The sequence below is a fragment of the Macaca mulatta genome, chromosome 8 (genome assembly GCF_049350105.2).
Source record: "Macaca mulatta isolate MMU2019108-1 chromosome 8, T2T-MMU8v2.0, whole genome shotgun sequence".
NCBI lineage: Eukaryota > Metazoa > Chordata > Mammalia > Primates > Cercopithecidae > Macaca > Macaca mulatta.
Genome location: NC_133413.1, coordinates 11,264,231 through 11,820,090, shown reverse-complemented (window position 1 = coordinate 11,820,090; position 555,860 = coordinate 11,264,231). Strand labels below are relative to the sequence as shown.

The 555,860-nt window shown below is 40.6% G+C and overlaps 2 protein-coding genes, 4 long non-coding RNA genes and 4 other non-coding genes across 13 annotated transcripts in view; 3 read left to right on the top strand and 7 right to left on the bottom strand.

Annotated features, from left to right (window-relative positions):
• Positions 1-93,918: 93,918 nt before the first annotated feature.
• On the top strand, positions 93,919-321,502 carry TNKS (tankyrase). 2 transcript variants are annotated; one of them, NM_001261281.1, is given in 27 exon segments: positions 93,941-94,619; positions 119,129-119,353; positions 155,916-156,011; positions 215,509-215,545; positions 216,292-216,367; positions 240,227-240,321; positions 241,759-241,825; positions 242,379-242,565; positions 247,136-247,257; positions 248,715-248,806; positions 248,898-248,976; positions 259,250-259,421; positions 265,756-265,835; positions 270,013-270,158; positions 272,723-272,888; positions 274,318-274,537; positions 274,831-274,940; positions 283,917-284,105; positions 287,470-287,707; positions 288,400-288,482; positions 296,965-297,085; positions 298,563-298,660; positions 300,100-300,174; positions 301,078-301,183; positions 301,624-301,810; positions 305,199-305,355; positions 315,770-318,730. In NM_001261281.1, coding segments are annotated over 27 exon segments (3,984 nt in total). In that variant the 5' UTR covers positions 93,941-93,946; the 3' UTR covers positions 315,857-318,730.
• LOC144330700 (uncharacterized) lies at positions 261,599-265,468 on the top strand. The gene is made up of 2 exons (XR_013397079.1): positions 261,599-263,308; positions 263,446-265,468. It is a non-coding gene; the product is annotated as an uncharacterized LOC144330700 (long non-coding RNA).
• MIR597 (microRNA mir-597) lies at positions 277,140-277,236 on the top strand. Its single transcript, NR_032636.1, has one exon. It is a non-coding gene; the product is annotated as a microRNA mir-597 (primary transcript).
• Positions 321,503-414,030: 92,528 nt separating the features above from the next.
• On the bottom strand, positions 414,031-414,134 carry LOC114680519 (small nucleolar RNA U13). The gene has a single exon (XR_003732736.1). It is a non-coding gene; the product is annotated as a small nucleolar RNA U13 (small nucleolar RNA).
• Positions 414,135-441,257: 27,123 nt separating this feature from the next.
• Positions 441,258-443,041, bottom strand: LOC144330690 (uncharacterized). Its single transcript, XM_077943016.1, has 2 exons — positions 442,391-443,041; positions 441,258-442,119 (listed from the first exon to the last, which is right to left on the bottom strand). The coding sequence occupies exons 1-2, from the start codon at positions 442,743-442,745 to the stop codon at positions 441,962-441,964; spliced, it is 513 nt and encodes a 170-aa protein (XP_077799142.1). The 5' UTR covers positions 442,746-443,041; the 3' UTR covers positions 441,258-441,961.
• An 825-nt stretch (positions 443,042-443,866) lies between these two features.
• Positions 443,867-447,133, bottom strand: LOC144330708 (uncharacterized). The gene is made up of 3 exons (XR_013397087.1): positions 444,493-447,133; positions 444,359-444,416; positions 443,867-444,090 (listed from the first exon to the last, which is right to left on the bottom strand). It is a non-coding gene; the product is annotated as an uncharacterized LOC144330708 (long non-coding RNA).
• Positions 447,134-447,191: 58 nt separating this feature from the next.
• On the bottom strand, positions 447,192-447,276 carry MIR124A-2 (microRNA mir-124a-2). Its single transcript, NR_032396.1, has one exon. It is a non-coding gene; the product is annotated as a microRNA mir-124a-2 (primary transcript).
• Positions 447,264-462,926, bottom strand: LOC144330692 (uncharacterized). 3 transcript variants are annotated; one of them, XR_013397070.1, is made up of 6 exons: positions 462,854-462,926; positions 449,751-449,857; positions 448,989-449,190; positions 448,364-448,420; positions 447,883-448,000; positions 447,264-447,565 (listed from the first exon to the last, which is right to left on the bottom strand). It is a non-coding gene; the product is annotated as an uncharacterized LOC144330692 (long non-coding RNA). The 3 variants fall into 3 exon arrangements; XR_013397071.1 differs by lacking the exons at positions 449,751-449,857; positions 462,854-462,926 and having other exon boundaries at positions 448,989-449,558; XR_013397069.1 differs by lacking the exons at positions 448,364-448,420; positions 448,989-449,190; positions 449,751-449,857; positions 462,854-462,926 and adding an exon at positions 448,194-448,215 and having other exon boundaries at positions 447,506-447,565.
• Positions 462,927-475,523: 12,597 nt separating this feature from the next.
• On the bottom strand, positions 475,524-475,627 carry LOC114680517 (small nucleolar RNA U13). The gene has a single exon (XR_003732734.2). It is a non-coding gene; the product is annotated as a small nucleolar RNA U13 (small nucleolar RNA).
• A 30,994-nt stretch (positions 475,628-506,621) lies between these two features.
• The window catches only part of LOC144330691 (uncharacterized), a 95,143-nt gene continuing 45,904 nt past the window's right edge, over positions 506,622-555,860 (bottom strand). The window contains exons 2-3 of the long non-coding RNA XR_013397068.1: positions 513,390-513,559; positions 506,622-508,214 (exon numbers count right to left, since the gene is read on the bottom strand). This is a non-coding gene — a long non-coding RNA (uncharacterized LOC144330691). The remainder of the gene's footprint in view (positions 508,215-513,389; positions 513,560-555,860) is intronic.

Genomic DNA, 555,860 nt, shown 5'->3' with positions numbered 1-555,860 from the left:
CAGGTGTTCAAAGATTCCTCATCATTGTATGTCTGAAGGTGATAAATATGTTTTAGTGTGCGTGTTTCAGGGAATATGAAACTACATCTGGATCTGGGTCACTCTTGAACATCCTCTGGAATGTCCACACACAAAAGTACCCAGTGGTCTCTTTATTGCAAAAAGGTGATAACTGACTTAACCAGGAACTACTGAAAAGTATGTTTGGGCCGGGCGCAGTGGCTCAAGCCTGTAATCGCAGCACTTTGGGAGGCCTAGTCGGACAGATCACGAGGTCAGGAGATTGAGACCATCCTGGCTAACACGGCGAAACCCCGTCTCTACTAAAAATACAAAAATATTAGCCGGGCGTGATGCTGGACGCCTGTAGTCCCAGCTACTCAGGAGGCTGAGGCAGGAGAATGGTGTGAACCTGGGAGGCGGAGCTTGCAGTGAGCCAAGATCATGACACTGCATTCCAGCCTGGGTGACAGAGCGAGACTCCATCTCAAAACAATAACAACAACAAAAACAAAAAAACCAGTATGTTTAAATCATTAAAAATGAATCTGTGGACCCATGAGGCATTTAGAGACATTGAACAAGTATCCACATTTTAAGAGATAACAGAGGTGGGTGCAGAGAAACAGTAATCCTTTCACTTTTGGATCTGGGAAGAGAAAATATTGACGTAAGATGCTTTTGATACAGATTACAAGATGGCCTGTGATCACCATATCATGATCATATCACACTTAAGCAAGAGTCTGTGCAACTGTGATGGATGGTCCCAGAACTGCAGGGGTGGGAGAATATGCTGAAAAACCTTTGGATGTGTATGTGAATGCATGTGTACTTTCAACCTGCGAGGAATAATCAGCAGCTAAAGCAGTACTTCTATAAACATGCCAGAAAAAAATGGAAGTCCTCACAATGGCAAACTGCCACGTATCAAAGAAAGCAGCAACAAAAGATCTAGAGCTCAAACCATTAGAATGAAAAAGATACTGCAGAAATACAATTTTCATGAGCCATTTCAGTCTCTGACAGATCAAACAGATGCTCCTCAAGCTTGGTAATATATTTGAGCAATACAATCTTAAAAAATAATCTGTATTTATATGTATCTATTATAACCTTTCCAAGGCTAGGATCTTGGATGTGGCCCTTTAATAGCTGGTCCCTGGATCTTTGGGGAAAAAAGCAACATAGCATAAAGGATAAAGCACTGGAGTCACACAGACAGGTTCACTTCTTGGCTCTTCTGTTCACTTAATAAAAGTCTCTCTGAACCTCAGTTTCCTCATGAGTGAAATGGGATAATGGAACAGCTGCCTGTGATAATGCATAGAAAGCCCTGAACAGTGTCTGCTCCAGTGTGGATGCCCAGTGCACATCAGCTCTGATTGCCGCAGCAGCAGACTCCTGTCATCTGCACTCGCCTTCCTCTGCCAAGCACCAGTGCTCAGGCCTCTCCACTGACAGTGGAGAGGACTTGCCTGGCATACAATTCATGCCAGTGTTCTCCTATAATGTCACTGATTTCTGTAACTACCGTATCTGCCTGCTTTAGCAGGGAGCCACCCCTGAGCTTCTCTTCCTGCTTGGGAGAGACAAGGAAAGAAAGCAACAGCATCTCCTAGGCAATGGGGGCAATTTTATCACTTCTGCTACCTAGATCCCGGAGCTAAAGAGGGAAGTCCCAGGGCACATCAGTGTTCCTATGTGCTTGCACCTGGTAGCACAGCCTTGCTCTAAAGACCAGTTCCCCAGCCAATTTATTGCTTAACTGTCTAATTCCACCCAGGAATCCAAATGGACTCCCCAGCATCCTGGTTCACTCACTGTGCCTGTATATGCTTCAACCGCAGTTTGGACAGATTTTGAGTTGTTGCCCACGTGGCTTTTTTTTTTTTTTTTTTTCAGATGGAGTTTCGCTCTTGTTGCCCAGGCTGGAGTGCAGTGGCGCCATCTCGATCTCGGCTCACTGCAACCTCTGCCTCCGGGTTCAAGTGATTCTCCTGTCTCAGCCTCCCAAGTAGCTGGGATTACAGGTGCCTGCCACCATGCCAGGCTAATTTTTGTATTTTTAGTAGAGATGGGATTTCATCATACTGGTCAGGTTGGTCTCGAACTCCTGACCTCAGGTGATCCACCCGCCTTGGCCTCCCAAAGTGCCAGGATTACACGCGTGAGGCACTGCGCCCAGCTGCCCACATGGCTTCTTGCCACATCTGGCCCATAGCTGGTTTCCCAGGAGGTTGCCCAACTTGCGCTCTGGCATCACTGAACCTGAATATCGATCTAGCTGAGGCCCCTGATACTACTCTATTCTACAAAAAATAAATCCTCTCTGAGAGCTCCATAGAACATTTACCAGCTATGAATCATGTAGTCAGAAATAAAGAAAATCTCAGGCCGGGCGCGGTGGCTCAAGCCTGTAATCCCAGCACTTTGGGAGGCCGAGGTGGGCGGATCACGAGGTCAGGAGATCGAGACCATCCTGGCTAACACGGTGAAACCCCGTCTCTACTAAAAATACAAAAAACTAGCCGGGCGCGGTGGCGGGCGCCTGTAGTCCCAGCTACTCGGGAGGCTGAGGCAGGAGAATGGCGTAAACCCGGGAGGCGGAGCTTGCAGTGAGCTGAGATCCGGCCACTGCACTCCAGCCTGGGTGACAGAGCAAGACTCCGTCTCAAAAAAAAAAAAAAAAAAAAAAAAAAAAAAAAAAAAAAAGAAAATCTCAATAAATTCACAAACACAGAAGTTGGGTAGGCCACATTTCCTAATCACAATGCAAAACAACTAAAAGTAGTTTATTTAAATTATAACCCAAAATACCCCCAACTATTTGGATTTTTTTTTTAGAAGTATTCTAGGCCAGGTGTAGTGGCTGAAGCCTATAATCCCAGCACTTTGGGAGGCTGAGGTAGGTGGAACACCTGAGGTCATGAGTTCGAGACGAGCCTGGCCAACATGACGAAACCTCATCTCTACTAAAAATACAAAAATTAGCCGGGCGTGGTGGTGGGTGCCTGTAATCCCAGCTACTCCGGAGGCTGAGGCAGGAGAATCACTTGAACCCAGGAGGCAGAGGTTGCAGTGAGCCAACATCGCGCTGTTGCACTCCAGGCTGGTGGACAAGAGTGAGAAATCATCTAAAAAAAATAAAAAAAAAGAAAGGAGTATTGTAATGACTAGACAAAGGAGAAGATAAACAATAGAAAACAGTCAGCCTTCCCTATCCGTGGGTTCCACATCTGCAGATGCAACCAACTGTAAATTAAAAATATTCAGAAAAAAATCCAGAAAAGTTTATGTTGTTGCTGGTGTGTACTATGTAGTTAGGCCTGTAACTGACATGTATAGACTTTTTTTCTTATCATTATTCCCCAAACAATATAATAACCATTTACATTGTGCTAGATATTATATCTAGAAATGATTTAAAGTATATGGGGCTGGGTGCGGTGGCTCATGTCTGTAATCCCAGTACTTTGGGAGGCCAAGGCGGGCAGAACACCTGAGGTCAGGAGTTCGAGACCAGTCTGGCCAATGCGGTGAAACCCCGTCTCTACTAAAAATACAAAAAAACTAGCAGGACGTGGTGGCATGCACCTGTAATCCCAGCTACTCAGGAGGCTGAGGCAGGAGAATCGCTTGAACCTGGGAGGCGAAGGTTGCAGTGAGCTGGGATCGTGCCACTGTACTGCAGCCTCGTCGACAGAGCGAGACACTGTTTGTTTGTTTGTTTGTTTTAAAAAAACAGTATATGGGAGGACATATGTAGGTAGTATATAATACTACACCATTTTATATCAGGGACTTGAGCATCCACAAATTTTGGCATCTGCAGTGGGCTCCTGGAACCAATATCATTCAGATATTGAGAAATGGCTGTAATACGTCATTTAGAAAATAATGAGTACTTATCAAAGCATGAAAGGAGGCCAAGCAGGATTGAGAAACAAATTCATAAACTTTAACTGTTTAACTAAAAAAAGAAAAAGCATACTAAGCTATAAGGATAAAATTACAGGGGAGAAAAGGGTCCCAAGGAAGGAAATAATTAAGAGAAGAAATAGTAACAATAACTTCCTCGTAATGAGTACCTAATATGTTTATAATCCTTTTATATGCATTCTCTAATCCCTACAAGATTTCAAATATGGCATTAATATTATTCCATTTTGCAGATGAGAATACTAGTCTCAACAAGGTTGGGATGCTTGTCTAAGGCCTCATAACTCTTAAGTTGTGAAGGAAATTTGAGCTCAAGTCAGTCTGACTTCAAACATTTCTCTAATTCCACTATCCACTTAAATATGCTGTTTGTACTGTATTGCATTCATTCAAACCCACATTAGAAAATAAACCACATGGCCAGGCATGGTGGCTCACGCCTGTAATCCCAGCACTTTGGGAGGCTGAGGCAGGTGGATCACGATGTCAGGAGATGGAGACCATCCTGGCTAACACGGTGAAACCCCGTCTCTACTGAAAATACAAAAAATTAGTGGCACGTGGTGGCGGGCGCCTGTAGTCCCAGCTACTTGGGAGGTTGAGGCAGGAGAATGATGTGAACCCAGGAGGTGGAGCTTGCAGTGAGCCGAGATTGCGCCACTGCACTTCAGCCTGGGCGACAGAGCAAGACTCCTTCTCAAAAAAAAAAAAAAAAAAAGAAAGAAAAAGAAAATTAACCACATGCAGCCAGACACGGTGGCTTACACCTGTAATCCCAGCACTTTGAGAGGCCAAGGTGGGTGGATCATGAGGTCAGGAGATCAAGAACATCCTGGCTAACATGGTGAAACCCCAACTCTACTAAAAATGCAAAAAAAAAAAAAAAAAAAAAAAATTAGCCAGGTGTGGTAGCTGGCGCCTGTAGTCCCAGCTACTTGGGATGCTGAGGCAGGAGAATGGCAGAGCTTGCAGTGAGCCGAGATCATGCCACTGCACTCCACAGTGAGACTCCGTCTCAGAAAAAAAAAAAAAAAAAAAAAAAGAAAGAAAAGAAAAGAAAACAAACTGCATGCTGGGTCATTGAAAAAAATTGTATAACTAATAAACCTCAGACAAGATGTAATGAACAAAAAAGATAACAATATATATAGTACTATTCAGATGCCAAGATATTTAATACAAGCTGATAATTTAAAAGTACAAAATAATACTTGAGAAAATCTCACTAGAATAATTTTATAAACATATAAAATGACTAAAAGTGGCACAATAAATTCTCTATCCATTAGGATTCATTTTGGCTTCAAATGACAGAAAATCCAAAATAATAGTAAAGTTTAGTCCAGCTACTGTAGGACTCCTAAACTCTGTTATTTTATTGCTCTGCCATCCTCAGCAAGAGGTTTCCACTTTATGACACAAATGGCTGTGGAGTCTTCAGTCACCAAGTTTTTATTTTAGTAAGTAAGAAAAAAGGCACAAATTCTTCTTTTAAAGACAATATCCAGAAGTTACGCATATCACTTTTGCATCCACCCTATGGTAGACAGACTCAAAGATGGTTCTCACATATCCCAAAAAGCCTTCTGTAATCCTGTCCCCTGTACTGTGGGCAGGACCTGTGATTGGTTTCTAACAAAGGATCTGCTAAAGGTGATGAAATGTGACAGTGCTCTCGCTTGCTCGCTTAGAGGACCTCAGCTGACATGTATGAAGCAGCCCAGGTGACAAGAAACCAAGCATAGCTTCTAGTCAGCAGCTGGAAAGATCAGAGACCCTCAGTCTGACAGTTCACAAGGAACTGAATCCTGCCAACAAACACCTGAGCTTGAAAGTGGATCCTTCCCCGGTCCAACCTCAGATGAGACCCCAGACCTGACTGCCACCTTGATGGCAGCTTTAAGACATGTGCTGAAGCACAGAACAGTTATGTAGGTCCACACTCTTGACTCACAGAAGTGGAGATAATAAATAGGTTTTGTTTAAGCTGCTATTGTGATAATATTATTACTAGATACGAATACACTCTTCATTCACCAATACTGATTCACATGGCTACACATAGCTGCAAAGGAAGCTGGAAAGTGGAGTCTTTATTCATTGGCTATGTGTAAGCTAAACATCCAAAATTCTATTGCCAAGGAGAAGAGAAGAATGGATACTGGGCCCCAGCCAGGGATCTCTGCCCCAGCAGACTAAGCAAATAACCAAGAGAAAAATAAGAAATGTTATCAGAGGGCTAAGTGCAATAGAATATTTCGATGCCTTCAGTATTAAATTCTTGCAAACATTTAAGAAACAAAAAAATCCTTGTGTCATTAAAAAAACTATTCCAAATTAACTTTTGCTGGTGACATGGCAAACTGAAATAATACTTTTAGTAAAATGATTTATAATATGTGTTTAGAGCCATGAAAAGTATCTATCCTTGCCTCAGTAATTTCACTTCTATAATTATATCCCAGGGAAAAATACAATATAGAGAGGAATAAATCTATGCAACATACTTATCATTGCACAGAAATATTACTAACAGAAAAAAATTAAAATCACCAAAATATTCATTAGTATATCAGCCAACAAGTAAATTAGTGTCTACTTTCTCAATAAAATTATCATGTAGTCATTAAAAATAATTACAAAGACTATTTTGTAGCATAAAAATTAGAATGTAGGCTGGGTGTTGTGGCTCACACCTGTAATCCCAGCACTTTGGGAGCCTGAGGTGGGAGGATTGCTTGAGCCCAGGAGCCTGAGACTATCTCGGGCAACATAGTGAGACCCTGTCTCTACAAAAAAGAAAAAGGAAAAATTAGCCAGGCATGGTGGTGCACACCTGTAGTCCCAGCTACCTGGAAGGCTGAGGCAAAAGGATCATTAGGGCCCAGGAGGTCAGAGGTTACCGTGAGCTATGATCACGCCATCACACTCCAGCCTGAACGACAGAGCAAGACCCTGTCTCAATTTTTTTAAAGGCAATGTAAAGATGTCAAGTATTGAAAACAGAATTCAAAAAACATTGTTTTGAAAAGAATGAATAGCAATACAACAATGACAGAAGTGATTGTTTTGATTAATAGGATTATTGTTGATTGTTTTCCTCAAATTTTCTAAATTTTCTCTAATTATTTGTGTAACTGACAAATTTTTAAATAACAAACAAAAGATTAAATAACAAAAACAGCTGTATATATTAGACTTCATTGCCAATATAGCAAACACTTTGGACTACCCTTTGCCTATGTTTATGCATCTATTGCATCTATTTTAATCTGCACATTAACTCCATAAGTCACTACCAATATGGTCCCAATTTTGCAATAGAGGAACTGAAGCCACAAGAAATGTTAAGTTCTTCACCCAGGTACACAGGCAGGACCATGATGGAGAGAGTTTCAATCCATATATGTCTGACTATAGAACCCAACATTTAAACTACTGGGCTAACGAGCAAAGAACAAGTGAAAGAAATAGAAATAGCAAGTAACATTTCATGAGAGAAATCAGTGGGTAAGGCAATTGCCCAGGAAATCACATTGAGGGGAGAAATGAATACAGCTCATAAATTTAAAGCCAAGAGTCCATAGCCTTCTGGATGTCACAGGGCTTTTGGTATCTTATTTTAATGTTTAGACATTCAACATTTTAAGAGTTCACTCCTTTGTGGTCAAGCCCCTTGAGACAATGAGCTTTATGCATGGGTTGTTTTTGTGCCTAATGATCCATGGTGGAAGAACTTACTGGCTTGGTGACCTCTGTCTCCTGGCGACAGTGAGGCCCACATGGTCTTCCCAGCATCCCAGTGGTTATGTGGCAGTCTATCAAATGGCCACAAGCACAATAGTGAATCAGTATTGAATGACAATAATTTCAAAGGTAAGTTCAAAAATAAGCTCTTTCTAAAATTCCTCTCATGAGTCATACCACGAGAGTAAAAAACAGATTTTCTGAGCAAGGAGGTACTTCTCTCACACAAATGACAAGTTTTTATATATAATAATAACGTAGAGTTGCTAACCTCCACATTCAGGAACGAAACTATTCTGTACAAGGTCATCAGCAATTCAGCTCTCATCTTTCTATCCGTTTTGAAGAATCTCCCTTCATCTGAGGTCAGTGTTTGTAGGAGCAGAATAACATCCTGCATTTTTAATGAGCTTTTCAAATCACATATTTTGCAAAAGGTCATGCCTTCTATGTTATTTTTATTTCATTTTGGAAGGAAAGTTAAATGTTTATAGCTTAATGGACAATTTTAAGTTCTTCTACAAGCTGCTGTTCAAAGGAAATACATTAGAGTTTGTGTGTATTCTGTAAACTTGCATTTGAGAGAGAATATGATGTGCATATGTGTCCATATGATAATCATAATTCCTCTAATATGATACCCTTGGGTTTAATCATACCATGTTAATTCAATTGGACTTAGAGTTCTAATTAATTTAAAATTCTAATACAAATTTTAATGAATTCCTAAGTAAAAGACCTTCCTTGTTCCTGAATAGGACATTTCAACATCATAATGATGTGAGTTCTCCCTGAGTTTAGTTATAAATATAATACAATCACAGTTTTAAAAATATGCTTTTTTTTCTTCTGAAGGTAGGCAAGTGGTAACAACATTCTTATAGAAAAATAAATAAGCAAGAATAGCTAGGGAAGCTCTGAAAAGGAGGAACTGAAAGTGATCAGCCTTCTCAGGTTGTAAAACATACTACAAAACCTCCGTAATTAAAGCAGTGTGGTATTGGCATGTAAATAGACAAACAGACCAATGGGAGTGGAATAAAAATCCAGACCTTAACTGCATATGGAAATCTAGAGTATAATAAAAAGAACATTTCAAATTACTAGAGCAAAGGTGGATTTTCAAATAAATGGTATTGAGACAACTGGTAGCCATTTGGAGAAAGACAAAATTAGATCCATTCCTTAGACCAAACACATACACATTCACACACACATTCATACACACACACACACACACACACATACACACAGAGGCACACACACATGCACACATGGAAGATCAGAGCTCTAAATATAAGAAATGAAACCGTGCAAGTACTAGAAGAAAGCAGGGGCCAGGCGCAGTGGCTCATACCTGTAATCCCAACACTTTGGGAGGCTGAGGCGGGCAGATCATGAGGTCAGGAGTTTGAGACTAGACTGGCCAACATGGTGAAACCCCGTCTCTAATACAAATACAAAATTTAACCAGGTGTGGTGGCGGGCACCTGTAATCCCAGAAACAGAAGTGCAGAGGGGAACTGTACAGCCTGCAGAACCATATGCCAATTAAACCTCTTTTCTTTATAAATTACCCCATCTCAGGTATGTCTTTATAGCAATATGAGAACAGATTAATACATAGAGGGAACATTTGAACACTGTCCTTTAGTTATATACCCTCAGTCTAGGGGAAACTGCAAACAAATCTTGAGCTTCTTAGAGGGTTTTATGGGTTTTGTTTCATTTTTTTTGTTTTCATAGTGGTTTAAGAATATAAATTCTGAAGTCATTTTATATGTATTGTGGAATTGAGCAAAGCAGCGTATATGATGATATTGTTGGGCGTCAGGATACTCGCTGTGGAAGAAGGAAGATATAAAAATGCAGAGTTGAGAAAGGCAAGAAAGAACACTATGGAGGGACTGGGTTGAAATTGGAGGTATCAGTACAGACTCATATTTCAAATATATTAAAATATATGAATATTTTCTAGTACTTTCTGCTAAAAGGACCTAAAAGCAATTAAAACATCTAGTAGCCAGATATTCATTTCTAAATACCATGGCTACTTTGAAGGAGTTCTTATTGGCTAAACTTAAAAAAATTGGGGCATCAGAATGTTTATTTATGAATGAACATGTAAATAAATGACTCATGAACCATGAGTCCTTACTGATAATAAAGAACTTTAAAGGCCAGGCATGGTGGCTCATGTCTGTAATCCCAACACTTTGTGGGGCCAAGGCAGGAGGATTGCTTGCACCCTAGGAGTTGCAGATCAGCCTGGGCAACACAGCAAGACTCCCATCACTACAAAAAAATTTTAAAAATTTGGGTGCAGAGGCACATGCCTGTACTCCCAGTTACTTGGGAAGCTGAGGTAGGAGAATCGTTTGAGCCTGGGAAATCAAGGCTGTAGTGAGCTGTGATCACACCATTGCACTTCAGCCTGGGCAACAGAGCAAGACCCTGTCTCAAAAAAATGTAACTAAAAAATAATAATAGATAGATGGTAGATAGGAAGGTATGTAAGTAGATAGATTAGATAGCTAGATAGTAGATAGATAGGAGAATTTGAGCATGAAAGTAATAAGAACTGTACTGGATGATGATCCTTTACCAGAACAGGAACCCTGAGTCTATACTGATGATAGACAACCAGGCAGAGAGATAGATAAAAGAGAAAGGAGAGTGAGGAGGAAGAGTCCATTCATAAAGCTCATTCATTAAAAATAAAACTAGTGATTTTTAACTGTATCACTCCCTGCCAACTGATAAAGTGCAGGAAGTAATGGAGTTAAAAACCATCATTTTGCAACGATCACAATGAAGATTGTTTTGGGTAAGAATCAACAATAGATGCTAAATCTGAGGTAGAAGGGGAGTTTGATGAGGAGCAGTTTATTTATGTGGTCTTTCTGCACCTCCCTACAGAATATTTTGTGGTTGTAAGGGGAAATAGTGATAATGCAGTGGGATAAACTGGACAGCATCTAAACTAAGTGATCAAAATGAACACTGGTAATGAGAGGCAGATGGGTGTTGTGCACCTGCAGATACAATGCTCCAGGAGGATACAATATCAGATTTTTTTTTTTTTGTATTCTGGCCATCAGTGCAAAACTTGAATCTAATCATGAAGAAACATCAAACAAACCCAAACTGAAAAACATTCTGTAAAATAACTGGCCTGTTGCCTTCAAAAGTGCCGAAGTTGTGAAAAATAAAGACAGGACAATTCCAGATTAAAGGAAAATAAAGATATGTGACAATTTAACATCATACCTGACCCTGGACTGTATCCTGAAGTGGAGGGGGAAAAAAATGGTATAAAGCTCTTATCAGAACCATTAACAAAATTGGAATATGTCTTTGATAAAGTATTTATTATGTCTATGTTGAATTTCCAAATTGTAACTACTGTGGTTACATGTTCTAACCACAGTGATAGTCAACCTACTCTATATAATAATGTGTGTTTTGTGTGTATATGCCTGTGTGGAGAGAGAGAGAGAAAAAATGAGGTAACATCGAAACTGACCCAATAGTCCCATAGATGATTATTTTGGATAGACATAGAAATTGACCCTTCTGGTCTTAAAGTTTAAAACTTACATTTGTTTTATCTGAGTTCCTTCCTCAGGCCTCTCAAAAGGTATCAAAGAACTGAAACTCACCAGATCACCACATCCAGACATGAGATGCCAGACCCCTCATCCTTCATAATTGCTTTCTTACTTCTCCCTAATTCCTGTTTTTCTTTTCTTTTCTTTTCTTTTCTTTTCCTTTCTTTTCCTTTCTTTTCTTCTTTGAGACGGAGTCTCGCTGTTGCCTAGGCTGAAGTGCAGTGTCACGATCTCAGCTCACTGCAAGCTCCGCTTCCTGCCTTCCCACCATTCTCCCGCCTCAGACTCCTGAGTAGCTGGGACCACAGGCGCCCACCACCACACCCGGCTAATTTTTTGTATTTTTAGTAGAGACAGGGTTTCACTGTGTTAGCCAGGATGATCTTGATCTCCTGACCTCGTGATCCACCCACTTTGGCCTCCCAAAGTGCTGCGATTACAGGCGTGAGCCACGGCGCCTGGCCCTAATTCTTGTTTTTCTAAGTAACCACCTGCTTCCTGTTGAACAACTCCTTTTCCTTATCCCTTCCCTGGTTCCTGTTTTCCCACACATTGTTACATTTCCTCCCTGCTATATAAATCCCTAGTTTTAGTCAGTCATGGAGATGAATTTGAGATTGATCTCCCATCACCCGATTAAAACCTTCTTCCCTGGCAATACCCATTGTCTCAGTGATTGACTTTCTATGCACCAAGCAGCAGGACTTAGAGCGAACCCCTGGTGTTTTGGTAACAACCTGTTAAAAACAATTGGTGAATTTGAATAAAGGGTATATGGAAATTCTTTGAATATACTGATACGTACATAAATTTCTGAACAGGTCAAGGACTTCCTTTTTTGTTATTCTCATTCTCATTCAGCTTGGACAATTCCCTTATATGAAAGACAATATTTTATATTCCTGTCTTATCTTCATGTTTGACTAGAAAAACCTTTTCCTGGCTGAGTACAGTGGCTCACACCTGTAATCCAAGCACTTCCAGAGGCCGAGGCAGGTGGATCACCTGAGGTCAGGAGTTCGAGACCAGCCTGGCCAACATGATGAGAGACCCTCTCTACTAAAAATACAAAAATTAGCCAAGCGTGGTAGCAGGCGCCTGTAATCCCAGTTACTTGGGAGGCTGAGGCATAGAATTGCTTGAACCCAGGAGGCGGAGGTTGCAGTGAGCCAAGACTGTGCCACTGCACTCCAGCCTGGGCAACAGAGGAAGACTTCATCTCAAACAAAACAAAACAAAACAAACAAAAAACTTCCTTTACCGATACCTTCATATGTTGTTTTATCTTACAGTTTTATTTTGAGGTTGGTAAGAGAAGATTTTTCTCTTCCCAGTTGACAAATGAAAAACAAAACTGAAAGACTGGAGTCTGAAAAGAGAATGTTCTTGCCAGAAATTAGTCAAGGAGAAGGGGAGGCCTGATGCGGATTTTGCACTAGGACTCTGGCCTCTCGGAGACAGCAGAGCATACCGATGGTTTGGAGCAGGGTATGAGCCCAAGGAAAGTGGAGGTTCAGGGATTTTTCTGAGCAGCCCGCTGCTATAATGAGCTTACTACTTCGTGGGCACTTCCCAGGAGAACCAGAGATTCCATCAAAGAGGCAGAACCTGAGCTCAAGCTAGGTGGGCTGTTATTCTGACCTGGAGACTATCCTCCCTCTCTTCCCTAACAAGGCCACACCATGATAATTATAATGACTTTTTTCTATTCTTCCTAGACTCATTTCTATTTGGTTAAAAATGCACTTCCCTAATGATTCATTTATCAGCCTGTTCTTGTATTTAATCATGCTTTACCAACATCCCCCAAAAAACTATTTGAAATTAATTGTTATCCAACAAGGCCCAAGCTTCTCATATTCTCATCTTATTGCACAGTACAGCATTGCCTTAAGTTATAGCAGTAATTAAACTGTGCTTTAATTAAGTAAGCCCTACCCTGCTTTTGTAACAGTCCCATTCAGGCAATTTCCTTCAAATAATTTCCTTCATTTCAGTATTATTACTCACACCTACTGGGGCTAGAAGACTATATATGCAAGCACAGGGTGAGATTTTGTGTTGTCTTTGGGTGTTGACTAACTACCTTGGCAACACTGGTAATTTCTACAGCTCTATAAAATCTAGATCCTTGTTTTCTCCCTCCCAAATCTCTTCTGAAAAATTAGGAAAGCAAGCCTTTTTGCCATTCTTCAACTCAACTGTAATCAGTCTATACATCTCTAGACCCAGGGAAGAATTGATATTTATAGCTCCTGCTGTTATTCACATCAGAAAACTTGGCAGACTGGAGGATACAAACTTGGAGTGCCTACCTGAAGTACCATAGTGTGGGATTCCTCGGATCTCTATCGAGTAACAGAAAACATACAGAGTTTGGTACAACTCTGCTCCGACAGCTTTGCAAATAGAGTGCTATTATGTTTTCCAGGCCTGGGTGTCCTAAACCAACACAGTTAAGGTGTCTCTTGGTCTGAGACTCATGCCTCTGTAGGATTTTTTTTTTTTTTTTTTTTTTTTTGAGACAGAGTGTCGCTCTGTCGCACAGGCTGGAGTGCAGCGGCGTGATCTTGGCTCACTGCAAGCTCCGCCTCCCGGGTTGACACCATTCTCCTGCCTCAGCCTCCCAAGTAGCTGGGACTACAGGTGCCCATCACCACGCCCAGCTAATTTTTTTTTGTATTTTTAGTAGAGATGGGGTTTCACCGTGTTAGCCAGGATGGTCTCGATCTCCTGACCTCATGATCCACCTGCTTCGGCCTCCCAAAGTGCTGAGATTATAGGTGTGAGCCACCGCGCCCGGCCCGTGCCTCGGCAGGTTTTTTATGGCTAAGCCCAGGCCCCAGGTCAGTCACTCTTTCGCAACTGGGAATCAGGTTAGGCATTTCTGCTTGGTCTACCAGTGACCCAACCCAGTAACTACAGGGGACATGGTGACCAATCAACCTGGTTTACCTGGGATTGAGAGATTTCCAGGGACACGAGACTTTCAGTGCTAGAATCAAGACAGTCCTGGGAAAAATTAGACTGTTGGTCACTCTGAGGTTGGATCCCTAAGGGAAGGGCTCTGTCTTTTTTTTTTTTTTTTTTTTGAGACAGAGTCTTACCCTGTCACCCAGGCTGGAGTGCAGCCGTATGATCTCTGCTAACTTCAACCTCTGCCTCCTGAGTTCAAGAGATTCTTGTGCCTCAGCCTCCTGAGTAGCTGTGATTACAGGTAGGTACTGCCAAGACCAGCTAGCTTTTGTATTTTTAGCAGAGACGGGGTTTCTCCATGTTGCCCAGACTGGTCTCAAGCTCCTGACCTCAAGTGATCCTCCTGCCTTGGCCTCCCAAAGTGCTGGGATTACCGGCATGAGCCACCGTGCCCAGCAGGAAGGGGTCCTTTCCTAATGCCCTGTGCCCAGAGAAGCCTAGCGGTTTGGGCTAGGATGGAACAGTCACTGACGACAAATTATATGGAATGATCAGGGACTTCCTATGGTTGGGGCCAAAATACAGAAAATGTATTTTTCCCCGTTTGGGGAGCAGATACTCCTCAAGCCGACAGCAGCATTTCTGTTCTCAATGACCAGTCCATTCTGACTAAAGGACAGGAAGGAAGTGGGTAAGACACCCATTCCCCGCATGCACAGAGAAGGGTAGGAAAGATTTACCAGAGAGTCAAGAGGGTCTAAGTTTAAGGGAAACAGGTTGAGAGGACAACACAGAGCTCCAAACCCAGGAGGACTCAGGAGGGCTGAGCAAAAAGCAGATTTGTTTTGTTGTTGTTGTTGTTTTTGAGACAGGGTCTTGCTCTGTCACCCAGGCTGAAATACAGTGGCGCAATTATAGCTCACTGCAATCTTGAATTCCTGGCTTCAAGCAATCCACTCACCTCAGCTTCCCAAAGTGCTGAGATTCTAGGCATGAGCCACTGTGTCCGGCCAAAAGGTAGATTTATAATCCAAGATAAATGCACTGGACCTGTGGATCTCAAACTTGATTCTAAGAATTCTCTGAGGTGCCTGGCACCATTCTAGGTACTTTCAATTGGTTACTCATTTAATCCTTTCTATGGGGATGGTATTAAGGTGATTATCACCATCTAACCGATGAGCCAGAGGAAAGTTAAGTAATTTTCCCCAAGATTACACAAAGATGAAGGGAAGGAGCAGAGAATCTCTCCGGAGCTCGTGTTCTTAGTCTTGCATCATATCCCTTCTTATAGGCTATTGGTCTTCCTCGGTTAAAATACAGATTTCCAGGCCCACCCGTATTGAATAAGTTTGGGGTGAGATCCAGGAATCTGCATTTTTAACAATAGGCAAAGTGATTATGCAGGGGTAAGCAATATCTTGGGGGTCAAGGGAGATCTTTGACCCCGTGGGCATGCGTAGGAAATCCAGGATAGTGAGTGAGTTTACAGCAAGTTCTAATTCTGGATCTCTCAGTCTGGTCTGCCCACTCTGGCAGTGGATTTTTCTACCTCCATCAAGATTGATTTGTAAGTGGGGCAGGACTGAGGGTGAATGATCTTAACTGGGACTGGCAGAGGCAGGGAATAGCAACACCTCCTCCCTTCGGCCTACCAGTGAATTTGCTTGGAGAGAAGATGTTGCCAGAACTGAGCGCTAAAGGTGCATGGCCAAGCACAAACTAGTAACTGTCCTGAAGCGCCCCTGGGACTGTGACTTTTAACTTTTGGAGATGAGGTAGTTCTCTGAGCTGAAAAGTGGTAGTAGCCCATGGGAACTGTTTGAAACACAGAGACAAAGAAATGCTGATGGCTGAGCATTACATGGTGGCTCACACCTGTAATCCCAGCACTTTGGGAGGCCGAGGTGGGTGGATCACAAGGTCAGGAGTTTGAGACTAGCCTGACCAACATGGTGAAACCCCGTCTCTACTAAAAATACAAAACTTAGCTAGGCATGGTGGCATGTGCCTGTAATCCCAGCTACTCGGGAGGCTGAGGCAGGAGAATCACTTGAACCTGGGAGGTGGAGGTTGCAGTGAGCCGAGATAGCACCACTGCACTCTAGCCTGGGTGACAGAGCAAGACTCTGTCTCAAAAAAAAAGAAAAGAAAAAGAAAAAAGAAATGTTGGCCTGCCTGGCATGATTTTCAGTCAAACACAGAATCAGTGCAAAAGCCTTCTGGTTAGATATATGGTCTGAGCAGAAAAACATGGATGATTCTCTCTGTCTTCCTAATCTGAGGTTCAGAAAAACAGACTCCCTGCCTTTTTCTTTAAACAGGGAATCCTTATTCCCTGACTCTTCTCCAACATCAGCATTTGCATTTCGTGAGTGGCAGATCTGGACCACTGTGCTTTGAACAGTTGATCGAGGTCCTCTGGGTGTGTGTGTGTGTGTGTGTGAGAGAGAGAGAGAGAGAGAGAATGGAGCACAGTAGCTTGTGCAAAGACCTCCTTTGCTATAGAAGCCTGATTCCAAACCTGTCTTCTTTCCCATAAATAATTACAATACACATTGCTGCTTCTCTTCAGTGTACCTGTGTTCTGGAAGCCGTGTGTCTCTAGCTAAGGAGAGCAGAGCCTGTTATCTTTCCTCAATCCACTGGCAGGCTATATATGGCCTTGGAGAATTGATGGAAATCACATAAGTTACTGTTTCTTTCTCCTACTCTGTTCATGGCGATTTTTAGATAATTCCATCACAGCAGACAGACTGCTGCTCCTGATCAAAACTCCACAGATTCTCTCGGCAGAGTGTTCACCTGCCCGCCGGCCTTTTGTAGAGGTTAAGATAATAAAGAAAAATTAGCATTCTACCGAGCTCTTTCTTCTCATAACAGGCTCAGCAGCTGGCTCTTCCTGCTGAGCTTTTTCCTAACTTTATCTTTGTGATTTGTGAAAGTAAAAAAGAAAGGAAGAACAATTAGGAGCATCATTTTAAGGTGTGTGTGCCTGGTGGAACCCTTTTAAGTGACATTCAGAAGACTTGGATACCCACAATCCCTTGTGCCCCGGGCTGGTCTGGCCCAGATTTCTTGCTTCAATGACACTCATTCTTCAGCTTGGCCATTGTGCTCTGGTCTCTTCTCCAATGACAATACCCAGGGAATAAAACAGCTTCCTTCTTTTTTCTGTCTTTATTTTAAGGGCAATTCCCCTAGTCCTTTTATTCAATCACAGAAAAAAAAATGTTTGTTCTCATCAATGGTTCTGCTTGACTAAGACTAACCACAGGTAGATATACAGACAGATCTTAAAGCTGGTGGCCGGGAAACATTTTACCCTCTGTAGGTGAGCCGCTGTCTAAAAAATGCTCAATCTGCAGAAATCTGAAATTTCAAACATACTGACAGCAATTAAAGGTAGTCCTTCCAAAAAGGAATTCTTCCCAAGATTGATTTCTATAGGTAGTTGCATACAGATCATTTGCTATAATTGAGAGATTGATGGAAATTCGCTGGAGAATAAAAATTAATTGGAGAGAAATTTAAAATCAACCTGTCAGAACAACCAAAAAGTCAAAATCTCTCGGAGACGTAAATAATCCTTTGAACTATAATGAAAGCCTATGCTAAAATAACTTTTCATATATAAAAATCTAAACCATATTTTTGTTTTTATAGCTAAAGTCTATAAAACTTGATGAACTGAATTTGAGTAATTTCATTTTTAAAGCTAAAGTCTGATAACATTTGATTGATTTATAGACGCTCATCCGTAAGTATAAGAAACAAACTAATGTAACCATATCATTACTCATTTTCTCATTCCATCATGTCATCATTTCCAGTGAGGACAGAAATGCAAATTAGATTCATATCAAGTGGAAGGAAAAAATATTCTTTTCTGTTTGAAAAAAAAGCAGTCATAGAAAGAACCACCCAAAAGTTTTATAATTTTCTTCTGTTTCTCTTAAACATCTTGACAATTCAATAGCTATAAAATGGTATCTTATTCTTTGACCTTATTTCTCTATCTATAAAAAAAAATACTTTTACATATGTTTTTGGTCATTCAGGTTTTCTCCTTTGTGAATGGCCCTAAATTAGTATTATGGTTGTCTTTTTAAATTTGTTCATAGGAGTAAATCTATATTACAGATATCTGTATTATAGATTTACATTATCCAATACAGTAGCTACTGGCCACATGTGATTGTTGAACACATAAACTGGGGTTAATTCAAACTAAAGTGTGTTCTAAGTGTAAAATAGACACTGTGTTTTAAAAACATTACAAAATAAAGAATGTAAAATATCTTATTAATAATTTTATAATGATTATATGTTGAAATGGTAGTAGTTAGGATATATTCAGTTAAATGAAGATATTATTAAAATGAATTTCACTTGTTTCTTTTTTACATGATGCTGCTAGAGAAGTTTTTAACATCACTTTTCTTTTTTTTTTTTTTTGATGAAGTCTCTGTCGCCCAGGCTGGAGTGCAGTGGCGTGATATCAGCTCACTGCAAGCTCCACCTCCCGGGTTCACGCCATTCTCCTGCCTCAGCCTCCCGAGTAGCTGGGACTACAGGCACCCGCCACAACGCCTGTCCATTTTTTTTGTATTTTTAGTAGAGACGGGGTTTCACCGTGTTAAGCCAGAATGGTCTCAATCTCCTGACTTCGTGATCCGCCCGCCTCAGCCTCCCAAAGTGCTGGGATTACAGGTGTGAGCCACCGCGCCCGGCTTAACACTGCTTTTTAATGACATTACAAGAAAGTTTAAAACTATGTATCTAGCAAGCCAGATAGCAAAATAAGAAGCCTCAGACTCTCCTTCTCCTCATGGAGACACTGATTCCACAATACACAGAATAATTCCCTTCATGAGAAATCTTGAAAAAAGTTATGAGGTTCCTGCACTCCAGATGCACAAAATCAGCCACGTTAATTTGTGGCACTACTCACCATAGTCCCTTTCCCCGGCTCAATGCAGTGTAATTGGAAGAAACTCTTTAGCACCTGGCTTCTCCCTGGGGAGGGAAAGAGAAGATTGAAACATATATCCAACATGCAGACTTTCGGGGGGTTGCCCAAGAAACTGGTTTCTATCCTACCTGAATCTAAGCATTGACACGAGAGAGAGCCAGGAGGGCACTGAGAACCAGGCGTGGTGGCTCACACCTGTAATCCTAGCACTTTGGAAGGCCGAGGTGGGTGGATCACTTGAGGTCAGGAGTGTGACACCAGCCTGGCCAACATGGTGAAACCCTGTCTCTACTAAAAATACAAAAATTAGCTGGGCGTGGTGCCTCACACGTGTAATCCCAGCTACTCGTGAGTCTGAGGCAGGAGGATTGCTTGAACCTACATGGTGGAGGTAGCAACTGGCAACTACACTCTAGCCTGGGTGACAGAGCGAGACCCTGTCTCAAAAAACAAACAAACAAAAAACAAATGTAAAGTTTGGACTAGCACATACTCAACTGACGTCAGGATGGAATGAGCAAGAAGAAACCTCCCAACTCCTGGCTTCTCCCTAAGGAGGGAGAGTTGGAATGTATATCCAATGTTACTGCTTTTCCAGGGGTTTCCCAAGAGACTGGTTTCTGTCTCATCTGACTCAAAGCTCTGACAGGAACAGGCACACTCTAGAAGCCTGGAAGTTGTTGATGACAAAATGGAGTTGGGAGGCTTGTGTAAATTCCAGTTCCAGAGAAACTTCTGTATGGGAGGCTTACTCCAGAGGGAGTAAGAGATTATACGCTCCCAAAAAAACAAACCAGAAAATCCTTCTAATTGGGCATTTACATGCACAGAGACAGAGAAGACGTATCTACAGAGAAGGTGTGAGAGCTCCTAAAGTCTCTAGCCAGGCTGATTGGTGAAGGTCTTTCTCTGTATGAAGCCAGTTCATAAAGACTGAGAGAGGGAGCTGTTACAAGGCATATGACAAAACAGGAAAGCATGGCCCAATCAAAGAAACAAAACCAATCTCTAGAAATTGACACTAAAGCAATGTAGATGTGAATTACCTTACAATGAATTTAAAAGAAGCACCATAAAGTTGCTCAATTAGCTCCAGAAAATGGTGAATAAACAAAATGAGAACATTAACACAGAGGTAGAACATATTTAAAAGAATCAAACAAGTTTTTGAGCTGGAAAATAGAATAATTGAATCAATAACTTTCCTAGAGAGACTCAACAGCAGACCTGATCAAGCAGAAGAAAAAAATCAGGGAACTCAAAGATAAGTCTCTTGAAATGATCTAATCAAAGGAGCAAAAAGAAAAAACTGTAAAAAGGATAAATTTATCAGAATAAAATTCCCTAAGGAATTTATGGGACTCCATCAGAGGAACCAATATATGCATAATGGAAGTAACAGAAGAGGAAGAAAGAGAGAAAGAAGCAGAAAGCTCATCTAAGAAAAATAGATAACAATTTCAAATCTGGGAAAGGAAATTGACATCCAGATCTCAGAAGCCCAAAAGATTCCAACTAGGATGATCCCAAAGAAGTCAACATGAAGAAACATTACAGTCAAATTGTCAAAAAACAAAGACAAAATTTTGAAAGCAGCAAGAGAAAAGTGATTTATCACATATAAGGGCACATACTTAAGACTACTAGTAAATTTCTCAATAGAAACCTTGCAGGCCATAAGGCAGTGGGATGATATACTCAAAGTGCTGAAAGAAAAAAAACTGCAAACCAACAATACTATTTTTGTATTAGTAATTCTAAAGAGGATGACAAAACTATCCTTTGAAATTGAAGGAGAAATAAAGACTTTCCCACCTGAGAAAGTTCATTACCACTAGATCAGCCCTACAAGAAAGGCTAAAGGAAGTTGTTCAACTTGAGATGAAAGGAAGCCAGACAGCAACACGAAATCATATGAAAGTATAAAGGACACTGGTAAAAGTAAATGTATAAAATACAGAATACTTCCACATTGCAATGGTAGTATATAAATCACTTTTAATTCTGGTGTAGAAGTTGAAATACAAAGGCCGGGTGCAGTGGTTCACGCCTGTAATCCCAGCACTATGGGAGGCCGAGGTGGGCAGATCACGAGGTCAGGAGATCGAGACCATCCTGGTTAACATGGTGAAACCCCTTCTCTACTAAAAATACAAAAATTAGCTGGGCGTGGTGGCGGGTGCCTGTAACACCAGCTGCTCAGGAGGCTGAGGCAGGAGAATCACTTGAATCTGGGAGGCAGAGGTTGCAGTGAGCCAAGATCACACCACTGCACTCCAGCCTGGGCAACAGAGCAAGACTCCATCAAGAAGAAGGAGAAGGAGAAGGAGAAGGAGAAGGAGGAGAAGGAGGAGAAGGAGGAGAAGGAGAAGAAGGAGGAGGAGGAGGAGGAGGAGGAGGAGAAGGAGAAGGAGGAGGAGGAAGAGGAGGAGAAGGAGAAGGAGGAGAAGGAGGAGGAGGAGAAGGAGAAGGAGGAGGAGGAGGAGAAGGAGAAGGAGGAGAAGGAGAAGGAGGAGAAGGAGAAGGAGGAGAAGGAGGAGAAGGAGAAGGAGGAGAAGGAGAAGGAGGAGGAGGAGGAGGAGGAGAAGGAGAAGGAGGAGAAGGAGAAGGAGGAGAAGGAGAAGGAGGAGAAGGAGGAGAAGGAGAAGGAGGAGAAGGAGAAGGAGAAGGAGGAGAAGGAGAAGGAGGAGAAGGAGAAGGAGGAGAAGGAGAAGGAGGAGAAGGAGAAGGAGGAGAAGGAGAAGGAGAAGAAGAAGAAATACAAAAGTATATTACAGAAACTATAACTATACAAACTTGTTAAAGGACACACAATCCTAAAAGCTGTCATTTGTGATTTTAATAACAAAGTATAGAACTAGAGAGAAGTAAAAGAGTAGTTTTTATATACAATTAAAGTTAGATTGTTACCAGCTTGAAATTGATTGTTACAATTATAAGATGTTTTATGTAAGTTCCATGGTAACTCCAAATAAAATACCTATAGAAGATACACAAAGGAAAATGAAAAAGGAAACAAAGCATGTCACTACAAAAAAAATCAACATACAAAGGAATACAGTAAGAGAGGAAAAGATGAACAAAAAAGCTACAAGACAGAAAATAATTAATGAAATGACAATAGAAAGTCCCTACGTGTAAGTAAGAAATTTAAATGTAAATGGATTAAACTTCTCAATCAAAAGACATACATCATGGCTGAATAAATTTTTAATAAAACAAACAAGATCCAACTATATGCTATCTATTTCTGCCTTGGGACTGTCACAGACACCTGGTTCCCAGCAATGGCCAGGGTTGCAGAACTACATGATGCGAAACACAAAAACTCTTACACAAAAGCTCCAGAGGCCAAGAAGCATGACAGGCACCTGGAGCACTGGAACTGTTTATGAAGGATTCACTGTAGATTTAAGAACACACATGGGCCGAAGTGAAAGGCTGGAAAAGATGTTCTATGCAAATGGCAACCAAAGAGAGCACACTTACATCGGACAAAATAGACTTTAAATTAAAAATTACCACAGAAAAATTAGGATATTATTCAATGATAAAAGGATAAATTCACTAGGAAGATAATAACAATTATAAATAAATATGGACCCAGCATCAGGGCACCCAAATGTATGAGGCAAACATTGGCAGAGCTGAAGGGAGAAATAGAGAGCCTCACAATAATAATAGGAGATTTCAATGCTCCATTTTCAATCTTGGATAAAACTTTCAGACAGAAGAGGAATGAGGTAATAGAGGACATGAATGACACTTTAGACCAAATAGACTTAACAGACATACATGGAAGATTCTATCCAGAAGTAGCAGAATACACATTCTTCTCAAGCGCACATGGAACGTGCTCTAGGTTAGATCATGTGGTCAATCCAGATATCTGCCCTGTACAACCATCTCCCTAAGGGACATGTAGATACAACATACCAGACTCATCCCAATGACCCCACAACTTCATAGACTGTGTAGATATGCTACAGTGATCACTCCTAAGTGCAAAGTCACAGTATGGTCCCTAGAGACTCATGTCCACTTTCTCCAAACCCACCAATTAGAACTCCCCACAGGAAAACCATTTGAGTAAAGTCCTGGACCCCAGTAAAGACTTTGGCACACAGGTTTGTTCTCTCTCTCTCTCTCTCTCTCCCCCCCACCCTCTCTCACCACCTGCTGGTTGAGCATGATGATGCCTGGCCCCTCCCCCAAGCACCCCCACCCCCAGTCTCCTCCTGTCCCTCCCTCTGCAATCTTCTATTTGTCTTTCCTCAGCGTCCCTCCTCTCTCATGGATCTGTAAGTAACACACTGCTTCTGTTACTTCCTATGTTTTTTTGTGCTGCTTCCTCTGTCTCACCTGATCAACACACTGGAACCTGACTTCTTTCCCAGTCAGGGCTCTCCTAGAGAGTGGCTACCGGGGTAAGAATAAACTGGACACAAGTCAGAGGAGAACCACAAGGGCATCTGCCAATAGAAACAGGTTTCCTGTGAGAGGGACACCTGGTCACAGGTTGGACACTTAGGCATTAAACCATCCACCAGGATAAAGAAGTATCCCACGAAAGGCACACTGTAAACATCCATGACCAAACTCCTTGGATTCCAGTCAGGGGAGGGCTACAGTTTATGGTCACTTTCCAAAGACAGACCTTCAAGACTGAAATTAGAGGAAAAATCACAAGAATGTATATTTCATCTCTGCCCCTGGTTCCCAACATAAAGTTCCTAGAACCCTAGTAGACAGCACTGGAAGGCTCTTTGATCCCAGTTCCTGACACAGAGATCCCATGATCTTTGTGGTTTCCTGACTGGTAGGAGTATCTAACACAGCCTCAGGCTTAAAGTCACAGGAATCTAGTTCCCAGTTTGAGACAGCATCTATTTATTCTCCTGGCCCCTGGCAATTGCTTCATCCCAAGCTGTAACTCCAGTCTATTTTTCTGCCTCTATTCTCTAGCATGAAGCATGGTCTCACCTTTCAGTCTCACAAAGCATCCCTAGGCATGGCTTCCCTTAATGAATGGTGTGGATTTCTGGTTCCCATTGAACCACAAAGTTTCACCCTCTCCTCACTGCTACTTTAAAAAACAAAACAAAACAAAACAAAAAAAATGCTTTGGGATGCGTCCATTTCTGTCCATGATGATACCCTTTCCTATTTTGGAGCACAGCTCATTTTAATATCCTGTCATTGTATCTGTAATTTTTCTGTATGATAGGACAGAAGGGGAAGTTTGCTGCAAGCATCCAATACACAATTAAAAATGATAGAATTATATTCGTTAATATGGTAAGATATTCATGATACACTCATATGTAAGGAGGAAATATTACCAAACAGGACAAACGGCTGCTCCCATTTAAAATACTAACAATCAAAATAGGTGCATATATACATGTATCCATGTATCCATTTATACATATATACATGCATCCATGTATCCATTTATACACGTATACATAAAGGCGACTATATTCATATTTTGGAGGGGATGACTGGAACAGAGGGGGGTTTAGGTTACATCAGAGGACATACAAGAGGAAGAAAGAAAAGGAAACTTTGAATGAGGTGCATTCAGGCTTTATGCAGTGACCTCATCCTGTTCAGAACACAGCAGTGGCTCTATGCTCCCATCTGGCAAACCAGGAATAGATGGCCATGTGACAGTTTGCCTTGTCATCGCCTTAGAGCTTCCCGGCTTTATTCTATTACCTACAGGATGCAGTTCCTTTTGCTCTTTCCCTTACTTCGGCCACTGCCAAATGACTCCACATGCCTCTCGGCCTGTGCTTTCTAACGTGTGGTTTCTGCTTACTCCCCACTGCTACTGCCCCAGGGCCTTGGCTCCCTGCTTCCTCTCTGTATTTCTTCACCTCTGTAATTCTCTACTCTTCACATCTAGCTTTGTTTTTCTTCTGTCCTAGCTCCAAAAGAAGAAAGCAAAGCGCTCAGGATAGAGCACCCTTTCTGGTTAAATTTCCCACCCCAAATCATTTCAGAGACCTCTGGCTTCCTGGTGTCCAATCTATATATTTCTGCCTCTGGGACCGTCACAGACACCTGATTCCCAGCAATGGCCAGGGTTGCAGAACCACATGACCCAAAGCACAAAAACTCTTGCACAGAAGTCCAGAGGCTGGGAACTTACATTAAGGCATTGGGAATGTTTACTAAGGGTGGGTGGGATTGTAACTTTCTTCTTTCTCTCTCTCTCTTTTTTTTTTTTTTTGCTCGTCTTCTTTTTCCATACAGTAGGCCTCCCTTATCCAAGACTTCACTTTCCAAGGTTTCAGTGACCCAAGGACAAGAGCTGTCAGAAATATTAAATGGAAAATCTCCCAAAAAAATAATTCATCAGTTTTAAACTGAACAGTGTTCTTAGTATTGTGATGAAATCTCACCCTGCATGGTTTGTACCACTCAGAACACGAGTCTTCCCTTTGTCCAGTGGATCTGTGCTGTAGACACTGCTCATCCATTAGTCACCATCTCGGAGATCAGATTGACAGATCACAAGAATGATGAATACAGTACAATAAGATACTTTGAGAGAGGAGACGACCGTCACAAAATTTTATTACAGCATATTATTATAATTGTTCTATTATATCATGCATTATTATAGTTAATCTCCTTACTGTGTCCAATTATTTTTTTTTCCAGATGGAGTCTCGCTCTGTCGCCCAGGCTGGAGTGCAGTGGTGCGACCTCGGCTCACTGCAAGCACCACCTCCTGGATTCACACCATTCTCCTGCCTCAGCCTCCCAAGTAGCTGGGACTACTGGCTCCCGCCACCAGGCCCAGCTAATTTTTTTTTTTTTAGTAGAGACAGGGTTTCACCGTGTTAGCCAGGATGGTCTCAATCTCCTGATGCCGTGATCCACCCGCCTCGGCCTCCCAAAGTGCTGGGATTACAGACGTGAGCCACTGTGTCCGGCCCACTGTGCCAAATTTATAAATTAGACTTTAGCACAGGTGTGTATGCATAGGAAAAAACATAGTCTCTATAGGGTTCGGTACTATACAAGGTTTCAGGCATCCACAAGGGATCTTGGAACGTGTCACCTGTGGACAAGGGGAAACTACCATAAGAAGAGTAAAGAGGGGCCAGGTGTGGTGGCTCATGCCTGTAATTCCAGCACTTTTCAGGCCAAAGCTGGAGGATCACGTGAGGCCAGAAGTTCAAGACCAGCCTGGGCAACATAGCGAGACTCTGACTCCACCAAAAAAAAAAAAAAAAAAAAAAAAATTCAAATAAAGAAAATGTTTAAAAAGAACAGAGAGTATTTTCTCACATGAAAGTCATTGGCACAAATAGATATATCTTGTTGTTTATATTTTCTTAACCCTTTCTTAAATTGTACATGCTATTTAAGTGGTATTCTTTGCCATAACACCTTACTAGACTTGAAATTAGAGATACTAAGGCACTGTTTAGCTTTGATACAGTCGAGTGCAGAAATATACCAATGGTTGTCTCCATTAGCCACGTGCATGGAAAGTCAGGATATTTAAATCCCAAAGCATCAACATCTATCTTTTGGTAGATTACCTGCCCTGGAAGGTGCTTACCTAAGTGGAAATAAACCAAAGGTTGTCTTCAAAGTCAAATTGTTAAAATGGCAATAATGACCACATCTGTTTTGTAAAATTTGGAATGATATGGTTATGATGATGTTGATAGCATCTTACATTTGCATAGTAAATATACTTTCAAGTGGAATTTTATACATTTCATCTCCCTTGATTTCTGTAGCAATTCTGTAAAGTTGTCTGCTTTACAGTAAACATGAGTTATTATCCACATTTTGTAGTTGAGAAACTGACACTCAGAGAGACTAAGTAAAATTGTGAGTTAAAAATAGGATTCAGAAATGTTGACTCTCGGTCCATTGCTTTTTCCAGGATACTTTGAAACCCAAGAATAAAAATGTAAATTATTTCCACTGGGAAGCACCATTATAACCCTCTCTAGTCATTTGAATAATATGACTCAACTGAATATGAATACCACTCAACTCACAACTGGATCTCCATATGTTAATTAAATTAACTTAAATCCATCAAACATATATTTTCCTTCCTTCTCCCAGTTGCGCCATTTTCTTATGGAAGCGATAGCTTGGAGATGTCCAGTCCTGACATTTTCACATTCTCATCCTTTAACAGTTGGTTTTGCTTCTTGAAGCACATCTGGGAAGATGAAAAAGTCCCTACTTTACCCAAACATGCTTGATGCACCCAAGTCTCCATCAGCTGGAGAAAGACGGAATGTTTCACCTACAAGAGTTTTAAAATGTTAAAGTTAACCTCACTACATAATACTGCTGTCAGCAACATTCTCATCCCCAAATTTCCAAGATCCTCACCACTGTATCTTCAGCTGAGCACAAAACATAGTATTATCAATAAGGTTTATATTTGTGAATAAAAGAATATTTTACTATAATGATGCAAACAAATAGGGGTTGATTTTTTTCACATTCCAAGGAGTCCTGAGTTGGACAGGTAGTCAAGACAGGCGCTGAAACATGCCATCAGGGAATGAGGTTATTTATATTATTCTGCTCCACCTACTAGTCACAAAATGGCTGCTGCATCTCCAGGCATTGTGTTCACACTGAAGGGGAAAGGCAAAGCCTCATCTGTTCCCTCCTTTTGTTTGTTTGTGTTTCAGATAAAGAGAAGCTTTCTCAGAAATCCCTCCAGAAGAATTACCTTTAGATTTCAAGATCTCATTGGCCAGAGCTAGTTAACACGGCAAATTTTCTCTGCAAGAGAGGCTGGAAAATGAGGGAACAGCTTGTCGTAACTGATCATGACCAGTCACCATCCATCATCACCTGCAGCTGTACTCATGGCTGCTCAAAACAAAATCCAGCTTTGATTGTGGTAAGAGAGCCGCCACACACGGCTCAAGTCTAACACGGTTGAGGCTAATGGATATCTGAGTCCACAGAAAATAAGAAAATAAGGCCAGGGAGTCCTAAAAACTGGGGAAAACAAAACCCCCGAAATTCCACTCCTAGCCCCACTCCCAAACGTGAGAAGAGCAGGTTGGTTCAAATATGCTCCAACTGAGTGACATGGGAGAAAGATGTTGAAACATTGATTTGGTCAATAACAACATTTTTGCATATGTCAATGTTTTAAAAATAGATTGTATTGTCTGAGAACAGCTTTGGAACCCTATAATCCCACCAGGCACAGCGGGCTACGAATGGACCTGTTCCAGAGGGGATGCCTCGTGAACAGCAACAGAGCTGGCCCGGGATGGTACCGCCAGCCAGCATCATGCTATCACCAGGCTCATGATGTTGCAAATTACTGAAATGTCTGGGAGTCATTTTCATTACCCTTATTGACAATTAGCTTTAATGGCAAAATAAAATTATTAGGCAGCAGTAAGTCTGGAGCATATAGCTCTTCTGTAATAAAAGAAATTCAGTGGTATGAAGGCAAGCTTACCAAGTCTATGGCTCTTTCATGTGAACTAAAGCAGTATGAAGATAAGCTTCGAGTGACAAGCTGGGGAAAACAGTCACTGAATTCATTAGCAGAATTAATATTCCATGTGGCATTCAAGCTATTGCTTTACAAAGTATCTAAGATAATTAATAGAAAATGGGCTACAAAATGAATGATATTTTAGCAACTTCTTTGCCAGCACGCATTGCAAAGACTACCAGTATTTAATACTCCCATTTCTTTTGTTCTTGCTCCTTGGAAGGCATCTTGCCAGCGGCTTGCCTATATTTAACATCACTGCTTGTTGACTTTGTCAAAGTTAACAGAACTATAATTTGCCTCTCAGTCGCTGTTCTGAAATTAAGGAACACTGAAGCTGCAGATGATTTCAATCAGTGTTTCTCAGTGGAGACACAGTTACAATCTTGGTCAGAATATGTTCTTGTTGTGGGGAACTGGGCCCCATAATCCACGGCATTATCATCCCTGGTCCCGGGCACTAAATGCCAGTAGCAACCTGCAGTCCTTGTAATGGTCCCATACACTCCCACAGATCCCCAAATATCCCCTAACGCACAGTTAGGCCACAGGCCAAGATCCAGTGAATATCTGAACTTTACAGATGTTCAAAGTGAGATGCTCAGTAGCCCAGATCCTACAGTCATGGATGGCAGAGGCAGGACTCGAACTCAGTTAGGGGAACTTCATATGACAACAGGTTTTCTCTGCCATCTAAAGGAAAATTAATAATGTCCTCCCTTGTCCATAAAAGCTATTTAATCAATATTTGTGGCATAACCAAGAATCCAATCCAATTAAAGCCAATAGTATGCATTAGCGGATGGTCATCTATGACAAATGGCATCCTTAATAAATATAAAAGGAAAGGTATTTTGCATTTGGGCTGTGGCCTAAGACATTCATTGGAGAGGCCCTGCATTGCTTTCAAGGTCAAACAAAAGGCAAAGGCGTTTTGGGTAAGGACTTTAGAGTAAGGACAGGATGCAGTGATTCCATAAATAATGAGGCTGGGGGCCCAGAGAAGCACGCTGTACAATGTTATGCTTATGGACCCAGAGAAAAAGACTCAGAAAGATTCTCCGTAACATTTCTCCTACTTCCTTTGGCCAAATAAGCTTTTATTGGGTAGCATTTCACCCCTGTGGCCTGGATTTCTACCTCTATTGTTGGAACAATAGTCCTTCACTAAATAGAAAGGAAAGCAGAAACGGGAAAATCTCTTCAACACAAAACTCCACAGAATTTCCTGGACAACGTGATAAGCATTTCTTTGATATGAGACTTAGAATGTATCAAATACCCTTCCTTCTGCCACCCTGCCTTGTTAGTCACTGATGTACACATTCTTTTTTTTTTGAGACGGAGTCTTGCTCTGTCACCCAGGCTGGAGGGCAGTGGCCTGATCTTGGCTCAATGCAAGCTCCGCCTCCCGGGTTCATGCCATTCTCCTGCCTCAGCCTCCCGAGTAGCTGGGACTACAGGTGCCCTCCACCACGCCCGGCTAAATTTTTGTAATTTTTAGTAGAGATGGGGTTTCACCGTGTTAGCCAGGATGGTCTCGATCTCCTGACCTTGTGATCCGCCCGCCTTGGCCTCCCAAAGTGCTGGGATTACAGGCGTGAGCCACCGCACCCAGCTGATGCACACGTTCTATGTTTCACTTAGTCATTTCACAAAATTACTGAGTGCCCTCAACGTGACAGGCACTGTGCTCAATTTGGAATACAGCTGTGAAAAAAAAATGCAAAAATGCACACAGCTTGGAGAAAGATGCAGAAGAACAGATATGCAGCTTTGGAAAACCAGGTTCAAATCCCAGCTCAGTCACGTTGTAACTTTTTTGTTTTTGTTTTTGTTTTGAGACGGAGTCTCACTCGTCGCCCAGGCTGGAGTGCAGTGGCCGGATCTCAGCTCACTGCAAGCTCTGCCTCCCGGGTTCAGGCCATTCTCCTGCCTCAGTCTCCCGAGAAGCTGGGACTACAGGTGCCCGCCACCACACCCGGCTAATTTTTTTTTATTTTTAGTAGAGATGGAATTTCACTGTGTTAGCCAGGATGGCCTCCATCTCCTGATCTCGTGATCCACCTGCCTCAGCCTCCCAAAGTGCTGGGATTACAGGCGTGAGCCACCATGCCCAGCCATGTTATAACTCTTTAACTTGGTCTTATTCCATCTCTGAGCCTCACTTTTCTCATTTCATTTTTTTATTTTTTATTTTTTAATTATTTTGGTTTTTTTTAAGTTCTGGGGCACATGTACAGAATGTGCAGGTTCGTTGCATAGGTAAACGTGTGCCATGGTGGTTTGCTGCACCTATCCACCTATCACCTAGGTATTAAGCCCAGCATACATTAGCTCTTTTCCCTAATGCTCTCCCCACTCCCACCCTCCCCCAACAGGCCCCAGTGAGTGTTGTTCCCCTCCCTATGTCCATGTGTTCTCATTTTTCAGCTCCCACTTGTAAGTGAGAACATGCGGTGTTTGGTTTTCTGTTCCTGTGTTAGTTTGCTGAGGATAATGGCTTGCAACTCCATCCATGTCCCTCAGAAGGGCACAATCTTGTTCCTTTTTATGGCTGCATAGTATTCCATGGTGTATAGGTACCACGTTCTCATTATCCAGACTGTCACTGATGGGCATTTGGGTTGATTCCATGTCTTTGCTATTGGGAAATTGTGGAAGACAGCGTGGTGATTCCTCAAAGATTTAGAACTGGAAATACCATTTGACCCAGCAATCCCATTACTTGGTATATACCCAAAGGAATAGAAATAATTCTGTAATAAAGGAAAATACACGTGTATGTTAATTGCAGTTTTCTCATTTCTAAAAGAGGGGGAAACACCTACTTCCTAAGGTTATTATCAGAATTAAATATCTATCATAAAAATTCCATCTACAGTGCCTAGCACATAAATATAAGGGTTTTATTTCCTTTTGCTTCTGAAAGTCCTGTGCTCTGATGATATCTTTGCTGCTAAGATTTTGAGTAAGGTACTAACCTCATGATTTCTTCATCTATCAGGGAAAACGCTACCCACCTTGTGAAGAGGGAGCAGGGATGGTCACAGGGGTGTCATGAGATTCAAGTGACATGATAGAAAAAAGCAAAAAGAGATTCTCATGAATCTTAATCCAATTTTTCATAATTCATTGAAATTTTAAGTACACATACACACTAATATGTTTAATTTGATTTAGATTCACAACAGTAGGTTCAGAATTGGAATAACACACTCAATTATGAAAAATGGCATATGCTTTGAATTTTTTTTTTTTTTTTTTTTGAGATAGGGTTTCCCTTTGTTGCCCAGGCTGGAGTGCAATGACATGATCATAGCTCACTGCAGCTTCAAACTCCTGTGCTCAAGTGATCCTCCCTCCTCAGTCTCCCAAGTAGCTGGGACTACAGGCACATGCCACCACACCTGGCTTATTTTTAAATATTTTATGGAAACAGAGTCTTGCTTTGTTGCCCCAGCTGGTCTCAAACTCTTGAGTTCAAGCAATCTGCCCACCCCAGCCTCCCAAAGTGCTGGGATTACAGGTGTGAGCCACCATGCATCGTCCTGCTTTGCGTTTTTTTAAAGACTTAGTCCTTACATGCTTTTCGCTAGAATAATCATACTCTCATTAACGCCATTTATATCACTGCAAGCTTTGATCACACATAGCAAGGTTCCTTTCTTGTTCTTTTAAAATAAACATATATGAATTGCACCTCAATCCAATTTTAAGATATTATGATGTTAGTGTCATAAATACAATTGTCCTGCGGTGACTGCAGATATTACTGGGAACTATGTAAAAGCAGTTTGGTGCAACAGAAGGACCAAACATTTTAGTCTCTCTTGAATTCAAATCTCAACCTCTCCATGGACCAGCAGTAGAACATTAGAAATGTTGTTCAACATCGCCATATTTCTGTGTTTCTAAAATACCTGCCCCACAAGATTAGTGTGAAGATTAAATTAAATGCTGTCTGTGAAACTCATAACAGGATTAAGTGCTTGGGAAAGGTTTGTTTCCATTTCTAATAGCAGGTTTGACTCTTGGGATAAGATTATTTCCTCCTCCTTATGCTGGCTAACTCCTCCTCTTCTTCTGAGACATAGACCCTGGGATACCTTCTCTGGGCAGCTCTTGACCACCCCACCCTCCCGGTTGACTTCAGATGAGCTGGGCATTTCTTCTGGCACTCCTGTGACACTGTGTTGACCTATCTCAAATCACCAGCCACTCTGCATTCATTGCTGTGGTTTGCCTCCTTGCCTCTGCCACTGGACTAGAAGAGTTTGGAAACGTCCAGAGACCAACTGTCAACTTCACCCTGTAACCCTTCACAGGTAGGAGATGCCAAACATATACTAGATACCTGAAAGATGAGTCAAATAAAGATACCCCAAAGTTCTGTAAAGCCACACCCCCAAAAGTGTCATGATGGTTTTCCTTACCCACCTTCTCAGCAGTCATGGGGTCTGCAATTGTATCACCGAAACAGAGACCATCAAAGTTATTGGATAAGAGTATGAGTGATGTCAATCAAAAAAAAAAATCTTTAAGGCGTTGTTCTTTTGATTTTGAAAGCCAGTGACCGAACTCTGGGATGTTGTGGCAAGAAGAGATAGTCCCTTTAGGACAAGGAAGAGATCATTTCTAGTTATGTCTCCCTTTTTATAGGTTTCTAGGAGGCCATTTCTTCCCCCGAAATCAGTATGGAAGTTAAAAACAATGGTATGGTATATTTCAGATCATTATTCGTTTGGGATCCGCATGGAAGCAGCATGAGCTACGGTTAATTCTGCCCAAACCCTTCATTCCATTGGTTATTTATCTCCACAGCCTCTGCACGGTTTCCTCTCTGGTCAGGGCAACCGGACGGGCCTTGTAGGAGAGTTTGTGGTTTTTGTGGAATAGGCAATGAGGGAAAAGGGAACAGAAGGTGTCTGTTACTGATTTCTTCTGCCAGCCTTTTTGTATTTTGCATACATTATTTCATTTAATCCTCTCCAAAGCCCTGCGAGTGAGTTAAGCGGCTCATTATCTTAATTTCACAGATGTACACCCAAAGACTCAGAGATACTCGGTAACTTGCCCAAGGTCACACAGACTGTAAGCAGCTCTCAACACCGCGTGGGACTTCTGCACAAGGAAATTTCTCTTTGGGAGAAATCACCAAGTTGCATCCAGCACATGGACTGGTTCTTTTACTCATCCACAGGCTTCGAAGTCAAACAAAGGAATTGAGTCCCAGGTACCGAATATACTATATGATTGACTATAAGTTTGTGTGCAAATTAGTTACTTACGTTATTTTTTATTTTGTTTTTTTCTGAGACGGAGTTTTACTCTTGTTGCCTAGGCTGGAGTGCAATGGTGCAATCTCAGCTCACCGCAACCTCGGCCTCTCGGGTTCAAGTGATTCTCCTGCCTCAGCCTCCCGAGTAGCTGGGATTACAGGCATGCGCCACCATGCCCGGCTAATTTTGTATTTTTAGCAGAGATGGGGTTTCTCCATGTTGGTCAGGCTGGTCTTGAACTCCTGACCTCAGGTGATCCGCCCACCTCGGCCTCCCACTTAATCTTTTTAAGTCTCAATGTTCTCATTTGAAAATGAAGACTGTAAAAATGCCTGGCTCCAAGGACTGTTTGAAAGATAAAATGGGAGAATACATGGAAGATGCTCACCACAAAGCAACTATGCTGGAGACAAAAGGTTTAGCTACGTTTCTGCGACTGAAGCAGCCCCATTATAACAGTAAAGCTAGTGTCTTAGTCAACTCTCAAAGAAATGGCGAGCTCTGTTTTAATCATGATATAAACTGAGTACTCATGAGGAAGAGATGGATTCCGCCTGAGGGAGTAGAGAAGGCCCTCTTTGGATGAGCCTTACGGGATCCGTCATGTTTCCTGATGTGGATGGGGTTTGGGGTGTGGATGGGGGCATTCCTGCATTACAACCTTTTGCAATTCAGGGGTTGCAAGGGATTGTATAACAGGAATGGGGAACTCAGTAAACAAGGCTTGAGATGTGACAACGTGTGGCCAGGCTGTCAGGCAGAAATCAGTGGGAGGGTCCATGGAGAATAGTAGGAGATCCAGCTAGAACGCAGGTTAGTGTCAGAGTGGGAAGAATCTAGCCTGCCAGGTTCCAGGACCTGGGCTTCATTCTGCAACCAGTGGGGAGCCATGAGAACTTTCGAAGCACATTCTCATGTGCATGTTGGGATGAGAATCGGAAAGGCCTCTGGGCCATGCATCAGAAGCGTCTTCCTGCTGGACTCAGGAAGACCACAGTGAGACTGCAGAACATGAGCAGTCCACAAGAGTGTGGGAAGGGAATGCAGAGCACAGCTCCTGCCTGAGAGGGTGGATGGCAAGTGTCAGTGAGGCAGGCCTGTTACTCCTTTCTCTAGGGCAATGCTGCTTGCTGTTCCATCCTCTTTTTCAGAATCAAAAGTCATATAAGTTTAAGGAGGTATGTAAGCACTTGAGAAGTGGAGGAACTCTAAACATACGACACAAACAAAAAAATCAGGGGGCCGGGCACGGTGGCTCACACCTGTAATCCCAGCACTTTGGGAGGCTGACGTAGGCGGATCACCTGAGGTCAGGAGTTCAAGACCAGCCTGACTAACATGGTGAAACCCTGTCTCCACTAAAAATACAAAAATTAGCCAGGTATAGTGGTGGGCACCTGTAATCCCAGCTACTCAGGAGGCTGAGGCAGGAGAATTGCTTCAACCTGGGAGGCAGAGGTTGCGGTGAGCCAAGATTGCGCCATTGCACTCCAGCCTGGTTGACAGAGCAAGACTCCGTCTCAAAAAAAAAATAAAAAAATCAGGGTTATTCGTGGGCTTGGCAGCAGTGCAATGTTACTTCATCTGGATGGCTTCCTGGTTGAATCTAAAAATACCTACAATAGGATTTTGCAGTATAAACATCTATTGGAGTTGCTATTCAGTAAATGGACTAATGAATATCATATTCCCATTTTCCCATGGCTCTGCATTCCAACATTCTTCTGGAGAAGGTATATTGATCAAAATCAAGTCATTAGGAAAGAGAATACTGACTGAGAGGGTTTCCCTTCAGGGGCTATGTTACCATCTTTGCTCCCAAAGCACAAATGGCAGGATTACCACGAATGCCCCAGGACCAGATACAACCAAACCCTCCTAAATGCCTAAGGTTCAAGGATACATCTGGATTTTAAAGGTAAAAGACATTTGCCTTCAGATTTTTATTAAAGCAGAGAGACAGAAGGCCTAGAGCACAGAAAGTTTAAATAAGGCTATGAACTGAAAATCTTAGTACAAGACTGGTTAGTAATAAAGAGGGAAAGACGTGAATTCATGATAAATAAAAATTCAAAGGGCAACTTGGGGTATTTCAAAACATGGTGTTGGAGCATTAAGCTGGCCATGTAGAAAAAAAATAAAAGATTTAGATTCCTGCATACTCATTTATCCAAAATAGACTCCAGATGGAAAATCAAAATACTAAAACAAATCATCTAAAATTTTTTTTTAAAGTAATTATAATTTTGGATTAGGGAAGAAATTCCTAAGCATACAATATACTAAAAGCCATAAAGAAAAAAAGATTGATAAGTCTGACATTATAAAAAGTAAAAATGGTGGCCAGGCATGGTGGCTCATGCCTTTAATCCCAGCACTTTAGGAGACCAAGGTGGCCAGATCACTTGAGTCCAGGAGTTTGAGACCAGCCTGGGAAACATAGTGAAACCCTGTCCTATAAAAAATCCAAAATATTAGTCAGGCGTGGTGGTGCACGTCTGTATTCCCAGCTACTCAGGAAGCTAAGAGTTGGGAGGATCGCGAGAGCCCGGGAGTTTGAAGCTGCAGTGAGCCGTGTTCATGCCACTGCCACTGCACTCCAGTCTGGGTGACAAAGCAAGACCCTGTCTCAAAATTAAAAAAAAAAAAAAAGTAAAATCTTGTAAATATGTATTAATATATAATATAAATATGTTTTTGTTGTTTGGTGTTTTTTTTTTTTTTTTTTTTTTTTGAGACGAGTCTCGCTCTGTCATCCAGGCTGTAGTGCAGTGGCACAATCTCAGTTCACTGCAACCTCCGCCTCCCGAGTTCAAGCAATTCTCCTGCCTCAGCCTCCTGAGCAGCTGGGACTACAGGCGCCCATAACCACGCCCGGCTAATTTTTTGTATTTTTAGTAGAAATGAGGTTCCACCGTGTTAACCAGGATGGTCTTGATCTCCTGACCTTGTGATCCACCCATCTCGGCTTCCCAAAGTGCTGGGATTACAGGCGTGAGCCACCACGCCCGGCCTATAATATAAATATGTTTTAATAAAGTCAATCTGAGAAAAAAAGAATTTGCAACACATAGGACTGCCTCTCACCCGCCCTCTACACCTGTCGGCAGGAGTTTAAAAGCCACCCCAAAACTCTAATTGCTCATGTCAAAGCTCCCTCTTCTACTAACTTCAGTCTCCCAGCACCCTCCTCCCCACCCTCCCAGCTTCACCTCCAGTGTCTTCCTTGGAATCATCAGTGCTAATTTCAATCGTGACTTTTATCCCTGTTCGGATCAATCACCTCAAGAAACCCAGATTCCCCTGGTTACTTGAACTCTTATTCTCACATTTGGTCCTTATATGCCATTTCTGACCCGACACCTCATCCATCCCTAATTTTCTTTTTTTTTTTTCCAAGATGGAGTATCACTCTATTGCCCAGGCTGGAGTGCAGTGGCGCGATCTCATCTCGCTGCAACCTCTACCTCTTGGGTTCAAGCAATTCTCTGCCTCAGCCTCCTGAGTAGCTGGGAATACAGGCGCCTGCCACCACACCTGGCTACTTTTTTTGTATTTTTAGTAGAGACAGGGTTTCAACATCTTGACCGGGTTGGTATTGAATTCCTGACCTTGTGATCCACCCGCCTCGGCCTTCCAAAGTGCTGGGATTACAGACATGAGCCATTGCACCCGGCCCACCTGTCCCTAATTTCTAAAACCATTCCCCTGTGCCCTGAGTTCACAGCAGAACCCCACCACATCTAACTTTTTATCTGGACATTTCCATCCACTTTCTCCTCTTACTGCAACCTGGATGTTTCTAGGACACTACTTCCTCAAATCCCTGTCCAGGGGCCTCTATTTTCTCTCCTTCCCCCAATTAATCTGTAGACCTGGAAATCAGGCAGGTGTCCCCCCGCTTCTCATGACCATGACCAGGCCATCAGCACCCCAGCTCAGCTGCCAGTCGCCCACTGTCCCAGGCCACTTCCCTGCATTTCTTGAAGATTTTTGAGGTCCTGGTCCACTTCCATTCTTTTCAACACTACTACTCTCATAATTTTCATGGTTCCAATGACGATCCTTGTAACAACCCGACATCTGGATTCTTTGACCTCTTTCCTCCCAATGTTGTTGTCCCTGACCTTGTCTCAGCCACTGACTCTCCCATGGTCAAACATTGTTATTACCAATAACTGCCATCCCTCTACACGTCAATAGCAAGCATTTTGTTCTCCAATCACCCACTCTTGTGTTTCCAGCTAATTCTCTCTCGTGAACAATTATTTGACCCTTAACACAGAGATAAGAAGAAGCATTAAACCCACTGTCTCTCACTCGCCTTGAGTATTTCATTTGCTAACTTACCTTAAATCCCAGGCTCCATAATTTCAATCACTCCTTTGCACTGAGCTTCAACTTAGCTGCTCCCTCTTGCTTCTTCAAACTCATCTGGTGTCAAGGACTGACTCGAGTCTCCCTTGCTACCACCAATATTTATATGGTGAAGCTTTAACTCCCAGCATGACTTTTTTTGGAGATAGGGCCTCTAAGAAGGTTATTTGGGTTAGATGACGTAATAAGGATGGGACCCTAATCCAATATGATTGGTGTCCTTATGAGACCAGGAAAAGACACACAGAGAAAAGGCCATGTGAGGACACAGTGAGTAAACAACCATGTACAAGCCAAGGAGATGGAACTCAGGAAAAACCAACCCTAGTGGCACCTTGATCTTGGATTTCTGACCTTCAGAACTGTGAAAAAATACATTTCTGTTGTTTAAGCTGTCCAGTCTGTGTTATTTTCTTATGGCAGCCCTAACAAACAAGTACACCTGGAAAATCCCAAGCTCAGTTAAATCCTTCTGTTAACCCCTTGTGTGTAGCTGTGCAGTTGAATTTGGCTGCAAAAGACAAAACCAACCAACCAAAGTACCCTCAACCCTGGGGACTGGTCTCACATTAACTCGTGACTAACAACCTCAAGTGGGTCCTTCGTGTTTCAGGACAGTCACGCTGCATTTCCTTAGTTGATTTACTCTCCTACTCTCATACACAATCATATCATGCATTCTCTTCTCTCCTCAAACCTCCACCATCTTCTCCCTGACCTTCACTTTCAGCAAATGATGTTGCTTCCTCTCTTGCTGAGAGAATAGATGCAATCAGAAGGGACTTTTCTCAAGGTTTCACCATATCTCCCCACCTATGTTACATACTACCTATTTTGATTATTTATCTTATTTATTTTCTGTCTTTTCCTAATAAATGTAAGTTACATGAAAGCGAGGATTTTACCTGTTTTGTTCATTGCTGTATCTCCAGTACCTGCAACATAGTATCCAGTCAATAAATATATTTTAAATAATACACAAATGAATATAACAGAGGACCAATTTCCTCATTGTACACAAAAACTCTTACAAATCAATAAGAGAGAAAACAATTGATTAAAATGGACAAAGGCGATACAGAGAGTTCATAAATGAAAGAAATATAAATGACAGTACATACTAGCCAAAAAATATGTTCAACATTGTTCATAATTAAAGAAAGAGAACTCAAAACCATAGAGACACCAAATTTTACCCATCTCTCCTTCATTTTAATGGCTGCAAACTATTTCCATGTAATGGGCATATCAAATTTATTTAACAATTTCATATGGATTTAAATCTAATATTTACTACTATAATGAAAGTTGTGAGTGAACATCATGTTCAGGCCGAGAATGCATGACATGATTACGTATGAGAGTGGGAGTGTAAATCAACTAAGGGAATGTAGAATGACTGACCTGAAAAAATTTTAAATCTAGATAAAACCTAGTGTTGGTGAGGATGCAAGAAAATGGACACTTTTAGATACTATTGGTAGAAGTGTAGCTTGACATTCTCTACTGAGAATATCTACCAACATTTAAAACAAACATATCCTACACACGTGTGCCAAGATACATCTACGATGGGATGTTTACTCACAACTTTGATTATAATAGTAAATATTAGATTTAAATCAATAGGAAATTGTTAAATAAATTTGATACACCCATTATATGGAAATACTTTGGAGCCATTATAAGAGAGAGAACCACTTATGTTGATATGAAAAAAAATGTCTATTATAGACAACATTCTAGTAATGAGCAAAACAGTCTATGGAATGTGTGTGTGTCCATTAAACACTTCCAGAATGCTATATAAGAAGCTGTTAATAATGATTGTTTCTGAGGAGTATTTCCAGCAGGTTGGGGAGATTTTTTGTTGTTTTATTCATGAAAGTGTTTTCTTTCATAAACATGTATGACTTATTTTTGTAAAAGAGAAAAGCATCTTAAAAGACAATAGTCAAACTTGTTTCTCTTTTATAATTTGAAAATTGTGTGTATGAATATAGAAACACATACACACACACATATATATATCACATTTTATATAGTGCATAGGGTTAAAGCAATTTCATATCAGTTAATGGATCCATTTTTTGTTGTTGTTTAAAAGCTGTTTTCAGAAGGCAAAAACAACCTGTCAAGACAGTTGATTAAGTGCTTCCCACCCCCTACATACAAATACATAAATTCAATAATGGAAATAAATCACCCAGATCATTTTGTTTGGCATTTTGAAGGCAAAGCAACAAATCAATATACCACTTCAGGACTGTGTGTGTGTGTGTGTGTGTGTGTGTGTGTGTGTGTGTTTCTTCTCTTCCCTCTCCTCCTCTTCTTCCTCCTCCTCCTTCTTTAGACAAGTACTATGTTTTAAGATTTAGATATACAATTCTACTTAATCTGCCGTGTGCCTACTACTTGTCTAGCTCTCAATTAGCTCCTATAAGTAAACAAAGTCCTCTCGAGAAGCTCATACTCTGCAAAGGTGGGAAGAACAGTATAAACACACAGGAAATTGTAAGGAAAGACTTCACAGAAGAAGGGGGACCTGAGAGTCCACAGGCAGAAATCAAGCCACAAAATTAATGACCAGAGCTTTCCTTCTAAGAACTGGCCTTTGGAATTGAGGTTTTAATAGTCCATGTATTCCAGCAAACTATGACAAATCAGAAATGCTGCTATTAAATGAACCCCTTGGGCAAAACTTCTTACCAAACCAATTTCAATTCAAACAGACAGTAGACTATAGCACAGAGAAAGGAAAATAGCCAACACCATTTCCAACACCACTTTATACAGATAATTAGTTTTTACTTATGCACATATAAGAAGACACTGCATAGTGAAAAAAAGTAACTATTTTGGGATGTTGCTAAAGATGCAAGCATTTCTGGAAATTCCCTCCCCTCAATTCGCCTTCCTGAATTATTATGCCCATTACCAACCCCATGTCTAAATCAGAAAATTACTGAAATGCAAATTGAACAGAGCAATTTATCTGTGACTGAAAATATATCTGAGTTAATAGAGCTCCACTGATGAGATCTAAACAAGACCGGGGAATAGCGGCACCTAATTTACAATGGTATTATTTAGTGACATAAATTTAACCACAAGCAACGTATATCATGAAAGTCATAAACACCAGAGAAAAACAGAAGAACAATGGGAGCTACAGAGAATGTGCTTTGTTAAAAGAGAAGAAGGATCACAGGACCATCACATTAGTGCTTGTTACACAGAATTACAAACTAGTGAAAGTAATTAAGCCAAGGAATCAAAACCACATGTCATTTTGTTTCCTCCTCCAGATTTACAAATAAGTAAATCAATTTTCTTTGTGACTTCAGGTCTCTTGAAAGATTTCCACAGAAAATTATTTCTCCATCAACCTAACCGAAATGCTCACTTTGATTTTAAAAAAAATCAAAGGATTTGACTGAGCCCCGTGGCTTGCTCCTGTAATCCCAGCACTTTGGGAGCCCGAGGCAGGCAAATCACATGAGGGCTGGAGTTGGAGACCAGTCTGGCCAACATGGCAAAACCCCATCTCTACTAAAAAATACAAAAATTAGCCAGGTGTGGTGGTGGGCACCTGTAATCCCAGCTACTCTGGAGGCTGAGGCTCAAGAATCGCTTGAACGCAGAAGGTGGACGTTGCAGTGAGCCAAGATCACACCACTGCACTCCACCTTGGGCGACAGAGCGAGACCTTATCTCAAAAAAAAACAAAAAAAAAAACTGTAGAGATTCTGGTAAGATTTGGGAAACCCAAGAGGCGAGAGGCAAGGTCCATTTCTTCTGACTGAATCTTCCTTAGCAAACAAATCTCAAAAGAGGATTTTGACTAAAAGCCACCCAGCTTTAAAAGAGGAAACAGTCACCGTTATGGCAGAGCAGGACAATGGAGCTGACACTTAAGTCAGTCATTTCAGAAGGACCAGAAAGGCGGGGTTTTCTGTGGTTTTCCTCCACCTGTGGTTGCCGGCTTGCAGTGGCTCTTTCTTGGGTTACTGAGTGGACACACTGTGTACACAGTGGGGAAACCAGCAAAGCAGATACAGAAAAGAAAATGGGAGAATTTGAGAGTAGATATTCTTTTAAAAAAAAAAATCGAAGTAGTCTTCATTTACATTGAAATGCTGTTAGATGGTTTTGTGACTATTTTACAGCTTAGTAGTACTTTTATTTTATTTATTTATTTTATTTTATTTTTTTGAGACAGAATCTCGCTCTCTTGACCAGGCTGGAGTGCAGTGGCACAATATCGGCTCACTGCAACCTCCGCCTCCCAAGTTCAAGTAATTCTCCCGTCTCAGCCTCCCCAGTAGCTGGGATTACAGGCGTGCATCACCATGCCTGGCTAATTTTTGTATTTTTAGTAGAGACAGGGTTTCACCATGTTGGCCAGGCTGGTCTTGAACTCCTGACCTCAAGTGATCTGCCTGCCTCAGCCTCCCAAGGTGCTGAGATTACAGACATGAGCCACCGCACCGGGCCCAGTATTTTTATTTTAAATGCCTATGGCTGAGGGGCTCTATAGTCTTTTTAAAGCCTAGTGTCACTTAACGTTTTTAATCCAGAACCTCTGGTCAAGATGATGTCACAGGTGAGCAGCGTCTATCTGGGCCAGTGGCACAGGAGTAAAAGAATTAACTAAGGCCACATGTGGTGGCTCATGCCTGTAATCCCAGCACTTTGGGAAGCTGAGGCAGGTGGATCACGAGGTCAGGAGTTTGAGACCAGCCTGGCCAGCATGGTAAAACCCCGTCTCTACTTAAAATACAAAAAATTAGCTGGGCATGGTGGCGCACGCCTGTAATCCCAGCTACTTGGGAAGCTGAGGCAGGAGAATCATTTGAACCCAGGAGGCAGAGGTTGCAGTGAACCGAGATTGCGCCACTGCACTCCAGCCTAGGTGATGAGGGAGACTCTGTCTTAAAAAGTAAATAAATAAATAAATAAATAAATAAATAAAAACAGAATTAACCAAAACAGTTGTTGGTAAAGAAAGGCAGATTAGAGAAAGCTGGAAAATATGTTGCAAGGTTGCGTTGGGCAGAATCAGTGGAAGAGGAGCTGACCACCAGGAAACAAAGGCTTGTTGGAGATTTTATAGAATGGTTCTTGGGCTGACTGATAACGGCAAGGTAATAGGGAGCTAACTTTCAGGTGTCTGGTGGTAAGTTGCTTGCAGGAGGGCTACACATCCTGAACCATAAAGAAAGGCAGACTTATAGCTTATCTGCTTTCTCTTTTGGCTTTTCCCCAGTCCTGCCCGCCTGACTCCTTTTCCCTAATTAGGACTCCACAGATGACAGTGTCTTCATGTTTCACTGCATTCCCTATTCCCCACTGTCAACCCCTGTTCAAAACCAATAGCAATGACAGCCATATAGGCATAGAAATGTAAAAACAACAACAACAACAAAAGGGTAGGTGCCTCTGTGGACCAGAAACATAACAGGACCCAGAACACTGCAAGAGATAGAAGCCGCAGGCCGGCTGGGATCAGGGGCAGGCAGCCAGCAGTGGTGGCAGAGGAGTCAGCTCCTTCCTAATGGCAAGGATGAAGAGGGCTGCCCCTGGGCAGGCCGGGAGCCTGGTGCATGGAGAGCCCCGGGACTGGGGCGGGCTCCTCTGCTCTTGAGAGGATGCTAAATGCAGTCACTACCCACTCTCTGCCTGGAGCCGTGCCTTTCCGGAAACTCAGGGTCCTGGGAGAGGAGAGAAAAAACCAGTCCTCAGCTGGAGACTGAGTTAAGTTTTCCCCTCAGTTCCATAAACGGATCTACAATATCCCCCAAGGTCACCATGTGCCAGTATTCCCCCAATTCCATGATAATAAGATCTGATGTGCTAGGTGGAGAATAGTGAACACTTTCTGAGTCCAACCAACCTAGGACCCCCTGGGACAAACCTATAATCCAACAAAGTTAGGTTTATTGGCTCATTGCTATGAGAGAGATAGCACTCCCCGAGGAAGTGTGGGTCTCACCAACAAAGGGAACAAATAGAGTTAGCTTAGGATTAGGGAAAGAGTGGAGTTTAGGTGGAATTTAAATGAAGAGATATGGAGGGTTTTGTTTTTTTTCTTGCCATCTTAACCACTTACAAGTCTCAGTTCAGTGGTATTAAGTGAATTCTCATTGTTGTGCTCCCATCACCACCAACCATCCCGGAACTCTTTATCTTATGAAACGGAAACTGTGTACACATTAAACATTAACTCCGCATTCCCCAGCCCCAGCCCCATCCTCTGGCATCCACCATTCTATTTGCTGTCTCTGTGAATCGGACTACTCTAGGAACCTCATGAGTGGAATCCTAGAGTCTCTGTTCTGCGACTGCTTGGTTTCACTTAGCATATAATGTCCTCAGAGTTCATCCATGTCATAGCGTGTTCCAGAACGTCCTTCCTTCATAAGTCTCAGTAAATTTCTAGTATAAATGTATGCCACGGTTTCTTTAGCCATTCATCCCCGAGGGACATTGGGTTGTTACCACCTTTTTGACTGTCGGGAATAGTGATGCTACGGACACTGGTGTGCAAATACCTATTTGAGTTTCTGCTTTCAATTCTTAGGTATATACATCCTAGTTCCTGCTATAAATTCTTAGGATTTCTGGATTATGTGGTAATTCCATGTTTAATTATGTGAGGAACTGCAAACTGTTTTCCACAACAGCTACACCATTTTTCATTTCCACCAGCAATGTATAAGGGTTGCAATTTCTCCACATCCTTTTCAATATTTGTTATCATCTTTGTTTCTTTGTTTGAGACAGAGTCTCACTCTGTCCCCCAGGCTAGAGAGCAGTGGCATGATCTCAGCTCACTGCAACCTCTGCCTTCTGGGTTCAAGCAATTCTCATGTCTCAGTCTCCCAAGTAGCTGGGATTACAAGCATGCACCAACATGCCTGGCTAATTTTTGTATTTTTTGTAGAGATGGCATTTTGCCACGTTGGCCAGGCTGGTCTCAAACTCTTGGCCTCAAGTGATTTGCCCGCTTCCGCCTCCCAAATTGCTGGGATTACAGGCGTGAGCCACCGTGCCTAGCTATCTGTGGTTTTCATTATAACCATCCTAAGAGGTGTGACATGGTACCTCATTGTGGAAGGAGGCAATGTTTCGATAGCCTCAACACTAAGTAGGGCTGTGTATAAAAGAGATATCAGGTCAGGATTGTGAAGTGGACTTGGGGTCTTTATTTCTTTGGAAACTGTGAAGTTAAGTGAATGTGAAATTCTGTGTTCAGAAACCTTTACCTACAGCTCTCCATCTGGGTTGGTAATTGAAGCTGCTTCTCTGTTGCAAAGTGACTTAGATCTTCCAGGCAAAAATGAAATGCTTCATTCTTACTGATACAATTTCCAACTGCAAGATTTCAGACAATCTGTGATTTTAGAAAACAAGGTTTCTCAGTGAATAAGTAGAACAGAAAACCAAACACCGCATGTTCTCACTCATAGGTGGAAACTGAACAATGAGATCACTTGGACTCGGGAAGGGGAACATCACACACCGGGGCCTATCATGGGGAGGGGGAGCGGGGAGGGATTGCATTGGGAGTTATACCTGATGTAAATGACGAGTTGATGGGTGCTGACGAGTTGATGGGTGCAGCACAGCAACATGGCACAAGTATACATATGTAACAAACCTGCACGTTATACACATGTACCCTAGAACTTAAAGTATAATAATAATAAAAAAAAAAGAAAAATAAAAAAAAAAAAAAAAGAAAGACTCCTTCAAAAAAGGGGGTTATGAGACTACAGTGGCAGAGCGTCCTTGGGAAGAATATATGTTGCTGTTAACATGGCAGCAGGCCTTATCTGTTTCAGCTATCCCAGCGTGATGAGTAGCCAGGCAGGTATTTTACTTTTCTTGTCTGAACTAATTTTTACTTTCTCAGCATCAAAGATGCAACAGAGAGAAAGGAAAAGAGAAAATCATAAATAAAAATCTTCCTACTTAAAATGAGCCTGCAGGCCGGGCGCGGTGGCTCAAGCCTGTAATCCCAGCACTTTGGGAGGCCGAGACGGGTGGATCACGAGGTCAGGAGATCGAGACCATCCTGGCTAACACAGTGAAACCCCATCTCTACTAAAAAATACAAAAAAATAAGCCGGGCGAGGTGGCGGGCGCCTGTAGTCCCAGCTACTCGGGTGGCTGAGGCAGGAGAATGGCGTGAACCTGGGAGGCGGAGCTTGCAGTGAGCTGAGATCCGGCCACTGCACTCCAGCCTGGGCGACAGCGCGAGACTCTGTCTCAAAAAAAAAAAAAAAAAAAAAAAAATGAGCCTGCAAACCAAATTACAAATCATATTAATAGAATGCTAAGACACCTACCTGGCTATGGCAACATCAGCATGAGACTAATGGCAAAAGTGATATTGGGATCTATCTGCTTTACAATTAATTGGTAGGGAGGCTTGGCTGAATCATTAGCCTTTCTTGCATTTTTAATTTCATGTCGGGGTTAATAATGAAACTGACCCAATAGTACCATAGATAGGTTTTTGGTGGGTTTTTTTTTTTTTTTTTTTGATAAACATAAAAATTGACCCTTCTAATCTTAAAGCTTGAAACTTCTATTTATCTGAGTGCCTTACTCAGAAACAACTTTCAGGCCTCTCAAAAAGAACAAAAAAAAAGTATCAAAAGTATCAAAAAGAAATGAAACTCACCAGATCACCACATCCAGACAATGAGATGGCAGATGTCTCATTCATCATGATTGCTTACTTGCCCCTCCTGAGTTCTTGTTTCCTCAATCATCGTTAACATTTCTTCCCTGCTATATACACCCCTAGTTTTAGCTGGTCAGAAAGGGACAGCTCCCATCTCCTTGGCAGCACCCAATTAAAGCCTTCTTCCTTGGCAATACTTGTCATCTCAGTGATTGGCTTTCTGCGCAGCCAGCAGCAGGGCCTAGACCAAACCCCTGGTGTTTCGGTAACAATAACATGACCTATTCAATAACCTTGTTATTGGACAGTTTGAGGAGGTAGCATGTAAGAAAGGCATATAACTTCAACATCGCTTTCAAAGGTAAGGTATTACTATTACTGTCATTTAGTCGTCTCTGAACAAAACATTCAGAGACTAGGGACATTGCTACCCCTGCAAGCAAGAGTATCCATTTTTCTTTGCATGTTAAGTGAGACTCACAGAACATTTTCTTCATAACCCTCTGCTATTATATAAAACGAGGGCAGGGTCTGAGCAGGAACCACCACTGGTATCCTCTTCTCTGAAACATTTTCTGCTCTTCTGATGGGTTATGTCACCCATTTGGACTCTATTTTCATAGATAAAGATATGGTTGGAGTCTCTTAATATTTTTCTCAGCCTTTCTCCTTTAGGTTGAAGAAATGGATCGTGAATCTGTGAGTCTGAAAGCCTATGGTGCAATTTACATCCATCACTGTATAATTAGCTGAGCACAACAGAGATCCTGCTATGAATACCTCTCCACACAATCCAGACAGGAAGAGCGTGTTTATTTCTTCCTTGCAAAGTGCAAATTGCGAACCATCCAAGTATTTAGCAAGAATAAAGTACAACATTTAAATCAACTGTTTGGAAATGACAATGAGGAGCTTTATGCAATATGACCAGGGCTTCTTTGGAGACCTCATTTTCATTGAGACCTAGCTTTCCAAGCCCAGGTTATCTCCCTGAAGAAGCACGTAAGATATTTATTAATGCAGATGAAGTATTAATCTAGGTAATGACTTCAGACCCTAGGCTATAGTTAGCAGCTGATGAAGAGACGTTCAAGCTGAAAGATAATATCTTACCAGGGAACTGACTGGACTTTTTGCTTTGCTCCTTCAAATGTAGAAAACCCAGCAGCCCATCCCTTGCTGGTGTGAAAGGGAAAGTCGACCAGATGACCAACACGCATCCTTCAGCTTTGCAGTCAGAGTAATCATCGCTCTGCCCCCTAATTTTCCTGTCACGGTAGGAACTATAAATGGCATTCTGTGAGACCACAAATTGCTATGGAACACTTTGTGCATGAGGGAAATTCTCTCATTGTGTAAATGGATCAGTTGCCACCCTAAAATTACTAGCTTCTCCCTGACAAAGTGATGTAGAAGCCTTGCAGTTGCCAACTGGGTTGTGTAGAATCAGACTCGCTTACAGGAAAAAAAGCTTTTTCTATCTTACGGTCCCTCAAAATAGGGGTTGTCAATTTTGGATCAAACTAGTGAGCTGAAGGAGTGGTCATTTTTTTCTTTTAGAAATGTGGCCATTTCTAAATGGCAGTCTCCAGGACTGCCATAGTGCAAGAAAAGAGAGTAGGTTCCCCTTAATCAGCTGGCAGTATCTGTATTCTCCCCACCATGATTCTAGACCTAAACTCTCTAAAATTAGTCCCCCTCACTACCTCCCCAACTCAAGGATTCACTGTTGTTAGTTTGCCTAAAACAAAGTAGGAGGTAAACACATCCTTCTCTGCCTCCACACTGCCTTGTTCATGCTTGGAAAGTAGCTCAGCTCACTTTCCTCTAATTATTTGTCTCCCCACTAAATTGTAACACCCCAGAAGTCAGAAACTATATTCCATTCTAGTTCGTGTCCTGCAAACAGGCCACAATACCTGGAGCATGGTCGGTTCTTAATAAACATTTATAGTTGTGTGTATCTTCTAAATCATCATTTACTTGTTTTTTTATAAGAGACAATTTAAGTATAGTTTTAAGATACCGGTTAAATAAAAAAAAATGTCAATTTGTTTCATGAGACTGAAATCTACCTAATAGTTCTATAGATAGGTTTTTTTTTTTTTTTTTTTTTTTTTTTTTTTTTTTTGGATAAACACAGAAATTGACCCTTCTGGTCTTCCTTCTGGTCTTGAAACTTACCAAATCATCACATCCAGATCATGAGACTCCAAGCCTCCCAAAAAGTTTCAAAGAACTGCAACTCACCAGATCATTGCATTCAGAAAATAAGACACCAGGCCCCTCATTCATCATGATTGTTTCCTTACCCCTCCCACTTCCTGTTTTTCCACACATAGTTACATTTCTTCCCTGCCATATGAGCCCCTAATTTTAGTCAGTGGGGAGGATGGATTTGAGAGTACTATCCCATCTTCTTGCCTGCAACACCTAATTAAAGCTTTCTGTGTTGGCAATACTCGTTATCTCAGTGATTGGCTTTCTATGTAGTGAGCAGCAGGACCTAGACTGAGCCCCTAGTATATCAGTAACAATACTCTATTGTGTGTCCTCTGGGCTGGGCAGCTAGAATATCCTGAGGACTGAGGCACTGCCTATGGTCCAGGGAGCTCACACCCTATGGGGAAACACTCTTGAAGACAGATCATTAAGTGCTAGAGAAAGAAATCAAGTGCTGTGTGAGCACAAGAGAAGCAAACAATTCAGTTGGGGGTAGCCTGGAAAGGCTGGAGGGGATTTTTTTTTTTTTTTTTTTTTTTTTTTCCGAGATGGAGTTTCACTCTGTCACCCAGGCTGGAGTGCAGTGGCGTGATCTCGGCTCACTGCAACCTCCGCCTCCTGGGTTCAAGCAATTCTGCCTCAGCCTCCTGTATAGCTGGGATTACAGGCATGCACCACCACAGCAGGCTAATTTTTTTATTTCTAGTACAGACAGGGTTTCACCATGTTGGTCAGGCTGGTCTCAAACTCCTGACCTCATGATCCACTTCCCTCAGCCTCCCAAAGTGCTGGGATTACAGGTGTGAGCCACCATGCCCAGCCATGGAGGTGACTTTTAAAGTGGTCTTGGCATAAAGAGCGAAATAATAGACATTATAGACTTGGAAGGAGGGGAATGTGGGAGGGAGGTGATGGATGAGAAATTATCTAATGGGTGCAATGTACATTTGGGTCATGGTTACACAAAAAGCCCAGACTTCACCACTACACCATACACCCATGTAACAAAACTGTACTTGTACTCCGTATATCTACAAAACTAGAAAATAAAAACAAAATAAAAGTGGTCTTGAAATAAAGGTAATATTTGCCAGGTTTTGGAGGGCAAAAGACATTCTGAGAAAAAAGGAACAACTGCCAGGCATGGTGGCTCATGCCTGTAATCCCAGCACTTTGGGAGACCAAGACAGGTGGATCATTTAGCCCAGGAGTTCAAGACCAACCTGGGCAACATAGTGAGACCTTGTCTCTACAAAAAAAATAAACAAAATTAGCTGGGTGTGTGGTAGTTCCAGGTACTCAGGAAGCTGAGGCAGGAGGATCACTTGAGCCTGAGAGACAAAGACTGCAGTGAGTCATGGTTGTGCTGCTGCACTCCAGCCTGGATGATAGAGTGAGACTCTGTCTCTAAAAAAAAAAAAAAAAAAAAAAGGGGGGGAGAGAGAAAGAGAAAGAGTGGAACTTTATTTTCAGAAGTTGTTCCTAGCAGGACGGAGAAGAATGCACATTCAGGGCATGCTCCTCTTCTCCTCACTTGGCCTGCACACTCGTTCCTCAGTCTCAGCACATGGGATGGACTTTCAAATTAAATCTCCTCACAACTATTTCACAGTCTCATTTGTCTTTCCTGTCCTGCATCTGGGAATTGTGGTCCCAGTAAGCAGTGGTAGGAAATCTCTGGATGGTCAGTTGACTTAAGGCATCATTCGCAAAAGGAAAGAAAAAGCCTCCTTCTGTCATGAGGTCCTGAGTGACTCCAGTTTTTCCTTGCTTATTTGTAGAGTAAGAGATTCCTCCCACTAGAGAAGGCATCGGAGGCACGATCTGCCTCCACAGGACCTTGCTAATCCAGTCACTCCACACTCCTCCCCTCCCTTGTGTTAGCTGAAGCTTTGAGGTTCAAAGACTCCTGGAAAAAAGTTCTGTGGCATAGCCAGGGAACTCGCTAGAGAGAATCTCACATGAACCTGAGAGTACAGAGTAAGTTTCCACCAGTGGAAACAAAGGAGGTACCTTTTGTCCTATTTTTCTTCCTCACTGCCATTTTATCATCCACTCCTGTATCTGCAATGACCTCCTACAAAGCCCTGAGGATAAGACTAACTACCAGAATGAACGTGTAGTAGCACCACATATTTAATAATTCTGGTTAGGTTTTTCTTTTAAATCAAGGCCAGCATTAAATATGCTTCTAAATTGTTCCTTTGAACTGTAGTCATCCTGGTTTAAGTGGCCTGGAGGGAATATATTAAACTGACTTGCATTGTCAACGAAAATACAACACTTAGCTATATATCAACTTTAAGAGACTTTGACCTATGAAAGTACTGATTCATCTCATATATTTTGTGTCTCTCTTTGCCCTTGGGGTTCCCTCGTGTCAGTCTGGAGAGTTTTTCAGCACTTTCAACAGATCCCTTAATGCTCCAAGGCTTCTGTGGGTCACCTTGCCTAGGCCTCTTTCCTCTCTAGACCAGAGGTTTATCAAGCTGGATGTACAATAAAATCACCTGTTTTTGTTTTGTTTGTTTTGTTTTTATTTCAATGCCCAGGCTCCACTCCAGGCCAAATGAATCAGTATCTTTAGAACTGGGGGCAGAGTGTGGATATTTTTTAAAAGCTCCCAGAAAATTCTATTGTGTAGCCAGGATTGAGAATCACTGCTTTTGATAGTTTAAAAAAAAAATTGCAGAAGCTACACATTCTTCTAAATAAATTATAGTTAATCTTACAAACTAAATATATTAATGTTCTAGTCCCACCCAAGTTACATCTGTGCATTTAACTGGAGCTCTCTGATGACAGCCCATAACACCAAGAATTTGTTTTCTTGGATTGCTTTTAGGCAGGACCAATTCAGGGGAGTAATTATTTGGTGGGAAGGGGAGACCTACGAAATGGGCTGACCTGGAATGGTAGTAACTCAATCTACAGTGTCTTCTGAATTGGAATTTAAAGAGAGTAGAACAGAAAACCCTCCAACCATCTGGAAGTCCCCAGAAGAAGGGTGATGATGTTGGAAAGTGGCAGCTATAATCATCTTGACCCCTTTGTCAGGTAATCATGCTGTCATGCCGGGGTAAAAAATGTGTTGGCCAGGCACAGTGGCTCATGCCTGTAATCTCAGCACCTTGGGAGACCAAAGTGGGCAGATCACGTGAGGCCAGGAGTTCGAGACCAGCCTGGCCAACATGGCAAAAACCCATCTCTATAAAAAATACAAAAATTAGCCAGGTGTGGTGGCGCACACCTGTAATCCCTGCTACGTGGGAGGCTGAAAGGAGAACCGATTGAATCTGGGAGGTGGAGGTTGCAGTGAGCCGAGATGGCAATGAGCTGAGATGGTGCCAGTGCACTCCAGCCTGGGTGACAGAACAAGAAAAAAAAAAAGCCTTATCCTGTTAGCTTGTGAGAGCTCAGGCTTTGTGTTCAGACTTCTTCTAGCTGAAGATCACGTCTGGTTCAGCTAAGAATGAAAGCTGAGCAGTAGCGTTCCTGACTGGCTGCAAGTGCTTCCATTGTAGAGTCCATGTAAACAGGCTATTCAAAATTGGGGATTTGTTTTTGCCTCTCCGCAGTTTCAAAGGTGCATTTGCCTTTGTGCAGTCCAGCTCAGACTTGGGTTTCTCGCAGGCCACGTTCAGGATTGATTGCGTTCCTCTGCTGAAGGAATAGCTCTCTCTCCCCTGGACACATTGCTTCTCAGATGCCATAGCTCATTTATTGGAGAGCATTTTTAAAACCAGATTCTTTTTACTGCTTCCAGTTTCAAATCCACTTGACACTCAATTTTCTTTCTCACTCAAGAAATGCTTTGATTTTGTTTTTTGTTTTTTTTTTTACCTATGGCCCCCTGTAAGTCAGGAATGAAAATAAATATTGAATTTGTTAAAGATATGAATGCTGAAGTACTTAGGGAGAAATGTACTGATATTTGCAATTTACTTTTGAAATGCAACCAAAAAACTAAGATCAATTGATGGATGAATAGAAGGATGGCTGGATCTATGATAAAATAAGTACGGTAAAATGTTGATGATAGAATCTATGTGGTAGGTATATGGATGTTTGTTGTAAAATTCCTTCACCTTTGCTATATATTTGGTATATTCATTATAAAATGTTGAAAAAAATTAGAATATGAAGAAAAAAATAGTTTCTTCATCCAAATTATGTCAGTGCTTGATTCAAGACCTGTGAACACGGACCAGCAGGTAAGAACCACTCTGCTTGGAGTACTAATTATGAGTGACATTACTACCAAGAAGCCTATGTAGATTCTTCTTTTTTTTTTTGAGACAGAGTCTCGTTTTATCATGCAGGCTGGAGTGCAATGGCATGATCTCGGCTCAGTGCAACCTCTACCTCCCACGATCAAGCAATTTTCCTGTCTCAGCCTCCCAAGTAGCTGAGACTACAGGATTCAAATTTTTATCCTATCATCATGGCCATGAAATCCTGTTAAACATCTAGTATTAAATGAAGTGTTCTAAGCCAGCATAATTCTTTTTTTCTTTTTTCCCCCACTTTAGATCTCAAGTGCCCAGAACTAGGCTCATTGTAATAATCCTCAGATACCCTCTCATCAATGGCCCATGCATGGATCACTTCTTTTCATTTATTATTTGGTCATTTATATTAATCACCTGCAAACCCACACCTAAAACAAAAGCCACCACCTTGACAACCTACATCCAACCACGTGGTTTCCTTAGCATCTTCCTCCGTCATCCTGACATCCCTGGTCATTATTCCCACGCTTTTATATATAAGTGTGTGTAGGAATATAGATGTTCTTTCTATATGTATGTAGTCCTTTAAAAGTATATATTCTTTCTTGTTTTTAACTTTATAAAAATGCATATTTAGCCGGGTGCAGTGGCTCACGTCTGTAATACCAACACCTTGGGAGGCTGAGGTGGGTGCGTTGCTTGAGCTCAGGAGTTCTAGACCAGCCTGGGCAACATGGCAAAACCCTATCTCTACAAAAAAATACGAAGAGTAGGCAGGCGTAGTGGTGCACAGCTGTAGTCCCAGCTACTCAGGGGCTTAGGTGGGAGGGCTTTGCCCCACAGGTCAAGGCTGCAGTGAGCCGAGACTGTGCCACTGCACTCCAATCTGGGTAAAAGAGTAAGATCCTGTCTCAAAAATAAAAATAAATAAAAATAAAAGACATTTTATTTTGATGTGTGTTTTTTTCACTTAATATTATTCTGCAGAAATTTATCCATACCATGGCAAAATCGCTGTGGTTCATTTGTCTACTATATAATATTGCATTAGGTGAATTCACCATTTATTTACCATTCTCAGTGACAGGCATTTGTATCCAGGTTTTGGTATCATGAACGTTCTCATACCTATACCCTAAGTATATGGGCAAGAATTTATCTTAGGTCTATACCTAGGAGTGGAATTGCTAGGTATTAGGGTATATCAAGGTTCAATATTAGGAGAAAATGCCAAACTGTTTTCCAAAGTGGTTGCACCATTTCTACTTCCTCCAGTGATTGTCTCTATTGCTGGGCAGCATCCACTGCAGTGGAACATGAGATAAGCTAACGAAATGATTTAATATTACCGATACATGAATAGGTTGAATAATGAAATGGAAGGTTCAAGATATGCCTCTTAGGGATGAGAGGACAGTCTCCCCCTCGGCTGATATTCATTGGTGTTCTGTCTACATAGATGTTTCTATTTCTCTCCTATATGTGCTTCTCTTGGGTTCCTCTCCATCTTAGAGGCTGTGGGAATGTTTTACCCTTTTATTCATTGGCAAAACTAAAAGCCCCTCCCAAAACAATTATTTTCTTCTGGGAAAAAAAAAAAAGCCTCTTCCACACCTCTTCCAAAGAGTCGTTTGTCTTCCTCTCTCTCTGTCAATTTTCTTCCATCCAATGAGTAGCCTTGTGAGTGGAGGTCAGATGTGCCAAATTAATTTACTTTGTTATTTAGCATCCAGATATCTCACCTGGTCCTCTGGGTCTGTTAAAAAACACTCCCTTCAGGAAGCAAACTGGTGTGATTCATTTTCTAGTTCATCCAAGTACAGCCAGACTGTTGCTTTCCCATTCATGTCCTGTCTGTCTCATATCTGCATGGTCTGTTTTCGTATCTGAAAACAGATGGTCTCAAGCAGCACTACTGATAGGCCTGTGACCCTTCTTCACCCCCCAGGAACTTTGGCACATTTATTCTGCGTATCTGTTCACCTAGGCAGGGGAGAAACCTGCCACCTCTGCTGCAGGTGTGAGGGTCACCTTAGGTTCCCTGACAGCCCTGTATTCAGTATGCTGCTCCCGCCTGCCAGCCTGTCTCCTCACCCAGGCAGCCTCATCGGATAGCAAGTTTCATTATGTGCAGTCCATTGGGGACCCTCCTAAAAGCAATACATTCATTTCACTGTGCTAGTCTCTATTAAAGCATTTTAGTCCTCTTTCTCCTTTAACCTCCCACGAGCCAAATATTCACTCTGACAAAATGCTATTCATTACAAAGTTAAGATGACTTTGACTCTGTTTCCCTTGTATATAATGCAGTGAAGATGCTTTGTCCTGGATTCATCTACAGCCTGATAGTACTGTGGATAAAAACATGCCAAAGTGGGCGGTCTTTTTTCCCAAAATGGATTGAAATTACCTCTACCTAGCTATGCCTTGCTTAGATAGAGGGCAGCTGGGAAAATAAAATGGCTTTCTGCTTATTTTTAATATCCTAACCAATATATATTGCTTAAGGGAGAATGGTCAGGGGAAAAAAAAAGATAGAAAAATGAAACATCACTGGAATATTAAAAAAAATCAAGTCCTTTTTACTCTGCTTTTATCCACAGATATTTTTCCATACCGAGAGTTAGGAAATAGGGGAGCTTGGGGGAGTTATGGAACATCTCCAGGGCTGGGCACATGATGGATACTTAGAAAGATCTTGCTGATTGATTCATTTAAACAGAAATTATAGCTATATCTGATTTACTGTCTAAGTCAGTTGCCAGTCCAAACTCTGCCTCTGTCACATATCAGCACTGGGGAAATACATCAACTTCTTTGGGACTCATTCCTCGTCTATAAAATGGGAAAAATAGTACCTCCCTCATAAGTTTATGAGTACTAAGTGAAATAACTCAGGAAAATCCAGCCCAGCACTTAACCTACAGTAAGAAAAAATGAGTATGTATTTCCTTTTCCTGTTCTTCCTTCCTAGGTAGGGAGTTAAAGAGACAAGCAGGAGAGAAGAACAAGAAGCTAGATTGTCATGAGTCTCAGAAAGAAACCTTCTTCATACCTATTTGACTCTATAGAGATGTGATCTGTCTTCTGCATAAGCTGAAAGAATCATCTGGAATAACCACAGAAAATCGGATCACTGCCTTAGATGTAGGTAAGCTCTTGTAGATGGTCCAGATAAAAAAAAATGGAAGAAGCGGCGGGGGGCAGCAGCTCACACCTGTAATCCAAGCTCTTTGGGAGGCTGAGGCAGCTGGATCACGAGGTCAAGAAATCAAGATTAACATGGTGAAACCCCGTCTCTACTAAAAATATAAAAATTAACGGGGCGTGGTGGTGCATGCCTGTAGTCCCAGCTACTCGGGAGGCTGAGGCAGGAGAATCACTGGAACCCAGGAGGCGGAGGTTGCAGTGAGCCGAGATCACACCACTGCACTCCAGCCTGGCAACAGAGCAAGACTCCAGCTCAGAAAAAAAGGAAGAGGAATTTCTTTCTGGTCAGAATATGGGGGATAGCCACGTGTCCCACTTGTTCTGATCTTCAGTGTAAGTGATCACTCTGCTGTCTTTGGATGTCCTGGGTTTTGTAGCTGTGTTTTCATACCAACTTTACTTCTGGTTTTAACTTAACCCTTCCCTTCATTTCTCTTCTACTTCACCCATCATTCTTCGTCTTCTTACATATTTTCTACATTGCTTTATGCTATGTACCTCACAAGCCAACTTGAACCCTACTCTAATTACTTTTTTGATTAATTCAAACCTGCCTCTCCTGATTTTCTCCTCGTAGCTCTGCATGAGGCTTTCCCCTTGGAAGTTTAATGGGTACCCCTGAAGTTTGTCAATTCATGCAGCTAAAACCCTGCCTCGGGGAACAAAGGGACGATCTGTTGTTTCCCCAGCCATGGCCAGCCCCATCCCAGAACAGGGAGAAATCTGGGCTGAACATTCCAGAACAACACTAGGAAAAGCCCCATATATGGTAAGAAAATAAAAGCCAAGTCATTCATCCTCTTGCTTCTCTGTCCCATAAGAGACTTTATAAGTAATTGTTTTTCTAGAAATATTCCCACTCACTCTTTTTTAAGTCGAGTAATTTTAAAATATCTGATATTGTTAACCTAGGGAGTTCCTTGAAGACTGTGTGGAATCCATCAAGATACTATAACTATTTTTTTTTTTTTAAGACAGAATCTCGCTCTGTTGTGCCCAAGCTGGAGTGCAGTGGCACCATCTCGGCTCACTGCAACCTCCATGATTCTCCTGTCTCAGTCTCCCAGGTAGCAGCGATTACAGGTACCCGCCACCACGCCCAGCTAATTTTTTGTATATTTACCAGAGACAGGGTTTCACCATATTGGCCAGGCTGATCCCGAAGTCCCGACCTCAGGTGATCCATCCACCTCAGCACCCCGAAGTGCTGGGATTACAGGTGTGAGCCACTGCGCCCAACCTAACACCATCTCTTAATACCTTCCGAGGCTCTAGGATTACTTTTGAAGGACACCATTAGAGTACTATGACTCAACGCTAATGACGGGTGAATAAGGACAATAGAAAATTTTCCACTTTAAATCATGTGTTTGTGCCTCAATATGTTCAGATAACTCATCAATTATTAAACAACTAGGAAAACTTCCAAGTACTGCATCAAAACATTCAACACCAGAAGGCATTCACCCAAGCAGGTTCTATTTATTGAATGCTGTTTACTATCTCTTGGCAGCTTTGTCTTTTTAGATGATGTTTAGAAGCCTCCCTAATGTATACACTGTCAACTGAGGAGATCTCTGTTTGAATTTTTCAGATAAAAAGGCTGGCAGAAACCCAAAGGCAAGTACGCTAACTTCGGATTCTCAGAGAGATAAAAGTAGGCCGTTCATCAGCAAATCCACCTTGGGTGAGTCCCTTCAATTTGCTGAATTGGTTTAGGAATACAGTTTAGTGGTAATGATTAGACCTGTCATGCCGTAAAAGTCAGAGCCTAAAATGTGAGTGTGAACAGAAAAACGAATATTCCTAGAGAAGAAAACTCACAGTATTTCAGATGTGAGTTGGTGGTATTCATTCTTGGCAGCACTGGAAATTTTGTTTTATCTTAAAATCTTTTAACTGTTTTGTTATTCTAAAAGGTAAAAGGAGTTGAAATAGGGGAGATTTTCTTTTCTTTTTTTTTTTTTTTTTTTGAGACGGAGTCTCGCTCTGTCACCCAGGCTGGAGTGCAGTGGCGCGATCTTGGCTCACTGCAAGCTCCGCCTCCCGGGTTCACGCCATTCTTCTCCCTCAGGCTCCTGAGTAGCTGGGACTACAGGCGCCCACCACCATGCCCGGCTAATTTTTTTGTATTTTTAGTAAAGACAGGGTTTCACCGTGTTAGCCAGGTCTTGATCTCCTGACCTCATGATCCGCCTGCCTCAGCCTCCCAAAGTATTGGGATTACAGACATGAGTCACCATGCCGAAATAGGGGAGATTTTATTCGGTGTATCTAATTTTTTTTTTCACCATATGCAAATATAAAGCCCTGGCTTTCAAAAACGTACACAGTTGAGTAACATTTTGGGTGTAAAATTGTGAACTTATTAGGTCTGCTCATTGATTTCCGTTTGAGACGAGCATTTTCTTGGAGACTTACTTTCAAAGGAATAAAGAATGAGACATGAGAATGAAGAAAAGAGGCATTTGGTGGAAAAACAGATCCATCACAATCTCATGAATGACTGACTGTGGCTCTGAATTTGCAACCGTCTCAGAAATGGCCACAAATTTTGGTGTGTGGAAGATGTTAAAGTAAAGCAACCATCCCAATGAATCATGGGGGCCCCTGCATAGGACACAGGAATCAACGGGCATGTGCATTTACAAGGAGGCTGCTGCGGTGGCTGTTTCCACCAAAGTCACTGAGAAGGCCGGATCCTACTTCTGTCTCAGGCCAGAGGCAGGTAGAGAAGGCTGGGCGTCCTCTGTGTAGGTAGGGAAGGGAAGGATAGCAGATTCTCACGGGGGGTATCCACCAGCAGCTTTTGCACTCTCACCATCAACTTCGTTCCCAACCACAGTGGAGGCTCACGTGGCATTCCTGGGTCACTGGATGCCAAGTTGCATAGGTAACAGTGCTAGCCAAGCAATTAAATGGCTTTTCTATGTTTACCCCCATTTCCTAGAGAGACAAATGAAAGTGCAGAGAGGTTAAAGAACTTGCCTAAATCCACCTGAAGCAACACATTGGCTGGGAATTTACTAAAACCCATCTATTTCAAATTCCAGTTCCATGGGTAATCATTCAACAGGGCTGTTGCTAAGGGGAGCAGGACATGTGTGCCTTAGAGTGTATAATCCCATAATTCAGGAATCAATAAAGCCCACACAATTTTTATCCTAACATATAGAGGCATATAGGGAAAATATTTCTAGTTTGTTTTGTGTGTGTGTGATACAAGGTCTCACTCTGTTGCCCAGGCTGGAGTGCAGGAGTGCAGTCACGGTTCACTGCAGCCTCAACCTCCTCAGGCTTAGATGGTCCTCCCACCTCAGCTCCATGAGTAGTTGGGGCTACAGGCGTGTGCCACCATGCCTGGCTAAATATATATATATTTTTTGTACTTTTTGTAGAGACAAGGTCTCATTATGTTGCCCAGACTAGTCTCGAACTCTTAGGCTCAAGTGATCCTCCTGCCTCAGCCTCCCAAAGTGCTGGGATTACAGAAGTGAGCCACTGTGCCCAGTTTCCAGTTTTCTTTAACTTTTTTCTTTTTTTCTTTTTTTTTTTTTGGTGAGACAGAGTCTTACTCTTCACCCAGGCTGGAGTGCAGTGGCACGATCTCGGCTCACTGCAAATTCGTCTCCTGGGTTCAAGCAATTCTCCTGCCTCAGCCTCCCGAGTAGCTGAGACTACTGGCGCCTGCCACCATGCCTGGCTTATTTTTGTTTTTTCAGTAGAGACGGGGTTTCGCTGAGTTGGTCAGGCTGGTCTCGAACTCCTGACCTCAGGTGATCTGCCTGACTTGGCTTCCCAAAGTGCTGGGATTACAGATGTGAGCCACTGTGCCCAGCTTCCAGTTTTCTTGAGGGGGAAAAGAAAAATACATGAAAATCTCTTAAACTGTTTAAAAGAAAGATATTGGCCAAGTGCAGTAGTGCATGCCTGTAATCTCAGCACTTTGGGAGGCTGAGGTGGGCGAATCATGAGGTCAGGAGTTTGAGACAAGCCTGGCCAACATAGTGAAACCCTGTCTCTACTAAAAATACAAAAAATTAACTGGGAGTGGTGGCAAGCACCTGTAATCCCAGCTACACAGGAGGCTGAGGCAGGAGAATCACTTGAATGCAGGAGGTGGAGGTTGCAGTGAGCTGAGATCTCGAGACTGCACTCCAGCCCAGGCGACAGTGTGAGATTCCGTCTCAAAAAAATTTGAAAAAAGATATTTCACAAATTCAGAGTATTATTGTTATTTGATTACAATATTTTGTCACCTGCATTTCTAAGAAATATCATACTACTTAACCTCTAGGTACATAAAAGAAGCACAGAATATTGGCTCTGTTTAGAACAATTGAGGAATTAGGGCTGTATCTTCTTTTGGTGACAATTCATAAGGAACTCATCATATCTCTGCTATATCACCTGAAGATATATATTTTGAAACTAGCTATGGTAAAGTCCTTGATTAATAGCAATGCTATCTCTAATACAAATGGAAAAACAGATATAAATAATTTTGATAGTGTCATACCCCTTTCCTACCTTGTTTCTCATTCTATGAGAGCAATGCCATTTTTCCCTGAACAGTGGGCCTAAGAAAGAGTTTCATTTTTCTTTTACACTTCCCCAGAGGAGCAAATATCACAAGAAACAGAGTTGCATAAACCAAAAGCAATTTTTATACCTAAACTATTCAGAAATGCTCAGACTGCAGAACCATTATTAGCATTCAATTGTACATTTTGTTCCTAACAAGCACTCCTCGGTCCTACAAAAGATAATAATTGTTGTTCTTCTTCACCTACTTTAAATTAATCTGTCCTTGGGGAGGTCACAGGACTGCCAGGTTAGCAGCTCTGGAATCTAGCTTCATAATTGTACTGAAGTATGGCCTTACAAGCTTCCCTTTAGCAGTCACTTTTTAAAACATAAAAATAAAAAATAAAAACCCTGATTCTCTTCAAATCCTATTAGCAATTAGGCAGTGAGGCCAGGCATGGTGGCTCACATCTGTAATCCCAGCACTTTGGGAGGTCGAGGTGGGCAGATTACCAGGTCAAGAGATCGAGACCATCCTGGCCAACATGGTGAAACTCTGTTTCTACTAAAAATACAAAAATTAGCCCAGCATGGTGGTGGGGTGCCTGTAGTCCCAGCTACACGGTAGGCTTAGGCAGGATAATTGCTTGAACCCAGGAGGCAGAGGTTGCAGTGAGTCGAGATCATGCCACTGCACTCCAGCCTGGTGACTGAGCGAGACTCCGTCTCACAAAAAAAAAAAAAAAAGAAAAAAAAAAGAAAAAGAAAAAGAAATTGGGCACTAGACGTTGATTTCTGAATTACACGTGTAAGGAGACAGAGCCTTCTGTTCTTTGCTGGGGATTAACAGATATTCACAGAGCCTTATGATGTGCCATTATTCTGAGTATCTGGGACTACAGGCATGTGCCACCATGGCAGACTAATTTTTGTATTTTTAGTAGAGACGGGGGCTTCACCATGTTGGCCAGGGTTGTCTCAAACTCCTGACCTCAGGTGATCCACCCGCCTTGGCCTCCCAAAGTGCTGGGATTACAGGCATCAGCCACTGCACCCGGCCTGCTTACTATATTTTTTAATATTTACAACAGTCTACTGAAATGGATTATATCTCGCTCAATTAAGAGAGTAGAATTTGAAGTTCACCTGGTAACCAGTGGAGCCAGATTTCACAGTGATAGCTCAGTAGCTCAGAACACATCCTTTCGATGATTTCATGCAACTCTCAGGGGAGTGATCACTGTGTCCTCCCCTCTCTGCTAAAACCTTGCTCTGGTGGGAGCATGTGGATGGGTCTAGGCGGTCAAGCAGCTTTTGGGTCCAGGCAGTAAGAACTATATTTATGTATGCGTGCAGGGATCCACATATTCGATTAAGCTCTTCAAGCTTTGACCCAACAGGTCAAATCCAAGAAATTACAGAATAAAGTACTTCCCTCTGGGACCTTGTGCAAACTAAACCCTGGAAAAATATTCATGGTTACAACCAAAGCCTATTACAGAGTCCAGAAACAATTACAGGATGTGCTGAACAGAAAGAATAGCCATTCACTGAGTCAGGCTGTGCTCATAGCATAGAGACAAGAGCTGAGCGAAGCTGAGAGGAAGCAGAATTAGTCAAAATTCAGAACAGAGAGACCCAAGCTGGTTGGAGACAGCCGGCAGCTGCTGTGCTCAGTACCCAGGAAGCAGTCACTTTTTGAAGTGATAGCTTTAAATCCTGGCCTTATTCGACCTTATTTTAAATGCATTTCACCCTAGGAGGCTGAGAAGCTGCATGGATCCTTCCAAGGATCTGACCAGTATTTGGTGATTCTAGAGAAAGCTGTGAAGGGAAGTCTGACTGTTAGTTTAAACCTTTGTGTGGCCACAGTCAAGCACAGTGGTGAGATCAGAGGGGCTTGATAAATATTTGTTGAAGACAGGAAGGAAAGGAAGGAGAAAATGGGCCAGATTTAAACATCTGAAACATGTCTGGAATCCAGAATTATGTGTCAGGAAGAGACAGAAAAAGCCACAGCCGAGCGCCCAGCTGTGGAATGGAAGTTGTCAGAAAAGGGCTTCTGACTAGGGAACCATTCACCAGCAGCCTGGATTGACGGACTCTTCCATCGTGAAGAAAGGCTGAGATGCAAGATGAAAAATCCAGTTCTTGGAAGCACAGGAGGAACAAGGAATACATCCTGCCTCCGCGGAACTAGAGAAGTAATTAGAACCTTAATCACCCAGACATAGGAAGATGGAGAGACCGGCGTCCTGGGATGCAGAGGCATTGAGGTCAGCAGGATGAATAATCCAAAATTCTGACTAGGATGTTTCCCTAATTAGGGTCATTATTCATCATAAAATCGAGTGGCACCTGCAGGAGGGCTTCCATACTCTTCACAGAGAACGCCAAGGTCTGGCAGAACCAGAAACCCAACAGCGTATTGCACATCTTCCTAGTGGCTGGTTACCAGTTTATTAATCCTAACCCCTGGATAGCTGAGCAGATAGGGCAAGTTCTTTTTGGTCTGGTAAAAGACCTACCTCTCCCTTTCAGGTTTTTTGTTTTGTTTTGTTTTGTTTTTGAGACGGAGTTTCGCTCTTATTGCCCAGGCTGGAGTGCAATGGCACGATCTCAGCTCACCGCAACAACTGCCTCCCAGGTTCAAGCAATTCTCCTGCCTCAACCTTCCCAAGTGGCTGGGATTACAGGCATGTGCTACCACTCTCGGCTAATTTTGTATTTCTAGTAGAGATGGGGTTTCTCCATGTTGGTCAGGCTGGTCTCGAACTCCAGACCTCAGGTGATCCATCCACCTCGGTCTCCCAAAGTGCTGGGATTATAGGCGTGAGCCACTGCGCCTGGCCCCTTTCAGTTTTTTAAAGAGAGAAAGCAAAAAGCTCCTTAGGTGAGCCATCGCCTGGTGAAGTAAGATGGGGGATTAGTTGTTCTCTAAGCATAGTTCTTTAGGACAGTGTGACAGTGTGATGGACGGGAGCAGAATGCCCTTGAAGGGCGAGGCATGGTGTTTCACCTCAACTCCCAATCAACCCAGTCCCTGGCACACACTCCCGCTCCCACAGTGGGCTTATTTGTCCCTTCCTCGTTTCTTCTGCATTTCCCATCTCAGCATATTTAGTACATTATTTTTATAATCACCTGATTATTTTATCTTTATGTCTGATTAGTTTCTTTTATTTTTCTTTTTTTTTTGAGATGGAGTCTCACTCTATTGCCCAGGCAGGAGCGCAGTGGCACGATCTCAGCTCACGGCAACCTCCGCCTCCCAGGTTCAAGCCATTCTCCTGCCTCAGCCTCCCCAGTAGCTGGGATTACAGGCGCCCGCCACCACACCCGGCTAATTTTTGTATTTTTGGTAGAGACAGGGTTTTACCATGTTGGCCAGGCTGGTCTCGAACTCCCGACCTCTGGTGATCCGCCTGACTTAGCCTCCCAAAGTGCCAGGATTACAGGCAAGAGCCACCGTGCCCAACCCTGATTAGACTATTAACTCCAAGAGAATAGGTACCACGTCTACTTTGCTTTTTCATCTTTGTGTCACCAGAACCCAGGCCTGTGCCTGGCATGCTCAGTAAATAACAGTTGGATGAATGAATATCAGGAATTCACAGCCTGGGCAACACGGCAAAACCCCTACCTCTACAAAAAAATTTAAAAATAAAAAAAAATTAGCTGGGCGTGTTAGTGTGCGCCTGAGCGCCCAGCCACTTGGAAGGCTGAGGCGGGAGGATTGCTTGAGCTCAGGAGTTCGAGGCTGCAGTGAGCTATGATTGAGCCATTGCACTCCAGCCTGGGCAACAGAAGCAAGACCCTGTGTCAAAAATAAATAAATAAAAGAATTATCTCCAATCTCAACTATAGGGAAGAAAAGGAAAATTTGAGAGGCAAGAGTCACAGGGTAGTGTTGCTTTCCCATTTCTCTTGAGAAGGCTCTTGGGAGCTGCAGTGTAGCAGCATAGAATCTCTCTCCACAGAGCTTGGAGCTGGAAGTCCAAAATGGTAAGAAAATAATGGGTTACAAGATGTGTGCTATAACTTAACAGTAATTTCTAGGTCAATTGCAAATGATTACCGTTAATCATTACAAGCTTTTATTGAGGCTTTTCTATTTTCAGAGTGCTTTACAATCATTAATTTGTTATTCCTCACAACATCCCTATGAGGTAGACCATCATCGTTACTGCATTACAGATGCACTGGGGATGTCAGTTTGGATTTAATTGACCCAGGAATGTAGCTATACTTAGTAGTTCATTTGCCCCTCTGCTTTCTGGTCTTAAAAATCTATTGATGCTGCCTAGAGGGTGAGAATGCTAAAGTGCGATTTAGAAAGAAACATTGCAGACAACTGAGAGCATTACAGAGGCAGAGTAGGAACTAAATTTCTAAAACATAAGAGGTACCAGAGAGAAGCCTCAGTGTATTCTAGAAGCGCATGCATTAGCATCTGACCATTTTCTAAAACATGTCCCTCCCCTCCCCTCCTCTCCCATTCCCTTCCCTTCCTTTCCTTTTTTAGAAATGGGGTCTTGCTCTGTCACCCAGGCTGGAGTGCAGTGGCACAATCTCATCTCACTGCAACCTCCATCTCCCAGGTTCAAGCGATTCTCCTGCCTCAGCCTCCCGAGTATCTGGGATTACAGGCATGTGCCACCGCAGCCGGCTAATTTTTGTATTTTTAGTAGAGATGGGGTTTCACCATGTTGGCCAGGCTGGTCTCGAACTCCTGACCTCAAATGATCTTCCTACTTTGGCCTCCCAAAGTGCTGAAATTACAGGCATGAATCAACATGCCTGGCCCGGTGGAGCCTTCTTAACAGGCATTGAAATTGTCCTTGTTATAAGTTTAATTGTAGACCAGGCACAGTGGCTCACTCCTGTAATCCCAGCACTTTGGGAGGCCAAGGCCGGCTAATCACAAGGTCAGGAGATCCAGACCACCCTGGCTAACATGGTGAAACCCCGTCTCTACTAAAAATAAAAAAATAAAAAAAAAAAAAAAGATAGCCAGGCGTGGTGGTGGGCGCCTGTAGTTCCAGCTACTCAGGAGGCTGATGCAGGAGAATGGCGTGAACCCGGGAGGCGGAGGTTGCAGTGAACCGAGATCACACCACTGCACTCCAGCCTGGGCCACAGAGCAAGACTCGTCTCAGAATAAAAAAAAGAAGAAGTTGAATTGTATCTTCCCAAAAAGATGTGTTGGATCCGAACCCCCAGTACCTCAGAATGTTACCTAATTTGGAAATAGGGTATTTGCTGATTGAATCAAGTTAAAATGAGATCGTTAGGGTAGGCCCTAATCCAATATGCTGATGTCCTTATAAAAAGAGGAAATTTGGCCAGGTGCAGTGGGTCACGCCTGTCATTCCAGCACTTTGGGAGGCCAAGGCAAGTAAATCACTGGAGACCAGGAGTTCGAGACCAGCCTGGCCAACACAGTGAAACCCTGTCTCTACTAAAAATACAAAAAAAAAAAAAAAAAAAAAAAAAAAATTAGCTGGGTTTGGTGTCATGCACCTGTAATCCCAGCTACTCCAGAGGCTGAGGCAACAGAATCACTTGAACTCAGGAGGCAGAGGCTGCAGTGAGCCAGGATCACACCATTGTACTCCAGCCTGGACGACCAAGCAAGACTCCGTCTCAACAACAACAATAAAAAAAAAAAAAAAGAGGAAATTTGAACACAGAGACAGACATGCAAAGAAGAAAGATGGATGGATGAAGACAGAAGATTCAGGTGATGCATGTTCTAGCCAGGGGACTCCACATATTGACAGCCAACTATCAGAAGCTACAAAAAGAGAAGGAAGGAACAACCCTTATAGGATTCAGGGAGAGTATGGCTCTGCTGCTGCCTTCACTTCGAACTTGTAGCCTCCAGAACTGTGATGCAATACATTTCTGTTTTTCTTTTTTGGGGGGTGCGGGGCAGGGGGACAGAGTCTCACTCTGCGGCCAAGGCTGGAGTACAGTGATGCGATCTCAGCTCACTGAAACCTCCACCTCGTGGGTTCAAGCAATTCTCCTGCCTCAGCCTCCCAAGTAGCTGGAATTACAGTTGTGTGCCACCACACCCAGGTAATTTTTGTATGTTTAGTAGAGATGGCATTTTGCCATGTTGGCCAGGCTGGTCACAATCTCCTGACCTCAAGTGATCCTCCTCCTCGGCCTCCCAAAGTGCTGAGATTACAGGTGTGAGCCACTGCGCCCGGCCACATTTCTGTTTTTCTAAGCCACCTAGTTTATGGTACTTTGCTATAGCAGCCCTGGGAAACTAATACAGTACTCCTAATAGATTATTCTCGAAAGGAGATCAAAAGTGGCATTGTCCAAGGTCACTGCCACGGTGCTCAGTTATCCTTGGTACTAAGTCACTTCCTACCGTATAATAACTTGTGTGTGTAAAAATTGATCCTCAGCCATCAGACCCTTGGGCAATGTTTTGAATTGTTACATGCTTAATTACAATTATGGCCACAGCTCTACACTATAGGAGGTGCCCCCTAAAAAAATGAGATTTTCATATTAACAACCTATAGCCCTAGTTTATTAAGGGGCTCTCATTTGAAAATACTTGCTTTTGGTCACACAAAGGACAATGGGGAAAAAAGGTGAATGGAATGATGCAACCTGTCGCCACTCTAAAGAGAGTATTTTCAATGCAGGTCTTACTGGTATCCACGTTAAGCAGTTTTTAAAACCACGACAAATTAAATTCAAATAACAGAAGAAAAGAAAATATAAAGAGGAAAGATTAATAAAATAGAAAATATACGGCCGGGCGCGGTGGCTCAAGCCTGTAATCCCAGCACTTTGGGAGGCCGAGACGGGTGGATCACGAGGTCAGGAAATTGAGACCATCCTGGCTAACACGGTGAAACCCCGTGTCTACTAAAAAATACAAAAAACTAGCCGGCTGAGGTGGCGGGCGCCTGTAGTCCCAGCTACTCGGGAGGCTGAGGCAGGAGAATGGCGTAAACCCGGGAGGCGGAGCTTGCAGTGAGCTGAGATCCGGCCACTGCACTCCAGCCTGGGCGACAGAGCGAGACTCCATCTCAAAAAAAAAAAAAAAAAAAAAAAAAGAAAATATACAATAAAAAAATCAACAAAGTCAAAGGTTTTTTGAAAAGACATTCCAAAGTGATTTTAGCACAACTGGTAAGAAAAAGACAGAGAAGACCGAAATTGCAAATATTGGAAAACAGACATGACTATAGATTAGATAGATATTAAAAAGCTGTTAGGAAGCGATTATGAACAACTGTAAGTCAACAAATTTGACAACTTAGGCAAAATGTACACATTCACAGAAAAATACAACTCAGTCAGGCAGAGTGGCTCACGCCTGTAATCTCAGCACTCTGGGAGACCGAGCGGGGGTGGATCACCTGAGGTGAGGGGTTTAAGACCAGCCTGATCAACATGGTGAACCCCGTCTCTACTAAAAATACAAAAATTAGCTGGGCATGGTAGTGGGCACCTGTAATCCCAGCTACTCGGGACGCTGAGGCAGGAGAATCACTTGAACCCGGGAGATGGAGATTGCAGTGAGCCAAGATCATGCAACTGCACTCCTGCCTAGGCAGCAGAGCAAGACTCCATCTCAAAAAAAAAAAAAAAAGATGGAGTAGAGGCTGGGCACAGTGGCTCACGCCTGTAGTCCCAACACTTCGGGAGGCTGAGGCAGGAGGATCACTTGAGGCCATGAGTTTAAGACCAGCTTGGGCAATGCAGCAAGACCTCTCAACAAATAGTAAAAACAATTAGCCAGGCGTGGTGGCACACACCTGTAATCCCAGCTACTTGGGAGGCTGAGGTGGGAGGATCGCTGGAGTCCAAAAGTTTGAGGCTACAGTGAGTTATGATGGCGCTACTACCCCCCAGTCTGGGTGATAGAACCGGACGCTGTCTCAAAAAAAACCCCAAAACACAAAAAAGCAAAAGATAGACTGGAAATACTAGTGGTAACAAGAAAAACAGTATAGGGAATAGCTTTAGCTTGTTTGTGATTTTGTTACCAGGGCAGCCCTGATGAATTAACTGGAAAAGTTACTGCTTTTCTTTAGTCCCTTTATTTGTAGGCATAGTTACTTAAAGAAACTAGATGTCCCGGCATGGCACAGAACTTCTTGACCCCTGATCAGATACTAGAGGGAGATAAGACCCTGCAAACCAGAGCAACAGAACAGGTGCCCCAAGTTGCCTTCAATGCTAAAATTATTCCGCCAAAAGAAAATCTCCACTCATTTGTGTATATGTGTTGTATGAAGACATATGTTTGAATCCAGCCTGTGTGTCTGGAGTCCTGCCCAGCACATGCAAACATTCCTTTCTCACCCTGCACTTAGTCCTTAAAAAACCCAGGCCTTTTATAGTTCAGCGAAAAGGGACATTGAGAGCCAGAGCCTCCCTCCTTTGTTCCCTGGCCGGTGAATAAAACCTGATTGTCTTTTCTGCTAGGAGATTCTTCCTTTGTCACCAATACAAAGTGGGAACAGAACTCAGTTTATGGGCAACGGTTTTATATATAATAATAATGCTCCTCCAGCCCTCTGGACACAAGAAGTTCATTCTGGTTTATAAACAAGGCATATATACCCAAGAATCCAGCAAAGAGATAAGAAAATCTCCTCCTTCCTTTTCTTTCCCTCTTTCTATGGTTTATATAAAGTATATGAGATGGGATTGAGGACTATACTCTGATTTTTTTATCTTGCCCAAATTCCTATCTAAGAGGTCTGGGGAGTCACGCCCTACAAATCATAAATTCTCATCAGATGGGGTTTTCTTTAACCCTGTATATCATGACTTACTTTCCAACCTGATTCTGTTATGAGACAAGGAAGAAAATCAAAATATTTTACCCCAAAACATGCCTCATTGCCATATTTTGAAATGTCCCTGCAAAGCTGTTCTTTGCAAGGAGGTGGGGGGAGGGGGACAGAATTTGCATCTGTAAAGAATTTATTTATGTATTTATTTTTATTTTATTTTATTTTGAGGTGGAGTCTTGCTCTGTTGCCAGGCTGGAGTGCAGTGGTGCCATCTCGGCTTACTGCAAGTTCCACCTCCCGGGTTCACGCCATTCTCCTGCCTCAGCCTTCCAAGTAGCTGGGACTACAGGCACTCGCCACCACGCCCGGCTATTTTTTTTTTTTAGTTTTTTGTGGGGTTTTTTTTGTATCTTCAATAGAGACAGGGTTTCACCATGTTAGTCAGTTGGCTCGATCTCCTGACCTCATGATCTGCCCGCCTTGGCCTCCCAAAGTGCTGGGATTACAGGCATGAGCCACGGTACCCGGCTAAGAATTTATTAACTTAGCTAGATCTTTTACTTCCAGATCTTCCCAATCCTAAAGAGATAACTGAGATCTGAATAGGAAACATTTGTCATGTATTGTCTCTGAGGGCAGCCACTATAAGACTTAGAAGAACTTTGGTCTCCACAATCTTTATCTTAAGCTGAACATCCCCTTTCTATCAATCCCAAGTCTTTAGATAAACTCAACCAATTGTTAACCAGAAAATGTTTAAATTCACCTATAGCCTGAAAGCTCCACCACCCCCAATCCCTGCTTTGAGTTGTCCTGCCTTTCTGGAACAAACCACAAACCAATGTATTTCTTACATGTATTTGATGGATGCCTCATGCCTCTTTCAAATCTATAAAACCAAGCTGTGCCCCGACCACCTTGGGCATATGTTCTCAGGACCTCTTGAAGGCTGGGTCACTGGCCATTGTCACTCATATTTGGCTCAGAACAAATCTCTTAAATTATTTTCCAGAGTTTGGCTCTTCATCGATAGGAATATACAGAGAAAGGAGTTAATGCAGCAGGCCTATACTGTTGTCCTGGGAAAGACTTGCTTGCAAGGGTGGCCCTTGACGGGCATCTGAGAATTTAGATTTCAGGAGTGTTCCTGAAACCGCCATTGAAAAATTATAACGGTGAGAAAATTATGACTGTGAAAGAGATCCGATCTAACCCCCTATCTTGCCTTTAACCTCCAAACTGCCCTTAGTCATTTCTGGGCTTGGACCAAACTAACTTTGGGAGAAATTTAGTTTACTGTTCAAATGATTATAGCCCTTCCGCAAAACGAAACCACTTTTGTAAAGCTAATGAAAGACCACCAGGTTAGGAGGATGGGAGAAGCCTGAATTCTGCTAAGGTGCAGACATACAGCAATGGTCACCCATTATTCCAGGGGCTACAAGATTTGCAACTTCCCCAATTACTCCTGCAGATAATATCACAATGGTAGAACCTGGATTGGCCTTTTGAGATGGCCTTTCAGATTTGTGCATTTCTGACAACCGATGACTCTACCGTGACCACCAACCGGTCCTGTGGGCCCCGTCCAGCAGCACACTTAGTGTGCAAAGGACCCTTTTCCACACCCCTATGATTGTATCCCCAACCAGGCAGCTGCACCCATCCCCTTGCCTGCCAAACAATCCTTGAAAAATCCTATCCTCTGAATTTTCCAGGAGGCTGATTTGAGTAATAATAAAACTGCAATCTCTCATTCAGCTGGCTCTGCATGAATTAAACTCTTTCTTTATTGCAATTCCCCTGTCTTGATAAATTAGCTCTATCTGGGCAGTGGGCAAAATGAACCCATTGGGTAGTTACATTCCCACCATTAACTGGTTAGAGTGACTTACTGTGTCTAAACTGTTCGTACAAACAATATGGTGTATGTTTCAGGGTCCTCCAGAGAAGCAGAATCACTAGGGGTGTGTGTGTGTGTGTGTGTGTGTGTGTGTGTGTGTGTGTGTGTGTGTGTGTGTTAAGGAATTGGCTCATGTGATTATAGAGCTGGCAAGTCCAAAACCTACAGGTGGGCCAGCAGGCGGGAGACCCAGGCAGAGCCAATGCTGCAGTTCAAGTCCATAGGCTGTCTGCTGGCCGAATTCCTTCTTGCTCAGGGAAGTTCAGTCTTTTGTTCTAGTTGGATCATCAGCTGATCTTGGAATCTTGAAAGCTTGTACGTGGTTTCCCCTAGACTTTATCCCATGTGTCTTTTCTCTTTGCTGATTTGGTTTGTATCCCTTTGCTGTAATAAATCACAATTGTATGACTAGGTATGGAGTCCTGCAAGCCCCACTAGTGATTCATCAAACCTGGGGGTAGTACTGGGGACTCCAATAAACAATATTACAAGGGCCCATCTTATTCCCTTCATCCACTGAAACATATTGAAAGTGTAACATAAGTAAATCACATATTGTATCAAAAGCATATTATAATGAATAATGTAAGAGTAGCTCAGAGGAGCTACTGATTATATAGTACTTCGGCAACATGAAGGACCACATAAAGACTAAGTAATAATCATAAGGCAGATTATACTTTTCAATTAATTTCAAAGGACATTTCAGCAGATTTTCACAAAAATGAACTTAATTTTGTATGTCCAGCAAGAACTTTTGTAAACCTTTTAAATATACCTAGAATATTTTTAGTGATAAAGATAAGTGCAGAGATCCATTAACTGAAAGGAAAAATGTTTAGGAACTATTGAATAAAATTTCAAGCCTAAAAGGTTTTGAAATCAGAATTAGAATTATAAGGAAATATTTCATAGATAATGCTCTCTGGGTTTTGTTTAATAGTCATACTAATTAACTTCTCAATTTCAATAAAAATGTAGGAAATTCACCTCTGTTCAGTACTTGACAAATAAATCATGGTAATTACATATTCACATGGCCTATAATAACTCTTCTAACTCAGCCTAGTAAGCAAGCGTTTGTTGTTGTTGTTGTTGTTGTGTTTTTGTTTGTTTGTTTGTTTGTTTTGAAACGTAGTCTCACTCTTTCACCCAGGCTGGAGTGCAATGGTGCGATCTTGGCTCACTGCAACCTCCACCTCCCAGGTTCAAGTGATTCTCCTGCTTCAGCCTCCTGAGTAACTGGGATTACAGGCACATGCCACCACACCTGGCTAATTTTCGTGTTTTTAGTAGAGACGGGGTTTCACCATATTGGTCAGGCTGGTCTCAAACTCCTGACCTTGTGATCCACCCACCTCGGCCTCCCAAAGTGCTGGGATTACAGGTGTGAGCCACCACGCCCAGCACAAGTGTTCTTTAAGATAATTATTCTTTTCTAAAAGTCACCTGTATAAAATGACTACTGCAGGTCAGGAGTTTTGAAGCTCTATGATGACATGGAAACAGGAGTTTCCTAAACCTTCAGTTCAGTATTAGCATCCTTCCAGGTTCAGCTTTAGTGAGATGTGTGTTCCCAGGGCACTAACACATATTTGTCTGTTTCCCATTGTATTAGTCTGTTTTCATGCTGCTAATAAAGACATACCTGAGACTGGTTAATTTATCAAGGAAAGGGGTTTAAGTGACTGACAGTTCCACATAGCTGGGGAGGTGTCACAATCATGGTGGAAGGCAAATGAGGAGCAAAGTCACGTCTTACATGGTGGCAGGTAAGACAGCATGCGCAGGGGAATTCTCATTTATAAAACCATCAGATCTCATGAGACTTATTCACTACCATGAGAACAGTATGGGGGAAACAGCCCCCCATGATTCAGTTAGCTCCACCTGGCCCCAACCCTTGACATGTGGGGATTATTACAATTATTACAATGTGAGATTTGGGTAGGGACACAGCAAACCATATCATCCATGATACTTAATCATAAATAATCATAGTAGGAAAAGAGTCTCTGAAACTGATTCAGTAATATCTGAATATCCCTGGCAACCTAGAAGCCAAGTGTCTTCAGGAAAGTAAAATAGGAAATAAGTAGGAAGAACCCAGACTTTCAAGTTGGACAAACTAAAGACAGTGGGATCTAAAGGAGATTTCTGGGGAACTCATAAGCTATCTTTGTGTGGGGCACTTTGAGAAGCATTGTAGTATGTTCTTGATAAATTGATGCTATTAATGTCATTCTTTTTTTTTTTTTTTTTTTGAGATGGTGTCTCACTCTGTCACCCAGGCTGGAGTACAGTGATGTGATCTTAGTTCACTGCAAGCTCTACCTCCCAGGTTCACACCATTCTCCCACCTCAGCCTCCTGAGTAGCTGGGACTACAGGTGCCTGCCACCACGTCCGGCTAATTTTTTTTTTTTTGTATTTTTAGTAGAGACAGGGTTTCACCGTGTTAACCAGGATGGTCTCCATCTCCTGACCTCATGATCTGCCCACCTCGGCCTCCCAAAGTGCTGGGATTACAGGTATGAGCCACCACACCCAAATAATATCGTTCTTATTATATTATTGCAGTGTACCTCTGAAAGGTTTTCTTTTAGTAAACTCTTTCTGATTATTTATACTTGCTTTGAATTCACATGACCAATAAGCACCTGACTGTTCTCAAAATCTATCAAGAACCACTAAGCTCCTGTCTTAATCTGTCTCTCTGTCACACGAGAGCTCCCCCTTCCTCTAATAATGGTCCCCCTTGGTAGGTGTTTTCTTCAGGTCTCCTCTAACTCTTGAAGTCTGAATAGTGATGATTATAAGCTCTCCAATGTTAATCAAGGCTTACAATATTAAGCCAGCCAAATCTATAAAATCTTGGTGTAATTAAAGTTAAGCACCTCTTTTTGTGCTTGAAAAAAGCCGTAATGATGCTCTTGCTCTTTAGAAAGTGTTGGCTGAAGTCTATAGATTTTCAATGAGTTAAAATTTCCCAAGATTTGTTTCTCAGAGGGCCAAAAGAAAGACGATAAAAAGGACTTGAGAGTACTGCATTGGCAGGAATTGTAAAGATAATTACCCACATTAGTCACCTTTTATCCATTTTCTTTCCCTGTTTTATTCTAAAAAAAAAAAAAAAAGAAAACGAGAAAGAGAATCCAATATACCACTCTGTGATAATGGAACAGATCCCTGCATGAACTAAGTACACCTGAGATACAAATCCAAATGGCACTGCTGTAGCTGCCAGCTGATGTTCAAATATTCAGTTCAAGTTAGGAACTGACACGGCCCTGTGTATAGATACGTATCAGGAGTATTCATTAGACCTTCATCTTCAGTGCCCTTGGGTTGGCTTCGAGCTCTCTCAAGGGAGTTTATGGTATGATTTTGAGCACTCTGCTTACAGAACGCAACCAACTATGCTGCATTCTGTCTGCTTCCAGTAGCACAGGGGCTTGGGCAAGCAGAGAGCAACTCCACCAGTACTTGCAATGCCATTAATACCATTCAGCATTTAGAATGAGGTCTGGGTAATCAATGACAGTACTTCATGAATATACACTGCATCTTACTGGCTGATTAGTTTTTATGAGATGTCTCTAATGTTTTCGGTGTTGTACAAAATAACAGAACTACTGTTGCTGAAGATGTAATTCCATGAAGCCTTCGACATAGTAGACTTGGTGTATATTTGCAAACCTCAACATGTGAGGACCCATAGCAAGGGCTTACATTCAAAATATGTAATAACCTGTGTGACCTGGCCACATATCAGTCAAGAAGTCAACCAATAACTGACATGTAGCCCCTCTTCTACTTTTTGGCTGAACATCAAGCCCTGCTTGTGTTGGATTCAGTGTTATAGGACCTCTACCATAGACTACAAGCCCCAGCACCCAAATGAGGAGACTAAGTCATCTTGAGGTCTTACATACAGAGGTAGATACAGAATAGTACCTACAGGCGGAAGGAGTGTAAAAAATTATCTTTGGCCGGGTGCAGTGGCTCATGCCTGTAATCCCAGCACCTTGGGAGGCTGAGGTGGGCAGATCAGGAGGTCAGGAGTTTGAGACCAGCCTGGCTAACATAGGGAAACTCTGCCTCTACTAAAAATACAAAAATTAGCTGGGCGTGGTGGCAGGTGCCTGTAATCCTTGGGAGTCTGAGGCAGGAGAATTGCTTGAACCCAGGAGGCAGAGATTGCAGTGAGCTGAGATCGTGAAACTGCACTCCAGTCTGGGCAACAGAGCATGACTCCATCTCAAAAAAAAAAAAAAAATATATATATATATATATATATTTATTTATTTATGGACCCTTATTGAACTCTGAATTTTTGAAAGGATAGCATCCCTTGCCAGAGGAAAAAATTTCCATTGTAGCAACTCTCTACAATTGTGTTCACATGTACTTTAACTTAGCATATATTTTGGCAAAACATTTTGAAGAAAGGGATCAAATTCTGCCACTGGAGAGATAACTCATTTTGCATAATGCAGTAGTTTAGGCCAGTCTGATAAGTTCCGGTATACCAGAAGACAGAGCCATGCTGGTCTCACGAAATTTGGGTGCACATGTACGTATTTTCTTTTCTTTTTCTTTTTTTTTTTTGAGATGGAGTCTCGCTCTGTCTCCCAGGCTGGAGTGCAGTGGTGCGATCTCAGCTCACTGCAAACTCTGCCTCCCGGGTTCACGCCATTCTCCTGCCTCAGCCTCCCAAGTAGCTGGAACTACAGGTGCCCACCACCACGCCTGGCTAATTTTTTGTATTTTTAGTAGAGATGAGGTTTCACTGTGTTAGCCAGGATGGTCTCGGTCTCCTGACTTCGTGATCCGCCCGTCTTGGCCTCCCAAAGTGCTGGGATTACAGACGTAAGCCATCGCCCCAGCAGGGCTCCATTCTTTTGACCTAATTACCCTCTGCCAACGACCCCATCTTTAAAAATCATCCCATTGGGATTAGAAATTTTTTTTTTTTTTTTTTTTTTTTTTTTTAGATAGTGTCTCACTCTGAGTGTCTCACTGTCACCCAGGCTGGAGTGCAGTGGTGTGATCTTAGCCTACTCTAACCCCTGCCTCCTGGGTTCAAGCTATCTTCCCACATCAGCCTCCTGAGTAGCTGGGACCACAGGCACGCACCTCTGCACCCAGCTAATTTTTCTTTCTTTCTTTTCTTTTTTTTTTTTGAGATGGAGTGTGGCTCTGTCACTTAGGCTGGAGTGCAGTGACGCGATCTTGGCTCACTGCAAGCTCCGTCTCCTGGGTTCACGCCATTCTCCTGACTCAGCCTCCTGAGTAACTGGGACTACAGGTACCCGCAACCACGCCTGGCTAATTTTTTTGTAGTTTTAGTAGAGATGGGGTTTCACCGTGTTAGCCAGGATAGTCTCAATCTCCTCACCTTGTGATTTGCCCGTCTTGGGCTCCCAAAGTGCTGGGATTACAGGCGTGAGCCACCGTACCTGGCCCCAGCTAATTTTCTAGGGTTTCACTATGCTGCCTAGGCTGGTCTTGAACTCGTGGGCTTAAGCAATCTGCCTGCAGGCTTAGGATTTCCACATATAAATTTTGAGGAGCGACAAACATTCAGTCCATAACACCCACTGTTTTATATAATCTGCTAAAAAAATAAGACTTAAAAATTAAGCTTATCTTTCGAATTACAATTAAAAAATAAGGTTTTGAAGTTCATCAAGAAACACAAAATAAACTAAAATGCTTACACAGGTACACTCAGGTGACAAAGATATAAAGAAAAACAAGGAAATAATTATCATATAAAAGTCAGGATAGTGGTTACCATAGGAGAAGAAGAAAAGGAAGCCACAGCGGGGATTCTGGGGTGCTGAGAATGCTCTCTTTATTTAGATGAAGCTTAGGTGTTGAATAATAATCTGCTAAAATGTACACTGGTGTTTTGTGCAATTTCTCTGTGTATGCTGTATTTCATAATTTAAAATGTATTAATTGTTCAATTATTACCAAAAATTGCAATGGACTGGGCTGGAGGAGGGGATCACAGAGTGAAAGCACTGTCCGGGCATGGTGGCTCATGCCTGGAATCTCAGCACTTTGGGAGGCTGAGGCGTGGATCATGAGGTCAGGAGATCAAGACCATCCTGGCTAACACGGGGAAACCCTGTCTCTACTAAAAATACAAAGTATTAGCTGGGCGTAGTGGCGGGCACCTGTAGTCCCAGCTACTCGGGAGGCTGAGGCAGGAGAATGGCGTGGACCCAGGAGGCTGAGCTTGCAATGAGCCAAGATCATGCCACTGCACTCCAGCCTGGGCAACAGAGCGAGACTCCGTCTCAAAACAAAGAAATAAACAAACAAACGAAAACAGAGTGAAAGCACAGAGATGAGGCTGAAAATTATTACAGTAGTCCAAATACATGATGTTGGTGATTTGAATTAGATTGGTGGTGGAAGAAATGGTACAACAGGCCGATTCACGCTGTATTTACAGGATTGAGTTTCTAGGACTTTCTGGTGGCTTAGCTGTGGATGTGGAGGAATGGAAGATGTTAATGAATAAAACAGAGATATTAAGGGAGACACTTAGGGTCCTGGACTTACCAAATGGGTGAAGGAATGGCTCCATTTACTAAGATGGAGGAGACAAGGATGAAAACAGATTTTGAGAGAAAGAAAGAGTAATTTGGTTATAGGTATGTTAAATGTAAGATGCTTCCGGACACGGAAGTAGAGATGCTGAGTAGGTAGTTGGAGACATATTCCACGGATTAAGGAATAAGTCCAGGCTGAAATAATCTTTTGGACCAAAGAACATTTCTTTAATTTTCTAGAATATGACTTCAATGTATCTTTTACCTTTTGTTTATATTACCAATCCTATGGTTTACAGTTGGAATTCCTCTTACTGGCTTTTAGGGACATCATTTTCTCTTGCACTATTCTCATCTCTATAAATAATGTAAATGTGACTGGAAATCCCGTGTCAATTTACCCGTAGCACATGGATTGGTCTGCTTGAGCTACCATCACAAAATGCCAGACTGGGTGGCTTAAACAACAAATTTATTTTTTCACAATTCTGAAGGCTCGGAGTCTGAGGATGCCAGTATGGCTAGGTTCTGATGAGGGTGTTCTTCCTGGCTTCCGGAAGGATGCCTTTCTGCTGGGCGCTCACGTGGCAAAGAGAGAGAAGAACTCTCTGGCGTCTCATCTTATAAGGGCACTGCTATAGTGTAGATATTTGTCCCCTCCTAACCTCATGTTAAAATTTGAGCGTCAGTATTGGAGGTAGGGTCCAATGGGAGGAGTGTGGATCATGGGGGCGGATCTCTCACGAATGGTTCTGTGCTGTCCTAGGGATAATGAGTGAGTTGTCACTCTGTTAGTCCCCCCCTCAAAACTGGGTTTTTGTTTTTGTTTTGAGAATGAATTTCACTCTTGTTACCCAGGCTGGAGTGCAGTGGCAGGATCTCAGCTCACTGCAACCTCCGCCTCCCCGATTCAAGCGATTCTCCTGCCTCAGCCTCCCAAGTAGCTTGGATTACAGGCACCCGCCACCATGACCAGCTAATCTTTGTATTTTTAGTAGAGATGGGGTTTCACCATGTTGGCCAGGCTTGTCTCGAACTCCTAATCTCAGGGGATCCGCCCGCCTTGGCCTCCCAAAGTGCTGTGATTACAGGAGTGAGCCACCGCGCCCAGCCTAAAAGCTGGTTGTTAAAAAAAAAAAAGCCCGGCACCTTCTCCCTCTCTCTTGCTTCCAGTCTGGCCACATAGTCTCTGGACATACCAGCTCCCTTCACCTACCATAAGTGGAAGCAGCCTGAAGCCCTGACCAGAAACAAATGCTGGTGCCATGCTTCTTGTACAGGCTGCAGACTCATGAGCCAAATAAATCTCCTTTCTTTATAAATACCCCAGCTCCAGTCCTTTATGGCAATGCAAATGGACTAAGACAGGCCCTAATCCCATAATGAGGGCCTCACCCTTGTGACCTCATCTATACCTAATTACCTCCCAAAGGCTCCATCTCCAAATCCCATCACATTGAGGGGTAGGGCTTCAACACAGGAGTTTTAGGAGACACAATTCAGTCTATAGCAGCACAGCTCATTGTCTCTTCTGCTGTATCAATTCTCCCTATTAGGTTTTATTGAGGTTTGGGCTTTTAGATTTAATATGATTTTTCTGCGTGGCTGAATTTCCTTTTTACAATCATTGTATCTTCCTTTTTCTCTTTTTAAGACCAAGGGCATGAATACAGGGGATCAACCACACAGGCAATCAACTACAATCTTCTAGATAGTTGTACTAACAGTATAGTTGTCATTTTGTAATGTGTATTTTTTTTTTAAATTTTAATTTTAATTTTTTTTTGAGACAGAGTCTCACTCTGTCGCCCAGGCTGGAGTACAGTGGCGCAATCTCGGCTCACCGGAAGCTCTGCCTCCCAGGTGCACGACATTTTCCTGCCTCAGCCTCCAGAGTAGCTGGGACTACAGGCACCTGCCACCATGCCCAGCTAATTTTTTGTATTTTTAGTAAAGATGGGGTTTCACCATGTTAACCAAGATGGTCTTGATCTCCTGACCTCGTGATCCGCCCACCTCGGCCTCCCAAAGTGCTGAGATTACAGGTATGAGCCACCGCATCTGGCCGTAATGTATATTTTTTTAAATTAGTGGAGGCATAAAAAAGGGAGCTAACATTAATTGAAGGCTTATTATGTACCAATCTCTGTGCTTTGCATTTTATATACACTAATTTATTGATTCTTTTACACAAACCTAGCAATTATTATACACATTGGCAGTTGGGGAAACAGCCTCAGATAATTTGCCAAAGTTACACAGTACATGGTTGGAAGAAACAAGATGCAAACAAAAACATGGCACCAAAGCCTGTTCTTTCTACTATCCCTTATCACCACGTGGAGAAAGAGGAAGGACAATGTGTTAGATTTATATTCTTTTATTTTTATTTTTATTTGAGACAGAGTCTCACTCAGTCACCCAGACTGGAGTGCAATGGCATGATCTCGGCTCACTGCAAACTCCACCTCCTGGGTTCAAATAATTCTCCTGCCACAGCCTCCCAAGTAGCTGTGACTACAGGCCCGCGCCACCATGCCCAGCTAATTTTTGTATTTTTAGTAGAGACAGAGTTTTGCCCTGTTGGCCAGCCTGGTCTGGAACTTCTGACCTGAAGTGATCTGCCCATCTTGGCCTCCCAAAGTGCTGGGATTACAGGCATGAGCCACCATGCCCAGCCCACTTTTGTAAGTGTTTTTCCATGTGTTGACATAATCTCCATATTTGTTGTTTTAATAGAACTGCATGATTCTATCAAATTAATGTCTTAATTTGAATAATCAATCTCTAATGGCTTATGTTTGATTTCTTTTTATTTGTTTATTTACAGACAGGGTCTCACTCTGCTGCCCAGGCTGGAGTGCAGTGGCATGATCATAGCTCACTGCAGCCTCAAACTCCTGGGCTCAAGCAATCCTCCCACCCCAGCCTCCTGAGTAGCTGCAGCTACAGGTGTATATCACCATGTACAGCTAATTTTTAAATTTTGGTTTGTGCAGTGGGGTCTCACTATGTTGCCCAGGCTGGTCTTGAACTCCTGGATTCAAGCGATCCTCCCACCTCAGCCTTCCAAAGTGCTGGGACAGAGTGTGAGCCACCACACTCTGTCCGTATTTTATATTGCTTCCAGTTTTCACTCTTTTAAATAATTCTACTATAAAAATACCTGGTTTTTATTCTCACAAATTATTTCTTTAGGGTAAATTCCCTGTGGTTTTCTGCCATAGAGGAATATGATTTAATAATCTTTTTCCTTGTGAGAGCTTATGCTCTGAAAAACAAAGGGAGATAACTCCTACTTTTAAGGAGCCTCTAAGTTAATTTTTTCCTCACCCTTCTTTGTCAAACATTCTAAGGAACTTGCTAGATGTGTAAGCATTACAATAACTTAGTATATATGTATTATTTATTTACAAAACTACATGGTGCTCTTTTAATATGGACTAAATTGATACAAATAACCTTTACATTTTACCAAAAAAAATTAACAACCGTTTAAAAATGTCTTTGTTTTTTGTAATAGCTTTTTTGGGATATACCATAATGACTTAAAGTGTTCGATTCAATGATTTTGAGTATATTCACAGTGTTGTGTAGCCACCACCATCAATTTTAGAACATACGCTTATTTCAGAGAACTGGCTTATGTGATCATGGCGAATGGCAAGTCTGAAATCTATGAGTAGGCTGCAGCCAATAAGTGGAAAACTCTTGGGCAGGAGCTGATAATGTGGTTTTCGGTCAACATTTCTTCTTCTTGAGGGAAACCTCAGTTTTACTCTTCAGCCTCTTCTACTGACTGGATGAGGTCCACCACATTATTGGCGAAAATCTCATTTACTTAAAGTTAGCTGATGGTAGATGTTTAAAATAGCTGCAAAATACCTTCACAGCAACACTAAATTATTATTTGACTGAATAATTGAGTGCTATAGCCTAGCCAAGTCATACATAAAATCAAGCACCACGGTCCACCCCCTATCAGCGTGGCACCCACACACATCTCCTTAAACCATGTTTAATCTCCAAATAAAGACAATAAGAACGTTATACTTATGCCCAACAAGATGCAGTTATACTATGTACAACCACAAATGTGCAACCTTTTCTGCAGAAGAGAATGCAACATCTCTGGATGACTCAGTTCATTTTTCTCCTTGACATCCTGCAACTTAAATACTATGACATAAGGTTCATTATTATGAACATATCTTATGTTAGCTGATAAGGTGATAAGAGAGGGAAGAAAGCAAAGAAGAATATATATATATTTATGTATTCCTAACAAAGTAGGAAGAAGTACTCATAACATATACAGTCCTAATTTTGGCGACTGGTCAAGAGTTGGAGCTGGTATTTACAACTACTTCTTTTCATTCCCTGTTCCCTATTCCCTTTGGCCACAGCAGACACCTCAGCTGATCATACTTCTTTGCTTGGTGTGGTGACCAAATTTTCACTTCTGAAAGGCCTGAGCTGTTAGTAGCCCTGTCTGAATTGGGCTGTTGTAGTTTTTGTTTTGTTTTGTTTTGTTTTGTTTTAATTGACTTTAATCACAGGGCAGAATAATACTAAAAGAATCCCTAAGGAGTCTCCTGTATTCCAGATTTTCTCTTCCTTACCTCCATTTTGTAGTAGCAGCCCAAATTCCCCTTGGTTTTTAGGATCAATGATCCCTGCCAGTATACTAACTCCCTTCTTTACCTGTTAATTCAGATGCATGAGGAACCCGAAGTGGCTGGGTGGCAGTCTTAACTCCCAGCTCAGTGGAATAATTAATGTGTCTTCTGGTGGAAGCATTCCTTACTTTGGAACTACAACTTCTTAAGCTAGCAGAATCTAAGATCACAGGGACAGGAGGCAAAAATTTTGTTAGTGAATCAATAGGGTTAATAGTGAGTGGTGCCACTCCCACTTCCACTCTTTGATTCCTGAACCTGTGAATCCTGGCTATGGGAGAAACAACACCATATGCTAAATGCTGAATTAGAGCACATACATCCTCTTGGGGAATCTTGCCTCTGCCTTGCAAAGTATTACCACTGACTCAGTTAGAGACTCAGTGATCTGAGTCTCTTCAAAAGGCCATTCCACTGATCTATCAAAACTCCTGTTTCAGGATAACGGAGACATGGTAAGATCAGTGAATTCCATGGCAATTGGCCCATTTCCATACTTAATTTGCTGTGAAATGAGTTACTTAGTCAGAAGCAATGTTTCTTACAATGCTTATACCATGACAGTAGCTAAGGCAGTCTATAAGTCTACAGATGGCAGTTTTGGCAGAAGCACTATTTACAGAAAAGGCAAACACATATCCAGAATAAGTGTCTAGTGCATTAAGAATAAAACACCATTTATTACATGATGGAAATGGTTCAATATAATCAGCCTGCTTCCAGGTAACTGGCTGGTCACCCCAGAAAATGGTGCCATACTGGAGACTTAGTTTTGGTGTCTGATGCTGGCAGATTGGGCACTTAGCAGTGATTATAGCCAGGTCAGTTTGGTGAGGGGAAGTCCATACATAACCTTCATCCTTGCCACTATGGCCATTTTGTTCATGAGTCCATTAGGTAATAATAGGAGTAGCTGGGGGAAAGGCTGGCTGGGATTCACAGAATGGGTCATCCTGTCCACTTGGTTATTAAAATCCTCCTCTGCTGAGCCCATCTTTTGGTGAGCATTCACATGGTGCACAAATGTCTTCAGGTTTTCTCCTATCCAGAGAAGCCTACTGTATTAGTTTGTTTTCATACTGCTGTAAAGAACTGCTGGAGACTGGGTAATTGATATAGGAAAGAGCTTTAATTGACTCACAGTCCAGCATGGCTGGGCGACTTTAGGAAATTTACCATCATGGCGGAAGGTGAAGAGGAAGCAAGCCACCTTCTTCACAAGGTGGCAGGAAGGAGAAGTGCCGAGTGAAGAGCGGAAGAGCTCCTTATAAAAGCAGCAGCTCTCATGAGAACTCACTATAGTGAGAACAGCATGGGGAAACCATCCCCATGATTCAATTACCTCCATTTAGTCTCTCCCTTGACATGAGGGGATTGTGGGGACTGTAATTCAAGATGAGATTTGGGTAGCAACACAAAGCCTTACCATATCACTGTCTATATGCCAGAGTTCTGTCTGGGCATGGTGGCTCCCACCTGTAATCCCAGCACTTTGGGAGGCCAAGACAGGCAGATTGTTTGAGGTCAGGAGTTTGAGACCAGCCTGACCAACATGGTGAAACCACCTCTCTACTAAAAATACAAAATTTAGCCGGGCCTGGTGGTGCATGCCTGTAGTCCCAGCTACTCCATAGGCTGAGGTGGGAGAATCACTTGAACTTGGGAGGTGGAGGTGGCAGTGAGCCAAGATTGTGCAACTGCACTCCAACCTGGGCAACAGAGGGAGACTCCATCTAAAAAAAAATATATATATATACACACACACACACACACACACACACACACACATACACACACACACACATATATATATACATACCAGGTTTCATTGTCATTAATTTTTCAACTGGTTCCTTCTAAGGCTCTAACTATTCAGCCAAACCGTTGGCCACAGTTCATGAATTGGTATGTAACTACACATTTGCCCATTCCTCCTTCCAAGCAAAATGAACAGCCAGGTTTACTGTCTGAAGTTCAGCCCTCTGGAAGGATATCCCTTCACCACTGGCCTTCAGGGATGTCCCAGAGAGGGGCTGCAGTGCTGCAGCTGTCCGTTTTCATATAGTGCCTGCATATCCTGAAGAAACATCTATAAACCAGACTCAAATGTCCTCCTCTTCAGTCAACTGATTTTAGGGAGCACCCCATGATGCCAAAAATTTGGGCTGGGAAAGAGAAAATAACATAGGAAAAGTGAGAGTTATGGGCACGTGGGCCATTTCCTCATTTAACTTACTTGTGCCCTCAGGGCCTGTTGAGCCTGATCTCATAACTATCACTTCCATTTGATGATGGAGTGTTGCTGTGGATGCACAACTTCATGGCTTGGTGGGTGAGACAATACTCAGCTCATGATGGGCAGTGTAGGTCTGACGGTAACTTGGTGATCATGGGTAGGTGTTCAGTCTCTAGTACTGAAAGCCTAATAGCAAGCAAATTTCTCAAAAGGAGAGTAGTTATCCATAGGGGATGGCAGGGCTTTGCTCCAAAATTCCAAGCAGCTGCACTGTGATTCACCTAGAGGGGCCTGCCAAAGGTGCAGACAGCATCCCGCTCCGCCACTGATACCTCAAGCACCATTAAATCTGCTGAATCACGTAGCTCATGTGGCAGAGCATCTTGCATGACAGCCTGCATCTGTTGCAGAGCCTTCTCTTGCTCTGTACTCAAAACTAGGAGCTTTTGGGGGTTACTCAGTAAATAGGCTGGAGTCACACATTCTAATGAGGACTATGTTGCCTCCAAAATCCTTGGAGTTTCACTAAGAGGGTTCAACTCTTTTTGAGTTGAAGAAAGGGCCCATATGCAACTTTTCCTTCATGCTACAAGAGCTATTTTGACATGCTCCACACCCCTGGAACCCTAGAAACTTCACTGGGGTAGAAGTCTCCACATTTTTGTTGGAATCACTTTCTCACCCTTTATTATTATGTCAATGTTTTACCAATGACTCTAGCATAGTTGCTACCTCTTGCTCACTGGATCTAATCGGCATAATGTCATCATCAATGTAATGGACCAGTGTGATGTCTTGTGGAAGAAAAGGGTGACCAGAGTCCTAGCGGATTAAATTATCCACAAGGATATTACTGACTCTATTACAGCTCTCTGACTGAATATGGTGCTTTATCATCTGCTTTGTCTTTCCATGTCCCAAATTTGCACCCTAGGACAGGCATCTCTCTCCTCTTCATATAAGGCATGCCATGGCATCTCATTGTAGTAGTCTGAATAGTGGGCCCTTGAATATGTCCATATCCTCACTCCTGGGACCCACAAATGCTACCTTATATGGCAAAAGGGACTTTGTAGGTGTGATTAAGGATTTTGAGATGGGACATTATCCTGGATTATCTGGGTGGGTCCAATGTCACCATCAGTTTTGGAGACAGGGTCTCACCCTGTCGCCCAGGCTGGAGTGCCGTGGTGTGATCTTGGCTCACTGCAGCATCTACCTCTCCAGGCTCAGGTGATCCTTCCACCTCAGCCTTCCAAGTAGCTGGGACTGCAGGGGTGCACCACCATGCCTGGCTAATTTTTGTATTTTTCGTAGACACGGGATTTTGCCATGTTGCCCAGGCTGGTCTCAAACTCCTGGGCTCAAGTGATGCTCTCACCTTGGCCTCTCACAGTGCTGGGATTACAAGCGTGAGCCACCGGGCCTGACCACAATGGTCCTTTTAAGAGTGCAGTAGGAGTAGTCAGGGTCAAACAGAAGATGATAGGATGGAAGCAGAGTTGAGTGATGTGCTTTTAGGCTGTAGGAAAAGGTCACAAGCCAAAGAATATAGGCAGCCACTAGAAGCTGAAAAAGTCAAGGAAACAGATTCTCCACTCAAAGCTCCCAGAAGAAAATTCTCCTCAAAGTCTCCATAAGATAAGATGCCAACATTGTTGGTGCCTTGACTTTAGCTCAGTGAAACTGACTCCAAACTTCTGCCCCAGAACTGTAGGAGAATACATTTGTATTGTACTGTTTCAAGGCACTGTGGTCATTTGTTATAGCAGCTATAGGGAGCTAGTATACCCAACCTCTCAACTGAGTAAAGCCAGAAAGATGTACATGAACAAAAGGAATGATGCAGAATAATTGCCCCCTGGTAATACCAAGTGTCAGAAACTATGCCACTTTGGTCTATTGTCCTGTATAAAAATAGGCCGATGGCTTCATATCACCTGATTTTCCAAAGAAGCCATGTATTAGTTTTCTTTTGCTGCTGTAATAAATTATCACAAACATAGTAGCTTAGCACAAATATATTTTACAGTTCCGCAGTCATAAATCTGCTGTGGGTACCACTGGGCTAAAATCAAGGTGTTAGGATTGAGTTATTTTCTGGAGGCTTTAGGAAAGAATCTGTTTCCTTTTTTTTTGCAACTTCCAGAGACTGCTCACATTCCTTGGCTTGTGGCTTCTTCTATCATCTTCAAAGCCAGCACTGGCTGGTTGAGTCTTCGCATGGTATTACTAACAACCTCCTTTTCTGTCTCCCTTTTGTACCTATAAGGACGCTGATGATTACTTTAGGCTCACCCACATAATCCAGGAAAGTCTCCCTGTTCTAAAGTCAGTTGATTAACAACCTTAAATTCCATCTTTAATGTTATTTCCACTTTGCCACATAAAGTAACGTATCTGCAGCTTCCAGAGATTAGGACTTGGGTATCTTTGAGGTGCCATTATTCTGCCCACCTTAAATGTGGATATAAAAGTAAATTGTGGATTGCTGTATTATCTGTAGTCTTTGATTTTTTTAGGTTTTCTGTTTTTCTCTCATGTTGTTGGTCCTCTCGCATGTGTGGTGATTCAAGGTTGTAAATTCATCTTCTGTGGGATGTTCCTTCTGCAAACATCCTGGACCATGGGGACTTCAGGAATGATGGCTGTGTTGGTTTCTCTTGAGGTGGTCTTGGCAGCTGTGGTGCTTTCCCACACAACAGAGATGGTTTCTCAGCACTGTGGGGCAGGATTTGTTTGAGAGAAACCTGCCTACCTCAGGCTGAGGTGCCGTCCTTTGTAGAGTTTCTGCCTCTTCTAAATCCTGACCACAGCCAGAAGGGACTATTTGCATTTCCTTTAATATAAGAGGCTCTTTTCATTTCCAAGCTTATTAGACCTTCCTTTAAGACAGTGTAAAGCAAAAGCAGCAGCATGCATGGGAAGCCAAATAACAACAGTATTGAGTAAAAGGAGACGTGCTTGTGGTTAGGCAGACAAGACTAGTGTCTCTTAGGCAACCTTTATACAAAGCATATCCCATCCCTGTTCTTGATAACAATAAAAGCTGCCACTTACATTCCATTTATCACATGCCAGAAACTGTTTAATGCACTTGGCATATATTAACTTATTTATTTCTCAGAACAACTATTAAAGTCTCTACTTCATGTCTCTACTTTGCAGGTGAGTTTACAAAGAGGTTGTATTAGTTTGTTCTCACACTGCTATAAGGACATACCAGAGACTGGGTAATGTATAAAGGAAAGAGTTTAATTGACTTACAGTTCCACAGGGCTGGGGAGGCCTCAGGAAACTTACAATCATGGCAGAAGGGGAAGCAAACATGTCCTTCTTCACATGGTGGCAGCAAGGAGAAATGCAGAGCAAAATGGGGAAAAGCCCCTTATAAAACCATTGGATCTCATGAGAACACACTCATTATCATGAGAACAGCATGAGGGTTACCCAACCACCCCCATGACTAAATTACCTTCTACCAGGTCCCTCCCATGACATGCGGGGACTAGGGAACTATAATTCAAGATGAGATTTGAGTGTGGACACAGCCAAACCATACCAGAGGTTAAATGACTTATCCTGGATTGTACAATGTTTTATTCTGAGCAACTCAGCATCGAAACACCTAGGTTGAGGATATGGAGGAATAGGTAATACCAAGAGAAATTACACGCATACACCACTTAAACAGCTTTCACTCATTTCCTTCTTTCAACAAGCCAAGTAACAACAGCAAGCAAGTAAAAGGAGATAGTGGGTGGAAGGCACATAACCATGTGTTTGGGGATTGATTAATGCCTCTCACTGCTTGGCTGCCACTCATTCTCAGCTGGTAGTTCTGATAGTCTCTGCTGGCAGAGGTCTTTGCCCCAGTCTTGGCCACCAGTTGGAGTCACCTCACGGTCAGTATGTGGTAGTCACGACCCCTCAAGCAGTGGCAGGAATCCACTTTCATCATGGCTTGGTGGGTGTCCCCCTGTTCTGATTGGGGAGGGTGAACCCTCTGGGTGCCTTGCAGTCTCTTGGTTTGCAGTTGCATCTGCTCTATTCTGATTAGCTATATCCATCTACATAAGCCATTACATCATTATATATGCACTGTTGGCTAGTTATACCCTTCCATATCAATGCATTTCAGGACTTCCTGAGGCTTTTCTAAACATGGTTATGACTTTGGGGGAGGGCAGGTGTTTATCTCTTTTGAGTGATATAGTCATATGCAAATCCATAATGGGGTATGCATGTATTATTTTAATTACTTTTGGAAAAAAAAGCTTACAAGGAAAGGAATATTCTTGGTGGGAAAACTTGTTTATCTTCTTTTTTTAAAGCACAGCAAATAGATTTTTATTTATTCCTGTTAAAATGTATGATGTAACATCTTTTAATCATATGAAGCTAGTTAATGGCAAAGCTAGGATTTATATCCAAGCAGTCTGTATGTGGAATCCACACTCTTAACCACTTCTTTGCCCGGAACTAACTCTCTGCCTGGAACTAACATTTCACATTAAACCAACTACTCGTAAGTGTACAGATGTTAGCCAGAGAAAATCCAAGTTATCTCAGTACAGGCTACAGATGTCTTTGGAGCAGCAGCCAGATGACCCTGGTATGTGTGAGCTATCTTATAAAGCTACTAAAACTTCCATGGGGGAGTTGCTAGGAAACTGATATAGAGGATATCTTTAAATTACTGTAATTTTGCTGTCTTGTAATAAGTTGTTTTGCCTTTTTTTGGTAAACCTTTTTCTGATACAAGGTTGTTAGTACGATTGCAGCTGTTGGCATCATTGCCCATCTGTGGTTTTGTAAAAAAATACTCACCTGGGTTTCTGGATGGAACTTCAACACTAAGAGAACGCAATGCTTTTATAGAGAAATCTGGGCCCTTGGCACCATAGGCATTTCTGACATAAAAATAACTAATTATGTTTCGGTAGGACCAAAATGAGGAAATGACACTGCCTTAGCCAAACCACAGCTCTGGCTTGTGCTCATGGATTTGCAGAGGGGATCAAAGAATAACTAGACTTAGTAGAAATACTACCAGAATACCAAATACTGTGGAAGATCAATAGGAAGTATACAGATGGAATGACACACCGGTTCTAGTTGAAATATGGAACTTGTGCAAGTTCCTGATTGTGTGATTTTCAGAGTGTCCATGCGATCCCCATAGGGTAAGAAGGCAAACATCAGAACACAGCCGAAAAGATCGGTGTCCTTTGAGTTGGTGGCTTTTTTTTGTGTGTGTCAATGGTATAGCCTAAGAGAGTACTATGTGCTCCCATTTTTGTAGTACTTGGGTATACCGTGTGCGTGTGTGTGTGTGTGTGTGTGTGTGTGTGTGTAGACAGGGTCTCACTTTGTTGCCCAGGCTCATCTTTGATCTTGATTTTCTGGGATCAAGCAATCTCCTGCCTTAGCTTCCCAAAATGCTGGGATTATAAGTGTGAGCGAGCCACTGTACTCGGCCAGGATACTATTTTTGTGAAAACATTTATGAAAATAAGATAGGACATAACTGTGATCAACAATAGTTTAGAGATAGGGTTTATAAAGAATCCTGAATTATCAGATGAGGAAAGAATTAAACCTAATGTTTCTTTGCTTCAGATTCCCGTTATGTGCAGAATGATGGATATTTATTCCTAGCCCCTATCTTTGTCACAAAGGAAGTTGTGAGGGGAAAGCTATCAATAGTGGCTGTGAGTTCATGTTAACACTTTATGCATGCCACGTAGAAGAACGGATCTAACATTCAAAGAGTGCTTATAAAACATCTAGGCTTTTAATCCTCATGACAGTGCTACACTAAAGTCAAAATTTTAGGCTGGGAAGCATATCTATCAAGATTAGCCAACTAGTAATCAGAGATGCGACTTTCAAGCCCAGGTTTGTTTGACCCCAAGCTTTGCTCTTTCCACTGTGATATAGTGCATTCCTCATGGAATTGTGTTTAGCCACAGAAGAATAGGTAATGGCATGTGGCCTTTCATGTTTGGAGCTCAACATTAGTCGGTATAAATCTACACTTCATAAATACTTAATGTTAAGTACTTTTCCTACTTTCTGCTGGAGGGAAAAAAGCAATTTCCAGTTGATTGACTACATTTCCACACATGGTTTTCCAGTACAGTTTCAGGCAATTTAGTTTTTTTTTTTTTTTTTTTTTTTCGAGACAGAGTGTTGCTCTGTCACCTAGACTGGAGTGCAGTGGCACGATCTTGGCTCACTGCAACCTCTGCCTCCTGGGTTCAAGCCATTCTCCTGCCTCGGCCTCCCCAGTAACTGGGATTGCAGGCACGCACCACCACGCCCAGCTAATTTTTGTATTTTTAGTAGAGATGGGGTTTTATCACGTTGGCCAGGCTGGTCTCGAACTCCTGACCTCGTGGTCCGCCCACCTTGGCCTCCCAAAGTGTTGGGATTACAGGCATGAGCCACTGCGCCCGGCTGGCAATTTAGTTTTTAAAAATCCCTATCCAGCAGAGGCTTCCTTATTTTATTGTCATTTTTTTTTGTACTGACACAACAGATGCATTTTGAATAAGTCTGAACATCACTACTTTCTATGAGTAACTGGCCATTGGGAGACCAGATGAGATATTTCTTATGCCTCCCATTCCAGGAGGCCATTATTTAGGGGACACATGGCATGTTATGGACATCTAGCATATCATGTTGGTCCACCTCCACTTCTCAATGGTTCTCTGCTCTACATCAAGAAGTTAAGATTTAAAAACAGAAGCATGAAGAAGAATGTTGTGGACTGATGCACTGATGTGCACTGATGTGAGTTGCACTGATGTGAGTTTTCCTATCCAGCTACACTTTTTGTTAGGTGTCTACCGTGAACAATGGCACAATTTTATCAGACAGCTGGATAATGTTAAGAATTATAATCTGTAACCCCAGATTACATGAAAATAAATGCCATTCGTAATACTAATTATGTTCCTGACCTTATTGTATTTAGTTAGTAACCCCAAATAAACTCATCTATTTATTTGAATGGGAATATTAACATCACATAAATCATATTTAACAATGAACACATGAAACAATGTATCACCTGGTTTAATATTCTGCTTGACTCATCTAAATCTTGTTTCTCTTAGGTCATAGAATTTCCATCTGTGTTCACTCTATTGGAATAATGCTGTTTGTGTATAATTCTATAATGCCTGCTTTACTATTGAACAGTAGGTATGGAGTCTTCAATGGGATTATCTCATTCACGGATACATCTTTTGATGGCAGAAAAAAAAAGTATACATAGGTAGGGGAAAGACAGAAAAAGCAGTTGCTGAAAAATAGGACCTGATGGTGAGTAATGGACAGCAATCTGTAACCCAGGCTGGAGTGCAGTGGTGTGACCTCAGCTCACTGCAACCTCTGCCTCCCGGGCCCAAGTGACCCTCCCAACACAGACTCCTGAGGAGCTGGGACTACAGGCGTGTGCCACTTTGCCCAGCGAATTTGTGTATTTTTTGTAGAGATAGAGTTTCACCATGATGGCCAGGCTGGTTTCGAACTCCTGGGCTCAAGTGATCCGCGGGTCTCGGCCTCCCAAAGTGCTAGAATTACAGGCATGAGCTACCGTGACCAGCCTAGCAATCAGGTTTTTATCCGTTTGGGATGTGGGAGAGGCTAAGCTAAACTAGAATTCAAAAGAAAGGAATATATTCATAATTAGTTAAACGTAGGGTGAAAAATAAAATTTCAGAGATAAGCAGAATAGGAAAAAAATCATTATTTTAATAATTCACACCTATTGCACCATTATTTCAATTTTACAGAGAAAAACAGGCAGAGTGATGAAATGGCTCATATATACACAACAAATGGCAGAGCTGGAATGCCAATCCTAGCAATCTAAACCAGCATTTAAAAACGAGGAATTAAAGCACATAGGGTGAGAAAAATTATAGGGAAGGGACAAGAGCTCAAGGACACACCTGGAAAAGAAATACTATAATTTTAAAAATTACCAATGGGCTAATTATAGTTGTGTTTTACTGGCAGAGCGCTTTGTCTATGTTAGCTCTTTTAATCCCGCTAATAATTCTGTGAGGTTGGTACTATTAGTTCCATTTTTCAGACGAGGACGCTTAATAGATGATAATCGACACATTCTCTGCTTGCTCTGAGCTGCATCTCAACAGCTGGCTCTGGAGCAAGCAAAGGGAGACTGAGGGAAACAGAGCGGACCAGGGCAAGCCGCCTGAAAGTGAGAAATGCAAGAAATGTTTCTCATCTAGGCAGGAGCTGGTTCCAGCATTCAAATCTCTCCAGCCGGCCCGCCACCACGTCACAAACCCCGCCTTTCAGTGACAAAGCCCCGCCCCGTTCCTTTGGCTGTTCCCTAAGCTCCCAATACTTCCCTCTTTCTCTTTGGCCCCTCCTACCCCGCTAGCATCATTTCCTGTGCGCTGGATGCTGATTGGTCCGACGGTCGGAAGTGAGGGCGGGCGGTGGGGGCCGTTGCCGCAGTGACAGTGCTAGGGGAGTCCGAAGATGGCGGCGTCGCGTCGCTCTCAGCATCATCACCACCATCATCAACAACAGCTCCAGCCCGCCCCAGGGGCTTCAGCGCCGCCGCCGCCACCTCCTCCCCCACTCAGCCCTGGCCTGGCCCCGGGGACCACCCCAGCCTCTCCCACGGCCAGCGGCCTGGCCCCCTTCGCTTCCCCGCGGCACGGCCTAGCGCTGCCGGAGGGGGATGGCAGTCGGGATCCGCCCGACAGGCCCCGATCCCCGGACCCGGTTGACGGTACCAGCTGTTGCAATACCACCAGCACAATCTGTACCGTCGCCGCCGCTCCCGTGGTCCCAGCCGTTTCTACTTCATCTTCCGTTGGGGTCGCTCCCAACCCAGCCGGCAGTGGCAGTAACAATTCACCGTCGTCCTCTTCTTCCCCGACTTCTTCCTCATCTTCCTCTCCATCCTCCCCTGGATCGAGCTTGGCGGAGAGCCCCGAGGCGGCCGGAGTTAGCAGCACAGCACCACTGGGGCCTGGGGCAGCAGGACCTGGGACAGGGGTCCCAGCAGTGAGCGGGGCCCTACGGGAACTACTGGAGGCCTGTCGCAATGGGGACGTGTCCCGGGTAAAGAGGCTGGTGGACGCGGCAAACGTAAATGCAAAGGACATGGCCGGCCGGAAGTCTTCTCCCCTGCACTTCGCTGCAGGTCAGAGACTTTTGAATTGTTTATTAAGGGTTTTGGGTTTGGGTGCAGGGTCCAGTTAGGACAAGAAAGCAGGTTATTGTGATGGGACAAAGTGGGGGCGTGGTCATGGTTCTTCAACACCTCACCAGAAGACTAGAGGTGCCTTTCTTTTGATGGTGTCTGGGTGATGGGGGCGTGGTTGGGGTGGGGGGATAAATGAATCCAAGAAATTCTTCAGTGGTTGCACAGTTTAGTTTTCGGTGTGCAGGAATAAAGTTAGATTTGGACAGCTTTAGAGTAGTTTTGTCATTTGTGTGCTATTTTGTTTTTACAAAGGTATGTCCCTTGAGGAGAGTCCAGACCAAAAGAGGTTTAATACAACCCAGCAAATGTTTGAGCATCTATTGTAGCCTTAGTAACCCAATGAAAGACAGAAATGAAGTTTATGAAAGTTTCCCTTCTTTTAAAGAAGTTTACAGTCTAGATGGGGAGACCAAAATATGCCAGTGTGAAACAACTGGAGAACAATATTTGGATGCATTATATGATGATAGAAGAAATACAGGCTTTGATATTGTGGCCACTATTATTTGTTGTATAGCAGACCGTTTACCTTGTGTCAGTTGCCTCAGTTTTCTCATGGGCAAAAATCATAAAATGATGTTGTGCGAGCATTTGGTGAGACGTATCTGGCACAAAGTTCTCCCTCAAAAAGTGTGAATTTCTTAAGCTCTGGACCTCACACTTGTCTTTTTTTTTTTTTTTTTGCAAATAGTTGATGATTTTCTCTCAAAGACACCTAATAATATGTTTATAAAATAAAGAAAACTGTAAAAGAAAAACAAAGGACTATAATTTCACTGCCTCGATACTTACTGTTGATATTTTAAACATATAGGTAATAATGTTATATACATTAGAAACATTATATTAGAAATACATGTATTGTCCCAAATAGGACAGAAAAATACAAAATGAAAGGCATCACACGCTCACAAACATCAAAGATAACACACCAAAGATAACTTCTGTTAAGTTTCTCTTATATTTCTAATATATATATGTGTCACTTCTTCAGTTTGTTCTGTTAATAGTAAAACGTGTTGACCCACTGTAGTAGTATTTATTTTTACCACACTTGGGAGATATGATTAACCATTTTACAGATGACAAAAGTGAAGCATATATAGATCGTTTAAGTAAGTCCAGATTCACTCAGGAAATAGTAGAAATTGAGTTTGAATTCAGGTAGTTTGACTTTAGAGCTTGTGAGATCAAACTTAAACTGTCAGAACCCTGGATTAAGGTCACTTCATTTTTGTGAGTAATTGAAGTGTAGAGTTCCCGATTTTTGGGAGAAATAGTAATGGGGAGGGGCTTATATGCAAGACAGTAGCTTTCACATGTTTTTTATTGTAGCCCATACTTAGAAATACATTTTACATGGTCACATATGCAACTGAATCAAAAGCTTCTGGAAACAATACTTTCCCTTAATATATGTGTTGTCCTCTGATAGTTTATATCTTATTCGATTTCATTTTTAGTGAATGCTGCTTGTGATCCATTAATGGGTCATGACCTGTGGTATGAGAAACACTTAAAGGAAATTATTATTAGGTCACTGGATTCATTCTTGATATACAGACACTACTTACTAGGAATGCAGTGGATTGAATCATAAACAGACTTTTGTCTATTTGTTTGCTCAAGGGTCTTGCTTGTTTTAGATGAAATAGCATTTCTTTTTCTTTAGGCTAAATGAAAGGCCCAAGTCTGATTTTATAAATCAACAGAGATGTCTACTTTTGCATACTTTATTCCAAGTTTGACTATTTTAACAAATTGTTTCACCAATCAGGTTATTTCTCACCACCCCACTTTATGAGTAATCACCAACAAATGATAGTTATACTTATGTGTATTAATGTATTTAGGATAAGTCACACAAAATAGTGCTTGTTTCTCAAATCACATGTCTTCTATTTGCTACAATAGTTACTTGTTATTCTGTTTCGGAGTTTTACATACATCCAGATTAGCTAGAAGATAAACAATAAAACAGTACCGTAATTATGTTGTAGTTATGAGAACCTAACCTTGAATTGGCTTTTTAAGAAAAATTTTAGCTCAGTTGTGGAAAACACAATAATAAAATTCTCAATGATAGGAAAACATAATATCCTGTAGTCAGTTTGCAACACTTCCGTGATTGAATGCATAACATTAAAGTTTTATTAAACTTTAGTCTTCTTTATCATGTATAGGCTGAGAAATGAAAAGAATTATCAGTGACTGGTTATTATGATAGTAATTGAATTGTCATGGAATAGCTGTTTTAAAGATGAGAAATTGGTACAATCCCTTGAATGAAAAAATTTAAAAATTACAGTTTATTTGTTCCAGAAATATTTTAGTGTACTTAGATGATTGGATGTTAAATACTGACACAATTGTGTAATGGCAAACATTCTGTAAGCCTTAAGGAGCTTACAGTCTAGTAGGGAAGCATAAACAACAACAACAAAAACCTGCAAAGTATCTAGTGTCTAATCTGGCGTGACAGGAAACGTACATTATACTGTCTGTCCCAGTATGTAATAGGAGCTCTTATCCTTGCTTTAGAGCAGTTAAGGAAGTCCTTCTAGGTAGATTTTTTTTAAAGCAGGTGTTAAAAGGGTGAGCCCAAGCTAGCCAAGCAAAGGTTGGAAGGGATGATGTTAACTAATACTTTTATTTCTATTTAAAAATGAGTTTACAGTTCTATGGAATGAAATGAAACAATTTTGTTTTCTTTCCAACTTTTAGGCTCAGGGGTTATATGTGCAGGTTTGTTACATGGTTAAATTGCAAGTCTTGGGGGCTTTGGTGTACAGATTATTTCATCACCTAGGCAATGAGCATAGTACCAGATAGGCAGTGTTTTGATTTTCGGCCTCCCCCCACCCTCTACCTTCCACCCTCAAGTAAGCCCCAGTGTGTATTATTCCCTTGTCTGTGTCCATGTGTACTCAAGGTTTAGCTCCCCCTTATTTAAGTGAGAACATGTGGCATTTGGAAATCATTTTTAAAGATCTCAGATGTGGTATGAAACCATGTTTAAATCCTTATCACTTTATCTATATTACGTTAAGAATAACCATATTTTTTCCAGCAGGAAAATTAGGAATCCTTTCTATCTTATCTTGGATTGTGATAATTTGTTTAGAATATGGTTTAGAGACTGTGTTAGTAATGGAATCATCCTATCCGCAATTAAGACAAAATCTTGTTTCCATTGTTGATACAGGTTCTCAAAATACTAGTTTTGTTGTCTTCTTAAGATGGCTTTGTAAAGATGATCCATTCTTTTATTGTTGACTAGAATTTATATGGGACTTTTTCTTACACAGATATGGTCCTTGACCCTGATTTTCTATTATTTGAAGTATAGTAGTCAAAAGAGTTTTATAAATAGTACCAACTGAGAGTGATACCTCCTTAGTTTGGTATCTAGTAGTGACATTTTTGTTAAAGGACCCATATATTCTGATGAGTTCTCTTTTTATAGAAAAGTTCAAATGAGGTATTTTTTCTTTTTTTTTCTGAAGGCTTTAGTAAAACATTAAACTCTGAGATTTTATAGTATTTACATGAAATCGAAGAAATCTTGAAATGGGCTTCCTGTTAACATATACTACTTGGATTATGATAGGTAATGTGAGGTATTTTAAAATCAAAACCAGTTTTTTTTTTTGTTAATGGTATCCACTACCATACATATTTAACAATACAGAGATTTTTCAACTCATTCCTGACTCTTCTCTGGATTTTTCAGCATGGGCATGCTTGTCTTTTTTTTTTTTTTTCCTCGCCTTTGTACAAATGTTGTTCCTGTTAAAAGTCACCATATACTCTAAATTGTTGCCTATCAGTGGGTAATAAAATGAGTTAGAATGCTTCAGTCTTAGAGTGGGAATTATCTTACACTTTTCGTTGCCTGGCAAGATCCTTAATATTACTTGTAAGCAAATGCCCTGTCTCAAGATTTAAGAAGGGTCTAATTTGGTAATAGAAGAAATGGACCTAGTTTCATAAATATCTTCCCAGACTTAAAATTGTTGATTATAAACTGGATTATATTTTACTTAGTGTTTTCTTAAAACCTTACACTTTTCTTAAGGTACCTCTTTAAAAAAAAAAGTTTAGAGAGAACTTTTAGTTAGAAAGATGTGCAAAGTGTGTCTATCTCTTTCTTTTACCTCAATGTACTACTCTTTGGAAGCAAATGATTTAAAGAACAAATTAGCTATTTGTAAGATGATATGTAAATTTATTGCTAATAGCAAAAAAATTGGTAACAAGCCAACTGTTCAACAATAGAGAAATGCTTACATAAATTATAATACTGTATAATTTCTATTACGTGTGTATTCCTACATATATGTTCTTTTATCCATCAATCATCTTTTTATTAAAGCATATCAGTGTAAATGGTAGGCATCTGTGCAGCTTCTCCAAATATGCTAATATGCATATCATTATCTAAGTTCACTATTTGTGTAAAGATTTATCTTTTAGTGTGAAATCTGCAAATCTTAAGTGTACATTCACTGAGTTTTGACAAATGCAGATACCTGTGTAACTCAAATTATGACTTTCCTTATAGAAACTTCAGAAAGTTCCCTCATACCCCTTATCTCAATCCTGTCACTATCCCTTTTCCCTCAGGCAGCCACCGTTCTGACGTTTTTTCCACTCTAGAATAAGAGTTGCCTGTTTTAGAATTTCATATAAATGCAGTTCGTACGATATTTACTCTTCCTGTAAGACTTACTTTGCTCAGCCTAATGTTTTTGATTTTGTAACATGTATCAGTAGTTCCTTTTTAGTGCTGAGTAGATTTCATTATATGAATATTCTGCAGTTTGTGTATCCCTTCCTCAGTTGATAGACCCTTAAGCTGATTTCAGTTTTGGCTGTTATGAATAAAGCTGCAATGAACATTCTTATGAAATCCTTTTTGTGGACATGGATTTTCTTTCTCTTGGGCAAATGCCTAGTATTAGAATCTCTGGGTCTTAGGGTAGGTAAATGTCCGGTTTTATAAGAAACTGCCAACACCTTTTTTTCCCAAAGTATATGTACCATTTTACATTCCCATCAACAATTTTTGATGGTTGTTGTTTGATTTTGCTCTTGTTGCCCAGGCTTGTGTACAACGGTGTGATCTCGGCTCACTGCAACCTATGCCTCCCGGGTTCAAGCTATTCTCCTGCCTCAGCTTCCCGAGTAGCTTAGATTACAGGCACCCACTGCCACACCCAGCTAATTTTTGTATTTTTATTAGATACGGGGTTTCACCATGTTGACAAGGCTGGTCATGAACTCCTTACCTCAGGTGATCCATCCACCTCAGCCTCCCAAAGTGCTAGGATGACAGGTGTGAGCCACCTCGCCTGGCCTTATATATCTTTTATGAAGTTTTGTCCTTTTTTTTTTTTTTTTTTACTGGACACACTTCAGTTTTATTGGGTTATCTTTTATTATTGAGTTTAAGAGTACTTTATATGTTATGCATACTAGGGCTTTGTGGGATAAATATGCTAATATTTCCTCCCAGGCTATGGATTACTGATTATTTTTCTTAATGAGAGTCATTTGAACAGAAGTTTTAAATTAAATTTATTTATTTTATGGTTATTGCTTTCTCTGACTTATCACCTGCATAAGAACTTTTATCTGGCCCCAAGTTATAGAAATTTTCATGTGTATCCTATGAAAATCTTTATGATTGGCCGCGCGGTGGCTCACGCCTGTAATCCCAATACTCTGGGAGGCCGAGAGGGGCGGATTAGGAGGTCAGGAGATGGAGACCATCCTGGCTAACATGGTGAAACCCCGTCTCTGCTAAACATACAAAAATAATTTAGCTGGGCGTGGTGGCGGGTGCCTGTAGTCCCAGCTGCTCTGGAGGCTGAGGCAGGAGAATGGCATGAACCCGGGAGGTGGAGCTTGCAGTGAGTGGAGATCGCTCCAGTGTACTCCAGCCTGGGCAACAGAGCGAGACTCCGTCTCAAAAAAAAAAAAAAAAAAAAAAAAAAGAGAAAATCTTTATGATTTTAGCTACATTGTATCACATGTGACTATATCCACTTCAGTATTCTTATGCTGTGCGTGGTAGTTTTCTGTTCATTTACTTTCAGTCTGTCTTTGTATTTAAAGTGTTTCTATTATAGACAGTATATATCTGAGTGTTGCTTTTTTTTTTTTTTTTTTGAGACGCAGTCTCGCTGTGTCGCCCAGGCTGGAGTGCAGTGGCGCGATCTCGGCTCACTGCAAGCTCCGCCTCCCGGGTTCACGCCATTCTCCTGCCTCAGCCTCCGAGTAGCTGGGACTATAGGTGCCCGCCACCATGCCCGGCTAGTTTTTTGTATTTTTTTTTTTAGTAGAGACGGGGTTTCACCATGTTAGCCAGGATGGTCTCGATCTCCTGACCTCGTGATCCACCCGCCTCGGCCTCCCAAAGTGCTGGGATTACAGTCTTGAGCCACCGCGCCCGGCCGAGTGTTGCTTTTTAAGACATTCTGACAATCTGTTTTAATCTACCTCATTAATATTGATACTTCCAATTCAATCTAAGAACTATAGGGTTTTTACTTACCTTTTATATGTTGTATCTGGCCATCATTTCTTCCATACTTGAGAACTTTTGGTTCTCAAGGACCTGCTAAGAGCTGTTAATGTTGAAGGTCTGATGAGAATGGGAGTTTCCCTTAGCCTTTTTTTTTTCCTAGATAGGCAAAGAATTTTTTTTTTCTCTTCCATTAAAGACCAGATATTCTACTACGTATGTCTTGGTGTTCGTTTCTCTAGATATATTTTCTCAGGTATGTGGTATGCCTTTTCTTTACATAGTTTCAGATATTTTATTTCAGAAAAGTTCTCAAATTATACTTTTTGTTATTCTTTTCTTTTTATGTATATTGAAACTTTGCCTCTCTTCTAAATTTGTTACTTGCTCCATTTCTTTAATGTGGTAAGATATATGTAAAATTTACCATTTTAACCATTTTAAGTGTACAATTTAGTGGCATTAAGTTCATTCGCCATGTTATGCAGCCATCACCATTGTCCATTTCCAAAACATTTTTTGTCATCTTAAATAAGCTCTTGTACCCATTAAACTATAACTGTCTGTCTGTCCCCAACCCCTGATAACTGTCACTTTCTTTTGAATCCTATTAAAAACAAAATCTTTTTTTATTAACTTTTTTTCTCCTTTCATCTTCTATTTTCCTTAAGGCAGGAGTTGGTAACTTTCTGTAAATGGCCAGATAGTAAATATTTTAGGCTTTGTATCTATATGGTCCTTCTCACAGCTACTCAGTTTTGCTTTTATACTGTGAAAGTATCCAGAGACTATATGTAAATGAATGAGTGTGATTGTGTTCCAGTAAAATTTTATTTATGAGAATAGGTGATGGGCCAGATTTGGTGTATGGCTTGTAGTTTGCTGACCTCTGTTATAAGGTATCATCTGTGGCATTTTTTTCCATTTTGTATTCTTTCTTGTTTAGTCTTTTCTTCTTGAAATTATTTTTTCTTTTATTTTGAATTATTTTCTGAACTCTGTCCTTTTATTTCTAACTCAGGCGTATGCTATACTTTCATGTCTTGCGTATCATTCTCATATTCTCTTTTAGCTAGTGTTAAAATAATTGATTATAATTTTGTCTGTTTTGTGGGCATTTTTTTTCTATTAGGTATTAATTGTCTATGGGGAAGTTATTCTCCAAATTCTTCTTGTAAGAATTTTGTATGTATTTGACATCAGTTTCTTTCATTGCTCATTTTTACAGAAATTAATTACTAAATAATGTCAAAGATAAAAATAAAGGTCTGAGATAGTTAAGGTAATCCCCCTTGTCCCTTTTTCTTGTGTTGGACATGCTGCTCTGGCCTAGAATAGATCAAGTCTTTTAGTAAGGTCTGCAGGATCATCTTTTACAGTGGTAGCATTTAAATTATGAAACATCATAAATTTATACCTCCGTTTATATAACCTATGAGACATTTTCTCAGGAACCTTAACTGGAGACATTGTGCTAAGGGCATTTTATAGATAAAGTCTCTTCCTGATAATCTATTTAGTCTTTTTGGTAAGTGTAGTCCGGTCACCTGTAAAGCATTCCCTACCCCACCAATGAATTGAATAGGTTACAGGCCAGGTGTTCTTTCTTGACGTGAAGTGATTCTTTGACAGTTAAGAGGCCAGAGAAATACATCGGGAGGATAGGAGGCATATCATCAAAGGTCGAGTTGTGAGCATAAATATGTTAAAAAAAAAAAAAAAAAACCTCAAGCTTAGCATCCAGAAGAAAAGTAATCAAGGAATGTAAATAATTCTGAGAAAATAAATTTTATTTTAATGTTAGGTTTGGTTTTGGAAAGGAATAAACATGAGCTGTGTGATAACATGAGGGGGAAAGCACTATATAGTAGTTTAGTCTTTAATATATTTAACAGCCTCCTTTTGTGTCATAGACAAAGAATCTTTGGGTAGCTTACTATAAAATATTGCAGTAGATGGCTGGGCGTGGTGGCGCACACCTGTAATCCCAGCACTTTGGGAGGCCGGAGGCGGGTGGATCATGAGGTCAGGAGATCAAGACCATCCTGGCTAACACGGTGAAACCCCGTCTCTTCTAAAAATACAAAAAAAAAATTAGCCGGGCGTGGTGGCAGCGCCTGTAGTCCCAGCTACTTGTGGGAGTAGCTGAGGCAGGAGAGTGGCCTGAACCCAGGAGGCGGAGCTTGCAGTGAGCCGAGATCGCGCCACTGCATTCCAGTCTGGGCGACAGAGTGAGACTCCGTCTCAAAAAAAAAAAAAAAAAATTGCAGTAGATAAAAATTGAAGGGGCAGTGCTTCTTAAATTTTTATTTTTCCCCGTGTCATTGTCCTTGAAGCTACTTTGGCTTATGTTTATTCTTCTGATAGCTAAGTTTTGGTTTAACCCTGCTCTTAAGGCACCTAATACCATGCATCATTAATAGATATTTATAGTAAGAATTGAGTAGGATTAGTTAAGATAAGATGAGTTGGAGTCTGAGGGTTAGGTGAAACCTCCCTTTACGGGGCTTAGTAAAACAAATGAAACATACACGAGAAAGAAACATTCAGAAATGAACTTTTAGTTTATTGGTGAATAAAAAGCATTATATCTGTAAGAAAAATTGAGTAGGGTGGGTTTCCTAGGGATTTCTACTAAAGTCTGGGAGCTCAGGATAACTCTGAGGCTCATTAAAAAAAAAATCACTTTGATTTCAAGTAATTGAAGAAAGTTTTAGGTGTTTTGTTTTTGTCTGCCCATTGTTTTTCTTTCAAGGCTTCATCAGATGTTTAAGTTTGCTTTCCCCACAGCTAGTTACTGAGTTCTTTTCTCGAAACTTGTTTTGCCAGTTTGTTCAGGTATCTTTATAGAATTAAAGCAGTGTGAGCTTAAACTTTTTTTTTTTTTTTTTTTTTTTTTTTGAGACGGAGTCTCACGCTGTTGCCCAGGCTGGAGTGCAGTGGCGCGATCTCGGCTCACTGCAAGCTCCGCCTCCTGGGTTCACGCCATTCTCCTGCCTCAGCCTCCTGAGTAGCTGGGACTACAGGCGCCCGCCACCGCGCCCGGCTAATTTTTTGTATTTTTAGTAGAGACGGGGTTTCACTGTGGTCTCGATCTCCTGACCTTGTGATCCGCTCGCCTCGGCCTCCCAAAGTGCTGGGATTACAGGCTTGAGCCACCGCGCCCGGCCACTTTTTTTTTTTTTAAGCTGTTTTTTGGAGTGTGTCAGGTCCCCATTCAATTTAGACAAGTTATTTATTTATTTATGTATTTTGGTTTTGGAAAAGGGAAAATAACGTGATGTAAAATTTTTTCTCTATCTCTTTTGCGTTTTCAGTATAAACTAAACTGCTGGTAGGTGGCAGATGTTTGGGCTTGTATATTTTTTCTTCTGTGGTAGATTTTCTTTTAAAGTGAAGAAGTGTTTGGTAGTTAGCAGATGATTTCCATGAACTACAAGTCCAAACTGAACAAAATTTGTTTTGAATTTACTGATTGACTCAAGAAACCTTAAAGCTATAGCCTCTGTGTCATTAGTTCAAAAATAAACTAAACCAGCCGGGCGCGGTGGCTCACACCTGTAATCCCAGCACATTGGGAGGCCAAGGCGGGCGGCTCACAAGGTTGGGAGATCGAGACCATCCTGGCTAGGACGGTGAAACCCGGCCTCTACCAAAAATACATAAAAAAATCAGCCGGACGTGGTGGTGGGCGCCTGTAGTCCCAGCTGCTGGGGAGGCTGAGGCGGGAGAATGGAGTGAACTCGGGAGGCGGAGCTTACAGTGAGCCATGATCGTGCCACTGCACTCCAGCCTGGGCGACAGGGAGACTCCGTCTCAAAATAAATAAATAAAATAAAATAAAATAAAATAAAGTAAAAATAAACTAAACCTCCTGATGCCTTGTTAAAGTGTGTATATACACACTTTTTTGTGTCTACATATATATAACATTATATATGTCAAATTATATATAGTTGACATATATATTATATATATAATAAGACATTGAAAAGTTCTCATGCCCTCATTCTGATAATATTTATCAACCATAGAAACCATTTTGACATTCTCATCAGTCCTGTTAATAAGATGTACAGGTCTCCTTTTCCAAATGCTTGGGCTATTCTCATGTTGACTGGAAATTTGGTATTTTTGAAATAAATTACATACAATTACACTTAATGAATACATCTTAACTATTTTTTTCTAATGTCTTTAGGTGCCAGCTTATGTTTTTCTTCTTTGTTCTTTTTTTTTTTTTTTTTTTTTTGAGACGGAGTCTTGCTCTGTTGCCCAGGCTGGAGTACAGTGGCGTGATCTCGGCTCACTGCAAGCTCCTGCCTCAGCCTCCCAAGTAGCTGGGACTACAGGTGCCCGTCACCACGCCCGGCTAAATTTTTTTGTACTTTTAGTAGACACGGGGTTTCACCATGTTAGCCAGGATGGTCTCCATCTCCTGACCTCATGATCCGCCCGTCTAGGCCTCCCAAAGTGCTGGGATTACAGGCGTGAGCCCCCGCGCCAGGCCAGTAACTATTTTCTTTAAAATACTATCTAGAGTTGTTAGAAAATCTTGTAGATAAATTTTGCTGTGTGTTTTGGACTCATGGAAGAAGTTAAAAATTTTTTGAACAGTAAGTGAAACATATTGGAGTCACAACAGTTTCAAAGTATGTAATGCCACTGAACTCTACTTTTAAAAATGGTTACGGTGGCCGGGCACGGTGGCTCACGCCTGTAATCCCAGCACTTTGGGAGGCTGAGGCAGGTGGATCACGAGGTCAGGAGATCGAGACCATCCCGGCCACCACGGTGAAACCCCATCTCTACTAAAAATACAAAAAATTAGTCAGGTGTGATGGCGGGCGCCTGTAGTCCCAGATACTCGGGAGGCTGAGGCAGGAGAATGGCGTGAACCCAGGAGGCGGAGCTTGCAGTGAGCCGAGATCGCGCCACTGCACTCCAGCCTGGGTGACAGAGCCAGACTCCGTCTCAAAAAAAAAAAAAAAAAAAGGTTATGATGGCAAATTTTATATTATGTATATTTTACCACATTTAAGTGAAAAAAATGGGGGTATCATAGTGGACGTTTTAGTCTCTCTCTTGTCCTGGAGAGTTTCTTAATATTACCAACACGAAATATGGAAAATAGTACATTTAATAGACTGAATCTCAGCAATTATGTTGAGGACACTGTTTTCATCTTAGCTGTTGATTCACATTTTTTGAGAGTGACTGTAGACATTCTCTGGCAGTATGAAACTCAGCATTAATGAAGCGTTTATGGAAATTCAAGCAAGCTGCATGCAACTTGTTTAATTAACAGTCACTGGGGCAATTCCATGGTGTATTTTTCCCCCTTGGTTTGTTTCTCAGGGATCTGGCTTGAGCTCTAAGGTTTTAGAGTAGTTCAGTAACAGCTTGAGAAATACGAGCAAGATTATGAGAATGGAATATTTCCTGCCCTTAAGAAAGCTTATAGTAAAAATGCAGTGTTTCTCAAACTTTTTGGCCTCAGCGCTCTTTTACATTCTTAAAAATAATTGAAGTAACTTTTGTTTATGTGGGATGTGTCTATGGAGACTTACCATATTAAAAATTTAAAACCAATATAATACTAGAAATTTAAAAAATAAAATGGTAAACTCCATTATATGTAAATATATGTGTAAACATCATTCTTAGTGAAAAAAAAAAAAACTATTTTCTAAAGCAAATAATGAGAAGAGGCATTATTTTACACTTTGCAAGTCCCTTTAATGTCTGACTTAATAGGAGATAGCTAATTCTCATCTGCTTCTACCTGCCAATCGTGGTATATTGTTTGGGTTAGAGTATATGAAGAAAATCCTGCTTCAAACAGAAAATGCTGTTGGAAAAGGAAGAAATATTTTAATAACATTGTCAGATAATTTTGCATTTTTTCTTTTTGATTCTACACCCACACTTGATAAGTAGTAGTTTCCTAAGGGGTAGGTGCAATGTAGAATCTGAAGCCAAATCAGTGAATTTTTTTATACTTCTGCTATGTTAGAATTCATTGTTAGAATCCAGAAATAGGTATACCTGTGCTTGATCATTTAGAAAATACTGGTTCTTGAAGCTATGCGGATATTCCAAATGTGGACACATTTTTACTTTGTAATAAAAATAATAAGCATAATTGTTAATATTACCACCAATCTCATCAGAAAAGTATTTTAGAATTGGGAAACTGTTCAGCTTATAGTGACAGTTGCAAGTGTTACAGAATTCTAATATTTCCTTGAAAGCTCAGATTTTATCATTGGGAACAAATACCATTTGGTTTCCTAAAATATTCTAATAATTCCTGTCATCACACCCTGGACAACATCAGCTATTACCATAGTTTCTTAGTGGGGACATAGCTCCATAGCATGTACAAATCTTAAGTGCAGCCGGGCGCGGTGGCTCACGCCTGTAATCCCAGCACTTTGGGAGGCCGAGGCGGGCGGATCACAAGGTCAGGAGATCGAGACCACGGTGAAACCCCGTCTCTACTAAAAATACAAAAAAAAATTAGCCGGGCGCGGTGGCGGGCGCCTGTAGTCACAGCTACTCAGGAGGCTGAGGCAGGAGAATGGCGTAAACCCAGGAGGCGGAGCTTGCAGTGAGCCGAGATCGCGCCACTGCACTCCAGCCTGGGCGACAGAGCGAGACTCCCTCTCAAAAAAAAAAAAAAAAAAAAAAAAAAAAAAAAAAAAAAAAAAAAACCAAATCTTAAGTGCATAGGGAGTTGAGTTTTTACAAAGTGAATACACCTGGGTAACTAGCGCCCTGCTCAAGAATCAGAACATTATCTGCAATCCATAAGCTCCTGTCATATGTCTTTTGAGTCGTTACCCCTCTACCACTCAGATTTTTGTCTGTTTTGAACTTGTGATAAATGATACTATATAGTCAGTACTATTTTGTGGGAGATTCATCTATCTTATTTAGTTGTTGTTTGTTCATTTACATTGTTTATAGAATTCTATTGTGTGAATATACCACTACTTACCCATTCTACTGTTGAGTGTTTGGGTGGTTTTTATGTGTGTTCTATATGAATAGTGCTTCTATGAATATTTTTGTACATGCCTCTAATCGTCAACATTGAAAACATTTTAGTTGTTTGATAAAACCAATACTTAGTAAATTTGCATTTCTTAGATCACTGTTTTACTTTTAAAAGACAATTGGCATTTACTTTTTTGGCATTGTATCTCTTCCTATTCTTTTTTTCTTTTGCCTTTTGGTGTCTTTGTTATCTGTGCTTTTTTTTTTTTTTTTTTTTTTTTTTTTTTTTTGAGACGGAGTCTGGCTCTGTCACCCAGGCTGGAGTGCAGTGGCGCGATCTCGGCTCACTGCAAGCTCCGCCTCCCGGGTTTTACGCCATTCTCCTGCCTCAGCCTCCCGAGTAGCTGGGACTACAGGCGCCCGCCGCCTCGCCCGGCTAGTTTTTTGTATTTTTTAGTAGAGACGGGGTTTCACCGTGTTAGCCAGGATGGTCTCGATCTCCTGACCTTGTGATCCGCCCGTCTCGGCCTCCCAAAGTGCTGGGATTACAGGCTTGAGCCACCGCGCCCGGCCTATCTGTGCTTTGTTAAAGTCATTGCGAATATTTTCCTGGCTTGTTTTAAAATTTTATCTGTAAGCTTTTGAAATCTATTGCCTTAAAAAGCATTTTTTTAATCTATAAACTTTTCAAATCTGTTGCCTTAATTTTTTTTTGTTTGTTTTCTTCTATTGCTTCTTCTATCCTGAAATCATGCAACTGTCCACTTAATTTCGTTATGGTTTCATTTTGACATTTTACACCTTGATCTATTTTAAATTTATTTTGCGATGCATTTAGAGGTAAATATTTTAAAAATTGTTCTTTTCTAAGCAGGTGCCAGATTTTTTTTGAACCATTTATTGAATAATAAATACAGGCTGGGTGTGATGGCTCACTTGTAATCCAGCACTTTGGGAGTCCAAGGTGGGAGGTTCACTTGAGCCCAGGAGTTTGAGACCACCCTGGGCAATAAAGCGAGATCCCCATCTCTACAAAAAAAATTAAAAAGCTAGCCGGATGTTGTGCTGTACCCCTACTGACTGTAATGGGGATAGCACCAGGTTCAAGAGGCCAAAAAAGAGACCCTGAGCCAATGAATGAAACATAATGTGTCCTGGGGGCTTAAATACAGGGGAGAGATTCCAGTCGCAGCGGGCTGGGCAGAACCACCAGTCCATTGCTGGTGTGGTGGACAGAATTACCACATGGCCCACTGGCATTAGGATGGGTAGAATAACCAACTGCTTGCAAAAAGCATGCAGTTAATATAGTATTTTCACTTAACAGCCTCCCCCAGCAACCTCCACCTGGCAACCTTTAACCCAAAACAAAGGGCCTCAATCCTCGGTATGGCCCATGTTCCATTCCACAGGATGGACTTGGAGCTCAGATGTCCCTTGTAGATACGGAATGGATCTCCAGGTTGACCACTCTCGGATTCCCTAGCTTGGAACTGTGACCACACATTCAGGTGCCTCTGCCATACAGTGTCATTCTCAGGGTATGCTCAGGTCAGGTCATTGCTGTCAGATGCATCTACCGTATAGCCAGTGTGGTGGCATGTCTGTAGCCCCAGCTACTAGGGAGGCTGAGGTGGGAGGATCACTTGAGCACTGGAAGTCAAGGTTGCAGTGAGCTATGATCATGCCACTGCACTCCAGCCTGGGCAATAGAGCAAGACCCTGTCTCTTAAATAAATAAATACAAATCAACCATTAAAATAGAGGTAGATTTTCTTTTTAAAAAATTATATTCAGGGACATTTTGTTGCATTTTCATTTGATGTCTAGTTACTGTGATTCATTCATTGTCCTATGGTTAACCTTTGCCTCCCTACTGTGGCCTTCAGAGTAATCTCTACAACAAATTCTATGTTGAATTTAAGGAAGCTAGACCAAAAACTATCCGCAGAATTTCAAGAATCCTTGTAGCCTTTTTTTCCTTTTGGCTGCCAAGACTGATGTATATATAGGTATCCATCTATACTTAGCAGTTTTCTTAACCTGTATCTAAGTTCATATAGCAGAAATTTGAATTATGTCACTTTGGTAATGGTCTTAGTCTTCACGCTGACATACGTAAAATAAAGGACTTGTAGTTTGGATATACCGTGTTGGTTTTGAGGGATGATCTGCTTCTCTTCATGATTTCTGTGGCGGAAAGTTAGTTGATTCCAGTTTGGCCTTTTTTTTTTTGCGATGGAGTCTCGCTCTGTCGCCCAGGCTGGAGTGCAGTGGCGCAGTCTCGGCTCACTGTGAGCTCTGCCTCCTGGGTTCACGACATTCTCCTGCCTCAACCTCCCGAGTAGCTGGGACTACAGGCGCCCACCACCACACCCGGCTATTTTTTTATATTTTTAGCAGAGACAGGGTTTCACCGTGTTAGCCAGGATGGTCTCAATCTCCTGACCTTGTGATCCGCCCACCTTGGCCTCCCAAAGTGCTGGGATTACAGGCGTGAGCTATTGCGCCTGACGATTCCATGTTGTTGCCATTTTTAGTCTCTTATTTCTTTCTCTCTGTTTGAACCATTCTGAACTTTTTTAGGTATTTGAATATGAAGAGTTTCTCACCTCTTGATTTACTGTGCCTTACTCTCTTTGGAACATTTATCCCTATCCTTTTGTCTGGTAAATTGCTTATTCCTCAGATCTTAGCTCAAAATATCACTTTATTAGGGAAGCTCTCTATTCCAGACTTGGTTTTCTTTGTAACCCTATATTGTAATTATTTGTTAGGGTGATTATTAGTCAGTGTTAAGTCTTGAGAGAGGATAGATTTGTACTGAGTTAATTCATGATATATAGACATATGCTCACACACTTACTACTGAACTCGTTTTTGTCATGAATATTTTTAACCAGGATCTTTCTGTGTTCACTTTAGAGATTTTGCATATCTGAGATTATTTTAATTTCACTTTTACATGGAAATAAAGTTAGCTATATATGAAATTAAGTATCAAAATATCTTTTCTCATAGTTAAGGTTGACTTCAGTCAACTGATTCTTTGTTTTTTGTTTTTAGCTGATTCATTTTCTTTCGGAAAGACTATAGCCTTTGTTGTTGTTAGACTTTGCTACAAACTGTCCATGCTCTTTGGCACTCCATGACTATATTAATCTGAACTTTTACTTCTTCCTTTAATTATCGGAAGTCTTATAATTATTTCTATAATATTTCCTCTCTTCCCATCCGCTCTCTCTCTTATGTTTTCTCTCAGGGAGTTGTCTTCTGTTTCATGTCACAAGTCTTTCCCTAATTCCTAGTTTTGGGACTATCACTGTAGCAGATACATTTTCTCCGTGAAATACAGTAAAAGAGAAAATTTTAAGGAACTTTAGAAGATAGACCTGTACAAGAAAGTGAGTAGAATGAGGTCATGTTGAGATGGGGCTGTTGTGCTATATACCCCTCTATAATTTTGAGGCTGCCTTCTGCACATCAGCCAAAATACAGGTGTCATTCAGAGTTTTAATTTAGCAAAATTGTGAATTACCGTGTTTAGTGGGTCTTTAGAGATACTCATAAGTGTCTGAACTGCTAGTGTTCAACTAGTGAATGGCAAGTCTGTTGGCCAGGAAAAACCTTTTTTCAAAACTCATAGCTATTGCATAAATATGTCATAGCTGAATTTTGTTTCATTGAAAGCAATATTTTCATTGTTAAGAATTTTTGTTTTGCTTTTTATTTTGGATGAAAGTGGATTGGTAATACTTAAGATAGGGAAAGTAATATTTATATTATATATATATAGCAAGCCATTCTCATATTTTAGATTCTAGTTTTTCCTAATGTTTCTAAAGATAATGGTGAACAAGTCACATTTGTCACCAGGTGCCTTTTTATCTTTCCCAACTCAGCTTCTCTGATATCATTTATGTCAGATATTAAAAGAAAAACCTTAGTCAAATTAAATTTAACAGTTTAATTGAGCAAAGAATGATATGAATCAAGCAACCTCCAGAGCCAGAATAGGTTCAGAGTAATTCCAGGGCTGCCACATGGTCAGGTAACAATTACGGATAGAAAAGGTAAGTGATGTACAGAAGACAAAAGTAAGGTATAGAAGGAGCTTGATTGCTTACAGCTTATTGTTTGCCTTATTTGAACACAGTTTGAACATTTAGCTGCCTTTATCTGAATCTTCGTGATTGGTACAAGAGTAGGTTACATTCAGTTTACATATCCAGTTAGATGTATGTATGAAGAAACCTTTAGTCCTAACGTAAAATATGTAAGGAGGCAACCTGAGGCCAAATTAAATTTAATTTAGGAAAATAGATATATATGAGAGAATTCCATGAGTTATTTTTCTAGACAACCCCAAAGTTAGTTTACAGTTACTTTATCTTTTGGGTGTAATGGGATATTTTTACACTTAAAAAGCATGGGAGATGTAATATAAATGTTCTCATTTGGTATATAAGTGTAGGTTAAAAGATTAATAGTTCAAGTGATATACAGTGGTTGCAGTTTTGCTGACAGTCCAATTAGGGGGAAAATGACTTTAAGATGTGATTTTGCTGCCATAGATAAAAAACATCAGTTTAAAATACTCCAAACACCTTAGATTTTTCTCTTTTATTCAATTTCAGAAGTCATAGTTGTCAGTTATATGATTTAATATTGGCCATCGTTGTTCCGTGGAAGCTTTAATTTTAGGCAGGTTTAAAATGCTGAACATAAGGGAATAAGGAATAGATACCAGTGACCTTAAATTTGATATTGAAATATTTTTGAAAGGCCTTAATCACCTCTTTACTATTAGAATAAGGAAAATTGTTAAGTATATTGGGATTTGGCTGTGTGTTAGGAATTTGTGTTTCCTCACTGCCAGCACACCACATAGTATATTTTTAAATTGCTTTGAATATGTAATATAATGTCATTATTTCTCATGAACTGTTTGGGGGAAAGAATGTGCTGAAATTTACACATTATATTACTTGATATAGTCGTTGGGGAAAAGCAGTTCATCAGGGTACTTCTTGTTGCTACCTGCTTTGCCTGACCCTTCCTCAACTGGCGCCTCTAAAAATAGAGTTGCTTAAGCTAGAAACCTGAGAGCCAGTCATCTTTGCTTTAAAACCTATCCGTTTCTTTCTTCTTTGACCCAGCTATACTTTCACTCTTTTTTTCCAACCCACTATCAATTCTTGCCCAGACTACTGCAGAATTTTTCTTGACTAGTCCCTCTGATTTTGCTCTTCACTTCAGTCTGTATTTCACATAGCTGACAGATGATCCTTTTAAGATTTAAATAGAATCAAGTAATTTCCCTAATAAATGGTTTCCCATGTACTTATAATGAAATCCAATCTTCTTACCCTTGACTTACAAAGCTGTTACAAATACTGTTGGTTATGTACCCCAAATTTGTTTTCTTCTAATTCTTCACTAACAGATCTTAGATTTCGTTCAAGGCAGTAGTGTGTCCGGCTATAAAAGACTTGATTTTTTAGCCTTCTTTGTTTTCTTGGTAGCTGGACAGATGACAGATTTTTGGCCAGTGAACTATATATGAAAGTATCTGGAGATGCGATTTCTTCCTTAATAATAAAAACGTCAAGAGAGAAAGCTCTCACCCCCACCCCCCGCCCCCACCCCCAACCCTTTACTTACTCTCCCTTGTCTGAGAACCTAGATATGAGGCTTGGAGATACAGCACTCTTGTGACTGTGAGGTAACAAGCAAGTGGAGATGCTAAGAATGTCAGAGTGGAAAGATTCTAAGGAGCTCCTAATACCATTGATAAACTGCTATGTGTGCTGGGATTGCCTTTGTCTTGACAAATTGTGTGAGACAAGTGAATCTCTCCTTTTTTGTTTGTTTTTTTGAGACGGAGTCTTACTCTGTCCCCCAGGCTGGAGTGCAGTGGAGTGCTCAGCTCACTGCAAGCTCCGCCTCCCGGGTTCACGCCATTCTCCTGCCTCAGCCTCCCGAGTAGCTGGGACTACAGGGGTCCGCCACCACGCCTGGATAATTTTTTGTATTTTTAGTAGAGACGGGGTTTCAGCGTGTTAGCCAGGATGGTCTTGATCTCCTGACCTCGTGATCCGCCTGCCTCGGCCTCCCAAAGTGCTGGGATTACAGGCGTGAGCCACCGCGCCCAGCCGATAAGTTTTTAAGAGGAACGAGGTGGGTCAACTCTACCCTACTAGATATCTAGACTTATTTTAAAGTTAAACTAACAAATAGACAAACTGACTAACCAAAAAGAAAAGGAAAAATAAAAATTTTAACTCACACCATAGTTAGAAGTTAATTAAATATCTAAATGTGAAAGAATTATAATCTAGATGAAATGTAGGAACAGTATAGGAATCAGAAAGGTTTCCTTAAATTTTATATATAAAGCACAATCCACGTAGGAAAAGATTAATGTTTAGAATATGTAAAGAACGCCTGCAGAATCATAAGAAAAAGACAAATAGCGCAAAGGAAAATGGCCAAGACAATGAACTGACAAGAGGTGAAATGTGAATACTTAGTAAACATAGGAACAGATGCTTATATCAATTCGCATGGGTTTAACACTGAGTATTTTAAAACTTCAGCTGACTTAAAGCCTAAGGACATTTATTTTACTGCTTGATAAGAAGTGTAGAGGTAGGAAATTCAAGAGTTGGTTTCAGTTCTGTGAACATAGTAAGCGTTTTATGCCAGCTTAAAAAAAAAATAATTCTTTTGAATTTTCTAACTGTTGGGAGGAAGGGGGAGAGGAGGAGAAAGGGCACTCTTCCTCCCACACCTTCTGTAGGAGGTGTAGAAGAGGAAAAATATTTCCAGAAGCTTCTAGATTTTCCCATCTGTCCTCATGGCCAGTCACTGGCAGAGCAGAATGAAATTACCTGATTGACTTAATTAGGATTCCTTCCCTGGACTGGGGAAGGGCTGGCTTTCTCTTAGTATATTATTTCCTGCCCAATTCCCAAGCAAAATTGAGTCTGAGAAAAATTGAGTCTTTCTGTTGGCCAGTGTATTAGTTCATTCTCACACTGCTATAAAGAACTACCTGAGACTGGGTAATTTATGATATAAATTTTATGAATAAAAGAGTTTTAATTGACTCGTAGTTCTGTAGGCTGTACAGGAAACTTGGGTGGGAGGAGGCCTCAGGATATTTACAACAATGGCAGAAAGCAAAGGGGAAGCAATACCATGGTGGGGCAGGAGAGAGACAGCAGAAAGAGGGAGGTGCCACCCCCCTCCCTTTTTTTTTTTTGATATGGGAGTGTCGCTCTCTTGCCTAGGCTGGAGTACAGTGGGGTGATCTCGGCTCACTGCAAGCTCCACCTCCTGGTTGCCACCCACTTTTAAACCTCGGGATGTCATGAGAATTCACTCATGTGACAGCACTAGGGGGATGGTGCTAAACTATTAGAAACCACCCCCATGATCCAGTCACCTCCTGCTAGGCCCGTCCTGCAATACATGGGGATTCCAATTCAAAATGAGATTTGGATAGGGACACAGAGCCAAACCATATCAGCCAGAAGGATGGCTTATGGTTATCAACCTTCCACTAATATAGATTGAACCATATGATATTGACAATAATAATGTGAATATATGAAATATATTCTAATCACATAGAATATGAAATAATATATAAATAACATGAAATGTATCAAATATAAATATATAAACAAGTTTTTAAAAACACACATTGAAAAGTATATAATAAGCATGATAAAACAAACATTGAATTTATGTAATAGTATCTCTGGGGAAGCAAAGAAGGGACTAGGATTGAGGGAGAGAGTTCAACTGTATTCATATATTTAATTTTCAACAGTAAAAAAGCAAATATCTGAACTGAAAAAAGTAAATAACAATGCATTTTTTTTTTTTACCTCTTTGTAAAGCTTATAAATGTGCACAGAATGGCCACAGGATTTTGGTTGAAAATGAAAATTGATAGAGGGCAATTTGGCAACATGGGAAATTTTAAATTTATACCCTTCGATCTAGTACTACTACTTTGAGACATTTATCTTAAATGGATAGGACACATGTACAAGGAAATTTATTTCGACTTTTTTTTTTAAGTAATGGCAAAAATGTTTTTAAAATGTTTTTGTAATGGCTGTGTTAGTCCGTTCTTGCATTGCTATAAAGAACTGCCTGAGCCTGGGTCATTTATAAAGAAAAGAGGTTTAATTGACTCACAGTTCTGCAGGCTTGTGCAGGAAGCATGGCTGGGGAGGTCCCAGGAAATTTGGTGATAGGTGAAGGGGAAGCAGGCATGTCTTATATAGCCAGGGAAGGAGGAAGAGGAGAGCAGGAGGAGGTGCTCTACACTTTTAAACAACCAGATCTTGTGAGAACTCACTGTTACCAGAACAGCAAGAGGGAAATCTGTCTCCATGATCCAGTCACCTCCCACCAGGCCCCTCTTCTAATACTGGGGATCACAATTTGACATGAGATTTGGGTGGGGCCACAAATCCAAACCATATTTTTCACTCCCTGGCCCCTCTCAAATCTCATGTCCTTCTCACATTTCAAATTACAATATTGCCTTCCTAATAGTCCCCAGTAGCCTTAACTCATTCCAGCATTAACTCAAAAGTCTACAGTTCAAAGCAAAGCAAGTCCCTTCTGCCTGTAAAATCAAAGCCAGTTAGTTTCAGGATACAATGGGTGTACAGGCATTGGCTAAATACTCACATTCCAAAAGGGAGAAATCAACCAAAACAAAGGGCCTGCAGGCTCCGTGAAAGTCCGAAACCAAGCAGGGCGGTCATTACATCTTAAAGTTCCAAAATATGTCCCTTGACTCCATGTCTCACATCTAGGCCACACCAATGCAAGGGGTCAGCTCCCAAGGCCTTGGGCGGCTCCAGCCCTGTGGCTCTGCAGGACTCAGCTCCCATGGCTGCTCTCAAGGGCTTGTGCTGATTAGGGAAATGGAAGTTTGCACTTACGCTTTATTCAGATCCATAGAGAAGGAGAATAATTCAACCTTCCTGGGTCAGGACAGCACTTATGGCCCAGTGGGAGAGTAGCGCTGTGATGGTAGGGGGAAGGAAGTTGAAGTTAGAGAATTAAAACCTAACATCCGTAAAGTTCTGCAGGTATTTAAAAAACAAAACCAAGAACCCTGGTGAGATGCTGACAATTTACTGGAGCATGTACCCTATGCTTTTACTGATCTAATTACTAATACAAAATTGACCTTTTCACCTAAAATTATCAGCTTAATTTGAAGGATATTTTCCATGGAAACCTCATTCTGACTTTATGATACGTATCTGTGGAAATGTATGCTTTACTTTGGAGACTTTTTCTCAGAGCCTGCTTTTCTGGAATGAATGAATTTCTATAGATAGCATGGAAGACTTCTCTTGAGATAAATTTCTTTTTTTCCCCTTACTCTTTTCCACGTGGTTTTTATTTGATGTATGCACACAATGGAGGAAGATGTGACTCTTTTACTGTCTTTTATTTTTATTTAAGATGCCATTTTTCTAACAATATTACACAGTCATAGTAGAGGTAGTGATACCTAATACAATTTAAAGTGGGAAAGAATCAGTAATTAAGATTCTAGCTTGTGAAGATAAAAATGCTAATATATTTGCAGTTTCCTTTTATAACCCATTACAATTTAGTTTGTAATTTTACCACTGTACTAAAACTGTTTAAAATTACCAGTGGCCATTTTTTTCTTCTCCTTTGATCTCATTAAATCCTCATGATACTGGACTTTGCGTAATGTTGTTGTTCCTTGACTTCCATGATGTTGTACTTTCTTAATATTTCTTACCTTTCTAAGTGTTTACCTCATCCTTAGACTGCTTGAGACTCTGACTCCCCTAAACCCCCATTTTTGTCTGAAAACTGATACTTCTTATAAAATTCTGGTTTTATATTTCCAAGTGTTTGTATTCCCACTCATTTGCCGTATTGTTTCCTCAAACTCAATGAATCCAAGCTTGAATTGTTTCAGTTCACCACCCATTTCATCTTGTTTGACGACTAGCCCCAGGAATAGATATTTTGGCATCATCTTTAGTTCTTTTCAAAATTCCCCTTGACCAAGCATTCACCACGTATTTCTCATACCCATACATTCACCCCCAATTTCCCTAATATAGTGCTGTGTGTTGTGATTTGTCTTAGATTCGGTTATCGGCAGTATTTATTTATTTATTTATTTATATTTTATTTTATGGTATTTTATTTTATTTTATTGAGATGCAGTCTTGTACTATTGCCCTGGCTGGAGTGCAGTGGTGTGATCTCAGCTCACTGCCACCTCTGCCTCCCAGGTTCAAGTGATTCTTGTGCCTCAGCCTCCCAAGTAACTGGGATTGCAGGCGCCTGCCACCACACATCGCTAATTTTTGTATTTTTATTAGAGATGGGGTTTCACCATGTTGGCCAGGCTGGTCTTGAACTCCTGACCTCAGGTGATCTGCCCACCCCGGCCTCACATGGTGCTGTGAGGGTGTGAGCCACTGCACCTGGCGTATCAGCAGTATTTAAATAACCTTTGTTTCTATGAATGTAGAGATGAGTTTCTATATACAGTTTTGTCTTGTGAAGCATGAGGGGAAAGTGAGTTCCTGGACAAGTCTTGTCATATTTATTCTGTGTTTCTAGCACTGTTGCACAGCACATATTAAGTGTTTAGAAAACGTGTTTTTGAATGAACAGCCCAAAGACTAAAGGAAGAGCTTCCTTAGTTCTAAATTCTGTGAAATGAGTCAGTTTGAATGAAGCTAATGTTTCTTTTGTTTTACTGCATTTACTATAGAGTGCAATACTTCAGTTGTTCATTCTTGTTGATATTGTTACAGATACTCCAATGGTTCTTTTTACAAAATCAAATCTATATACAAGACATTTTTCCCTTTCTTTTTAGGTTTTGGAAGGAAGGATGTTGTAGAACACTTACTACAGATGGGTGCTAACGTCCATGCTCGTGATGATGGAGGTCTCATCCCGCTTCATAATGCCTGTTCTTTTGGCCATGCTGAGGTTGTGAGTCTGTTATTGTGCCAAGGAGCTGATCCAAATGCCAGGGATAACTGGAACTATACACCTCTGCATGAAGCTGCTATTAAAGGGAAAATCGATGTGTGCATTGGTAAGTATCATTTGATAATATCTAAATTTTAAATAAAGGTTCATTCGTATGTTTTCTTGTAGTATAAAAAGTGTTTCCTCAGAATAGGTAAGGAGGGGTTTATTGCTTCTTCTAGAAGCAGTTGTTTTCCATCAAAAGGTAAATAGAGAGATGGTAATCTAAAGTTACTTAGGGGAAGATTCACAACATTAACTTTCCAAATGCAGTCAAATGCCAGCTGAGTGAAACTCAATTTTGATGGATTACTGTTGTCAGATTTAGTTAATTTATAGTCTCTTTTAAAGACTGGACATTTTCTATCTTACCATCAATGACAGCCATTATAAAGTACAAATTCTACTGAGTTGGATGACATTTGAACACTTGAGGTTGATTAAAGGAAAGTCATCTAGTACAGTAGTCCGCCCTTATATGGGGTTTTGAGTGTTTTGAATACAGTAGTTCAGAACTTAATGTTTTCAACATGTGCCACAGTCATGAGAAAAAGCAATTTCAAACAAATTGGACTTTTCAATCATTTTAGGTATCTAGATGAAATGAAGCTGTATTCAATCAGCATTTTGTTCTCTCATATATATATTCCCATTTTACTTTGCTGTATATAATTTTTTATTTTGAAATCTAAAGCTTCTAGAGGGCAAGTATAATTTCTGTTGAGTGTGTCATCTATTTCTTGATACTTGAGATAGTGGATGTTTGTTTAGCTATGGCAGGTTGATTTACATAATTGTCTTCCCAGATGTCATCCACTTTAGCATAATCAGTTCTTTAATGATGCAACTAAAATAGATATGCCATTTTAAAAGATATAGTGGTGGTGCTTAATAATGATTAAGATTATTCCCTCCTCATAGCCATCTATTGCAGCTTCTAATATATTTTTCAATATTCCTCAAATTATTGCAATGCCTGACATAAAACTATTTTTAAAAAAATCACATTCTCTGTCATTATCCTTTGTTACTTCAGCATCACTAGCATGACCTTTGGATATCCTCTCCTTTCCGCTTTTTCACATCTTCCAGTTTCAATTGACTCTCCCATTTCTTCCTAAGTCTCTCACTAACATAGCCACATCCTGGACCAAGCCATTACATAAAACTACCTCGAGAAGCTTCAACTTATAACATCCTCTCCCTGACTACAAAGCCTCTTATGTTACTTGCTTTTGTAAATGATAAGTATTATTGAGCTTGGAATGTATTTCCTACGTAGTCTTCTAGACTTTCAACTTCTCTGCTGTCACTGCTTCTTGCTTCACCTTGTTGTCACAGCCACTGGATTTTTCTCAGTCATTAGTCAGAATTTTATACTGTTCTCACTTTGTTAAAATATTATCCTTTCCAGTCTTCAGTCTTCTGTTTTCCTGCCTCTACCTCCGAAGTTTTCATTTTATCAGTCCTTTGAATGTCTTATTGAAATTAGTATTTCTGTCCTCCTCCTCTTAATCCCCCTTTCAAAAGTCCATAATGCAAATGCTCTTTTTATCTAGGTTCTATTGAAATAAAGGACTAGATATCGGGCTTGAGTTTTTAATGAATGGATCCCTGCAGCACTCTACTTCCTCAATTCTCAGTAGGCTTTGGCACATATTATCTTCCTTCTGTTTAAGTTCTTGTACCTTATAAAAGTTGAGGAAAGGGGAAGGGCACCTTTGAAACTATACTCAAAATATAAATGAGGATATAGTTGCTATTAAAGTATGTATCATAGTTATTATGGGAGTCAAAATTGGTTGTAAACCCTGGTATACTTAATTAGCTTTCAGAAACCTCTTAGGAGGTTTATTCTCAGGTTCACTGAAACCTGTAATAGCTTATATATCTTACTTTCTGGATTTTGAGTATGGTTAAGGAATTCTGAGGTTTTTCTCTGTAAGGTAGAGTTCTACTTTGGGACAGCTGGATTAAAAAAAAATTGGAAGCCTTTTTTTTTTTTTTCCTTTTGCTGGAGTCTAATAGTTTTTGAGAGATTAGTATACAAAATAGATTTTTAAAAGGTTTTTGCCTCGATGATGAAATACTGACCTGATTTTTATAAAGATTAATCATATCTCTGTATGTGGGGTAGAATAGCAAACACATTTGATATTTTTAAAAAGCTAGAGCCCAGGCAAGCCACATTACCACCAGCTTATGGGAGACATCAGGGCAGATTGCTGTAAAGCACATGCTCTGGGTTTATGCCCTGACCCCACCAGTTTCCAGCTTTGTGAGGCCACGGACCACTTTCTTGACCTCTGTCTTGTATGTAAAATGGGAATACTATTCTTCACAGTGTTCCTGAGAGGATAAGCTAGTACATATAAAGTATTTAGAAGAGTACCAGGTAGAGTGCACATTCAGTGAATGTTAATTGCCATTATTAATTACTGTTCTCATTGTTGGTGCTAAAATCTCAGCCTGAATTATGCTACTGTGTAGTGTAGAATTCCCATTTCCTCTGTTTGTCCTCTATTGACATTTCTTAAAAATGTCCATTTAGGGCCGGGGGTGGTGGCTCATGTCTGTAATCCCAGCACTTTGGGAGGCTGAGATGGGTGGATCATGAGGTCAGGAGCTCAAGACCATCCTGGCTAACACAGTGAAACTCTGTCTCTACTAAAAATGTAAAAAAATTACCCGGGCGTGGTGGTGGGCGCCTGTAGTTGCAGCTACTTGGGAGGCTGAAGCAGGAGAATGGTGTGAACCCAGGAGGTGGAACTTGCAGTGAGCCGAGATGGTGCCATTGCACTCCAGCCTGCGCTACAGGGCGAGACTCCGTCTCAGAAAAAAAAAAAAATGTCCATTTAGAAATCTTGAACCCATGTGTTTGTTTCATAGATGCTATTTACCATCAAAAAGAAGAAAATTCAAACTGAGATTATTTTTAAAATCACCTTGAAATGCTTATATAATTAAACTATTTAAGACTGAGGTCTTAGGAATGGTGCAAGTTTTTATACTATAATGTTGAATTGAATTTACCTCAGAAATCAACACATTTTCTGCCTTTAGAACTTACACATTTATCTTTGCTTCTCTCTGCCCTTCGAATACAGTCTCCAAAAACACTAAAATAAACAGCTTTTCTGAATATATGCTATATGAATTTTTTTTCTTTTTTGAGACGGAGTCTTGCTGTGTCACCAGGCTGGAGTGCTGTGCCTTGATCTCGGCACACTGCAACCTCCGCCTTCTGGGTTCAGGTGATTCTCCTGCCTTAGCCTCCCAAGTAGCTGAGCGTGAGCCACTGTGCCCAGCCTGTATGGTTTTTTGAGACTGTTTTGAGACTGTTAGTGCTTGAGAATTTCATTTTAAAAGCAAATTATAAGCATACCTTTCATGGAGTCTGATACAAGATCTGGGAGTCGGCCGGGTGCGGTGGCTCATGCCTGTAATCCCAGCACTTTGGGGAGGCCGAGGTGGGTGGATCACGAGATCAGGAGATCGAGACCATGCTGGCTAACACAGTGAAACCCTGTCTCTACTAAAAATACAAAAAATTATCTGGGCGCGGTGGCGGGCGCCTGTAGTCCCAGCTACTCGGGAGGCTGAGGCGGGAGAATGGCTTGAACCCAGGAGCTGGAGCTTGCAGTGAGCTGAGATCACGCCACTGCACTCCAGCCTGGGCGACAGAGCAAGACTCCATCTCAAAAAAAAAAAAAAAAAAAGATGATCTGGGACATTTGTGATTTTTTTTTTTTTTCCATTTTTTGTTTTTGAGTAACTAGTGTCCAATTCTTTTTCTGATTTGGAGATTTTTAAACTGTGGGCACTCCTTACTGAGAGGAATGCAGAAACTGGTAGCGTCACGTCTTCCTTCCTTCTACTTCTCGGCAGTCAGGGGATAGCCTTGGTTTGTCTAATCATGCACTTCATTCTGTAAATGTAGAATTTTGAATACAAAAATCTTAGCTGTAGTAAGGAATCATTTATAGCAGCAGATTGTTGCTTCAGTGTGGGCGGTGGCCTGGTCATAATGTTTCCTACTAAAAGACAATTGTGCTTCCTCCTCCGAGCTCTACAGCTTCTTATGTGTTTCTAAGGTTGGTCCTCTACTCTCCTGTCATTTCAGTCTAAGATAGACAATGGTTTCTGTTACTTGCAGATGACTATAATTGATAACAGAGATCTTGAGAAGGTTGCTAAATTGAAGTTGCAGGATGGGGCTTCTAGATTGATAAATCTCTTGAATCTTTATTTAAGTCTCACTGCCCTCACACAGTTTACATGTATACCACATCCCCATCTCTCCTTATTCCCTACAGTTCTCAAGGGTGAAGGAGACAGAGTATGTTCCCTTTGGAGGCCTCTTCTAGGTGCCTCTCATTGGGGAAGAGACAGCTTACTGGTGTCCACAGAAAATCATTCTAAAGATAAAAGAGATGTGTGGTGTTCTAACACATGTGGGATTCTCACTGTGGAATACCCCAACATCTAGACATGAAGCCCAGCAAACCAAGTGAAAAATGACAGCCCATCTCAGCCAGAAGGGATAATTAAGACAACAATCAGAATACATATTCAGGACTGCTAAAGAAGCCAGATAAATACCTGAATTAAAAAAATAATATCTTCCAGGGAAATTAAAGTATAAAGTGGGGAAGATATTTCCTGGGGCCAAAACTTAAAACCAAAACAACAAAAAAAAATCCACCACCTAATTTTTTTTTCAGAGGAAAGAATTTAGTAGATGAATTAAAGACCATGTTAGTAGCCTGGAAGCTTACGTGTGAGATGTACAGAGAAAAATGTTAAAACATGGAAATCATGAAGAAAAAGGTAAATAAATCTAGGAATGTCAACGTCATTTTAAACCTTACACATGATATGAGTTTCAGAGGCAAAGAAAAAAGAAAAAAAGTCTGATGGAAGAGATCAGTAATAATTAAACAAATGATAAGCAAGAAAAACCTATCTTGAGATTGAAAAGGCTTAAGGAGCTCCACATGAGATTGATGAGAAAGGATAAACTGAGTAAGATATGTATTGCACTTTTCCAGAAAGAAGGAATAAGTTGCCTACAGAGGGAAAAAAATTAGGCAAAGGACTTTTCATTTACAATATTGACAGCTTGAAGACAATGGAATACCTTCTTCTAAAGACTACTGGAAGAAAAGGATTAAGTTGTAATTTCCTTCATAAAGAACAGTTCTGCAGCCTTTTGGAAGTAAGAAAGGCTGAATTGAACAAGTGACATTGTTTTAGAGAAACAAAGCTCCTGCAACTTTCTTTCTCTATACTTTCGAACAATTCTTGGTTTAATGTTTCTTATATGCAGAGACTGAGGGAATCCTCACTGAATATCTTTCTTGGGAGCCCAAAATTCAAACTGCTATTTAAAATCTAACAATTAGGACTTAAAAAAAAATAACTCTGTTTTCTAGCTGAATGGCATTATATAATAGTGTTTGGAGTCAAAGAGACCTGGTACTTGAGTGAGTTACTTACTTCTTTCGGTATTAAAATGGGAATGAGGGTAATAGCTGTATGTCATACAATTGTTAAGAGGATTAAGTGAGATAATATATGTGAAGCACCCTTGTACAATATCTCCATATTATATGTATAATAATTAGAAAGTATATGCTCAGTAGTTGGCAACTGCTTTGATTGTGAAATAACATGATTAGAAATAATTTGCTTCTTGTATTACATTATATTGTTCCACTTACTTTTATATTTACTGAAAGTGCAAGAAAAAATAGAGATCTGATGGTATGTTTCTAAAAAGTAAGCAAATTGGCTTCTTAGGGGAGATTAAGCTGACTTTATAAAGATAGTATCACTTAATACCATAATTAAAGTTGGTTATCTAAATGAACTAATAAAAGCAATTTACTGTAATTCCCATTTTTCCCATCCCAATTCAGAACTTCAGTTAATTATTTAATATGTAATAGGATTTCTGCTAGTTTTTTTTCCCCATTATTTATACTTTAGGGACTGCTTGTTATAAAATTATATTTTATGATTCTGCTCAGAGAGAGAGCAAAAACAAAATTAGGCTTTTTCTCTTCTTCCCCCTCCTTTGCCTTAGAAAAGTAAGGCACATACCTTAGCTTGTGATTATTCAACTAGATAAAACTCAGATTCATTCAATCAAATGTAATATATCAACCCAGATAAGATCCTGGTTCAGAAAAAATGTTAAAGCAGCCAGTATTATAGAATTTATATTTAAATTATAATGTAGTCTATATAATTTATATCTAAAACGTGTGTGTGTGTGAAGTTAGGTGGTAAATAATCCAATTGACATGTTAAGTTATGGGCTGTTAAGATATGGAGTTATCAGCAATAGGGACGACTGAAGACTTTGTTCCTCTTAGAGTAATTGAGGGCCACTGTGGTCTGCTGCAAAGAACAATGAAATAGGAGTTGGCGTACCTGGAGAGTACTGTTGGATCTCACATTAGAAAGAACCATATAAATATAATGTTATACTTTAAAAACTTTTTATAAGAAGTAACATGCTCTATGTGGTAAGCAAGTAATGGTTGAAAGATCGTCACATCTTAATTCCTGGAACCTGGGAATGTTACTTTACATTGCAAACAGAAAATAAGGTTACAGATGGAATTATGGTTGCTGATCAGTTAATTTGAGATGGGAAGATTATCATGGATTGTCTTGGTGGACCCAAAGTAATCACCAGATTCCTTAGAAGTAGAAGAGTGAGGCAGAGAGAAAGTCAGATTATATAATTTCAGATGGATTCAAGCCACCATTGCTGGCTTTGAAAAGAGAGAAAGGGTTCTGTGAGCTAAGGAATAGGAGTAGCCCCAGGAAGATGGAAAAGGCAAGGAAGCAGGTTTTCATCAAAGTCACTTGTAAGGAATTCAGCCCTGCTGACACCATGATTACTTTTTTTATTTTTATTTTTTTTTGAGATGGAAGCTCGCTCTGTCACCCAGGCTGGAGTGCAGTGGCGCGATCTCGGCTCACTGCAAGCTCCGCCTCCCGGGTTCACACCATTCTCCTGCCTCAGCCTCCCGAGTAGCTGGGACTACAGGCGCCCGCCACCACGCCTGGCTAATTTTGTTTTTGTATTCTTAGTAGAGACGGGGTTTGCCGACACCTTGATTTTAGCCCAATGAGACTTGTGTCAGATTTAGGATCTCCAGAACTGTAGGATAATAAATTTGTTGTTGTCACTGCTTTAAACCACTGGATTTGTGATAATTTGTTAGAGCAGCAATAGCAAACATATAAAAACATCTCACAACAGTTTTGCAAAATTTATCTAGATTGAGCATCTCCTGAAAAGAGCAGTAGATTGTTTTCAGTACAATTAAAACTGCTTTCTCGGAAATGCTTAAAGATTTGGTCACTTGGGATAAGTAGCAGTTTCTTTATGTTGGCAGATAGACAAGAATAATACTTGTAAGTATTCCTAAAATAATTATAAAAAAGCAGATAAGGTAGTGGACTCATATTTGTGCCTACATGATTGTTTTTGAAGTATTTTGAGATTTGTGGTAAATTATCTTACTAAGAAAATTTAAAAAAATTTGTGTCAAATTAGGTGTGCAGAGTCCTTGTCCTTATACATTTGTTTAAACTGAACACTTCCTTTGTAATCTTTGTCATCAGGTGCCACATAAAAAATGTTTGAAAAACATGTAACTTGACAACCAAATTGTTTCTTTTTCTTTTTTTTTTCCAAGCCAGATTCTTGCTTTGTTGCCAAGCTGGAGCGCAGTGGCACGATCTTGGCTCACTGCAAGCTCTGCCTCCTGGGTTCACACCATTCTCTTGCCTCAGCCTCCCGAGTAGCTGGGACTACAGGTGCCTGCCACCACACCTGGCTAATTTTTTTGTATTTTTAGTAGAGACGGGGTTTCACAGTGTTAGCTGGGATGGTCTGGATCTCTTGACCTCGTGATCCGCCCGCTTCGGCCTTCCAAAGTGCTGGGAGTACAGGCGTGAGCCACCACGCTTGGCCCCAAATTGTTTCTTGTATCTAAAAATGGGAATTTTATTGTCTGCAGTATGAAGTACGATTAAACATTTTAGTTTGACCTGAAGACTAACTAGGGCCCGAAAATTTCTTTCTTTTCTACCTTTTAATTCCTATGACTTTGGGCAGATTGTAAGATCTATGCTTATGGTGAATCTGTTTCTGAAACAAGTGGCCATTATAAAGGTTTACCGTAAGAAGTGCTTTGAGACTATTCAATCTCTAATAAGCTGTTTGGCCTGTAGTTTTTTAGTGACTAAGAAAACAACGGAAAAGTGATACTGAAACCCCATAGTCTTATTTCAACTTAGACTAGGAAGAAGAAGCTTATCCAACTTGAGAGGGATAGGTTAATCCGAGTGGGGAAAGATGACAACATTTAGCATATCATGGATTTTATTGTCATAGATAATTGAATATATGACAAACTCGATTGGTATGGGAATTTGTCCTATTGGTATTTGTGACTGAAAACAGAATTATTTCCCTGCTCCTACTGAACTTATTGACATGAGAAAAATTCTATAGCTAGAGATTTTGCTCAATGAGAAGCCTTGAAACCTGTATTAAGGAAACAACAATCTACTTTCAGTTGAATAAATTTAATCAGAAAGTAGGATACTGGAAGCAGGACATAAATTCTGGGCCAAGGGTGGCAGCAGGATCAGCTAGACTAGGAGGGTCTAGAACCTAGTAGTGGAGTTAGCTAATGAAAGGTATTGTTTATAAACTAGAGGTCCTTTGTAAAGGATCAGGTAAATATTTGAAGTTATAGTAAATACTGCATGTACAGTTGGAGGCAGAAACGCACCATTCAGGACCAAGAATTTTGAAGTGAAGAACCAAGCCAGCTCCAAGAACTTCAGCTGCAGAGGTATGTCAACCTTCTCATTAGAGTCCTCCCTTAAAGTTGCTCTGTCTTGACTTCAAGTCCACTCTTGTTGCTAACCCTGAGATAGAATCTGATGCCCCACTTTGAGTTAGATGTTGACCCTTAATCAGTCAGCTTTGGTCTCAGAGACGTTTCCTAGTATGGACTTGGCCCCTGGGGCCTCACCACTGTACATAGGTGCCACTCCCAGAGAGGAATCTACAACTGAGAGTAAATGGATATAGTGGGGCTCAGAGGCAGGTGGGTGAGGAAGAGAAGAGTAAAAATGGAGCTTGATTTTGATTTTGGATCCCTTCGAAAATTGATTACTGTTCATATTCTTTGAAACATCTCATTATGCCTTCAACGGAGACCTTAATACTCTTTCTGAAAGAAGTCTTCTGATAATATGTTTCTATAACTGTCCACAGACTCTCCTGAATTAATTCTGTATGCATATACTGCCACCCAGCATGTCTCCTCTGTTCATGTGCATGCTCCATTCATTGTCCCATTGAATGTTGCGTACAAAATACAAGTTGAGAGATAAGATTATTGACCGGGCGCGGTGGCTCAAGCCTGTAATCCCAGCACTTTGGGAGGCTGAGACGGGCGGATCACGAGGTCAGGAGATTGAGACCATCCTGGCTAACACGTGAAACCCCGTCTCTACTAAAAAAATACAAAAAACTAGCCTGGCGAGGTGGCGGGCGCCTGTAGTCCCAGCTACTCGGGAGGCTGAGGCAGGAGAATGGCGTAAACCCGGGAGGCGGAGCTTGCAGTGACCTGAGATCGTGCCACTGCACTCCAGCCTGGGCGACAGAGCGAGACTCCGTCTCAAAAAAAAAAAAAGGAGGTAAGATTATTAAGAATTTAAGATGGTGACAGCAGAGCATTGGAACCCTGTGCAACTGCCCAACTTGTGTGTTCGCCAAGCTGACCATGATTACATCACACTATGTACCTGTTTAAAAATGCTCCACAGAATTCCAAGTATACTTAAATAACACCCAGACTCATCATCAGGGCCCTTCTTGGTCTGACTCCCGCCTACATCATGGACTTCATCCTCGTGTCCCTGTCATTCTCTCCCTTTCTCTCCACCTTCCAGCTACAATGGCCTTTTTGTCTCTGTGATGTACCGACTTGTTCTGCCTGGGCTACTCTTTCCTCAGATTTTTCACTAATAATGTTAATTCATGTGAGTTGTGCCCTGACAAAGCTGTCATAATTTCTTGCCCTGCCCTGTTTGTTTGATTACTCTTTTATCATGTTCTATTTACACCATAGCACTTATTACCTGGAATTATATCCTTATTTAATCATACATTTACTTGTTTGCCATCTGTGTACTCTTCCCAACTCTGTGCCTGAATATAAACAAGGAACCTTCTCTGCCTTACTTTGCACCGTATCCCTGGCATAATAAACCTCTGTGCCTCCTCCGAGTAAAATGCCTACTCTGTGCCAGAACCTCAGTGTGGTTTTAATTGCATTTGCCTGATGAGTAATGATGTTGAGCATCTTTTCATGTGCATGTTTGCCATTCGTATGTATTCTTTGGGGAAATGTCTATTCATATCTTTGTCCATTATTAAATTGACTGTCTTTTCATTATTGAGTTACAATAAAGTTTCTTACTAGAAAAGTGATTTGCAAATCTTTTCTCCCATTCTATGTGTTGTCTTTTCATTTTCTTGATATTGTCCTTTGAAGCACAAAAGTTTTACATTTTGGTGATTTGATTAATGGTTAACATTAAAAAGTCTGTTTCTGCTTTCGTTGCCTATGCTTTGGTATCCTATCTGAGAATCCATTGCCAAACCCTAGATCATGATTTAACTCTGTTTTCATCTACGAGTTGTAACTCAAATGCATTTTGGTCTGATGCATTTGGAGTTGATATTTGGATATGGTGTGACATAAAGGGTCCAACTTCTTGCCTTTGCATGTGGCTATCCAGTTTTCTCATTTAGTTGTTCATAATATTCCTTTATAATCTTTTATTTCTGTAAGCTTAGTAGTAATTTACTCCATTTCATGTATGATTCTAGTTAATAGAGTTGTCTTTTTTCCCTCGTAGGTCCGTTTGACTAAACGTTTGTCAGTTTATATTGTGTGTGCATATCGGTAGTTCCTTTTTGTTGTTGTATGGTGTTTCATTGTATGGCTGTAGCACAGTTGGTGGTGGTTTCACTTGTTTGCAGTTTGTAACTGTTATAACGCTGGATGTATGTCTCTGTGTGGACATGTTTTTTCACTTCTCTCGGATGGATCCCTGAGAGTGGAATTGCTGGGTGGAATGCTAAGTGCATATTGGACTGTAAAAGAAGCCGCATTGCCCTGATGGCTGAGCATGTTGAGAATATTTTTATGTACAGTGGTCATTCATGTATATTTTTTGTGAAGTGTCCATATCTTTTGATCATCTTGGTTTCATTTTTATTTTTTGCTAGTACTGATTTGTGAGAATTCTTTTTGTGCTGTAACAGCAGATCTTTGTTGGGTGTGTGTATTGTGAATGCTATTTCCCAGTCTTTGCTTTGCCTTTCATTTTCGTAATGGCATCTTTATACAAGCGAGGTTTTTCAGTTTGGTGAAGTCTAATTTATCAGTTAAAATAGCAAAAGTATTTGGTGTTTCACCAGCATTGGAATAATAAGATTTCTGCTTGACAATTATTCTTAGGTTAAAAGCAGTATATAGAGAAATAACATTATCGTTGTAATTACATTGTGGAAATTCAGGAAAGCAGTTTTTGGTCTGAGGGCTGCTGCTTCAAGTGCTTTCTAACAACTAGCTTAGGATACATTTTTAAAGATTAAAATGAATCAGCTATTCCATGTGAAAAATTGAATATATTATATGACTCATTTTAAGATTTAACAGTAAAAGCCAGGTGGACTTTAACAATTAGAAAATAATTATCTAAGATATGCACAGTTATTTCTGAGATGACATTGTTTGCCCCTACTGTTGGCAAGTATAGTTCCAAAATTTAGGGAAATAGGCTATTTTTAATAGCTTGTTGCCTGAAATCTTTCCACAGAGGAAGACTTATTAATTCCCAATACTTAAATTTTTTTTTGGTTTGTGTTTTCCTTTAATGTGTTCTGTTAGCATTGTGAACATTATCTGCCCTTTGAGGATCAAAAGACTCATGCACGTTCTTTTAGTGATTTCTTCATCTTATTAGCTTTAGTAGAATTCTCATAGCTTTTCATATTCCCAGTACTAGGAGACAGGAAATATAGATTAAAGACTCAAAGACTGGTCTTTATAGTTCTTTTTTTTTTTTTTTTAAATACTTTAAGTTCTAGGGTACATGTGCACAATGTGCAGGTTTGTTACATATGTATACATGTGCCATGTTGGTGTGCTGCACCCATTAACTTGCCATTTACATTAGGTATATCTGCTAATGCTATCCCTCCCCTCCCCGCCTCCCCACAATAAGACCCGGTGTGTGGTGTTCCCCTTCCTGTGTCCAAGTGATCTCATGTTCAGTTCCCACCTATGAGTGAGAACATGCGGTATTTGGTTTTCTGTTCTTGCGGTAGTTTGCTGAGAATGATGGTTTCCAGCTGCATCCATGTCCCTACAGGGACACAAACTCATCCTTTTTTATGGCTGCATAGTATTCCATGGTGTATATGTGCCACATTTTCTTAATCCAGTCTGTCATTGATGGACATTTGGGTTGATTCCAAGTCTTTGCTATTGTGAATAGTGCCACAATAAACTTACATGTGCATGTGTCTTTATAGCAACATGACTTATAATCCTTTGGGTATATCCCCGGTAATGGGATGGCTGGGTCAAATGGTATTTCTAGTTCTAGATCCTTGAGGAATTGCCACACTGTTTTCCACAATGGTTGAACTAGTTTACAGTCCCACCAACAGTGTAAAAGTGTTCCTATTTCTCCACATCCTCTCCAGCACCTGTTGTTGCCTGATTTTTTAATGACTGCCATTCTAACTGGTGTGAAATGGTATCTCATTGTGGTTTTGATCTGCATTTCTCTGATGGCAAGTGATGATGAGCATTTTTTCATGTGTCCGTTGGCTGTATGAATGTCTTCTTTTGAGAAATGTTTGTTCATATCCTTTGCCCACTTTTTGATGGGGTTGTTTGTTTTTTTCTTGTAAATTTGTTTAAGTCTTTATAGGTTCTGGATATTAGCCCTTTGTCAGATGAGTAGATTGCAAAAATTTTCTCCCATTCTGTAGGTTGTCTGTTCACTCTGATGGTAGTTTCTTTTGCTGTGCAGAAGCTCTTTAGTTTAATTAGATCCCATTTGTCAATTTTGGCTTTTGTTGTCGTTGCTTTTGGTGTTTTAGACATGAAGTCCTTGCCCATGCCTATGTCCTGAATGGTATTACCTAGGTTTTCTTCTAGGGTTTTTATGGTTTTAGGTCTAACATTTAAGTCTCTAATCCATCTTGAAATAATTTTCATATAAGGAGTAAGGAAAGGATCCAGTTTCAGCTTTCTACTTATGGCTAGCCAGTTTTCCCAGCACCATTTATTAAATAGGGAATCCTTTCCCCATTTCTTGTTTTTGTCAGGTTTGTTAAAGATCTCTGCATTGATTATTCTAGTTATCCAGTCATCCATTCTTTTTTCAAGGTTTTTAGTTTCTTTGCGCTGGGTACGTAGTTCCTCCTTTAGCTCTGAGAAGTTTGATCGACTGAAGCCTTCTTCTCTCAATTCGTCAAAGTCATTCTCCATCCAGCTTTGTTCCGTTGCTGGTGCTGAGCTGCGTTCCTTTGGAGGGGGGATGCGCTCTGATTTTTTTTATTTCCAGCTTTTCTGCCCTGCTTTTTCCCCATCTTTGTGGTTTTATCTGCCTTTGGTCTTTGACGATGGTGAAGTACTGATGGGGTTTTGGTGTGGGTGTCCTTTCTGTTTGTTAGTTTTCCTTCTAACAGTCAGGATCCCCAGCTGCAGGTCTGTAGGAGTTTGCTTGAGGTCCACTCCAGACCCTGTTTCCCTGGGTATCAGCAGTGGAGGCTGCAGAAGATAGAATATTCCTGAACAGCGAGTGTTGCTGTCTGATTCTTGCTCTGCAAGCTTCGTCTCAGGGGTGTACCCTGCCATGTGAGGTGTGAGGTGTCGGTCTGCACCTAGTGGGGGATGTCTCCCAGTTAGGCTACTCAGGGGTCAGGGACCCACTTAAGCAGGCAGTCTGTCCGTTCTCAGATCTCAACCTCTGTGCTGGGAGATCCACTGCTCTCTTCAAAGCTGTCAGACAGGGGCATTTACCTCTGCTGAGGTTTCTGCTGCTTTTTGTTTAGCTATGCCCTGTCCCCAGAGGAGGAGTCTACAGAGGCAGGCCGGCCTCCTTGAGCTGTGGTGGGCTCCACCCAATTCGAGCTTCCTGGCGGCTTTGTTTACCTACTAAAGCCTCAGCAATAGCGGGCGCCTCTCTCCCAGCCTCGCTGCTGCCTTGCAGTTAGATCTCAGACTGCTCTGCTAGCAATGAAGGAGGCTCCGTGGGTGTATGACCCTCCGGGCCAGGTGTGGGATATAATCTCCTGGTGTGCCGTTTGCTAAGACGCTTGGCAAAGCACACTATTAGTGTGGGAGTTACCCGATTTTCCAGGTGTTGTGTGTTTCAATTTCCCTCGGCTAGGAAAAGGAATTCCCTTCCCCCTTGAGCTTCCCAGGTGAGGGGATGCCTGCCCTGCTTCAGCTCTAGCTGGTTGTGCTGCACCCGCGGACCAGCATCGACTGTCTGATTCGCCCCAGTAAGATGAACCAGGTACCTCAGTTGAAAATGCAGAAATCACCTGTCTTCTGTGTGGCTCACACCTATAGTTCTTATATCGTGTAAGCTTCTAGTTCTCTTGGCATCTAGAAGTAGAGTAGTTCTGTGTCCACTGAGTATGTTTATTTTCTAATACAATCATAGGATGAGGTGCCAGTTTCTTAGACTGAATCAGGTAAGATGTGAACTTAAGCATGTTCCACATTGGTAGATTGTTAGTTCTCTGTTGTAGGAACTAACAATAATGTTCACTTTCATACGTATTCTTATTGTCTATCACTGATGTCTAATTATATACTCAAGAAACGTGTGTGAAGTGACAAAGCAGTTCATGGGAAAAAGGCTTGATTCTGTCTGACTTTTTTTTTGTATTAGTCTGTGTTAATGGATAAGGAAGCTGAGTAATTTTCTACTTCTTGATTAGGTGATATCTTGGGATTCCTTTATGTTAAAGTAATGTGAACTTGCAGTATGTCAGACACTTCAGTATTCATATACAAATATAAAACACATTTTATAGCCATATGCAACTTATGTTTAGATTATCTGCCATTTGTCAAGTAACGCTTATTCTTCATTAGGACAGGCAATTGAATATTGATTCTGATCATGCATTAACTTTTGATTATAATAGGTTTTCTACAAAGGATAGTAAAACATTTTTTCTTGTTAACTTACAGATTAAACCCATGAGTTGCCCCTCTCGGGAGCTGAGGAGTTGAGGTAGGGAGGGAGAAGAAAAAACAAGGTTATGGTGGTAAATTTATCAAAAATTGCTGTGGATAGTTGATATGTAATATTGTAAAGGGTTTTGCCTGGAGGCCTCTCAAAGGACTTAGCCAAGCAGTGTCACTATTATTTGTGTCCTATGTGTGAGGCAGATGATTCAGATTACCTACCATTTTACCAGTGAAGAAGAAAGTTGTTACTTTGCCACAGTCTGTAGAGCTGATATAAAGTTGTTATAATGGAAGTGTTTTCTTGATTGAGAAATGAAGGTTCTCTTCACATAGTGGGCTTCATTTAAAAATACATCATACACATAAAAGGTTAATTTCATTCTGTAAGTCTGCCAAATTCTTTTTTTTTTTTTGAGACTGTTGCCCAGGCTGGAGCGCAGTAGTGCATCTCAGCTTACTGCAAGCTACGCCTCCTGGGTTCATGCCATTCTCCCGCCTCAGCCTCCTGAGTAGCTGGGACTACAGGCGCCTGCCACCACGCCCGGCTAATTTTTTATATTTTTAGTAGAGACGGGGTTTCACCGTGTTAGCCAGGATGGTCTCGATCTCCTGACCTCGTGATCCGCCTGCCTCGGCCTCCCAAAGTGTTGGGATTGCAGGCATGAGCCACCGCACCCGGCCAAATTAATTCTTTTAAATTATTTTTAGCTTAGCTTTTAAAACCATATCATATTTAGCAAGCTTAAGGTGGAAAATAATCTTTAGCAAACCCCCTTTCCCTCAAACCAAAAAACTAACCTGTCTACAAAAATGTAAACCAAGTTTAACTCACTCCTAAAGTAATATCTCTCTGCTAATATCCTTATAACTTCCTTTTGTATGTCTGCTATTTAGAAAGACATGTTTCCTTTCCTTTTACATACTCTGTTTAAAAAATTATCTAACCACTTCCATGGTTACTTGTCCTTTGATGAAGTTGACATCCTGGAACTTGGAATGGCACGGGATTGGGGATGGGGGAAAGAAATGTGGAATGAGTGTTGGATTGCCTTTGGTACATTCTTATCCCCTGATATTTATTTATTTATTATTTTTTTTTTGGAGATGGAGTCTCGCTCTGTCACCCAGGCTGGAGTGCAATGGCGCCATCTTGGCTCACTGGAACCTTTGCCTCCTGGGTTCAAGCGATTCTCCTGCCTCAGCCTCACGAATAGCTGGGACTACAGGTGCCCACCACCACGCCCGACTGTGTTTTGTATTTTTAGTAGAGATGGGGTTTTGCTGTGTTGGCCAGGCTGGTCTCTAACTCCTGACCTCAGGTGATCCACCCACCTCGACCTCCCAAAATGCTGGGATTACAGGCTTGAGCCACCTCGCCCGGCCATCCCGTTATTTTAAATTTAGTATTTTGAAAGTTAACAACTTTCTGGGTTTTTTCTTAACAGTATTATTAGAAGTGATAATTGCCCATTAAAGAAAAATGAGAAAATACACTGATGATAACTGTCACACCTTGTTTTCTGTCTGTTTAGACTTACATGGTCCAGTGAGATAATTTAATTTAATTAATTTAATTAAATTAAAATTAATTGCCATTTTCAAAATTAAAAATTTAGTTTCTCAGTTGCACTAGCCATGTTTTAAATGCTTAATGACTCTATCTGGCTATTGGTTATCATACTGGAGAGTGTAGACATAGACATTTTTGTTATCACAGAAAGTTCTGTTAGACAGTGCTGTTAGACCCAGTGAACCTGTGTACACAATCCATTTTACCTAAAATGAGATCATTCCATCATATTTATTTTTCTACTTTATGTAGTAACATATTTTATTGTCAGTGAATATTATTATATAATCCCATTTTAAAGGCTGCTAAGAATTCTCTATATAGAAATCATCATTTTTTAAAATCAGTCACGTGTTGTAGGTCATTTAGGCTATTTTTGTACCATTTTATAGGCAGTAGTATAAAGAATATCCTTTTCATTACATATATGTTTAAACCTTAATTGCTTTAGGATAAACTCCTGGAAAGCTACAGCTTCTTAATAAGGACCAAAGAAGTTTTAGCTACTGGGGAACTTCATTAGACCTCTTGATTTAGTTTGTCACATTATCTATTTATATATCATCTATAAAGGAGCTAGGTTAAGAAAAGTCATTTCTCACACCTTCCTTTCTGTTTGCAAAAATTAGCTGAAAATTCAGTGAAGCCTTGAAAATCTGATTCACTTGGTTTTGTTTCATTAATGTCTTTTCCTTTTCTTGCCAGAATACTTCCCTTCTGCATTTTTACCAGTAGTTTTCCATATAAAAACTGAACTGGAATTTTTTTTTTTTTTTGAGACGGGGTCTTGCTCTGTTGTCCAGGCTGGAGTGCAGTGGTGCGATCTCGGCTGACTGCAACCTCTGCCTCCCGGGTTCAAGCAATTCTCCTGGCTCACTCAGCCTCCTGAGTAGCTAGGATTACAGGGACCCTTGAATTGGGATCTTTTAAACACGTCTCAGTGTAGCATTTTCATAAAAAACGAAATGACAAAATTCCATACTTGTATCCTTAAAACAGAGAAGAGAGGCCAAGAATGAGAGTGATTGTGCCTTTGGAAATAATCTCCGCTGACCCTGAGTACTCTTACATTGATGACTTGCCTGCTTATGTTCAAACTGCCCTCAGGAAGGTTAGAGTATCTGTGCATTTAGCGATGTAGCATTTATTTATATACCATTTATACATATACATGTATATATATATGTTATGTACTTATTACTTGTGTTTTGTTAGAATTCTGGGAAAAGCACCAGTATGGAAGCTTTCACTCTTCCATGGCCTTAAGAAATACATTGAAGATGTTTAAATTAGGTGGAAAAAGCAAAAAAAACTAGAACAAAAAATTCTCCTATACTTTTTTACAATGATGCAAGGCTTTACTTAATGCCCAAGTCTTCTGTCTAATAAAAAAATTACACATTTGCATTTACTTTTAGACTCACTTCAATTGTTCAAAACAATCTATGGGTTAGGTGCAGTGACTCATACCTCCAATCTTAGCACTTTGGGAGGCCAAAGTGGGAGGATCGCCTGAGTTCAGAGTTTGAGACCAGCCTGGGCAATAAAGTGAGACCCTGTCTCTACAAAAAAGTTAAAAAATTAGCTGGGGGTGGTGGCACACACCTGTGGCTACTTGGAAGGCTGAGGCAGAAGGATCACTTAGGTGGGAAGGTATAGGTTGCAGTGAGCCATAATCGCTTCATGGCACTCCAGTCTAGGTGACAGAGGGGACTCTGTCTCTAAATAAATAAATAAGAAAGTAAGTAAGTAAATACATCCTGTAGTTTTCAGTGAGATACATGGCTTAATTGTGGGGTTATATGAAAATGGTATTTGAGACAAATGGGTTGTGTAACTAGGCAGATTTTGCTTTGTATGTTTATCGTGTTATCTGAAACTCATATATTATTAGAACTATGACTTCCCTTTGTACAGTTTTAATACTGAAATATGGAGGTAGGTCCATATTTGAGATAATGGTTTAGGGAGTCCTTCTTACTCCTCATTCTCAACTGACCAAGCTAGAAAACTGTTAAGTATAATAATTGTATTTATAGGCTTTACATTTGTACTTACTTTTAAAAAATGTACTCTCTTGAATTATTTAAATCTGCTAATTATCTTTTTAAAAATGGCGGTGGGTATTAGATTTTTCATATGTAAACAGAATCCAAGATTGAGAATGTTAACCTTACTGTGAGTTGTTTCGTATTCTACTCCCTGATATGACCATATAAATAAGACTTTTTAGGCAATCCCACTGTATATCCAAAGATACATTTATTTTGGATCAATAAATCTGAAATCTGACGAACTCTTTCAGACTTTTATGTCAAGCCTGAAAATTTCTAAATTTACCGTGGTACACATAATCATGATTAGAGATAGAGGGAACATCTTTTGTTTTGCCTATTTGTGACACAGTTTTGAGTGCTGGTCTTTTGAAAGAGTAACTTGAGCTCTGAGGATTGAGGGAACAAGGCCAGGAAATGTTCCAATGGGCCCCTAAAATGGAACTCTCACTGTCATAGGTATTTTTCAAGTGTTTCCACAGGGGAATTGTTTGATGGGATTATTAGAAAGAGGACATTGAATATAGGAGTGGTAGACAAGGTATTAAGGACAAATATGTAGATATGCCTTTTAGAATTTACTTCAGGGGAAGAAAGCTTGAGTATCGTTCTGGGGTAATCTTAGCTTGCGTTTATATGGAGTGGTGAGATAGCAAATAAGTGCTTGGCTTTACAATTACTTATGAATTGCAGTTTATCATACAGACTGATTTTACACACTTGCTTTGAGCTTCAGTTTCTTAATTATAAAATGGACATCGGCTCTGCTGCATAAAATTTTTATGGGAAGTTAAATGAAAGAATATAGAGAAAGCAAGTTGTTTTCTTTCCACTTGCTTTGTTCTTGTATGGCAACAGTAAGGTTGCCACACAACCACACAAGACCATTTTTGTATTCTGACACAAAGCGGACACTCACTCAAAGCTAAGTGAAGGGCTGACATTGCCATAAGCTGCTCTTTGTTACCATCAGTGTGAATTTGCGTTACATTCTTTGTTTAGTATCTTTTGCAATTTTGTAAACTTGAATTGTGATTTGATAAGACATGAAGCTCTTTTTTCCTCATTGTAATTTACATTATTTTAACCTAGTCAGTGGAGCTATTGCATATAGGATTATGGAGAATCATTAATGTAACTTAAACATTTTCCCCACAAATATTTCAGTAGCAGGGGTATCATAGTTTGCTGTTACCAAATATGAAGTGTATGAAATGACTGGTTAATATTTTTTCAAGCAGATTACTTATGGGTAAACAGCTCTCTTTCCAGCCAAGGGACATCACAGTTGCTGTTTCTGAAAACTGTAACCCACTAGGAATGAGACAAGGAAAAGGACAGATGAGGAATTATGATAAAAGGAAAGGGTGGTCTTTTCCTCAATGTGGGGGAAAAGTTGAGGTGGGAAGTGAAATACGTGATTCAATACTATCATTCAGAACAATTGAAAATAGGATAATGTGTCAAATCCCATGGAAACACAAAACTCAGTTTTTTAAAAAAATTATTTGCTTTTAACTAAATAACTTTCTTAAGGAATGAAAATTCTTTAAGTTACATTCTTTATGTCCTTTAGATTGAAAGTACAGCAGAATATTGGCGTTTCAGTCTGTTGAATCAGTTGTCAGAGGCATAGGAAAATAATAGTAATGATTTACTTTCTTGGGAGACTAAAGTTCAAAGCAGAATCAGATTATTACTATTATGGTACAGGTTTAATCCTGTTTTCCTTGGGAGGGAGGATGTTTTTGAATATGTAGCTTTAAACCTTGTAACTAGTGATAAAAATATTAATTGCCAGGCTGGGCAACATGGAGAAACTCCATCTTTACTAAAAATAGAAAAATTATCTGGACATGGTGGTGCATGTCTGTAGTCTTAGCTACTCTGGAGGCTGAGGTGGGAGGATCAACTGAGCCAGTGATGCAGAGGTTGCAGTGAGCTGAGATTGCACCATGTCACTGCACTCCAGCCTGGGCCACAGAGCAAGACGTTGTCTAAAATATATGTATGTGTATATATATATGAATTGGTCTTAATGTTTTACACACATAAGAAATTTATCTGGAATGCTAGTAAGTCCGTGAGGCCTTGAGAGAGAGGAGGTAGAGTTAGCAATTTAGGGAAGGATTCACAAAGACAGATGAAGTGTTTCTCGTGTTTGCCCCTTCTTCTCTCTCATAAACAGATTGGGAAGCACCTTTTACATTTGGTCATTGTCCCTTAAAGTTGTGCAAGCTTCATCATCCTATTAAAAATTTCCCTGGTCACATTGAAGAGATACTTGCTTTATTCCTTATGGACATTTCATTTAGTTGAATCTAGTCAAGTTTAGAAAAAGTAGTCTACCCCTAAATAAAAAGAAGCGTAATATAGCAGTTTGGTGTGGCACAAATGAATGCATTTTCCTAGGGCTGTTATCAGTTTATCTTTATTTCAATCCAACAGATCTTTTAGCACTGTGTATCTATTTTTGAAAGACAGATGAAAAGATTCTGATTGGGATATGAGAGAGTGTTTATTGAGTTCTTGTTACGTGCAAAGAGCCAAGCTGGGTTTGTATATATTGTCACATTTAATTTTAACAGCAATTCACTGTGTTAGGTAGTGTTTTATGAAAGAGGAAATTAAGATTGGTGGTGGTGAAGTAACTTGCCCAAGGTCAGAAGTTACTAAGGATTGGGCAGTATTCTAAAACTGAGGTTTATCTGATTCCTGGGACAGAACTTTTAGTCATTATTCTCTATTGAGTTTCCAGGTAGACAGAGAGATGCTTTGTTATAGTCAGTCTTATATTTATTCCAGTGTCTGCCTTATCTTGTAATAAATTGTTATGTGAGCAGATATTTCTGATTTTACAAATGTATTGTGTCCTGGATTAACTTTGTTCATTGCAAAAAGGATAAAATTGATCTGGGATATAAAAATCTGCTATGTATACATACAGAATAATCTATACTTAAGTTATTGCAGATGTGATGTGCCTTTTTTTAAAAAAAAAAGTCTTGATTTTTTGTATTTATAAGAAAACTTGACAATAGGAGCAAAATTGAATTGGAAGATTCTTTTATAAAATTTCATGCCAGAGTTTGTCCATAAAGATTGAAAGAGATGCATTTAACTCATTAAATCACATATGGAAGAACTCTACCATGTAAAACTCAGTAATTTTATTCACATGGATGAATTTTTGAGTGGGCAATTAAATATTTTTTAATATCTCTAAAAATTATGTGCACAGACTTGTTTTGTCCTAACAGTCCTATGAGATAGATACTCTAATATTGTCTCCTGATTTACAGACCAGGAAATGGAAGCTCAGAGAGGTAAAGGAGTTGCTAGGGTCCCAGAAGTCATGGCAGCAGAATGGTATTCTAACCTGTGCAGTTTGGCCCCAGAATCCAGCCTCTGAACTACAGCTGTGTTCTTAACTCTAACTATGGCATATTGCCATGGCAGACCTTGTAGAGAACTTTCTTTTTTTGAACTTTTAAAAATTTTTATTGAAAATTATGGAGTTTTTTGAGATGGGGTCTCACTTTGCCAGTCAGGCTGGAGTCCAGTGGTGTGATCATGGCTCCCTGCAGCCTTGACCTCCTTGACTCAGGTGATCCTCCCACTTCAGCCTCCCGAGTAGCTGGGAGTACAGGTGCACACCACCACCGTCAGCTAATTTTTGTATTTTTTTGTAGAGACAGGTCTCGTCATGTTGCCCAGGCTGGTCTTGAACTCCTGGGCTCAAGCGATCTGCTGGTTTGGCTTTCCAAAGTGATAGGATTTCAGGCATGAGCCACTGCGCCTGGCTGAACTTTTTTTAAAAAAAAGAAATGCAGTTTTTATTTTTTCCCACTGAGGTACGTGGAAAAAAAGTTAACATGTAATGAGGCACATAATTCACTGGGGTGAAATTAAGTCATTTGTTCCGGGTATGCTAGTCCCAGATGTTAACAGAATTCTGAATTTTGGGTCACTTTTATATGAAAGAGAAAGGCTTTCATATATGAAAGTATGACTAGAATCCTGGAATTTTATGAAATAGATAATCACTTCCCTATTTTGCGCAACTTGTTTCTACACTCAGCATTATTACAGAATCTAAATTAATAGATTTATTTCACATTTGTCTTATCCAGTGCTGTTACCATATTTTAATGTTAGTCATTTGATAGGAAGAATGATCCGATTTTTCTTTATTAGTTATGAAGTAATTTCTGTAAGCAAGAGCTTTTAAAAAGCATTGTTTTGCAAACATATTAAATGGCACGCATAAAGATCATTTTTGTCTGAGGATAAATATCTCATTATAAAAATAATTACACATATGTAATAAATATTAAAACAGTGTAGAAATGTGTAAAATAGAAAGTGGAAGTACCATTTATTTCACTCTCAGATACAACACTAAATTTTCCTGTTGTTAAGGTAGCTGAAGTAGTTTTTTAAATCTCTTTTATGAACCCATTTGTACATATAAATCTATTTACATATTTTTAAAACATGAACTTTAAATTTAACGTGTGTTAAAACTTTGAATTTAACATGTGTTATTTCTGTAGCTACTCATTGAGGTATCTGCACAAGTATCTTCGCTCAGAACCAATGCCTCTTTCCCCATCACCATTGTTGTATTGCCTCTTCTAGTTCCTTGGCCACACTTTTGAAGTCCGGAACCAGATGCTGAGCTAAGCTGGACCAAATTCTCTTTCATGATAATTTGGAGTTAAGATTGAGATAATACAGGCGTATGTGTTTGTATATGAGGGGGATGTCTGGGAGACAGAGACAGACAGCAACACCTAAATTTTGAGACACATTTTTGCCTTTGCATTCAACGGAATACCTCTATTCTTTAATAAATTTTCCTGTTATTAAGGTAGCTGAAGTAGTTTTTTATCCTTTGTAATAAAAAAACTCTATTTGATAAAGTCTGTACTCAAAAAGATATATTTATAGACCATAGCACCTTAAATTTAGAAGGATATTTAGAGATAATTTTTACTATTTACTACTACTATTATCTTTTCGACTTATTTACAGTTTTACTTTACTGCTTTACTTATTTCTTATGTTTAGAAACCACATAAATCTTTCTCCAAATGAAATTTAATGCAGTAACCCAATAATATAAAAGTGTTCAGAGGGCTGGGAGAAGCATGGACCTTCATGTATTCTGCCTTGCATGTGTATGAGGAGGTGGGGATGGGTCCATAGGAACCTAAAGAGTAGATGTTCTCAAGCAGGGACAGTTTTACCCCTTAGAGGGCATGTTTAGCTATATCTGGGGACATGTTTGGTTGTCACAATTAGGGAGTGTTACTGGCATCAAGTGGGTAGAGGTAAGGGGTACTATTAAACGTAACGCACAGGACCGCTCCCCCCCATTAAGTGCATTCAACAGACAAGCCACGGCAAAAGCCCAAGCCTGACTACTTAGGCTGGTAAAGATGCAACAAGCCACTTGTAGGTTTAGCTAGTTGATTACTTATGTAGACAGCAAAAAGAAGGAAAAGCTAAAAGTACCAGCTCCCCATGGTCTTCGTATCTCAGGTGACACTGAAAGGAAAAGGGCCAAATGACTGCATTGAGAGTTGTGGAATACCCTGTTTTGGAAGAGCCAGTAGAAGAGAGAGAGGTAGAAAGCCCCACGCCTCCTCACAAATGGGAAGTGATGAGACACTGCCTCATGACAGCTTCCCATCCTCTCTTGTTCCCAGAGTATCACAAGGCATTGAGCCAACACTCAGATTAACTGAGGTTCATGTCCTTATCATTGTAGCCTGTGAGGATACTTGCAGAGTCTCCAGAGCACTTGGTGGAGCCAGTAGCCTACACCTACACACACAGCAAAGAATTAGCTAGTCAAGAATGTCAGTAGTTAAAATGGAGAGACTATATTCTAGAGTAGCACTGTTCAACAGCAATGTAATGCCATACATATATGTAATTTAACATTTTCTATTAGCCACATTGAAAAGAAACGTGATATCAACTTAATGTTTCATGTAACTCAATGTATCTCAAGTATTATTTCAACATGTAATATGTCTAAAACATTATTAGTGACAATTTTAACATTATTTTCAACTAAGTCTCTGATATCTGATGTATATTTTATACTTAAAGCATGTCTCAATTCTAACGTTTTCATGATCAATACTTGATCTGCATTTGGGTTTCATAAAATTTGTAGTTGAAAAACTAGATTTACATACCTGAGGTGTCCTAAATATATTAAACATTTACCAATAATTGAATCAACTATCAATTTTTAAATTTAACTATGACTTTTTTTTTTTTTTGAGATGGCATCTCAAAGGGCCAAATGACTGCATTGAGAGTTGTTGTTCCTAATTTATATGTGAAAAACGTTTTCTACATGATTAATTAATTTATCCTGTTGGTGCTTCTTGAACGTGTAGATTGGGGTCTTCTATTAGTTCTAGGAAAATCTTTGGCATTAGCTCTGTAAATACATACGTATATATGTGTGTATGTATATATGTATATATATTTTTAGTTTCAGTTTTTTTCTTTTCTTCTAAGACTAATTGCAGCATGTTAGGCCTTTTAGTTTCCATCTTTTATCCATTCTACTCTCTTTTTCCTCTGTATACTTCAATATTTCAGTCTTGGAAATACTGGTTGTCATATTTTCCAGTTCAGTAATTTTCTCTTTAGCTGTTTCTAATTGCAGTCAGACCCTCTATAAAGCTTTTAAAATACTAGTTTTATATAACGTAAAAATCAACTTATTGAGTTCAAAGTAATGAAATAAAGTGAATCAATTTTGAGTATACATTTTAATGAGGTTTATACCCATATAATCACTACTCTAATCAAGATAATAGAACAGTTTTGTTTACTCCAAAAAGTTGTCTGGTGCCCATCTGCAGTCAATTTTTCTTTTTGTCAGCCATCCCCAGTCAACAATGATCTATTTTCTGACATTATAGATTAATACTCTGTTCTAGAAATATGTTCTTGTGTGCCTGGCTTCTTTTGCTCATCATGTTTTGAAGTTTTGGAGATTTCATCCCTGTTGTATGAAGCAAAAGCTTGTTTCTTTTTATTGCTGAGTAGTATTCTGTTGTATGACTGTGCTACAGTTTGCTTCAGATTTTTTTCAATGTTTGACTATTACAAATAAACATACACTCACTCACATGCAAGTCTTTTGTATGGACACATGGATTTTTGGTTTATTTGTTTCCTTTTGAGTAAATACTTAAGACTAAGTTTGTATGCTAGGACATACAGTAGTGTATATTTAGCTGTAGAAGGAACTGCTAAACCGATTTCCAGAATGGTTAAAACATTCGTTTGTAATGCCCACAAGTAGTGTATGAGAGTTCCAGTTTAGAATCTCCTCATTAACACTTGGTATTGCTGGTCTTTTTAGTTTGTATTTTTCTGTTGACTAATAATGTTGAGCATCTTTTCATGGGCTTATTAGTAATTTACATATCTTCTTTTGTGAAATGCCCTAGTCTCTTGCTCATTTTTCAAGTTGATTGATTTATAGAAGTTCTTTCTCTAATTTAGAAGAGTTCTTTATCTTACATATGTGTTGCAAATATTTTCTTCTAGATTGTGTTTTGCCTTTTCATGTTCTTAATGGTGACTTCTGAAGAACAGAAGCTCTTAATTTTGATAAAATACAGTTTATTGGTATTTTCTTTTAAGGCTTAAGTTTCTTTTTCTCCTAAGAAATCTTTATATCCCAAGGTCATGAAGATTTTTCTTTCATGTTTTCTTTAACACATTTTATTGTTTTAGCTTTTATGTTAAGTCTGTAGTCCACTTTGAGTTAATGTGTTTGTGCGGTGTGAGGTAAGAGTTATTTTGTGTGTGTGTGTGTGTGTGTTTTTTCTTTTCTATATAGAGAATCTGTTGTTTCAGCATGATTTATTGAATAGGCTATTTTTCCACCATTGAGTTACTGTGCTTCCTTTGTTGAAAAGTCGTTGACTCCCTATATGTTGGTTTATTTATGAACTGTCTTCTGTTCCATTGGTCTACATACCCAAGTCTAAATAACATAGTTTTTCAATTAGAAATTATGCTTCATAACACAAAGCAGCTAGTTTAACTTGCAACTCCAATAATTGCACAAGTCCTATTGTATCTGTATCTATTCTTATTCCAGTCCTGCACTGTCTTGATTACTAGAGCTTTATAATAAATCTTGAAATAAGGTAGTGTGAGTCCTTCAACTTTTTAGTTCTACAATTTCCCACTTGATTATATATACCACAGAGTATATCTGTGTTTCACTTCTTAAGACCATACTTTCCTTTAATTCTTTGCATTTATTTTCTTTAAGTCCTTGAACTTTTTTATAATTGGTGCTTTGAGGTCTTTGCTAACTAACCCTAACACATCTGGGCTATCCTGGGTGTGATTTTTAGTGATTTTTTTTTTTCTTGACCAGATCACATTTTTCTTTATATATAATGTTTAATTTACATTTTTTATTCAATAGTGGACATGGTAATCACTCTGTGATATTTACTAACTTCCTCTGAAGAATTTTATTTATTTGTTTATTTTTTTGAGACGGAGTCTAACTTTCTGCCCAGGCTGGAGTGCAGTGGCACGATCTCAGCTTACTGCAAGCTCTGCCTCCCGGGTTCATGCCATTCTCCTGCCTCAGCCTCCAGAGTAGCTGGGACTACAGGCATCCGCTACGACGCCCGGCTTATTTTTTTGTATTTTTTTTAGTAGAGACGGGGTTTCACCGTGTTAGCCAGGATGGTCTCAATCTCCTGACTTCGTGATCTGCCCGCCTGAGCCTCCCAAAGTGCTGGGATTACAGGCGTGAGCCACCATGCCCGGCCCCCTCTGAAGAATTTTTATTCTTGTTTTAGCAGATCACTTTATTGCTGGTTTAAAATCAACCTTAACTTATGGAGGTTTGGTTTTAAGCTTTGTTAGTGCGGATCTGTGGAAAGCCCAAGATGTTTCTTTAAGATTGTTTCTTCTGCAGACCTAGTTTTTTCTCAGTTTTGGGCTTTATAAAGTATTATGTATCTAGACTAGGGCTTATTCTAGGGCACGGGTTCTCAAATGTTTATTCTTTTTTTGCATTCTTAAAAATTATTGAGCATTTCACAGAGCTTGTATGTGGGTCATGCATATTGTATTAGATACTAAAACAAAGAAGTTTAAAAAATTATTTCATTTAGCAAATAACAAACTTACTGCGTGTTAGCATGCATAACATTTTTTGAAAAATTGTTTTCCAAAACAAAAAATAGGTCCCAAGAGTGGAATCATTTTACATTTATGCAAATGTTGTTAATATTTGACTTAATTGAAGATAGCAGGATTCTCCTATCTGCTTGTGTGTGCAGTCTTTTCTGATAGGCTTTTTGGGGTCGAAATATCTGAAGAAGATCTATATTTATAGTTAGAAAAGGGAAGAGTATATCAGTAACCTTTCCAATAATTGTGGATATTCTTCTCTGATTCCACATTCAAAGTGGTAGTTTTGAACTACCATTCAAAATGGTAGTTTCTTAGTGGCTAGCTGCAACGTGGAATCTGAAACCATGTCAGATAACCTATTGCGCTCTGTAACATCACAATCCATTGGTTGTCTTACACATGGAAAGCATCTTTGCCTCTGTACCTACGTATGATTTTGTAATGATTTCCATTTGTCGTATCAAAAATAGTCGTTTCCTAAGTGAGGCGTAACTTGTTAACGTGCTGTATTATACTATATAAAATAATTACATTTGTTATTTTATATCCATGTCAGCAGAAAAGTCTATGAATTTGTGAGCGCTTTATATGTACTTTCTAATTCTTCACAGAGGATATTAAAAAAAAATCTAATGATCAATATTTAAGAAAATATAGTACTTTTACTGCTTCGTCAGGGGCATTCTAATGTGAAATCCTCCTTTTTTTTTACTGCGTATATGTTTTATAGTGAAGAATGTAATAATCACTAATAGATGTTGATGGCACTGCCTTGATTTGTGTTATTTTAGTTTTGTAAGACAGGGTTTCACATTGTCATCCAAGTTGGAATGCAGTGGTGTGATCATGGCTCACTGTAGCCTTCACCTCCTGAGGCTCAAACCATCCTCTCACTTCAGCCCCACGAAGAGCTGGAGCCACAGGTGCGTGCCACCATGCCAGGCTCATTTGTTTACTTTTTGAAAAGACCAGGTCTCCCTATGTTGCCCAGGCTGGTCTTAAACTCCTAGCTCAAGCAATTCTTCCACCTCAGCCTCCCAAAGTACTGCAACTATAGGCATGAGCCACCATGCTCAGCTTGTGTTATCAGTAGTTTTATCCTCTGTTGCTTTTGTACCATCAGTGCAAATGTTAATAAAATGAAACAAGGGAATAATATCTTAATGTTATTATAAAAATAGTTTTGACCTTGTAGACCCTCTGCTCTCTGTTCTAGGTCATGGTGCTTATTCATAACTAACACTGGTGCTAAGGTGCACCAGGTGTGTTAACAAGGTGGTTTTAGGTTCTCTTTACTTTCTCAAGGCCAGAATTCCAATTTCTTTCAGCACTGCTCTTTCTCTAGCACCTTGCGCCCTCTGCTCACTCTGTTGTGCTCTCAGTCCTTAGCAGCTATTACCAGATAAGCCTCAGGGGTTTTGTCCTGCACAGGTACAGCCCACCTCAGCCATGTGATCCCTGGAGACTCCTTCACAGACATCTGGGGCCTGCTATCTGCACAGATCCCTCTTCTCTAGTTTCCCATCCTACAGATTCCAGCCAATTCTTCTGCCCTGAGTTTGGATTTCTCTCTTCTCAGTTCAGTGTAACCACCATGTTCTGCTTTGACTCCTGTTGTGTTTATGTGGTGGGCAAATTGTTTTAGGCAGAGAGTTGGGTGATTATGGTACCCATCTTGCGAGTTTCTCTTCTTTCAGGGATCACAGTTTACAACTGCAGCTGGTTACTGCCTGCAAAGAGTTGCTTCATCTATTTTGTCCAGTTTCATAATGTTTATGTCAGAGAGGGAAAGCTAGTCTGATAGCAGTTATTCCATTATGGCTGGAAACTAAAGTTTCGTTTAAAATTTTTATTGTTATATTTTTATTTCTAAAAATTCTGTTTAATTCTTTTATAAATTTGCCTTATTATTTTTTATAGTTTCGTCTTTTTTAGATCTTTCAGCTTGTCTTTTAGTAAACGCAATAAGCATGGTTCTTTTTGTAATACATGTCTTGTACCTCTGATACCTGAAGTTTTTATGGGTCTGTTCTTGAGTTGTCTATTTTTGCTAGTTGTAGCTTTTGCATTTTAGGTTATTTATGTGCCTCATTATCTTGGCTATACACTGGACATTTTACCAACTATTTATTTATAGGAGTTACTGCCAATCTGGGACCACCTTAAATCAAGCCTTAATTCAAGGCTTGAGATACCCTAGGCACACAAAGTTTCCAACCAGAGCTATAATTCTGTACTAGGACCAGTTCACATCCACTTTGTCCTCATCCTGAGGTATCACCCTTGTTTCGTGGGGAACAGTCTCATTATAGTCCTTACTTTTGGGGGGGCTCTGGGCTTTTATTGCTCTTCCCCTTATTCCATGAGACATTGAAATGACATATTTTATTTTTCTTGATCAATAATTGCCTTCAGAACAATGACAGCTTCCATACATGTTTGCCCTCTGGATGTCCTTTGCTTTTCAGCTTTCAGCTGGTAATTCTTGAACTGTCTTGTTAGCTCATAGATGATTTTAGAAGTTGTGTTTTTGTTTTGGTTTCAAATCTAGTTCTGTTCATTGTTTACAGCCTAAGGGATGATTTAAATAAGCTACTCTGCCATTACTGGAAACAGAAAATTGTGCCATTTAAATTCTAATTTAAATTCAGTGAGCCATTCTATATGGGATAGCACTGGTTACTTAATTTTCTTTTTTTTTTCCTTTTTTTTTTTTTTTTGAGACGGAGTCTCGCTCTGTTGCCCAGGCTGGAGTGCAGTGGCGCAATCTCGGCTCACTACAGGCTCCACCTCCCAGGGTCACACCATTCTCCTGCCTCAGCCTCCCGAGTAGCTGGGACTACAGGCACCCGCCGCCATGCCCGGTTAATTTTTTGTGTTTTTAGTAGAGATGGGGTTTCACCTTGTTAGCCAGGATGGTCTGGATCTCCTGACCTCGTGATCCTCCCACCTCAGCCTCCCAAAGTGCTGGGATTACAGGCGTGAGCCACCATGCCCGGCCTTGAGTTTTCATATTTACCGTTAGTGGTAAATCAATTTCAGATAGTTTGAAAAATAAAATACATTAGCTTGACTACTTTTATGCTATAATAAGTAACGTGTATTTTGGATGAAAAGATAAGTTTTCAAAAAATCTATAATGTATAAATATATACTGTATTATTACTGTATAATATATGCTGTAGCATACTATATATGCTATGTATACTGTATAATATAATGGCATATCTTATGTCATTATATAATATTATACCATTTTAATATACATGTTTGTGTAGAAGAAATTGAGTGTGCATAAACACAAGGATCTATCATATATTCCAGTTTATAAAAATAGTTTACCTCTTAAAGCTCATGTGTATTGGTAAAGAGTCTTATACATTGAAGGCTATACTATAGTTAAAATTTAGTCCTTTGATATTTTTCTATAAAATTAAAAATTTTCTTTGCTTAAAAAAATTCAAGGAACTTGGTCCTTTATGTAATTCCATTTTTGAAACTCAATTTAATAAATGTATATCTGTGTACTCTTAAAGAGTTAGATGCTGATAATTTTAGAGTAAAAACTTAGTAAAACATCTTTTGATAATTTACTCTAAAAAGCTTGCTACATTTTTAGCTTGGAAAATTCACATTGTCCCTATGTCTTCTGTCTTTTAAAATCGGTTAATAATGCCTGCAGTTGAACATAATTTATTATAATAGCACTTTATAATTTTCTAGGAATTTAACAGAATGAGTCTTTGTATGAATGTAGAAATATTTTGTTTTTATTTGCAATAATTAAAATTATGCAAATGCTTAACTTTAATAGTTTTAAAGGATGAAATTAAACAACATAGCTAAAATAATACATGCTGAATTTGGCTCCCCGTGGCTAAATGCCTGTACCAGAAATGGGAAAATCGTGTGTCCTCCTTGCCATAGCTCATTTGAAAATGGTGTTTGAATTTTGTGACCCTACCTTAGTTTTAACCGTCTTGCTATGCCAGCTGCTACATTTTCTCCGCCCCTCTTACCTGGAAAGGAGATAAATAGAGTGAGATGCATTTGTAAAGCAATTAGAAACCACCTGCTCTCTGGAATTTGAGGTTTGATAATGTCCCAGTGGTTAAAGATAGTATAGGGGCCTTGTGAATGGCCATAGCGCCCTTGAATTTATGTACTGAATGCTACTCAGATTTTAGTTTCCTTCTTTTTCTTTCAGACCTTACTTTGTACATTGTTGGTGTATTTTGGGAACTTTGCTTCAGGTATTTGTGCTACTTTTTAAAAATAATATGACACTATATCATCAAGTAATGTGCTACTTTTTAAGAAAAATCTGTTTTATATTAGTGTGCTATCAATGCATACTGATGAAGATGAATTTCTAATTTTGTTTTGTGTTAATGGTCACGTTTTTTTATTCTCTTTGATGGCTCAGAGTGTTGAAAACAAATTTTGAAGCATCCAGAATTGAGTCTTAGATGCCACCACTTTGAGTACAGTGTGGCATTCTTGAAAGCTGTTGTTACCTTTGCCTCATGTATGTGCCATTCTTCTGGTATTAGGAAATAGTCCCACATAAATCCCCATAGAGAACAGTGTGAAGGATCAGATTTGAAGGCACTTTAGAAAGAAATTCTATTTGAGAAATTGCTTGGGGAATATTATAGTTTGGGACATTTAAGAATGTATCTGACAACTTTCAGTGCTGCTGGTCTCAACTTTTAGTTTTGTTTGTTCTTTTTAAAGAGTTAAGATAAATGAAAACCTTTCTATTATTATTTTTTCCATTTTGATTCAGAGGGTGGGAGAATAAGAGATTCTATTTGAAGCAGCTCTTTTTTTATTTTTACTTTTTGAAGATTTTAGATCTTAATGCTTCAAGTCTTTGGCTATAACTTTAAAAGCATTATCAGAGATTTGACACTGCTCCTAAAATATGTAGAGATCACCTTATCAAGTTTAGCCCCTTTATTTTAAAAGTCGTGAGAACTGAGGCCCACAGAATTTCTTGTGTGCCCTGGCTCAGTGCTTCTCAAATTGTCCGTGGTAGATGGGTTTTCTTTTTTCCCCAATGCATGACAGACCAATAATTTTGTAAAATATAAATAAAAAGAAGTACCGGAGAAGGTAATTTTGAAACAACAGACATACTTCTAAATACCTTCAGTTTCTGTTCTTATCTCATTGTAGATGGATTATAAACAGTTCTGGGAATGGAATTTTGTATAATATGCTTTGTATAGCATAGACCTGGGAATGGAACTTTGTATAATATGCTTTGTATAGCATAGACCACATTTATAGTGCTGCCCAAGGTCAGGGTTCAGCAAATGTGGTCCATAGGCCAAACCCAGCCTATCTCTTGTATGGCTTGCAAGGTAAGAATTGTTTATATGTTTTTTAATTTTTTTAATCAAAAGAAGAATAATATTTTATAAATTATATAAGATTTAAGTTTCAAAGTCCTTAAGTAAGATTTTATTGGAAGGTAGCCATGCTTATTCATTTAAATTTTATTGGAATGCAGCCATGCTTATTGATTTAAATATTAATCTGTGGCTGCTTTCGCACTATAATGGTAAAGTCGAGGGAGGATGAGGACCCTTGAACAATGCAGGGGTTAGGACTATTGAACAACGTGCAGTTTAAAATTCGAATGTAACTTTCTCCCGCAAAACTAATAGCCTACTATTGACCAGAAGCCTTATTGATAACATAAACAGTCAATTAACACATATTTGCTATGTTATATGTATTATATGTTGTATTCTTACAGTAAAGCAAGCTAGAGAAAAGAAAACATTTTTAAGAAAATCACAAGGCAGAGAAAATGTGTTTGCTATTCATTAAGTGGAAGTGGATCTCCATAAAGATCTTCGTCATCATCTTCACACTGAGTAGGCTGAGAAGGAGGATGAGGAGTGGTTGTTCTTGCTATCTCAGGGGTGGCAGAGACAGGTACACTCAGTGTAACTTTTTCAGACTGAAAAAAGTCTGCATATATGTGGACTCATGCAGTTCAAACTTGTATTATTCAAGGGTCAGCTATAGTTGAGACAGAGACCAAATAGTCCATAAAGACTAAAATATTTACTATCAGGCCTACTACAGAAAAAGTTAGCTGACCCCTGCCCTAGAGCAAAGCATGGAATTAGTCGTCACTGGTAGAGTTAAGAGTACACATTTTAAAATGTGCTTTAAATATTATGGTGAGCTGATGGGGATTGTCAAACTCCCTGCCCAGCACCTTTGCATACCACTTTATGTTCTGATTCAGTCCTCTTGGCAATCTTGTAACCTCTTATGAAAGTTGGGTAAGTTTAGACCCCTGCTGATCTAATGAGGGGTTAGATACCTTACTTATCCTAAAAGTCTTAACTTTACTGAGTTTTAAATTTTTAATTCATATGTGATGAATTAAATATGGTTAACTATTTTCTGATGTGAATTTTATCATCAGCATCTAGTTTAGAAAATTCAGCTGCTTCTTTCCTGTTGCTGCATTACTTCGCTATAGATGTGTCTGTGTTCAGGTCTAATTAAAGAGATAGGCATGACTTAAACATATTTAGAAAACATCTATTTCAAGTAAATGTTTACTTATTTTAATGTCACCTAAAGTACAACAAAACTACAACTAAACTGTAATGACAGATTTCTGTTGCAAAATAGGCAAGATATGATAGTTAAAATACTGGTTATAAAAAGAAGGATTGAGGTTTTAGGAGACTTTGGAGAAACAGTGAGACTTCCACTATTTTACTTCTAGCACTCAATAAAACTGTAAAATGAAAGCTCCCATCATACAATTGTCAAACTCAGATAAAAATATTCCTTTACTTCTTGTTTAAAGCAGGTTCTGAAGTTCCTGAAGTATGCCGTTAAACTCTGCTTTTCATAGTAGCTATTATTTCTTCTGTTTTCTTCCCTTTTGCATGTGATCACTCAGCAACTAAATAAAGATATAGTTATCAGCTTGCATTTGATACTTGAGTCTGCTTTATTATAAAGACCCTTTATAAGCCAAATCTTCACATTAGAATTTCTTCCTGGAATTAAAAAAAAATGTTGTTAAATAGCTATATCCATTGTGATGAAAGAGTACACTTTGATATTGTGGCACTCGCTGTTTTATTCTACTGACTCTTGAATCAGTTTATAAACATCTAAACACAATTATGTTCATTGTTTGCATTTGCATAGAAAATAATACAGAAAGTCTTTGTAAGATCTCACTGCATCTTCTCAAGCCATAGCCGGTTTTTATTGTCCCCAGTCTGAAACTCCCCAAGATGTAATGTCTGAGATGCACAGGCTCACCTTCCTAGCAGTTGTGTCCTGGTTCTGGATAAGGCTGTTGTTTGTCCATTATAACAAAGCCATTGATTTTATGGCTAATGCCTTCAAGGAAAAGGAAGAGCTTTGTAAACAGAAGGACTTATTGCTTGGTAATGTATGAGTATTACCTTCCAAAGATTGCTAAAGAATGTGTGTGCTTTAGCATGGAACTGTCATGAATGAATGAAAATTTGGGACTCATCAACGGTAGTGGCTCATAACTTACAATTGAATTTTACTTACTGGAACAACTTTTTAATACATTCATTTATTTAATCATTGTTTGGGTAGAATTACAGCAACAGTCTCCTCCTCTCATGCCCTCTCCACCTTCCATACGTATACACACCACATACCAGATGTGGCTGATAAATGTTTTGGATTAATATATCTGGATTTTACTTAAACAGTGATTTTCTCTTTTGTAGGAACCTCCATATTTAACAATTCCCAGTAGCTACTTTTTACCCAATATGGCAGGCATTACATTCATGCCTTAGGATATATTATAGTGATTGAGTTTCTGTTTCTAAACATTTTTGATGGAAAGAGTTAGTATAGGAGGCAGTTCCTTTTTGCAGTTCCACTCCAGGGGACCAGGGTTACACGCATTACTATGTCTGTTAAACTTCTGGAAGCAAGTCAGTATGTTATGGTGAGTTTCATGTGCAAGTGGTGAGCCACTAAAAGGCTTGCACAGTATTATAACTATTCTGAGGAGAGGAAGCGTTTGGAAATTCAGCAGTAAGGCAGCGGCAGCAACAAGCAGCCACAGTGGTAGTAAAGAGAGGGCAGGTTCACAGTTAGCATATTTCACAGCGTGAGCCAGCGAGCACATAGCTTCCCATACTGCTGCTTGAAGGAGGCAAACCAAAACTCTACATTGCAAGATTTTTCTAGTTTCGTGTTTATGATGTTAAGTCATGTGATAATACTGTGCCATAAGTTGCCAACTTCATTTTACTCTGGAGAGGCTCTTTTGCTGCAGTGCTTTTTTTCTTTTTTTTTTTTTTCTTGAAAGAGAAAAAAATTGTGCAATGTATGTTTATGCCTACACCATGCCGAGACGACACTTACCAGTAAATAATCTCTGTATCCCAGAGGTAAGATATTGTTTCTGCTTTCCCTGCACAGTGCTGCTGCAGCACGGAGCTGATCCAAACATTCGGAACACTGATGGGAAATCAGCCCTGGACCTGGCAGATCCTTCAGCCAAAGCTGTCCTTACAGGTAAGAACACAGAGAGCTACCGAATGAGTATATCTGTGTAACTCCTTACTTGATTTTATAAAATCTTGTTATGCTCAATTTTTCTTTTCACTGATGAAACTAAGCAAATATATCTGCCGTTATCTACTACTTTAATATTGATTTGCTATCTGTCTCATTAATTGGTATGCTGTCATAGCATAAGCAGTAAGATTGTTGGTCTGCTTAGAATGATAGCATTAAATCATAACATCTTTTACTCATATTTTAGTCCTTTTTATGGTTTATATCGTAATTTTTCTGTACCTCATCCTCTCAGTTGTTTAAGACCTTTACTGTTGAGCAAGCAAGGGCATTTATATGACTATAAAAGGAGTTTTGATTGGAAAGGCAACCTGCTGCCTTATTCCTTGGATCGATAGTTAAAGAAAATATGCGCTGCCCCTCCCTCGCCACCCCGTTTATACTTGAATCATGTGTTTTCACTTTCACCATGATAGCTAAGTTGTTTTTAACTGAGGCATTTATTATCTTTTTGCTTCAGATAATGCAAATTTGTGGCTTAAGTATTAGTTTTATTAAAGCAAAGGCCAAGAACCAGCAAAGAGGAAATGCTAGAATGGAAAAGATCTCTCATAACAATATAGAAAATAGTGCTCTAAGTGTTTTCATTGATCTTCATTCTCAAAATGCTGCATTGGATCTATTTTAGTTTTTATTCTTAGCATCTGAGTCCTGCTGCCTTTGCCCTCTTTTACTTAACTGACCTTTGTAATGAGCCTCTGTCACTGCTGTGCTAACAGTATTGTTTTAGGCTCTGTGAAAGTAAATGACTTTTAACTACCTTTTAAATTTGCCCATGGTTGAAGAAAATACGTTTTTTGTTCTTGTTTAAGTTTAGAGTTCATGGTGTGAAAATTTATTAAAAATACTGAGGTGAAGGGAAAATGTTTATGTACAGAAAGCTTTGAAAATCTATGGAATTTTGCTTAATTGCTCTGCATAGAAAAACAACTTTGCACTGTGCTAAAATTAATATAATTATTGCTCAGAGTAATATGATTTTTCTCAATTAATCAAAGATTAGTGTATTTAGTTGCTGAATAACAGTAACATACACTACAGTAATAAACCTACTTAAATTAGTGTAGATAAGAAATTTAAGTATAAATATACAATTTTAAGTAATGAAATTAAAATACATAGCCTCGGGCCTGCTCAGATTCTACAGCTTTTCAGTCTCTTAACAAAGCCCTGGGCAACAATAACAGCTTTAGAGTGGTCTGTGACCAAAGGAGAAATACAGTGCATAGAAACAGGGGGAGATTATAAATGCTGAGCAAGACTCTCTCTATGTCTAAATGTCCTCCCTCTGACCTTTCCTTCTCTCCAACTCTCAACACCTGCTTTGTCCATTTGTTAGATACATTTAATATGACAATGCTTTTAGATCTACTTTCACTTTTTAAAAAGGCAACATTTAATATAAGTTATTAACAAGAAACTCTCTCCTAATTTGTAATGAATTTCAGGGGAAACTGTATTGCATGTTGTTAGTTTCGGAAAGCGCTTTGGGACAATCACTCATGGAGACACAAGATTCCTGGAGGACAGTATCACATCTACTAAAATTGATTTGAAAGCCATCTAACACTGTACTTTGCTTGGATAGGAAGATATGAAAGTCTTGGTCATAATACTGATTTTGTTAATTATTTGTTTCAAGAATATCTACTTTTTTGGAAATGATATACAGCTTTTCAGATGTGATTTAAAAGGAAAAGTCTAGTAATATGGTTAATTTTGTTGAAATATAAACCAGTTCTATTTCTACATTCATGTTATGTAATGCAGTGAAATAACACTTAGGTGAAATGTATCCCAAAATGTTTTTCATACCATACAGGTTCTCTAATAAGCAATTCTTTCCAGTGGAATTATGGTGAAAGAATTATTTCCAAAGCTAAATTTAAAAGATTAAACATTAATTTTTTTAAAGGATATCTTTTGAAAGGAATGCCTTAGAGTTATTAGAGATCATTCGGAGTAACATGTCATTCTTTATTTTTATGCCAGATGTAATTGTAGTACCCTTACTTACCTTGAGAGTGAAGTTTTCATTCTTAAAAATTTTTTCTTTAGGAATTTACTGCTGAAAATCTCTTTCCAATATCTCATCTTTTTATGTTACTACTTTTGTGCATTAGCCTAAACTGTGTATAAGTATTTATGTGTTTTCCTTAAAGGCAGTTAACAAAGTGACAATCTCTCTCTCTCTTTTTTTTTTTTTTTTTTGAGATGGAGTTTTGCTCTGTCGCCCAGGCTGGAATTCAGTGGCACAATCTCATCTCACTGCAACCTCCGCCTCCTGGTTTCAAGCAATTCTTCTGCCTCAGCCTCCCAGGTAGCTGGGATTACAGGCGTGTGCCACCATGCCTGGCTAATTTTTGTATTTTTAGTAGAGATGGGGTTTCACCATGTTGGCCAGGCTGGTCTCGAACTCCTGACCTCAGGTGATCCGTCTGCCTGACAGTCTCTTTTTATAGAACATTTAAAAATATGTGACTAATACCCTCTTATGCATAAGAATGCATTTTTTTTTTTTATAAAACTATACAAAGCAACAGTGTACCCTTCATTTTGCAATTAAGGGACCCTAGCATGTAGCCATTGGTTTTGGAGAGTACACTTGGGTATTTAAATAAGAAGACTTACTCAGAGTGTCTCATCATCCTCTTTGCTGAATTATTGAGTAAGGGAATGATAGGCTTAGAAGAAATCTTGACGGCTTTCTTTTGTTTTTCTGCTAATGACTGAAGTTCTGGTCAATAAACTGAAGGACTTGGAGGTATTTAGGTTTTTTGTTTGTTGATTTTTTTGTTTTAAACAAGGGTATGAAAAGTCAAAAACAACCTATGTAAATGTTATTGAAGAGCAGTTTTTGTGTGTTTTGATTATAAATTTTTTAAAGTAACATACTTTTGGCCCTTTTTTTTCTGATTGTAAAAGAAATACATTCATTTGGAAATTGAGAGAAGCAGGAAAAGGATGAAAAAGAAAAATCATTTGTAATTTTGCTACTTAGAGATAACATTTTGGTGTACTTTATTTATAAAATCTTCTCTTCTGTGAGTATCCCACACTCTTATTTCTCTTTAATCAAATCAGCCTAATGTGTTATAACTGCTTAATAATATATATTTTTCAAATTTAGTTACATGAATGTTCCCAAAGGCATTAAGTGTTTTTCTACAACCTCAGTTTATAACAACTTCATAGTACCCTTCTATGAGTATATTTTAGTTTTTTGAGTGAATTCCCTAGTGTTTCACATTTAGGTATGTTGTTTTCAGTCTTTATTCTTCCTTGTGAATTTAGAGTCATTTAATCATTCTATTGGAAGTGTGCTTCACCAGATTCAGTCTTAGCATCCATGGACATGGTAGATACCGCTATGCTTGACTTTGAAATAAGGAAGGTTTGGAAAATAAAGAGCTTTCCTTTTTAAAAAGGCTGCACTGCTTGTGGTATTATGGGAGAGCCACATTTAAGTTAAAGGTGGCTGACAAAGGGAGTGTCTGTTGAAGAGGACTAGAGAGTAGGGTCTTTGTTAATCATGTAAAGGAGAGTCTGGGCAGAGTGGAAAGGATAGAGGGAGCAGTGGAAAGTTGAATCAAAAAAAGAGGTAAGAACAGATTGAGACCGAGAGTTTGGAAAAGGATAGATGACCAAAGGAATGTTTATCGTTGACAGGACCAAGGATGATGGGGAAGTAAAGTGAGTGAGTTTAGATGGTCACAGGGTTGCTAAGATAGTTGATGATCCTAGTATTTTCCTAGTATATTTAGGGTTAAGGGAATGGGAAGGAGGATATATTTGCATTCAGGTGTCTCAAGAATAAATTAGCTTTAACCTGGATTCATTGCACTTCTGAGGAAATCCAAATCTATGATTGATCCGTAGCCTCCAGTTTCTCTAGAAGGAATCAGCTGTGGCTCAGGCCACCAGGCAATATTAAGGTATCTGGTGTGTTCTTGCTGAGACTGGCTTAGTGAGTCAGCAAAATCTGAAATCCTTTGCTTTTTTTTTTTTTCTACTGAGTGCCTCCTACTGCCCTTCAGATAAGACCAACATCTTTAGCATAACCAGTGAGGACTTAAGTGATCTGTGCCCTGACCACCTAGTTTTGACTACTAGATTTTGCCGAAAATTTGGAACTCCTTCCTTTTTTTTTTTTGAGACGGGGTCTCGCTTTGTCGCCAGGTTGGAGTGCAGTGGCGCTATCTTGGCTCACTGCAGCCTCTGCCTCCCGGGTTTAAGCGATTCTCCGGCCTCAGCTTCCCAGGTAGCTGGGACTATAGGCAGGCGCCACCATGCCCAGCTAATTTTTGTATTTTTAGTAGAGATGGAGTTTCACCATGTTGGCCAGGATGGTCTTGATCTCCTGACCTTGTGATCCACCCGCCTGGGCCTCCCAAAGTGCTGGGATTACAGGTGTGAGCCACCGTGCCGGGCTGGTACTCCTTTCTTTGCCTCACACTTTGTATCCAACCTATCAGTAATTCAGGTCTACCATACTTTCAAATCCCCAATCTGACCATTTCTCACCATCCTCACAACCCTGGGCCATACCTTCATCCTCTGTTTCATGACAGCGGTAACCTCATAATGGATCTCTCTGCCACTACTTAAACTCCACTCAGTTCTCCTCACTGCAGCTAGAATGGTCTTACTAAAGCATAAATCAGCTCTATTTTCTAATCAGAAAATTCTTTAGTATATTCCCATAGCTGCTGAATAAAATTCAGATTCTTTAACCGTGGCCTGTCGGGATTTGGCTCCTGCCTTGTATTTCTCTGATCTTGTCTTCTACTGTATTCTCTCTTGGTCTCTTTGCTTCAGCTACAGCTGGTTGCTTGCTGCCCCTCAAACAGATGACCCCTTATTCTGTGTCTGGACTAACGTAAGCTATTTACTGAAACTGGAACGCTTCCCCAGTTCATCAGTTAAATCTCTAGTTCAAATGTCTACTCCTCGGAGAAGGCTTCTTGTCCCTGGTGCCATTAGCCTACTTGGTTTCCTTCATGGAGTTATTGGTATCTGGCATTGCATTGTGGTGGTGATGTTTGTCCCAGTAGAATGACAGCATCACAAGGGTTCGGACTTTTGTCTCTCTTGATTACTTCTTTATGCCCAGGACTTAGAAGAACACATAAAATGATCAATGAAATAAATGTCTAAGGTCCGATTACTGGTAATTGGGGGCAGCATATTTTCCAGGTCATATAAATATTCATTAACCATTACTTATTTGACATTTTATGCCAATAGTTTTAATAAATTTTTAGCTTCCTAAAAGTAGTTTTGAATTGCATATAGTTATATACATTTCTAAAACATAAGTGCATTTTTAAAATGTTTTAATTGGTAAGACGGATGAGGTTTACTGAGTTTTTTTATCAACAGATTTCTCAGATGGCTCTTATGATTGAGAACTTGCAGCTGTCACATCAGACATCCAGATGTCAAACCGAGGCCTTATGTTTGCTTTTTTTTTTTTTTTTTTTTTTTTTTTTTGAGATGGAGTTTTGCTTTTGTGGCCCAGGCTGGAGTACAATGGTGTAATCTCGGCTCACCGCAACCTCCACCTCCTGGGTTCAAGCGATTCTCCTGCCTCTCAGTCTCCCAAGTAGCTTGGATTACAGGCATGCGCCACCATGCCCAGCTAATTTTGTATTTTTAGTAGAGACGGGGTTTCACCACGTTGGTCAGGCTGGTCTCGAACTCCTGACCTCAGGTGATCCACCCACCTCAGCCTCCCTAAGTGCTGGGATTACAGGCTTATTTTTGTTTTTTTCTTTTGGCCATTGTTGTGTTAGTATGCGGTTTTGCGCATTAGCTATACTATAGCCTGGCATATTGCATACCATATGTAGTACATGTTTTACTGTCAGACTATATGATTACTTTTCTCCTGCTGTTAATCTGAACTTAAAGAATTACTTATCAGGTATTAGAAAGTCTAATTATACAGACTGCATCCTAAAAAATAAACTGTAAGCAGAAATAAACCTTACCTTATTGAGAAAAGTTGTATATTTATCTATCTGAATTTTATTGGGGAAATTATTAAGATGAATTTCTGATTTTAAAACATTGCCTTTAGTATTATAGCAAAGGAAGTTAAAAGGTGTTACTGCTGAAACAAAACAATGTGAATACTCATTTTAAATATATGTTAAAATGTTAATTTCTTGACTAAGAAACTTAATAGTTTAATCTTGTATAATTTTGGGCATGAGTAGGAAAATTTAAAGTTTGTTATTAAAAGTGGTTGACTTTTTTGAAATTTTTAAAATATGAAGACAGTTTAGGAGAAGAATATAAAACTCATACCTTTTTAAAAAGATTATATCTGACATAAGAGATTAATTTCAATTTTCAAGTGTTGTTTGCACCATGAAGAAACAGCTAAGCCAGTTTTTTTCTTTTTTTTTATTAGCAGCAGGTATTTGTTTCATAGTTCATATTGAATTTTTAGATTCTTGCAGCAAGCCAAACTTTCTTTTAAGAAGTTAGTGTTACATAAAATACAGTGACAATAATAATAGCTGACACCTCCTGAATCCTCCTTTGATCCAGGTGCTGTTTCAAGGGCGTTGAATCCTTACAATGAAGCTATGAGGTAGATATTGTTTTTTTTTTTTTTTTTTTTTTTTTTTTTTTAGCAACTTTTATACATTCACTTTTTTTTTTTTAAATTTATTTATTATTATTATACTTTAAGTTGTAGGGTACATGTGCATAACGTGCAGGTTTGTTACATATGTATACTTGTGCCATGTTGGTGTGCTGCACCCATCAACTCATCATTTACATCAGGTATAACTCCCAATGCAATCCCTCCCCCCTACCCCCTCCCCATGATAGGCCCCTGTGTGTGATGTTCCCCTTCCTGAGTCCAAGTGATCTTATTGTTCAGTTCCCACCTATGAGTGAGAACATGCGGTGTTTGGTTTTCTGTTCTTGTGATAGTTTGCTAAGAATGATGGTTTCCAGCTGCATCCATGTCCCTACAAAGGACGCAAACTCATCCTTTTTGATGGCTGCATAGTATTCCATGGTGTATATGTGCCACATTTTCTTAATCCAATCTGTCACTGATGGACATTTGGGTTGATTCCAAGTCTTTGCTATTGTGAATAGTGCTGCAATAAACATACGTGTGCATGTGTCTTTATAGCAGCATAATTTATAATCCTTTGGGTATATACCCAGTAATGGGATGGCTGGGTCATATGGTACATCTAGTTCTAGATCTTTGAGGAATCGCCATACTGTTTTCCATAATGGTTGAACTAGTTTACAATCCCACCAACAGTGTAAAAGTGTTCCTATTTCTCCACATCCTCTCCAGCACCTGTTGTTTCCTGACTTTTTAATGATCGCCATTCTAACTGGTGTGAGATGGCATCTCATTGTGGTTTTGATTTGCATTTCTCTGATGGCCAGTGACGATGAGCATTTTTTCATGTGTCTGTTGGCTGTATGAATGTCTTCTTTTGAGAAATGTCTGTTCATATCCTTTGCCCACTTTTTGATGGGGTTGTTTGTTTTTTTCTTGTAAATTTGTTTGAGTTCTTTGTAGGTTCTGGATATTAGCCCTTTGTCAGATGAGTAGATTGCAAAAATTTTCTCCCATTCTGTAGGTTGCCTGTTCACTCTGATGGTAGTTTCTTTTGCTGTGCAGAAGCTCTTTAATTTAATGAGATCCCATTTGTCAATTTTGGCTTTTGCTGCCGTTGCTTTCGGTGTTTTAGACATGAAGTCTTTGCCCATGCCTATGTCCTGAATGGTACTACCTAGGTTTTCCTCTAGGATTTTTATGGTATTAGGTCTAACTTTTAAGTCTCTAATCCATCTTGAATTAATTTTCGTATAAGGAGTAAGGAAAGGATCCAGTTTCAGCTTTCTACTTATGGCTAGCCAATTTTCCCAGCACCATTTATTAAATAGGGAATCCTTTCCCCATTTCTTGTTTCTCTCAGGTTTGTCAAAGATCAGATGGCTGTAGATGTGTGGTATTATTTCTGAGGACTCTGTTCTGTTCCATTGGTCTATATCTCTGTTTTGGTACCAGTACCATGCTGTTTTGGTTACTGTAGCCTTGTAGTATAGTTTGAAGTCAGGTAGCGTGATGCCTCCAGCTTTGTTCTTTTGACTTAGGATTGTCTTGGAGATGCGGGCTCTTTATTGGTTCCATATGAACTTTAAAGCAGTTTTTTCCAATTCTGTGAAGAAACTCATTGGTAGCTTGATGGGGATGGCATTGAATCTATAAATTACCTTGGGCAGTATCTCATTTTTACAGATGGAGAGGTTAAGTTACTTCTAAGTTCACAGAACCATCAAGGGGAATTAATAGGAATTTGAATTCAAGCAGTTTGGCTCCAGGATCAATGAGTACTCCTATATGTGCAGAATCAGACTTTTTAGCTATTTGTTCATTTGGAAGGACATGGTATGGCCCAAAACAAAAATAAAATTAGAGTGGCCCATAAATATAAACTCCAGGGCTTGAATCTAGTCTGTTAATATAATGTTCCCTTTTTTTAGATTAAAGATTCCTCCTTTTGAAAGACAAAAAGTTACCTAATATTGCCAGTAAGATTTATCATCATATTATTATAACAAAATGGATTAATTTGGTAATAACTTGATCTTTTGAACTTTGCATAGTAACCTTCCCTTATCTGTGGGGATACATTCTAAGACCCCAGTGGATACCTGAAACCACAGATAGTACTGAACCCTATGCAGACTATGGTTTTTCCTATATGTACATACCTCTAATAAAGTTTAATTCCTAAATTAGGCACAGTAAGAGATTAACAACAATACCAATAATAAAACAGTTATAATGATAAACTATAATGAGAGATATGTCAATGTCGTCTCTCTCTCTGTCTCACAATATCTAATCGTACTGTATTCACCTATTTTCATACTGGTTGACTGAGGGTAACTGAAACCACGGAAAGGGAAACTGCAGATAATGGGGAATATCATAAATGATCTTCTTCAGTCTTTGCTCTCTAGTCACTAGGGTTGATGAACATTCATTTGAAACTTAAAACAACTAGACTCTGTAAGGAAAGATGTAGTATTTAAAATGTTTGAGCTATTCATAGGTAAGAGGCAGATCAAATAATGTAAATAGACCTTCAGTTAGTTATAGACAGTAACCTGTGTACAGGCATACCTCAGAAATAGTGCAGATTTGGTTTCAGACCACTATAAAGAAGCAAATATTGCCATAAAGGGAAACACACTTTTTTTTTTTTTTTTGGTTTCCTAGTGCATTTGAAAGTTGTGTTCATACTGTATAGTGTGCAATAGCATTATGTCTAAAAAAAGTTCTACCTTAATTACAAATACTTTATTGCGAAAAAATGCTAACGAAGTGAGTACATGCTGTTGGAAAAATGGTGCCAATAGACTTGCTGGATGCAAGGTTGCCACAAACCTTCAATTTGTAAAAAATGTGTATCTGCAAAGTGCAATAAAATGAGGTATGTTGTTTATGGAGTAGGAGGGAATAGAAATTAACTTTCTGGGCTGGGTGCTGTGACTCATGCCTGTAATCCCAGCACTTTGGGAGGCCAAGGCAGGCAGATCACTTGAGGCCAGGAGTTCAAGACCAGCCTGGCCAATATGGTGAAACCCCGTCTCTACTAAAAATACGAAATTTAGCTGGGCGTGGTGGCAGGTGCCTGTAATCCCAGCCACTCAGGAGGTTGAGGCTGGAGAACTGCTTGAACCCGGGAGGCAGAAGTTACAGTGAACCGAGATCGTGCCACTGCACTCCAGTCTGGGCGACAGAACAAGAGACATTGTCTCAAGAAAAAAGGAAAAACAACAACAACAACAACTAACTTTCTGTTTAGATAATCTCAACACTCTGGTACTTCAAGTCCTTCCAATGAATCTTTTTGTGTAATTAAAGCCATCATGCTTACATCATTAAAACCAGCATGATCTTTTAACTCATCAAAAGTGACATATTTGTGAAGCATGATAACTTGTTAGTGTATATGGAGAGCAGCTGTCATTTTCCTTAGTAAATTATAGCAACTCTGTAGCATTTGTATTGCAATTTGGATTAGAACTTCAACTACAACCAAATTGGTATTTTAAATGGTTCTTTATAATACATTACTGTTAATATTTGCTTTCTTAAAGTAGCACGTGTGACATTAGAATTCATTAATGCTTTGCTATTGTAATGGTTACCAGCTCTATTCTTTAGGAGTTTTATTAAACTTTTATTTTGACATAATTGTAAGTCCCCATGCAATTGTAAGAAATAATTTAAAAAAAAGTCCCTTGTACCCTTTCCCTAGTTTCATCTAGTGGTAACATCTTGTAGAACTGTAATATAACATCACAGCCAGGATATTGACATTGATGCAGTCTATGGGACATTTCTGTCATAGAAATACATAGATACTGTTCTGTATTTTACTTATAATATCTTTATCTAGTTTTTTTATTAGGGTAAACCTGGCCTTATAGAATGAGTTAGTTTTCCCCTTTTATTTTCTGAAAGAGACTGTAATGTGTTAGTAATACATTCAGCCCTAGGTGTCCTCAGGGGTACTGGTTCCAGGACCCGCTGAAGATGCAGATGTTCAAATCCCTTGTAAAAAGTTATATAGTGGCCGGGCACGGTGGCTCAAGCCTGTAATCCCAGCACTTTGGGAGGCCGAGACGGGCGGATCAGGAGGTCAGGAGATCGAGACCATCCTGGCTAACACGGTGAAACCCCGTTTCTACTAAAAAATAAAAACTAGCCGGGCGAGGTGGCGGGCGCCTGTAGTCCCAGCTACTCGGGAGGCTGAGGCAGGAGAATGGCGTAAACCCGGGAGGCGGAGCTTGCAGTGAGTGGAGATCTGGCCACTGTACTCCAGCCTGGGCAACAGAGCGAGACTCCGAGACTCCGTCTCAAAAAAAAAAAAAAAAAAAAAAGTTACAAAGTATAACCTATGGAGGCACATCCTCCCATATACTTTAAATCATCTTTAGATTAGTTATAATAATTAATACAAAGTCAGTGCTATATAAGTAGTTTTGTTATACTATATTTTTTATTTGTATTTTTATTATTTTTTAAATCTGTAGTTGGTTGAATCCATAAATGCAGAACCCACAGATACATAGGGCCAACTGTATTTCTCCTTAAATGTTTGATAGAATTCACTAGTGAAACCATTTGGGCCTAATAATTTTTTTATTATTATTATTATTTGATTCAATTTTAAATAGGTCTAAAACTAATTAGGTTATTTATTTCTTCTTGTGTGAGTCTTAGTTGTTTATGTCTTTCAAGGAATTGGTCAGTTTCATCTAAGTTGTCAAATTTGTGCATACAGTTGTTTTTAGTTTCTTTTTATCAGATGTTTGGTGCCTGCAGGGTCTGTAGTGAAATCCCGTTTCATTCCTGATATTGGTAACTTGTGTTTTCTCCTTTTCTTTGTCAATTTTATTGATCTTTTCAAATAACCAATTCTTTGTTTCATTGTTTTTTTAAAAAATTCTTTCTCTGTTTTCAATATTGTTGATTTTTGTTTTTTATTATTTCCTTTTTTTCTGCTTATTTTGGGCTCATTTTGCTCTTTTTTGGGTTTTTGAGGTAGGAGCTTAGAAAATTGACTTTTTCCCCCCTTTTTCCTAATGTGTGTATTTAATGTTATAAATTTCTTCCAAGTACTGCTTTTGCTGTGATTCACACGTTTTGATTTGTTCTATTTTCATGTTCATTCAGCTAAATTTTTTATGTTTTTAAATTTCTCTTGAGATTTCCTCTTTAACCCACAGGCTATTTATTTAAGAGTATGGTTGTTTAGATTCTGTTTGGAGATTTTTCTGCTACCTTTCTGATGTTACTTTCGAGTTTGATTCCATTGTGATTGCAATTTTTTTGATTTTTAAATCTTTATTTGGACAAAGGTAGGACAAAGTTCATGGCTCAGGACATGGACTATTTTTGTAAATGTTCTATGGGCATGTGAAGAGAATGTATTTTCTGATGTTTTTGGATGTAGTGTTCTATAAATGCCTGTTATTAATAGATTCTGTTGGTTGATGGTATCATTGAGTTCTATATCCTTGCTGATTTTCTGTCTGGTTGTTCTATCAGTTGTTGAGTAGTGAAGTTTCCAACTATAATTGTAGATGTAATTATTTCTCCTTTAATTTCTATCAGTTTTTGTTTCATATATTTTGTAGCATTGTTGTTTGGCACATACACATTTAGGATTGTTATGTGATTGACCGTTTCTTCATTTTATAAAAACTTTCATAATTGTCTTTGCTGTAAATTCCACTTTATATGATATTAACATAGCCATTCCTGCCTTTTTAAAATTGAGATTTGTGTGACACAGATTTTTTGATTCTTTTACTTTCAACCTGCCAATATCATTATGTGTGAACTGAATTCCATTTAGATGGCATATTAGTTGAGTCATGTGTTCTCATCCATGCTGACAATTTGTTTTTGAATTGGTATACTTAGGCCCTGTGAGATTTGTGACAAATTCCTCACCTCTAGAACTGTAAGATAATAAATGTGTGTTGTTTTAAGCTACTAAGTTTATGATAATTTATTGCAGTAGTAATAGGAAACTATTGCAGTATCTATTGGCTGTCTTTTTTATTCAGTTTGAGATCTTCATAGTTCTTTGTATGACAAGTGATTTTCTGTTGAAACCTGAGCATGTTGATTATTATTCTGTAAGACCCTGGATCTTACACAAACTTATTTTAGCTGGCTTAATTTGATGCACTCTGGCAGGAGAATTGTTGGGGTTGGGGAAGGACACTGCTACCTTACAGTCAGTTATGGGTAGAAGTCTAGGTTCCCTGTCTGGTCACTTTGGACACCCATGAGGGAGTTTTTAATTATTGCTGCCTCTCCTGTGAGTGTACTTGCTTGAGAATACTATAGTATTTATTAATCCCAATGGCTGTACTATAAAATGTGTGTTTGGTCTTCAACCAGTTTCCTGGCATACAATTCCTAAAAATATTTAGAATCTTCAGAGCCATGTCTTTTTGTATGCTGATGAGTTTACTGATGCCTGGCAGTCTCTACGTAGCTTCAGGATGGAGGCTGGTCATTGGATAGACCAGAGCGTAATTAGAGGGTTGGACTTTCAGCACAACCACTGGGGAAGGGAGAGAGGCTGACGGTTAAGTTGATCACCAATGGCCAGTAGTTTAATCAGTTGTGCCTATGTAATGAAGCCTCCATGAAGACTCACAGGGTTTGCAGAGCTTCCAGAGAGCTGCACATGTGGAGGTTCCTGGCAGCCGGCACTCTGGGGGTGGCATGGAAGCTCCTTTCCCCCTTCCCATGCCTTGCCATATGCATCTCTTTATCTGTATTCTTTATAAATGCTTTATAATAAACTAGTAAATGTAAGTAAGTGTTTTTCTGAGTTCTGTGAGCCACTCTAGCAAATAAATTAAACCCAAAGAGGAGGTCATGGGAACCCCAGTTTATAGCTGGTCAGTCAGAAGCACAGGAAAGCAACTTGGGGTGTGTCATTGGCATCAGAAACGGCGGGTAGTCTTTGTGGGACTGAGCCCTCAGCTTGCGGGATCTCGTGCTGTCTCCAGGTAGTGTCAGAACTGATTTGGAGGCCATCCTCCTGGTGCCTGTGGTAATATTGCTTGCTTGCTTGGTGTTTGGGGAAAACTCCCCACACATTCAGTCCCAGAAATCTTGTGTGTTGTTTGTGGTGGTGCCAGAGCAGAGGAAAGACTGTTTGTTTGTGTTTTTCCACTCACTGTTTGGCCTATTTTGTTGCCATAATCAAGAAATGAATGTAGCTGAAAAAAGAAAAATACATGTGTAATTGTCAGATTTCACTTTATAATCATAACCATAAATCTCAAGTGGGTTTTTATCCTTGCCTCAGCCATTTCTTTTTACAAATTTTTAGCACTCCTTCAATTTCTTCCTCTCAGCTTATTACTTTTTTCATATTTCATTGAAAAAATAGATGCCATCAAACAAGAACTTATTGCTATCACCAATTCCACCAACTTAGCTGCAGCTGCACTCGTGTGCTCTGCTTTCCTTATTTCTTCAATGGAGAAACATCCTGCTTCTTTCTAAGACCACCTCTCATCTACTTTTTGCTCTGGATTTCATTCCATCTCACCTCAGGAATTTGTTTCCTGCAGCTATGCTCGGCTTATTGATTTATATCCATCTGCTTATATGTATTGAATTCTGGTAGCTCACATCTTTTACAACAGTAAAATCAAAAGCCATTCTTTTGTGTCAATTCTTACACCACTCTTTAGTCACCTGTTTTTCTGCTTCCCTTTAGAGCATAAGGAACTGCCTAGGGCTGCTCATTACTTTCTTACTTTTTAGTCTGAACTAAACTCACCTGGTACTGTTTTCATCCCTAATGACTGTACTGAAATGTCTTTTTGCTGTTGTTACTGTTTTTTCTCCCTGAGTTTTTCGACAGACTCCGTCTTGCATATCCATTGGCCACTTTCTCGTGGACCTTCTCAGCAGCATTCAACAAAATTTATTACAACTTCCTTTTTTAAACGGTCTTCTGATGACTTGCAAGGTACAAATTCCTGCTTTTTTATTTTTTTCTTTCACTTCATCGATAGATCTGTCTCATGATGATTATTTTTCTTCTGCTCCACATTCAGCTAGTAGAAAGGCCCAGGTTAAGTCCTAGAATTTTTACTCCTCCCTTTTTTACTCCTGCCCATCTAACTTTGGTGTAATTTCATCGAGTTCATTTTAAATAGCATCTATGTGCTAAAGACCCCTTTCATTCAAACCTCCTACCTTCCAGTTGATAGCTCTCGTGTTGCTCTGCCCTCTTCAGAAGTACATATCCTGCTACCTACTGGACATTTCCAAATGAGTTGTCTGGTTGTCTCAACCTTAACATGGCCAACACAGAATTCTTTATCCCCCTATCCAACCCTATTGTCATGCCCACCAAACTTCAACCCCATTCTTTCCCTCTCGGGAAATATTACCACAAGCTACCCAGTTGCTCCAGCCAAAAACCTACAAGTCGGACTTGATTCTTCTCTTGTTCTCTTACCTTGTATTCAGTTCATCATTCAGTTTTGTTGCTTTTACCTCCAAAATCTATTCCAAATCCATTTTTCTTAGTTGTCGTGACTGCCAGCAAACATTCTGATTTATACTAGGTCTTACCAAAGTGTGGTCTGTAGACTGGTTTCAATGACCTGTTTGTTTCTGGCCTGCAATGAAATAAGGGGCTGGCACCAGAATATAAATCAATGATATCATTAAGCACACCTTTAGTTTACTTGACTTCTTTTTTTAATAGCAAGATTTCCTTGTTGAAAAAGCAGTACATTCTGATGCAGACTCCTAATCTTGCCGAGCAGTGACATTGCAGCCCAGCTACTTTGAATAGTGTTACTGTAGACTCATAGCTGATAGCCCCTGACTGCCGTACGCCAGGCTTCCTTAAGTCTGTTCTCTACATAGCAGACAGGAACTTTTAAAAAATGTTAACTGGTTTATTTCATTCATCCCTTAAAAATCTTTTCATTTAGAAAAACATTCAGACTTTGGTTTCCTTTTTTTTTTTTTTTTTTTTTTGAGACGGAGTCTCGCTCTGTCGCCCAGGCTGGAGTGCAGTGGTGCAATCTTGGCTCACTGCAAGCTCCACCTCCTGGGTTTATGCCATTCTCCTGCCTCAGTCTCCCGAGTAGCTGGGACTACAGGCGCCTGCCACCACGCCCAGCTAATTTTTTGTATTTTTTAGTAGAGATGGGGTTTCACTGTGTTAGCCAGGATGGTCTCGATCTCCTGACCTCGTGATCCGCCCGCCTGGGCCTCCCAAAGTGCTGGGATTACAGGCGTGAGCCACTGTGCAGGCCAACATTCACATTTTTAATCTGACCCCTATCTACCTGTCTGACTGCAATGATTAGTACTTTTCCTGTTGCTCCTGTATTCCAGCCATAGTTGCCTCCTTGCTGTTACTCAAGTTGGTTTCTCTCTTGGATTCTTTTTCTACCTTTCTTCTCTTCCCAGACTGCTAGTTGCTTTGTTTAAAATGTTCTTTTCCTTAAATTTTTGCTTAACTACTTTGTTTTTTTGTTTTGTTTTGTTTTGTTTTTTGTTTCTTTGTTCGTGTCTGTTTTTTGAGACGAAGTCTTGCTCTGTCGCCCAGGCTGGAGTGCAGTGATGTGATCTTGGCTCACTGCAACCTCCGCCTCCCGGGTTCACGCCATTCTCCTGCCTCAGCCTCCTGAGTAGCTGGGACTACAGGCGCCCGCCACCGCGCCCGGCTAATTTTTTGTGTTTTTAAGAGACGGGGTTTCACCGTTTTAGCCAGGATGGTCTCAATCTCCTGACCTTGTGATCCGCACGCCTCGGCCTCCCATGCTGGGAGGTCTCAGCCCAAAAATCACCACCGCTAATAAGCTCTTCCTGACCTTTCATATAGGATAGTATCTAGTCCAGCTACCAGTCACCCTTTATATCCCCTGTCTCTCACTGTCTGCAGTGATTTCATTTACTTACTGTTTTGTTTATTCATGGCCTGATTCTCACCCCTGACTTTCAGTACTGGCTTCATAAGAAGTCGATTTTTTTCTCCTTTGTTCATTGTTATGGTTCCAGCACTCAATAAATATTTGTAAATGAATAATCATTCCGCCAGTGGGTGCTTCATAGACTAGCACTGTTTTATTATAGCAACACAACATGGTAAAATCAAAACAGCATACCAGCAGTATAAAAGGTACAAGAAATATTAGGGAGGCAAGCTGGAATTGACAATAAGAAGATTTGAAAAGGGACCTTTGATAAGTTGTCTTATCTGGTGGTTGGTTTGTTAAATCTTTGTTGGTCTGTGGATCTCAGAATCTGCAAGTTCTACTTTCAGCTGCTCTTCAATAAACTAGCAGAGTTACTCTTCAAATAATTAGATACTTAGAGAAAATCGCCAGCAAATCCCCATCACATTAATGGGGGGAAAACACCTCTTATTTATAAATTCATGCTATATAAAAGTTCCTATAATAGAGTATGCAATGTCTGGCCCATACTAGTACTCCAATAATAGCCTTTGTTATTGAAGAAAAATTACAGAGAATCAGTTGTTTGCAGACTGCATTCAGAATTGTCATTAAGTTTCTGTAGTCTAGGCAGAGTCATCCTAAATGAATGAAATAACCTATCAAAAAGAGATTCTAAAACTTTTCTATTCAATTGACATTTATTGATTGCCTAATGCTCTAGAAACATTCTCAGAACCTTAAAAAAATAAATGATTTTATCCAGAAATTCTTTACTGTATCTAATGTAAAGCTTCCTTTTTACTATATTTTCTCCTTGATGAAGCAGTACATACATTATCATGAGCTTTTCTAAAATCTTCATTCATTTATACAAGACCTTTATTAATTTGCTTATTTTTAAACCAAACAAGTGTTAATTCTGTTGACTCTCCCAAGGCTGCTTTTTTAAACTAGATATTCTTGGCTAAGTATTAGAAGCCTCAAATGTACTGATTTCAAATATCTCATTTAACCGTTGACTAGTTCATAAAGTAGTTTTTATAACATTATTATTACAATACCCCAAATCTTTACATAGCTAGAATCCTCCTGTGCTTCTGAAGGAAATCAAAAGTGATGTGATCTTCTCACATCCCTAGCCAGGTCAATCATGAGCCATTTTAGGGTGTTTAGGCTAGACAACAGATTAAGAACTGTCTAAGTCTTAGAACAATCCTGCTCCATTGAGATATGATTTTTGTAAGTATACTTTCACATAATGCTTATAAGTTATGAAATGTACTGATGAAAAAGAAGCCATTGGTAATTACTCTGTAAAATAAGTTATCTAGTGTAGTAGAAGAAAATTTACTAAAAACTAAACTAATTTGACATTCTATCATTTTGATAAACACTCTTGTCTCTATTTGGTAGACTTAGTTATCACAATCAAATTTGTCTTCTGCTTTAGGATATAGGGAGATCATCTCATTCATTCTAGTCTACACAATTTTAAGTTTTATATTTGTGAGCCTATTTGTGTTTAATTTTTCCAACTCTTTTTTTGACTTTCCATCTTAGTTCTTCAGTCATAAGTCTTTTCCAAAATAGCGCTACAACAAAATCTGACATGGTTGGTTGATTTTTTTTTCAAGAAAGTGTCAAGTTTTTAAGAATTTCAACATGAATCCAGCAACAGAATGCAGATATAGCTAAGAAATGGCAGCCGAGATGGCAGTGATACATGCTTCAGTGGTTTACTCATTTGTAAACCATATGAGGAAAAGAGGAGATTAACATTGACTTGTATCTTCAGAAGTAATCATATTCTTCATTAAAATCAAATTCTTCATTAAAACCTTTGACAAAGCTTTCAGCAGAGTATTAATGGCAGTTTTATTTGTTATTGTTGTTTGTATTCCCTGAAAGCCTAATGATATTAAAAGCTGAAACTTATAATTAGACCTTCGATAAGTAGAAAGATGCCAGACTTCATGTATTAAAATACAAAGAAGTTTTTACTTCTGTTTAATTCATATTCAGCTGCTGTTTTTGCCTCAAAGTTGCACTTTAAACCACTAAGTCAGTTGAGCTATTTGAATTTTATGAGTCATATGTCATTGCTAATGTCAAGCTTCCCTACGACTGTTTCTCCAAATTTTTATTATTTTTATTTTGAAAAATTTCCAACTTATAGGAAAGTTTTAAAAAATACTAAGATGAATACCTATATACTCTTCGCATAGGTTCACCAATTATTAACATATTTCAGGGTGTTTCATATTCTTTTCCCTCTCTTTATATATTTTTTCTTCTCAGCAATTAAGCATTAATACAATACTACTATTTATTGGACAATTCGTCTTCTTACTGTTTCATGAAAAATTTCTTCGCTTTTGACCTTTCCCTTCAATACCAGGTAACTCTTTCTTTCAACTGCTTTTGAGCTGCTTGAATCCTATCAGAGACACTTAGAAATCGGTATAGCATTTAATCTCTACTTAGCTGTCACCTCTTTTCTACAGATGCATTTCAATATCTACTGAAACGTTTGCTTGTTTTCTTTTACTTCTTTTACTTTTGGTTTAATGATGTTACTACTCTCTCTATGTTGTTGTTGTTTTTTTTTTTTTTTTTTTTTTGAGACAGAGTCTCACTCTGTCGCCCAGGCTGGAATGCAGTGGCGTGATCTCACCTTACTGCAAGCTCCACTTCCCAGGTTCACACCATTCTCCTGCTTCAGCTTCCTGAGTGGTTGGGACTACAGGCACCTGCCACCACGCCTGGCTAATTTTTTGTATTTTTAGTAAAGACGGAGTTTCACCGTGTTAGCCAGGATGGTCTCGATCTCCTGACCTTGTGATCCGCCTGCCTCAGCCTCCCAAAGTGCTGGGATTACAGGCGTGAGCCACCACGCCCAGCCAAATTAAGATTTTGTAACCTTCCTTCCAAAAGTCTACTACTAACCTTCTCAAAGGAGTTTAATTCATAGGTGATCCAGAACTGGATTTTCTAAGTTTATGATCTTCTTCAACAATAAAAATATATAAGCAATAGGTTATTCATTATTTGTAATTGCAAAATATTGGAGCCTGCCTAAGTGCCCAAATACAGGAGACTGGTTGAATAATGTGTACAAATACACAATAGAGTATTTTACATCTGTAAAATAGTGAAGTTCTCTAGAACTACTGATGGATTACTTTCTAAGATACGTTGTTTAGTGAAACAGTACAAAAGAGTGTTTACAATATGCCATCCTTTTTGTCAGAAACAATATGTGATAACCAGTCTTTAAGACGGTTCCCAATCAACCTGTCTCCTAGTAGTCTCATGTTTGTATAGTCCCCTCCCACACTGTAGCAGAGTTTTTCTGTGTGAGCACTAGCATACGGCAGAGCTGATGATAAGCCATATCCAAGATGGTCATAAAAACTATGGCTTTTATGTTGGGCTGTTTTTCTCATTCACTTGGATCACTTGCTCTGGAAGCAGCCAACTGCCATAAGACAAGCCCATTTCGGGAGGTACTGAAGTCTCTGGCCAATAGCCAGTGAGAAACTGAGGCTTGTCAATAACCACATAAAGATTCTTGGAAGCAGATTTTCCACCCACATTGAAGACTTGAGATGAGACATGATAGTCCCCACATATAGCTTGGCCGCAACCTTGTTGGAAATGCTGAGTCAGAATCATCCAGCTAACCATTCCCAGATTCCTGACCCTCAGAAACTACGTGAAATAACATTCATTCTTTTAAGTTGTCAAGCCTAGATGTAATTTGCTAGGCAGAAATAGCCTATTTATACACTATAGGAATTAAGGAAAAAAACCTCATTTAACTGCATATATATATATATAATTTTTTTTCTTTTTGCCAAAAATAAGCACAAGAAGGATAAACCAGAAAACACTGAAATTGATTACCTGTAAGAAGGTGAGAATAGAGAGTAGATAAGACATTAACTAGACCATGCCATTTTGGTATAATTTTAATTTCTGGAAGCATGTTAATGTGCTACATATTAAAAAATAAAATTAAATTGAGGATGGGGGAAAAACACCTACAATTTGAATGTAAACAGAAACAAATGAACCACCTCTATGTCAAACAACCACACTGAAGAAAGTGAAGAACTAATCTAAGTAACTTTTGAACGTAATTCTTTGACTTCATATCCTCAGTGTAGGAGGAAAGAAAAGAGAATTTCAAACAAACTTTGACTTCTTATTAAGTTTGTTGTTCTGTGTTTTTTGCAGCGTGTGGTGGAGTAATTCTGCAACTATTTTACGTATGTTGTAGGATTAAGCAAATAAGTAAATGTGTTGGGAGCCAGGGCTCTTACTGTAGAAGAAGAATATACAAATGTGGAAGGGGGAAGACAAAGGAGAAACTTGTGGATTTGGATTGAAGTTGTAGGTATCAGAATCATTGGCGGAAACAAACCTCTACCTAGTTCTGCAGAAAAGACCTGGAAGCAGTGAGACCCCGATAGCAGTGGTGGGGCACACCTGCTTCCAAGAGCTTGGTTTCTACAAGCTGTTTATTAAAAGACACCAGGACTTTGAAAAAAAATGACTGATTTCAAAGCTAGGTCAGGGAAGGTATAAAGTGAGCCTGGAACATCTTGTGTGCTAGAAAGTAATGAACTGCTCAAATAAAGAATGGAGAAACATGCAAAGAACATCGGAACCATCCTGAAGGGGCTCCCAATGATAATATCTGGGATAGTTTGACTATCAAAGTATATCATTATAGTGATGGATTATATAGCCCATTGTATGAAATAGGAATTCGTCAGTGGTAATACATGAATGAATGGGGAGGGACACTTTCTTACTGTAGAATGCCTACTAATCAATGTGGAGGGACTGTTGGAATTGGAAAATCACCATTTGCAACCATGATGGTAAAGACTGGTTAGGACAAGAATCATTAGTGGATGCCAAATCTCAGGGGCAATGTTTGATGAGCAGCTGTATAATTACATGGTTCTCTGCATGATTGCTCATAGATTGATAATTACTTGGGAAAAACTATACATTGGCAAAATTTGACAATACTTTTCTGGCTATCAAAATTAACATCACTAATGAGAATGAAATAAGCCTGTGTACTGGCAGATGTAATACCTGAGAAGGTCACAACATTTCTTATGTTGTATTCTGGCTAGGGAGGCATGACTAAATCTCATGAGAAAACATTAAACAAATTCCAATTTAGGTTCATTCTACGAAATAATTAGCCTGTATTTTTAAAAAATGTCAGTGTCTTGAAAGACAAAAGCTGAGGAATTACTCCAAATTAAAGGAAACTAAAGAGACATGACAAGTAAATGCAAAATATATGATCCTGGACTACAGAAAAATGCTATGAAGGATATAATAGGAAAGACTGACAAAATTGGAGCACATACTGTATAGTAGATGAAAAGTATTGTACCAGTGTTACTTGAATTTAATTACTGTGCTGTGGTCACATAAAAAAAGTATTGTTTTAAAAAAATAGGCACTGAAGTACTACACGCAAGGAGAAATGATGTATGAATGTATTGCAACCTTCTCAAATGGTTAAAAAAATTGATTGTTACATATACCTATGTACATAAACATAGGAGAGAGAAGATATAAAGCACATGGGCAGATGATTAAAAGTAGGTGAGATGGAGGATATGCAGGAGCCCCCGTACTAATTTTGCAAATTTTCTGTTTGAAGTTGTTTCAAGTAAAATGTTATTCAGAGTGATTATGCTGGGTGTAAGAAAGAATAAGGAAAACAGTTTGATTGATATTAGTAAGTTATGTGGTCATGCCATCTATGCTAGCTAGCTTTTCTAGTTTTTCACCTTAGCCTTGTTTTTGAATTATTAGTGTTTATAAAGAGCTCAAAACTTTTTTTTCTTTTTCTTTACATTTTACTTCTAACTGCATTAATTGTCTTTTCTATTGATTGTTGTTTCAAAATTAAATGTCTTTTTTTTTCCTGTGAATAAAGTTAAAAGTTCCCAGGCCTCATTTTAAATCAGAGCATTTTGTGGGCATTGTCATAATTGTTAACTTTCCTTGCTTTCTATCTTGTTCTGAAGAAAACTCTTGGGCATTACATGTTCAACACACGACAATAGATTCAGTGTTCCTAATTGGTCAAGAGTGCATTTACTTCATCTTTGAGGATACATTACCTTAGTTGGACACCAGACGAGTACTAACTAGTTCCCAGAAAGCTTATTAGCCAAATTATCCTTCTTAGCTTTGTATATATGACTGCAATATGTAAGTAATTAGTACTTTCTCTTCTTAGGGAAAACGTCAGGCCTACTTAGAATGTCAGTAATTTAGTACCTTAATATTGTTTGTTTGATCATTAGCCTCTTGACAGTTTTAAAATTGCTAGACCTTTATTGATGTGGATGTTGGAAATCATCTGAATTGACAGCTTGAGTGGACATGCAGAAGAATACAGTGAAGAATATACTCAAATCTTTTTGAATGAAAGTGGAAACTGTATAATTATCTGAAATGACTATGAGTTGTTTTAGACATGGGCATTTCTCTTAAAAGAAGTAATATTTGGGAGATTAATTAGACAGGAAACCAGTCCTAGACAAGGAATGCTTTTCAAGTATAGACTGTCCATTGATTTGTGGATGATCAGAACTTTGGTATTTCCTGTAGTATCATGTTGTTTTTCTTTCTGAAGATACAAACTGGTTCTGTGTACCAGTTTTTATGTTCCTTCCTTCAGGTTTTTTCTTTGTGGGGAAACATTGCTCTTTATAATTCTAGTTATATATATTTGGCTCCAGTATTTGAAAATGGGCCCCAGGTGAATAAAAAATAATCTTTTTTCTCTATTGATGTTCTAATCTTTCCATATGTTTTTTTTTATTATTATTCTATTGCCCTTCAATGCACTGAGAGTGAATGATAAATTGCTTATGACGGGACATAAAAATGACTCTTGTTTTGAAGGAGTTATTAGAATGCCAGTGGCAATAACAGACAGACTTGGGACTGTATCATTTTCTCTAGGAGAGCAACAAATTTTGTGAACTTGTTTACAAAATAAGTCTTCTTATTTTAAAAACCTAATAAGGGAAAGTAAAATGCTCATTTGCTTATACTCTTTGTAAAAGAAAACCAAAAACATACGAAGTAGAAATATTAATGATGATTTATAGGAGAGAAGTCTAGCCAGGAATAAAGAAGGGAAAGAAACTCCATTAAGAATGCAAGCAATGTTTAAACCACTTTATACGTACTACCGTCACCAGAAGCTTGTGATTTTATTTATTCCTTTTTCTTAAGGTTATATTTTAATGTGTGCCCTTCTGAATATTTGAACTCTTTTTATTATTATTATTTACTTATACATTTTTTAGAGATGGGATCTTGCTTTGTTGCCCAGGCTGGAGTGTAATGGTATGATCATAGCTCACTGCAGCCTCAAACTCCTGGGCCCAAGGTATCCTCCCACCTCGGCCTCCCAAGCCCAAGTAGCTAAGACTACAGGCATGCGTCACTATAACTAGCTAAGTTTTTTATTCTTTGTAGAGCTAGGGTCTTGCTATGTTGCTTAAGCTAGTCTGAAACTCCTGGCTTTAAGAGGTCCTATCACTGCAGCCTCCTAAAGCATTGGGATTTCAGATATGAGGCGCTGCCTCCAGTCTGAATTCTTATATTTCCCTGTGTTTGCCTTAATCATGGCTTCCATGTCAATGTTACTTACTTTCTTGTTAGTTAAAGTATACCTTGGGCCAAATGTTATGGTCAGATATTGTGAATGCTACTTTGAATTATGGCCAGTTTTGGAACTAAAAATCTTCTGTTTGCTGGAGAAGAAAATAGCTATGCCCATGCAGCCATCCACGTATGCCTACACGTGTATACATATATTTTACATACTTTTTTTCCTAGATCCAAGGAGATAATGTTGAGTGACAGTTTATATATTTTATTTCTGAAAGAAAAGAGAATAGGAGAAATCATTCTAAAGTTTTTTTTTGCTTTAAATATTTATGTCATACTTTTCAGACAAAAATGATTAGGAAAAAGTTGAGATGATATTTTAAAACATAATTTAACCAAAGAGTGGAAGTAAAGATAGTTTCCCTTAAGAAATTTTTGAAAAATGTGAGGTTGAAAATTATTTTAAATGTGTGAAAAGCCGTAAGATCCAAAAGGAGACTGGTATCTTATTTATAATGGAAAAAATAGGATGTGGATGAATACAAAGCTCTTCAGGAGAACTGAATGTACATCCATTGTTCAAATTGGTGCCCAGATCACAGGGCAAAAGAACACAAAAGAGTGAATGATTCCAAGAACTTTCTATAAACTTAATTAAAAAGAGATGGGAGTGAGGATGGGGATGTCTTGAAAATTGTATTAACAGAGTTTTCCCTCAAAACAAACTTTTGTCTAAGCTACTTGTGTTATTAAATTAACTTTCTTCCTGTGAACCTTGACTTAAAAAGTATTGTTAGACTTGATCATCATGCTCTGCCAATAGGTTTGCTGTTGTCCAGTAGTGTGATATAATTGAATCTGAATATTCTCTATGTTATTCAGAGCAAATAACAGTGCTACCTTATAAATTCTTGAAGCTTAAGAATTAGGGAAAACTAGTTTAGTTTTTAAAGTAGGGCCTATCTTTAATTGGAATGAAAACCAATTAAGCTTTGAAGGAACCCACATTTACAAACTGTCAGTTGTGTAAACATAAGGAGAATAGCTTATGAACAGTTTATTGCCAGATGTAAGAGTAGCTTTCTTTTGATTTTGACCACTCATTTCTCTGTGGGCTGAAAAATGAAACATTTTTTATTGAAATGAAAAAATAAATATGGTCACTTTAAAATGTATTACATAGATAATTTTGTTTTCACTGTATAATCTTGTTTAAGCCTTTAATTTTTTTTTTTTTTTTTTTGGTCTTTCTGGTTTTTCCTGAGTATTTTCCAATCTTGTATCTTTTCTTTTTGTTTTTGTTTTTGTTTTTTTTTGAGACGGAGTCTCACACTGTGCCCAGGCTGGAGTGCAGTGGCACCATCTCGGCTCACTGCAAGCTCCCCCTCCCGGGTTCACGCCATTCTCCCGCCTCAGCCTCCGAGTAGCTGGGACTACAGGCGCCCGCCACCACACCCGGCTAATTTTTTTGTATTTTCAGTAGAGACGGGGTTTCACCGTGTTAGCCAGCATGGTCTCAATCTCCTGACCTCGTGATCCGCCTACCTCAGCCTCCCAAAGTTCTGGGATTACAGGCGTGAGCCACCACGCCCGGCTGTATCTTTTCATTATGTAAGAGACTATAACACATATTTACCATGTTTTAGGTGTTTATTGTTGTTCAGTAACTTTTGTATTTATCCCTGACTTAATTAAATAAACTTAATTTTAACTACTGAGGCTATTCCTCAGAAACTGTGATGAGTTCTTGTTATCTTAGGGGATTCTGGCTTGTGCTATAAGTGTATTAGGGTGAAGGGGTTAGTTGAAAAGTGTGGGGAAGCAAAAGCCCTTCTTTGAGTATTTGCAGCTCTATTAGACTCTTTCATTCACTTTCCTTTAACACATATATTTCTACATATATCTTCCAGTAAATTGTGTAAAGCTTATGTTCCAAAAGACAGTTCAAGAACAGTGGGAATTGTGCTTTTACTTACTCAACAAAGGATAATTGTAGAAAAGCATCGTGGGCTGCTATAAATCTTTTCCACTATGTGTAAACTCTTTAGCTAAAAAGTGCCTATACAGGAAATATATCAAGAGGTCTTTCTGGCAATTTTGATAGTCTCATATCTTGATCATACCAAAGTTAGGGTTTTCTTAAATAAGGTATCTAAATCAATTTTGTGTTGCTGTAACAGTATACCTTAGACTGGGTGATTTATAAAGAAAAAATTTTTATTTCTCACAAATTTGGAGGCTGGGAAGGCCAATATCAAGGAGCCAGCATCTGGCCAGGGCCTTCTTGCTGTGTCATTCCATGGCAGAGAGCAAGATAGAAAAACAGCATTAATCCATCCATGAGAGCAGAACCCTCATGATCTAATCACCTCTTAAAGGTCCTCCCTCTCAATACTGTTGCATTGGGGATTTTTAATGTATGAACTCTGGGGGATACGTTCAAACCATAGCATAAAGCTATACTATTTGAGTTACTTAATGGGTAATTGTTTACCCAGAGCATTTTTAGTCAGACTATAATGTGTCTACTGAATTCGGAAGTAAATCACTATCTGACTGGATCCATTATATTCAAGAACCTGTCTTAAGTTATATGGATGGTAATGATCATCACTGGCCATCAGAGAAATGCAAATCAAAACCACAATGAGATACCATCTCACACCAGTTAGAATGGCGATCATTAAAAAGTCAGGAAACAACAGGTGCTGGAGAGGATGTGGAGAAATAGGAACACTTTTACACTGTTGGTGGGATTGTAAACTAGTTCAACCATTATGGAAAACAGTATGGCGATTCCTCAAGGATCTAGAACTAGATGTACCATATGACCCAGCCATCCCATTACTGGGTATATACCCAAAGGATTATAAATTATGCTGCTATAAAGACACATGCACACGTATGTTTATTGCAGCACTATTCACAATAGCAAAGACTTGGAATCAACCCAAATGTCCATCAGTGACAGATTGGATTAAGAAAATGTGGCACATATACACCATGGAATACTATGCAGCCATCAAAAAGGATGAGTTTGTGTCCTTTGTAGGGACATGGATGCAGCTGGAAACCATCATTCTTAGCAAACTATCACAAGAACAGAAAACCAAACACCGCATGTTCTCACTCATAGGTGGGAACTGAACAATGAGATCACTTGGACTCAGGAAGGGGAACATCACACACAGGGGCCTATCATGGGGAGGGGGGAGGGGGGAGGGATTGCATTGGGAGTTATACCTGATGTAAATGACGAGTTGATGGGTGCAGCACACCAACATGGCACAAGTATACATATGTAACAAACCTGCACGTTATGCACATGTACCCTACAACTTAAAGTATAATAATAATAAATAAATTAAAAAATTTAAAAAAAAAGAATTAAATTTGACATAGCAAGAGTACTCTGAAGACAGGTTCATTTATTTTTATCAATTAAATTCCTTTTGAGAAAGAAAATAGCACCTTATATAGGAGCTGGCCTGACATAGCTAGGCCATGTTGTTCTCCTATTGGATCTGAACAGTTTCATGGAATATAAATAATCAGATCAGGTCGCCTGAGACCATGATTAAGTGATACGAAACAAGATCACTTCACAATTTTGTCTAAGCACAGACCTAAACAATGTCACTGTGTAACTCACAACATACCCAACATCCTTCTCACCTGGCTAATGTGAATGACAGCTACTTTTTTTACCCAGTCATACAATTGCCCCCCATTTTCTAATAGCATCCAATCCCTAACAAACATCTACCTCCTTAGACTGTCTCCCTAAATCTCCCAACCAACCCCCAAATTCTTTAATAGATTATTTCTAACACCCTCTTAATAAGATGCCCCACTGTTCTGCATGGTGTATGTTCTCCCTCACTGCATTAACTAATGCACCCAATTTGTTCAGTTAGAAGTGTGTTCCTGTTCAGTTACAAGTATGGCCTTTGGCTAGAGAACATTGACAGTTTCCTTAAAGATATTTCTGAAGGTGCAAATTTCATCCCCAACATTTAGAAGTTGAATGTGGTGTTAACTTTTTATATATACATATGTTCAATTCAGCATTTTTTTTTTTTTTAACCACTTGACTCTCAGGCACTTTGATCGTTGTTCAGTATATAAGGATAAAAAAGGCCCTCTAGGAAATTTCAAACTGGGTAATTGATATATTTCCGTGTGATAATAAAACTGAGTCTGATTTATTTATAAATATCTCTCCTTTATACACTAGACTCATTTTAACGTATTTTAATAAGAGTCATAAGAATACTTGAGAATTTCTTAATTTTGTATAGGATATAGAATTCTAGTTACCATTGCCTAATACATTGACAGAACTTGTGTTTTTGGAATTTATTCACAAAAAGTCTAGTGCTATTGAGTATTTCTAACATTATTTTTCAGAAGAACATTTTTCTGAGAGTGTGTTTTGTTTTATATGTGTGTGAGAGGAATAGAGACACACAGAGAGAGACATTTACTTTGCAACTCAATTATAATGATTTACACAGAACCATCCGATGGCCAGTTATGATGATATATTATGTGCCTTTTGTAAAAGAATTTCTGGAATTACTGTTAGTTTCATCATCTGCCCTAGGATATATCTATCTGCACAAGTCGTTTTCTGTAAGATATGAAACTGTAGATCTCACACAAAGCAGAGAATGAATTATTTCTCAGAGAATGAAGTATTTCTTAGTTTTGCTTTTCAGAAAGTAACCTCACAAAGTCTTGTATTCCAAGGCAAATCATTGGACTCCTGGGATTTCAATGTTTTGCACTTCTGAACTACAACAGTTACTTCTTTACAAGCTTGATGTAGAAGTGTTTGGCTTAAATCTTTTAAGTTATCAAGATGAGAAAACATTAGCCTGTAAAGAATCTGAAAATAGCCTGGTGAAATTTTGTACCAACTGCAAACCAATTAGGTAGTATTTGCTACCATTCCTAGGTAATGATTTGCAGAAACCATTATACAAATGGCTGATTCTATCAATTAAACCACATTTACTCAAAATGAATGTGTCATTTCTTTTGCTAGCACAGAATGAGAAATTATGTAAAGAGAGAATAGTTTTTAGTATTTGAACGGTGCTAGTTTTCCTTAATTATAGTATTCTCTCAAATATATGACTGTTTTTACATAGTCACAAATTAGAAATGTCAATTTATTTGAAACAGTTTTCTACTTTTGTCACACTAGGATTTCCACATATTTAAATTTTATTTCTGTCTAAACACTCTGTGGGCTGAGGGCAAATAATTTGAAATGCTACAGGATAAAGCAGAATGATGTCATCCTTCATAAACATGATCAGTCATGAACCATTTAGTTAAATCGTTTGTTAGACTTTTGTATGTTTTAAAATAAATCTTTCAGTTTTCTTGAAATAAGATTTTAGTTTAATATACTGCAGTTTAGAATACTGAACATCATTTTTTTAGCCCTAAATTCTCATCAGATCTTTGCTGTAGACATTTTAATTCTCTTAAAATGAGTAATTGTATGTTTAGTAAAAACATTACACCTCTTTTAATAAATGTACATACTTTAGAATCTCATAAAAGTTCATGTAAACTCAAAATGTAGAAAATTATTTTACTTCTATTGGAGAACTAACATCATAATAATAGCTTAACTAAAAGTATGTAAGTACTGTATTTCTTTATGTACTATTGTTATAAAGTAACTGATTATACTCTACCCCCATAATAGTAAAGAGAGATTAGTATTTTACCTAATTTTTAAATACTTTTTTAAGTCAGTGAAAGGAAAACCCTAATCTACTTTATTGAATGTAATTTAATATGAGAAATTACTTACATAGGGTTGCCCATGTTTTTCACACATTTATAAAAACTTGAGAAGTCCATTTTTATTAAAAATTTACTCATTAGACATAATCTTGGAAAGAAATACAAAAGAACTTTGGCAGTGCCACCTTGCACCCATTAGGATGGCTATTGCCTTGGTCCATTTTGTGCTGCTATTAATAGGATAACACAGACTGGGTGATTTATAAAGAAAAGAAGTTTATTTTTTTCAGCTCTAGAAGCTGAGAAGTCCAAGGATGAGGAACCCATGTCTGGTTAGGGCCTGTTTGCTGCGTCATCCCATGGTGGAAGGCAGAAGGGCAGGAGAGCAAGAGGGGACTGAATTTGCTTTTTATAAGAAGCTCACTATTGTGATAACTAAATGGCTTCTGCGATAATGCATTAATCCATTCATGAGGGTGGAGCCCTCAGGACCTAATCACCTCTTAGGTCCTGCCTTTCAAAACTATTGCATTGGGGATTAAGTTTCCAGCATACAAACTTCGAGGGACACATTCAGTCCATAGCAGCTATTATTAAAAGCAACAACAACAACAACAACAACCACAACCACAACAACAGAAAATAAGTATTGGCAAGGATGAGGTGAAATTGGACCCCTTGAGCACTGTTGGTGGGATTGTAAAATGGTGTAAGCACTATGGAAAACATTATGGAGACTCCTCAAAAAATTAAAAATAGAATTCTCATATGACCCAGCAATTCTGCCTCTGGGTATATGCTCAAAAGAACTGGAAGCAGGGACTTGAAGTGATGTTTGTACACTCATGTTGATAGCAGCATTATTTGCAGTAACCAGAGGGTAAAAGCAACCCAGGTGTCCATCAAGAGATAAACTGATAAATTGTGGTATGGAATACAATGGAGTATTAATCAGCCTGAAACAGAGACATGCTATAGCATGGATGAACTTTGAACATATTATGCTAAATGAAATAAGGCAGTTACAAAAGGACAGATAATGTGGATTCTACTCTCATGAGTTACTTAGAATAGCCTACTCAGAGACAGAAAGTAAAATAGTGGTTGCCAGGGCCAGAAGAGAGGGGAGAATGGGGAATTAGTGTTTAATAGGTACAGTTTCAGCCTTGTAAGTTGAAGAGTGCGTGAATGAATCTTGGTGGTGGTAGCACAACAATGTGAATATGCTTAATGCCATTGTATACTTAAAAGTGGTTAAGATGATAAATTTCATGTTATGCGTACTACAATTAAATATTTTTTAAAAATTTGGGTGAGGCTCTGGTAGTGGCTGAGGTGATGCCATATATAAATGAAATGAACATTTTTTCATCCTTCTGGTTAAATTTTTTATTCTATTGGGTAAAGTGGTAATTGGCTCTTTCCAAGATATCATTTGAAAAGACTCTATTATCAATATAGTTTAGTTATATTAATTTGATATTTGCATGCTACTGCTTGCTTGAACCTGTATTTTCAGTACTTGATTAGTCAAATATCTGAAAGAGAAATTTTCAGGTTTTCTACTAGAACTTTTTCTTATCAAGTGCTTCCATTTCTTGGACTTTTTACTGAAGGTTTGTCTCCTACGTTGTTTGGAACCTGTTTTAGTTTCTAATGGCTGGCATAATTTAAACAAATTGGGTGGCATGTCTTTTGGGATACTACCATTCAACCAACAACAGCACCTAAAGGAGCTAATTTGCTTTGTGCATTGTTCCTTTAGCAATTAAATATGAAATTATATACAGACAGTCCTCAACTTGTGTTGGTTTGACCTTGGGATTTTTTACTTTATAATGGTGCAAAAGTGAGACACATTCAGTAGAAACTATTCTTCAGGTGCCCATACAACCATTCTGTTTTTCATTTTCAGCACAGTATTAAATAAATTATATAAGATAGTCAACAGTTTATTATAAAATAGGCTTTGTGTGAGATGATTTTGCCCCACTGTAGGCTAATGTAAGCCTTCTGAGCATGTGAAGGTAGACTAGGCTAAGCTATGATGTATCATGGGTTTTGTATGTTTTTTCTTCACCATTTTATTACACAAAGTTAAACCCGATGGGACTGGTTCTGTGGTTACAGAATGTTGGATGTCACAAGACAGGCCTAAGTCACCTGCCCCAACTCAAGGTCAGAAGAAGTGGTGAATGCAAAGGGGAGGACTGGTAAACAGAAGGATCTCGTCTAAGGAGGACAAAGGTGGGGCATGGGTTGGGAGTGGGGTGGGGTCTGCAGAATCCCAAGATCAGGGAGAGGACATGGTCTTTCCAGGATAGAGGCTACCTGCGAAGAGAAGCCCAAGGCTTGAGGGACTGGAATGGTGTGAATTCACAACAGTGGTCAGAGTTTTTAAAGACTTCGCTGGACAGAGATGTTAGTAAACAGTTTTATGCAAGGAAAAGGCAGGAAAGGAGTTGTCTGCATAGTCTGAAGGGATACAGACCCATGGACAGGACCAACCTCAGAACAATTTTAACAGAAAGAGACACAACCCCCATACTCTCACGCTGACATCTAAATTTACCTGGGGTGGGGAGAGTGGGGTGAGGATTTTAAAAGGTTGGCAGGGACCTCAGATTCCAGGTATATTAGCACTGGGGGACTATCAAGCACATACTTAATCTAGGGAGAGGGGAAACTCAGGCATCGTGGTCTAAATATATTTTCGACTTAAATGATTTTCAGTTTACAATGAGATTATTAGGAAATAGCCCCATCATAAGTGGAGGAGCCTCTGTGTTTGGTCTTACTCCTGTCATCTTATTTTAACTTTTTCTTTAGTATGTTTTGAAACTTACTTTGATGATTTAAACAAGTTTCTTTCTTGTCTTTTCCCTTCCTGAAAGTTCTGTTTTTGAAAATACAGCTTTGACTCAGAGTTATGTTTTCTTTAATAGCCATATTTAAATTCACATTGAAATAACTGTGTTCCCAAGACATTTACTTGCTGTTTCTCCACTGCCCTACCCTCCACCCTTCTCAGTTCTTCAATTTCTCATAGTTTAGGATTTTAGTTCTAGACTAGTAGTATATTATGTCTCTTCATTTTAGAAATTCCTGCTTAACACATAATTTCCTTCTGCATTATCATTATCCATTTAGGCTTATTTGTATATTGCAAAAATATATTGCTTGCTTGCTTACTTACATTGCTTGCATTCTTGGTCTTCTCTTGCTCTTGAGATTTTATTTTTGTATAGTATTTTTTAAAGATTTTCTTGTTTTTTCAGGTAGAATATATGAATGTTATTTTTTTCCCTTAGTTCTTACATGTCTTTCTTTGGCCTCCAAATGAATAATGTCTTACCTGCAGTATATTAAATATAACTTTTTAATTCAACTTTTAAAATTTGACCTTCAGTGATCTGTAGTTACTATTCTTCATTTTCTAGCTTGTATTATTGCAAATAGAAATCTGTTTCATGTCTGATTTCATTCTCATTTTTTTGGTTTCTAAATTTTTGAGATTTTCTCATTTTTATACAGAAGTTCCTAATTTTTGTGAAGTCACATTGTGTGATTGGTGACTTCTCTAACCTCATAACATGTTCCCTTTTAAGTGGAATCAATATTAAATGACATGTATTAGGGCTTATTATCAGAAACTCATGAAATCTCAAGGTTAAATGGGACCTTGAAGGCCATTTAGTCCAAATAATCATCCAGTATGATATTTCCATACCATTATCAGATAATTCTCTCATTCATGCTTACATAAATTTTTTCTTTTCCAAGTCAGTTTAGTCCAACTTCTGGGTTTTGGTGCTTTGTTAGGTCTCTTTCCCCATTAGTCCTAATTTTATCCTTTGAGGTCTTATGAGTAAACCTAATCCTTCTGTGCTCTGGCAGTTCATCAAGTATTTGAAGAGCACTATTATGCAACCTTAAAACTCTTTTATAACTGTCTTTACAAAAGAGAAAAATTTGTGAAATTTTATATCCCTTAGTAGATGATGGCAGAGAGGTAGCAGGGCAAAGATGGCTCAACTAAAACGTGGATCAGATTTGCAAAACTCCATTTTCTAGCCAATATCTTAGGAAAATTAAAGAAAAGAGCACTTGCTATGTATTACTGTGTCCAGGAAAAGACTCCAGCTTTGTTAAAGCTATAACTTTAAAAAGCAACAACCCACAAACACACATGGAAACAGACACACACACACACACACACACATGCAAGCACACTTCTACCCTCAGTCTAGACAGTAATTTACTTTGTTCACTTTTTGCATAATGATTCTGGTCATTCAGTGCCTCTACTTGGTATCTGTTTGGTCAAATGATACTGTCGATGTTGAGTACAAGGGATAGAAGAGTTGGATTTTTTCCCCCTTTTTGCTTAGTTTGTTCATTGCATTTATTTTGCACCAAGCTGTTATACGACCCAGCAGTAACTAGAGAGTGAAACTGAATAAGATCATTTGGTTTTAGTCTAGGCCATATGCTTTTGCCACTGTTGAGCAAAAATATGGAAAAGTAAAATACTCTAAATGGAAAAATGCACAAATGTTAGAAAATACCAAGCCTTTTAAGAGGCTAGAGAACAACCCAGAGGCAGTAACTGCTGAGTTCATAGCTTTAGTAATTTCTGCAGAGAACCAATTGCTTTTTCCTGTGTGCTCCATAACACTTCAGACATTATATTAAGAAAATCATTTGTGGGTCTGTCTTCTTGTGTGACTTGTGCCCCTTGAAGTCAGGGGCCTTATCTTATATTCACTATATTTCCAGGAATGCTCTGCATTTTATTGAATAAAGCAGAATATAGTCATGCATCACTTAATGAAGGAGGTAAGTTCTATGAAATGCGTCATTAGGTATTTGTCATTGTGTGAACATCAGAGAATATACTTACACAAACCTAGATGGTATAGCCTACTACACACATAAGCTGTATGGTATGGCCTGTTGCTCCTAGAGTACAAACTTGTACAGCCTGTTACTGTACTGAATACTGTAGGCAGTTATAACACAGTGGTAAGCATTTGTTTATCTAAACATAGAAAAGGTACAGTAAAAATATAGTATAAAATATTAAAAAATGGTATGTCTTCTGTAGGGCACTAACCATAAATGGAGCTTGCAGGACTGGAAGTTGACTCACTGGTGAGTCCGTGAGTGAGTGGTGAGAGAATGCGAAGGCCTAGAGCATTACTGTACACTACTGTAGACTTCATAAACACTGTATGCTATACTACATTTATTTTTAAAATTTTTCTTTCTTCAACGACGAATTAACCTTAGCTTCCTGTAACTTTTTTCACTTTGTAAATGTTTCATTTTTTAACTTTTTGACTCTTATGATAACACTTAGCATAAAACACATTGTACAACTGTATGAAAATATTCTTTATATATGCTTATTCTATAAACATTTTTTCTGATTTTAAATTTTTTATTTATTTAAACGTTTTTTGTTAAACATTAAGACACAAAAACACATATTAGTCTAGGCCTGTGGAAGGTTAGGATCATCATCATCACTGGCTTTCACCTCCACATGTTGTCCCACTGAAAGGTCTTCATGGACAACAAACCACTAACGTATTTCATTTGTTATCATTTTCAAGTATTATGTATTTCATGTCATTGAATGTGCAATACTTTTATACAACTGGCTGTGCAGGTTTGTTTGCACCAGCATCACTACAAACGTGAGTAACGCTTCCACTGTGACATTACTAGGTGATAACAAATTTTCAGCTTCGTGTTATTAATGTTATGGGACTACTGTTGTATATGTGGTCTGTCGTTGACCAAAACGTCATTATGTGGCACATGACTGTACCAGTTCCCCTCACTTTCCCATTCTTAGAGTCACATACCTTAAAAAGAATGTCTTATCTAGGGGGAAAACACCATTGCAATGACAGAGGGGTCTGTTGTATCTAGGCTTAGAGCTAAGAATGAAAGTTATCACAGGATTGTATAGGAAACTCCTGGGGGAAAAAACAACAACAACAACAACAGTGGGGTAGGTTTAGGATATAGGCTTAGAAAGTAGTGTCATAGATAAACAGGATTAGTAAACACAGTTTTGGGATGGCTATTTGAAATTACTGGATGAAAATGTTATGCTACTAATTCAGTGAAGAAGTTATTATAATCATATACGTATAAATGTACTTTTCATTACAAAGTTTGGTTGCTATAACTTGTTAGATTTTAAAAACATATTTCTTATCCCTGAAAGTAAGGCAGATAGTTTTGAGCAGAGAGCTAATGAACTACCTTGGGAAGAAGAAAAAGTTTTGACAGCAGTCAATAAATCAATCAAATATGTAGCCGTTTGTGCTAAGCAAATAATTTATTTTCTTGTTTCTCCAGAGAATACTGGACAAATTATACATGGTGAATAAGATGAGACAAGGAGTTTTCATGTTTTTAAAGAACATATACAGGCTATTTAATACACTTCACTAGTAGAATATAAAATAAGTTATACTGAAGAAGAAATGAATAATAACTAATGGTCTTTAAGTTTTTAATTTTTATTTCAATTGTTTTTGGGGGACAGGTGGTGTTTGGTTACACGAAAAAGTTCTGTAGTGGTAATTTCTGAGATTTTGGTGCACCTGTTATCCAAGCAGTGTACAGTGTACCCAGTGTGTAGTCTTTTATCCTTCATCCCCCTCTCACCCTTCCCCGAAAGTCCTCAAAGGCCATTATGTCATTCTTATGCCTTTGCATCCTTATAGCTTAGCTCCCACTTGTGAGTGAGAATATACGATATTTGGTTTTCCATTCTTAAGTTCACTTATAATAATGGTCTCCAGTTCCATCCAAGTTGCTGCAAATGCCATTATTTCATTCCTTTTTACGGCTGAGTAGTAGTATGTCATGGTACATATATATCATGGTTCTTCTTTCTTTTTTCTTTCTTTCTTTTTGTTTTTGAGATGGAGCCTCACTCTGTTGTCCAGACTGGAGTGCAGTGGCATGATCACGGCTCAACACTGCAGCCTCTGCCTCCTGGGTTCAAGCAGTTCTCCTGCCTCAGCCTCTCAAGTAGCTGGAATTACAGGCATGTGCTACCACGCCTGGCTAATTTTGTATTTTTGGTAGAGACAGGGTTTCACCATGTTGCCCAGGCTAGTCTCAAATTCCTGACCTCAGGTGATCCACCCGCCTCGTCCTCCCAAAGTGCTGGGATTACAGGCGTAAGCCTCTGTACCCAGCCCATACCACAGTTTCTTTACTTGTTGATTGATGGGCATTTGGGCTGGTTCCATATTTTTGCAGTTGCAAATTGTGCTGCTGTAAACATGGGTGCAAGTATCTTTTTCGTATAATGGCTTCTTTTCCTCTGGGTAGATACCCAGTAATGGGATTGCTGGGTCAAATGGTACTTGTATTTTTTAGTTCTTTAAGGAATCTCCACACTGTTTTCCGTAGTGGTTTTACTAGTTTGCATTCCCACCAGCAGTATAAAATTGTTCCCTTTTCACCATATCCACACCAACATCTGTTATTTTTTGATTTCTTAATTATGGCCATACTTGTAGGAGTAAGGTGGTATCTCATTGTGGTTCTAATTTGCATTTCCCTGATAGTAATGTTGAGCATTTTTTCATATGTTTGTTGGCCATTTGTATATCTTCTTTTGAGAATTACCTATTCATGTCCTTTGCCCACTTTTTGATGGGGTTGTTTTTCTTTTCTTGCTTTGTTTGAGTTCCTTGTAGCTTCTAGATGTTAGTCATCTTTGTCAGATGCATAGTTTGCAAAGATCTCCTGCTCTGTGGTTTGTCTGTTTACTCTGCTGATTATTTCTTTTGCTGTGTAGAAGCTTTTTAGTTTAATTAGGTCTCATTTATTTATTTTTGTTCTAGTTGCATTTGCTTTTGGGTTGTTGGTTGTTAATTCTTTGCCTAAGCTAATGTCTAGAAGAGTTTTTCTGATGTTATTTTCTAGGATTTCTGTGGTTTTGGGTCTTCGATTGAAGTCTTTGATCCATCTTGAATTGAATTTTGTATAAAGTGAGAGATGAGGATCCAGTTTCATTCTTCTACATGTGGCTTGCCAATTATCCCAACACCATTTGTTAACCAGGGTGTCCTTTCTTCACTTCATGTTTTTGTTTGCTTTGTTGAAGATCACTTGACTGTGAGTACTTGGGTTTCTTTCTGGGTCCTCTATTCTGTTCCAACTAATAGTCTTTTATTTGGCGTAGTACAAAATTTCAAATAAAAATAAATGCAGCAGGGCTCGCTTCCATTGGTTTTTTTAAATCTTTAATTGTGTAATATATATAAAAATAGCAGCTAAAGTTTATGTTCATGTATTCAACCAGCATAAGAACTTTTACTTTAATATAAGGATAGAAAATATAGGAAAGTGATATCATATGCATATGTCTTTTGTTGAATGCCATCAGTCAAAGATCACCAGAAACATACCTGTAATTAACAAAGTTAAATTTATTTTGCTTGTTGCCTCAAGGGAGGACACATCCGGAAGAGTTTTGAGAGAATTTAGAGGAGGAGTTAGAAGGGGCTTCTTGTAGGGTCTAGGCTTGTACTAAATATTTCTAAAAGGGACTAGGGAAGCTGGGATCAGTTCTAGATTGGATACTCTCAAGAAACAGTGCAATTCAGTAGTTCAGAAATATCTGTTCAGGAGGCAGGAGGAATGAAGCCAGGCTGGTGATGCCATTAGTCAGAAAGCAAGTCACTAGGAGGAAAAGATCGTTGGCCACTTTTCTAGCTGTGGTATGGGCTTGCATAAGAACATTCTTTTTTTTTTTTTTTTTTTTGAGACGGAGTCTCGCTCAGTCGCCCAGGCTGGAGTGCAGTGGCCGGATCTCAGCTCACTGCAAGCTCCGCCTCCCAGGTTCACGCCATTCTCCTGCCTCAGCCTCCTGAGTATTTGGGACTACAGGCGCCCGCCACCTTGCCCGGCTAGTTTTTTGTATTTTTTTAGTAGAGATGGAGTTTCACCGTGTTAGCCAGGATGGTCTCGATCTCCTGACCTCGTGATCCGCCCATCTCGGCCTCCCAAAGTGCTGGGATTACAGGCTTGAGCCACTGCACCCGGCCAAGAACATTCTTTTATGTGGCGTTGTTCCATATCCTGTTGGAAACAGTCATTATCAGCCAGGCAAATTTGTACGTCCTTAATATTTAACATACTGCTGATCCTAGGTTAATTTTTTAATTTATCCCGAACTTCATACTTCAAAATACTAATACACATATTATCCTTCAGTCGAGTTTCATAAGGATTATTACACTGCAGGGTTGGTACACTTTTCTATGGCATAAAAATACGCCACAATCAATATGCATTTAATGCAGTCATAGTATGCATAATTTAAAGTAAATATGAAGTTTAAAATTAATGAAAAATGAGATGTATGAAATATAGAAACAAATCTGTACTTTAATTATAGCTTTTTATAATTACTGACATATGGATATACTTGCAGCTGTTAGAAATCAATAGGTCACCAGCTAGAATATTAAGAACTATCAGATATTTGTATAACAGGAACTTATTACTAATATTCTTTGTTTTGGAGTGAGGTTTTTCTCTGTAATGAGGAAATGGATGTTTCTTCCTGGTAAGATTTTATCAATCTCAATAAAGTTCTATCTTTTTTGGTATAGAGGAGAAAGGAAAGTTGATCTGCATGATTTTTCTAATTATCTTGCTGTGAATGTATTTCACTTTTTCTTGGAAATTATTTAAGGCCCTGTCTTTTTTTCCCCACTGTTTTATTAATGTGGTAAATCAGTTTCTATAGCTTCTCACATTGGGATTATAACTTTCTAGGGATGCAGGAAAATATTTAGGATAGTAAGATAAAAACATACCTCGCCTCCTTTTTGTTTAAATAAAATATATTTTCTTATAGAGAAAGTTAGTGGAGTATGGAGAAATCTGTTTTCTCAGCTTATTTAAATATTAGTTCTTTTCATCAAAATTTTTTTCACTGATATGAAAAAGAGGTCCTGTCTTCCTGGCGATTCACAGAGAGAAATAAGAAACAATTGTTAGTAAATCAAATACTTTAAAATTTGAATCACATTATTATCATCATCATCACTATCTTGTTAGAGTTTTTCTGTGAGTCAAGCACTGTTTTATTTCCATTATCCCTGACCTTCAGAGCGACCATAGATGATAAATATTATCTTCTCTTTTTAAAAATGAGAAACATGAAACTTAGAGGAAGGTTACATGGTTAGATAATGGCAGAGCCAGGATTCATTTAAAATATCTAGCCCTAGAGGTTATCCTCCTTGTTAACTCACCAGTGATTCCCTAGCCAGGCACAGGCCACACCTCCAAAGACGTGGGTAGAGGGTTTCATGCAGTTTCCATGGACATTCACCTGCCCAGGTTTAGGATGAAAGTCACAAAGTTAGGGGAAGGGAAAAAAGATTAAAGATTGCTATAATGAAGCAATGAGGGAGAAAGAAATTAAAAGGAAGGACACAGCACATTTTAAACATGCATGAATCAAATTACTATTGTTCATGCGGACAGTGTTTGTTGCTTAACGAACTAACCACATCAAGCAAAGATAGGTTTGACTTCAGGGTCTGCTAGATCTGGGTACTCAAATTGTATTGTGCATCTGACTGTCCCTCTTTCTGTAAAACATTGTCTTGTTCTGCCTTCTGTTGCTGTAAGTGAATAATCAAGACTGGGTAATTAATAAGGGGGAGAGGTTTTTTTTAGCCCACAGTTCTGGAGGCCAGGAGGTCCAAGATTGGGCAGCTGGCCGGGCGCGGTGGCTCACGCCTGTAATCCTAGCACTTTGGGAGGCCTAGGAGGGCGGATCATGAGCTCAAGCTCAGGAGATTGAGAACATCCTGGCTAACATGGTGAAATCCTGTCTCTACTAAAAATACAAAAAAATTAGCTGGGCGTGGTGGCGGGCGCCTGTAGTCCCAGCTACTCGGGAGGCTGAGGCAGGAGAATGGCGTGAACCTGGGAGGCGGAGCTTGCAGTGAGCGGAGATCACGCCACCGCACTCCAGCCTGGGCGACAGTTTTTTTGTCTCAAAAAAAAAAAAAATAAAAGATAGGGCAGCTGCATTTGATCAGGTTCTGGTAAGGGCCTCGTGCTGGGTCTTAACCCAGCAGAGAAGAAGGGGAAGTGGGCACAAGCAAAGATGCCAAGCATGAGAGACAACCACACTCTGTAACAACTCACTTTTGTGGTAGCAGATCCAGTCCCATGAGGGAGAACTCACTTCTACTCCAACGAGAAAGGCACTAATCACTCTCACAACATCATCACCTCTTAAAGGCCCCACTTCTCAACATCATTATATTGCCAACTAAATTTCAGCATAAATTTTGGTGGAGACAAACCACATCCAACCCATAACAACTACCCACCTTCTTTCTGCTTCACTGTCTGCCCTTTCTTTCTGCTGGCTCCCCTCACTCCTGTTCCTTTCCCTTTCTGCTTTTTCTCTCCTGTTCTTTCTCCTTCCCTTCTGTGCTTCCTCTGTTCCTTTCCCCGCTGCCAGATGACTTCAGCCTCTGTGTCTCCATTTCCTGTCTGCATCTGCATGGTTTTTGTTTCCTTAGGCTCTTCATGGTTTGAGGAATATGGCCATTGGGAGCTCTGGGACCACAGCCCTTTAGCTCCAGAGCTCTTTCCCAGTTGTGCAGTAAAAAATTTCAAGGAAGAACTCTGAGCTGTTTCAGCCGAATATCTATACCTGCATCAGTCACTGTTCTGCAGATAGAGTGTGATGATTAGCCAGAAGTGGAGCAAGATGCTGTGATTGGGAACTGCACTGGAATCACATGATCTGAATAGAGGAGAGCAATTCCCCAAATCATACTTGAGAGATTACTGGAAGATTATAACAGGCATTTGGCAGATAAAAATAACATGCCTACTGTGCTTTTCTATTTAGATTAATATTTTTCTATAGTTTATTCTTAACCTAGTACTACTAACTAAAAATCGAGTATTTCTTGTGTTTAAAAAACATGCTTTTACAAAAAAATTAAATTTTAATACCTTTGCAACTGAAAGGAGATATGAATGAGGATATTCAAAATTTCAGCATTAATGTTTGTACACAAACATGTTTTTATTGGTTAAAGAATGTTTTCACTTCATTGCAAACTTAACCAAAAAATAGAGTAGCTGTTTTGCTTTAGATGTTCATCATATATTTTTCAAACAGCTTATTTTTCAAAAGAAAGTCTATGTCAGGTAAAATTATTTTTGTTGCTTTGCAGGCTATACTTCTAGATGATAGATTTCATGTATTTTAGAATTAGATTTCTGTGTTCTTAGATTCCTGCGTTCCTAGCAACTTGTAGGGAATACCTTAAAAAGTATCTACTTTTCGTTTAATGAAAGAGCAGTATTTGAGAGGCATCATTCACTGTTGTTAAAAATCCCCAATCTGCCATTTACTAGTTGTGGTAGACACAATACTGGCCCCCATAGATGTAAACATACTAATCCCCAGAACCTGTAAGTATGTTACCTTGTGGGATAAAGAGACTGTGGATGTGATTAAGTTAAAGATCTTGAGATGGAGAGATTATCTTGGGTTATCTGGGTGCCCAATATAATCACAAGGATTCTTACATAAAGGTGGCTCAGAATCAGAGAAGATCTGATGACAGAATCAGAGGTCATAGTGATGCAAGGCCACAAGCCAAGGAATATGAGCAGCCTTTAGAAGCTGAAAAAGACAAGGAAATATGTTTTCCCCTAGAGTCTCCGAAGGAACACAGCCCTGCTTATCCATTTTAGACTTACTACCTCCAGAACTGTGTGGGAATAAATGTGTGTTTTAATTCACTTAGTTTCTGATATTGTGTTACAATAACAATAGGATACTAATACATGAACTGTGTGACCTTTCTGAGCATTATTTGAGGATTAGTGAGTTTATTTAAAGAAAGTGCCTGTCAAATACAAAGACGTGTGTATATGTATGTGCAAAGGAAGAGAAACTGCTTTTTCCTTTTACTGCTTCACTTCTGGTCACCAAAATTTGCAAGTTTTTCCTACCATGAGCACTCCTCCAACACCAGTTAGGTGTCCTATAATTCAGTTCAGTTCTAACACTGTCTGCTTGGAATTAAAGTCAGATCCAGTGAGTTGAGGGCTCAGTCCCAGAAGACTGCACCCCACTTTAGAGGCTACTCGCTAGTAGTAGATTGTCATCTATGCCTCTTACCTGCTGGCTATAAATTGGGGGTGCCCATGACCTCTTCATCAAGTTTAATTATTTGCTAGTGGTGCACCCAAAACTCAGGAAAATATGTTTACCAGTTTATTATAAAGGAATTATAAAGGCTGCAGATGAATGGCCAGATGAAGAGGTACATAGGGCAAGGTCAGCAGGGAGGGGCAAGGAGCTCCCATGCTCTCTCCCAGTGCTCCACCTTCCTGGCACCTCCACACGTTCAATAACGGAGAAACTCTTTAAACCCTGTCCCTTGGGGTTTTTCTAGAGGCTTCATTGTGGTCAATTGATTAAATCATTCCCTCCCTGGAGGTCAGGAATGGGGCTGAAAGTTCCACCCATCCAGTCACATGATTGTTTCCTCTGGTACTAGCCCCTATCTAGAGACTATCCAGGAGCCCCCAACCATCAGTCATCTCATTGTATCTTAGTCCATTTAATGTGTTGCTGTAAGGAATACCTTGAGGCTGGGTAATTTATAAAGAAAAGAAGTTTATTTGGCTCACAGTTTTGCAGGCTGTACAAGAAGCATGGTGCCAGCATCTATGTCTGGTGAAGGCCTCAGATTGCTTCCACTCCTGGCAGAAGGTGAGGGGGAGTCAGCATGTGCAAAGACCGCATGGCAAGGGAGGAAGCAAAGTGATGGAGAGGGAGGTGCCAGGCTCTTTTTCACAACCAACTCTTGAAGGAACTAATAGAGTGAGAACTCACTCACACTTCTCCTCCCCATGCACCTTCCAGCCCACATTAAATTATTCATGAGGGATCCACCTCCATGACCCAGACACCTCCTCTGAGGCCTCACCTCCAACATTGGGCATCAAATTTCAACATACATTTGGAGAGCACAAACATTCAAACTGTAACACATTAACATATACAAATGTACTTACCACTTATCTGAGACACTCATCTGAAATTCCAAGAGATTTAGGGGCTGTGTGCCAGGAAAGGAAGACCAAATACATATTTCTTATTATAAATCACTCATAGTACATATATATGTAATGTACATAAAATTATGAACTGCGTTTAGAGAACTGAAGATGGATCTAACGAAGATCAGATAATAAAGAATGCATGCATGTGTAATTTAAGTTCAGTTTTACATAATTAACAAGTATACAACTGTTAATAAAAGTCACACATAAATTCATGACTCTAGAAGAGACCTTAAATTTAGAGGCTAGCTAATCTAACCTTTTACCCCATAAGGATTCCATACTGTATTGCTAGATGACATTTCTATGCCATATCCCTGTGTGCTCTCTGCCATTAGTCCATTGTTGGGTAACTTAAATGGTTAGAAATACTTCTATGTATTAAGCCAAATATGGTAACTTCTTTTTGTAACTACACTGTATAAGGCTGTTCTTCCTTTTGAGAGCCCTCTCTGAAATACTGACAATACTAATCAAGACCTTTCCTATAATCACCACCTACTATCACCTCAACCTTTTGTACTCTAGACTAAGTTATCCTCCCTCCTTTTTAAAATTCTGTTGACGTAAGTTTCCATTTGCTGTTTTGAAATTTGTTATATTGGTTCCTTGAGCTTCCTGTCAAACTAGCTTCAAAATATTTTTATTGGGGCTAGTCTGGAGTCATTTTTTAGTCTTCCTTCACTTAACGTTATTTGAACAGTTGACTGTTTTTGAGGGGAGAAGGACTCTAATAGTAGGACATTGCCTTTATCCTGATTAAATGTTCTTGTCAATCACGTGGTGCTCTTCAGCAGTTGCCAGGGAGTCATCATTCTCAAAACCGGATTTACTTTTTCTGTTTTTTATTCGTATTTCCATTTCTTTTAAGTTAGCGGGAAGAAATGCTGAATTTACCAATGCCTGTGGTCCCTTGTCTAGGACTTCAGAGTCACTAGAAATGGTCTGTATTTCATATAGTAAAGTTGTGCATCTCTATAAGATTCCATAAAAGTGGTTAATAGTGTATTTGACCTGTTATCTTAAGCATACTCTCATTCATCTCTTGGCATATATATTTGAATGAGGTAGCTTTGTAACAAGCTTGTGCTGCCTTTTCAAGAGTCACCATTAACCACAACTGGTCTCTTTCTCTGGAGACTGGAGCATGGTGCAAGGATTCTTCAACTGTCAATACCTGTGAATTCCCATTATTATTGCATGCACCTTTACAGGCCCTAGAGTTAACTACTAAGAAAGGCCTCACTTTTGCCTTATGAGTCTCTAAACCTCCTCAGAGTCTACCCACCTCAAGAACATTTTTATTGGATCCTTCTCCCCTCCCTCACCTCATTCCTACCTCTCTTTTTACTACTCTTCTCTCTTCTTTTTCTCTTTTTTTCTCCCTGTCCTCCAAATGTGCAAAGTCATGCTCTGAAACTGAAATTCCTTATACCTAGGAGAGCCCTCATCTTAGTGCAGATTTGCTTCTACCGTAGTAACAGTTTTTGCTGCTGACTGATTACAACTATTTTACTGTTGTAAGCTTCCAGCTCATGATGGTTTTAGATGTGCACTGTCCAGCACAAAGCCACTCGTCACAGCTGGCTGCTGAACACATTGCTACACATTGAAATGGTAATATTGTGGATATAGTAGGGTAAATAAAATATACTATTAAAACTCACATCTTTTTTAAATATCGCTACTAGAAGTTTAAAATTACATATGAAGCTTATATTTCTACTGGACAGCACTTTTCAGACATTGTAAACTAAAAGGAAATATATAAAGAGCTTAATTTATGCAAAGGAAAAGAAAAAAATAAGTTACATATTAAAAAGTAAAATATGGCTGGGTGTGGTGGCTCACACCTGTAATCCCAGCACTTTGGGAGGCCAAGGCTAGCAGATCACTTGAGGTCAGGAGTTTGAGACCAGCCTGGCCAACATGGTGAAACCCCGTCTCTACTAAAAATACAAAAATTAGCCAGCCGTGGTGGCTAACGCCTATAGTCCCAGCTACTCAAGAGGGTGAGGCACAAGAATTGCTTGAAACCCAGGAGGTGGAGGTTGCAGTGAGCCAAGATGGTGGCACTGTGCTTCCAGGCTGGGCGACAGAGTGAGATTCTGTCTGAAAAAAAAAAAGTAAAATACATAGCAATCTTGAACCGTTTTGGATAAGTACAAATGTCCCTGCACATCTCAGTAGTCCAGAGAGCATTGCTATATTATTCCAAAGTCTGGTGGAGGTTCGTAATAATTGGCTCTGAATTGTCAAGAAGAGTTAAATTATGTTTGGAATGATCTATTTTTGAGTGTATAGAAGTATGTAATACATTTCATAAAGAAATTCTATCAAGAAAAGAGAAATTAAAATGCTAAATTAGCAGTCATGTTGAACACTTGGCTATCTGGAACGATTTAGTTCTTGAGTGTTCCAATTTGTATAGTAGCAGTATTCTAGTAAGGCGAAGTGATAATTTTTATATGAGGGTAGTTGATAAATTATGGGAGGAACATAAGTCAGTCAACAAATAGAAATGCCAAAATACTCAAAAACACTTTTTCTTCAGAGATTCTTCTTAATGTTTGTATTATTTTTATGTGAAGTATTTACATTGAAATAATTGTTTCAAAAAGAACTCATTTTTGTTGAAACTAGTATGCAAATATGATCTCTTCATTTAAGAAACTGTTGTATATGTAGTAGCTGCAATCTCAGAACTCTTAGGATATATGAACAAAGCATATTGTGATTTATAGGAACCAGGCCATTGTCTGTGAAAAGAAAATTACTTTCCGGCAGCCGTTGCTCTTATCAGGGTGCTTGGCCCCTGAATGCATAAGCCTACTGGGGGCTGAGGTTGTGGGAGACGCCTATTCGGGGATTGCCTGACCTTCTGCATCTTATAACCATATCATCCTGAGGAATTGCAGGCTGACATGGAGGCACATGTGACTACTTTTTGAATGATATCAAAACTGTCTTGTCTTTGTTGTGATTATTGTGTATAATTGCATTTTATTCTTCATAGTCTGTCACTGATTTACAAAACGTCTCAGAAAGATATAGTGAGTGCACTTTTGGTTTCCTCAAGAAGCACCAATTGTGATTTACTTCTTCAGCTGCACACACTTCAGTTATTTTTTTCTTATATTTTCCCAAAAGTATCACTAAATCTCTTATTAGGTTAGAGTTAATCGACTTTAGTGAAGTCTGATTAATGGTATTATCCTAGGCATATTCTTTCTCATTTAAGCCCTTCTGGGTTTTTTTTGTTTTTTTTTTGTTTGTTTTGTTTTGTTTTGTTTTGTTTTGTTTTGAGACAGAGTATCCCTCTGTCGCCCAGGCTGGAGTCCATTGGTGCCATCTCGGCTCACTGCAAGCTCCGCCTCCAGGTTCATGCCATTCTCCTGCCTCAGCCTTCCCTGGGACTACAGGCTCCCACCACCACGCCCGGCTAATTTTTTGTATTTTTTAGTAGAGACGGTGTTTCACCGTGTTAGCCAGGATGGTCTCAATCTCCTGACCTCGTGATCCACCCGCCTCGGCCTCCCAAAGTGCTGGGATTTCAGGCGTGAGCCACCGTGCCTGACCTTGGGTTTTTTTTTTTTTAAGTCTCATTCATTTACTAGTTCTCTTTGAATTACATCATTTTTTAAAAATTTAACAAATATACAGGCACTGTTTACAATATACCAAGCACAATACAGCACTGATAAAGATACCATAAGTCTTGAATCGTAGGCGAAAGTGATGGAATTTAGAGCTGACATGCTAGCAGTGGCACCAAACCCACAAGCATCTTGTTCATTTAGTAGACTGCAGTACCCAACTGTTGATGATGAAAGTATATCGCCCATGTGAACATTATCTGTCAGGTGTGTTGAGGAAAAATAGTTTAGAATCATTTTTAAGAAATAACAGCGCTAAGCACTATATTCTTAAAGCTTTAGGAGATTTATCATTGGTATGGAAGGGCTGTTTGTATCAGTTTGTGTCTGTGTAAATAAAAGATTTAGATCAGAGAAATGATGGTTCCTAACCTTTTTTGGGTCATGGACAACTTTAAGGAGTTAATAAGAGCACCTTTAGATCTACTCCTTAGGGAGAAAATACATTGCACATTTGAACGTACACTCAAATTTTGCCTATAGTTATGGAGTATTTACAGAATTATTGAATTCCATGAAATTACCAGAGGTTAAGAACTTCTGACGTACACATAATGGTTATAAATATAATCTTAGAACAGGCTTGACAAGATATACTAGTTTGATATCCTTATAATTAAGACTCAGAAAAAAAAAAATAACTTGCCTAAAATTTTTAAAACTGTAGTGTCAAAGCTAGGACTGGAATCTGTGCCCTTTGACAGTGTTTTTAATTGAACTGATGTGGAGCGATTTCAAGAAGGAAGTTATATGTAAGTTTGGCCATATGTTTTTGGCAAGATTTTAACAAGTGCAGATGATTGGAGCTTAGATCCTTGGCAACATGAGCAAAGACATTCAGGAAAATGCAACATGTATTCAGGTAAAAGTGAGTGATAGTGTGTGTTGAGAAGGTGAGGTGGAATTGGGAACATTGAATAATAAATTTAAAAAATAAATTTAGTCTATATATTTAAAGGATTTTGAATGTTCAGCTGTAGGGTTGAATACCATTTTGTAAGACAGGTATGGGGAGTCATACATTTATACTATTACTATTATTATTATTGAATAGGAGAATACACTAATTAAAGCAGAGATTAATGTAACTGAATTAAGGGCTAGAGACTAGGGATTAAGGACTAATTTAGGGATTAGCTACAGGAGGACTGTTGATAGGAGGTGGTAAAAGAAAAAGTACATACATAAATTGTAGCAAAACGAATAGAAAGAAAAAAGTAGGGACAAGGCATTATATGGATTACAGTGTAGCAGAACCTGTAATTTAATGTGTTAGGTTAGTGTGTAACTAGGGATATCATGTTACATATCTGTAATTGAGTGGTAAAATTTAAAATATTTATCTTTAGATTAATACTTTGTCCAATAATCTTTCTGAACATAATTATAGGAGAAGTCACAATTGATTCGGCTTGGACTTAATGGATGTATTACCATGGATTCAGACTTCACATATAGAGAAATGTCCATTAATTTGGAATAACCTAATTAAATAATATAGTTTGTTTAGTAATCTACTAGCTAAAATTTAATAGTCTTTGCTTCTTATATAGCCAGTTTCAAGACAGACCTTGAGGGTGTGCAATTTGGTTAGGAAGAGTTTCAGACATTTTAAAGAAAATATTCTCCAAGAAAAGCAATTTTGCTAAATATTATATCTAAAAGACTATAAAAAGGGCTATTGAGATATAATGTCTAGAAAACCAGTTTGCTTTCTTCCTAAGCATAATATTAGCTTCAAAAAAAGAGATTCAGTGCAGTTGAACGTTCACTTACTAAATATAATTAACCATCTCTTACTATAAAGTTAATACTGTGGGCTATTGTGATACCATGATTGCTTTTGGTTTTAACTTGCTTCATTTTACCTTGATCTCTTTTCCACATTTTGTTCAGTTGAAAAGGAGATGTATGAAAATGTTTATTATGATTTCAGAAAAATATGGAGGACACTTTATAAGTCGAGGAAATGAAGGCATGTTGGTAGTTTTCTCAAAAGTTAGTTTGTGGTATTTTCCATTAGGAAGTTGTTTCAAGTCTGTCTAAATGTAAGTCAGGAGAATATTTTTATTTGAAGTAGCAGGAGAAATGGAAGGTGGAGATGATCAATTTTAGATCATCTTAAAATTATTGGGAAACATTTGCCTTATATAGAGGGCATGAAGCCACATATCAACTGTTTATATTAATTTTCTTATCTGAATATGTTTAATCCCATCCCTAATGTCAGCTTTATTGTGTAGTTCCTTCTTATTTTAAATACCTAGTAAAATAGGGTATCAGCATTGCTTGCTAAAACAATGTTATATTAATGAAATTTGAGTCATTCCTCCTCTTTTGGGTGTGCTGGTATAAACGTGTCTGCCTAGTTACCACTTCTTAGAGGGTAGATTTTAGATATATATAATTTTCAGTTGGTGGTGTTAGCTTGCAGTAGGTGACAACTCAGAACTTTCTTGTTCCTCTTGCTTTTTAGAAAGCTGCTTAGATTAACCTGTGATAAACATCAGACTTCATGGATACATAGCCTTGCTATGATGTAAGACACTGATGGTGATAGTTTTTCCAGGGTTAGGTTTTAGTTTATGTGTTATCCAGAACTTTATTGTAGAATTTGCCCATAAGAAATATTTACCATCATTTCTAAATATATATGGATGCCTATTACCCTGAACCTAAGATAGAAAATACTGTTGTTTTTTTAAATGCAGATAATATAACAAATGAGAAGCAAAGAATTAAAAGATGCGCAAATTAGTTCAGGTCAGATGAATTGCCCCTATATGAGGTAACGTTGGTATCTGCAGTGGTGAAGTTGTGGCAGTGCCATCGTAGTTCTCAGTAGTTAACTTTTTCTTGTTTTCTTATTCTTTTCTACAGGTGACATGAGAATTTTTCAGATTACAAAAAAGACATGGTTTGGCTATTTCTTAACAAAGTTAAACATATACTTACGATATAACCCAGCAACCCCACTGCTGGATATTTACCCAAGAAAAAAGAAGTTATTTGTCCATACAGAATACTCTCTGTGAATGTTTCCAGTAGCTTTATTCATAATCACCCAAAGTCGTTTGGAAACAACCCAAATGTCTGGCAGCTGGTAATCGGATAGACAAATTGAGATACATCCATATCATGGAATATAACTTAGCAATAACAAGGATCAAAGTACTGACATGTCCAACAACATGGACGAACCTGAAAAGCATTTATACTAAGTAAAAGATGGTAGAATCAAAAGTTTACGTATTCTATGATTCCATATACATGACATTCCGTAAAATAAAACTGTACAGACAGAAATCATATCTGTGGTTACCATGGAGGGGGATTGGAGTAGGCGATTGATTTCAGAGGACCGTGACAAAACTTTTTGGTGTGATAGAAATGTTTCCTGTCTTGAAGTGTAGTGGTCACAACAGCTGTATAAGTTTTTCAAAACCCACAGAACCATCTCAAAAGGTGAATTTAACTATGTAAATTATACTTCAAAAAATAAATAAGAAAAGACACAATTTAGTAGTGGTCACCCCTTATCTGCAGTTTCACTTTTCAAGGTTTCAGTGACCTGTGGTCAACTGCCTCTCAAAATATTAAGTGGAAAATTCCAGAAATAAACAATTTATAAGTTTTAAATGGCGTGCTGCTCTGAGTATAGTGATGAAATCTCACAGAGACCTGCTCTATTCTCCCCAAGGCATGAACCCTGCCTTTGTCCATGGATCCATGCTGTCTACACTCCCTGCCCGTTAGGCATTTAGTAGCCACTCAGTGATCAGATCAACATCCTGCTATTGCAGCACTTGTTTGCAAGTAATCCTTATTTTACCTCATAATGACCCAGAAGCACAAGAGTAGTGATATTGGCATATTGTTACGATTGTCCTGTTTTTAATTAGAGATATTCTTAATCTCTTACTATGCCTAGTTTATAAATTAAACTTTATAATGGGTATGTATTATGGGAAAAAACATATAGGTTAGGTACTGTCCTCAGTTTTAGGCATCCACTTACATAACGAGGGACCTTGGAATGTGTCCCCTGTGAATAAGGGGGGGGCTACTGTATATCTTCCATATATTACAAAACATCCCCCGTGGAGACTGGGGCTGTACTCTGTAACAGTAATAGTTTTGCAGTGAAATATATGACAGCTGTGTTGTGTAGCTGTGTACCCTGAATGGGTCAAGTTTTGCTGCCATCTGAGTTTTTAGAGCTTTTTGGGTTTCAGATTTGCAAATAAGGGAGTATGAATTGATGGCTATAGAAAAAGGACCACTGATACTGAACAAAATGTAAAAACTACTGCCAAATTGTTTTGGATCAAATAGGGAATTTACTTTTCCAAATCACTTTTTATGGAGCAGACACTGTGTGATAGGGAAAAAAAAAAAACAAAACCCACACACAAAAAACAAACTAATATCCTACTTCCCGCAGCCCCTGGCTGCCATTAACACAGACAGTTGATGACTTAAGTAATAGTGGATGTCCTGAGCTCCTAGACCGAATACATAGCGTCATAACCTGCCTTGCTTAGAGAGAGTTCCCTCCCTCCTTCCATCTTCCTTTCCTCCCTTTTTGTCTTCTTTTTAATATATCAAAAACTTCTTTCATGTGTACTGTGGTCACAAAGGTTTTTTTCTTTTAAAGTACCAGCACACTTTGCAGAAAGTCTCACTGGTTAACAGCTTCTAGAGGAACACCTCTTTTGACTTTTAATGTTCAATTTAAAGAATGTATCTGATAATACCATCTTTTTGGGGGCCTATATGTATTTATTGACACACATATTGATGGCTACGATTGATACCACATCAGAAACAAGTACAAATGATTGGAAACCCTGCTAAGTATCAGGAAGTGGGATGTGTATCTTAGATGTTACTTGGACTAAGAGAGGTCATATTACTGCCTCCTGCATAAAGCTTTTACAAAACTTTTATTATATGAGTGTTATATTGTGTTTTTGAAATGTTTTAGGACATTGGTTGAGGTTTTTGTGTTGACATTTAATGTATTACAATTTTTATGACATAAAAATAATATAAATTTTATGACGTAATTTATGACATAGGATAATGGAGTTGTATTTGCGGACTTTTACCTTTTGGATTTTTTTTTTTTTTTTTTTTTTTTTGAGCAGGAGTCTCGCTCTGTTGCCCACGCTGGAGCGCTGTGGCGCGATCTCAGCTCACTGCAACCTCCGCCTCCCGGGTTTAAGAAATTCTGTGTCTCAGCCTTCCGAATAACTGGGATTACAGGGGCGTGTCACCACGCCCAGCTAATTTTTTTGTATTTTTAGTAGAGATGAGGTTTTACCAACCATCTTGGCCAGGCTGGTCTTGAACTCCTGACCTCGTGATCCACCCTTCTTGGCCTCCAAAGTGCTGGGATTATAGGCGTGAACCACTGCGCCCGGCCTGGAATTTTTTTTCACAGCCGCTATGCAGGGGTTGGGGGGTTCATTTCCATTTTCCTAAAGAATTGGAAGGCTTCTCAATTAATAACTTCTTAGTTTATCTCTAGTTCCATGCCTTGGTGAGCTTTTTTTCTTTTTAAAAATGTTGTAACAAGTCTATAAAGATTAGAATTATTGAAAAAGTAACTTTCTTTTGAAGGAGCTGGTTTTAAATTACCTTCTAGTTAAAGCATTACCAAAAGTTTAGAATTGTTAACCAAGTAGATAGTACAGGTTGGGTAGAATCATTTAACTGCTTGCTCTACAATTTTCAGGTGCTACTTTTTATAACAGTTTAGTAGAGTGTTTTTTCTCAGATAACTTTGTTTTGTTTTAAGTCTGTTTAAAGCAACATTAAAATCATCTTTGAAAAACTTCTTACCAATACTGAGAATCAAATACAGGATGGAAATTGAAGAGTTGAAACTTTAGAAATCATTTAACCTGTTCATTTTCCAGATGACAATAAAATGAAGGCTCCCTGAAGCATGAAGTGATTTACCCAAGGCCACACATATAAACCAGTGGCAGAGCTAGAACTCATTCTAGATCTGTTATTCAGTCCGGCATATTTTTTTTTTTCACGTTTCGTGGTAATGAAGTAGTTTTTTGGTGTTCAGTAAGAAGAAAAAAAAAAAAAAGCTTATGTTTTGGTAGTGATAATTTTAAGAGTAAAGAATATGGAAAATGGTTATTAGGGTAAAAGATAACTTCTTATAAGCTCATTAAAAACAGTGCAGAGTTTTATGGTCCAATAAAAGTTTCAGCTCTTCAGGCGAATGGTCTCTCTGCAGTGTTCAGTATGGAGGTACTAGCTGGTTACCTGTGCCTACCGAATACCCGAAATATGGCTAGTGTGACTGATGAACAGAATTTTTATTTTTATATAATTTTAATGGATTTAAATGTAAGTGACGAGGGGAGTGGCTAAAATATTGGACAATGTAGAGATTATGTTGGTACTAAGCAGAGTTGATGTTAGCTAGTTTAAAAGGTCAAGGTTCTAGGAGACAAGGAAAGGATCTCTGCCAGGAAAATACTCTGTTCAAACTTAGAATTTAAGGACCGCAAACAACTGTGTTTAGAATGGATTTTCAGTGTTTAGATTGGCCATGATTGTAGACTTAATTGGTGGTATGGACTTTGAAGCCCGTATCATAATGAGTAGAAAGATTTGATAGAATTAAAAAGTACGAAGAAGGCTGTGATAACTTTGTAATTTACCCCCAGTTGTTCTGAATATATTTTTGAAAGATCCTGGAGTAAAATAATACAGTTGTGTCTGGGGCCCATGTTTATATTAGCAGAATATCAGTCTGTCTGAATATTGCTTTGAGAGGGAGACCTAACTCTAATTCTTGATATTAGATTACTTCCTGGTGCTTTAGCTCAGTTCCTTCCACAGCCACATAGCTGGTTTTTAATTTTCAAATCTACTAGTGAAAACATGATGGAATATGTCACCTAAATTAATATTTTATTCTTCATATAGGTTGTCAGTTTAGCTACAGGAATCAATTCATCTGTTAATTTGCTGGTACCTTGATGAGAAAACATCTGTATCAGAGTTATCAATTCATGGTACTACTTAGCACTCTGTAACATAGGAGTCCCTACATTAATCTGATAATTGAGATTCTTGACTTTACATACTGCTTTACATACTGCTTCCCTTGAGATGCCTGATAAGTTCAGGAATTAAGGTATGCTATGGGAAATGCAAAATGGATTGATCGTTGGAATAGACCCCAGTGAATTTTCTTTATTCTTGAAATTCCCTTGGCCCAATAGCCTTTGCTTGCAAGCTCATCTGTAAATTCTTATTTATACAGATGAGCTTGTTATATTGGCTTGTTACATTGATGTGTTTAACCTATTTAAAGCTGATAATTGTCATTGTTTTTTAAGTTGTTTGATTGTTATTACTATTTGTTACTCTCTCCTTTTGCTTACATGGCTTTTTCCAGAGGTCAGATTTGTTAGTTTGTGCTCACATTTGAGCCTAGTGCAGGGCCTGACAGGTAATGGATAATACTTAGTGAAACCTAAGACAATCTGTTTAACTTCCTGGGCACCAGTTTCAGATGATCCCTTAGGAGAGTGGTTCTGAAATTGGGGGTGAGGTGACACGGAGAAAGGGTGACTTTCAAATGATATTCTTCTACTTTTATATAATGCAAAGTGTTACTGATAGATTTGAATACCATGCATAATGATTGAAAGAGAAAAGTCAGAATTTTTTCTTTTTTTTTTTTGGCGACGGAGTTTCGCTCTCGTTGCCCGGGCTGGAGTGCAATGGTGCGATCTCAGCTCACTGCAACCTCTGCATTTCGGGTTCAAGAGATTCTCCTGCCTCAGCCTCCCAAGTAGCTGGATTTACAGGCATCCACCACCATGCCCAGCTAATTTTTTGTAATTTTAGTAGAGATGGGGTTTCACCATGTTGACCAGGCTGGTCTCGAACTCCTGACCTCAGGTGATCCACCCACCTTGGCCTCCCAGTGTGTTGGGATTGCCACTGTGCCTGGCCCATAATTCTTTTTTAGCCTCTCGCTGCTTTAAGAATTTGTGGTTCCATGTTCATAATCTTTCCATGCTATTCCATCTCAACAAAACCAAATGACTTATTTTTATATAACTAAGTCTACCTTCATCCTGTCAGTTTCTGACGGGGCAAAAGCAGTTAAAATGTTAAAATTGAGATAAGTCAGTAATCATGACTTCTTCTTATTAAGTTTTCTTCATTTTTACTCAAAAAGTAATTTTGCCTTTACACTAAGTGAAAGAGAAGCTATTTCTAACTACTCCAGAGAAATAAAAAGAGGAGTTTATTTTTCGGCTTCATTTTAATAACATAGCTCTCTTAACACATCAGCCTCATATTTCTGTGTGTGTGTTTCTTTGCTTCTTTCATATCATTACTTATTTTACCAGTAAAAACAATTTAGACTTTGGAAAGTAAACTTTTTGGCTTACTTTTAAAAATTCCATTTACTTTTATTCTAATAAAAAATGTTTTAAACCATCTATTTTCTTCGTTCCTGGCTGCTATTATCTTGACTATAATTGCCTAGTTTCCTTTCTGGCTGATCTATTGCTAGTCTTTATCTGGATGTTATTAAAGAATATAAATGCTCCATAGAGCACCATAGTCTCAGCCAGAATATTTTCAGATTCTCAGCTAAAATGAAACAGAACTGGTGCTTTGGCTGTTAAGTAAGTAGCTCAGATTTGTTATCAGAGAGTGTGAGGGGCTCTAAATTCATTACGTTAGCTGTTCCTGCGAGCGAGCATTTGAAAAATCGCTTCAGCTGTTTATGGATTGTGGTCCTCGGGCACCAGATAGTGGATGCTAGAATGTATTGCAGAAAAGCTGATTAAAGTACTAGGATCTCCAGCAGGAAGAGTAGAAAGTCATTTGTAATACCCGTGTCTGACTCTGTTGCATGCACTTATATATTTCCTTTTGAAAGCTTTGGTTTATTATCAGCTCATCCAGGAAGGAATAACATTTTTGCAAAAATGTGCCTTTTGGTGAAAACATCAATAAACTATGCTTGATGAGAAGTTTATGTAGGGAGACTGATTTGAAATTTGAGGTTCCCAAATACTTTGCAGTTTTATTACCTCACTTATTGGAGTCATGTTTCACTATGACTTAAATTTCAATAGTAGCTACTTTTAAGTTCACAGTTTTAATGTGTTTTTACTGTATATCAGTTTTACTGTATATCAGTATATAAAGTATATATACTTTAAAATGTAGACTGTCCAAATTTACTTGTTTTTTTTTTCTTTTCTCTTCTTTACTTTCTTTTTTTTTTTTTTTCTTTTTTTGCCCACCTTCCTCTCTAACAAAAGTTTAGTGAAGCACATTATGGAAGTATTTTATGTAATCACAAAACTTGCAGAATTTTAAGTATACTTTGCACTCCCCTTGTTAAAATATTGCAGTATTTTCTCATTACTTTCAAAGTAAAGTTCAAACTTCTTAGCTCAGAGAGACATTCATGATGTTTCCATTTCTTCTCTGTCTCGTCCATACCCACTCGCCTGCGAGTGTCCTTTGCTTCAGGTACACAGAGCTGCTTACAACCATTCCCCTTCTCCTTTCTTTCACTGTGGTAGCTTCCTTCTCCCTGACCCTGCTTCACCTGAGGATTGCCTGTCCTTCCTTCAAAACTGCTCAAGTTTCCCCTCTTCCAGGAAGACTTCCTTGACCCCCAACTGCCCTTCCAATCATTAATCCCATTTAGACTGGCTAGTAAGCTCTCTAGCATTTCATCAGATTTCTTTATACTCTACTGTAATCTGTCTGTCTCCTTTAATAGAATAATATTCCCTGAGGTCAGAGACGACAGTGTCTTTCACTTTAAAACCCGGCATACAGGCCTGCTGAACAAATGCAACTCGACAAAATTAATACGTTTTATAGATACATTGTGTAATTTGATTTACTTTGATCCTGGTTCTGTAGACATTTGGGGGCATGGGTTATGCCATTTTCCTCACAAGGAGTTTTTTAAGTTGACTCTCTAACTTCCATATTGCTACCTAAAATGTTTAACAAAGGTAGGTCTTGGGCTTTGGGAAGGCAGGAACTTAATTGGATGGAGGATATAATGAAATGACCTTTACTTTGTCAGTTGGCCAAAAAATCTGAAATACAATTTATGGGAAATTAGAAAGACCAACTCTATGACCATGAAATCATATATTCTAGCTTATATTCTTAAACTTATAACTTTATTGATATACGAAGTTCCTTTAAGAGAAAATAGGTATTTAACAACTTTTTACTTTGAAAATACCTGGTTATAGTTTCAGATTTTAACCTAGTCTTAATCCAGGAGGCAAGACAAAGTTAAAGCTAAAGAATATTTGCTAATAATGGGTTGTAGCATTTAAGTATATACTTGGTAGCCTTAAGGTGTCTTTGTAATATTTGCATCAATATTCTGCATTCTTAAGCAAAACAAACAAAATGCGAAGTCCGTACTTACACATAAGATTTTTAAAAAGTTACTTAATCTTATTTTGTAATAGAATAACATTTTCATTTAGTCTGACGTTTTATTCTATGTGCACTTAGTATTTGCTTTCATATAATTATTTGCTAAGATACTTTTTATAATTATTTCTTTAGTGATGTAGCAAACTAAGTAAGTGTATTATAGCTGAATCATAGTCCTGGCTGTTCTTTTTATTTATTGAAGGAACAAACGCTGTATTATTAACATTCTTTGTCCTTCAATTGAGCTTGCAAAAAAAATTTGTTAGATCTTGAATACCCTAAGAAATTTATTATGGATGATTTTTAATTATATTTCTATTTTCATCATTTGATATATTTTAAAAATCCATTGTGATAAAACAGAATGGGGAAAAATTACCCATGTCGCAGTAGTTAGATATCTGCTCATTCTTGAAGACCCCAACCTCCTTTTAAAAAATATTTTTAAGATTTATTATGTGTTCAAATTGGTATTGAATTTATATGAAGTGTTAAGATTACAGCATGTTAGGATATTATTGTCGTTTCAAAATGTATTCACTGTTTTGGTTTTTGGAGCGCTGCCTCCAAGAGGTTCATGGCATTTGGTACGTAGTTCACGTATTTCTGGTCTACAGACCTTCCCTATCGAGTCAAAGGCTACATGGTTCTGATATTTGCATTTTCTACTGCTATAAAGCTCAACAATAGTAATTAATGGTTTTTTTTTTAACTTTCCGTGTCATTACCAATAAAACTTCAGTTTTGAGAAGACTAGTAATTTGTACCTTTAAAGAGCCACATTCTTTTGCTTTTGTCTCAAAATGTATTATGCTTCACAAGTATACTGTGACAGCCTGAATAGAAAAGGGGGGAGGGGACATTGTCTTCAGCTGGCATGCTGTTATCAGAGGGAATGTGTTTCTGGACACGAGATTTAGCATTCATTGGTTGTCTGAAGAAAGCTATTTCATCTGAGGATTGGACAAGAAGCTGCGTCAATTTGCTGCCCGTCTCCAAGGCACTGGTGATGCTGCCTTCACAAGCTGGCTAACGTCACGGCTCCATCACCCAGCGGGGTGTGGACTCTCTTTTTCTGTTCTTCTCTATTTAATTCTCTATTTGCTGCCTACTGCATTTCTTAATCTGTCTTCTGCCAAATGCTAACAGCATGATATTTTGCAATCATCTAGGTGAATACAAGAAAGACGAACTCCTAGAAGCTGCTAGGTAAGTGATTCCATTCATTTTAAGTGTGTATAATGCATTAAGGAAGAGAAGGAGGAGGGCAGGTGGAGGACTATAAAAAATATAACGTTATTGTCTTGCTTGGATTTTATGCAATTATGCAGATACTAAATCTTTATATACTTTATTTTGCATGATTAGTATATATAATAAAATCTTTTCATATGGTGATGATTATAAGATTAATTTTATTTGGAACATTTCTTAAGGTACCTGCAAACCTTAGTTGCCCAGCTTTTCCAATGATATTCTTGGAGTATTTAAATACCTATATCTTCATTTTCTTCTGAAGATTTTTCTAGTAAAGCTTGAATGAAGAGCAAAAAGTAAATGTTAAAATCCTCATCTATTTTTTTGTTGTTGTTCTTGGTCGTTTATAATTTAATTGATTAGCTCTTTACAGCATTTTGTATGTATTTTTTAACTCCAATGTTTTAGTCCATTTATCAGAATAAAGTTTGTTTGTAATTAAGAAGATGACTTAATGTAGATAAATAAAACAAAAATGTAGAAAACTACATTATTTAAGATATACCACTATAGAGTAATTAACAGATATTAATTAGAAATGTAGTAATTGAACTGAATATTGCAAAAGAGATTTCTTGTGATCCATGTAAAAGAAATCAAAGCAAACCCATATTTTACTCTCATGTGAAAAAATTATGCATAAATATTCATAAGAAGCTTTGTAATTTTATAGGAATTGACTTACTACCTTTTTATAGGAGTGGTAATGAAGAAAAACTAATGGCTTTACTGACTCCTCTAAATGTGAATTGCCATGCAAGTGATGGGCGAAAGGTAAGTTATTTTAAATACAATCCTCTTTAATTGCCTTGCAACAAAATTTTGTGAAAGTGGCATATATATATAAGCATGTATACCTACATGGCTTTATTTTAACTAGCATCTTTTCACTGTAAATGAAATGCTGCTATATCTGTTATTGGCAGTTGTGACACATTCATAGAACTGGTGAAGCATGCATCTTAAGTAAGCCTTTTCTCTTAAATGTCAGACACTGCAAGTTATTTGTTACATGAAACTGCAGCTTTGTCGGTGATTAAAATTACAGCATATGCTCTTTTCTGGGTATGATAATGGAAACTGGAAATATGTGTGTCCTGTTTACCCATCTTTGTTAAGACATTTGTGTTTTTGATTTCTTATTTGGCAGAAGAAGATTTGTTTGCTAGATACCAACACTTTTTCCATTAAAGCTGAGAAATTGCTGTTAATGATTTTTTTACATCTATACAGTTCTGCTCTTTTATTATTATTTGTATTGGCTAAGTTTTAATTGTGGAATATTGAAAGAAAATAGATTAAAACAGAGAGGAATATTCTATATTAATATACAGTTGCCATAAATGCAAGGTAATATATAAAATATACAGCTGGCAGCTTCATTACCTACTTTGTATTCTTGCTGAAGATAGACTGAAATGTAATCCGTTATGGCTTTAGTAATTGTAAAGTTTTGCAGTGATTAGACTTTGAAAACCAATGCACTCTATACCATAAAGTTGGTTTTTTTTAATGAGAGTTAATTTTTTAATGTTAACTAAAAACCTAAAATATTTTTAAAGATGCATTACATATATTGAGGAAAATTATATGTCTGATATTTAAAGAATGAATTCTTTTAAAATTATCTACAGTGAAAATATTATGGCAAATATCAGGATGGATGGTACGCCTTAGAAATAATGAACTATTTTGCTTTTAAAAAATTACTTTTCTGTGAGTGATAATTTTGCAGATCAAATTTTTGCATGCTTCCCCACTTTTTCTCTATTTTAATAAAATCCAAAAATAGTGGCAAGGAATCGAGTCCCTCAGAATATAATTTATGTTAATTTGTTTTTGTAGATAGCTCATATATTGTTATATGTCCCAGTGAGTATTTTGTTTCTCTGGGTAATTTGGGGAGAGACTTCTACTTTCATAGAAGGTTAAATTACACATATCAAGCTATAAACTAGCAAAGATTTACTCAGCACTGTTACTTACTCTTGGGAAGTGTTTTAAAATGGTAACTGTTCATTTTTCCTTCAGTTTTGAAGTTGCTTTAGGGAATTTAACACTCTTGTGTGCACTTTAAACTCCAGATTTTATTTGGATTCTCCAGGTAGATAAAGTGATTTCTATCACTGTGTAGAAAAGGGCCTTCTCATCTGTGGTTAAATGCAGCTGTTTTTGAGACAGAGCTTGTTTCGCCCGGCCTACGTCAGTTTTCTATAACCATTTTAATACTACAGAATTTATGTGAGAGTACTACAGCAGAAGCTGATTTCTGTCACGGCTTCGTTCTCCCTTCCTTACCGTTCTACTTTGACAGCCACATTCCTAGTGCAGTAAATCATAATAATTAAGGAACATGATCCCTGATACTTTAACAAATTATCTCTTCTCCCTGCTTTATCTCCTACACGAGTGTATAGAACTCATTTATTTTTCCTTTTCTTTAAAGGAGAATATACTTCCTTTAACTACAACCAATGTATTCCTCATCCAAATTCCTGTGGTTCCTTTTCTATATGATTCTATGGCATTCAGAGTTCCTTAAAGTTCATAAATATCTTTTTCTCTTACTCCTCTATTAGCTCTCCTTGTATTTTCTACCAGGACCAAGGCTGGCACTTTGCGTATAGCAGAAGCTTAGAATACAATTCTGTTGTTCCTTGATAAACATAATTTTATCCTCTGAGTGCGAAAAACATCTACCCTTTGCCATTTAGAAAATTAAATCAGAAGTATGTGAATGCGAGATTTTATGTTTTTTGTTATTATTAATATTATTCTATTAATTTCTTTTTGGGTACTGATAACATGAGGGAGAACTGTATATTTTATAATGTGTAGAATATTTTTAAGAACATACCTCAAGCATTATTATTGTACCAAAGGATTCCTAAAATATAAATAATGCAATAATGTTCCAAAATGTACTTATACTTTTTTAGATTTTCAGTTTTTTCAAATTAAATTAGATAGAAAAAGAAAATTAAGCATTTATTTTATGGTTTTAGTGCTGTGCGTATAACAAATAATTAACAATTGCTCATCTGTGTGATTTGAATTGAATAATTCCTGTTTAGATATTATTCTCATTTATGGCACAGAGTAATTCTTATTAAATGTACCAGTTGCAGTAAAGCCACAAGGTATTAAATGTTCTGGGTGCTAGTGGAGATTGGGACAAGATCCCTTAGTTATTCCAATTTGTTTTATTTTCTTCCTGTTGTTATCAAGAAAACAGGTAGTCAAATCTAGCTGCTAAAATTACAAGTATCTGTCTTAGTAGATATGTAATCCTTTTTTAGAACATTTACATGTGTTTATTTAGAATTAGAAAGTCAGATTGTATATTAATGAGAGGCTAAAGGTACCTTTTCACATATAGTAAGTCAGGCATATAAAGTTTATTTCCTGAATTTCATTTTAGAACACAGTGTAGAACCAAATCCTTTTTTAGAAGTTTCCTAAATTACTGTATTATTGCTTGACTGAGCCCTTTTCTGTCTTAGTTTTTACTACAGTTCCTGGTTTGTAAATTTAAAAAGCCCATGAAAATGTTAATTTTGAAGTGTTTTTGGAAAAGAAATGTCTCTTATACAGTGGTTAGTAGGTGGGGAATTTGCCTAGAGATATGTGGGGGTTTGAGACTTTAGGTTTTTTTTTTGATGTAATATGTGGGCTTATACAATGAGAGTGTAAATTTTAAGTACTCTTAATGCTATGCTGTGACTTGATGATTATCTAATTAGGTAATATGTGAGAAGTTAATATTTTATTTCCCAAAGACAATTGTTTTCCTAACCTTTAGAATTCCGAAAATTATAAAACATCAATAAGGTTTTATACAGTTTATATCGTTACTATGCTTTTATTTTACACATAAATCAAAATTGCTTCTTGGCTACACTAGAAATTTTATTGACTTTTTTTTTTTCCCCTAAAAAAAGGCAGAAATTTTTTTTGTTCTAAAATGCTACCTTTTGTTGTTGCTCTAAAATGATACTTGTATACAATTATATACATGTTATAATGATGGCCACTTTTAGAAACATACGGACATTGATATTATTTAGTCATCTTCTACCTTCCGCCCAGTATGATTAGTCATGACAGTCCACAATTCATTATTGCCATTAGGTGAACCAGAACCTTAAGATAGGTTGTTCCCTTTCTAGAATTCTTTATTCCTATATTTTCAAACTTGGATTTTTTTGACCTTTAATCTCCCTTTACAGTGTTTTATATCAGTATCAGATGTTTTAGTAGCTATTATCCCATGTTCTGGCCTTGTTTGCTATCTAAATTTAAGGTGGTAATATTCTCTTATTTTCCAGTGTTAATTTTCATAAATATACCTTTTGTAATAAATGAAAATAAATATTTGAATAAAATTAGTCCAGCAGTCAACTCTTTTGAGAGTTCTTTGTGGTTCCTTTCTGTGTTCCTTCTGTGTTCCTTTTCTAACTGTCTTTATTCCCTTCCAAAATAAATGTCCTAAATTTATTCATTCCTCATCTTATCAGGCAATAGGCAAGGGTTAGGGACCACTGCACATATTCCCAAATAGAAATAATATATCTTTGAATATATCTACTCTGCCTGCCATTGCTATTATTATATGTCACCAAATAATTGAAAGTAACTAATATTTGATAGGTGCTTTTAAAATAACATCTCCAATGTAATTTTGAGTATTTCAGGTTTCCCTCTGTCCACCAACACTTAATACCTACCATGTGTAGGTGACTGTGCTTAGTGCCATGGGAGATAACCCTATGGTTGATGGTACTGGTTAACAAGGAGCTTAGACATTGGTAGAATGATTAAGACATTATGGAAGACATTGAAGCTGATGCACTAAAATGATACAATATTCCTTTTGCTGTGATACAGTTATAAAGTGCTGATTTAAGGTGAGAATGTTTTTTCCTGGCCCTTTTATTTTTAAGGCTTTAGTATTTAGTATACCCTTCTGTAAGAAACCACAAATTTAGATGAACAGGTAATTGGAGGAACATGATTTTAATTCAGAAAACTTAAGGATTTCTTTAAATGTCAACTTTCTGTAAATATTTGCTTCCAAATAGTTAATAATGAAGAAGACTGGAAACAGAGAAAAGTAAAGTGTTTGAAAACTGCTTCCAAAAGGAAATCAATCAGAAATAAAGTAGAATTTAGTGAATTTAGTGCTGTACCTTGAAGACACCATAGAAAAATTGTGATAGGGCAAATAGACTGTAAGGTCAAAGGGATTGGTTTCTATTCTGCTTTCCAAGTGTGTGTCAATGACTCTATAGTTTTTAATTTACTCACGCACAAATGGAAATAACCATACCCATTCCACGAGGCATTTGAGAGGATTAAGTGAAATGATGTGGTCAGTGTACCTAGTACAGTGCACACAGTACCCTTCAGTAAATTAGATTCCTACTCCTTTGATAATTTTTTTGAAACTTTCAAATATATCTAGAATGGATACTTACATACTTTTAAGTACTCCAGTGTTCCCATTCTCTCCCCTTAAATGTCTTTATTATCTATCCAAGCTCTGTCCTAGCTGGATTTGGATAAAATAACATATAGGTTGCCTGGTAATCTATAAAGCATATAATTGAATTAATTCAGTTGGAGCTTGGCCTTCCCCTCTCTTCACCCAGTGTCACATTTAATAAATAATTTTGTTTAAATTAGCAGCTTATATATTCAGAAATACATTATGGAGATATATGCCCATTTTTAAACATATGTTGATTAAAAAATAATATCTGGCTGAAAATAATGCCATATATGGAATTCCATAAAGCCCATCCAGTGAAGAACTAGAAAGATGGAGGATTAGTGTAATTATTTGTATCTACATTTAAGTTTTAGATTTGTAGAGTTTCTCATTATTCTTGGGCAGTACCCCCATCAGTACCCCCGTCTCCCTTCTCATTATTCTTGGTCAGTACCCCCAAAGTACCCAACGGGGGTACACTTGGTCAGTACCTCCGTCTCATTATTCTTGGTCAGTACCCCCATCTCGGAAAAAAGTGGAAAAACACTTTTTTCCAAATACTGTGTTTGGCCAGGATTTTAACAATCTTTATGTGGTAGGTTGTACTTTGGAGATGCCTCAATAAACCATCCCTTTTATTATTCATGCCCTCATCTAGCCCCCTGCCACATTGACTCTGAGCTTAGCCTGGGACTGCTTTGAATAAAATAAGGCACAAGTGATACTCTGTCCTTTTCAGGACAAGCCCCTGAGTTGGCCTGGCAGCTGCTAGTCTCTTTTTTGGTAATTCTTCTTCTTGGAACCCAGCTGCCATACCATGAGGCAGCCCAAGCAGCCATGTGACGAGGTCCACGTGAAGAACTGAGGCTCCTAGCCAACAGACCCACCTGAGTTCATATGGAAGCTTCTTAATGATTCTAACTATCCACACGTCCCAGACAATTTAACCCCATCTGAGTTCCCGATCCATCCTTAGGGTGACATCAGCCATCCTAGCACCGTAGCTCATACCACATAGAGCGGAAGACCTGCCCAGGTAATTCCTCGCTGTTGGGGTGGTTTGTTATGTAGTGATACATGACTGAAATACCTGACTAAAAGAAAACATAACTCAGTGCTTATTATCTATTGGGCAAGAAAGATTCCATCTTTTTTTCAGCTTGATTACTGAAAATGATTCTTTCATAGTTACTTGGAAGAGTAAGTGAGGATTTTAAAATATCTTCCCAAATATATTTACATCTTTAGATATATTCAGTTCTTTTGAATTTATATCTTACAATTTAAGTATTTTCCCCCTAGGAACGCAAAAACATAATTTTATGTGCATCTTTTGGGGTCATGGTATTGTGGGAAAAAGCAGGAACTTGAAGCTAGAAGACCAGATTTTAAGTTTCAGCTGTTATTAGCCATGTGTTCATGGCAAGTTTTATCATATCTCTGAGTTCTCAATTTCTGTAGCCTAAAAAAATGAAGAATTTGGGCCATTGAGCTCTAAAGTACCTTTTGACTCTGACATTTCAAGATTATTATATATTTTGTTACTTATTTTTCAGCAGAGTTAGTAGCAATTACCCATAATGCAGAATTGAATTTCATAAGAGACTGTATCCTCACACTGGATAGAACACTCATGGTATCTGCAATAAAGTTTATGTCGAGCCCTCTTCCCCTTTAAGAAAGAAAGTGTTAGCATTACCTGAGCATACATATCTGGCTCTCTCTGGCCTATAGTGACCTTTATCATCCTCCATTCTTGCCAAATCTTGGTAGATAAAAGGTCATACCAGTTTTAAATTTCTAACTTTTATGGATCCTAGTTGAGATGCTACTTGGGATTACAAGAAGGTCAAAATGCAGTAAGTCTGCATTGGGGAACTCTTCAAATACTTTAGGTTTAATTATATATCTAATCAAATCACTTCTTCGGAGTACGTCTTGCTGAGCAATGCATATCTTACTGTAGTGCTGAAATCCCTTAGAGCAAGTTTGCTTGCATACTTATGTTGGGATATATTGTATAAAATCTTTATGCTTATGTATATTCATTTTGTACCAATAAGGACTTGAAAATGTCTTTTTTATTTTTCATTCGGGAATTGCTTCTACTAAAACAATCTCTATTTTGTCAAGCATGACATTTCTACTGGTAAGGGTAATTAGTACCAATGCCAACTGCACTGTTTTCTCTGTTGGAGAAATGAATTTTTAGTAGAAGGGGACCAACCACAGTGCTAAAAAGCAGCAAAATGATAAAACTTAGTTGTCTATTTACCTCTATTTAGCCACCGTCCTTGCTTTGAATTGTCCTGCCCTCATATCCCAAAGCACGAGTTTCCTGCTGTTTTCCACTTTAGACTGCTCAAGGGACCGGAGGGAGTTGGTACTAAATCCTTTGGCCATGAGTGTGAGTCATTATTAAAATTTTATTTAGAAGCCAAATTACAAATATGACACTTCAGCATCTGTTTTTAAAATTCTTAGAATCGAAGTTTAAAGTGTTCTTTCTGCCTTTACAAGTAAACCAAACTTCACATTAGTAGAGTGGATTACAACTACAGCAGTAGCTGGAAAAACACCCATGTCACAGAGTGGCAAAGGAAAAAGAGCAGGAAGAAACACACGGGATAGCTTCTGTGGTATTGCCGATGTCCCAGTTCTCCAACTGAATGGGTGCTGGATGGTGTTTTAATATTATGCTTTATAACTTACATGTTTTTATGGATTAAATATTACATGATAAAGATATTTTAAAATATCTCTGTAATGATTATGATTTTGAGTACCCTTTGGATTGAACAGAGTGTTCAGTTAATATCATCTGGCAGTAGAGTATTCTACAAAAAGTTATTTAAGTAAAAGACTATATTGTGTAAAAAAAAGCTTGTTTAGGTGCAAACAGAAGTCTGATTTCAGGAAATTCTTCCAGCCTGATGAAAAATGGCTGAAAGAAAGTGATAAGTTAATTATGGATTTAAGAATTCTGAAATTATCTGTAACTTTTTTTTTTTTTGAGACAGAGTCTCGCTATGTCGCCCAGGGTGGAGTGCAGTGGCCGGATCTCAGCTCACTGCAAGCTCCGCCTCCCGAGTTTTTACGCCATTCTCCTGCCTCAGCCTCCCGAGTAGCCGGGACTACAGGCGCCCACCACCTCGCCTGGCTAGTTTTTTGTATTTTTTAGTAGAGACGAGGTTTCACCGTGTTAGCCAGGATGGTCTCGAACTCCTGACCTCGTGATCCGCCCGTCTCGGCCTCCCAAAGTGCTGGGATTACAGGCTTGAGCCACCGCGCCCGGCCTAATTATCTGTAACTTTGAATTGTCGTTATTAAAACAGTTGTTTGGCCACAATATAAAACCAATGTAAACTATTTCTTAATTCATTGTAGACCATTTTTAGTGTCTTAGCTAGGATTGCTATACCATTGACATTGACACTGACAAGGTAGCTTAAACAACAGAAATTTATTTCTCACAGTTCTAGAGGCTGGGAAGTCCAAATCATGGTCAGATGGTCAGTTTCTGGTGAGTAGGTTTTTTCTTTTTTTCTTTTGAGACAGAGTCTTGCACTGTCACCCAGGCTGGAGTGCAGTGGTGCGATATCGGCTCACTGCAACCTCTGTCTCCTGGGTTCTAGCAATTCTCCTGCCTCAACTTCCTGAGTAGCTGAGATTACAGGTGCCTGCCCCCACACCTGGCTAATTTTTTGTATTTTTAGTAGAGACGGGGTTTCACTATGTTGGTCAGGCTGGTCTTGAAGTCCTGACCTCGTGATCCACCCGCCTTGGCCTCCCAAAGTACTGGGATTATAGCCGTGAACCACTGTGCCCGGCCCAGCAAGTTTTTTCGTGTCTGTACTTAGAAGGGCACTAATCTCATCATGAGGTTCCCACCCTTATGACCTCATCTAAATCATATTACCTCACAAAGACCCTGTCTCCAAATGCTATCATATTGGGGGTTGGGGCTTCAACATAAATTTTAGGGGAATACTAAGCATTCAGTCAATACCTGGTTGTTTTTTCTTTATCACTGCCTTTTTTTCCTTTTATTAAAGAGATTATCACTCGAGCTTGCTTCTCTGTCTCACACATATGCATATTAATCCATTCACTCATCTCATTCAGTTAAATTAGGATTATATTATGAAAACAAATTTCTAGAAGTATCAAAAATCTTCATATTCTGCCTTTTAGAAGAATGTTTTCAGTGACTAACTTAGTTTTTCTCTATTCTCTACTAAGAATGCCATCAATAGTAAAGCTTTAAAAAAGCACTGTAAATACTAAGCATAATCACTTGAAATGCATATTTGGATAACTAAACTAGTAAATTTGGAAATAGATCAATTCTAAATATAAAATGTTATATATTTTGATTTTATAAATAAAAATGCTTTAATTTGTTAATAGTAACATGATAATACCCTACTCTTCAATATTACAAAAATGCCCCATAAAATTATCTCCTACTTTCAGAGAGTGTTCAATACCCATTACAATTGGGAGAGAAGGCTGTGGGCAGGGAACTGAACTAGAGGTCTCTGCTCCTGGCTGTTTTTGGCTGCCGCATTCATTATACAAATGCAGAAACAACAAGGACTTTATCACTTAAGAAACTTTGAGGTGACGGCATATCTGCAGAATCCTAGAGCTCTTAGCCACATTAAAATCAGCTGAAGGAATTTGTCACTTTCCCGGTTTGCAGTTAAAATGACTAATGATCTAAGGTGGACTGATTCCCTCCTGTGTAATTTATTAAATGCCGATCAGTGCAAGTGGTTTCTTCTTTCAAGAAAAGCTCTATCTGTTGTCCATTACTTAGAATCTTTGATGCTTAGATATGAAAACATAAGACTGCAAATATTAGCTACAAAAAGGAATTTATGTGCAGTTTGGGTAGTGTGAAAACTTTTCTCCTTTCATGAAGTATAAAACAACACGTTACTATCAGACCGAGAAACCTTGGAATTTTTTCTTTTCATAAAATCTACCAGCTATTTCTCATTAGATGATGAAAACCTAATGTTACACTTGGAGAGTACTAAGCGTTTTTGTTCACACAAATCTTGTGAGAGCATGCTAGAAACTCATTTTCACCACACATTTTAATTCTGCTGATTCTGAGGCTGGAAAAGAGAAACACAAATTGCTGGCCGCTGAAAAATCCCCTTGAAGATTCCACAATGATAATGTTATGTTAAAATTGAATAAAGCTAGCATTCAAAGCTTTATTCTCACAAAGATTACCCTATGGATTTCCTGTTCAATCTTATCTGCTCTTCTCCCTTCCCTTCTCTTTCTCTTCCTAACACATTTAAAATAAAGATAGTCCTTTATATTCTCACTTTAAAAATAAATTTTTGGCTAAGCTTGGTGGCTCACGCCTGTAATCCCAGCACTTTGGGAGGCCGAGGTGGGTGGATCATTTGAGTTCACGAGTTCGAGACCAGCCTGGCCAACATGGTGAAACCCCGTCTCTACTAAAAATGTAAAAATTTGGCGTGGTGGCAAGCACCTGTAATCCTAGCTACACAGGAGGCTGAGGCAGGAGAATCATTTGAACCTGGGAATAAATATAAGTAAATAAATAAATAACTAAATAATAAATTTTTACTATTTATGGCAACTTGAATTACAGAAACCTTGTTTTATATTTCATAAATTCTGTAGCTTTTAAAATGCCTTCCTAAACATGAGTACATCTGTTACTTTGGAAGAATATCCTTTCTGAGGCTATGAAATGTCAATTGTTATTTTATCTCTGCTCATGTAATCTATCTAGGATTCATAGAATCTTATTTGGATGAGGACTTAATGTCAGCTAGTTCAACCTCCCAATGCAGTGTTAGAACCTTCGCTATGATAGCTCTGACAGGTTCTACTTAAGAGAGAGAGAGCTTGCTTGTTTAGATCAGACCATTTTTGGATTTAGTGCTCAATTTAGGGTGTCACATTTTAAGAAGGGATATTGACCAACCAGAGCGTGACCAAGAAGGTAGTCAGAAAATTCTTATCTAATAAGCAGTTGAAGTAACTGGGGCAGGGGAGTTAGTTCAAGAAGAGACCAAGTGACTGTCTGTTAGAGATATCTAGAAAAATCCTGCACTGGGAAGGAGGCAGAATCTATTATTCTCTCCAATTTTAATATTGTTATTCTTCCTTGTCCTGCTATATTTAACTATTTTTAGGCAGCTTCTGTTATGACGGAGTTCCACATTTCTGGGGCGCTCATCCAATGGAACAGTCACACTGTCATTATTGATAGGGTTTAATGTGCACTGACCTATGGATCAGAATGCTCAAGTTGTCAGAACCAAGGAGATCCGTGTCTGCCAAGAGTAACTCTTGCCCCTCAGCTATGTTAGTCCATTTCTGAACATCCTATCTAGAACTTGAGCCCTCACACAAAGGATAATTAGAAAGGCAGAGTGAGAGTTTCTAAGTCAGACTGCCTGGAATTGACTCCTGACTCTGCTTTTAATTTGCCATGTTAATCCCCCATTCCTTAGTTCCCTCATTTGTTGTATGGAAGTAATAGTAGTTTCTAGCTAAGGTAGTTGCTGTATAAACAAGCTAATACATATAATGCACTTAGAAAACTGCTTAGTATATAGAAAATGCCCAAATTTTACCTGTTATTTTTAATAAAATATTTGTATTTAAAATTTTTTGTATCTTCTGTGTCATTTTATTTAGTCATTGCTTATGTTTTCTATTTTCTACATCTTGCACTGGACACTGGCTTAGACTCACTATAGACTAAAGATCTTTTATCAAAGTCAAAATAGTTTAACTATTTGATATAGAGAGAGCCACCCTCCAACTAATGAATTATTGTTGTTCCTTTTACAGCATCTCAAATATAAAAGTTTGGTTGCATCCTACATGTCTTTTTTTTCTATCTTGTTCCTCCTGTCCCTTCCTCCGATTCTTTTTTCCCCCTACTTCTATTTTACATTCAGGAGTGGGTACATTTACAGGTTTGTTACTTGAGTAAACTGTGTGTTGCTGAGGCTTGGTTTACGAATGATCGCATCACCAAGGTAGTGAGCATAATACCCAATGGGTAGCCATCCGGCCAACTCCCCGCTCAAGCAGTCCCCAGTGCCTGTTTTCCCATCTTTGTGTCCATGTGTATTCACTGTTTAGCTCCCTCTTATAAGTGAGAACCTGTGGTGTTTGGTTTGCTTTTCCTGCATTAGTTCACTTGGGATAATGGCCTCCAGCTGCATCCATGTTGCTGTAAAGGTTCTATGTCATTTTAACCGGAAGACAACTTTGTGAGGAAGTCAGCACTGTTGTCACCCATCTCCCCCATTACAAAGACTGTGAATTAAAGACACATTAATATGTTAAACAGCCTTAGGTTTTAGGAGTAGTATCACGCCATGGTCCACTGTGATGACACTATATCTGTGGTTAGATGTGTTTAGCTCTAAGAACCATGCTTGAAAGAACCACTGACCAAGAGGTCCAGGACCGGAGAGAAAGACTCATGATGGGAGAGAAGACATACGACTATTAGAGAATCTAGTCATGTCATCTGCAGGAGAGACAAATCAGAGGCATCATACTTTTTGATAAAGAAGTAAATAAAATAGCTTTTTTTCTTTCATCTCACCTTGTTAATCAATATTTATTTTCCACAAGGTTTCTCTTTTAAATTATCATTCTAGTATTCCAAAAGTTAAGTAACCTCAATAAGACTGCCTGATCTTCATTATGGTACTACTTAAAAATCCCTTTAAAAGACAGTCATCAGCAATGAAATAGACTTATTTCCATGGACTCATGCCTATATCGATTCTCTAGCTGTTAATTTGTTTAGGGTTCTCATCTAAATATCACTGTCTCAAAGAGCTACTAAGCTCTTTGCTTCTTAGTTTCTTAGCAGATTAATCATGTCTCTTTTGCCTGATAGAAATTTAATAAAGCTAATTATGTGTTTATTGTGTTTTCCTAAGAATTTCATTTTAATGGCTAACATAATGTTTTATTTTTAGAAGGGAAACTGATTGATCTTAACCAAATGGTGGATTCAAATGAAATATGTTTTGATAAGACAGAGCAAAAGTAGAACATTACTAAATAATTATGATACAGCCACACAATGGAAATACTGTACAGCTATGGCAAAGAATAAGACAGATATGTACTAATATTAATAGAGAAAGAAGCTAATCATAGAAGAACATAGTAACAATCCTATTTGTGTGGGGAAAAAAACAGCAACAAAAAGAACTCAGAGGAGAAACAAATACATGTTCATATACATGGAAAAAATATCTGAAATGACCATTGTGCCACTGTAAATAGTGATTACATTTGGGAAGGGGGCTTGTTTGGCTGGAGGGAAAAATAGAAACGTTTATATTGTAGTATTTTCTCTACTTTTTGAATTTTTAGAGGGAATGTATTAATTTTATAATTTAAAAAGGAGCTATTGGGGGGAGAATGGTGAATAAATGTGAAGTAACTGGTATTAAGACTGGTTAAACTGAGAAAATACATATACAATACTTTATTTTTGAAGCCAGACCTGGACACAGGAAGATGCAGGAAGTTAAAAAAAATTATAAAGATGATATGTGGAACACATGAGTTCAGAGAGGTAGTACTTACAAAACTGCTTACAAAACTGACGGTACATTGAGCAATCTTACTACTAAAAGTAGAGTACAATATGTCACCTGATAGCGTATGCACATGCACACACAATTTTCTCATTCAGGACAGATCCAGAAACGAAGAAACTGATTTACATTGCCAGGCTAAGGTAGGGTGACCAACCGTCTTTGTTTGCTGTGATCAGTGGGTTTCCTAGGATCAGGAATGTACTGGGCAAACCAGGACAAGTTGGTCATGGTAATCTAGAAAGCCCCAAAGGAGTTGGTCTAGGCCAAACTGGATCTTCATCTTAAAGAAAAACAAAATATACTATATGTCGCAGTTTAGAGAGCTCTCTGAGGACTTATAGCTTCACAGTTGTGATTTTATTCTTTCTTAGGAAATGCGTCGAACATCACACATGCTTGTATTGAAGTGTCAGTGTAAATCTGTCACACAAATTTAAATTCACCATGTTGGATTATCCTTGTCCTCTCTTGACCTTTAGCAATATAAATCAAAAGCTGACAATAACTCTCATTCATTATTTTTTTTTAAATACCCTACTATATGTAAGGTACTTTGCTAAGCCTTTAAAATTCTCTTTTCTCAGTGAACTCACAGTGAATTAGGAAACAGATACATAAGTAAATAACTATTGTTTTGGCACATGTGTAAGAGTGAAAGATTGTGGCAAGTGGTTTTCAGGACCAGTCTTTTTTCTTTCAAAAAGTATTGTCAAGGCCCAGCGTGGTGGCTCTTGCCTATAATCCCAGCACTTTGGGAGGCCAAGGCAGGTGGATCACTTGAGGTCAGGTGTTCATGACTAGCCTGACCAACATGGTGAAACTCTGCCTCTACTAAAAATACAAAAATTAGCAGGGTGTGGTGGTGGGTGCCTGTAGTCCCAGCTACTTGGGAGGCTGAGGCAGGAGAATTGCTTGAACCTAGGAGGCGGAGGCTGCAGTGAGCCGAGATCACCCCATTGCCCTCCAGCCTGGGCAACAGAGCGAGACTCCATCTCAAAAACAAAAACAAAAACAAAAGTATTGTCCAAAGACAGAACGAGAAGAAAAGAGGTAATTATTTGGAATACTGGTATTTTGGAATCTCGTTTAAAAATCTTGTTTAACAATAATAATAGTCCTAAGAAATTAAAAATTAATATTTCTATTTTATGCTCTTAGATGAAAGGTGAGCTGGATGCTAGGCTATTCTGTCTAGATGGTAGTTATAACTTGAAGAGCTTCCCCAGCATGATCAGAGCAAGGAAACCTTTTCTCCTGTACCCAGCAGCCATTCGTGAGATAACAACATATATTTTATATTAAAATGTAAACGCTAAAATTACATTTGGAGTAAATATGTAATAATACATCTAGACATACTGATAATTGTCATGATTTTATTGCTCAGTGGGGAAAACAAAAGATGTAGTAATTAAATTTTTGTGTTCTCGGCACGTAACAGTATATAGGTCTTCCAAAGCAGATAGCTACATTATGAATCCATAAGAACTTTTAATTCTAATATTAATCCTTAGGAAGATTTTACTTTCCATCACTGTTTGGATTTATTAAGAAGTTATGTGTGAAATTAAATATTCATATTTTGTTACTAACTTAATTTTTCAGAAGTTACTTTAATTCTCAGTGGTTCTAGCTAACTGATAATTGTGGCATTTGAGTTGCATGAAGTGGAGTGGAGTGGAGTGAAGAAAGGGGAGAGGAAAAGGTGAAGTCAGAAAGCTGCGGGGTGGAATGAAGTCAGGGAGATTGTTTACGGCCTTCTGGAACATTATAAAGACTTCAGTTTCTTCTTAGAGTAAGAAGAAGACCCATTGGAAGATATTGAGCACAAGATTTGTATATCTAACTTAGGTTTTAACAGGATTTCTCTGCTGTCATGTTGTGTTAATCTAAGGGGATTATACTGGAAGCAAGGAGACCTAGTAGAAGGCTGTCGCCACCAGCCAGCTGAGAGGGATACTGTCATTAAGTTGGTGACAGCAGATGTAGTGAGAAGTGATTGGATTCTGGATATGTTTTGGAGGCATAGCCAAGAGAAATAGTCTGATGGGGTGAGCATACTGTGTGGGAAAAGAGGGGAATCAAGAAAGACTCCCAAAGTTTTTGGCCTGAGTAACTAAAAGGATGGAGTTGTCATTAACAGGAGATTCTGCAGCGTACGTTTCAAGGGAAGCACTAGGGGGAGCTCCATTTTAGACACGAGAAAAGCATGAGAAGTCTTACATAATTCATGTAGTGATGTCCATAGGCAGCTGGATTATAGCTCATAACTATATGTCATTTACTCCATATAGTAACCAGTAACCTCCAGAGTATGGAAGTTAGCAAAGAGAACTAGGCTGGAGGTATAATTGGGGAATTGTCAGTTCATGGGTGCTATTTAAAGCTACAAGACTGCATGAGCTCACCAAAGGAATGAGTTAGACAATGTAGAAAAGAGGTATAAGGACAGCCTCCTGGAGTACTCCAATGTCAAGAGAATGAAAAGCAACCAGCAAGGACTGAGAAGGGGTAACGATCTAGGGAGGAGGAAAACGAGGAGTGTGGTACACTAGATGCCAAGGAGGAAAACATTTTAAGGAGGAAGAAGTGATCAGTGATACCAAATAATGCAGATAAGGTCAGATAAGATATAATGACTGACAAATGACCACTAAGAAATAACACAAGAAAGTTCTAGCCAGAGCAATCAGGCAAGAAAAATAAATAAAAGGCATCTGGATAGGGAAAAAAAAACAAGTCAAACTACCTCTCTTCACTGACACTATGATTTTATTCTAAGTATAAAAAACCCTAAAGACTCCACCAAAAGGCTGCTAGAACTGATAAACGATTTTAGCAGGGTTTCAGTATACAAAGTCCATGTACAAAAATCAGTAACTTTTCTATACACCAATAGCATCCAGGCTGAGAGTCAAATCAAGAGCTCAATCCCATTTACAGTAGCCACAAATAAAATGAAATAGCTGGGGATATAGCTGTCCCAGAGAGATGAAAGATCTCTACAAGGAAAACTATAAAATACTACAGAAAGAAATCAGAGATGATACAAACAAATGGAAAAATATTCCATGCTCATGGATTAGAAGAATCAATATCATTAAAGTGGCCATACTGCCCAAAGCAGTTTACAGGTTCAATGCTATTCCTATCCAACAAGCAACATCATTCTTCAAAGAATTAGAAAAAACTATTCTAAAAATCATATGGAACCAAAGAAGAACCCGAAGAGTCAAAGCAATCCTAAGCAAAACACATAGCCAGAGGCATCACACTACCCAAGTTCAAACTATACTGTCAGGCTACAATAAAGAAAACAGCATGGCACTGGTACAAAAAAGAGACATAGACCAATGGAATCGAACAGAAAGCTCAGAAATAAAGCCACATACCTACAATCATCTGATCTTTGATAAGTCCAACAAAAACAATTAATGGGGAAAAGACTCGCTATGCAATAAATGGTGCTGGGATAGCTGGCTAGCCATATGCAGAAGAATGAAATGGGACCCTTACCTTTCACCGTATACAAAAGTTAACTTTATATGGATTAAGAATTTAATTATAAAACCTAAAACTATAAAAATTCTAGAGAAAAACCTAGGAAATACCATTCTCAGCATCAACCTGAGCAAAGAATTTTTGGCTAAGTCTCCAAAAGTAGTTGTAATAAGAATAAAAATTGACAAGTGGGATCTAATTAGAGAGCTTCTGCACAGCAAAAGAAACTACCAGCAGAGTAAATAGACAATCTACAGAACGGGAGAAAATATTCATAAACTATGCATCTGACAAAGGTCTAATATCCAGAATCTATAAGGAACTTAATTCAAAGCAAAAACCAACCCCATCAAAAAGCAGGCAAAGGACATTAACAGACATTTTTCAAAATAAGACATACAAGCAGCCAACAAACATATGAAAAAATGCTTATCATCACTAATCATCAGAAATGCAAATCAAAACCACAATGAGATACTGTCTCACACCAGTCAGAATGGCTGTTATTAAAAAGTCAGAAAACAGTAGATACTGGCAAAGTTGCAGAGGAAAAGCAATGCTTATACACTGTGGAATACAGTTTGGAAATTTCTCCACTTAAAACAGAGCTACCATTAGGCCCAGCTATCCCATTACTAGATATATACACAAAGGAAAATAGATAAAGATACATGCAGTTGTATGTTCATTGCCATGCCATTCACAATAGCAAAGACATGGAATCAACCTAGGTGCCCATCAGTAGTGGTGGACTGGATAAAGAAAATGTGGTATATATACACCATGGAATACCACACAGCCCTAAAAAAGAATGAAATCATGCCCTTTGCAGCAGTATGAATGGAGCCAGAGGCCATTAACCTAAACGAATTAATGTCGGAACAGAAAACTACATAGCACATGTTCTCACTTATAAGTGGGATCTAAACATTGAGCACATGTGGACATAAACATGGGAACAGTAGACATTGTGGACTACTAGAGGGGGGCGACACAGGTTCAAGAGCAAACTACCTTTTGGGTACCATGCTCACTACCTGACTGCAGTATACCCATGTAACAAACCTGCACATGGCCCCCTGTATCTGAAAGTTAAATTTTAAAATGAAAAAAAAAAAAAAACTTAAGTATATAAGCTACTTAATAAGATGATGATAAATAATAACATTTGTTGAGTTTTTCCAGTGTGATAAATACTGTATTGTGTGCTTTGTACAGTTTTCTTTAATCTATAAAACATTTCTGTGTGATAGGGATTACAATTCACAGATATCGGAAGCCAAGACCCAGAGACATTAATAAATTAAACGCAAATACCTAGTAAAATGTCCAAAGCCAGAATGCAAAACCAAGATTTAAAAGCCTTTATTCATTTTCTCATATCATGCTTCCTGGACTTGTGTTGAAGCCACAGCTTTGCAAAAGGCTTATCAGTTGTCACTATTTTAGCTCTGCCTTACATGCATGGTTGTATAGGAAAAGTTAAAACTACCTGAAATGCTTTATACTGTACCACAAATCTATATGATAAAAGGCAAAGATAGACAAATTCAAGTTTGTTTTTTCTTATAGCCTGAATCCAAGAAGAGATCTTTGATTTATGGGACTTCCTTAAATAAGACCTTTTTTTCTGTTAACATTTTGTGATATGAAAATATCAGTGATAACATTTATCTTACCGCAGAATAATATTTAGTTTTTGTATTTGTCTTTTAAAATGTTCCTAACAGGAACATCTGTTTTTAAAATAAATCAGAGGTGTACAAACTGGCAGTGATTGCTATGCTGTGTATGTGTATGTCCTAAATGTTTGATACTTGTGTTTACTAGTTTACAACCATCATCGAATTATCTAGTAACATGTGAGAGTATGTTAGAACTGGGGCTGCCTTATTTATCTAAAACAAATGATACTCTGTTAATTATCCTAGCAATTAGAAACTTACTTTTACCACTGCTTTGCCATTTGGCAGTTGAGATATAAATTTGGCATTGTGGTAACCATTCACTAGGTTTGGTCCTAGGGTATGTGGTTTTTTTGCTTTGGATCAGGAGACAGCATTTGGTAAATAGCAGTTGTAAATTTCTTTTTTCCCAAAGTTTGAAAAACCTCAGGGCTTTTAATGGCATGAGTTTGCGCAAATCATCCTTTTTTTTCCCTCAATTTGTCTGTGCTTTTTCTCTTTGCAGTCTGCCATTTTCTCAAATTTATTGCATGCATTTTATTTATTTTTATGTGCCTTCTAGTGATGCTATATACGTTGCAGGATTAGCATTCACATTGGAATGATGACTTGGAAAGTCTCACCCAGCTTGTTCTGCACTCACTCTTCCTGTGAATTCACCACTCTCGTAGCTCAGCTACTCCTACTTAGATGCTGCTGCCACTTTGCTGACGGTGTCATTATTTCTCTCTTGGATTAGTCCTGTGCCCTTCTGTTCAGGCCTTCCTGCCATAGAGTTTGCTCCCTCTCTTCAATTTTATTCTTCGCGTAGTAACTAAAGTGATCTTTCCAAGACTCTAATCTTAAGTAATTTTCTGCTTCAAGTCTTTCAGTGATTTCTCATTATTCTTAGGCTCTCCCCAGTCTCATACACTACACTTAGCCACTGAATTTTTCTTAAGTTTCTCAAATATACCTTGTCCACTGAATATTAACATGGATTCTTCACATAACCTGGAATAAAGTTTCTTATTCTTTTGCCTCAGTGATTTTGTTTATCCAAAGTCTCAGTTGGAAAGCATTTCTTCTGAGAATCTTCCCTGCCCCCGTTTACCTCTGCTTGCCTCTAGCGTGGTTTAGACCAGCATCCTCCAGCCTTCCCGGGTGTCCTGAACTCCCCTTCCGCAGGATTTGTCCACATCCACAGCATTTATATTGTATTGCCTGCTTTCTCTAGTGACTTGACTCCTCAAAATGTAGACTTCTGTTTCCTCATCCTTTGCCCTTCTGAATAAAGAATTCATTTATATGCATTTCCTTAAGAGAACCACACTTGGTGTGATTTTGAGGAAGAAGAAGATCCATAAGTGCAAAATACTGATTTCGCTTTCCTTGTTTTCAGTGCTATCCCTAGCACTTAACATGGTGTCAGATACGTGATAGAAATTCACATATTTTAGGTGAATGCTAGTGATGACCAGATTTTTGTTTTAGCCTTAACCTCCTCTGAATTCTAGTGCCATATGTGTAAGTCTCTCTCTGACATTACCACTGGGGTATCATCTAGGCACTTTAAATTCAGTAAACCCAGACCTCACATTATTTCCCTCTGGGCTCTCCTCCTTTCCCCTCCACTCCTTTCTTTTTCTTTTGTTCTTCTGTCATTGGCATTTCCAAACTGGAAACTACTCTCTCTCTCACTAGCTAGATCAGTCATTTGTCAGAGGCTATCAATTCTGCTTCCTAATAGTTTTTGAAAACTCACCCTTCAACTCCATTTTTTCACAGCTACTTTATTTCAGACTTCCTGTCACTTTCTACCTTAATTACAGAACCTGCTACTTTATTTGAGTTATACAAATTTCAGTAATTTAAAAACTAAATATATTACTGTTTTCAAAGCATTGTAAATCTTACAATTAAATGATTTTTTTAATCTGAAAACTAGTTAAATTTTTCCTATGTTTTGTCCTTTTAAATAAACTGTAGGTTTTCATATGTATTCATTCATTTGGGAACTTTTGTTCATTTTTAGGAATAAGAAATAAAAGTTATTGAATCAACTTTATACCAAGAAAGTTATGTAAAAGATAATATGAAAATGGAGCATCTTTTTGTTCATAAGCAAGAAAGATGTGACCCTTTTTATGTAATATTAAATATTAGCTATGTGCTATACCAGCTTGCTGACTTACTGACCAGTCCTCCAAAGCAGTCCTTGTCTATGGAGGAAGTTTTCAAAGTCCAATTCAGTCATGAAAGTGGTCCAAGATAGAGTAAGAGGGACTAGATTTACCTTGCTTCCTGAAACTCTGAGAATAGACAAAATGTATGAAACTGGTTGTCAGACATTGAGCATCAGGCAGTACATGGTACTTATCCCTGAGAGAAGGTAACAACTCCAGCTTACTGCCTCCAAAAAATTTCCAGGCCTTAACACAAGGAAGGGAAAACCAGGAGGAACCTGATGGTCTCCCTGAGTTGAGGAGATGAAATTGGGAGTTCGGGGAGACTAAGGTGGAAGGAGTTAGCAAGTCAGTGGGTCAGGAAAGGGAGATCCACACAGGGTCCCCTTATAGTGTTCAGATAAGTAATGATTAATACATGGGTGAGGAAACTGCTTGAGGCTAGTAAAAGAACCACATAGAAAGATTAGAGGTGACAAGCCTAGGAACACACACAGCGTCTGTAATAGTTTCTGTTGCCACCAGCCAGAGTAAAAAGCCCTCATAATTCACTGGATGTCATCAAAGGACAATGCGTCAGTAGTGGGGGAAAATCTGTCCTACACTAAAGGCTGCTCTGGCCCTGCCTACTAAAGCCTAGAAGCAAGCCTTGAAATTAACCTAATATTTGTGTAATTGAAGTCCTTAGTGGGAATAATTCCCTAGTGAGAGGGAGCAGGAAAATATGTGATGAAATCATAGCTAAAAATTTTCCAAGTTTGGTGAAAACTATATAGGTCTAAGAAGCACAGCAAGCTCTAGTTGTGGGTATGCATGCATGTGCATGCGAGCGCGCACACACACACACGAAGAAAACTATACCAAGGCACATCATAATCAAATTGCTTAAAGTCAGTGAAATATTAACGTAGAGAAAATATTAGCATATCTGGGGCGGGGGGGAACATGTACAAAGGAGCAAAGATAAGGATAATAGATTTCTAGTCTTGAAACAAAGCAAGACAGAGGACAGTGGTACAACATCCTTAAAATATTAAAGGAAGGAAAAAAGTTACCTTGATTATCCAGCAGAAGTATTTTTCTAAAATGAGGGTGAAATAAGAGTCCTGAAAGTAAGTTGATTCTCCCTGATGGTATCATTTGTAGTAACATTTGACATGGATCTCAAAGCAGAAACTTAACTGGATATGTTTGATGATACAAAAATTTTAATTGCCTATTTTTATATGGCATTTTACATTTTAAAAAAGCAGGTGGCTCACCCCTGTAATCCCAGCACTTTGGTAGGTGGAGGCAGGTGGATCACTTGAGGGTCAGGAGTTCCAGACCAGCCTGGCCAACATGATGAAACCCCATCTCAACTGAAAATACAAAAATAAGCTGGGTATGGTGGTACATGCCTGTAATCCCAAGTACTCTGGAGTCTGAGACAGGAGAATCACTTGAACCTGGGAGGCAGAGGTTGCAGTGAGCTGAGATTGAGCCACTGCACTCCATCCTGGGCAACAGAGTGAGGTTCCATCTAAAACAAGCAAGCAAACAAACAAAAATGTGTTTCTATATGGGAGAAAACTTTACAGTAGTTTTCCCTTATCCTTGGGGGATACGTTTTGAGAGCCCGGTAGATGCCTGAAGCCTTGGATAATACCAAACCCTATATATGGTTTTTTGATCTCATAACTGAGATGGCTACTAAGTGACTAATATGTAGCATCTTCATTGTGGATATGCTGGAGGAAGGGATGATTCCCATCCAAGGTGGGACAAAGTGGGCAGATTTCATCAGGCTACTTAGAATAGTGCTCAGCTTAAAACTTACAAATTGCTTCTGGAATTCCCCACTTAATATTTTCAGGCTAAAATTAACCACAGGTAAGTGAAATTGTACTGTATTTTCACAGGTTTTTCAGGTAGCGAGAATGAGTGATTTTATCTCCATTTTACACATGAAGAAGCTGAGACACACGAGTAGCATGACTTTCACTGGGTTGCATAAGATCCAGGAATGTGATCAGGTTTCCTGACTTCCTGTTCAGGACTGTTCTCATCTGAATGGTCTCCTCATTGATAGCTGTGCATCGTTCAAAATATTTTCTAAACTTAGAGACTGACAGAATATGTAAAATGTATGAAATATCTCTAAAGCTATAATAGATAGTACAATATTTAGTAATTCTTTTGTATCTTCACATTTGGAATAGGTGAAGAAAATAAATTAAAAATCTTATTAAATCCCAGGACCCCAAATAGAAGACAGGAAAAATGAAAGAGAATGCATTGAAGTATATTAAAGCCTGTATGAAAAACCCGTTATGGTATTTAAACTTTAAATTAGCAAAGGTGGAAAATTGCTATGGTTGCAGAGAAGTTTTTAATTAAAATGAAGTTATTTCTGATTCTTTAAAAAAAGGTGAGGAGAAGTTTGATTATTTTAATTACCATATTAAATTTTAGCAGAGAACCTTCTAATAACTTGACTCAAAATACAATGTGGCAGAAATTAGCTGGGAAGAAACTGTATTCCTCTCTTGTATTTATACTGTGTATGTGGTACATAAAATAGAAGAATTAAATGCTACCTTGGTATATTTCATTGCACCCAGTATAGCAAATTAGTTTTGGCCATTACTAGCAGCCATACAGAATGAATAAGGCCCATTGTCCTTTTTGTTTCCACTGAAGTTTGTTCAAATTGTTCTTTAGGGATGTTTTTCAGTCTTTCCTATTAAATAAATTTCGAGAGCTTGATCTTTAAAGTTTTATGGTAGAATTGGGATTTAAAAGTTAGAACTTGGAAGAAGGACAGGATTTAAGTAGGATAAGGAATAGTTAATAGGAAGCATGTGTCTTCTCAGAACAGTGAGAATGTTTCATGTTGGAAAGAAACAGGAAATCATGTAGAAGAGGTAGGGTAAGGTTTGATTACTGATGGCCTTAAAAAGCAAGTTAGGGAAATAGGTGGATGTCACTAACGTTACTATTGACTCCTGAGGACAGTGAATTATCTCTCATTAAGTTATGAAATGTGAATTGTTGACATTTCAGCGCAGTATTTTTGTGTCAGCTTTCATTGTGTTTAAATCTGAAATGGCAAAGCAAGGATTTTTTTTTTTTTTTTTTTTTACCTGAAAAGGGGATGTGTTTTTCTTTTCTAGTCAACTCCTTTACATCTAGCAGCGGGCTACAACAGAGTTCGAATAGTTCAGCTTCTTCTTCAGCATGGTGCTGATGTTCATGCAAAAGACAAAGGGTAGGTCTATCAGTTTACTTCTTTTCAATGCTTTGTTTTTGTCTGATACTCTGAACTTTTAAAACACTAGACAAAGTCATATGTCCCATTTGTTACGGCTTATATGACATTTTAAGAATGTTCACAACTCTGATTTCAGGCTTTATTTTCATGTACCTACTTAATTAAGGATATTTCTCATAATAATTTCCCAAATCAATTTAATTTTATCACAGTTCTGTTACTTGAAGTTGAAATTGTGTCTCAATTGCAGTTACTGTTTTTCAACTCTTTAATTGCATTTTAGAAAAATAAAACAAATTGAAAATTATGAAAATCCAGTAGCATAGCTATCAGATTCAACCGATAGTAAAGGATCATCCTTTATTGATAAACCAAAATCATAAGTATACAATATCAATTTTTTTTTCTGATGAAATCTTGGACATCTAAACTGAGAAAACCTAGAAGGTTGATGTGAGGGGATATAGGTGGTAACCAAGAAAGCAGTTATGTCACTTATTTTACCAATAGGTGAATTTTTGAAAACTGTATCAGTTTCCTGTAAAGTCTCCAGGGATATGTGAACATTGGGTTTGCTATCCTATGTGGTGGACTAACATTTCTCATTGCCCCACTTTAAGATCTAAAAGATAGTTGCCCCTACTGGCCAGGTCAGGTAGATGATGTTACAGTCTTGTGATTGACAGCATAAAGAAGAGATGCCCTAGAGGAGCGCTGCTTTCACTTTGCCCCTCCCCAAGTTCAGAAACATAAAAATGAACTCAGTACTTGAGACACTTATCAGAAGAATTCATCCATTTCATATCTGCTTTTTATAGATACCTGGTGCTGCTCTCTTGCCTGCACCAGGTTTTGTGCCATATGTGGATGGTGTCCCAGTAGTATAGGGGCATAAATGCCTGATGCTCTTGTACGTCTCTATTTCCTTGTGCATGTCTGAAAACAGATGGGTGTATAATAGGTGAGTCATCAAGAGACGTACACCACAAAAAAGGGATTTTTTGGCTTACTTAGAATAGTTTGATATGCAAGTTATAATAGTTTGGATATTTGATTATTTTGCTAGAAATTACCATAAAAGTGAATTAAAATGGTGGAATATTTCAGTTCACTACCAATTAACATTTATTTCTTGTAAATACTTAATATATAATGCATGTATTTGTCAGTTAGCATATGGTCTTCCTTTCGCTAAAATGTTCTTCTATTTGGTATTTTTTTCATTATCTTCAAGGATTACATACAAAAAACAAGATAAATACAAAAGGTGTAAACATAAGCTATGCTTTGAATTACTTTATTTTATTAAATACTTTAAAATATTTTAAAATATAATTGTATTGGGATTTATTGGATTTTATTTATTTCTTAGTACTTCATGGATAAATAAGTTGTTTGAAATTTAAGTATTTTAATTTGCCTTTTTTCATTTAGTGGACTTGTGCCTCTTCATAATGCATGTTCATATGGACATTATGAAGTCACAGAACTGCTATTAAAGGTAAGAGAAATCCAGAACATTGAGCATCATTTGCTTTTTTTTTCTTTAACTTGTCATTACTTTCCATACTTTTGGCCTCATGAAAGTTTTTTTAGTTTTTTGAGGTTTTTTGTTTGTTTGTTTTGAGACAGGGTCTTGCCCTGTCACCCAGGCTGGAGTGCAGTGGCACAGTCACAGCTCACTGCAACCTCAACCTCCCAAGTTCAAGTGATCCTCCCACCTCAACCTCCCCAGTAGCTGGGATTACAGGGGTGTGCCGCCACACACAGCTAATTTTTATGTTTTTTGTAGAGACGAGATTTTGCCATATTGCCCAGTCTTGTTTTTTCAGATTTTAAGAGAATAAAATAAGTTTTTAAAAATATTACCATTGCCTTAAAAATTTTAAAACATTGCATTTAATTTCAGCTGTTTTTGAAAGGTGATATTAAAGAAATTAAAACACTTATTTGAAAAAGTTGTAACTGAAATTTACAGAGAAATAAATGTCTTTTGAGTTTTATTTGATCCAGCGAAATGATTACTGATCTAAAATGTTTTTTTCTCAATTCAGCATGGAGCATGTGTTAATGCCATGGATCTCTGGCAGTTTACTCCACTGCATGAGGCTGCTTCCAAGAATCGTGTAGAAGTCTGCTCTTTGTTACTTAGCCATGGCGCTGATCCTACGTTAGTCAACTGCCATGGCAAAAGTGCTGTGGATATGGCTCCAACTCCGGAGCTCAGGGAGAGATTGACTTGTACGTATTTATATCCCGAAATCATTATTGCATGTTATAAATTAGAATCTTTAATTTCTGTTGAGTTTTATCTAACTTAAGTAATAACCTTCCATTCTTATAAGTGTATTAATTCATAATCCTCATTTCTAATTGTATACTTTTCTTCATTAATTCCATGGGAATATTACATACAAACACTTTTTGTATACATTGTGTTTATTCGAGACTAGTTTTAATTCATATGTTGAGGCTCCTTTTTTGGTTTTTTGAAGGCTACTGAGGATGAGTCAATCAGCATCCATTTCATGGATACTTACAATGTGGCAGGCACTAGAAATATAGCAGTGTACAAAGCATTAAAAAGCTCTGAGCTTCTGGGGCTTACATTCTTGTGCTATGGATAGTGACAGGTATCTAGCATTATTGAACCCTCTATGGGGCTTACATTCTTGTGCCACTGATAGTAATAGGTATCTAGCATTATTGAACCCTCACTATTCCCCGAGCCCTGCAAAGTTGCATAATCATATTTTTATTTACCATGTGTGTTATGACCCAAGTATAATCACTTGCCCATATCTAAGTGAGATCTTTAAAATAATTTGGTTGAGGTCATCTTCTGAATATATTACCAATACATACATGCAAATGTTTTTTAAATAAACTTTTGTTTTAGCATAGTTTAAGATATACAGAAAGTGTATGAAGATAGTACCCAGTTCTCGTATACTCCATACCCAGTTTCCCCTGTTATTAACATTTTTCTTTAATATAGTACCTTTGTCACAATTAATAAACCGGTATTGATACAGTATTAACTAAAGGCCATACTCTATTCACATTTCCTTAGTTTTTGCCTAAAGTCCTTTTTCTACTCTAGAATCTCATTCAGGATTCTGAATACTTCAGGATACCACATATATATGGTTTCACATCAAATACTGAGACATTTAATTCTACATGTGGGCATTTCAGGTTTAAATTAAGCTAGGTGTCACCTACCTCATTTTTAAGTTATCCTGTGGTCTATATTCTGTCTTATATCCAGGATTCCAAGATGATTACACCTGAGAAAAATCTTTGCTAAGTTCTCTCTTAAGGAAAAGGCATAGTCAAAATGATGCTAGCATTATTTATGTTTAAACAAGTTTTAAACTAGTTTATATTAAAACAGAAACAGTTCCCCACAATTTTGATCTTGTTTAAGTGGAAATTTGAACTTATTTTGGTATTCAAATAGGTGACGTCTACTAGATTACAGGCCAACACAAGCCAGATTGTAACTGGGCAGATGTCCTTGTAATGAATTCTTTCAGAAGTTCATTTACTCGCTCCTACCCAGGTGTCTCTTGCCATATGTTATCTTGCATTACATAGTTTGCTTTTCTGTTTGTATGTTCTATCTTCCTAGTGAAATTTTGACTCTTAGACCTTTGGTTTTATTTTTCTTTCTCTTAGCCCCTGTGCAATTCCTTTTTACCTAGTAAAAATGTGTGATGCTATTTATATTTGGGCCTTTATCTACCTACCTGTAATCTAACACAGTGCATGGCATATAGTATGTGCCCAACAAGCTTATTGACTTTGAATTTGACTCAACTCAAAGTGTATTAATTTATCTTTTTCTGATTTCCTTTCTTAGATTAGACACTGGCTCAGCTTTATTCTTATGTCATCATTTGATTTTTTTCAGCCATTTTGTAAATTATGAGTATTATTAGAAGTTTTTACATTGTATTTTACTGATCTTATTCCAGTGAAGTCATTAAAATTTAACCTAAATTTTTAGTTTAATGAAGGGAGTAGTTACCTGCTTAGAGTTCTTTCCAACTTTCTCAGTATCCCCTTTGTTTTGATAACTAAGATTCTACCAAGGAATTGTCTGAAGAAAAGGATTTGACAAAATCGGACCTTCTCTAACTGCAGTTTTCATTATCATGTCTACTGCTTTATATTAGGCATTCACAGTTACATATTTCCTTTAAAGAAGAATATACAAGAAACAAAGAAAAACAGTGTTTTCATTATGCCCATAGTTATAGTTGTAACATTTTATTACACACATTTTTTTCTGTTACTTGTCTTTTTTTTTTTTTTTCCTTTTTCTTATGAGACAGGGTTTAGCTCTGTTGCCCAGGCTGGAGTGCAGTGGTGCAGTTATAGCTCACTGAGACTCTACCTGCAGGGCTCAGTTGATCCTCCCAGCTCAGCCTCTCTAGTAGCTGGTACTACAGGTGCATGCCACCATGTCCAGCTAATTTTTTTTTTTTTTTTGTATGTTTTGTAGAGACGGGGTTTCACCATGTTACCCAGGCTGGCCTCAAACTCCTGGGCCCAAGCCATCAGGCCGCCCTGGCCTCCCAAATCCTTAGGTGGGATTACAGGCGTAAGCCACTGCTCCTGACCTCTTGTCTATTTTTTAATTGGTTGTTTTTACGAAGCCACATGAACCGGGTAGTTTGGGTTTTGTTCTTGTTTCAAAATACATTTAGAGATAAAAGCTTTTATGTATTTTATAAATATTAGTATTCAGGGTAAATTTGAGTAATTTACAGTTTTACCACTTTACTTAACTTTCCTGAAGTTTTCAAAACAGACCTTTATGTAATCTTTTGCATTTAGAAATTTAGAAGGACAACTATATAGCTGATAATTTTTTTTTTATTCTCTAGGGTTTTTTTTAATATTAAGTATTTCTCAATGAAGTATTTTAAATTTGAAAATCAATTTGGACAGAAATCTTTACTTTTTTTCTAAAGAGCAGAGACAAGAAATATTTTACTTATTGTTATTTGAGAAAATATCATACTGTTTACTTGTATTATTGCATCATCGTTTTTAAATTTTCCTAGTACTGCAGTCTATTGTTTATGTTTTTGTAAATTTGCTCATTTTTTTCTGAGCCACCTTTTCGGAGCATAAAGGAGTACATAATTGAAAAGGTAGAAATGCCCTTATCACTTTATATTCATACAATATTTGTTATTAGCAAAAAGGCCAGTATGATTTGCACTAAGTTTACGTTTCTCTAGACTGTTGACTCCAGCAAAACTATACATTTTGCCAGACATCAGTTCTCAGAACACCACCTTCCTCTGTGGTTGGCTGACCCCTGATTCTTAATATATTTCACAGTTTATAATTCTCTCACTCCATGGGTCCCACATTTTATCATTTCACTGAAAATCTACAGTCTTGTTATTTGAATCTACTGGCTTACTTTCATCTCATTTGACCTTAGTTTTTTGTTTCTGAAGTTTCAGAGTCCTTACTTTCAGCAATCTAGCAGTGATAAAGAACCTCTAAAGAAGAAGTTATATAAAAATGTTATTTTCCTGACCCTGCAATGACTTATTTTATAAATATTCAGCATTCACGCCTTATCACATATTATAAATTGCCTGCCATATACCAAGCACTGTGCTAGGTGATGAGATTAGCATAGCTGATATGACAGTGTGATATGTCCTATGATGAGGCTAAATGCAAATGCTGTGGACTGCTTAAGAAGGAATGCTAACCCAATACTGGAAAAGGTCCGGAAAGCTCACCCAGAGTATCTGAACTGAGACCTTGAATGATGAGTAGTAATGAGGCATGTATGTGCACGTGTGTCTGTGTGTGTGTTTTCTCTGTGTCTTTTGAGAGAGGGGGCAAATATGATGGGTCCCTGGGTCCCTCAGAGGAGAGGAGAGTAGAGGAAGGAAAAAAGGAAAAATACAGTACCATGCAGATTCAAAGACCTGGATGTGAGAGGGTCTGAAATTGTTGTGTAATGTATTAGGTCATACGTTATTTACATCTTTAAACAGTTCCAGCATTTTGTTAATAAGTGGGCATATCAAAATGCAAGTAAAGTTTGTCAAAGATAAGACATTTTTAATAAGAATATTGGATTCTCATTCATGAAATTAATTTAGATACAGCTTTTCAAAAAAATCTCTCACCTGCTGATGAAAATAATAAACTGTTAATTGTTCTTTGAAAAATGTTCAAGTTCCGCTTTTCTCCCATATTTTAAGTCCTTTCCTTTTCTGTGTCAAGACCTAATCACCATTAATATTTTGGTGAATATTTCTGTAAATGTTTTCTACACCATTACTTATGGTGTACTTATGGTGGCAATAGTAGTAGCAAGAGTAGTGATAATACAAAAAAATGCATCAGCCTGTCCTTTCCTTTTTGAATTTTTGTGTACCACTGTATATTTTCATGTCGGTGTATGTAGACCTATCTCTTGTGTAAGAGCTAATAAGTGTTACAGCATATGTGCGCACAGATTATTTAACTGGTTTCCTTTTGGTGGACATTTAGGTTTCCTGTTTCAAAATTTTGCTGCAATAAGTATCTTATAGGTGTATTTTTATGACTCTGAGAGTGTGAAACAGTCTTATTTCAGAGCATTAATACTTCACAATTTTTCATTAATCTACATCCTCTTTTGCATTTTTATCATCATATTGTCACATTGCTGCTATTGCTAAAATAGAGAAATTCATAAAATAGTAATATTCCTACTTATTTATAATCATGCTGGATTTTTTACATTTTAAATCTTTTTTTATGTCAACCATTGTTTCATTGACAGATGAATTTAAAGGTCATTCTTTACTACAAGCAGCCAGAGAAGCAGACTTAGCTAAAGTTAAAAAAACACTTGCTCTGGAAATCATTAATTTCAAACAACCACAGTCTCATGAAACTGCACTGGTAAGATTTTATTGTTAATCTGTTCCCTGGGTCTGAAATAATGTAAGCACAAAATATGATTTTCATTTCAGAAACCTTAAAGTAACTTTAGTATCTGAAATGCCATGAATTTGCATTTTAATTTTGGTTGCATTGATTTTTAAACTTAGTTTGGGGGATGATTCTTTTCATGGGTGAGAGAATTGACATTTGCTCAACCTCGATTTGGAAATTGTTTTACCTTTGTCTTCCCAACCTCATTATAATAAATCCACTTTTGTGGCCAGTGCTTTCATAAAATACAAGATACAATTTTCCAATAGAATTTTTTTTCCTTGTGTTTGCTAGATAAATACTAGATTTCCTTCTGTAGAAGATTAAAGTATATTTTCAGATACTTGCATTATCTTTTTGAGTAATTGTATTCAAAGTACTGATTATATTCATGGTAGAAAATGGCAAGATCATGCATTTTTTGTTTGATACTATGCAAGTTATTCTTAAAACTATCCATGTTTTCTTCAAATGCACTTTCAGAAAGATTTATTTTCTTTGTCATTGACACATTAAGGCTCAGCTAGAGAGTGGTTAGTGATTGCTCCTAAATTCAGAATTTAAGCATATGTGATGCCTGCATCACACACCTTAAGTACATGTAATTAATATTCTTACATATATTTGACACAAGAGGTCAAACCTTAGTCAGTATCTGCATAAAACAACATTAAACGATTGACCAAACCAAAATAGGCTAACTATAGATACACTTAAATACATGTCTCTCAAAGTAGGGTTGAGATAGATTCAAGCTACACAGTATTATGCTAGGAGATATTCAGAGCCACGGAATAGACCTGACCCACTTTTTTGGAGTATTCATTTTATTCAGTTGTAAGTAGTTTTTTATTTTTAAATTTTAATACAAATATTAAAATGAAGCAGAATAAAAAAGTTGTAAAAATATTATGGTAAAACATAAAATTTCTGAGAATATTTCTTTCTCTAAACCTCTTCAGTTATATCATTTTCTTGCTTATCCTTGGGCATATAAACTTCTCCTGTAGTGGTGGGAGTACCTCTGTAGAAGACCTTGAGAAATACTGACTTGTGTGGCTGATAGCCTAATGAAAGATTGAGTAACTTAGTTATAGATTTCTGCAGCTTTGAAGAGGCATATGTATTATGATGCTTTCCATGGAATATATAGTGAATATTTATTTATTGGCTAAGCCAAAAGAAATAAGATCTCTCTTAATGTTTAACTAAGAGCATAATTTCACCTTGGTTTAAACGCTTATGTTTTGTATTTCCACTATACATAGAAAGAATACAGATCATCTCTGTGATGTAAAACATATACATATGTTCTGATACACTGAGATAACAGTGTTTTAATGGTCAGCAGATGCTGTTCAATTCCAAGAGCTACTGTACATATAGAAGTGTATTTTATTAACTTGGTTTTGTTTACCTTATAGCACTGTGCTGTGGCCTCTTTGCATCCCAAACGAAAACAAGTGACAGAATTGTTACTTAGAAAAGGAGCAAATGTTAATGAAAAAAATAAAGAGTAAGTATAATTGCAGAAAGAGTTGTTCAGTTTCTAAAAAGGAAATGCAATAAAAGAGAGACAATTACCTTTCCTTTTCTCTTTTCTGTAGTTTCATGACTCCCCTGCATGTTGCAGCAGAGAGAGCCCATAATGATGTCATGGAAGTTCTGCATAAGCATGGCGCCAAGGTGAGGCACACACCTGAGCAGAGTGCCAGAGTCTGCACTGAGCAGCCAGCTGCTCTTAACACTGCTTCTCTCTCTCCGATTTTTCTGAAGAAACTAATTTTATAAAGGACTATTAGTTTGTACTTAAATTCATAGATTCTCCTATAAAGCTGATTTAAATCTTGTTTCTAATAAAAAGTTACCTGTTTCTTGATCCTTTAATGTCACCCTTCTATAAAGCAATAAAATGTAGCTACAGTCATTTGAAATAGATTTCAACTTTACACTATTTTCAGTTAATAACATATTGATATATTTTGATAGTCAACCATTTGAATAATCGTTTATCAGAAAATAAATTTTGTAAATGATAGCATCAGAATAGCTCTACTTATTCTAACAAACATTTGTGGCCGGGTGTGGTGGCTCGTGCCTGTAATCCCAGCACTTTGGGAGGCCAAGGCAGGTGGATCACGAGATCAGGAGATAAGACCATCCTGGCTAACATGGTGAAACCTCATCTTTACTAAAAATACAAAAACTTAGCTGGGCGTGGTGGCAGGCACCTGTAGCCCCGGCTGTTTGGGAGGCTGAGGGAGTTGAATGGCATGAACCCGGGAGGCAGAGCTTACAGTGAGTCGAGATCGGGCCACTGCACTCCAGCCTGGGCAACAGAGCGAGACTCCATCTCAAAAAAAAAAAAAATTGTATGCTTTCAAATTTGTAATGATAATTTTCTCACCCTCTACACTAAAGAAATATGACATATTTAATAATTTTTATTGGCATTTTCTGAATGGTATAATCTGAAACTTTGTCAAGCACTTAAGAGAGGAAAGAAGCAAACTGGTTGTTTTTTAGAGGTGACTTGAAATTGTAGATTTTTTTCATGCTCAAGAATGTATATTTCAGAACTGTAGTCTCCAAAGTAGGGTACAGACTCCCTATGGAGCATACAAGATGCCCTATTGGAAAAATCCTAGCATTTCAATTTATAATATTTTTATTTAAGAATAAGGAAATTAGTATTTACCAATATTGAATACAAAGATGATGCCAGCACTCTCACTAGGTCCATGTGTCAGCCAGTCTGACTCATGTCAGATATCAAGGGTTCCTGAAGAAGAGTAGGACTTGTTAGTATCGAGGGACTGACAGTGGCAAACTCACTCATTTGTTCCCTTTCAGCATATTTTGGCATAGTGGACTTTACATGTGTCCAAATGAGTTGAATTTATGGATATTATCCTAAATGGTAGAACTTTTATAAATATCATACTTGATCAGAGAAGTGACCCTGACAAGGGACACAGGGAGTGTGACCCTGACATGCTTTTATAGCATAAAAAGGTGGTCTGGTTATTTTGTGAAGTAGTATTTTAAGGCGTTGTCATAGTTGTGCTCTTTTTAATGAAAATAAAGGGGTTCAAAATTTGGTAATAGTTCTCTGAGGACAAATGACCATGACTTGTATATGGATACCCTTTAAAAATGAAACATAATCAGATCCTTAAAGGTAAAAGTTGCACACTTTAGGTGAATGATAAAGTAACTGCTTTTTTAAAAGAAACTTTAAAAAATGAAGAGAACATTTTGAAAATAGATTTTTAGAAAATGTTCACTGTTCTGTGATTTTGCTGAAATATGATATAAATGAATCACCCAGCTGTCATATCTACATAATTTAAAAACACAAAAACAGAATTTTCTAACCTGTTCAAAAGTCTTCCTTAATTTGGGTTGAGGGTAGATTTTGAATCTATTCAACACATTGTAAGGCAACACTTCCTAATAACTTTGCAAGAACATCAGTAAAGATGGAATTTTACTATAGAATTTCAATGAAAACCTTAGCATAATTAGTAAATTACATTAAAAATAAGCATTGTGATTGAGTAGGCATAGTTAATAATGCATTTATTTCATTGGCTCCATATATCTGTATGAAATCTTTTCAACTAATACAGCCATTCAAACTAATTATCAAAAATGAACTTAGAGCCATGTGTGGTGGCCTGTAATCACTCCTGTAATCCCAGAGCTTTAGGAGGCAAAGGCAGGAGGATTGCTTGAGGCCAGGAGTTTGACACCAACTTGGGCAACATAGAAAGACACTATCTCTACAACAAAGTAAAATATTAGCCAGTTGTGGTGGTGTGCACCTATAGTCCTAGCCACTCGGGAGGCTGAGGCAGGAGGATCACTTGATCCCAGGAGTTTGAGGCTGCCGTGAGATATGATCATACCACTGCACTTCAGCCTGGGCAACAGAGCAAGACTCTATCTCTAAAGAAAAGAAAAATAAAATGAACCTAAAATTAAACCCTCAAATTCCTAATATCACAATTTTTATAATATTTTGTTAAATGTTTAAACTATAGTCAGTGGGTATTTTCTAGCATTAGTGATTAAAATATGTTTTGGATGGGCGTCATAGCCTATGCCTTAATCCCAGCACTTTGGGAGGCCGAGGCAGGAGGATCACTTGAGCCCAGGATTTTGAGACTAGCTGGGCAACATAGGCCGACCCTGTCTCTACAAATAATAAAAAAAAATTAGCCAAATGTGATGGCGCATGCCTGTAGTCTCAGCCACTCAGGAGGCTGAGGTGGGAAAATCACTTGAGCCTGGGAGGTTGAGGCTGCAGTGAGCTGTGATCATGCCACTACACTCTAGCCTGGGTGACAAAGCAGTACTGTATCTCAAAAAATAATAATCATAAAATCTTTTTAAATTTTAATTACTTCATCTCTTTCTCATCCTTCATAAATTCTCTTTGTATAAGTTTTATAATAGTATGGCACTTCTTGGTTATAATTTACAAAGAAATTCATATACATATATTAAGTGTTCTCAAAACTTTTTTTTTTTTTTTTTTTTAATTTATTTATTATTATTATACTTTAAGTTGTAGGGTACATGTGCTACCTGGAGGGTGTGTGATTTAAAAATTTGGATATCACTGCTTTGTTTTTAATTTATGAAATCAAGACAAAGTGGGATAAAAGGGAACAGAGTTCTACCGTTGTATTACCTATTTTGTAGGTACGACTACTGCATTATTATGTAAGTAACACCTTGTTGCTCTTTCAAGCAGAAAATACTAAGCTAAGTGAACTTTCTGCTGCACTTAATGAGTTTTGTACATTTATCATTGACCTGTTTTTGTAAATATCTAATGACATTTGTAATGCTCCTGAAAAATTAGGAATAATGCCCTTCATTTTGGGAAAATAGTATCTGTTTATTGTCTCCCATCAGGCATTTTATTTTATAAAGGTTCAATGAAAAATAACATTACCTTATGACTTGTTCTAGTCAGCCTTTCTCTAGGTCTGTGGTTCTCACTCTTTCTTTGCCCTTCATGTGCACAATGCATTTTCATCAGTAACATCTTAGTTCATCAGTAGGGCATGAATAATTGTGAACAGCCCTGTCAATGATGTAGAAGAACTTCTAGACTTGTGTGTTCACCCTAGTCTTTCCACTATAGTTCAGCTACATTGATAACACTTACTAGTGGGCACTTAAAAAAGAGGAAAGGTATATTTAATCAGCGTTATGAACCCATAGATATCAATTGCTATCAGTAGATATCAAATGCCACAACAACTCCTATTTACTTTTTCCACCATCCCAAGGCAGGATGTTGTTCCTCATGGTTGGTGTATCTGGTGATTAATGTGTTTGTAAAAAACTACCTGTAAGAAACTCATTTAGCTATTGTTGGGCTCCCATTTTTGCTTGTATAGTATTTCTTTCTGAGGGAAATCATGGTTTCTGTATGATTTTCAGGCAACTCATGGTTTCCATCTGATTCTAGAAGCACCTTCTGAACAAGCAGCACCAGTTTTTAATTAGGATTCAGCCGTCTTCCACTGCTTTTGCCACCCTGCTGCCTTCCTCTACTCCTGATAAGTCAATTTCTCAGGCAAGGCAGAAGAATTTGGGATGAAGACCTAATTAAGTAATTTGTCTTCCTTTGACAGAACTTAGTAATATTTTTATAAATCAAAACATTCTTTTGCCCAAAGCCTGATAATACATACAAACTTCAGGTTTGCTGTTAAACTAAATGTATGCCATACATTACCTAGACAAGCATGCTTTTGAGTTTAGAATCCTCCGCTTTCTAGTTTTATGGCCTTGGACTAAATTTCCCTGAGTCTCAATTGACTAATCAGTGATATGTGAAGCAACCTCCCTACAGGTTTGTTTTTTTTTTTAATCAAATGAGCGTATGTATATAAATATGTAGTATAGTGCTTAACACACAGATAATGTTTTGGTTTTTTGTGAATATGAGCATTTTTTTCCACATTTGTCTTTTCAAACATGTATGTACTGTGTATTTCCCTTTAATTATCTAAATTTTGTAAGACACGTATCTAATCCCTTCATAATTGGGTTTGATCCACTAACTCAATAAATACTGGCATGGAAAATAATCAAGACTCTACTAGACACCGTGGGAAAAACCAGTTTGAAAGTTAATGCAGTTACCAAACTTGACTTCAGTCTCGAATCAATTTAGCATCATTAGTAATGAAGAAGGAAGAGAAAGATAAAAGCCACTTATGAAGGAATAATTGTATTACCTGGAAATGAATTGGGTGTTAGAGTGGACTTTGAAAATAGTGGTGCAATTAATGGAAGTAAGAAAGCTACAGAGAAACACTGGTTTCCTATGCCATGATAATGATTTTCTACTTGAAGTTGATATTATAGAAAGACATTTAATAAAACCAGCAGTTGGAAAGACAACATTAGAGTATAAAAGAGTTTAAGATTAGAAAGATCTACTGATAATTGACATAGTGATTCTATATTTTGGGAGTGAGTAGGGTCCCTGGTAGAGAAAGCATGGAAAGAAGAGAGTTAAGGAAAGATCCTTTGAGGATTGCCCATGTTTATGGAGCAGTGGTGGGAAGAGAAAGCTGGAAGTTCTGTCACACTGTCTGTGGAGTACAGGGGGAGTATGAAGAAGGAGCAGGTGACCAGTGCCATAGAGAGAAATCAAGGCAGACTGGGGCATTTACTTAGACAGTTTTTAAATGAGGGCTTTGGTAGCTTTTGAAGGAGACATTCTAGGGAGATAGAAGTAGAGAGGTATATCAGTTAGGGTCTTGGCAATAAACTGCACACTTAAAGTGGGTAATTTGATGAAAGTTTAATAAAGGAATTATATACAAACATGTGGGCAAGGTTCAAGGAAAGCAGCAAGGAATGAGGTTGTACTAGCAGCAAAGGGGGAGGTGTGATCATCTCTGCTCTGAAGGGACAAGGGAAAGGAGGTTCTTGGCACTGGAAGATGGTAGCTATATGGAAAAGGCCACCTGGCAGCACCTGTAGCCTTTGATCATAGGATGTATCTAATCTTACTCTTCATTGTCCTGCTGTCCTCTATCTCCTCCCAGTGCCCCCCATCTCCTCCCAGTGCCCCCCATCTCCTCCCAGTGCCCCCCATCTCCTCCCAGTGCCCCCCATCTCCTCCCAGTGCCCATGGCCAAATTCATCAAAACAGTGAAGACCAAAAGAGTCTGTTGATGTGGTTCATAGAAGTGATTTTCTCAGGACCCAGAGCAAGGTGGAGGATGGCTGTGGCTCTAGAGGGGGAAGGGGGCAATATTCAGCAAAACATTATAATGAAAACAAATTGCTAGTAAGGAAAGGAGAGTTATAAAAACATTTGAGCATTAACCAATTCATCTGAAAAATCCTCATTTACTAGGAGTAAACTTTTGTACCTTAAAAAAAAATCAGTAATTTATTATCCTCTGCTTTTTGGGAGTACTATAGAGTCTAAATAGGAAAGACATGAAGATTTTATCCTCCATGTAGCAATTTTTCCTTTATTATGGTTAGTCTGCCCTAGCATTCTGCATTCTATCAGTAGTGAATTGTCTGCTCTCATTATTAAGAAAACTTATGCCCCAACTGCATATGGTATTCAAGAAGTTTAATTCATAAATGCATTTTTTCATATATAAAGCAGAGCTATTTTGTCATTATGTGTATCTGTTAAATATGTGAAACATGAAGGAATTTTTTGACAGTTCATGTTCGTGTGTGTTAATTTGACAGATTGTGTTTAAGAAGATATTGTGACATAATAATTGACATTTAATAGGCTTATTTCTCACATTTAGAAGCAATCACGAGGCTTTGCTCACTTGGGGAGATGTGTCAGCCCATTATAAGAGTTTTATTAATGCTTTTCTAGAGGTAGATTGATAAGTAGATTATTAGCCCAAAGATGTTAAAGTACTTTTAAAGATACTATAGATCTTAAGTATCTTTTACAGTGCAAATAATATCTGAGGTTTCATCATACCAAAATAAAGTCCAAAGGGGCAAGTGTCCCAGAGACATTTTAGTTCTCAGTAACAAACCAACTCAATCTAGATTAAACACAAATGGAAATCTATTTTATATAAATGTATATTAATATAAATGTGTTTATTACTTCTGTGAGAAACCCATATGGTTATCTCCCAGAAATAATATGTAAGCATTGTAGCTGAGATTCACAAAAGACCAGAACAAGGAATTTAGAAACTGTTAGGTACATTGGCTGCAATTCTCTATGCCTCTCTCTCCCTGTTTCTCCCTCTTTCCCCACTTCTGTGTCTCTGTCGCTCCCTGTCTCTGTCTCTCTTTCTCTGAGGTTGCATGGTTTCTTTTCTCTGCCAGTGTTTGTTCATCTGCTTCATTCTTCTTTCTGCAGACTGGATGTTTCTGTATTATTTCTCTGTGGCCTAAATGTGGTCTTTTACAACCCATACTTTATGTGTCCTTGGCTTAGAAGTATACCACCTGCAGCTGATAGGGTCTGTCCCGTCTCGGGGATGAAAAAGGGATAATTATGAATAAGACTCACTGTTGAGTACGGGCATTCATTGGATTGGCACCCTCTAGTCTAATCAGTTTTGTTCAGTTTCTTATTTCTTAAGGCATGTGAGCAAGATTAGTACCCCTTGAAACAAGCAAAGATAATCTATGGTATTATAATATATATATATGTAAATCTTTTCAGGGAATTTGATTGTTTCTTTTAAATTTCCACACGAATGTTTACAAATAGTACACCCAAGTTCAGCTAGCAAATCGAAATCTAGTTCCATACTCTGTAGTGAGTTCACAACACATTAAAGGATTAAAAAGCATTTCAAGTAAAATACTGATTACTATGTCAGTATTCTGTTTAACAATTAAAATTGTGTTCATTTGTCTCTTTCATTCCTCACAGGAAGTGCTTTAACTATGCATACCACCGATGATAATGATGAATACTTGTAAAACACCTGTAGAAACATTAGGATCAATTTAAATTATATTTTGATTACAGATAAAGCAAATTCATTTTCAATATTAAGCAACTCTATAAACACTGGCATTTACCCTTCTTCCTCAATTTCCAGCGAAGGAGGAATGCATTTTGGTTAGATAGAGAACATTTTAGTAGTTCCTAATGTTTGTTCAATATACGGAACAGTATGTCAGAAGTAGTATTTTTTATCACCAGAAGTTATTAATTTGTTGCTCTTGTGAGTCATTCACTTACCAACCATTTTCAAATATCTGTTTATACAAGGCATGGTACTTACTGCTAGGAGGATATATAAAGTTTGAATTTGATCAATATCCTTCTCTTAAGGAACTTAAAATCTAACAATTGTCTAACATAGTCTATTTGACTACTATATGAACTGGAAAGTAGTATATATAGTAAGAGAAGTATAGATCGATTTATATTCAGAGGAATAAACAGTTATTTCTATTGGTGGTGGCAGCCTGGGGAAGATTGGAGAAATTTCATGAAGAAAATAGAATTTCAGCTAGGAATGTTCAGGAATTAAATACATAAATATATATAGACAAAATACAAACAATACGTTTTCAGTAAGGACTGAAAATCGGGGAAGTAAAGAGGTTTGTTTATTAAACAGTCAGAAGTCATGATTAGTTAGTCCGAAAGGTACAGAAAATGGAAACAATGAAAAGCAAGATCTTCGTATTCTCAGTTGGAGAGTTTGGACTTGGTTCTCATAATACTTGGAGAACCTGTCATTTGTTCTTCTATCACAGATATATTAATGCCTGTTAATTTTTTTATTTGTTCACTTTTACTTTCAATGTGTCATGGTTTGGGGAAAAAAATGCAATGTCACTCTAGCTAAAGAATACAGACTGTTTTCAACTCTCAGCTTACTTGAAATCGCTTTTAGGTTGAGACAAACACATGTTCACAGTTAAAGGTGTAAGTACAGATGTCACAGAACAGTTTGTGATTAATTACCAAATGAGTGATGTAGACAATGATAGCTTTAAGTTTGGGAGAAGTGACCTCAGGATTAGCTGTTTGAGACTAGGCTGTTGACACTGAGTAGAATATTGAAGGGTTCCCCTCAGCCATTTTCTTGTGGTCTGCTTGCTGGTTTCCAGAACTGTTGTGGCATTTTTTGAATCATAATTTCATGTCCTAAACATTTTGGGCCAAATGTCATTGTGATTTTATATAGTTTTACTCAGTTATTCATCTTCTGGGAAGTCATTTTTGCTACTCAGATAGAAATAAAAATACATACACTAAGGTTGCAGTCTCTAGATACAAGAAAAAGTGGGAATATGTTTTGCCTCCAGAACTGCCAGACATCCATTATTCTGACTCCTGAATGGATAGGTCAAGCCAGTCTTAAGCATTTAATTACCACAGTTGAGGTGTAACATTAAATGTAGCAGTCTCTTTATTTGAGACAGTTTCTGTAACCTGGTGAAAATAATCACTTTAGTGCTGAACGTAAAGTATTTTTGGTGACATCAAATCATGTTCCCATGCTTTAACAAGCTGGATTGGGAGTTCCCATAACTATAATAGAATAAGTTAGTATGTTTCTTACCCAGTTTCCAGAAAAATGTTGATGATTTGAATGTTCACAATTTTAGGTTTTTCTTCTGTGCTGAAGAAGTAACAAAGAAATCAAAACTCCAGTTAGTTTGGCAGCTTGTGTTTTCCACTGATAAATGTTAATGGCTGTGCTTTTTTGTTGCTGTGTATCAGCAGTCATTTTTCTTCTGGCAAATGTGAGAGTTAAATATATTAGTATTTCATGGGAGTTTTGTGAAAGACCATCAACAATTTATATGAACCCTTTCCTGAGTAAGTACAACAGCCTTACTGGTAGTGATGAAAGATGCGACAGGGGGACCAGTTGTCTAATACCCTTTCTTTTCTTAATCTTGTATTTGATGGGTGTACACAAATGCTTTAAATAATCAATCAGCATATAATTGAGAATTTACTGTGTACCTTTAGCAGGACCTTTCTAGAGGACCCGGAAAGTCTGTCTGTAACATGCACTTATATTCTCAATAACCTTAGTTTAACTCAAACAAAAACTACCCCAGTATTAAATTTTATAAGACAGTTAAGTGCTAAATTGACATAGATGTTCAGAAAAGGAGTAATCAAAGTCTTCAAGAAATCAAGGAAGACTTCTTGGAGATGAGGAGACTTACACTGGATCTCAGAAGCCAGAAAGGCAGAAAGAAGGGTTTCTCCGAAAAGAGCAGCAAGCACATGAACATGGACTTTGGTCTGACTGGAGTACAGGGTGCTGATTAGGGTCTGCTGGAAGATAAGATGAGTCAGGTTTGACCAGGTTAAGAACATGATCCCAGTGTTTCACATTGTCTTAAGCAGTCTCACAATTAGCTAAATGATTCTTCTTCCTGTGTGTAACTCTTCAAAGCTTTAAAAAGGAGTGTTTGAATCCTCAAATCATTTTTTTGATTAAATGTGCTTGTAATTCAGTTAAGATAATATAATTAGCTTTATTATCTAAATTAGAAAAGAAATATAATCAACTACTTTGAGAGTCTTCGCTTACATATTCTGTTGTCTTTATATTCTGGGGAAAAGTTTGGTAAAATCCATTCATTCAGAAGAATTTGGTGAGCGTCTTCATTGTGGCAAGCAGTAAATACCAGACCAGAGTTGCTCCCTCCATAGACCTTACAGTCTAGTAGTTGAAGGGAGTAGCAGGAAATGAGAAATAGTCAGGAAAATGGTCATTCAGGGAAGGGACGGCATGTTGTAATTTTCAGTAAGGTGATCAGGGAAGGGTAACTAAAAAGATAGTTCTTCAGAATCAGTGAGCAAAAGTTAATAATATCTATGAGACTTTTTAAAAGCTTTGAAAGTTGATTGTTTTCATACGAATGTATTTTCTAAGATGTAAAAGGAAACTAAACTAGATGCTCAATTCCATGTGCCCACCGAATGGTTTTTCAGATGAATGCACTGGACACCCTTGGTCAGACTGCTTTGCATAGAGCCGCCCTAGCAGGCCACCTGCAGACCTGCCGCCTTCTGCTGAGTTACGGCTCTGACCCCTCCATCATCTCCTTACAAGGCTTCACAGCAGCACAGATGGGCAATGAAGCAGTGCAGCAGATTCTGAGTGGTGAGTTAAAATAGACCAACAGGGCTTTTTATGTTTTCTCTTCCATTCCTGCTGAAATACACAGACAAACTTTGCAGTGTTTACTTTGCCTGTAGATTTTCTCATGCCTTTTCTTGCAATTTAGCCTGTGGCCTTCCCCATCTCCCTTTTTAGGTAGGGTAAGTTAGGTGTCATGGGAAGGAAGCAAATACAGCTTTTAATTTTTTTAGGTTTAAATTGAAAACCTGACTCATGAGTGTTCTGATCAAAGATGACTTAAAACTCATATAAACAGTGTGGAATTATGGTAGCTATAAAATCTATCAAATAGAGAAAATTATAAATGATTCATATGGTAATGACATTTAATTAATTGTTCTTACCTGTGTAATGTTCTGACATACTTTTAAAATTCTTCATGACACTATTATAAAATTATCTTTTCTCTTTCTGGCCTTAATATATTTATAGGCCTGGCGTGGTGGCTCACGCCTGTAATCCCAGCACTTTGAGAGGCCGAGGCGGGCAGATCACGAGGTCAGGAGATCAAGACCGTCCTGGCCAACATGATGAAACCCTGTCTCTACTAAAAATAGAAAAATTAGCTGGGCGTGGTGGCACATGCCTGTAGCCCCAGCTACTTGGGAGGCTGAGGTAGGAGAATCGCTTGAACCCGGGAGACGGAGGTTGCAGTGAGCCGAGATCATGCCACTGCACTCCAACCAGGGTGACAGAGCAAGACTCTGTCTCAAAAAATAAATAAATAAATACATAAATAATAAAAATACATATATATAAAATCTTGCCAAATGTTTCAGTGTCTGCCTGGTATGGTGTTAGATATTTTAAACATAAACTGGTAAGAAAATAGATATTGGCTTCCTAAGTCCCAAAACTAGAGGAAGTAACACAGTCTACCTACTGACAAAATGATGAACTATAATCAAAAGAAATTTAGTGTAATTAACCTCTTTCCGAACCGTTTAATTTTGTCTGTGAATTATATCTGCTGTGGAATGAAATGACAAACCAGAAGAGTAAAATGTAGAAGGCTGTAGACTAGGAATCAGAAGTTCTGGTTACTTTTTTCTACCTACAGTCTGGTAGTTCTTAACTCTATCAGGTGCAGTGCCCGCTTTTTATAAAGAATGTCTTATGACATCTTCTTTAATATTCACAAGTGAAATTCATAGATAGTATGACCTAACTGTATAGGGACCTTTCCAGAAATCTATATAAATGCCCTAACTAGGCTGGGCGCAGTGGCTCACGTCTGTTATCCCAGCACTTTGGGAGGATGAGGCAGGTGGATCACGAGGTCAGAGTTCGAGACCAGCTTGGCCAACATGGTGAAACCCCCATCTCTACTAAAAGTAAAAAAAATTAGCCAGGTGTGGTGGCGCGTGCCTGTAATCCCAGCTACTTGGGAGCTTGAGGCAGGAGAATCGTTGGAACCCAGGAGGCGGAGGTTGCAGTGAGCCAAGATCGCGCCACTGCGCTCCAGCCAGCCTGGGCAACAGAGCGAGACTCCATCTCAAAAAAAAAAAAAAAAAAAAAAAAAGCCCTAACTATAATATAAAGGGAAAATTACAATAAGTTACAATAAAATAATTTATAATTCTTATGTAAATAGATTGGACATGACTGTATTAGAAGACAAAACATGACCCCACAAATTTCTACAAGGACCCCAAGAAATACAGGCCAGTCAGTTCGCTGGGCATGCTGGCGGGCTCTTGTAGTCCCATCTACTCGGGAGGCTAAGGCAGGAGAATTACGTGAACCTGGGAGGCGGAACTTGCAGTGAGCTGAGATCGCGCCACTGCACTCCAGCCTGAGTGACAGAGCGAGACTCCGTCTCAAAAAAAAGAAAGAAATACAGCCCAGTCGAGAATCACTGCTATATGATGCAACAGGGACCCTTCCAGAGCTTGTAGAGATCATGATATGTGTTTGTTATTATAGGTAGATCAGAGCTAAATAGCATAATAAAACTAATTGTACAACACTGTGAAAACTATTGATGAGGATTTATTTTCCTCATGCTAGGTCGTTCGTAGATAGGGATCATTCTACTTCAGCTTTAATGGTGATCTTTAGGCGGGAAGATTTAGAAGGAAATCTATCTAGCGTGTCTTCACTATCAAAATAAGATCCAGCTGAACAAATGAAATTTCCTATTATAAATAAGATCCAGCTAAACAAATGAAATTTCCTGTTATAAATTTCAAGTTCGAACTCAAAAAAGAAAAAAAAAAAAGACTTTGACTTCCTGTTTCTATAGAGTGATAGAACATTTGCTTAAAGAAGATATTACTCCTTGCCTAGGAAATATTTCTTCCCTCTCAGTAAATTCTAATAATTTCTAAAAGTTGTTTATTTTGTTAAAATTTCTAAATTTTCTCATTTTACTGAGAATCACTTAGTACCGAATTTTAGTTTTTGTACGTTTTAACCATAAATCAGGCAAACACATAGCTTTGCATCAAATTATGTGCATAGTTTTTAGAGATAATTAACAAAATGGAGAAGAAAGTATTGAATAAATCAAGCATATTAGATCCATGTAATGCTTTTAAAATGTCTTCTAACTGAATGCAGTTAGAATATATGAGTTCTCGCAAAAGATAAAACTAAATACTGAATACAAATGAAATATTTTTCTTCGATTATTTTGATAAATCTGCTTTAAAATTGATTTTTGAAATAAGACATTATATAAGTAATTAAATGCTTAATTTGGAACATGCAGAACTTTTTAGTTTAATTCTTTATTGAGCTGGAAAGCTAATACAAACAAAAAATACATATAGGAAAATTTTGCCATCCAAAAGGTTATTTATTTTTTTTTTGTAATGGGAATTGTTTCTTATTTGAAATAGGATATAAGTTTTTAAACTAATATTTTTACCAGGAATTTGTATGTCTCCGTAGACTATGGACCATGTTTTAGCTAAACTTTTTAGTTATCATTTAGTAATCCAATATCAGGTTATATCTATAATGACTTCTGAAAGAATGTATTAATATCAGTCAAATAAGATGTATATTCTGGATAATATTTTATGAGATTCACTTAAATACACTTGTTAATACCAGATGTGAGATCTACTTTAGAAACCTGCACTTTCAACTCCCAAGTCTGTAATTGCCAGAGTTTACATTAATAAACTTTTCATTATAAACTGCTGGCAATATTTATGTCAAAACTAACATCAATGTAAAGAAAACAAGCAGCTTTTTATGAATTAGCACTTTAAAACATTATTTCAAAAGATTTGATTTCTTTCTCTAGACTTGCTCTTTCCAATATGGTAGCCACTAGCTACATCTGGCTACATTTAAACTAATTAAAATTAAATAAAATGGAAAATCCTTCCATTAGTTACACTAGCCACATTTCAGGTATTCAGTAGTCACACATGGCTAATGGCTACCATAATAGCACAGATAACACTATTTCTAGCACCACAGACAGTTATTTTGGTCATTTAAGTTCGATCTTGACCTGAATTCTTGTGATTGTATAACCCAGTGTGGGAAAAGCATTACTTTCATCTACACAAGTAAAGATTAGGCTTATGATAGCTAAATTAAACACTGAAACACCATTTACAGTGGCACATTGAAATAAGCCACTAAGACCTGTTGCCAGTCCAATAGTCTAACACTGACCAAACTACCAGTCTATAAAAGATGTTTTTAAAAATAGGCTGCCTTCTAGCGCTTCCAACTTTTTAAAAACTCTAATGAGTCAGAATAAGATTGGAGACAAAATAAGAAGCCCATCTTTAATCTCTGATTCTAGGTGACTATAATTTCATGTTCTACAGGCTGAGCATGGTGGCTCACTCCTATAATCCTTGTACTTTGTGAGGCTAAGGTGGGAGGATTGCTTGAGCTCAGGAGTTCAAGACCAGCTTGGGCAACATGGTGAAACCCTGTCTCTACAAAAAAACTTTTTAAAAATTAGCCGGGTATGGTGGTGCATGCCTGTGGTCCCAACTACTTAGGAGGCTAAGACAAGAGGATCGCTTGAGCCCAGGATTTCAAGACCAGCCAGGGCAATATACTGAGACCCCGTCTCTAAAAAAAGAAAGAACTAAACAAATACATAAATAAATGTCATATAAACAAACCCAGCATACTTATAAAGAATTTTACTAATATAGTACTTTGCATACCAGCTACTCTTTCACTCATGTTCCTTTTTTAATTTCATTTTTTATATCTTTTTAAATTGTGCATCACTTTGTACAAAGTTCCTGGGCTGTATATAAGTCATTTCATCTAATAACATTTTTCACATTAGTTCTAAAAATAAGTCTATCCTAGGCCTATTCAAGGTTTATAATAGGTGCAGGTCTTTAAAGTCTATATAGTAATTAACCAATGTTTTAAACATCTTTACTTTCTCTTCTTTAACCAGGACTAATAATTCTTTTCTCGTAGTTCCAGAAGCATTCTTATATTTGCTTAAGACTTTTTGGTTGATTGGAAAATTATACTCTTTAGTAGACAGTCTGCATCAAGATATGTGTTCCAATTTCAAATAGTTCTTAGATTTCAAAAATTTAGCCGTATTAAATGTATCCTTAAAGTGCTATCATCTAAAAATACTGTCATAACTCTATATATATAAAATAATTGTCTCTTTATTTTGTTGAAATGATAAACTAAAAATATTACCTGTAGATATTGAAAGGACATATCAGTGAATTTTGTCAATTCCAGAATCACTGTCACAGAGACATAATATACACACAGCATCTTACCTATAAATGCAGTAGTGTATGTGCACACTTATAATGGAGACTAATGAGACATGAAAGAACAGAATAAGAGCAGCCAAAAAAAGAGCTGATTTGACAGACACATTGAGCCCAGTACATAGTGGAAATCAGTCCAGCAAATGCTTTCAGAATGTTCTGTATGAAAAGGAGTATAAAGATGAGCGAGATTTGGTTCCTTTCCTCGACAGTTCCGCAAACTAAAATGTAATATCACTCTTTAAAATAATTCAAAGATTTACTTTGTTATGTGAAACACTGTCTTTTTCCCTCCCTTAACCTCAGCATTCTACCTGCTATTATGATCAAATAAGTAGTTTATCTTTTACTGAAGAATCGTCATAACTTATTCTGTGAAAGCCACTCTCTCCTGAAATGTAAAACCTCTTCATAGCATCACTTGATCTTCCCACTTGGACAGTGGGCTCAAAATAGATGTCTCTGACCATAAGGTAACGCGGTCTTCGATCTGAAAGGTTTTCAGCACTCACTTGCTAAGGGCAAAAACGGAGCTGTTACATGATTTGTCCAAAGTTGTAGATTATAGAGCCCAGTCTAAAATGTAGGCCTCCTGGAGTGCCATCCTTTTGTGTTACGTCTGTGTGCTCATTCTAAAAGCCACACTTCATGTACATAAACATACTTTTGGTTGACATAGTATAAATTGTTTTCTTTAAAAACTTACTTTATTTGGGTCAATGTGAAATGAATTTTCAGTTTATTTATATTGGATTAATCAAAATAATAACTCATTTGTTAGCCTCTACACCTAACAGCTCAATTTAATTATATTCTATTTAGCATTGCTGTCATACCTCCAATTATACAAACATTGAAAGTTGCATTTTCCTAAAGCCATTCAATAAATGTGAATTAAACAAATGTCTGTATTTAGTAGCCCTTTTCTGCTCACTGATTATACTTGATGATTCTGACTCCAAGATGATTCTGACTTTAAGAGTAGTACATTGAGACTACAAGAAAAATCAAGGCTGGGTGCAGTGACTCACATCTGTAATCCCAGCACTTTGGGAGGCTGAGGCAGGAGGATCACTTGAGCCCAGGAGTTTGTGACCAGCCTGGGCAACACGGTGAAACCTCATCTCTACAAAAAATACAAAAATTAGCTGGGCATGGTGGTGTACACCTGTGGTCTCAGCTATTCGGGGGCTGAGGTGGGGAGGATTGGTTGAGCCTGGAAGGTTGAGGCTACAGTGAACTGTGATTACGCCACTGCACTGCAGCCTTTGTGACAGAGCAACTGTCTCAAAAAATAAATACATACATACATACATACATAGAAAAATTAAACATTAAGTACTGAAAGTTGTGTGGCTTCCCTAGGTTTATATAACAAATTTATGGCAAAGGTGTGCTACAACATTTAGTAAAACCAAACTAAATGATTTTCCCTCCTGAACTACTTTGCGATCCCTCAAGAACCATTTTTGTTTCCAAAATGAATGCAGTTGGAATATTTGAGTTTGGAGATATATATATATATATACATATATATATATATATATATATATATATATATGAGTTCTTTCCTTCCTTTTATGCAGAGAGTACACCTATACGTACTTCTGATGTTGACTATCGACTCTTAGAGGCATCTAAAGCTGGAGACTTGGAAACTGTGAAGGTAAGTCAGTGCCCTTAATATCTGGGATAGCACTGTTGAACTTTGCTAACCAATTCATTTTTAAGCTTCTAAGTGTATCTACTCAAATACAAGCAGTAAAAGGATGAACAGAGTCATGGGCAGGAAAAATCTGTACTACTACTAAGGAATTCCCGGTATGTGCCTTATATTTATAAAACCATTTATATGTATGTGTGTGTGTGTGTATATATATAGTTAGATAGATAGATAGATGGATATATACATACACACACATATACATGGTTTTTAGTAATTTTTCTTCAGGTTACATGAAAGCTTTTTAAATTTCACTTACATTAATTAAAGTGTTACTATTTTTGGCCGCATTCACAAAATAAATAAACTAGATCGAGCCCAGACATTAGCAGGATGACATTTGAAACAATATTTCTTGATCTTTTCTCAGAGATTCACACATTTATTCTAGGAAAGCATTCCTGTGATCCCTCAACATTGGAATTATTCATATGCAGAAGATAGATTTTTTTTCCCTGCGTAGCTCTACTTGCTTAGAAAATTTTATCAGTCTGTATTTGTGGTATAGAAACAATGGTTGTGGTTTTTTTTTTTTCAAATATAGTTATATTCTAATACTGAATATGCTTTTTTAAAACACGCGTTTCCCGTCTATAATCATTCACTTAGGGATGAAGTTAGCAAAAGTTTTTTTGTTTGGAGGTTGTTCTTTTGGGGTTTGTTTTTTGTTGTTTTTTAAGAGCCAGGGTCTTGCTGTATTGCCCAGGCAGGCCTCAAACTCCTGGTGCTCAAGCAATCCTCTTGCCTTACCCTGCCTGCTATCCACGTAGCTGAGACTACAGGCATGCACCACTGCACCCGACTTTGCCTTTATTTTTATAGAAAAGTTAATAGCGAATTTGCTATTGACAGTCATAGTACTTTTTTACAATGTACTGTCAACTTTGTCACCTCTTCTTAAGCAAACTTCGTTTTTGCGATTTTAGCAAACTAATTTTAGCCTTCTTGATAACATATACTGGTTGAAAGTGACGGTAAACACATTCTGAGCTCTGTTGCCTAGAAATTTTATTTTTGTTTTGATATGTGGGCACTTCCAGGATCACTTCCAACTTAAAATAGTATCTAAGTTATTTAAAGAACAATAGTAAATTTTAGTTGTGATAGCCACTAGGGAGAAATTTTTATATTGACTTAAATCTAAAACTATATATTTTTTCTTAAAAATACTTCACTTGAAATGTATTCTAATAAAAGAAAATTCTTAAAGATGAAACGATTAGGCTTCCTTTCAGAACATGATCATCTCGGTGCCAGAATTGTTCTATGTGCTTATTATAATTAACACATACTTTATTTTTAAAGTGCACAGTTTTAAATTCCATGTGTTTTGTACATGATAGGCAGATATATACTACAGCGTTTAGGTCTCTTAAACAATCCATTCACAGTGAAGGGCAAATTTATTTTGATTTGTGGAATGGAAGTAGCAAAAGTAAACAAAGCAGCACAAATTGAGAGAGAATTAGGCCTGATAAATTTCTTCTCCAAGAGACTTTAGAAAGTATTAGAATTGAGGTATTAGAAGAACAGGCTGCCTGCTGAATAAAGCATTTGAAATTATGAAAAGTAGGTAGGAAGGATGTAAAATTACATTGGCATTCGAAAGAAAACTGAAACAGATAAAGAATTTCTAAATCTTAAAAATCAAATATTTAATAAGCAGAATGGGCTTCTATTTCTGTAGCCTCACAAATTGAGTTGTGTTTCATTCCCTATTTATTCCTATTTTGTCAGTATTCTCTGCTAGAAGAATAATAGAGTTAATTTAGAATGTGAGAACCAGTGGGGGAAAGCAGCATTAGGAAGAAGCTTCAATCATGTCAGACTCCATAGAGGGTGTTTACTGTCAATTTTTGCATCTTTTCTTTTTGAGTTATGTATTAATTTATTCGTTTTTATTTAATTTGTCAATTGTGCTATTTATATATTAATATAGCCACAGACTCATTTGTCATGAAAAGATATTTGACCTGGCCAGATGACAATGGCTCTTCAGATTTTAGAGGCTGGTGCATTTCTGTATGGAGTTGATGAGATTGTGAACTTGCCCTTACCACCCAGACTCCTTCCTGTCGTGTGAAAATTACACCACTTTAAAAGAGCTTGTTTTTATCCTACCTGTGTGAAAGCTTCTTGTCTTAGTCTATTTGTGCTGCTATAAAAAAAAATACCATAGACTGGGCGATTTCTAAGCCATAGAAATTTATTTCTCTCAGTTCTGGAGGCTAGGAGCGGGTACTGGTTCCAGATCCAGGTACTGGTAGGCTTAGTGTCTGGTGGGGACCCTGTCTGTCTGCCTTCAAGGTGGTGTCTTGTGGCTGCCTCTTCTGGAGGGGGCACATGCTGTATCCTCACGTGGCAGAAGGCGGAAGAGCAAAACGGCCAAATGCTGTGTGAAGCCTCTTTTAGAGAAAGGCCTTAAGCCCACATTCAGGAGGGAAGAGCCTGCATGACCCAGTCACCTGCTTACCTCTATTGCATTGGAGATTAAGTTTCAACATGAATTCCAGAAGGACACAAACGTTCAACCCGTAGCACTCCTACTTACTCTATCCGTAGAAATCTTTCAGGTTCTTAATTTCTATGTAATAATAGCTTATTACAGTGGTGGAAGTGGTAGCAAAATTAGTGAATGCCTGAAAATCCCCAAAGACCCTGCAATCATCCTTTATAGCCTAGAGTATGCATGCTATTGTCTGCTCCTCTTTATTTGCTTTTTCTAATTTTCATTGCCTTTCTTCTGATCATTTCCCTCAAGTTGGATAATTAGGAAAGTAAGCAATGATACATGATGTAGTACAAAGACCAGGAGGTTAAAAATCAGTAAAGCAGGGTTTGAGTCTTTATTCTACCCCTTACCAACTATTTGAAAAGGATGTCACTTAACCTTCATCCCTGATTTATTTATCTGTAAAGTTAATTTATAAATTAACCTCCATCCCTGGTTTGTTATCTATCAACTTCATAGATAATAATTTCCTCACTGAAAGAATATGATACTCTTTTTTTTTTTTTTTTTTTTTTTTTTGAGACGGAGTCTCGCTCTGTCACCATGCTGAAGTGTAGTAGCACGATTTCAGCTCACTGCAACCTCTGCCTCCCAGGTTCAAGTGATTCTCCTGCTTTAGCCTCCCGAGTAGCTGGGACTACAGGCGTGCACCACCATGCCCAGCTAATTTTTGTAATTTTAGTACAGACGAGGTTTCACTATGTTGGCCAGGATGGTCTCGATCTCTTGACCTTGTGATCTGCCCACCTTGGCCTCCCAAAGTGCTAGGATTGCAGGCGTGAGCCACCACGCCCAGCTGATATTCTTTATAAACTGTAAATTATTATTCAGCTATTATCATTACTCACTTACTACCACCGGTGATATAGTCTTTCATTCCTTACGTGGCATCCTGCTGCTTTGTAAACAAATTGAGCTTACAATTTAGATTGTGCTGAAATTGAAGCATTCAGAGAGAGATAAGGAGACACCGAAGAGATTAGGGGGACATCTCTGAAAGAGATGGAAGTAAAGCCCAAAAACTAGGGTATGATTAAAAAACCAGTTTAACTTGTAAAGGTAAGCAAACATTGCCCCAAAAGTCAAGTAAAGACCTGTTGACTACATAGCTTTGCTGTAGTCAATCAAAAGACCGAGGGAGAGGCCCAGGCAGAAAAATAATTTTTCCAGAGCCTTTTTGCTCGCTTGACTCACATTAGAGAAGACAAGAGCTCTCTAGTTACATAGTCAACTGAGGTTGGTGTTAGCACAAGCAGGTGTGCCATGACAAACAGTATAGCGTATCTCGGGGAGGAAAGACAAAGATAAAACAGTAAGGCAGTGTTTGCATTGAAAATGCTTGCTTTATTGTGGGTTTTTCTATTTGATTCTGATTTTGGTCAGGAAATGTTGAAAAACATTGATTTGCTCTGTATATAATAAATATTTGTAGTCACTGTAAAGCGTAGTGCTGATTTCTAGACATTTGTATTGTTTAATCTTTGGAAATAAATATTGATTAGAAAATTATAATTTATTTATCCAAGATGTTGCACTATTTGGGGGCAAAACCTGTGAATAAATAGTAATGTTTGTTTTGTGTTTGTCTCTGTGTGTGCACCACGAAAGCAACTTTGCAGCCCTCAAAATGTGAATTGTAGAGACTTAGAGGGCCGGCATTCCACGCCCTTACACTTCGCGGCAGGCTACAACCGCGTGTCTGTTGTAGAGTACCTGCTACACCACGGTGCCGATGTCCATGCCAAAGACAAGGGGTACGTGTTAGAAGTTAGCTGTTTGGTAGTCATTCTCTTCATGCTTAAAAAAATTTTAAATATTTTTGAAGTCTTAGATTTTTTTCTTTATTAAAAAAGGAATCCTCATTTTTTTGTTTAAAACATAAATTAAAACATAGAAATGTCACGCCTGTAATCCCAGCACTTTGGGAGGCCAAGGCGGGAGGATGAACTAAGGTTGGGTGTTCGCAACCAGCCTGACCAACATGGAGAAACCCTGTTTCTATTAAAAATACAAAATTAGCCGGGTGTGGTGGTGCACGCCTGTAATCCAGCTACTCGGGAGGCTGAGGCAGGAGAATTGCTTGAACCCAGGAGGTAGAGTTTGTGGTGAGCTGAGATTGCTCCGTTGCACACCAGCCTGGGCAACAAGAGTGAAACTCTGTCTCAAAAAAAACCAAAACAAAACAAAAAACAGAAATGTGCCAGGCGCAGTGGCTCACGTCTGTAATCCCAGCACTTTGGGAGTCCAAGGCGGGCGGATCACCTGAGGTCAGGAGTTTGAGACCAGCCTGACCAACGTGGTGAAACCCCGTCTCTACTAAAAATACAAAATTAACCAGGCATGGTGGCACGTGCCTGTAATCCCAGCTACTCGGGAGGCTGAGGCAGGAGAATCGTTTGAACCCGGGAGGTGGAGGTTGCAGTGAGCTGAGATCACACCATTGCACTCTAGCCTGGGCAACAAGAATGAAATTCCGTCTCAAAAAAAAAAAAAAAACAAACATAGAAATGTACAGTATAGAAAGTGAAAATTTCCTGTCAGCCCACCTCCTGCTCAGAGATACAGCATTAAAATGTTGAATGTATTCCTCCAGGTACTGTAAATGCATAGACTTGTCTGTGTGCTGTGGTGGTGGTAGTGGTTTTTAACACAAATGGTGGTACCATCCTATACGGTCTGCTTTGCAGTTTACTTTTTCCACCCAATAGTGTATCTTGAATAGTGTTCCCATATCAGTACTTAGTAGTCTCCTTCTTTTAATGTTTGTATATAGTATTTTATTGCATTATATAAATTTTGTTTTTTGTTTTGTTTTGTTTTTGAGATGGAGTCTCACTTTGTCACCCAGGCTGGAGTGCAGTGGCGCGATCTCAGCTCAATGCAAGCTCCGCCTCCCGGGTTCACACCATTCTCCTGCCTCAGCCTCCCGAGTAGCTGGGACTACAGGCACCCGCCACCATGCCCAGCTAATTTTTTGTATTTTTAGTAGAGATGGGGTTTCACTGGGTTAGCCAGGATGGGCTTGATCTCCTGACCTCGTGATCCATCCACCCAGGCCTCCCAAAGTGCTGGGATTACAGGCGTGAGTCACCACGCCTGGCCTTATATGAATGTTTTTATATAGTCTGTAAGTTATTGTTTATTCTTCTTTTTTGCTATTAAAAATGTATAGTCTCTTCTAAAAAGAAGTCATCCATCCCAAAGTCATCAGTATTCCTAGAAGCATAATTTTATTTTTACTAATTCAGATACTCTATATTTTATGTTAGTTTGTTAAATTATTTTAATTTGTCTAGACAAAGCCTAAGGCAGCTACTTAGAAATGTGAGAAAGATATTTTAACTGATAGGAATTCCCGTGTTGTGAGTTAATTTCACATCATCTCAAAATAAGCCAATAGCTTTCTGTGTAATTACATAGCAGTGCACAGTAGAATTAAACTGCACGATTTAGGCCTCATTGAACTATTATGTATTTATTTATCTTTTAAAAGGGACACATCAGACATGAATATTCACTAACAATATCACTAGTGCTTTCAAAGTGTTACAGTGTATTGGAGAGCAAGCAGCATTTGCTTCTATTGCTCATTTTAACACTTAGCATATTTCATCCCAAAACTAAAAAAAAAAAAAAATGCACTCAATACTTTGCTTCTGCCATGTGTTAAGTTCGACATTTTGTTCTTTTGATGCACTCTTTTGTGGGAGCATCTTTTTGTCCTTTTAGAATGTCAACTGCTTACTGATCAGAGCTTAGACTCCTCTCAGAATAGTTTGCCCGTTTCTTATCTGAGTAGCACTTACAGTTGACATCATCATTTTTCTCACTGAATACTTTTCTGAATTACCTGGATTGTGAATTTTCATTGTTTGGTACCTCAGTATTTAAACCTCTGCACGGAAGTCACCACTGAATCACCACTATGATTAAACCACTATGATTCAATCACCACTATGATTTAAACAACTTTTTACCAAGATAGAACTTGCCTAAATAAGTTAATTGCATTATATTTTTTATAAGTAAGCATACAGTTTTCATTAGTAAAACTCATAAAGATAAGGATTGCTGTGAGTATATATCCATCCCCAAGAAACTTAGGAAAAAGTCTTTACATTGAAAGGACATTTTTGAAATTACTACTCCTTATTTACAAATGGATAACTATATCTTAAAGAACAGAGGTGGGTGTATTTCTTTTTGAGCAGTGTTCAGTATAGTCAGTACCGTAGAAGAATGGTAGTATTTTTATTATAAGAATCATTTTAACTCAAAGATTTGTTTTATAACTTTAAAATAATTTTCTTTTGCTTAGTGGCTTGGTGCCCCTTCATAATGCCTGTTCATATGGACACTATGAGGTGGCTGAGCTTTTAGTAAGGCATGGGGCTTCTGTCAATGTGGCGGACTTATGGAAATTTACCCCTCTCCATGAAGCAGCAGCTAAAGGAAAGTATGAAATCTGCAAGCTCCTTTTAAAAGTATGTAGTTTAAAAAGTTATGAAATATAGACTAATTGTATTTATATTTTGGTTGTTACTTGAAAGTAAGTTGGGGTATGTTATTCTATTAAGAACAATACTGCTGTAAAGACTGCTCTCATTTTCTATTTCCCCGAAGACTGTTTATGTGGTACGATACATAGCTTAATATCTGAAATGGTTTGATTAAGTCCATGTCATAAAAATTCATCAAAGTAGGTTTTACAAAGAGCTGAAATAGTTTGCATTGCTTATCTAGTACTTATAGTATTAATAACAGAAAAAATTGTACAGGAGAAACAAGCTTTTCAATCTAGTTGGTTTTTTTTTCCTTGTTGGCTATTTTATTATTGTTAACTAACTCATTCTTCATTAGTAAACATTAAACATTTTATCTTTTAAGAACTTATTTTAATAACAGATTTTTATTAAAATATAAGATAATCTCTAGACAAAGTTGTTCATATAGATTTGAGATACATGTAAAAGAGTAAAAACTAGTAGTTATATGAAACTAACTATAATTTATGCTCACTTTAAGTTAAAGTATATTTTTAAAAAATGACCAGATGTGTATTTATGAGATTTTCTCTTGCTTTTTTTTAACTACAGAAAAAAAAAATTGATGTGTTTAAATAAAATTCTTCTCCCTTCACTTTTATGATATCAAATATGTTCTTATGAATCTTGAGAAAAACACAGTATCTGATACTCATTTTTATTATCACTGGTTGGTAAGAAATAACTTCCAAGTCATTGTGAATCCATTGTCCAACTTGACTTACAACTAATTTCCTCAGTGAGCCCACTACAGTTTGTGGCCAACCTATAATAAAAATTACTGACTTCTATTTACTTTATTTAATAGATATTGGTAATTAAACTTTTAAAATCTCTAATTTTAATACCTTTATATCTAATTTCATGGTAGATGTTAAGACTTAGGATAAAAATATTAAAAATATTACCAAACTTTATCTAAAGATGGCCTTTAGAATTAAGTCCTTTTTTACCAGCGTGTCTTACTCTCTTCTTTTTCATACCTACTGAGTATCTTTATGTAATTGAATCTGGTCAAAATTAACATCCATGCTATTCTTCAAAGTAAAATAGGTTTCCAAAGACAACTTGGAATCAGAGAAAAAGTATATTAAACAAGTTATCTCAAAGATACTTAACAGTCTCCCTACTTTATCATCACCATTGATCCTGAAGCTTTTACTGAGTAGTATTAATAGTTAGAAAGCTGATCCATTATATTGCTAAGTAGGAATTTTGCAAAGTGTTTTTCAAAATGCATATAGCATAGATACCTTCCCCTGGAGGAACAAAGGTAGAGTAAATTAAGTACCTACCTACCTACCTACCTACTTACTACAGAAAGATACTATAGAAAATACAAACCCCATTTGGTTTTTCTTCTTTGTAGCATGGGGCAGATCCAACTAAAAAGAACAGAGATGGAAATACACCTTTGGATTTGGTAAAAGAAGGAGACACAGATATTCAGGACTTACTGAGAGGGGATGCTGCCTTGTTGGATGCTGCCAAGAAGGGCTGCCTGGCAAGAGTGCAGAAGCTCTGTACCCCCGAAAATATCAACTGCAGAGACACCCAGGGCAGAAATTCAACCCCTCTGCACTTGGCAGGTGAGCGCCCCCCAGTGCCTCCACGCCTCCTTTTCCTTTCTCGGACACCTGATACAGTGTACTAAAAGATGAAAGCCATGCTGAACATAAATGGGACTACTTAGTAAAATGCTGTTGATTGACATAGTTTTGTATAATTTCTTATTGTGAAGTCCCTCCATTATGAGATAATAGTATTAACTTTTGAAGCAAAAAGTATTAAAACCTTAACATTTTCTGGTCCTTATTTTATATGTATGTATTTGTTTTCTTTTAAGCTGACACGTTTCCTGTATTTTTTTTACTCTAAATAGCAGGCTACAATAACCTGGAAGTAGCTGAATATCTTCTAGAGCATGGAGCTGATGTTAATGCCCAGGACAAGGGTGGTTTAATTCCTCTTCATAATGCGGCATCTTATGGGGTAAGCATACTAACGTTGAAAGCTAGAAAACTGGCCAGGCATGGTGGCTCACGCCTGTAATCCCAGCACTTTGGGAGGCCAAGGCGGGCGGATCATGAGGTCAGGAGATCAAGACCATCCTGGCTAACACGGTGAAACCCCGTCTCTACTAAAAATACAAAAAATTGGCCAGGCATAGTGGCAGGCGCCTGCAGTCCCAGCTACTCGGGAGGCTGTGGCAGGAGAATGGTGTGAACCTGGGAGGCGGAGCTTGCAGTGAGCTGAGATTGTGCCACTGCACTCCAGCCTGAGCCACAGATCAAGACTCCATCTCAAAAATAAATAAATAAAATAAAATAAAATCTAGAAAACTTCCCTGGCATTTACGACTTTGTTAAATGCATACTATGCGTTAAGTGAGTAGATATCTAACTAATAGCATGATTTAGCACAATTTTAATCTTTTGTTCAGAGTTTTGGCGTTTCTTCCCAGCTAAACTTAACTACCTTTTGGCCAACAATCATGCTTTTTATTGCTTTTTGGTCTCAGCACATTATCAAGCACAATAATAGGCATGTAACGGGTGTTCAGTTTATATTTGTCAATAATATAATATAATATATAAAATAATATAATAAATATCAATTTCTTAACTGTACTCCAAGTAGATTTTAAAAACTATAAAAGCTGTGCGACTGTTATACAGCCATGGAAAGTATGGTGGCTTACATTTATCTTCAGCACCTTAAACATATTCGAGTAGCCAGGCACAGTGGCATGTGCCTGTAATCCCAGCCATTCAGGAGGCTGAGGTGGGAAGATCGCTTGAGCCCAGGAGTTCAAGGCCAGCCTGGTCAACATAGTGAGACCTCATTTAAAAAAAAAAAAAAAAATTAAATGGTTGAGCAGTTGATATATATGGTTTCATAGAGTAGGAATTACTAGCTAAAACCTCCCAGTGAAAGTCCAGAGTTATCCTTTCAAACACTATCATCAGTTGTAAGAGGAAGAGAAATGGATTGCAGTGCCTTGATGCCATATGTCAGAACTGACTGAAAGTAACTAAGGCTCACTCAAGCCTGATGGCTCACGGCAGAAATAGGAGGAATGCTCATGTGCTTGACAGTTCATCCACTTAATCCCTTCTTGACTATAAAAACCCACAGATGCCAGTTCATACATACCAGGTGTTCTCACAGTTGGAATCACTATTGATAGAAGGTGGTTTCTAGATTTGCAAAAGCCTGACAAACTGTAAGTAAAAACCAAACCAAACCAACCACCTTGATTACCATATTCTTCCTCCTACTGCCTTCTCCCTGGCCCTTCGTAATGAGACTGTCATCTCTCAAGCCCATTCTACAAAGATCTGTATGACAAATCGGAGTGGTGATACTTTTAAGGAAAGCAACAATCCAGTTTTCTAAAAGAAAATTATGCCTCTAAGTATGATATAAATTAGTCAAAATTATATTTAATAAGTATTAGTACTGAAATCATCTTGAAACTACAATATTTAAAGTTATCTTTCTAAAGATGAGTAATCTTTTATTAAAATTCATATACATTTTAACCTTCCTTCACATAAGGCTCTCAATTTCTCTGAACAACAAATACTTCTACCAAAGACTTGGCATGCTAAATATTTGCTGCTAACATACTACATATACATTACATGTAATTCTTGACCCTTAAGTTATAACTATACATGTATATCATTTGGATTTTATTATAATTTTCAGCACTTCTTAGCATAATTGTTCTCTTCATATGGTATTCTACTAATCCTTTTGCTTGGCTTCAGTTAAGAATTTATAAAGCCAATGGGATCAGTAGAACTGAAATTAGATCTTTTATCTTCTCTGTAAACCTGCTATGAGTAAGGACAGGTGGTGGCCATAGAATTATAGTAAAGCTTATGTTAACACTGTCAACTGTGTAGACTACAGTAGATCCCATACATTGTGGATGTAGGGAAGTTCTACTCCATTAGCTTGCACCTTTCACAGTCTTTATAGCAGTCACGACGGATAAGAAAAAGAAAAAATTTATAAAGTATTTTACCTTTTGATCCTCATTCTTCTCATGGGCTAGCGTTAAGATGTGTTCTACTCCATTAGTCTTCACCTTGCACAGTCTCTATAGCTGTCACAGAGGATAAAGAAAAGTTAATTTATAAAGTAAGTATTTTACCTTTTGATCCCCATCAGTTAAGATGTTACTTACTCTACATGTGTGTCACTTGACGACCACTGTGAAGAGAGTAAAATGTACAGTGGTTCTCTTGGGGCTCAAGCGTAACGTAGAGTGCTGGTCGACCTTGTTCAACTTCATGTTCCCTTGAGGCTGACTTGCTGTCAGCTGAAGAGAGGTGTAATGCAATCAGTCTCCCGACCAGAAGTCCACTCTTTCATTTTCATAAACTTAATTCACCGTCACCCGTAACTCCCCTTCTCCTTTTCTAACTCCAAGTGAAAAAAAATAATGAATACTTTTTTTCACTATCTCTTTTTATGTTTGTTAAATCCCTACTGCTTAGCTGTTTGTAAATGAAGGTAACTTACTGAGGTGAAAGTGAACAAAAAATTCTCCAGGCTATGTAAAGGGCATTTGATAGAGGTTTTGATCAGCCTGGTGCATCTCATCCTTGTACAGAAGAAGGCAAATGGGCTATATAATATGTTTATAGCAGGTATTTTTACCTCATTGTGAGGGTGGATTGAGTCACTCAAAAATTTTTTCATGTATTAAACTTGTAAATTTAAAACTCAGGCATCCGCGAGTTGATGACTATCACTTTTTTGACAAACTTTCACTTTGGTGGTTTCTAGACCTTTTTTTTTTTTTTTTTTTTTGGTCAGATACATGAGTGTGATAATACCTTTTTTTTGTTTGTTTTTTAACATGGGCAACCCACTTCCCTCAGCCATCTCACATGACCCACAGTGACTCTCGGTTGGCATTTTCCCCATTCAGAATCTCTGCTCTGCAAAATAATTTTATTTAATGCCACTTGTAAAACCTATAATATAATCTATTATGAGTAACCAGTCAGTAACCATATTAAGTCAGTATTTCTCTTAATCTCAATTAATAGACTTAAAGTAAGGCTAGGCATGGTGGCTCACATCTGTAATCTCAGCACATTGGGAGGCTGAGACAGCAATATGGTTTAAGACCAGGATTTTGAGACCACCCTGGGCAACATAGTGAGACCGTATCTCTATATAATTATATTTTACATAAATATTTAAAAAATAAATATTTATAAATAAATATTTAAAATATAATGGATTAAGGAGTATTTATTTGTACTCCTTAAATATGTAAGTATACATATTTAAGGATATATATATCCATATATATATTTAAGGAGTACTAATAAATACGTATATTTGTATTTTTAAGGAGTACTAATATTAACACAATATAAAAAGTGTAAAAAGCTACATTGTCTCCCCTCAGCTAAGGAGTAGAATAATAGAAACATAACTATGTTTCTATTATTTGTAGATTGATAAATCTGTGTATCTTTCAAAAGTTCCTTTTTATTCATTCTATCCTGCCTTGGCTGGACATTTTAATGAAATCATAGGGCCCCAGTCTACATTTCTATTAGGATGGCAAAACACTGATTATTTTATATTCATCCCATGAATTTGATGATGCTTGAACTAGCCTGGCCACATATAATCATTTTGTGGAGTAGATTTTCTGTGGCATATCATCTGGAATAGAGCTTCTATACTGAAAATTAAGCAATATATAGAGCAATTGTAGGTATAGTGTTACCCAGGGATCTCTACTTAAATAATTTCTTCTTCCTAATATTATTCTCTTTCCCATTTTCAGCTTGGAAAGAAAATGGCTCTTGTGTTTTAGTCTAGCACACTCTGCAGGCATCTGTGGTTTAATGGAGAAAGCTGAACTTAGAGTCTGAATATCTGGGATCTCATCTTTCCTCTTCTGTTTTATAACCCAGTAGTCTTCAGCAAGTGCCTAAATTTTTCTCATCTTCGGTTTTCTCAGTAGGAAAAGTTGGATTCCAAGACCTTCTTTCCAGGTTGTTGTAATGATTAAATGAGACCGTGCATGTGGAAATTCCTTTATCTAATGTAAAGGATTATAAAAATACTGTTATTATAAAATAACTTGCTTCATGACTGGGTGCAATGGCTCATGCCTATAATCCCAGCACTTTGGGAGGCTGAGGCGGGAGGATCGTTTGAGCCCAAGAGTTCAAGACCAGCCTAGGCAACATAGCGAGACCCCATTTCTACCAAAAAGTATATATCTATCTCTATATCTATATATATAGAGAGAGGTATCTCTATTTCTACCAAAAAGTATATATATATCTCTATATCTATATATATATAGAGAGAGAGAGAGATAGATATAGAGAAAGATATAGAGATACTAAAAATTAGTAAATTCCTCGCTTCCCACAGCCTCTGTACTGAGCCAGTCAGAATAAGGGCTGCATGTCACTCTTAACATCTCACAGCCTTAGGAACAATCTATATATTTGACTGGCTCAGTACTGTATTAAATAAACACAGATTAATTGACTGGCCTGAGGATGAAATAATAATCTGAGGTAGCTGTGAAATTACATAGTTCTTTACTTATACAGTTATTTCTTGTTCATTATTCCTTCATACATGTTTACCTTTTTTCCGCTAGAGAGCCCAGTCTGCTCTGTGTGTCTTTGAGCCTTTTTTGTATAAAAAGAACCTCAGTTTTTCCGAATGGAGAAAAAAATAAATATTTATTTAAGAAGCATCAATAAAAATTACAAGTTGCATGAGAGCTGATATTAGTGGTAGTGTGCCTTACTGTGTTGGTGTTCTTTATATAACAATGCCTTGTATTATATTTGAATGCATGTTTACGCAAGACAGTTAACTTTTCTGCTAGTCAGTAAATGGCATTGATACTTATTACGACGAAGCATGTAAATTTATATCTTACAAGAGTAAATCAGTTGGCTGATACATTTTCTCTCAACTGTTTTTATTTTCCAGTGCTTTCTCTAAAATGGATAACATCTGGGGAATTTTCATGACATAATTGTAATAAAGCATCTACACAGTTAAATGGCTTTAACTGAAGCTAAGCACATTTCTCTTTCCCCTACTTCCCACCTTTTTAAAATTAAAGGCTTCCCAGTCTTTTTATGTTGTATTTGTCATTTAAAGCATTTTGTATTGCAGCTGGATTCTGAAACTATGTTAAATTGTCTGTTTCTCCTGGAAACATTCCAACAGAGATCAGTTTCTTTTCTGGACCATCTAGTTCAGTACTTTGCTCTTATATATTGTGTTGAATAGAATTGAACTGCTATTTATTGGATTTGTCAGCCTTAAATTCTAGTTACTATTTTTGCCTCTGTGGTATAGCTATGTAAAAGAATTAAACAGCTTAAGAACTATATTTTTAGTCTATTTGGGTAGTAATATACTCCTTCCTGTTCATTGTTCTTTCAGACATTTGTCAGAAAATTTCACAAGCATGTAATTGGTTTGTCCAAGCATAAACTATAACTTCAATATAAAGAAAGCTTAGTAATGCATACTAGATAATACAATTCATTTTATACACATATACACAAACATGTAATTTTCCTTGGACTTTTTGTAATTTTGGAAGCCTGTGTAAATTAGTCTACCAAATGATATTATTCTGCCAGTAAACACGGGAGTTCAATAAAATTAATCATCAGAAACAGTTTAAATAGCTTGTAACCTCACTGGGGAGAAGCTTGAAATTATTCCGTGCTTTTGGGTTAACTTAACAAAAATTACTGTCTTTTTTCAACATACAGCCTTTGAATAAGGGAGATAAATTACTAGGTTTGGTTTTGTTTTAGGTGATTTTGATAATACCACAAGTGGTACCTCTGTTTTCATCTTTTGTGTTAGAAAATTTAAAAATAATTAAGCTATAGAATTAATTTTATAGTGATAGTGTAATGCCAGAAGAATCACCAAACATATCCTGTTCTGAGAAGCCTTAGTCTGATTATACTGCTTTTTTATTTTATTTTTTGTTTATGGGGTGTTTTGTTTTGTTTTGTTTTGAGATGGAATCTCACTCTTCACCCAGGCTGGAATGCAGTGGTGCAATCGTAACTCACTGCAACCTCCGTCTCCCGGATTCACGCGATTCTTCTGCCTCCCGAGTAGCTGGGATTACAGGTGTGTGGCGCCACACCCAGCTAATTTTTGTAATTTAGCAGAGATGGGGTTTCACCATGTTGGCCAGGCTGGTCTCAAACTCCTGACCTTGAATGATCTGCTGGCCTCAGCCTCCCACAGTGTTGGGATAACAGGAGTGAGCCACTGCACCTGGCCTACTTTTTGTTTTTTTGGCAGCTTTTTACTTTGTATTATTAGAGCAAATGTGGAAACTTTCCTTAGTAGTTGACTGATCTGTACTTTTCTTTTTAGATAAATGTTCTTCACTTCGTTTTCAGAAACTACTATTTCTAAAATTAGGAAATACAGATATTTATATTACATAAAGTTAAATACTACCTCCGAAAAAGTGCCAGTTCTTTTTGAAGTGAGTGTCTTCAAGAGTGCAGGGAAGACAATGATATTTTAAGGAAGATAGAAAGTGACACGCATTTAGTAGCACCTTGGGAACTTTCTTGGCCTTCCCTGTCTTTTTCCATTCTCATACATGTCTTCCTTAAAAACCTCAATGTATGGTAGTTGAGCAGCAGCATGAGTTAGAAATGTATTCTCAACAGATAATGTGCTTTTGAGTTAATTATCCAAACTGACCAAGTTATGCCTGGAAATGTGTCTGTAAGGGACATAAATGTGCCAATTGCACCGAATTATAGTATATTGGAGTTGAAATGGATCTCAGAAATAAGTGGTAACCAGCCTAACATCCTAAATGTATTTATAGAAATATACAAGTTATTTTTAATATTCCTTTTTTTTTTTTTTTTGAGATGGAGTCTCACTCTGTCACCCAGGCCTGAGTGCAGTGGCCGGATCTCAGCTCACTGCAAGCTCTGCCTCCCGGGTTTACGCCATTCTCCTGCCTCAGCCTCCCGAGTAGCTGGGACTACAGACGCCCGCCACCTCGCCTGGCTAGTTTTTTGTATTTTTTAGTAGAGACGGGGTTTCACTGTGTTAGCCAGGATGGTCTCGATCTCCTGACCTCGTGATCCGCCCGTCTCGGCCTCCCAAAGTGCTGGGATTACAGGCTTGAGCCGCCGCGCCCGGCCTATTTTTAATATTCTTAAAAACCCTATCTGTTGAATCAGTAGTGCCTATTGTGTAATTGATTGTCTTAGCTTATTTTATAAGGATTTTTGAGAAGAAGCTGAAGCCTTTTGCTATATGGAGCTCTTTCTTGAGTGAACCTGGTCTCCATGGAACTTGCTCCTATATTGGCTTTTATAGTCCTGCTCCTTTATTGTTCTTCTCCAGCTTCCATTTTTCCTTTTGTCTCCTCTGAGGATTTTTCTTCCACTCTCCTTGTCCAAAATACTGTTGTTTTCAAGGTTTTATCCACCTTGTAATTACCTTTCTGTATTCCTTTCCTTAATGAGCTCATTTGTCAAGTAGCTACAACTATTAATCCACTATTCCATTTCATAATCTCCCTGGAGCCCCCAGCCCCAATCCTCAGCCCTTGGTAGGTATTGAGCAGATGCTGGTTAGTGGGTGAGTGGCGGGAGAGTGAGTGAGTGAATGAATGAATTGATGCCCCCTTGACTGTGCTCCAGCCTCTTCTGACAAACCATCTACAGAATGTCTTTACTTGGAGGTTTTACCTCAGAAGGTGCCTACTATCTCAATGAGCCTTATCTGAGAGTTTCATACCTACTTCAACTTCCTTTTTTTTTTTTGAGATGGAGCCTTGCTCTGTTACCCAGGCTGGAGTGCAGTGGTGCTGATCTCAGCTCACTGCAACTTCTGCCTTTTGGGTTCAAGCGATTCTCTTGCCCCAGCCTCCCGAGTAGCAGGGATTACAGGCTTGCACCACCATTCCCAGCTAATTTTTGTATTTTTAGTAGGGACGGGGTTTCACTATGTTGGCCAGGCTGGTCTCGAACTCCTGACCTCAGGTGATCCGCCCACCTCAACCTCCCAAAGTGCCAGGATTACAGGCGTGAGCCACCGCACCCAGCCCCTACTTAAACTTTTACAACTCAATTTCTGTTAATAGTTCTATCTTATTTTCTAATCTTCTAGATTCTCCCCTCCTTCCCCCCTTCCCAGAAAATGTAGTCATCTTTGACTTTTTCTCTTCTGTTGTGAATTTGGCTTTCTAAACCCAATTTCTTTTCTTTCAAAATTTCTCAGATTTAGCCCTTCTTTTCCATTTTTCTGTAACTGTCAACGGTTCAGGGTCTCATCACCTCACGCCCAGGTTATTGGCATGTCTGCTGCTAACATTTCCTCCACCCCTCAATCATTTAGACATAATAGACCAATTTTCATAAAATGTTACGTTGCTTTTTCAAAGGCTGAAGCAAAAACATTGAGAATCTTTGAGATGAGTATTTCAGTAAATCTGATTGCATTAGGTTAGAAAAGAAATGGGAAGATAAGAGAATCAATGTGAATAGAATGCGTGTTTGAAAAGTTTGGCAGATCGATTAGACCATTAACAGAAGACTTGAATTAGGTACTAGTTTCACTTTACAAAACGAAACACCTTACATCATATTTGTTTTTAAAATAAAGCTGAATATATTAGAAGGATGAATTTTTTTGAAAAAAGCCCATGAACAGTTACAGGATAATAGTATAGTTGTGTAATTGAGATTTTAAAGGAGGCAAGAAAAGATGGAGTCCAAAGTGTAGGTAGAAGACTGAAATTCTTTTTTATTTTTTAGAAGAAACTTCTGTTAAGGATGAAAATGGAGACATAGAGGGAGTGAATTATTAAATAAAAACAAGTATACACGATGGTGCTTTACCAGATGATCTCATTCTTAATCTTTGTATCCTTTTCTTTTTCTTCAGCATGTTGACATAGCGGCATTATTGATAAAATACAACACGTGTGTAAATGCAACAGATAAGTGGGCGTTTACTCCTCTCCATGAAGCAGCCCAGAAAGGAAGGACGCAGCTGTGCGCCCTCCTTCTAGCGCATGGTGCAGACCCCACCATGAAGAACCAGGAAGGCCAGACGCCTCTGGATCTGGCAACAGTAAGTCCTCATTTCAGATACTGAGTATTGTTCCTTATACTTTCCGAGATGACATTAAATTCTCAGGCTCACCAGCTTACTTTTAGTCATGTTTATTTCACTTAGAGATCTCCTTCTGAACATTTTTGAAGTTCACACTTTTTCTATGAAAATATAATTTAAAACTCTAAGGCAAACTAATCAGTAAGTTAGTGTAATTTTTTTTGCCATTCTTAGCCTGCTAGGAAAACATGAATCATAAGAAAACACATTTTTAGAGTGTACCCTCACCTGCCACACGCTTCCTTTATAAACTTATCTCGTACCTTCTATATTTGGCATATTATTGTAGAGCAACTAATGTTCATGATGATTTACCTAAGTCCGTGAGATGGTCAAAGAAAAATTAACTCTGGGCAGTATTATTTAACTGCAGAGTCAAAGTTAAGCACCACATCCTCTTCCCTGAACTTTCTGAAAATCAGGGAGTTACTGTATAGTCACAATAATTTCTAATTTTTTAAGCCAGAAATGTTTTTTCAAGTTATATTCTGTTTCATTTATTTATTGCTGAGTAACTGTTTCAAAACACTTAGTGGCTTAAAATAATAATGATTTATTATTTCTTATGATTCTGTATGTTGGCTAGGAGATTCTTCTGGTCTTACCTGGGGTCACTTGTGTAACTGCATATAGCTGGTGGCTGGGGCAGAAACATAAAGACGGCTTCACTCATATGCCTGGGGCCTTGACAAATACAGCTAGAAGGCTGGGGCCTCTCTAGTCCCACGTGGCATCTCATCATTAAGTAGTCTTGTTGGAATTTCTTCACCAAATAATTGCATCTCAAGAGGGAGAAAGCAGAGGCTGCCATTGTTCTTTAAGGCTAAGCCTGGAACTGACATGCTGTCACTTCCGCCACATTCTGTTGTGCAAAGTGAGTCATGAACTCAGCTCAGGTTCAAGGGATAGGAAAATAGATTCCACCTTCTTTGAAAGGAGAAGCAAAGATTTCATGGCCATCTTTAATCAGCCACAGTCTTCCCTGTGAATACAAATTAAATCTATTTTTCCCACATTCAAATTACACTTACCTGCCACACGTTCCCCCAACCAACAAGGGGCACAGATAGTCATCACTGGGTCCTTAGCAGTTCTAAAATTCAGCCAGGCACGTGTTATCAGGGCTGTCTACTCTGGAGTTAGGGAATGGTGCCTGATTAGGGCCCAGTTCTGCTCCCAGGGAGTGGTTCACTGTGGCTGTCTTTTTCTTCCTTTCTTTCTTTTTCTTTCTCTTGAGACACAGTCTGGCTCTGTCACCCGGGCCGGAGTGCAGTGGCATGATCATGGCTCACCGCAACCTTGACCTCCCAGATTTAAGCCATCCCTCCACCTCAGTCTTCTAAGTAGCTGGGACTACAGGCACGTGCCACTATGCCTGGCTTTTTTTTTTTTTTTTTTTTTACTTTTTGTAGAGACAGGGTCTTGCTATGTTGCCCAGGTTAGTCTTGAACTCCTGGGCTCCTCCCTCAGCCTCCTTCCTCAGGCTCCCAAAGTGCTAGGATTACAGGTGTGAGCCACTGTACCCAGCCTCTGTAGCTCTTGGCCATGCCCTCTGAATTATCCTTCTCTTTTCATAAGAAATGGATCGTATTTACAGCCAAATGGCTTTCTCAACCTTTTACCTGCTCCTAGAAATTTTGGGGACCCTAAGCCTTTTACTATTTTAATCTACCTGTCCCTTTTAGTCCAAAATAGTGCAACTCTTCCTTTATAAACTTTTGGATTTCCCATCAAACTATGCACCACTCCATCAGCCAAAAGCCCCACCCACAAATCTTTTCAAGACAGGTCCCTCTGTAATATGGATTCCAAGTCAAGGTGCAGTGGGGCAATGCCCATAAGACCCTTCGAAGCTCTTTCATCTAGCCAAGGGAATTCACAAGGTACCACCTTAGAGGTGTTTTAAAGATTTTGAGGTAATATATCTATACTTCTGGTGATTTTTATTCTGAGGCCATGTTTTCCTGTCAGTACCCTAGATTTGACCTTTGGCCTGAGGCTATGCCTTACTTGAAGAAACTTTTGCTGATGGAGAGGCTGGGAATGGTGAATAATTTTATTTTCTAACCTAGCAAATCTTGGGTGAATACATTTCCTTAAAGAGAACTAAACAGTTCCTTTCTCTCTGTAAACATACCAGTCCAGCTGGCGAGGCAAAATTTGTTCTGGAAATTTCCTTAGCCAAATTTACAAGTTTATTTAGGTTCACGTTCTGCCTTCTATAAGACCTCATGTGCCAGTGTTGCCAAACTTTCTGCTACACAGCATCAGTCCCCTTTCTCTTGCCTTCAGTTGCACTTGCCTGTCTTCCACTCACAGCCTTCCTCAGCAATAACCAGGCCACCCTTCACACCTCCAACCAAAGCCACATGTCCACCAGCACCCCACTTCCCGGTACTGGTGTGCATTTCATTTCTCTATTGCTGCACACTAAGCCACCCCCAAACCCAGTGAGGGTTTAACATGACGATTTGTTATTTCTCACACTTCTGGGAGTTGACTGGGCTCAGCTGGGCAGTTCTGCTGGTTTTGTAGTTACCTGCACCTGGGAACTCAGCAGAGGCTGGAGCTTCCAAGATAGCCTTTCATCCTGCAGGGCTCTCCCTGCATAGGATCTCAGCCCTCAGTAGTCTAGCCCAAACTTCTGTACAGCATGACAGATGGCTTCTAAGAGAGTAAAAGTAGACACTGCCAATCCACTTAAAGCCTGGCTCAGAAGCCTCAGAACATCACTTCTGCATTCTATTGGGCAAGACAACTCACAGGGCAAAGCACATTCAAGGTGGGTAGAAATTCAAGGGGAGGCATGCGTGTCGGGAGGAAGGAATTGATGGCTGGCTGTCTCTGGAGACTATCTCCCGCATACTCGAAAAGCAGTTGCATCTAATACTTAAAAACTGTAAAGTTTATGAATAAATGAGCTAAGAGTGTCATCCCTTTGAAATTTCACCAGATGCTAATTTTACATGACATTATTAAGTGTAAATAACCAGATTATTATTATAGCTGTTTAAACATAAACAAAATATAGTAAATATGGAAATTTTTCTAAAGAAGGGTGACAGTTAACACTGAAAGTGCTTTTTTTTTAATGAAAGAAGAAATATTTTTAAAAATTACATGGTTTCTCCAATTCTGTTTACTGAAACTACTGAAACTCTTTGGAGCTGTGGATAGGAGAAGGAATGATCAAAAACCAGAAGGGGATAGATAATGAGGCATTCATTAAGGAAAAAATCCACAAAGCATTTGGTTCTTAGTGAAAAACTTACCATTTCAATATATAGTCTTTTCACGTTTTTTTTTTTAATCATTTTTTTAGGCTGACGATATCAGAGCTTTGCTGATAGATGCCATGCCCCCAGAGGCCTTACCTACCTGTTTTAAACCTCAGGCTACTGTAGTGAGTGCCTCTCTGATCTCACCAGCATCCACCCCCTCCTGCCTCTCTGCTGCCAGCAGCATAGACAACCTCACTGGCCCTTTAGCAGAGTTGGCTGTAGGAGGAGCCTCCAACGCAGGGGATGGCGCCGCGGGAACAGAAAGGAAGGAAGGAGAAGGTGAGTAGACCCCGTGAATGCTTATTTATTTATACCTTTTGTTAGTGGAGCAGAATTACTTTTTTCTATTGATAATTATTGAACGCCTCCATTAGAGACGTCCTGTCTGTAAATTTTCATACACACAACATCTTATAAGAAATATTTCTTCATAGAAGACTGCCACATTTCTTGGCATTGCCATTGTTCTTATTTCTGTATATTCTAGAGCATCTGTTTACAACCAGCATCTTATTGAACCACTTATATTGAAATTATGTCAGAACACAACTGAGAGGTCATTTCAGGAATGAAAACTAAAATGATAGCTGATACATTTAGATTTTTTAATTCATTAAAAGCTTTAGATTTCTCTATATAAGTAGCATTCTATAGTATAAATATACTATAATATTTTAAAATTAGTATTCTCTATATTTTTATAAATTACAATAAGTTATAATTCTATATTCTAACCATATTAGAATTGATACAAATACTAATTTGATAAAGATAAAACGCTCTGCTTTTATTTCTCAATCAACTTGAGAAATAAAGTGTCTGAATTAAATCTGTGTATTCTGTATTATTTTATGCCATGTAAAATCATCTGACAGCCAAGGTTGTCAGAGTCATGTCTTTAAATGGATACTGAAATTTTCTTTATATTTAGAGAATTCTTTCTGAGAATCTTGAATATGTTTCTGTTTTAGTTACCGGTCTTGACATGAATATCAGCCAATTTCTAAAAAGCCTTGGCCTTGAACACCTTCGGGATATCTTTGAAACAGAACAGGTAAACACTCTTTTATATATTTGAGTCATTTAAACTAAATACTAAGAATTAGGCTGGATGCAGTGGCTCACAACTTAATCCCAACACTTTGGAATGCTTAGGCAGGATTGCTTGAGCCCAGGAGTTTGAGACCAGCCTGGGCAACAAAGCGAGACCCCCATCTCTGCAAAAAAAAACCGAAAACATGTTTTTAAGTTAGCTGAGCATGGTGACTTACTGGGCTGCTGGGAGGCTGAAGCAGGAAGATCACATGAGCCCAGGAGTTTGAAACTGCAGTGAGCTGTGATTGTGCCACTGCATTTCAGCTTTGATGACAAAGTAAAACCCTATCTCAAAAAAAAAAAAAAAAAAGAATTATTAATTGCCACCCACCTCTTTTCTCTTTTGCTTCTTATGAGCTATTTTTAAACCCACAACACATTTCTATAAGAAGCCAGAGGAGCCCAGTATTTTATACTTCTCCCCAAAATTGTCTAACAATTGAGAGTCTTTATTTTGTTTTATCTTTATAAGCAGCCTAGCACTTTGCATTTTATTACATGTCAAAGCTTAGACCATGCAACTACCTCAAAAGAATGTTTTCGTAATTGTCCTTGGTTGTTTTGTTTCCGAAAAGTGTCAGTCTTTATTCATCTCATTTCATTATTCACGTGACTAGGCTCCTGAAGCAGTTGCCCATTAATTTGGAAAGCACAGTAGTACTTAGACAAGTGCACCTTTTAAGAATCGCCCCTTTATGAAGTTTCTCTTGTCCACTTGGAATCTTAAATAATCTTGAACCAAAAGTTGGCCATACATTCCAATAGACCCACCCTATTTTGGGATCCATCTTAAATGTCTGTGAGGGTTTAAGGATGGAGTCATCATTAGGGCATTTATGAATTTAGGATTATTCTGTTTGTTTTACTGTTTTCATACAGTATAAGGAGTTGTAATATTGTATGCTTTCATTATTATGGTCAACTTTAAATATTGAATGCTGGTAAGTCCTGAATTTAAATGGACTATTGATATACATGAAATTTTAGAATGGAAAAGGTGTTTAGAGAAAATTTAGTTATTCTCCCAGGTGTAGGGATCGCCCTTGTATAATAACACCCATGTTAGTCCTCTAGCCAGGGAAGATACCTTGTTACAATTTGGGACAGGTGTAATAGAATGCTTGTAACTTAAAGTGTGCCAAAAACTGCTGGTAGGTATAATTCATTTGTTTTGGGCTTATGCTCACCCTGTTTTGCACAGAGATCTAATCTCCAGTCTACATATGTATTCAGTTTTACAGGACTATACTCCCTACAGAGGCTGTAGGGGAGAATCTATTCCATGCCTCTTCTTGCTTCTGATGGTTGGCAGCTTCTTTGGCTTGTGGCCACGCTACTCCAGTCTCTGCTTCCATCTTCACATTGCCTTCCTGTCCTCTGTATCTCTTCTAAGGACATTTGCATTGAATTTGAGGCCACCAGTATAATCTCCTCATGTCTAGACCCTTAACATAATTTTGTCTGCAGATACTCTTCTTCCAAAGAAGGTGACATTCATAGGTTCTGGGGATTAGAACATAGACATATCATTTTGAGGGCCCACTACAACACAATGTGTCCCTTTATATCTTTTTAAGACCTAGTCAATTTATCAGAGGTGTCAACCTTTCAACCACCCACCTCTACACATCTTCCCCTATTTTAGAATACATCTGTTTTTTCAAGTATTCTTTATATGACATAATTTTCCAATATTTCACTCGCACCTTTGGCCCACTATGGTTCCCTTCTAGGCTTATAGTCAATTTGGAGTTAACTTAAAAACCAGGTCTTTTTTCTATTTTATATCAGTTTTACTTAAGATTTTCTTCTGCTTTTTCTTTTTTTTAGCTACATTTTTTCATCATAGTTCATCTTTAATGCTCTTAATAACAACAGTTGAGTAGGGATAGCATTGGACTAAAAGAAGACCTTAATTCTAATTACTTTTACCCTCTTACTAGCTGTGTAAAATTGGGCTAAAAGACATTTATCCTATCACTTCCTTTACTGGTAAAACCTAATGCCTACAAATGTTCAGAGAGTTAAAATTCTCGGTAATATTGTGCTGCTGTGTCAGCTTTTAATACAGTGATGCATCACATGTGCCTTTGGTCTAATGGTTAGGACTTTATAGACTGCTGTCTATCAAATCGTTTTCTTTCCCAACCATTTATTCATCCCCTGGTTTGGAGCTTTCTTAGGAGAATATCCTAACCAGTAAGAATGCTTTATCCTTATTCCCTAACGGAAGGTGTGCAAGCTGTTTTAAAACCATTATACTCTGCTATTTCCATATTACAGCTATAGCTGTTCTTCCCAAATCATTTCCACAATAATTGTAAAATTTCAAACACATCTTTGCTAAACAAACCAAAGACCTTAACTCAAACAAATAATTCCAATGTACTGATGAAAGTTTTCTAAAGAATGTTAATTTTCTTCTTTTAGTCAGTTTGCATTATAATTTTATGTGTTAGTTCTTTTTTACTTTATATTGTATATTCTCATTGTCAGTAACTGACTTCCTGTGGCATATTTATCACATTTTATTGATTTGAATAGTTTAATAGTTTAGTCTCCTAGTCACTCCTTCTGACAGCTTGTTCTGGTTTCATCAGTTTCATTGTTCTTTTTTTACTGCAGTTTCGTTCTGAGTAAATAGTTCCATTGATTTTCTTTTAGCCAGAATAATTTCTATAGCCTTTTCTTGATCAATACATAGATAATTGCATTTAATGTGTATTACCAAGCGCAGTTCTTTTCCTCCAGACAAGTGATACTACCTTTCTTCGTTTCTAACTGTGTCTGGCTCAATCATCAAGCAATCAAATGTATTTTTATTTTAATTGCAAATGTTATTTATCTAGCCTTCCATTATAAATAAATGTGATAACCTTTTCCATAACTTTAACCATTAGCATTTTCTCCCATTAACATTCTATATCAGTAATATGTGATGATGGTGCACATACTTGTATAGTGGGGGAGGAGTGAGGGTGCGTGCATTGTACTCATTTAATTCATATCTGGTTGGCTTAAGCCAGGGGAGCCATTGCTTTCTGACGTGCTTTGACATGCTCATATGTCTCATTGCCTGTGTACCTACTCATGGATGCCAGTGGGGTGTGGAATGTAGTTATTTTATTTCTGGTCCCAGAAAAAAACCTTCTGCACATCATAGCATCGCCTCCTATCTTCACAGTTACTCTCTCGGAAGTCTCTAAACTAAATTGTCTTGTTTCCCATAGATACTTTGCCAAGTTCTATGTTAAATAATATATACCTGTATCCTTTCTAGTTAATTATAGTACCCATGTGACCTTGGCCCTTCCTTTATAACATAGCTTTCTACCTATGAACATAGGTAGAACACTTTTTCTATGGGAAAGACAGATTTTATTTACACTGCAATTCCTGGAACATAAATGCTATCACTTGGAAGACTGCTTGTGGACATCTTTATGGTTAACCTGTGTGTTTTCATGGAAAATGACCAGATAAATTTTGATTTCAAATTCTTGAAGATAAAAGCATGGCCTCCAGTAATTCATTGTGAACTTGATTATAAAGTTAGTACTTATTACTACTACTGTACCATACAACCTTTTAAGCCCAAGCAAGAGAAAGGTCTTTTTCATTAAAACTAATTTTCTCTCCCCACCCAAAGTAAAATGACTCTTAGAAGCTAGAGGTAGCTCTTTTTGCAGTGACCTTTGCTTTATGTGCAAGATGACTTTAACTGACACGTGGATAGTCTTTATTCTTAATATTATAATTTTATTTTAATGTATACTAGATAGAAATAACTAGCCCAACAAGCTTGTGATTTCCTCGGTATAATAACCAAGTCAAGGTTTTAAAAAAGGAGCAAGTTAATTTAAATATGATTTTCAGAAAAAAATGTCTAACAGCTGATAGGAGTATATATAAAATCCCTGAATCTTGAAGCAACATGTCTAAAATCCAGCTAACCTGCTTTCCATCCAGATATTTCTATTTCTTTTTTTGATACAATAGTCTCATAGTTCCCCATATGCAGAATTTTGGAATAATCTTTAATTATTCATTCTTTTATTTTAACCATTTCTATTTACCAGGCCCTGTAAATAGAGTTCTCCAGTTGCTTTCAGATTCATCCCTTCCATGCCATTTTATCTTCATCTTGTTCCCAGTTGCTTTCCCTTCCAAATCTGCCCTTCATAATGCCAACAGTCTCATCCTCCCAAAATACAACATTGATCGTATTACTCTGCTGAAAAGACTTCCCAGGGCCTTTGGTATACTTTTTTTTTTTCTTTTTTTTTTTTTTTTGAGACGGAATCTTGCTCTGTCTCCCAGGCTGGAATGCAGTGGCCCGATCTCAGCTCACTGCAACCCCTGCCTCCCAGGTTCACGCGATTCTCCTGCCTCAGCCTCCTGAGTAGCTGGGACTACAGGTGCGTACCACCATGCCCGGCTAATTTTTGTATTTTTAGTAGAGATGGGGTTTCACCATGTTGGTCAGGCTGGTCTCGAACTCCTGACCTCATAATCTGCCCACCTCGGCCTCCCAAAGTGCTGGGATTACAGGCATGAGCCACTACACCTGGCCAGCCTTTGGTATACTTCTAAACCCCTTAATTTGATAGATAAGGCCCTTTAAGATCCTCTCTGTGCCTGCTGCTCTGCCGTTCCCTCCTTTTAATCCTTGATACATATTCTCCTGTCACCATTTTGAACTACAGTACTTAAGTTCCCTCAAATACTCTGTATTCTTTTAACTGATTTTCCCTTTGCACATGCTATTCCCTCTGTCTTAAGCACACTTTCTTCCTTCCCCTGCCTGATGAACTCCTGCTGCTTAGCTGAATTATGACCTTCTTCTGAGAACCTTTCCTCATCTCCTTCCTGCTCCTTCCTTCTCAGCCCTCCTTGCAGCCCTGACCAAACAGGCCACCTTCACGAGAGTTCTCTTAGGGATTCTCTAAGACATTGACCCATTTTATGTGTGTTTATTATCTCGAGTAAATAACATGAACTCTGGTTGGCACTCTATTTCATGGCCCCACTCTTTTACTATCAGTTATTTGGACCAACAATGTAACTTTCCAACTATAATTGGTCGTTTTAGAATTAAATGAAATGTTTACTTTTTAAAGAAATATATAGCATAAAGAAGGTACTCATTAAACATTTTTTGTGTGAATGAGCTGACATAGATCTAAATTCCTTAGCTTTTCATTTAAGGTTTTTCAGTGGCCACTCCTGATAAATATGCAGACAAATTGGACACCATGTAACTCAGTACAACTAAATTTAATGTTTAATCATTTTCGCCTTCTAGTCATCCTTTTAAAGAATAGAAACAGGGAAAAGACAGATACAGCTATACATCTCAGCTCTTCTGTGTACTGTTTTCATGACTTCTCTCAGTACCAGTGACCTCATAATACATTAATAGTACTTCATTATCCATCATCGTAAGGATTAAATGAGGTAATGTAAATAAAGTGCTTTGAGCTGTGAGTGGATGGTGGTTGGATGATGAATGGTTGGATGGAATTGCAGGAATAATGTATATTTATATTCAATTGCAAGTATAGAAAGTTGTCCCATTCCCTTTTTGTTTTTCAGATTCCACAGGTTAATAGCTTTTCATCTCTTCTATCCTTCAGGATAGCCTAATAAACATTGCCTTTTTTTTTTCTTTAGTTACGTATTTTCATATTCATTCCTTTTGTGTGACTGTATCTAATTGGATAAATGCCAAGATAGCATGGGTAGATCACCTATCTACTGCTGTGTAACAAATTACCCAAAACTTAATGGCTTAAAATAAGAAACATGTATTATCCCACAGTTTCTGTAGGTCAAGAATCTAAGCATGGCTTAGTTGGGTGCCTCTGGCTCAAAGTCTTTCCCGAAGCTGCAGTAAACTGTCCGACAGGTCTGCAGTCTCACCTGGGGACTCACCTGGCAAGGGCGGGGACCCGCTTTCAAGCTCGCTCACAGTGTTGGTTGACTGGCCTCGATTCCTCACCTGTCGGCCTCTCCACAGAGTGACCTTATGGAGTATTACTTAACTGTTGCTGCTTGATAATACCGCAAACTCAGCAGCTCGAAACAGCACACATTTTGTGAGTCAGGACTCTATGCACAGCTTAGTTGTGTCCTTGGCTTCATGATCTCTCACAAGGCTACAGAGCATTAGCCAGGGCCAGTATCTCATCTAAAGACTCCACTGGAGAAGGATCCCCTTCCACATTCTCACATGATTACTGGCAGGATTCAGTCCCTTGCAGTCTGTTGGACTGAAGCCCTCAGTTCCTGCCATGTGGGCCTCTATAACATGGTTTCTTGCACTATCAAAGCCAGCAAGAGAAAAAGGATCTGCTAGTCACCTCTCATCACCATTGCTGTATTTGCTTGGTTAGAAGCAAGTCACTAGGCAAGCCTGCACTCCAGGGGAGGGGAGCACACAGGATGTGGTGTAAGAAGGTGGGAATCATTGAGTGTCTGCCATAGCATGGCGGCCAGGTCTTCTAGGGTGAGCAGTCCAAAGAGTGAGCGCCCAAGATGGAAGCCACAATCTATCACCTAATGTAGAAAGTAATTTCCCATCACTTCTGCTGTATCATATGTGTTAGAAGTGAGTTGGTAAGTCTGTCTCACACAGGGAAGGGATTACAGGGAAGACACAAATGCCAGGAGGTAGGAGACCACTTGCCACATTCGGTGTGAGAGCTCCTCTCAGCCTTGCCTTCTAAACTAAGTGACTTGCTATCAGTCTCTTCAGGTTGTTTTGTTGGTTCGGTTTGGGTTTTTTGTATTCATTTTATGATTGGAGCTATAAAATGAATAAATATATTAAATAGTCTCCATTATTCCTCTAGAACATTGTAGAGAATATTGTGTTCTGCTGGCCTGGTGTCTGCGTCCTCCAGATACGCACTATATGTATCAATTCAGAAAAGTCTGAGGATTCTCTGAATTGAAGTTACCACATAGATATGAGACCCTTGGTTTTAAACTGAAGTTAGTTTGGAATATTTAGAAGAAAAAAATGGGACATCAATAACATAGTTTCCAAATTCTATTAAAATCATGTCTAGCTAAGAATGTAAAGGCTCCTATTATTCTGTAAACTATTCCATCTCAAAGATGTGTATTTCAAAACTGGGTTTTTTGGTTGTTTTGTTTTGTTTTAAAGCTCTGCTGAAACCTTTCTTTTGGGTGATTGGAAGTAAATTGCCTGCTTTGTGCAATGCAGCAATTATTGCTTAAATGGCCACTTAGAAGCAATATAGAAAATTATTTCCAAAGAATGAGTGATGTATGCTCATTTCACTGGAAAGATCAAACTCATATTTTATTCTGACAAAAAAATCAGCAGAGGTCCAGGCCTAATTTGTCAGTTTTTTAAATGTTACTTGAAAGTTAAAAGTGGAAAAAAGCGATCTTGTTTGAGTTGGAAAAGGAGTGTCTGTAAAAGAATTTCTTGGTTTTCCAAGGAAGGGGAAAATCAAAGACTAATCTTGTAGACTGGTATTTGGATTGTCATAAGGCCAGCTTCATCAAGGCTGGAAAGTTGCATGTTCAGACTTCAAGAAATGTGGCTACCCAAGTTCATCCTGTGTGTTCAGAACATAGCCACTGGGTGGTAGTAGAGTCCCAGCTACTTTAGTCCATAAGGGAATTAGGTGATTTTGAGCCAACTAATCATCTCCATTTTACAGGGATAAATAACCAAAAGTTAAAAACTAACCAAAAATTGAAAACCACTATGTTGTATAAAAACAGAATGTATTTTAAGCAGAAGGGATTAAGTGTGAGAATTTATGAGAGAGCTTAAAAACCATCTACTCTTTCCTTATCCAAATTGGAATTTTAAAATGTAGCCTCTCTTTAAAACAGTTTGTAATCTAACTAAATACTTGAGATGTCAATCTCACTGCTTTTTAAGGCAGTCTGTCCCAGGCTTGAGTATTTCTTAGCACTGAGAAGTTCTTCCTTATCTATCGTCTGAAAACTGCTCTCTCCTTTTCCTGAGCTCTGTTTACTTGCGCTGAATGCCTCTCCCTTTCCCCCACCGTTCATTTCTACTCCCTGCTGGATATTGGGATCTGGTGTTTCCCATTTTCAAGCTATTGATTCCTCCTCTATCTGGAGGCAAGCAGTAGATGATAGAACAAAATCATCTAAAGGAAATATAGCGATGATCTTCTTGAATTTCTATAGTATTATTTCTCCCTTTTTAATTCTCATGGACAAAAAGCAAATCAAGGAGTACTTCAAGTAAGCAAAAAAGCTGATGAGACTATCAAGACAACTTTAAAAAGATTGTAAGCTCATGTTTGTAAAGGAAACAAAATAATTTTATTAATTTGCATGGTACTCATAGCATTGTAGACAATTGGAAAAGCTTTTGTCCTCTGAAGAACTGTTAAAGATTTCACAAGTAATTTTGTTTCATTTTTCAGATTACACTAGATGTGTTGGCTGATATGGGTCATGAAGAGTTGAAAGAAATAGGCATCAATGCATATGGGCACCGCCACAAATTAATCAAAGGAGTAGAAAGACTTTTAGGTGGACAACAAGGTAAGCTATTCAGAAAGAAAACAAATTTCAGAAATCAGTGGTACAAGGTAAGTGTTGGGGCTGACAGTTGAACTCAGCCTGTCTGACCCCAGAACCATACACTGAACTATTGTACCTCCTGTCCCTTCCCCATCTCAGTTATTGGCCTTGTGCTCCCTGTAGCTGGAAAAATCTGAGTCAGTCTTCCCTCTCTCCCAGCACTTTGTATCCTCAGTTTCTCTGGAATCTCTGTACTTCTGTCCTTTCCCATGACTGTCACTTGATCCAAGCCACCATTCTGTCTCCTGGACTATCCCAACCACTTGGTTTATCTCCAGCCTTTACATTTGCTTCCTTCCAGTACCTTCTCTACAATGTGAACACAGTCTTTTCAAAATGATTATATGATCATATCACTCCCTTGCTTAAATCCCTTTAATAGAATCCTGTTGCCTTTAGGATAGAATTGAACATTCCTAACATGGCTTTTCACAATCTAACCTTTCTTAACTTGAACCATCCTCCCCCCACATGACTGTCATCTTTGTCTTTTTCCATTCTACTTTGCTGTTACAAGCCTTTTTACCTTCTGTTTTTATTCATTTCTCTATTTGTTAGAAGCACTTTCACTATAGGAAAGCAAGGAAAGAGAATCTATAGACCTAATCAGATTACAAGAGTGATGTGAAATTCACACTGGAAGATTTTGTGCTTGAGTCTTGCTTATTTATCTGTATTTTAGTTCATCCATGAAACTAACAAAGATAATGTATTTTAAAGCAATTGTAAGTGGCTATTTCAAGCCATCTTAGAAGAGTTTTTAGAGGATAATTTTATATTTTAGGTCTGACTATATTGTGATGTCAGTGCATGTTTTTCTTTTGTGTCAGATATAGCTTCATGTATGTTCATGATAGAGTTTAATTCAACAAATATTTGTTGAACTCTGCAGTGTGTACAAGAAGCTCTATAACAATAGATAAAATTGGGCCAGGCACGGTGGCTCACGCTTGTAATCCCAGCAGTTTGGGAGACCGAGGCGGGCAGATCATGAGGTCAGGAGATTGAGACCATCCTGGCTAACATGGTGAAACCCCGTCTCTACTAAACAAAATACAAAAAAATTAGCCAGGTGTGGTGGTGGGTTCCTGTAGTCCCAGCTGTTAGGGAGGCTAAGGCAGGAGAATGGCGTGAACCTGGGAGGCGGAGCTTGCAGTGAGCAGAGATCGGGCCACTGCACTCCAGCCTGGGCGACAGAGCGAGACTCCATCTCAAAGAAAAAAAAAAAAGAACAGATAAAATTGATCCTCAAACATTTTATTGTTTTTTCTCCTGTCCTTGAGTATATTTGTTTAAAGTAACCAAATTTATCAGGTTCAAATTGCAAATAGTTAGGTTTGTTCCAAAATGTCAATTATTTATTATGAATCCTTTTTTCTAAAATAGAGCCTAAGTAGTGCAGACTTTTGTTTTATATGTTAATTTTTCTCTCCTACAGGCACCAATCCTTATTTGACTTTTCACTGTGTTAATCAGGGGACGATTTTGCTGGATCTTGCTCCAGAAGATAAAGAATATCAGTCAGTGGAAGAAGAGGTAATATACATCAGAAATCTTTCATTTGCTTTTCTTGAAATCTGTGGATAAACCTGTTTTTCTGGAAGAAACCTCGTCTTACATTGCCTTGTGGTCACGTGCCTATTAATCAGTCTCTCTCAGCCACTGTGGTAGAATATTGCCAAAATTAAAATATGACAGCACCACATGGTTTTCACATCAAAGCCTGGGTTTTCTAATGCACGGGGCCCATCTGTCTTTTTATTCTGGAGATTTTCTTGAAATTCATGCAAAATAAGGAGCCTATTAGAACTGTTTTCTTATATTGTTATAGTGCCACCTAAGAATGACATAGAATGAAAAACTCTTGCTTCATAGAGAGCAAATATGTTCTCATCCTTGTTTTTATGCAGTTATAAATGTGACGGTAAAATAATATGCCTAATCGTCACGTGTGCTTCTGGGTCTGCCTCATTATTCTGCATAACATTTCATTTCTCCAGTCACAGTTTTTCTGAGCCCCTATGAAGGCTGTTTGTGTGACCCTCTTGGTGGTCAGATGCCAGTGAGACTCCCACTCCACTGACGGTTTATGCATAAACAAACAGCCTAATACCATTGTTATAAGTAAAATTCGTGTTTGTTTTTTTTAATTAGTACTCATTTTATTTTCACTCCCAGGCTAGGAACTTGCATTAGGTAACTCAGGACCATGGCCCCAGGGCTGTATTTCAGCTCATACTTAGTGCATCAGGAAGGCACCACGGGGTCCAGTGTCTTACTACCTAATTCTTCTCTTAGCAGTTAGTACATTTTGATAATAATGTCAAAAATGTAGTGACTCTTCACAAGTGGAGCAGTAAGGAAGAGAATTCATTCTATTGAGTTAATTCTCTGAGAAATTTAGATCTTTAAAATATTTTTCTTTTCCACAATTATTTTTAATTTAGAGAGTAGTCAGAAGAAAGTTACTCCCTTTAGTAGTACCTTATAGTCAAATTCCCCTGGTCTGTGTAAATATACTTAGAGATCGATCCCAAGCTGAAGACTGTTGAGATAATATGGAATATTTCACCTACAGAACAAATATTTATTTTTAAAAAATTGTTTATTTTTAGCATTTGTTAATTGAATGTAAGGAGTTTTTGTTTGACTTAATCAGAGTGTTAGTTCTTCTTCTCAATAAGATAGTAATTGTAGATGACTTAATGTGATTTTTTTATGTTTCCCCATTGTGTTTACAGAAAACTTTCAGAACTTTTATTTAAAAGTAAACAGAAAGTGCATAAATTTAATATTTATGTTTGAAATTATTTTCTCACCAGAAATACTTATCCACTAAACTTATTCATTAATTTGTAGTGAACTCCTTTTATTAATACCGAATTTTAGACTCATCAATGAAACAATAAAATTGGAAGAAATGTCTAGAATTACACACTGGGATGTTTTTATAAAATTGTTATTTTGTTCTATAGATGCAAAGTACAATTCGAGAACACAGAGATGGTGGTAATGCTGGCGGCATCTTCAACAGATACAATGTCATTCGAGTAAGTTTTTGAAGTTTCATGGTGAAAACTGGATTGCAAGGCTTGCTGAAAAATCAAATCTAGACAATGAAAAAAGTTCATTAAGTCATACTTTCAAATTGTGAAAGATAATTCATCACCTATTGCCCTGAAGTCAGATACCACTCTTCTCACTACGATATCTCTAACTCCCCAAGACAATACGTCACTAAAAATAGAGACATTCTGAAAACACCAAAGCTACAAACAGGAGGCTAAATCAGCTTGTACTAGTGATACGTACATGGATATTTGTCTCCCTGCTTATCCACAAATACAGGCCATAGCTAACAATAATGTTTTTTATCATTTGAAAGTTGCATCGAAGTCCTGGATCTTCAGTCTTATTGAACCAGTAATTACCCCAGAATACATATATCTCTTAATCTCAGTATCTTAATTTTTAATATGGAACAGAAGACTCAAGCTTTTTACAAAGTGGTATCATGAAGATGAATAAAATCTGTAGATAACGGGTTTAACCCTTTGAGTTAACAGACCTGTGAAAGTTATACTGGTACACATCAGAATAACCCAGGGAACTTTTTAAAAAAAAATACAGATTTATACGTCCCCATCTCCTAAACTTTATTAAGTCTGGGGAGGAGCCTAAATATAACCTTTTTACCTTTTTTTTTTTTTTTTTAAATCCTGATTTAGAGGTAACAGCCAGGTCTGGTATAAAATAACAAAAACTGTAACTGAAAATTATGTTAGTAATTATGTTAGCTAGAGTATTTTCTGAATTACACTGACACGGTAGCTTTATCACTTTTACATTTAAGCAAAATAAAAAAGGACCTTCCTAAAAGGGAAACATACTTTTCATTTTAAATCATAATGCACATTTCACTGATAATATTTCTTTCTTCTTCATCCTTAAAGATTCAAAAAGTTGTCAACAAGAAGTTGAGGGAGCGGTTCTGCCACCGACAGAAGGAAGTGTCTGAGGAGAATCACAACCATCACAATGAGCGCATGTTGTTTCATGGTGAGCAGCATGGCCGTGATGGTGGACGTCTCCCTGGGCCTTTGCAGGAGTCAGTAAAATGAAAAACCTATGTTAAATTGACTATAATAGGGTTGTATTAAAATGGCTTGTTTTGATTATTTTGTTCAAATAATTACTTCTTGGTACCAGCTTTCTAACGTATCACACATTAGTACAGACTTTTCAGTGCATTTACAATGAAAATAATTGAGCTAAAATTATTTTAGAACTTAAATTGCAAATTGAGCCACCTAGTGAATTATTTTTGTTGTAATTTAGTACTAGTACATTATTATGTATAATAGGGCTCCTTAGGAACTACTTTTCATTTATACACTATTCATTTCTTAATATTAACCTGCCCAATGCAAACAGTTTGCAGGTAATTGAGCTTCTAGAAAAGTGTTTAAAAATGAGTCTTTCTATCTTCGTATTTCTAGGTTCTCCTTTCATTAATGCCATTATTCATAAAGGGTTTGATGAGCGACATGCATACATAGGAGGAATGTTTGGAGCTGGGATTTATTTTGCTGAAAACTCCTCAAAAAGCAACCAATATGTTTATGGAATTGGAGGAGGAACAGGCTGCCCTACACACAAAGACAGGTCGTGCTATATATGTCACAGGTAAGCATCTTGCTATTAGTGTAACGTTTGCCACCCCCAGGTCATGAACCAAATTGGGTTTTTTGTTTGTTATGGGATGGAGTCTTGCTCTTGTGGCCCAGGCTAGAGTGCGATGGCACAATCTCAGCTCACTATAACTTCCGCCTCTCGGGTTCAAGCAATTCTCCGGCCTCAGCCTACCCAGAGCTGGGATTACAGGCGCCTGCCACCACGCCTGGCTAATTTTTGTAATTTTAGTAGAGATGGGGTTTTGCCATGTAGGCCAGACTGGTCTCAAACTCCTGACCTTGTGATCTGCCTGCCTCGACCTCCCAAAGTGCTGGGATTACAGGCATGAGGCACCATGCCCAGCCCCAGATTGTTTTATCAGGCTCTGCAGAAGTCACAGGTTATCCTCAGTCTTGCATCCCAGGAAATCCCGTTGGTTCTGGGAATGGGTGGGAACAGCTGATCAGCCTCTTCCCTAACAGCAGTAACAACAGAGCAGATAAGCCGGGGTAAAAACCAGGTATATGTCCTCCAGTCATGGGTTATAATAAAACACCCTGCGTCTTGGCTTTCTCCCTAGGGTTCACTTTTCTTGCTTTGTAATCATAGTAGGTTAAGGCTAAGGATGAGTTCTGTAGAACAAAGAACCACTAGCTCTAGTCACATTTGAACAAAGACGTGCTTCTATGAAAAGGTAGATTCTTTAATTTACTTCTGATGTTGCTGACGATGATGTTGTTTTAAGGCAGGATACATAATTAGTGTTGGCAACTTAAAATATCAACTTTGGAATCAATAGCAAACAAATGAACATTGGCCATGTTAATAGGCTTTTAAAACTCAAAAATTGGAGAGAATAATGGTATGCTCTCTCTGATGTCAGTGATGAAAAAAATACTGTCCCTTTTCTTGGCAATGAAAAAACACAAAATAATTATACTGTGCAAAGATTGGGATTTATTACATTTCTCTGTAAACTTACCAAATGCATTATTTTTATCAAGCCAGGTTAATATTTTGTAATTTGGTTAAGACCTTAAAAAGACCCAAATAATTTTAGAACAAGGATCTCTGAGGGAAAAAAAAGAGCCCCAATAACTTTGAAATTGTGATTATTGACCTTAAAACTTATCTCTCAGTTGTGTTTTGAAAAAATTATTGCCATCAGCCATTCTGAGTTGGATGTCATATGTCTAGAAGGAAACTTCCTCCCATTAAGACCTCTGTGATTAAGAATACAGAGAAATTTTCAGCTGGGTATGGTGGCTCATGCCTGTAATCCCAGCACTTTGGGAGGCCGAGGCAGGTGAATCACAAGGTCAGGAGATCAAGACCACCCTGGCTAACACGGTGAAACCCCAGCTCTACTAAAAATACAAAAAAAAAAAATTAGCCGAGCGTGGTGGCAGGTGCCTGTAATCCCAGCCACTGGGGAGGCTGAGGCAGGAGAACGGCGTGAACCCAGGAGGCAGAGGTTGCCGTGAGCTGAGATTGCACCACTGCACTCCAGCCTGGGGGACAGAGTGAGACTCCGTCTCAAAAGAAAAAGGAATACAGAGAAATTTTCAAGTATATATATAGCATGTAAAATTTTTTTTTTTTATGCTTCAAACTTAATTCCTCTGGAGACAAAAATGAACCTAAATAAGCAATAAAAGTGAACCTCAGTGAAGATTTAACAATCACTTATTAAAATTAGACACACAAGTTTAAGTCTTAGCCAGGATTTCTAGAAAACAGACCCTAAAGCAAAAGCATGTGACTAGTATTTGATTGGCCAGCGCAGCCCCAGGGAAGCAGGAATGAGGGCCCTAAAAGAATTGAAGTGGAGAAGACAGCAGAGCAACCACAGTGAGGTGCCTTAATGAGTTGGCCACAGTCTCATAGTGAGGGCAGTCAATTGCTCAGTCCATGAAGCATCTCCAGAGAGACTGTATGAACTACGGCATCTCACAACAGTAGTATATCAGTGAGAGAAAGAGATGAATTTGTCTGCTGGCTCCTGTCTTGCGTTTGCCAAAATTTGCCCCCAGGGCTAATTGGCACCCCTACCATTTAGGCTGCTGCATCTGCAGAATGCACCACAATGCACCAGGCAAGCCAGTGAGCAGACTTGAGCCAGCTCTCTACTTGCCCATCTGCAGCTCACGGCTGGCTGAGCAGGTCTCACATCTCCTCCTGCCTCAGCAGCAACAGGGGATCCCTGGGGCAGAAGCAGAAGCCTGTCAGGTTCAGCTTTGTGTGACATAATAGACTAGGAGCACACAGAATCTAATGACAACATACCACTGCCACAAATGTAGAGATGGAGCACAAAAAAGCCGCCTTCTGATAGAGAGCAAAGCCCTTTCCTCTGGGACCTGCAGGAGAATATAGTAGACCAGGCCGGCATCCCAGAGGATCATCACTAGCATCCAACTCAAAAAGCCAGTCCGGGTAAGACCCAGTTATCCTGGATCCAGCACAAATTTTAGTTGACTCAAAATAAAATCTCTGGTTATAACACAAAGATTATATTCCATTACTAAAAACAATTTGATTGCATTATAACTGTTTACATTTAACGGTGTTATCAATTGTACTAATTTGTAAAAATATTTATTGCTTATATTAGAGATTAGCAGACATTTTCTTTAAGGGATATATAATAATCATTTTAGATTTTGCAGGTCATACAATCCCTGTCACAGTAACTCAATTCTACCCTTGTAGTGCAAAAGCAGCCATGGGCTATATGTAAATGCATGTATGGCTGTGTTCCAGTAACACGGTATTTACAGAAACAGGTGGCAGGCTGGCTTGACCCATGGGCTATAGTTTGCTAACCCCTAGTATATATAATAGACTTTCTTCCCAGTCAGCCTTTCTTTCCCTGTAATACTTAATATCTGCTCTAATTCATGTTCCGCCCAGACTAATGTGATTTTCAGCCGTACATTTAAGCTAAGTACTTTTGTTCATGATCCACTTTTTTTATTACTATTTATCTCATCCCAGTTTCTACTTTTTTCCACGTAATGAATAAACCCAGTCTTAATTTCAGCTGTTGTTTCCATCAGCTTATTTTCTTCACTGTCCACCTCCCTATCCATGCGAGAGCTCAGGTTTTCTCTGTTTTTCTTCCCTTTTCCCACCAGGCCAAACTTCCTGGCGGGCATTTTCTAAGGCCGATTCCTAAGCCATAGCAAAACTACCTTAAACTTTTCAGTGTAACTGTTGAGTCTGGTACCTGTTTATAGTAAATCATTATATCAAATTCCATTCCTACTCATACATCTGAAAAGGACATTTAAATTAGCTTGCCTTATGTTAAATTTTTAAAAAATTAATAGACCTAGCAGTTCTATTATTGTAAGATTTAAAGCTTCCTTCAAAGCATTGTTTTTTTCTTCTTCCTTAGACAAATGCTCTTCTGTAGAGTGACCCTTGGGAAATCCTTTCTGCAGTTTAGCACCATGAAAATGGCCCACGCGCCTCCAGGGCACCACTCAGTCATTGGTCGACCGAGCGTCAATGGGCTGGCATATGCTGAGTACGTCATCTACAGAGGAGAACAGGTATGTTACTCATCAAGCAAGCATAACCACGTTCACAAACATGTCAACAGAGCACAGAGACCGTGTAAGACTTGAGAAAATCTTTCCATGAAATATCCACCACACAGTGTGCTAGTATTAATTACTTCAGATACAAAATAAAGGGATCAAAATAATTCTTTGACATCAACTTTTTACATAAAAGCCATTAGTAGCTGTCCGCCACGTAACACAGGCTTGTTCGCACATGTGAGCGAGAGGGCAGCCGAGAGACAGAGGCTTGGGCCCTCGCGCTGTTGGGAGGCCTGCGGCTGGGAGCGGATGTCTTGTGCCACTTGCTGCACAGCATGCCGGGGCGGCTGCTATCAGCGGGTCTGCATGAGTGTACACGCCACAGGATTGGTCCAAAACCAAAACCAATTTGTCTGAATGTAACTGAACTTCAAATGAATACTGTAACTACGCTAAAAGAAAAAATAAAGAAGGAAATAACTAAATATACGTAACCTATGAAAACAGTATTTTACACTATGCCTTCAGTCATGGGCAGGGTAGGGAATGCTGTTGGGGGAAGACTGACAAAGGAATCCTGAACTCCTTTTAGTAAATCTGTTGATGGTGATACTGTGGGCAAAACAGTGAAACTCTTAGGTATATTATAGGATTGAGCACATGGATGGATGTGTTGATGTATTGATTTGAGGAGCCAAAGTTCTCACAGTAGAAGAAGGGACATACAAATATGGAATGGAGAAGGTAAGAAAGACTCAAAGGATGAACTGAAATTAGAAATATTACTATGATCTCATGATTTCTAACGTGTATGTGTGTGTGTGTGTATACACCCATGTAAATTTATGGGTAAGTATCAATATAAACATTAAACATGTGTATGTATATGAGAGAGACAGAGAAACCAAGGAAGGGAGGGAAGGAGAGAGAGAGAGACAGACAGGAAGGAAGGAAGGAAGGAAAGAAGGAAGGGAGGGAGAGAAGAGAGGAAGGAAGGAAGTGAGGGAGGGGGAGAGAGAGAAAGGAAGGAAGGAAGGAAGAGAGAGGAAGGGAGGGAGGGAGAGAGCAAGGAAGAAAAAGTAGAAGGAAAGTAGGGAGGGAGAAGAAGGAAGGGAGGGAGGGAGAGAGGAAGGAGGGAGAGAAAAAAAGAAATGAGAGAGAGGGAGGGAGGGAGAGGGAGGGAAAGGGAGAGAGAGAGAGACTAAGGAAGGGAGGGAGAGAGATGAAGGGAGGGAGCGAGAAGAAGGAAGGGAGGGAGAGGAAGGAAGGGAGGAAAAAGTGAGAGGAAGGAAGGGAGAAAGGGAAAGAAGAAGGAAAGGGGAGGGAAAGAGAGGGATGAAGGGATGGAGAGAGGAAGGAAGGGAGAAACAGTGAGAAAGAGGAAGGAAGGGAGAAAGCGAGAGAGGAAGGAACAGAAGGAGCAAGAGAGAGGAAAGGAGGGAGGAAGGAAAGAAGGGAGAGAGGAAGGAAAGTAGAGGGGGAAGGAAGGAAGGGAGAAGGAGAAGGGGGAATGAAGAGGGGAGAGAGGAAGGGAGGGAGAGAGAACTAGAGAACAGAAGGGAAGGAGGGAGGAAGGGAGAGAGAAAAAGGGAGAGAGAGAGCAAGGGAGAGCAGAAGGAAGGGAGGAAGAGAGAAAAGGGAGGGAAGAAGGGACAGAGAAAGGGAGGAATGGAGGAAGGAAGGGGAAAGGAGGCAGGGAGATAGGGGAAAGGAGGCAGGGAGATAGAGGTAGAAAGGGAGGGAGAGAGCAAGGGAGAGCAGAAGGAATGGAGAGAGGAAGTGAGGGAGAATGGAAGGCGGGGAGAGAGAGAAAGGGAGGAAGAGAGGGAGGGTGACAGAGAGAGGAAGGTAGAGAGAGATAGGAAGGGAGGCAGAGAGAAGGAAGGGAAGGAGGGAGAGGTAGAAGGAAGAGGGAGGGAGGGTGGGATAGAAAGAGGGATAGAGGGAGGGAAGGAATGAGAGGGAGAGGGAAGAGAAGGAGAGAGAGTAAGAAGTGAGAAAGGGAGGGAGGGAGAGAGGAAGGAAAGGAGGGAGAGGAGGGCGAGAAAGGGTGGGGAGGAAGGAGATAGGGAGGGAGAGAGGCAGGAAGGGAAAGAGAAAGGAAGGAAGGGAGGGGGAGAGCAAAAGACATGAAAGGCAGAGAGGGAGAGACAAAGAAGAAGGGAGGGAGGGAATGAGAAAGAAAGGGAGGTAGAGAGAGGAAGGGAGAAAGAGGAAGGAAGGGATGGAGCAAGCGAGAGACAGAAAGGAAGGGAGGGAGAGGGAGAGTGTGAGGAAGGGAGGGAGGGAGCAAGAATAAGGAAGGGAGGGAGAAAGATGAATAAAGGGAGGGAAAGGAAGGAAGGAAGGGAGGGAAAGAGAGACGAATAAAGGGAGGGAGAGGAAGGGAGGCAGGGAGAGAGACAAGAAAGGAGGGAGGGAGAGGGAGAGGAAGACAGGGAGAGAGGGAAGGAGAGAGGGAAGGAGGGAGGAAGGGAGGGAGAAAGAGGGAGGAAGGGATTGAGGGAGGAAGGGAGGGAGAAAGAGGGAGGAAGGGATTGAGGGAGGAAGGGAGGGAGAAAGAGGGAGGAAGGGATTGAGAGAGGAAGGAAGAGAGAGAAGAAGGTAGGGAGGGAGAGAGCAGAAGGAAGAGGGAGAGAGAGGAAGATGGAGGGAAAGAGAAGGGGAGGGAGGGACAGAGAAAGGGAGGAATGGAGGGAGAAAGAAGGAATGGAGGAAGGAGAGAGAAGAAGGTAGGGAGGAAGAGAGAGAAGGGAGGGAACAGGGAAGGGATGAAGGGAGACAGAGGGAAGGAGAGATGGGGAAAGAGATGAGGGAGGGAGGGAGAGAGCAAGTGTGAGCAGAAGGAAGGGAGGGAGAGAGAGGAAGGGAGAGAGAGAGAGAGAGGAGGGGGAAGGAATTGAGAGAGGGAGGGAGGGAAAGGGAGAGAGAGACTAAGGAAGGGAAGGAGGGAGAGAGGAAGGGAGGGAGAGATGAAGGAAGGGAGGGAAAGAGAGACATAAAGGGAGGGAAAGAAGGGGAGAGTGGAAGGAAGGGAGAAAGGGAGAGAGGAAAGAAGGAAGGGAGGGACAGTGAGGGGGAGAGAGCAGAAGGAAGGGAGAAAGCGAGCGAGGAAAGAAGGAAGGGAGAGAGGAAGGAAGGGAGAAAGGGAGGGACAGTGAGGGGGAGAGAGCAGAAGGAAGGGAGAAAGCGAGCGAGGAAAGAAGGAAGGGAGAGAGGAAGGAAGGGAGAAAGGGAGGGACAGTGAGGGGGAGAGAGCAGAAGGAAGGGAGAAAGCGAGCGAGGAAAGAAGGAAGGGAGAGAGGAAGGAAGGGAGAAAGGGAGAGAGGAAGGAAGGGAGAAACAGTGAGAAAGAGGAAGCAAGGGAGAAAGCAAGAGAGGAAGCAATGGAGGGAGCAAGAGAGGAAAGGAGGGAGAAAAGAAGAGAGAGAGGAAAGAAAGGAGGGAGGGGGAGAGGAAGGAAGGGAGGGCTAGAGTGCGAGACACGAAGGATTGGAGGAAGGAGAGAGAAAAAGGAAGGTAGGAAGAGAGGAGAAGGGAGGGGGAATGAAGGGGGGAGAAAGAGGAAGGGAGGGAGAGCTAGAGAGCGGAAGGGAAGGAGGGAGGAAGGGAGAGAGAAAAAGGGAGAGAGCGAAGGAGAGAGCGAGGGAGAGCGGAAGGAAGGGAGGGAAGAGAGGGAGAGAAGGAAGGGAAGGAGGGACAAAGAGAGGGAGGAATGGAGGAATGAAGGGGAGAGGAAGGGAGGGAGATAGAGGTAGAAAGGGAGGGAGAGCAGAAGGAATGGAGAGAGGAAGGAAAGGAGGGAGAAAGGAGGGAGGGACTGAGGGGAGCAGAAGGAAGGGAGGGAGAGGAAGTGAGGGAGAATGGAAGGCAGGGAGAGAGAAAGAGGGAGGAAAAAAGGAAGGAAGGGGAGAGGAAGAGAGGGAGGGTGACAGAGGAAGGTAGTGAGAAAGAGATGGGGAGGGAGGCAGAGAGGGAGAGAGGAAGGAATGGAGGGAGGAAGGGAGGGACAGGTAGAAGGGAAGGAGAGAGGGGGAAGGAGTGAGAGAGAGAGGAAGGAAAGGGAGGGAGGAAGGGAAGGAAGAGAGGGAGGAGGGAGGGAGTGAATGAGGAAGGAAGAGGGAGAGAGAGGAAGGATGGGAGGGAGGAAATGATGAAGAGAGAGGGAGGGGGGAGAGAAGGAGAGAGTAAGGAAGTGAGAAACAAAGGGAGGGAGAGAGGAAGGAAAGGAGGGAGAGAAAAGGTGGGGAGGGAGAGAGGCAGGAAGGGAGGGAGAGAGCAAAAGACATGGGAGAGGAAGGAAGAGGGAGAAGAAGGTAGGGAGGGAGGGAATGAGAAAGAAAGGGAGGTAGAGAGAAGAAGGAAGGGATGGAGTGAGAGAGGGAGAGAGGAACGAAGACAGGGAGATAGACGAATAAAGGGAGGGAAAGGAAGGGAGGGAGAGAGAGATGAATAAAAGGAGGGAGAGGGGAAGGAAGGATGGGAGAGAAAGGAAGACAGGGAGAGAGGGAAGGAGGGAGGAACAGATAAAGAGGAAGGAATGGAGGGAGAAAGGGAGGAAGGCGTTGAGAGAGAGAAGGAAGGGAGGGAGAGAGGAAGATGGAAAGAGAAGGGGAGGGAGGGACAGAGAAAGGGAGGAATGGAGGGAGAAAGAAGAAGGAATGGAGGAAGGAGAGAGAAAAAGGAAGGTGGGGAGGAAGGGAAGGAGAGAGAGGAAAGTAGGGAGGAAGAGAAGGGAGGGAACGGGGAGGGACAGAGAAAAATGGAGGGAGAGAGAAAAGGGAGAGAGGGAAGGAGGGACAAAGAGGGAGGAATGGAGGGAGAAAGAGGAGGAGGAAGGAATTGAGAGAGGGAGGAAGGGAGAGAGATGGGGAAGGGAGGGAGGGCTAGAGAAAGAGAGGAAGGAAGAGAAAGAAGGAAGGAAAGGAGGGAGAGAGAGGAAGGAAGGGAGGGACAGACAGGGAGAGAGGGATGAAGGGAGAAAGAGAGGAAGGAAGGGAGAGGGGAAGGAAGAGGGGGAGAGAGAGAGCGGAAGGAAGGGAGGGAGAAAGAGAGGAAGGGTGGGAGTGAGAGGGAGGAAGGGTGGGAGTGAGAGGGAGGAATGTAGGGAGAGATGGAAGGAAGGGAGACGGAGGGAAAGAGGGAGGGAGAACAGAGAGGGTGGGAGAGAGGGACGAGGGAATGAGTGAGGAGCATGCAGTGAGGGAAAGAAAGGTGGAGGGAGGGAGAGCAAGAGAGAGGGGAGAAAGAGGTACAGGGAGGCAGAGGGAAAGAAGGGTAGAAAGGGAGGGAAAGGGAGTGAGAGAGGGATGGAGGGAGAAAGAGGGGGGAGGAAAGAGGGGGGAGGGAAGAAGGGATAGGCAGAGGGATGGGGGAGGGAGAAAGAGGGATGGAAGGGGAGGGGGGAAGGAGGGAGAAACAGGGAAGGAGAGAGGGAGGGATGACATGGGACTCATCATGTACCCATTATTAGACCAGGCAGGAATTATTAATGGATGCTAAATATGGGGATTATTCCACTAAGAAGAAGAATATTTGCATGATATTCTTACTACAAACTTACTTTCAAAGGGGGCTGGGGGGAGTAGTCATTATATATTGGAGAAAGGGGACAATGCCTTGACCAGATAATCAAAATCAACATCACCAGTGAGGGACAGATAGGCTTATATTGTCTCTCTAGGTGGATGCACTAAAGGCACGACATCTCTGCAGCATTCCAGCCAAAAATACATGATGTAAGTCTAATCAAAATGAGGAATGTTTTACTTCCTTTAATGTGGAAAGATTGTATTCTTCCAAAGCGTTAAAAGACAGAGAAAGGCAGTGCTAACTTCCCAGATGACATGAGGCCCAGGAGACATGAAAACGATCTTTCTGCCCCCAGACTGCAGCCAATATTGGAAGAGAAAGTACATTATTAGATCAACTGACAGAATTGGAATATGGATATTAAATGAAAGGATTATATCAATGTAAAATTATAAGGTTGATTCTGTACTTACGTAAGGCAATATCTCTATGCTTAGAAAATATATACTAGCATATTTAGGGATAAAGGACCATGATGATGTATGTAACTTGTAAAAGTTTCAGGGAAAATGCATGTGTGTTTGTGTATGTGTGCAGGAGTGTGTGTGGGTGTGGATGTATCTAGTCTACAGAGATAGGGAAGGTGCAAATGATAAATGAGATAAATAAAACCTTCCCAAAGGTAGATCTGGGTAAGGTTATGTAGCTGCTATTTTTGGTACCATTTTAATTTTTGCAACTTACTTGTAAGTTGGCAGCTGTTTCCAAATAAAAAGTTTTTAAAAAGGAAGGAATAAGTTTGTCATGTTTTTCTGTTTAAATCATAAACCTTAAACTTCTAGAGAAGATGCTTTTTTTTACTTTTATTCAGTAATTATACTTCTAGAAATTTGTATTGGAATAATTAGTGATAGTCACACACACACTATATACATGAATATATGGATAGTCGTCACTGTCTTGATTATAATAAAAAATTTAAACAACCTAAATATTCAGCAAAAGTAGAATTGTTAAATAAATTTTAATATATTCATATGTCTGGTATTTTTTAACATTTATATAATATATACCAAAGATAGATTCACCCACAACATAAGAATATGGTCATCACCAGGTATTAATGAGTGATTTATTCACCCACAACATAAGAATATGATTATCACTGGGTGATAATGAGTAGTTTCAGTTCTCTTTACCATATATTTTAAGTATACTATAAGTTATCTCTGATTCACCCACAACATAAGATGGTTATCACTGGGCATTAATGAGTGGTTTCAGTTCTCTTTATGATGTATTTTAAATATAAGTTATCTGTAGTAGTAAATATTTCTTTCATAGTTGGGTACAAAGAAATAATAAGGAACACTTAGAAGATAAGTATAAGTTTACTTTTCTGAAATTTACTGATTAACCATCTCCCAGGTAAAATTTGACTTGATAATTTAGTCAGAGTCTCATGAAATAATTTTAGAGAGTGATTAGTACAAAACTTATTTGAAAGAAAAAAAGCTTGAATAATGAAATGCACTCAGCCTTTATTTTATTTCAGGAGAGGATAATTGCGCTTCCGTATTCAGGTATACTTGTACACATGGATCATGTTAACTGTAGTGTCTACTAATTACTTTCTCATGAGCAGTTTTTGCTGATTTTATAGGGAAGTTTTCCTTTGCTAACTTTTATTTCATTCTCCTTAGTCATACTCTAAATCATCTTTCACTCTTAACGTTTAACACTTTCAAAAACACACAAATGTTTGATGTGTTTTTGATTGAGGATTGATTTGAGTAGTAGTATTTGTTATTGGTGAGATTGTTTCTTTCTTGAAGATTGAAAAGATACATTGAAGGTTAACTGAACTGTACTTGGAAAGAAAAAAGGCTCTGATTATAACATGTGATTGGACTTAAGCTGTCAGTGGTATTTGTATATGTTGTACTTTAAACTTCACATTAGACATGAAGGCGAGGTGTTCTCTGCTCCAGAGATTTCACCTACTTTACTGAACTGATGTGAACAAGGCAGAATTACTTAACCAGAGAAGAAAAGACTATAGAAGAGAATGATTTCTAAAATGGTTTCCAAACATACAGAATCATTCAAGAGAGCATGACGGTCCCTTCCTCACCTCTATGAGACATAAACTGAGAGTATTTGAATTTAAATTTTAGTGTTAGGGATTTGGATTAAGAAGAAATTTCAGAAAATGAGTTAGCAAAAGTAGTTTTGTATTAAACACATACATACACACATACACACACACACACACACACACACACACACACACACACACACACACAAAATATGCTTGTATAACCAGTGTGGATTTAAAGTGACTTGACAGAAAATGATGGTTTTTGGTTCATCTTAGGCCGTTCTAGTTGTGCAGTTTAGTAATTCCCTTGCCTTTAATCCTCTGGACTGTGATGTGATTAATTAGTATCTTAAAGGGCACACAGAAACAATTCGGTAGCCTAATCATTAGGAACCGGGAGCACTTCGATAAGGACCTCTAAGTAATTCATGCCATTAGAATCTTAGAATCTGCCTGACTAAAATGGATGTGTGTCAGGGATCACTGTAAATCATGAGCTACCTAAATGCAGACATTGGCACTGACTCCTTTGCTTCAACAACTTTTCCGCAAGTAAAATAATGTGTCATAGAAAGTACTATAGATATTAAACTTCACTGGGACAAAAGGAAGTAGGAGTGGGTGTCCACTCATTTTTGACACTCAGCATTTGCCAGCCTGTGTTCTTTTTACCTTTCTCCTGTTTCTGTCTGTCTGCATGGTAAGTTCCTTCACAGCAGGGTCCACGTCTCACACCATGTGTTCTATCCTGGCTAACACGATGAAACCCCGTCTCTACTAAAAAAAACTACAAATAGTTTCTTTTGTGAGAAACTCTAATATTCTCACAGAAATAAAAGTACAAACTGGTTACTGAGACTTCAGATTGGAAAGTCAGGAGAGATTCTCAATCTTGGTTTCTTCCCACCAAATGTACTAAAATAGAAACTGTTGCTATTTTTAACTAAAATCAGAGCAGACTGGAATTATGGAAAATAATATTATGAATGATTCCTTACATATATATATAGACAGAACTTAACATATTAATATTTTTTGTTCTTTTTAAAGTCCTTGCTGAGACCTTTTAGGAGGGAGTACTCTCTAATGAATAATACTAATAAAAAGAATAACAATAATAGATCCTTACTATGTCAAACCTCTTCTAAGACTTTTGCATTTAGTTCTCACAAAAATCCTAATATTACTAAATGTTAACACTAATATTAAATTTATCTCACAAACATCCTATTAAAATATTAACATTAATATTAAATATTTCACAAAAATTCTAATATTAACATTAATTTTTTTTGTTTGTTTTGAGACAGAGTCTCACTCGCTCTGTCGCCCAGGCTGGAGTGCAGTGGCGCGATCTCGGCTCACTGCAAGCTCCGCCTTCCGGGTTCACACCATTCTCCTGCCTCAGCCTCCCGAGTAGCTGGGACTACAGGCGCCCGCCACCGCGCCCGGCTAATTTTTTATATTTTTAGTAGAGACAGGATTTCACCATGTTAGCCAGGATGGTCTCAATCTCCTGACCTCGTGATCCGCCCACCTCAGCCTCCCAAAGTGCTGAGATTACAGGCGTGAGCCACCGCACCCGGCCTAACATTAATATTAAATATTATCTCACAAAAATCCTAATATTATTAAATATAAAATACTTAATTTTAAATGTTAGGATATAATCCTAATATTATATCTTAATAGTTACAGATGAGGAGAGCTGAGGCACAGCTGTATGTGTCTGCTGTATGTTTCTGTCTCCCAAGTCAAGGGGTATAGCTATAAATTATTCAGTAAATCTATCACATGTTTATTTCTACATTTTAAATATTAAAGTTCAGTTTTTACTTGTCCTTCATTCTTTTTATTATCTTATCCTGTATCTATATGCAAGCAATTTGTTGGTCAGCATTGAACAAACTATTTTTGGTCCCCAAAACACTTTGCTCACCCAAGAATTTTTTTTTTAGTCACAGACCACTCTGAACTACTGAGTCTAGCTTCATCATCATGTGATAGTTAGGGCTGAAGAATTCCTGTGTAGTCTGCTCACTAAGGGGTGTCCTACCTTTCCTTCCAAATTGCTGCCTTCATGGCGATTTCTGGTTGAGGCTTTCAGCAGCTTCCTCTGATCAGCCTTTTTCCTGCTCCCACCAAGAAGTGCTCTTCCCATTCCAGACACAGCCTCGTGTTTTACTGATTGCAAGAAAAAAGAGAAAGAGAATATGAAGGAGGCCAGTCTAAATTGGAGCCCCTATCTTTCCTGTAAATGATGCCTTTGAGTAGTCAGTTTTTAAAAATTGTTCCCAAACTGTTGTTTCTAGGTTATTGGTGACTCGGTACATCTCACCTGTATTCCTTCTAGCTCAGTGGGTTACATCATCTTCTATGATTAATTTGGATTTGATTTGGCAAAATTTTTCTTTCATTTAGCAAGCTTTTATTGAACACGCACTGTGTGACAACACTAATGCTCTGTGAGGTGAAAAAGAAAGATATTAGTGCTGCCTTGGGCCTCAGTTTCCCTACTTATGCCACATGGCTCTCTAATAAGGGATGAATGGAGTTTAATTTACAGTATTCAAAGTAGAAGTAACATTCAGTTTTCTAGATTGTAGGGTTTATACACATTTATCTACAGTTAAGTAGGTGAACCTCCAAATTGTTCAGGCGCCTATTAAGAGACTGAGTCTATATAGAATATTGGTCACGATTAACAGCCTTTGAGGCTTCCGCATTCAGTAAGGCTTTAATATTGTGCCTACTAGAAGCGTGATCTGTTTTTCTTCTTGTCCTTCCTAGGCATACCCAGAGTATCTCATCACTTACCAGATCATGAAGCCAGAGGCCCCTTCCCAGACTGCAACAGCTGCAGAGCAGAAGACCTAGTGAATGCCTGCTGGTGAAGCCGGATCAGATTCAGCCTGGGACTGGATGACAGAGGATTGTTTCTCACAACAACATCAATATTCGAGAAGTCCCTGACAGCCTAGAAATAAGCTGTTTGTCTTTTATAAAGCATTGCTATAGTGATGAATAGTATGAGTAACTGATACATACTCAACTGCTACTGTTCCCTTTGAGGAAATGTTTACAGGGGCGGCCTTTTAACATATCTCAGGCTCATTTTCATTGCAATTATCCATTTCTAAAACAAGATCACTTTGATCTAGACTTGGAAATGGGAAATAAGAAAACATAACCAATGCTTTTTCAGATGTTCACGATTCACACACTACATTTGTTTTGTTATGCATGACACGTGTATATAACAAATATACACATATGACAGGCGACAGGCTTGTTTTTGATTTGCCAGACATGCATCATTGGCTATTGTTTGTTTGTTTTTTGGTTTTTGTGGGTTTTTTTTGGTTACTTTGAAAATGAGCCAGAGCCTTCTTGAGGATATTTTGCACAAAGTCACGCTGACAAAATCATTAGCAATGCAACCCAAGCTTCTGGCTGAGCAAGATTCAGTTTCCACTTTAAAAAAATTTTTTTATTGTTCTCTGTAGCTGCACATCTCATTAACATAAATTGAGATGAAAAGGAAAAAACATCAAGTTTTAGTATCCCTTTATGAATCGGCCTATCTTACAAGGGAAGGGTACAAACACCAACCTGACTTAGGAACTCCTAAATTCAGAGAAGTCAAAGCCGGTGAAGGCCACTTGCTCTGTCCAATACAAGCCTGCCACAGAGGTCTTCGGGACAGTACTGGAGATGCAGGCTGACACAGGCTTGAGTTCCAAGGTGAAAAAACTGGGGAGACTGTGAAGGAGGAGCTGCATTAAGGAGGATGAAGAGCGTGTGGTTCTGTATCATTGCAGCCCCAGTGGACCCAGGGGATGCCTCCAAAAAGTAAATGCTTCCCTTCCCTTAATCTGTACTGTTGGGATTGTTACCCCCTCCAAATTAGCTGCCTTATTTCAAAAGTCAGTGAAATTACTGTACTTCATTAGAGTCACAAAAATACCACTTTATTGTTTCTTTAGTTGAGAAAGCTGGGATTCAGACCCGAATAGTGGATAGATAACACACAAATGCAAGGACTTTTTTGTTTACTCCAGATTTGGGGTTTATTTTGAGTGGCATGCTTCAAATAGTTCATAAAGATCCTTGCATTAAATTTTTGAACCATTTCTTCAAACTACTTAGTGTATTTAGACAAGGAGAACAAAAATGGAAACCAAAGCCCTTTCCGTTATTTTTTTAAGTGAAGGTGAGAAAGAAATACCATACAATTTTCTTTGTGAAATTGCTGTTTATTTTCATCAACATTTACCAAGTGCCATTGACATTTATAAAAAAAAAAGTATCCCTTAAATAGTTCTTACACTTGCCCTTTTCACCTTAACTGAATATGAATTGAGTGCACTAACTTATTTACTTGATATACTGTGCAACTACTCTGCTTTGAAGCAAAAGAAATACAAACACGAGGAGGAACAGGAAAGACAGTGTGACACAAACTTGCCGTTGCAATTTAAAGCCCTGAAAACGATGGGTTTAATGCAAGGTGATTAAGCTGTGACCTCCTTTAATCTCCTGAAGCAAAGTAAAATGGTTATATGCAAAACTTCTAGACATAGACTCTTAAAATACACACATTTTGCTTTCATTTTGGCTTCAACCCAGTGCTGGAACTGGGCATCCAGACTAGTTTGAATTTTTGTAGCTGAATCTTGCATGGGTGCTCAAAATTAAATCAAGAATTCGCCTCAGTTTTTGCTTCTTTTGAAGTTTCAGTGACCCAAGCTGGGTGTGTGTGTCTTGGCTACTTGTTTAATAGCACTGGAATTCCATATGAAGCTTTGAGAGTTGATATTCATTAAGAGGGATTTTTCCCCCTCTTTACTTCTCTTTTGCTGTAACAAAGGGTTGAAGAAATTGCCATCTGTATAGTTTTCAGTAGCTGTCAAGTGTGTATTACTTACCTTCCCCAGACGTAGTTTAAAATGGTAAATACAGCTGTGATTTTTAGTTAAGTAAAAGAGTTAATATGATATAGATATGGAAAGCTTTATAGCTTCATTAAAAAGATAAACCACTACCTAACTGTGGTTGTATGTTGTTTCCATCATACTAACTAGATTAATGGATGCGCCAGTTTTCATCTTGGTCCTTACACTTGAGAAGTTAAACTGTGGTTCAATATTTAAACTGCCAGTGTTCTGTGTCTCATGTTCTGTGTGCCAAGTGAAGGTACTGTGTAAGGAAGACATTTGCGGTGCTTCTTGTCTTATAATGATTCAAGTATATAGTAGTTCTTGAAAGAGTGTGCATATATTACTCATCTGCTTAAGAGAGTGGGTTAATGGATATATCACAGGAGCCAAATACATTTTTTTCAGAACTTGAAAACCAAAGGTCATCATGAGTGCACTCAAAAGTTAGCAAAAGTTGATTACATTTGGGATTTTCATCTGTAGCTGTATGAAGAACCCTTTCCAATATAAAAGCATGGCATTAAATTAGGCCGAAGTCTTATTTTTTGTATATGTACCATATAGAAATACTAGCAAGTTAGGATCATCCAATTAGGCCTACCCCAAAATGGCCCCTCTGTTTCCCTAACCACATGGAAGAAAGAATCTGAACGTCTCCACCAGCTTGACCCAAGTTCCAAAACTAAAGGGCTTCTGCAGACCTGATGGTGCCAGTTTACCTGTTGTTGGCCAACTGGATGCTTGACTCAGGCATAAATTAAGTGCCCTGGTCCTGAAATTTTCTCCTTGTATTTGACCTCCTTCCCTGTATTTGACCTCCTTCCCTGTTCCCTAAATTACTAGTCTGGAATTAAAATGAGCTCCAGCAATGACCTTTGACTCCATTCATTTTCTCCTCCCTCATCTTGGGTCTTAAAAAAAGGAGACCAGATACCTCTTAGTTTTTGTATCGCAACCAGGAATGGGTATTAGGCCTCATGCGCTTTGCTCAGAATACTCTGCCGCTTTGTTAACAAATGACAGCATGGAACCCAGAGTTTTGATTCTATGCAAAATAACAGCAGTGCGACCAGGATTCTTTCCTTTTCCTTCGTGGAGTTTGGAGTTTCTAGCTTTTCCAGCAGCATAAGTAGAATCAACATTAGGATGTTTTCACGAAATAGCATCCTTATACTCCTTTGAGCTTGATTTAGTGGCTAGACTGATTTCCCTTTGCTCTCAAAATAGCAAAGTGCATTGAAATATACAGAGAAATGCCTGAATATGGCAAGCAAATAAAGTAATGTAGGTTAACGTTCTATTATTGTATCCGTTTTACAAAAAATAAAATAGAAATTTGATTTATGCTGGAGAACGGCATTAGAATGCAATACGTTGTCTAAGTTTTCTCTGTTTCAGTGTCTCTCCCAATCGCACGAAGGGTTATTGGGCATTGTCCCCACCCCCGCCTTTTTAAACGTGCACTATCTGGATTCCTGTAAATGGCCTTGCAAACAGAAGTGGTGTGTATTTTCAAGCACCTTTCCCCTATTGTGTCCGAATCCCATTTGTGTGGTATCTGTGACAAATAGCCTTCTTACTGTGTTTTCTGTTGGACTAATTATCTCACAGAAGGCTATAGACCTTACTAATTTGGCAGGTATTCACAACTGACATTAGGATTTCATGTCAGAAATGTATTTAAAGAGTAAAGTTAAATTTGTTTAGTGTCAGATCAGTGACAGAGAAGTGAAAAGAAAGTAATTGTGAAAGTGATGTTTGAGCTATTGTACACATCTAGCATATGAAAAGGAAATGCATTAAAAAAATACTACTCTAAAACATGAGGCTTCTTCAGCAACGTGTGCATTCTGCTATTAAGAGACAATTAAATTTTTCTCCTCTAGAAAGCCTTAACTATGGCAGAAACTTTTTAACCTTTTATATTTTAATAAATAAAACATTGTAGTCCCATTTCTTAGTGTTTGAAAGGTGTGTCAGTGAGTCGGCCATGTCTCCATGTGTTTCATACTTGTTCATCTTGTTTTATGATGGTATATTTCATAAGTAATATTCCCTTACATGCAATGGAGCTGATTAAAATTAATCCATTTCAATTTCTCCATATCGGAAATTCCTCAGCTACCAGATTTCTGGTTTGGAGAAATGCTGGAAAGATTTCAAAGCCTATTCAATTGTGTATGTGGGGATACAACAACCGCTGTGATACATTGTAGAATATGAGTGATATGCAAGCTGTGTTTTTTAATTGTTTTAAAATGTAAACTATGGTTATACTTAAGTGAAAACCTAGAGGAAGCTAAAGATTTTATATACTTTGTACGGCCAAATACGGTCGTAGTATGACCAGTTGTATACATTGCCAGAGTTCTGCCTCCTCTGAAATAACATTCACACCATAGATTGCATTTCTGCTTTTCCTTCTTTCACATTCTTTTTTGCTTTACTCGTCACATCTTCGCACCTGCCCTACCACCCATCCTTTCAAAGAGGTTTCTCTCACGTTCCAGAATTCAGATTGTTCTGTGATTTCTTTTTTATCAGTCTACCCATTTCTGCAGGCAGCCCTGAAAGCCCTTGTGTTGATTCAGAGTGTTTGCAGAGAAATGCAGTTGAACCCTGGTAGTGGGGTGTCCCTCACACACCCGTGCACCCCTCCCAAAGTTCAGGATGAAAGGCTAGAAAGCGCAGTCAAAGTTAGGAAAGAACACAGATCTTTGAGGCCAATAGCCTAGACCTAGAAGATGACCTTGACTGTGTAAACATCGTCTCCATGACACCAAACATTTAAACTCTTCATGTGCATATAACACCTGCTTCTGCTCCCATGGTTTCAAGCTCATCTTATCTTTGTAGTAGTAATATTTGTCTTTGATACCTACAAACTAAAAAGGTACTTTTGTCAAGGTTTCTCAAAACATTTACAAAACCAGCTTTGAGGAAATGTGGAGTGTTGCCCGGCAACAGCACTCAGTAGTAATTGTATTTTCTCATTGTGATGTTAGTCTGTGTAAGTAACCAATGTAGTGACTCTTCGGTTCATTATTGGCGTTGTTTTTATTTTTAGTCTCTGTGTGACCCACCAGTGGCAGGGGTTCCAACCCCCTCTCCTCTCTTTTTTGCATTTATCTATTTGTAGGATTGTCAGATAAAGTACAAGATGCCCAGTTAAGTTTGAATTTCAGAGAAACAATTTCGCTTAAGAATGTTTCATGCAGTATTTGGCGTATATTTATGATAAAAGCATTCGTTATTTGAAACTCAAATGTAACTGAGCATGCTGGTTTTTTTCATTGTTTGGTTTTCTAAGTCTGGCATTCCAACAGATTTGGTCATGGAAAATCACCTACAGCATGTTAAACTCCTCTGGTCATCATCATCTTGTCACCTGAAATAGAAGTCCTTTTTCCCTCCCCCTCCACTTCTTTCCAAAGGAAGGCATCAAGGAACGTAACCTGCCTGCCTGGCGGGTTTCTATTTAAGACATCTTTGTGATTATATTTAACCTGCAATTGTGCTTTGGCTTAATGTCTAGCTCACTGTACTTGTAATTGATTAATATTCAATAAAACCATTTTTAAAATATACTTGTATGGATAGCAGTTAATTCTTAAGTATTTTCATTTTGCCCTGCTTGTTCATTTCTGCCTGACCAACCTTAACACAACTGACCTGAAAAAACTGTCAGAATACAAATACCAACCCTCCCTCTCCATCTTCCCGTGAGACCTGGGTTTTAAGTGACTTATCCTCACCTCTCAGCCCACATGGGAGTTAATGAATAACTTCTGCGATAGCAGGAGCAACACGGGTTCCTTTCAGAAATATCTCTTAAACAGGCTGACACCTTAGAGTCAGACCTCATGCCGGGTCCAAAGGCAGCCCAGAGGCCTTGCACAACATGATTGCTCAGAGACTCACCCTGTCCACCTCTTGGGGGAGAGGGAGGGGAAGAACACCCACTTCATGTAACAGTATTAACTACCTAGCACAGTGCCTGGAGCAGAGGACTAAGAAGGTCCTTCCATTCTTCCCCTCTTCTTTCTCCATGCCTAGGGATCCATTACATAGCAAATTTGAAACTAGAATTTTATCTGAACATTAACTTCTTTTGCCAGAGGCATTGTCAGAGCGACAAAGAGACATAAATAAATGGAAGTGCTCTAGTAACCCTGCAAATAACAATAACCATCACTGAGGCCCTACATGAACCAAGTACTTTGTATACATACATTTTCATTAACCCCAAAAACTTTGCAAAACTGGCCTTTTAATTCTGTTTTGCAGGTGAGGAAGTGAAACTAGAAGTGGTTAAATTAGTTATGTTATATCTCAGAATGCCTTCCACTATAAGACTGAATACCAGATGGCTGGGGACAGTGGGTCATGCCTGTAATTCCAGCACTTTGGGAGGCTGAGGCAGGCAGATCACGAGGTCAGGAGATCGAGACCATCCTGGCTAACACGGTGAAACCCCATCTCTACTAAAAAAAAGTACAAAAAATTAACCGGGCATGGTGGCGGGCGCCTGTAGTCCCAGCTACTCGGGAGGCTGAGGCAGGAGAATGGCGTGGACCCAGGAGGTGGAGCTTGCAGTGAGCCGAGATCACGCCACTGCACTCCAGCCTGGGGAACAGAGCGAGACTCCATCTCAAAAAAAAAAAAAAAAAAAAAAAAAAAGATTAATTACCAGTTGCTATGTACCAATCACCAATCACAGATGGAGTTTCAGTGTTTAAGCAAGAATGAAAACACAGACTTGACTCTACCACATGATTTTATGTCAGTGTCTCACACGACAATCAGATTCTGAATGCCATTAGAATCAGGTGTTGCCTTTTGGTTGTAGAAAGGGAAATTATAGAGGGGACAGTTTTGGGAATAAGGCGTTATAGAAAGGGTTATAGAAATAGAAATTATCTGAATTGTGCACAAAAAGCAAGTGGAATATAAAACAGCGACTTAGAATTTCAACAGCCTGGGTTGGTTTATGACACAGACCTATTCCAAGGGCCTGCTTTTATAGCATCAACCACTGTGGGTAGGGGATTGGGGGAAGTGGGGAAGGGCAGCTGTAAATCACTTGCTGGATTGGGTTTATTTTCTGAAGGAAATTACTTGCTAGAAAACTAGATCCTATTAAAGGGATGAGTGCTTCTTGGGTAGCCAGTTTTGAAGAACTGTTTTTGGATTATGTTGTCTACGTTGAGTGTTTGGATGCTGTGACCTAGTTTCTCTCATTAGAGGCAGCGTGTCCTATTTATAGCACCTGTCAACCTTTATCATTTGGCTAGGTCCACTTTTCATCATTATCTTATAAGACTGTACAATAGGCCTCCAAGCTGAAAGAGCACCTGACAGTATATTGGAAATAATGAAAGTTGGGTCATCTATTTCCATTAAGTTGGAACCTAACTGTCAGGTTTTCTGGTTGGCATCAGCTCTGAACACTTGGATATGTAAAAAAAAACAGAGAAAAGGGGGTGGTGTATACGTCTTCATTTCCACCAACTACCATCTACCATACAGTGCTAATAAAACAACTTTGCATTAGACAATATGAAAGACGTTAATTTTGTTAATACGATTCTTGGCATACTATTCCTGCCCAAGGACCCATTTGTAAAATAAGTCTATTCACCTGTACTTTCATAATTTTGCCTACAAATCAGTGGTATGTAACACAAAGTATAAAGTATAAGGTAACCGTGCTTATGAGTCATTGGGAGTATGTAGAGGCTGAAGGCAGGAAACCAGTGCTTGCCCTACAGTACAGAATTGCTTCATAACTCCAAGGCATTTCTATGAAGGCCATGTCTCTACCTTTCATCTGTCAAGTAGGAATACTGGCTGCCATATGGTTATTTAATTTAGGACTACTTAAAAGATGTATAAGGTGATACAAATTGAATGCTTTTGGGGTCTGAGGAGAAGATGGAAGTAGAACAATGAGAATTTTAGGTGTCTAGTCTGTTAGTGTGACTGTTACCAAAACACCTGGGGTTTGATCTAGGCCCTGCTGCTTGCCGCACAGAAAGCCAATGACTGAGATGATGAGTATTGCCAAGGAAGAAGGCTTTAATCGGGTGCTGCAGCCAAGGAGATGGGAGTTCAGTCTCAAATTCATCTCCCTAACTAAAACTAGGGGTTTATATAGCAGGGAAGAAATGTGTAAGAAAACAGGAACTAGGGAGAGGCAAGGAAGCAATCATGATGATTGAGGGGTTGGGCATATCACTGTCTGGATGTGTTGATCTGGTGAGTTTCAGTTCTTTGATACTTTTTGAGAGGCCTGAGGGATCCTGTCCTGAGGAAGGAACTAAGATAAAACAAATATGTTTTGAGCTTTAAGAGCAGAGTGTCCATTTCTATGCTTATCCAAAAACAATTGTGTATGCGAATGTTGGGTCAATTTCATAACTAGTTAGCTGAAAGACTGTAGGATTAAAACTCCCAGCCCTGCCATTGGAAGGCCTAAGTTCATAGCGTGGTTTCACCACTTACTAGCCATGTGACCTCGAGAATTTCCTTATGCTTCTTGGGTCTCAGTTTCCTCATCATTAAAAATTAGTATACAACTACTACTACTATTTCATAGAGTTGCCGTGAGAATTAAATGAGTTAACTTGCATAGTATGTTCTTTTATATTTAATCTGAAAACTGGCTTTCCATTCTGCCCCCTAAGAAAAAGTACTTGATTGGCTAGAATGGGAGATTAGAAGAAAGCATATCTATGACTGGCTCAGACCCCTTAAAGAATTTTCTGCTGGCTGGGCATGGTGGCGCATGCCTGTAATCCCAGCACTTTGGGAGGCTGAGGCAGGCGGATCACGAGATCAGGAGATTGAGACCATCCTGGCTAACACAGTGAAACCCCATCTCTACTAAAAAAAATACAAAGCATTAGCCAGGTGTGGCGGCATGCACCTGTAGTCCCAGCTACTTGGGAGGCTGAGGCAGGAGAATGGTGTGAACCCGGGAGGTGGAGCTTGCAGTGAGCTGAGATCACACCACCACACTCCAGCCTGGGCAACAGAGCAAGACTCCATCTCAAAAAAAAAAAAAGAATTTTCTGCCTAATTGAAGCCCAGAGTGCTGCAGAGTGGAACCAGATGTCCATTATCAGCCCTAACATTTTTGTCACCAAACTACTGTACTGGCTCAGAGCTCTTGCCAGATCTTCTGAGGTTGCTCCTTACTGAAGCAGTAATGAGAACACACTATTTCATAGCAAGGTATATACAACTACATCTTCATCAGTGTTGATGTTGATGAGCATAGTATAGCAAAGTACCCCAGAAGTCATCCAAATCCCCAGAAAGAAAAGCCTAAAACTATTACTGTATTAGCGTTCAACTCTAGAAGGCTGCCATAGATCCAAGGCAAATGTTGGTGGGGGGTTGGGGAGGAGTTCAGGGGAGGGCCTCCCATTCAGTAAGTGTATCTAGGAGTTCAGTAAGGAAACTATCCAAACTGTGATCAAAGTAACCACATCTTTGATAATAGAAAGACTTGGCCAGTTGGACATTTTCTAAAATTTGAGCAGGAGGCTTAGAGGAAAAGAAGGAACAAAGAAAGGTCTGAGGTTTTCTCATAGCAGGAGAGCAAAAATCTTGGTTGCCACTCAAGTTGACTTAAGCCTGATTTCATCACCATCTAGTAGCATTTCTCATGGTCACAGCCATGAGTAAGAGAAAGGCAAAGGTTTATCCAATACTTTTTATTCATTTAAATCTGTTTCAAATCCATTACTCTGAGGAATTGCACTTTTATTGTCCCTGATTATAGTTGCTTGACTATCTAAATGCTTTGGACTTGTCTCTGATTAGATGGCTCATTTTTTTTCATGGCAGGAACCATGGGCTCCCCAATACCACCTGCCACAGTACCCTGAACATAGAACACTGATTCTATTTCCAAGCAGCATTTGAACAGGCTGTCTTTTAATAAACTGGCAGCCTGTCCTTTAATAAATGGAGTGTAGCTAGATCTTGTTAAAACGCCTTCAAATACCCTAAGCTGACCACATGCTGAAGGATGAGGATAGGAGTGCAAAATAGCTTTTCGTAGACTCTGAGAACCAGAAAGGGTCTTTAGAGATCACCTGGTCCAGCTGCATTATTTTTTTACTGAAGAATTTATAGAAGGCCACATAGCTACAGTGAGGCAGGACAGACACCAGAATCCAAACTTCTGGCTTCCATTTGGACTTATAAATAGCATTCCCACCCAATGACACTAATTCTTAAAATGACCATCTTTAATTCTTCACACTCTTTCCTCTTTCTTCTAACCTTCTACAAACAGCTACTAAGTCCTATAGAAATATTTCAGCCATCAAATCTCTCATTCATCCCTTGAGATCATGCCTGGACTAGCAGCTGCTCACCCCCACTACCAAAACCTTCTGAAAGCGCAATTCTGATTAGAGAACTACGTCATGTGGGAAGTTACCTTGATTCAATGGTAGCCTCCACAGATACTACCCGGCAGACTATCCCTGAGTTCCTAGAGCAGAAAAGTCCAAACCAAATGAAAAAGCTCAAATACTTTTTATCACTTATTTTAATTAATAAATCATTTAGTTTCTTGAATTAAACCACATACACAGAAGAAAAGAGTTAGCATACTTAGAATAAAGTACAAGAGACTACACTACCTGAATCTTGAGTTCTACAATGCTCATGTTTCCTCCCCTTCAATCACTCCTCTTCCTCCTCTGTCACATCAGTCCTCTTGCAGATAGTACAGTTTCAAGGACCAGAGTGTGTGACTTCATGGTACTCAGAGCACCTCCCAAGTAATGGGGAAGGAGGCAATGGATGCAAAGTTAACGCAAAATAATTTGAGATAAGTCTTCTCACTCAGAGAATCCTTCAAGTCCCAGCTCAAATATCTTCCAAGAAAAGCCATTCCTTGCCTACCTGGTGCCATGTGACCACTCAGCCCTTTGAGTCAAACCTGTGCCCAATAGGTACTCCATTAAATTACATCACCATCCAGGTATTTGTATGTTTCCTCTACCACCACAGTGAGCCACTTGGACCTCAGCCATGTGTCATTGTCATGGTCTTCCTAGTGCCCAGTTAAGCACTCATCTTTAAATCAAACAGAACTATGAAAGAAATATGAAATATGCATCTCGTACTTTAGATTACGGAGGCATCTGATCTTGGTTGGTAGAAGAATGGAATCAAGAAAATTTTCTCAAAGGAAGGGGTGAATTGGATTGAGGCTTTGGGAATAAAAAGAAGTTAGCCAGACAAAGAGAGCGTCTTCCAGGCGAAGGAAAGGCATATACAAAGGAATGGCAGTAAGAGAGAACAAATCACATTCAAGAAGCTGGAAGCAGTTGGCCATGGCTGAGCGTTGGCTGAGGTGACAGTGGAGAGGTGAAGAGGCCGACAGAGGGGGTCAGAGCCAGAAGGATAGAGGGTTCCATATGTTCTTCTCAGAGCTTTTAACTCTACCATGTAGGCCAGGCATGGTGTCTCACACCTATCGGGGGAACCAGCCTGCAATATTTCAACATAGGTTCTTTTCTATTTTCCCTATGTGTCAGCCGGTCTGAGAAATAAAGAGAAAGAGTACAAAAGAAAGAAATTTTACAGCTGGGTCTCCGGGGGTGACATCACATGTCAGCAGATTCCGTGATACCCCTTGAGCTGCCAAACCAGCAAGTTTTTATTATGGGTTTCAAAAGGGGAGGGGTGTATGAATAAGGAGTGGGTCACAGGGATCACATGCTTCAAAGGCAATAAAATATCACAAGGGCAGAGAGATGGAGTGAGATCACAAGGATGGAGCAAAACTAGAATTTCTGATGAAGGTCCATGTCCCGCTGGGCACACATTGTCATTGATAAACATCTTAACAGGAAACAGGGTTCGAGAGCAGATAACTGGTCTGACTAGAATTCACCAGGCTGGAATTTCCTAATCCTAGCAAGCCTGGGGGCACTGCAGGAGGCCAGGGCGTATCTCATCCCTTATCTACAACTGCATAAGACAGACACTCCCAGAGCAGCCATTTTAGAGACCTCCCCCTGGGAATGCATTCTTTTCCCAGGGCTGTTCCTTGCTGAGAAAAAGAATTCAGCGATATTTCTCCTATTTGCTTTTACAAGAAGAGAAATATGACTCTGTTCTGCCCGGTCCCACAGGCAATCAGGCCTTATGGTTATCTCCCTTGTTCCCTGAAAATCACTGTTATCCTGTTCTTTTCAAGGTGCCCAGATTTCATATTGTTCAAACACACATGCTTTACAAACAATTTGTGCAGGTAACGCAATCATCACAGGGTCCTGAGGCAACATACATCCTCAGCTTACAAAGATGACTAGATTAAGAGATTAAAGTAAAGACAGGCATAGGAAATTATAAGAGTATTGATTGGGGAAGTGATAAAAGTCCATGAAATCTTCACAATTTATGTTCAGAGATGCAGTAAAGACAGGCATAAGAAATTATAAAAGTTATTAATTTGGGGAACTAACAAATGTCCATGAAATCTTCACAATTTATGTTCAGAGATGCAGTAAAGACAGGCATAAGAAATTATAAAAGTTATTAATTTGGGGAACTAACAAATGTCCATGAAATCTTCACAATTTATGTTCTTCTGCTGTAGCTTCAGCCGGTCCCTCCATTCGGGGTCCCTGACTTCCTGCAACACACACCTTAATCCCAACACTGTGGGAGGCCAAGGCAAGTGGATTACCTGAGGTCAGGAAGTCAACACCAGCCTGGCAAATATGGTGAAGTCCCGTTACTACTAAAAAATACAAAAATTAGCCGGGTGTGGTGGCAGGCGCCTATAATCCCAGCTACCCAGGAGGCTCAGGCAGGAGAATCTGTTGAACCTGGGAGGTGGAGATTGTAGTGAGCTGAGATTGTGCCACTGCACTCCAGCCTGTGGCAACAAAGTAAGACTCTGTCAAAAAGAAGAAAGAAAGAAAGAAAGAAAGAAAGAAAGAAAGAAAGAAAGAAAGAAAGAAAGAAAGAAAGAGAGAGAGAGAGAGAGAGAGAGAGAGAGAGACAGAGAGAGAGAGGGAGGGAGGGAGGGAGGGAGGGAGGGAGGGAAGGAAGGAAGGAAGGAAGGAAGGAAGGAAGGAAGGAAGGAAGGGGAAGGGGAAGGGGAGGGGTGGGAAGGGAAGGAAGGAAGGAAGGAAGGAAGGAAGGAAGGAAGGAAGGAAAGAGAGGAAGGAAGGAAGGAAGGAAAGAGAGGAAGGAAGGAAGGAAGAGAGAGAGAGAAAGAAAGAAAGGAGGGAGGGAGGGAAGGAAGGAAAGAAGGAAGGAAGGAAGGAAGAAAAAGAACAAAAGAAAAAAACAAAGATATACAAATGGTCAATAAGCACATGAGAAGATACTCAGCATCACTAATCACTAGGGAAATGCAAATAAAACTACCATGAGATAGCACCTCACATCCATTAAGATGACATCTATTTTTTTTTTAAAAAGGCAAGGGTATGGAGAAATTAGAACCTTATGCACTGTTGGTGGGAAAGTTAAATAGTGTAGTCACTAGGGAACAGGATGGAAGTTTCTCAAAAAATTAAACATAGAATCACTCTATGATCTAGCAATTCCACTTCTGGGTATATGCTCCAAAGAATTGAAAGCAGAGGCTTAAACAGATACTTGTACAACAATGTTCATTGCAGTGTTATTCATAATAGCCAAAAGGTGGATACAGCTCACATATCCATTGATGAACAAATGGATATACAAAATGTGGTATATACACACACATACACACACGACCTTGTTTGTGTATATTTATACACACAATGGAATGTTTATTCAGCCTTAAAAAGGAATGACATTCTGATACATAATGTGACACGGATGAGCCTGGAGGACATTATGCTAAGTGAAAAAAAAAAAAAAAAACAGTCACAAGACAAATACTGTGTGATTCTACTTGTATGAGATACCTAGAATGTGCAAATTCAGAGACAAATTAGATAGGTGGTTGCCAAGGGTTAGGGAAGGGGGGAATGAGGAGTTATTATTTAATGAATATAGAGTTTTAGTTTTGCAAGATGAAAAGAATTTTGGAGATTGGTTGCACAATGTAAATGTTTTTGAAACTACTGAACTGTACGATTAAAAAAATGGTTCAGATGGCAAGATGGTGAATTTTATGTGAATTTTATCACAATTAAAATTTTTTGGGCCAGGCACAGTGGCTCACACCTATAATCCCAGCACTATGAGAGGCCGAGGCAGTCTGGGCAATATGGCAAAATCCCATCTCTACATAAAATCTAAAAACTAGCTGGGTGTGATGGTGCACACCTGTGGTCCCAGCTACTGGGGAGGCTGAGGTGGGAAGATCACCTGTTCCCAAGAGGTCAAGGCTGCAGTGAGCCATGATTTTACCACTGCACTCCAGCCTGGGTGACAGAGTAAGACCCTGTCACAGAAAAAAATTTTTTTTTTGGCTGGGTGCAGTGGCTCCTGCCTATAATCCCAGCCTTTGTGAGGCCAAGGCAGGAGGATCACTTGAGGTCAGGAGTTTGAGGCTGCAGTGAGACTATAATCATGCCACTGCACTCCAGCCTGGGCAACAGAGCGAGACTCTATCTCTACAAAAAAGCCTTTAAAATAGCCAGGCATGGTGGTGCACACCCATGTACTCAGGAGGCTGAGACAGGAAGATTGCTTGAGCCCAGGAGTTCATTCAATTAAGAAAAAATAAAAATGAAGATGTATATGTCACATGACATGTCTATCACAGGTGTCTGAGCACTCTGCTCACATGATGTAGTTCTTACGTAGGATCCAAGCAGGGAAAGCAGCCATTACCTAGAATATTCTGGTAACTGGCAGAGAGGCAAAAAGAATGATCAAGCACACACATGTTCTTCAAGGTTCTTCCTGGAACCATCACACACCACTTCTGTTTACATATTATTGGCAAGACAAGTCACATGGCCATGTCTAAGTTCAATAGGGAAGAGAAAGAAGTCTGATTCTCTCTCACGCAGGGCTACTGGGTATTGCGAACAGTAACACGATCCACCCTCACTGTTGATAATGCAGCTTTGACAGTTGCCACAGTCACTATTTAAAACTTCATAAATTAGAAGAGGTGCAATGTGAACAAAAACTAATAGAATTTGCAACTGAAATTCAAGAACATAAGAAACAGAAGCTGCACAAGAGGAGTGAGTGGAGTATCCATGGGGACGGGGATGACGTGGCCTATGAAAGGCAAAATAAAATCCACATCTCGCTCTGGGTGACAGACACATAACACAGGTGTAGAAGCACATATAATTCACTGAGCTCTACACTTTTTTTTCTGTCTCTCGATTTTTTTTTTTTCTTTTTTTTTTTTTGAGATTGAATCTCACTCTGTCACCCAGGCTAGAGTGCAGTGGTGTGATCTCGGCTCACTGCAACCTCTGCCTCCCAGGTTCAAACAATTCTCCTGCCTTGGCCTCCCAAATACCTGGGATTACAGGTGTATGCCACCACGCCTGGCTAATTTCTATATTTTTAGTAGAGATGGGGTTTCGCCATGTTGGCCAGGCTGGTCTCAAACTCTTGGCCTCAGTTGGTCTGCCTGCCTCAGCCTCCCAAAGTGTTGGGATTATAGGCGTGAGCCACTGCACGTGACCGAGCTCTATGCTTATAATTGGTGCACTTTAAGTTGTACTTCAATTTTTAAAAACTAAAAAAAGGATATGGAACCTGTGAAAGGAAAACAAATCTTGCCACCTCCTAAATCACTAAGCCAAGGGAAAAGTCAAGCTGGGAACTACATCAGGCAAACCTGCCTCCCATTTTATTCCTTAATAAGATAGCTACAGCAGGCACGGTGGCTCACGCCAGTAATCCCAGCACTTTGGGAGGCCAAGGAGGGCAGATCACCTGAGGTTAGGAGTTTGAAACCCTGTCTCTACTAAAATTACAAAAATTAGCCAGGTGCGGTGGCAGGTGCCTGTAGTCCAGGCTACTCAGGAGACTGAGGCAGGAGAATTGCTTGAACCCAGGAGGCCGAGATTGCAGTGAGCCGAGATCGCACCACTGCACTCCAGCCTGGACAACAGAGCCAGACTCCATCTCAAAAAAAAAAAAAAAAGGGCTACATATGTCCCTCCCAGTTCACTCATAAGGAAATTCCTTGTGGACAAAGGACAGAGAGAACTCAAAACTCAAAGTCATCCCTCTGAGGCTCATGCATATCTGATTGCTTCCTCTGCCCTCCTGTTTCACTGAGCCAGACTAAGTGACTATTCCTCTACCCTCGTCTCACATATAAATCATGTATTCAGTGAAAGGCCAATTAGAAACTCAAAAGGATGTCTCTTATCTACCTATGACCTGGAAGTCCGCTCTCCCACCTGTAGTTGTCCCACCTGTCTAGACATAACCAATGTCCATCTTACACATATTGATTGTCTCATGTCTCCCTAAAATGTACCAAAGCAAGCTGTACTCTGACCACCTTGGGCGCACATCATCAGGCTTCCTGAGGCTGCACCATGGGAGAGTCCTTAACCTTGGCAAAATAAACTTTCTAAATTGGTTGAGACCTGGCCAGACACAGTGGCTCATGCCTGTAATCCCAGCACTTTGGGAGGCCGAGGTGGGAGGATCACCTGAGCCCAGGAGCTCGAGACCAGCCTGGCCAACATGACTGAAACCCTGTCTCTACGAAAAATACAAAAATTAGCCAGGTGTGGTGGCACACGCCTATAATCCCAGCTACCCGGGAGCCTGAGGAAGGAGAATCACTTGAACCCAGGAGGCAGAGGTTGCAGTGAGCCAAGATCACACCACTGCACTCCAGCCTGGATGATAGAATGAGACTCCATCTTAAATAAATAAATAGGTTGAGATATGTCTTAGATATTTTGGGTTCACAAACTAAAAGTTGATTGAAAGCTCTAAATGTGTGCATGGGGCATGACAGCTTTGCCCTAGGTGGGCTGTTCGAGGAAAAGTTTCTGCTATTGATGTAGTTTGGCAAGCTATATTGTAGATATCAACAAGCAGATTTCAGAGTTTATATGGAGAGGCAGAAGACCCAGAGAAGAAGACAGTTGGAGGACTGGAGGACTGACAATACCTGACTTCAAGACTTCCTATAATGTTACAGTAATCAAGACAGTGTGGTATTGGTGAAAGAATAGTGAATTAATGGCTGAGCACAGTAGCTCACACCTGTAATCCCAGCACTTTAGGAGGCCGAGGTAGGAGGATTGCTTGAGCTCAGAAGTTCAAGACCAGCCTGGGCAACATGGCGAAACCCCATCTCTGCCAAAAACACAAAAAATCAGCCAGGCATGGTGGTGCGTGCCTGTGGTCCCAGCTGAGGGAGGCTGAGGCAGGAGGATTCCCTGAGCTGGGGAGGCAGAGGTTGCAGTGAGCAAAGATCATACCACTGCACTCCAGGCTGGGTGACAGTGAGATTCCATCTTAACAAAAAATTAAAAAAAAAAGGAGAGAAGAGAAGAGGAGAGGAGAGGAGAGAGGCAATGGATCAATGGGACAGAATAGAGAGTCTAGAAACAGACCCACACAAATATAATCAATTGATCTTTCACAAAAGAACAAATGCAATGCAATGGAGAAAAGAGTTTTTTCAACAAGAGGACATCCAACATGCAAATTAAAAAATTGAACCTAGATGCAGACTTTACACATTTCACAAAAATTAACTCAACATGGATGATAGTCTTGAATGTAAAACTCAAAATTGAAACCCTTCGAAGATAACATAGGAGAAAATCTCCACACCCTTGAGTTGGTCAATCACTTTTTTAGATACACCAAAGACGTGATCCATGAAAGAAGTAATTTATAAGCTAAACTTCATTAAAATTAAAAACTTCTGGTCCATGAAAGACACTGTCAAGAGAATGAAACACCAACTCATAGAGTGGAAGAAAATGTTTGCAAAAGATATTACTGATAAAGCACTGTTAGCCAAAACACACAGAGAACTTGTAAAATTCAACAATTAGAATATTAGCAACCTGAGCAAAAAATGAGCAAGGAGATATACAGATGGCAAATAATAATGTGAAAAGATGGTCAACTTCATAAATCATCAGGGAAATGCAAATTAAAACAATGAGATACTACTACACACCTGTTCATGTGACCCAAATGCCAAACATGGACAACACCAAATGCTGACAAGAATGTGGAACAACAGGAACTCTCATTCACTTCTTAGTATTTACCCAAATAAGTTGAAAACTTATGTCCACACGAATCTGCACACAGATGTTTATAGAAGCTTTGTTCATAATTGTCAAAACAGGGAAGCCACCAAGACATCGTACAGTAGGAGAATGGATAAACAAACTCTGGTCCATCCAAACAAGGAAATTTTATTCAGTGCTAAAAAGAAATGAGCTATCACGAGATGAAAAGACATAGAGGAACCTTAAGTGCTTCTTACTAAGTTAAAGAAGCCAATCTGAAGACTTCTTTTCAGAAGAAAGGTGTAGGGGATCAGTCAGTGTGGCTGGAAAAATTGTAAGATGAAGTTATATGATATAGACACAAACCTTCTTGGAAAGCCAGAAGGTTTGCATAGCTTCAGTAAAAGATTTGGCTGAAGGCAGTCTAATCCTCTTTACCTTTAGTTGATAGCAAAAAAAAGCAAATAACAAGGAAATGTGGGGAAGTTTATCTAAACAGCTTGTTTACTCATGTGGTCCTGAGACCAAACTTGATCAACCTCGGGTGCATAATTGCTCTCTACTCAGGGGTTAATTACCCATAGATGTGTTGACTCAAAGCCTTTGTCATTTAAGCTGTACTAAATAAATGCGAACTTCACTGGCTTATCAGCGGGATGCTCCAGACTCAGAGCAGAGCCCCTTAGCCGACTGACAGGCAGAATATCTGTGTTAGTGTACATCTCTCATCTATTGCTGGGTCAGGGTCTGCAGGTCAGACATCTACAGAAAGGGGCTCAAGCTACGATAGGAGCAGCTTTCTTTTGTCTAAATATTCTTTAAAATAGGGCAGGATAGGCTGAATACGACGGCTAATGCCTGTAATCCTAGCACTTTGGGAGGTCAAGGTAGAAGGACTGCTTGAGGCCAGGCGTTTGAGGCTGCAGTGAGCCATGATCATGCCACTGCACTCCAACCTATGCAACAGAGCAAGACTCCATCTCTACAAAAAAATTTTTAAATAGCCAGGCATGGTGGTGAACACCTGTGGTCCCAGCTACTCGGAAGGCTGAGGCAGGAGGATTGCTTGAGCCCATGAGTTCAAGAGCATAGTGAGCTATGATCACACCACTGCACAGCCTGGGCAACAGAGCAAGAACCCATCTTTAAAAAAAAAAAAGAAAAAAAGGACAGGAAAGCAGATACCCTAAAGAATTTAAAGCATGGGCTGGGCACAGTAGCTCACACCTGTAATCCCAGCATTTTGGGAGGCTGAGGCAGGTGGATCACCTGAGGTCAGGAGTTTGAGACCACCCTGGCCAACATGGTGAAACCCCATCTCTACTGAAAATACAAACATTAGCCTGGCGTGGTCATGAGTGCCTGTAATCCCAGCTATCTGGGAGACTGAGGCAGGAGAATTTTTTGGACCGGGGAAGCAGAGGTTGCAGTGAGCCGAGACTGTGCCACTGCACTCCAGCCTGGGCAACAAGAATGAAACTCTGTCTCAAAAAAGAAAAATAAAGAATTGACAGAGGGACTCAAACAGATGTTTGTTTTTAAAAAATGTTTGCAAGTGAAGCCAAACGACAAATGACAAATGACAAACTGAGAAAAATGTTACAAATAGATAGGGTGCTAATCTCCTTAATATACAAAGAGTTCTTGCAAATCTATAAGAAAAAAAGTAGGTGAAAATTATAAAATTATGAACACACAGTTCATAGAAAAAATGCAAATTGTTCTTGAATATATATAAAATGCTCAGTCTCCTAAGAAAACAAATGCAATTTAAAACAAGGTAATAATTCGAGCTACACCTACTAGATTGGCAAATACAGGATGTTTTATGAAAATGTGTTGGTGTAAAAAATGTTGCTGTAAAAAAATGAAAAGCAGTGGACAGAGGAAGAAATTACGTAAATATAGATTCACACATACCTTCACGTAATCAATTGTATATGAAAAGAATATCTTCTGGGGGAGTCTGTGAAAATCTGGCCACACTGGTAACACTTATGTCCACACAAAAACCTGCACACAGATATTTACAGAAGCTTTATTCATAATTGCCCAAACTGGGAAGCTCTAAGGTGTCTAGATAAATAAACTCTGGTTCATCCAAACAATGGAATTTTATTCAGTGCTAAAAAGAAATGAGCTACCAAGTCATGAAAAAACATGGAGGAAACTTAAGTTCTTATTACTAAGTTAAAGAAGCCAGTCTGAAAAGGCTTTTATGAATAAAGCATCTAAAAGATGTGTGTGCAGGTTTTTGTGTGGATAAACTGGGTGCCCCAGGAAACAAGGTTGAAAGGAGACGTTTCTTTATACACAATTCCGTGCCTTTTGAATTTTGAACTATGTGAGTAAATTATTTAAATAACTAAAAATTAAGAATATATTAGGTGATTTATCACTTGACTTGGAGGGATTTCCACAATATATGGAGGGAAGCAAAACACAGAAAATTGTGTATTGTATGGTCCTGTGTTTATGAAGCAAACAATACTGAGTAAAATCCCCACATATGATTAAACACACAGGAAATGGTGTATGTGCATTATACGATTATACCCAATGATACATTATATTGACTATGAGTCTATGAGCATGGAGAAAGAGAGGGAAGGTCACATAACTATTAACAATTGTTTGTTTACAGGGTACAAGTGGAGGAAGGAAAGTCAAAAGAAAGTATTCTCTAACAATGGGCCTGACATATTTACAAAATACCATATGTATGTATGTTTATACACATATAGTTACATCTACCTATCATTTGACTAAAATTTGAGACAGAATCATCAACAAGTCACAAGAAAAGACCGCAATCTTGACTCTTTGTCGGAACATCAAAGCACATATACATACACCTGTAGGTATGTGTATAAATAAGTGTGTTATGCATATGTGTCTCTAGTCCCAGGCAACTACTAATTCATTTTGTCTCTATAGATTTGCCTTTTCTAGAAATTTTACATAAGAAAATCACATATATAAAGATGGTCATGGAAGGCTAAAGGTAGTTGTTTCAGAGATACGGGATTTCCTGGGATTTTTGCTTTTTAATTTTTTTTTTTTTTTGAGGTGGAGTCACACCTTGTCACCCAAGTTGGAGTACAGTGGCACCATCTCACCTCACTGCAACCTTCACTTCCTGGGTTTGAGCCATAAGTGTTACCAGTGTTACCTGCCTCAGCCTCCCGAGTAGTGATATTAGCAGTAATATCGACTATATTATGAATGATAGCACAGGGTGTACATCCAGGGTGTACACTCACTGTGATATTAGCAGTAATATCAAAGATATTATGAATAACATCACAGGGTGAACCCCACTGTGATATCAGAAGTAATATCAAAGTTATTATGAATAATTTCACAGGGTGTATACCCACTGTGATATTAGCAGTAATCTTGAAGATATTATGAAGAACATCATAGGATGTACACACACTGTGATACTAGCAGTAATATTGAAGATATTATAAGTAATATCTTCAATTTTATTTTATTTCCATTTATCACATGGGTGTACAGGGTGTATTACAGGGTGTACACCCACTGTCATATAAACAGTAATACCAAAGATATTATGAATCACATCACAGAGTGTACAATCATTGTGATATTAGCAGTAATATCAAAATATTATGAATAATATCACAAGGAGTACACCCAGGGTATATACCCCTGTAATATTAGCAGTAATAGAGATGGTATTATGAATAATATGACAGGGTGTACACCCAGAGTGTACAACCACTGTGAAATTAGCAGAAATATCTAAGATTTTACATATATCACAGGGTGTACACTCACTGTGATATTAGCAGTAATATCAAACATGTTATAAATAATATCACAGACTGGACACCAAGGGCATACAACCACTATGATATTAGCAGTAATATCAAAGATATGAATAATATCACAGGGTGTACATCCAGAATGTACACCCACAGAGATATTAGCAGTAACATCGAAGACATGATGAATAATATCACAGGGTGCACACCCACTGTGATATTAGCAGTAACATCAAAGTTATTAAGAATAATATCACAGGGTGGACACCCAGGATGTACACCCATGGTGATATTAGCAGTAAGAGCGGAGATATTACAAATAATAAAACAGGGTGGGGTGTACACCCACTGTGATATTAGCAGTAATAGTGAAGATACTATGAATAATATCACATTTTACCTGTTCAAAAACCGGACAAGTCTTACAGGTTAGTTCAGGATCTGCACCTTATCAACCAAATTTTTGCCTATCCATCCCATGGTGCCAAACCCCTGTACTCTCCTGTCCTCAATACCTTCCTCCACAACTCACTATTCCATTCTTGATCTTTTTTTTTTTTTTTTTTTTTGAGACGGAGTCTCGCTCTGTCGCCCAGGTTGGAGTGCAGTGGCTGGATCTCAGCTCACTGCAAGCTCCACCTCCCAGGTTTACGCCATTCTCCTGCCTCAGCCTCCCGAGTAGCTGGGACTACAGGCACCCGCCACCTCGCCCGGCTAGTTTTTTGTATTTTTAGTAGAGACGGGGTTTCACCGTGTTAGCCAGGATGGTCTCGATCTCCTGACCTCGTGATCCGCCCGTCTCGGCCTCCCAAAGTGCTGGGATTACAGGCTTGAGCCACCGCGCCCGGCCCCATTCTTGATCTTAAAGATGCTTTCTTCACTATTCCCTTGCACCTCTTGTCCCAGCCTCTCTTTGCTTTTACCTGGACTGACCCTGACACCCATCAGCCTCAGCAACTTACCTGGGCTGTACTGCTGCAAGACTTCAGGGAGAGCCCCCATTACTTCAGTCAAGCACTTCCTCATGATTTCCTTTCTTTCAATCCATCTGCTTCTCACCTTATTGAATATTTTGACAATCTTCTACTTTAGAGATCCTACAAATCTTCCCAAAAGGACATCCTCCTGCTCCTCCAATATCTTTTCTCAAAAGGATATTGCGTATGCCCCTCCAAAGCCCAAATTTCTTCCTCATCCATTACCTATCTTGGCATAATTCTTCATAAAAACACATACTCTGCCTGCTGATCATGTCTGGCTAATCTCCCAAACCCCAACCCCTTCTACAAAGCAACAACTCCTTTCCTTCCTAGGCATGCTTAGATACTTTCACCTTCGGATACCTGGTTTTGCCATCCTAAAAAAAAATTATATAAACTCACAAAAGGAAACCTAGTTGACCCCATAGATCCTAAATCCTTTCCCCACTCCTCTTTCTGTTCCTTAAAAACAGTCCTAGAAGCTGCTCCCACACTAGCTCTCCCTAACTCATCTCAACCCTTTTTCATTACACACAGCTGAAGTGCAGGGTGGAATGGTTGGAATTCTTACACAAGAACTGGGACTGCACCCTGTAGCCTTTCTGTCCAAAAACTTTACTGTTTTAGGCTGGCCCCCCACATTATTCCTGATACCACACCTGACCCCCATGGCTATATCTCTCTGATCCACCTGACATTCACCCCATTTTCCCCATATTTCCTTCTTCCCTGTTCCTCCCCCGATCACACTTGGTTTATTGATGGCAGTTCCACCAGGTCTAGTTGCCACTCACCAGCAAAGGCAGGCTATGCTATAGTATCTTCCACATCTACCACTCTGCCCCCCGCCACTACCTCTCAGCAAGCCAAACTCATTGCCTTAACTCAGGCCCTCACTCTTGCAAAAGGGCTACGTGTCAATATTTATACTGACTCTAAATATGCCGTCCATATCCTGCACCACCATGTTCTTACATGGGCTGAAAGAGGTTTCCTCACTACGCAAGGGTCCTCCCTCATTGATGCCTGTTTAATAGAAACTCTTCTCAAGGCTGCTTTACTTTCAAAGGAAGCTGTAGTCATTCACCGCAAGGGCCATCAAAAGGCATCAGATCTCATTGCTCAGGACAACACTTATGCTGATAAGGTAGCTAAAGAAGCAGTTAACATTCCAACTTCCGTCCCTCACGGCCAGTTTTTCTCCTTCTCATCAGTCACTCCCACCTACTCCCTCACTGAAACTTCTACCCATCAGTCTCTTCCCACACAAGGCAAATGGTTCTCGGACCAAGGAAAATATCTCCTTCCAGTCTCACAGGCATATTCTATTCTGTCGCCATTTCATAACCTCTTCCATTTGGTTACAAACCTCTAGCCCACCTCTTAGAACCTCTCATTTCCTTTTCACCATGGAAATCTATCCTCAAAAAATCACTTCTCAGCATTCCATCTGCTATTCTACTACTCCTCAGGGATTGTTTAGGCCCCTCCCTTCCCGACACATCAAGCTCAGGGATTTGCCCCTGCCTAGGACTGGCAAATTAACTTTACTCGCATGCCCCGAGTCAGGAAACTAAAATACTTCTTGGTCTGGGCAGACACTTCCACTGGATAAGTAGAGGCCTTTCCCACAGGGTCTGAGAAGGCCACTGTGGTCATTTCTTTCCTTCTGTCAGACATAATTCCTCGGTTTGGACTTCCCACCTTTATACAGTCTAATAACAGATCAGCCTTTATTAGTTAAGTCACCCAAGCAGTTTCTCAGGCTCTTGGTATTCAGTGGCTCTTGGTTTTACCTCAAACCACCACCCTTAAGTCTCTCTTGAAGTGGATAGATCTTCAGTGGCAATGTACCCTCCAATACTTTCACCCTGATGAAGTCCTATTCTTTACCTTTATACTCACTTATTCTCATTCCCATTCTTATACCACTCTCTACCTCTCCCCAGCTGTCTCCACCACACTATCCATCTCACTCACTCTCTCCTAGCCATTTCTAATCCTTTTTTAACAAACAATTGTTGGATTTGCATTTCTCTTTCCTCCAAAATTGCCAAGGCCTTAACTTACTGCTAAAAAAAAGTGGGGGAGGGGGGACTCTGTATATTTTTAAATGAAGAGTGTTGTTTTTACTTTATCAATCTGGCCTGCCATATGACAACATAAAAAAAACTCAAGGATAGAGCCCAAAAACTCGCCAGCCAAGCAAATAATCATGCTGAACCCCTTTAGGCACTCTGATTGGACGTCCTGGGTCCTCCTAATTCTTAGTCCTTTAATACCTGTTTTTCTCCTTCTCTTACTCAGACCTTGTGTCTTTCATTTAGTTTCTCAATTCATACAAAACCGTATACAGGTCATTGCCAATCATTCTATATGACAAATATTCCTTCTAACAACCTCAAATGTCACCTCTTACCACAAAATCTTCCTTCAGCTTCATCTTTCCCACTCTAAGTTCCCACGCTGCCCCTAATCCTGCTCAAAACAGCCCTGAGAAACATCGCCTATTATCTCTCCATACCACCCCCAAAAAAATTTTCGCTGCCCCAACACTTCAACACTATTTTTTTTTTTATTAATATAAGAAGACAGGAATGTCAGACCTCTGAGCCCAAGCCTGTATGTATACATCCAGACAGCCTGAAGCAACTGAAGAATCACAAAAGAAGTAAAAATGGCCAATTCCTGCCTTAACTGTTGACATTACCTGTTTAAATTCCTTCTCCTAGTTCAGAAGCTCTCCCACTGAGCACCTTCTGACTCCCCTACCATCCCCTGCCTGCAAGAGAACAACTCCCTTTGTAATTTTCCATGACCTATCCAAATCCTATAAAACTGCCCCACCCCTAACTCCCTTTGCTGACTCTCTTTTCAGACTCAGCTTACCTGTACCCAGGTGATTAAAAAGCTTTATTGCTCACACAAAGCCTGTTTGGTGGTCTCTTCACATGGATGCACGTGACACCCTCCTTCAACAGGTGTTAACCCTAGAGGACTAGAACCTAGTCAGTTATGGCAAAAAGATATTACACATGTCCCTGAATTTGAAAAACTTAGATATGTATACCATTGATACCAATTATCACCTAATTAGCACACATGCTCTTCCTGGAGAGTCCACCCAATATATGTTGCTAAACATCTTCTCTTTTCTGTTTATGAGGTGGCCCACAAAAATTAAAACTGATAATGGTCCAGCTTATGCCAGCTCACTATTTCAATAATTTTGTCACATGTGGAACATCCAACATTCCACAAGCATTTCATATAACCCCGAAAGACAGGCCATAGTAGAATATGTCCACTCTACTCTTAAAAATACGCTCAGAAAACAAAAAAAGGGGAATATGAGTAAGGACTCTGCAAAACTACTAGCACAAGCTTTATTCACCCTTAATTTCCTAAATTTAAAAGATAAATTTCAATCAGCTATAGAAAAGCAATGTATGGTGTGGTCCAAATGATTTGTTAACGTGGGGAACAGGATATGCTTCTGTTCACAACCCCTCAGGTCCTCTTTGGATTCCAGCATGATGCATCAAACCTTACCATGGCGTGGCTAGGACCCAACCTGGTACCAGAAATGAAGGGAATGTCCTTGCAGGACACATACCCCTGGATGATGCGGCTTCCTGGGATGACACAAGCCCCAGATATTACCTTGGGGGGTGCTAAAGAAGACAACTCAGGAGGCTGAGCGAATCCTGCTCCAGACACAGACACCATTCACTCCAAATAGTTTATTCCTTGCTATGCTCTCTGTTGTACATTGCAACTCACATAGGGTATTGATCCTTTCTATGCCATTGCTCTGCCTGCAACCCGCACCTGATACTCTCTATTGGACCCATCTCTTAGATCCGTAGCACCTGAAACTCATAGCACTTGAAAAAGTTCTGCCCTGTTACTTGGGCAGACACTCCCTTCCCAGCCTCTAATAATGTAAATGCTTGGCTAGGAGGGATTGACTTACCCCCAGTGGGATCCCTCATTAACGGCACACATTGGGCTAAGGTGCCAGGTAACACTACATATCACTCCACTATCCTCCCACTGTGTGTAAGTTATAAAAGTTCTAACCCTTACTGTGCACCTGTCCCATCACAATTATGACTACGTCATGGCCACGGAAATGCAAAGGAAATGCCTTGCATTGCCTCAGCTGGGCAATGCAACCAATGCCACTTTCCCCAACATTCCTTCCTGTGCTAAAGAACGTAGCCAGCAAAGTAATGGATTCCACTTTGGCTGGGAGGTCTGTCACGGGGGACATGCCTGTAGCCTCCAGTTAGACAATTATAACATCTTAGACTGGAGCCCCCACTGCCATTTAAAGGGCAACCATACTCATGTCCACATCTGTCGTGGCATCAATCACAGTTTCATAGCCACGTCCCATCCCTCTATGATTTGGGCTGATGGGGGGATGGGATATCCCAGACCCCAAGTAAAGTCCATGCCACCCCAAGACACTTTATGGTACCTGGGACATCTTAGTACCTCCCTTGACACCTGGCATGGGACATATCATAATTCTAGTAACTAAACTATGACCATTATTCATAATCACACAGATCAGTGCCAGATTTGCACTATCCGTCCATATGTTTTCCTTATGGGAACTAATAATGATTACACCCCTAAACTCCACGTTTCTGACCCAACTGCAGGGACAGGCTTGGTTCGCCTCATGTATCACTAATTACAATATATCTAATTTAAATATTACTAGCATCGTAGTATTAAGGAGAAAATCTGAGGCATTCCTACCAGTCAATTTGACATGCATTTGGCAAGGCTTTTCTGCCTTTGCCACCTTAGAACGTGCCCTGTCCCAGGTCAGACCCAAAGATTCATAGGCACACTTATAGCCTTTATAGTCTCAGCCATAGTCATCTTGGCAACTGCTAGTGTTGCTGTGGTCTCTATTACTGAATCAGTACAAACAGCTACCTTTATAGATAACTTGGCCAAAAATATGTCTAATGAACTTCTCTTACAGCAGGGTATAGATGAAAAGATTCTTGCACGCCTGCAAGCACTCCAGGCTGCCTTGGAATACGTAGGCGAGTGGCAAGATGCATTGGCATTCCAACAGCAATGAAACTGTGACTGGGAGAATAAGCACATCTGTGTCACCTTGGAATCAATCAATGTGTAGTTGGGAGGAGGTGAAACAACTCCTCGGGGAATCTTACATGATAATTTCACAGCAGGCATAAGGCAACTCAAAACTAAACTTCTAGCATCCCTAAACACCATAGATCTACATGCCCAACAAACAGCCATATGGCAGGATGTGCAAGAACATCTCTCCTGGATAGATCCCCACTCCTGGGGGGTCACTCCTTGATTGGAAAAGAATGTTACTGATTATGCTCAAGTTTGTCTTACGTTATTTACTAATTCTAGGATGCAAAGCTGGAATATGAGCAGTAACCGCTATGCCAGACAAACCGCAAATCCAGACCTGTTTGCTGCACACATTTGTAGTCTTCAATCAACAAAACCTGATGCAAAAACAGAAAAGGGGGAGATGTAGGAGTTCAGTCAGCGTGGTGGGGAAAGTTGTAAGAAAAAGTTACAGGGAAAGACACAAATCTTCTCAGAAGGCTGGGGGGTTTTGCAAAAGCTTTGAAAGAAAATTTGGCTGGAGACAGCCAAATTCTCCTATCCAGAGCCTGAGAGCAAAGGGTAGATAACAAGGGAATGTAAAGGAACATATCTAGATAAATTTGTTTACTCCTGTCTCCAGAAACCAACCATTGATCATTTTTGTGCAAGACTGCTCTCTACTTGGGGGGTCAATAATGTTTATTACCCACAAATTGTGTTTGCTGCAAGCCTTTGTCATTAAATCTGTACTAAATAAATGTGAGCAGGGCCAGCTTATGGGAGCTGCACTTTCTTGGTAGCTGCAGGACTCTCGTCAGCAGTGCTGAGCTGTGCGGTCCGCTAGCCATGCTGTCAGGCAAAATACCTGTGTCAGCATACTCCTTTCATCTGTCACTTGGCCAGAGTCTGCAGGACAGACTTGGCATGCTTTGAATGTAGAACTGATGGGACCTCATGCTGAGGCAATTACTGGATGAAAGGGAGAAATTCACCAGCTCAACCGTGTTCAAGTGTGCAAAGCAGAGGCGGTAAGTGCATCCACGCTGCTGTGCAGCCAGCGTCACATCCCTCTCCAGAACTTTCCCATCTTCCCCAACTGAAGCTCTGTCCTCCTCATCCCCGTCCCGGTCTCTGGAAGCCACCACTCCTGTCTCCAGGAATTTGACTTCTCTTGGGACCTCGCATAAGTGGAGTAATTTGTCTATTTGTCCTTTTGTGACTGGCTTGTTTCACTTAACATAATTTCTTCAGGGTTTCTCCAGGTTGTAGCCCTCGGGGTTTTGGGCTTGAGCAACTTGGAGGTGGCGTTTGCTGAGATGGGGATGAGGACAGGACAAGTCTTCTGGCTCAGCTGGCAGTGAGCCCTCCCTTGAGGTCAGAGGCAGATATCGCATCCCTGCATTTCCAAGGGATCTGTTTTCCCAGTAGATGCTTCCTAAAATGATTGTTGAATAAAATGGACTAGTTTCTTATATTTTAGCTTTTATAAATGAGTAGGCAAAGGTGATCCTGAATGCATAGTTCTAAAAACTGGGAAGAAAGGAAGGGCTGGGCATGGTGGCTCACATCTGTAACCCCAGCACTTTGGGAAGTTGAGGCAGGAGGATGCTTGAGGTCAAGAGTTTGAGACCAGCCTGGGCAACATAGCGAGACCTTGTCTGTATTTTATTTTATTTTTGAGACAGAGTCTCACCCTGTTGCCCAGACTGGAGTGCAGTAGCGCAATCTTGCCTCACTGTGACTTCCACCTCCCAGGCTCAAGCAATTCTCCTGCCTCCCGAGTAGCTGGGATTACAGGCATGTGCCACCAACGCCTGGCTAATTTTTGCATTTTAGTGGAAACTGGGTTTCACCATGTTGGCCAGGCTGGTCTCAAACTCCTGGTCTCAAGTGATCCACCCACCATGGCCTCCCAAAGTGGTGGTATTACAGACATGAGCCATTGTGCCCCACCCAATTCCTATTTTAAAAAACAAAAAGGAAAATTTTATATATATATATATATATATATATATATATATATATATATATATATAAAACTGGCTGTGTGCAGTGACTCAAGCCTGTAATTTCAGCACTTTGGGAGGCCAAGGAAGTAGAATCGTCTGAGTCCAGGAGTTTGAGACCAGCCTAGGCAACATAGTGAGTCTCCGTCTCTACAAAAAATCAAAAAACATTAAGTGGGCATGGTGGCGTGTGTCTGCGGTCCTGGCTACTTGGGAGCCTGAGTGGGAGCACTGCTTGAGGCCAGAAGTTTGAGGGTGCAGTGAGCCAAGATTGCACCACTTCACTGTGGCCTGGACAACAGAGTGAGACTCTGTCTCAAGGGAAAAATAAAAATAAAAACTAAGGCTGGGCTGGGATTACAGGTGCTGTGGCTCACACTATAATCTCAGCACTTTGGAAGGCCAAGGCAGGGAGATCACCTGAGGTCAGAAATTTGAGACCAGCCTGGCCAACATGGTGAAAACCGCTCCTCTTCTAAAAGTACAAAATGTAGCCAGGTGTGGTGGCACGCGCCTGTAAACCCAGCTACTTGGGAGGCTGAGGCAGGAGAATCGCTTGTACCCGGGAGACAAAGGTTGCAGGGAGCCAAGATCGCACCACTGCACTCCAGCCTGGGCAACAGAGCGAGACTCTATCTCAAAAAAAAAAAAAAAAAAAAAAAAACTAGGAAGAAAAATAGAATTATATACTTTTGACAAGGATTGAGCAGAATTTCTTCTCCTGAAATTCAAGGTTGTGGGGAATCTTGAAAAACAAATACAGTATATTTAATACCGTCACCTGCAGCAGCTGTCCTAATATAGAGAACTTGGAGATGTACTTTAGGCAAATGCCTGGCAATTGTAACTCCATATTTTCTAGAGGATTTTCTTTTATAAGTATTTCCATTCCTAATGCAAGAGGACTTTTATGTACACAAAGTTGCTGTGAAAGGCTAGGAAGACATGAACAACCCCATGAAGGCCATGTTGAATGCGTGCTGCTCCCTGCACGGCTGTCCAAAGAGGGTGAAAGTCAGAGCATGCTCCATAATGTTCTTCTGGAAACACTAGCAATGCAGAGGCCCCTCTCCTCCCTTCCCTTCCCCTCTCCTTCCTCTTTTCTTCTTTCTTCTTTCAAGACAGGGCCTGGCTGTGTCACCCAGGCTGGTGTGCAGAGGCGTGACCTTGGCTCACTGCAACCTCTGCCTCCTGGGCTCAAACAATTCTCCCACTTCAGCTCCCCCTGAGTAGCTAGGAACACAAGTGTGAGCCACCATGCCTGGTTGATTCTTGTATTTTTTGTAGGGATGGGGTTTTGCCATGTTGCCCAGGCTGGTCTCCAACTCCTGGGCTCAAGTAATCCTCCTGCCTTGCCTCCCAAAGTGTTGGGATTACAGGTATGAGGCACCACACCCCATCAGATAGTATTTCAATGGTATTTCTTCTTTCCTTTATTCACAAGAAGACTGGGAATGCTGGCAAGAGGCCATTTAAACACAGTTCATTACTAGTTTTTCTTTCCTCATCCCATGTGATGGGTGAGACGCTTGAGCCTGCTGACATTGTGTTCATATCTAATGTGTTTGTGAGAAATTTGAAGCTACTGGCGAGCTTTGTCTTCGCCATCCTCTGCCCCAGCTGTAGGTGCTGACTCTCTTAATTGCTCAAGGGATGTTTTGATTTTAAAAAATCGCGTTAAAATAAAAGTTTAGTGGAATCATATGAACAGCATTTGAATTCATGGAACTCCGCCCTTTCCCTGCCATTAATTGTTCATGCTCTTCTCTTGCTACTTTTTTTTTTTCTCTTTTGGGTTAAAAACAAAGCAAAAAACCCCACAAATTAACAAAAAGCTCTACGGTGGTACAGAATAGTGTGTATAATATTTTTATGCAAATAAAAAAGTAGCACACGTAAATAAAGTGGCACACATAAATCGTGTTTTCTAGAAAGATATACCAGGGAGGGCTTGGAAGAAAAAAAAACTCTTCTTATTTTATACTTAAAAAGATACTTTTGATGAGAATTGCCGGCAAGATGGCCGAATAGGAAGAGCTCCGGTCTGTAGCTCCCAATGAGACTGATGCAGAAGATCGGTGATTTCTGCATTTCCAACTGAGGCACCTGGTTCGTCTCACCGGGACCCGTTGGACAGTGGGTGCAGTTCACTGGGGGCGAGTTGAAGCAAGGTAGGGTGTGGACTCACCCGGGAAGTGCAAGGGGTGGAGGAATTTTCTCCCCTACCCAAGAGAAACCATGAGGGACTGAGCCTGAGGAACTCTAGCACCGATACTGCGCTTGTCCCACGCTCTTCGCAACCCACAAACCAGGAGGGAAGGAGATTCCCTCCGGTGGCTACCCCACCAGGGCCCTGGGTTTCAAGCACAAAACTGGGCAGCCATTTGGGCAGATACTGAACCAGCCGCAGGAGTTCTTTTGTTCTATACCACAGTGGCGCCTGGAACATCAGCGAGACAGAGCCGTTCACTCCCCAGGAAAGGGGCGCTGAAGCCAGGGAGCCAACTGGTCTGGCTCGGTGGGGTCCCACCCCCTGCAGAGCCCTGCAAACTAAGATCCTCTGGCTTGAAATTCTTGCTGCCAGCACAGCAGCAGTCTGATTGACCCCGGACAGGAAGAGCTTGGCAGTGGGAGGGGCGTCTGCCATTGCTGAGGCTTCACTAGGTGGTTTTATGATAACAGTGTAAACAAAGCCGCTGGGAAGTTAGAACTGGTCGGAACCCATTGCAGCTCACCCAGACTGCTGTGGCCAGACCCAGGTTTCTCTTCTCTGGGCAGGGCATCTCTGAAAAAAAGGTGGCAGCCCCATTCAGGGTCTTATAGATAAACCTCTATCTCCCTGGGACAAAGCACCTGGGGAAAGTGAGTGCAGCTTCAGCAGAGGTAGAGGCCCCTGCCTGACAGCTCTGAAGAGAGCCCTGAACTTCCCAGCACAGCCGAGCTCTGCTAAGGGTCAGACTGCCTCCTCAAGTGGGTCCCTGACCCCTGTGTGTCCTGACTGGGAGGAACCTCCCAGAAGGGGCTGACAGACACCTCATTCAGAAGAGCTCTGGCTGGCATCTGGCAGGCGACCATCTGGGACAAATCTTCCAGAGGAAAGATCAGGCAGCAACCTCTACTGTTCTGCAGCCTCCACCGGTGACACCCCAGGCAAATAGGGTCGGGAGTGGACATCCAGCAAACTCCAGCAGACTGGCAGCAGAGGGGTCTGACTGTCAGAAGGAAAACTAACAAACAGAAAGGAATAGCGGGTCCACTCAGAGATCCCATCCGAAGGTCACCAACATCAAAGGCCAAAGGTAGATAAATCACAAAGATAGGGAGAAACTAGTGTGAAAAGGCTGAAAAATTCAACAACCAGAATGTCTTTTCTCCTCCAAAGGATCACAACTCCTCGCCAGCAAGGGAACAAAACTGGATGGAGAATGAGTTGGACGAATTGACAGAAGTAGGCTTCAGAAGGTCAGTAATAACAAACTCCTCCGAGCTAAAGGAGCATATTCTAACCCAATGCAAGGAAGCTAAGAACCTTGAAAAAAGGTTAGATGAATTGCTAACTAGAATAACCAGTGTAGAGAAGAATATAGATGACCTGATGGAGCTGAAAAACACAGCATGAGAACTTCGTGAAGCATAACCAAGTTTCATAGCCAAATCGATCAAGTGGAAAAAAGGATATCAGTGAATGAAGATCAACTTAATGAAATAAAGAGAGAAGACAAGATTAGAGGAAAAGGAATAAAAAGGAATGATCAAAGCCTCCAAGAAACATGGGACTATGTTAAAAAACCAAATCTATGTTTGATTGGTGTACCTGAAAGTCATGGGAGAATGGAACCAAGTTGGAAAACACTCTTCAGGATATTATCCAGGAGAACTTCCCCAACCTAACAAGACAGGCCAACATTCAAATTCAGGAAATACAGAGAACACCACAAAGATACTCCTCGAGAAGAGCAACTCTGAGATACATAATTGTCAGATTCACCAAGGCTGAAGTGAAGGAAAAAATGTTAAGGGCAGCCAGAGAGAAAGGTTACCCACAAAGGGAAGTCCATCAGACTAACAGCGGATCTCTCGGCAGAAACCCTACAAGCTAGAAGAGAGTGGGGGCCAATATTCAACATTCTTAAAGAAAAGAATTTTCAACCAAGAGTTTCATATCCAGTCAAACTAAGCTTCATAAATGAAGGAGAAATTAAAGCCTTAACAAACAAGCAAATACTGAGAGATTTTGTCACCACCAGGGCTGCCTTACAAGAGCTCCTGAAGGAAGCAGTAAACATGGAAAGGAAAAACTGGTACCAGTTACTGCAAAAACATACCAAATACCAAATTGTAAAGAACATCGACACTATGAAGAAACTGCATCAACAAACAGGCAAAACAACCAGCTAGTATCATAATGACAGGATGAAATTCACACGTAACAATATTAACCTTAAACGTAAATGGGCTAAATGCTCCAATTAAAAGACACAGACTGGCAAATTGGATAGAGTATAGACCCATCAGTGTGCTGTATTCAGGAGACCCATCTCATGTGCAAAGACACACACAGGCTCAAAATAAAGGGATGCAGGAATATTTACCAAGCAAATGGAAAGCAAATAAAAGCAGGAGTTGCAATCCTAATCTCTGATAAAAGAGACTTTAAACCAACAAAGACCAAAAGAGACAAAGAAGGGCATTACATAATGGTAAAGGAATCAATGCAGCAAGAAGAGCTAACTATCCTAAATAGATATGCACCAAATACAGGAGCATCCAGATTAATAAAGCAAGTTCTTAGAGACCGACAAAGAGACTTAGACTCCTACACAATAATAGTGGGAGACTTTAATTGACTTTAATAGTGGGAGACTGTCAATATTTGGCAGATCAATGAGACAGAAAATTAACAAGGATATTCAGGACTTGAACTCAGCTCTGGACCAAGCAGACCTAACAGACATCTATAGAACTCCATCCCAAATCAACAGAATATACATTATTCTCCGCATCACATCGTACTTATTCTAAAATTGACCACATAATTGGAAGTAAACACTCCTCAGCAAATACAAAAGAATGGAAATCATAACAAATAGTCTCTCAGACAACAGTGCAATCAAATTAGAACTCAGGATTAAGAAACTCACTCAAAATCGCACAACTACATGGAAACTGAATAACCTGCTCCTGAATGACTACTGGGTAAATAACGAAATTAATGCTGAAATAAAAATGTTCTTTGAAAACAATGAGAACGAAGACACAACATACCAGAATCTCTGGGACACATTTAAAGCAGTGTGTAGAGAGAAATTTACAGTACTGAATGCCCACGAGAGAAAGCAGGAAAGATCTAAAATTGACACTCTAACATCAAAATTACAAGAACTAGAGAAGCAACAGCAAATAAATTCAAAATTTAGCAGAAGACAAGAAATAACTAAGAAGAGAGCAGAACTGAAGGAGATAGAGACAAGAAAAACCCTTCAAAAAATTAATGAATCCAGGAGCTGGTTTTTAGAAAAGATCAACAAAATAGACTGCTGGCCAGAATAATAAAGAAGACAGAGAGAAGAATCAAATAGATGCAATAAAAAAATGGTAAAGGGGATATCACCACGGATCCCACAGAAATAAAAACTACCATCAGAGAATACTATAAACATCTCTATGCAAATAAACTAGAAAATCTAGAAGAAATGGATAAATTCATGAACACATATACTCTCCCAAGTCTAAATTAGGGATAAGTTGAAACCCTGAATAAATTGATAACAAGTTCTGAAATTGAGGCAGTAATTAATAGCCTACCAACCAAAAAACGAGTCCAGGACCAGACGGATTGATAGCCGAATTCTACCAGAGGTATAAAGAGGAGCTGGTACCATTCCTTCTGAAACTATTCCAAATAATAGAAAAAGAGTGAATCCTCCCAACTCATTTTATGAGACCAGCACCATCCTGATACCAAAACCTGGCAGACACACAGTGAAAAATGAAAATTTCAGGCCAATATCCCTGATGAACATTGATGCGGAAACCCTCAATAAAATACTGGGGAACAGAATCCAGCAGCACATCAAAAAGCTTATCCACCGTGATCAAGTCAGCTTCACACCTTGGATGCAAGGCTGGTTCAACATATGCAAATTAATAAAAGTAATCTATTACATAAGCAGAACCAATGACAAAAACCACACGATTATCTCAATAGATGCAGAAAAGGCCTTTGACAAAATTCAACACCTCTTCATGCTAAAAACTCTCAATAAACTAGGTATTGATGAAACGTATCTCAAAATAATAAGAGCTATTTATGACAAACCCACAGCCAATACCATACTGAATGGGCAAAAACTGAAAGCATTCCCTTTGAAAACCAGCACAAGAAAAGGATGCCCTCTCTCACCACTCCTATGTAACATAGTATTGGAAGTTCTGGCCAGGGCAATCAGGCAAGAGAAATAAATAAGGGTACTCAAATAGGAAAAGAGGAAGTCAAATTGTCTCTGTTTGCAGATGACATGATTGTATACTTAGAAAACCCTGTCATCTCAGCCCAAAATCTCCTTAAGCTGATAAGCAAGTTTGGCAAAATCTCAGGATACAAAATCAATGTGCAAAAATCACAGGCATTCCTATACACCAATAACAGACAAACAGAGAGCCAATCAGGAGTGAACTCCCATTCACAATTGCTATAAAGAGAATAAAATACCTAGGAATACAACTCGCAAGGAATGTGAAGCACCTCTTCAAGAAGAACTACAAACCACTGCTCAAGGAAATAAGGACACAAATGAATCAAAAAACATTCCATGCTCGTGGAGAGGAAGAATCAATATTGTGAAAATGGCCATATTGTCCAAAGTAATTTATAGATTCAATGCTATCCCCATCAAGCTACCATTGCCTTTCTTCACAGAATTGGAAAAAACTACTATAAACTTCATATGGAACCCAAAAAGAGCCCGCATAGCAATTCCAGGCAAGAAGAACAAAGTTGGAGGCATCACACTACCTGACTTCAAACTATACTATAAGGCTACAGTAACCAAAAGAGCATAGTACTGGTACCAACACAGATATATAGACCAATGGAACAGAACAGAGGCCTCAGAAATAACACCACACATCTACCACCATCTGATCTTTGACAAACCAGACACAAACAATCAATGGGGAAAAGATTCCCTATTTAATAAATGGTGCTGGGAAAACTGGTTAGCCATATGCAGAAAATTGAAACTGGACCCCTTCCTTACACCTTATACAAAAATCAACTCAAGATTGATCATGACTTAAATGTAAGACCTAGGACCATAAAAATCCTAAAAGAAAACCTGGGCAATACCATTCAGGACACAGCCATGGGCAAAGACTTCATGTCTAAAACACCAAAAACAATGGCAACAGAAGCCAGATTTGACAAGTGGGATCTAATTAAACTAAAGAGCTTCTGCACAGGAAAAGAAACTATCATCAGAGTGAACAGGCAACCTACAGAATGGGAGAAAATTTTTGCAATCTATCCATCTGACAAAGGGCTAATATTCATAATCTACAAAAAACTTAAACAAATTTACAAGAAAAAAACAAACAAACCCATCAAAAAGTGGTCAAAACTTGGAGCTTGCAGTGAGCCAAGATCGCACCACTGCACTTCAGCCTGGGCGACAGAGCAAGACTCCATCTCAAAAAAAAAAAAAAAAAAAGTGGACAAAGTATGAACAGACACTTCTCAAAAGAAGACATTTATGCAGCCAACAAACATATGAAAAAATGTTCATCATCACTGGCCATTAGATAAATGTAAATCAAACCCACAATGGGATACCACCTCATGCCAGTTAGAATGGCAATCATTAAAAAGTCAGGAAACAACAGATGCTGGAGAGGATGTGGAGAAATAAGAATGCTTTTACACTATTGGTGGGAGTGTAAATTAGTTCAACCATTGTGGGAGACAGTGGGGTGATTTCTCAAGAATCTAGAACCAGAAATACCATTTGACCCAGCAGTCCTACTACTGGGTATATACTGAAAGGATTATAAATCATTCTACTATAAAGACACATGAACACTATGTTTACTGTGGCACTATGCACAATAGCAAAGACTTGGAACCAATGCAAATGCCCATCAATGACAGACTGGATAAAGAAAATGTGGCACATATACACCATGGAATACTATGCAGCCATAAAAAAGGATGAGTTCATGTCTTTGGCAGGGACATGGATGAAGCTGGAAACCATCATTCTCAGCAGTTTCACCACAAAATGTATTTGAAACAAGAGTTTTGTCATCCCTCTTTTTTTTTTTTTTTCTTTTTAGAGATGGGATCTCACCATCTTGTCCAGGTTTCCCCTGGGCTCACATGATTCTCCTGCTTCAGCCTCCCCAGTAGCTGGGACTACAGGCACATGCCACCACGTCCAATTAATTTTTTAATTATTCTTTTGTATAGTTGGCATCTCATTATGTTGACCAGGCCAATTTCGAACTCCTGGCCTCAAGCAATCCTCCTGCCTCGGCCTCCCAAAGTGCTGGGATTACAGGCATAAGCCCCTCTGTTCCTGTGACTGTCCCTCATTTTTACTACAGATTCCAGTTATTCTCCTATAGCCATTTGATTGTGTTTATTGGTGGGAATGACACTCACCCTATTTAATTTTTTAAAAAATAATATAGCCCAGAAACTGATTTCATAAAAACAAAATAAAAAATACTCTATTTTATTTTATTTTATTTTGGGATAGAGTTTCGCTCGTTGCCCAGGCTGGAGTGCAATGGCACAATCTTGGCTCACTACAACCTCTGCCTCCCAGGTTCAAGCAATTCTTTTACCTCAGCCTCCCAAGTAGCTGGGATTACAGGCACCCACCACCACACCCAGCTAATTTTTTGTATTTATTAGAGACTGAGTTTCACCATGTTGGTCAGGCTGATCTCATACTCCCGACCTCAAGTGATCCACCCGTCTTGGCTGCCCAAAGTGCTGTGATTACAGGCGTGAGCCACTGTGCCTGACCCAATATTCTTCTTTTCTTAAAGAAGGTCTGCTAATGGGCAGGTGGGTCATGTATGGACGGGCATAACTTCTTCTCACCTAGGCCGCACCAGCACCTGTCCTACACAAGCTCCAGACCTGCCGGAGCCTCCACTCCTGAGATGTGTTTCCTCATTAACTTCTCACCTCCACCCACCAGCCCCTGCCCTGGAGTTTCTTTAGCTGTACTGGCTACAGTTTTGAGGGGTTGTTCTCCATACAAACTGCAGCTCTCCTCTGCCACCAAGTCAAAGTGTGCTAGAAGGAATTCACTGAATGACCCTCTTGTTGCCATTCAATTTCATACAGTCTCACCAATCCACATGCCACAGGCCAGAAAGAGCCATGACAATGACCAGCTGTGGAGGGACTCATAGATGAAGCCACAGTCCTACAAGAAAAACTGGCAAGTTTCCTCAAAAAACAATTTTTTTTTAGACAGAGTCTTGCTCTGTTGCTCCGGCTGTAGCACAGTCGTGCCACCTCGGCTCACTGCAACCGCCGCCTACGAGATTCAATCAATCCTTCCGGATTAGTCTACCTAGTACCTGAAATTACAGATGCCCACCACCATGCCTGGCTAAGTTTTGTAGTTTTAGTAGAGATGGGGTTTCATCCTGTTGGCCAGGCTGGTCTCAAACTCCTGGCCTCAAGTGATCTGCCTGCCTCAGCCTTCCAAAGTCCTGGGATTACAGGCATGAGTCACCTGCACCTGGCTGGTTTTACAAAAATTAAACATAAGTCAGGCTTGGTAGCTCATGTCTGTAATCTCAGCAACTTTGGAAGGCCAAGCTGGGAGGATCTCCTGACTCCAGGAGTTCAAAACTGGCTTGGGCAACATGGTGAGACCCCATCTCTACAAAAATAAAAAAAGATATTAGCTGGGCATAGTGCCTGTTGTCCCAGTTACTCGGGAGGCTGAAGCTGGAGGACCGCTTGAGCCAGGAGGTGGAAGCTGCGGTGAATCATGTCTGCCCCACTGCACTCCAGCCTGGGTGACGGAGTGATGTCCTGTCTCAAAGAAAAAAAAAAGAAAAAGAAAAAAGTATAGAAATCTAGCAATTCCACTTCTGGGTATATAATCAAAGGAACTGACTGCAGAATCTTGAACAGATGTTTGCACACCCATGTTCACAGCAGCGTGATTCACAATAGCCAAAAGGTGGCAGCAACCCAAGCGTCCATCAACAGATGGATGAATGGGCAAAACGCAGTCCAGCCACACAGTGGAATAGTATTCAGTCTGAAAAAGGAAGGAAATTCTGGCCCATGCTATAACATGGATGCATCTTGAGGACATTAGGTTCAGTGAAATAAGACAAACACAAAAGGACAAATTTTGTACAATTTCGCTAATCTGAGGTCCCTAGAGAATCAAATTCATAGAGACCGAAAGTAGAATGGGGGTTGCAGGGGCTGGAGGAAGATGGGGGAGTTAGTGTTTAATGGGTGCAGAGATTCAGTTTGAGAAAATGAAACAGTTCCGGAGATGGATGGTGGTGACAGTTGCACCATGATGTGGACATCCTTAAATGCCACTGAACCGTGTACTTAAAAGCGGCTAAAATGTTGGCCATGGTGGCTTATGCGTGTAATCCCAGCACTCTGGGAGGATGAGGTGGGCGGATCACCTGAGATCAGGAGTTTAAGACCAGTCTGGGCAACATGGCAAAACCCTGTCACTACAAAAAAAAAAAAATTAGCCAGGTGTCGTGGTGTGCACCTGTAGTCCCAGGTACTCTGGAGGCTGAGGTGGGAGGATGACTTGAGCCCGGGAGGTGGAGGTTGCAGTGAGCCTAGATTGTGCTACTGCATTCCAGCCTGGGTGATAGAGTGAGACCCTGTCTGAAAAAAGAGAGTCTGCTGATGCAGGTGGAGCACCTGAGGTCGAGAGTTTGAGACCAGTTTGGCCAACATGGTGAAACCATGTCTCTACCAAAATTACAAAAGTTAGCTGGGCATGGTGGCGAGCACCTGTAATCCCAGCTACCAGGGAGGCTGAGGCAGAAGAATCACTTGAACCCACGAGGTGGAGGTTGCAGTGAGCTGAGATTGTGCCACTGCACTCCAGCCTGGGCGACAGAGTGAGACACCATCTCAAAAAAAAAAAAAAAAAAAAAGTGGCTAAAATGGTCAATTTTATAATTATATTTTGCCACAATTTTAGAAAGAGAAAGAGAAAGAGGAGAGAAGCAAGTTATGAACAAGGAGAACAGGGACGAGCGCGTGGCAGGCACTGATCCTGGCCCTTTGAGAGTGAGATGGGAGAGAACACTCAATCCCCGCAATTAAGGGGGCATGATGTGGTTAATTCTTTCCTCAAATCTGCTTATTCGTCTTCCAGCAGTTTTATAGGGCTGTGTACCTTCCGAAAATTCCCAATATAGATGCTCGCGGCTTACAACGGGGTTATGCTGCCTGCTAACCCATCGAAAAGTCAAAACCATTTTAAATGGGCCAGGCATAGTGGCTCATGCCTGTTGTCCCAGCACTTTGGGAGGCCGAGGCAGGCAGATCACTTGAGGTCAGGAGTTCAAACCAGCGTGACCAACATGGTGAAACCCCTTCTCTACCGAAAATACAAGAATTAGCCGGGCTTGGTGGCAGGCACCTGAAATCCCAGTTTCTCCTGATGCTGAGGCAGGAGAATCACTTGAACCCGGGAAGTAGAGGTTGCAGTGAGACGAGATTGTGCCACTGCACTCCAGCTCGGGTGACACAATGAGACCCTGTCTCAAAATAATAACATTAATAATAATAATAATAATGATAACAAATTGTTAAGCGGCGCCATCATAAGTATGGTACTGTCTAAATTTGTTTCCTCCCCACATTCCTGCCTCTACTTCCTTAGATTTTGCCAGTGGTTCTCAGTGTGGGCTGACATTGGGAACTCCTGGGGTACTATCAGAATCTCCAGTGCTGGAGTCCCACGTGCAGAAATTCACATGTAATTAGCTGGGGTGGCCGGGGTATGAGGCAGTTTCAGATCTCTCCGGGTGACTGTCAGGTACAGCCTGAGCAGAGAACCACTGGTTCAGGCCACGGTTCCTTCATCGGGCGATGAGTGAGGCCTCCTGTCTCCAGACGCCACGGCCTTCCTGCGTCCCCTCCATCCTCACCACTGCAGCCTGAGGGATCTTCCTGAAGCAACTGGACCCACTGATCTGTGGAAGGGTCGGCCAACCCCGCCATAGGGATCAGCTCCGACCCACGGGCGGAGTTCCACCCTTCACATGTTTTTGTAAATAAAGTGTCATTCGCCACTAGCCGAAGCTCATTCATTTGGGACTGCGGGGTGTGCAAAGCCTAAAATACTGACGAGCTGGTCCTTTTCAGAACATGATCCTTTTCAGAACAGTCCAAGACCAGAAGTCCTACGAGCCTCCGGAGTTCACTTCCCGCTGCAGGTCCTGCCTCACGGGTCCTGGCTCAGTTAACCTGCTCTAGGGACACCCCCCCTTGTTTTGGGCAGAATGGGGTGCACCTCCTCTTGCCCTCACAGGGCCTGGGTTCCATTAGCTCACCGTTCTCCTTGTTTGTGATCGGCCTGTCTCTCTTGCAGAACTGGGAGAGCCAGCAGGGTGGAGGGGGCGGGGCTTCCTCTGTGACTCTCATAGCTGGCCAGGGTCTGGCACACAGTAGGTGCTCAAGATATGTGCTGTCTCAGTGGTTTAGTTGAACGATATTCACTAAAGCCACATCAAAGCCTATGCTGGGCTGGGAGCCATGGCTCATGCCTGTAATCCCAGCACTTGGGGCGGCTGAGGGAGGTAGATCGCTTGAGCCCAGGAGTTCAAGACCAGCCTGGGCAACCTAGTGAGAACCCGTCTCTACTAAAAATAATAATAATAATAATAAAGCTACATGTGGTAGTGCTTGCCTGTAGTCCCAGCTACTAGGGTGGCTGAGGTAGGAGGACGGCGTGAGACCTGGGGTTAAGGGGGTGGGTTGAGGCTGTAGTGAGACGTGATTGTTCCGCTCTACTTTAGCCTGGGCAACAGAGAAAGACCTTGTCTCAAAGAAAGAAAAAAAAAGAAAAAAGCCTAGGCTGACTGTTAATAGGATGAATAGAGGAGTCTTGGTTTGTGCAGAGAAACCTAGAGAGATTAAAAAAAGTTTGGCTGATTTAAAGCTTTCTCTGACTTCACTTTTGCTAAGAATTTGATGACTGTCATTCGTTTAGTCACAATAATAGCAAACAATACAAGTTTTTTGGCAAACAATAACAAAAATAGAGTTTTCATAATGTGCTAAATATGATATAAAGTGCTTTACATGTATATCATTCACATAATTCTCACAACAACCCTGTGATGGGCACTATTATTATTCCTGATGTACAGATGAGGAAACTGAGGAACAGAGAGGGTAAGTGACTTGCCCAGATTATATACGGCTAGTAAGTAACAGAGCTGAGACTCAAACCAGGCAGCCCGGGTCCAGAGTCCAAGCTTTTTTTTCTCTTTTACAGCAGGATCTTGCTGTGTTGCCTAGGCTGAAGGTGCAGTCACAGCTCACTGCAGCCTCCACCTCTGAGGCTCAACTGATCCTCCTGCTTCAGCCTCCTGAGTGGCTGGGACTACAGGCATTCCGCACCATGGCCCGGCTAGGTTTTGTTTTTTTTGTTTTTTGTTTTTTGTTTTTGTTTTTGTTTTTGTTTTGAGACAGTCTTGCTCTGTCATCCAGGCTGGAGTGCACTGGCACAATCTCGGCTCACTGCAACCTCCACCTCCCGGTTCAAGCGGTTCTCCCTGCCTCAGCCTCCTGAGTAGCTGGGATTACAGTCACCCGCCACCACGCCTGGCTAAGTTTTGTATTTTTTTTTTTTTTTAATAGAGATGGGGTTTCACCATGTTGGCCAAGCTGGTCTTGAACTCCTGATCTCAGGTGATCCACCCCCCTCGGCCTCCCAAAGTGTGGGGATTATAGGCGTGAGCCACCGAGCCTGGCCAGGTTTTCTACTTTGTGTAGAGATGAGGTCTCACTATCTTGTCCTGGTGGATTTTTAACTTCTAGCCCCAAGTCATCCTCCTGCCTCAGCCTCCCAAAGTGTTGTGATTACAGGAGTGAGTCACCACACCTGGCCCAGAATCAGAGCTTTTAACCACTATGTGACACTGCTTGAGAGTCGCAATAACTAATAACAACCCCACCCACAACCATGCAGTCGTGGAGCCACCTCACAGGGTCACAGCAAGAGCCTCACCTGCTCTGCTGAAGCCTGCGGGGGAGGCTGCACAGGCAAGGCAGACGACGCTTCCTCTCAGAGAAGAGGAGTTCAAATCCCAGAGCCGCCTCTTCCTAGCTGCGCACCCTCAGCCAAGATCGTGAACTTGTTTTCCTCATCCTTAACAATGGGGCTCACAGCCTCTTCCCCGGGCTGTTGTGAGGGTGAAGCATGTCCCAGAGCAGATACAAAACAGGCCACATGTGCAGAGGGTGGTTGGTCGGTCCATTCAGCCCGATTGGGGCCATTCATTTAATGGGATCCGGATACACCTTGGTCTACGGATCTAGCCAATTGCTGCTGCCGGTTTAGGTTCTGCCTGAATCTGGATCAAAAGCATCTGGTAACCTTCCCTGCTTTGTTTTATTTGAAAACATTGTAAACTCAAAAGGGCTTTTTAAGTCACCCCCGGCCTCCTCCCTCCAAGCGGCACTCTCTCCAAGCCACTTCACATGCACATTCAGCCCTCCTCTCCCTTCTACCAGGAGTCTCACTGATGATCCAACGGGACACAGACGGACAGAGAGAATCCAGCCCCGACAAAGCACACTTAACTTTCCAGCAGGGCAAGCCTGTCAAAAATAGGAAATCAGTTTCTGTAAATCTCTCTTTCTTCCTCCTCTGATAAAATCAAATTGAGTGTCAAATGAACCCAAAGGTGAAGAGTCTGGCTGTGATTTTATCTTTCTGTCATCCCCCTCTCCGCCCTTCTTAGATTTATCATTGAAACCAATCTGTGGACCTCTTAGCTTCATGAATTGGAACTCAAGTTGGTACTGAAGGAGGGGAAAGGGTTTATGCTAAGGCCACAGCACCACCTTGTGACCAATATTTTTACTGCTGTCAACGCGCTCCAGCCGCGAACCTCAGAGGGTGGTGATGCACGAAGAATATGCACAATATTGCTTCCCGAACCTTCTCAGTCTTGTCAGCTTTAAAAATGTATGTTTTAACATATGTATTCATATATGTTTTAATAAATGTTGTTTATATATTTTATATGTTTTAATATATGTTTTCATATATATGTTTATACATATTTGTTTTAAAATATATATATATGTATTTGCTTGTTTATATATTTTTCTGCATCTAATCATCTATTATGTTTATTTCTAAGAGACGGGTCATGCTTTGTCACCCAGGCTGCAATGCGGTGGCCACTCACTGCAGCCTTGACTTCCTGGGCTCAAGCGGTCCTCCCAACTCAGCCTCCCAAAGTGTTGGGATTACAGGGTGAGCCACCGCGTCCAGCCTTGTCAGCTGTTCAAGTCTTAACCTGAGCATTAAATACGGACCACACACATGTAAATCACGGATATATAGTGCATTGCTTGTTTCTGCATGTACCTCGAGGATTGTAGACTCCAGAAAATGAGTGCTCTTTATTCACTAGGTGGCTTATGAACACGCTTTGGGTTTTAACGCATTATCATTAACCCATTCATATTGTGTCCCAAACCCTGTAGTGACATCAGAGAGAAAAATGACACATACCATAGAGTCCCTGACTTCAGACAGATTACAACCTGGTCAAGATGATTAAGTTCCTCTCAAATTGCCTTGAATTGGCCTGATACCGTCTCCCCATACACTGTAGCACCCAAATGCAGGTAGACAGTGAAATTAAGTGGATTTCAAACACGACCACGCTAACTCTAAAGCATTGGTCACTGGCCAAGAAAATGTGATTAGGAGCTTACTGGAGTTAGCAGATTCCTTCAACACATTCAGTCCTCCCCTCACCCAAGGACAGATTAGGAAGCTCCAGCCAATGGTGCGTCTCTGTCTTGCTTTGAGAAGGAAAATGGAAGTATCTTTTCTCGAGGAGAGAGTTCCCTTCCTCTTTTTCATCTTGTCTTCCTTTATGTCTTTCTTTTTTCCCTTGTTTCCTCCCTCCCTTCCTTCTTCCAGTCTTTCTAACTTTCAGCATTTCAAATCTCCAATGGATACATTTCTGGTGAAAAGTCTAACTAGAAAAAAAAACTGGGGTAGCGGTAGTGGTGGTGATGCTGGAATTTTACAACACTGATTATCTCAGGGTACTCAGAAAATTCTAATGGCTATTATGGGTGTCTTTTATAAAGAAAAATTGGAAACCTAAGTTGATTGTTTCTTAATAAATTCAGTTTGTTTGGCAGACAACATATCTCCAGGCAGAGCATCTTTATTTTTTATTTTCTTTTTCATCTTTAGATGAAACACATGGAACCCCTGCTTTAGACAGAAGTAGGTGCTGACCTCTTGTGGACATGTGTAGCACTACAGCTCTACACAGAAGTAGGTGCTGACCTCTAGTGGGCATGTATAGCACTACAGCACTACAGAGAAGTTGCTTAGGGAGAATAGCTACTGAAAAATGCATTCTAGAAAGATTGTTCTGTTTTCTGCTTTTGCAGATCCCTCAAGATCCTGAAAATTTCTCCTGTACCTTCCACATTTTGGCAGCGCTACAGTTTGGGTATATGACCCTCCAGATCTCATGTTGAAATTTGGCCCCCACCATTGGAGGTGGGCGTAGTGGCAGATGATACCTTATGAATAGATTGATGCCCTGGGCAGGGGGTTAAAATGAGCTCTTACTCTGTTAGTTCTGCAGAGCTGGTTGTCAGAAGGAGCCTGACCCCTCCACCCCCACCTTGCTTCCTTTCTTTCCATGTGGTCTCTGCACACACCAACTCCCTTTCTCATCTGCCCTGAGTAGAGGCAGCCAGGGGCCCTCACCAGAAGCAGATACTAGAACCATGCTCCTTGCACAGCCTGCAGAACCATGAACCAAATGAAACATCTCTTCTTTATAAATTACCCAGTCTTAGGTATTCTTTTATAGCAACACAAAATGGACTAAGACAAGGAGCCACAAATCATCTGCAATTCTTTGGCTGATAAATTATCAAATATAGCTAACCTAACTAGCTTCCTCCCTTTTGCATATGTCTGGCCTGTCTCCTTGCACCTCTGCTTTCTCTTCACGAAGCACCCAGGTAACCCATTATCCAGAGCTCCTACTAATTCTATTCAGTGTTTGTTTCTTGCTGCTGGGGAAGGAGGTTGAGACCAAAGGGAATGAGGGAACATTGAGCAATTTATCTTCATTGTGACCAGCAAGGGCAAATTGTCCTTGGTCTTCTAACCCTGCAGCAAGTATTCATTGCTAAAACACACACATGCACGCACACACACACACACACACACACACGCTGTTTATGCAAAACACATTAGTGAGGGTATTTTTCCTACCTTAAGCATCAAGGAAAGCCAGCATGAAGCAGCATAAAGAGTTCTGGGTGGGGAAACAAACAAGGTTCTAGTCCTGGCCCTGCTCAAATGACCATAGGGCACTAGGAACATCTCTCAGTTCCTCAGTTTTCTTTTTTCTTGCTCCTTTTTCTTTTTTTTTTTAAAGACAGGTTCTCACTCTGTTGACCAGGCTGGAATGCAGTGGCATGGTCACTGCTCACTGCAGCCTTGAACTCCTGGGCTCAAGCGATTGTCCTGCCTCAGCCTCTCCAGTAGCTGGGATTACAGGTACACACCACCATGCCTGGCTAATTTTGTTTTTCTTTTTAGTAGAGATGAGGTCTTGTTGCATCACCCAGGCTTGTCTCAATCTCCTGGGATCAAGCAATTCTCCTGTCTCAGCCTCCCAAAGTGCTGGGGTTGCAGGTATGAGCCACCCCTCCTGGCCCTCATTTTTCTCAAATGTAAAGTGAGAGAGTCTGATTAAGTCAACTTTAAAGACAAATTTGGCTTTACTTTTGTATGATTTATGTTGTCTTGACTTTTATTGAAATTTCTATTCAAAGGCACCACCCCTGAAGATTTGGTTGTTAGTGCATAGCCATGCCCAGGAAGACAGTGTGGTTTCAGGCCTGTCAGATATCAGATTGGCCCTTATTAGACATATATTAGTTATCAATTGTTGTGTAACACATTACCATAATGCTTAGTGGCTTAAAACAACAACATTTATTATCTCACCCCATCTGTGGGTCAGGAATCTGGCTGTGGCTTACCTGGGTCTCCTGTCTCAGAGCCTTTTGTGTGGGTGCAATCAAGGTGTTGGTTGGGGCTGTGGTCTCACCTGAAGGCTTGACTGGGAGCAGGATTCATTTCAATGTTTACTCTTGGGGCTACTGACAGGCCTCATTTCCTTATGGACTATTCAATTGAGGGCTTCCCCTCCCTTCCCCTCCCCTCCCCTCCCTTCCCTTCCCCTCCCCTCTCCTCCCTTCCCTTCCCTTCCCTACAGGGTCTCATTCCGTCACCCAGGCTGGAGTACAGTGGTACAATCTCAGCTCACTACAATCTCTACCTCCAAGGCTCAAGCAATCTTCCCACCTCAGCCTTCTGAGTAATTGGGACTACAGGTGCACGCCACCACACCCAGCAGATTTTTGTAGATTTTGTAGAGATGGGGTTTCATCATGTTACCCAGAGTGGTCTCGAACTCCTGGACTCAAGCAGTCTGCTTACCTCAGCCTCCAAAAGTGCTGGGATTACAGGCATCAGCCACCATGCCAGGCTGGTTTCAGTTTCTTGTACATGGGCTTCTCCATAGGGCAGTTCATAACAAGGCAGTGTGCTTCATCAGAACAAGCGAGTAAGAAGAGCTGGGGAAAAAGAGAGAAGAGGAGATGGAAGTTACACACTCTTGGGAGCTAGTAAGTGATGGCCCATCCCTTGTGCCGTGTTGTATTGATTAGAAGTGAGTTACTAACTTCAGCCACTAAATGAGAGGTGATAATACGAGGAAGGGTGTGGTAGGAATACTAGGAGGCAAGGGGTCTTTGGGAGCTATTAAGAAGCTACCTATCATGCTGTGCGACTTCAGGAAAGTGAATGTCTGTATACCAGTTTCTTTCATTGTAAAATGGGGATAATAATGCCTACACCTCATAGATTTGAGGTAGGAAATACATGTAGAGTATTGGGGACATTTTACCTCAGAGCCCTGTGATCATTACTTCCCATAATCTCCCTGCAGGAGGCCTTCCATATACACGAATGGAGAATCGAATTATCCAGGCTGTTTTATGTTTTCTCCCCAAATAGGCTTTGAGCTCCCTGAGGAATAGTAGCAAATGGAAAATAATGAAAATGTGATGATTTATTTTACCCTTACAGTTATAAATCAAAATAATAAAATAATCTTTAAGCCACCAATTATATGCAAGAAATAAGTTAAATAGTCATTGGAGGGCTGGTTTCTGTATTTCTCACTATAGTATTCCTAGCACCATAGCACCTGGTCTGTGGAAGATACTTAATGAATATCTGCTGAATTGTACACTGTTTTTGTTTTATAAACTATATTTTTTTCTCAAGGAAACTGGAATAGCATATTGTTTTGGCTTAAAGAGGCTGCAAGCTTCTTGATATCATAGGGAATGTTATTGAAAAGAAAGAACCCGACATCATTGTCTTATCCTTTCTTAAAGTCATGAATTTTTCCACGTGGAATATTGTATGGTTTATGGTACCTTAAGAAGAGAAGCTCCTAGGAAAGCATAGTTTCAATGATGATTATTATCAGAAACTCAAAGGACTATATCTTCAGCATAAGGGTGAACTAGCCCTCAGGTTTCCATAATCTGGTTTGTTCAGGAAACCTCAAGCAGTTCCTAGATGGGTAGAACCTTTACTGCAGGCAGGAACATACGCAAAACCTCTCTGGGGAAAAGAAGCTTCGTCCAATGTCTAAAGAGCTTCCTCTATATATGTATATATATATATATATATATATATTTTTTTTAGACAGAATCTCACTCTGTTTCCCAGGCTGGAGTGCCGTGGCACAATCTCGGCTTATGGTAACTTTTGTCTCCTGGGTTCAAGTGATTCTCCTGCCTCAGCCTCCCGAGTAGCCGCGATTACAGGGGCCCGCCCACCACACTTGGCTAGTTTTTTGTATTTTTAGTAGAGATGGAGTTTCACCATGTTGGTCAGACTGGTTTTGAACTCCTGAGCTCAAGTGATCCACCCACTTCGGCCTCCCAAAGTGCTGGGATTACAGGTGTGAGTCATCATGCTTGACAATAATTATTTTTAGTATGATAGCAGTATGCAAAAATAATAAATGCAAAAGGAGAACAAAACAATAACTAAGAACCAGAAAAACAACAGAACAAGGCCCACAAAGATGTCATTGGAATATTAAAATTCCAATAACAATGGAAATAGTTGAACACAATTAAACAACTGTTGTTCTTACTATATTTAAATAACCAAAACATAAGCTTGGATGCATCTATGGGGAAATAGAAGTAAACAACAACAAAAAGCAAATATAATAGGCAAAACAAATATAGTTTCTAGAAATAAAACACACAATCCTGTAATTAAAAGTTCACCAGATCAGTTCACAATCATGTTAGACATAGCTGAAGAGAGAATTAATCACCTTGAAAACAGGCACAAAAAATTTTCTAGAAAGTAGCGCAGAGAAAAAAAAGATCAAATATGCAGAAAAATGATTAAGAGGCAGAGAGAAAAAGTCTAACATGTATTTTATTGATGTTCTATAAGTAGCGGGAAATGGGGCAGCAGCAATGTTTGAACACAGAAAGGTGAATAATTTTTTAGAAGTGCTGAGAGAGAGCAAACCACGGATTTGCTGTGAATCACAAACTGGTTCAATACAAAAAAAATTTACACTGAGATTACAGTAAAGCTTAAAAGATCAAATGGAGATCTTAGAAACAACCAGAAAAGGCTGGGTATGGTGGTTCATGTTTGTAATCCCAGCACTTTGAGAGACTGAGGCAAGACAATAGCTTAAGGCCAGGAGTTTGAGAGGAACCCGGGCAACATAGTGATACTCCATCTCTGCAAACAAAACAAAACAAAACAAAAAACTAAATAATGAGCTGGGCATCATGGTGCACACCTGCAGCCCTAGCTACTTGGGAGGCTGATGTGGGAGGATTGTTGAGTCCAGGAGTTTGAGGTTACAGTGAGCTGTGATTGTACCACTGCACTCTGGCCTGGGTGACAGAGCAAGGCACTGTGTCAAAAACAAAACAACCAGAGGAAAAAGGTATCTTCAAAAGAGCAGCAGTGAGACCAACTGCGGACTTCTCAACGGCAACAATGGGAGCCCAAAGACAATGGAATGGCATTGTTAATGCATTAAAAGAAAATAACTACTACTTTATGTACTAGAAAGAGATATTTCAGGAATGAATTTGAAATAGAGATTTTTTTCATACAGACAAAATAAAAGGGTTTTTCATTATCAAATTATCAATGAGGCAAATTCTAAAGGATATATTTCAAACAGAAATCATATGATACTAAATGGAAGAAATGAATATAGAACAAAAAGTGGTAAATATTGGCTGAGCGCAGCGGCTCAAACCTGTAATCCCAGCACTTTGGGAGACAGATGTAGGTGGATCACCTGAGGTCAGGAGTTCGAGACCAGCCTGGTCAACATGATAAAACCTCGTTTCTACTAAAAATACAGAAATTAGCTGGGTGTGGTAGTGGGCACCTGTAATCACAGCTACTCAGGAGGCTCGGGCAGGAGAATTGCTTGAGCCCAGGAGACAAAGGTTGCAGTAAGCCGAGATTGCACCACTGCACCACAGCCTGGGTGACAAGAGCAAAACTCCATCTCAAAAAAAAAAAAAAAAAAAAAAGGTGAATATCTAGACAAAATCTAAATTGACATTGATTAGATAAAACAATAATAATACCTTGTGAGGTTTAAAATAAAATTAAAATTAAAATTCATGACAATGACAGCAAATATGTTGGAGGAGGATAAATGAAATGTAAATGTTCTACAGATTTTTAGTTGTACAAGAAAAGAGTAAATATTGACTTACTTTAGAATCTGATAGGTTAATTATGCATGTTTTAATTTCTAGGTATCGAGGAAAATAATGGAAATAGAATATATAACTTATAAATCAGGAGTAGGAAAAACAGAATAATAAAACATAATTAAGAAGCAAGAAGGTGGGGGAAACAGAACAGACAGGGCAATTAGAAAGCACAAAATAAGGCTGGGCATGATGGTTCATGCCTGTAATCCCAGCACTTTGGAAGGCTGAGGCAGGTAGATCACTTGAGGCAAGGAGTTTGAGACCATCCTGGCCAACATGATGAAATCCTATCTCTACTAATAACAAAATCCAAAACAAAGCAAAACAGAAAGCACAAAACAAGATGCTAGATTTAAACTAAATCTATTAGCAATTGCATTAGATATAAGTGGATCACATGCTCCAGTTAACAAAGATCCTCAGGTTATTAACAAAAAAAAGGAAAATGAAATCATATGTTATTTAATAAGAGATATTTTAAGCATAAAATAATCAAAGTATGAGTAAGAGGACAGTGTATTAGCTTTCTATTTCTGCTGTAACAATTTATCACAAACTTAGTGGCTTATGTGATACAAACAAGGTTTTACTGAGCTAAAATCAAAATGTTTTCAGGGCTGTATTCTTCCTGCAGATTTTAGATACCAAAACATTTTTGGCCAGGCGTGGTGGCTCACGCCTGTAATCCCAACACTTTGGGAAACCAACGCAGTAGGATCACTTGAGCCCAAGAATTCAAGACCATCCTACACAACATAGGGAAACCCTATCTCTACAAAAAAATAAACAAAATTAGATAGGTTCAGTGGCATGTACCTGTAGTCCCAGTTACTCGGGAAGCTGAGGTGGGAGGATTGCTTGAGCCTGAGAGGTAGAGGCTGCAGTGAGCTGAGATTATGACATTGTACTCTAGCCTGGGCAACAGAGTGAGACCCTGTCTTAAAAAAATAAAAAGGAATCTATTTTGGGGTGTTTTCCTGCTTCTGGAATCTTCTAGAAGTTGCCTACATTCCCTGGCTCATGGCCCTCCTCCTCCATCTTCAAAACCAGCAATGTTGAGTCAAGTCCTTCTCACATTGCATCATTCTGACCCAGTCACTACTTCTGCCTCTTTCTTTCACTTTTAAGGACATTGATGATTATATTGGGCCCACCTGGCTAATTCAGGACACTTTCCCTATTTTAAGGTTAGGTGATCAGCACATATCTGCAACCTTAATTCCGCTTGGCTACAAAACATATTCAACAGGTTCTGGGGAATTAGAATGTGGACATTGATGAGGGCCATAGAAAGGGAAAGATATACCAAGTATTAATCAGAAAGAAAGCCAGGGTAGCTATATTTCTTTATTTTTTTAGAGATAGATGTCTTGCTACATTGCCCAGGCTCACCTCAAACTCCTGGGCTCAAGGAATCCTCTTGCCTCGGCCTCCCCGGTAGCTGGGACTGTAGGCATGTGCCACCACACTCAGCTTCAGTGTAGCTATATTTATATTAGACACAACAAACTTTAAAAAGTAAAAAAAGACCTAAATAGACATGCCCTATTAATTAATTGGAAGTCTTAACTTCATTAAAACACCAATTTTCCCCCAATTTAATCTGTGAATTTGATACAATCCCAACCAAAATCTTTGCAGGATTTTTTATAGCAGAAAAGTTAAACATAAAATTTCTATGAAAAAGCAAAGTGGGGATTGCCGGCAAGATGGACGAATAGGAACAGCTCCAGTCTGCAGCTCCCAGCAGATTGACACAGAAGGTGGGTGATTTCTGCATTTCCAACTGAAGTACCCGATTCACCTCACTGGGACTGGTTGGACAGTGGGGGCAGCCCACAGAGGGCAAGCCGAAGCAGAGTGGGGCGTTGCTTCACCCAGAAAGTGCAAGGGGTTGTGGAATTTTCTCCCCTACCCAAGGGAAGCCATGAGGGACTGAGCCTGAGGAACTGTGCACTCCAGCCCAGATACTGCGCTTTTCCCATGGTCTTTGCAACCTGCAGATGAGGAGATTCCCTCCAGTGCCTAAGCCACCAGGGCCCTGGGTTTCAAGCACAAAACTGGGTGGCCATTTGGGCAGACACTGAGTTAGCTGCTGGAGTTTTTTTCTATACCCGAGTGGAGCCTGGAATGCCAGCGAGACAGAACCTTTAACTCCCCCTGAAAAGGGAGCTGAAGCCAGGGAGCTAAGTGGTCTGGCTTGGTGGGTCCCACCCCCACAGACTCCAGCAAACAAAGATTCACTGGCTTGAAATTAGATCGATCTGGGATGCTGGAGCTTGGTGGGGGGAGGGGCTTCCACCATTGCTGAGGCTTGAGTAGGTGGTTTTGCCCTCACAGTGTAAACAAAGCCACCAGAATGTTCAAAGAGGGCAGAGCCCACCGTAGCTCAGCAAGGCCACTGTGGCCAGACTGCCTTTCTAGATTTCTCCTTGCTGGGCAGGGCATCTCTGGAAAAAAAAAAAAAAAAGGCAGCAGCCCTAGTCAGAGACTTATAGATAAAATCCCCATCTCCCTGGACAGAGCACCTGGGGGAAGGGGTGGCTGTGAGCACAGTTTCACCAGACTTAAATGTCCCTACCTGGCAGCTCTGAAGAAAGCAGCAAATCACCAAGTACAGCATTTGAGCTCTGCTAAGAGTCAGACTGCCTCCTCAAGTGGGTCCCTGACCCCTGTGTATCCTGACTGGGAGACACCTCTCAGTAGAGGCTGAAAGACACCTCATACGGGGGGAACTCTGGCTGGCATTTGGCAGGTTCCCCTCTGGGATGAAGATTCCAGAAGAAATAATAGGCTGCAATCTTTGCTGTTCTGCAGCCTCTGTGGTAATACCCAGACAAACAGGGTCTGGAGTGGACCTCCAGCAGACTCTAGCAGATGTGCAGCAGAGGGGCCTGACTGTTAGAAGGAAAACTAACTAATAGAAAGGAATAGCACGTCCACTCAGAGACCACATCCAGAGGTCACCAACATCAAAGACCAAAGGTAGATAAATCCACAAAGATGGGAGAAACCAGCACAAAAAGCCTGAAAATTCCAAAAACCACAATGCCTCTTCTCCTCCAAACGATCACAACTCCTTGCCAGCAAGGGAACAAAACTGGACAGAGAATGAGCTTGATGAATTGACAGAAGTAGGCTTCACAAGGTGGGTAATAACAAACTCCTCCAAGCTAAGATAGCATGTTCTAACTCAACACAAGGAAGCTAAGAACCTTGAAAACAGGTTAGACAAATTTGCTAACTAGAATAACCCATTTAGAGAAGGACATAAATGAACTGATGGAGCTGAAAAACACAGCATGAGAACTTCGTGAAGCATACACAAGTATCAATAGCTGAATCAATCAAGTGAAAGGATATCAGACATTGAAGACCAACTTAATGAAATAAAGCATGAAGACAAGATTAGAGAAAAAAGAATGAAAAGAAACAAACAAAGCATCCAAGAAATATGAGACTATGTGAAAAGACCAAACCTACATTTGATTAGTGTACCTGAAAGTAACAGGGAGAATGAAACCAAGTTGGAAAACACTCTGCAGGATATTATCCAGGAGAATTTCACCAACCTAGCAAGACAGGCCAACATTCAAATTCAGGAAATACAGAGAACACCACAAAGATACTCCTTGAGAAGAGCAACCCCAAGACATATAATTGTTAGATTCACTAAGGTTGAAATGAAGGTAAAAATGTTAAGGGCAGCCAGAGAGAAAGGTCGGTTACCCACAAAGGGAAGCCCATCAGACTAACAGCAGATCTCTCAACAGAAACCCTACAAGCCACAAGAAAGTGGGGGCCAATATTCAACATTCTCAAAGAAAAGAATTTTCAACCCAGAATTTCATATCCAGCCAAACTAAGCTTCATAAGTGAAGGAGAAATAAAATCCTTTACAGACAAGCAAATGCTGAGAGATTCTGTCACCACCAGACTTACCTTACAAGAGCCTGAAGGAAGCACTGAACATAGAAAGGAACTACTGGTACCAGCCACCGCAAAAACATACCAAATTGTAAAGAACATTGACACTACGAAGAAACTGCATCAACAAACAAGCAAAATAACCAGCTAGCATCATAATGAGAAGATCAAATTCATGCATAACCATATTAACCTTAAATGTAAATGGGCTAATTGCCCCAATTAAAAGACACAGATTGGCAAATTGGGTAAAGAGTCAAGATCCATTGGTGTGCTGTATTCAGGAGACCCGTTTCATGTGCAAAGAAACACATAGGCTCAAAATAAAGGGATGGAGGAATATTTACCAAGCAAATGCAAAGCAAAAAAGAGCAGGAGTTGCAGTTTTAACCTCGGATGAAACAGACTTTAAACCAACAAAGATCAAAAGAGACAAAGAGGGCATTACATAATGGTAATGGGATCAATGCAACAAGAAGAGATAACCAGCCTAAATATATGTGCAGCCAATACAGAAGCACTGAGATTCATAAAGCAAGTTCTTAGAGACATACAAAGAGACTTACACTCCCACACAGGATTATTGGGAGACTTTAACATCCCACTGTCAATGTTAGGCAGATCAATGAGACAGAAAATTAACAAGAATATTCAGAACTTGAACTCAGCTCTGGACCAAGTGGACCTCATAGACATCTACAGAACTCTCCACCCAAAATCAGCAGGATATATATTCCTCTCAGCACCACATCGCACTTATTCAAAAACTGACCACATAATTGGAAGTAAAACACTCCTCAGCAAAAGCAAAAGAATTGAAATTATAACAGTCTTTCAGACCACAGGGTAGTCAAATTAGAAATCAGGATTAAGAAACTCACTGAAAACTGCACAACTACATGGAAACTGAACAACCGCTCCTGAATGACTACTGGGTAAATAATGAAATTGATGCAGAAATAAAGATGTTCTTTGAAACCAATGAGAACAAAGACACAATGTACCAGTATCTCTGGGACACATTTAAAGCAGTATGCAGCAGGAAATTTATGGCACTAAATGCCCATTAAGAGAAAGCAGGAATTGTCTAAAAATGACACCCTAATATCACAATTAAAAGTACTAGAGAAGCAAGAGCAAACAAATTCAAAAGCTAGCAGAAGACAAGAAAAAAACTGAGAGCAGAACTGAAGGAGATAGAGACACAAAAAACCCTTCAAAAAATCAGTGAATCCAGAAGCTGTTTTTTTGAAAAGATCAACAAAATAGACCACTAGCCAAACTAATATAGAAGAAAAGAGAGAAGAATCAGAGGCAATAAAAAACGATAAAAGGGATATCACCATTGATACCAAAGAAATACAAACTACCATCAGAGAATACCATCAAAACCTCTACACAAATAAACTAGAAAATCTAGAAGAAATGGATAAATTCCTGGACACATACACCCTTCCAAGCCTAAACCAGGAAGAAGCCGATTCCCTGAATAGACCAATAACAAGTTCTGAAATTGAGGCAGTAATTAATAGCCTACCAACCAAGAAAAGCCCAAGACCAGACTGATTCACAGTGAAATTCTAAAAGTGGTACACAGAGGAGCTAGTACCATTTCTTCTGAAACATTCCAAACAATAGAAAAAGAGGGAACCCTCACTAACTCATTTTATGAGGCCAGCATCATCCTGATACCAAAACCTGGCAGAGACACAACAAAAAGAGAAAATTTCAGACCCATATCCTTGATGAACAACAATGCAAAAATCCTCAATAAAATACTGGCAAATCGAATCCAGCAGGGCATCAAAAAGCTTATCCACAAAGATCAACTCGGCTTCATCCCTGGGATGCAAAGCTGGTTCAACATATGCAACTCAATGAACGTAATCCATCACATAAACAGAACCAATGATAAAAACCACATGATTATCTCAGTAGATACAGAAAAGGCCTTTGACAAAACTTAACACCCTTTTAACCTAAAAACTCTCAATAAACTAAGTATCGATGGAATGTGTGTCAAAATAATAACAGCTATTTATGAGAAACCCACTGCCAATATCATACCGACTGGGCAAAAGCTGGAAGCATTCCCTTGAAAACTGGCAGCATTCCCTTAAAAACTGGCACAAGACAAGGATGCCCTCTTTCACCACCCCTATTCAAGAGAGTATTGGAAGTTCTGGCCAGGGCAATAAGGCAAGAGAAAAAATAGGAGAAAAAGGAAGTCAAATTGTCCCTATTTGCAGATGATATGATTGTATATTTAGAAAACCCCATTGTCTCAGCCCAAAATCTCCTTAAGCTGATAAGCAACTTCAGCAAAGTCTCAGGATACAAAATCAGTGTGCAAAAATCACATGACTATACAGCAATAATAGACAAACAGAAACCCAAATCATGAGTGAACTCACATTCACAATTGCTACAAAGAGAATAAAATACCTAGGAATACAACTTACAAGGGATGTGAAGCACCTTTTCAAGGAGAAGTACAAACCACTGCTCAAGAAAATAAGAGAGGACACAAATAAATTGAAAAACATTCCATGCTTATGGAGAGGAAGAATCAATATTGTGAAAATGACCATACTGCACAAAGTAATTTATAGATTCAATGCTATCCCCATCAGGCTACCATTGACTTTCTTTACAAAATTGGAAAAAACTGCTTTAAACTTCACATGGAACCAAAAAAAGAGCCCACATAGCCAAGACAATCCTAAGCAAAAAGAACAAAGCTGGAGGCATTACACTACCTGACTTCAAACTATACTACAAGGCTATAGTAACCAAAACAGCATGGTACTGGTACCAAAACAGCATGGTACTGGTACCAAAACAGCATGGTACTGGTACCAAAACAGATATATAGACCAATGAAACAGAACAGAGGCCTCTTAAATAACACCACACATCTACAACCATCTGATCTTTGACAAACCTGATAAAAACAAGCAATGGGGAAAGGATTCCCTATTTAATAAATGGTGTTGAGAAAACTGGCTAGTGATATGCAGAAATCTGAAACTGGATTTGTTCCTTAAACCTTATATAAAAATCAACTCAAGATGGATTAAAGACTTAAACCTAAGACCTAAAACCATAAGAACCCTTGAAGAAAACCTAGGCAATACCATTCAGGACCTAGGCTTGGGCAAAGACTTCATGACTAAAACACAAAAAGCAAGGGCAACAAAAGCCAAAATTGACAAATGGGATCTAATTAAACTAAAGAACTTCTGCACAGCAAAATAAACTATCATCAGAGCGAACAGGCAACCTACAGAATGGGGGGAAATTTTTGCAATCTGTACATCTGACAAAGGGCCAAAATCCAGAATCGACAAAGAACTTAAACAAAATTACACGAAAATACAAAGAACCCCATCAAAAAGTGGGTGAAAGATATGGACAGACACTTCTCAAAAGAAGACATTGATGCAGCCAGCACACATATGAAAAAAAGCTCATCATCACTGGTCATTAGAGAAATGCAAATCAAAACCACAATGAGATACCATGTCATACCAGTTAGAATGGTGATCATTTAAAAGTCAGGAAACAACAGATGCTGGAGAGGATGTGGAGAAATAGGAACACTTTTACACTGTTGGTGGGAGCGTAAATTAGTTCAACCATTGAGGAAGACAGTGTGGTGATTCCTCAAGGATCTAGAACAAGAAATAACATTTGACGCAGTAATCCCACTGGTGGGTATATATCCAAAGGATTATAAATCATTCTATTATAGAGACACATGCACACGTATGTGTATTGCAGCACTGTTCACAATCGTAAAGACTTGGAACCAACCTAAATGCCCATCAATGGTAGACTGGATAAAGAAAATGTGGCACATATACATCATGGAATACTATGCAGCCATAAAAAGGATGAGTTCATGTCCTTTGCAGAGACATGGATTAAACTGGAAACCATCATTCTCAGCAAACTAATACAAGAACGGAAAAGCAAACACCTCACGTTCTCACTTATAAGTGGGAGTTGAACAACGAGAACACATGGACATAGGAAGGGGAACATTACACACCAGGGCCTGTCTTGGGGTTGGAGGCTAGGGGAGGAATAGCATTAGGAGAAATACCTAATGTAGGTGACGGGTTGATGGGTGCAGCAAACCACCATGGCACATGTATACCTATGTAACAAAACTGCACATCAGCACATGTACCCCAGAACTTAAAGTGTAATAAAAAAAAAAAAAAGAAAAAGAAAAAGAAAAGAAACTAGAATAGCCAGAGCAATTCTGAAAAAGAATAAATAATTTGGAGGATTCACATTACCTAATTTCAAAAATTACTACAAAACTATAGTAATCAAGACAGTGTGATATTGGTAAAAGAACAGATTATATGTCTATATATTTGTGAAATACACAAATATGGTGAATTGGTTTTTAACAAAAATATAAAGGCAATTCAAGGAAGAAAGGATATAATTTTAAACAAACGATGCTGCAACAATTGGATAGTCATATACAGAAAAATACCTCAAAACAGACACACAATGCCCCCCAAGAAACTCTGACCTACATCTCACTATTATACAAAAATTGACTCAAAATGTATCACAGACATAAATGTAGAACCTAAAGCTATAAAACTTCTCAAAGAAAAGGGAGTAGAACTTTTTCTGACCTTGAGTTAGGAAAAAGAGTTCTTGGATATGACACCAAAAGCATGATCCATAAGATAAAAAATTTTAAATTGGACTTCAGTTAAAAACCATTTCTCTGTGAAAGACATGTTAAGAGAATGAAAAGATAAGCCACAAACTGGAAGAAGACACCTGCAAATCACATTATATGATAAAGGGCCATATATACTGAATATTCAGAAAATATCAAGAACTCTCAAAACTAAACACCAAAAAATGACCAAATTTTTAAAAATGAGCAAAAGATTTGAACAGACACCTCATTAAAGACGTGTAGGTGCAAATGAACAAATGAGAAATTGTTCAATGTCATTAATCTTTAGAAAAATGCAAATTAAAAGACCCATGAACTACTACTACATACCTAAATAGAATGAGTAAAACAAAAAACCTGGTAATACTAAAAGCTCACATGATGTGTTGAAATTGGAACACTCTTTCATTGTTGGTAGGAATGCAAAATGACACAGTCACTTGAGAAAATAATTTGGCAGTTTCTTATAAAGTTAAAAGTACACTTACCATATCACCCAGCAATCCCAGTATAGAGAGAAATAAAAACTTTTGCTCATGAGAAAACCTGGCTTGGGCATGGTGGCACAAGCGTGCAATCCCAGCACTCTGGGAGGCTGAGGCGGGTGAATCTCTTGAGCATAGGAGTTTGAGACCAAAATGGGCAACATGGTAAAACCTCATCTCTACCAAATATGCAAAAATTGACCCGGCATGGCAGCATGTGCCTAGAGTCCCAGCTACTTGGGAAGTCGAGGTAGAAGGGTTGCTTGAGCCTAGGAGGTTGAGGCTGTAGTGAGCCAAGATTGCACCACTGCACTACAGCCTGGGTGACAGAGCAAGACTCTGTCTCAAAAAAAAAGAAAAAAAAGAAAGAAAACTTGTATATGACATTTTTTTAGCAGTCTTTTTTCTCTTCTTCTTCTTCTCCTCCTTCTTCTCCTTCTCCTTCTTTTCCTTCTTCTCCTTCTTCTTCTTTTTTTTTGGAGACAGAGTCTTTCCCTGTTGCCCAGGCTAAAGTGCAGTGGTACAATCTAGGCTCACTGCAGCCTCAATCTCCACAGTTCAAGCGGTTCTCCTGCCTCAGCCTACCAATTAGCTGGGATTACAGGTGTGCATCCCAACACCTGCCTAATTTTTGTATTTTAAGTAGAGATGGGGTTTTGCTATGTTGGCCAGGCTGGTCTCGAACTCCTGACCTCAGGTGATCCACCCACCTCGGTCTCCCAAAGTGCTGGGATTACAGGCATTAGCCACCATGCCCAGCAACAGTCTTGTTTCTAACCACCAAAAACTGGAAATAATCTAAGGGTTCTTCAAGTAGCTAATGCTTAAACAAATTTTGCCACATTTATGTGTTAGAAAACTACTAGCAACAAAAAGAACAAATCATTGACACATGCAACAACATGGATGAATCCCAAAGGCATTCTGCTAAGTGGAAGAAGTCAGTCTCAAAAGAGAGTATACTCCATGGTTCTCTTTATAGGCTATTCTGGGAAAGACAAAACTATCATCAGTGGTTGCCAGGGATTAGTGGGAGGGAGGAGGAGGCTGTCTATAAAGGGAGAATGTGAAAACGGTTTTGGGGGTGATGGAACTGTTCTGCATCTTGCTTGGGGTGGTAGTAACACAACTCAATGTATTTATTCAAACTCATTGAACTGTTCCAAAAACAGTGATTCCACTATTTGTAAAACAAAAACAAATTAAATAAAAATAGACTTTAAGGCAAAAAGCAATACTAGACATATAGAGAGTTACATTGAAATGTGAAAGTTAGATTCATCAGAAAGAATTATTGATTTCTAAACTTGTATTTAATAATTTGCCCCACAATATAAGAAGATGTAATTTGATAGAATCACAGGAAAAATAAATAAATCTACAATTATCCTGGAAGATTTTTATTTTTTGAGACAGGGTCTTCTCACTTTGTTGCCCAGGCTGAAGTGCAATGCGTGATCACAGCTCACCACAGCCTCAAAAACCTTCTGGCCTCAGGTGACCCTCCCATCTCAGCCTCCTGAGTAGCTGGGACCACAGGCATGCACCACCATGTCTGGCTAATTTTTTTAAAATTTTTTCATAGAAATGGAGTCTCACTATGTTGCCCAAGGCTGGTCTCAAACTCCTGGGCTCAAACCATCCTCCTGCTTTGGCCAACAAAGTGCTGGGATTACAGGCATGAGCCACCACACCCAGCCTATCCTGGAAGATTTTTTAAAATCTCAGATGTCTCAATAATTGACAGAAAGAGCAGCAAAAGATTTGACCATCATCATTAGCAAAATAGAGGTCAGGTAAATATTTAAAACACTGCTTCCAATAATTTTAGAATAAAATTTTTTGGGGTGTGCACATTATATTTTTTAAAACTGACTAGATTCTGGGCCATAAATAAAAAAATTAAAGTGTTGAAATCACACAAAGTTTAGTTTTTGAACAAAGTATGATTAGGCTAGAAATCAATGATAAAAGATAATCTCTCTAATTTGGAAATTAAGAAATATACCTCTAAATAATGAATCCAAGAAGAAATAATAATGAAAATTTAAAAAGACTTGAACAATAAAAATACTATATTTGAAAACTTGTTGTTATAGCTAAAATAGTACTTAATGAGAAATTTATAACCCTTAAGGGATATACTATAAAAGGGTCCAAGATAAATGAGTTAAACATACATATTAACTAAGTAAGAAAGAAACTGTAGAGAGTGAAAAGAAGAAACAATTATGAGAGGATAAATTAATGGAGGAGAAAATAAATACATACAAGCAGGTTTAATACAGACAGAAATTGTTCCTTCAAAAAAAGATAAACAAAATTGACAAACCTTTGGTGAGACTGACTGAGAAAAGAAGAAAAATGGTGCAAAAAATTGAGGAGTGGAAAGGGGACATAACTTAGAAATTGTAAAAATTCACGATATAATAATAAATCATCATGAACAATTTTATGCCAAAAATCTTAGATGAAATAGCCATATTTTGGGCAGGGGGTGCCCAAGATGGCTGAATAGGAACAGCTCCAGTCTCCAGCTCCCAGGGTGAGCGACACAGGAGAGGGGTGATTTCTGCATTTTCAACTGAGGTACTGGGTTCATCTCACTGGGGCATGTCAGATAGTCGATGCTGGTCCGCGGGTGCAGCAAGATCAGCGAGAGCTGAAGCAGGGCGAGGCATTGCCTCACCTGGGAAGTGCAAGGAGGAAGGGAATTCCTTTTCCTAGCCAAGGGAAATTGAGACACACAACACCTGGAAAATTGGGTAACTCCTACCCTAATACTGCACTTTACCAAGTGTCTTAGCAAATGGCACACTAGGAGATTATATCCCACACCTGGCCCAGAGGGTCCCATGCCCATGGAGCCTCCCTCATTGCTAGCACAGCAGTCTGAGATCTAACTGCAAGGTGGCAGCAAGGCCAGGGGAGGGGTGCCTGTCATTGCTGAGGCTTAAGTAGGTAAACAAAGCCGCTGGGAAGCTCGAATTGGGTGGAGCCCACCACAGCTCAAGGAGGCCTGCCTGCTTCTGTAGACTCCACCTCTGGGGACAGGGCATAGCTAAACAAAAAGCAGCAGAAACCTCTGCAGATGTAAAAGTCCCTGTCTGACAGCTTTGAAGAGAGCAGTGGTTCTCCCAGCATGGAGGTTGAGATCTGAGAACGGACAGACTGCCTACTCAAGTGGGTCCCTGACCCCTGAGTAGCCTAAGTGGGAGACATCTCCCACTAGGTGCAGACCGACACCTCACACCTCACAGACAGCAACACTTGCTGTTCAGCAACATTCTATCTTCTGCAGCCTCCGCTACTGATACCCAGGCAAACAGCATCTGGAGTGGACCTCAAACAAACTCCAACAGACCTGCAGCTGAGGATCCTGACTGTTAGAAGGAAAACTAACAAACAGAAAGGACACCCACACCAAAACTCCATCAGTACATCACCATCATCAAAGACCAAAGACAGATCAAACCACAAAGATGGGGAAAAAGCAGTGCAGAAAAGCTGGAAATTCAAAAAATCAGAGCACATCTCCCCTTCCAAAGGAACGCAGCTCATCACCAGCAACAGAACAAAGCTGGATGGAGAATGACATTGACGAGTTGAGAGAAGAAGGCTTCAGTCGATCAAACTTCTCAGAGCTAAAGGAGGAACTACATAACCAGTGCAAAGAAACTAAAAACCTTGAAAAAAGAATGGATGAATGGATAACAAGAATAATCAATGCAGAGAAGACCTAAAAAGAACTGATAGAGATGAAAACCATGACACGAGAACTATGTGACAAATGCACAAGCTTCAGTAACCGACTCGATGAACTGGAAGAAAGACTATCAGTGATTGAAGCTCAAATGACTGAAATGAAGCGAGAAGAGAAGTGTAGAGAAAAAAGAGTTAAAGAAATGAACAAAGCCTCCAAGAAATATGGGATTATGTGAAAAAACCAAATCTATGTCTGATTGGTGTGCCTGAAAGTGACAGCGAGAATGGAACCAAGTTGGAAAACACTCTTCAGGATATCATCCAGGAGAACTTCCCCAACCTAGTAAGGCAGGCCAACATTCAAATTCAGGAAATACAGAGAATGCCACAAAGATACTCCCCGAGAAGAGCAACTCCAAGACACATAATTGTCAGATTCACCAAAGTTGAAATGAAGGAAAAAATGTTAAGGGTAGTCAGAGAGAAAGGTCGGGTTACCCACAAAGGAAAGCACATCAGACTAACAGTGGAGCTCTTGGCAGAAACCCTACAAGCCACAAGAGAGTGGGTGCCAATATTCAACATTCTTAAAGAAAAGAATTTTCAACCCAGAATTTCATATCCAGCCAAACTAAGTTTCATCAGTGAAGGAGAAATAAAATCCTTTACAGACAAGCAAATGCTTAGAGATTTTGTCACCACCAGACCTGCCCTATAAGAAATCCTGAAGGAAGCACTAAACATGGAAAGGAACAACCGGTACCAGCCATTGCAAAAATATGCCAAAATGTCAAGTCCATCGATGCTAGGAAGAAACTGCATCAACTAACAAGCAAAATAACCAGCTAATATCGTAATGACAGGATCAAGTTCACACATAACAATATTAACCTTAAATGTAAATTGACTAAATAGTCCAATTAAAAGACACAGACTGGCAAATTGGATAAAGAGCCAAGACCCATCAGTTTGCTGTATTTAGGAGACCCAGCTCACATGCAGAGACACACATAGGCTCAAAATAAAGGGATGGAGGAAGATCTACCAAGCAAATGGAAGACAAAAAAAGGCAGGGGTTGCAATCCTAGTCTCTGATAAAACAGACTTTAAACCATCAAAGATCAAAAGAGACAAAGAAGGCCATTACATAATGGTAAAGGGATCAATTCATCAGGAAGAGCTAACTATCCTAAATATATATGCACCCAATACAGGAGCACCCACATTCATTAAGCAAGTCCTTAGAGACTTACAAAGAGACTTAGACTCCCATACAATAATAATGGGAGACTTTAACACCCCACTGTCAACATTAGACAGATCAACGAGACAGAAAGTTAACAAAGATATCCAGGAATTGAACTCAACTCTGCACCAAGTGGACCTAATAGACATGTACAGAACTCGCCACCCCAAATCAACAGAATATACATTCTTCTCAGCACCACATCGCAGTTTTTCCAAAATTGATCACATAGTTGGAAGTAAAGCACTCCTCAGCAAATGTAAAAGAAGAGAAATTATAACAAACTGTCTCTCAGACCATAGTGCAGTCAAACTAGAACTCAGGACGAAGAAACTCAATCAAAACCACTCAACTACATGGAAACTGAACAACCTGCTCCTGAATGACTACTGGGTACATAACAAAATGAAGACAGAAATAAAGATGTTCTTTGAAACCAATGAGAACAAAGGTACAACATACCAGAATCTCTGGGACACATTTAAAGCAGTGTGCAGAGGGAAATTTATAGCACTAAATGCCCATAAGAGAAAGCAGTTAAAGATCTAAAATTGACACCCTAACATCACAATTAAAATAATTAGAGAACCAAGAGCAAACACATTCAAAAGCTAGCAGAAGGCAAGAAATAACTAAGATCAGAGCAGAACTGAAGGAGATAGAGACACAAAATACCCTTGAAAAAAATCAATGAATCCAGGAGCTGGTTTTTTGAAAAGATCAACAAAATTGATAGACCACTAGCAAGACTAATAAAGAAGGAGAGAGAGAAGAATCAAATAGATGCAATAAAAAATGATAAAGGGGATATCACCACTGACCCCACAAAATACAAACTACCATCAGAGAATACTATAAACACCTCTATGCAAATAAACTAGAAAACCTAGAAGAAATGGATAATTTCCTGGACACTTACGCTCTCCCAAGACTAAACCAGGAAGAAATTGAATCCCTGAATAGACCCATAGCAGGCTCTGAAATTGAGGCAATAATAGCCTACCAACCAAAAAAAGTCCAGGACCAGATGGATTCACAGCCGAATTCTACCAGAGGTACAAGGAGGAGCTGGTACCATTCCTTCTGAAACTATTCCAATCAATAGAAAAAGAGGGAATCCTCCCTAACCCATTTTATGAGGCCAACATCATCCTGATACCAAAGCCTTGGCAGAGACCCAACAAAAAAAGAGAATTTTAGACCAATATCCCTGATGAACATCGATGCAAAAATCCTCAATAAAATACTGGCAAATCGAATCTAACAGCACATCAAAAGCTTATCCACCATGATCAAGTGAGCTTCATCCCTAGGATGCAAGGCTGGTTCAACATAAGCAAGTCAATAAACATAATCCAGCATATAAACAGAACCAAAGACAAAAACCACATGATTATCTCAATAGATGCAGAAAAGGCCTTTGACAAAATTCAACAGCCCTTCATGCTAAAAACTGTCAATGAATTCGGTATTAATGGAACGTATCTCAAAATAATAAGACCTATTTATGACAAACCCACAGCCAATATCATACTGAATGGGCAAAAACTGGAAGCGTTCCCTTTGAAAACTGGCACAAGACAGGGATGCCCTCTCTCACCACTCCTATTCAACATAGTGTTGGAAGTTCTGGCTAGGTCAGTCAGGCAAGAGAAAGAAATAAAGGGTATTCAATTAGGAAAAGAAGAAGTCAAATTGTCCCTGTTTGCAGATGACATGATTGTATATTTAGAAAACCCCATCATCTCAGCCCCAAATCTCCTTAAGCTGATAAGCAACTTCAGCAAAGTCTCAGGATACAAAATCAATGTGCAAAAATCACAAGCATTCTTATACACCAGTAACAGACAGAGAGCCAAATCATGAATGAACTCCCAATCACAATAGCTTCAAAGAGAATAAAGTACCTAGGAATCCAACTTACAAGGGATGTAAAGGACCTCTTCAAGGAGCACTACAAACCACTGCTCAATGAAATAAAAGAGGACACAAACAAATGAAAGAACATACCATGTTCATGGATAGGAAGAATCAATATTGTGAAAATGGCCATACTGCCCAAGGTAATTTATAGATTCAATGCCATCCACATTAAACTACCAATGACTTTCTTCACAGAATTGGAAAAAACTGCTTTAAAGTTCATATGGAACCAAAAAAGAGCCCACATGGCCAAGACAATGCTAAGCCAAAAGAACAAAGCTGGAGGCATCACACTACCTGACTTCAAACTATACTACACGGCTACAGTAACCAAATAGCATGGTCCTGGTACCAAAACAGAGATATAGACCAATGGAACAGAACAGAGCCCTCAGAAATAATACCACACATCTACAGCCATCTGATCTTCGATAAACCTGACAAAAACAAGAAATGGGGAAAGGATTCCCTATTTAATAAATGGTGCTGGGAAAATCGGCTAGCCATAAGTAGAAAGCTGAAACTGTAGGCCAGGCATGGTGGCTCATGCCTGTAATTCCAGTACTTTGGGAGGCCAAGGTGGGCGAATCATGAGGTCAGGAGATCAAGACCATCATGACTAACACAGTGGAACCCCACCTGTACTAAAAATACAAAACTTAGCCAGGCATGGTGGCAGGTGCCTGTAGTCTCAGCTACTTGGGAGGCTGAGGCAGGAGAATGGCACAAAACCAGGAGGCGGAGCTTGCAGTGAGCCGAGATCGGGCCACTGCACTCCAGCCTGGGGGACAGTGTGAAACTCCATCTCAAAAAAAAAAAAAAAAAGGAAAGCTGAGACTGTATGCTTTCCTTACTCCTTATATGAAAATTAATTCAAGATGGATAAGAGACTTAAATGTTCTACCTAAAACCATAAAAACCCTAGAAGAAAACCTAGATAATACCATTCAGGACATAGGCATGGGCAAGGACTTCATGTCTAAAACACCAAAAGCAATGGCAACAAAAGCCAAAATTGACAAATGGGATCTAATTAAACTAAAGAGCTTCTGCACAGCAAAAGAAACTACCATCAGAGTGAACAGGCAACCTACAGAATGGGAGAAAACTTTTGCAATCTGTACATCTGACAAAGGGCTAATATCCAGAACGTACAAAGAACTCAAACAAATTTACAAGAAAAAAAACCAACCCCATCAAAACGTGGGCAAAGGATATCAACAGACACTTCTCAAAAGAAGACATTCATACAGCCAACGGACACATGAAAAAATGCTCATCATCACTCATCACTCACCATCAGAGAAATGCAAATCAAAACCACAATGAGATACCATCTCATACCAGTTAGAATGGCGATCATTAAAAAATCAGGAAACAACAGGTGCTGGAGAGGATGTGGAGAAATAGGAACACTTTTACACTGTTGGTGGGACTGTAAACTAGTTCAACCATTGTGGAAAACAGTGTGGTGATTCCTCAAGGATCTAGAACTAGAAATACCATTTGACCCAGCCATCCCATTACTAGGTATATACCCAAAGGATTATAAATCATGCTTCTATAAAGACACATGCACATGTATGTTTATTGTGGCACTGTTCACAATAGCAAAGACTTGGAACCAATCCAAATGTCCATCAATGATAGACTGGATGAAGAAAATGTGGCACATACACACCATGGAATACTATGTGGCCATAAAAAAGGATGAGTTTTTGTCCTTTGCAGGGACATGGATGCAGCTGGAAACCACCATTCTCAGCAAACTATCACAAGAACAGAAAACCAAACACCACATGTTCTCACTCATAGGTGTGAATTGAACGACGAGATCACTTGGACACAGGAAGGGGAACATCACACACTGGGGTCTATTGTGGGGAGGGAGGAGGGGGGAGGGATAGCATTAGGAGATATACCTAATGTAAAGGACGAGTTAATGGGTGCAGCACACCAACATGGCACATGTATACATATGTAACAAATCTGCACGTCGTGCACATGTACCCTATAACTTAAAGCATAATAATAAAAAAACATAAAAAAACCAAAACTCAAAAAAAAAAAAAAGAAAAGAAAAGAAAGAAATAGCCATATTTGGCTCAAGCCCGTAATCCCGGCACTTTGGGAGGCCAAGGCAGGTGGAACACCTGAGGTCAGGATTTTGAGACCAGCCTGGCCGACATGGTGAAACCCTGTCTCTACTAAAGATACAAAAATTACCTGGGTGTGGTGGCATATATGCCTGTAGTGCCGGCTACTCCAAAGGCTGAGGCAGGAGAATCGCTTGAAGCCAGGAGGCAGAAGTTGCAGTGAGCCAAGATCACACCACTGCACTCCAGCCTGGGCAACAGAACGAGACTCTGTCCAAAAAAAAAAAAAAACACATATTCTTGGAAAAAAATTAAATAAAAACACTAAATCCGGGCTGCAAAACAGGGTTGTGGTTATGGTTCCACAACTCAGTAAAAGTAGTAAAAACTATTGAATTGCACATGCAAAGTGGGTGAGTTTTATGGTATGTAAGTGATACATTAGTAAAGTTATTTAAAGTGAAAACTGACTGAAAGTCTTATAATCATTGTAAAATTTGAATTAGTAATGAAAAAGTTTCCCACAAACAAAATTTTAGGCCCAGATCGCTTCTCTGGAAAGTACAACCCAATATTCAAGGAAAATATCATTTCAATCTTATACGAACTTTTTAGAAAATAAAGTAAGAGGTGCCATTCTAACTCATTTCTGAGCTGTCATAACCTTGATAGCAGACTCTGACAAGGATAGCATGAATAAAGAAAAATATAGGCCAACATTGCACAGATACAAACATTCTACACAAAATACTACCAGACAGAATCCAGTAATACATTAAAAGGATAATATATCATCACCAAGCTGGGTTATTCTGGGAAACTAGGGTTGGTTTAACATTAGAAAAACAATTAATGTAAATCACATTAATAGATTAAAGGAGAAAAAGCTTGTGATTTTCATTTCAGATCTTTATTTCAGATGATGCAGAAGCAGCATTTGATTAAATTTAGCATCCATTCATAATAAAAATTTATAGCCAAATAGGAATAGAAGGGAACATTTATTTATTTTTATTTTTAAATTAGAGATGGGGTCTATGTTGCCCAGGCTGGTGAACACATGGGCACAAGCGATCCTCCTGCTTTGGCCTACCTCAGTGCTGTTATTGTAGACGTGAGCCACTGCACCCAGTAGAGGGGAACTTTTAAAAAACCATGGAAGGGTGGGTGGCAAGATGGCCAAACAGGAAAAGCTCTTGTCTGCAGCTCCCAGTGAGATCAATGCAGAAAGCAGGTGATTTCTGCATTTCCAACTGAGGTACCCAGCTCATCTCATTGGGACTGGTTAGACAGTTAGTGCAACCCACAGAGGGTGAGCAGAAGCAGGGTGGGGCTTTGCCTCACCTGGGAAGTGCAAGGGGTTGAGGAACTCCCTCCCCTAGCCAAGGGAAGCTGTAAGGGACTGTGCCATGAGAAACAGTGCATTCTGGCCCAGATACTACACTTTTCCCACAGTCTTTGCAACAAACAGACCAGGAGATTCCCTCCAGTGCCTATGCCATCAGGGCCCTGGGATTCAAGCACAAAACTGGGCAGCTCTTTGGGCAGACACCGAGCTAGCTGCAGGAGTTTCTTTTCATATCCCAGTGGTGCTTGGAATGCTAGCGAGACAGAACTGTTCACTCCCTTGGAAAGGGGGCTGAAGCCAGTGAGCCAAGTGGTCTAGCTCACTGGATTCCACCACCATGGAGCCCAGCAAGCTAAGATCCACTGGCTTGAAATTCTTGCTGCCAGCACAGCAGTCTGAAGTCGACCTGGGATGCTTGAGCTTGGTTGGGGAAAGGGGCATCCACCATTATTGAGGCTTGAGTAGGTGGTTTTACCCTCACAGCATAAACAAAGCCACCAGGAAGTTTGAACTGGGCGGAGCCCACCACAGCTTGGCAAAGCTGTGGTAGCCAGACAGCCTCTCTGGATTCCTCCTTTCTGGGTAGGGCATCTCTGAAAGAAAGGCAGCAGCCCCAGTCAGGTGCTTATAGATAAAACTCCCATCTCCCTGGGACAGAGCATCTGGGGAAAAGGGGGGCTGTGGGTGCAGCATCAGCAGACTTAAACGTTCCTCCCTACCAGGTCTGAAGACAGCACTGGCTCTCCCAGCACAGTGCTAGAGCTCTGCTAAGGGATAGATTGCCTCCTCAAGTGGGTCCCTGACCCCCATGCCTCCTGACTGGGAGACACCTCCCAGCAGGGGTCGACAGACACCTCATATAGGAGAGCTCTAGCTGGCATCTGGTGGGTGCCTCTCTGGGACGAAGCTTCCAGAGGAAGGAACAGGGAGCAATCTTTGCTGTTCTGCAGCCTCCACTGGTGATACCCAGGCAAAGAGGGTCTGGAGTGGACCTCCAGCAAACTCCAGCAGACTGGCAGCAGAGGGGCCTAATTGTTAGAAGGAAAACTAACAAACAGAAAGGAATAAAATCAAAAACAACAAAAAGGATGTCCACTCAGAGACCCCATCTGAAGGCCACCAACATCAAAGACCAAAGGTAGATAAAGCCACGAAGGTGGGGAGATACTAGTGCAAAAAGCCTGAAAATTGCAAAAACAAGAACACCTCTTCTCCTCTAAAGGACCACAACTCCTTGCCAGCAAGGAAACAAAACTGGATGGAGAATGAGCTTGATGAACTGACAGAAGTAGGCTTCACAAGGTGGGTAATAACAAACTCCTCCAAGCTAAAGAGCATGTTCTAACCCAATGCAAGGGAGCTAAGAACCTCGAAAAAAGGATAGATGAATTGCTAACTGGAATAACTGGTTTAGAGAAGAATATAATGCCCTGATGGAGCTGAAAAACACAGCACAACAACTTCATGAAGCATACACAAGTATCAATAGCTGAATTGATCAAGTGGAAGAAAGGATATCAGACATTGAACATCAACTCAATGAAATAAAGGAAGAAGAAAAGATTAGAGAAAAAAGAATGAAAAGAAACAAACAAAAACCTCCAAGAGATATGGGACTATGTCAAAAGACCAAACCTACATTTGATTGGTGTACTAGAGAGAATGAAACCAACTTGGAAATACTCTTCAAAATATTATGCAGGAGAACTTCCCCAACCTACAAAGACAGGCCAACATTCAAATTCAGGAAATACAGAGAACACCACAGAGATACCCCTCAAGAAGAGCAACCCCAAAACATACATAATTGTCAGATTCACCAAGGTTGAAATGAAGGAAAAAATATTACGGGCAGACAGAGAGAAAGGTCAGGTTACCCACAAAGGGAAGCCCATCAGACTAACAGCAGATCTCTCTGCAGAAACCCTACAAGCCAGAAGAGAGTGGGGGCCAATATTCAACATTCTTAAAGAAAAGAATTTTCAACCCAGAATTTCATATCCAGCCAAGCTAAGCTTCATAAGTGAAGGAGAAATAAAATCCTTTACAGACAAGCAAATACTGAGAGATTTTGTCAACACCAGGCCTGCCTTACAAGAGCTCCTGAAGGAAGCACTAAACATAGAAAGGAACAACCGGTACCTGCAACTGCAAAAACATACCAAATTGTAAAGACCATCGATACTATGAAGAAACTGCATCAACTAATGGGCAAAACAACCAGCTAGCATCATAATGACAGGATGAAATTCACACATAACAATATTAACCTTAAATGTAATGGGGTAAATGCCCCAATTAAAAGACACAGACTGGCAAATTGGATAAAGAGTCAAGACCCCTTGGTGTGCTGTATTCAGGAGACCCATCTCATATACAAAGACACACATAGGCTCAAAATAATAGGATGGGAGAATGTTTACCAAGCAAATGGAAAGCAAAAACAAAACAAACAAAAAAACAAACACACACAAAAAAGCAGGGGTCATAACCCTGGTCTCTAATAAAAAAGACTTTACACCAACAAAGATCAAAAGAGACAAAGAAGGGCATTACATAATGGTAAAGGGATCAATGCAACAAGAGGAGTTAACTATTCTAAATATATATGCACCCAAAACAGGAGTGCCCAGATTCATAAAGCAAGTTCTTAGAGACCTACAAAGAGACTTAGATTCCCACACAATAATAGTGGGAGACTTTAACAGCCCACTGTCAATGTTAGACAGGTAAATGAGTCAGAAAATTAGAAAAGATATTCAGGACTTGAACTCAGCTCTGGACCAAGTGGACTTCATAGACATCTACAGAACTCTCCACCCAAAATCAACAGAATATACATTATTCTCAGCACCACATCACCCTTATTCTAAAATTGACCACATAATTGGAAGTAAAACACTCCTCAGCAAAGGCAAAAGTACGGACATCATAACAGTCTCTCAGACCACAGTGCAATCAAATTAGAACTCAGGGTTAAAGGTTCTCAAAACTGCACAACTACATGGAAACTGAACAATCTGCTCCTGAATGACTACTGGCTAAATGAAGGCAGAAATAAATAAGTTATTTGAAACCAATGAAAACAATGACACACGTACCAGAATCTCTGGGACACATTTAAAGCAGTGTTTAGAGGGAAATTTATAGCACTAACTACCCACAAGAGAAAGCAGAAAAGATCTAAAATTGACACCCTAACATCAAAATTAAAAGAATGAGAGAAGCAAGAGCCAATACATTAAGAAATTAGCAGCAGACAAGAAATAAATAAGATCAGAGCACAACTGAAGCAGATAGAGACACAAACAATCCTTCAAAAAAATCAATGAATCCAGTAGCTGGTTTTTTGAAAAGATCAACAAAATAGATAGACCACTAACCAGACTAATAAAGAAAAAAAGAGAGAGGAATCAAACAGATGCAATAAAAAATGATAAAAGTGATATCACCACTGATCCTACAGAAATACAAACTACCATCATAGAATACTATAAACACCTCTATGCAAATAAGCTAGAAAATCTAGAAGAAATGGATAAATTCCTGAACACGTACACTGCCCCACCCCCAGACTAAATCAAGAAGACGTTGAATCCCTGAATAGACCAATAACAAGTTCTGAAATTGAGACAGTAATTAATAGCCTACCAACCAAAAAAAGTCCAGGACCAGATGGGTTCACAGCCGAATCTAAAAGAGGTACAAAGAGGAGCTGGTACCATTTCTTCTGAAACTATTCCAAACAATTTCATCCCTGGGATGCAAAGCTGGTTCAATATATGCAAATCAGTAAATGTAATTCATCACATAAACAGAACCAATGACAAAAACCACATGATTATCTCAATAGATGCAGAAAAGGCCGTCAACAAAATTCAACAACCCTTCATGCTGAAAACTCTCAATAAACTAGGTATCAATGAAACGTATCTCAAAATAATAAGAGCTATTTGTGATAAACCCACAGCCAATATCATAATGAATTGACCAAAAGAGGAAGCATTCCCTTTGAAAACCTGCACAAGACAAGGATGGCCTCTCTCACCACTCCTATTCAACATAGTATTGGAAGTTCTGGCCAGGGCAATTAGGCAAGAGAAAGAAATAAAGGGAATTCAAATAGGAAGAGAGGAAGTCAAATTGTCTCTGTTCGCAGATTACATGATTTTCATTTAGAAAACCCCATCGTCTCAGCCCAAAATCTCCTTAAGCTGAGGAGCAACTTAAGCAAAGTCTCAGAATAAAAAATCAATGTGCAAAAATCACAAGCATTCCTGTACACCAATAATAGACAAACAGAAACCCAAATCATGAGTGAACTCACATTCACAATTGCTACTGAGAGAATAAAATACCTAGGAATACAATTTACAAGGGATGTGAAGCACCTCTTCAAGGAGAACTACAAACCACTGCTCAAGGAAATAAGAGAGGACACAAATAAATAGAAAAACATTCCATGCTCATGGAGAGGAAGAATCAATATTGTGAAAATGGCCATACTGCCCAAAGTAATTTATAGATTCAATGCTATCCCCATCAAGCTACCATGACTTTTCCTTCCCAGAATTGGGGAAAAAACTACTTTAAATTTCATATCGAACCAAAAAAGAGCCTGGATAGTCGAGACAATCCTAAGCAAAAAGAACAAAGCTGGGGGCATCACACTACCTGACTTCAAACTATACTACAAGGCTACAGTAACCAAAACAGCATGGTACTGGTACCAAAACCGATATATAGACCAATGCAACAGAACAGAGACCTCAGAAATAGTACCACACATCTACAACCATCTGATCTTTGACAAACCTAAGAAAAACAAACAATGGGGAAAGGATTCCTTTTTAATAAATGGTGTTGGGAAAACTGGCTAGCCATATGTAGAAAACTGAAACTGGACCCCTTCCTTACACTTTATACAAAAATCAACTCAAGATGGAATAAAGACTTAAACATATGACCTTAAACCATAAAAACCCCAGAAGAAAACCTAGGCAATACCATTCAGGACATAGGCATGGCCAAAGACTTCAGGACTAAAGCATCAAAAGCAATGGCAACAAATGCCAAAATTATCAAATGGGATCTAATTAAACTAAAGAGCTTCTGCACAGCAAAAGAAACTATCATCAGAATGAATAGGCAACCTACAGAATGGGAGAAAATTTTTGCAATCTGTACATCTGACAAACAGCTAATATCCAGAATCTACCAAGAACTTAAACAAATTTACACGAAAAAAGCAAAGAACCCCATCAAAACGTGGGCAAAGGATATGAACAGACACTTCTTAAAAGAAGACATTGATGCAGCCAACAAACATATGAAAAAAAGCTCATCATCACTGATCATTAGAGAAATGCACATCAAAACCACAGTGAGATACCATCTCATGCTGGTTAGAATGGTGATCGTTAAAAAGTAAGGAAACAACAGATGCTGGAGAGGATGTGGAGAAATAGGAACACTTTTACACATTGGTGGGAGTGTAAATTAGTTCAACCATTGTGGAAGACAGCGTGGCAATTCCTCAATGCTCTAGTACTAGAAATACCATTTGACCCAGCAATCCCATTATTGGATATATACCCAAAGAATTATAAATCATTCTACTCTAAAGACACATGCACATGTGTGTTTATTGTGGTACTGCTCAAAAAGGCAAAGACTTGGAACCAACCCAAATGCCCATCAATAATAGACTGGATAAAGAAAATGTGGCACATATACACCATGGAATACTATGCAGCCATAAAAACGATGAGTTTATGTCCCTTGCAGGGACATGGATGAAGCTGGAAACCATAATTCTCAGCAAACTAACAAGAACAGAAAACCAAACACCGCATGTTATCAGTCATAATTGGGAGCTGAACAATGAGAACACATGGACACAGGGAGGGGAACATCACACACCTGTGGCCTGTTCAGGGATGGGATGCTAGGGGAGGGATAGCATTAGGAGAAATACCTAATGTAGATGACAGGTTGATGGGTGCAGCAAACTACCATGGCACGTATATACCTATGTAACAAACCTGCACGTTCTGCACATATACCCCAGAACTTAATGTACAATAAAAAAAAAAAAATCCTCAGCAAAATACTAGCAAACAGAATCTGGCAATAGATAGAATATACACTATGACTATCCCAGGAATGCAAGTGTGTTTAACATACCCAAATCAATTAACGTAATATACTCATTAATAGAATGAAGGACAAACAAAACCACATTATCATCTCAATAGTTGCAGAAAAAGCATTTGACAAAATCCAACACCCTGTCATGAAAAGAAACTACCCAATGAACCAGGAATAGAAGGGAACTTCCTCACCCTGATAAAGAGCATCTAGGGAAACCAACAACTAACATCATACTTAAAGGTAAAAGACTGAATTTTAAGATTAGGAGCAAGATACAGACATCTGCTCTTGCCACTTCTTTTAAACATTGTTTTAGAGGTTCTAGCAAGGGCAATTAGGCAAGAAAATGAAATAAAAATGTATACAGATTGGAAAAGAAGAAGTAAAACTATCTCTGTTTGCAGATGACATGAGCTTGTACATAGAAAATAGAAGATAATCCATTAAAAATCTCTTAGAACTAATAAATGAGTCTTGCAAGTTTCAGGATACAAGATGAATATAAACAGTATTTCATTGCATTTCTATGTTTTCCTATCTTTTCATTCCACCAAGTCCTGATGGAATCAATTGTATTTTTGTACAGTAGCAATGAGCAAACTAAAAATGAAATTAAGACAGTAGTTTTATTTATAACAGCACCAAAAAGAATAAAATACTATATTAGTCCATTCCCACACTGCTATAAAGAAATACCTGAAACTGGATAATTTAAAATGAAGAGGTTTAATTGGCTCATAGTTCTACTGGCTGTACAGGAAGCATGGCAGCATCAGCTTCTGGAGAGGCCTCAGGGAACTTACAATCATGGTGGAAGGCAAAGGGGGAGTGAGGCATCTCATGGTCAGAGTAGAAACAAGAGCGAGCGAGGTGGGAGGTGCTACACACTTTTAAACGACTATAACTCAAAAGGACTCACTATCACGAGAACAGCACTAAGGAGATGGTGCTAAACCATTTATGAGAAAACTACCCCTTTGATACAATCACCTGCTACCTGGCCCCACCTCCAACACTGGGAATTACAATTCAACATGAGATTTGGGTGGGGATACAGATCCAAACTATATCAAATGCTTAGGAATAAATTAACAAAAGAAGTGCAAAACTTATAAACTAAAAATTGCAAAACATAATTGAAAGATGTTAAAGAAGAGCTAAATAAACGGAAAGACATCCTACATTCGTGAATGGAAAGACTTAATCCTGTTAAGGTGGCAATATTACCCAAATTGATATGCAATGTTTTTATGTTTAATGCAACCACTATCAAAATCTCAGCTACCTTCTTTGCAGAAATTGACAAGCTGATCCAAAAATTCATATGGAAATGCAAGGGACTCAGAATAGACAAAACAATTTTGAGAAAAAAGACCAGGCTCACATTTCTTAATTTCAAAAAACTACAAAACTATGACAATCAAGACAGTGTGGAACTGGTATAAGAATAGACACATAGATCAATGGAATGGAATTGAAATTACAGAAATAGGTCCTGGCATTTACAGTTAATTGATTTTTTTACTAGAATGCCAAGACAATTCAGTGGGGAAAAGAATTGTCATTTCAACCAGTGGTATTGGGCCACATGGATTCTCCACATGCAAATGAATATCCACATCCAAATAGAAATTTACGTGGAATAAAGCTGGACCCATATCCCACACCATATGCAAAAATTAACTAAAAAATTGATTAAAAATCTAAATTAAAGAGCTAAAACTATAAAACTTTCAGAAGAAAACATAGGTATAAACTTGCATGTCCTTAGATTAGGCAATGGTTTCTTAGGCATGACACCAAAAGCATAAGCAATAAAAGAAAAATATAGATAAACTGGACATAACCAAATTTTTAAATTTTTGTGACTCAAAGGACACTCCCTAGAGAGTGAAAAGACACTCTACAGCATTTTTGCAAATCATATCTGATGAGAAACTTGTAACTAGAATAAAGAACTTTTACAACTCAATAATAAAAAGGTAACAACTCAATTAAAAAGTGGACAAAGGATCTGAATAGACATTTCTCCAAAGAAGAAACACAAATGATGAATAAGCACATAAAAAGATGGTCAACATTATTGGCCATCAGAGAAAAGAAAGTCAAAACTCTTGGTATCTAGTGCGATATACCAATTCACACCCACTAGAATGGCTATTACAAAAACACAAAAAACAAAAAACAAAAAAACAGATAATAACAAGTGTTGGCTGTGTACCGTGGCTCATATCTGTAATCCGAGCACTTTGGAAGTGTGAAGCGAGTGGATTACCTGAGCTCAGGAGTTAGAGATCAGCCTGGCCAACATGGCAAAACCCCGTCTCTACTAAAAATACAACAACAACAACAAAAATTAGCCAGGCGTGGTGGCACACACCTGTAGTTGCAGCTACTCGGGAGGCTGAGGCAGGAGAATCACTTGACCCTGGGAGGCAGAGGTTGCACTGAGATGAGACCATGCCACTGCACTCCAGCCTGGGTGACAGAGCAAAACTCTGTCTCAAAAACAAAACAAAACAAAGCAAAACAAAAACCCAAAAACCAAAAAACAAGCATTGGTGAGGATTTGCGGAAATCAAAACCATGATACTTTGCTAGTGAGAATGTAAAATGGTGCAGCTGCTTTGGAAAATAGTCTGGCAGTTCTTCAAAGTGTTAAACATAGAGTTTCCATATTATGCAACAACTCCACTCCTAGGTAGATCCTCAAGAGAAATGAGAACATGTCCACACAAAAACTTGTGTGTGAACATTCCTAGCAGCATGTTCATAAAAGTCAAAAAGAGGGAAAACTCCAATGTCTATCCATCAGCTGATGAATGGACAAATAAAATGTTGTGTGTCCAGAGAATGAGATATTTGGCAATAAAATGAAGTAGTGATGCTCCTCAACTCACGCTGAGGTTACATCCCAATAAGCCATTGTAAGTTGAAAACATTGAAAGTCGAAAAATGGATTGAATACACCTAATCTACCAAACAACATAGCTCAGCCTAGCCTACCTTAAACGTGTTCAGAACACTTACATTAGCCTACAGTTGGGCAAAATCACCTAACACAAAGTATATTTTATAATAAAGTGTTGAATATATCATGTAATTTATTGAATACTATACTGAAAGAGAAAACCAGAATGGTTGGAGGGGTTCTCGAAGCACAGTTCCTACTGAATGCATGTTGTTTTTACACCATCATAAGGTCGAAAAATTGTTAGTTGAGCCATTTTAAGTTGGGGAATGTCTGTATCGATACATACTATAACATGCATGAATCTTGAAAACACTGTGCTAAGTGAAAAAGAAAACAGTTACAAAAGATCACATAAATTGTATGATTTTATTTATATGAAACGCCCAGAACAGGCACATCTGTAGAGACAGAAACTAGTTGTTGCCTAGGACTGGGGTCAGTGGGACAAGGTGTTTGAGCAGTGGTGTCTAAGGGGCATAGTTTTTGTGTTTTGTTTTTGCGGTAATTAAAATATTCTAAAATTAATTGTGGTCCTAGAAGTATGCTTTGTGAAAATACTAAAAACTGCTGGTTTGTATAAGTTGAAAGTGTGAATTGTATGATATGTGAATCATATCTCAATAAGATGGGTATGGTACAGGACTGTCTGTACTGAAAAAAAGAAGGGTATGGAGCAGTGGAAACTCTTAAGTGATGTTAATGAGAATGAAAATTAGCATAACCACTTTGGAAAGAAGTTTGCCAAGATCTAGTAGTTGAAGACAGTATCTCTATGACTCAGCAATTTTATTCCTGAATATATCCCCGAGGGAAACTTGTACACATGTGTAGTAGGATACATTTATGAGAATAGCAGCATTAATTGCAATGACTCTAAAATGGAAACAACCCAAATGTCCATCATTAGAATGTATAATTAAATTGTAGTATGGCACTATCATGGAAGACTGTTGAGAAAAAAAAAATGAACTAAAATTATTCTCAGCAAATGTGGATGATTCCTAAAAACTTAATGTTGAGGGAAAGAAACATGACACCAAAAATATAAACACTATTAATTCATTTACATAAAGTTCAAAAGCCTGAAACTAAAAAGCAGAAACTAAAACACAGAATTTAGGGGGCTTATCCATAGATGGTAAAAGATAAAGAAATACAAAGAAAGTAATTATCTAAAAAGTCAGAATAGTGTTTACTCATCCTCTGTGGAGAGGGGACGCTTAAGGGGTTTTGGGACCTTGGCAAGGACCTTCCTTGACCCAGTATGAGTACATAGCTGTTCTCTTTAAAATTACTCATTAAACCATATATTTATATTTTTTGGTCTTTTAAAAATATGTAGTAGTACACAATAAAAAAGCTCAAAGAAAAGTCTGAAAAATAGTTTGGAATTAATAAGGAAAACATTGTGTTAATATTTTAAAATTATTTTAAATATATTATTCATAGGTGTTTGAAGTGAATTGGAAAGAATTCTATATGCTCATATATAATATTATCCTACTGACCCATAAATTGACATGTTGCATTATAAACAAAAGAACTCATTACCTCTAGTGCCCTCAGTGGGACTATATGCTGAAATGTAAGTAGGTTCAAGAAGGGTTTAGAGGAATTGATGGAAGATAGATCTCAGTGATACGTACAATAAATTCCTAACCTTTTGAAGTGCATGTCAAAGAGGGTAATTGGATTCTCTTCAACATGTTTCTTGTTGCTGCTGTCAGATAGAAAGCAAGACTGGATCGATGGAGGGTCTGACCCAGGAAGGCAAATCTCATCTTCTTCTGTAACTACGGAAGATACGACTCTTCTCCCAGAGGATCGCATTCCGTGGCAGGTGCCCAGGATGAAGGACAAGGCTGATCAACCAGTGTTTACCATGCAACTTAAGACTAGAGTAGTTTCTGGGTCCCTGTTTTCAAAGAATTGATAATCTGACTGGGAAGACAAAGTGACACTCGTGACCAGAAGCTTCAAATTTTGAACGATGTGGCTTTAATAATAAATGGATTCTCAGGAAAAATATTTGCAGATATTATGTTAGGAAAATGTATAAATCAATAAGAAAAATATAAACAACTCCAAAGAAAAATGAGCAAAGTGCCTGGATAGGCAGATCACAGAAAAAGAAATCAAGGCACCAACAAGCATATGAAAAGTTGGTTACCTTCATACTCAAAATGCAGAACTGTAGGTCAAAGCAATAAGGTGTTCTTCATCACCTGTATTAGTCCATTCTCACATAGCTACAAATAACCTGAGACTGGGTACTTTAAAAGGAAAAGAAGTTGAAGTGGCTCATGGTTCTGCCGGTTGTTCAGGAAGCATGGCTGGAGAGACCTCAGGAAACTTACAACATGGTAGAAGGCAAAGGGGAAGCAGGCACACTATCATATGGCCAGCAGGAGAGAGTGAAGGGGGACGTGCTCCACACATTTAAACAATCAGATCTCGTGAGAATTCACTCAGTGTCATGAGAATAGCAGGGGAGAAATCTGCCCCCATGATCCAATCACCAGATCCTTCCACCAACATTGGGGATTACAATTCAACATGAGATTTGGGTGGGGATGCAGAGCCAAACCATTCATCACCTATTAGATTGGCAAATATTTATGAGTTTGAAAATAGCCAGTGTCAGTGAGTGTGTGGCAAATAAATATTGTTTGCTACTAGTAGAAACATAAATTGCTATTTACTAATTCCTAATTACTAAATTAATATTTAGTAATTACGAATTACACCCGTACGACCTTTTTGAAGAACAAGCATCCAGTATCAACTTTAAAAAACCACACACAATTGACTCAACAATTTGAGTACCAGGAATTCAGGCCTTGGATATTCACCTAAAAGTACCAATGTAGAGATAGATAAGAAACAAGTAACATAAATTGCCCCCATGAAGGGGAAAAGGGTGGCTGGGGGCTGTCTAGGAGGGATGCAATTCGGATTATAGAGAAAGAAGGGGAGACTTTTTGCTTTATAATCTCTTAGATATTTGAATTTTGAATTTTGTAAATGAGTTTAGAAAATCATTAACAAATTTATTTTACATTAAAAATAATTTTAAAAAACGTAAAAAGAGGACCTCACACTGTAAGAAAAGTATATATAATAATATTATTCCTAGTAGCTGGGTGACAAAATAATCTGTAAAGCAAACCTCTGTGACACAAGTTTACCTAAAAAACAAACCTGTACATATATCCCTGAACCTAAAAGTCAACTCAATAATTACTATACAGTTTCAAATAGCTGGAAGGGGGATATTGATGTTCCTAACACAAGAGAATGATAAATGTTTGAAATAATGGATATGCTTATTACCCTCATTTGATCACTATACATTATATGGATCAAAATATCACTATGCACCCCATAAATATGTAATTATTATTTGTCAATTAAAAAACATAATTTAAAAAAGGACTTCAAGATACGTTCATTGGAACATTATTATAGTAAATCACTGAAAAATACCCAAATGTCCATCAACAGGTGACTGCTTGAGTAAATGTACATAGAGTGGAATACTATACAGCTGCTTAAAAGAGTGAGAGGAGGCCAGGTATGGTGGCTCATGCCTGTCATCCCAGCACTTTGGGAAGCTGAAGAGGGAGGATCGCTTGAGGCCAGGAGTTCAAGACCAGCTTAGGCAACATAGTGAGACCCTATCTCTAAAAAAAAAAAAAAAAAAAGAAAAAAAAAAAGCCAGAAGTGGTGGTCCATGCTCGTAGTCCCAGCCATTCAGGAGAATAAGGTGGGAGGATCACTTGAGCCCAGGAGACGGAAGCTGCAGTGAGCTATGCTCATGCCACTGCTCTTCAGCCTGGGTGACAGAAATGGGTGGGACAAACTCCACGGGGGAATATCTCCCAGATACATGCAACAAAAGCAAGTGACAGATGTCTCCACAGAGGAATTCTAAGGAGTTTTGTTTTGTTTTTTTTGTAAATTAAAAAATATATATGCAGATAATCTTTGAGGGGGGAATGGGGAGTGGTGAGGGAGGAAGATTTATCTTTATTTTGAAATTTCCATATTGTTTGAATATATTACATTTTTCTTTTTAAATATGTAAGTTTTACTTTAAAACATTTTAATAAAGATTTTTAGAGATCATTAATTTAGCAAACGCCTACTGAAATTTGTTGTGTTCCAGATTCTGTGGTAGACAGAAGGGAAGAAAAAGTATAAAAAAGACATAGCACCTTTGCTGGAAGAACTCAGTCTCACTGAAGACCATTTATAGATAATTACAGCACAGTGGAATAAGCCCCACTGAGAGAGACAGACTGATGCTGTGTGGCGGGGTCACAGAAGACTTGGGTTTTGGAAAAATTCCTCCAAGTTTCCTAGGCAGAAAGAGGGGTGCTGCCCTAAACCAGGCAGAGACGACCAGGAGCTGACCCGGGTCATTGGCAATGGGATGGACTGAAAAACCTTTTCTGTAGTAGAATTGACCCAAGACAGGTGATTAGTGGGCTGTGGGTGGGTGAAGGAGAGAGCTATTTCTGTGTGATTGAGTTAGGAACATCAACTGAATTTGGTATGATTTTCAGAACAGCAGAAACTGTTGTGCACTGTTGGGATGCAGCAGGTATATGAAGCTCCCCACCCCCAGAGAGGCTTAAATCTGGTTGGTGAGAAAAATGATATTGGCTTCTACCTGTCGTTAATCTAAGCTGACACTTCAATTCCCTTTTGCTGACAACCACTCAACCTCTCGGCTGCGATGTGTTGAAGAGCAGCATCCGGCGCCTTCCCTGATCCACCGTCGCACTGCCTGGCTCTGCTACTCAATGGCTGCGTGATCTTGAGCAAGTGACCTCACTGCTCTCCACCTCACTTTCTTCATCTATAAAATGGGGATGAGGATAACACCTGTGTCACAGGCTTTATGACAAGTAAATGATGTAAGGAATGTAGAGACTTAGCACAGCGTTCAGCATGTAGTAGTGTTCACCGAATGTGATCTGTGATTGTTATTATTATTTTATAAAAATTATGGGGGAGGGACCGGGCATGGTGGCCCATGCCTGTAATCTCAGTGCTTTAGGAAGCCGAGATGGAAGGATCGCTTTGAGTTTTGAACTCCAGCCTGGGCAACATAGGGATACCTCTGTCTTCACAAAAAATAAAAATAAAAACATTAGCTGGGAGTGGTGGTACATGCCTGTGGTCTCAGCTACTTGGGAGGCCGAGGCGGGCAGATCCTTTGAGCTCAGGAGTTCAAAGCTGCAGTGAGCTATGATCATGCCACTGCACTCCAGCCTGGGTGACAGAGTAAGACCCTGTCTCCAAAAAAAAAAAAAAAAAAAAAAAAAAAAAAAAAAAAAAATGGGGAAAGGAGTTCAGGCGTTGGTCAGCAAAGCTCCTCCAGGCCATTTTAAGTTGCGAGTAGGCAGCCATGCTGCTTGAGCTGTGAGGACCGGCTACGTACATGCAGGGTTTTGTAATAACATCTGCAATAGTGACACATGTGTTTGTTACTGTGCTACATGGTCATTAGATATAAATAGCAAGCCATTCATGTAAATAAAAATATTTACTTTTTTAAAAATGAGACCAACCTGGCCAACAGGGTGAAACCCCGTCTCTACTAAAAATATAAAAATTGCCTGGGCATGGTGGCAGGCACCTGTAATCTCACCTACTTGGGAGGCTGAAGCAGGAGAATCGCTTGAACCCAGGAGGCAGAGGTTGCAGTGAGCTGAGATCGTGCCATTGCACTCCAGCCTAGGCAACAAAATGAGACTCTGTCTCAAACAAAACAAAACAAAACAAAACAAAAATTGCAGTAGGAAGAAAAAGGGCCAAGTGTGGTGGTTCGCACCTGTAATCCCATTACTTGGGAAGGCTGAGGTGGGAGCATCACTTGAAGCCAGGAGTTCAAGACCAGCCTAGGAAACAAAGCAAGACTCCATCTCTACCAAAACAAAACAAAACAAAACAAAACAAAATCAGCTGGGCATGGGAGTGCATGCCTGTGGTTCCAGTTACTCAGGAGACTAGGATTGCTTGAGCTCAGAAGTTTGAGGTTGCAGAGAGCTATGATTTCTCCACTGCTCTCCAGCCTGGGTGACAGAGCAAGACCCTTGTCTCTGAAATAAATAAGAAGTAAATGCGTTGTTGATAAAGTCAGAGAATAATAAGGGAAATTTTTTGTAGAGAAAACAAAGCTGGAGTGAAGGCCTAAGAAGAAGCCGAAGATGTTTGATTCCAGTGTTACGGGGCTAAAGCCAAAGCTACACTGTGTGTGAGATGCCGAGAGGCATTCCGGGAAGAGAAGAGCATCTGAGGTTTTTAAAGAAAAATCCAAAAGAAGGAATAAAGGGGATTGGAAAAGAAATGAGTGAGAAGGGAAGAACTAGGGCAGGCAGTGACCATTTCCTCTTCCTAGAATGCGTCTTCAAAGAAAAAGCATTTATTGATGAACTGCAATTCATTCCTTCACTTGACATTTGGAGAAGGTTTGAGAAATCCTGCCATCGAGTAGCCGGGGCTGCTGCTAATGTGGGCCTAATCCCAGATGGCTGGAAGAAGGTGGGTTCCTTCCTTCGGTCTCCTGTGCCAAAGATACCTTTTGCACGAAGATGCCTTGGTCTCAGAAGAACAGGAGAGGAAAATGGGCTTCCTTGGATGTAGAAAGGCAAGGCTGAGAGGAGAGAGGGATCTGGGGCCCAGAGGCGGGCTTTTCAGGTGGCCTGTGCCGCCACTACTGTCACCATCAGATCCCTGCTGGCGTATGTCCAGGCAAATCGATTAGTATGTCCATCTCAGCAGACCCATTCAGCAAGAACGGGTTCACATGCCAATGTGTGGGTTGGCCCACATGCCCTCTGAACCAAAATCAGGAAGCAGGCCATTGTGTGACATCAACCCTTGAGAAGCAAGGTGCCTTCCTTTCTCTTGTTTCTGCTGGGACACCCGCTGACTTCAGTCAATGTTACACTTAGGGAAGAGGGTGGCAGGACGAGAGGCAGGGCGGGAGAGGCGGTTTCGAGTTTATCAAGAGTGGAAGAGCTCATGCTATATTTGATTTTATTTAATTTTTCATTTCTGTGGGTACATAGCAGGTGCATATATTTACAGGTTATATGAGATGTTTTGATACAAGTATGCAGTGCTTCATAATCACATTAGGGTAAATGGGGTACTCATCACCTCAGGCGTTTATCATTTGTGTTCCAAACTATCCAATTATACTTATAGTTATTTTTAAATGTACAATTAAATTATTTTTGACTACAGTCACCCTGTTGTATTACCAAATACTAGGTCTTAGAATTCTTTCTAGCTACTTTTGTACCAATTTACCATCCCCACCCCCCACTACCCTTCACAGCCTCTACTAGCCGTCATTCTACTATCTCCATGAGTTCAATTACTTTAAATTTTAGTTCCCACAAATAAGTGAGAAAATACAACATTTGTCTTTCTGTGCCTTACTTATTTTGCTTAGCAGAATGACCTCCAGTTCCATCCATGTTGTTGCAAGCGACAGGATCACGCTCTTTTTTATGGCTGAATAGTACTCCATTGTGTATAAGCACCACATTTCCTTTATCCATTTGTCTGTTGATGGACACTTGGGCTGCTTCCAAGTCTTGGCTATTGTGAATAGTGCCTCAGTAAACATGGGACTGCAGATATCTCTTTGATATACTGATTTCTTTCTTCTGGGTTTATATCCAGCAGTGCGATTGCTGGATCATGTGGTAGTTCTATTTTTAGTTTTTTGAGGAGCCTCCAACTGTTCTTCGTAGTGGTTGTACTAATTTACCTTCCCACCAACAGTGTAGAAGGGTTCTGCTTTCTCCACATCGCTGCCAGCATTTGTTATTGCCTGACTTTTATTTATCTGTTTTTTTGAGATGGAGTCTCACTCTGTCACCAGGCTAGAGTGCAGTGGCGCGATCTCCGCTCATTGCAACCTCCGCCTCCCGGGTTCAAGCAATTCTTCTGCCTCAGCTGCCAGAGTAGTTGGGATTACTGGCATATGCCACCATGCCCAGCTATTTTTTTTGTATTTTTAGTAGAGATGGGGTTTCACCATGTTGGCCAGGCTGGTCTTGAACTCCGGACCTCAGATGATCCACCTACCTCGGCCTCCCAAAATGCTGGGATTACAGGTGTGAGCCACAGTGCCCAGCCTGTTATTGCCTGACTTTTGGATAAAAGTCATTTTAACCGGAATGAGATGATATCCCATTGTAGTTTTGATTTGCATTTCTCTGAGGCTCAGTGATGTCGAGCATCTTTTTATGTACCTGTTTGCTATGTCTTCTTTTGAGAAATGTCTGTTCAGGTCTTTTGCCCATTTTAAAATCAGATTGTTAGATTTTTTTTCTATAGAGTTGTTTGAGCTCCTTGTATATGCTGTTATTAATCCTTTGTCAGATGGGTAGTTTGCAAATATTTTCCCCCATTCTGTGGGTTGTCCCTTCACTTTGTTGACTGTTTCATTTATTGCTCTATTTTTAAATCTTTCTGTGTCCTTGTCTGTTTTAGGAATATTAGCAGTGCCACTTTGTTAGGATCTATGGTTGCATTACCCTGAGGCCTATGAGCTTTTAAGGAGCCTACAAAACATATCTGAGCTCTAGAAAAAAGAACATATGACTCTAAGATGGAAAAAATGGAAATAAATATGTTTGAACCATAGGAACATATGAACTAAATGAACAAATGTGTATAAAGTGTAAATTTGTGTCAATTTTATGATTAAACTAAGTGTTCATAAAATTTCATTACATGTATAGTTGAAAGTTATCTATAGGTTTGCTTTTCTCACTTCACAAGAATTCTGATATATGCCTGATTGCAGAGAAGTCATAGCCGAATTAAATGTGTTCCTCAGAGCTAAATAATTTCAAAGCCAAATTATAAAAATTCTTTTAATTTTTTACAGCAAAAACAATTGTACTTAATGTGAGCTACAGGTACATTTGACAATGCTTGATATTAGGTAGGATGAAATTTCTCAAAGTGAGAATACAGAGGGACTCTGGAATCTTAAAATGGCAATGCACACATATATCTGCCTGCAAGGATGTTCATCACAGTTTGGTTTATAATAGCAAATAACTTCAAGTCAGTGACAACTTGAAAAAAATAGCAAATAATTTGAAACCACCTACATTGACACCAATTAGAGACTATTTTAATGAATCATGGCACCACACAAAAGATATGAGGTGATTGCTGAAAATGAGGTGTTCGTAGGAAATTATTTAATTTGATCTAGAAAGACCTTCAAGATGTATTAAAATGTAAAACAGTTTGTGTAATATGATTGCCCTTGTTTATACAAGGAAAAACGATTTCTAGAGAAAAAGCCTGGCAAGAAGTACATTAGTGTGGTCCCGATGAGTGGTAATCTCGGAGTGGTAGAATAACAAGTGAGTTACATTTTATTCTCTTTTATAATTCTCTGTGTCTTCTACCAGGAGTATTTACTATTTCTGGAAAACAGACGAATATGTTTTATACAGATGGGAAACACTTTATAATGGATGACTTTTTTCCTGATAATTAATACATTTGAGTCAAAGAAGCCTATATGTAGGGTTGGACTGAGTGGAGTCAGCAGACATCTGCCTTTCTCAAGTTTGAGGTTGAACACATTGACATGTTATAAAAAGAGAACTACCACTTGATCCAGTAATCCCCGGATCTACCCAGAGGAAAAGAAGTCATTACAGGAAAAAGATACTCAGACACACATGCTTATAGCAGTACAATTCACAACTGCAAAAATATGGAACCAGCCCAAATGCTAATCAATGAGTGGGTAGAGAAACTGTGGTGTATACCACTATATATATATGTATATATATATCACATCATATATATACCACATCATATGTATACACACACACATCTATCTATCTATCTATATATATGATGGAATACTACTCAGCTATAAAAATGAATGAATTAATGGCATTTGCAGCAACCAGGGTGGAACTGGAGACCATTATTCTAAGTTAAGTAACTCAGGAATGGAAAACCAAACACTGTATGTTCTCACTCATAGGTGGAAGCTAAGCTATGATGATGCAAAGGGATGAGTGGTACAGTGGACTCTGGGGACTCAGGGGAAAGGGTTGGAGGGGGTTGAGGGATAAAAGACTACAAACTGGATGTAGTATATACTGCTCAGGTGATGGGTGCACTAAAATCTCACAGATCATCACTAAAGAACTCACTCGTGTAACAAATACCGTCTGTTCCCCCAAAATCTATAGAAATTTTTTTTAAAAAGAAATGTCATTCAGACAGAGATTTTGACTACATAATAGCAACAAACACTCATGTCACCACCAGTAGTCAAAATAAGCCTTTTCTTTTCTCTTTTTAAATTTTTTTGTAGAGATGGGGCTTTGCTATATTGCCCAGGCTGGCTTCGAACTGCTGAGCTTAAGCGATCCGCCCACCTCAGCCTCTCAAAGTGCTGGGATTACAGGCGTGAGCCATGGCGCCCGGCTTCTTTTCTATTTTCTTTTGAGACAGGGTCTTGCTCTGTCTCCTAGGCTGGAGTGCAATGCTGTGATCACGGCTCACTGCAGCCTCTGCCTCCTGGGCTCAAGTCATCCTCCTGCCTCAGTCTCCTGAGTAGCTGGTGTACAACACCATGCCCAGCTAGTTTTTAATTTTTTTGTAGAGATGGAGTCTCAATATATTATTCAGGCTGGTCTTGAGCTCCTGAGCTAAAGTGATCTCTTTGTCTCAGCCTCTCAAAGTGCTGGGATTACAGGCATGAGCCACTGTGCCTGGCCCAGAATAAGTCTTGAAAAAAGTAAATTATATTTTGCAGTCCTTCGATGTTGTCTCTTATAAAGACTTATAAATATAAGATTCCAAGACTTCACCTTAGCCTGCCACTTCTCGTCAACTCTATCCATATCTCCAGGGTCATCTCCAGCTGCTCTGATGCCCCTGTGTGACTGTCTGAAGGCATGGAAATGTGCCCCTATCACATTGGGGAGGGAAAAAGCAGATTACATGCAAAGCATGTCTGGCATATCTTCATTTATGTAAAACTGAAGACACATATTTTATTTAATATTAATTTTTTTTAGAGATGGGGTCTTACTATGCTGCCCAGGCTGGAACACAGTGACTATTCACAGAACCCATAGTTTAATCTGTATACATGCACAGAACTTTCAGGAAGGAAATGCTCAAAATGTTAACTGTGGTTACCTCTGGGTAGTATCATTGTGAGCAATTTTAAAAATATATGGTTTGAAATTTTTATAGGGGTAAAATGTCATTTTTATAAAATTGATCTGTGACTCTTGGATTGTTTGACTCATTCTTTGTTTAAGAGCTCTGATAGGAAAAAGCAAATTAAATATGATCTCAGGTCAGGCGCAGTGGTTCACACCTGTAATCTCAGCACTTTGGGAGACCAAGGCGCGTGATCACCTGAGGTCAGGAGTTCGAGACCAGCCTGATCAATTTGGTGAAACCCCATCTCTACTAAAAATACAAAAAAACAAAAAACAAAAGAAAAAAAAAATTAACAGGGCGTGGTGGCATGCAACTGTAGTCCTAGCAACTTGAGAGGCTGAGACAGGAGACTTGCTTGAACCCAGGAGGTAGAGGTTGCAATGAGCCGAGATCATGCCACTGCACTCCATCCAGCCCAGGTGACAGAACGAGACTCCGTCACAAAAAATAATAAAAATAAAAATAAATAAATAAATAAGATCTCAAAATGCCGAGCATGGTGGCTCATGCCAGAAATCCCAGCACTTTGGGAGGCTGAGGTGGGAGGATCACTTGAGACTAGGAGTTTGAGACCAGCCTGAGCAACATAGTGGGACTCCATCTTTATAAAATATTTAAAAACTAGCTGGGTGTGGTGGTGCATGCCTGTAGTCCCAGTGACTTGGGAGGCTGAGGCAGGAGGATTGCTTGAGCCCAGGAGTTTGAGGCTGCAGTGAGCTATGATCATGTCACTGCACTCCAGCCTGGGTGACAGAGTGAGATCCCATCTCAAAAAAAAAAATTCCCCAAAATTAATTTGTAGAGAAAAAGTGGATGGAGAGTGGGGGTAGTAGGATGAAGTGGGGCTGCTGGAATGCTTGGCTTTGTTCTGGAGCATGTGTGCTTGGTCTTGGGGTGGTCGTGACCACTGAGCATGTTATGAGGGACACATAGATTTGATTTTACCCCAGGCCAAGGACTCAGAATGTTGGCACTGCTGAGTCCACTGTTCTTCCATGGAGGGGCACAGGCCATCTCCTTTAGACAAGAATCATGAATGTACCCAAGAGTCTCAGCCACCTGGGAGGAGGGGACCTATTTGCAGGCCAAGCACATAGAAGAAAACCACCTTTTGAGAGGCAGACATTCAGCATTCAATTTGGAGGGCTGTGGGAGGCAGTATGAAAAGGTGGGTAATTAGGAGGATCTGGGATGAGAGGCTTCTGTCCCCATCCCACCCGACCACTCAAACTGGGACCTTCTTACCATTCCAGACACATTCAATTCTCATGCCAGTGAGGGACTTGTTACCCCAGCTGCTGGGAGTGTGGTCACAGACTACCTCCAGCTGCTAGTGCCCCCACGGTTTGCCTCAGCTGCAGAGCCACCTTGCCCAGGGCCACACCCGTCAGGGCTGTCCCACGTCCAGCGATTGATGGAGAGGGTGTATGAAGGCCTGGCCACCCTGGCTTACTTCGAGACAACCCTGAAGTGCCATTCAGGCTCCAGAGCTTCCCGTGTGCTGGCTGAGGCTGGTGGTGGTTACACCAGAGCACCACTTCTTTATCTGCCCCCTCCTGCTCCCCTCCCTTCCCTTCCAAGCGTGTCATCTCAAGGGCACCCCCTGAGGAACACACTACTTACTAACCCGAGAGTCTCCTTGTTAAGGAGCCCAACCTGGGACAGTTAAGTTACTTGATTACTCTGAGCCTCCATTTCTTTTCTTGTTCTAGAGATGGGGTCTTTCTATGTTGCCCAGGCTGGAATGCAGCGGTTATTCACAGGTGCAATCATGGCTCATTACAGCTTGAACTCCTGGGCTCAAGTAAACCTCGTGCCTCAGCCTCCCAAGTAGCTGGGATTAGAGGCACCTGCTACTGTGCCCGGCTTCAATTTCTTCATCTATAAAAATCAGGATGATAATAATTTGGTGTCCATTGCATTGGACTGAGAATTGTATGAGGTCATATATGTAAAACACTTACCAACTTGGTACATAATAATTGCTTAATAAATGGTAACTATTGTTATTGCTCTTAGAAAAGAAACAATTTATCCTTGACTCTCCTCGTCATAATGCATTATCAGTTTATCCAGTAGTTTAGCCTCTAAGAGAAGGCTCTAGAAGATGTGGACACGGGGTGAATAAAGGCTGGTGGAAGACAGAAGTGAAGAAGGTCTGGAGCAAGGGATGTTACCAAACAAGGGCAGCCTGCAAAAGGGTGCATTCTTCTAATAAAAGATCAGTCTGGGCCAGCTGCAGTGGCTCACACCTGATAGCCCAGGACTTTGGGAGGCTGAGGTGGGAAGGCTGCTTGAGCCTGGGAGTTCGAGGCCAGCCTGGGCAACTTAGCAAGACCTTGTCTCTACAAAAAAGAAAAATTAGCTGAGTATGATGGTGCATACCTGTAGTCCCAGCTAGTTGTGAGGCTGAGCCAGTAGGATGGCTTGAGCCCAGGAAGTTATGGCTGCAGTGAGTTATGATGGCACCACAACACTCCAGCCTGGGTGACACAGTGAGACTGTCTCAAAGAAAAAAAAAAAAAAAAAAACAGTTGACAGGCATCTGGGCCATCAACAAGCCTCCTACAAGTCTAGTTAGCACAAGGCAGTTCCCATGGGGCTGGCCACTTTGGAGCAACCTAACCAGTTGTGATCCTGGTTTGCCATGCTGGGAGAAGCTGGAGCCGCAGTGGCTTCTGGGAGAGTGAGCATCCTCCGTGGTCCATCTTCTCCAGGTGTTGCACCTAACACAGTTAACGGTGGCCCATGCTGCAGGACTGTGCAAGGCTGGGTCCCCACACTTTAACGAGGACTAGAGAGGGTATGTCTGCCCTCCCCACTGTCCCTTCTGTCTTCTGCATGCATGCCCCTCGCCCATTTCCTGGGCTTTGGTGTCTGACTCTAGGTCCTCCCAGATGTCCAGCGCCTGTCCTCACCCCCTGCATGTGGTGCTCCATTCGGAGCAGCAGAGGGAACCACAGCTTTACAGTGGCAGGGACTTTTTGTTCCCTGAGTAGTTTTTTGTATCTGGCTTGGCTGCATTTTCCTCTAGAAATCTGCATCCTGGGTATAGATTTGGCTTCAGGAGAGCCGTCCATCTGGATGTGTTTGATTGTAAAGTACTGTCTTGTATTTAAAGTTATGACAGTCCATGATGAAGAGCAGACCTGGGCATGTGGTTTTCTAGCCCAGAGATTGCACGAAGCCTCTGGGGCTTCAACGAATGCAGGAGGCATGTGGTCTGTAGAGTCATCTGGTATTCTGAGACATCCTATTTGTCCCCAAGCTCTGGCAAGTGAAGCTCAGAGCAGCCCTGGCCTGCCAATCCCTTTTCACAGTGCCTATAAATTTCATAAATCTTACTTTGAGGATATCATTTAGCTAACACATAATTTTTTTCTGGCGGTTTATTGATACTTAAAAATAATGTTTGCCATACTCCAAGTTGGGACTAGTGTACATTGATAGTCTACCATATGGCATCACTAGGAAATAAGGGAATTCTTTCTCTCTGTCTCTAAATAAAGCCCATTAAATAGAAAAATCACTTTCCAGGTAAATCTTTTTAATATATATATATAAATGAATATATACTTCACCTTTTAAAATAATTCCTATCATTACTAAATACTGATGATCTGCCAGGCTTTTACATACATTATTTCATTTAGCCCTTAAGAACCCCGAAAAGCTGGTATTATTCTCACCATTTAGCCAGTGAGAAAAATAGAAGCCCAGAGAACTTATGTAACATAGCCCAAATTACATGCTGGGTGAGCGAGTGCCCGGGTGGGGATTTGAATTCAATTTTGTCCAACCCTGCAGCCCATGGGATTGTCACCACGCTGTGATGCCTCACTTATTTCGTACAAATTAGAGGTGATCAAGAATATTTTTAACCTTTTCTTCATGAGTTATCGACAAAATTATGAACATCAGTGATAATCCTATGCCAAAGGACTGACTTAGGCAGGATCCTCAGGTGAAGTGATAGAAATCAAGCAATGCTTAAGCAAAGAGAGAAGAAGCAGGGTGTGGCCGGGTCTCAGGAGTGAACTGGGACTCAGACCCATACCCATCGGGACCTTCTCCATCCTTCCTCTCTGCTCTACTCCCTGCACCTATTTCTACTTTCTTCTCTCTTTTCCTGCAGACCAGTCTGAAGGTGGGCAGTCCAGAGCTAATGTCCATGACTCTAGGGCATCATCAAAGACCTAGAGTCCTCACAGCTTCCCGCTCTGCCTTTCTTTTGCTTTTGCTCTTGTTATCAGAAGATGGCTGCCATTTTTGCAGGCACCTGCCTCTCCTTCCAGGCTAGAATACAGGATAAAGGTGAAGGGCAATGGAGAATCTATCTTTTTGCCTCCAGTGAACAGTGGCAGATCCTGCCCTACCATCATGGAGTTGCTAAACCCTCAGGGAAGATAAACATGGAGCAGTTAATTGCACAACTGAAGAATGCTGTTAAGAAGACGTAAGAGTACCCAAGAGAAATGAGTGCCTATGAAAGGCAGCTATAAGACTGTTCATATAGCTTCATGCATAATAGCCCCAAATGGCAAATAACCCAAACACCCATCAACAGAAGAATGAATAAATAAATTTCATACAATGGAAGACTACTCAGCAAAAATAGCAACAATCCACTGCTGAATGCAACAGCATGAATCACTCTCACAGGCGTAGGGCTGCATGCGAGACAGCAGACACAAAAGAGCACACACTGCATTCTGTTTATATGAAGTCTAAGAAGAGGCCAGAGAAGACAGAAGAGCATTTACCTCTGAAGGGGGGTTAGTATTAGTATTTTTTGAGTCAGGGTCTTACTCTGTCACCCAGGCTGGAGGGCAGTGGTGCAATCTCAGGTCACTGCAACCTCCACCTCCCAGGTACAAGTGATTCTCCTTCCTCGGCTTCCCGAGTAGTTGGGATTACAGGCATGCACCACCATGCCCTGCTAATTTTTGTATTTTTAGTACAGACGGGGTTTCACCATGTCGCCCAGGCTGGAAAGGGTTTATATGTTGATCTGAATGGTGATTCTGCAGGTGTACACATATGCAAATTTGTCAAGGTGTGCACTTGTACACTTTTCTCTATTTACATTATCCCTCAATTTTTCTTTCTTTCTTTTTTTTTTTTTTTTTTTGAGTCTTGCTCTGTTGTCCAGGCTGGAGTGCAATAGAGCAATCTCAGCTCACTGCAGCCTCTGCCTCTCAGATTCAAGCAATTCTCTTGTCTCAGCCTCCCAAGTAGCTGGGATTACAGGCGTGCATCACCACATCCAGCTACTTTTTAAAAAGTAGAGTTGGGGTTTCACCATGTGACCAGGCTGGTCTCAAACTTCTGGCCTCAAGTGACCTGCCTGCTGTGGTCTCCCAAAGTGCTGGGATTACAGGTGTGAGACACCGTGCCTGGCCCATTATCTCTCAATTTTTTAAAGGTAAGTGGATGGGGACCTAAAAGGGAATTTTCAAGGTTTTTTTTTGTTTTGTTTTGTTTTTGTTGTTGTTTTTTGAGACAGGTTCTCACTCTGTTGCCCAGGCTGGAGTGCAGTGGTGCAATCACAGCTCACTGCAGCCTCCAACTCCCAGGCTCAAATGATCCTCCTGCCTGAGCCTCCTGAGTATCTGGGACCACAGGCACCTTGTTCCAAAGTAAATAAAGAGATAGATATGTAGATAGTCCCTGAGGCTTGTAATTGGCCTTGTAGTTTTCACTGTTGACTCACGGCTGTGTTGCACAGTAGTTCTCAGTACATTAGAATCACTTTTGTTTTATTTTAATTTTGTTAATTTAATTTGATTCCTTTTCTTTTCTTTTCTTTTCTTTTTTTAAGAAACAGTCACGCTCTGTTGCCCAGGCTGGAGTGCAGTGGCATGATATCGGCTCACGGCAACCTCTGCGTCCTGGGTTCAAGTGATTCTCCTGCCTCAGTCTCCCAAGTAGCTGGGATTATAGGTGCACACCACCACATCCAGCTAATTTTTGTATTTTTAGTAGAGACGGGGTTTCATCATGTTGGCCAGGTTAGTATCAAATTCCTGACCTCACGTGATCTCCCGCCTTGGCCTCCCAAAATACTGGGATTACAGGTGAGAGCCACCATGCCCAGCCCCCTTTTCCTTTTTTGTTTTCATGTCAGACGGGTAATGTGCCAACGTTGTAACAAGGTTTGAGGGAGGCACATCTCATGCTTGAGCACAACAACCCAATCATCGCAATTATGACCTACAAAAGGATCTAATCTGATTTTTGACACAGGTAATCTACTTACCTGGTTTAACATTCAACTAATTTTAAAAGGTACGTAGGGAAAGTTACTCTCTGCCCTCTGTCTCCCAGTCTCCTAGAACTCCCTCAGAGGCAACCCTCATCCCAACGGTCTTGTGAATCCTTCCAGAGATTCTATGCATCTATAACCAAAGGCAACTACACATTATTACCTCCTATACAAATGGAAACATACTGATTTATACCAGCTTAATTCATATAACATTGGATCTTGAAACTTTTTCTTACCAGTGTGTAAATAGCTGCCCCAGTCTTTTTGATGGTTGTCTAGTATTCCAGTGTCTATGTTTACCAGCATTTATTTGAGTCCCTGCGTTTTTCTAAAGATATTCATGCCCTGGGGCTTCCTCAGCTCTAATGTGCCTGCGTATTAGATGCAGGCAGGTGCGGGAACCACTGGCATGGCTCACTAGTCTCTTTCTTCCTTAGCCTATGGTAGGAACAGTCCTGGTTTCCTAGCACTTGGAGAGCTGGTCCAGGGTTTTGGAAAGTCAAAGGAATTCCTTCTTTCCGATGAACAGAGAGCAGTCATAGATAAGACTCTCATTTGCAATGGACACAGGACCAAGAAATTGAGAAAAGCTGGCCCAAAGCCCTGGTCCTTTACGGAAGAGCAGGGAAGGAGATTGCATGCTACAGTCCCTACGTTTGCAGATGGCACAGGACTTGACAGGTAGTGGAGACACAAACAAAAAATCATAAAATACATGAAACTCTTGCCAGACTCTCTGAGCTACAGAGAAGTGGTAGGTGGGTTTCAGCCCAGGTCAATGAAAGACAGAATTTTTATTTTTATTTTTTTAGAGACTAGATCTCACTATGTCACCCAGGCTGGAGTGCAGTGGCGTGACTATGGCTCACTGCGGCCTTAAATGAACTCTTAGGCTCAAGTGGTCCTCCTGCCTCAGCCTCTTGAGTAGCTGGGAAGTATAGGTGCCTGGCCAAGATGGAATGTTGACAAAAATAGTCCAGACTATACTTACAGCTCCTAGGGCTAAACATACATCTGTGAGGAATATTAGACTATTTTCTGAGCTCATCAACTTTAGGCAGCCAAAAAAGTTGGCTATATGTTGGGCCGAATCAAGAGAAGTAATAGAAACATAAGATAAAACAGTATTATACTATCATATAAAAGTATTGCATTTTAAGAAAGAAACAGGGTCTTGTTCGGTCACCCAGGCTGGAGCACAGTGGTGTGATCATAGCTCACTACAGCCTGGAACTCCTTAGCTCAAGCAATCCTCCCACTTCAGTTTCCTAAGTAACTGGGACTACAGGTGCATGCCACCACGCCTGGATAATTTTTAAATTTTCTGTAGAGATGGGGTCTTCATATGTTGCCCAGTCTGTTCTTTAACCCCTATCCTCCTGCCTCAGCCTCCCTAAGGGTTGGGATTATGGCTGGGATTACAGGTGTGAGCCACTGCATCTGGCAAAAATATTGCATTTTTGAGTCTGAATTTTATGGAATTTTGGTCAATAAACCTCAGAAAAATATGCTTAGGATGTGAGCAGGGCACTTTAAAAGTTAAAGGAAAAGGGAAGGATGGGGATTTGGAGGGAAACTGAAAGCATTTGGACTTTTTAATATGGTAAAGCTGACAGATGATATGCCTTGATGATTTTATTTTATAAAATTAAATAGACCTGGCCAGGCACGGCGGCTTATGCTTGTAATCCCAGCAGTTTGGGAGGCCAAGGTGGGCAGATCACTTGAGGTCAGGAGTTTGAAATCAGCCTGGCCAACATGGTGAAACCTCATCTCTACTAAAATACAAAACAATCAGCTGGACATGGTGGTGGGTGCCTGTAATCCCAGCTACTTGGGAGGCTGAGGCAGGAGAACTGCTCGAACCTGGGAGGTAGAGGTTGCAGTGAGCCAAGATCACGCCACTGCACTCCAGCCTGGGTGACAGAGCAAGACTCCATCTCTAATAATAATAATAATAATAATAATAATAATAATAAAAAAATAGATCTAACCTCGAACTGGAAACAACCAAAATGTCCTTCAGCAGGTGAATGGTTATACAAACTATGCTATAGCCATGCTATGGAGTACTATTCAGCAAGAAAAATGAATGGCTATAGATGCATGCAGGTGCTTGGGATGAATCTCAAGGGAATTATGTGGGGTGAAAAAAGCAAATTTCAAAAGCTTACATGCTGTGTGATTCCACTTATATAACATTCTATAAACGAAACTACCAGGTGCAGTGGCTCATGTCTATAATCCCAGCACTTTGGGAAGTCGAGGCATGTGGATAGCTTGAGATGAGGAGTTTGAGACCAGCCTGGCCAAAATGGTGAAACCCCATCTTTAGGTCGGGTGCGGTAGCTCACGCCTGTTATCCCAACACTTTGGGAGGCTGAGGTGGAGTTCAAGGATCACCTGAGGTCAGGAGTTCAAGACCAACCTGGCCAACGTGGTGAAACCCCATCCCTTCTACAAATACAAAAATTAGCCAGGCATGGTGGTGTGCACCTGTAATCCCAGCTACTCAGGAGGCTGAGATATGAGAATAGCTTGAACCCAAGAGGCAAAGGTTGCAATGAATCGATATCGTGCCATTGCACTCCAGCCTAGGCAACAGAGTGAGACTCTGACTCAAAAAAAAAAAAAAAAAAAAAAAAGAAGGAAAGAAGGAAGGAAGGAACCTTGTGTCTACAAAAAATAGAAAAATTAGCTGGGCATGGTGGTGTGTACTTGTAGTCCCAGCTACTTGGGAGTCTGAGGTGAGAGGATCACTTGCAACCTCGCTTGAGGTTGAGGCTGCAGTGAGCGTGATTGCACCATTGCAGTCCAGAGCCTGGGTGACAGAGCAAGACCGTATCTCCAAACAAAACAAAACACCCAAATTATAGAGATGGAGAATAGAATAGACTAGTGATTGCCAGGGTTAGGGAGGTGGGGAGGAAGGGAGATGGCTATGACTGTAAAAGTGAAGTACCAAAGGGCCAGGCGCGGTGGCTTACACCTGTAATCCCAGCACTCTGGGAGGCTGAAGTGGGTGGATCATGAGGTCAGGAGATGGAGACCATCCTGGTGAACATGGTGAAATCTCGTATCTACTAAAAATACAAAAAATCAGCTGGGCGTGGTGGCGGGTGCTTGTAATCCCAACTACTCGGGAGGCTGAGGCAAGAGAATGGCCTGAACCCGGAGGTGGAGCTTGCAGTGAGCAGAGATTGTGCCACTGCACTCCAGCCTAGGCAACAGAGTGAGACTCCATCTCAAAAAAAAAAAAAAAAAAAAAAAAAAGGAAGAACCAGGGACCGTGGTGGTCATGAAACTCTTCTGTAGCTTGCCTGTCGTGCAATAGAACTACATAGAACTAAACACACGCACACACAAAACTATTGAAAATCTAATGTAAAACTAGTGAAATCTGAAAAAGGTCAGTGGATTGCATCAACGTCAATTTCCCAGCTGCGACTTGGGTACCACAGTTACGCAAAATGCTACTGTTAGTGAGAGACTGGGTGAAGGGCACAGGAGATAGATTTGAGATCTGCAATTATCTCAAACATCTAATTTAAGAAATCAAATAAGCCTAGACTGTTAGTGCTAGAGAAAAGTGGAAATGGGCCATATTGACTTTTACCCAACTCAAAAGGGGGCAGCTCTTAACCTTTAATAGAGGCAGATTTTAAACAAATGAAAACTATGCACCTTTTCACACATTGAATAATGGACTTATGAAATGTATGAGCCTAACAGATGAGAAGATAAAGATTTATACAGTGTGCGTGCATACGTGTGTGTGTGTGTGTGTGTGTGTGTGTGTATATATATATATATATAGAGAGAGAGAGAGAGAGAGAGAGAGAGAGAGAGAGAGTAAAGACAGCATCTCAGTTCTGTCACCTAGGCTGCTAGAGTGCAGTGGTGGAAACATAGCACACTGCAGCCTCAAACTGCTGGGCTCAAGTGATTCTCCTACCTTGGCCTCTCAAAGTGTTTGGATTACAGGCATGTTGAGCCACTGTACCTGACCTGAATATATATATACACACACACACACACACACATATATACACACACACATATATATACACATACATACACACACACACATATATATGCAACATTGGGTTTCTTCTAAGACACATGAAGAAGTTTTGGGAGCATTTCTGACCTTGGAGTTCGATATCACAAATAAGAGCCTCATGCATCTACAATCAAGTCCCAAGTGAATTTAAAATGAACTCAATAAACATTTGCTGAGCTCCTATGAAGTGTCAGGCATGTCCTGGTTGTTCAGTGCTAGAAAAGTAGGCTGGGTGCAATGGCTCATGCCTGTAATCCCAGCACTTTGGGAGCTCAAGGCCAGAGGATCACTTGAGTCCAGGAGTTCAAGACCAGCTTGGGCAATATGGTGAGACCCCATCTTTACAAAAAGTCAAAAAATTAGCCAGATGTGGCAGTGTATGCCTGTGGTCCCAGCTGCTCAGGAAGCTGAGGTGGGAGGATTGCTTGAACCCAGGAGTTCCAGGCTGCAGTGAGCTATGATCACACCAGTATACTCTAGCCTGGCTGACAGAACAAGACCCTGTCTCAAAAAAAAAAAGAAAGAAGAAAGAAGAAAGAAGAAAGAAGGAAGAAGGAAGAAGGGAGGGAGGGAAGGAAGGAAGGAAGGAAGGAGGGAAGGAAGGAAAAAAGAGAGAAAAAGAAAGAGAGAAAGAAAGGAGGGAGGGAGGGAGGGAGGAAGGAAGGAAGGAGAGAGAGAGAAAGAAAGAAAAGAAAGAAAACATAAAAGACACAACCCTGTCCCTCCTGGTAAATGTCCCATTGTTCAGGAATGCAGAGCTGGTGACATTATTTGTGGAATGGAAATGAATGTCACCCTGACATATTATTTTTAATGATATCCTGATTAATAGTCATACTTGAGGCTATTTTAAAAATGGAAGCAGTCACCACGAAGTGTGATAGGAATTACCCCAAAATAGACTATGTTATCCTCTGTGAATAATTTAGACGCTGGTGCTCCGAAGGCAGCGAGAGCATGAGGACTGTGAACAAGCTGATTGGGAGCTTTGGGAAAGTGGGGCTGGCATCTTATTATCTCCATAGCCCAGGACTTAACAGTGCGTGCTTGGTATGCAGCAGGAGCTCAATAAGTAAATGCTGACTTGACAATCAGGATCTTTTTATTCTTATTTTCTGTAAGTTTAGGCCAGAAGGAGCTTATGGGAACCTACCACTGATAACTGGAAACTGATTTTGACTAGGGTCAGGAGGTACTGGGACAGGATATGAAATAAAAGAGAAAAAGCAGAGGACAGATGTAAAGATCCGTTGGCACGGGATCAACTTGGAGCTGTCCTGGAACACCTTTGGTGATTGGGGGCTCTCTGGCCTGCAGTAGCTCATTCCCAGACAGTGGTTGCTCTGCTGCTGTGAACTTAAGATTCTCCCCTGGGTAAAGGAATGAAATCCCACCCAGTCACCCCTTGCCTTTCTGAAGTAGTGTGGGGATGCACCTTTACTGGCCATTTAACATTCATAGAGATGCATTTAGCATCATGAATGTTATAAAAACGACAGTGGCAAATCATTACAACTGCTTCTTGGTGGTAAGCTTTCCAGAAGAAAATTATGGAAGAGACGTGGTACAAAACATGAAGACAGCATTTAGTATACTCAGTCTCATTTCCTGCCATCAATGGCAGGTTGTTGTTGTTGTTGTTGTAATTTTGAGATGGAGTCTTGCTCTGTCACCCAGGCTGGAGTGCAGTAGCATGATCTTGGCTCACTGCAGCCTCTGCCTCCTGGGTTCAAATGATTCTCCTGCCTCAGCCTCCCGAGTAGCTGGAATTACAGGCTCCCGCCACCATGCCCAGCTAATTTGTGTAGTTTTAGTAGAGATAGGGTTTCACCATGTTGGCCAGCCTGGTCTTGAACTCCTGGGCTCAAGTGATCCACCCCACCTCAGCCTCCCAGAGTGTTGGGATTACAGGCATGAGCCATGGCACCTGGCATGCAGGTAGTTCTATCTTTAACCTCTAGGAGCAAATAATGAATACCTACCAGTACAGTGGGAACTGCGGGGATAAAGAAGTTGATCTCTGCCATTTATTGGCAGAAGTGGATATTTAGATCAACACCCAAGGATTTAAAAATGTTATAGGCTAATTCTTTTTGAATGTCAGATTTTTATCTCTCTGATAACTGGAGTCAGAGATGACTGGAAGCACTGCAGAGTAAGTGGCCTCATGAGACTCTGTCTTTCTCTCTCTCTGCCTTGTGAGGACATGATGAGGAGGTAGCCATCTACAAGCCAGGACAGGAGCCCTCACCAGAAACAGAATTGGCTGGCACCTTGATCTTAGACTTTGCAGCTTCCATAACTGTGAGAAAATAAATGTCTATTGTTGAAGCTGCCATCTATGGCATTTTGCTACAGCAGCTGGAGTAGACTAAGACAGCCTGTGACCCTGAAGCATGGATGGGAGCATCTAGATGGATGTCGAGGACGTTGATTCCACAGACACTGGTGGACCTTCTGGCCTTGCAGAGGTTGTCTGCCCTGCCAGCTCATCTGTTGTCCCTGGAAGGTGCTGTCAATACTTCTCCTTGTTGAGGCACCAGGTGCTCCCCTAAGGAACACCCTCATCTCTGCTCCTGCTGCCAGGCTGATAACCGGGTTAAGTTCCAGCACATCTGCAGCAGACAGGCCTGATTGTTAGATGGAAAAGTAACAAACAGAAAGGAAGAGTATCAACATCAACAAAAAGGACATCCACTCAGAGACCCCATCTGAAGGTCACCAATGTCAAAGACCAAAGGTAATAAATCCATGAAGATGGGGAGAAACCAGTGCAAAAAGCCTGAAAATTCCAAAAGCCACAACACCTCTTTTTCTCCAAAAAGATCACAACTCCTCACCAGCAAGGGAACAAAACTGGACAGAGAATGAGTTTGATGAACTGACAGAAGTAGGCTTCAGAAGGTGGGTAATAACAAACTCCTCCAAGCTAAAGGAGCATGTTCTAACCCAATGCAAGGAAACTAAGAACCTTGGGAAAAGATTAGACGAATTGCTAACTAGAATAACCAGTTTAGAGAAGAACATAAATGACCTGATGGAGCTGAAAAACACAGCACGAGAACTTGGTGAAGCATGCACAAGTATCAATAGCCAAACTGATCAAGTGAAAGAAAGGATATCAGACATTGAAGACCAACTTAATGAAATAAAGCATGAAGACAAGATTAGAGAAAGAAGAATGAAAAGAAATGAACAAAGCTTCCAAGAAATATGGGACTATGTGAAAAAGACCAAACCTACATTTGATTTGTGTACCTGAAAGTGACAAGGAGAATGGAACCAAGTTGGAAAACATTCTTCAGGATATTATCCAGGAACTTCCCCAACCTAGCAAGACAGGCCAACATTCAAATTCAGGAAATACAGAGAACATCACAAATATACTCCTCGAGAAGAACAACCCCAAGACAGACACATAATTGTCAGACACACCAAGATTGAAATGAAGGAAAAAATGTTAAGAGCAGCCAGAGAGAAAGGTCGGGTTACCGACAAAGGCCGAAGCCCATCAGACTAACAGTGGATCTCTCTGCAGAAACCCTACAAGCCAGAAGAGAGTGGGGGCCAATATTCAACATTCTTAAAGAAAAGAATTTTCAACCCAGAATTTCATATTCAGCCAAACTAAGCTTCATAAACAAAGGAGAAATAAAATCCTTTACAGACTAGCAGCTGCTGAGAGATATTGTCACCACCAGGCCTGCCTTACAAGAGCTCCTGAAGGAAGTAGTAAACATGGAAAGGAACAACCGATACCAGCCACTGCAAAAACATACCAAATTCTAAAGACCATTGACACTATGAAGAAACTGCATCAACTAATGGGCAAAATAACCAGGTAGTATCATAATGACAGGATGTAATTAACACATAATATTAACCTTAAATGTAAACAGGGTAAATGCCCCAATTAAAAGACACAGACTGGCAAATTGGATAAAGAGTCAAGACCCATTGGTGTGCTGTATTCAGGAGACCTACCTCACATGCAAAGACACACATAGGGTCAAAATAAACAGATGGGGATATATTTATCAAGCAAATGGAAAGCAAAAAAAAGCAGAGGTTGCAATCCTAATCTCTGGTAAAAGAGGCTTTAAACCAACAAAGATCAAAAGAGACAAGAAAGGCCATTACATAAAGGTAAATAAATCAATGCAACAAGAAGAGCTAATTATCCTAAATATATATGCACCCAATACAGGAGCACCCAGATTCATAAAGCAAGTTCTTAAAGACCTATAAAGAGACTTAGACTCCCACACAATAATAATGGGAGACTTTAACACCCCATTGTCAATATTAGACAGATCAATGAGAGAGAAAATTTACAAAGATATTCAGGACATCAACTCAGCTCTGGACCAAGCGGACCTAATAGACCTCTAAGAACTCTCCACTCCAAATCAACAAAATATACATTCTTCTCAGCACCACATCACACTTATTCTAAAATTGACCACATAATTGATAGCAAAACACTCTTCACCAAATATAAAATAAAGGAAATCATAACAAATAGTCTCTCAGACCACAGGGCAATCAAATTAGAACTCAGGATTAACAAACTCATTCAAAACCACACAACTACATGGAAACTGAACAACCTGCTCCTGAACAACTACTGAGAAAATAACAAAATGAAGGCAGAAATAAAGACGTTCTTTGAAACCAATGAGAACAAAGACACAACATACCAGAATTTCTGGGACACATTTAAAGTAGTGTGTAGAGAGAAATTTATAGCACTAAATGCTGACAAGAGAAGGCAGAAATATCAAAAATCGAAACCCTAACATCACAATTAAAAGAACTAGAGAAGCAAGAGCAAACAAATTCAAAAGCTAGCAAAAGACAAGAAATAACTAAGATCAGAGCAGAACTGAAGGAGAGAGAAACACGAAAAACCCTTGAAAAAATAAATGAATCCAGGAGCTGGTTTTTTGAAAAGATCAACAAAATAGATAGACTGCTAGCCAGACTAATACACAAGAAAAGAGAAAAGAATCAAATAGATGCAATAAAAGCAATGAAGGAGATATCACCACTGATCCTGCTGAAAAACAAACTACCATCAGAGAATACTATCAAAACCTCCATGCAAATAAACTAGAAAATCTAGAAGAAATGGATAAATTCCTGGACACATACCCCCTTCCAAGCTTAAACCAGGAAGAAGTCAATTCCCTGAATAGACCAATAACAAGTTCTGAAATTGAGGCAGTAATTAATAGCCTAACCAAAAAAAGTCCAGGACCAGAAAGATTCACAGCCGAATTCTACCAGAGGCAAAAAGAGGAGCTGGTACCATTCCTTCTGAAACTATTCCAAATAATAGAAGAAGAGGGAATCCTCCCTAACTCATTTTATAAGAACAGCATCATTCTGATATTAAAACCTGGCAGAGGACACAACAAAAAAGAAAATTTCAGGCCAATATCCCTGATGAACATCAATGTGAAAATACTCAATAAAATACTGGCAAATGGTATCCAGCAGCACATCCAAAAGCTTATCCACCATGATCAAGTCGGCTTCATCCCTGAGATGCAAGGCTAGTTCAACATATGCAAATCAGTAATCCATCACATAAACAGAACCAATGATAAAAACCACATGATTATCCCAATAGATACAGAAAAGACCTTTGACAAAATTCAACACCACTTCATGCTAAAAACTCTCAATAAACTAGGTATTGGTGGAACGTATCTCAAAATAAGAAGAGCTATTTATGACAAACCCACAGCCAATATCATACTGAATGAGCAAAAACTGGAAGCATCACCTTTGAAAACTGACACAAGACAAGGATGCCCTCTCTCCAGTCCTATTCGACATAATATTGGAAATTCTGGCCAGGGCATTAAGGCAAGAGAGAGAAATAAAGGGTATTTAAATAGGAAGAGAAGAAGTCATATAATCTCTGTTTGCAGATGACATGATTGTATATTTAGAAAACCCCATTGTCTCAGCCTAAAATCTCCTTAAGCTGATAAGCAACTTCAGCAGTCTCAGGATACAAAATCAATGTGCAAAAAATCACAAGCATTCCTATATACCAATAACAGACAAACAGAGAGCCAAATCAGGAGTGAACTCCCATTCACAATTGCTACAGAGAGAATAAAATACCTAGGAATACAACTTACAAGGAAGACGAAGGACCTCTTCAAGGAGAGCTACAAACCACTGCTCAAGGAAATCAGAGAGGACACAAATAAATGGAACAACATTCCATGCTCATGGATAGGAAGAATCAATGTCATGAAAATGGCCATACTGCCCAAAGTAATTTATAGATTCAATGCTATCCCCATCAAGCTACTAATGACTTTCTTCACAGAATTAGAAAAAACTACTTTAAATTTCATATGGAACCAAAAAAGAGCTGGCATAGCCTAGACGATCCCAAGCAAAAAGAACAATGCTGGAGGCATCATGCTACCTGACTTCAGACTATACTACAAGGCTACAGTAACCAAAACAGCATGGTACTGGTACCAAAACACATATATAGACCAATGGAACAGAACAGAGGCCTCAGAAATAACACCACACATCTATAACCATCTGATCTTTGACAAACCTGTCAAAAACAAGTAACAGGGAAAGGATTCCCTATTTAATAAATGGTGTTGAGAAAACTGGCTAGCCATATGCAGAAAACTGAAACTGGACCCCTTCCTTATACCTTTTAAAAAATTAACTCAAGGTAGATTAAAGACTTAAACATAAGACCTAAAACCATAAAATCCCTAGAAGAAAACCTAGGCAATACCATTCAGGACATAGGCATGGGCAAAGACTTCATGACTAAAACACCAAAAGTAAGGGCAACAAAAGCCAAAATTGACAAATGAGTTCAATTAAACTAAAGAGCTTCTGCACAGCAAAACAAACTATCCTCAGAGTGAACAGGCAACCTACAGAATGGGAGAAAATTTTTGCAATCTATCCATCTGACAAAGGGCCCATATCCAGAATTTACCAAGAACTTAAACAAATTTACAAGAAAAAACAAACAACTCCATCAAAAAGTGGGTGAAAGATATGAACAGACACTTCTCAAAAGAAGACATTGATGCAGCCAACAAACATATGAAAAAAAGCTCATCACTGGTCCTTAGAGAAATGCAAATCAAAACCACAATGAGACACCATCTCATGCCAGTTAGAAGGGCAATCATTAAAAAGTCAGGAAACAACAGATGCTGGAGAGGATGTGGAGAAATACAAATGCTTTTACACTGTTGGTGGGAGTGTAAATTGGTTCAACCATTGTGAAAGACAATGTGGCGAATCCTCAAGGATCTAGAACCAGAAATACCATTTGACCCAGCAATCTCATTACTGGGTATATACCCAAAGGATTATAAATCATTCTACTATAAAGACACATGCACACGTATGTTTATTGCGGCATTATTCACAATAGTAAAGTCTTGGAACCAACCCAAATGCCCATCAATGATAGACTGGATAAAGAAAATGTGGCACATATACACCATGCAATGCTATGCAGCCATAAAAAGATGAGTTTATGTCCTTTGCAGGGACACGAAAGAAGCTGGAAACCATCATTCTCAGCAAACTAACACAGGAACAGAAAACCAAACGCCGCATGTTCTCAGTCATAAGTGGGAGCTGAACAATGAGAACACATGGACACAGGGAGGGGAACATCACACACTGGGGCCTGTCAGGAGGTGGCGGGGGGGGGGGGCTAGAGGAGGGATAGCAGTAGGAGAAATACCTAATGTAGATGACAGGTTGATGGGTGCAGCAAGCCACCATGGCATGTGTATACCTATCTAACAAACCTGCATTTTCTGCACATGTACCCCAGAGCTTAAAGTATAATTATAATAAAAATAAATAAAAATGAAATATAACAGATGACAGTCACATTCAGGTGTGGTCCTGAAACTCAGTGGCGAGATAAGCTCTTCCTAGCAGACAGGGTTTTGAACAGTGCAACTGGTCATCTACCCTTTGCATGGGGAAAAAACGTGGCCCAAGATGAGAATTTGTTTGCAAATCCTGGATAGTGACTAAGGTCTGGGGTTGAGGTGTGTGAATGTACACTTGAGAATGGGCACACAATGTGAAGGATTCTGTTGCACATTTTCATGTCCACCAGGACACATTCATCATGGAAGAGCCTCTGAACAATCAATTAGACACGATGACTTGGCCCAGTGATGCTGGCTGTCAGCGTCCACCCCAGAACTGGCATGACAGGAGCATGAACAAATAGATGGCTAAGGTGTGGAGATGGAGGCTATGTATGAGGTCAACAGCATGGCTCCGGCTTACCAGTCTAGCCACTGTGCCTCTGAATGTCAGCAGCAGAGCTGCTACTGTTATGGCCTTATTCCCCTAGGACCCCAACCTAAAAGGGCCAGTGGTTTGTCTTCACAGGTGTAGATACTTTGGGAATGGATCTGCCTTTCCTGCCCAGAGCATCTCAGCCAGCACTACCATCTGGGGGCTTATAGAATGCCTGACCCATAGGCGTGAGTCCCACACAGCACAGCAGCCGACTAAGAGACACACCTCACAGCCCACGACAGTGGGGTTCACTCACTGCATCACACACTGCAACCCCCTGGGGCAGCTGGCCTCACAGAACGCTGGTATGGCCTTTTCAAGGAGCAACTGAAGCGCTAGCTCAGAGGAAACCCCCACAAGGACGAGGTGCCATCCTTCAGTGTACAAAGACTTGTATATGTCATTGTGTCCCCAAAAGGAAAGACACATGAGTCTGGAAACCAAGGGGTAGAAGCAGAAGTGACTTCACTTACCGTCAGTCTCTAAGACCCACAGCGGGATTTGGAGCTTCCTGCTCTGCGACCCTGGGCTCTGCAGGGTTGGAGGTCCGGATCCAAAAGAGGGCACACTCTGGCGGGGAGACACAGTAAGGGTCCTGTTGAACCGCAAGTTGAAGCTGCTGCCAGGACACTTAGGAGGACTCGTTCACAAGGATCAGCAGGTTAAAAGAGAAATCATCGTATTGGCAGGCTTTATTGATCTAATCAGCAGCAGGAGGCAGGCGCGCTTTTACCTAGTGGGGGCGGGGAGGAACACGGGGAGAACCCAGGGGCTGGGCTCGGGTGCCTCCTGCGGCTCCCTCACCCACTTGTAACTGTGAATACGCAGGTGCAGTCACTCCAGACCGAGCAGGGTATGATTCTAATTTAGACCCTTCAGGAATGAGGGTCATCCCATCAGGTAAACTACCGACACCTGCTGACCTGATAGCTGAGGGTGAGGGGAATTTAAATGCAGGGCGGGGGAGGGTCTAGGATGCTCCAAGACCCTCGGCAGTCACGGGGGCTGTGGTTTATCGCTCAAGAAGTAAAGGCCCCTGGGAGCCTTGGAGGCGCTGCTTTCTGAACTTTCCTGGTTGGAGAAATAGATCTGTGTGGGGCAAGGGGTGGGCAGTGGGTGGTAATGAGCATGCGTCTCACGGACCACCATCAACGAGAAGCGTAAACAAACCAAGGGCCAAGGCCGCTGCGCGCAGAAATCCATTGCTGCGTGTGCCCTGGGCTGCATTCCCCGCGGGCAGCTCCCTGTGAGTGGCTGATCGCTGCGGGGATCTAACGCCGGTTCCTGGAAGACATCCATGGACGGCTGACTTTGGCTGAAGGACTCGTTGACCCTTCCTCAGAAGGCTTGCAGTCTGGGGCACGTCCACCCCACCTCCTTTCCCTCTCTCCTCTCTCTTCCCTTCCCTGGTTTGCTGTTGGACACGCCATCCCAGACTATCCTACCTCCCTTCCTGTTTTTTTTCCTCACACAAGTGCTTTGCCTAATACAACCTGTACACATTTAATCCCGACTTGGCACCTGGTCAGTGATGTGCTGCTAAATGGATCCCCCCAAACAAAAGCTCTCATTTGTAGCATTGGCTGATTTCCACGGTATAGGTGGCCCCACCATGGCAGGCTTCTACTAATGGTTCTTGCAAAACTCCCAAGTAGAGGCTTCCGTGAGCTGGCACCAGTCACTCCAACGCACCACTTCATGTGCCTCTGGGGGCTGAGAGACATGGAGGGGCGTGAACCCATGGTGGATCCTATGTGCTTCAGGGTAGAGTGAGTCAAAATCTGGGGAAGGTGGAGGAGTCTGCTGATGGCCAGCATTTGATCTCAGTAACAGGGTGTCTTCTCGGTACTTGAAATGTCTCTTCGGTGTTTCAGACACTAGAAATCTGACCTGCACCCGTCCTTAATGACATATCCACAGTTCTAGTCATTTGTCTCTATCCCCCTCAATCCATGCATCAATCTGCTGTCTGATTAGCCTTCCTAAAGCAGCACTCTGACCATGTAAATGCCTCTGCTAAAAAGCTCCAATAGCTCCCTTTCCTATGGAGATGTTTCTCTAAACATGTGGAATGCTTTGGGAGGATGTTAATAGGTGTCACGAGAATCCCAGGGCAGCATAATCCAACAAGTTTGGGCAACACTGACTTAAGCAAAATGAGGCAGATTTCTTTACGTAGGGACTTACCAATGTTAGCTAGTGTGCACGGCAAATTGGCCATAGGGCTATGCAGCCTTTCTCAAACCTGTTCGTCAATGGCTCCCTTCCCCCATTTTTTTCAGAGCATCTCATAGAATTAGTGTCCTGTGGAACACTATGGAAACGGTGGATGTGCTGACTTAGAAATAAAATCCAAACTCCTTAGTCTAGCCTTCAAGGCTCACCATTGTCTGGGTTTCAATGGCTGTCTGACCTTGTTTTCCTTCTCGAACCCTTTGTTCCAGGAAACTTAAACCACTCACTGTGCGTACCCATGGATACTTCACTGCCTTTGATCCTTTCATGTCCTTCCCCTGGTCTCTAATGTCCTTCTTCCTCTTCTTTATATACTGAAATTCATCTATTTCTTTCAGGCAGCTCAATGCCACCTTTTCTATAAAGTCTCATCTGAAACCACATGACTTTGAAAAAAAATATGGTAAAATACACTTACAAAAAATTTACCATCTTAATCAGTTTCTAAGTATGTGGTTCAGGGGCATTAAGTACCTTCAGTGTTGTGCAGTCATTACGCCATTCATTCCCAGAACTCTTTTGCAAAGCTGAAACTCTGTTCCCATTGACACTAACTTCCCACTCTTCCGTCCTCCCCACCCCTGTCAACCCCCATTTTTCTTTCTGTCTCTGAATTTGACTAGGTGCCTCATATAAGTGGAATCATACAGTTTTATTTTTTGTGTGCGATTGGCTTAGTTCACTTCATATAGTTCACCCCACAAACAAATTCACGAAGGGCATAAAACTGGAAAGTCTCCAGAAGGCTCCTGACGTGGGTCCCCAAGGTCAAACTTGGCAGCTCCTCCATCCTTCCATGCTCATCCTGGAGCTCAGTGGCCCTGCTGAATGGAGATGTTGAAGAATGAATGGGGAATTGTTTCTCAGCATTCCTGATCCCAACTACTTTGGGAAGAAGACATCCACCCAGCAGACTGGTCTTTCTGTTTTCTTCATCCACTCAAGGTTCATCCATGTTGCAACACGTACCAGAATTTGTTTCCTTTTAAGGTTGAATAATATTCTATTGTCGATACGCAGCACGTTTTGCTCATTCATTCATTGGCCAGTGGACACTTGGGTTGCTTCCACATTTTGGCGATTGTGAATAATGCTGCTATGAACATGGGTGTGCAATTATCTGAGTCTCTGCTTTCAGTTGTTTTAAGTGTATACCCGGAAGTGGAGTTGCCGAGTCATATGGTAATTTTGTGTTTAATTTTTTGAGGATCTGCCATATTGGCTTTCACAGCAGCTGCAACTTTTGACATTCCTGAACCCACACAACCTTTTACCAGCACACTCTGCATTAGTTATTAGTTATATTCCTTAGTATATTTTTAGCCATTTATACAAGTCTTCTCTTTCCTGTATTATAAGTCCCTAAAAGGTAAGAGGCATGTCACATTTTTCTTTGCTTCTTCCCAGATGTCGAGATTAGTGCCTTAATGTGGTGCTCACTGATGTTCTGCCCCTTAATGTTGGGCCTCATCACTTGTGGGAGGACTGAATTTCTCTCCACACTGACATCCTACTAGCAGTTTTCACTAATAGTCACACACACACACGCGCGCACACACCCAAAACACACATCATAATCTTTTTACTCTTCAATGTGGTAAATAGAGCCTCTACCAAAGGATAGCAAAGAATATTCAGATGATTGTTTGCACCAAGAATGTCCTCCCAATGCACCAACGTACCTAAAATGTTGGGTGGAGATGGTGCCTTTTCCAGTGGAAGCTACTCACGGCATCAGAACAAACCCACCCCACAGACAAATTCACAAAAAGTGTAAAACTGGAAGGTCTCCATCAGGCTCCTGACCAGGGCCTCCAAGGTCAGGTTTGGCAGCTCCTCCATCTTTCCATGCTCATTTGGAGCTCAGTGGCCCTGTTGAATGGAGATGATGAAGGATAAATGGAAAACTGTTCCTCAGTATCCCTGGTCTCAACTACTTTGGGAAGAAGACATCCACCCAGCAGGCTGGTCTTTCTGTTTTCTTCTTCACATTCCTCTTCCTGTAGTTACTGTTCCTCTTTTCACAGGTTAACATTTAACTTGGGAAAAAAAAATCAGCTCCTTAGAATTTTGAGCAAATGTTAATCACTACCAGCTGTCTCTGCTGTCCATCTTTCACCTTCTCCTGAGGTGGGCAAGGCTAATTTAGCTTGTCAGTGGAGGTTTTGTCTGCTGTTAACCTCTTCACCTCGTTGTTTTCCCCAAGTTTGTTTGCTTTAGCAGGGTTTAATTGGATTAAGGTTCTGGTCTCAGAGACTTTCAGATCTGGAACCTTTATCAGATGAGACGAGATCATAGAAAACAGAAGGTAGGGTGGGAGGGCCACTAATTCAACACCTGGCCTACAATGGAGAATTAAATCCAGAATTAGTGAGACTTGGGAGCAGGGTCTCCCCACTGGGATTTTCTTCATGTTCCCAACTGCTCTTTGGAACCCGTCGTCTCAAGGACCTCCTAGGAGATGAACGTATAGGCATTACCTGCAGCTCTCTCTTTTTTTTCATTTTTTTAGGGAGGAGAGGGGAAATGTTGGTAGCTTACTAGGAAGAGAAACAGTACAGTAAGACAGAAACAGTGTGGCGTTGTGAAAAGCACCAAATGTTATATATACAATTGGTTAAAAAGCAAATAGGTAACAACTTATGGTCTTCACAACCTGCTTTTGTGGTAATCTGAACTTGGACACAGAGCATGCTGGACCTTGGCTCCAGGGTTGGGACAAATGGTCTTTTTTTAATACCACAGGACTCCAGAGGATGGGGTGAATTTGGGTGTCAAGATCTTCTGAGGAGGGCAAATGTGGAGGCAGATGCCAACCTAATGGTTGGAGTTTAGAAATAAGATATTCTACTAGGACCAGCATCATACAGCTTGTGTATTGCACAACTTCAGAGGCACTCTTCACAGTAGATTGGTGGTAGCTGTGGATACCTGCGGTCTTACCTGTTCAGCAGTACCTTTTTCTAGGTAGCTGCCCTCCCTGCCATCCACAGTTACCATAGGTGCTCCCTGCATGCACTTAACTCCAACTTGATCAATTGGGGTTTTTCATTCATTTGGTCAAGTTGATTGGCACAGGGGTGGCCACCTGACCTAAGCTGGGCTATAAAATGCAAATCCTGGGACAACCCAATGGCCATGTTTCTTGCTGTGTGAACCTGGGAAGCAGAGGCCAGTTAGCAGAAAAAAAGAAGATTTCAACGTGTGCAGAGAGGTGCTGAGATGAGAAACTCAGAAAGAGATGTTCGAGTCAGTGTTTCCACCTGTCCCTGCGACACTGGGTTCCATGAAATACTAAATCCCCCTGAGTGTTTCAGCTGGTTCAGATTGGGTTTCTGTGACTTGAAATCATAAGAGTTTTGAGTAATATGCTACAGGTCAGGGTCAAGGATGTGAAAGTATTTTGTTTTCAGTGCTTCATCAGATTTGGAATAGGAGCTTTCTAGAGGTTAAATGTAGCTCTCAGGAATTGTAGGAAGGGTTTCAGCAACCCAGCCAAGGAGGGAGGTTTGAGGATTTAAGCAAATAACCCAGGAGGCACAGGACAATCACTGGGCATGCCGGTGAGCAGGGCACCACCAATGCAGGACTTAGGAGAGCTCAGCTTTATTCAGTGGGTAATGGGCTGCTGACTCCATCTCATTTGTCAAAACTGCACTGGAGTCTGGGCATGGTGGCTCTTACGTATAATCCCAGCACTTTGGGAGGCCAAGTCAGGAGGATTGCTTGAGTCCAGGAGTTCCAGAGCAGTTTGGGGAACATAACAAGACTCTGTCTCTACTAAAAATAAAATAAAATTAGTCACACATGGTATCATGCCCCTGTAGTCCCAGCTACTTCAGAGGCTGAGGTGAGAGGATCACTTGAGCCCAGGAGGTCGAGGCTGCAATGAGCCATGATTGTGCCACTGCACTCCAGCCTGGGTGACAGAGAGAGACCTTGTCTCAAAACACAACAAAACAAAACAAACACAACCAAAAAAACTGCCTTGGAACTTGCAAAAGTAATGATTGTCATGACAATAGCATCATCAACAACAACAACAACAACAACAAAACCCAAGCAAACAACCCAGTTAAGACATGGGCAAAGGACTTGGACATTTTTTCAGAGAAGATATACAAATGGCAAAGAAGCTCATGAAAAGATTCTCAACATCACTAATCACTAGGGAAATGAAAATCAAAACCACAATGAGATACCACTTCACACCCTTTAAGGATGGCTACTACACACACACACACACACACACACACACACCCCACACACACACACAATAACAAAGATTGGCAAGGATGTGGAGAAATGGGAATCCTCGTACACTGTTGGTGGGTATATGGAATGATGTAATATGGTGGGTCTTCAAAAAATTAAAAATAGAATTATCGGGCATGGTGGCTCACACCTGTAATCCAAGCACTTTGGGAGGCCACGGCTAGTGGATCAGTTGAGGTCAGAAGTTCGAGACCAGCCTGGCTGACATGGTGAAATCCCATTTCTACTAAAAATACAAAAATTAGCTGGGCGTTATGGTGGGCACCTGTAATCTCAGCCACTCAGGAGGTTTAGGCAGGAGAATCGCTTGAACCTGGGAGGTGGAGGTTGCAGTGAGTTGAGATTGCACCATTGCACTCCAGCCTGGGTGACAAAGTGAGACTGTCTCAAAAACAAAACAAAACACAACGAAACAGAATTACCATATGACCCAGCAATTTCCACCTGCAATCTAACCCCAAACTTTCCTTCTTCTATATTGCCATTGTGCCTATGCTTAATTCTGCAAAACTTCCTCACATCTGGGATGGAGTGGATGCTAATCTTACCAGTGAGGGTGTTCCCTCCATCCTAGATCCCACCTGCCTCTTGAGGTTTCCCCAGCCCTCTCACTGGAAAACACTCTCTTTCATTTGAACTCTGCTGGCATTTTGACTGTCTGTCTTGCATAGGACTGCTCATATTTGCTTTGCCATCATTGCTAGTGTATTTGTCTTCTCTACTGGACTGTGTGCTTGCTGAGGGCAGGAAGGGCGTGAGTCTTATTTATCCACAAATTCCACCTAGCTCACATTGGTGATTGATAGGCAGCACAATTTCAATAAAGAGTAGTTGAAAAACATGAATATAGAGAAGGATAAGACTGGTTATTAATGGAATGAGAGATGAGCACAGAATTAAATTTAGGAACATGTACCACACCCATGTCTATTTTCTCCTCATTTGGCTTGTGAATAGGAATAGCTATCAGTCACTAGTGTGACCATACTAGTCTTGTTATTTCTGCTGCACAGATGTACTGGGTTATGGTTTAAAGAATAACCCTCCACGAAGGCTTGTTATGCCTACTCCCTACACACACATGCATGGCAAGACAACCCTGGAGAGCCCAAAAGCCTTCCTAGAATCCCAGTGGGGAAGGTCAGGAAGATGTTCCTGGAAAATGGCCCCTTCAGTGACTGTGAAATTTTACCCTGGATGGGTGCAGGGGCTCATGTCTGTAATCCCAGCACTTTGAGGGGCAGAGGTAGGAGGATCATGTGAGCCCAGGGATTTGCGGCCAGCCTGGGCAAGATAGTAATATCCCCTCTCTACAAAAAAATTTTTTTTAATTAGCCAGGGGTGATGGTGCATGTTTGTAGTCCCAGCTACTCAGGAGGCTGAGGCAGGAAGATCCCTTGAGCCCAGGAGTATGAGGCTGCAGTGAACTGTGATTGTGCTACTGTACTCCAGCCTGAGCAACAGAGTGAGACCCTAAATCACAGCATAAATAAAATTGTTCCCTGCTATGGTCTGAATGTTTGTGTCCCCCCGCCATTCAAATATTGAAATCCTAACCCCTTGAGGTGATGGTGTTAGGAGCCGGAGCCTTTTGAGGGGTGATGAAGTTGTGAAGGTGGAGCCCTCATGAATAGGACTAGTGCCCTTATAATAGCCCAACAGAACTCTTTTGCGCCTTCTGCCATGTGAGGTCAGTGAGAAGGCGCTATCTATGAACAAGGGAGTGGACCCTATCAGACACCAGATCTCCTGGCGCCTTCATCTTGACTTCCCAGCTTCCAGAATTGTGATAAATTTATTTCTGTTACTTTATTTTATTTTTGAGACAGGGTCTTACTCTGTTGCCCAGGTTAAAGTGCAGTGGCATAATCATGGCTCACTACAGCCTCGACCTCCTGGGTTTAAGCAATCCTCCTGCCTCAGCCTCCCGAGTAACCGGGATCACAGGCATGCACCACCACACCTGGCTAATTTTTTAAATTTTTTTTTTTTTTTGTAGAGACAGGGTCTCTCCATGTTGCCCAGACTGGTCTCAGATTACTGGGATAAAATGATCCTCCCACATCAGCTTCCCAAAGTCCTGGGATTACAAATATGAGGCACCATGACTAGCCCTCTGTTGTTTATAAGCCACCCAGTTTGTGGTCTTTTGTTATAGCACCCAGACTGGACTAGGACATATTCCAAAGAGGCCCCGGACATGCTGAGCCTGGACTCATGCATTTCATAGGCCATGCATAGAACAAATGACAGGCCTGGCCTCAGATTTGGGGTCTGAAGAAAGAGAAGGAGCTGCTCCTTGTGCCTAGGAGGGATGGGGCCCTGAGGGTAATGGCAGTGAGCATTTACTGAGTGCTTACTATGTGCCAAACAGTATTTTCCACCTGCACTGTGTGGTAGATACTAACCATGAGGCTATTGAGTACTTGAAATGTGCTCAGGGCTGGGCGTGGTGGCTCACGCCTGTGATCCCATCACTTTGGGAGACTGAGGTGGCTGGATCACCTGAGGTCAGGAGTTCGAGACCAGCCTGGCCAATGTGGTGAAACCCCATGGCTACTAAAAATACAAAAATTAGTTGGCCATAGTGGCGTATGCCTGTAATTCCAGCTACTTGGGAGACTGAGGCAGGAGAATAGCTTGAACCAGGGAGACGAAGGTTGCAGTGAGCCAAGATCACGCCACTGCACTTTAGCCTGGGTGACAAGAGTGAGGCTCCGTCTCAAAAAATATATATATAGATATAGATATAGGTATAGATATAGATATATGCTCAGTGCAACTGAAGAGGTGATTTTTAAATTTAAATTTAAAAGCAGATACTCTATTCAGTTATTAGAAAATATTTAAGAAAGGTTGAAACTAACATGGGTATGTGAATGTACTTTTTCAACTATTATATAAATCTTATGAAATCTAAATAAGAAGCAAGTATTTCTTTTTTCTTTTTCTTTTCTGTTTTTTTTTTTTTTTTTTTTTTCCCCGAATCTGTCGCCCAGGCTGGACTGCAGTAGCTCCTCTCACTGCAAGCTCCGCCTCCCCGGTTCACGCCATTCTCCTGCCTAAGTTTCCCGAGTAGCAGAGACTACAGGCGCCCGCCACCACGCCCAGCTAATTTTTTTTTGTATCTTTAGTAGAGACGGGGTTTCACCATGTTAGCCAGGATGGTCTCAATCTCCTGACCTCGTTCCGCCCATCTTGGCCTCCCAAAATGCTGGGATTATAGGTTTGAGCCACCGCGCCCGGCCAAGAAGCAAGTATTTCTGATTAAAATTTAGCATCTGAATTGAGACGCATTGGAAGTATAAAACACACATCAAATTTTGAAGTTTTAGTATGAATAAAAGAATGTTAAATTTCTCATTTTTTGAGGCGGGGTATATATTTTTTGAGGCGGGGTCTTGCTCTGTCTCCCAGGCTGGAGTGCAATGGTGTGATCATAGCTCACTGCGGCTTCAAACTCCTGGGCTCAAGTGATCCTTCCCCCTCAGCCTCCTGAGTTGCTGGGACCACAGGTGTGCACCATCATGCCATTTTTGGTTATATGTATTGGGTTAAATAAAATATATGATTAAAATTAATGTCACGTTTTTTACTTTTAAATGTGTGGCTACTAGAAAATTTTAAACACCACATATGGCTTGCGTTATATTTCTATTGAACAGTGCTACGTGATGTGCTGAATATTTTAACGTGCATTATCTCATTTCCTCCTGACAACCCTTTGAAGTAGATACCATCATTATATCACCTTATTACAGAGGATGCTCAGAGAGGTTTAGCAACCTACGCACAGTTACACAGCCTGGTGGTAGCGCCGTGGACCAAGCAGAGGTAATATGATACCAGAGCTGGTGGTCATAGCGGGCTTCGCTTTCTCTGGGGGCTGAGGCCTTAACATACAGGGCCTTTTCGTGGAATCACACGGTCTCAAAGGCTCTCATAGGCAATCCTTTTGGTAATATTTTTGGAAGATGCTATACATACAGCAATTTTTATAGCTCTGATTTGGCACTTCTGAATGTACTAGAAGCCTCAAAAAGAAAAAAAAGGAAGGCACCAAGTCTGTCTAGGCTTCTGAGAGGCCCTGGGATCACATTAAATAATTTTCCTAGCTGCCTCCACATGCTGTCTTGGATAGGTTTTGGTCAATAGTGCAAGGAGTGATTCAGGAATCAGATAGGACAGGTTTAGTACAATAGAAACACAGTCCGGGCCAGGCACAGTGGCTCATGCCTGTAATCCCAGCACTTTGGAAGGCTGAGTGGGGCAGATCACCTGAGGTCAGGGGTTCGAGACCAGCCTGGCCAACATGGTGAAACCCCATCTCTAATAAAAATACAAAAATTAGCCAAGCATGGTGGTGCATGCCTATAATCCCAGCTACTCAGGAGGCTGAGGCAGGAGAATTGCTTGAATCTGGGAGGCAGAGGTTGCAGTGAACCAAGATCACACCGCTGCACTCTAGCCTGGGTGACAGAGCGAGATTCCATCTAAAAAAAGAAAGAAAGAAAGAAAGAAAAAGGCAAGACTACCAACCCTCAGGCTATGCTGTTGCTGTTGATTTACTGTCCACATGAAGGCGGCAAGATGCTGAGGTAGGAGTAGAAGGCTGGAAAGAAGGGAGAGACAGTTGACATTTTCAAAGGCAAAGTTTTCTAAGAGGCTGGCAGGAGGCTGGGAAGGCTCTCACTCTCCCTGAAAGTCCTAACATATCTGCTTCTCACCCCATGAGAACTTGCTCCTTGGTGCCAGCTTTGCCATTGCGGGAAGCTTAGATGCACTGAGAATGGGACATGGGACAGGGTGCTTGGAGAGCTGGGGCTGCAAGGACATGAGAGAGTTCCGGTTAAGTGGGGGAAGGAGCTGGCTGAGGATGGGAGAGTGACCAAAACCCAGCCCAGGGAAGTGCCCAGTCCCAAGTTCCAGCTTTGCCTGGAGGCACTTTGTGTCTACCTTGGGTTAGCAGGGTGAAGCAGGCTTACTGTGTCAGATAGTCTGGTATTTAATCAAATAATTAGTTAAATATAATTCATGGAAGCCAAGCACAGTAGCTCATGCCTGTAATTGCAGCACCTTGGGAGGTTGAGGCAGATGGATCATTTGAGGTCAGGAGTTCGAGACCAACCTGGCCAACATGGCAAAACCCCATCTCTACTAAAAAATACAAAAATTAGCCAGGCATGGTGGCATGCACCTGTTATCACAACTACTTGGGAGGCTGAGGCAGAAGAATTACTTGAACCTGGGAGGCGGAGCTTGCAGTGAGCCGAGATCCCATCACTGCATCATTCCAGCCTGGGTGACAGAGTAAGACTCTGTCAAAAAAAAAAAAAAAAAAAAAAAAAATTCATGGAAATAGCAAAATCAGAATTCATGATTATGCAAAGGGCTGGCTTCAAATTTGCAAAAGATGCAGTACCTTGACCTAGACTGATATCACAGGTACCAACATCACAGATGTCCCTGGCAAAAGCTTGGGGTGCTCCTACCAATTGGTGCTAATAGAGGAGGCAGAGGACACATCAAGTCATGAGGATTCATTAGGGTTTTTTACATGTGTTTTCCTGTTATGTTATGTTTGGAAGACTGAGCACTGGTGTGTCTGGAAGGAAAGAACAATGATGTTATCCTCAAGCAGAAAGTGGAGGCGCTGATGTGATTCTGCCTTACTGCTTTTGGGTGCCTTTACAAGAAACTCCTACAACTAGACTTTGTAGGTAAGTGCCTCTCTCTTTTCCTTCCTTCCTTCCTTCCTTCCTTCCTTCCTTCCTTCCTTCCTTCCTTCCTTCCTTCCTTCCTTGCTTCCTTCCTTCCTTCCTTTCCTTCCTTCCTTCCTCTTTCTTTTTTCTTTCTTTCTTTCTCTTTTTCTTTCTTTCTTTTACTTTTCTCTTTTTCTTTCTTTCTTCCTTTCTCTTTCTTTCTTTCTTCTTTCTCTTTCTCTCACTTTCTTTCTTCTTTTTCTTTCTTTCTTCTTTTTTTTCTTTCTTCTTTGTTTTCTTTTTTTTTTTTTTTTGAGACGGGGTCTCACTCTTGTCTCCCAGGCCGGAGTGCAGTGGCATGAACACAACTCACTGCAGCCTCATCCTCTGGTGCTCCAGCGATCCTCCCACACTGAGCCTCCTGAGTAGCTGGGACTGTAGCTGGGATTGTGCCCCGTCACTCCGGTTAATTTTTTGATTTTTTTTTTTTTTTTTTTTTTTTTTGTAGAGATAGAGTCTAGCCACATTGCCCAGGCTGGCCTCAAACTCCTGGGCTCAAGTGATCTTCCCTTCTTGGCCTCCCAAAATGCTGGGATTACAGTCATGAACCACCGTGCCCAGCCAACACCTCTTCTAAAATGTTAAATATCTCTGGGGAAGTTAAAAGACTTGTTGAAGTGACTCATGTATTAGTATGAAATGGTTTAACCTCACTGTCTTTCTCCTAATGCCTCTTGAACATTGAGAATAGAGATATATTCAAGGGGCTGGGGGAAGGAGAGGAGAAGGAAATAGAAGTTGATTATTATAGTTGTTGTTGTTGTTGTTGTTATTAGTTTTGTTTAGAGGGCATACCGCAGTGGGAAAGGCCTTGGTTGAGATATGAATTGGAGTGGTGACAAGAGAGATTTGAATATGAGGATCTTTGAAAGTTAAAGTGCTCTCAAAGGATGGCAGAAGGGTTCTAAAAAAGAGGGGCTTTTTTCCTCTTATTTTCCCAGAAATTCTCTCTGGGACTGGGCACAGTATGTGGGTTCTTTACTATGCTTGGACTATTTTGAAAATAAAACTCAGCTGGGTGCGGTGGCTCATGCCCATAATTCCAGCACTGTGGGAGGCCAGGGCGGGTGGGTCACCTGAGGTTGGGAGTTCGAGACCATAGGCAGTCCTTTGGTAATATTTTTGGAATATTACCAATTCGCCTGGCCAACATGGTGAAACCCTGTCTCCACTGAAAATACAAAAAAATAGCCAGGCGTGGTGATGCATGCCTGTAATCCCAGCGCTTCAGGAGGCTGAGGCAGAAGAATCTCTTGAACCCGGGAGATGGAGGTTGCAGTGAGCCGAGATCAAGCCACTGCATTCCAGCCTGGGCGACAGAGCCAGACTCCATCTCAAAAACAAACAAACAAAAAACAAACAAAAAGGAAAGAAAAGAAAGAAAAGAAAAGAAAACTCCACACATCTGGACAAGCTAGGCAGGGGCTGAGGATAGAAGATGAACCAAAAACACTGTTAGCCCCCTCCTTTCCTAGGATGCCACTCTATCTAGCCTTTGCCCAAGAGGCCTTCATGCCTAATTGTAGCTTTTCGACAGGAAAAGCAGGACAGCTGCTGCTAATTTAATTACATCCAATTTGGGTGGTATTTATTGAGCCTTCTGTGTAAGGCACCTTCTTAACAATGTCCCAGCCCTCCACCACAGTCACCACCCACCTCCCCCCTACGACAAATCTGACTATAGGATTTCCAGGCAGAGAAGATAACCTCCCACCTCGGGCTTCATCTGTAGGGGCCGCAGTCCAAGCCAGCGGCTTGGACTTTTTGTTTTCTCTGCACTCGGTTCTGATGCCGACACTGCGCAGGTTGTTACAGAACTGCTAGAGATAAGTGTGAGGGCACATGAAGGCATGGGGGGCATTCTTTCCAAATGGGGGAAGGACAGGAAGCAGACAAAGAAGGGCCTCTGCTGTCCTTAGGATTCTCACTTGTATGTTTCTGTTTCCAGAGCATCAGTGATGGGAAGTGTTTGCTTCTGTCTATCATTGAACTCAAGGCACAAAAAACCAAGGCAAAATAACACTTTTTAAAGGCTCTTGCCCCCAGTTGCATCAGCTCCATCGAGCAGGGTTGTGCAGTGCAAGGCTGGAATGGTTTCCAGGGCCTCTGTGGGGGAGGAGGGGAGAGCTGCTCTCCTCATCTCTGAAAATAGTGCTTTTCCCAAATTGCTTTTTCAAGTTTCCCTCCTTGAAATGTGAAATGACATCCTCCAAGCACACTGTTTGAATCTATGGTGTTATGTGTATGTGGTGGCTTTAACACAGTCTCAGAGGGACTTCTAGGGAGGTGGGGAGGAGAGCCCTGAGGCTGGGGCACCTTGCTTGCTTTTGACACAAAACCACTCTCCAAAAATGGCTCCAGAGAAAGCAAGCCTTGGGATAGTGAAGAGAGTGGAGAAGCTTAGATTCTTTTTTAAATGGAAATTATTTATTTCCACTGCAAAGAAGACATTTCCCTCAAAAGGGGGAAAACGGCTTAAAGACACCTCCCCCAGCTCAGCCAGCACTGGGACACAAGCAAAATGCCTGACTGGCCGGTAAATCATCTTGGGAGGAGAGAGTTTGAATAGAGGGGAAAGCGGAAAAACAGAAGCCCAGCATAGTGTGAGCTGATTCCAGCAGAGACTGAAAGCAGCAAGGGGCCTGGGCTATGGGATACATAATTGGCTAACGAATAATACAGCCAAAATTGGATATTAACAGCAATTAATTTCTGTAGAGGCATTGGGGAAAAGAGCTGCAGAAAACCCCATTGGGCCTTAAGCCGAAGCAACCTGAAATTAAACCAGTGTCTCAATTAAATGGGAATAAATATTGCCACATCAATCTGTGTAGAGTGGGAGGGGGCTGACAGAAGCCCCCCGTGCAGCTCAGGGCACCTTCCTGCACGTCGGAAGGTCTCAGTGGCACAGCCTCAGTCGGGCACCACCCGGCCCATGACCTTGAGGCCAGGGCTCCGAAAGTTTCGGTGCACGGCCTGTTGACCCAAAGGGACCTGGTATCACTCACTGCACGCTGATGGACCCAACAGATGAGGAAACGGAAGGAATCGAGTTCTTTAGAAAACAGAGACCGCGTCCTAATGGCAGCAGCGGTTGCATTTGCAAGGAGATTCATGAAGACAGAAAGAGCCTTCTGCGCCTTCCTTCCAACCGACTTCGAGCGGCCCGGTCCCCTCCGGCGTGGGATCTGGAACTAACGCTGACTAAGGCCGACGGAGGAATATGTCTTTTTCCTTGCAGGTTGAAGATTTTTGTGGTGGTTTTGGCTTCTGTGGAGAGGGTTGCGGGGGAGGGGAAGGAGGGTGTTTGGGGATGGCGAGGACACGTCTCTGGGTCCTGAGGGAAAATGCCTGCTCCCTGGCAGGGTCACTGGGGCTATCCGGGAGAGGAGGCTGGAGGTATGGGCGGGGCGTCCTAATGGGGAGTTCAGGAGGATGCACTGAGACGGACTCAGCAAATAAAACTCCAAACCCCCAAGCGCTTTCGCGGCGGGGTCCTCTCCCAACCTCCCCCCTGTCTGTACCCCTTCCCAGGCGGCACCTGCCAGCTCCTTTTTCTTGCAAGTTCGGAGGCTTTCCGGGGTGCAGGGTGGGGTCCTTAAGGCCGCAGGTACTGAAGTGGATCGGAGAGAGGCCCAGAGGAGGACGAAGGAAGCAGGACTGCGGGCCCGGGCACACAGGCTGACCTGCTGCACGGCCGTGAGGATGCGGCGTCTAGGCCCAGGCCTGCGGCTGGGGAGCGCTGCGGGTGGCCAGGGGAGGACGTGACCTCCCGCCCAGGCCTTCGGTCTGGCTTGGCCACCCTTGGAAACTGAGGATGTACCCTCGCCTCGATTCGTCCCTCTTCCTGCCCCCGACTCCGTAATAATCTCTAACGTTGACCGTCGAGTGTCCATCTGGCGCTAGAGTGAAATCAATGTGCATGGAAAATGGAAAAATGACCTCTCCGGGGACAGTCCCTGGCGTTTGTCGCCCTGAGCTGGGGGGCGCCCTGACCTCTTCGCCTCCCCCTCGACTTAGAACTTGGGCCTGGGGCTCATCCTAGAAAGAACCTGAGACTAACCCGCGTCTACCCACACCTTGGATGAGTTCAAAGCTTTGGGAACTGCAGGAGGACCCGAATCTCAGGAGTTCCAGGTCTGCATGATTCAGGAGAGAAAGAGAAAGAAAAAAAAAAAAAAAAATCAGGACTGGGAAATGGGAGCAAAAAAGAAAAGGGAAACCAGCGCCTGCTCATCTTCTCCTTGCTCCATGGAGAAGTCTCTGGTGCATTCCAAGAGAAAGAGACGAGAATGCCTCGTGCGTGCTGGGAAGCGAGTCACTGAGAAGCCCTGGGCGCGGTCCGGGCCGGCAGGGGCCGAAATGGGGCCCGCGCCTACAGTCGTGCAGCCGCAACTCGACGCAGAACCGCCCTGGCGACATCACACGAAGTTGCAATATGCACTTGCAGCCAAAGTATTGCTTCCTGGACTCCAGGTCTCAGTATTTTGTGTGTGCTTAAGCAACAAACAGGTTGCATTTGAATTTCAAAAGAACCCTCCCAGTGTAATTTTGAGAGAGAAAGCTCTTAGTGATTCTGGAAGTTGGTTTTCTGGGCTTCCCGGCCCCTGACCCAGTCCCTCAGGTCTTGGTAGCGTTTCTATTTTAAGACAAAAGGGAGAAGGATAGGAAATAAAAAGATGAACCTATTGAGAGTTGCTGACACTTTTATTCTGACCTGGAACATTCCTTGCCCTCAATAAGGCCCGATTTTTTTTTCTTTTTTCCTTTCTTTTTTTTTTTTTTTTTTTAAGGCCATCTAAATTTGCTGCAGGAAGATCATTCCAGGCCTTCTACACAGCTCTATAAGGCAAAAAGCCACACACATTGCCTCCCATAAATTCCGTTTGAAGTCCTTTTTTCTTATATGTCTACATTTGTGATGCAATTAAGTATTGAATGCATTTTCTTTTAAAAAAGCTGAAATGAGATTGAGAAAGACTTGGCAAAACACCCAATGAAAGAATTGTAGATGGAATTTGGGGAAAAAAGTCTTTATTGGGTACCATCATTCTCATTATTGTTATTATTGACATCCTCGTCACTGTGAATCAGCCAGCCCAGCCTCCAACACACATACCACCAGCACAACTCCTCATGTTGACTCATGGGCCCTGAAACCACCCACAGAGTAGATGAGGGAAGGGAGGCTCCATCTGTCCTAGGGAGAATGCTTTGCAGCTGCCCCCAAAAGACTCCATTCTAAGGTTGGAATGGGAGGAGGGTATTATGTAAGTTCAAGAGGAGGAAAGAGAAAATGTTTTCCCTGTGGAAGCAGCATAGGTGGATGGACTTTTGGTGGCTAAATGCCTTCCTCTAAATGCTAGCATTGGATATGGTTATGTGGGAAAATGTATGTGTGCATATGGGCACACCCCTCCTCCAAATATCTCTGTGGCAAAAGCTCCTCAAACATTCACAAAAGCTGCCCCCCTCCCTTTGGTAACGGAAGTAACTTACAGGAGTTTACCTTTGCCTCTGTTAGAAGGTCAATCTCTTTTCCGCTTAAGCGGAGATCTGGGCTGTTTCTGGCAGGGGAAAGAAGAATATCACCAATTTTTCCTTTGATACATTTCTAAATCTGGAAGTATCTGGTAGAGTTACCTCAAGAATCATATAAGCTTGCATCACGTTGAGGACTGTGATGGCGGCGGTGCATATGAGCCCATCAGGGCCTTCTTCACATATTCAGTCAGCAAACTGCCTCAACCTCGTCCTACTTTTTCTTAACCATATAATTCCCCTTTCATTTAAGCCATAGACTGTAGCTAGAGGGGCTCAAATAGGTAATAAGAGAGAAGATGTTAAAGAGTTAAATGCCCTCAAAGGGGAGAAATATCCAGGTTTCTTGTAAAATTACTGGTGGCATAAATAGGCCCCAAATACAGAAGGGAAGGGCTGACCTTCACTTGGACACCTTATCTGAGCACAGAAGGGGCCTGGCAATTATACACAGGGCCAAGTGGTCCATTCGTCTCTTTGCCATTTTCGACCATTAAAGCCCTACGTAAACATACATTTTGTAATGAGACCCACCCAGTGGACACAGGCAAATGCCCACACCCTTGCACACAGACCTAGTAGACCCAGAACACTCCCACACACACTAAAGCTTTCTGGAACAAGAGTTTACATAAGTAATGAAGAAAAAATATGCCCCTCCCATCATAGATTATCCACAGCAGAAACCTAGCAGGCGTCAGCCATGGTACCTGCGGTTTAAGCTCTCAGCTTAAAGCATCTGAAAGGGGCATTACGTGGGAAGGCATCCGGAGATTTTACCGGAGGGCACATCCGCGAAGGGTACAGCAACCTCTGAAGGAATTACGGGGAAGCAATTACCAAAAAGAGGCTCGTCAATGTGGACATTTGTGGGGCAAGGGTTTTAGTAATCAGAAGGTTAAACCATGCCTAAAAGAAGCATCCAGCAGCCTTCACAGTGAGCAGAGGGGGCAGAGCAAGGGGCTTTACACCCCAATAAGGCCCAGCACTGACTGCTTTCTTCTTCCCAAACCTGTCCAGAAAGGGCGAAGGGGACACCAGAACTCAGAAAGCTACTAGTTTCAGAGGAGGTATATTTTGAAGGCAATGGCAAATAGACAAGGCTTGTTAAGGCTCAGGGGTGAGAGAAGCTGTTTTCCCTTTCTGTCCTGCAGCCAAGCTTGCCTTCTGGGTCTCCAGAGGCAGCCCAGCACCTGCAGTCTGCAAGATGTGCACTGCAGCTTTCTCTCTGCGGGGGCAAGCAGGTTGTGCCACATTCTGCAGACCCAGAGAAGGTTCTGGAAGTATCTAGGTGGGGTGCTACACACTTAACCTCTGCCTGACTCTAAACACTGCCTTAGGAGGGCAAATGAAGAGCCTAAGAGGCAAAAATTACACAAGGATTACACATAGTAGGTACTCAATAAATATTTGGGGGAAGTGAGGCCAGGGAGGGGCCCTGATCCAAGGCATCACTGAATACTAATTTATTTAGCAGGCTAGACTGAGGCTTTGGAGAGGAAAGAAGTCCTCAGTAAGCTTCAGTGGAGACTCTTAGGCCTTGATTACTGTGTAAGGAATCAAATTAATCTCCTAAACATCCCTTATGGCCTTGGCCTTGCAAAGCCAGGCCTCTGCCATGCTCGGGGGAAGGGATGCAGCAGGCTTCCTGGGCAGAAGGATCCAGCTCTTGGCCTCCTTTCTCTGCTCCTCCCTCTACTGCAGGGACCTGCCCCTCCTCCATTTCCTCCACCTGGAAATTAATGAGCTTAGGTCTTGCCCCATCCGCTGCAGCTTGGTGGTTAATACAGAGCTGGAAATGGGATGAGATTGTGGCAGCGCAGTAAGAGGGGGGTCTCTAGGACCAGCTGCTGCTCAGGGTCTAGTGATGGGAGGAAGGCCTGATTTGGGAAGCAGGTTCTTCAGGATGAAAAGCTTAACCCTTTCCATTCCCTGACAGCCTCTTTCAAAACAGTCTTTCCTCAGACCCCCACTTGCACACATTCTGTTTTTCCTTCTGTTCACATTTTTAAAGGAACACATGTCTCCCTTGGGTCCATGTAGGTTATTGTGCCTCTCCCTTCCTCTGCAGCTCCTGGATCTCTGCCTGAAACTGCAATAACAGCTACAGGGAGGGCGTGAGGTGCTCCTTAGAGCCATGGCCAGGCTTTCAGCTCCGATGGAGCTTGTGAACCCGCTGGGAACTGGCTCCTTCTTGTCCACATAGCCTAGCGACTTCCTTAAGCTTGTCAGGTGCTCTCAGCTCTACAGCAAAGGGTGACAAACAGCTCCCCCTCTCCCTTCCAACCGCCTGCCCTCCTCCCCAAACCTCAAGCAGAACACAATATATCCGCAGTCCAGGCCCTGAGGCAGTCTGCCAGTCTCTGGATGCCAAATTATTATTTTTTTAAGGGCAAATCGAAAAACTCAGCTCAGAACAAAAACACAGTCACGGAGGAAAGTGTCGACCCACATACAATGAGTCCTGAGCCCAGAGAAAAATCTGCACACACAAGCACTCCGCAATGCGCTCCCAAGCGACCCCCTCCCCACGCACACCGCATCTGTGCTGCACAGATCTGCTTCTGTCACAGAACCAGCTTCTGTTTCTCTCCCTGAGTCTGTTTGCATCTCTAAGCCCCTGTCTGTCACAGGCTGCACACCTCCCCACCCCACGGGATCCGGTGCGGGACAGGCAGCCGGAGGGAGCTCGAAACCCCTCCCCTCGCGCCCGCAGCCGCTGCGCTGAGGTCTGCGGAGGGCGCCTGGTTCGGTCGGTCGCTCCTTCCTTGGCGGGCCCTTGCCGACCCACGGTGCTCAGCCAGCCCCATTCTTGGCATTCACCGCGTGCCTTAATTGTATGGACATTTAAATCAAGGTCCGCTGTGAACACGGAGAGAGAGGCCTTTCTCCTGAGGAAGGAAAGGAGGAAGGAAGGAAGGAAGGAAGGAAAGGTGAAAGAAAGGAAGGGGGGTGGGTAGAAGATGGAATAAGAAAACCAGGAAAAAGAAATAAAAAGCGGCGCGTGTGCGTGCGCACTGACAGCGGGGAGAGGGATGGGGGTGGGGAGCGCCGGAGGAAGGGACCACAGCATCCTCCCCGCCGCAGCTCCCCCAATCACACAGACAATGAGATAACAGCGACGTCTTCCAAAGGCTCTTTGTTCTCCCCCATCCTTTCGCATCCAGGCTTTTTCCTGCAAAGCGGAGGGGGTGGAGGGATGGGGGTGTGGGTGGAAGTGGGAGACGGAGGGGTGCCTCCCCCGTGTTAATTACCCCGGCTCCCCTCGCCCCTTTCCCCGCGCCTCGCCTCCCCTGCAGCTCCAGACAATGAAAAAACAACATCGACCCCACCTCGCCCCAGCGCAGCAAACCCACCCACCCATGTCGCCCTCTGCTTTGCTCAGGAAACTGAAGTGGGCAAGGACGGGGAAGAAGAGGGCGAGGGACAAGGAGAGCAGCAGGGGCTCGTCAGCGGCAGCCGGGGCAGGGCGCGCGGCCGCCGCCTCTTTACCTCCATCGCTGAGTGCAGGCGCAGCCGGGCCGGGCGTGCTGCAGGGGCGAGCTGCCTCGGTCCGGGGCCGGGACCTGGGGATTCAGCTTTCCGGAACTCGCCTGCTGCAGTCCTCTCGCTTAGGTCCCAAGTGGTGGAGGGGGGAAAAGGAAGAGAGAGAGAGAGAGAGAGAGAGAGAGAGAGAGAGAGAGAGAGAGAGAGAGGAAGAAGAAGAAGAAGAAGAAAAAAAAGAAAAAAAAAACATAAGAGCGAGGCCCATCTGGCCCCTCATCAGCTTTGTCAAGTCTTGCATACGCTAAAATGCTAATGACCTAGATAGCTCATGCAAAATGCAGCAGGGAGGGCGGGAGCGAGGGAGGTGGGAGGGAGGAAGAGAGAGGAGTGCAGGGGGGAGCGAGGGAGGAGAGGCGGAGGGAGGGAGAGAGGGAGAGAGCACCCCTACACTCTCCCCACCCCACCTCCAACTGTCAACGGGCTTTACCAGGTAAAGGGTGGACGTAGATTTAAAAGGTCACTCGTGTATAATGCGGCTGGATCCCTGGGTCAAAAAAAGGGGGCGAGACAGAGGATGAGAGTCCCGAAAGCCAAAAGGACAATAAGACATTATTTTAACTCCCCCCCCCATGCCCTCCTCCACCTCTTCACACTGTTTACACACAAATCCTGTCGCCGCCTCATGCATGTGCACGGACATGTCAATTTCTCATCAATTTCTCAGCGCTCCTATCCACAGACACCCGAATTCTCATTCCCAGCAAAACTCATCTTGTGGACCCGAGGCAGGAGAAGACCCCTTCTCCTCCTCAGTGCTCCTCCGGCTGGCCCATCCCTACTCAACTCCACCTCCACCCTCTACTCCCTTAGCCCTCCAGGCAGCAGCGGGCTCCTTCTCTTTTCTAAGCTTTGAGTCCCCTGTCCCCTTCCCAACCCCCGCATCTTGAGAAGGCAAGGCGGAGTAGCAGGAAAGCCAAGTCAAGTGCACCCTGGTCTCCCACAATTCAGCTACCCCTCCCAGAAAAAAAGAGACCCCAACAACCCCGACACCTCTCCTACGTCGACACTGTGAAAGCAAGCAACAAGGACAAATAAAATTCAATCCCGAATACCCTCAGCGGTCCGCACGCCGGGCGGACGCCCTTCCGCAGCGGCCACGCGTGTTCCGGGTTCAGCGCTCCTGCGCGTCCCTTCTCGCCGAGCCCAAGGTGCTTTGTGCGGCCACACAAGGTCTTCGGCTTTTTGTTCTCCTTTTTAAGAGACTGGCCGCAGTCCCCAGCGATTCAGCCAGCCCAACCAAAGGCAGTGGATCTACTGAAATGAAAGGGATCGAGATAATATACAGGCAGATGAATGAGGGGGTGATGCCGGAGGTGCGGGAAGCATCCTGGGAGCGGCCGCCCGGGCCAAGCCCGAACTGCTTGCTGCCTTCGCTGGGGAAGGCGCAGGAGGCGAGCCGGCGCTGGTGGTCGCTCCACCTGGCAGGAGGAAATGATAACCATGATAAGGAACGTGATGATGATGATGATGATGATGATGAGCATGATTTAAAAAAAAATCAGTCTTCCTCTTGGTGAACCAGAGCGTAAGTGCCGGAGGGACTGCACTGCTGGCGGCTGCGGACTGGGGAAGGAGAGCGGCGCAGGAGGCAAAGGTTGCGGAGGCAGCACCCTCGGATGAATAATAACACCGCGCCGCGCAAGTTGCGGAGCCGCCTGGAAATCCAGCCCTTCGCGTGAACTCGCGTCGAGCGCGGATTGCAGGGGATGAGGAAGAAGGGGGAGGGGTGGGGAGGGTGGAGGAGGGAGGGGGAGGGGTAGAGGGGAAGGCAGAGAGGGACAGAGAGAATTGGGAGCCTTTTAATTTATCCTTACCAAGCCCTAATCTCGTGCGCCGTCCTCTTTGGGTGAGGTCGAGCTCCTTTTTAAAAATTATTATTCCTTTAACGGATTATTCAGGTAAAGGAAGCCACATCTGCTGACTGTTCCGAAAACAAGAGGATTAGGTGCCCGTCCACAGATCCAGGCCCGCAGACCCCCACCCCCTCTGCACCAGCACACGTCATTCTCACTGCCCCCGGGTACCTCCCTCTCCTTCGTGCTGGGGGAGAGCTGTGCCAAGGAAAATGCGGATTTGGGGAAAGTGAGAAGTGGGAGAGCTCGGAAGAGCGGGAAAGCCAAGGCCGGAGGTGGCGATTCGCACCCCCACACTCACACGCGCTTCCGTTTATCCGTTTCTATCCCGGGAGAAGGGGGTGCCTGCCCGAGCCCACGCGCGCCGCCGCATCTGCAGTGGTTGGCGCCCCACGCTCCCTGAACGCCCCCCAGGCGGCACCAGTCCGGGGCAGAGTCCGCTCGGCGGCCGCGGGCGTCAAATCGACACCTGATTCCACAGCCCCCTTCCCTCTCCTCTTCTCCTTCCTCCTCCCCGGGGATCCCGGCACTGCCGTGAGTCCACTCCCGGTCTCCACGGCTTAGGCAGACGGAGTGGGGGGCTCAGAGGACCCGCGCACCCTCTGCTCCTCGGCCCTGGCGGGAGGCGCGGGGCTGGGGTTTCCGCGGGCCGCAGCGCGGGCTAGGGCTGCCAGGGGCTGCGGCGGATGCGGTTGACATCACTGCGGAGAGCGCGCGGCTGCCGGGCCGCCGCGGAGACCTGAGCGCCGGTGCAGCCTCCCCAACCCCTCCCAGGCGGGCGTCTAGGCAGGACAGCGGCGGGGGCGGGGAGAGGAGTGGGGGGGAGGGGGACGATCGCCCCATCCCCCGCCCCCCCGCAGTCAAGGTGAATGTGAAGGAGAGCAGGCGCGCGTGCCCGCGCCTGGGAGGCGCGCGCGCCCCGCCCCTCCCGGAGCCCTCCCGCGCTCCGGGGCCAGATGGACTCCCAAGATTAGAGGCGCGGAAGTGCGCTCCACGACGGGCCCACCCGTCCCGCGGACATCAGACCTACTTCGGGGAGACGCCTTTTGTTGTGGTGGCCGTGGCGGTGTTTGTGTCTTTCCGGGAGCACCGGGTGAGCTTGGCCTTGAGGAATGACTCAGAATGAATCCGCCTATAAGAGCCAAACCAAAGACGACCCCCTGCCCCAGCCGCTCAACCATAACCCAACGCCTGCAACCAGAAACCTTCGGACTTTCCAAGGGGTCAGTGCCGCAGCCGCGAGGGGCAGCCCTGACCCGCGCGGTTCACGCACACTCAGGGCCCATCTGCTTCCCCTACTCCGGCTTTTCTTCTTTGATGACTTAAAAGAGAGAGGGGGAGAGAGAGAGAGAGGTCTAAGTGTTTCTTGGGCACTGCTGGATTCAGGGCAACTAGACATGGGGAGAACAAGCCCCATCAGCTAAAAGCAGTCCTCCTGAAACCACACAGCCCGCGAAGGTCGCAGCAGAGGTGCCCACCCAGCTGAGTGGCTGCACGAAGGGTGACCCGGGCGCGGCCCTTCTCGCTTCGAGGTCATTTCGGCTCTTGTCAGTTATTGGGTGTTTGTCCCAGCAGAAGTAGAATGGCGATCTCAAACCCTTTCAGCACTGGCCTTTGCTTCCAACAATGCACCACGATAAGCTTAGAAAAGAAGCAGTTTTTGTAAATTTCAAGAAGCGGAAAGCTTTGGTTTAAACAGAGAGAAAAGGAAAAAAGGGGAAGAGGAGGAGGAGAGGGAAGAGGAGGGGAAGAAGAAAAAAGAAAGAAGAAAAAGAAGAAATAAACCGTCGCTTGCAGTTGGTGTTTGATTTCTGAAGACCATACTGATTGGAAAAAGCCATCATTTGGGCTGTCTTTCAGGGAAAAACTTACCATTCTGATAACGTTCCCCTCAAACCAAAATACTTTTGTGGTGGAAAAACTACACTGGCAGTGGCTTGGTTCAAGACTCCCACCATTTTGATAAGGGTTTTTAGCTTCAGGACAATTTGTTTCCTATTCACTAAGAATTCCTTTCGCAGATAGTTTCGGAACTCCTTGTGTATGGAGGGATGGGGCCCTGACCCGAGTTGGCCTGGACTGAAGGACAGTAGGACACGCTGCTGCTCCCTTTTCCGTAGTTTTTCTTAAAGGCCTGGTTTTGTTTAGATTGAGGACGGTTTCTGGCAGTCCCTCCTCGCCGTTGCTGCAATGCAGGGTATTTGCCGCTCATCTTGCGGCATGGGGGGAGGGGAGGAGAGCATGGTTTTGTAACAGGCTCTGCAGGCCTGAGTGGGAACGCCTTAAATGATGAGGCCCGGGTTAAAAAAGAAAAGAAAAGGAGAAAGAGAGAGAGAGAGAAAAAAAAAAAAAAAAGCAGCTGATGCTGAATTAATAGTTAGAGCATACCCCTGGGGCTTGCTTCAACCAGGGGGCCAGGAGTCCTTTCCCCTCCCCCAGTCACGGATTTCATATCTGTTTTTAACCAGTCTGATCGGATGCTGGGACATTTGTGATGGCGTCTTAAAACCTAAACCCTTGGGCTTAAGTGTTGTCTATGCTCCTGATCAAACTCACCCCAAATACTAACACGTTAAGAAATTATATTGTAAAACCTCCCCAAATCCGATTGACTGGACTGTTTGGGGCCCATATGGCCGGACAGCTGTGCTGCTCCACGTGAAAAGACACCATGGCCCCTCCGATGGTATAAAGCGAGGGTTCCCCAGAGAGCTCAGACATGACCTAAGTATTAGCTTAGCCTGGGGTGAAGACTGAGTTAAATCTCTCACTTCTTGGAGGTTAAAATAAAGACAACAACAAAAATCAAAAGAGATGCACTTTTGAATTCATTGTATATTGTGTGCCTCCTGCTGGTTCCACCAAAGGAAGGAAGGACAACCCGAGAAATAAACTCTCTGTAGCTTACCACAAGCATGACGTTAGACAAACTGAAGACACAGGAAAGAAATATATTATTTGCCAAGCGTACCATGTGTCAGTGACATTTGTGGTTCCCTGTTCACAGAAGCAGGGTTCTGACCTCAGCCGATGCCTGTGTTAACCATAAAGAACAGCCATCAGAGTGCAATTTCCATGGTGAGAAGATGAAACCGTGCTTTAAAAAGGAAAACCCATTATGAAATGCAGCCGGATTTAATTTTTAATATGATGGCGGATCCTCTAACGCATTCTTTGCTGGTGTTTGCATTCAGGAGGAGTGATTCATTCTGTGGCAGAAATCAAAATAACATTCTGCAGTACTTTTAAATGTGCTTCTCGTTTTTAAAGGTGTCCTGAAATAGAATATTCTATAACCTTTCAGTGGTGGTGGCTGGAGAAGCGGAATACAAAACTCTGTTCCTAGTGAAATGCTCAGTCTAGATAAGACCCAGCTTGTTCTTACTTATCTGTCTGTGCATAGCCCCTTGCAGTCTCTTCAGGCCTTAACAAATGTTTTAAAAATAAGGGAGAGAGAGAAAGAGAGAGAGGAAAACCCTCACAAATCAATCTGGAAAGTGAAATGAGGGGAAAATAGTGGTTAGATGGTTAGATACATAAGCTTTTAGTCCAAGTCAGTCAACATTGTTTTGGAAAATTATTTCAGTAGTGAAACTCCCTCATTTGAAACCTTTATATACAGGAGCAGGTACTGACTTGTTTTTGTGTTCCTTGAATGTCAGTTCACATTTTTGGAAATAGCTACAGAGAGTTCTGCAGTTACTGTGTCCTTAAAAAAACAATTTTGGAGGTATTATTTGCGTGGCATAACTAATGATGGAATCCTGGAGATTATTTGGTGCCCCCCTTACTACTATAAAAGAGTAGCGCAGGGCCCAGAGAGATGGAAAAAGAGCTTCTAGAGACCATGTGGGTGGTTTGTAGCAATTTCAGTGGTGAAGTTAAGAACAAAACCTGGGTCTCTTCATTGCCAGTATGTATTTTTTCCTCATGTATTTGAACATGAAAAGCTTCCTAAAGATTTTGACAAATAAAAGAAATAGTTGACCCTAGTGAGTTCATTTAGTGTTTAGCTTGGGTTGAATTTTGAAATCTGAATTTTTTTCTATTTAAATATCTCTAGTTTTAGCGATATTTCAGGAGCTATTTAGGAAAACACACCCAGCCAAACTCTTGTGACCCTGGAGGGACAGGGCAAGAGCCACACACACTGTCAGAGCCTTTGACCCAGTGAATTAAGTGCCACAACGTGTCTAGAAAATAATCACGTTAAAGTTAGGACTGGGGTTCTGAGGAAGGACTACCCCAGCCCAAGACAGAGGTATGGGAAACATAGTGTTCTTTCACAGTCATTTTGGGAGCAAGAGTTTGTGACACAAATTCAGTCTATCAGGCGACAGTCAATTTGTTTTGTTTCTGGATTACTTAATAAATTATTTGTATTGCACAAAAAAGAATTTATTTAAAAAAAACCTGAAAGAAAAATAAGCTGTGGTCTCGGACACGTGTGTGATCTTGGGCAAATAAGTCACTTTCCTTGTTTTCTATCCTCTTCTTCAACATGAGTAGATGATGTCTAAAGTCCTTTTCAACACGAATAGTGTATGTTTCTGTTGTTTTTTTGACAGAATCCACATGTTTCTGAGTCTGGAAGATACTGTCTCCCTTTTAAAATCTATCTGGCAGACACTGTGTTGAGGGCCTGAAAAGTTGAACATGGAAGCTTTGAGAAAAGTAGTGTGTGTGTGTGTGTGTGTGTGTGTGTGTGTGTGTGTGCGCGTGCATTTAAGTGGCATTCATCTGAAAGTATAGCCATCTTTATTTTTTATTACCCTCTGGGTTAGGAAAAGGTCTATCAGGTGAAAGCATTTTTCTATTCCCCTCAGCTCGCCCAGCACAGTATAACTGAATGCTTTCTGTGTTTTCACCTACGCAGATTCGACCTGAGTCCTGTAGCAGATTTAAAAGCCCTCCCCTTTAGCGCCCATCCTGACCTAGATTGCAGGATGAAGGCTAATGATTCATTTGCAATGCTTATGATGGGCATCTACTGCAGGGGTTCCCTCTCCACTCCTTGTTCCAAAGGAAACCCTGTTACCCTTATCATCTGATATTACCACAAGTAAATATTTTTGTTCAATTGCTACATAGGGCATGCAGCTCTTTCCTAATGAATTATCTGCCCCAGGGAGGCGAACTATAACTCACCAGCGCTTCAGGCAATTTTTAGCATGTGTCAGATTGCGTTTGCGTTAGAGAACTTGGACTGTGTTTTGGTGCAGGCAAACTGTTTTTCTTTTTCTCTTTGTGCAGAGATATACAATTCAACATACCTTTACAAGGAGAAAAGCCTTGCCCGTGTTTGAGTCTGATGGGAGCATGAAAACAATGTTCTATATGCATAAAGCATGAGACCGTGGAGAGGATGGAGTGCTCGTATTCCGATGCCAGATATTGTTACAGTGCAAACTGGACAAGGCTTTCTTTGAATTTCATTTAGAAGCAGCTACCATGTACTATACATTATAAAATCAGAGCATTACACTTGACAAAATGGCCTTGACTAACAATGAAGTGCCGATTGGTGTGTTCATTAAATATACAGATTTGAAGCAGAATTAGTAGCAATGACTGAAATGGAAATCTTGTCAATCATAAATGAGGCAGCTGACAAGTTAGAAGGGGGAAAAACCCTCAAATGTGATTCAGATCTTGTAGGTTTGTGTCTGAGGATGATTTAAATAAATTTGGACATTAGGTGGTGACAAGACAAAAATGAAAAACAGCATGTAATTGGGCAAAAAGACTGTGGTAGGCCTGGGGGATTGTGAAAGAAAAAAAAAAGGAGATGGAAAAAGGAAAAAGGAAGAACGAGGGGGTCGTTTGCAGGATAGCTTGTTTGTAATGAATGAATGAAGAGATGAAATCTAGAATATTTATTTCCCAGTAGCCGACACTCAGGAGACGTTTAACTATTGTTCATAAAATAAAATCAGTGTCCCTCCTGTGTTCACTAGCATCAAACAGATCATCTGCATATATAACTCTGCTGGGAGGCGAGAGTGTCGTCAGCTGGAAGTACAGTGTGGGGAACACTGGCTTACTTTCAATCTTTAATTTCAAAATGCGGTAACTAGGCATTTAAAAACATTGTACGTAAGACAAAGGGCCACTGTATGGCAGCTCCATGCCAGCCGCAGGGCTAGTTAGATGTTTTTCTTATATTATCTACAATCTCACAGTCACACTAACCCCATGTTACAAAGAGGTGACTTTCTCAAGTGCAGAAGCTGGCATTGGGATCCAGATACAACTGGCCCCAAAGACTCTCTTTTTTCCATTACAACTGCATGCTGAAGGCGTCCCAGAGGGAATAAGAATAACATTATATAATGTAAAGCTGATATAAAAAATGCTAAGCGTTTGTCCTGCCTCATGTACCAAGTTGAAACAAGCAGGGTGAGGCTGACAGAGCAGATGAAAAACATCACTTAAGATCGGTTTTTTTCCTGCTAAACTCTGTTGTACACTATGCAAATATGATTGCAAAAGTGGAACATTATCAACACTTTAATGCTAGTTATCTTTCAAAGATGATACTCAGAGTAATCAACATAAACTTAGTATACTGTATCTAAATAATAAAAATGTTGGCTTGCATCATTCTGACATCCTCAGTACGACCTAGAAAGCCGATCAGTATGATACATAGTGATAATAGCATTCTGCGTTTAAACAGCATCCTAGCAGTCACAGTGTTTGGCCACCTGGGGTGGGGCGGAGAAGGGAGGTTGGGAAATTGAGGACTTAGCAGCCCATGTGGGGGCACATTGCCCAGAGAAATTCTTGGGGTGGCAGGCTGTAAATCAGGATGAATGTATTTCTGGATGATAATCCCGTTTCCAGTCTCCTTTAAAGCCGGGCTGGTAAGGCAAGACCCCCACTTGGCAAAGATGGTCCCTGGTTTTTGGTGCCTGGGCAGATACCCTGAGTTGATAGTAAACAACAGAAAACAAGGGATAGAAAAAGCAGGAAGAATTTTTTTTTAAATGATGGGAACTTCATTTTTGTGGGATTTGCTTCTCTGTGTATTATATATATATATTTCTTTGAAATGATGGAGCTGCCGGGGGACAGGAAAAGATGGCGTTCATTACAAATTCCTTACTAGTCATTTGTCTACAACTACAAGATTAGCAAGAGAGTTCCCTGTCCAATAAAGGAGCCAGCATGCTGGCAAAACGCTATGCGGTGTGGGACTGCTGGCCTGGGAGGCAGGAGGCCTGGATTCTCGTTCTAGGTTTGCCATAGACAGAAACCTTCGGCTAAATTATTCCCTCCCAGGTAAATGAAGGGTGCAGGGGCTCTTTCTGCCTACCCTGTGCTCCACCTTCCTCTTTGTTCTGTTTCTTGCTCCCGCTTCATGAGGCTCCCTCCGGACTCCTCAGCCAGTCTGCTTGTAGGGCAAGATCTCAACTCAGCAGCCAGCACCTCACTATGTTTATTCTCTTAAGGGAATTTTTAAAAAGGCCAGACCGTCAATTAATATTTTGAGAACCCCTAAGCAGGTGAGCCATGGATGTTTGGGGGAGACAGAGGATGCCTTCTGGGCACTGCTGAAATGGCGCTGGTTTTGTGTGGCTCCTTGGCCCCTTCTGCTGTAGACGGGACATCCTGTGAGAGAACAAGCATGGGTCTCAGAGCCAAGACAGATTAGAGTCCACAGCTCCAGGCCCTACCTCCTCGGTGACTTTGGGCCAGTTTTCCATGTGCACTATGGGGACAATGATAGTCTCGACACCATAGGGCTGTTGTTTACTGAGATAACATCCAGTGAATGCCAGTTTTGTGCGTCTCCACCTTTCTGCCTCTTTTCTAAAAGGTGGACCAAAGTGAGCTACTTGGGAGGCTGAGGCAGGGAGAATTGCTTGAACCCGGGAGGTGGAGGTTGCAGTGAGCCAAAATCACACCACTGCACTCCAGCCTGGGCAACAGAGCAAGACTCTATCTCAAAAAAAAAAAAAAAAAAAAAAAAAAGATGGACCAAGGTGAGCCTGAGGACTGCAGCTCCTATCAGTGGTTCCCAGCCCCAGAAGAAGAGCCGGCAGGGGCCAGCAGTGAACTGCCATGCTCCATGCCATTCTCCAGCCTGTGTGGTCCATGGCTGGCCCCAGCCTGAGCCAAAGGGAAGCTCGGGGAAAGATTATTTCATATCAGCCCCATCGTTGACCCACCATGTGACTGAACAAGCCTTGTCAGAATAGCACAGAAGGAAATGGGGAGGCACTGCTACCACTCTTTCCAGAATTTCAGGAGGAGCTTTTAAAATCCTGAGGCAGGGTGTCAGAAACTCCTGCAGAAATGGAGCTTGAACAGGAGCAGGGGACATGGTCTTTCTCAGCTGATTGGTGGTCTTGACCCCATTGTGTGTGGGGTGGTGGGAGACCAGAGAGAATCTTAGAGCTGGCAGACAAGGAAATTGAGGCCCAGAGAAGTGAAGTATCTTCCTAGCCCAAGGCCGCAGAGTTATTGATCAGGTAGCTAGAAATCAAAGACAAAAGCACTGCACAACCTCGCAGGAAGCCAGAGGAAGGGACCGATGAGAAGAGGTAGAGTTTTGTGTTGAGGGAACTTGGACAGTCTGTTGCCTTCCTTTTTCACCGAGCCTTAGCCTGGCCCTGCTAGAACCCCAAACGTTTGGAGCTTCCCTTGTAGGGAGATAATAGTTACACCTGTGTTCGAGTCCTTGTCAGGATACAATGACACAGTGCATAAAGAAATATTTAGCACAGTGCCATGTCATAGTACGTGCTCAACAAATATTAGCTGAAGATATATTTTACCTAAAAAAAAAAAAAAAGAAAAGAAAGAAAAGAAAAAGGCAACCATTGTCAAACAAAGGCTGTTAGTATAATTGGCTTTACTCTGGATAAAAGCCAGAGAAGTTCTCCAATGTTTTGTGGGTGATAGTTTAGCAAAAGATGCTGATTTTCATCATGTTTTACAAAGGTTTAAGAAACTCTCTTTCTTTTGGGGGACTTGATCCTTAAAGTTAATGTCTGTTTTCAAGGAAGTATACCCCACAGTAGCCACTTTATCAACATTCCACTGCCGGTACAATGTATTAGCATGAACCATTACAAGAAGAAAAAGAGAAGAATTTAGATATAAATGTGAAATTCCTTGGCAGTGTCTAGGAGAGACAAGATGAAATGCAGAACTTGTTTGATGTGATGGAACAACACAGGCTCTCTAAGGGAGAGAATGTAAAAAAAATCCTTATAACCGAAAAATAGGGTCCAAAACCCCTCATTTCTGGCAATAAGCACCCTGACAACCTCCTGGAAATTAGTAGCTAAAAATTTTAGACAAGATATTAGAGTATCCTTTTAATTGCCTCATAGAGCTTAAAGGAAATAATATAGCTAGATCAGAAAGAAAATCTAGCTATATGCTGTTTACAAGAGGTTCACCAAAAACATGAAACAAAAATGATGGAAAAGTAATGATAAGTAAACACTAATCAAAAGAAAGCTGATACAGTTTTCTAATGTTAGATAAAATAGACTGGAAGACAATAAACATTGTTGGTGACAAAGATGGGCTGTATATAATAAACAAGGGAAAAAGAACAACTACTTAGGAGAACAACTGTAAACTGGTATGCCCCTAGAAACATAGTTTCAAAATAGAAAAGCCAAAAAAAAAAAAAAGAAGCAACTTTGGGGAGAAAATGACAAATGACAAATTGGAAACATAGTAAGAGCTTTTAATGTACCTTCCTTGGTAATTGATTAAAAAATTTGGAAAGGATATAAAAGATTGGAACAACACAACTATCAAACGTATTCTAACAGACACATTTGAAATTTTCTTCTCAATAATTAGAAAAATCACATTTTTTTGAGCATACGTGGGACATTTATAAAACTTGATTGTGTTGTAGCCCACAAAAGAAGTCTCAACAAATACTGTGATGTCATATCATACAAACCATCTTATTTGACTACAATATAATTTAGTTAGAAATAATTAACTCTCCCCCAAATCACATGCTTCTCTCCATAAATCTGGGGGTGGAGGTAAAGGCATTTCTAAATAACTCATTATTCCAAAAAGAAATTATATTTTAAATTCTTGATTAATTAATTTAATGACTACTTTTTAAAATTTTGTGTCATGGAGTTACAGGAACACTCAGAGGAGAACTGACAGTCTTAAAATACTTATATTAGTAAAGAAGAAAGACCAAAGATTGAAGATTTAAGTGTTCAACAAAAGAAATTGAATAAAAAAACAACAACAGGATAAGCCTAAAAAAAAAACAAGAAGGAGAAAGAGAAAGGTAGGAAGAAAACAAGGGGAAAAGATGGTGAGATTTCGATCCTAATACCACTTGGAAAAGACCATAGCTGGTTTATTGATGAGGAGAAACATCCTCCACTGCAAGTATCTTCCCTTCTCAGCTGATTGTCGTCTTTCCTCTGAGGGCCTTTCTCCCTGCCTCTGTGTTCTCTTTGCAGGGGGCTAGCTTGGTGTGTTCTTCCTCTCTGCAGCCTTCACATCTAGCCTACGTGCTCTGCAATTTTACCGAATGACTTTTCTCCTTCCGTGCTATTTGTGTATTTTGCCCTTTATGCTAGATTATAAAGTCTTTGAGATAGAAAAGGTATCTTTCTCACCTCTGCTCCCCCACAACACATAACCCAGGACCTCATGCAAAATAGCGACCTGGCATCTAGATGTATTTGAAGTGGAACTGAATTTGTGGACAGAGCTTCGGCTTACAGGCAGAGGAGGACATGGGAGGAGAGTGGAAGTGATTTCGGACTCTCCCGGATTTGGGGATCTGGTGATCGTTCGGAAGAAGTTAACTTCAGTAGTAAGGGGGGCTTTCCTGATGTGTGGGCCATGATTTTGTGGCTAAGAAACTAAAGAAAAAAGGAAGAATGAACGAAGGAAAAATTTCCTAAACCCTTCTCTGGAGAGGAAACACGTCCCTTCAGCTGTTGGTTTTGTAGAGGCACCTACTCTATTTCTGAGTTCTGAGTCCTGTCTGGTAGCACTGGCTGAGGAGTGGTTAGGGGTAGGGTAGGTGATTTTGGAGTAGGGTGCTAATCTGGGCTGAAGTTCCCCCACTACATTTTTCTTTTTTTGTGGTAAAATATACATGACATTTGCCATCATAACCTTTTTAAGTTGTATAATTCAGTGGCCTTAAATATACTCACATGCGGTGCAACCACCACCACGATCCATTTCCAGAACTTTTTTATCATCCCAAACCGAAACTCTATCCCCACTGCTTTTTTTTTTTTTTTTCTGTGCAACTTTGGTCAAGTTGCCAGTTTCTTCATCTGTAAATCAGGGCTAATCGTATTATGTACTGAATAGGATTATTGTCAGGATTAAATGACGTAATGCATGAAAACTGCTTAACATAGTGCCTGGCACTGTGTTTTATTGACTACACACTGAATAAATGTTACTATAGGAAATGGCAAGAGGAAAGAGAATTTAAATCGTTTAGAGCCAGCAGAGGGACATAGTAAATTTTCTCCCAAGTCTGAATGATTTGAATTGATGATTAGTTCCTGGAACGCATGCTGGGCAGTTTTGATGGGGCTTGACTGGAACTATAACTGTTGGCAAATAACCTCTCCAAAGCTGAAAGGTATAGGGCTGGAGGAGCTTATTTCTAAAATCCTTCCACCACCAGTGCCACATCTAGCATGTCATGGAAACTCAAGATAATGCTTGAGTGAGTGAAGGAGTCAATGTCTACATACACATTTCAGTGCTTGAAGGGAGGATGGAGATCATTTTCTCTTAGTCGTCAGTTTATCAGTGAGAAGGCTGAGACCCAAATAAGTAGGCTGACTTATTCAAGATCATACCATTAGGGGTAGAGCTGGTTTAAAAAGCCAAGATTCCTGAACACATTGTGCAATCTTAACTTGAAACAGAACCCAAAGAAATGGGAGAAAAATTGGAGAAAACCTCAAAAGCTCATGCAGTTGCTGAGAGTCAAGAGCTCCAGTTTTCAATGTCATTTTCCCTTCTCTGACTGCACATCTGATCCAAAGTGTTGCAGATAATTGCTTTTTGTTAAGGAAAGAACATCCCCTTCCAGTTTAGGAGCAATGGTGATTCTAGTAAGGAAGATCACAGAAAATAACTGTTTTAAAACCATAATTCTTAGGGAAACTAGAAATTTTTAAGAGACCTCAAATAGCTTGTACTGTTTAACCTTACCTAGGCTCATTCTGCTTCCTGGTCAGGTATGCATAGTAATACCTTGCAAAGCCGTGGTGAGCATTAAATAACATAAAGAACGTGACAGTGGCTTGCACACAACCTGGCATATGGATGGCGTTCAGCAAGTACTTCTTGCAAGAAAAGGAGGATATCATTGATGAAACACACTCTCCAGCCCTATCAACAGCCCACTTGACTCTGCTGGGAAGACTTGCTGGTGCCGTATACACTTTGTTTGCAACGTGACCTGGAGAGTAACCTCAGGGGAGGAGGTAGCCATTAGGACGGAGCAATTTATAGCAAACACGTGCTGCTGTTTTGCTGCGGCGCCCCAGGTTGCAGTTAGTGAGAAATGGCTTCCCATGTTTACTGGAAACATCAAGACGTGTCTCAGTGACACTAATGCTGCAACTGCAGGTTTCAGTCTCATACCCGGGGACACAGGTCACTTGGCACAGAGGCAGTCACTGCTCGCCCATGTAGAGCAATAGGAAGAATCCTGTACCAGGAATCAGAGCACTGGGTTCCAGAGCTGACCACTTACGAGCTTTGTAATCTCACGGCTTGACCTCTCTGAACCTCAGAATCCTCTTCTGTGAAACAAGAGGCTTGAATACATGATTTCTGACCCCTTCCCGCTTGAAAACACTATGATCTATTTAGTTATTGCACTCACAGCTTTGCAAGTATTGCTGCTCAGTGAAAATGAAAACGTAAGCGCCATACATGTGTACCATCACACACACACGCGCACACACACACACACACACACACACACACACACACCCTTCTAGACCCAGATTCTCCACTCAGGGAAATAGCATGAAGGAAAACCTGATGCCCCAGTGAATAGCCATTTTACTCACCACCTTTAGAATGACATAGCCCAGATGCTTCTGGGCTAGAACCTCATCCTCCTTGTGACTCGATGCTTCTGCTGCCAAATGAGGTAGGAACGGTGCAATCTGATTTCCACCCCCTAGAGCAACTGCTGCTGCGGCGCTGCGGCCGCCCCTGCCTTTTCTACCAGGGATGCTGCATCAGCACAGAAATGCTGAGCACAGCACATTTCTGAGCTTTGGGAGGCAGACCGGATTGCTGCAGAGGGAAATGGGTTTCCATTCTTCTCATGACTAGTTCCACCCAGCGGGTACTAGTGGTGGGGGAACATTTACTTTTAAACATTGCAAGCCCCAAAGGGATGAATGTGAGAAACCTTGGCTTTTGTCCAGATCAGAGCCCTTTTTGCAGTCAGATTGAATCGCTTGGGATTGTGATCTCTCTTCCTGCTCCAGACCTGCAGAGTAAGGCGACATTTCTAAGTGTTTGTTGATGGTAATGATGACAGGGTCTTTAAAGCATCCTAGGGCAAATGCCAGCTTTTTTCTTAAAGGGTGACATTTCTGCAAGCTTCTAGGGTTCAGGGCGACATCATTCAGGGATGATGGAATGAGCTATTCTTTGTGGTGCTGGCTTTCCTGGCGTAATCTATTTGGAGTAGAACAGGACAGAGCCTAGGACTCATTAGCTTTGGGAGAGGAGTTTGCGTTTTAATTTCCACAGATGTCTCCCTGAATTGCTCACTCAGCTTTTGGGGTACCAGTTCTATTGGCTAGTCTTCCCCTCCACATAAATCCTATAGCCGATGGTCTCTGGGCATTTTTGCCACCCTGAGGTTCAGTTTTCTCATCTGCAAAATAATATGACTCATGGTGTGATTATAACCTGGACATCCTGCATGTGTACCCCAGAACTTAAAATAAAAATAAAAATTAGAAAAGGAACTGTTTAGATGACTTATGAAAATGTTCTCTAAATCTTTTTATGATCCCCATTAGTAAAAATTTTACTTTGCACCCCAATGTATGTATATTTATATATTTGTAAATTATATAATGCACTTATACCATTAGCCCAATATCTCAAGTCTTAATGTACACTTAGGGTAAGGTTCATTATTAATAATAGTAGATGTTAAATCACATTTTTAACCATGTGATAATTTTAAAAATTTTTGGCCAACTTCATATTGGATCTGAATAAGTCATCATTGTAATCTTGCAATGTGGTTGCAAAGAGCTCTAACCAGGAGTAGACCTGTCAACTCTACCTTGTCTCGTTGCTTGTGTTATTAGTATTCACTTTCATTAGGGATTTCTTTGCAGGAATCTTTCTAAGCCAAGCATCCACTTTGTTGGGGGTGAGTTTAACTGAAACCAGTTTGTATAATCTGGAACTTCATTTACCCCTCTCACATTGTGGAACTCCTGTTCTTCCCGCAGGATAATGTGTTTCCTGGAAGTGACACTTGGGCTACTGACACACAGACAAAAAAGTCATCAGTGTCAACCTACATATCGAATATTAATAAAGCTCCCTTTCTGATATTTTGGATTGTAGGGAGCCTCTGGTATTCTCCTTCCTGCACTTCATGGATGGTTCTGCGTATTTCCTGGGGTAGCTGCTTGCACCCTTTTTTTTTTTTCTTTGAAACCACTGAGTTAATGGACATAAACATGCTTTGTAAGTTGCCAAAATGGGCTAAATCAAAGAGAGAATGCTGATATCTAGAAGAATTTCTTCATGTGTAGAGCTGTACTCACCTAAAACTCTAAGGACACTTCCAGGAGGGATAGATCTCATTGGTGCTCACAATAAGAATTGGCCCAATAGGCCAGGCACGGTGGCTCATGCCTATAATCCTAGCAGTTCGGGAGGCCAAGGAGGGTGGATCACCTGAGGTCAAGAGTTCAAGACCAGCCCTACCAATATGGTGACACTCCGTCTCTACTAAAAATACAAAATTAACTGGGTGTGGTGGCACACACCTCTAATCCCAGCTACTCTGGAGGCTGAGGCGGGAGAATTGCTTGAACCCAGGAGGTAGAGGAAGGAGAATCTCTTGAACCCAGGAGGCGAGGTTGCAGTGAGCCGAGACTGTGCCACTGCACTCTAGCCTGGGCAAAAAGAGTGAAACTCCATCTCAAAAACAAAACAAAACAATACAAAACAAAACAAAAAACACACAAAAGAACTGGCCTGATTCTTCCTAGTTTGTGATTGGAGTCCTGGGCAGGGTAGGCTGGTCACATGGTCATATATAGACATTTCTGACTCCAGCGGTGCCCCCTGCACGACTGCTAGAAATATCTCAAATGCAGATCCCCATTCTTCATTCTTCAGATTGGAGACCCAGGAGAAGGATGCCTTCTGGGATTTAGTATGACCATAGGATTATAAACAGGAAGAATGAAAAATGCTTCCACACTGTATTCTCAGAGGGCTTTGTTGAGTTGCAGAGAACCAGAACTATCAAAACAGTTCTAGGATTTTAGACAGAAGTCTCAAAAGTCCTGCCCTGGATCTTGAAAACATCAGTTCTTTCTTCAACAGCACTTAGGTTACAGGGTTCTGATATGAAATAAGTGGGATCAGGTCATATTGGGTATTGAGGCAGAAGAGATGCTGCTTATGATCTGACAGACTTAGGGAGAAAGACACAGAATATTCATAAATTATGACTTAGGCCAGGCTTCACAGGGCAAGTCTCTGTCGTTCACCCTGGGATGACATTCATGGAGGGGGCGGGGGGCAGGGGCACAGACTTGAAGTCATTGCGCCCTGCAGATTTTCCTGGAGAAATCTAGAACCCCAGCTTTCTCTGGAATAGAGTGATAGTCTCTAAGGGACTCTTCGATAGTTTTCTGGGTCACTCCAAGGGCAATCGAGAAAGACCCCCACCCAGAGAGCAGTCTGGCTTGACCACTGGAGGTAGTGATTATCTCTGGAGTAAATTTGGCTTCAGGAAGAATAATAGGGTAGAAGAAGCTCAAGGAGTATGTGTTCTCCACCTCCAAAAGAGGAATTAAAACACCAAGAGATCATTTTAACCATATATTCACTGAAAAATAGATGGCACTTTAGGGCCTTCTTTCTTAATACGTTCTCTGGTAATAGCAGAACTGTTGCTGGGCGCGTGCTGCCTAGCAAGACTACAGTTCCCAGCTTACCTAGATATTAAGTACAGTAATGTGATTGAGTTCTTGTCAATGGAATCTGAACCACTTCCAGGCCTGTTTATTAATAGAGTAGTGTGTTTTTATCATGCTGTATTTCTCCTTCCCCTAGCATAAACCTAGACATGATGATGACCAGCTTTGGACATGTGGATAATGATGATTCTTGAGGGATGGTTGAACAGTGATTAGATCCTTGAATCACTATGTGGAGTAAAGCTGCTGTCCTATCTCCAACCCAAAACCTGGACTACTGTAGTGGATACTGTGGGAGGGCTTTCCAGGTCTTCCCCTTTAGTCCTGAAGCACTCATTCTCCCAGATGCTGGGAGCATTCGCTGCTGATGGGTCACATTTGAATTCTTCTTTAGGAATTGCTCTTGGCCAAAGAAAGCTGCCTCACCAGAATTTCCACTCCCTCACCCAGGAGCATCCCATATCCAATGATTGGACAGTGCTAAGTTAAATTGGACATGCCTCAGTTTTAGACAACTCTAAAGGGACATCAGAGCCCCATGGGGCATTGGCTGAAGCTTCTGTTGCAACTGCAACAAGCTTTCTGTCCAGTTGCTGCTCCAGGGAGTACTCCCCAGTAAACCTCTAGCATGCAAGTCCCTTAATTAGTCTATTTCCTGGACCATCCAAACCAATATGCTACTCATATTGTGATTGTTACATTAATGTGGAGAAAAAACCCTTATTTATTTACTAGGTCTCTACAGTGTTGTGTTTATTTGTTACAGCATCTCAAACTTTACCTTCTTTCAACTATTGAGTAGTGAGAAACAAACTGACCTGTGGATCAGATTTGACTCCTTGTTCTGTTTCATCAGGAAATCATTTTTTTTTTTTACACTTTGAACTTCACCTCTCTTGGCCCTAATCTTATTTGTGAAATGAAGATGTTGGATTAGATCATTTTAAAGGTCTCATCCAACTTTAATAATCTGTGGTTATCTTCTTTCTAAAAAGTGTCTCTTCATGAGGATGGAGAGATACACAGTGACAGTTGTATTCCTTAAAATTTTCCACCCAAGCAAAAGATTTGGAATGTGACCCTCCATTGTGACCTCTCTTTTGCTTCTACTCATCCCTTCTCCTTACCTTCTGCCTGCACCACCTGTCCTCCATTTCTCTCTGATGCATCTCATCCACTAGCCAGAGAGGAGGTCCAGAAAACCTCAGACGTTTCTTTGAGCTCAGCTGCTTCTGTATGCTTCCAGCTGAAATTCCATCTGGAGCTAATGTTGTAGGCCAACTCCTCCTGTGAAAACTGCCTTTTTTCCATTGCACCTCTCTGCCCCACACCCCAGGGGTGGCTTGGGCAGAACTGGCCACTGAGGACAAACATTGTACCTTTTCTTCCCCAAGTCAGAGCTCTTTTGCAATCAAAAGGCTCTTGATACATGTCTCTGGGAAGATAATGATATGCCAGGCGCTGTAACTAGCTAGGGGGACCTGGCCCTGCCTTCATTGCACTTACATGCAAGCTCTTGAACAGTCAGAAATGGTTAACTTTTTATTTAATAGTGCTTTGCAGTTTATAAATTATGTTTTTTATTACCTCAATTCATCTCTATGGCAACTCGGTATTCTTCTTCTCATTTTAAATATAAAGAAAAATAAGTTAAAATGACTGTCCTAAGATCACATCCTAGTTGGCAGAATTAGGATTGGAACCTAGGCCTTCTAACCTCAAAACTTGTACTTTTTTTCTTTCCCCTTTTGCTAACCTAGTAAATTCCTTCTCAAGATTTGTGGCTTGGTCCTCTAGGCAGGTCACTGGACTCCTATGAAACCTGGCTTATGTCTTGGTATGTAAGTTATCAGTTTGCAGTCCACCACTCATTCCCCCAACTAAGTTGGGAATGCCTTGAGAACAGAGCTTCTGTCTTAGTCATTATTGTGTTTCACTTGAATAACTAAATATTCTTGGTTGACAGTAAATTAAATGTGTTTTTCCCCCTATAATACCCAAACCCTTTACGTTGTGCAATGATGATAGCAATGAACATTGGTCATTCAATAGGAAGCTGTCCATGGGTGTGGCATTATAAGCCTTGAGAAATACCTTTTTATTGCCTTCAAAATACATTTCCCAAGTGGCAGTAACTTTTCACTCCATGGCATACAAGGGTTTTCATTTTTCTTTCTTTTTTTTTTTTTTTCTAGAGACAGGGTCTTCCTCTGTCATCTAGGCTAGAGTGGTGTGGTGTAATCATAGCTCACTGCAGCCTCAAACTCCTGGGCTCAAGCAATTCTCCCATGTGATCCTCCTGACTAGCTAGAATCACAGGTGTGTACCACCAAGACTGGCTAATTTTGTAATTTATTTTTATTATTTTTTTTTATTTGTAGAGATGGGGTTTTGCCATGTTGCCTGGGCTGGTCTTGAACTCCTGAATTCAAGTAATCCTCCTGCCTCGATCTCCCAAAGTGCTGGAATTACAGGCATGACCCATTGCACCTGGCTGAATGTAAGGTTTTAAACGGAGGCCCACACTGACTTAAATGCACTCTGGCTTTTAAAAGATGTCTCCCAGATGCTCTTCCAATAGGAGGTTGGAAATGGGTTGTGGAAGAGGCCCAGTATAAGAGGGCAGCATTTGAGACGGGGAAAGGAAGATCCACTGAGAGAGAAAATGGGACTAGAAAAGTGGATTTTTGGAATGTTATTGGCAAATTATCTGACCTGGCAGTTTGGCTGATACAATTCTTGAAGCTTCAAAAATAATTTTTCTAAGCCTTCAAAAAGCTGTTGTCATTGGTGGGAGTAAAGCTAAAGGTGGAGATTTAGGCACTTTGTCCCAATTCTGCCTTTTAAGCAGCTGAATTCCAGGCTTAGGGATTGCTATGACCTTGAAGCTAAATCAGAGAGAACACGGAGCAGCCTGGAAAGGTCCTTGTTGCCTCTGCTTGTTCCAGGCATCAGGCTGCGCTGCTTCAGCACCGAAGACAGCGCCTGGAGGTCCCCTTGGAGACAAGCTGGGACCTCTGCCTGCCGCTGTTTAGACTGGGAAGTTCTGAATGTTTGATTCAATGTCCTTCGCAAGTTGTGCTGATGATTTAAACTCGGGATCTTAAGGAAGGCTCAGCACCCAGAGGTGTAATTTAGGTTCCTTTGGGTTTTCCTCCAGGCTTGGAATCATTTCCCTTTTGTCTATCCTTTGAGTTTTAAGCCTCCCTTTTCCTTTTCCAGCAGCCTGAGGCACTCCTGTAAGAAGGAGGATAAAATCCTGTAGCATCTCTTCCTTCTCCTCATAACTGATCTAATTACCTTATGTCTAAGTAACTCTTTCTTTCCATGGACCTTGGCCCTCTGATTTCCATGTGAGAGCTAGCTACATAGCTCTGGATTGAAGGGAAGGCATGGCGGGCCACTGAAGTATAACTGGCAGAGAATAGGATTCCAGTTTCTTTTCCATTTCCCAGGCAGTACGTGAACTTTTCGGTAGGACTCATTTGGAGACATGGTGCCTTAGCTCAATGGGATGTTCCTCCTAGTAGGAAAGTCAAGCTCAATTTCAGATCAAGGTGGAAGATAGCCTCTACAACCCTTCAGGGCCTCAGAGATGCCACACATTGTACAATAAAGACAAGTTGAGGTTCTACCTCTATGAAAGGCTATTCTGGGTATAGGTCGACTTATTCACCAACTGCATAATCCTGAGTGGGTTATTTAACTTCCTTAAGGGTCAGTTTCCTCAATTATAAAGGAGGATAACAACAAATACCCTAAGTTTTATGAAATTAATGGGATCATTTATGGGAAGTTGTTTTGTTAACTGTAAGGTAGGTAAGCCATAACAATTAATAATAACAGTTTCTACAAAGTCTTTGATGGGAAGGAATAGGCATTTCTGTCTTTTAATCACTGTGGGCTAGATAAATGTCAAATCATGCCCATGATGGAGTCTGCAGATAGTGATGTCAGGCTACTTCCAAGGGAAACTTATCATCCTGCTTTGAGTTGGCTATTGCCTTTGAACTTGGCTTTTGTCCATTCCATATTCAGAAAAAAAGTTTACTTCCTCCATTAACTTAATAAGCCAGAGACACTCACACTGACACCATCGGTTTATCAGGCAGTCACAGTGTTGCTGGAAACAGCCAGTGACACATCCCCTCCTTGCCATTCCCCATGGGCAGGAAGACAGCTCAGGACCTTGCAGAAAGCCTGTGGGTCTGTATGAGTAACTGTCATGTGCTTCCACCCATCCCCCAACTCCCTTCATGTCACTTCCACTCATTGCTGTCACATCTTTGGGATGATTTGACTTTCCTTTAGCATTCTTAAGACAGACTGCCTTGTGTTGCCCGGAAAGGAAGGAAAGCCATATTGTTACTCAGTCTGAGGACAATGCAATTCTTGCCTATATGCTCCTATAGGCATTCAATCCCTCAGTAGTCATTCCATTGTGTCCTAGCATGGTTTGTGCAATGATCACTCTATTTCCCCCCTCTTTTTTTTTTAACAGTACCCCAATCTTGTTCATGTGTCCTTCATTACCCATGTAACCATGTGCCTGTGGAGAGATGACCTCACCCTCAGCTCCAGAGTGCTTTTGACTGGGGAAAGGGTGTCTTTCTCCTTGGCTGGTGGTTAGCACTGCAAGGTCTCAGGGAAAGGCTTCTTGCCTCTAGAAGATGATGAAGGGTCTGGATGAGATGCTAAGAATTATTCCTGCCATTCTATTATTAAAACCAACTCTGAGGATGACAGGGAAGAGAGATGAAAAGAACCCGAGTCCTTGGTGACACTGCCAAGCCACCAAATCAATCAATTCTGAAACCTGCATTTCTACTGGCCTTCCTGTTATGTGAGATAATAAAGTTCTTTATTGATTGAACAAGGGTTTCTGTTACTTGCAGCTAAAAGCATTCTGATAGACTCCGTTGCTCGTCAGGAGATGGGTCTAGGTCATTTGTCAGAGACACAAAGCAAACTTGACCTGCTATTGAACCCCACAAGTAGTACCCCAAAATAATCTATGGAGCTTCTTCAACCAACAGCATTTTGAAAACTCACTCCTGCCACTCTGAGCCACATGTGTCAGATGACATTTGGTGGCAGTAGGTTGAGAACACAGTCTGCCAGTTTATGGATTCTATTTTATTAGGTGTTTGGATTCCTTCTTAATCATTGTTCTATTTCCTCTAGGTGCCAAGCCTCATTTTATAACTTAATTGCTTGATTTGTGTTGTTTGCTTTGGTAGGAAGGATGTCCTGTAGTTACATTGAACAAAGGTCCTACCAGGGTAGGAGATCTTTGGCAAGTATTAAGTTGGTGCAAAAGTAGTTGTGGTTTTTTTGCCATTAAAAGCAATTATTTTTTGCGCCAACCTAATAGAAGGACTCAAAACTCCTTGGAAGCCAGTTTTGGAGCCCAAGATCCTGTGTATAAAGGGTTCCTTGGGGCAACATTTATTAGTCTTCCTGCAAGGAGCATTTTGAGATGATATCATGTTTACCTTTCTATGCAAGGGTCTTTAACTGATGACCTCTCAGCTGGAACAATAATTTCCTCCTCTTGACTATTGCCTGCTTCACAGGGGTGACAGACAATGGAGAAAACCATGTTTAGAGACTGCTTGATTCTTCACACCTGTAGATAGATGATTGATACACAACTAGATAGAAACTAGAAAAGAAATGACAGATGGGGAAATTGAGGAACAAAAGAGGCTATAGGAGATTAATTCCGTATTTCAAACAGATCCAATAACAAAATACAGCCCAGAAATAATATGGAGCACTTCCCAAGTGCAAGTTTTTGTGGGATAGATACTTTCCCTGTCCTTCAGGGTAGGGGGAAGTCCATGATATAAACAAGAACAAAGTTACTTTTAACAATGAAACTACCATGCCCGGCCTGCTCAGGGATTTTAGCTCAGGCCTGTTGGGCACTGAAGGACTTAAGTGTGAAAACTTACAGCTTCTGAATTATTAGAATGTTACTTAGCTCTCCAAGCCCTACGAGTTTGAGAGTGATTCTAACAAAACAGGTAGGTAGAGAGGTTAGTCTAAACATATGAATAAAATACTGGATGAATTCTTAATTAAATAGTGTCTAGGCTGGGCGCAGTGGCTTACACCTGTAATCCCAACACTTTGGGAGGCCAAGGTGGATGGATCACCTGAGGCCAGGAGTTTGAAACCAGCCTGGCCAACATGGTGAAACCCCATCTCTACTTAAAATACAAAAATTAGCTGGGTGTGGTGGTGCATGCCTGTAATCCCAGCTACTCAGGAGGCTGAGGCAGGAGAATCACTTGAACCCGGGAGGCAGAGGTTGCAGTGAGCCGAGATCATGCCCCTCACTCCAGCCTGGACGACAGAGCAAGACTCTGTCTCAAAAAATAATAATAATAAAAATAAACAAATAAATAAATAAATAGTGTCTAATGTGCTCAATTTTTGAGTGTACTACTGATTGTGCTAGAATGTTCTAGAATTGCACCCCCAGGCCATTTCTTTCTTTTTAATTTATATGCTGCCAAAGGCTGGGACTACTGGAAATTTCAAATGAATTTTCCTCTGCAGTTTGGGCTAAAAGCTGGGAGCGCTAATTCACAGATGCCTAAACAAACAACGTTTGACATCCTTGGCCTCACCTACAAAATGGGAAGCTGGTTACTAAAAAGCGTACTCCATAAGCAAGAGCTCTGTCTCTTCTCCTTTCGTTTTTGAGTGGTCTGGCCAAGTTGGAAATTGGTATGTGTCTCTGTTTCAGAACTCCCAACAGATCCCTCTGTATTGAGAACTGGTCAATGTGATGTAAACCATAGTTTCTAAGTATAAAAATGTGGTACATTTGAGACATGGAATGCAAAGCTGAATGTTAAAAACATTTGGAATACAAGTACTAGAATATCAACACATAAAGCAAAGAGCTGGAGTCCTCCAGTACCTTATTTTAAGTAATCTAGGACAGAGAACCAGAGAGTGTTAGATTTAAAATGGACCTGTCCAGACTGTTCTCAGCCCTGAGTTTGAGGAAATATTAAGAAACTTGCTAAAAATCACACAGCTATTCAATGCAAGGAGAGCTGAGCTTTAAACCTGTCTGTCTGATTCCAAAGGGGCATTTTCTTTTCACTGTATCATTGCACCAAGAGCAAGCAGGGTGATACAGTGCCTTAGTCCATTTGGGCTGCTGTAACAAATGGAGATGTAACAGATTGGGAAACCAAGGAACAGACCATAACCAGCGTAGCTGATAAACAGCAGAAATTTATTTCTCACAGTTCTGGAGGCTGTGAAGTCCAAGCTCAAGATAGATTTGGTGTCTGGTGAGGGCCCACTTTCTGGCTCATGGTTGGCACTTTCTTCTTGCTGTATCCTTACTGGCAAAAGGGGTGAATGAGCTATCTGTGGTTTCCTTTATAAGAACACTAATCCCATTCTGAAGAATCCACCCTCATGACCTAACCACCTCCCAAAGACCCCACCTACTAATACCATCACCTTGGGGGTTACGATTTCAACAGGAGTTTTGGAGGGACACAGACCATAGCATGGAGAAAATCAAACGAGAGAATGATGAACAAAGCATATGCTGAGCATCTTATAGGGGGCATAGAAAATGTTCCTCACTGGAGTAGGAAAGAGGGACGTGATACCTAGAGGCTGTTTTGAACAGGAACTCCTTCTCTTCCATTTGCTTCATCCCTCTGGGCTCCTGTTTGCCCTTCTGGAAGATGCCAGGTGGGTGTTGAGTAGGAGGATAAACTTGGAACAGGGATGTCCTTCTCAGCTCTAATAGTCTATAGACATGGGGACTTCTTTCTTTCTCTCTCTCTCTCTCTCTCTCGACAAGGTCTTACTCTGTTGCCCAGCCGGGAATGCAGTGGAACGATCCCAGTACTGCAACCTCTGCCTCCTGGGTTCAAGTGATTCTCTCACCTCAATCTCCCAAGTAGCTGGGACTACAGGTGCCCGCCACTACACTTGGCTAATTTTTTGTATTTTTAGTAGAGATGGGTTTCATCATGTTGGCCAGGCTAGTTTCGAACTCCTAACCTCAAGTGATCTGCCCACCTCTGCCTCCCAAAGTGCTGGGATTACAGGCATGAGCTACTACACTTGACCCTGTTTCTTGATCTTTTAAACTTGATGGTGCAAACCATGGCCCTCATGTAAATTCCAGCTTCCTTGGAACAGTGCCAGTGGCGTGATAGCCTTAGCTTTCATGCCAGGCAGGAGAAGAGAGGAGAGGGAGCAGGTTCTGCCACAGGGGTGGAGGCATGAGCCTCACTCCTCATCTGACCCTACAGAGAACTGTCCCCATCCCCTCTCTGCTCTCCCACTATGATCCTGGGGAGGAGAATGAGATCATGTCTGAAAAGTGAACAGAACTTCTTAGAGCAAGAAGCTGAATAACTTCAAGGCCTGCAAGTGCCATCATCTGTCTCTAATTTCTAATCCTCATTCAAAGACCAGATTGAGTTGATCTTTTAAAAGAACTGGTCAGGGTCAGCTCTTCTTTTTTTTCCTTTTTTGAGACAGAGTTTTCTTCTGTTACCCAGACCGGAGTTCAGTGGCGCGATCTCAGCTCTCGGCTCACTGCAACCTCTGCCTCCCAGGTTCAAGCTATTCTCCTGCCTCAGTCTCCTGCATAGCTGGGATTACAGGCGCCTGCCACCATGCCCAGCTAATTTTTGTATTTTTAGTACAGATGAGGTTTCACCATGTTGTCCAGTCTGGTCTTGAACTCCTGACCTCAGGTGATCTGCCTGCCTTGGCCTCCCAAAGCGCTGGGATTACAGGCATGAGCCACCATGCTCAGCCCTGAACTGGTCAGCTCTTGAATCAAAGAGCTGAACCCTCTTACTTTCCTCTTCTGAGTTTTCAAATGGTGACAAGAGCCCCTAATGCCATGGCAACAGGAGCTGTGGAAAACCTAACCCAGAAATGCGGGATGGAAGGAACTCCTTTGGAGTTGGCAGCCTCTGAGGGACAAGAGGGTCACCTCCCTGAAGGTCTTTTTCTCCATTTTGATGTTGCCCACTGCAGCTAAGATTTTAAGGAGCAAAAAACATGGGCTCTGGTGTCACGCAGTGCTCAGTGTAAATGCCAGCTTTGATCCTTCCTGGCTTTGTGGTCTCTGAGCTGATATGGCAGGATTGCTGTGTAGATTATGTCAGAGGATGGATACTTGGAAGTGCTTGGCACATATTAGATGCTCAACAAATAGAAATAATTGTGGCCTGTTTTGGGGTTGTTTGTTTGTTTGTTTTATGAGACAGGGTCTAGCTTTGTTGCCCAGGCTGCAGTTCAGTGGCACAAACATAACTCACTATACCCTCGACCTCCTGGGCTCAAGTGATCCTCCCACTACAGGTGCGTGCACCGCACCTGGCTAATTTAATTTTTTTTTTTTTTTTAGAGACAGGGTCTCACTATATTGCCCAGGCTGGTGTCAAACTCCTGGGCGCTAGTGATCCTCTTGCCACACCCTCCCAAAATGCTGGGATTACAGGCATGAGCTGCTGTCCCCGGCCTTTTTTCTTTTTCTTCCCATCAGTTGGGTAATGTGCAGACGTCATATCATAGTTTGAGTGAGGCACATCTCACACAATAGCCTGAAGACCCAATCATCATGCTTATGAACCACAAAAGGATCTGGCCTGTTTTAAGGACTGTTTTTTTTTTTTTTTTTTTTTTTTTATCTCTTGCTCTAAGTTCACTCTGGCAGCCTCTGATGATGAGGTTCAAGATAGGAGTGAGAATAAGCATCCATATGTCAGGCTTACTTCGAGCTGGAAAGATACAGGGAAAACCTGCTGGAAAATGTTCTTGTTTATGTGGCTCTTCTCTTCTCAAGATATGTTGATAACGGAGGGAAGAGAAAATCTGCAGATGGAGAACTGGGAATCAGAATACCTGGACTCCTACAACCCTGACTCCCAGAGAGATCCTGGACCAGTCATTTCCTCTCTGGCTTTGGACTCTGCTCTGTCCTGTGGGTTTAAAAAGTTGAAAGCTCTTTAGAAAAAGCACGTATTAGAGTTTGGACGAGATGATCCTCCTCTGCAAAATATCTGTCTACTTAGCTCTCTGATGACTGCAATTCTAGGCCAGCACCTCCTCCCCTGGAGTCTGGAGTGAAATAGGCGTTTGTCTGCTTGGACAAATGCAATCACTGATGAATCACTGAGTACATCATGGCTCTGAGAAGGCGGAAAGAGGAAAGACCAGCACTGGGGTGACAGGAGAAGAGAACACAGACAGTAGAGGCTGCCAGGCCTCAATATAGCTTCCACCTTCCAGCATTTGCCAAGGGCCAGGCCATTGGCCACCGACTGACAAAGTGTCTGTGCACTGGTAGAGAGGGAGAGAGGGACTCAGGAGCTCACTGTGTACCCTTGGGAAGGCCACTGTTTCTCACGGGGTCCTGTAAAATAAGAGCACTGGGCTATTTCCACTCTGAAACTATGTGCCCGCATGGGAGGATGCCACCCAAGGCGTCAGAGTGCCAGAGGGTAGCAGCCAGGAGCTCTGCAGTGGAGACTTCCAGAGCCTGCTCAGAGGGAAGGACACAGCTCATGGCTGAGGCGAGGTTCCCTTCACCTCTCTTGCCTCTCTTGCAAGCCCTTGATGACAGAAAGGAGGAATACAGGAAGTGGGTGGTGGCATATGGTGGGAACCCCTCTCACTCTCACTTGTAGTATTCTTTTTTCTTTTTCTTTTTTTTTTCTTTTTAAAATTATTTTATTTCTTTTTATTATACTTTATGTTCTAGGGTACATGTGCACAACATGCAGGTTTGTTACATATGTATACATGTACCATGTTGGTGAGCTGCACCCATTAACTCGTCATTTACATTAGGTATATCTCCTAATTCTATCCCTCCCCATTTACCCCACCCACAACAAGCCCCCGTGTGTGATGTTCCCCTTCCTGTGTCCAAGTGTTCTCATTGTTCAATTCCCACCTATGGGTGAGAACATGTGGTGTTTGGTTTTCTGTTCTTGCGATAGTTTGCTGAGAATGATAGTTTCCAGCTGCATCCATGTCCCTACAAAAGACATGAACTCATCCTTTTTTATGGCTGCATAGTATTCCATGGTATATATGTGCCACAGTTTCTTAATCCAGTCTGTCATTGATGGACATTTAGATTGGTTCCAAGTCTTTGCTATTGTGAGTAGTGCCTCAATAAACATACGTGTGCATGTGTCTTTACAGCAGCATGCTTTATAATCCTTTGGGTATGTACCCAGTAATGGGATGGCTGGGTCAAATGGTATTTCTAGTTCTAGATCCTTGAGGAATCGCCACACTGTTTTCCACAATGGTCGAACTAGTTTACAGTCCCACCAACAGTGTAAAAGTGTTCCTATTTCTCCACATTCTCTCCAGCACCTGTTGTTTCCTGATTTTTTTAATGATTGCCATTCTAACTGGTGTGAGATGGTATCTCATTGTGGTTTTGATTTGCATTTCTCTGATGGCTAGTGATGATGAGCATTTTTTCATGTGTCTGTTGGCTGCATAAATGTCTTCTTCTGAGAAGTGTCTGTTCATATCCTTTGCCCACTTCTTCTTGTAAATTTGAGTTCTTTGTAGGTTCTGGATATTAGCCCTTTGTCAGATGAGTAGATTGCAAAAATTTTCTCCCATTCTGTAGGTTGCCTGTTCACTCTGATGGTAGTTTCTTTTGCTGTGCAGAAGCTCTTTAGTTTAATTAGATCCCATTTGTCAATTTTGGCTTTTGTTGCCATTGCTTTTGGTGTTTTAGACATGAAGTACTTGCCCATGCCTATGTCCTGAATGGTATTGCCTAGGTTTTCTTCTAGGGTTTTTATGGTTTTAGGTCCAACATTTAAGTCTCTAATCCATGTTGAATTAATTTTTTTAAAGGTATAAGGAAGGGATCCAGCTTCAGCTTTCTACTTATGGCTAGCCAGTTTCCCCAGCGCCATTTATTAAAACAGGAATCCTTTCCCCATTTCTTGTTTTTGTCAGGTTTGTCAAAGATCAGATGGTTGTAGATGTGTGGTATTATTTCTGAGGGCTCTGTTCTGTTCCATTGGTCTATATCTCTGTTTTGGTACCAGTACCATGCTGTTTTGGTTACTGTAGCTTTGTAGTGTAGTTTGAAGTCAGGTAGTGTGATGCCTCCAGCTTTGTTCTTTTGGCTTAGGATTGTCTTGTCCATACAGGCTCTTTTTTTGGTTCCATATGAAGTTTAAAGTAGTTTTTTTCCAATTCTGTGAAGAAAGTCATTGGTTGCTTAATGGGGATGGCATTGAATCTATAAATTTCCTTGGGCAATATGGCCATTTTCACAATATTGATTCTTCCTATCCATGAACATGGAATGTTCTTCCATTTGTTTGTGTCCTCTTTCACTTCATTGAGCAGTGGTTTGTGGTTCTCCTTGAAGAGGTCCTTCACATCCCTTGTAAGTTGGATTACTAGGTATTTTATTCTATTTGAAGCAGTTGTGAATGGGAGTTCACTCATGATTTGGCTCTCTGTTTGTCTGTTATGCAGTGGCTGGAATGCAGTGGCACGATCTCAGCTCACTGCAACCTCCACCTTCCAGGTTCAAGTAATTCTCCTGCCTCAGCCTCCGGAGTAGCACACCACCACACTTGGCTAATTTTTGTATTTTTAGTAGAGACAGGGTTTCACCATGTTGTCCAGGCTGGTCTTGAACTCCTGACCTCAAGTGATCCACCTGCTTTGGCCTCCCAACGTGCTGGGATTACAAGCATGAGCCACTGCGCCCGGCCTATTTTATTTTTTCCCACAAATATTTATTGTCCACCTATGGCATTATCAGGTACTTGTTCACATCAGTGTACAAAATACAAAAATTCATATCTTTATAAAACGTTTGCTCTAGTGCACAGAGACAGACAATGAAAATAAACGTCAAAATCATGTGTTAATAGTGTCCTATGTGATAAGGACTACAGGAAATGCCGAATAGGGGCTGTGACTGCGGGGTTTTAATTGGCGGGGCTGGCGGGGGCGTGGGGGTGCGGTGTAATTAAGATAGATGACTTTCGAACAAGAATGGGAAAGACCTTGGCTGGCCAAGGGGAGAACGGAGACCTTATTTAGACTATAACTACACATTAATATTCACAAAATGCCCTTTAATGATGCTATTCATTAGTGCCACTTGTTTGTTAATAATTAATAAACGAACTATTTATCTGTTCATTTTTTTCCCTTTAATAAAGGCTTAAAGGGAGAAAAGCTGGAAAGCCGAGGAGACACGAAATGTGCACATAATGTCCCTTTTCCTACAGATGTTCCTGTTTCTCCCCTTATTCCTTCCACGGCCACCTGGGATTTTTCCAGGCGGGCTCTGCCTCCTGTCCCCGCCCCCTCCCGCCTCTGCTCCAGTTCTCCCGCGAGCCTGTCAGTTTCAGTCCGCCGCGGGCAGGCGGAGTGGAACCGCCAGGCAGAGGGGGACGGAGAAGGAGAAGGAACCCTGCAGCTCTGCATCCGGCCGCGCCCACCCCAGCTCGCCTCGCCTCGCCTCAGCTTTCTCCACAAAGCGGCAGTCGCCTGCAGCTCTGGTTTCCAAAACTCGTCGGGGCTCTGGGGAAAACGCTGCACGTGGAGGCAGGAGGCGGGAGGCTCAGGTCCCCTTCCTGATGAACCGGACAGCCTCGGGTACAATCACTCACCTGCAAGTCTTTGCAGTCGTCAAATAAGGGTCATAATAACATTAACTGTGATACCAGATCAGGGTTCTTGTGAAACTTGAATAAGAAAAACGTTCGAGCCAGAGGGGTGGCTCAAACCTGTAATCCCAGTACTTTGGAAGGTGGAGGCGGGAGGATTACTTGAGGCCAGAAGTTCGAGGCCAGCCTGGGCAACCTAGCAAGACCCTATTTATACAATAATAATAATAATAATAATAATAATAATAAAACAAATTAGCTGGGTGTGGTGGTGCTCACTTGTGGTCCCAGCTACTTGGGAGGCTGAGGCAGGAGAATAGCTTGAGCCAAGGAGTTCTAGGCTGCAGTGAGCTATGATCAAACCACTGCACTTCAGCCTGGGTGACAGAGGGAGACCCTGGTTCAAAAAGAAAAGAAAGCAACAAAAACAAAGGGAAAAAAACGTATTTGGAAGTGTTTTGCAAAGTGCCTGTAATAAAACTCGAGATATGATTCTGGACGCAGGGCAGGAAGTCACGTGCTCCGTTCTGAGGGGCTAGGTGGAACAGATGCCCTTGTGGCCTCAAGGAGTTTGTGTTTCCACAGCAGGAAGGATAGGTGTGCCTTCACCATAGCAGTGCACACTGTGGTCCAAACCTCCATGGAGCTCTATCCTGGCCTGAGGATTATAACAATCCCTTCTCTGCATTGGGTTTGAGTAATGTAAATATAAATGAAGCCGGGTACAGTGGCTCACACTTGTAAACCCAGCACTTTGGGAGGCTGAGGCAGGTGGATCGCTTGAGCCTAGGAGTTCCAGATGAGACTGGGCAACAGAATAAGACCCTGCCTCTACAAAAAATTTAAAAATCATCTGGGCCTGGTGTGCACTCCTGTAGTTCCAGCTACTTGGGAGGCTGAGGCTGGAGGATCACTTGAGCACAGGAGTTGGAAGCTGCAGTGAGCCATGATTGCACCACTGCACTCCAGCCTGGATGACAGAGCAAGACCCTGTTAAAAACAAAAAACAAAAAACCAACAAACAAAAAAACAACCCAATAAGATGGAAAGTTTGTAAACGATTGGACTGAAAAAATACAGTTCAAGGACATATGTACATGTGGAGTGGGCCTTCTGTTTTGCATATGGAATTTGGTGATCTGACAGGCCAGGTAGCACCTAGGATGCTGAGTCTGGCAGGATGAGTTAGAAGGGCTGGGGGTGTGGCCAGGATGCTTGGGGTGTGGTTAGGATGCTGGGGGTGTGGTTAGGATGCTGAGGGTGTGGTTAGGATGCTGGGGGTGTGATTAGGATGCTGGGGGTGTGGTTAGCATGCTGGGGGTGTGGTTAGGATGCTGGGGGTGTGATTAGGATGCTGGGGGTGTGGTTAGGATGCTGGGGGTGTGATTAGGATGGTGGGGGTGTGATTAGGACGATGGAGGTGTGGTTGGGACGATGGAGGTGTGATTAGGATGGTGGGGGTGTGATTAGGATGCCAGGGGTGTGATTAGGATGCCAGGGGTGTGATTAGGATGCTGGGGGTCCGGTTAAGATGCTGGAGGTGTGATTAGGATGATGGAGGTCCTGCTAGGATGCTCTGTGAGGCGTGTTCTTCCCAACTGAAGGACCGAATTCTCACCAGTGACCCTTACAGATATTGCTGTTCCTTCAAAACCGTAGGTAAATAAGGTGAATTTTTACATTTTCTTGAGACAGAACAGTTTTTTCCGAGGATGTGCTCTGTACCCATTTTCTATTGCTTCATTTGTATTTTTAATTGATTTGTTGGGATCCTCATTACCTTGTAGATAATACTCCTTTATTGGCTCACTGCAGTGATTTTTGCAGTTTGTGGTTTAACTTTGTTTATATATATATTTTACAACTTTATTGGGGTATAATGGTGAACAATAAGCCACACTTTTTTTTTTTTTTTTTTTGAGACGGAGCCTTGCTCTGTCGCCCAGGCTGGAGCGCAGTGGCTGGATCTCCGCTCACTGCAAGCTCCGCCTCCCGGGTTCACGCCATTCTCTTGCCTCAGCCTCCCAAGTAGCTGGGACTACAGGCGCCCGCCACCGCGCCCGGGTAGTTTTTTCTTTTGTATTTTTTAGTAGAGACGGGGTTTCACCGGGTTAGCCAGGATGGTCTCGATCTCCTGACCTCATGATCCGCCCGTCTCGGCCTCCCAAAGTGCTGGGATTACAGGCTTGAGCCACCGCGCCCGGCCAGCCACACATACTTAAAGTGTTTGATTTTATGAGTTTTGGGATACGTGTACACCATTGAAATCATCATCACAGTCAGAATAGCATATATTTTCATCTCCCCCCAAAAGAGTCTTTGAGCCCCTTGGAAGTCCGTCCTTTTCTCTACTGGGTCACCCTGGCCCTCTGGCTTCTGGTTAGATCTGGCCCACAGCAGGCACCACAAGGAGGAGGGTGGCGGGGTGTTTATCCCTCTGGCTTATCCTCGCTGTATTGCTGCACCCCATGCCAAAGAACCAAAGGTCACAGCTCCTATTAAGGAGTCCCTCCCCACACAGCTACTTTCTCCAGGTTCTGGACACCAAGACCATCCCTTGTGCCTTTGAATCCTGGGGTGGTAATGCGCCCTCCATGTTGCTAGCCCTGGGGCACTGCACCATCCTTGTTAGTTTCTTCTAGTCTTGCTGCCACCTCTGTGAATACTCTCTTGCTATCTCCCCTCTTTTGCCTGGCTTGCACTGCCATCCATTTCCTGCTAGGACTCTGACTGTTCATGTTGTGCGGAGACTAGAAACTTCCTTGCAAGGTAGAAGAGACCAGAACATATTTTAGAGCAGGGTTTGTTACGATGGTTTCTTCTCCCTGCGTACCAGCTGATAGGAACATAAGTTGCACTGTGGCTGTGTTTACTAAAGATCATAGCATACAAAAAGTGGGTCAGTGGTTTCATACCTGTTCTAATTTATCTTTTGGCAGATGGCTCCATCTCTAATTCCCCGTCCACTTTTCTTAATTAGGCTGCTGAAATGTTCTTTGCTGTGGAAGTTTTGTTCTTTTCAGAGTCCATCAACCTTCTCTCTGGCCCTGCCCCTGCCCCATCCAAGGGTCTCTGCCTTGTTCTTGCCTGGACGAGGTGTTTTCTTAGGCTCCTGGTAGAGTTGCACAAGATATAAACTTTTATTGTGATCCTTGGTTTGTCATCAATTGATGCAATAATTAGGAAAGGGCAGATGTTGTGTTAATATTAGGAAGCTTGTAGTCCTTATAAGGTCTGGCACCTAATTACACACAAAATACTAACTCTAATAATAAAAATGTTAAAGACATTTGAACCTAAAAATGAGCACAAACCAGGAGTAAGTTTATTTAGTCAACAGATATTTATTGAATGCATACTATACTATGTACCAGGCATTGTTCTAGGTATCAGGGAATGCATTGTGCCAATCTCAGCCTAATGGTATTAGTATTAGGCTGGTACTAATAGGTATAATTAGGTATTATGGGCTTCTTAATGCATTAGTGTATCTGCTAGCTAATTAAGTAATTAATTGAATTAGTAATTGTTTAGCACATACATTGGAGATTTATTGGGTTTGGTGAGGTCAACACTGAGGAGTGTTGGTCTATTGATGGAGTTTATTTAGAAACGGTCACAGCTGCACCTACAATATAGCATGTTATCAGGCAATGTGTATCCTGTACTATGGTGAAGAGGACAGGTTTTGCAGTAAGAGAAGCCCGTCTTCAAAGCCTGGCTGTACTACTCAGTATCTGTGTGATTGTGGGTAAGTAAAGTAACCACATTATGCCTTAGTTCTATTGCTTGTCAAATGGGAATGCCTGGACTATCTACCTCAAGGTAGATGCTCCTACATGGTAACTGTTTATGTGTACAACCTTAGAACGCTTACTGTCTCCCCTTGAATTACAGTAATTTTTCGTACACTTTGCACCTCCTCCTTCAGACTGCATGTACCTATAGGGCAGCTCTGTATCTCTCATGGTGCCTAACAAAGGTGTTTGATTGGTGATTATTGATTGATTGGTGATTATAGTTGCTAACACCAATCTGACCCTTGATGTAGGAACAACTTTATGAAGTAGGAACTCCTATTAACCCACTTTTACACTTGAGAGAATGGAGGTAGAGAGAATGCTAAGTAAACTGATTAAGATTGGCCTGATGCAGTGGCTTACTCCTGTAATCTCAGCCTTTGCGAGGCCAAGGCAGGTGGATCACTTGAGGTTAGGAGCTCGAGACCAGCCTGGCCAACATAGCAAAACCCCATCTCTACTAAAAATACAAAAATTAGCTGGGTGTGGTGGTGCATGCCTATAATTCCAGTTCCTCAGGAGGCTGAGGCATGAGAATTGCTTGAACCTGGGAGGCACAGGTTGCAGTGAGCCGAGATTGCGCCACTGCACTTCAGCCTGGGTGACAGAGCAAGACCCTGTCTCAAAAAAAAAAAAAATTGACTAAAATTATTGAGATAGTGAGATCAGAGTCAGGATTTGAACCCAGGCATCTAGCTCTAGAGCCTGCATGTTCACTACTGCACTATGCTGTCTCCTGGGGATGTGTTTAATGAGGCCCTGCAATTATAGCAATAAGTCAGGACATCAGTGGGGATAAAGATGGCTACACAGGTCCTCATGTTCTCTAAGCTGGGGAGGGATGCAGCTTCTTTATGTTACTGAGATATTGCATTCATTTGGTTCCAGGGCGTGTTCAGTGCCTGGTAAATGCTTCTTTGAATTTGCTACTGACCCATTAGAGTAGATTTGCTTGTTCTTTTTCCTCCAGTCATGCAGACCTCTCTAGGCAGCCTCACTTCATCTCCCTTATACTTACACAAAATTCAGGGCTAAAATTATGCTATAGAATAGAGTGAACCAAGCTAACTGAATTATGTGCCCATGATCTTCTAAGATCCTGTCAACTCCATCTCCAACCTGGGAGGATCACTGACTCAAGAGGCAGTGCTCTAGGACCGTAAGGGAAAGAATGCTGGCCTGGAGCTCAGATATTTAGCCTCAGTTCCAGCTCTGCCTTTTACCAGTCAAGGGCCATACCCAAGGAATTTAACCTCTTTGAGTTTCACTTTCTGTTTGCAAAATGTAAAGACCTTTCCCAGCTTGACATTTGGAATTCGTGTAATTTCTGTCCTACCTGCCTGACTGTATTTCACAAATATTTATTTGAGGGCTGCTGATATGGTTTGGCTGTGTCCCTACCCAAATCTCATCATGAATTACAGCTCCCATAATCCCCACATGTTGTGGGAGGGACCCGGTGGGAAATAATTGAATCATGGGGGCAGTTTCTCCCATATTGTTCTCATGGTAGTGAATAAGTCTCACGAGATCTGATGGTTTTATAAGGAGAAACCCCTTTTGCTTGGTTCTCATTCTCTCTTGCCCACTGCCATGTAAGACGTGCCTTTTGCCTTCTGCCGTGATTACAAGGCCTCCTCAGAGACATGGAACTGTGAGTCCATTGAACCTCTTTTTCTTTATAAATTACCCAGTCTTGGGTGTGTCTTCATCAGCGTCGTGAAAACAGACTAATACAGCTGCCATATGTAAATTCTACAGCTACGTATGAGGAAGGCATGGTCTTTGCTTTTAAGGAGCTCTTGGTCTGGTGGACTTGGAGAATTGATATTCTGGGAAGAGGATAATCAAGTATCAGAATAACCAGAGGCACCTGTTAAGAATGCAGATTCCTGGTCCCCCTCTCCAACGTGTTGAACTAAAGTCTCTGGTTCTTATGCACAACAAGGTGGAGAACTGTCACAGAGAATCCTTGGATGATGGACCGCAGATGGAACACCCAGCAGGAGGTAACTGTTCCACTGAGGATGGCATTCATCTCTGTACCACCTGCATGGTTTTTGCTATAACTGTGAGCCTGCTCTATTATTTACTTAATAGTTTTCTTTAAATTCCTTCACATAATGATCTGAAATGTATTTATTTGAAATGAAGACTATGGCATAAATGTTGATGGGGAGCAAATACTGCTTGCCATGCTAGAAAGCAACTGTAAAAGGAATGCAATGAAAAAAACAGTCACACAATGTGGCTAGATACTGCTGAGGCTTTGCAGTGTCTAAATGGGTTAAAATGGCTGATCAGCAAGTATCAGAGAGATAAGCCTGTGCTCACAGAAAGGAAGCCCAGTTACTGAAGCAGACGTCGATGCGACGTGGATGCCGATCACTTGAATATTGAATAAGAGGAACAGTTCCCAAATGTATTTTCTTGACCTTTCTTCAGTAAACATTTTATGTTTTACATACAGACCAGTATGTGAAACAGATTAACAACCAATAGCAAGACAAACACCAAAATAGCTGCTCTGCAAAAATCCAGGATAAGGAATCTATTTCCTCCCATGTCAGACCCCAAAGCCCTCAGATTGCACTTCAAGAAGCTCTGATTTAGGGGAGCAGGAGACTCCTGGAGGCCTGGTAAGTGTGCAGGTTTGGGGTTTCATGAGCACAGTGACAGGGCCCTGCAGCCTTTGTTCCAGCACGGACTGTAGGAGCAAGGATAAAGGGTAGGTGTGGGGGCCTGGCATGGTGGCTCATGCCTGTAATCCCGGTGCTTTGGGATGCAGAGGCGGGAGAATTACTTAAGGCCAGGAATTTGAGACCAGCCTGGGCAATATAGTGAGACTCTGTCTCTACAAAAAATTAAAAAATTTGCTGGGTGCAATGTTATATGCCTGTAGTTACAGCTACTCTGGAGGCTGAGATGAGAGGATCGCTTGAGCTCAGTAGGTTGAGGATGCAGTGAGCTGTGATTGCGCCACTGCATTCCATCCTGGGCAACAGAGTGAGACCCGGTCTATTTAAAAAAAAAAAAAAAAAAAAAAAAAAAAAAGGTAGGTGAAGGAGAGTGATGAGAGGAGACTGGCCACATTTGGGGGATTTTGTGAGATTTTCTGACCTAGGATTAAGGTTATTTTATTTTATTTTATTTTACTAGCGTCTTTAGATTTAGGGAAACAAGAGGGGTGGAGTGTTCTTGGTCTGGGGCAAATCTCTGGGTTTGTCCCTTTGCTCCGGGAGGTACAACCAAATCCAGGAATTGTGGCTACGGAAATCCAACCTGTATTTCGGATTATTTGTGACAGAAAATGTTTTTGGAATTTGGGGTTATCTGTGCTCCTTTCCCTGTAGCTCTAGTGAATCAGGAAGTCAACTGAGCTCGGAGGGAAATCTCCTGTGATCAATCAAAGCACTTCTCGGGAATCTTCTGTGATGCCCGATTGGAAGACTTTTTGATCCTGGGGGAAAAGTCTAGGCTGAATCACTGTGTTCAAAGTTAGATGAAGTTGTCATTTTTTTTTTTGAGACAGAGTCTCACACTGTCGCCCAGGCTGGAGTGCAATGGCACAAGCTTGGCTCACTGCAACCTCTGCCTCCCAGGTTCAAGCAATTCTCCTCCCTCAGCCTCCCAAATAGCTGGGATTACAGGTGCCCGCCACCACGCCCAGCTAACTTTTTTTGTATTTTTAGTAGAGACAGGGTTTCGCTATGTTGGCCAGGCTGGTCTTGGACTCCTGACCTCGTGATCTGCCCACCTCGGCCTCCCAAAGTGCTGGGGTTACAGGCACCAGCCACCACAACCGGCCCAAAGTTGTCATTCTTAACATAGGAAGTTTAGGCAAGATGGTGGCCAACTGCAGTGGCTACTGTAGCATTCCAGCAGATTCCCTTTGTGGGCCTGATGCACCCATCGCCTGGCTCCTGGGAACATCGGCTGCAAGTGGCTCAGAGCTGGGATTTGCTCTTGGTAATGGGGAACTGCTTCTTCCAAGGCTGTTTCCTCACTCCCTCTCAGGGGGTGGTTTGACAGTGACCAGCTGATACAGGAATACAGAGGCCTGGTCCCTTGCCTCCATCTGGGGCAACTCTGAGGGCCATCCCAGCAACCAGAGCCTGGTAGGCGTGGTTGAGGTCCAGGTTGTATCTGCATCCTGAGTCAGCTCCCTTCTTCCTGTTTTCTTGGTGACATCATGATATGAAATCAGACAATGAAATTAGCAATATTAGGTTTCCAGGAAGGTGGCATTCCCCTGAGGGAGGAGGGTGGCTCCATGAGACAAGGCTGCTGAGAGCTGCAGAACCCTCTCCTAAGCCTCCGTGCAGGGCGGCTCAGCCCCGTGCTCAGGGACAAATAGAAAAGTCTGAGCCAATGCGTGTAACATCGAATGTATATATACCCATGCACAATTCAAATATAACCATGCACCCCAATGAGCAGGCATTTGTCTTTGCGTACATCTTCCCCAGATCCAGTTTCTGTTCCGCCCCGATCTGCTTAGTCTCACTTCCCTCTGGTTCTTGGCTGTCTGATCAGCAGAGAACCCCAGCTGCTTTCTCTGTCACCTTGCCTCCTAACACTGCCATCTGTCTCAGCCTCCCCAGCGAGGGCCAGACCTTGGTGAAGCCTCTGTGACGTCTGCCGTGGGGATAGCCATGACAGCTCCAAGCTGGGCGACCTGACCACATGCCATAGGGGACAGGACTTGGTTTCCCCAGTGGCTGCCCGGAGGAGGTGGGGAACGCCGCTGGGAAGTGTAGGGAATTTTAACATCCCGTGGGGTGAATTTTGACTAAGAAGGGCCAGGAGGCAGGAAAGAGCCAGGAAATACATGACTCACTTTGTCTGGCTCTCCTGGGCTGTGCAAGGTGCCATGGCCGCATGTGGACTGTCTTGGTTGGTTTGGCTGCTGTAAGAAAATACCATAGTCTGGGTGGCTCATAAACAATGGAAATATATTTCTCAGTTCTGGAGGCCGGAATCCAGGATTGAGGTTCTGGCAGATCCAGCGTTTGTGACAGCCTGCTTCCTGGTTCACAGATGGTTGTCCTGTCACCGTGTTCTCACATGGCAGAAGGGGCCAATGAGCCCTCTGGGGTATCTTATAAGGACACGAATCCCATTCTTGAGGGCCCCTCCCTCATGACCTAATCACCTCCCGAAAGGCCTCTTCACACCATCACCTTGGGGCTTAAGATGTCAACACACATTTTGGGGGGACACAAGCATTTAGAGCACAGTATGGTCTTTCTGGAGACTTCCTGTGTGACTAAGCAACTGGCTGTGTTTTTTTGTGACCCTGCAGCCACCTCGGTAACACACAACTTTGTATTTGTTTCTGTCCTTCCCTGCCTCGCTTCCCTTCCCCCACTTCACTGCTGAGGTTCTGGGAATAAATCATAGCAATGAGTTCGTATGAGATTTGCTTCAGGCTCGACATGGTGGCTCGTGCCTATAATCCCAGCGCTTTGGGAGGCTGAGGAGGGAGGATAGCTTGAAGCCAAGACTTCAAGACCAGCCTGGGCAACATAGTGGGACTCCGTCTCTACCAAAAGAGGTTGACATCAAGCTCTGCTTTTTCAGGAGCCTGGAGTAAGATGCCATCTGAGAACCTTTGTGTACATTTAAATAACATTTTATATTTGAATGATATGTTTAGCATCCTAACGTGTATGAAATACCTACATGTGTGTGTCTGTTAAACTGAATGAATGTGTGTGCTAACATCTAAGTGAATGTGAAGAGATCTAATAGTTGTCCACAGCTGGGGGGTCGATACATGTGAAAATCAGGATATTAGCTATCTATTGCTGCATCAAAAATTACCAAAATATAGCAGCTGAAAACAACAAACATTATCTCCCAGTTTATAAGTGGGTCAGCTTGCTGGGGGCAGCTTGGTTGGTGATTCTGGCTCAAGGTCCCTCATGGGGGCTGCGGTCAGGGGGTCATGGTGTTGGCCAGGGGCTCATGGTCCAAAGCAGGTGTGTCTGCTTTTCTGCTCACTCTCCTGGCTGTTGGCAAGCCTCACGTTGTTGCCATGTGAGTCTCTCCACAGGGCTGCCTTGTGACGTGGTGGTTGCCTTGCTCTAGAGAGAGAGACATGAACCCCAGAAGGAAACAATAGTCCTTTTTTTTTTTTTGAGCCGGGATCTTGCTATGTTACCAGGCTGGTCTCAAACTCCTGGCCTCAAACAGTCCTCCCACTTCAGCCTCCCAAAGTGCTGAAATTATAGGCGTGAGGCACTGCCCCGCCAATAGTCCTTTGTTTAACTTCTAAATTTTAAAAACACTTATTTTTAGAGACAAGATCTCACTCTGTCAACCAGTCTATAGTGCAGTGGTGTGATCATAGCTCACTGCAGCCTTGATTTCCTGGGCTCTAGGGATCTTCCTGCCCTAGCCTCCAGAGTAGCTGGGACTATAGGCATGTACCACTGTGCCCAGCTAATTTTAATTTTGTTTTGTAGAGATAGGGTTCTCATTATATTGTCCTGGCCTGGTTTTGAACCCCTGGACTCAAGCAATCCTCCCACCTCAGCCTCCCAAGATGTTGGGATTCCAGGAGTGAGCCACTCTACCTGGCCACGGTCTTTTTATAACTGACTCTTGGAAGTGACATACCATCACTTCTGCCATATTCTCTTCTTTAGAAGTGAGTCAATAAACCCAGCCCACACTCAAGGGGAGATAATTACACAAGGGTATGAATACCAGGAGGTGTGGACATCTGGGGGCTGTTTTAGAGGCTGCCTGCTACAGTTGGCATATTGTTCCAATTGTAACCTATACCAACAGTCCCTTATTAGTCTTGGAAAAATCCCTTGTTTCATCCCACAATCCTCTTGCATATATTTCAGAAATTGTTCTGCTTTAGCAGAATAGGTAAGTGGAAGGGCCTTATTAACTGTAAAGTACTCTATAAATTGTAGTTGTTACTGGCCAGGCACGGTGGCTTATGCCTGTAATCCCAGCATTTTGGGAGGCTGAGGCGGGTGAATCATCTGAGGTCAGGAGTTCAAGACCAGCCTGGCTGGTGGAACCCTGTCTCTACTAAAAATACAAAAATTAACTGGGCATGGTGGCACATGCCTGTAACCCCAGCTACTTGAGAGGCTGAGGCAGGAGAATCGCTTGAATCCGGGAGGCAGAGGTTGCAGTGAGCCAAGATCACGCCATTGCACTATAGCCTGGGTGACAGAGTCAGCCTCTCTCCCAGAAAAAAAAATAAAAAGTTGTAGTTGTTCCTAAAGAAGGCTCATCAATAGGGAGGAGTCTCTTTCCATAGATGTGGTTCACAGCAACCTAGTGGGCTTACTCTAATTTATTAAAGCAAAGTGCGATCAGCAGAACACTGTTTAAAAGATGCATATTCACTCCTCATTCATCCCTACCCTCAGGCTCAAATGCTGTAACCAGATATGGACCTGAGGCCATGCCAAAATGAAGGAAAAAACCATCTGGTCAATTTAATCAATCCAATAAAAGCATCCTTTTAAACTGATCCAAAGATTTGGAGCCCAGACCTCTAGGTAAATGACTGGCTGAATTTTCGGATTCAACTGATAAGATGATCTGGGGTTGTGTAGACACTACTTAAGAGAGCAAGGGTCAAGTAGCAAATAGAGAATCTAATTGGGCTTAAAACTTGGAGTCCTCGCCTTGAGCCAGGCTGAGCTCAGCACCCAGCTCCTAGGAGGGGCTCTGAGTCTGTGGGTGGAACCCGGGGAGTCAGAGCGGGGAGAACTGCGAAGAGCTCATTGTTTCATTTTTCTGGGCACTCATCAGGGGGCTGCTTTCTGTCTGTCACTGTCCTCTGATTCTTCCCACCTCCATTTTAGATGTCACGGGTGATGGATCACTTCCTGAGGTTGCCTCTTCCTTAATGCATCCGTTCGCTGTTCTCTGGGGAAACTGCTCTTCCCTGCTCTTCTCCGTGGACAATTCCGTTTGGGCCAAGGCACCAACCCACACCACCCTGGGGGGTTCTCAGCTTATTGGGAGTTCCACCAACCTCTTCTCTTTCCCAGAATCACTTTATGGACGGAGACCAAAGACAGGCTCAGAGACCCTGGAGGGAATCTTAGGGAGGGGAAGCTGGGATGATTAGGGGGAAACTGAGAAAGGGAGGGGGAAACATTAAGAGACCTCTCTGTAGTACATTAGCTCAAGGAGGCGATCCATGCAAAATGCTTAGGACAGTAGCTGGTGCACAGTAAACACTCAAGGTCTGTTAGCTGTTGTGATCATTACTATCCTCATTATCATCTGCATTTCTCAGGGCAATTTATTGCTTTTCACTTTGTAATAGTGATCTCTGAAATCCAAATGGGGTGATGAGCCCAAAGCTCCCAGCACTGGGCTTGACAGGAAGTTGGTACTTAACAAAAGTTCTCATTTCTCTCAGTATCTGTTCTTCCAGGTTTCTCTGTGTCTCCCACAGTACCTGGTAGAAAGTTGATGTGAATTCAATCTGTTGACTAAATAAGGAAGCTTCATTTTATTAGCTATACCAACAAGCAGGCTGTTCAGAAAAGGTTCTCAGCGAAGAGTACTTTTTGCCCAGGAAAGGGCACTGTGGCTATGCATGTCACCATGTGGAGGGGCAGAAGGGCTGGATGTCTGCAAAGACAGACTGCCATTTTCTCCTCGCCATGAAATGCAGGTGGATGGGCTGTGCCTGGATTTTCCAGTGAGATCACCATCCCCTGAATTGCATCTGCCCCTACCAACCACCTCCTCTAATGATCTGTTCCCCGAAATATTGGCTCTGGATTTCACCTGGAGACTTCATAATACCTGGGGGGTAAGCAAGATCCTGACTCCTTTTCACTAAGGTGCCCTTCCCAGATCTGCTTCATGCCTGCCTCCTTCCTTCCTGCCCATAGAAAGGACTCACACTTTTGATGACATTTATATTGATGTGCCTTGCTGTAGCCTCACAGTTTCTTTATAGACATTAGACATTCTTTATAGACATTAGCACCACATTGTGACCCAGAGTTTTGTTTGCTCATCTCCTGCAGTGCCTATGGACTTCTCAGTGCTTGTCCTGGGATCTATGAGCCTGTGTGTCCTGCATCCTATGAGAACCATGCTGTGTGGCTTCACACCATCCCTACAAAATAAATGCTAGAATGACTGCATTTTACAGATGAGAAAGTAGCCTCACAGCAGTGATCTTTTTTGTTTTTGGCAGATGCATTAAGTGATTACATGAACCCCCTCACCCCCCCCCCACCATCTCTTTTAACTACAAAAGCTGGGAAATCTAAATATTCCCTCTCCCAGCTTCCTTTGCAGCTAGAAGTCGTCTTCTGACAGTACTAGCCACTAAGGCCCAATTGGAACTCTCTGGGCATTTCAAGGACTAATAAAATGGACAGATGTTGCTAGAATGACTTCCCTTCTCCCGTCTGTCTGTCTTTCCTAAATATGGACGTGGCATCTGGAGCAGGGTCAGCTATCCTGAGACTGTTAGATGACAAAAACCAATTAGCAAATGAAGGCACAGTGCAAAGATAGAAAGGCCTGGAATTCCTCGTGGCATCACTGAGGTCTAAACCAGTGCACATAACCACCTGCCTCGAGGCACCTCTCTCTCTCAAAGCTACGTGGCTGTCCTTGGGGAAGGAAGCGTGAGAGCCCTCTTTAAGATAAGGGTCACAGAACTTCTTTGCTCTGACTCATGGCATAGTGAAAGGAGTGGCTGAGCGGACAACTAGGAAGTTTGCTTCCCTCTCACGACCGACTGAGAGTTTTGAACAAATTTCTAGGAAAAGCGCAAGGATGGGGCTGCTATGAGCTGTCCGCCAGGGTGGTGCTGATATGCACATTATGCCACCTAGCTATTGAGGAGCCGGGGAGTTGTCCCTGCAATAGCCACAGTGAACTGCTGCTTGACTCCACTGCACAGCAAACAGAGGTCAAGGTAGGGGTGTGTGTGTGTGTGTGTGTGTGTGTATGCATATGTGCATGTGTGTGATCTGCATGTAATGTGGCTATTTCTATCATTCCAGTGAAAAGTCATCCCCGACAATTGGGAGAGCTCATGGGCTATGGCCTTTCAAAACATTCTTCACTAAGGGGAGAGCTGAGTCTGGTAAGGATGGAGGGCTGGGGTTCAAGTCAGCTATAAAAGAGCCTGAACTCTCTCCTAGTCTCTTTGGTCCAGGGGGAGGGCTTGTCTGGGAAATGTGGAATACAACAAAGGAGTCTGTGTAGATAACTTGCCTAGTTTGGTGCTGATTTTTAGGTAAGTGAGAACTAAAACCTGCAAGTGCTTCTTTCCTGAAGCATGTCAAGGAAATGTCCCACTGAGGCCTTCTCCTGGGACGTACTCTCCTAAGAGCATTTCTGGACTCAGGGACAGCCTTCAGGACTTAATTTTTCTCCTGAGAATCCCAAGGGTTGGATGTTTGGCTCATGCTTTTTGGTGTCCTGTCTTGATACAACCTTGCCAAACAGGACATAGCCCATAATTTTTATTCCTTCTTCCCATCTCTCAGTAAATGCACAATTCTAAGCATTTTTTGTTGTTGTTGTTGCTGATAGTAACTACTGAGAAACTGACATGGGTAAAAACAAAAACAAAAAACAAACATAGGTCAGTTGCTAAGTTACATGCTGTCTTAAAAGCTTTTGAGAAATAGCTGGTACTGATCTTGGTTGAAATCTAAATGGAGCTTCTTTTGACTCTACTTAACCCCTTTCTGACCCTTTCACTGGTCCATCTATTGGAGTTTTTCATCCCTTGATTTCTCTTTTGATTTCCTGGACCGGTGCTTCTGTATCTCCCACCTTTCTGAGACCTCCCAGCCTCTCTCTTCCGCAGGACCTGGTAAGGGGAAGAGGGGCAGATGCAGCAGGAGGGCTGTGCAGATGACAGTCTCAGAGAAAGTGCTCTGGTCTGGTTCACCTCCACCTGCAAGGAAGCTACTAGGTATTTATCCTGTCCTCCAAATCACACATCGCTCAGGAAGGCTTCTTTGGAAATCCCTCTATGTCTATGACCTTCGAAGGAGCCCACTGCAATGTTTAATAGCCCTGGGATCAAATATATTTTTGTTTTTGTTTATTGAGCGAGCTTTGTTGCCCAAGGTGGAGTGCAGTGGCATGATCTCGGCTCACTGCAACCTCTGCCTCTGGGTTCCAGCAATTCTCCTGCCTCAGCCTCCCGAGTAGCTGAGATTACAGGCATGTGCCCCCACACCCAGCTAATTTTTGTATTTTTAGTAGAGACAGGGTTTCACCATGTTGGCCAGGCTGGTCTTGAACTCCTGACCTCAAGTGATCCACCCCCCTCGGCCTCCCAAAGTGCTGGGATTACAGGCATGAGCCATTGTGCCCGGCCCAACTAAATTTTTTTCTAATATCCGACTTACTTAAATTGAGATCTGCTTTTCTTTGACCTGCAGAACTATTTCTTAGCCTTTCTCCTAATCTTCCCACTCCATGCAAACTCTTTATGAAGGCAAAGTAGTAATTCTCAAACCTCCTGCCCCAATATTATTTGGGGCTCAATACATATTTATTGAACGAATGAACAGTTTCCTTCTCATTCAATCTTGGGATGTAGGCAGAGGGAGTCCTGTGTTATGCACAGTGTGAGTGGCTAAGGAGGACATGGTGATACTAGATCACTACTGGGAAGTGGAACTGCTCGGTCCTCAGCTCCTCACCCTGAGTCTTTTCTTGGAGTCCCATTCCAGGCTTACGGCTGGACAGGTCTTTCTATTGGAGAGCCCATGACTTGTGTTTGGTAATTTAAAGAGAAGGTCTTATGTAGCTATGCCTCTGGCTTTAACTCTGATTTGCCTTTTCCTACCTCCTTTTCCCAATTACCAAACTTTCCCCATCTTTCAGTTTTCCATTTAAACTCCCTCTTTTCTGTGAGGGCGATCTAAGGAGGCCAGCAAGAAGGCTGTCCCCTTTTGGTGCTTAGAGTCAAGATATGCAAGATCACTTGATTAACACTAAATTATTTGTATATTACATTGCACCCAACCAGAATGTTTCTCTAGTTAGTTAAGAACTCACAGATGCAACAAAGGTAACTGGATTAATAGTATTTTGAAACATTCTGGATATCGGCATTAGACATCCGGAGGTTAGAGACAAGAAGGATTTAGTATTGGTAAGAGATGCTGTCACAAGAAAAAAACAGAAGGTCTTAGTAATAATTCAAGTATAACCTCCCTGTCCTCTGTAGTCATTCACTCTGCTGTCTATGTCCCACTTGCTACCCACGAACTCATCTGCTGTCTCCTTACTAGCCCCCACTGCTCTGCTTGACCCTTGGGTCCCAGGTTCTCTTCTAGTCACCACATTATGTGTTCTTTTCTCTGTCCATCTACTCATTTTCTGCAAGGACAGGACTCTATTTCTTTTTGAAGGTGGGTTTCCTAACAGAAGTTGGTTCTCTGGCACACAGACAAGTTGTACTCTACCAGATATCTGTGGGGTGATCTTTCCAGCAGTCAGTTTGGGAACTTTAGCTTCGTAGAACTCCAGATTTAACAAAAGCTTCATTAGTGGGTGATTATCCACTTTACAAAGGATTTCTTTAAATAGCAAATTCCCAGAATGGGCTTAAAATAGATTTAATTTAACCCAAGTCCAATTTGTACACCCTGTTCAATAACATGCTGATTGTTAGAGATGAGGTGTACGTGTGCTTATTTATAGACTGCTTGTTTGTTTTTTTAAACCCCCTACTTCTTACCTAGTAGACCACACTCCCTCTTTCAAATTCATCAAGATTCACTTCTAGGAGAAGCCTATTTTCTAATGAAAAAGAGGATCAGCTTGGTCCCATCAATATTATTGTCCATGATCAGAGAGAGGGGATTTTCTTCACTAAAGACTACCCCAAGACACACAGCCTCTTCCATTTCTCTTTTCAGATCTCTGTCTCTTTCTCTGTCTCTCAGAACACACAATCAGCAATTGTAAAGTTCACACTTGACTTTAGTCTCAGTCTCTGGGTCCATATTATCAAGGCAGTGCCCACACCACTAATGGGTTTTGGGATAACAGAAGGAAAGACTATGGCCTCATTGCCTGTACCTATCATTAAAACTAGACAAAGAGACCTTCCTTCCCTTCTGTTGAATCTCTATCTGAAATTCTGCAATACATATTGCATAGTTCAGTACACATGACATGTGGTTCTCATGCTATGGCTATGTCTGTGGGATTCTTGCTAATCTGGTGGAAAATGAAGGTAATTTAAGAAGAAAACTCAGCTTATCTGTACAATTATTGCTTGAATGTTTCACTTATCAATGCGATATTTTGGAGGACATGGAGTCCTCATCCATATGTAATTGTTAAAGAACTGTTTAAAGAAAAGATTTAACAAATTATTGCCATGGTCTCCTTAATGGTCTTCCTAAAGTTTCACCTCTTTCTCATGAAAATTTATCCTTTCTTAACTGTGTCTCAAACTTTAAAGTACACGTGAATCATCTGGGGAGCTTGTTAAAGTATAGATTCTGATTTAGTATGTTTGAAATAGGGCTTGAGGTTTTTAGAATTTCTAACAAGCTCCTGGGTGATACTGATGGTGTTGGTCTATGAACCTTGAGTAGCAAGGCTCTCTAAACTGCCAGAGTGGTCATTCTAAATGTGAATCTGATCATGTCACTTCCCTGCCTTATTTATATTTTATGAGACAGGGTCTTACTCTATCACCCAGGCTGGAATTCAGTGGCACAATCACGGATCACTGCAGCCTCAACCTCCTGGGCTTGGTGATCCTCCCACCTCAGCCTCCTGAGTAGCTAGGACTATAGGTGTGTGCCACCATACCCGGCTAATGATTTTGTACTTTTTCAGAGATGAGGATTTGCCTTGTTGCCCAGGCTAGTCTTGAACTCCAGGACTCAAGTGATCTGCCTTTAAGGTTAAGGTAAAAATCCTTCAGTGACATACAAGGGTCTTTATAATCAGGTTCTGCCTGCCTTTCCAGTGTCATCCGTGGCACATGCTGTTCCCAGAACTGCTCAAGCTCTTCTCTGGCTTTGCCTGTATGTTAGTCCCCCTTGACCTGGCAGATTTCCACTCCGCCTGCTAGAGTCAACTCATACATCTCCTCCTCCAGGAAGCCTCATCTGTCACCTCAAGGTCTCTGTGTGTACCTTGATCACATATTGCATGGCTGGAAAGTTTTGTCTACATTTTCTTCTTTCCATTAGACTTTCAGTTCCTGCCTTGGTCATATTCGCATAATCTCAGGACCTCCAGCTCCTAGCCCTGTTCCTGGCACACTGAGTACATATTTGAGTGAGTGTGGAAATGAGCTTGTAATTTTGTCTTTTTGCTCCCTACACGGTGCTTGCTCAGCTAAGGTCAATCTATCTCTGATTGTTGTTTGCTAAGCTCTCATTCTCGGAAACCCGTGTTCAAGCTTCTATCTGGGGAGATGAGTCTGAAGTATGGGAGTCGTGTCTAATTCCATGGCCTGAACATTACCAGCAGTTAATTCATTGCTGTTGTTTGGAAAATGTTAATTAATCAACATGATTCTCCTGGTGCTCAAGGGAAAAAGTCGAACTGCTTTAAAAGCAGCATTTACTGCTTCAGGTAAGTAAACTCTGCTAACTAAGGCAACATTCTCAGCCCAAGCTGCCCATTAGAACCACTTGGGAATCTTTTAAAAAATACTGGTACTGGGGTCCTATCCTCAGGAATTCTGATGTAATTGGTCTGGGGGTAGGATCTGGCATCAATATTTTAAATATCTACCCAGAGGATCCATTGAGATCCACTTTACCAAGGTAAGCATCATGACTAGCAATCATGACTCTTTCCTAGTAATCAGTTGCCACTTATCTGATGATGGATTATCCAACTATTGTTCCTCCTTAAAAAATCTTGATTTAAATTTTTCTCGACATAATTAGCAAAGGTGATAAAGTTCTTACATCAATGTATTGACTAGCTCTCATGTACAGGTATGCTTCTATGCAGTCTTTACTTTTACTAAGAGGTCTTTTGAACTAAAACCCTTGTGTATCACCCCAACCAGGTTCAAATCAGAGAGAAGGAGAATCACCTTTGGATGGCTTTCCATCAATCCTGGATTGCTGCTTATCTCTAGAATGGACACAGCTGATTATCTCTAGAATGGACACAGCTGTGGGAAGAGTTCAGGTCAGGGCAGGTGTGCAACTTTTTAGCTTTCTCTGGGTCAGTTTGAATACAGTAATTTCTCTGAAGAATTGTGCAGTCTTAGAACTTGCTACCCCCAGGTAGTAATTTCTGGATTAATGATCATTTTGAAATAAAGCTGCTACTGATATTCCTTCATTGGTGCAGCGAATTAGCAATAGTACTTACAAATGCTTAGCTCACAGAAACTTGAAGAATCAGATGTGCTTTCACTGGGGCTCATTTTCCCTTTAGAGGGGATGGGCTTTGCAAGAGCATGGTCCAAGTGTGTCAGAGGAGACTGACGTGATTTTCCTGCTCCCCTCTTGTTGGGCAGATAGATGGGAACAGGGTCCTAAGAGCTACTGTCCTGTAAAAGGGAGTTTGACAAACAGAGGCCAATAGCACTCTTGCGCATTCCCTAAGGCTGTAGTGCTTTCTGGCATTAAATCCATTGGCACAAAGGGGTCAGTAGGATAAACAGGGCATAGGCTGGTAAACTTATGGTCAATTGATAGTTTAATGTCACTCATAGTCCCCAGTCTGGTTCAAAGGAGGTGTTTCTGGCTTATACACAGTCTCAGTAGATTTCCCACCCACCTCCAACCTATAAAGGTGTCTCCCAAATAAGATCAAAAGTTTAAAGTGTCTTTAACACAGGTTGGTAATGCCTTGATAATCCTAGAAAAAAGCTGAGAATGTATTTTCCTGATAGGTTTATAAGAAAGTTTTATTATTATTATTATTATTATTATTATTTATAATTTATTTTTATTTTTTAAACAAGATCTTACTCTGTCACCCAGGCTGCAGTGGCACGAGCCTAGCTCACTGCAGCCTTGAACTCCTGGGCTCAAGCAATCCTCCCACTTCAACCTCCCAAGTAGCTGGTAGCTGAGACTACAGGCACACACCACCATACTCAGTTCATTTTTTATTTTTTGGAGAGACAGGTCTTGCTATGTTGCCCAGGCTGGTTTTGAATTCCAGGGCTCAAGTGATCCTCCCACCTTGGCCTCCCAAAAGTTTGGGATTACAGGTGTGAGCCACCATGCCTGACCTAGGAAAGCTTTAAAAGCATCCCACTAGAGAGAATTTCCTTGAAGGCAGGGGGCTGTTTGTTCTTTTTTTGTATTCTTCCTCTGCCTCTTCCCCATGTTGCCTTCCATATTATGGATACTCACAAATGACAGTAAATAAATGTCATGAAATATTTTAAGTGCTTATTACAGCCAAGTGCTTATACTTTATATACAATCTCTAATTAAATCTTCCCAGTAACTCTGAGAGGTAAGTAATATCATCACCCAGTTTTACAGATGGGACTACTAGGGCTCAGTGAAGTGAAATAACTTGTTCAAGACTATGCAACAAGTAAGTGCAGAAACAAGATTCGATCCAGGTTTGTGTGCTTACAAATCTTTGATCTACAGCCTCTCAGGAACATGCTTGTTGGATTGCTTTGCACATCAGTCTGGCTTTCTTGGTGATTAGGGGTCTAAATCTTCATCTCACATAGCTGTTGTCGAGATACCCCAAAATGGTTCGAACCTTTCACACCCAGACTTGCCTTAGCAACACTAGCTGTCTACACATCGAGAGGAGCCTTTAGGCCAGGCATGGGGGCTCAGGCCTATAATTCCAGCACTTTGGGAGGCTGAGGAAGGATGATTGCTTGAGCCAAGGAGTTCAAGACCAGCCTGGGCAAAGTAGTGAGACCCTGTTTCTACAAAAAAATTAGAAAATTAGCCTGGTGTGGTGGTCTGTGATCCCAGCTACTTGGGAGGCTGAGGTAGGAGGATTGCATTAGCCAGGGAGGTTGAAGCTGCAGTAAGCTGTGATCGCACCACTGCACTCCAGCCTTGGTGACAGAGTGAGACCCAGTCTCAAACAAAAACAAAAACAAAAACAAAAACAAAAAAGTTATTGTGCAGCACAAGTATGCATTTTACTGCAGTCTCTTCCAAGGCAAGTGGCATCACCTGTTTCCTGGAGTGGCCCCCATTTTTTCTGCATCAGTATTAATGTACCAGTCACATACAGTGAAAGCTCTTGAAATATACCAAGGACTCCCTCAGTACCCTCTGTCACTGTAAACTGTGCTCTGGTACATTTTCTCAAGTGAGGCACTTCTGCCAACCTTAAATGTTAATTCTGCATCACTCTATAAAGGTGTGGCTACAAAGTCTCAGGTAATGTGGGCTTCTTCCTTCCTGTGAATTCTACACTGTGACTTTAGGAAGAAGCTTAGAGTCGGAATAGAAGTAAATTTTGAGGTCCTTCTACCTCCCACCTGCCCTGTGCCTGATGGAGGAGAATGGCTGTTCTTGTCCTCTCCATGAGGGGGCGCTCATCCTCTCCAGAGGCTGTGGCTGCCATTGTTTGACAGCTCCAGTTACTCCTTCCAAAAAATTTTAAAACTGTGAGGTGCATCATACACATCAAAGAGTGAGTAAAATGCATGTGTACAGTTGGAGGATGATAGTATTATAGAACGAACGTTTGTACATATTCCTCACCATGTTAAGGCATAGAATGCAAGCAGGCCTTTGATGCCTGGCACGCACACCTCCTGTTACATCCCCTGCCTTCCTTCCTCCCACCAATGTCTCCCTTCCAAAGTTCTGGTGTTAATCATTCCTTGATTTTCTTTATATTTTGCCTCTAATATATGAATCAAGTTATCTCATATGTTTCATGGCAGAGGTTACCATCATGGACTCAAGAGCCAAACTGCCTGGATTCCCATCTCAGCCCTATGACTGACTGGTCGTGCAATACTAGGAAAGTAATTTCTCCTCTCTGTGACTCAGTTTCCTCATCTGTGAAATTGGAGTAATAATAGTTCTTACCTGAAGGTTGCTGTGAGAAGTAAATGAGTTTATGTTGCAAGACTTTATAATGGGACCTGTACATAATAAACACCATGACAACATTAGTTGTTATTTATATTAAGCTGACATCTACCTTCCTGTAGATCATTACTTCTCAGGTATCTGTGGTGAAATACCTTTAAAAAATATTTCTAATCCATTGTGGACTGATAATTTTTAAAGTACAATAACATTGAATAATTAGAAAAGTGAAATAGGCTGGGCACGGTGGCTCACACCTGTAATCCCAGCACTTTGGGAGGCTGAGATAGGTGGTGCACCTGAGGTTGGGAGTTCAGGACCAGCCTGGCCACCATGATGAAACCCCATCTCTGCTAAAGATACAAAAAAACTAGCCAGGTGTGGTGGCACGTGCTTGTAACCTCAGCTACTCGGGAGGCTGAATCACTTGAATCTGGGAGGCAGAGGTTGCAGTGAGCTGAGATCACACCACTGCACTCCAGCCTGGGTGTCAAGAGTGAAACTCCATCAAAAAAAAGAAAAGAAAAGAAAGAAAAGTGAAATAAAAACTCAGAATACAGAATTCAAACTCCATTTTTTTACTGTTAGAGCCAACAGAATTAAAATTACGATGTCAAATTGTTATAAGTGTTTTTCAATGATTATTTTCAATTTCTATACTTACTTTTCATGAACTGGTAGCCAACAGCTTGTGGACATCCATCAGCTCACAGATACACTAGTTTCTGGTGTTAAGGAATCTTCTGTGTAGAGACTAAAGAACTGCAGAACCGAGTTCTGATTTTTCTGAGTCAGGAATAACACAAGAACAAACTTCTAATTTTCTGAATCATTTTTTCCTTATTTAGAGACATGGTCTTCCTCTGTCACCCAGGCTGGACTGTCGTTGTGCAATCATAGCTCACTGCAGCCTCAAACTCCTGGGCTCAAGCGTTCGATCCTCCTGCCTCAACCTCCCAACTAGCTGGGACTACAGGTGTGCACCACCATGCCTAATGAGTTTTTTATTTTTTATAGAGACAGGGTCTTAGTATTTTGTCCAGGCTGGTCTTGAACTCTTGGCTTCAAGTGATCCTCTTGCCTTGACCTCCTAAAGTGTTGGGATTACAGGTGTGAACCACGGTGCCTGGTCTGATTTTCTCAGTCTTGAATCAGATTGTAAGCTCTTTGAAGCTATCTCCTGCAACCTCTCCTCTCTCCAGTAGTGCTTTGAGTCCTCTAAGTGTAGCGGGCTATGGAGGGTTCAGAAGACAGCTGTAGGGAGACCCATGAATGTTATGAGTTGAACCACATGAAGTTGCCAACATTCTACTCATTTTGATTTATTTTATTTTATTTATGATTATTATTAGTAGTAGAAGTAGTAGTAGTAGTAGTAGTATTTGAGATGGAGACTTGCTCTGTTGCCCAGGCTGGAGAGAAATGGCGTGATCTTGGCTCACTGCAACCTCCACCTCCTGGGTTCAAGCGATTCTCCTGCCTCAGCCTCCCAAGTAGCTGAGATTATAGGCACACGCCACCACACCCAATTTTTGTATTTTTAATAGAGATGGGGTTTTGCCATGTTGGCCAGGCTGGTCTCAAACTCCTTTCCTCAGATGATCCTCCCACCTCAGCCTCCCAAAGTGCTGGGATTACAGGCCACCACGCCCAGCCATTTTGACTTTAAAACAGGCAATTTCATATGTTCCAATCTGCTATTTAGGTTTCCAGGTCTGCCCTGTTTGACCTGGGGCTGTATATTGCACTCTCCGCACAGATCTGTGGACTAATACTCATCAGGGACTGAAGTCTTCCCATTTCTAGGAGCTCACAGAACCTCAAGTGCTGGATGGGGAAGGATGGCCTGGGGATCTCCTCCTGCCTGTGTCCTAGCTTTCAGTTGCTACCAGAATCCAAGACTGAAGAGTGGCCTGCCCTGACCTCGAGGTATCTGTCAAGGAAGATCCTGTTGTGCCATTTGAAACAGATAAAATCTGGCTGAACATAACCCTGTGGGTTGAAGTCAGGACTCCTGGGTTCTTACTTAAGCTCTGTTATGCATTTGCAGCCTGGGTCATTCAGCCTTCTAAATACCTGATTTCTACAGTGACCCAAATGCATCCACATTGGACTCAAATCAGGATTGAAATCAGCCGGAAGTTCAGAGCTGCTTCTGAATTAGAAAGTCTATTTATTTTACTATGTGTTTTTAAATTAGTAATATTCATACAAGACTAGGGGTCAGAGGCTTTGCTCACCTGATGTGAAAATTTCTATTTTTAATTCTGACAACTGTAGGGGGAAAAGAATCACAATGTCTGCTTGAATTTCCATCAAAAATAGTCAATCTGGTGATCCTGGATTAACATGCATGTTTTCCGGAAAGCCCCAAGAGATGAGTTTTATAGTCATTTGATCTGAAAGAAGGAACATGTCAGTTTCTGCCTGCTTGAAATCTGCCTTACAAGATTCATGCCTGCCACTGGCCCTCAAATTAAGGGACAAGCTGCCAGCGGTGGTCACAGGTTACTGATCCTGCATTTGGAGATGTGGGCCAGAGAGGGGAGCATGGCTGCTTAATGACAGTGACCTCTGCCTCTGTCTTTCATGTCCCCTTTCTGTGCACTGTTATGAGCTCAGTTGTGTCCCCCTAGAATTTGTATGTTGAATTCCCAACACCCAGTACTGTGAGTGTATTTGGTGATACGGAATTTAAAGAGGTGATAAAATGAGACCATTAGGGTGGACCCTCCCAATGTGACTGTGACCATATGGGAAGAGAGGATGGCAGGGGCACAGCACAGAGAGCAGACTGTGTGATGAAGCATCAAGGGCCTCAGATGAAACCAAACCTCCCAATACTTTAATCTCAGACCGCTAGCCTCCAGAACTGTGAGACAATACATTTCTGTCATTTAAGTCACCAAGTCTGTGGCACTTTGTTATGGCAGCCCGAGAAAACTAATGTATGCATACAACATGCTTAGATGCATGCATATAGCCACAGCCATAAAGGCACACACATAGAGACACAAACAGAGATCACCCACAAAACAGCCACGCACACCTGTGCTCACTGCTGTACGCACTGCCATGCACTCCGCTGCTAGCAGGAAGGAAGTATAAATAGAGATTGCTAAACTCAATCTTAGCCTAGTTAGTGGACAATATCTCACAAAGGGTAAAAGATTGGGAAAACAAGCACAAAGAATAGTGCAATTCAGAAAAGGGGCAAAGGGCTGAAGTGTGAGATGGGGAAGTGGCCCAGGGTGGTGCACAGGTGAGTGATTGAGTGATAAGTGCTTTGGTTCAGGTGGTAGACAGTCTGCCTCTCAAAGTAGCTCTGTGACTTTGGGAGGCTGGGCGTGGTGACTCATGCCAGTAAGCCCAGCACTTTGGGAGGCTGAGACAAGTGGATCGCTTGAGGTCAGGAGTTCAAGACCAGCCTGACCAACATGGTGAAACCCTGTCTCTACTAAAAAAATACAAAAAAATTAGCTGGGTGTCGTGGCATGCACCTGTAATTCCAGTTACCTGGGAGGCTGAAGCAGTAGAATAGCTTGAACCTGGGAGGCAGAGGTTGCAGTGAGCTGAGATCATGCCACTGGGTTACAGAGCGAGACTCTGTTAAAAAAAAAAAGAAAAGAAAAGAAAGAAAAAGAAAAAAAAAGCTCTGTGACTTTGGGGAAATCTCTTTACCTCTCTGGGTCTTGATTTTTCTATTTGTAATAATGAGAGGGTTGGAGGAGCAAAGCGATTCTTGAACTTTAGCTTGCATTGGAATTACCTAGGATGCTCATGAAAACACCAAGTGTTGGGCCCCCTCCCTGGAATTTCTGACTAAGTGTATCTGGGGTGGGGCTCCATGCATTTCCAATAAGTTCCTAGGTGATGCTGATGCTGCTGGTCTGGGGACTACATTCTGAGAACCACAGGACTAGAGGAACCCTCCGGGCTTTATTAGATCTGAAATCCTGTAACAATGGGCAGATATCAAGACTAAATATAACTGTTACTGCGGTTCTCGACCAAGGCGATTTTGCCCTGCAGGGACCATTTGGCAATATCTGGAGACATTTTTGATTGTCACGCCTGGGGGGAGGTACTACTGGTATCTAAGTAAATACAGGCCAGGGATGCTGCTGAACATCCTACCATGCACAGGACAGCCCCCTGTGATGAAGAATTAAATGATCTGGTTTAAAACATCAATAGTGCCCAGGTTAAGAAACGCTGCTTTAAATGATCCAATTCATCTAGGTTTGAGTTTGCAAGAGATTGGTAGATGTTGGAATACACCGGGTGGAAAGATAGATGCTGACTTTTCATTGCTCTGAAGGGAAAGATCTATATAAACGACGCAAGATTCTTTGAGCTAGATGCCTCTTTCCAGAGTTTTTGCTCTTTGCTCCAGGACCTCACTCAAGCCTGGACAGGGTGATTATGGTTCTTGAGAAGTTTGCAGATTTCAGATCCCAGGGAAGCTTCCTGACAAAACATAAGGGTTGGCTCCCAGCAGGGCGCATTCCCAAAGCAACATCCGTCCAGGACGGGGAAGGCCTGGCTGTGTTAGAACCAGTTAGGACTGGGTGTTGATTGCATTGTGTTTCCTTTCCCGCTTGCTTCCAATCCATGGGCTAGAAAACGAGGGCAGCCCTTGTGGATTCTGATTAGAAGCTTCACATATCAAGTCCCTAAATTTGCAGAACATTGTAAACCAGAAAGATGTGTGTGTGTGTGTGTGTGTGTGTGTGTGTGTGTGTGTGTGTGTGTGTGTGTTTGTGAGAGACAGAGAGAAATTTTGGATTTTGTGCGTGCGTGCATGTGTGTATGGTGAGAACCACGTATTCAAACCATTCCCTATTTCTGCACCTCATCCTGCCAATTACAATCTGCTTGGTGGTGTGAAACTGACAGCCGGCAGCAGTGATGGAGACAGGAGGAACGGTGAACAAGGGCTTTGTGCATTCTCAGCTTTAGAGAGAATGTTCAGTGGGGCGGACAGGCATGTAACTGGCAGGTTTAGGAATCAGTAAAAACCAAGAACTGGAAGTCCTAATTTATCGTCTGTTTCAATACAAGGCTAGACACAGGCTATTTAATATAATGCATTGTTTACAAGTGGAGGAGAGTGGAAGTTATTGATGCATTACAAATGCAGGCAAATGCATCTCATAAGCCGAGGGGTAGGTAATAACAATTGCAGAAGACTAAATTTGACTTTAATCCCCTGAAGAATGGCATGCATACAGCTTAAAATGATAAAAGCTAGAGGGGGTGGGGAGAGCGGGAAAGAAAGGAGGGAGAAAAGGAGGCAGAGTGAGACAGAGAGGCTGAGAGACAGACAGAGAGAAGAAGAGAAATGCGAGCTGATTTTCTCCTGGGATTATCTATTTCTTGATTAGGAAATAGAGTGGAAATTGAGAGAAAAGATTTTTGAAGACCTTGTTTTGATAAACAGCATCATGCTTGGCAGGGTGTTTTCGGTAGCAGGTCTGGTGTCTGCGTGGTCAAGCAGCTTGGAGCGATTTACAGACCTGCCAATCCCTTAGATAATCCCAAAGGCAGAAATAGAAAACAAGTCCTCATTTGATTAGTGCACGTAGCCTGGTCTGTGTCCTTCTCCTGGGGTCTTTAGAGCAATGGCTACAGTGACCGGCTGTACACAAGCTTGCCTTGTCTTTGGGGTTAAAATTCCCCGACTGTTGACACAGTGCACGATGCTTTGGGCAGAGTAGGTGTCCTGTGAATGCTGGCAGCGTGAACATGGGGTGATGCAGGCACTCACGAAGAAAGGATGTGTCTGGACTCCATATTTCAGTCTCAGCTGTGAAAGTGACTTCAGAGTAAGCAAAAGAGAGTCAGCTCCCCACCCACGCTGAAATCTCTCTGCATTATTTATTGACAAAGGTGTCCAAATGCTGGGTGGAAAACCACATGATAGGGCACCTCCTACCCCTGGTGCAGCCCACTCCTTTGCGGAACGGGACTTAAGAATGATCACCACGTATTGGGTGTGTGGACACCGCTGTGCTGAAATCGCTATGTGGCTTATCTCTCTTTATGCTTATATCCAGCTTAGGAGGTATTAATCATTATTCCCTTCTAAAAGACGTAGAAACTAAGGCACAGAGAGGTTTCACAGCCGGTAACTGGTGGAGGCAGGAAGGACTCAAACCCAGGCAGACTGACTCTGCAAGCTGTGCTCTTAATCATCAAGGTCGTTCTACCTTGAGTTGACCTGAAGTTTGCCTCTCCCACCTCCCTGCGGGATCTCATTGCAGCGGTTAGTCCCATGCGATGGGGTGCCCAGTGCTGGATTTCCATTATCAACATAAGTCACATTTGTCTGGTTTCTGGATGTGTTTGCAGGGCACCATCTGCCTTCTCTGGTGATCCAGTGGCAAACAGAGGGAGAAAGGAGATTGGCACTAGAAGATCTTCCTGTGACAGCTTTCTAACGGTGACAGCCAAGTGCACCCAGCCTGGGTCATGGAGCACAGAGAGTCCCTGGTCATAACTGCATGAAGTCACTATTTGTGGATCACTCTGAGATAAACAAATGAACTCACTCCGGAGAATAAACAGTGGTCTGGGTGACCCCATCTGTGTGCTTAGGCTGGTTGAATTCTGAGGACAGCCAGTAATCTCACCTCTCTAGGCTAACCCCAACATAGCAGGCTTTGAGCAAACATTTGTCAACTATCTGATCTGACAGCATTCCGGCTGAGAGCAATGCTGCCAGTCCATGTCCTCAGAAGGGCTGAGCCTGGAGAGAGAACACATTTTTATTTAGAAGCTTGATCTTGACCATTTGTCCATGTCTTTGGGGTAAATAGATTTCACAGCCTGGAGTCCTATTCCCTTGCAACTGGCATATATTTTTGTGCTTTGTGTCTTATATATGTTTGCCCACGAGGCGTGATGGGGCCATTGCTCCCTCCTGGTTTCCTATGGGAACTTGTGGACAGGTCACCTTCTCAATCTAGGATAGAAGTTCTCCCAGGATATTTCAAAGAGAGAAGCTAAACTAGTCCAGACAAACTATATGGCATGCCCTAAACCAAATGGATTATTTCCTTCTCTTTCTGAGTGCCATTTCTACTGAATTTCTACCATAATTTTCGCAGTCACACAAGCTTGAAAAATCAGACATCTTTGTCCTCTCTTGTCTCTCTCACATCCAATTAGTTGCCCAGTCCTAGTTACTCTGTCCCTGGAATGTCTCCCCCTAAAAAGGCATGTAGGTAGTTCAGGTCTTTTTAACATTCATTTGATCAACTGTAGCAAACTACTAACCGGTTTCCTTGCCCCCAGCTATCACCTCACTTTGGATGCTCCTGATTCTGCACACAGGCAGAGAAAGAGCTTCCTAGTGCAGTGGTTTTCAAACTGAGCCCTAGGGTTTCCCTGCCATTTGTTAAGGCCTTTTTAATAAGCGAGGGACCAGGGCTCAGGTCTGCAGGAGTCTCTTGGGGCCCTCACTGCAATTCAACCAGTGCAATTTCTAATTCAATTTCTAATTTTTTTGAGATCTGAAAAAAAGACTTAAAAAGTCATAAACAACTCTACTTTTTTTTTTTTTAATCTCTTTTAGGACTTTGATGTGAGATTCCACTTAAGGAAATATGTCGCTAAGGATTTTGAAAACTGTTGTCCAAAACACAAGACCCTACTGAAGAAGCTATGAGATAAAGTCTTTGTCTTGACTTGAAAGCGCTCCAGGCAGGGTTTGGGGAGCCATTTTTTCATGGGAAAGTTGCCTCCTTGGTTCTCAAAGACCCAGAGACTAATGGGGACTGGGAAATTTAGGTTTCTTAGAAACCAGGGGTAGGGGATAGTCAAGAGTGAGGGGAGTTGAAGGAATGATGGGTCAAGTTGGTTCATGCTCCAGTGTTTGTTATCAAATCACTGGAAAGGTAAAACTGGAAATGGTTTGAGCTGAAGCTGAAACCTAACAGGAGAACCATTGAGATACCCCCACTGCACACCGGCAAAGGACATTTCTTCCTCTGCGGTTGCTAGGGTGATGTGCATCTTTGGCAGTCTACAGAGGGAGATGATTCCCGTGAATTCTTGTCTCATTTGTATCTTACAAGCAGAACCAGAGGACAAAAACTCAGTTCAAAGTAGAACACAAGAAGTGCAGCATTTGGGGTCCAGCTTTCCTTCTGGTCTCTGAAATGGAGTGTGTGAGGTTTCTTAAAACTGGACTCAGGTATGCTCTGCCTCCAGCCTCAGCTAAAGAGTCAGCTCTTCCTTTCAAAAAGGGACAACTGATCCCTTGAGAAAGTTGTGGCCTTTGTTTAGGAGTCTTTTCTGATTTTGTCTGTCATGCACAAGATCAACACGGAGGCTGGATGAATACTTGGAGCAAATGAGTCGTTATATGTGAAAGGAAATCTAACATTTACCAAATGCATCCTTTATGCAGGGATTCAAAGCAGGTCAGTCTGATGGCAAAGTGTATGTTCTAGCCACCATAGCATGCCATTGAGATAATTTAGACACTGTGAATTGCATATGAGTGTTCAGTATTATTATTATTGTTCTCTTAGTGTTTGAGAGGGCATAAAACTATGGTTCTCAGAGAAGAATGAGGCTGTATTTTAAAAATGATTTTACTATGCCTTCTCCAAAAGAGATTTAAATTGGTTCAGAATAAAAAACATGGAGCTAATAACACTCTGAACCATTAACCCAAGAGTGAGATGACAAGAACCAAGTCATACAAGGGAGCCAGGAAGTATTTCTAAATCAGAAAATGTAGGCTAGATAGCCACTTGTCCTGACTCCCAAGAGTCCACTGTGAGTATCTTTTCCAAAGTCTGTGTTCAGCAATATAACATTAGAAGTGGCAATGGTGGGGCTATTTACACCATAGAAATCGGCAAATGTTTCAAACTGGGAGCTTTTTTCTCCAGGTGAACCGGTTGTTAGACATTTGCCAGCACACCATTTGGCTAACAAACGCTACTACAAGCTAGTATGATGTGCTTTTGGCATTTGGCTCTGCTGTCCAAGGAGTGCTGGCTCCCAACTCCCTGCATTCAAGGGGAATGTTTCATTGTGATTGCTGGTGGCAATGGTAATGGCATCACGCAGTTGGGTGAGTAGCTAAGATGAGAAGCATTGTTTCAGGGACTCTTTGCTTTCAAGGAACACTGACTCCAAAGTTAATGGAGTTAACTTAAATTAACTCCATTCAAGTTAATTTACGCAAAAAGAGAAAGCCATCAGAAGGATATGAGTGTGTCTCAAAGAACCCAAGGATACATTCCTGGGTCCTAAGAATGGCTGGAACCAGCAATTAGAAAGCCCTCAGACAGGAAGACTCTCTCCACTCTCTGTCTCCCTCTCTCTCTGACCTATGCATATTCTCATCTGCTTCTCTCTGGGTATCTGCTTCATTTTTGCTTTCTGCAGACTCCATTTCTCAGTTCTACTTCCATGTGGACCCGATATAGTCTTCCCAGTCTTGATCAGTTTCCAGCTTAAGTACTCCCAGGAGGCCAGCTAGAACTCCTGTATTTCAGTAATCTCTTCTTAAAAAAGAATCTGATTGGCCCAGCTTGGATCAGGTAGTCATCCCTGATCTAACCAGCTGTGGTTGAGGGGATAAGGTCTCTTGCAAGGACACTGAGAGAAGGCTCCCTGGGATAGCACAAGGCGAGGCAGAAAGATGAGTTGACTAAGTGTCTGCGATTAGCATGCATTCGTGTCCCTTGGTGGTAGCACCAATGCTAAAGGATGAGGATACCAAGTTCTGGAAGACACGACACACCGTATTTGTTATTCTCCTCTGAATATGCGTAATCATTTCCTTGCATGAAGAATGACTTGTATTAAATAAGCACTGAACTCTGTTCTTTTTTTTTTTTTTTTTTGGATGGAGTCTCACTCTGTTGCCCAGGCTGGAGTGCAATGGCGCGATCTCAGCTCACTGCAATCTCTGCCTCCCGAGTTTAAGCAATTCTCCTGCCTCAGCCTCCTGAATAGCTGGGATTACAGGCTTGCACCACCATGCCCGGGTAATTTTTGTATTTTTAGTAGAGACAGGGTTTCTCCATGTTGTCCAGGCTCATCTAAAACTCCTGGCCTCAAGTGATCCACCCACCTTGGCCTCCCAAAGTGCTGAGATTACAGGCTGAACTCTGTTCTTAAGCTTTAACGTTCATATTTCTGGTTATATAGTCTATATGAAAGGAAAGAGGATAATAGTGGGAAATGGGGAGAAGAAAGAGAACCACAGCAGTGAGGAACCATGGCCATGCGGAGAAAATAGCAAACAGTCCTGTGGCTTGTGGCTTGAGCGCTGTCTCTAGAGGGTCAGCATGGAATTTGGCCAAAACAGATATAAGTCAGATTTAGGTCTCAAGCATTGAGGCCTGATGCAGCATTTATTTATTTATTTAGAGACAGGGTCTCTGATGCAGACTGTAGTGCACTGCTGCAACCTCAGTTCACTGCAATCTCAGCCTCCTGGGCTCAAGCTATTCTCCCACCTCAACCTCATGAATAGCAGGGGCTATAGGCACGCACCGCCACACCCGGATAATTTTTTGTATTTTTAGTAGAGGCAGAGTTTTGCCGCATTGCCCAGGCTGGTCTTGAACTCCTGAGCTCAAGCAATCCACTTGCCTCAGCCTCCCAAAGTGCTGGGATTACAGGTGTGAGCCACTGCACCTGGCCTGATGCAACATTTACAGATGAGGAGACTCTTATTGTGATTGCGCTATTTGCCCAGTTTCCCACACTGATAAAATAGGCAATAGTTTAAGGAGAAAGAATCTGGGCCACCTTGGGTGTGCGGTCTCCTAGGACTCTGAGCAGGGCACCTTTTCCTGGGGAATGGTGGGGGAGGTGTGGTTGTGCTGAGCAGTGTAAAGATATTGATGTGTGACATACACCACTATGTTTGCAATACAGACATCACGATCATTGATGTAATTTATTGCACACTGCTTCAAATGCTGTTCATACATAATTTCTAATCCTTGCTACAATCTTGCAGCATGGATGCCTGTGTTACCATCTTCAGATAGACAGCTGGGGGTCTCCAGAGAGCCAGAGCTGCTCAGTTGGCACACAGGAGGGCCAGGAATGGGATCTCTCTCTCTCTGGCTTTAAAGCCCATCCTCCTCCTTTTTAAATTTTTTTACTTTTATTTTTATTTTTTTGCCACATGACACCCCCAGAAACAGAGTCAGACATGAGAAAAGGGATCAAATGCATAGCCATCCACAGACTTCCTGAAAAAAGAAGAGAAGGACTGTTTTAAGGACTTATTTTCTTTTTATTTTTTTGAGACGGAGTCTCGCTTTGTTGCCCAGGCTGGAGTGCAGTGGCGCGATCTGGGCTCACTGCAAGCTCCGCCTCCCAGGACTACAGGTGCCTGCTACCTCGCCCGGCTAGGTATTTTTTTTGTATATATATATATTTTTTAGTAGAGACGGGGTTTCACCGTGTTAGCCAGGATGGTCTCGATCTCCTGACCTCGTGATCCGCCCGTCTCGGCCTCCCAAAGTGCTGGGATTACAGGCTTGAGCCACCGCGCCCGGCCAGGACTTATTTTCATTAGGATTTCATTCATGACTTATTTTCATTTCAGCTTCTATGTGGTGATGAATATTTACCTTATTTGAAGCTGCTGTTGTCAAAAGTTATCTAGAACAGGTAATGTGAGTCCTTCGGAGATCTCTCTTTGAAAATGAAAATAGAAACAACACACACCGGGGCCTATAGGAGGGAGGAGGGAGGAGGGAGGAGGGAGAAGATCAGGAAAAATAACTAATGGGAACTGGCCTTAATACCTAGGTGACAAAATCATCCGCACAATGAACCTCCATGATACAAGTTTACCTATGTTACAAACCTGCACATGTATCCCTGAACTTAAAAGTTAGAAAAAAGAAAAAAATGGAAAATATATGTACATACATACTTTGTATCTTTGAGTAATTGGTTCCTAATGACAAACATTTCCTTCCTCCAATTCAGTTCAGTGGACAGGACAGCTCTAGGCAGGAGAGCTGCAGATAGGGTGAAGGCGGCACCAGGTGGAAGAGCCCTGGGAAGTGCAATGGTGAACAAAACCACTTCCGGGGTCATTGGCTGCAGGAGCAAAGCAAAGCAGAGTGTTCATTGTGATGTGTCATGGAGAATGATTTGCTGTGCATTTACCTTTTTAGCCCGTCTACTTCCCCTGTGAGTAGAACTACAAGACACACCTTTTTGGATTTTGAAGAACAGAGAAGCCTTTTAGGTGCGTTGTCCAGAAAACCAAGAAAAAGCTCTAGCAGTTTGTTGCTCTGAACTTTGAAATCTTCGCAGTTGGATGTCACCATATTCTCATGTGTGTGAGAGTCTAGGTATTCTGTATATATTGTTAAGATCACAGGAGAACCAATCTGTGTGATTTGGAAGCCATTTCAACCAGAGTCAGATATTTTAGGAAATATTAAAAATCCTCACTTGGAAATGAATTTTTTAATATCACGTTTAAAAAATTGTGGTAAATACATATAACATAAAATCCACCATTTTAATCATTTCTAAGCGTACAGGTCAGTGGCACTAAGTACATTCATTTGGTTGTGCAACCATCACCCCCCAACATCTCCAGAACTTTTTTCATCTACCCAAACTGAAACTTGGTATTTCTTTTTCTTTTTTCTTTTTTTTTTTTTTTTGAGATGGAGTCTCGCTCTTTTGCCCAGGCTGGAGTGCAGTGGCGCATCAGCTCACTGCAAGCTCCGCCTCCCGGGTTCACACCATTCTCCTGCCTCGGCCTCCAGAGTAGCTGGGACTACAGGCGGCCACCACTGCGCCCAGCTAATTTTTTGTATTTTTAGTACAAATGGGGTTTCACTGTGTTAGCCAGGATAGTCTCGATCTCCTGACCTTGTGATCTGCTCACCTCAGCCTCCCAAAGTGCTGGAATTACAGGTGTGAGCCACTGCGCCTGGCCGAAACTTGGTATTTCTTAAAATAACTTGTTTTCTTTCCTTCCCTACAACCCTTGACAACCCCCATTCTTTTTTTTTTTTTTTTTTTTTTTTTTGTGAGACGGAGTGTTGCTCTGTCACCCAGGCTGAAGTTTAGTTGCATGGTCTTGGTTCACTGCAATCTCTGCCTCCCAGACTCAAGAGATTCTCCTGCCTCAGCCTCCTGAGTAGTGGGGATTACAGGTGCTCGCCACCACAGCTGACTAACTTTTGTAATTTCTTATTGGAGATGGGGTTTCACTGTGTTGGCCAGGCTGGTATGGAACTCCTGACCTCAGGTGATCCACCCACCTTGGCCTCCCGAAGTACTGGAGTTACAGGTGTGAGCCACCGTGCCCGGCCCTTGGCAACTACCATTCTACTTTCTTTCTTTTTTAAATTTTTTTTTGAGATGGGGTCTCGCTCTGGCCCCCAGGCTGGAGTGCAGTGGCAGGATGTCAGCTCATTGCAATCTCTGCCTCCCAGGTTCAAGCAATCCTCCCACCTCAGCCTCAGTAACTGGGACCACAGGGACGTGCCACCATGCCTGGCTAATTTTTGTGTGTTTTTGTAAAGATGGGGTTTTACCATTTTGCCCAGGCTGGTCTTGAACTCCTGAGTTCAAGTCATCTGTCCACCTCAGCCTCCCAAAGTGCTGGGATTACAGGCGTTGAGCCACTGTGCCTGGCCTACTCGCTCTATGTATAAATCTGACTAAGTATCTCATGTGGTATTTGTCCTTTTGTGACTGGCTTATTTCACTCAATGTCCTTAAGGTTTCCCCATGATATAGCATGGCTCAGAATTTCCTTCCTTTTTAAGGTTGAATAATGTTCCATAGTATGTATCTGCCACATTCTGTTTATCCATTCATGCAAAAATTGTCCAACGATATGAACATTTAGGTTGTTTCCACCTGGAAATACATTTCAATTTTATTTAATTTTATTTAATTTTATTTTTGAGACAGAGTCTTGGTCTGTTGCCCAGGCTGGAGTGCAGTGGCGTGATCTTGGCTCACTGCAACCTCCACCTCCCAGGTTCAAGTGATTCTCCTGCCTCAGTCTCCTAAGCAGCTGGGATTACAGGCATGCACCACCACACGCAGCTAATTTTTGTATTTTTAATAGAGACGGGGTTTCACCATGTTGGTCAGGCTGGTCTTGAACTCCTGACCTCACGATCTGCCTGCCTCGGCCTCCCAAAGTGCTGAGATTACAGGCGTGAGCCACTACACCCAGCCTCAAAATGTTTTAGCTGACAACAAATACTTATTACTGATTCATAGAGACAACTGTTTTAAGTTTGCATATAGGACTGTCAAATATAGTTTGATAGCAATGCTGTTTCATAGATCGAGGGTCCAAACACCCCATATAGGATTGTCATCAGGTTCCTCATATCTAGATATCATATCTAGATCTAAAGCAAGTTGGGGTAAAACATTCTATTGGAATAGATTCTGTCATTTAAATATACTTGATTGCTAATTACAGATTGTTCCTACAGTAACCAACCCTCTGCCAATTCCTAGAAAGTAAAAGGTGTGTTATGGCAAAAACAGGATTGATGATCTAGGATCACGTATCCTTGAAGCTTACATGGTTTTAATTGAGTCTTTGACAAAATTACACTGCTATACCAGAGTCAGGCTGCAAGAATAACTGACTGTGGTCAGGGGCACATTTGCCAAGTGTGTTCTAACATAACAGAGAGTGTTTTCGCTGTGTTGGGAAAGAGAAACAATTTCCATTTGGATTTGCAAATTGCTATTCCTGTCTAAAGGAGCAAACTGATAACGTTCCCAATCTCCTTTTAGGAATTTTGGGGAACACAGAGCTCACAGGCAGAGGTACTCAGAGAGAGACACAAAGCCACAATCATGTAGAAGAAAAAGCCAACCCTGAAATGGTAAATTATTGACAGCTGGGCATTCGGCGGAGCGCACTGAAAGGAAAGTAGGCACTCTGCTGTAACCACAACAGATGCAGCCTGTTTCTAAAATCCAAGGCCAGGAGGCAGGTATTTTCTGCAATTAATAATAATGACATTGATATCAGGAAGTAACCATTCTGGCACAGACTGGAAGGGAACAAGAACAGCCTGGGACACAGAGATCGCAGAGGCTGGATAATGTGAGAAGAAAATGAGTCCCTACGGGATGAGACAAAGGCAACTCCTTGTCACATCTGACTAAGGGGTTTCACCAGTTCCTTAATGCCGGGAGACTGGAAGTTAATATCAGAAGCAGCCTGTTCATACTTCTTATTGTTGTTTGTAGGATTATGTTCACGCTAACTGCATAATGAAGCATGTGTAACTGTCATTCTATGGCGCACAGTCATTGATTGGCAACCAATGTTTCTGTTGTCTTCATACTGCCCTGAGTTAGGGAGCCTCTTCAGGGGTTCCCGGAGACTGATCTGTGAAGCAGCTGGAACCTTCTGACTTCTGCAGGCCCCATTCTGGTTCCTGAACATTGTCCTAAGGGAAGACATTCCTAGCATGAAGTACTCCTGTCTGCGTGTGCTACGTGTGACTCAGCTCTTGTTTTCAGAGTTGATAGTAGATCCAGTTTACCGCCTTGATATATTTATAGGTTCTATTATCCTTTTTGGTTTTTCCAGTGCTTTCTTGATGCTCTCACAGATCTCAGGAGATGTAACACAGGAGTAGGGAGACATACACAGTACCAAGAACTGAGTTCCTCCAGTGGCTTTTCTCTGAATAGAAAGAGAAGGGAAAGAAAACAAGAAGAGAGAAGGCATAGAAACATGTTTTTTTGGCCAGGTGCAGTGGCTCACACCTGTAATCCGAGTACTTTAGGAGGCTGAGGCGGGTGGATCATGAGGTCAGGAGTTCAAGAGCAGCCTGGCCAAGATGGTGAAACCCCATCTCTACTAAAAATACAAAATTAGCCAGGTGTGGTGGTGGGCGTCTGTAATCCCAGCTATTTGGGAGGCTGAGGCAGGAGAATTGCTTGAACCCAGGAGGCAGAGGTTGCAGTGAGCCGAGATTGCACCACTGCACTCCAGCCTGGGCTACAGAGTGAGATTCTGTCTCACAAACAAACAAACAAACAAACAGAAAAAAAGAAACTTTTCTTTTTTCCTAGGGAGCTAGGCTAGTCATGATTAGACTAGTGATGGGAGCTGAAGACACACCATTCGCACTGCCTGGACACAGCAGCCTGGGCACAGGGCCAGAGGGCACCCATCTGGCTGCAGGCCCACAGGTGCCCCGTGAGGTACATCCCTTCAAGCTTAGTAAAGCATGTATTCTTTTGAATTGTCTAGATCCTCCCTCCAATGTTTACAGACCCTGGTACAGAGAAATTGCTTTGCTAAGAGGACATCGGTTACTTTTCTCTGCAAATTCTTTTTTTGGGGGAATGGGAAGGAAGGGCTTAGGAAAGATGGGTAAGGTTAGGCTTATGTTCTGCAGTGACTGCTAACTGCCTTTTAGTTTTAGTTGATGGCTCTGTGGCCTGGCTCTGTGGCCTGGCTTCTGAGACACGGAATCACTCTAGTTCCTCAAGTTCAGAGTCACCACTGGTTTTTTGGATCGCTTCAGATGGGCCCTTTCTCTTAGCCTCTGTTTTGACATTGGTAAACTAGAAAATTCCAGGCCACTTCTTTGTGTGTTCTTCATGAGGATATAGGACAACCATTAAGGCTGTGTTATTGAAAATAAAACACTTACTTTGGGTAAGAGAGTCTAGATTTGATTTTCTGTCATGATTTCATAGATTCAAAAGGCAACTTGGAACATTTTTGCTTTGGTCCCCTCTATTCTGTACGACACAACTCCCATCCAGAGTCAAGTCTCCCCAACCCACCCCGTGACACTTGGCTCTTTCCATCAGCCTTTGTTGAAGTATCTTGTCAAGTCTAAATCTTAGACCTTTAGGTTCTTGTGCACCCCATTCAAAAATGATTCTATGTAGATGTGACTGTAATTAAACCTGCTTTTCCTTTACAATGTTGTGAGATTGACATCTGAGCAGTGTAAGTCCTTATTTTTCCCTTGACAGATTATTTTCTTTATTCAGATAAAGCCTGTGTTCTATTTTGAATGCTGGGAGAATGGAGATTTTCTTCTTTCCTTTGGAGTTTGAAGCAATTAGAGCCACAAATGAATTTTTCACATTAAGAGGGATGTTTTGTCTTCCGATCTGCACCTGCTCAACCCCATTTCCAGTTATTTGGAGGTTGTTGCACTAAAGAAGAGGAAATACTTATGCTGGGATGGAGGGAATCACTAATGGCTAATCAATAACTGTGGAGTTTTTCAAAACTCTAAAGAGACTCGGCACAGTGTTCGGATAAACAGTGGGATCATTGAGTGGTGGTTTCCCTGGTGTGGGGTTCCTGGAAAGATCCAGAATTGATCATCAAACATCTCCACTTACATGTCTTTTAGTCATTTAAAATTCAATAACAAATTTATTATTCTCCCTCACCTCTCTGCCTGCCCCCAAACTTACTTCTTCTGTATCTCCTCCAGGCTTTGTTAAGGTTGTTTAACATCCACAGTCTCAGAGCCAGAGAGTCCTAGTCTCTCCTTCCTCACCCTCTAGCATGGACACAGGTTGGCTTCTTACCCAATATCCATTCCTTCCCTCTCCTATTGCTCACAGTGCCCAGATTTCAATTTATGGAATTACTCCTCTCCCACCTGCCTCCCTGGGTATTTGCTACACAGTTGCAGCAGAATTTACCCCTAGTCCACTTGGTGGACCCTGATTAGTCCAAGGCTTTTGAACAAATCCTTTAATGGTTTCATCTCTCTTGCCATGGAAATTGTCTTAGAGGTTGGCCCACATCATTCATTGTGTGGCCCTCCCCTGGCCCTGAGATTGGTTCTGACTGGTCCAAACAGAGTAAATGCATGGCTTTTGTGTGATGGTTGGAGAAAGGAAAACCTCTTTTTTTGCTTTGAAGAAGGTGATGCACAAATATGAGGTTGGGACAAGCTCAGCCCTTTGACTACCATGAAGAAACCCAGTAGGAGGACACAGCCCATCACTGAGGGAGGCAGAGCCCAGTGCATCACAGAGAAAAAGAGTCAGGGCCCAAGGTCCCTCTCAGTGAAGCACATCTGAAGCCCACTTTACTGCTGCACTCTTCCCATCACATGAGCAAACCAGTTTTCTTTATTGCTTATGCCAGTTTGTGTTGAGTGTTCTGGTAATCAAAAGTATCCTTGGCTAATATATACCCTCGGTCATTTATAACAACCTCCCGATTTTGCTTCTTTCATAAATCTCAAGTTCAACCTGTCTCTACTATCCTTAGTGTCACTGGATAGTCACTATCTTATTTATTGGGACCCAACTTAATTTTAAATAACAGCTTTACCATTGAGAAACTTTCTAAGAATGCAGAAGCCCAGTAATTCAGAGATTAGAAAGCTGACTGAGGACCCCCCAAATGATCATGTATGGGAGTGTTTTATATCCCACGGGCAGGTCTTCTGTAAATAAGGCCCTTCCAGAGCTCATTCTATGCTGGCTTCCCAGCATCATCCTCCCTGCCCCTTGCTTCATGCCACATGCTGCAGTCACACTGTGTTTTTTGCAGTTTCTCAAGTCCCAAATTCTTTTAAGACTTGTTATTTTTTTTTATTCCGTTGTATATTCTTATTGTCGTGTTTGGAAAGAAGTCCCTCCCTCTTCCACTGAAAAGAGTGCCAGTCATCCTGCAGCCCCTGTGGAACCTGGGAAGCTTCAGTCTGCCAAACTGGGACAGATGATACAATTGGTAGGGCTGAGTAGGACCAGGGATGAGACTAAGCTGACTCTAAGCCTAACCCAAGCTGTTGAGTCAATGCACAGATTGATAGACAGGTGTAGACAGGGCTTGGGAGCTATCAGAAATCTAGACAGGCCAGGGGTCAGAGCCAGAGGGTCTAGCAGAATGATATGGTTTGGCTGTGTTCCCACCCAAATCTCATCTTGAACTGTAGCTCCTACAATTCCCACATGTTGTGGGATGGACCAAGTGGGAGGTAATTGAATCATAGGAGTGGGTCTTTCCCATGCTGTTCTCATGATAGTGAATAAGTCTCACGAGATCTGATGGTTTTATAAAGGGGAGCTTCCCTGCACAAGATCTCTTCTCTTGTCTGCCGCCATGTAAGTAGTGCCTTTCACCTTCCACCATGATTGTGAGGCCTCCCCAGCCACATGGAACTGTGAGTCCATTAAACCTCTCTCTTTTGTAAATTGTCTTTATTAGCAGTGTGAAAACAGACTAATACACAGAGTCAACAGAAGTCATTCAACAGAGGCCTAGTTAATGGTGCTGCTGTACAGGAGATGCAAAACAGAGCCTGAATCCCAAAATTCCATGCTACAGGTGGGCAGCCCTGGGCCCAGCATGGTTAATTCTAAACAGGAGGCCAGGAGACAGGAAGAGAATCCTCTTCTTGATTGAGGGAGTGATAGGAAGATGCTGAAATGCATTTCAGCATTCATCTTAACCCAGCGGATGAAGGGGATGGCTTAGAAATCAGAATTGCATGGGGAAGACTGCTCAGTTTTATTTCTTATTTTCAAAAGGAGTTTGTGAGGCCACTGCAGGTACCTCCCTCCAAGGAATCCTAGGATCTGGGGATGCGGAGATGGGAATATGGGATGTGTGTGTGTGTGTGTGTGTGTGTGTGTTTTCTTTTTTTCAAAGACAGGTTATTGGGTTCTGGTTCTGTGACCTGGACTGGAGTACAATGGTATAGTCATAGCTCACTGGAACCTCAAACTCCTAGGCTCAAGCAGTCCTCCCATCTCAGCTCTCCAAGTAGCTGGGACTGCAGGCACACACCACCATGCCTGGGAAAGTTTTGTTTTGTTTTGTTTTGAGAAAGAGTCTTGCTCTGTCACCCAGGCTGGAGTGCAGTGGCGTGATTTCGGCTCACTGCAACCTCTGCCTCCTGGGTTCAAGTAATTCTCCTGCCTCAGCCTCCTGAGTAGCTGGGACTACAGGCGCCCGCCACCATGCCCAGCTACTTTTTTGTATTTTTAGTAGAGACAGAGTTTCACCATGTTAGCCAGGATGGTCTTGATCTTCTGACCTCGTGATCTGCCCACCTCGGCCTCCCAAAATGCTGGGATTACAGGCGTGAGCCATCATGCCCAGCCAATGCCTGGGAAATTTTAAAATTTTTTGTAGAGACAGCATCTTGCTATGTTGCCCAGGTTGTTCTCGAACTCTGGGCCTGAAGTGATCCTCCCACCTCAGCCCCCCAAAGCGCTGGGATTACAGGTGGTGTGTGCCAACATGCCTGGCCAGGATGTGTATATTTTAAACAAGCTCGTCAAGTAATTCTGATGTTGCCTCTACTGCCCTTTGTGCTCCAGGATTGCCCTGGGGGGAGATCTTGCATCTGCTTGTATCTTTTTTATTTATATTTTTATTTATTTTTTTGAGACAGGGTCTCACTCTCACTCATGCTGGAGTGCAGTGGCATGATCTTGGCTCACTGTAGCCTCAACTGGGCTTAGGTGATTCTCCTACCTTGGCCTCCCAAGTAGCTGGGACTATAGGTGTGAGCTACCACGCCTGGCTAATTTTTTGTATTTTTTGTAGAGATGGAGTTTTGATATGTTGCCCAGGCTGGTCTCAAATTCCTGGGCTCCACAATTTGCCTGCCTTAGTCTCTCAAAATGTTGGCATTACATGTGTGAGCCACTGTGCCCCGCCTGCTTGTATCTTTAGCTCTTCTGTCCCCATCTCCTCCCTATACTCATCTAACTATGCTCAGTCACTGCCTTTGCTTGTGCTATTTCAGAATGTTCTTTTCCATCTTGCCCTTCTGGTTACCCCATGCATCCTGCTCCTTCCTAGCATCCACTAAAGCATTCTACTCTTAATTCCATCTCGAAACTTTCTCTACACGCTTAACCCTGGGTTAAGCTCCACACTCCCTTTTGTCACCACAATAACTTGATACTCCCCTTCAGAACTCATATTTAGCCTTGTTGTTATTGTTTGTTTGCTTCCCTTCTGAAACCTTGAAGAGCCAAGACTATGCTTTTTCATCTTAGGAGCCATAGCTGTGCCTGCTGCATAGCAGGCTCAATGGCTGTGGAAGTGCATGGATACCCGTAAACAAATGGAATCAAATGGAACGAAGGCCAGAAGGGTGCTTTGTAATCCACAAGGTGCAGTAAAGGTGTACCATATTATTATTATTGCTAGTCAATAAGACAGAAACCTCTAAAAGTCTTCAAGTTCTACTTTCTCTTGGATACCTAGCTTGATTCTTCCCCAGACAGAATCAATGACTCCATTCTTGGAACTCCCTCAGTATGCTGCATTAGGCAGTTTTTTCCCAGGATGCTTTATGCAAATTACCATTTATATCTCATGTGCCAGTCTCCCTCACTAGACAGGAAAGTCCTTTAGGAGAGGGATGGGATGCATTAATCCTGGGGACCCTTCTCAGAACGCTCTTAAGTGCTTTGAACATTAATATTAGTTGACTTCCTGCCCTCTTCCCTCCCCAGGGCAAATATCTTCATCTGCACCCACCTTCTCCCCTTCCAGTCTCAGATGAAGCAGCCAGCCTCCTCTGTTCTATTCTCCTGTGCCCTGGGAAGTTGAAGATGAAAGTGGATCCTGTGCTCTCTTTAATCACTGGCAGCTAATGTGTCCATGCAACGGATAAATGCAAGAAATCTCTTCGCCTCCCTGAAGAGAGGCCTTCATGCTCATGCTGTCTTAGTAAAAAGGATGTGGAGAAACTGGGGACCCATTGGGAGAAGCAGGACAGAGAAGAGAAAAGGGGCTGTATTGAGGAGAGCACTTCCAGAGTAGCCAAGGGAACCGAGGAAGGATTTGCTGGCATCTGTGCAGCCCCGGAAGCATGCCTGACTGAGAAAAGACTGGGCCTGGGATTAGGTGGATTTAATTAGAACGGGCACAGCCTTGCTGGAGCAACCTCCGATGCTGACCTCTGTATCTGGCCTGAGATTTGGTGCTTGCCTGCGTTTAAGTACAGATACCTTGGTTTTTGATCCTGTCTGCTTGTCGGGAGGTAGTGCTGTTTTCCTCAAGTGTTAGGCCTGTGTGGCTACGGAGAACTGGTGACTGTCCAGGGAGGAGGCAGTGGCTGGAGGGGAAGGGCCACATTCCCAAGGCCTTTGTCACAAATAGAACCCAGAGCCTCCGGGATGGCAGGGGAGGCAGGAGTTGGCCGGCACTGCAGGGCATCTCAGGACTCTGGGGCAGGAAGGAACCTTAGAGCCTACACAGTACACTGTTTAATGGATAAGGACACTTGCAGGTGAGACCCGGAGAGCTTAAGTGATTTACCCAAAGTCATTCAGAGAAGCAGGACCTCAAGAAAAGACCCGGGCTTAGCCCACAGCTTGAGCTTTGCCCACACCACTGCAGCCCAGGTATCTGTGCAGACAAATGCACTTCATGGAGGTCAACCCAAGGGCCTCCCTCCATCCTCGAGGGCCAAGAGTCCACGGATGGGTCAGGGGAGAAGCTTACTTGGACCAGAAAGACATGAGGGTGGGTGGGGGAGGGGGTCACCCTTTGCTCCAGTGGGTTAGTGCTCATCTATCTTACCCAGCAATTTATTAGCTCAGTTCTATTACCATGGGCTAATTGTCTACTCATGATGAATAGGGCTGCTTTCCTCCTCTCCTCTGCCTGCCCCTTCCCTCCTCCCTCAATCCCTCCTCCGTTCCTTGTTTTCCCCCTCCCTCTCTGCCTCCCTCCTGGTTTCTTTCTTGAACACCACTCTTATGGTGGACATTGTGCACTGTGGCTCCAGAGTTGAAAAAGATCCATTTCTGTTCTCCAGGAACACACAGTAAAGAGGGGAGGAAATGAGCAGGGGGTTGGGTGCTGTTCGGGGACGAGTCTTGTACTCAGGGGTAATACAAGAGAATTTCTAAGATAGCTCTGGAAAGAAAACGAGATGCCCTTAAGGCCACCTTCACTATTCACTCTGAGAACCCCTTCCATATGGTGCCTGCACACATAGATACATTTTCCTCTCTTCGTTGATGCCTCCTTGAATTTATTTATTGTTTGACCTTCCTCAAACTTTCATCTACATTCATGCCTTTTTACAAACAACAAGCAAGCTGAAAGACCATGCACACAGACACTCCCGTGTGGAATGACTGCTCCATGCAAATACATGTGACCCCACAAACATTCGAGGGTACAGATGTACACAAAGGATGGTCTGGATATGTACGCAAGTTGATGCTTGCACATAGATATGAGCAGAACTACATAAACACACATGTAAATGCATGTATGAAAAAAGCTGTATCAATATGTGCTGAAAGATTTTTGGCTTGAGGAAAGTCATTTCAGTGCTTTGTTAAAACAATGACAACAAAACAGACTTGAGGCAGCTCGGCCAGCTTTCGAGTGATTTATAACTCTGATTGCCTTGACTTTGACGGCAGAGTTCATTCAGAGAAAACACTTGGGGAAAAGCAGGGGACATCAAAAAAATCAGTAGACACCTGGTTGATCCTCTCAGAGGAGAGAAATCCAGAGTGCATGGCTTCATCTGGGGTCCCTTGGTGCTTCGTACAAATCTCTGCTAGAAACCCTTCTCTGTGTTGCAACCACTGGTTCATCAAATCGTTTTTCCCACTAGACTTCAGGCTCCTTAGAGGCAACCTCAGTGTGGGAGTCATCTTGATGTTCTCAGCCCTGAGCGCAGTTCCTGACAGTAGAGGTTCAATAAATGTTTGTTGACCTAGAGGATTAATTGCTCTAATTAAAATGAGTAGACAGGGAGCACACAAGGCCACTCCTTAATTTTGGTGTTTTTCCCTCTGTGTTAGTCTGTTTTGCACTACTCTAAAGGAATACCTGGGTGATTTATAAAGAAAAATGGTTTCTTTGACTCATGGTTCTGTGGGCTGCAGGCATCTGCTTGGCCTTCGGTGAGGACCTCGGGAAGCTTTTACTTATGGCAGAAGGCAAAGGGAGCCAGCGTGTCACATGGCGAGAGAAGGTACAGGAGGCGGGGGGAGGTGCCACGCTCTGTTAACCAGCTCTCATTGATCTAATAGAGTGAAAACTCACTCATTTCCCTGAGGATGACACTAAGATGTACATGAAGGTTCTGCCCCTGTGACCCAAACACCTCCCACTAGGTCCCATCTCCAATAGTAGAAATCAAATTATGACATCAGATTTGAAAGGGACAAATTTCCAAACCATATCTCCCTCTATCTCAGTGTGGAAGGTAGCATGGTTGGGATCCCTGAGCCTTTATTTCAACCTCTGTTCCTCTAGAGTCCCTATTATTCTACAGTCTGGGAAGCTAAGAATGACACTCCCGAACTCCCTTGCAGCTACATCTCTGGTTGTGACGTACATGATATCAACCAGCTACACTAGGGGGAGACTTGAATTTGGAGCTGAGAAGGGTAGGGGACTGGATTGCAGCAATGTGGGATGGCTCTGGATTCATTGGTTGTAGTGGTAGCTTTCTGATTGGATTAGGAATTTCCTGATTGTGGCAGGAAACTTAGTGCTACAGTTCTGTGCTGTAATTTTGGGAGTTGTTTCTGGTAGCTTAGTGATATGGTTTGGCTGTGTCCCCACTCAAATCTTGTCTTGAATTGTTGTTCCCATAATCCCCATGTGTCATGAGAGGGACCCAGTGGGGGTAATTTAATCATGGGGACAGTTACCTCCATGTTGTTCTTATGATAGTGAGTGAGTTCTCGCGAGATCTGATGGTTTTATAAGGGGCTTCCCCACACACACTTCACTCTGCACTTCTCCTTCCTGCCATCATGTGAAGAAGGATGTATTTGCTTCACCTTTCACCATGATTGTAAGTTTCTTGAGGCCTCCCCAGCCCTGCTGAACTATGAGTCAATTAAACTTCTTGCCTTTATAAATTACCCAGTCTCGGGTAAGTTTTTATTAGCAGTGTGAGAATGGACTAATACGCTCAGTGTAGAGTCTATCTTCAATACAGTGAGCCATGCATATGATTCTTTGTTGTAAATCCCTTCCTGTTAAAACTGGGGAAAGTAGATTGTGCTTTTTATGAATTATCCTGATGAATACACAATCACAGGGACAGGTGCCATCAGTGCCTGCATTTTAGGGAAGCCAGAGTGTTCGTGTATCCATTAGCCTTCTCATTAGTGTGTCCATGTGGAAAAGTTATAAGAGGTACAAAGACCACCCCTCTTCTTACATAATACAATCTGCCTTATGCTATTGGAGGTTCATCAATGAGAAAGACCAGTTTGCTTAAAGTCTGGAATTGGAGAGACAGCAAGAAAGCTAGCAGCTAGGATGCAGCCCCAGTATGACTGCAACAGAAAATGGCAGTCAGCCACACAGTGGGAGCCACAGCAGGCAGGCATGCAGGAGAGTGGTTTGGACTGAATGTTCCCTCCCAAATTCACTTCTTGAGGCCCTAGTTCCCAAGGTGGTGGCGTTTCAAGATGGGGCCTCTGGGACGTAATTGGGTGTGGAGGAGGTCATAGGGTAGAACCCCCATGGTGGGACTGGTGTCCTTATAAAGAGATGACCTAACCAGAGCTCACTTGCTGCCTCTGCTCTGTGAGGATACAGAGAGAAGATGACTGCCTACAAGCCAGGAAGCAACCCTCACCAGACATTGGATCTGCAGGCACCTTGATCTTGGACTTCCCAGCCTCCAGAATTGGGAGTAGCAAATGTTTCTCGCAATATAAGGAGAATATGGACAGAAAACAAACAGACAATTAAATATATAATACATCAGGTCATTTCACTGATAGTTTAATAATGTACTTTTGCCTCCATTTTTCAGAGAGTTTGAAAGGACCTTGTGGGCAAAGGTCTACCATTTTGTGAACCTTATAATGACCAGCACTAGATGCACAGTAAATAATAGATCCATGCTTGTTTGCTTATTACTTGAGGTTGGCTGAACTTGCATGGCAAGATAGAGGGATACAAAAATTAGGCTTTGTTTACATAAACCCAAATGCTATGGACAACTGGCCTCTCACTGGGGTGGAAGTCACATCTCTAAGATTCCTTCCAGCACCAAGATCTATGATTTTTTTTCTTGTGAAGCACCATGATTGTTTTAAAAATCAAATGGTACAAATATAAGCTGAACATATATAACATTTATTTCATCATGACTTGGTTAAGGAACAATATAAAAAGGAAAGAGAAGAAATGTTATTAAAGTCTTATAAGCACTATCCCAAATGGACTACTCTAAGATGTTCTATTATTCCATACTCTCCCCTTTAAAATGGATTTTTCCCCTACAAACCTGCATAAATATTGCTTTATAGCCATTTTCTTTGTATATCTATATATCATTAAAACTTTATTGCTTTAATACAAAATTGTATGTTTCTTCTGATTACAACCAAGCAAAATTATGTGTGCACATAGACAAGGGCCAGAAGAGAAAAAGCAAAAGGGAAGTCAGTTATTGGGTGAAGGTTGTGAGGCTAAGGGTAGTTCTTTTTTTCTCCTTTAGATGTTTCTTCAGTGTGATTATGTAACATTTAAAAAGACTATACCATACTATTGATTAGGTTTGAAAAAATAATAAAATGTTTCTCCAACAGAAAAGAGTTCAAAACACGGCAGTATGACCCAGAGAACCCTGACCCATATGTCAAAATGCTGCTGGCCTCAATGATGCCAGCTGGGAGGTGTCCTTGTGCGCCTCTGCACACCTAGAAAACACAGGAAGGATTTGCCATGTCTTAGTCTCTCAGATCCAAGGTCCTGGCATCAGAAGGGCCTCAGAATTCCTTAGCCCTGTCCACACTCAGAGAAAGCCCTGGGCAGGGAGGCCCCCCACGGAGACCCAGGTGTCAGTCATTGTCATTCAAGAAACCTTCCTATCCCTGCTTGTGCTTCTCATTCAATTCTGCAGTCCTGACCCTATCATTTTGCTATCGTTTTTCTTCCTCCTCCCCAAAGACTCAACACAAGAAGCCAGGGACTGTGAGCCTGGAGAAACCCAGCATCCAGTCTTGGTTCTGCCACTCACCCTCAGAGTGTCCTCTGAGCAAACCACAGAAGCTCCCAGGGTCCCAGTTTCTCATGTGTAAAAATGGTGGTGTTACACCAAGTGATCTCTAAAACCCTTTCATTTCTGGTATTCCAGGACTCTATGATTCTAAAAATGGAAGAAGACAGCCATGCATTTTGTTAAACCAGCAGAACTTCGGGGCTCAATCCAAGAATATTCTTGTTGTGGCTACCAGAGAGGCTCCAAACCCAGAAACTCGACTGAGGCACACAGTCTGGTCTCTTCAAATCATCAGTGCCTCCTTTTCTTTTCTTTTCTTTGTTTTGTTTTGTTTTGTTTTGTTTTGTTTTGTTTTGTTTTTGAGACAGGGTCTCACTCCGACACCCAAGCTGGAGTACAGTGGCTTCATCATAGCTCAATGCAGCCTTGGCCTCCTGGGCTCAGGTGATTCTCTCACCTCAACCTCCAAGTAGCTGGCATTACAGGCACACACCACCATGCCTGACTAATTTTTACATTTTTGTAGCGACAGGATTTTGTCATGTTGCCTAGGATGGTCTTGAACTTCTGGGCTCAACCCAACCTCCCACCGCGGCCTCCTCCTTGCTTTAAAAATTTTTTTACACCTGTAATCCCAGCACTTTGGGAGGCCAAGGCAGGCGGATTACTTGATGTCAGGAGTTCGAGACCAGTCTGGCCAACATGGTGAAACCCTGTCTCTACTAAAAATAAGAAAAATTAAAAATAGCCAGGTGTGGTGGTGGGTGCCTCTAATCCCAGCTACCCAGGAGGCTGAGGCAGGAGAATTGCTTGAGCCTGGGAGGCGGAGGTTGCAGTGAGCCGAGGTCGCAGCACTGCACTCCAGCGAAGGCAGCAAAGAGAGACTCAGTCTCAAAAAAAAAATTATTGTTTATTTTTACTCTTGTTTAAAAACAGAGTCTTGCTCCATTATTCAGGCTAGAATGCAATGGTGAAATCATAGCTTACTACAGCCTCAAATTCCTGGCCTCAAGTGATCCGCCTGTCTCAGCCTTCAGAGTAGTTGGAACTGCAGGCATCTGCCATCATGTCCAGCTAATTAAACAAAAAATTTTAAAGACAGGGTCTCCGCTATGTTGCTCAGGCTGGTCTCGAACTTCTGGACTCAAGCGATCCTTCTGCCTCAGCCTCCCAAGGTGTTGGGGTTTCAGGCATAAGCCACTGCACCTGGACTTCCTTACAGCATTGCTGGATAAACTTGGACTTATCCAATTAAGTAATTCTACTATTAACTCGCATAGCTAGGAACTTTGAACTTCTTATGTAAACATATACACAAGGCATCTGGCAATGCAAGTTTGTAAAGATGAGAAGGCAAAGACTTTAACTGGAGGTGCAGTGGGAGGGAAAGGGGAGGAGTAGTTGGCATGTATTGGGCATTTTTAATGGCAAGTTCCAGAAACCCAATTTAAAAGCAGACTTTATTGGCTTACATAGTGAAAAATTAATTTCCGTATTCAGCTTGACCAAGGGATTCTAGCGATATTGTTGGATCTGGATTGTCCTCTTTTCTTGGTTTCTTGATCTTGGTTCCTTTGTCACCTTCACTCTTGGGCAGTCCTCCAATCATGGCAGCCTCACTCCCCAAAGATAACCACGTTTTTCCCAACCATCCCTGTTTTGGTTCCTTTGGTTAGTCACTTTTATAGTCTCTAAAATAAATAACAATATAAACAACCTTCTGTTCCTGCTTCTTAATGAATCAGTATAAGTTTCTTTCCACGATGGAGGAAGATCAGACCATTCATATTCTGCCTGGCTCAACAGAGTTCAATCACAATGCTTGGTTTCTTCTTCTCTGGGACACTTGTGCAGCCTGTAAAAACATCCTTACACTTCATGTCTTATTTTGTCCACTGTATCCTGATTCTTCACTCTGTAAGGCAAGGAAACTTCTGCTCACATCCTTCCTTCTGCCTCGCCCCACTTCCTGCCACTTCAAGGTTGGTACCTGCTTCATTGTATTCTGTAACCATCATAGATTTACCCAGGATTTCTCTATATGTGTATTTTATAAGCAATAAACAACTGTTAGGCCAGGTGTAGTGGCTCATGCCTGTAATCCTAGCACTTTGGGAGACTGAAGCGGGTGGATCACCTGAGGTCAGGAGTTCAAGAACAGCCTGACCAATATGGTAAAACCCCATCTCTACTAAAAATACAAATATTAGCCGGGTGTGGTGGTGCGTGCCTATAGTCCCAGCTACTTGGGAGGCTGAGGCAGGAGAATTGCTTGAACCCAGGTGATGGAGGTTGCAGTGAGCCAAGATCATGCCACTGCACTCCAGCCTGGGCAACAGAGTGAGACTCCACCTCAAAAAAAAAAAAAAAAGGAAGTGTTATTTATATTACTATAAGCATGTAAATGTTGTTTACTGATGTGCATATTACTACACTAGGGTTTATTCTCTGTAGGTCTAATGTTATCACTACTCTGGCTTTCAATGGAGATTGTGCCTAACATTTAGTTCAAATAGATTTTTTTAATACTCTAGTACTTGCCTTTATCAAAGCCTCAACTTTTTCTAACTTTAAATCAAACTTTTCTTGTTGCTGTTAATTCCCAGAACCATCTTTCTGTTCTAATCTAGATCTCTACTCACTGCTCTCTGGAATTGGATTTGGTTGGTCTCCTGGATCCATGACTTATTTCTTATTTTGTACTCTTATTTTATGTGGGCTGTAATTTCAGGTAACTCCCTAAGAAAGGGATTATGAGAGGTAAACTTTGGACTCCTTGCCTACTTTGAACTGTCCATTTTACCTTCATCCTGGATATAGAATTCTAAGTTGAAAATAATTTTCCTCTAGAGCTTGCTCCTTTGCATCCCCAATTCACTGATGCTGATAAGTCTGATGCCAAGCTGACTTCTGTTCTCTTTTAGGAAGAAACACGGTTTTTTTTCTCTCTTTTCTGCATATGTTTACTGTCTCTTTATCCCTGGTATTCTGAAATTTCGTAATGCCATATCTAGGTAGAAGTCTTTTTTCATCCTTTGAGCCTTTACTTAGAGGAATCTTTGTTAAGTCTTTTTTCATCCTTTAAGCCTTTAGTTAGAGGAATCTCTGTTTAACAACTTGTGTCTTTCTTCAACTCTGGTATATTCTTTCATATTATTTCCTTGCTAGTTTCTTCCTCTCTGCATCTCTTTCCAAAATCCTTGTTAATCTGATGTTAGACTACATGGATTGATCCCTTGCTCTTAAAGTTTCTCTCATATTTTTAAAATCTTTTTTTCTTATATGCTAAGAGATACTCTCAAATTTATCTTTCAATCCTTCCATTGCATTCTTTAAATTTCTGCAATTGTATAGCCACTCATGCCTCTGGTTCTGTCTCATCCTGACTCTCCCCTCCTTTACATATATCTTCCTTGTTCACCCTGCAGGACTCAAATCCCAGGATCAAGCACTAAGATGGCTTTTAAGAATAACTTTTTAAAAAAATTCTTAAATTTCTTTATTTTTAAAAAAATTAAGAACATCTCCATCCATTATGATGGTTACTAGAAAATAACAAATGTTAGCAAGGATGTGGAGAAATTGGAATGCTTGTGCACTGTTGGTGAGGATATAAAATGGTGCAGACACCATGAAAACCAGCATGGTGGTTCCTCAAAAAGCTAAACATAGAATTACCATATGATCCTGCAATTCCACCACTGGGTATATACTCAAAAGATTTGAAAGCAGGATCTTGAAGAGATATTTGGATACCCATGTTAATAACAGCATTATTCATAACAGCTAAAATGTAGGAGCAACCCAACTGTCCATCGATGGACGAATGAATAAGCAAAGTGTGATGTATACATACAATAAAATATTATTCAGCCCTAAAAAGGAAGAAACTTCTGCACTAGGCTACAACATGGATGAACCTTAAGAACCTGATGCTCAGTGAAAGAAGTCAGTCACAAAAAGACAAATACTATATGATTCCACTTAGATGAGACACTTAGAGTTGTCAAAATCGCAGAGACAGAAAGCAACTGGAGGGAGGGGGGAATGGGAAGTTATTGTTTAAAGGATATAGAGTTTTGGTTTTATAAGACTAAAAGAGTTAAGGAAATGGGTGGTGGTGACGGTTGCAACAACATTATGAATGTATTATCTGGGTGTGGTGGCATGTATTTGTAGTCCTAGCTACTTGGGAGGCTGTGATGGGAGGATCACTTGAGTCCAGGAGTTTGAGGCCATAGTGAGCTGTAATCCTACCACTGCACTTCAGCCTGGGTGACAGAGAGATCCCATCTCAAAAAAAAAAAAACCTGCAAAACACATTATGAATATATTTTAAAACACTGAACTGGGGTCTGGCACAGTGACTCATGCAATCCCAGCACTTTGGGAGGCTGAGGAGGGGAAATTGCTTGAGGCCAGGAGTTTGAGACCAGCTTGGACAACACAGCGAGATCCCATCTCCAGAAAAAAAAAAAAAATTAGTCAGTCCTGGCGATGCACACCTGGAGTCCCAGCTACTTCGGAGACTGAGATGGGAGGATTGCTTTAGCTGGGAGGTGGAGGCTACAGTGAGCTATGATTATGCCACTGCACTGGGAGACAGAGCAAGACCCTGTCTCAAAAACAACCAAGAAACTCCCAAAACACTGACCTGCACAACTGAACTGCACATTTAAAAATAGTTAAGAATATAAATTTTATGTTATGTGTATTTTATCACAATAAAAAATAAACAAAAGAGAAAATCAACTATCCTCAATTTTTGGCTGGGAGAAGTTCCTGGTTGCGGCAGATTTGTGCGGTGTGGTGGGGAGGAGTTAGGGGTTGGGCGGTCTATATGCTCCATCTTCAGGCCTTCAATTACTCCTCAGCACCACTTCTCACACCAGTGCCCCACGGTACCTGCTATCTCGGAGTATAGAGTAGAGTTTTTTCAGGTCCTGCCGCCCCTTCATTTATATTCCAGGCTGACTTTCCTTATTTTCCCTTTATTTGTCATCATTCTTCCATCTGCTTTATGTCTTCCAGCAGTCCATTAAAACTCTTCACCTACTGTTAGCTCTCCTGCCATTCTCTTGGCTCTTGTGGGTTTATACTTTTTAAATTCTTTTTGTCATCTTTTTCATGGGATCTCGGGAGGAGGGATGACACCCATGTGTGCATGGCACCTCGCCCTGAACTGTCCAACCAGCAGAGTTGTTAATTTTGTGTAGAGTGGATGAGTCTCTGGATTTTCTATTGATTATGGATGTAGAGAGACTCTGAGTTTACTTTAAAATGCTCTAGTTTAGGGTTGGAAGGAAACTTACACTTGAATAAATAAATCCCCATGTCTTAATTCAGGGCTGGATGGAAATGTGGACTTGAATAAATAAATCCCACGTCTTTCTTACATCAGTCATGGTTCTACTGGAGAAGCATGGCCACTAGGTATGCATTTATTTATTATTTATTATAGGGATTTGACCTTATCCAGTTGTGGGAGGTGACTGGAAAATTCTCTCTATGGCTGTTTTCTTAGTGCTTGATCCTGGGGTTTGAGTCCTGCAGGGTGGACAAGGAAGATATATGTAAAGCAGGGGAGAGTCAGGATGAGACGAAACCAGAGGCATGAGTTGGAGTCCTTAAGGATGGATTGAACCTGTGTCAGTTCTTGTTGCCCTTGGCCTTGATGGTGTGGGTGTCCTGCAGGAGGAGCTGGCACCCTTGATCACAGAGGTAAATACACACTTGGTTCGGGACTTGTAGAAGATGAATGGGGATGTGAGAGAAAGGGAAGCAGCTTGAGGACTGATTGGTGTCTCACGGGATCCAACTTAGCCAGCAGGTGAGTGACAATATGTGGGAGCTGCCTAATCCCCTGCACCTACCCGCTGAGGGTGAGAACCACATGGCTGCAGCCTTACCTCTACCCCGCTCAATCTCTGAGACCTGCCCTAGCTGGGAATTCACAAGGAAACGAATTTTAGGAACCAGTTCCCTCTTCTCAAGTTGACACATTACAAATCCACCACACTTTTGGAATAGAAAAATTAGGCTCAGAGAGATGACATGAATTATACAAAGCTTGATAATTCTTTTAAAACTTGCACTAGAAACCAGGACTTTTGATTTCCAATTCAAATACCTTTTAAAAATGTCTCCACCTTACTATAGACATAACACATTCTTATTAGAGGAAATTTGAATAACATAAGGAACTTCAAGTAAGATAAAAGATCACCCATAGTTTCATCATTTAAACTCAAATCATTAACATGTTAGTGTATTCCCTTTCATTTTTCTCTGCTTATCTACCTGTATTTCCATAATTATATGACACATGCATACATGTATATTCTCTTATGCATTAAAATCTTTATCAGCATAATCAATAATAATTTATTCAACCATTTGTCTAAAAATAGATGTTAAGGCTATCACTTTTTTTTTTTTGCTAATACAAATAATGATGAGTATCCTTGTGTATATATTTTTATTCTTATTTTATCCTTATGATAGAATCTTAAAATTGGAAGTATATACACTGAAATTGCTTTCATCAAAGATCATTCCACTTTAGCAGAAGTGCGTGAGAATATCTGTCTTCCTAAGCCTTGACGGCATTGTTCACTATCTTTTAAATATCTCTGTTATCAAATTTTATCTTATCATTGTTTCCATTTATATTGCTTTGATTACTTGGAAGTGTGAACATTTCATCAGAGTTTGTTAATCATTTATAGTTATTTTTGGGGAATTATTTATCCACTTATCAATGGAGGGTCTTCATGGTTTTTTCATGTGTTATATTTTACTATGTTAAATATATCAATTCCCTGTCATTTTGTTGCAGATACTTTCTTTTCTTAAGCAATTCAGTGCTCTGAGTCATAACCATGTGGAATAATGGGCTCCTGGGAACAGAAGCAACAGCTGCGTGGAGGGTGAGGACAAGCTGACATTTATAAATATTCTGGTCAAGAGTTCCAATTGGTGTTTGTTTGCTGAGGGTGCTGGTGTGAAGCCTGGCTGAGTCATGAGGTTGAACAGATAGTCCAAGAGCGGCTGAGCAAGACCAGGTGGGGAAGGGCACATGCCCTGGGGCTCCCCGAGAATTGGAGAAAGAGACTGATGAAGTGGGTGTGATGGGAACAGTTAGAGAAAATGACGTCTTGGAGTTTATAGGCAAGGACCGTCCTTAGGCTTTGGGAAAGCTTAAGTTCAGATAACAGATGGACGCAATTCCATTCCCTAGGACCAAGGAAGATGCTCAAAAAGATAACTCTGACAAACGCATGTAAGAGGATTCTAAAAACTTAAAACTTGGAGGAAAGCAGCCCAAACGTTTTGCTTTTCAATGTCCAGGAGCTGGGGGAAATATGTTTGGATGTGGATTTTATTCTTGAATAACCAAAAATTCTCTATATATTGAATGGGAATTCATATTCTCATCTACATAGCTCATCTATATCACATATCTCAGATGTGTTGCAACTATCTAAGTTAGGACACAGTGATTAAGGTGGAGGCGTTACCCTCCCCTACCTGAAGAAGGTTTTATTTGTTTTGGAGGGGGCTGTTAAGGAGGGAGGGAGGGAAGTTCTGATCAGATTTGGACTGTGGGAGAATAGCACAGAAAAGAGATGAAAAGAGATTTTAATAAATGTTACTGTTTATTATGTAAATGTCTCATATTCCAAGAAACATGAGTAGGAACAGTATCTCCTCTTATTCTCTACTGCCGATTGAGTTGTGCAGTAAAGCAGATTCCAAAAGTCTCATGAAATATGGTAAGTAGGATTAGAAAACAAAATGGTTTGGCTTTTTCTTAAGATAAAAAGCATGTCTTTTTTTTTTTTTTTTTTTTGAGACTGTCACCCAGGCTGGAGTCACCCAGGCTGGAGTCACCCAGGCTGTCACCCAGGCTGGAGTGTAGTGGCTCGATCATAGCTTACTACAGCCTCCAATGCCTGGCCTCAAACAATCCTCCTGCCTCAGCCTCCCAAAGAGCTAGAATTACAGGCATGAGCCACCAGGCCAGGCCCCAAAAGCATGGATATTAATCTGAATTTGACCTTCAATCTTGGTGTATAGAAAACTCAGATAGGATGGTATATATTTTTGTATTCTCACATGCCTTTGTGTGTTCATTTATTCGTGTCTATTTCATTCCAACAAGGGTGTGAGCTTTCCTGTGTTCGTCCTGCTGCTTCCTTTCCCTTCTCTTCTCCATCAGGTGAGCTTTTACGCATACTGCAAAAGCCAATTCAATTACCAGCTGCTCTGTGAAACCTTCCCCAGCTCACCCAGGCAGGATGAATTTCAGCCTTCCTCATGCTTCTATGGCTATCCCATTTAAACTGTTAACAACGTCTACTAGATGACAAGCTCCCTGAGGCCTCATTTATCTCTGTCCTCAGCATCAGCCCAGGCCCACCATGTGTACAGCATGAAGCACAGGAAGCCCTCTGTGCTCGTCCTTCCCATTTCCCTCTCTCTGTCTTTCTGGCTTCGCTCTGCTTCCCCGCCCAGGACCCCCAGGGGCTTGGGCTCCTTCGTTAGCCTGTCTCCAGTGTGCGTGCAACTGGCCTTGGCTGGGTGGATCCGTTGAATTCTCGGCGAAGTGTGGGGGAGTTCAGGGGGGCTGTGATCTGAGCCAGCTGCTATCCGTCATCAGCCTGACTGTCGCCCTCGGTCTGGCTAGCTCCAGTGCCTCACTCTCAACCGCTCCCTGACTCAGGAATGGAAGAGATGCATTATCTATTGCTCCCCGGCCAAACTCCCAGCATCTGACATTTGTACAGTGCTTTTCAGTTTACAAAGCACTTGCACATCCATTATTTCTAGGGCTGTAAATAAGGCAACAAAGTGCTGCCGGAGTATTGGGAGCTAGTGATTAATTTCAGTTGGGGAAGCCACCGAATGCCTCCTGAGGAACTGCGTGCCGGGGGGGCCTCATTCAGCACAGGAATCAGGCCGAAGGGCTCTGCATTCTGCCCCTTCCAAGGCCTTGTAAAGAGAACTGAAGCAGCGGAGGCCATGCGCACATTTCCAGCATTTGCTTCAACTACCGTCTGGCGTACTTTTCTCACCCACTGCGCCTTCATGCATCTCCCCCTGATCTCTGACATCCGTGGGTAATGTGCTGGGGTTTCTAATTCTTACCACAAGAGGCCCTGGCTGTGTCAACCTGTTTGGACATGCTCCTGTGATAGGACCTGGCGTCCTCTGTGGGTCAAGACCTCATCATCCTTTTCTGTGATCACGCTCTGTGACCACGACTCCTTTCCATGGTGTTGCCACCGTAGAATCAGCTCACACAGATGACAGCTTTGAGCTCTAATATTCTACGATCATTGGTTTTCATAACTTTAGAAGCAACTGGGTTTCTTTGCTTAGTCACAGCAAAGGCCTCATGATATCAGACATACTGTCACACGCGGGGCACACACAGGGTGATTCTGCAGTCACCATCAGTTTTCCTAGGATGCGGGTTCACCAGGAGGCGCTTCATGAATGTGGATGGGCTGAAAGGCACTTTGGAACAAACAGCTTCCACAAAAGTGCCAAATTCTAATGGACATTGTTTTTCAAAGTGTTAGAAGATACATTGAATTTCAAGGCAAAGGGAAAAAAATTAGAATAGGAAGTAAAGAAAGGGAATTGACAGGCAGAAATGAAACGAGTCAATCTAATTTCAAAGCCCGTCCTGAACCAAGGGTAAAATAACATATAGGGCTTATGAAAAAAGGAAATCTAATATTTATAAGGGGTTCAACATCTAAGGGATAATAAATTGCACTTGAGAGGAAATGCTGCATTAGATAAATTTTATCTTGACACTGAACCCTTTAAAATGCCTGTAAAGCTTGTCTTATACATCTGTTCTAGCCCACATACCAGTCTGTCCCTGGTAGTAACTGAAGGGTTATTTTGCTGAGAAAAATCTCTTTGACTTAGAAGCTGGAAGAAAGAAGAGGGAAGCTCAGAGATTGGAATCTAAATGAGTAATAGAAAAATTTCAAATGCCACCATGGCAGGGAAAAGATGAACTCAAGTCTGTGATAATTGACACTTCTTACATTCAATTCTATTCTATCTTCCCTCCAAACACACTCTTAGCCTGGTTTAACATCATTTAAGTCTGTTTGGAATCACAGTGGAGAAAGCGACAAAGGAAACTGAATCAGTGAAGTGCATTGTTGGCTGAAATTACCTGTGGAGATGGGACACTGGGTGGTGGTCCTGAGTCACTGTGGCCTGAGCACCTGTGGCCCTCGATAACAGGTGCTGATGGTGTGGGAAGGACAGTGTCTCCAGTTAGGAGTGTATAGATTTGTGTGAGTAGGCTGTGTGATGGTTGATTTCTATGTGTCAAGTCAACTGGGCCAAGGGATGCCCAGATAGCTGGTAACACATTGTTTCTGGGTATGTCTGTTGAGGGTGCTTCTGGAAGAGATTATCGTTTTACTCAGTAGATGGAGTAAAGAAGACCCACCCACTGGATATGGGTGGGCAATATCCAGTCTGTTGTGGGTTCAAATAGAACAAAAAGGCAGAGGAAGGAGGAAATCACTTTCTCTTCTGGACCTGGGACGTCCATCTCCTCCCGCGCCTGGCTATCAGCACTCCTGGTTTGGGGGTTTTCACACTCAGACTGGGACTTACACTGTCAGCTTCCTGGTTCTCAGCCTTTGGGCTTGGACTGGAAGGATACCACTGGCTTTCTTAGGCCTCCAGCTTGCAGATGGCAAATCATGGGACTTTTTGGCTTCTGTGATTGTGTGAATCAAGCCCTCATAATAAATCTTTCTATAGACCTATAGATATTCTATTGGTTCAGTTTCTCTGAAGCCCTGATGAATACAGGGAGTAAGGGACTAAATGCAGTACACATGGAGGGTGTTGTGTATGCATGCACGTGCATATGTGTGCATGTGCACGTGTGTGTGATGCAGAGTGATGGTTGGGATCTAATGGATGGATGAGCCACCAATTAGCAGGTGAGGTTCCTGCTGGGAGTTTCTGCTGGAGCGTCTACTCCCTTGGTTTTGTGATTCAGCTTCTTTAGTTGGTGATTTACCTCATTCATCAAAGCTTCACAAGGGACACTTGTAAAACAGTGGCGAATAATCCCGACTATGACTTTAGAATAATCCAGGAAAAAGGTGGATATTGTCCAGCATTTGTTCAATATCAAAGGTAATATGTTTTATACAAATGCACTTTCATTTTACATATGAATAATCAGATGATTGTGATATTCTCATACCTTATAAATATTTAGTGATGAGCATTCAATTTGACATTATGAATGTTAAATAAACCTGGATTCAAATGCAGTTTCCACCACTTACCTTAGAAACTTTGAGTTCTTTGAACCTAGTTTTGTGATTTCAAAAATGGGGATTAAATCCACTTTGAAGGCTTGTTTTGAGGATTAAGTGAGAACATTTTGTGAAGGGCCTAGAACACAATAGGTGCTCATTAAATTCCTCTTTCTTTCTGCATCCTGGACACATTTGATTTTTTTTAAAGAAGAAAAATGTATTATACTAGATTTTTATTTCAAAAAGTAATTTATCCTTAGACCTTAAATGTTTGATCAAGGCACTAATTCCCAAATCTTAAAAATAAAAGTGACCATAAATATCATATCATTCTTTTAGAAATGTTTTATTTGGAAATAACTGAAAATCTGTAGAGAAGTTGCAAGTATAGGAATAGTTTCTCTCTCTCTCTGTATATATGAATACATAAATTCATAAAATTTTTCTGAACCATTTGAGAATGAGTGGCATTCAATTCAGGCCTTATCCATTAATATTTCAGTGTTTATTTCCTAAGAATAGGGTTATTCTTTTACCATAACATAGTAATCAAGTTCAGCAAATTTCACACTGATAGAATATTTTTAGTCAAATTTACCATCCTTATTTCGATTTTATTAATCAGTCCAATAATGTGCTTTATAAAACATTTCTCTTTCTGCCAATACAGGAAGCAGTCTAGGACTGGGCATTTCATTGCCATGTCACCTTTAATCTGGATGAATGGAAACTGTATCTTAACCATTTTTATAATCATCGATCCGTGAGGTACCTGTACATGGCTAGCTAGTGCACTTATAATTCAATTAAGAGGGCACTGGAATAACCACCTACTATTTACCTGGACGTTCAATGTCTTCTGTCAGCAGCAAAAATTATAGACTCATCTCTGGGTTTCTAGTCCACTGTAATATACCCTGTGATGGTTAATTTTCTGTGTCAACTTTACTGGGCCATGGGATGCCCAAACATCTGGTTAAAATTCTTTCTGGGTGTGTCTGTGGGGGTGTTTCCAAAAGAGGTCAGCATTTAAATTGGTAGACTGAGGAAAGCAGTTAGCCCTCCCCAGTGCATGAACATCATCCAGTCTGTTGAAGGCTTGGAACAAAAAGGATACGGAAGGTTAAATTCATTCTCTGACTGCATGAGCTGGAACATTCATTTCTTCTTGCCTTTGGCACTCCTAGTTCTCAGGCCCTCAGACTTGGACTGGAGTCTACAGCATTAGGTCTTTGGCTCTTAGGAGGCCTTCAAACTGTGTCACTGACTTTGCTAGGTCTCCAGCTGCAGATGGCAGATCATGGGACTTCTCGGCCTCTATAATCATGTGAGACAATACCTTATCATCTCTGTTTCTCTCTCTCCAGATATATGTATCTCCTATTGGTTCTGTTGGTTCTGTCTTTCTGAAGAACCCTAATATATGCTCTAATTGTTATACGCTATTCCTCGTATGGAGTCGGCAACTTGTAGATGGAGGAACCATAAGCTTGGTGCAGGCAGCTCTGAGTGTGGATTCTAGTTCTACTGCTTGTTGACTGCATGGCCTCTAGCAAGTTTAACTTCTTCTAACTTCTTGAAAATAAAGTTATAACCACTCAATAAATAATTGTGGAATGGATACATATATCCACTTCATAGACTTGTTGGGAGGACTGTGTGTGATAATTTGCCCAAATGAGCCCACAAAGGTGCTTGGCACACAGCACGTTCTCAAAAATGATTACTCCTTTGCCTTGCTTCTGTCAACCACTATTGACTCCAATAGGCCGAAGAAGAGACCTGGAGCCAGCATGGGACATGAGGTTTACTGAAGACTTACACAGGGGCTGTCCAGTGTGGCAGTCTAGATAGAAGAACTGCTAACACTTGTAGAAGGCGTACAGTTTATATAGCAATTTTCACTCAGCACGTTTTACCTAGCAACCTACATTTAACCCCCTCCAAAAAAGGCCTCCATCCCCTGCATGGCCTGCCTTCCAAGGGATGGACTGGGGGTTCGGATGCCTTTCATAGAGACAGTGAATCTCCAGGTTGGCCACTCTCAGATTCCTTAACTGGGAACTCTGAACAGACACTCTTCTTAGACCATAGGGTCATTCTTAGGGTGTGCTTCAGTTGTTGCTGTCAGGTGCATCTGCCATACAGCTTCTTGCTAGAGTCAGGTTATCCACATCCTTAAACCATGTGATATGGTTTGGCTGTGTCCCCACCCAAATCCCATCTTGAATTGTAGCTCTCATAATTCCTACATGTTGTGGGAGGGATGCAGTGGGAGATCATTGAATCCTGGGGGTGGTTTCCCCCATACTGTTCTCGTGGTAATGAATAAGTCTCATGAGATCTGATGGTTTGATAAGGGGTTTCCCCTTTCACTCGGCTCTCATTCTCTCTTGCCTGCTGCCATGTAAGACGTGATTTCCACCCTTTGCCATGATTGTGAGGTCTCCCCAGCCATGTAGAACTATGGGTCTATTAAACATCTTTTTCTTTATAAATTACCCAGTCTCAGGTATATCTTTATCAGCAGCATGAAAATGGACTGATACGCTAGGGAATGACACGTTCATTCCCACTCCTCAACTTTGCTCATGTAGGCCCTAGCTCAACCTTGTTCTCTCCTTTCTTTGCAGCCTACCCAAAGCCTGAATATTTGTTAAGATTCAGCTCCGTTTTTTTACATCCTTCATAAAGCCCTCATTAATTTCATCATTCTCTCTCTCTCTACCTTCTATATCACCACAATATCATGGATTCAGCAAAGGTTTTAGAAATACTTAATGAATGAAATCCTAGAATGAATACTGAATGAATGAATTCTAAAATTTGTGGGCCCCATTATGGCTATAGATGTAGAAAATTTCTCATATAAAGAAGGGAGGAAGTTGGGTGCAGTGGCTCATGTCTGGAATCCCAGTGCTTTGGAAAGTCAAGTTGGGAGGATTGCTTGAATCCAGGAGTTCAAGACCAGCCGGGGCAAGCAATTAGCTGGGCATGGTGGTGTGTGCCTGTAGTCCTAGCTACTCAGGAGGCTGAGGCAGGAGGAGCGCTTGAGCCCAGGAGTTCAGGGCTGCAGTGAATTATGATCATGATTGCACCACTGCACTCCAGCCTGGGAGATAGAGCAAGACTCTGTCTTTAAAAACAAACAAACAAAAACAGAAGAAGGCAAGCGCACTAATAGTTACCGAGTACTGCTCAGTGCCCTGTGGTCTCCCTACACTACTGTGTGAATCTCTAGGACAACCCCCAGGTCTTCCTAGCTCAATTTTGCTTATAAGAAACTTGAGGAACAAGGTCACAGAGCTAGAAAATGCGGGGCTAGATTCTGAACCCAGGGCTGGTTCCATACTTTTTTTTTACACTGGATTGCCACATATGCTGAAATTTATGTTGAAAAATATTGACTTTGATTCATGGAAGACAGGTACATGTTAAGTTTTAGGGAAACTAGAAGGGTAGTGGGACTTGGCGCAGCCAACCTCTTGCTCAACATAAGTTAACTTTTGTCCCCCTGTACCAGGGTAGCAATCAACGAGCCTGTGGCTGACTTAGTGTGACTCAAAATGACAGTTTTATAAGCTTCTGAGGGAAAACTGGTTGACTTAATAGGTAGTTCAAAAACCTTTCACACACAAAGAGCCCAATAATTTCCCATTTTTAAAGTGTCAGTTGCAGTTATCAGTTAATGACCGGCAATGGCTGCTCAACAAATAGACATTTATGATGAGTGCTTCAATGTGGGAAGTTGGACAAAATGACCTCTCAGGGCCTTCCCAATGGATTTAATCAGTCTAATCAAACCTTTAAACAGAGTCTGAGCCCAGAGTGGAGCATTTATCTCCTGTTTTGAACTGTTTTACACTGTTTTGGGCAAATACATCTTATCTCCCCAACTGGTAGATTCTGGAAGGTCAGAGACTGTCAAATACTTTTCGTTAGTCCTTCACGGCACTGAGTACAGAGCCTCTCCCATAGCACTGGGTGCAGAGTTGAGCACCTAGTAGGTACCCAATGAACACTAATTTATTAATTCAAAATCTCGTAACTCCAGTGCTTGTAAAACAAGGACACTTAGGGTTGGGCCAGATCAACAGAGGACTTTAAATAATGATCCTTAAGAACTATTATAAAATGGATTGTGTGTACTCCTCAAGGGAGCTTCAAAGGCAACGTTCCAACATTCCGTATTGTTGTTAAGAATAGACTTAAGTAAACACATATATTTCTTTTCTCAATTCATTCTATTTTGGTCTCAACCTGACAATATGTGATAGAGAAATGTGCCTGTATTTGTCTCTAATAGAGTTTCTATTAGAATAATAAGGTTAAAAACACTAATCAGTATTGGCACGTTCTAGAGATGTGTGACCCAACATCAGAATGTTAATACTGGGGCTACAGGAGACATCTAAGTAAAGAAGGCCAAGTGAAACTGGATCATAGAATCATCCTTCTACAATACCCAATGAAATTAACAACAGTAAAAAATAAAAATAAGTAAAACAAACAAACAAATTTTATTACTAGTAGCATTTTATTTATTGAGACAGAGTCTTGCTCTGTCACCCAGGCTGGAGTGCAGTGGTACGATCTTGGCTCACTGCAACCTCTACCTCCTGGGTTCAGTCAATTCTTGTGCTTCAGGCTGCTGAGTAGCTGGCATTACAGGCGCCTGCCACCATGCCTGAGACCAGCCTGGGCAACATGGTGAAACCCCATCTCTACTAAAAATACAAAAATTAACCAGGTATGAGGTGGGTGCCTGTAATCCCAGCTACTCAAGAGGCTAAGGCAGGAGAATCATTTGAACTTGGGAGGTGGAGTTTGCAGTGAGCCGAGATTGCACCACTGCACTCTACCCTGGACAACAGAGTGAGACTCTTGTCTCCAAAAAAAAAAAAGTTAAAAAATAAAAATAAAATAATCAGGAATTGAATGTCGTATAGAGTAGGTGAGACTGAGATTCAATTATATTTTTTTAGATACCCAGTTGATCCACCATGCTACAGCTATTGTATTTCAAGAATCTACATACCCTATGTTAAGCTTTGCTCCTAATATTTTTTTCTATTTCATTTTTAAATTGTTTACACCAATGCCAGTACCACACTATTTTCATTACTCTAGCTTTGTGCTTGGTGACAATATTGTTTGGGCTAGCTCAGCATCTTAAGCATCTTCAAGAGCGTCTTGGTTATTTTTGGGATTCTGCTCTTCCATACAAATTTTAGAATTGGATTATTAAATATATCAAAAAGCACTGTTGGGATTTTTATTGGAATTGCATTAAATATATATGTCAATGTACAATAGTGAGTCTTTCTAATAATAAACATGGCATGTCCTACATTTAGTTGAGCAATTTTCATTAAATTTTTCTCTATAAAGTTGTTGCCTATCTTTTGATGATTTCACAGATACATTTTTGTCATTGTGAATGGTATTTTTTCTTAAATCATCTTTCTGTTGTTGATATATAAAAATATGATTGATTTTTACATTCATCTTTTATTCCACCCTCTTATTAATTCTAACAATTTATTTGAATTATCTCTAACTTTAAAGGGTTTTATATATGAATAATCATATCTCTGAATAAAGATAAATTTGTTTCCCCTAATCCCATTTTCTCCTTCATTTGCCTATAGTGGCTAGAACTCCCTAGTAAAACCTTTAATAGAAGCAGGGATATTGGGCTTTTTTAACTCATTCATAATTTTCAAGAGAAAGTATTTAACATTTCATCATTAGCCATGATGTTTGTTGAAGGATTTTGGTAATGATATCCTTTATCCAGAAAATCAAGTCTGTTCTGTTTCCGTTTTTCCAAAAGACTTTATCTTTTATGCATTCATGCAATAAATATTTATTGAGTACTTGTCTAAGCACCAGGGATTCCTCTCCAAACAAAACAGACAAAAAGTCCTGCCCTCATAGAGCTTGCAGTGTGGTGGAGGAAAATACAATAAATAAATATAGTATACTAGCAGGTGATAAATGCTATGGAAAAAACTGAAGCAAGGGAAGGAGGTGGAAGTGCTGGGGCTGGGAGATGCAGTTTCAAATAGGGTGGCAAGGGAAGGTCTTGAGAAGGCACTATTAGAGCAAATGCTTGAAGTAGCCAGGGAAGCAGGTTAGGCACATATGCGTCAGGAAAGCATTCCAGACAGAGGGATAGCAGGTGCAAAGATGGAGGTGAGAATGTTCATGACTTAAGAAGTAGCAACAAGACTAGCGTGCCTGGAACTGAAGAAATCAGGGAAAGAGTAGCAGGAGATGGAGTTAGAGAGGTAATAAGGAGACTGATGCAGGTTACATTTTATCAAACTCTGTTTTTGCATCTACGAGGTGATTATGTGATTTTTCCTCTTTAATTTTGCAATGTAGGGATTATGTTTTTAGATTTCCTAAGTTAAGTGTCTTTATATTCCTGGGAGAAGCCAAAGTTGCTCATGGCATGTGATCTTTTTTATAAACTGTATTTAGCTTAGTAATATTTTGTTTGGGATGTCTGCAGCTGTACTCACGAAAGAGCTTGGCCTATAATTATTTTTTAAAAATTTTCATTGTAAAACAACACATAGGCCGGGCGTGGTTGCTCATGCCTATAATCCCAGGACTTTGGAAGGCTGAGGCAGGTGGATCATGAGGTCAGGAGATTGAGACCATCCTGGCTAACAAGGTGAAACCCCATCTCTACTAAAAATACAAAAAAATTAGCTGGGCATGGTGGCGGGCACCATGTTACTCGGGAGGGTACTCGGGCACCTCCCAGTTACTCGGGAGGCTGAGGCAGGAGAATGGCGTGAACCCATGAGGCCGAGCTTGCAGTGAGCCGAGATTGCGCCACTGCACTCTAGCTTGGATGACAGAGTGAGACTCCATCTCAAAAAAACAAAACAACAAAAAAAACCCATAAAATTTTAGCATTTTTAAGTGTACAGTTCAGTAGTATGAACTATATTCATATATTTTGCAATGATCTCCAGAACTGTTTTCATCTTGCAAAACTGAAACTTTCTATCCATTGAACAACAACTCCCTTTTTGTCCTCCTCTTAGTTCCTGGAAAACAACCATTCTATTTTCTGTTTCTATGAATTCGACTACTTTAGACACTTCATATTATGCTTGTTTCATAATGTCCTAGGGTTCATCCATGTTCTAGCATGTGTCAGGATTTCTTTCTTTTTAAAGACAGAATAATATTCTACTGTATGGATAGACCATATTTTCTTTGTTCATTCATCTGCCAATGGATGTTTGGGTTGCTTCCACGTTTTGGCTATTGTGACTAATGCTGCAATGAACACAGGTGTGCAAATTCTTCCTTGAGATCCTACTTTCAGTTATTTCGGCTTTCCATGCAGTAGTGGGATTGCTGGATCATGTGGTAATTCTATGTTTTATTTTTTGAGGAGCCTCCATATTGTTTTTCATAGTGGCTACACCATTTTACATTCTCACCAACAGTGCATGAGTGTTCCAATTTCTCCACATCCTTATCAACACTCATTATTTTCTGTTTTTTTAATAGTGACCATCCTAATGAATGTGAGATGATATCTCATTATGGTTTTAATTTGCATTTCTCTAATGATTAGTGATGTTGACGTCTTTTCATTTATTCATTGGCCATTTGGAGAATTATCTATTCAAATCCTTTGCCCATGTTTAAATAGGATTATTTGTTGTTCAGTTGTAGGAGTTCTTTATATATTCTGGGTATTAATGCCTTATCAGATATATGATTTGAAGATATCTTCTCCCATGCTGTATATAGAGAGATATTCTGTTGATTGTTTCCCTTGATGTGTAGAAGTTTTTAAGTTTAGGGTAGTCCCATTTGTCTATTTTTGCTTTTATTGCCTGTGCTTTTGGTGTCATATTCAAGAAATCATTGCTAGATCCAATGTCATGAAGCTTTTCCCTTATGTTTTATTTTCTTTATTCTCCCATGTTTTTTCTGGGAGTTTTATAGTTTTAGATCTTTCTTTTAATCTATTTTGAGTTAATTTTTGTACATGGTGTAAGGTAAGGGCCCAACTTCATTCTATTGCATGTGGATATCCAGGGTTCCCAATGCCATTTGTTGAAGAAACTATTCTTTTCTCACTGAGTGGTCTTGGCACCCTTGTCAAAAATTGTTTAACCACACACATGAGGGTTTATTTCAGGTCTTTTGATTCTGTTCCATTGTTCTATATGCCTGTCTTTATGCCAATAACATATTATTTTGATTATGGTAGCTCTATTTTGGAAACAGGAAGAGTGAGGTCTCCAACTTTGCTCTTTTTTTTTTTTTTTGAGACAGAGTCTCTCTCTGTCACCCAGGCTGGAGTGCAGTGGCGCAATCTCGGCTCACTGCAAGCTCCGCCTCCTGGGTTCACCTCATTCTCCTGCCTCAGCCTCCCGAGTAGTTGGGACTACAGGCGCCAGCCACCACGCCCAGCTAATTTTTTTGTATTTTAGTAGAGACAGGGTTTCACCGTGTTAGCCAGGGTGGTCTCGATCTCCTGACCTTGTGATCCGCCTGCCTTGGCCTCCCAAAGTGCTGGGATTACAGGCGTGAGCCACCGTGCCCGGCCCAACTTTGCTCTTTTTCAAAATTATTTTGCTTATTTGGGGTCATTTGAGATTCCATGTGACTTTTAGAATAGATTTTTCTATTTCTGCAAAAATGGCATTAGGACATTGATAGGAATTTAATTTTCTTTTTAATATTGCCCTTATCTGACATAGATATCAAGGTCATACCAGACCTCATAGGTAAGTTGGGAAGTGTTCACTCATTTTTAATAGAAATTGTTAGTTTAGGTTCACCTCTGTGTATATCAATTTCTTTGTTTTCCTTTTTTCCTTTCATCTCAGACTTCCCCACTAGTGTCATTTTCCTTATTCCTAAAATTTATATTTTAGAAATCTCTTTAATAGAGGACTGCTGCTATAAAGTATCTCATTTTTGTTTATTTGAAAGTGTCTTTATTGTACGCTCATTCTTGAAAGATAGTTTTGCTGGGTATATAGTTCTAAGTTGACAGTTGTTTTAATCTGTCTTTAATTAATCTGACAGTTGTTTTAATGTGTCTTTAATTTAATCTGACAGTTGTTTAATCAGCACTTTGAAGGTATCAATAGTTGCCAAATTTCAAATATGATATGATTCCAGTTTTGTAAATGTGTGTATAAAAACAGATTGGAAATAAACACATGAACAATTGTGAACATTCTGCCCAGTACATTTGGAGTGATCTATCAATAAATAAATTTAAACACAGAACTAAGACCAAATGACTGTAAGAGTTATGATAACAGAGCCAAACGTCAGTATTATTATATATACTTCCAATTAAAAGAAGAATAATAGAGCTTACAAAAATGAGAAGGTTAAGGGGTTCCAAGATGGCTGAATAGGAACAGCTCCAGCCTCCAGCTCCCAGCGTGAGTGACACAGAAGATGAGTGATTTTCAACTGAGGTACTGGGTTCATCTCACTGGGGTGTGTCAGACAGTGGGTGCAGGACAGTGGGTGCAGCCCACTGAGAGCCGAAGCAGGGCGAGGCATCGCCTCACCCGGGAAGTAAAAAGGGGGAGGGAATTCCCTTTCCTAGCCAAGGGAAACCATGATACATAACACCTGGAATATCAGGTCACTCCCACCCTAATACTGTGGTTTACCAGGGGTCTTACCAAATGGCACACCAGGAGATCGTATCCTGTGCCTGGCTCAGAGGGTCCCATGCCCACGGAGCCTCCCTCATTGCTAGTACAGCAGTCTGAGATCTAACTGCAAGGCGGCAGCGAGGCTGGGGGAGGGGCACCCACCATTGCTGAGACTTGAGTAGGTAAACAAAGAGGCCGAGAAGCTCAAACTGGGTGGAACCCACCACAGCTCAAGTAGGCCTGCCTGCCTCTGTAGACTCCACCTCTGGGGACAGTGTGTAGTCAAACAAAAGGCAGAGAAACATCTGCAGATTTAAATGTCCCTGTCTGACAGCTTTGAAGAGAGTAGTGGTTCTCCCAGCATGGAGTTTGAGATCTGAGAACGGACAGACTGCTTGCTCAAGTGGGTCCCTGACCCCCAAGTAGCCTAACTGCGAAACACACCCACTAGGTGCAGACTGACACCTCACACCTCACACGGCCAAGTACCCCTTTGAGACGAAGTTTCCAGAGGAACGATCAGGCAGCAACATTTGCTGTTCAGCAATATTCACTCTTCTGCAGCCTCCACTGCTGATACCCAGGCAAACAGGGTCTGGAGTGGACCTCCAGCAAACTCCAACAGACATGCAGCTGAGGGTCCTGACTGTTAGAAGGAAAACTAACAAACAGAAAGGACATCTACACCAAAACCTCATCTGCACATTACCATCATCAAAGACCAAAGGTAGATAAAACCACAAAGATGGGAAAAAGCAGTGCAGAAAAGCTGAAAATTCTAAAAATCAGAGAGCCTCTCCCCCTCCAAAGGAACACAGCTCCTTGCCAGCAATGGAACAAAGCTGGACAGAGAATGGCTTTGACGAGTTGAGAGAGAAAGGCTTCAGACGATCAAGCTTCTCGGAACTAAAGGAGGAATGATGAACCCAGCACAAAGAAACTAAAAACCTTGAAAAAAGATTTGACGAATGGCTAACTAGAACAGCCAATGTAGAGAAGTCCTTAAACGACCTGACAGAGATGAAAACCATGACACAAAAACTACGTGACAAAGGCACAAGCTTCAGTAACCAACTTGATCAACTGGAAGAAGGGGTATCAGTGATTGACGATCAAATGAATGAAATGAAGCGGGAAGAGAAGTTTAGAGAAAACAGAGTAAAAAGAAATGAACAAAGCCTCCAAGAAATATGGGACTACCTGAAAAGTATGGGACTATTGGAATAAGAGAGATGTGGTGTACGTCTGATTGGTGTACCTGAAAGTGTCTACGTCTGATTGGTGTACCTGAAAATGACAGGGAGAATGGAACCAAGTTGGAAAACACTCCAGGAGAACTTCCCCAACATAGCAAGGCAGGCCAACATTGAAATTCAGGAAATACAGAGAACGCCACAAAGATACTCCTCGAGAAGAGCAACTCCAAGACACATAATTGTCAGATTCACCAAAGTTGAAATGAAGGAAAAAATGTTAAGGGTAGTCAGAGAGAAAGGTCGGGTTACCCACAAAGGAAAGCACATCAGACTAACAGTGGAGCTCTTGGCAGAAACCCTACAAGCCACAAGAGAGTGGGTGCCAATTCAACATTCTTAAAGAAAAGAATTTTCAACCCAGAATTTCATATCCAGCCCAACTACGTTTAATCAGTGAAGGAGAAATAAAATCCTTTACAGACAAGCAAATGCTGAGAGATTTTGTCACCACCAGGCCTACTCTACAAGAGCTCCTGAAGGAAGCAATAAACATGGAAAGGAACAACTGGTACCAGCCACTGCAAAAACATGCCAAAATGTAAAGACCATCAATGCTAGGAAGAAACTGCATTAACTAATGAGCAAAATAAGCAGCTAACATCATAATGACAGGATGAAGTTCACACATAACAATATTAAACTTAAATGTAAATGGGCTAAATGCTCCAATTAAAAGACACAGACTGGCAAATTGGATAAAGAGCCAAGACCCATCAGTTTGCTGTATTCAGGAGACCCAGCTCACATGCAGAGACACACATAGGCTCAAAATAAAGGGATGGAGGAAGATCTACCAAGCAAATGGAAAACAAAAAAAAAGGCAGGGGTTACAATCCTAGTCTCTGATAAAACAGACTTTAAACCAACAAAGATCAAAAGAGACAAAGAAGGCCATTACATAATGGTAAAGGGATCAATTCAACAAGAAGAGCTAACTATCCTAAATATATATGTACCCAATATAGGAGCACCCAGATTCATAAAGCAAGTCCTTAAAGACTTACAAAGAGACTTAGACTCCCATACAATAATAATGGGAGACTTTAACACCCCACTGTCAACATTAGACAGATCAACGAGACAAAAAGTTAACAAGGATATCCAGGACTTGAACTCAGCTCTGCACCAAGTGGACCTAATAGACATCTACAGAACTCTCCACTCCAAATCAACAGAATATACATTCTTCTCAGCACCACATCTCTCTTATTCCAAAATTGACCACATAGTTGGAAGTAAAGCACTCCTCAGCAAATGTAAAAGAACAGAAATTATAACAAACTGTCTCTCAGACCACAGTGCAATCGAACTAGAACTCAGGATTAAGAAACTCGCTCAAAACCACTCAACTACATGGAAACCAAACAACCTGCTCCTGAATGACTACTAGGTACATAACGAAATGAAGGCAGAAATAAAGATGTTCTTTGAAACCAATGAGAACAAAGATACAACATACCAGAATCTCTGGGACATATTTAAATCAGTGTGTAGAGGGAAATTTATAGCAGTAAATGCCCACAGGAAAAAGCAGGAAAGATCTAAAATTGACACCCTAACATCACAATTAAAACAACTAGAGAAGCAAGAGCAAACACATTCAAAAGCTAGCAGAAGGCAAGAAATAACTAAGATCAGAGCAGAACTGCAGGAGAGACACAAAAAAACCCTTCAAAAAATCAATGAATCCAGGAGCTGGTTTTTTGAAAAGATCAACAAAATTGATAGATTGCTAGCAAGACTAATAAAGAAGAAAAGAGAGAAGAATCAAATAGACACAATAAAAAATGATAAAGGGGATATCACCACCGACCCCATAGAAATACAAACTACCATCAGAGAATACTATAAACACCTCTATGCAAATACACTAGAAAACCTAGAAGAAATGGATGAATTCCTGGACACATACACTCTCCCAAGACTAAACCAGGAATAAGTTGAATCCCTGAACAGACCAATAACTGGTTCTGAAATTGAGGCAATAATTAATAGCCTACCAACCAAAAAAAGTTCAGGACCAGATGGATTCACAGCCGAATTCTATCAGAGGTACAAGGAGAAGTGATACCACTCTTTCTGAAACTATTCCAATCAATAGAAAAAGAGGGAATCCTCCCTACCTCATTTTATGAGGCCAACATAATCCTGATACCAAAGCCTGGAAGAAACACAACAAAGAAAGAGAATTTTAGACCAATATCCCTGATGAACATCGATGCAAAAATCCTCAATAAAATACTGGCAAACCGAATCCAGCAGCACATCAAAAAGCTTATCCACCATGAACAAGTGGGCTTCATCCCTGGGATGCAAGGATGGTTCAATATACGCAAATCAACAAACGTAATCCAGCATATAAATAGAACCAAAGACAAAAACCACATGATTATCTCAATAGATGAAGAAAAGGCCTTTGACAAAATTCAACAGCTCTTCTTGCTAAAAACTCTCAACAAATTCAGTATTGATGGAACGTATCTCAAAATAATAAGAGCTATTTATGACAAACCCACAGCCAATATCATACTAAATGGGCAAAAACTGGAAGCGTTCCCTTTGAAAACTGGCACAAGACAGGGATGCCCTCTCCCACCACTCCTATTCAACATACTGTTGGAAGTTCTGGCCAGGGCAATCAGGCAGGAGAAAGAAATAAAGGGTATTCAATTAGGAAAAGAGGAAGTCAAATTGTCCCTGTTTGCAGATGACATGACTGTATATTTAGAAAACCCCATCGTCTCAGCCCAAAATCTCCTTAAGCTGATAAGCACTTCAGCAAAGTCTCAGGATACAAAATTAATGTGCAAAAATCACAAGCATTCTTATACATCAATAACAGACAAACAGAGAACCAAATCATGAGTGAATTCCCATTCACATTGCTTCAAAGAGAATAAAATACCTAGGAATCCAACTTACAAGGGATGTGAAGGGCCTCTTCAAGGAGAACTACAAACCACTGCCCAATGAAATAAAAGAGGACACAAACAAATGGAAGAACATTCCATGCTCATGGATAGGAAGCATCAATATTGTGAAAATGGCCATATTACCCAAGGTAATTTATAGATTCAATGCCATCCCCATTAAGCTACCAATGACTTTCTTCCAATTTCTTCAGAATTGGAAAGAACTACTTTAAAGTTCATATGGAACCCAAAAAGAGCCTGCCAAGACAATCCTAAGCCAAAAGAACAAAGCTGGAGGCATCACGCTACCTGACTTCAAACTATACTACAAGGCAAAACAGCATCGTACTGGTACCAAAACAGAGATATAGACCAATGGAACAGAACAGAGCCCTCAGAAATAATACCACACATCTACAACCATCTGATCTTTGACAAACTTGACAAAAACAAGAAATGGGGAAAGGATTCCCTATTTAATAAATGGTGCTGGGAAAACTGGCTAGTCATAAGTAGAAAGCTGAAACTGGATCCCTTCCTTACACCTTATACAAAAATTAATTCAAGATGGATTAGAGACTTAAATGTTAGACCTAAAACCATAAAACCCTAGGAGAAAACCTAGGCAATACCATTCAGGAAATAGGCATGGGCAAGGACTTCATGTCTAAAACACCAAAAGCAATGGCAACAAAAGCCAAAATTGACAAATGGGATCTAATTAAACTAAAGAGCTTCTGCACAGCAAAAGAAACTACCATCAGAGTGAACAGGCAACCTACAGGATGGGAGAAAATTTTTGCAATCTACTCATCTGACAAAGGGCTAATATCCAGAACCTACAAAGAACTCAAACAAATTTACAAGAAAAAAACAACCCCATCAAAAAGTGGGCAAAGCATATGAACAGACACTTCTCAAAAGAAGACATTTATGCAGCCAACAGACACATGAAAAAATGCTCATCATCACTAGCCATCAGAGAAATGCAAATCAAAACCACAATGTGATACCATCTCACACCAGTTAGAATGGCGATCATTAAAAAGTCAGGAAACAACAGGTGCTAGAGAGGATGTGGAGAAATAGGAACACTTACACTGTTGGTGGGACTGTAAACTAGTTCAACCATTGTGGAAGACGGTGTGGCGATTCCTCAAGGATCTAGAACTAGAAATACCATTTGACCCAGCCATCCCATTACTGGGTATATACCCCAAGGACTATAAAGCATGCTGCTATAAAGACACATGCACACGTATGTTTACTGCAGCACCATTCACAATAGCAAAGACTTGGAATCAACCCAAATGTCCATCAATGACAGACTGGATTAAGAAAATGTGGCACATATACACTAAGGAATACTATGCAGTCATAAAAAAGGATGAGTTCATGTCTTTTGTAGGGACATGGATGCAGCTGGAAATCATCATTCTCAGCCAACTATCGCAAGAACAGAAAACCAAACACAACATGTTCTCACTTATAGGTGGGAACTGAACAATGAGAACACTTGGACACAGGAAGGGGAACATCACACATGGGGGCCTGTTGTGGGGTGGGGGGAGAGGGGAGGGATAGCATTAGGAGATATACCTAATGTAAATGACAAGTTAATGGGTGCAGCACACCAACATGGCACATGTATACATATGTAACAAACCTGCACATTGTGCACATGTACCCTAGAACATAAAGTATAATAATAATAAAAAAAGAGAAGGTAAAAGGAAATATAAGAGTGCTAGTTCCTTATCTTTCATTACAGATAGTATTGATACTGTCTAAAATTAAAGCATGTACTATCTTAAACTAAATGACTCCAATCTTTTTTTACTTTAACCTTGCAGGGATATTTTATTAAATATTACCTCTGGTGGTAAAAAAAAATTTTTATCTAGACTTCAGCAATTTCTTTAGTTTCACTTTATTTGCTATTCCTTCTGTTAAAGTAAAATTAAATGCAATACTTTTCAATAAAAATAGAAGTCATATTATAATCCTATTTTTATAAAGGTATTTCTCCAGCTGGTCTATATATGCATGGAGAACTGCCTGGAATGAAGTGCACTTTAATATGAATAATAACTTATTTCACTGAGCATGGTGGCTCACGCCTGTAATCCCAACACTTTGGGAGGTCAAGGAGGGAGGATTCCTTAAGCCCAAGAGTTTGAGACCAGCCTGGGCAAAATGGCAAACCCCCATCTCTACAAAAAAATACTAAAATTATCCAGACATAGTGGCACATGCCTGGAGTCCCAGTTATCTGGGAGCCTGGAA

Bases quoted from the DNA above. Each gene is read 5' to 3' on its own strand.
- TNKS (XM_077942368.1), top strand. From the start codon at position 93,947: ATGGCGGCGTCGCGTCGCTCTCAGCATCATCACCACCATCATCAACAA. The intron at 248,807-248,897 runs GTAAGTATAATT...TCTTTTCTGTAG, and splicing joins GTTAATGAAAAAAATAAAGA to TTTCATGACTCCCCTGCATG. The intron at 301,184-301,623 runs GTGAGCAGCATG...TCGTATTTCTAG, and splicing joins TGAGCGCATGTTGTTTCATG to GTTCTCCTTTCATTAATGCC.
- LOC144330690 (XM_077943016.1), bottom strand. From the start codon at position 442,745: ATGGACACTCGACGGTCAACGTTAGAGATTATTACGGAGTCGGGGGCA. The intron at 442,120-442,390 runs GTGCCGCCTGGG...CCCTCTCCACAG, and splicing joins CAAGAAAAAGGAGCTGGCAG to AAGCCAAAACCACCACAAAA.